At 36.1% G+C, this 492,401-nt stretch overlaps 2 protein-coding genes, 3 long non-coding RNA genes and 2 pseudogenes across 10 annotated transcripts, besides 18 other annotated features; 2 read left to right on the plus strand and 5 right to left on the minus strand.

Moving 5' to 3' along the window:
- Window positions 39,470-39,970: an enhancer, noted in NCBI's record as "H3K4me1 hESC enhancer chr7:124371425-124371925 (GRCh37/hg19 assembly coordinates)". NCBI's record gives its function as "activates a minimal SCP1, AML or CMV promoter by ChIP-STARR-seq in primed H9 embryonic stem cells {active_cell/tissue: H9 hESC(primed)}" and the evidence as "EXISTENCE:reporter gene assay evidence [ECO:0000049][PMID:30033119]".
- Window positions 40,124-40,625: an enhancer, noted in NCBI's record as "NANOG-H3K4me1 hESC enhancer chr7:124372079-124372580 (GRCh37/hg19 assembly coordinates)". NCBI's record gives its function as "activates a minimal SCP1, AML or CMV promoter by ChIP-STARR-seq in primed H9 embryonic stem cells {active_cell/tissue: H9 hESC(primed)}" and the evidence as "EXISTENCE:reporter gene assay evidence [ECO:0000049][PMID:30033119]".
- Window positions 42,268-42,804: an enhancer, noted in NCBI's record as "OCT4-NANOG hESC enhancer chr7:124374223-124374759 (GRCh37/hg19 assembly coordinates)". NCBI's record gives its function as "activates a minimal SCP1, AML or CMV promoter by ChIP-STARR-seq in primed H9 embryonic stem cells {active_cell/tissue: H9 hESC(primed)}" and the evidence as "EXISTENCE:reporter gene assay evidence [ECO:0000049][PMID:30033119]".
- GPR37 (G protein-coupled receptor 37) lies at window positions 51,984-73,891 on the minus strand. The gene is made up of 2 exons (NM_005302.5): window positions 72,053-73,891; window positions 51,984-55,442 (listed from the first exon to the last, which is right to left on the minus strand). Exons 1-2 carry the CDS (start codon window positions 73,073-73,075, stop codon window positions 54,624-54,626), a joined length of 1,842 nt encoding a protein of 613 aa, NP_005293.1. The 5' UTR covers window positions 73,076-73,891; the 3' UTR covers window positions 51,984-54,623.
- Window positions 65,787-65,931: an enhancer, noted in NCBI's record as "145 bp 7:124397814 sequence used in MPRA reporter constructs". NCBI's record gives its function as "activates a minimal TATA-containing promoter with rs2299902 allelic activity by MPRAs in C283T melanocytes {active_cell/tissue: C283T}" and the evidence as "EXISTENCE:reporter gene assay evidence [ECO:0000049][PMID:36423637]".
- Window position 65,859: a transcriptional cis regulatory region, noted in NCBI's record as "rs2299902 or 7:124397814 MPRA-significant variant associated with a GWAS melanoma risk locus at 7q31.33". NCBI's record gives its function as "allelic transcriptional activity by MPRAs in C283T melanocytes {active_cell/tissue: C283T}" and the evidence as "EXISTENCE:reporter gene assay evidence [ECO:0000049][PMID:36423637]".
- Window positions 73,903-74,032: a silencer, noted in NCBI's record as "silent region_18589". NCBI's record gives its function as "represses an Ori minimal core promoter by ATAC-STARR-seq in GM12878 lymphoblastoid cells {active_cell/tissue: GM12878}" and the evidence as "EXISTENCE:reporter gene assay evidence [ECO:0000049][PMID:35858748]".
- LINC03043 (long intergenic non-protein coding RNA 3043) lies at window positions 85,391-98,909 on the minus strand. Its single transcript, NR_167671.1, has 4 exons — window positions 98,643-98,909; window positions 95,915-95,971; window positions 90,102-90,175; window positions 85,391-85,661 (listed from the first exon to the last, which is right to left on the minus strand). It is a non-coding gene; the product is annotated as a long intergenic non-protein coding RNA 3043 (long non-coding RNA).
- Window positions 91,454-91,748: a silencer, noted in NCBI's record as "tiled region #5263; K562 Repressive DNase matched - State 9:DNaseU". NCBI's record gives its function as "represses a minimal TATA promoter and a strong SV40 promoter by Sharpr-MPRA in K562 cells {active_cell/tissue: K562}" and the evidence as "EXISTENCE:reporter gene assay evidence [ECO:0000049][PMID:27701403]".
- Window positions 104,914-105,208: a silencer, noted in NCBI's record as "tiled region #10744; HepG2 Repressive DNase matched - State 7:EnhWF, and K562 Repressive non-DNase unmatched - State 24:Quies". NCBI's record gives its function as "represses a minimal TATA promoter and a strong SV40 promoter by Sharpr-MPRA in HepG2 and K562 cells {active_cell/tissue: HepG2 | K562}" and the evidence as "EXISTENCE:reporter gene assay evidence [ECO:0000049][PMID:27701403]".
- Window positions 117,841-117,985: an enhancer, noted in NCBI's record as "145 bp 7:124449868 sequence used in MPRA reporter constructs". NCBI's record gives its function as "activates a minimal TATA-containing promoter with rs17147496 allelic activity by MPRAs in C283T melanocytes {active_cell/tissue: C283T}" and the evidence as "EXISTENCE:reporter gene assay evidence [ECO:0000049][PMID:36423637]".
- Window position 117,913: a transcriptional cis regulatory region, noted in NCBI's record as "rs17147496 or 7:124449868 MPRA-significant variant associated with a GWAS melanoma risk locus at 7q31.33". NCBI's record gives its function as "allelic transcriptional activity by MPRAs in C283T melanocytes {active_cell/tissue: C283T}" and the evidence as "EXISTENCE:reporter gene assay evidence [ECO:0000049][PMID:36423637]".
- POT1 (protection of telomeres 1) lies at window positions 130,485-237,924 on the minus strand. Of its 5 annotated transcripts, none has more exons than NR_003104.2 (20): window positions 237,893-237,924; window positions 236,914-237,098; window positions 223,673-223,745; window positions 206,360-206,473; window positions 205,264-205,311; window positions 200,365-200,479; window positions 179,010-179,140; window positions 171,449-171,739; window positions 167,056-167,211; window positions 161,071-161,237; window positions 159,971-160,050; window positions 155,041-155,097; window positions 150,906-151,062; window positions 149,072-149,277; window positions 145,219-145,315; window positions 143,378-143,513; window positions 137,353-137,441; window positions 135,313-135,404; window positions 133,351-133,456; window positions 130,485-132,173 (listed from the first exon to the last, which is right to left on the minus strand). NR_003104.2 is itself a non-coding variant. In NM_015450.3 (19 exons), the coding sequence occupies exons 5-19, from the start codon at window positions 205,270-205,272 to the stop codon at window positions 132,061-132,063; spliced, it is 1,905 nt and encodes a 634-aa protein (NP_056265.2). In that variant the 5' UTR covers window positions 205,273-205,311; window positions 206,360-206,473; window positions 223,673-223,745; window positions 236,914-237,098; window positions 237,893-237,924; the 3' UTR covers window positions 130,485-132,060. The 5 variants fall into 5 exon arrangements, 2 of the variants coding, with proteins under 2 accessions (NP_056265.2, NP_001036059.1); NR_003102.2 differs by lacking the exon at window positions 145,219-145,315 and adding an exon at window positions 156,639-156,758; NM_015450.3 differs by lacking the exon at window positions 145,219-145,315.
- Window positions 140,487-141,036: an enhancer, noted in NCBI's record as "OCT4-NANOG hESC enhancer chr7:124472442-124472991 (GRCh37/hg19 assembly coordinates)". NCBI's record gives its function as "activates a minimal SCP1, AML or CMV promoter by ChIP-STARR-seq in primed H9 embryonic stem cells {active_cell/tissue: H9 hESC(primed)}" and the evidence as "EXISTENCE:reporter gene assay evidence [ECO:0000049][PMID:30033119]".
- Window positions 201,236-201,377: a silencer, noted in NCBI's record as "fragment chr7:124533191-124533332 (GRCh37/hg19 assembly coordinates)". NCBI's record gives its function as "represses an EF-1alpha promoter that drives an FKBP-Casp9 reporter gene in an ReSE screen in K562 erythroleukemia cells {active_cell/tissue: K562}" and the evidence as "EXISTENCE:reporter gene assay evidence [ECO:0000049][PMID:32094911]".
- Window positions 210,248-210,392: an enhancer, noted in NCBI's record as "145 bp 7:124542275 sequence used in MPRA reporter constructs". NCBI's record gives its function as "activates a minimal TATA-containing promoter with rs6466962 allelic activity by MPRAs in C283T melanocytes {active_cell/tissue: C283T}" and the evidence as "EXISTENCE:reporter gene assay evidence [ECO:0000049][PMID:36423637]".
- Window position 210,320: a transcriptional cis regulatory region, noted in NCBI's record as "rs6466962 or 7:124542275 MPRA-significant variant associated with a GWAS melanoma risk locus at 7q31.33". NCBI's record gives its function as "allelic transcriptional activity by MPRAs in C283T melanocytes {active_cell/tissue: C283T}" and the evidence as "EXISTENCE:reporter gene assay evidence [ECO:0000049][PMID:36423637]".
- Window positions 237,860-238,159: an enhancer, noted in NCBI's record as "active region_26573". NCBI's record gives its function as "activates an Ori minimal core promoter by ATAC-STARR-seq in GM12878 lymphoblastoid cells {active_cell/tissue: GM12878}" and the evidence as "EXISTENCE:reporter gene assay evidence [ECO:0000049][PMID:35858748]".
- Window positions 237,860-238,208: a biological region, named in NCBI's record as "Sharpr-MPRA regulatory region 5954".
- Window positions 237,914-238,208: an enhancer, noted in NCBI's record as "tiled region #5954; HepG2 Activating DNase unmatched - State 1:Tss, and K562 Activating DNase unmatched - State 1:Tss". NCBI's record gives its function as "activates a minimal TATA promoter and a strong SV40 promoter by Sharpr-MPRA in HepG2 and K562 cells {active_cell/tissue: HepG2 | K562}" and the evidence as "EXISTENCE:reporter gene assay evidence [ECO:0000049][PMID:27701403]".
- On the plus strand, window positions 237,972-453,333 carry POT1-AS1 (POT1 antisense RNA 1). Of its 2 annotated transcripts, NR_125718.1 has the most exons (11): window positions 237,972-238,115; window positions 248,379-248,484; window positions 308,781-309,111; window positions 328,432-328,512; window positions 424,973-425,127; window positions 426,728-426,821; window positions 429,741-429,942; window positions 431,080-431,174; window positions 433,924-434,076; window positions 446,672-446,758; window positions 450,814-453,333. It is a non-coding gene; the product is annotated as a POT1 antisense RNA 1 (long non-coding RNA). The 2 variants fall into 2 exon arrangements; NR_125719.1 differs by lacking the exons at window positions 308,781-309,111; window positions 424,973-425,127; window positions 426,728-426,821; window positions 429,741-429,942; window positions 431,080-431,174 and adding exons at window positions 388,811-388,912; window positions 397,789-397,875.
- Window positions 341,532-343,482, plus strand: EEF1GP1 (eukaryotic translation elongation factor 1 gamma pseudogene 1; annotated as a pseudogene).
- Window positions 443,010-443,509: an enhancer, noted in NCBI's record as "H3K27ac hESC enhancer chr7:124774965-124775464 (GRCh37/hg19 assembly coordinates)". NCBI's record gives its function as "activates a minimal SCP1, AML or CMV promoter by ChIP-STARR-seq in naive H9 embryonic stem cells {active_cell/tissue: H9 hESC(naive)}" and the evidence as "EXISTENCE:reporter gene assay evidence [ECO:0000049][PMID:30033119]".
- Window positions 453,334-458,510: 5,177 nt separating the features above from the next.
- LINC02830 (long intergenic non-protein coding RNA 2830) lies at window positions 458,511-461,713 on the minus strand. The gene is made up of 2 exons (NR_183377.1): window positions 461,562-461,713; window positions 458,511-459,875 (listed from the first exon to the last, which is right to left on the minus strand). It is a non-coding gene; the product is annotated as a long intergenic non-protein coding RNA 2830 (long non-coding RNA).
- On the minus strand, window positions 468,072-468,644 carry LOC100420864 (chromosome 11 open reading frame 58 pseudogene; annotated as a pseudogene).

Here is a 492,401-nt window from a genome sequence, read left to right on the forward strand (position 1 = left end):
GGAGTGTAGAGGTAGATGCCTTAGTAGTTTTGTAATATCTGCAGGTAATTCCAACCAACCATAGTCTCCAATACCTTTCATTTGCAATTTATGACATTTCTTGAAGGTTTACTATGTGTCAAGAACTGTTCTGCTACTGGAGATACGGTAACAAAGGAAAATGACAACATTCCCTGCCTCATTGAGGTTACACTGCAGTGTGAAAAGCAAGTAAAAAATAAAATAAAATATATAACATTCCAGACATTGATAATGCTGAAGAGAAAATTAAGCAGGAGAGGCAAGTAGACAGAATGTGAATGCAAATTTAAAGGCTGGTCAGGGAAGACTTAATGAGATATTTGATCAAAGACCTGAAGAAAGTGAGCTCATAATCCTGGTGAACTCCCTGGAGAAACAGTACTTCAGGCAGGGGAAAGAGAGCAGCAAAGGCAAAAGCCTTGAGGTACAAGTGTCCTGAAATGTTCTGAAATGGTGTGGAGGCTCAGGTGAGAATGGTAAAGTGAGCAAGGGGGAAATTAGATGGAGAAATTGGCTAAAAAGGTAATGAAGAAGAATTAAGGAGGGAGACCCAATTTTATAGGCCTTTCTATGGGCTGACTTTTACTTTGAAGGAGACGGGAAGCACTGGAACATTTTAAACAGTGGGTAGCATGATCTACTTACTTTTTAACAGATCATATTGCTGTGCCAAAAATAATTGGGGTATGAGGCATAATGAGGGTTGAAGTAGGGAGGCATGTTGAAAGGCTATGGCAATGATCCCAGTGGGTTATAATCCTGCTGACTTTGGCTAGGGTGATAGCAATAGGGGTGATATAAAGTAATGAGGTTTTAGATACAATGTGAAGATGGAGCCAACAGATTTTCTAATTGAGTGGATGGGGAAGTCATTGGTGTCCTTACCAAGAGGAATTTGGATGGCATGGAAGTAGCAAACACCTTTTTATAGTGGGGTTAAGACAGATGAGGAAGAAAGGAATTGCACATAGATTATAGACAACATGTCTTAAATGTTTTGCTTTAAAGTGACAGTAGTTAGAGAGGAAGTGGGGTCAACAGACGATTGTTTTTATTTCAACAAGGAGAAACAACAGCAGTTTTATATTGATGTTAATTATAAAGCAGATAGTAGAAATTGATGAGAGAGGAAATGACAGCCAAGCAATACAGTAGGTGAGAGAGAATGGGAGCTAGTGTACAGCAGAAACAGTTGTTCAGTTAGGATCATGGACAATGAATTAATACTAATGAAGGGAAAAGACAGGATTGAGGCTGTGATGTAATAGGTGAGTAGATTGAGTGGTGTAGTTTTGGAAAGTTGTTTTTGGTCCTGTTAACTTATGGAATAGGAAGCAAGATTTTCAGTGGAGAGCAAGGATAACAATGGCACAGGCAGTGTTGGCCATGTGAGGAAGGAGGTGACAGTGAGAAGTAGTTGAAGACAAAGAACAAAAGTGAGAGAGAGAGAAAGAACTCAATGTTTAGGTGAAGGTGTGGGAATAAGTGACTGAGGTTGTGCAAAGAACATTATTGTTGGAGAGAAAGTCAAGGCCAGAATATCATGTATCCATACATTGACTTCAATCAATAAGAATCATAATAGTAAGCATATTGCAGAAAACAAAAGTTAGAAGCTGAAATTCCAAAGTTTTAGTGAACAGTTTGGTTTGAGTTTAAACCTCTGTTTTCATTTTTATTGAATACATGAACACAATTTCAAAAATGTTTATTTTTTCAAATTATTGCCTTATTTTCTTTCCTCTTTCTTTAAGCAATTAAGAATTTATGACTACCCTGTGATGAGTGGGTTATATGAAGTTTTTAAATTATAGGGAATGCCCCATAATGAATCCAAATTTGAAATAGTCACTCGATAATTTACACCTAGAAAGTAACAATTTACACTGGGTAGAAATGAAAAAAAATACCAATTTTGTTTATTTTATCCATACTTTCAGAGAAAATAAAGTTTTGAAAAGATATGGCTAGCAAATATGTGCAAACCTAAAATGTTACATGTATTGAGTTTAATAACTTTGATGAATGTCCAGCTAGCAAAGAAACTTAAGCAAAATACTTAAGAAACAGTCATAAGTGAAATCCATTACAAACCCAGCATTTCACATTGGGCCATCAATCATAAGCAAGATGCCAACTGTGAATTACATGAATATTTGGGTGTGAGAGGGCATCATCAATAATACCTAGTGTTAATAGAGAACCATCAGACCTATGCTCAGTTGCCCACTGGAAATAGTCATTGATCTGCTCTTATGGCATGAAAAAGACTTATGAATTCTGGACACTATTTTGAAGCAGGTCTCTACATGCTGCCTTTTCAAGCACCTACAAGATTAATAAAACTTCACCTACTTTTAGTTTCGTACGGTTTAGACCTTTCCAAATTGGATACTGGGGAAAGGATATATAAGATTAAAGAGGAATCTAAGTTGATACTAAAGTGCTGAGAACTAAACAGTGGAATAGGAATCCAACTAGTGTGAGCCATTATTTTGGTCCATTTTGCATTGGTATAACAAGATACCCGAGGCTGTGTAATTTATAAATGAGAGAGGTTTATTTGGCTTATGATTCTGGAGGCTGGGAAGTCCTATAAGCATGATTCTGGCATCCACTTGACTTCTGGTGAGGGCCTTATGCTGCATCACAACATGACAAGGAAACAAAAGGGAAAGCCAGTGTGTACAGAGTGTCGTGCAAGAGAGGCTAGGTTCATTTATAACAACCTGCTCTGTTGAAAACTAATTCATTCCAGAGAGAGAGAAAAAACTCACTCATTTCCATGAAAGGGCATTAATCAATCTGTTCATGGGGCAGTGCCTCATAATTCAAATACCTGTCACTAGGCCCCACCTCCCAGTACTGCCATATTGAAAATATAATTTCAACATGAGTTTTGTCAGGGGCAAACTAGATCCAAATCATAGCAACCATATCTCAAGTTGTAAGTCTGATCCCTAAAATGAAAAACACAAACTGAATACAGCAATATTTATTAACATTTGAAGACTCCAAGATATTTGAATTCTGACCAATTCAAATTTTAAGGGATCTTAGCTTAAGGCATGGGAAATTCCACATACCATAAAGTGTTTAGATTTAATCTTTAGTTTGTATATAGCAATGACTGTAGTAAGCATTTTCATTTGCTATTTCTTTTTATTTTATTTTATTTTATATTTTTTTGTGATGGAGTCTCGCTGTGACACCCAGGCTAGAGTGCTATTGCACTCACTCCAGTGAGTGCAGTGATTTCAGGTCACTGCAACCTCCACCTCCCAGGTGCAAGCGATTCTCCTACCTCAGCCTCCCGAGCTACTGGGATTACAGGCACCTGCCACCACATCCGGCTAATTTCTGTGTGTGAGTGCATTTTTTTTTTGAGACAGAGTCTCGCTCTGTTGCCCAGGCTGGAGTGCAGTAGTGCGATCTCTGCTCACTGCAAGCTCTGCCTTCCGGGTTCACACCATTCTCCTGCCTCAGCCTCCCAAGTAGCTGGGACTATATAGGTGCCCGCCGATACGCCTGGCTAATTTTTTGTATTTTTAGTAGAGACGGGGTTTCACCATGTTAGCCAGGATGGTCTTGATTTCCTGACTTCATGATCTGCCCGAGTCGGCCTCCCAAAGTGCTGGGATTACAGACGTGAGCCATCGCGCCCGGCCTTGTGTGTGTATTTTTAGTAGAGATGGGGTTTCACCGTATTGGCCAGGCTGGTCCTGAACTGCTGACCTCAAGTGATTTGCCTGCCTTGGCGTTTGCTATGAAAGAAAGAAAAGAAGAGAAGAGGAGAGGAGAGGAGAGGAGAGGAGAGGAGAGGAGAGGAGAAAAGAGAAAGGAAGGAAGGAAGGAAGGAAGGAAGGAAGGAAGGAAGGAAGGAAGGAAGGAAGGAAGGAAAGAGAAAAGAAAGAAAGAAGGAAAGAAAGAAAGGGAAAGAAAAAGAAGGAAGGAAGGAAGGGAAAGAAAGAGAGAAAGAGAGAGGGAGGGAGGAAGGAAGGAGAGAGGAAGGAAGGAATTTAATTTGCAAGGAGTATTTTAGAATGTGTATACACTAAGAGAACAAAAATAAATTCATCAAATTAGCAAAAATCAAGGTGATTTGAGGAAAAGGAGGAAGTTTGATGAACACTATAAATATGTGTGAATGCGTAGGGATAGGCATGGATTGATTCACAAACTTTGGAACACATAACCTATCATCCTTTATTTCTATCTGCATCATAGAGAAAACTTTGAAAGAAAACATCTGTTGGTCTAACAAAATCTCAGTAAGATTCTTGCAGTAAATAAACATGACCATTATGAAGAACACTTTTCCCCAGTTGTACAAGAGGAGACTGACATTATATTATGAATATTATATGATGTTATACATTTCTGATGAGACAGCTATTGACTCATGAAAGAAACAAGGACAAAAATGTATTCAAACCCAGAGAAAATCAGAGTTAAAAATGTGAAGTAGAACAAAGCTACTGGAGCAAGAATTCTGATATTTATGCTTAATATAGAGAATAAGGAAGGACTGAGTCAAGCAAGAAGAAACTGCTAGAGAATGGCTTTAGAAATTTGATGCTGGGCTGATGAAAAAGCTGATTCAGAATGCTCATCATGTATAATCCAGAGTGAGGAGAAACTAGTTCAGGTTTTTTGTTTATGATTTATCTGCTTTTCTTCAAAGCTGTGTTTGTAGATTTAGAGAGAACAGTGTTGTTTTACATTGGTTGTCACACTGGGACCAAGTTAGAAAAGGCCCTAGTTTTCTCCCTAGCAGCTAAGGGAAATATCTTTGTCAGACATATAACAAAATATGCAATGACCAAGAATTCGGAAATCTAGTTGGTCTTTGCAACAAAAGCACCAACCTAAACATTTGCCTGCCTATGCATATTTTGAAATCCAACATTTTTTCTCGTAAGTTTCTCCTTCTACTGAGGCCAACCATATGATCTTCTGAAAGCACTCCAGAAGGGCTGGTGAGAGGAGATTGAGAAAATACAAGGAAAACTGCTATTGCGCCGGCCCATTGTCCAATACTCCTGTGCTACCCCTCAAACTTTCCTGCTGTCTTCATTCCAGATACATGGGGTAATTGCACTTCCTTGCCTCCTTAAGGTAAGGAATGATGACGTGATTTTCTTTAGAAAATAGAATGTTAGTGGAGGTGATATATCACCTCTAGGTAGAAGCATTGAATCGTCATTGTGAGATTTTCAGAACATTCTTTTTTTGCTGCCATAATCATGGAATCAGGTGTTGATGTGGAGAGGTAAAGCTGAGCTATCACAAAGAGGACAGCTGCCTGGAGGGTCACCAGACATACAGTGCACCTTGCATGAACAAAACTTAACCCTTGTTTTTCTGCCACTGGTATTTGGGGGTTGTTTATTACTGTGCCATACCTTGCCTATCCTGACTATTACAAGTTCCAACTTCCCCAGAGACTCAGAAAAAAACAAGTGAAATATTTTAGTTCTTTGATGTCAGAAATGGTGGACAATAATGGATGTTTTACATTAGCCAGCTCAATTGCAACTTTACCATCATAGTTTACAAGACCACCTTTTACTGGTTTTTATTAAAGTATAACACTTAATGAAACTATTTACTTAAAACTACATATCTAATGAAGTTAGTTATGAAAAGCTAGTCTACTGACTCTCATTTCATACTCACTCACCTCTACTTTTCTAGAATTTCTTTGAATTACAAGCCCTTTAAAGGAATGACAATTTAGCCTAAATCTCTTAGAAGATTTCTTCCCCACCTTTTAATTTAGATGTAAAATAGGATTGCATTTTCATCTTCTTCCTGTATTCATTTTATAGGACTTATTTCTAAACACTTATATGCTATATATCTGGGGTCAGGAGATTAAACAGGCCAGACAGTAAATATTTTCAGCTTTGCAGACCAGGCGATCTCTGCTGAAACTTCTCCACTCTGTCATTGTGGCGTGAAAGCTATCATACGCAGTAATCAACAGGTGAGTATGTTAATTTACAGAAACAGGTAGAAGGTTATTTTTGGCCATGGGCCAAATCTAGCTGTAGATATTACTTCCAGTTTAAATCACATCCATATAATTTCATGTTATCAGCTATCATTATAGCATATTTTGAAACTATGTTAATCAAAATCACCATTCCATCTGACAATTTATCTGATGTTCCACAGCCATGAAATAGAACACGTATCTTATTTATGCTGGGAACTCTAGATTTAATATCCTTTAAAAAAATAATTTCTCACAATACAAGCTACATAGGACTAGATATAAAAAAGAAGAAACTAATATAAGTTTTATATCTTTCTAGGATATTCAGAAGTCCATTTTTTCCTGATATTATATTTTAAATGGATTTCTTTATGTAAACATAATTTTTTGTTCCATACTAAAACCAAGAGATAAAAATCTTAGTGGGATAAAGGAAAGAAACAGGTTGTAGCCAAAGCAGAACAGAGATACATCTTTAAAATTGTTTTTAGAAAATGAAATTATGACTGACATGGCCTAACATCTCTCCATCAGGGAAAAGCTAATCCATATCAAATTAGTTCTGTGTTTGTTTGTTCAAAATAAAATGTCCCTGAAATAGTCACATATAAAGGAGACAGTTGAAAAGAAGAGTAAAGGAAGAAAAAGAAAAAAAAAGGTATGCATGCAAATCTGAAACTGCTAGGAGGAAAACAAAACAATTTTACTCTTTTTAATTTTAATCTCAAATTAATTTATTTTAATGCAACATATTTTGAATTACTGGGACAAAGAAGCAAACAAGGAAGCCAGCCATGACAAATGTAGTTATGTGGAGCATGTAGTTATGTGAAGAAATGAATTATAATAAGACACAAGGCTATTTTTGTTTCCTGCTTCAAATAGCATGTATTTGGAGGAAGAAGATATATGTATCATATAACAGTGCAGTGTCTCAGAAGCACATCCAGGACTCTAATTAAAATCAATTTTACTGGCTTAGAAAATACATATATGAACTTTGTCTTTTAAGGTACGTAGTTTTTTCTTGCATAGACTGCTGAATACACTGGTCAGTTTCTAAATGAACTGGGATGAGTTCTCATCTGACTGTTTCCATCCTCACTCAGAATATAAGGACAAGATTTTCAAAGGGAGGAAAGTAAATCGAGGCAGGTTGGAATGGTTCAGGCATGAAGTGATCATAATCTGTTGCTGTGTTCCACCCAAATGAGGAAGTGCTTCTAAGTTCAAGCTGCTTTAACTGCAGCGTAACTGCCACAAAGCTGGAGATGTCACTGAGACAATGAACAGGACTGAACACTGAAAGTGGAGTGGCTGACAGATTTACACATAGACATACTGGATTAAAGCTTGCTCTCCTAAAACCAACTCTGTCGGCTTGTGCAAATTATTTAATCATTCAGAGTTTTGGCTTTCTCAACTGTTAGGTTGAGCTATCTGAAACTGCAAATATTAGACTATGTTTTTGAATTATGTTTTTTTTTAAGTTCTGGGGTACATGTGCAGGATGTGCATATTTGTTACATAGGTAAACGTGTGCCATGGTGGTTTGCTGCACCTAACAACCCGTCACCTAGGTATTAAACCCAGCATGCATTAGCTCTTTTCCCTAATGCTCTCTCCACTCCCCCCCTCCCTTGACAGGCCCCAATAAGTGTTGTTCCCTTTCCTGTGTCCATGTGTTCTCATTGTTCAGCTCTCACTTATAAGTGAGAACATGTGGTGTTTGGTTATCTATTCCTGTGTTAGTTTGCTGAGGATAATAGCTTCCAGCTTCATCCATGTCCCTGCAAAGGACTTGATCTCTTTCCTTTTTATGGCTGCATAGTATTCCATAGTGTATATGTACCAGATTTTCCTTATCCAATCTGCCATTGATGGACATTTGGATTGATTCCATGTCTTTGCTATTGTGAATAGTGCTGCAATGAACATACTTGTGCATGTATCTTTATAATAGAATTCCTTTGGTTATATACCTAGTGATATGGTTTGGCTGTGTCTCCACCCAGATCTCATCTTGAATTGTACCCCCATATTTCCCACATGTTGTGGGAGGGATCTGATGGGAGATAATTGAATCATGAGGGCGGTTTTCCCCATACTTTTCTCATGGTAGTGAATAACTCTCACAAGATCTGATGGTCTTATAAGGGGTTTCTGCTTTGGCTTCTCTCCCATTCTTTCTTGCCACCACCATGTAAGAAGTGCCTTTCACCTTCCACCATGATTGTGAGGCCTTCCCAGCCATGTGGAACTGTGAGTTCAATAAACCTGTTTCTCTTCCCAATTTCGGGTATGTCTTTGTCAGCAGTGTGAAAATAGACTAATACACCCACTAATGGGATTGCTGAGTCAAATGGTATTTCCAGTTCTAGATTTTTGAGGAATTGCTACACTGTCTTCCACAGTGGTCGAACTAATTTGCATTCCCACCAACAGTATAAAATCATTCCTCTTTCTCCACAACCTCAATATTATGTGGTTCAAACTATATAGAACAGAACTAATAGTTTATATATGATTGGTGGCTGCCATTAAATAGAATGTTTCTATAAACTTATGAGTATGCATAAATGTACATATAATTTCTTTGAATTCCTCAAATAAGACTTATTAATTAGAAGGTATTATGTAATAATGGTTGCAGTTTGTCACTTTTAACTAATTTATTTCTATAGACCAATTAATAATTGATCAGTTAATGTTTATTATTAAAGAAATACAAATTGCACACTAGAATCATTTATTCAATCATGAGTATACTCTGCAGTCCTAAAGTTTGCTTTATGACTGGTGGAGCATTTGCCAAGTCATGACATGTTCTGTCCAACAATGTGCTTCCCTGATGTCATATTAATACACATGTTTGAAACCTGTCTTATTCTAAGTTAGCTTAGGTTTGTTAACCTGATACTGACAAGTTCTGCTCAGATGTTCCAATGACGATCTCACTTGTGGCCACTTTCTCCATAAACAAGCCTGTAGGTGTAGATAAGAGATCTATTACTAATTGAAACGGTATCCGTGTCTTACACAGGCATTCAGCTCCAGTGAAGCTCAGTAATACAGAAAAGAAACACTCAGAAGATATTTGCTGAGAAAAAAAATTTTTAAATATACTCATTGAAAGTTATTTATTTACCTCTTTACCTGAGTGCATATTTTTACAATATAAGCTGCTATAATGCTAAAGTAAAACCTGAGGATTTGGGCCAATTATTTATCTGAGATCTTAAAATTGAATAAACCCAGGGTGAGAGGGGGTGTTTATATGATGAGAGAATAAAAGCATTTCAGCAGAAAGTGGTCACTATTTCTAGGTTTATAAAGGAACCTCTAGTGAGTAGTTTGAGAGCTGAAGAAACAGAGTACAAGCCATAACTGATAATGAGATGTGATAGAATGGCTCATAAGATTTATAATTACTATTAAACCATTTAAGATAGTTGGCTTGCATTGGGTTGCAGCAAATGGTAGGTGTTGCAATGTACCTTCTATGTAAATTTCATAGAATCTTTTTTAGATTATTAAAATTTAAAGCACTTTAGGAAAACATTTAAAGTCAGAAGGAATCTTCATTCTTCTTAGTTTTTATATCTGGAGTTTACTGAAGGTGACATCAGTGGGAGACGCTATAAACCTCAACAGTTTCAATCATACACTGCAAACTAGAGGCTACTAAATATTTTATTGCTCTTTCATTCTTATTTATTCCACAGGTTTCAGACTGTTCTCCTAGAAATAACTGGCAATGCAACCTGAACCTTGGTAAATTCTGTAAAGCTTCCTGCTCCCTTAGAAACTCTGTTGAGATCAAATATCTTGACCAAATTTTAAGAGAAAACAAATGGTCCCTTTAGACAGCCACCTCTTGCCTCCTAGTGAGCTTCATCTACTTCCTGGAGAACCAGAGTCCTTCTCATGCTTTCAGGATCCATCATCTAGAAAAAGCTTCTTTGGCATCTATCTTTAATTTTATAGATTATTTTATAATTATTTTATAACTTACAATAATGGTAGTTAATAGAATAATACACAGTTTTCTTGGAGATAATTACTTATCTTCAGCTGACAGCCCATAAAAGTGGCCAGTGATGTAAATTTTAAGCACTTTAATAAGTTTATATAAGGTCACCGGTCATAAATCAATCAAGAAGCATTTACTCTGTACCCAGTAGCACACTAGGTGTTGTGGAGCATTACAACATAAGATGAAAGTTCTGCCACAAAATGACATCTGATTTAGTAATGCACAGCTGCTAGAGGAAAATTGCCCAAAGGCCAAAACTTGCAAAAGCCAACCGAGTACAATGTGAGCCTATGGTGTTTGCCAACAAATAATAATCCAGCAGAGGTCTCATTCAGGAGGCAAAAATACTCCATAATAGCTGTGTATAGAGAAGCAGAGGAAGGGAGGAAGAGAGGAAAGGAAGAAGGGAGGGAGGGAGGGATTTACAACAGAAAAACCTGGACATAACAATGACACTTAGTGATAATTCCACAAGTATTTTGTAGAGTGAACATTTGAAAAGATTTTTGAAGAATAATCTTGTTATTCTCCTTCTGCCAAGAACCACGTGTAGCTAGCCTGTTCAGGCTGCTTTTATGGAGGTTGGTTAGCTTGATAGTCTTGAGCCTGGGAAATAAGTACAGCAGTCTGAGTCATTATCTGGAAAAAAATGCTTCTCAATTCTACTCTTAACTTCTCCCCCACAGCTCTCAAATTAAATTTATGCCAAAATGAACAGCAATGAATGGTAGCATGAATCAGAAAACAATGTCGACAATAGCAGCAACCTCTGGAGTACAGAAGTAGGAATAAAGTGAACTTGCTTACTGACAATGAAGTTGTGGGATGATGGCCTCTTGGAGCTGGGATGGTAATCAGATTGCACATGGGACAGATTTAACTAACAAATGAGTTTTATTTGGTCTGCACAGTGTTAGATCACCAAGTAGTTTTTTAACTTTTTAAATTCACTCCCAACTAACTTCACCTAAAACTATGATGTCTAGTTCTTCTCAACATTAAGTGATCTGACAACACTGGTTCTGTATTTCCTGTCCTTACCACACTGGCTGGAATGGAGTGGCAGGTGCCCTCTTTAGATCAAGCATGCCCTCTTCATTTCCAACTCATTATTTCTGTTGGCTCCATGATCATTTACCCTTTCCTGACACCTGTAGTTGTTTGAAATGGAGCTCTGAATTAGACTATCATGTAACTTTGAGCATCATCCAGTCAACAGGCTACTGTCCTGCTTGGGTGTCTCAAGCTCATCCTAGTCTAGGCATGGGCTTAGGAGGGAATAAGAGAGACAGACAATCGTTGGTGTTTCTGCATTTCCAGTGCTCAGCTGGTTGACTTCCTGCCTGACAACAATGAGTGTGCAAGAATTTAAGCATCAGCCTCTTTTGTGGTAAATCTGTATCTCAAATAATAAAAAAACTGATTAATGATTATCGCTTTTTTTATTTGTGTAAATTTAGGGGGCACATGTGATTTTTTTCTTCTGGAGACATGGTTTTCCTTCATTTCCCAGGCTTGAATGCAGTGGCACAATCATAGCTCACTGCAGCCTCGACCTTCTAGGCTCAAGTGATTCTCTTGCCTCAGCCTCTGGAGTAGCTGGGACTACAGGAACATGCCACTATACTTGGCTAATTTTTATCTTTGAATTTTTTTTTTTGCAGAGATGGGATCCCACTGTGTTGCCCAGGCTAGTCTCAACCTGCTGGGCTCAAGCAATCATCCCACCTCAGCCTCACAAAATGCTGGAATTACAGGTGTGAGCCACCAGGCCCAGCCATGTGAAATTTTGTTATATGTATATAATATGCAGTGATCAAGTCAGGTTATTCAGGTTTTTTTTCTAGAAACATGGTTATTTAGGGTGTCCATCACCTGAGTACAATACATTTTTATTGTATAGTCATTCCACTCTGCTATCAAACATTGAGTTTATTTCTTCTATCATTCTGTGTGTTTGTACCCTTTTACCCACTTCTCTTTATCCTCCCCCATCCTCCCCACTCACTTTTCCAAGTCTCTATCTTTCCACTCTCTACCTCCATGTGATCAAATTCTGTAGCTCCGCATATAAGTGAGAACATGTGATATTTGTCTTTTTGTGTCTGGCTTATTTCACTTAAGATCATGTCCTTTAGTTCCATCCATGTTTCTGCAAATGACATAATTTTATTTTTTGTAGCTGAATAGTATTCCTCTGTGTATATATACCACATTTTCTTTTTCCATTCATCTGTAGATGAACACTTAGGTTGATTCCATGTCTTTGCGATTGTGAATAGTGCCGTGATAAACATGCAAATGCAGGTATCCCTTTGATATATTGATTTCTTTTCCCTTGAGAAGATACCTAGTAGTAGGATTGCTGGATTGAATGGTAATTCTATATTTAGCTTTTTGAGAAATCTCCATACCATTTTTGCATAGTGGCTGTACTAGTTTACATTCTCATCAACGGTATTTAAAATTTCCCTTTTCTCCACATCTTTGTCAGCATCTATTATTTTCTGTCTTTTTAGTAATAGCCATTCTGATTGGGGTAAGATGATATCTCATGGTGGTTTCATATTTCTCTGATGATTAGTGATATAGAGCATTTACAGAAGTTTTTTAGTTTAATTAAGTCCCATCTGTCTATTTTTGTTTTTGCTGCCTATGCTTTCAAAGTCTTAATTATACATTTTTTGCCTAGACCAACATCCAGGAGAGACTTCCCTAGGTTTTCCTTTAGTATTTATGCAGTTTTGGGTCTTATGTTTAAGTCTTTAATCTATTTTGAGTGATTTTTGTCTAGGGTGAGAGGGGTCCAAGATCACTTTTCTGCATATGGTTATCTAATTTTCCTAGCACCATTTACTGAAGAGAGTGTTCTTTGCCCTAAGGAAGTTCTTGTTGGCTTAGTTTAAGATTACTTGGCTGTAATTGTGTGGAGTTATTTCTAGGTTCTCTATTCTATTTCATTGGTCTACATGTCTATTTTTATACCAGAATCATGCTGTTTTGGTTACTATAGCCTTTAATATATTTCGAAGTCATGGAATGTGATGCCTGCAGCTTGGTTCTTTATACTCAGGATTGTTTAGGCTATCCAGGCTCTTTTTTGATACCATATAAATTTTAGGATTGTTGTTTCTAATTTTATGAAGAATTGTAATGGTATTTTGATGAGGATGGCACTGCATCTGTAGATTGCTTTGAGCAACATGGTCATTTTAACAATATTAATTTTTCTAATCCATGAGCATAGGGTGCTTTTCCATTTGTTTCTGTCTCTTCAATTTCTTTCATTATAATTTTGTTGTTTTCCTTATAGAGATCTTTCACCTCCTTGGCTAAAAATTCTCCTTGGTTTATTCCTAGGTTTGTTTGTTTTTGTTTTTTGTAGCAATTGTAAATGTGATTGCCTCTTTGATTTCCTCCTTGACTAGATCATTATTAGTGTACAGAAATATTGCTGATCTTTGCATGTTGCTTTTGTATCCTGCAACTTTACTGAATTCATTTGCCAAATCTAAGAGATTTTTTTGTGGAGTCTTTAACTTCCTCTAAATATAGGATCATGTCATCTGCAAAGAGAGATGATTTGACTTACTCTTTTCTAATTTGGGTGCTTTTTATTTCTTTCTCTTGTCTGATTGCTCTGGTTTCCAGTACTTCCAGTACTGTGCTGAATAGAACTGGTGAAAGTGAGTGTTCTTGTCTTGTTCCACTTTCTTAGAGGAAAGGCTTTCAATTTCTTCCCATTCACCATAATATCGGCTATGAGCCTGTCATATTTGGCCTTTATTATTATGAGTACATTTCCTCTCTATTTTGTTGAGAGTTTTTATCATGAAGGGATTTGAATTTTATCAGATGCTTTTTTCATCTATTGAGGTAATCATATGATTTTTGTTTTTCATTCTGCTGATGTGATGTATTATATTTATTGATTTGGGTACGTTGAACCATCCTTGCATCCGTGGGATAAATCCCACTTAATGGTTTGTATTACATTTTTGATGTTGGATTTGGTTTGCTGATATTTTGTTGAGGATTTTTGTGTCTATTTCAACAGGAATATTGGCCTATTTTTTTTTAATGTGTCCTTGTCTGGTTTTAGTAACAGAGTTATGCTGGCCTCATAAAATGAGCTAGGGAGAATTCTCTCCTCTTTGATTTTTCAGTTTCAGAAGGATTGCTATTAGTTCTTTTTTGTATGTTTGGTTAAATTCAACTGTGAATCCATCAAGTCCTAGGCCTTTCTTTGTTGAGGGCCTTTTTATTGTTGATTTAATCTTGTTACTTGTGATTAGTCTGTTCAGATTTTCTATTCCTTCCTGATTCAGTCTTGCTATGTTGTATGCTTCCAGGCTGTAAACTTTCGTCTTAGAACTGCTTTTGCTATATCCACAGATTTTAGTATGTTATGTTTCCATTTTCATTTGTTTCAAGAATTGTTTTATTTCCATCGTAATTTCCTCATTTACCCAGTGGTCATTCAGGAGCATGTTGTTTAATTTCCATATGTTTGTGTAGTGTCCAGGGTTCCTGTTGGTATCACTTTCTATTTTTATTTCATTGTGATCTTAGAAGATACTTGATACAATTTTGATCTTTAACAAATTTTTGAAATTTGTTTTGTGGCCAAACATATGGTTTATCCTGGAGAATAGTACATGTGCTGATGAAAACAAGGTATATTCTGGAGTTGTCAGATAGAATGTTCAGTAAATGTCTGTTAGGTTCATTTCATCTAAAGCCCAGTTTCAAACCAATCTTTGTTGACTTTCTATCTAGATGATCTGTCTAACGCTGAGAGTGGGGTGCTCATAAGTTCCCATTATTGTACTGAAGGCTATTTCTCTCTTTAGAGCTAGTAATACCTGCTTTAAGAATCTGGGTGCTCCAGTACTGGGTACATATAAATTTTACATTGCTATATTGTCTTGCTGGATTGATCCCTTTATTATTATTATATAATTATGTTTCTTGTCTTTTTTTTTTTTACTGTTTTTGACTCAAAGTCTATTTTATCTTAGATAGGCATAGCTACTTCCACTTACTTTTGGTTTCCATTTGCATGAAATGTCTTTTTCCAATCCTTTAGTATCAGTCTATAAATGTCTTTACTGCTAAGGTAAGTTTCTTGTAACTGGCATATAGTAGGACTATTTTTTAAAAAAAAAAATCCGTCCATCTATTCTATATCTTTTAAGTTGAGAATTTAAGCCATTTATATTCAAGATGATTATTGACATTTGAGGCTTTATTTTTGTCATATTGTTAATTGTTTACTGGTTATTTCATATATTCTTTGTTAATTTCTTTTTCTCTTTTGTTTGACATTGTGGTCTGGTAGATTTCTGCAGTGGCTCCATTTGGGTACTTTCTCTTCCTACTTTGTGTGATTGCTTCACCAATGCATTTTATACTTTCATGTATTTTCATGATAATAAATGTTGTCCTTTTGCTGCCATGTTTAGAACTCCCTTTAGCATTTCTCATAGGAACAGTACAGTGGTGATGAATTCCCTCAACATTTGTTTGTCTGGGAAAGACTTTATTTCTCCTTCATGTATGAAGGATAATTTTGCTGGTTATAGTATTCTTGTCAGGTTTTTTCCTTTTAGTACTTTGAAATTATCCCATTTTCCTCTGGCCTATAACATTTTTATTGAGAAATTCACTGTTAGTCTGATGAGGTTTCTTTTGTTGGTGACTAGAAGCTTTTCACCTGTTTTTAGGATTTGCTCTTTATCTTTTATTTTATACAGTCTGACTGAATATATTTTGCTATTGATAAGACTTTTTTGCATTGTATCTGCCTATGGATTGTTCAGCCTCCTGTATCTGAATGTGCAAATCTCTTGCTACATTTTGGAAGGTCTTATCTATTGATTCATCAAATAGGTTTTCTAATTCTTTCTTCCTCTCTTTGCCCTCAAGGATATCAATAACTCAAATATTTGGTCACTTTATGTTGTTCCAGCAGTCACAAAGGCTTTGCTTTCATTATTTTTTATTGTTTGTTCTTTATTTTTTTTCTGACTAGATTACAAGTTCTGAGATTTTTTTTTATTCTGCTTGATCTACCCTAGTGTTGAAACTTTCAAATGTATTTTGTATTTCCTTTAATGAATTATTCAGTTCCAGAATTTCTATTTGGTTCTTTAAAAAATATCTTTGGTAAACTTCTCATTCATATCCTGAATTGGTTTTTTATTCCTGATTTCTTTGCATTGTTTTTCATAATTCTCTTGCATTTCACTGAGGTTTTTAAAATCAATATTTTGAAGTCTTTATATGGGATTTTGAAAATTTCTTCTTGATTAAGACATATTGCTGGAGAATTATTGTGTTCTTTCGGAAGTGTCATATTTTCTGGATTTTTCATGTTTTCTATGTCCTTATGTTAATATTTGCACATCTGGTGTAACCATCATTTCGTCCTGTTTTTGGATTTACTTTCATAGGGGAGAACTTTTTCCTGAAGATTCATCTGTAGTGTTGGTTGGGTGGGGAACTTTGGCTTTGATTCTGAGTCTTGCCTCTGATTTTTTTTTTTTTTTGGCTATAAATGGTGTTATTGGTTTTTTGTGATTTCATCAGTGGATTAGGGTGTGATTATTAGTGGGGTTTGTGGTCAAGTTGTGCTGATAACCGGGATGCCAGTTGGAACGACCAGTCTGTAGGCTTCAGAGTTGGCAGCAGTGGGCTGAATGTGCCTATTTTTATGCCCCAGGGCAATGTATGCTGGCATTTATTTTGGTGGTTACTGGCAGGCTAATTCTTGGGCCTCCAGGTGTCTTGTTCAGATGCTGGTAGTGGCAGTGATGAACAGGGCAAGTTGATGATTCTTTGGTTCCTGGGCAGCTCACATGACATAGGCATTGGCAGTAGCAGTGGTGAGATGATTCTCTAGGTCCCAAGTGGTGTGTGTTGATGTTGGCAGTGGCTGAAATGAGCTGGGCAGGTCAGTTTCCAGGCCTACAGGTGACACTTGTAGCTGAGGTGGTAGCAGATGGGAGTTTAGTCTCAACCTCATGCCCCTGTGAAGTGTGCCCAGGTGCCCAAATGGTGGATTGGTTTGGGCAATTCCTAGGACCCCAGAGTATGCTCTGTCTTTGGAGAGAGGAAGGAAGCAAGACTGGGTGGGTTTGGACTTAAACCTCCCAATGCTGAGAGCAGTCACAAGCCATGGTGAGAAGGGGTGGGGTGATTCCCAGGTCCCATGTGGTAATAGTCATGTTGAGGCCCCACTACTGGAAAAGATAGGACCACCCTCAGTGGCCACAGCCTGGGCAAGCTAGTAGGAATTGTGCATCCCTCTCATTCCTCAGTCCTGGGGGAGCTTGACCCCAACCCTTGAAAATGGTCACTCAAGCCTAGCTTGTACCCTAGCCCTGACTGCAGCAGCCTCTGCCCAGCTCATGAACCAGTACCAGTAGCAACAGGTATCCTGCTTGCATCCAAGTCTCCATACTGACAGTGCTCACTTCCTGGCACTGGCAGCTGCAGTCCATGCCTCACTTGGTTCTCAGCCCCAGCTGTGGGAATGCTCCAAGCTCACACCACATTTTCTGCAGCAACAGCCCGAGTTCCGAGTTTCCGTAACATTACAGTCCTAACACTGTTGGGCCCCCGTCTGCCAAAATAGCAAGGGCTAGGTTTAAAAATGCACCTTGCTATAACCATTTAGGTCTCACAAAGTGTGTGGGACCAGCAAGAGCTTTCTCTCTGGAGCAGTTCTGCCCCATGGTCTTCCGGAAGCTCCCTATGTTAGTTGCAGGGCTTGGGGGATTGAGGGGCTCTCCCATAGCCAGGTTTGCCTGATCCCACGGTGAAGATGTGGGCTGCTGGAAGTCTCACTCACCCTTTCCCCACGTTGGAAAATCACTCCTGAGTCTCAGCCAATCTCAGCCAAGCTGGCTGCCTCTCTTCCTTTTCCTTCTCCACTTTTGGTGTTTCTTGTCACTTCTCTGTTGAATTCCAGCATTCTCTCTTGGATAATATTTGATAATGTATTTGAAGTATGACTGTCTATATACTATTTTGCTTCTTCTAAGTAGAGGAGGTGAGCATGAATTACTTCTAATAAGCCATCTTGAAGCCCCATCTGTTATTGATTTTTCTCAGGTTTTATGTTTGATATGTCAGGCATTGACTCTTGGGTTTTACGTAAGTGAAGGTGATAATACAAACTACTTCTACTTTTGAGCACAATGTTCAAGCCACACTGGAACATACTTCTTATCACACTTCTTATCTCATTTAGTTTCTCCAACAACCCTAGAAGATGCTATAGTGGAAGTTTGTTGTTTTTAGCTGCCCAGGGTTCTTTCTGCCTCCTACTGGCAATAATATCCTTACTTCCCTTTAGAGAATTATCTACCACCTCCTAAATCTTGGCACCTTTTTCAGGGCTATCAATCACATTATTGCCCCATAAGCCACTAAAGGTGGGTATATGAGCCAAATAAGCCCAAGAAAACCCTACTGAGAATTTGAGTTTCGAGCAGAATGATGCTAGTACAGAAAAAGATTTGGTCAGATTCAGCTCCATGGTGCTGGCCAGAAAGATCTTATATGAGTTTTTAATCCAGATACCAGAGCTACCATGGTTCCTATATTTTCAGATGTAAGCTACCCCCTATCCTTTCAATAAATTTATTTTTTGCTTAAGTTAGCTGGAAAAAGCATTCATTGATATAACCCAATGTGCTATTATGAGATGATTAACTTCTAAAAAATCAGTTGCACCTTTAGAAGGGAATGTTTATGACATAGCACAAAAAACATACAATATGGAATCCTACCTATTAATAGTTGAATCTCAGGTTCAGCTGTTTTGAACCTGAACAAGTTGCTTCATTTTTCTACTGCTCAGTTTTGTTAGTTATGAAATGGGGATAATAATACTGTAATACTAATCTTTCAAAGTTGTAAGAAATTATTTATATAATGCCTGCATAATAGGTATAAAACATCTAAAGTATTAGTTGTAGTTGTTTTAGTTTATGTTATTATTATTACTTTTATTATTCAAAGATTCATTCAAATAGGCTAAGCCCTGGCAAACTTTTCAAAAGGACTTCTACAACCTGAATGTTATTTGCGGCAAGCTATCACAAAATATGTTTGGCTAGCTTTGCCTCATGGTGTATAATGTCTATTGAAAACTAATCCTACAACTCTATTTTTATTGTATATTTTCCTCCTTGAATGAGAGAAAAGTGAGATTTTTTTTTCTTTTCTCATTTCTAATTTTCATGGTCATAGGCAGAGGAACTTTTATATTTGCCATGGATATAGAACTGATTCAGTAAGAATATGACCTGAGAGAATGGTTTATTGAGAGTAGAACAGTAGGTGTTATAATTTCATAAAGAAATCAATATGCTTAATTCACATAAATTCTGTTTTAAATTTGATATGAAGAACATTTAGAGGAGAAAATGATGCTTGTTCACATTCTAAACTCAGGGAAACTTTTTCTTCCAATTCTATATAACAAGGCAGCTATTGTGCATATTATATATATTATAGACAAATATATTTTCACTATAAAACATGACATATGATAATTTCCTTGAAACTAGAATTTATATTTCCTTCACTTTTGTCTCCTCATAGTACAGACCCTTTCAGAGAAGAGATGTATGATGAACATTTATTCCAATTATGAAAAAAGGTTGAATATATGAGTATGGACATTCTTTCTCCAGTTATCTCAGGAAATATATATACTACCAACAGTCTGTGACTAATCATAAAGGTCTGATTTTAAATGGAGTTGGAAAAAGAAATGCAAAGAAATATTTGCTGATTCTAATGATCAACGAATTGATAACAAAGCTATCTCTAAAACTTGTTGCTAGATAATGCAATTCTTAAGTCCTCCATGTTTGAGAAGTTGTTTCATGAGCTGACTGCCAAAATCCAGCTAACTCACAGATCAAAAGAAGTTTAAAAATTAGAACCATGTTATGTAGCCTAATCAGGATTCCAAAACCTCTCCAACAAGCTGGGGAAAAAAATAGGCCATATTTAACAATATACAATTAGATATGGGTAAATATAAAGTTTTTTCACTTAGAACAAGAAAAGAAAAAAGAAAAGAGACAGAAAGATGAAAGAGAAGGAAAGAAAGAGAGAAAAGAAAGGAAAAAAGAAAAAAGGAAGGAGAGAGAAAGAGGCTATAATAGTGAAGTAAAGAAATCACCCAAGCTAGAATTTTCACAACAGGAAATACCAGTTAGCAATGTAGCCAATTTAAATAATAATGTGACATTCCTAAGAAAGCCAGTTACTTTAGGCTACATCATCTAAGATATACTTTCTGAACAAGCAGGCTCACAGCTTATTTTACTCTTTACTAAAGCCTCAACTGAAATGTTGGAATATTGTGTTCACTTTGGGATTATCACATTGTAAAGAAATTGATAAGTGAGAGTATATTCATAGAGTTTTTAAAAGGAAATTGAAATATTTAAATAAAGAAAAGAAGGCTTCAAAGTGACAATACTTGAGTATTTAAAGAACTGTCATGCAATACACTATTTATACTGCTCTTATGTAGCCCCAAAGAGTAGGACTAAACTTAATGGGTACCTGTTATAATACAGATTTAGACTTTCTGTGATAAAGTGAGTTAGTAATTAGAACTGTCTTATAGCAAGATGTGAAGGATTATATTTTCCAAAATGACCACAGTAATATTTCTGGTCTCACATACTCTCCAAACCTTGTCACTCTCCATTAGGAGGTGTCCTCTATTTCCCTAATCCTTGAATTTGGGCAGGCTTGTATCTGCTTCAAGCTAGGGTGAAAGTTATGCTGTGTAATTTTTAAGTCCAGGTTATAAAAAATATATAGCTTCTATGTGGTCTCAGGACACTGGCCCTCAAAACCCAGCCTCCCTGTTGTAAAGAAACTCAGGTAACATGAATGGTGTAGCCCACAGCCTAGCTAACATCTAAGACTGCAATTAGCATAAACCACCAGACATGTGAGTTGTGATCCTTGAAATGATTTCAGCCTTTAAGTCTTCCAACTGAAGTTCTAGACATCCTAGAACAAAGACAAGCAATGCTTAAAGAATACAGAGAAATGAATTTCAACATTAAGCCGAACTCTCATAGTAAGCCTTCAGAAGTATCACATTGCTCAGATTTGTAACTAATTTCTAGCCCTTCTGGTACCCGTTTTATACGAAAATTTATTCTGACTCACTCCATTGCTGCTGCCAGTAGAAATAATAGAAATGCTAAAAAGTCAATAAAGAACTGGAAACCACTCACTAAGGATCATTGCCTCTATGAGCTCAGCATGAGCTTCTCACAGATATGAGCTTTTCTGCCAGTGGCTACTCAAGAGCCAAGCAAAACTTTAGGGTGCCCATTAAAAGAAGTCCCCCTTTGGCTGCCTGACAAGAAGATTTCTAAGGAATTTGGATGAAATGGAATCTTTCACGCATTTTTTTACTTGAGCCTAGACTTTTAAGCTTACCCAAATTTAATAAAATTCTATGTAGAGATTGTGTTGATACATCTCTTTTTTTTTAAGTCAACATGTCGAATTCCTATGAAAAACATATTTTTATTGTGTCTCTTCCAAGTTTTGGTATCAGGGTCATGCTGGCCTCATAGAATGAGTTAGGGAGGAGTCCTTCCTCCTCAATTTTTGGTAATAGTTTCAGTAGGAATGCTACCAGCTTTTCCTTCTACATCGGGTAGAATTTAGCTGTTAATCCATCTAGCCCTGCATTTGTTTTGGTTGGTAGGCTATTTCTTACTGACTCAATTTTGGAGCTCATTACTCTTCAGGGATAATATTCACTTTAAGACCACCACATCTTCCTGGTTCAGTCTTGGGAGGGTGTATGTGTCCAGGAATTTATCCATTTCTTCTAGATTTTCTAGTTTGAATGCATATAGGTGTACACAACATTCTCAGATGTTTATTTGTATTTCTATGGGGTCAGTGGTAATAACCATTTTGTCATTTCTAATTGTATTTGTTTGGATTTTCTCTCTTCTTTATTGTCTAGCTAGTGATCCATCTATTTTATTAATTTAAAAAAAAAAACTCCTGGATTCATTGATCTTTTGAATGATTATTTTGTGTCACAATCTCTTTCAATTCAGCTCTGATTTTGGTTACTTCTTGTCTTCTGCTAGCATTGAGGTTAGTTTGCTCTTGGTTCTCTAGTTCTTTTAGTTATGATGTTAGGTGGCTAAATTGAGATATTTCTCTTTTTGATGTGGGTGTTTAGTGTCAAAAATTTTCCTCTTAACACTGCCTTAGTTGTGTCCCACAGATTCTAGTATGTTGTATCTTTGTACTCATTAGTTACAAAGAACGTCTTGATTTCTACCTTAATTTCATTATTTACCCTAAAGTCATTCAGGAGTAGGTTATTTAATTTCCATATAATTTTATGGTTTTGAGCAATTTTCTTAGTCTAGATTTCTAATTTTATTGCTCTGTAGTCTAAGAGAGTGGTGTTATCAGTTCTTCTGCATTTCCTGAGGATTGTTTTATATCCAATTTTGTGGTCAATTTTAGAATAAGTGCTATGTGGCAATGAGAAGAACGTATATTGAGCTGTTTTGGGATGGAGAGTTCTGAAGATATCTATCAGGTCCATTTGATCCAATTCTGAATTCAGGCCCTGAATCTCCTTGATAATTTTTTGCCTTGATAATCTGTCTAATACTGTCAGTGGAGTGTTGAAATCTCCCACTAGATGCAAAAATCCTCAACAAAATACTGGCAAATAAAATCTAGCAGCACATCAAAAAGCTTATCCACCATGATAAAGTAGGCTTTATTCCTTGGATGCAAGTTTGGTTCAGCATACACAAATCAATAAATGTGATTCATCACATAAACAAAACTAAAGACAAAGAACACATGATTATCTCAATAGATAAAGAAAAGGCTTTTGATAAAGTTGAATAACACTTCATGTTAAAAACTCTCAATAAAGTAGGTATTGAAGGAACATACCTCAAAATAATAAGAGCTATCTATGACAAAGCCACAGCCAGCATCATATTGAATGGGCAAAAGCTAGAAGCATTCCTTTTGAAAACCGGCACAAGACAAGGATGCCCACTCTCACCACTCCTGTTCAACATTGTATTGCAAGTCCTGGCCAAAGCAATCAGGGAAAAGAAAGAAACAAAGGGCACCAAAACAGGAAAAAAAGGAAATCAAACTATACCTGTTTGCAGGCAACATGATTCTATGTTTAGAAAACCTCATAGTTTCAGCCAAAAAGCTCCTTAAGCTGATAAACAACTTCAGTGAAGTCTCAGGATACAAAATCAATGTACAAAAATCACTAGCATTCCTATACACTAACAACAGTCAAGCTGAGCCAATCAGGAACACAATTTCATTCACAATTGTCACAAAAAGAATAAAATACCTAGGGACACAGCTAACCAGGGAGGAGAAAGATCTCTACAATGAGAACTACAAAACACTCTTCAGATAAATCAGAGATGATGCAAACAAATGGAAAAACATTCCATGCTCATGGCTAGGAAGATTAAATATAATTAAAATGGCCATACTGACCAAAGCAATTTATAGATGTAATGTTATTTCTATCAACCAAAATGACATTCTTCACAAAACTAGAAAAAACTATTTTAAAATTCATTTGGAACCACAAAGGGGCCCAAATAGGCAAGGAAATCCTAAACAAAAAGAACAAAGCTAGAGTCATCATGCTATCTGACTTCAATCTATACTACAGGGCTACAGTAGCCAAAACAGCATGGTACTGGAACAAAACAAACACATAGACCAATGGAATAGAATAGAACCCAGAAATAAGGCCACACACCTACAACCATCTGATCTTCAACAAAGCTGACAAAAACAAGCAGTGGGAAAGGACTCCCTATTCAATAAGTGGTGCTGGATAACTGGCTGGCCATATGCAGATTGATACTGGACCCCTTCCTTACACCATATACAGAAGTCAAGTCAAGATGTATTAAAGACTTAAATGTAAAACACAAACTTGAGAAGACAACCTAGGCAATACCGTTCTGGACATAAGAACAAGCAAATATTTCTTGATGAAGATGTGAAAAGCAATTGCAACAAGAGCAAAAATTGACAAATGGGGTCTAATTAAACTAAGGAGCTTCTGCAAAGCAAAATACACTATCAACAGAGTAAACAGAAAGTATCAACAGACAGAATGAGAGAAAATTTTTGCAAACTGTGCATCTGACAAATGTCTAATATTCAGTATCTATAAGAAACATAAATTTACAAGAAAAAAACTCCATTAAAAAGTGGGCAAAGGACATGAATGGATACTTTTACAAAAAAGTCATACATGTAGCCAAGAAGCATATGAAAAAAGAGCTCAACTTCATTGATCATTTAAGAAATGCAAATCAAAACCACAATGAGACACCATCTCACACCAGTCAGAATGACTATTATTAAAAAGTCAAAAACAGGCCTGCCACAGTGGCTCACACCTGTAATCCCAGCACTTTGGGAGGCCAAGGAGAAAGGATCACTCGAGGTCAGGAATTCGAGACCAGCCTGGCCAACATGGTGAAACCCCGTCTCTACAAAAAACAAAAAAAAATTAGCCGAGTGTGGTGGTGGGCCCCTATAATCCCAGCTACTTGGGAGGCTGAGGCAGGAGAATCACTTGAACCTGGGAGGCGGAGGTTGCAGTGAGCCAAGATTGTGCCACTGCACTCCAGCCTGGGGGACAGAGTGAGCCTCCGTCAAAAAAAAAAAAAAAAAAAAAAAAAGTCAAAAAATAACAGACTCTGGCTTGGTTATGAAGAAAAAGGAATGCTTACATACTATTGGTGGGAGTGTAATTAGTTCAACCATTATAGAAAGCAGTGTGGCAATTCCTCAAAGAGCTCAGAACAGAACTACCATGTGACCCAGCAATCCCATTACTGCGTATATACCTAAAGGAATATAAATTCTTCTTCATAAAGACACATGCACATGTATGTTCATTGCACCATTATTCATAATAGCAAAGACATGAAATCAGCCTAAATGCCCATCAACAGTAGACTGGATAAAGAAAATGTGATACCTATGCACTGTGGAATACTATGCAGCCATAAAAAAGAACATGATCATGTCCTTTGCAGGAACATGGATGGAGCTGGAGGCCATCATCCTTAGCAAACTAACACAGGAACAGAAAACCAAATACTACATGTTGTCAGTTATAAGTGAAGGCTAAATGATGAAAACACATGGACACATATAGAGGAACAACAGACACTGGGGCCTACCTGAAGGTGAGGTGTGGGAGGAAGAAGATCAGGAAAAACAATTAATAGGTACTAGGCTTAATATCTTAATGATGAAATCATCTGTATAGCAAACCCCCATAACACAAATTTATCTGTACAATAAACCAGCACATGTACTCCTGGACTTAAAAATAAAAGTTGAAAATAAATAAATAAAAATAAAAATTTATTCCACTTGGGAGGCTTGATATTTATGTTTTCTGTATAATTGATACTGAATTTAGTGGTAAGTTTTACTTTATTGTTGATAAATCAAAATAGTACTGAATTTTTCGCAAACATTTAACTAAAAACAAACATATTCTTCTAAGAGAATATTAAAAATACATCTTCCTGGGCAATAGATTCAAGGCTTAAATGTCTGCCTTTGCAATTCTTTTTTTTTTTTTTTTTTTTTTTTGTCTTGCAGTGGCATGATCGTGGCTCACTGCAAACCTCTGCCTCAAGTGATCCTCCCACCTCAACCTCCCAAGCAGCAGAGACTACAAATACATACCACCATGCCTGGCTAATTTTTTGTTACTATTATTTTCTTAATAGAGACAGAGTTTCGCTATATTGCCCAGGCTGGTCTTGAACTCCTGAGCTCAAGTGATCCAGCTGCCTTGGCCTCCCACAGTGCTGAAATTACAGGCATGAGCCACTGCGCCTGGCCTGCAATTCTTTCGTTGATAATATTCATTTTAAGACCACCACATCTGAATCATGTGACTTACTTTTAAGAGGAAAAAAAGTATGAATTTTCAAACATCGAGGGTAAACACTCAGTTTAACCGTAAGCATTTATTAAAATCATTTATTAGGCTGAGGCTGCTCCAGCACTCCAGGTTTCTACCTAAAGCAAACCAAAACCCATCTCAGTGTAAACACTAAAATGAAAACTAAGCTAAACCAATCAGGAACTGCCAAGTAACCTCTAACTAGAAACTTCCTACTGGAATGATCTAAATAAAACTACTGCCCCACTTTAACCAATCAAATATTTATCTTGCTCCTCTGTTGACCCTATGAAAGCCATCCTCTCATTCCTTCAGCAGAGCCCCCAACTGCTTGCAGTGTGGAGCTGCGTAATTCATGAATCAGTACTCAAATAAACTGTCAAATTGTAATGTGCCTAAGTTTATCTTTTAACATATTATATGACTTAAGGTTTTTGAAGATTTTGTTTGAAACCTCCCAGCAGAACTTCTGATAACTTTTTAAAAATTCTCTTCTGCTAGCTTTGAAAGAAGCAGTATTATAAGTAGTAAAAAATAGTTTTAAGTTTAAACTATGGTCAACAGAAAATGATTGGGAAATATTTGGTGAAGAAACAATTTGCATGAGGAAACAAAAACTACAGAAACTACTGGGATTGTTTTGTGGGGTTTTTTTTGTTTTTTTTTGTTTGGTTGGTTTTTTTTTTTTTTTGGTTTGTTTTTGTTTTTGAGACAGAGTCTTGCTCTGTCGTCCAGGCTGGTGTGCAATGGCACAATCTCGGCTCACTGCAACCTCTGCATCCTGGGTTCAAGCAATTCTCCTGCCTCAGTCTCCAGAGTAGCTGGGATTACAGGCGCCCACCACCAGCCCGGCTAATTTTTGTATTTTTAGTAAAGACAGGGTTTCACCATGTTGTCCAGGCTGTATCTCAAACCCTTGAACTAGGTGGTCTGCCTGCCTCCGCCTCCCAAAGTGCTGGGATTGCAGGCATGAGCCACTGTGCCAGGCCTGGGATTGTTTTTTGCGATATTTTACTAGTGAGCTTTTTGAAATATGTTGGAGATGATTGTACACTTTTACTATTGAAGACTTTAAAAATACTTGCATTTCTACACTTTAAAATATATGATTACAGTTCTATTTTCTAGCTTGATTAAAAATCATTGAAAACCAGTGATCTCCGACGTTAATAATAATCCTTTTTACTCCTAAGTAATGTTTTCCTCTCATTATATCCTTACACTGTCTTGTTAATTATCAGCTTGCTATGGTTTACAAGTTTTTCCCTAGGGAAAATAAAATAATGAGGAGGAGGAATTTAGCTTGAAAATATAGTACTTTGTATTTTTTTCTAAACAATGTTGATCTAATTTTATAATATCCACTTTGCTCATTGTGTCAAAACCTAATTCTCTGGTCACCTGAAATATCAGAAGGAAGTGTACTAATACTGCTCAGTCCATGCCAGTATATTCTTCATAGATCTATATACTCCGTTTATTTGATTGTTTTAATTAAATTAAACTTATTAAGCATGGATGTGTGAGAAGAAACATAATTGTCATTCTTAGAAAACTGTCTGCATCAGTGTATTTCATTTGATGTTAATTTTTTTTCTGTCTTGAATGTAGTGAGGACTTTCCTTGTTTTCTCATTCAATGAGTGAAAAGAATCTCCTCTACATCTGAGGTTATATAGCACAACAGACACCACTGGTACTATTTAATCAACTCCCTCATTCCACCTGAGTTGATCAAGGCAGAATTTTTATTTAAACCATTTGTTTTGCCTGTTGTACCATTTCCCTGCATTTGGAAATAAGTATCTCCTAATACATGTCTAAATCCAGGAATTCAATGTGTTTTTATTCTTTTATTTCTTCTCCTATCCAAATCTGTTTCTTAAAAAATATCTATAACCTTAAGTCCTGTATATTAATCTCTTCTGCAAGTATCTACAATTTAATATTTATAAAGATTTCAAAGTTTTATAAATTTTCAAATTGCAGACAATAAAATGAGAGAAGCTAAAAAGGATGGTAGGTGTGACTAAATATTTTTACTAGAACTCCTTCATCTCATTCAAGAGCCAATTTTAAAATAACAATCATAGTCATTAGCCATGATTCACCATTATGTAAAGTTGATTATGTTACAGGAATAAACTGTGTGTCCCCACTTTAAAAAAAAAAAAAAAAAAGACAGTGACTGTTTGAAATACAGAAGTGTGAACACTGAATGTGGCCCAAGAACAAATTTCAACCAACATGAAAAGCCCTGGTGAGTGTGTTAGTTGGATGTCTTAGACTCGGAGGTAACAAAATGCAGAGACTACCTGCAGGGATAGAATTGCTGATTGCATGCCCTATTCTGCAATAAGATACAGATAGTCTCATTGGCTTGGAATTTTTGTGGGTTCTGATATTTGCAAACCTTTTAAGATTAGGATGAATTGCAGACTTGTGCAATGATCTGAGCTCAAGTTACCCACCTTACATTTGTTTACACAGCAAGTGTATGACCCAAAAGGGAGGGTTTGATTGGGTCCAGGCTGTCCCTATTTAATCTAGGGGTGTTTCTCTTAGGAAAGTTCCTACTAAGCCAGTTCAGTGGTGATGTGCTTCTCTTGCAGCAGTGCCTTATTCTTTGGGTTTGCTTTGTGATGATCCTTAATTTGTTGCTAGATAGTTGAACCAACTTATTCTCTATGTGTTTCAAAATCATTGTATAACATACTAAAATAAAACACTTGGAGTATATATGTGTTACGATTCTTCAGATGCAAATAATTTAAAAATTCAAGTAAGGCTGATCCGGTGGCTCACACCTGTAATCCCAGCACTTTGGGAGGCTGAGGCAGGCAGATCACTTGAGCCCAGGAGTTCAAGACCAGCCTGGCCAACATGGCGAAACCCTGTCTCTACTAAAAATACAAAAATTAGCCAGTCATGGAGGTGTGTGCCTATAACCCCAGCTCCTCGGGAGGCTGAGGTAGGAGAATCGCTTGAACCTGGGAGATGGAGGCTGCAGTGAGCCAAGATCATGCCACTGCACTCCAGCCTGGGTAACACAGCAATACTCCGCCTCAAAAAACAAAACAAAACAAAACAAAAAACTGTCCAGAAAAGTTAGTTTCTCTGCCAGTTGAACAAAAATCTAGGCATAATTGGTAGAATAAAGACCCTCTTTAAATATGCTCTTGTTTGTCTTAATCCCTCAAGCTGATATTACAAAATATCATAGATTGGGTGGCTTATGCACACCAGGAATTTATTTCTTATGGTTCTAGATGCTGAGAAGTCCAAGATCGAAATGCTGTATGCTTTGGTGTCTGGTGAAAGCCTGTTTCCTGGTTAATAGACAGCTCTCTTTTCACGGTGTCCTCATGTGGTGAGACAGACATGGGAAAATTTGGGGGCCACTTTTATAAGGGCAGGCACTAGTCGTATTCATGAGGGTTTCACTCTCATGATCTAATCACCTCTCAAAGGCCCCACATCCTAATACATTGTCTTGAGGATTAGGGTTTCAATGTATGGATTTTGGAGAGGACATAAGCATTCAGAGCCTGTTCTAACCTTTAGAAACTATGAATATATTACCTTACATAGCAAAGAAACTTTGCAGATGTGATTAAGGCTAAGGATGTTGAAATGGAAAAACTATCCTGGATGATTCAAATGGGCCCTACCTAATTGCATGGGTCTTTAAGAGCAGAGAGCCTTTCCCAGCTATAATCAAAGGGAGATGTGGCCAAAGAAAAATGGTCAAAGAGATGCAATATTTATGGCTTTGAAGATGGATGAAAGGACTCACAAGCCAAGGAATGTGATCAGCCTTTAGAAGCTGGAAAAGGCAAGAAAACTGAACCTCCAGATAGAAATGCAGCCCTACAGACATCTTGATCTTGGCCCATTGAGATGGGTGTCAGGCATCTGACCTACAGAACTACTGTAAGATAATAAAATTCATATTTGTAAGACATTAAATTATGGTAATTTGTTACAACAGCCATAGAATACTAATATACTGAGTTTCACATAGCTTGGACAAGCTTAGACACACTGCTGAACAAGTCACATTAGCAAAGGAGATAGCATAAGCTGAATCATTTAGGCATGAATTATGTAACCAAATTATTTTGGATGGTAACATGGGACAAGAATCAATAAGCCTACTTTGGAGCTGAGGGAAGCAACACACATATTCTACGACTACCCCACAATGACTGCCCCACCATCCCCACAATAGAACATGAGTGGGCAGCCTGCAATATGTACCATAGTGCACTTACTTCAGAAGGGATGTGAAACTGGCAGGTACTTTAAGACTCCAGAGTTCGTTCAGTTCAAAGCTTACTCAGAAAAGTAGTTTCTTCTTTCCTTCCTAAGAAGGGTATGGATTAATTTTTCTTCTATGTCTTACAACTTCTCTTGATCAATGTATTTTTAATGTCTGGAGAGGCTGTAATTTGTCACAGGACATGTCTGAAATGAGGCCAATGATGCTTAGTGCTTGGAGACTGCTTGCTCAGTGCCTAACAGAGGAAGGAATGATTCAGCGGAAGAAAAATGAGACTAAGACATAAGTATGACCAAATGTTTATGGGAGTACAATGTTTTTATTACCTAGAAAGGACAATATAGGGTCATAAAGTCGTGAAGAATATTGCAGCAAACTGTTTGAATTTATTTTATAATGCTTGTGTCACTGGGGTCTTTCAAGAGTTCTTTAAATGTTGGTACATAGCAAAGACTTATTTTCCAACTTTTATGTTTATTTTCACTTCTGGCATACAGTAAATGCTCTGTAAATATTTGCTGTGAGTATTGTATTGCTATTTTAACTATCTAATGGGTATCAGCAGTATGTGAGGTGACTGAGTTTCTTCCAGCGATGGAAGGAGGACAATTTTTTTTCTGAAGGTAAAATTCCTATCAATCCCAAATAGAAAGCAACAAATCATTTCTTTGCCATGTAGGAAGTAAACTTGGCTAGAAATAACATTCAATTTAATCAGTGAAGTTAACACAGAAGTATAGAAGAGTAAATTCTTGAAGCTTCTCTACTACTGTTCAAAGTAGAGAGACTTAGAATCTGGGAGACATAAGCATTTCAGTCATGAAAGAAAGATATTTGCCACAGGATCCTCATGGCCTAAATAGCCTAGCCCTCTAGACCTGCAATCTCCCTTGATTCGCCAAGCAACTATGTGATTACTAATGCAACTCCTAAGGCTCTTTGATATTGTGACTCAGCACCGTGGATAGAGGATGTGAGCATGTACTTACCCCAAATATACACATTAATTGACATTCTTATCACATCTCAGTCAGTCAGTTTGTCAATCCCAGTCACAGGCCAAGGCCAAGACACAGATTTTGGACCTTGTCAAGTTCAACTCTGTGGTGAATCTTTCCTTGATGGTACCTCTGTTCAGCATTGGGCCTGTGACCTTTATATTCAAAAAATGTCTACAATTTGTTAAATAAATATTAGTAATATGGACTCACCATTTCTATGGGAAAGTGTGCATAAAGTTACAAATAACTAATTTTTAAAAATTAAAACTCTCTTGGAATAATATTTTAAAACTAAGGAGTTATCTGTAATTATCATGTAATTTTAGGGTTGAATCTTTCTTTTCATATTTTAATCTTTATAAAATATGATAAACTATGGATTGTGGCTATGCTTTCATATTTTTAAAAATATTTTATTCCATAGGACCTTACCATTGTTTTCGATCTGCTTGGGCTGGTACCACTTAATAGCTTGTCGGAATCATTTGGAAATGTGGGAGATTGGGGTGAAAAGGAGGGGCAAATGTTGTCATAACAATGAGATGTTACAGGGGTCAGGTATACTAAACATGGTGCAACATTGAGAAGGTCACATGCAACAGAGAGCAACAAAGAACTTTCTTGTCACAAATGCCAATTATATTTCTAATAAGAAACATTGTTCCTACTTCCTTATAATGTAAGAATTGATTGTGATTTTCTGAGATTATGATTTAAAACAAAAAGACCCTGGAGATAAGTGCATTTCCTGCTGCTATATCAGGAAATAATATTACCTGTTTAACTTTCTACTTTCATATTATTGTTTACAGCAGCACGTATGTGTGTGCATATGTATATGTGTGTAGCTGGCTTTGCATGAGTTTCTTTACTCTTTGAAAGTCTCTAACGATAAAAAATGTTTTCTCCCCTATTTCAGTGGCTGAAGCCTGATGAAATAGTCCTTGGAAATTAAGTAAGGAGCTTGTAAACATTCTAGCTAATTTGATCAATCAAAGCAGTGAAGTAAGATAGCTCACCTTGGTAACAGGGAATTGCAGCACGAGAAACAAAGTCATGTCCCTAACCCCACTTGGTACGAATCAGTCATTCTGTGTTTTTAATTAATTACACAAAACTTCTTTCCACTAGACGTAATCATCCAAAGGTGACAGTATAGGGGGAACCTCTACACATTCATGCATTTTCTCAAACAGATTACAAAACCCAGCATTATATGCCCACTCTACTGATGTAGAAATAGGTTGGGCTACAAATCATGGATGATCAAATATCAGAGCTAGGCTGACCATTTACACAAAGGCATTCATTCCAGGGGCAGATGCAGCTGGGTCTCTCAGGGCTGCCCTAGACAAAGACTCTTCAGCTAAAATCCTTTATGAGTGAGGTTTAAACAATCACACAATCAATTGGCATTACAGCATCCAATCTTTTTGAACTCGGTGACCAAAGATCAGTCCCAACCAGTGAACTTTCTAATTGTTGCAAAATGCCATGTAAATGCCCAGTTTGTCCTGCCCAAAGGTTTTCAGAAGATAAAAGTTAATTCAGAAACAAAGTTTTATGAAAGTCAATGAAGCCTTTTAAGAAACATTATTGAGATTTTTTAATCTCTTGCCAAAACAAAAAGAAGAAAAAGTTAAATTTCTATCCAACAATCTCAAAATCAGCAAGACAAAGAAAAATAATTCAACCCCCAAAGCCAACAAAAGGCCCATTTACGATCTGACACCCTGCGTGGACTTTGAAGCCACACTTTTCTAACAATCGTTGTATTATGGCCACAGAATAATGCCAACCTGTTAATGTGGGGTTTGTTTGGTCAATTTGGAATTCAAATCAGAATAAATCAGGATAGAATGCTGCACCCACAACAACTCACTGAGGCTAAGTCAACTTTAGAGAAACAAAAACAAAAACAGAATACTCTTCTTTCCAGGAGTCGTGAAAACAAGATTAAAACCTAATAGATCTAAACTCTGCCCACATTAGCCTAACTATATGGTACCAGAGCACATTTTCAAAGTGAAGGAAAGCATGGCCCATGTAACATCAGTGACTTCAATGTGATTCATCATATTCATCCTGTCCACATGCTAATAATTCACAAAAGAACACACTTGTCTTCACAAACTGTTCTAAAATCTTTAGACTTAAAATGTAAAATGTCAACATGATCAAAACAAATTGTGGACAGTCTTAAAACAAAAACACGATAAGGTTTTAGAATGACTAAAGCACATAATTATACATTCCAACATAGTTTCTCCATTGCCAAAATCCTTTAGATTCAGATCATTCTCCCATTGCCTTGAAAGCACTGGTAATCAGAGCCCACTCTTCTTGATAAACAGAATTAGGAACAACAAGTTATTCCACAATATAAGAAGAGGGTATAAGAAAAACATGATTATGTCATTATTTTAAAGCTCCTTTGCAAGTTTCCCAAACAACCATCGCCATCTCTTCACCCATTCTGGATACCTCAGATGTTTTCTCCTCTCTCTCTCCCTCTTTCTCTTTGTCTCTTGCATGCACATGTGTGTGTGTGTGTCTGTGTGTGTACGCACAGATATATATGTATGTCTTTTTCCCTGGAGAAACTATTCACTTAAACTTTCAAATTGTGTCTGAGATTTTCAAAATTTATCAAGTTCAGAATACTTTGGTTAGGGAAAAAAAATCCTTTTTGACCTAAATTTCTAGGCACATTATCAGTGCAAATGCAAATAAGAGGAATACAATTCCAAGAGTCCTTTTTCCCTAAAACTCAGAAAAATAAGTTGTGGTTAAATAGGAAATATTTCAATGTCTATGGTTATACTTAAATTTGGCATATATAAAGGAGTAAAATAAACTAATTATACAACTATCTGTACAGGAAACTATTTGACTCCAAAGGTTCTTACAGATTTTACAGACTGTATTATATATGAATTATTTATATCTCTTGAAAATTCAAGGAAACTATCGAATTCAATTTGTAGAATTGACAACAACTGGGCTAATAGGAAAAGAAAATGTCATTGAACAGCCATGTCATTGATTAAAATATTACTAGTCCAAGAGAATGATCACTTTGAGATGGATTAAATTGCACTTTGAAAAAATCAATCAAAATCCTGAGTATTTGAGCCATAAAGACTTCTAATCCTCTAACAATCTATAGAATGCAATAAAAAATTGATTTAGGACCAGAGATATAGGAATCAAAGATCTCATAACTCTGATAGTAAATAAAAATTATCTTCTACTTACAACAATACAATCTCTTCAATTAATGAATCCTTATCATAATTCAGACTTCGATTATTTGAAGTAAAAGTGTGGCAAACACAGTTTAGTGAAATATAGTGAAAAATCAAGGACTGAGTATAGTGAGCCTGTGACATTCAAACATGTAGAAAGTTTGTTTCCTAATAACAATGATGAGTGGTCTCTGATGAACCACAGAAGCTCATTAATACAGTGTTTATTCAATTAGCTGGGGGCGTGGTATGCATGCACCGGTAATCCCAGCTACTGGGGAAGCTGAGGTGGGAGGACCCATTGAACCCGAGAGGTTGAGGCGTCAGAGAGCCATGATTGCAGCACTGTACTCCAGCCTGGGCTACAGAGAGGGACTCTGCCTCAAAAAAAAAAAAAAAAATTTGTTTTAAATTAAAAAAATAGGCCAGTGCAGTGGCTGATGCCTATAATCCCAGCAATTTGGGAGGCTGAGGCAGATGGATTGCTTGAGTGATGGAGTTCAGTACCAGCCTGGGCAACACAGAAAATCCCATATCTACAGAAAATGACCAAAAAAAAAAAAAAAAGAAGCCAGGCATGGTGGCAACTGCCTGTGGTCTCAGCTACTCAGGAGGCTGAGGTGAGAGGATCCTTTGAGGCCAAGAGGTGGAGGTTGCAGTGAGCTGTGATCACCCCACCGCATTCCAGCTTGGGCAACAGAGTGAGACCCAGTCTCAAAAAATTAAAAAATTAAAAATAAAATAAATAAATAAAAAGTGTTTATTCGAATTACACATAACAGAAACCTACTGTAGTTGAGCAGCGGTTTGCTCCATATCAACTCTGGTCTCATGCTACTACTCTATGCAACACTTTGCTTTTTATATGTCAGGATGTCTTGGCCTCTCTTGGTTCCTGAACTTACTTTGTTCCGTCTCCACACAGAGCCTTACTACAAATGCCTCCCTCCACCTGGGCTTCTCCTACTCACCATCTCCAGCCCTTTCCCAGCACTTCCTCAAAGGAACTTTGTATGATACTACCAACATACATACATACCCACTACATTTTCTTGAAGCACTTTTCTTTCTGATCACTAATCACATTTCTGCTAAATATTTCACTGAGTTTTTACTATCTAAGGATGTTGCCATAATGTAAATTCCAAGAGGGACTGATTTGTACCTAATACACACACGGTTTTGACTTGAGGACTTACACTATGTCTAACATATAGCTGTTAAATGCATTCATTCAGTGATTAGGAAAATGAAATAAATGGGCAAAGTCCTGAAGGATACTGAGACTTAATAACTCTGGGATAGAGAAGTTTAAAGATTCAATTGAAGCAGCCGGTTCAACTAGAACATATACCATTTATACGGTCATGGATATGTACATCATTTGGTTAATGCTGAACTGCTAATTTTATGATCTGAAGGCTGTTCACACTGCTAATTTTATAGTCTAAACATACCTACTATGTGTTACCTAAGTCAAGATAGTATTTTACAGATTGCTGTGAATGTACTGGTTACGTAGGAAAGAGTTATTTATAAGCTTCAGAAGGAGATATTCTATTCTCATAATTTTTATGCTAAATCAATATTCAACTAAAATCAAATTTTGTGACGTTGTGTTAACTTCTCAAAGAATCAATTCTATATATATAAAGGAAAAAGCTGGGTAATACTACGAGACCTTAAAATCACTTCGTGCTTTAAAGTAATATAATTCCAGTGTATTATATAGGCCCTAGGTTGAATGATTTTGAATTTCAAAGCTGACAACATAAGTAGCAAAGCAAAACTGGGTTTCAGTAAATACCCTTCAGTTACATCCACAGGACAAAGAAAATATATATTTTTCTACTCCCTAGAGAGAGGGAGGCAGCACTCATAAAACATGACTGTGAAATTGTAGAAACTTTGAATGTGTTTTTCTCTCCTTTTTTCTTATGAGAAAGGTTATCTGTAATTAGATATAATAGAACTTTGCTGTCTAGATGGAGAATATAAAAAGTCAAGCCAACAAAAAATAATTGAAGAGTATACTAAAATGCAAGATGTATGGAAATTATCAAAAAGAGACCATATTCTGTCATCTTAAAGAATCCTTGAAGACTGAAAAAAGTCCATCTATTTCAAAATAATGGAGAAGGGTTAGAGAAAATGCCTTGAATAGAAATGTTTCTTGGAGGAATTCAGCTTCCTGCCAAACATTTTTCAGTTCAAGTCAGTACCAGATATAAATGTAGTGGGGAGGAAGTTGTTGTACCCTCTGCTAATGAACACATAATATGAGAGGGCAGGGAGTGGGAAGGGAAGAAAGGGCCTCTCATGTAAACACAGGACGTTGAGAATGTCAAAGTCATCAGGCTAAATAGCTGTTTATACACTGATGTTAGCCTCAGGAATATGGACTAGTCTGCAAGAGTATCAGATTGTGTGTTGAATATCTGATGGTAAAGGCATTTTCAGTAGGGTCAATTTATCTCCTAATCCAGTGATTCTTTAAAAAGTGGAACATTGTGGTTCACATAAACAGACTTTGTAGTGCTAAGTAACTCTGAAGGTGGGAAGAAATAAGGTGTGTGTGTGTGTGTGTGTGTGTGTGTGTGTGTGTTTTTTTAAGTTCATAGCGCCCTTAGAGATTGTGATACATGTCAGGCCTCTGAGCCCAAGCTAAGTTATCATATCCCTTGTGACCTGCACATACACATCCAGATGGCCGGTTCCTGCCTTAACTGATGACATTCCACCACAAAAGAAGTGAAAATGGCCTGTTCCTGCCTTAACTGATGACATTGTCTTGTGAAATTCCTTCTCCTGGCTCAAAAGCTCCCCTACTGAGCACCTTGTGACCCCCACTCCTGCCTGCCAGAGAACCCCCCTTTGACTGTAATTTTCCTTTACCTACCCAAATCTTATAAAATGGCCCCACCCCTATCTCTCTTCACTGACTCTCTTTTCGGACTCAGCCCACCTGCACCCAGGTGAAATAAACAGCCATGTTGCTCACACAAAGCCTGTTTGGTGGTCTCTTCACACAGACACGCATGAAATTTGGTGCCGTGACTCAGATCGGGGGACCTCCCTTGGGAGATCAACCCCTGTCCTCCTGTTCTTTGCTCCGTGAAAAAGATCCACCTACAACCTCAGGTCCTCAGACCCACCAGCCCAAGGAACATCTCACCAATTTTAAATCCGGTAAGCAGCCTCTTTTTACTCTCTTCTCCAACCTCCCTCACTATCCCTCAACCTCTTTCTCCTTTCAATCTTGGCGCCACACTTCAATCTCTCTCTTCTGTTAATTTCAATTCCTTTCATTTTCTGGTAGAGACAAAGGAGACAAGTTTTATCCGTGGACCCAAAACTCCGGCACCAGTCATGAACTAGGGAAGGCAACCTTCCCTTGGTGTTTAATCATTGCAGGGATGCCTCTCTGATTATTCAGCCAGGTTTCAGAGGCATCAGACCACGCAGAGACGCTTGCCTTAGCGGCAAGTCCCGCTTTTCTAGGGAAGGGGCAAGTACCCCAACCCCTTATATATCTCTCTGCCCCGATCCCTTATTTCCATGCCCCAACCTCTTACATCTCTATGCCCCAATCCCTTATTTCCGTGCCCCAACTTCTTATATCTCTGCACCCCAATCCCTTATTTCCACACCCCAACCTCATATCTCTGTGCCCCGACCCCTTTCCTGCTTTTCTGGAGGGTAAGGACCCCTGAACCCCTTGCCTCCATGTCTCTACTCTCTCTTTTCTCTGGGCTTGCCTCCTTCACTATGGGCAAACTTCCACCCTCCATTCCTCCTTCTTCTCCCTTAGCCTGTGTTCTTAAGAACTTAAAACCTCTTCAACTCTCACCTGACCTAAAATCTAAGCATCTTATTTTCTTCTGAAATGCCGCTTGACCCCAATACAAACTCAACAGTAGTTCCAAATAGCCAGAAAATGGCACTTTCAATTTTCCATCCTACAAGATCTAAATAATTCTTGTCATAAAATGGGCAAATGGTCTGAGTTGCCTGATGTCCAGGCATTCTTTTACACATCAGTCCCTCTCTAGTCTCTGTTTCCAATGTGACTCCTCCCAAATCCTCCTTCTTCCCTCCCGCCTGTCCCCTCAGTCCCAACCCCAAGCATCTCTGAGTCTTTCCAGTCTTACTTTTCTACAGACCCATCTGACCTTTCCCCTCCTCCTCAGGCTGCTCATCACCAGGCCGAGCTAAGTCCCAATTCTTCCTCAGCCTCTGCTCCTCCACCCTATAATCTTTTTATCACATCCCCTCCTCACACCTGGTCCGGTTTACAGTTTCATTCCGTGAGTAGCCCTCCCCCACCTGCCCAGCAATTTCCTCTTAAAAATGTGGCTGAAGCTAAAGGCATAGTCAAGGTTAATGCTCCTTTTTCTTTATCTGACCTCTCCCAAATCAGTTAGCATTTAGACTCTTTTTCATCAAATATAAAAAACCCAGCCCAGTTCATGGCTCCTTCGGCAGCAACTCTGAGACGCTTTACAGCCCTAGACCCTAAAAGGTCAAAAGGCCGTCTTATTCTCAATATACATTTTATTACCCAATCTGCTCCCAACATTAAATAAAACTCCAAAAATTAAATTCCGGCCCTCAAACCCCACAACAGGATTTAATTAACCTCGCCTTCAAGGTGTAAAATAATAGAAAAAAGTTGCAATTCCTTGCCTCCACTGTGAGACAAACCCAGCCACAACTCCAGCACACAAGAACTTCCAAATGCCTGAACCGCAGCGGCCAGGCGTTCCTCCAGAACCTCCTCCCCCAGGAGCTTGCTACAAGTGCCAGAAATCTGGCCACCAGGCCAAGGAATGCCTGCAGCCCAGGATTCCTCCTAAGCCGCGTCCCATCTGTGCGGGACCCCACTGGAAATCGGACTTTTCAACTCACCTGGCAGCCACTCCCAGAGCCCCTGGAATTCTGGCCCAAGGCTCTCTGACTCCTTCCCAGATCTTGGCTTAGCGGCTGAAGACTGACGCTGCCCGATCACCTCGGAAGCCCCCTAGACCATCACAGACGCCGAGCTTCGGGTAACTCTCACAGTGGAGGGTAAGTCTGTCCCCTTCTTAATCAATACCGAGGCTACTCACTCCACATTACCTTCTTTTCAAGGGCCTGTTTCCCTTGCCTCCATAACTGTTGTGGGTATTGACAGCCAGGCTTCTAAACCTCTTAAAACTCCCCAACTCTGGTGCCAATTTAGACAGTACTCTTTTAAGCACTCCTTTTAGTTATCCCCACCTGCCCAGTTCCTTACTAGGACGAGACACTTAAACTAAATTATCTGCTTCCCTGACTGTTCCTGGATTACAGCTACATCTCATTGCTGCCCTTCTTCCCAATCCAAAGCCTCCTTTGTGTCCTCCTCTTGTATTCCCCCACCTTAACCCACAAGTATAAGATACCTCTACTCCCTCCTTGGCGACCAATCATGCACCCCTTACCATCTCATTAAAACCTAATCAGCTTTACCCCGCTCAATGCCAATATTCCATCCCACAGCATGCTTTGAAAGGATTAAAGCCTGTTATCACTCGCCTGCTACAGCATGGCCTTTTAAAGCCTATAAACTCTCCTTACAATTCCCCCATTTTACCTGTCCAAAAACCAGACAAGTCTTACAGATTAGTTCAGGATCTGCGCCCTATCAACCAAATTGTTTTGCCTATCCATCCTGTGGTGCCCAACCCGTACACTCTTTTGTCCTCAATACCTTCCTCCACAACTCACTATTCCGTTCTCCATCTTAAAGATGCTTTTTTCACTATTCCCCTGCACCCCTCGTCCCAGCCTCTCTTTGCTTTCACTTAGACTGACCTGACACCCATTAGGCTCAGCAAATTACCTGGGCTGTACTGCCGCAAGGCTTCACAGACAGCCCCCATTACTTCAGTCAAGCCCAAATTTCATCCTCATCTGTTACCTATCTCGGCATAATTCTCATAAAAACACACGTGCTTTCCCTGCTGATCATGTCCGATTAATCTCCCAAACCTCAATCCCTTACAAAACAACAACTCCTTTCCTTCCTAGGCATGGTTAGTGCGGTCAGAATTCTTACACAAGAGCCAGGACAGCACCCTGTAGCCTTTCTGTGCAAACAACTTGACCTTACTGTTTTAGCCTAGCCCTCATGTCTGCAAGCAGCGGCTGCTGCTGCTTTAATACTTTTAGAGGCCCTAAAAATCACAAACTATGCTCAACTCACTCCCTACATTTCTCATAACTTCCAAAATCTATTCTCTTCCTCTTACCTGACGCATATACTTTCTGATCCCCGGCTCCTTCAGCTGTACTCACTCTTTGTTAAGTCCCACAATTACCATTGTTCCTGGCCCAGACTTCAATCCAGCCTCCCACATTATTCCTGATATCACACCTGACCCCCATGACTGTCTCTCTGATCCACCTGACATTCACCCCATTTCCCCATATTTCCTTCTTTCCTGTTCCTAACCCTGATCATGCTTGATTTATTGATGGCGGTTCCACTAGGCCTAATCGCCACACACCAGCAAAGGCAGGCTATGCTATAGTACAAGCCACTAGCCCGCCTCTTAGAACCTCTCATTTCCTTTCCATCGTGGAAATCTATCCTCAAGGAAATAACTTCTCAGTGTTCCATCTGCTATTCTACTACTCCTCAGGGATTATTCAGGCCCCCTCCCTTCCCTACACATCAAGCTCGAGGATTTGCCCCCACCCAGGACTGGCAAATTAGCTTTACTCAACATGCCCTGAGTCAGATAAGTAAAATACCTCTTAGTCTAGGTAGACACTTTCACTGGATAGGTAGAGTCCTTTCCTACAGGGTCTGAGAAGGCCACCGCAGTCATTTCTTCCCTTCTGTGAGACATAATTCCTCAGTTTAGCCTTCCCACCTCTATACAGTCTGATAACAGACCAGCCTTTATTAGTCAAATCAGCCAAGCAGTGTTTCAGGCTCTTAGTATTCAGTGAAACCCTTATATCCCTTACGGTCCTCCATCTTCAAGAAAAGTAGAATGGACTAAAGGTCTTTTAAAAACACACCTCACCAAGCTCAGCCACCAACTTAAAAAGGACTGGACAATACTTTTACCACTTTCCCTTCTCAGAAGTCAGACCTGTCCTCAGAATGCTACAAGGTACAGCCCATTTAAGCTCCTGTATAGATGCTCCTTTTTATTAGGCCCCAGTCTCATTCCAGACACCAGACCAACTTAGACTGTGCCCCAAAAAAATTGTCATCCCTACTATCTTCTGTCTAGTCATACTCCTATTCACCATTCTCAACTACTCATACATGCCCTGCTCTTATTTACATTGCCAGTTTACACTGTTTCTCCAAGCCATCACAGCTGATATCTCCTGGTGCTATCCCCAAACTGCCACTCTTAACTCTTAAAGTAAATAAATAATCTTTGCTGGCAGGACTATGCTGAATCTCCTTAGGCACTCTCTAATCAGATGTCCTGAGTCGTCCCAATTCTTAGACCTTTTATACCTGTTTTTCTCCTTCTGTTATTCCATTTAGTTTTTCAATTCATACAAAACTGTATCCAGGCCATCACCAATAATTCTACACGACAAATGTTTCTTCTAACAACCCCACAATATCACCCCTTACCACAAAATCTTCCTTCAGCTTAATCTCTCCCACTCTAGGTTCCCACGCTGCCCCTAATCCCGCTCGAAGCAGCCCTGAGAAACATTGCCCATTATCTCTCCATACCACCCCCAAAAATTTTCACAGTCCCAACACTTCACCACTATTTCATTTTATTTTTCTTATTAATATAAGAAGACAGGAAAGTCAGGCCTCTGAGCCAAAGCTAAGCCATCATATCCCCTGTGACCTGCACGTACACATCCAGATGGCCAGTTCCTGCCTTAACTGATGACATTCCACCACAAAAGAAGTGAAAATGGCCTGTTCCTGCCTTAACTGATGACATTGTCTTGTGAAATTCCTTCTCCTGGCTCATCCTGGCTCAAAAGCTCCCCCACTGAGCACCTTGTGACTCCCACTCCTGCCTGCCAGAGAACAACTCCCCTTTGACTGTAATTTTCCTTTACCTACCCAAATCTTATAAAATGGCCCCACCCCATCTCTCTTTGCTGACTCTCTTTTCGGACTCAGCCCGCCTGCACCCAGGTGAAATAAACAGCCATGTTGCTCACACAAACCTGTTTGGTGGTCTCTTCACATGGACGTGCATGAAAATACATAATAATAAAATTATTAATAATAAAATGTAGTAATAATGGCTAATACTCATTAGTGCTTATTCTATGAAGACACAATTTCGTGTATGCATTAATTCACTTAAATTCAATATTAATGGGTCCCCAGTACTATCAAACATGAGAGGATATCCATATAATTATAAAATAGTCACATGGTGTTAGAAGTTCTAAGGAATTATGAAAGGCTAGAATGAATAAAGGATAGACTGGGGTTTTTTGTTGTTTTTTTTTGTTTGTTTTTTTAGAACATATAGGGCAATGTTTCTCTAAGTCAAGTCAAGTCCCTAACAGAACAACCTGGGTGCTTAGTCCACCATAGACTTAATCAAAATTTCATCCAATGGCTCAGATTTAACCTTGAGAAGAGTTAGTCCTTCAAGCAGATAAATCATGGTCCCAGGATTTTTCACAAGAATCAGGGAATTTCTTGAGTGTTAAGCACTCACTAAATGTGAAAGAAATACCACTGTATGGAAAAGGTCTGCAAGATTTAGAGGTAAAAGATTAGAATATGATTACCTCCATATCAGTAACTTAGACACGGAGATTACCATTATCATTAATATGATGCTCAAGACTTTCTAATCCCATTAAAGAAAACTGGACAGAATGCAAAGTGGGCTGGGTGCAGTGGCTCACACCTGTAACCCCAGCACTTTAGGAGGCTGAGGCGGACGGATCACAAGGTCAGGAGATCAAGACCATCCTGGCCAATATGGTGAAACCCTGTCTCTACTAAAAATACAAAAACAAAATTAGCCAGGTGTGGGGGCGGGCGCCTGTAGTCGCAGCTACTTGGAAGGCTGAGGCGGGAGAATGGTGTGAACCTGGGAGGAGGAGATTGCAGTGAGCCGCGATCATGCCACTGCACTCCAGCCTGGAGGACAGAGCGAGATTCCATCTCAAAAAAAAAAAAAAAATACAGCATTTAGCTCTGCGTGGTGGCACGTTCCTGTAGTCCCAGCTACTCGGCAGGCTGAGGCAGGAGAATCACTTGAAGTCGGAGGTTGCGGTGAGCCGAGATCACACCACTGCACTCCAGGCTGGTGACAGAGCAAGACTGTGTCCAAAAAAAAAAGAGCAAAGTGACCATAACACATTAGACAAAATATCTGTTTCATAAAGCTCATCAAGTAATACTATAACCTAATATTCGGAGTTGTAATCAATATATATGTGAAGGAAATGTGAGTGCAAGAAATAGGCCACAAAATAAAATGTTTAATTCAGCATCTGTATTAGAAACTGTTAAATGATACAGTGTGCTAAACTATATAAACATGAGTTTATATTTCCAGATGCTTGTTAGCATCTCTACGTGCAATAGACATCTCAAATCCAAAAAGTGAGTACCTGGTCTTGCCCCCAAAACCTGTTTTCTCTGTTATCTTCCCAATATCTACTGAAAACAACTCCTCTCTTCCAGTCTTTTAAACTAAAAGTTTGGGCTCAGCCTGAACCTCTCTTTTCTCATACCCTCAATACAATCTGATATCATTTGGATATTTGTCCCCTCCAAATCTCAAGTTGAAATGTGATCCCCACTGTTGAAGGTGGGGCTTAGTGGAAGGTGTTTGGATCATGGAAGTGGATCCCTCATGAATATCTTGGTTCCCTCGCTGAGGTAATGAGTGACTTCTTACTCTATTAGTTTACATGACAGCCAGTAGTCTAAAAGAGCCTGGCATCTCTCTCTGCTCTCTTACCATAAGACACACTGGCTCTACTTTCCTTCTGCCATAAGTAAAAGTTTCCTGAGGCCTCACCAAAAGTTGAGCAGATGCTGGTGCTATGTTTCTTCTACAGTCTGCAGAACCTCGAGCCAAATAAACCTCTTTTCTTTATAAATTACCCAGCCTTGTGGATCACCTGAGGTTAGGAGATCGAGACCAGTCTCGCCAATGTGGTGAAACCCCATCTCTACTAAAAATACAAAAAAATGAGCCAGGTGTGGTGGCATGCACCTGTAATCCCAGCTATTCACGAGGCTGAGGCAGGAAAATCACTTGAACCTGGGAGACAGAGGTTGCAGTGAGCTGAGATCGTGCCATTCATTGCACTCTAGACTGGGTGACAAGAGCAAAACTCCGTCTCAAAGAAAAAAAATATATATATATATATTTATACATATATATATATTACCCAGCCTCAGGTGTTCCCTTACAGCAATGCAAAATGAACGAATACACAATCCATCAACAAATCCTGTCTGGGCATCAACAAATATGCCCAGAATCCAGAATCCATGTCTCCTCACCTCTGCTTTGCCATCCTAATTCACCTAATTCATCTCTTCTGGATCACAACAATAACCTCTAGCTGGTCTCTGCATTCATCCATGCCACCTGTAGTCTAAATCTCAACATGGCAGCCAGAATGATTCTGCAATAACTTAGGTTAAGCCAGACCACTTCTCTAACATTTTTTAAAGACTTATTTTTTTTTTTTTAGCAATTTTAAGTTCACAGCAAATTTGGGAGGAAGGTACATAGATTTTTTATATATTTCCAAAACCCCATGATGCACATCTTTTCTTTCTATAAAGGCAAGTTTCTGACTTACATTATTTTTCTTCTCTTTAAATAACTTTTTACATTTCTTGCAAGGCAGGTCTACTGGCAACAGATACCCTCAATTTTTATTTGTTTGAGAAAGTATTTATCCTTCGCTTTTGAAAAAGAATTTCACAGGATACAGAATCCTAGGCTGTTTTTCTTTTCTCTCAATGCTTCAAATATTTCACTTCCCTCTCTTCTCGCTTGCGTGATTTCTGAGATGTCAGATACAAATCTTATCTTTGTTCCTCTATAGGGAAAGATTATTTTCCCCCTTCTGGCTTCTTTTAGGATTTTTTTTCTTTAACTTAGAATTTTTTTTTTTTTTTTTTGTAGTTTGGAAAGGACATGTGTAGGTGCAGTTTTTGTTTGTTTGTTTTTAACATTTATTCTACTTGTTCTCTGAGCTACCTGGATCAGTAGTTTGGTGTCTGACTTTAATTTGAGGAAATTCTCAGTCATTATTGTTTCAAATATTTTTTTCTGTTTTTCTTTTCCTTCTAGTATTCTAGTATTCCCGTTACTTGTATGTTACATTTTTTTGTAATTGTCCCACAGTTCTTGGATATTCTGTTCTGGGTTTTGTTTGTTTTGTTTTGTTTTGTTTGTCTTTGTTCTCTTTACTTTTCTCAATGGAAATTTCCATTGAGATATCCTCAAGCTCAGAGATTATATCTTCAGCTATGCCCAGTATACTAGTAAGCCCATCAAAGTCATTCTTCCTTTCTGTTATACTGTTTTTGATCTCTAGCATTTCTTCTTAGTTCCTAGAATTTCCATCTCTTCATGTAAATTCCCCATCTGTTATTGCATGCTGTCGATTACAGCCCTTAGCATATTAATCATAGTTGTTTTAAATTCCTGGTCTGATAATTCCAAGATCCCTGCCATGTCTAGTTCTGATGCTTGCTCTCTTTTCAAATTGCAACTTTTGCCTTGTAACTTTTTATTGAAAGCTAGACATGATGTATTAGGTGAAAGGAACTACTATAAATAGGCCTTTAGTAATGTTGTGATAAGATGAGGGGAACAGGAAGCATTCTGCAGTTTTTATAATTATGTCTGTCTTTTAGGAAGCGTATGTCTCTGGACTGTGACATTCACAAGTGTTCCTTGTTTGTTTGATTGTTTTTCTCCTCCCTTGACTTGGAGGGGATGGCTAGAGTAGGCTTGAGTTGGGTATTTATCTTGTCTCATGTGGAAGAATAGAGCTGTTGCTTATTGCCTTTTTTCCCAGGTCAGTTACTCTGTGATAACACCCCCCAGGCTAGCCTCTGGTTAACTAACTTCTCCGGAGGGCAGATCTTGTTAAGAAGAATGGAGTGCTCTGGTATATCTCAAATGGTTACTTTTTCCCTCTTCCTGCTGGAAGCATAAAGAGATTTTTCTTCAGTATTTACTGTAAGAATCTGGGTAAGCTCCTGGAGGTAAATCTTACAAAATTGTCAAGTCCGCCTAGTGACTGGATCCCCTTGGACTTTTTAACTCAGAGTTGTCCACACTGAGCCTCCAGCAGTTTGTCAATGACAGCTCAAGATTTCCTACCGGGATACAGGTTCCTGTGGTGGGTTCTGCTCATTTAGTCTCTGCTCTGGTATGTCGACTCCTTGGCTTCATTTGTCTCTCTAGTCTTCAGGGTAGCAGTTTGTCCTGTGTCCTCACTCTCTTCCAAATCCTAGAAGAGTTGTTAACTTTTTTGTCTGTTGGAATTCTTACTTGTTGTTAGGAAGAACTGGCAATATCTAAGCTCTTTACAAGGCTAAGAAAAGAAATAATAAGAATTAGAGTAAGAATCAATGAAATATAAAACAGAAAAACAACAGAAAAAAATTAAATCAATATTCCTTCTTTGGAAAGATTAACAAAATCGACAGATCTTTAACTAAGCTGACCAAAAGAAGGAGAGAGAAGAGACAGATTATTAAAATCAGGAATAAAACAAAGAACATCACTACCAACTTTGCAGAAATAAAAACAGTTGTAAAATCTATTAGTCAGAGTTATCCAGAGAAATAGAACCAATAGGACATATGGAGATATGCATCATAGGATTTATTATGGGAATTAGCCTGCATGATTATGGAGGCTGAGAAGTTCCACAATATGCTGTCTTCAAGCTGTAGAACCAGGAAAGCTGGTGATGTGATTGGTCTGATTCTGAAAGCCTGAAAACCAGGAAAGCCTGTGGTGTAATTTCCAGTTCAAGGAATTCAGTCTTGTATTTAGACTGCCCTTAGAGGGCTGACTTGTGTCACTCAAAAAGGTATGTTGAAGCCCTAACCTTCAGTTCCTCAAAATTTGACCTTATTTGAAATAAGACATTGCAGATATATTAACTGAAATATTAATTAATTATTTAAAATATTAGTTAAGTTAGATGAGGTCATATTGGAAAGAATGGACTATTAAGCTGCCATGACTGGTGTTTTTATGAGAAGAGTCACACAGAGAGAAAATGGCCTTGTGAAGATGAGGGCAGATTTTGGCGTTATGAACGATCTTCTCCTAGAGCAGAGGTATCCAGGCTTTTAGCTTCCCTGGGCCACATTGGATGAAGAATTGTCTTGGGCCACACATAACACACACTAACACTAATGATAGCTGACGAGAAAAAAAGAATGCAAAAAACATCTCATAATGTTTTAAGAAAGTTTACAAATTTGTGTTGGGCCGCATTCAAAGCCGTCCTAGGCCGCATGCAGCCTGTGGGCCGTGGGTTGAACAAGCTGGTTCTAGAGGCTTAAGAGGGAGCACAGCCCTGCCAACACCTTGATTTTGGACTTCCAGTCTTCACAACTGTCAGAGAATAAATTCTTGTTGTTTTAAGCCACTCTGTTTGTGGTATTTTGTAACAATTGCCCTAAGAACGAGTATATCCTCTGTGATGGTTAATTTTATGTGTCAACTTGACTGTGCTAAGGGATGCCCAGATAACTGTAAAACATTACTTCTGATTGTGTCTGTGAGGGTGTTTCCAGAAGAGATTAGCATTTGAATCAGAAGACTGAGTAAAGAACATCTGCCCTCACCAAAGTGGGCTAGCATCATCCAGTCCATGTGGACGATGGGTGATTTTGCTATCTTCCTAAGCTAAGATGCCACCCCTTGGCCTTGGACATCAGCACTCCATATTCTCAGGCCTTTGGATTCTGGACTTACATCAATGGTCCTCTTCCACTCCCCACGCAGGTTCTCAGGCCTTCAGACTTAGACTGAATTACATGACCAACTTCTCTGGTTTTTCAGCCTGCAGACAGCATAATATGGGACTTCTTATCCTCTATAATCATGCAACTTAATTTCCATAATAAATCCCCTACTATATGCTTATATATGTGCTATTGGTTTTGCACTTCTGAAGGACTCTAACATATCTTATAACTTTTCATTTCTGCAGGGTTGGTAGTAACGTTTCCACTTTCATTCCTGATTTTGAAAATTTGTGTCTTCTCTATTTTCCTTGTGAAAGTCTAGTAAAACATTTGCCAATTTTGTTCATCTTTTCAAAGAAGCAAACTAATTTCATTTTTTTTCCTCCTGTCTTATATTTTATTGATGTTTACTCTAATCTTTATTACTTTCTTTCTTGGCTTTGCTTTGGATTTAGCTTCCTCATCATTTTCTAGTTTCTTAAGGTATAATCTTACGTTATTGCTTTGAAGATTTTCTTCTCTTCACAGAGAGGTGCTTAATGTCTAAGTGCTACTTAATTGCTAATTGATTCTGGAAACATCCTCACAGACATACCCAGAAATAATGTTTTTCTTGCTAGATGAATGTCAGGTATTCCTTGACCCAGGCAAGTTGACACTCAAAATTATCTATTACATGAGAGAATGTTATTAATAACTTTCTTCTATTAAATTAGATAACTTAGATGAAATTGGCAAATTCGTATAAAAGCACAAATAACGAAAACCAACTCATGAAAAAATTGAAGATGCAAGTAATACCTACAAGGGGTAATAAAATTGAATTCATAATTTGAAATCTTTCTACAAATAAAATCCCCAACTGAGATGATTTTACTCATAAATTCTACTAAATATTTAAGAAGAAATAATAGCAACCCTTCAAAAATTCTTTCAGAAAATCAAGAAAGGACCATTTCTCAACTCAGTCTATGAGGCCAGTGACACTATGACACCAGAGCCAGAGAAAGACATCACAAGTAAAAAAACAAATAAATAAACTACAGACTAATATCTATCAAAGCAGTCAGGAAAGAAAGAGCAAATAAATCACTGGCACCCAAATCATTTTCTTTCCAACTTTTGCTTTTGAGGGATCCCCAATAAGACGGTTGGTGATAATCCAAATTAATAATTAAAAAAGGCAGGAGGGAAATGGGCAGGGAAAGCCTTTCTATAAGGGAAACTCCATAATGACTATTATTGGGAATAATTTGGGAAATTTGAAAATGAACTATCTATTAGGGAATAATACTGTTTCATGTTTAATTTCTTGGCTCTGATGATGATATTGTGTTAAGTAGGAAAATGTTCTTAAGAGGTAACATGCTGAAATGTTTATGGGGAAAACATCAATAATGCCTGTAATCTATAACTTTTTTCAAATGGTGAGAAAAAATTGGAGAAAAAATAAGCAAGTGTGAAAACATAGTAAACGGTGGGTTACTTTAGGTAAATAGTAAACCTGCATTCATTGTTCTTGTCTTTCAACTTCTGTATTGGTTAACCTTTTTAAAAAAATAAAATTGAGTAGAGAAATGCAAAAACCACAATGAGATACCACTGCATGCATATTACAATGGTTAAAACTTAAAAAAAAAACTGGCAATATCAAGGACTATTGACAAGGACTATTGACAATATACTTTGTGGGTGGGAATGCAAAATGGTACAGCAACTTTAGCAAACAGTTGGCAGTTTCTTATAAAGTTAAAAAATATACTTATGATATCACCCAAAATTCTCACTCTTAGCTGGTTACCAAACAGGCATGAAAACTTATGTTCACATAAAAATCTATATGTGGACATTTATAGTGGCTTTATTAATAATCACCAAGTTTTGAAACAATTCAAATGTCCCTCAACTGAACAAGAAATGCATAAACACACAGTGGTACATTCATACAATGGAATACTCCTCAGCAATAGAGACAAACTACTGATACACACAACATGGATGAACATCCAACGTACTCTGCTAGTGAAAGAAGCCAGATGGAAATGCTACGTACGATACAATTCCATTTATATGACATTCTGCAACAATCAAAAAAGACAGAAGACCGTGGTTGGGCAGAGAATGGAATAAAGTTGGCTACAAATGGGGATGGGAAGATTTTCTGAAATAATGATACTGTTTTATACTTTGTATTGGTGGTTACACAACTGTGCATGCTCAGGACTGTGTGCTAACAGGAGTGAATTTACTGTATATTAACTATATGGTAATATTAAAATTAAATTGTTAGTTTGAAAAAAATCAGATCACTTCATCTAAAACCCTCCAGTGGTGTGTTACTCAGAATAAAAAGCAGTCATTACAATAGTTTACAAGGCCTCCCTTTAGCTCTTTGATCTCAACTGCTACTTCTCTTCCTCTTCCTTCTTTTCTAGCTTCACTAGCTGCTTTACATTCCTGAAACCTATCAGACATATTCCTACCTCAGAACCTTTTCCCCCCAGTTGCTATAAGACTTGATTGCTCTCTTCAAGCCTTAATTTGATGTCATATTAGCAGTAAGATCTTCTTCATAACCCCACCTTACCCTGGTACTCCTTTCCTCCATGGTAATTTTCACTACCAAAAATGCTATGTATTCTAAAAACTATATACTATGTATTCTCCTTATTTATAGTGTCTGTCTGTCTCAACAAGAGAGGGCAAAGCTTCTTGATGTTTTGTTCACAGCTATATCACATGCACCTACAATGGTGTTTAACATATAACAGTACTCATTCAATAGTTGTTGAATAAATTAGCTGAGATATAATGAAAGAGCTGTTACTTAAAATGCCCTGCACTCAGTATCACTTGCTACGTTACATAACATACTAAAATCAATCTCACCATAATTCTTAAAGAAATGGATCTTTTATTCTAATTTTACTTTTATGAGAAATAAGGAACTGATGAGGAAAAAAGATTAGGGATACAGTTTTTAAAATAAGTATCAGCATTTTCTTAGAATTCAGTAACTTACATCTATAATATGGAACAATAAGGATTTGATCCTTTTCCTCTGTGAAGCTCTTCTTCCTACCTCTTCCCTCTCAACCACTGATCCCTCAGAGTACCACTTCACCTTTACCTTCCCACTATCACTCCATCTTTCTTGCTGCTTGAAGTCAAACATTCAAAGGCTTCAAAATTGTGGATCATCAAATAAATGTTAAATTGAGTTAATTATATCCAGTTATAGATATAGACATATATTTTGAAAATATTTTCATTGACTACCCTGAAACCACAAAAGTGTTACTGTTAAGTAACGAAAACGCCATTCCTAGCATTTTCTGATTAATCAAAATTTTACTGAACTTAATCTTAGATGTGAGTTTCTTTTTCTTTTTCTTTTTTTTTTTTTTTTGTTGTTTAACGAGGAGCGTAAGACATTGGATAAGATCCAGACTGAAGAAATGTTGAACAGAAATGATTAACAATTTTTTAAAAGTATATTATAGAAATTGGTTTTTGTGAAAAACACAAGACGACTATGAGAAAACTTTGAAATCACTTTATACTTGGGACAATTTGAGTTATCAAAGTTTCCACTTTGACAGAGGTAGGATTCAATAAGAAAGTACATGTTGCAACTACAAAAAGTTGAAAGGCAAGTATAAATGAAAAAAGAAATTTAAGTTCCTGCTGCCTCCATTGTGGTTCAATCTCTTATAATAGCTTCCTAGTTGCTTTTTCATGATCAGACTGTCCCCTACCAGCCTATTTAAACTGTTTGCAAGTTGATCTTCCTATTGCAGAGCTGGGATACTATTTCTCCATACTCAAAAACCTTAAAAGCAAAGCCCCATTTCCTGAAGCACCACCATGTAAACATCTTTCAAAACATGGTCCTATTATTAGATGGCCTTGGTGCATATTTTCTTTAATATTTCCCACAAGGCTGCTATGCACACGTAGCACAGAAGTCAAACTGGGCTGTTTATTCTTCAATCACACCCACTGATTTCTTCTTCTATTCCTTTATAAATTAGCTCTCTCCTCCTGAAGTGTCCACTCCTCACACCATCTTTCATCAGCTCCTTCTAAAAGCCCACTCATCCAGTTATCTCATAAAGCCTTTCATGCTCTCTTCTAACCCTATAAGCATTCCCTCTATTCCAAAGTATCGCAGAACTTCACATCTTCCTGAGGCACCTAACAAGCCCCAGCTTATATCATAGTTGTCTATGTATTTATTTTATTCCTTCCCATCCATGTCATCCCTGCCTGATTCTGTAAGGTCTGAGGCTGTGACCTATTTACCTTTAGTTACTCAGGTAATAGGATAGAATCTTTTCCACATGACATGCTCAATTGTTCCTTGATTTATAAAGTGACTAAATATCAGGAGAGACACTATGGAATCACAGTTGCTGTTCTGCTCAGCAGCCAAAACCTAGCTCAGGTGTCCTCTTGAGAAATTTTCCAAAGACCTATTACAGGGATCTACAAGAAGACAAGGGCACCTTGTTTGAATTCTCCTGCAGATCCCACAGAATACACACAATGGAGGGAAAAACCCCTTTGAAAAGTATTGGACTGGGAAAAAGGAGATAGCCTGGGCACTGCCATTTAAGTTTCACCTGCACCAATCTCTTTAATGATTTTTAAATAACATCATGTTATAATTTGGAAAAAGGAATACTGACTTACTTATGCCGAGTAGAACAGAAATCAACAAGCAGAAACTACGTTTTCCCAGCAAGAAAACTGGGTTCTCTATAACAAGATTTTTCTGAAGACAAAGACATCCAACTACACATCTTCTTTGGTAGCTTTTAAATATCACTGTGTCACTAGGTCATGGTCTCTGCCACCTGAGTTAGACATGTGTCCCACACAGCAAGCATCCTACACAACTGCTGCATTTTAAACTCCAGAAGAGGCAAAAGAGGGGATTCAAATATTCCCAATGGAGGAGGTTAGGTTTTTTTATTCAGAGTTTATGAAGTATCAAGTTAAAGGTAGAATGTTCTAATAAAAATATATAAATATTTTATTATTCCACTCCTATACTTTCATTGCACTTAAAGAAATTAAGTTGTATAGATTTCATCAAGTTTATTTTTCAAAAGGAGAAAAATTAGAACTCAGAGTGCTTTACGTAGGATTCACAAAGCTTCAAAGGTCAGTGTTCAGAGGAAATCAGATGACAACTGCATTTTAAAATTCTTGATTCTGCCCATAATTCCCCAAGGGAAAATCTGTAGCTCTATGTGCTAGTTCAGAGGTGAATTTTTTAAAAAAGAAACTTTCTTCCTACTCTGCTATTTATTCATATTTTATAAGTATTCAGAAGTAATTTGACATCTATACCTGAATATTAAAAATACAGCTTTGTTTTAACATACAACATAGTTTTATGAATCATGCATATAAAATACTGCTATTAGAAAAACTTCTTTATAACATAATGATTACCTGCCTTAAAAGAAAATACGTTATAAAACAGTAAGGCCGGTTTTAAATTGTGCATAGAACCAGTAATTGTATCTTTAAGGCAATTAGAAGATTTATTGAATATTGGTTAAAAGTAGATTGACAATGACATTAAAGAATAAAGTGTAATTTATTTGGTGCTACTTTGTGAATGCTTCCAAGTACAAATCATCTCACAATACCATATACAACATACTTTCAATCACAACTCAAATATAAAATAACCTACAAAATCACATTGCTATAATCAATATACAATAATTGTATTTTTAAAAGAAGAAAAAACGTTAGCAATTTTAAGTTAAGTTGCAGTAACTTTTTTCAAATAAAATATTAGCACCATACCAGATAAAATAATCTAAAACTATTGGCCTTCTCATTCTTCTTAAATAACTAAATAGAAACTTTTTTTCAAAGCACAAATATTAATTTGTAAAATCAGTTCTACAGTAGTTAATATTTCTTTCTTTATTGTTTCTTTTTTGCATTTTTCCCTATAAGGAAAAATATGAATTAAAAACTTTCACGGGATATGAAAATCAAACAAATAAATCTGACCCAACCAAGTACTGTCCTTCAGCAATGAGTTCCGACAGAAGCAAAAGTGGACATTTCACGGCGTATGGTACTGAAAGGCGAGAGTTCGAGTTCCGTGGTGTACTCGTTGTCATTGTCATCACTGGTCACCGTTGAAGACTTCTGAATGCATTCCTCACAGCAACAGCAGCAGCACTCCATGAAGGCCCGACTGAAGGGTTTGCAGAGACAGAAAAGGAGGACTGGGGTGACACAGGACTTAAAGAACAAAAGGAACTGGCTGATGATATTAAGGAGGTCCATTGTCTGCTGTGAAACCCCTGTAGCCATGTAGGCAGTAACAATGTTGCAGATATTTTCAGGAATAATGCAAAATCCATATAAAATGGTCAGTGCCACTACTGTACAGTTCATCTGACTCTCTAGTTGAATCTGCCGTTTATTCCCTCGGGTACAGGCTTTCTCTGCTTTGCGGATTTTCCTCGCAGTCACTAGAGAGCAGGTGATGGTGAAAAGCGTGGGCAAACAAAAGTAACAGCCAAAATACCACCACAGTCTCGCACTGTCGTAGGTGAGGGCTAGAACATAGATGGTGTCTGGTAAATCAGGAGAGATCTTAATAATGCACCTTTCTGCCGGAGCTCGGCCACTAAACCCCAAATCCTCCTTGCTCAGCTGGCGGAGAACAACTTCTGGAAGTGCTAACAATAGAGCTCCCACCCATATAACAGCAAGTTTGGCAGTTGTTGAGGAACAGTTTTCGATCATTTCGTAGTACATCTGTACGTTGGTGGCAGCACGGAAGCGGTCTATGCACAGAGCACATAAGGTGAAAGTGGTGACTCCCAGAGAAGCGACCTGTGGGGGAACATAGAAGACATTTATTCCCGGTGTCCCCCGAAAGATCAAAGCACTAGGAAATAAATGCAGATTGGCAAAACTGTAAAAAAAAATATGGATAAATAAAAATGAGAGAGAGAGAGAGAACAGTTTTCCAGAATGAGGCATGGGTAACTGGGCTCAGGACGTCAGCTGAATCATTGTAAGCATAAAAAAAGAAAACACACTGTAGTGGTTTGAGGGTCATGGAGTGCAGAACATTTAGGACTGGAAGGATCCATAAAGATCAGCTAGTCCAATCCCTTTTTATTATAGATCAGAACCCAGATACACTAAAAATTTTATTCACCACGAAAATGTCTGCCACTAGGAGATCTAGATAAGGAGTCAGGGTAGTGCAGAAATTCCCATTTTCATTGCTGACCAGGATGCTCATGTTTTCCAGTGTGAGGGTCAGTAGTGTGCCTTACACACAGCAAACACTCAAGAGCTTATTGTCTCCAATGGACTAAATGATTGGAGGGCTCCTCCAATTTTTCCTAAATGCAAAATAAAGTATTACAGTATTATTTTCAAAGGCATACACTTACGGAAAACAAGAAAGGGAAATTCTCCAGAGGCCAAAATCAAAAAGGAAACAAATTTCAAACAGGCCAGAGACCCCTCCCTCTTCATGCTGCGTGTTTGCCCTAGGGGCACCTGCCAATCCTGGTGAGGGTTTCAAGTTAGTTTTAGCTAGAAAAATGGGGCAAGGTGCCCAGGTGCACAGAGACAGGAAACAGAGCTGGGGCCAATGTGGGTGGGGATTGGGTCAAAGACTCCCTGTGAATTTGGAACTCCTCAAATGCTGACATCTTTAGAGGTGTAAAGGGAAAAAAGAGAGAGAGATAATGAAGAAATCTGCCTGGATGACAGGGTTTGGGTCTGGATGAACTGGGGGAAAAGGAGGGAAAAAAATGGCAAATTCTAACTGGGAGCCTGAACTTACATGGTGTTAGGATCAGAATTTCCAGGATCTACGTGGCTCAGAAAACCCAAAATACAATTTAAAATAATCCCAGGCACCTGGTTAAAATCAAACATAAATCCTCTCTGGAAGAATGCACTTTAAAACCAGGCCTCAAAAAATCCTATAGTTAAAATTCAAGGGACATGGGTTCACAAAATCAAAAGTCACAATATGCAAGAGACAATGAGCCACTATGAATTTATATGCCAAAGATACAGAATCAGACATAAGAAGTATATTTATCATAAAATAGGTATGTACATCAAATTTAAAGAAATAGGAGATACTAAAATAGAACATGTAAAAATACAAGAAAATATGCAGAAAATAGCCAAAAAGAATGTCTAGATATCCCAAACACAGGAAAATTTTGGAGCATAAAACTCTTTGACAATAACCACATGAAAAACTGTATTCAAAAAGGCACTGCTCTTATAAGCATATGGTCCAGACATCTAAAAAAATCAACATTTAAAGGTTAAGAACCAAAAATATGTACCTATTTTTTTTTCACATAGAGGCTCTCCAGGAATATAAACACATGTTCCTAATGTAAGCATGCTATCATTTCATTTACTTATAAAATATTTATTAAGCATTGTACATGTACTCAAATGGGGCAAACAGATACATATCCAACACAAGCACACATTTATTTATATCAACTCTATGCCGAGCACTATGCTTGGTATCGAGAAAATAGAAAGTTACAAGAAGCAGTCCCTTCCCTCAAGCATATCATAGTCAACCAAGATGGGGACGATGGTTCTCAAAGTTACAACATAAACACAGCAATCACCTGGCAATATTAAACCTACTTAAATATTCTGGGGAAATTTTAAGTAATTTAATATGTAATAAATGTAGTCATTATTTATATATTTAAACAAGAACAATGAGTAGAAGGTAAAATGTTAATAACGTTTCAGATAAAATATGAGACTAAAAGAAAACTCCCTGGGTGGATGGAATGCTTTGGTCTACATCCCAGACAACTTGAATATAAGCTTTTGCTCTCCCCTGCCTGCTGGTAGGAAGGTTTAAGAAGCATGGTTATAGGCTATTCCCTGGTAAAGGGGCAGGGGAAATGTAAGTATAATGTTAATATCTCATTTTTTAAAAGTCAAAGGGATGATGTTGACAAAAGGGAAACCATTTGTCATACAATTTTAGTACTCAAAACATTAGTTGTTTATCTACTACATTCAAGCTGTCACTCTCCCCAGAGCTACGGCAACTTGCCTTGGGGATTCTGACAGTTCCAATGTCAAATATTTCCTCCTTATACACTACATATCAGACGGCATCTACTAGTTCTAATATGGAAAATAAGGACATTGTATTTATGCCCTGACTACTCTCATAACTAGTAGTGGAGACAGTCTGAAAATGAGGTATAATGAGGTGTTAACTATATTAAAAGCAAAAATGAAAAAAAAAATATGGCTAGCAAAGCTCTAGTCAGTGCAGATAAAGAGGCACAATTGGGCTGATAACCACAATTCTTATTCTCCAAATTTTTCAGAATGTCTCCCATAAACATTGGCATATGAAACATCAACCTAATATGACTGCAAATGACAAAAAATAATCTCCACTTTCATCTTTTAATAATTAACCTTCAAATTAAAAATTGTTCACATTGATGAAAATTTGTTTTGCGTCTATGCTAGAGGCACAAAATAATTCTAAAAATGAGGTCCACATTGTACAACTGTCTTATGATCATGTTTTAAAATGCCAGTAATTGCCACTTAATAAAGACATCTAAGAACGGCTGGCCACTTCCTAAAATTCTATATCAAACAGTATCATGTAGAAATTACAGTACCTTAGTTTATAGATTTTTGAAACTTGACATTTGTATATTAGTTTTTCAAATGTTTTGATTCATTTCTCCTAAGTCTGTCAAAAACAAAACAAAACTTCTTAAACTATCAGAAACCCTCGTCAAGGCTTTCGTGCCATCTTCACTAAGGCAAATCTTTGTGCATGCTTCCCCGTCACTTTATAGCCCGAATGAGTCCACAAATACAAGGCTTCCAAAGTTTATGCTATACATCCTTTTGAAATCACAAATAGGATTTCTATTAAAAGGAAAGCTCAGTAATATAAAAATACTGGAGACTCTGAGGAGAGGCAATCTTTTAGAGGCTCAGAACATCTATTTGCTTGGTGGTTTTCTATCATTACTTGCAAAGAACACACAATGCACAAAAGATAGCATCTTCTCTATTAATCTCCCTAGTTTTAAATCCACAGATTGAAAAAATATGGATCAATTATCACATATGCTAGTAACTGCATACCTAACTCCAGGAGTTACAAAGTCTTTAATGAAAGGTAATGGCAAATGCATGCCGGTGGACATGTATTAAGATGGGTGTGTTAGATTACCAACTCCTTAGATATCAGAAGCTGTGCTGCACATCCGCTCTTAATTAGAAGATGTTAACTGCCTAAGAAAGCAAAACAATGTTTTTCCAGGTTCTTTACCTTCAATCTCATAAGACAACAAAAGCCAGGACAAATGTTAAGCAAGATTTACATGTATTCCAACTTATCATCAGGAATTCTACACTGTGTTTTATCTGAGGATGCTCAGTTCTTCAGTCATATTCCCAAAAGCTTTAGTACCAAGTCAAAAGCTCAAACATACATGATCTGTAGTCTTTTTGATAAATCATGAATTAAGGAATCCTCCCCAGTTTTCATATACAAATTTCAAAAAGCTCCTACATCCAGGCTTCTGTTTTCAAATTGAACTTTTCTCTGATAGTACTCTCTGCAGTTAGGATCCAGCTGCAACAGGGTAAACAGTCCAGAAGGGTCACAAGAGCAACAGAGAAAGTTGCTGAAGGAGCCAAAGAAAGTAGCACTGCTCCAAATGCAGCTAGCGCTTGGGATGCAGTTGCTCTTGGCAACTGCATCCCAAATGCCAGTCCTAGACATCTACTCTCTCCTGCTGCCACTGCCTGCAGTGATATTACTTCAGATCTTTTTTCTGTAAATTCACTTACGCACTACATTTTATGGTGTGAAAGAGCAAGAAATGTACAAAGGCCCTGTCAGTACTTTTCCAAATTATTTATAGGAGGCTTTAAATATGTGTAAAGTAGTAACTGCACACCTCAGAAATTAATTGATAAAAATCATATGAATAATGAGTGGCGTTCTAATTTCTTCTTACCCAAACATGAAATCTATCCATGTAATTAAAATTCCTAGATATTGGAGCAACATGAAAAGATTTCTATCACAATTTTGAAATATACTTGTTTACATGCAGCTTATTAAAAATTCTAAGATGAATAGTGCAATTATGTGCAATTATAAAACTGCATCATGAACGCCAGATCTTCTGCATTTAATGACCATATCTGATTGCTAAAATTCAATATCACCATGAAATATGCTCTCAGGAGTAAAGCTGTTAAGCATTGGCTTAGATGGGTAGTTCTTTGAAGCAACATCCTGAGAGACTGAATGAGTAAGATGCAATCTCTTATTAATTAAACTGCAATGGGAGGAATAATTAACAGCAACAAAAGCAGAACTGTAAACACTTTTCAGAGACAAGACTATTAATTTTGATAATTTCAAGATCAGCGGGAAAATAGAAACAAAATTTTAACTATTGGGGAAAATAAGATATTGAGCATTTTGAGAGGATTGGCATTAGAATACAGAGATGGAAAGGAATCAAAATAAACAACTCTAAGATCTTTCAAACAACAATGTTCTGCTTTTCTTTGTGTCCCAGAGTAACAACAATAAAGCTCCTTCAGCTCCCACCCAGCCCACATGTGGAGCAGTGAGGCTTTGGACACCAAAGTGAGGGGTTTAGGGTCATTCTTCTTGATCACCCCTAAACTGTTCCCATTATTATGCCTTTATTGAACACTGTATTACTAGCAAAGAGACCACTGCATTAGCACAATGCTATATGTGTGTGTGTCTTGTTTTTAAGAGAGAAAGAGAGAGAATCTATAAAATATACTGTAGCTGCTGCTGGGAACAATGATGAATAAAGCAGGAATTTTATCCTCAAGAGGTCTGGAATCTATGACAGAACTTCTCGACTATCTCCCACCTGCTACCATGCAGCCAGCAAGTTGCTTTACATATGGAATCACTCATTACAGTCTACTAGGCAGAGAGGATTGACTAACAGTTTCTGGCATGCTCACTGTGACTCCCCTTGATCTGGGACATATCCATGTTTGCCTGGAGACTGCAGTTGAGAATCACTAGTTTAACAAGATTGGAAGACAAACATAATTTCACAGTATCTCCTAGGGAAATTGCTACAGATGTCTAACTAACTTTACAGGCTGACCAAATTATAAAACCTCTCCTGATGTATAGCTGCATTTCAAGAGATATGATCCAATTCTTTGCAAATATCATCTATGTCCTACTTAGTCTATTAGACTAGGATAACCTTGTGATTGTCAGTTTGACTGTTTATTAACAATGCAGTACAGTCATGATTTGTATTTTAACTGAAGTATCTATTTAAATCCGTGGGATACAAGGATGGTACAAAAAGGAAAGAGAACTTGAAGACCACCCAGAATTCATGTCTAAATGTACTCTTTGTTGCTCTTGACATACATAGTAACCCTTGTAAAGTTGTAAAAGTTTGCTCCTGTGTAGGAAAAAAAAATAGCCCAGGAAGGATTGCCATTAGCTTTATATGTTACTTTAGTCATTTAGAAAATCATTAAATAAATCATTTAAAGTTTGGATGGGTTTCTTAAGTTTTCTCTTAAATGATAATATAGAGATAATAGATAAATTTTCTCTTATAATGATAATTTTAGGGGTAAAATTTATGCTATTACAATATTTGCTCATTTGGAGATTTATAAGATACTGGAGAATGAATACTAAGGGCTTAAAACACTCATAAAATAATTTTATTATATTCTATATTTTGAATGTTTTTCTAACTAACAAAACTCCATTTTGAAGTCATCTAAAAAGGTTTATTCCTAATTACAGTTAAGATGCAATTGGCTCAATTTAATGATCCAGATATTTCAAGTGACATTCCAGATGTTCAATATTCAAGCGACATTCAGTACTCTGACAGATTAGTTCTCATTTTCTCCTTGCCTCAGTTTTCTTAATAAGGAGCAAGGTAATATGTATTTCTCCCCTAATTGTGGATGCTGATATGATACACTATGAAAGTCTACCACAAAGTGGAAAAAAAAAACCTATAAAGTATGGAGGATTTTGAAAATATAATGGAAGTTTTTGTGAGTGGCTTCTTGAGTTACCTTTTAAATTTTGTTACAGAAAGAAACCAACAAAAAACAGGTAGTTTGGTTAGGATAATGAAGGAGTACAAATACAGTCACCTGCATGGAAATGATACGGGTCCTCATCTAGTCCCTTATCACCACTGGCAAGACTGAATTTAGAGAAACCCAACTTGGTAGTTATGAGAACCATAAATATACCTCAGCTTTCAAATATTTTGTCCCTCTGTTAAACATGTATTTATGAGATCGTGAGTCCCAAATTTTGGTTCAGCACCTATGCTGTCCAACTTAAGACAGCTACTTTATACCCCGATGAGAAATTAACCCGGTCAGTAAGTTACATGACAACAATGACTTTGGGGAAAGATTCAGAGTGAAACTATCTCTTGATAAAGTAAGAAAAAAATGTATCGCTCTTTCCAGTAATTTCAAGTCCCATGTTTCCCTAGGTTTCTCTTAAAAAAAATAATACAAACAGAAAGAAACTTATAAGGCAAAATACTTAATAAAAGGTAAAAAGCATGCTTTATAAGTCAAGATATAACTAGATTTCATTTTTCCCACTGCTCAAGTTTCTAATTTAAAGCAACTATCAGGACCTGAGGAACCTGGGCTACCATAGCCACTTTGTGCTACATTAAATCTCTGTTCATTCAAAATGATATGAAGAAAGAGCCCATGGGTGCTTTATGAAAACCAGTAATCTACAGAGATCCTGTCTTAGCTACTGCTGCATTTCTCAGAAGCTAACTGCAGACAAGTTAAAAAAGATTAAAAATGAGAGTAAGACGTGAAGTAGACAACACAGAGCCCATAAAATACAAATCATAAAGTAAATTGTGTCTTTCGCAAAACTTTCCGGTACAAATCAGTGATAACACCGATGGGAAAAGAAAAAACGAAACAGTGTCCTAAGCAAAATTTCCTTCCTATGAAATTGAATCTACATGCTCAAGTACAGTGAAGTGACTAGAATACACTGGTTTTTATAAAATAGGAAAATTTCTAACCAAGTTCTTGTTAACTGCATTCTAGGCTGGCTTATATTTTACATAAAAAATCTTTAAGTACATCTATTTATGTGCTGTCCTTTGTTTACAAGTAACCCTCAAAACAAGGGCATTATTGTTAAGAAAACCCATTCATTTGGGCTGTGAATGATAACCTATTATGTCAGTGGTTACAGGCCTAACAACCAGTCAGGAAAAGAACAGGATGAGCACAGGGTAGAACCTCTAAATGGCTGGAGCTTCTATGCCTTTGGCTTCTTCTTGCATTTTTCCATTATCCTTGTCCTTGCAGCATTTCAGGGCAGCAGTGGGAGATACTTTTTTGAGCACAAGTGGGGGAACAAGTTTATCAGAGCCACTGTTTATCAGACTGCTCTGAATAAGATGACCTTTTGCAAAAGGTCTTAATTTTGGAGTGTATGCAGATCATGATACTATGGCAGTGACACACTTCGATTAGCATTTCTAAACCAAAAGCAGAGAAGGAGAGACTTTCCTCACCCCTTACATTCATGCACACACTGCTTGTGCACTCTCTGGAATGAAACAGAGCTCTGGCAGCCACTGTTCCACAGTCAAAGAGAAGACTTCTTATCCTTATCAACTGATATTTAGTCTGATATGCCCACATATAATAAATAACCATTTATTTCTAATATACTCAGACTATTCCATTTACATGTGATTCCCAATGCCGTGGGGGAAAAATATTTTGAAAGCATCAACTATCAACTGTCCTTACTGCCTCATTCTCCACCTTCTCTTCTTTTGCCTAAGCTTGATACCACGCTTTCCTTATTTTAAAAGCCGTTTAAGACTATTTAAAAATCAACATATTCTCCCAAAACTTGTCTTGATTCCATAAATCCTCTTTTCCTTTATAGTCCTATCTTGAATTAAGGTTTGTTACCAATTATGATGTCTATAGCACAGTACATTCCTTATATGGTTAAAAAAATTCATTTAACTACAACCTAACATGTTATAATTCCTATCAATCTGTCAGGTGTTTATTAAAATAAAAATGTAAATGAAGCAAGATTAGCAACATTTTGTCTTAAGATATAAACCATCTATGTTAGATTCTAAAGATTCCATGTTTATTCTCAGTAATTACAAAATCATTTCAAAATGTAATATTTCCCCCAAGCCCACAGTCCAGTTCTCAATCTTTGGTATTATTATGATGTTCCTAGTCAATCTTAAAGTGACCTGGAATTTCAGTTCCTTACCTTGGGGTTCTGATGAGTTTCCAAAAAGCAGTAACACATTTTTACCTATTTCCCTTTCTGACTAATGATATTGATTTGCATGACTGTGAACTCAAACTAAAAACAAAATTATGTATAGTTAGGTCATCATGATTTTAATAAAATTGAGAAACCATATTTTAGGACAGAATTTATCTGCTTTTAACCAAAATTTCACTATTGGTAGTCTGTTAAGGAAATTTCTTTCTTGATTCAATCTTCTTATAAAAGGCAGTTATTTCTAAATTGCATATCTTGATGCGAATTGGCTTATCAGATGCTTTTCCGATATAAAAAGGATTTGAATTAGGAAGACAATAGTAAAGATAGGCCCTGAAGATGGGAATTGATGAGGAAGGGGCTATTTTGACAGAAAAAAAGAAAAAAGTAACATCCCTGAATAGAGTCACAGACCTAATAAGAATGTCTCATTCTAGGCAGGGATCAAATCAATGACCTTGGCCTCATTAATGAATGCTATGAACTATTCAAGTGTACAGACAGATAACACTGAAAACTATTACAAATTCACAAATGGAAAGTATTCTGTCTCAAGAACAAGACTGACACAGTGATCATATCCTGCGTTTTATGGAAGTTTATGAAAAGTACCTACACTTACTCTGCAAATAAAAAAAGACCCTCCATATTTGACGTTGCAGTAATCCCATTCTCAACTCCACTCTGAAATTTTGGATGAGATCATCTCTTCTGGCACAAAGAGTATTATTCCAATTAGGATATTTAAGAGTTAGTCTTGGCAACAAGGTTGAGTTCATTATTGGACCTTGGCAGGTCAATTCATGGGAAGTGAAATGACAGGCGCATCCCTGGAGGATGGAGCAGAAGTGCAGAGGCAGAGACAAACTGCACTGCATAGCTGCCTTCCCATCCCTCTCCCACAATCTACATCCCAGACACAGGTCCATGTGCTTCCAATGGGATACTGTTAAAAGGTTGCCGCACATAAGACGAATGCCATTAAAGGTGTAAAAATTGTATCAAGGTCCATGCAGCCTAAATATGAAAGCAAAGGTAGACCCTCACCCACTCAGCCTTCGGTAAACTTATAAGCTCATATCTGTTTTACTTCTGCAGACACATTTGCCTCCTTGTCTCTGTGGAAGGATACTTTGCTGACATGGCAGGATACCTTGGGAGCCCTCAGGAGCTCAGAATAAATCTTCACTCTGATTATGTGCTTGAGAGATTAATCCAATTCTTGAGAAAGTCCATTCATCGTGCTCCCCTTTCCTCGACTCCACAATGGAGTCTAAAGTATCGCCCTTGTCCATCTTCTTTCTTAGGTTCTCCAAGGTCAAGTTAAACAATTTGTATATGTTTTGATTTTTTCAGAAGAAAAGGACTCAATTTAATATACTGTTATTACATTGCCAAATAAGCCATTCATTTAAATAAAATGTTTAATTTTGACGTATTTAGTGTCCTTATAGCTAATAAGGACTAATTGTAAAGCAGAGATAGATATCCTAGGCACTGGCACAAATTCCATATTTTAAAAGAAATTTCTAGAACTGAACTATTTGCTGAATTATTTTGCCAATTATTATTATGGACTTTCTATCCTGGGAAAGCTAAAGGAAACAAAAAAGCAAGAATTAAAAGATTTTCACATTTGTAACTTTTCATCATGGATCTAGGCTGTATAGGCATTTATGAAATTTATGAAGATTAATAGTAAGAATGTAACTGAAAAGAATTAGAGGGAGCACAGTTTTCCCTTTAATTTCTCCATCTCTGGTCATAACAAGCACAACTGTGACTTGACCCATTTCAGTGCCATTTCTGAGCTTCCACGATGCTTTGTTCAAACCTCTATTATAATATTCATCATGGTGTAGAACATTACTTTACTTTTCTGTAATTTTAATGGCAGTGGCTCATCTATGATATTCATCTTTGGAAACTTTTCCCCCTCTTCCTGTATTGCCTTCTCCTGCCCACTCCTAATAGTACCTCGCATAGAAGAAAAGCCAGGTAAACATTTGATAAATCAATGAATGGTGAACAAATGAACGAATGATGACACCTATGGAAAAGGATTACAGAAAATAATAAATTATTCAAATTGTTCTTTAATCAGTTATTGGGTGCTGCTGTTTTATATATAATCCTTAAAAGCTGAATGCCAGACAATATCTATAGAAGGGAAGTTAAAAAATCAATTTTCCTATTTATACTTCATTGACAAGCTTTAGAAAAGGACACATTCTCATTATGATCAATGGAAAAGGAAACTATTTGGATTTCTTATTTGAATATTATAAAACTTTTCTTTCTTGTGGAAGATCCAAATTCAGTTAACTTCACCATACACCATTCAGAAATGGAGTTATAAATAAAAGTGCACTCTAAGAAACACTTTTCTTCCTGTTAGAGTCATCAGCTAAATATTTTCATTTGCATGGGAATATATAAAATGATTACTAAAAGATTAATGGGAAGTCATAAAATATTTGTTCAGCACCATTCTCATATATTGAGCACATTTTCCCTAAGAATACTATTAGTAACTTTAAAATTGCTCATAAAACAGTAAGTTTCCACTTAAAAGTCCGGCAGAATACCTAATGACTAATCCACCTCTCAAAGAAAATTTACCATATGCCATGATAAATGTTCTATTACTTGAATACAGGCGTTCTAGGGAAATCTGTGTAGACTCAGATAGTTGTATGGCACTGTCATCTTCAACCTCCAAAAACCCTTTCTTTCTTGTCAGTGCTAGCTACAATCTAAGGCAATGAAAGAGCCATTTGTTCCACTCAACTTAAAACCAGTATTGCTAAAGTCATTGGAGAAGCTGGTTCCTCTCATTAGAAAAGATTCTAGACTTGTCACAAATTATTCCCAGACCAGAGGCCATGGTAAGACATGTTCCCTTTATTCTCTCTCCACCTCTGTGCAGGAGTTTTATCCCAGTAAAATAAAAATACAGTTAGATCTGGGGTTATCTCATTATAATTATTTGAAGCCTTCTGTTCTACAACACTCCATGAAGGTGTGGGTTCTTTAAACTAAAGAGAATCTCGATCATTCAAAACCTCCAATTAATGTCCAAACAGACCTTAATCTGTTATCTGGGATCTCGGTCAGATGATACCTTGATTCTGACTTCCATTAAATAATGAGCAAAGATTCATTCCAGTTGCCATATTTGATGTCTGAATTATTTGAATTTTTTTTTTTTTTTTTTGAGACAGGGTCCCACTCTGTCACCTAGGCTGGAATGCAGTGGCATGATCATGGATCACTGCAGCTTCAACCTCCAAGGCTCCAGAAATCCTCCTACCCCAGCCTCCTGAATGGTTGGGACTACAGGCATGCACCACCACATCCCGTTAATTTTTGTATTTTTTGTAAAGATGGAGTTTCGCCCTGTTGGCCAGGCTGATCTTGAACTCCTGGGCTTAAGCAATCTGCCTGCATAGGCCTCCCAAAGTGCTGAGATTACAGGGGTGTGCCACCACACCTGGCCCAAATTATTTGGTTTTAAACACTTGTTAGATTCCTAAGTGAATGGTAGGTATGGTAGAGAACTCCTCTGCCATTCTCCTATTGCAATCCACACCCACACATATCTCCACCTCCCCTAATACACATAAAAGCACACTACATATACAAGTTTTGTTTTGAGTATAGTTTTTTTCTTGTGGCTAAGTAATAAACCACTTTAAACTGATGTGTCTAGGAGGACGGCCATGATCTATCCAAATTTTCTTCTCTCCTATCTGGCATTTCCTACCATTTCATTTGTCCTTCGACTTTATGAGATTTATTATTAGGCCATAAAGATGTCATAATCCTGGAATAGAAAGGGAAAAGTCATCAACTACAACAGTTCCCAGAACATTCTCACTCACGGCAATATTAAACATCATAAAACTTCCTTTCTCACAATAGACCTTGGAAGCTGGGTGCTATCCTCAAGCTTTAGGCCAACAAATTAAAATAGAAAGAGGAGTTGAATGAAAATTAGAAAAAGTATAGTTTTTACTCAAGAAGTACCTCATATTTTTCTACACAAACCCAAATCTTCCCCAAAATCCCACGATTCCCTTCAGATTATGCTAACGCTCAAGCTGTACAGGAGAAAGAACTGTGGTAGAAAAGAAAAATAAAGCAAAAGAGAAGCTGGGAGAGAAAAATTATAAAATTCAATCATAATCTATTGAGAATAAAATTTAAAATTAACTACGAAAAAATTAAAAATAAAAACACTGAAAAAGGTTAAACATCTTACTGGAAAATGGTGAATGCTACATCATAAATCTATAAGAAGGTATTATACATAGTTAAAGAAAGGAAAAATAGCCAAGAAATAAAATAAGAAAGTAACAAGTGAAGGAATGGCAAAATTTAGAAATATGAAAGTAGACAAGATGTCAAAAAATTTTTAAAAGTCTTGAGGTCAGAGGCAAAATTTTGGAAGGGGATTTGGAGAAAGTTTGAACAAATGTAATGTACTTGTAATGTCCTTCACCAATCTAACATACTTCATGATTTTAAGAACATAAAATTTAACCTATATAACTTTTTGGTCATTAAAGTCATCATGCTAGGCAAATTAAAAAGTATAGTTGTCTCAGATTACTGCAATTTAAAAAATTTTAATTAACTACCAATTGCAGAACTTACTGACAGTTTATGAGAAACAAAAGAAGCTATACATTTCATTATATAACAAATGATGTTTACGGGTTTTTATTTTTTCCTGTCTAGTGGATTAAAAAAAGAAAAAATTTTTCAGATGCCAAGGAGCGGAAAGGAAAAGAAAACACTCACTGGATAAAGCTTGTGCTTCATACAGGTTGGTCTAATCAGCAAATATAAACATGAAGCATTGAGACCAAGGGTCTGGTGGCTACTGACCAGGTATATATGTTTAGGATAGTCTCTGAGCTTCAAATTTCATCTTTAAAATGAGGGAGTTGGATTAGAACATTATCTATGTCTGATTTAACATGATTGTTCAAAAGCTACTGTAAGCTGGGCGTGGTGGCTCACGCCTGTAATCCCAGAACTTTGGGACGCAGAGGTGGGCAGATCACAAGGTCAGGAGATCAAGACCATCCTGGCCAACATGGTGAAAGCCCATCTCTACTAAAAATACAAAAAAAATTAGCCGGGTGTGGTGACACGCACCCGTAGTCCCAGTTACTTGGGAGGCTGAGGCAGAATAGCTTGAACCCCTGAAGCAGAGGTTGCAGTGAGCTGAGATCGTGCCACTGCACTCCAGCCTGGTGACAGAGCAAGACTCCGTCTCAAAAAAAAAAAAAAAAAAAAAGCTACTGTAGTGGATGCTGTGGTTTTCCACCCAGACAGCTCCCTCCAAAGTCCTTCAAGAATGAAGCACTGATTCCTCCAGCTGCTGGGGCTATTGGTTGACAGTGCTTAGCTGCATCCCTCTCTAGGAATTGCCCTTGACCAAAGAGATCCACCCAACTCAAGGTTATACCCCATCCTGGGAGCAGGCTTGCATCCAATGTCTTACATCTAATGACTGGTCCATAAAGAGATGTAAAGGCTGAGCCCTCTTGCCTCAATTTGGGATATGGCTGCATGGCCATCCCAGCCCTAAAGCTCCTAATGGTGTCAGCTGAGGTCTCTGTGGCAATTGCATCACAGTTCAACTTCTCCCTTTGCCCGCCCAATCCTGCTTTCTTCTTTCCTTAATAGGTTGAACCTGAGAGCACAACCCAATAAACTTGATGCCCCAATAAATCTACATCTCAGGGCCTGTTTTTGCAGGAACCCAACGTAGGAGAAACCCTAAATACCTCTTACTTTTGTGAAAACATCAGTGCCTCCTGGAGACACACTTTTATTTTGAGATTTGGACTGTAGTTCTTGTTCTCAGTAATCAGGAATTATGAAGCCAGCAATATTGTCCAATAATTATTTTTATAAACCATTCTAAAATTATTTCAGAGTAATAAGGATTAGGTAGAAATATAGAAATGCTACATATTAAGATGTTCATTCACTATTTTAACAGTAAAAATGTATATTATACTGTAATTTTAAAAAATAAATGAGTGAATTTTTTAAGCCTTTGATTCTCTAAGAAAAATAAATGCTAGCACTAATAACTGAAAAATAGAGAAAGCTACTAGGATGGGGAAAAGTTAAGCAAAAATACAGAAAGTAAAAGATTTTACTAATAATAAGAGGCAAAAAACAAAGCACTCTTAAGGAGGAGCTGATTAAATTAAAAAGTGAAATACAAATGAAAGAAAGTATTACATTTGTACAAACTCAGAATTACGGAAAAAGAAAATTAAAATAAGTACATAATAAATGCCATTGCTCAAAATGCTTATATCTCATTAAATTAACCAAAGTTTTTATAATCTTTCCTGAATTTGATATTCTTTTCTTTTAAGGTGTTCTTTCAAGAACTTTGGTGTTTTTATTTTTCTTTCCCCAATTTCCTTTTTCTGTCCTATTGTTTTTCCCTCTAGTGTATACAGATTTCTACATGTCCAGTACATTTCCAGTGAGATAAGCCAATACACTTCTCTGTCATTGAGGTACCTCTCTTGTCCGCTTTATACTTTTGTCTCTTTCTTGCATAAGTCAATTTCTTCTGATAAAAAAAAAAAAAGAAAAAAAGAAATTTGAAACTGACCTTGAAGAGGCAGTTTGGTAAATAGACACATATTCTCTAACATGAGTTCAACTGGCTCCTTCACAATTCAAAAATGAATTGTCTACCAAACAAAGTAGATGTTTCAGAGATACGCCAAGCTTGGCAACAGGAGAAATCATGGACGCTGCTAAAGCAGCAACAGCTGATTTCATAGTCATGGAATGATCCTGCACCTGATCCCTGTCAAGATAACAGAGGGTCTTATTTACTGTCTCCAGCTTTGGTCCGTCTAAGTAGGTACTGTTTTCTGTTTACTTATCCCCCAGCTTTAGGCCTGGAACAATGTTGAACATAGTGTCACAGGCCCTGGTGCCAGACAGGATCAGGGGCTGCGGAATATTTACAGTTTCCCTTCTTCTGCTTCCATAAATGAAATGGACAGTCTGAATGGAGAAAATCAAGGGCCAGCTGGCTAAAAACACAACTGGCAGCAAAACAGTTGGGCCCCTTCCAAGAGCTGGTGTTTAAAGAGAGGCCATTTAAAGAGCAAAGTCCACCTACCACAATAGTGGGCCAGGACACTAGCTGTAGGATGAAACAATGCAATTTCACTCAAAATGATTTTTGTTTCCAAAGTTTGGAAACTAGATGTGCCCCCTTCTTCCCAAGAAATTTTCTAGTCTTAGGGTCAATCCCTTAAAATAGCCAATCTTTCCACCCATAACAAATAACAAATGTATAACTTTGAGAATGTTAAACAAATTATGTGCCACGCTGGCCAAAGTCTTATTTTTGCTTAAGTTCACGCAAACACACAAAAATAAAATTAAGAAACCGAGATGGGAAAAGACAGGAACAAAAAATGACTTAAGAATTTAGATGGGATAGCATGGAAGACAGTCAGACACTTAAACTAATTTGAGAGGTTATTAATATATCATGAGGCCAACTGACAAACACAATTTTCTTTCTTTCTTTCTTTCAATAAAATGTTACTCCAACTTTGCTGTTTAAGAAAAAATGCAATAATCTTCTTGGGGGAAAACTCACATTGAAGCACTTGGTAACTAGTACACAAATGCTAATGTTTTTTTTTTTTTCCTTGTAGGCTCTGATGATGACAACCTTAGGCTGGCCATTTACTTAACCCTAAAATCTCTGACAAGTGCCAAATCAGAAATACGCATAACACCATATTCAGGGAGATAGATTTATACTCCAAACAATTCTGTATATTGTGAGATCATCCTTTTTTTACAGCCCAGGAGCAGATGAATTTGAAGGTGATTTCGCGAAGCTGCCTCTTTTTGTATATACATACATGCATAAATGATTGGAAAGAGAAATGAAAGAGGGCCCCAGATAAAAAGGAAAGGCGTTCAGCTAGATAGGTGCATCCAGCAGCAGTTCTCTGATGCTATAATCCCGAAAACAGATAAAGCCACTAGCTTGAGAGCCCCTGGAAGGCATTACCTCTATATAGGGCACGATCTTGCAGGAGAAGTCCTCCAGCAGCCACTTCTTGGTCAGCTCGTGGAAGATGACCAGCGGAAGGCAGAAGAAGATGATGAGAAAGTCCCAGAAGGCCAGGTTGGCCAAGAGGGAGTTGGAGATGCTCCGCATGTAGTAGTTGTGGCACACGATGCACATCACCGCCAGGTTGCCAATGATGCCGGTCCCGAAGATCACCACGGACAGACACATGACCGCGTAGGCTCCATAGGACTCCTGGGTCAGCGGGTAGAAGGGGTTCTTCAGTCTCACACGCCGGTTCGTGCTGTTTCCCCGGCGGGGACCCCCAGGCTCATGGATTCCTTCACCCAAGGATCCATTCTGGGCCAGCGCCCGGCCCGGGAGTGCAATTGTCCACCCTTCGTGCCCCGCCAGTCCATTGGCCGTCTTGGACAGGGGCTTGTGGTGGGAACCCTGGAGTTTCCCGGCTCTCCTTGGCCAGTAAAAAAGATCGCTGGCTCCGGGGACTGTCTTCACACTCTGCTCCTGGCTACGCCCGGAAATGCCAGCGCCTCTGGGACCCTTCTCTTCCTCCTCTGAGATCTGAAGGAAGAGCTGGAGGGCCGTGGGGTTCCCTCTCCCCAAAGTTTCAGAAGGCTCCTGACCCCGAGCACCTTTCCACCTCCAGGGGCCAGGTGGCCTGGTTGGAGGTCCCGGGGGTCCGGCTGCCGACGCCTCCGCCCCTCTGCCTGCAGCCGGGTCACGGCCCGGGGCCGCCGGCAGGTCCCAGGAGGGTCCCGCAAGAAACGCTGCCCCCTGCTCCTCCCTGGGTGCTCGGGCTCGCAGAACGTCTCTTGCAGAATTTCCCGGTCCCCAGGCGTCCCTGCCGCGGCGCTGGATCACTGTAGGTGCACAGCTCTCCCCCAGACAAGTTTCGTTTCTGGACGCAGGGGCGACCCCGAGGGCAGAAGAGGCAGACACCTTGAGCAGTAGCAGAAGCAGTAGCCGCGACATGCGGGCGAGAAGCGCGCCCGGGGCTCGCATGGCTTGGTGAGGGCACACCCGGCAGCCGCAGCTCCTGCTTAGTTAGGATCGACACCTGCTGCCGAAGTTGCTGCTGAGAGTTAGGCACATGTCACATACTCACCCCCGCCCGGGTAGCGGGGAACCGGAGATTAGGGTGATAGCGGAAGATCGGTCTTGGGGGTCACACACACGCCCCCTATAATCCTTCCTCCTTTGGCATCTTGTGCATTTCTCAGCCAAGTTGAGTCCCAGCAAGGTATGCCCTCCAAGGTTCCTAGAGGGAATAGGCTACTCCCGGTGGCTGACCTTGAAAAGTTGCAATCAACACCTGACTGTTGATTACTGTTGAGACTCGGGGGAGCCCAGACGAAGCCCCACACTCCTCACTGCCTTTGGGTGGGGGTGGTGGCCTTCTTGGTAACAGTTGCTCTGCCTATTTACATCCTTTCGACAGCGTTTGATCCAGTTGCAAGCCGAGGTCTCTAGAGGAAAAGAAAAACAAGTCCCCCTCCCCCAGACGACTCGCAGTCACAACCCCGCTCCCAGCTCGCTGGAAACACGTTGCAAACAGTCCGAAGCAGCGCTGATGCGCCGGCGAAACTCTTGCCCCACCTAACCCCAGCGACTTGCGAGCCTACTGCTGCCGAGGAGAAGCGGGATTCCAACCCCGCGGCCACTGCCAAAGTTGCTTCTCCTCCAGCTCAAAGTTGACGACGGGGCGAAGCAGGCTGCTGGACGGCGTGCCGCCGCAGAGAAGGAAATCGTGGGGAGAAGGGGGAGAAGAGGGCGCCGCTCGTCGGTGGACAGTGCCGCTAGCCGCGGGAGCTAGTCACTGCCACAGCGGGCTCAGCCCGGACGGGAAGGGTGGTGCCTGGAACCGCCGCGGGCCAGGCAGTGCGCGGCCGGGAAGGGGAGGTGGCCCGGCCTCGCCCCCGCGCTCCAGCCGCTGCGCGCGCCCGCGAAGCTCGACTCTCGGCTCGTTGCCTCCTCCCACTCCTTCGCCTCCTCCTCGGAGAGATACTGGTTTGTGGGGAGACGGGATCCCCTGGTGGTTCACCACTCACTAAACCCACACACGTTTCATTCAAGCCATTTGTAGCGGCTTCCACTCGGAGGAGCTGGGAGGGAACAAGGGCGGAGGCGCGGAGCCTGCGCGGCTCGAGGCTAGGGATGGGCGGGACAGGTTAATTCCCCAGCTGTCGAAACCAGCCTGACAGGTCCCCGAGCCCGGGCTAGGGGCGGGTGCGGGGCGGGAGTGGGGGGTGGGGGTGGGAACGGGAATATGAGAGCGGTCGGGGGAGGGAAGAGAGGAGGGTAGCAGGGGAGTGAGCAGCAGGGTCCCCTCCAATCTGTTGCGGCTGATGCGCATGCCCAGGTCTCAGCTCTGGGGGGCGAGGGGCGGGGCGGGGGAGGGGCGGACGGGGGTTGGGCCGCGGGGAGTAAGAAGGTGAAACCTCACCTCCTCAGGTATTCCCTAGAGATAGGAGAGAATGGGAGCTCAGAGGTGTCAGTCATAGAGAATTACCAGTTCCAGGATTGAGATGCAGAGCGAGAAAGCTCAGGATGCACCATTACCTTTAACACTGAGTTGGGAAGCATCCTACCATGGGTTACTTCGTACCACCCAGAGCATAGTGAGGTAGTTGTATTTGATGAAGTAGTGGGAAATGACTGGAGGCAGAAAATTACTCGAACAGCACTCCCAGCACGGCTGTCCATGCCTTTCCAACCTTTCTACTATATCCCACAACCCTGTCAAAACTGTCAGGGCATAGCTAATAAAATAGACAAATTAATGAAGAGAAAATGATAGAGGAAGAAATAAACACATTCTGAATTTTTTTTTTAAACAGAGTCTTGCTGTGTCGCCCAGGCTGGAGTGCAGTGGTGCGATCTCGACTCACTGCAACCTCCGCCTCCCCGGGTTCAAGCGATTCTCCTGCCTCAGCCTCCCAAGTAGCTGAGACTACAGGCACCCGCCACCATGCCCGGCTAATTTTTTTTGTATTTTTAGCAGAGACGGGGTTTCACTATGTTGGCCAGGCTGGTCTTGAGCTCCTGACCTCGTGATCCGCCCGCCTCGGCCTCCCAAAGCGCTGGCATTACAGGCGTGAGCCATCACACCCGGCCTGAATTTTTTTAAAGCAACACATCTAGAGAGGCAGGAGAAAACACAATGGAACATATGATACCAATTGTGGTAAATAGAATAATGCCCCCCCAAAAAAATGTCCGAATCCTAATTCCTAATACCTGTGAGTATGTTACCTTACAGAGCAAAAGGGATTTTGCCAATGCAATTCAGCTAAGACTCTTGAGATGGGGAGAGTATCGTGATTATCCAGGTGGGTACACTATAATCACAAGAGCCCTTACAAATGAGAGGCAGGAGGGTCAGAGTAAAAACAAACACAAGCCAAGTGATGTGGGCAATCTCTGGAAGCTAGAATGGGCATAAAAAAGGATCTACTAGCCCATTTGAGACTTCTGACCTCCATAACTGTAAGATAATGAATGTGTGTTGTTTTAAGCCACAAAATTTATGGTTATTTGTTGCAGTAGCAATAGTAAACTAATACACCATTAAATCTAAAAATGGAGACAACAGGAATAATTGTATAGAAAAACATAAACTACCAAAAATAGTTCAAGAAGAAAATTTTCAGAAACTGTAATCGAACTATAACATTAAAGAAATCAAATCATTCATCAAGATCTACCCAGAGGAAAGTGCTAGACCTTAGCATATCCTGCGGAATAAATATACATTTATACAAAATGTTTTAAAGCTACTCAGTTCATTTTGTGAAGGCAGAATAACCTTAATGTCAAAATCAGACAAAGCCAGAAATAGGAAAAAATATAAGCTAATAGCACACATTCATTTGTACATTAATTCATTCATTTATATACACTAACTCATTCTCTCAAATTCACTACTTCATTAAAGAAATATTCTGCTCAAGTTACTTAGGTCAGAGCAGTGAATAAAATAAAGTTCTGCTCTCACTGAATTTATATTTTCTTGTATACTCATAAAAAGGACAAACTAGGCTTATGTGTATCACCAAGACTGAATCTCAGAAACATAAATGTAAGGGAAAAACGTAGAACTTGATGTGTTAACTATATAATGCTACCATTTGTGTAGCTCTTAAAATGCACATAAAACAATTTGATAATCATACATGGTGTATCATATAAAATATGTGAATGGAATAAATACAGATCAACTTCAGAATATTAGTCACCTCAGGAAATAGAAGAATGGTCATGGGATGGAAGGAAGCTTCTACTCTAACTGTAGTATCTTGTTTCTTTAAAAAAAATTTAGAAGAGGGAAATCTGGATTAATAATGAAACAGGAAAAATAAGTTGCCAAAATGAAACAGTGATATAGCTTCCCTTCTCATCTCATTAGCTTAGAGTTTAAGTTACACATGTAAGATATGTTTCTATCCTTTTTACTCTAGACCACATAAATGTGTCACTAATCTCTATCACTACACAGAAAGGAATCAAAGCTAAACAGGGAAAAATCCCTTTACCTGCTCCCTTAGAAGCTCCATTGTAATTCACACATGCTTGGCCCAGAGTTGGGCATCATTCTTAAAGTGGTGGGCTATAGAACTCAGGTACCATGCTTGGAGAGTGGCTGGGGAAAGGCCTGAAGGAGGAGCTACCTGTGTTTGTCTGTGGTGGTATCTCATTCATGAGTGGTCCCTTCCTTAACCTGAACAATGATGCCTACCTACTTGGATGGTTGCCAAGTTCTGGTTCTCTAACTTATTCGGACCATGAATAAAACCAAAGAGCTCCAGCTACTCTATTGGAGCCCAGGTCAATATCAATTATTTATAAAATTGTGTTTCCAAAAATATCAATTATTTATATTTTTGGAAACACAATTTTCTCATCTGTATAATAAGGATACTAATACCTACTCTCAGCTCTGCTCACCCAAGTTGTTATGTGGATTAGGTAGATATGAAAAGACTACATAAAGTATAAAATATTTATTACTGTTGCTCTTGGTAGTTCAACTTTGTTTTTAGTGAAATTTAAATGCTGTCAAAAACACATAATCCTTGAAAAAGAATATGCTTGGTAAATAAAAGTGTAAAGTAATAGGTTTATAAGAAAATTTAGAATGCATTCCCTGCAAAAAGAAAAACACACATCTTCAAATATTTTTCCAAAGCTTAGCTCAGCTGTAACTATAAATTTTAAATGGAAATAGTCACATCTCATTCATTTGTGTAGATTCTACTTTAGAAATATAGATCAGAAAAGGAATTAGCTAATCATTGTCTGGTTTACATCTGAGGCCATTTATCTGTACAAAGAAAACTGATTTGAACATGGATTTTTTTTCCTGTGTCAGCATTTCACAAGGTTTATAATACATACTATTGATTTTTTTAATAAAAAAAGAACATGTAAATTATTACCTGCCTTGGCATTTTTATAAAATCTATTACACTTCATTTGGTGTTTGGTGTGCTGAAATAACACACATCACAGAATGAGAGAAATTACTATTTCAAGTTTTAAGATACATCGTTGAACAGAAGCTTTACCCAGCACACAATTCACTTATCAAATAATTTTCTTTCTTTTTTGCCTCAGATAATTCAAAAGGGTCATTTTTTCTGAAAGAAACTGTAACATACCACCAATAGATTATTATTTTCTGAAATTCAAAATTTGTCTGTTTTCCAAATAGTTTGTGGTTGCAGCCTTTCTGTCACTGAATTATTAATTGTTAGTTTGGAAGCCTCCATTGATCACCTTCATTAATCACCTCTCTCTTTTGCCATATATAAGAGCCAAATTATCATTAACGGGTGGGAAATGGCACTGCTTGGAATATAATATCAATATGGTTATGTCTACCTTAAAAATCAAATATCAAAATTAAAGTACTTAAAATTTAAAATAAAACAACAATAATCAAAATAGTCTTTTATTTATTCCAGACAAAAATGTAGACATTGGGCTACATAAAATATGTTTGAACCATACTTGGACCAGCACACTAATTGCATAGCCAAGTCCTTTGGGTTTTGTTGGATTCGGTTTGTTGTTGTTGTTGTTGTTGTTTGTAAAGAAACTTGAATGCAAAAGGGTGAAACTGAAGATGAATTAACACAAGCATAACCAAACATTCTCAACCTTTCATAATTCTTTATAGAAATAAATGCTTGTGAAATGCACCCCTACCTTTTGATCAACATCCTTTTTGAAGCAAAGATAATTTGGATACTTAGTTGGCCCTCAGCCAATAGCAATGTAGCAGGAGATCAGACCATCTCAGGCTTCAGCCTCTCATGACTTCTCAAATTGTGTATTTTCCCTAGCAAGCACATTAATTGTAAATCTTCCAAAAATCATAGTAAGCTGAACTTTTTAACAATTATCCAAAATAAATGTGATATAAAGATACATTTTATTGTATCTTTATAATACCAAAATAAATGTGATATAAAGATATACCAAAATAAATGTGATATAAAGATACATTTTACTTCCTTCTCCCAGAATTTGGGTACAAGCTGTATGCTATATCAATAAGATTCCTTCTGAGACTGTTTAAACCAAATCATCTTATTCTATATTGTTGCTCCATCTCTGACCAAGCATTATTATTTAAATTAGTTTTCTGTGTAATGTTGATACTGGATAATACACTAGAATAAATGCAAGTCAAGCCAAATTGCAGAAGTGTCAGCCTGGTTCAAATAACAAAGGCTAGCAAATTGGAATTTTTAGTATTCTGACCAGAATAATTTTTGTATACAGAGTCAGTAAGGAAGAGCATGGATTTCTATATGAAAAGTGAAAAGTTGAGATAGAAGGGATTTTAAAAGATAATACACCATTGATTTGGCTCTCCTGGCAACCTATTAAATTTTAGCTCTGGCAAAGAAATCAATTCAATGAACACGTACGTCTAAGACCTGAGTCTTGGCACATTTAGCATTATTTTCCTGATTAGTGGTTGAAATATAAATAGTACCAAAACAATATCTGCTTTGTGAGAGTTATAAAACTACCCTAAAGACTGGTCAAAAACAACAACAAATAGCTTTTCTAGTATAATCTTCCTGATTTGCTTGTTCACTTTTTAGAATCTTCTGCAGGTGATATTTTCTTTATTTGGATTGAGGTCCAGAAAGAAAGAAAAAAGTATCTCTGTGTTATATTTAGTTTTTTTAATTCACTCAGGATGTTGAGAGGGTGTGACTCAGTATTATCACAACAAATTGACCTGATAATGTAGACATTTTGAATGATCAACTTAATAGAATTTTAAGATTTGGCCCAAGGTTATGAAATTTGGATTGCCTGACATGACTAGTTTCTAGTGTTTGCATTGTCTTCCAAGGCCCCAGCTGGTCCATGGAATGCTTTTTCAAAGCTAGTTTCCTGCTTATTTCTTCATGAACTCAATATCCTTCCCTGAGCATCCCTGAGCACCAAAACAAAACTTTAGTTTTGAGTTTTAGACAGCAAGGAAACTGATTATCTCCTCTTGTGTTAAAGAGACTACACACATGTGATAACATGACTAAAGATCTTTGTGGTGGTCCAAAAGAAGCACCTCCTAGTGACTGCGAAATGTTCACAAGGGTGGTGTCTTTGGGGCCTTGTAGTATGTGGGCAGCGTCCCTTCTAAGATTTCAAGATGCTTTTCAGCTCACTAAAGAAAAGACACATTTGATCTCTGATAAGATTTTAATCAATGTAAATATTGGACTTCATAAAAGAATTGTACTTATAAGAGAATTTGACTGCTAAAAAACAATTAAAAGTCAATCATACAGTACTCCCCATTCCTTTCAGAAATAAGGAAACTGAGACCAAAGTGGGTGAGATTATTTGCCCTACATCATGTAGTGTAATAGAAATAGAACTTGGACTGAAAACCAAGGTTTTTGAGAGTGAAGGAAAGGGGCAAACCAGTCAGGAATTCTGAGAGGCTTCCTGAAGGAGGTGAATGGAGTAAGATACTGAAGTGAGTGGACAAAGAATCCATGTTGCAACAGAGTGACTGGCATCAGCAGACTGGGAGAAGAGAAAAAGGATGGTGTGTATGGAACTACAAGCAGTTCAGTGCTGCTAGGAACAATGGCTGATACTTTTTGTTCTTAAACAAGCAAACAAACAAACAAACGCTTAGTCATTATATTGTTTTTGAAGAATGTCTAATTAGGATAATACTTATTATTTGGCCACTTATTCCAAGCCTAATGATCTTCAAATATATATTAATCTCTTTATTCAGCAATATTTATTGCCTGCCTCCTATGTGCCACATACTGTGCTAGGTGGACTAGATATACAATGGTGAGAAAAGCAGTTTATGGCCCAAATCCTCAAGAAGCTTACGTGGTAATAGGCAATTTAATCATGTAAGTAGACATTTAATTAGAAGGCACCATGACAAAGTTAGCTCTTAGAATAGGGAAATATAGAGTGCTATGAAGACATAAAGAAGTATCTTATATAGCCTGGGGGAGGGGACAAAGTAGGTATTTTTGAAGAAAAAAAGTTCTAAACTGAGATCTGCAAGTGAATGCAGGGGGACAAGAGGGAAGGGGAGAGTTGGACATCCAAATGAAACCAGGATAAAGCTGAAATTCAATATCATAGACTTACAAAAGTGACAGTAGTACAGTGTGGCTTGTAATAGAATTGAAAGTAGAAATGAGGAGAGACAGGTCAGAGAGGCGATGAAGGGAAACATGGGCCAGTGAATTTCAACCAGAGAGTGCTCCCACTGGCACCACCACCAGGGAAGCCCTACAGAATGCCCTACAGGAGTGCAGTGGGTGAATGGAGGTGCAGGAAATGACTCTGAACCAAATCCATACCTTGTCTTGGCTTCTCTCTACCACTCAGCTTTTTTTTTTTAATTTTTATTTCTTTCTCACCACATTCTTGCTTCCTTTGCATCTCAAATATATGATAAAATATGCCTGCCAACACCCTTTTCATTTATGCATTAACAATCAGTTGTTACAGGGACAAATAGGCTGAGTTCTCTTTTTTTTAGTTTCAGTGTCCTAGGCAGGAACGTGACATAGTCAGATGAGCATACCTGAACTTTTAAATGTGGTTGGAGGGAATGTGCAACCTGCTATAGTAGACAGCTTCCACAGACACTGCACAATTATATTATGAGAGAGGTGAGTTCATAGAAGCAGGAATGGTGAGAAGATTTCCAAGTATGAGAAAGGGTTCTGGACAGAAAAAGTTATGGGTGTTCACTTCATTGACACACAAGATTGTAATGACTGAAAGGTAATGGATGTAAAATCAAAGGGCATAGTGACCTGCAGGTGTTGCTCAGTGAGTTACTGTTGTTGAATTGATTTTAGTCTCTTGAAAAGTGTAAAGTACTCACAAGGACCCCTTGTTTTGTCTTACTACGGCCATGACTACCTCCACTCAGCCCCCAGGCACACTCACTTTTCTGGGAGGTACAACTACTCCAACAGTTTATTGTCCTAATACTGGCTCTGTCAAATTGATCAAAGCTTGAGCAATTAGTCCCATACCTGGAACTCCTCCAATTGGAACAGAAACAGAAAGCGGGTGCACAGAGTAGCTTCAGTTTAAACACGACATGGGAGCTATTGGTAGATAATGTTTCCAGTGAGGATAAAGGCACATAGAAAAGCAACTTGTAACCTGGAAGACAAATGAAGGAGACTCAGAAAAAGAAACCAATGAGCTCCAGAACATAGTTCTGTGCCTGAAATCCAGCTGCCACTCAGTCCTTGGAGTCCATAAGATACTCCAGTGCTTTGTCACTAAGGTTGAGTTGCTGTTCAATTACTTGCAATCAAATCTGTCATTACAAATACTCCCTGCCCAGAAACCTTATGACATTTTGATCTACTCAAATTCCCTAACATTTATGAAAAAGTTGTATACATCATCACTGTGAAGACTTATAATCAACATGCTAAACCTAGTAGAATGACCACAGGTAGAACCCTAAACGATATCAGAGTTTTGCATAAAAATTGTTAACTATTCTAGATCTTGGATTTTTAACTGTATAAGATTATATAGTGTGTCCACCACCCATCGAGGTTTTTATACATTGAAAGATTTCCTCTCTAGCCCTATAAAGCGGAGGAAGTAAGAAGGGGAACCAAGTCATATCGCTTTCACACCTTTACCTAGTAAATTATCAGAGATCAGTTTGAAAGACAGCCCTTCTGTGACACTGTTATGGGAAACTGAATCATTTCTGCCCCTTTTTCCTTGAATGCCCTTGAGGGCCATACACAAAATAAGGGGATCTGTAACTTAGGCTTTCATCTCTGGAGAACAGTTTTACCTGACTCTAGCACAAAACAGAAGGTGGGAGGAGAAGGCATTTCTCCTCTTAAGGCTTCAGATGAAGAGAAATGAAACAAATCCAGTATTTAAGAAAGACTTGGAGATCACATTAAAGAAAGAAAAATAATTGGAGACAGTCAATCAAAAAGCATCTAATATGTGCCATCTTCATGTGGCACTGGGCAGGGTGCCTGACAAAGCAAACTGAGCCAAGGCGGTTCTTAACTTTAAGTTGTATAATCTAAAATTAAGCTTCAACATTATATGCAGGGCTTTGGGGCAACATGACACAAGATATTTTTATTTCTAACAAGTTCTGAAATTCTTTTTACTTCATGTGCCATTTTTCAAAAGCAATCCAGAGTTTTGTTTTTTTTTTTTTTGAGGTCGTTTATTGCTATCCCGTAATTGTTTATACAGAAATTCCTATAATTTTAAATTGTTACTGGGAAATACACTTAAAGAATGTTAGAAACCTGCCATTTTAATCGAAGAAATATATTTGGAAAGAAAACATCTCCTCAGACCATTACAGCATACTGTTCGCTTAGATCATAATGACTATATTTTAATCAGGTACCCATAAATATTACAATATTGAGAAAAGGCCTGGGTTCTAATCCTGACTCCTTCATTAATTATCTGGAAGGGTTAGAGACATCTCTATTATTTTTGTACTCATATATCCTCATTTGAAAATGGCTAAGGCACTGTTAAATAATATTATATTCCAAAACATAATAAATATTTTTCACATTCACATAATTTCCATATTAGTGATTCACATTCTTTACATTGTTTATACAAAAAAATCTCTCTTTTGTATAGAGGGTTTATGCAACTGAAGGAAATCTGGAAACTCTAGCTATAGGTCCAACACTGGTACTAATATTCATGAGTTATAACAAGAATAACTCATTATAAGGGCATATTGTCCTATTTTTATGTGATATATGCAGTATTAGCTAAAACCATGGACTGTGTTTAAAAATTATTGTGTTGTAAGTGGTCCTTGCATAAGAGAGCATTATGGAAATAGAATGATTGAATATTTATAGTGATTTTCCAGGTGGTGCATTGTGTGTGTGTGTGTGTGTGTGTATGTGTGTATGTATGTGTTTTATTTTCAATTTATTGAAACATATTATTTCAAGATATATATAATAAACATATTATTCTTAAAATAAGGGACATGTAAATTTTAAAAGAATACTGTTCAGTTAGAATTAACCAAACTATTGGATTCATTAATGCTCTTCCTTCCACCCATAACACATGGACTGCCCAAGGGCTGCCCAGTCACTGACAGGCTACTCCATAGGAGACTCAGGCACTTCTGCTTCCAACCCTCTCCTTGAGTGGTGTTGCTTACCAGAGTCAAAATCAGTTGTGTCTGCTTCTTTACCTGTGAAAGTCACTTGTACTTGTCATGATAATTATGCAAATTAATTAACATTATATTAAAAAGTGATGAGATGTGATTATGAAAATAGAGTCATTTCTTTAAACGTTTCAGAAAGATTTGATTTTTAAAATGTTAAGTTAGATGTAAGAAAACTATAAAATGTTATGATAAAAAGTTAAAAATGCTTATGTTTTTAGATTGCTTTATTAAGTGTTAAGTTCTTAACTTTAATGAAACTCAAATTGGAAATGTAAATGATATGTTATAGGTGTGTGGTTTATGCAAAAAAGAAGGTAAGGACCTTCATTCAGGAAATAGAACTCATGTTATTGGCCTCATCCCAAAAGCTTGGTGAATAAATGAACATTTATATATTTTAGATTAAAATAAGTATTTAAGGTATATATTAAGTTTTCAATGATTCCTTACTTTCACTGCTTTTTAATTCTGTAACCAAATACAGATTCTAATCGAGTTAGATAAGAGAATTCCAATTATAACTATTTATTTACGAGCCTGGGTGTTAATCATCCTGTGGCCCCTTTCCTACTATCTCTTATACTTGAATTTCAAACCCTTTCCTGCCAAATATTTATTTTACAATCAACTGTACATAGATACCCTTTGAACTTAAAACCTGAAAGAAAACAGTCTGAAAACAATTATCTTAGAAGTTCCCATAACAAATCAGCCTTTAATCCTGACTATTATTCTAGGCACTTTTATTTGTATAGGGAATTCCTTTTTTGGTCAATTCTATACATTCACCCAGGTTTGTGGCCCCATGCAGAGTCTAGGATTATTACTCTGGTTTATAGCTTTAGAAAATTTTATAAAACCACAACAACACAATGTCTTCACCAAATTATGTAAAGTGTTACTATTTCCCATAATGGTTTGTGGGAAAAAAAAAGTATACATACATATAACTATTTAAGCACTTACTAATTTAGCAAATATTTATCTGCTATCTGTTATGCAAAAAACAGTGAGGTATACTTGCATATTTACAAAAATAGAGCTATTCTATAAGGAAGCTTGATATGTCTATTGTCCTAGCTCTAGGAAATATTTATTTTGATGATTTTATTTTTTATTTTTTTTATTTTTGAGACGGAGTCTTGCTCCGTCGCCTAGGCTGGAGTGCAGTGGTGCAATCTTGGCTTACTGCAACCTCTGACTCCCGGGTTCAAGCGATTCTCCTGCCTCAGCCTCCCGAGTAGCTGGGATTACAGGTGCATGCTGCCACGCCCATCTAATTTTTTGTATTTTAGTAGAGACAAGGTTTCACCATGTTGCCCAGGCTGGTCTGGAACTCCTGAGCTCAGGCAATCCACCCGCCTCAGCCTCCCAAAGTGCTGGGATTACAGGCATGAGCCACCACGCCTGGCTCTTTTGATAATTTTAAACCAATAGGTATGAAATAGACTATGTAAAAAGGGAAGTGAAATCTAATGGTACAGCTTAGAAAAATCCTCAGATAAAAGAATTTTTCCCAGAAAAACAAAAAAAAATGATTTAATTTTTAAAAGATGGCTAAGAAAGACAAAAAGAAAATCAAAACGCCAAGGGAAATTCTCAGGATTTAGGTTAAAGGTTGTTTTAATCTACAGTTAATATCTCGAAAATTCTTCAGGATTTTCTACTAACATTGGTACATTGAAACAATACCTGACATATTTTCTCACTATATGTCTTCAACAATGCATGGTTGCTAATGACAGCATTTGCTCATGAGCCTTCCCTGCAGGAGAGATAAAGCCTCTGGGGTGAAGAATTTTCTACAACAGCAGACCTGCCATAGCTGATCTGTCAGGGTGAGTCAGACAGGCATTCTGCTCCCTAAGGATGACAAGAAAACAAATAAAAATAAAAGAAAATGCAAACATTTTCATAAAAGGCATTTGGCAAATTAGTAGCTGCCCTAAGGAATTCAAAGCAAGGGCAGAAACTATTAGCACTTCATTCACAAAAATCTTTTGATTTCAATATTTCAAACAGATAAATTAAACCATGTATTATGTCTTCTGATAGTTCAACTGCACAAATACATATTGTGGAAACTTGGCCAACATTACAATGATTTCATTCACATGCAGCTCATGCTCATTTTTCATTTTTTTGATACAAATATTTGTCAATTTCTACTACTGCAAGGCACAGTGCTAGGCACTGGGGAATGCAATGATGAGCAGAAACCAACAAGGACTGTATCTCCATCCTGCGGAGCCCACGCAGTTTAATGAGGATGGGGAGGCAGGCATAGTAATTAAAAGTTCCTATAAGCACATGAGGAATTGCAGTGGGCACAGATTTGAAGGAGAGATATGTGGTGCCTAGAATCTATGATTGTAGTATTTTAACTAAACCAGAAATTGAAAACAACTTCTATAAAGAAGTTCTGAAGGACCCTTAGATATTAACTAAGCAGGGAGGGAAAAAGTTATTGTGAGCAGAGGAAACACCCATGTCCTAAGGCATGGTGGCTGGAAAGGGTATGATCAGTTGAGGGGGCTGAAAAGAGGCCATTGTGGCTAACACAGAGAGTGCCAAGGCACTGTGGCATGAATGGCACTGAAGACATGGGGGATCCACATCCTAAAGGGCCTCAGAGGCATGATACAGAGTTCTGTCTCTACCCTGAGAGAGAAATAAAGTCAATGAAGCATTTAAAGGGCATGTTTCTGCATGTGGGGGTGTCACGCTGTCTGAGAGACATGACATGATCAGATTTGTTTTTATTCTCTATTTAATCGTCTCTTAATTTTACCAACAGACAGCTATCCTGTTAACAGTTTCTGTACATGGTAAGAGTAACTGGGGTTGAATATAAAGTGGTTTTACATCTAGACTGTGGAAAGTACAAATAAGTCTACATAAAAAAACACAAGTTTTGCATTTTTTTATGTAAGACAATGCAACTGAATGGCTTTTTAAAATGTATAATTTGTATTCAGAGATAGTATAATTTGCTATTCTTAACATGAAGAGAATCAAGGAAAACCGCCTTCCTATTAAAACCAATTAAATATTTGAATCACCTTTAAGCATGTACATTACACTCTTGCTCCTGATCAATATAATGAGTAAAATATTCTGTACCCGCCAGTATTAGTTACATGCAAAGAAGAATAGTGTCCCCCTTTTTTCCCGGGAACTTAGGAATAGTAAATGCACAAGAGGTTAGAAATATAAGAATTCTGAATATATTCTGGGTATAGCAGGCTGAATAATGCACTGAGTAATAACATATAGAATGACAATAACAATAACTTGCTGTTATGAGTGACTTTAGCAATAAAAAGAAATCAACTCATAGAATATTATCATTTCAAGTCAATCTAGTAATATAGTAATATACCTATAGAATTAGGGACAAAATTATACATGTCATAACATTCCAGTTTTTAACTGATTGAGTGCATGTTATGTGCTAGGTGTTTCCAACATTTCATATTATCTTTGTGAGCTAGTTGTTTGCAGGAGGGGAACTCACAGAGCTTGAAGCCCAGACCTGCTGAAGCCTGAGTGTGAGTAATAGAACCTCACTTCATCCCACCTCTATGTAAACACTCGAGAAGGTGCTAATTTTGTTTTGCAGTAGTTATTTGCACCTAGTGAGGAAGCAGGCATGTAGCCAGAATTTCCAGAACAGCCTAGCTGATGCCATGAGGAAAAAAAAAAAAAAAAAAAAAAAACTAGAGAAAGGCAAAGGAAGCTTCTCCTACCTGATGGTGTTCTTGCTCAATTTAGGCAGTATCATCTGAAGCTACGTAATTTCACAGCAATGCTAAGGTCATATGAGAAGTCACAACTGCCTCTGAAACCTCACTGTGCTAACTCCTGTTTTACGTGTCTGTTCTCTGTTTTTTCTGCCTCTCTAAGTTTCCTAACCATTTGCCATTAAAATCTTATATCTTTCTGTTGACTGCATTCCCATCCCATTGTGACAATATAGAAAGTATTACACTCATTTTATAAAGACACTGAAGCCCTAAGCATAACAGTCACTCCTCCAAATTAACCAGCAATAATAATGAGGTTATAATAAACACAACTATGCCCTTTGCATATGAAACTGTTAGGAAAGGGCAAAACACTGAAGACACACTTACAGGGTGAAGAGAAACAAAAACCAATTCTATAAATGTGTAATCTTGACACTGTGTGGAGAAAATTTAGGTTGTTTCTTTTGATGTTACACAAGAAAATCATATGAGATAATATGAACATGTTTATTTTACCATCAAATAAGCTCTATGAATACAGGAAATGTGTCTATTTCATTCACCTATTTAAAGCCAGCGTCCAGCAGACCCTGTGTGTCATAGCCACTTAATCAATACTTAAATTTTTAAATTTTCAAATGCCTATTGATTTAAATTATTTCATTACTTCATTAAGGTGAAAAAAATGTAGTTTGGTTATTTGAGGAACATAAGTGATGTTTCTGTGAGGGTGTTTTGGATGAGACTGAAATTTAAATTGATGGACTTTGATCAAAGCAGATTGCTGTCTGTGGGTGGGCCCCATCCAATCAGTTGAAGGTCTAAATAGAACAAAAGACTGCCCTTCCCAAGCAAGAGAGGATTCTGCCAGCAGACTGCCTTTAGATTTCAACTACAATACCAGCTCTTCTCTAGACCTCCTTCCTGTTGGCCACCTGCTGCAGGTTTTGAACTTGCCAGCCTCTATAATTTATTGAGCCAATTTTTCAAAGTAAATTTCTCTCTCTTTCTACACACACATGCACACACACACACATACACAGCCTATTGGTTCTGTTTCTCTGGAGAACCCTGACATAATACAATTAGTATTAGCATAACTTTTTAAGGATATGGGTATTTCAGTGTAAACAATCTTAAATGATATACAGACTATTAAGATGAGGTGGAAAGAACATGAAGTAGAAAAGTCACAGGGCCAGGTCCAAGATTTCTCTATTTATTTATTCATTCACTTCTTTATTCATTATATACTTTCTGAGCATCTATGATAACCCCAGACACTGTTCCAGGAGCTGAGGGTACAGTGGAGAAGGACATTGACCAGCTCTTTCCTCTTATGCTTATTTAAAACTAGTGGAATAGATGAGCAATATATAAGTCAACAATTGTATTAGTCAGAGTTCTCTAGAGAGACAGAACTAATAGGATATATTTATATATGAAGAGGAGTTTATTAAGGAATATTTACTCACACAATCACAAGGTAAAGTCCCACAATAGGCCCTCTGCAAGCTGAGGAGCAAGGAAGCCAGTCCGAGTCCCAAAACCTCAAAAATAGGGAAGCTAACAGTGGAGCCTTCAGTCTGAGGCCAAAGGCCCAAGAGCCCCTGGCAAACCACTGGTGTAAGTCCAAGAGTCCAAAAGCTAAAGAACTTGAAGTCTGATGTTCAAGGGCAGGAAGCATCCAGCACAGGAGAAAGATGAAAGCTGGAAGACTCAGCAAGTCAAGTCCTTTCAACTTCTGCCTGCTTTATTCTAGCCATGCTGGCAGCTGATTAGCTGGTGCCCTTCCAGTTTGAGGGTGGGTCGGCCTCTCCCAGTCCACGAACTCAAATGTTAATCTCCTTTGGCAACACCCTTACAGACACACCCAGGATCAATACTTTTCATCCTTCAATCCAATCAAGTTGATACTCAATATTAACCATCACAAGTAAACAGACAAGTTACTTTCAGAAAGTAAAGAAAAAATAAAACAGGCAGATACGATACAGAATTATTTAGATTGGGTAATCACGGAAGGCTTCTCCAAAGAGGTGACTTTTGAGTAGAAAGATGACTAGAAATAAGAAGCCAACCATGCCAAGATCTGGAGTCAGAGCATTTCAGGCAGAGGAAACAGCAAGTACTAAGGCCTAGAGGCAGGAGAGTATTTGCCCAGAGTACTTGAGACAAATTCCTTGGCCTCTCTGAGCCATGGTTCCTCATCTGTAAATTAATGGTGATGAGACATACTTTAAGAGTTGTTGTCAGAATGAGATAATGTTTATAAGGTCTGAAGCACAACTATGGCCTATAACAGAAACTTGAGAAATGGTCATTATTAAGGGAGTGTAGCAGAAAGGTATAATTTAAATTGGGAATAGGGGAGCATACAGAAATGACTTTGAAGGAAATTTGAACTAAACTCTGAAGGATGAACCAGAGGAACCAGAGACTGTCAGATGGTGAAGGAGGAGAATATTCTAAGCAACATTAACAACACACATGTACACCGTGCACGCACACACATGCGTGGTCATACACACACACACATCACACATATCCTTACTTCACTGTGGTTTTGTTGCTGGTGAGCAGGTACGGATTCTTGACTTCACCGCACAAAAGAACTTGAGAGCGAGCCTAAAGTAAGAGTAAGCAAAGTTTATTTATTGCAAAGCAAAAGTACACTCTGAGAGGCAGAGCAAGCTACTCAGAGGCAGACAGCAGCTAGTGCCTCAAAGGAATTCCTTTTATGGGAGCTGTACATACATTTTCATAAAATACGACCTGGGAAGGTCAAATATGCAAAGGCAGACCTGCAGCTGGAGCATGCGCTTAGCAGTAACACACACCGCATGTATCATGCCCTAATACAAATCATGTGTATCATTAGCATATAAAATCTCCACCTAGGGGTGCTTTTTTTTATTATTAAAATGAGGAAAAGTTTACTAAAAGCTAAACCTTGATTCTAGCTGCATATGCAGGACACCAGAGAAGCCCCCGGCCACCCACTTTCCTTTCTCCTCCCCCTTCCCTTCCCCCAAGGCAGGAATTTGTACCTAATAGCTTCTTGGGCTTTTGGTGCCGATTGGTTGGAGAATGGGGAAATTCCATCAGGAATAAGAAACTTTTGTTCTCTTTCCCAGGCCACACTGGATGTCAGGAACTTGTAACCATCTGGTTGGTGGTCTGCTGGTATCCTGTAGGACTGCTTACCTTGCCAAAGAAGTGCTGATGCACACAAGGATGCAAGGGATGTAGGGCTGTCTGTGGAGGGGCCCGTGGGGCTTCACACAAGGGGACAAGTCAGTATAACCCCGATATGATTTGGCTGTGTGGCCCCAACCAAATCTCATCTCGAATTATAATCCCCACGTATCAGAGGAGGGGCCTGGTGGGAGGTGATTGAATCATGGGGGCCAATTTCCCCCTTGCTGTTCCCATGATAGTGAGTGAGTTCTCATGAGATCCTTTTGTTTAAAAGTGTGTGGCACTTCCCCCTTCTCTCTCTCCTGCTCCTCCATAAGACCTACTTGCTTCCCCTTCGCCTTCCACCATGATTGTAAGTTTCCTGAGGCCTCCCAGCCAGGCTTCCTGGACAGCCTGCAAAACTATGAGTCAATAAACCTCTTTTCTTCATCAATTACCCAGTCTCAGGTAGTTCTTTATAGCTGTGTGAAAATGAACTAATACAGCTCCCTAACCTTACTTATCCTGCCTCAGTTTGACTGTTGTTTTAAAATTAAAATCACCCTACTTTGAAATTAGAACAAAATCACAAAATTTTATTAATTTACGTACCAAATCTTTTAAAACTCATAGGTCTACTTTATATTGCTCGCAATCCAGGAAGAAAAAAGGAAAAAGGGAAAGTGAGAGAGAAAAATATAGAATATGAATGGCAGAGAGAAAAAGCCAAGACACACATGGAGAACAATGATAGAGGATGTAAGTGATTCAAGAGGCATTGAGGCAGGAAGAAGAGTGTTGACTTAGGGAGAGATGGAGATGACGGTAGAGGGAAGAAGTGGTCAAAAAGGCGGAGGAGGAGGAAGCCGCAAAAGACACATCCCTGGACTCAGGAAATAAATCACCCAGTTGTCTGGAGCTGAGCAGACTAGGCAAAATGGCAGCATGCTAACCTTGAAAACGTTCTGGAAAAAATTGCTTAATAAAATGTATATATTAGGTTCTAAAAAAATTATCTTTGACATTCTGACTGAAGGAATTCATGTTCCTCATTCAATATGGAAATAAAACAAAATGTATTTCCATGTGACAGAAATATTTCTCACATAACAATTTTCTTCCTTTTAATTCAAGAAACCAGGAAGGAACTTTGCCATGAGAAAAATGGAAGAGAATTTTTACTGGCCTATCACTCATAAACTATTTTTCTTCCCCATTTCTTATCCTTTACTTTCTATTTCACCATACTGCCTTATCTGGTCATGTGTGTATGTATCTCTATCTATCTATCTATCTATCTAATATATGCTTTCATTTTTCTTACTTTTCCCTCAAAACATACGTGCCCTCTTCAATTATTTTGTGAATGTTAGAAATCTATTAAAACATACCATCATTGGCTGGGCACGATGGCTCCAGCCTGTAATCCCATCACTTTGGGAGGTCGAGACGGGCAGATCACGAGGTCAAGAGATCGAGACCATCCTGGCTAACACGGTAAAACTCTGTCTCTACTAAACATATAAAAAATTAGCCGGGCATGGTGGCACGCGCCTGTAGCCCCAGTTACTCAGGAGGCTGAGGCACGAGCGTCGTTTGAACCAGGGAGGTGGAGGTTGCAGTGAGCTGAGATCATGCCACTGCACTCCAGCCTAGGTGACAAAGCGAGACTCCATCTCAAAAAAAAATCAAATAACAATAAAAAAAGTTATTATTTCAACATGATAACCTATGTTCACTGATTATGTTTTTATTCATTCCTGAGAAAAATTAATGTGAACTGTTCATTTTATCACAACTCAATATCAACCCTGATTTTATTTTTAGCTCATTGCTGAAACTAAGAAATGTCCATTGACTTTCTGAAAGCAATAGCATAATGCTTCTACTTTTGTCATTAATGACAGTGATTGTGATAGATGAGCACCTCAAAGTTTCTCTGCATAAACATAGAACTAACTCAGAAAATTGTTCTTTAAAAAATATACACACCTGTTATTAATATAGTCACTACGTAAATACTCAGTCTTAAGACGGAGGAGTATGCAACTTCACTAACTATAATTGTTTACTAAAATAAATATTTCCATGCTATCCATAATGCTTTTAGTAAAAAAGGGAGGCTCATAACAATTGTAGTGCAAATTAAATCTGAATTTAAAAAACGCACAATTCTAATTGTTGAATTCCGAAAATAAATAGCCCAAATCATTCTTTTTTTTTTTTTTTTTTTTTTTTTTTTTTTTTTGTATTTTAGAACTCTCGAGAGATATGTGAAGGAAGGGATCCAGAATCCAAAGTAAAAGTCCACCACATATTCACAGCTGTGGCATCTTCCACCGCCTAGAAACTTACCCAGGAGTAAAGGCTTTCCTAACTCAGCAGCCTTAATGACTTGCCCAGAGGAACCTGGTCCAAAAGGCGCTCTCCAGGTTAGTGTAGTTTGTCCCTAAGCAGACTTCAGATAGTAGGCTGAGAGCGCATTTGGATGAGCTTACTAAATGGAAAGCCTTCCTTTTTTTTTGAAGTTCTGAGTGGATGCTGTAACTTTAGTCTTCCTCCAAAACTATTTGGAATCTCTGAAAACCTTCATAAACTCAAGAAAGGACCTATGTTTCTCATGGTCTCCAAACATAGCATTCCCAAGATGCTGCTTGAACTTGTAGGGTGTTTTCTCTGACTGGGCTGCCTTCTGGCACCAGATTTTTTTCTGCAAGATTAGTCCAGAATACTGTGGGAAAGAGCTCCCTCTCCTGCCGCGCAGAAGGTAATGCTACTGGATACGATTGCCTGAGTAGGCTAACTGCTTCCAGAAGCCAAACTTTAATTTGATCACGTGAAGTTTGCACTCTGGTTTGGATAGATCTTTTCTATATTTATAGTCCTTGATTTGTAAGTCCAAGTTTTATATATAAACAAATGCATAATTAAAACATCCATTCTAGATTGCTTGTATAAACAAAATGTATAATTTGCACTACAGATTTTCTTCAGAAAAACAACAATTACTTCGTATGTGCTTTTGGAACTAATAGAAATCTGTTCAGCTGTGATTTATATGCACTTCCAAAGTGAGATTGTTACAGAGGAAATTGTGGTAGTTAATCAACATGCAAATGACTTGTTTATGTATGACTTAAAATGAATTTTGACAGAAGTATGAATGCCAAATTTAAATCTTTAGCCTTGCAATGAAAATTACACAAACCACAGAAAGATCTGACTTACCTATAGAAATATTGAAGTTAAAGAGTTTTAATTAATGCTTGCCAGATTAATACTTTTCACTTGTTGATAACAGGTCAAATAAAAACTCAAAATGCTAGAAGTAAAAAAACACTTTTTTACTCAAAACCTTTCCTGTCACCTTCATCTGCAACATGTTATGTTACTCATTCTAGTAAATAGTTTTTAGGCATGTCTTCAGAATTCAAATTAGTATATCTATGATATGGTTTGGCTTTGTGTCCCCACCGGAATCTCATCTTGAATTGTAATCCCATAATCCCTCGGTGCTGTGGGAGGGACCCATGGGAGGTAATTGAATCGTGGGAGCGGTTTCCCCCATGATGTTCTCGTGATAGTGAGGGAGCTCTCATGAGATCTGATGGTTTTATAAGCGTCTGACATTTCCCCTCCTGGCACTCATTCTCTCTCCTGCCACCCTCTGAAGAGATGCCTTCTGCCATGATTGTAGGTTTCCAGAGGCCTCCCTAGCCATGCAAAACTGTCAGTCAATTTCTTTTCCTAATAAATTACCCAGTCTCAGGTATTTCTTCACAGCAGCGTGAGAACAGACTAATACAATCTAAGTGGCCATACTGACAGAATTATTTTTCTCTGTTTATAAATATTTGAAGTACTACAGTTTCTGAATCTCAAACATGAAAGTTCTTTTCACATTTGTTAGGAACTTTACAAGGTTTTAAATAAAAGAAAGGAGTTGTTATGAAAAAGGAAGATGAAAACAGAAACAAAAAAGTAATTAAAGCAATTCTCAGTAGTTGTCCCTCACCTGTGCTTTAATTCTCACACTGAATTGGAAAATCCCCAAATTAATATGAATTAACATTTATTGAGTGTTCCACAAATGTTAGCTACTATTATCTACTAGGCACTGTGCTGATTGCATTACATTCCTTATCCCCTTTAAACTTCAAGACTTCAAGGAAATTTAAGCAAATTGAGGCCAAAAGAGTTAAATAACGTGACCAAACTCACACTGCCAGGAAGTGGTGGAGCTGTATTTTCAGCCAAGGTCTGGCTCCAGACCCCATGGTATTAACCGCTACCCTGTACATTTCAGACTAAATGATTTATTAACAACTATGATTTCTCTGACAATGCTTTGACATTTCTTTTTCTTTTTCTTTTTTTAGACGGAGTCTCGCTCAGTCGCCCAGGCTGGAGTGCAGTGGCGCGATCTCGGCTCACTGCAAGCTCCGCCTCCCGGGTTCACGCCATTCTCCTGCCTCAGCCTCCCGAGTAGCTGGGACCACAGGCGCCCGCCACTACGCCCGGCTAATTTTTTTTTTTGTATTTTTAGTAGAGTCGGGGTTTCACCGTGTTAGCCAGGATGGTCTCGATCTCATGACCTCGTGATCCGCCCGTCTCAGCCTCCCAAAGTGCTGGGATTACAGGCGTGAGCAACCGCGCCCGGCCGCTTTGCCATTTCTTGAGTACACTACTGGTTAATGAATTTTGTGTGGAACTGAAGTTAGAGTTAACAGAGCCAGGATAGCATATAAAATGCCAACAAGAAAAGAGCCCCAAAAGGAGAAATACTAGCTTTTGATGTGAGAGACAACAGAGAGTCAAAAGAGGATAAGTAGAATAAGACAAGTGAATTTGGTCAGATCTGGGCAGAGATTAACTTAAATGACAAGGCTTCAGTATAGAGAATGGGATGGGTGTAAGAAAATTCTATATATATACATATGTATATATATATGTATATAATGTAGTTATGAGGTGGAAAAGAAGAAAATAGTAATCAAAAAGGTGAAGATGGAAAGGAAAAGAGAAGAAAAAAAGAGAGTAAAATGTATTTAGAATTTTCCACGGGATAAGCATTTTTATGTCACTGCATATAATTTTCATATTAACTGCCAAGCACATAATAACTTAGAATACTTTTTCTCATTTTTAAAGATGAAAGTACTAAACAACATTTTGGAGAAGACTTACCTGATAGAATTTGAAGAGCCAAGACTTGAACTCACATCCTTTGATTCCAATATTGCCCTGTGGGTTTAAGCATAAAGAGGGAGGGAACTATAGAGAGACATCCTAGATGATTTTGAATAGATATCATTTGGTTGCTATATTGAAAATATTTTGGATATTACTTATAGTTATGATACATATTTATTAAACAAAATGGAAAAAACATTTTCTAAAATTTCCTCCTGTTTGTTGCATTCATTTTAAAAGAAAAATATTTATACTTTTCTTGTTGTGAATTGGAATGCATTTTTATAATTCTGAAAATGAACTTTTTCATTTCTGTTTATACCATCGTAGAAAGGGAGAATTATGCTTGAAACAGAGTCTGTCAGGCATTGGTATAGATCCCTTTCTGCATCATTTGGGTCCAAAGGAAGAGGAAAAGGGATAAATCATGACCAGCTAAGAGATCCAATAAATTGGAGGAAATTAGGAGGTGCACACTTTTTGTTTGGAGACGCTATTTTCTTTGTTTTGACTGACAGCCCAAAATTATCTAAGATAGGGGTGCGTGTGTGTGTGTGTGTGTGTGTGTGTGTGTGACCTGAAAACAGTAAGTCAGGAGTATGCACCATGATCATTGTGTCCTGGGCACCAGATAAGGTCCGAGCTCCCCAGATGGTGAGCGCCAAGGGTTACATTGAGATCTCCGCTTATTCCCAGGTACACTTGCTATGAGGTGGCAGGTTAAGTTTGGTCTTCTTTCGCTCCTCTTTTATTTGCTCTACATGGGGTAGAAATCTCCCAACGTTTGTGGAGAGTGACTGTCACTATTTCATATTTAACTGCACTGGTGAAGAGTTTATTTTCCTTTAAAATTGTTTTTATTTTTGTTAAATAACCACTTTGTCATTTTAATGGCAATCTGCATAGAGGGAGTTAGATATGCGCTAATGTTGTCATCTTAAATCTAAGTTAGTTTTGAGGGAACCATTATCACACATTTTGAATGAAGTTAACATCATTCAAAACTAACATGTGGGAAATCCTTTAAGTGATTGTTTTTTGCAAATTTGCAAACCTAGAGTATATCTCAAAATACTCTCAAGTATATAGCCTTGTATTCATGAAAGAATCAGATTTTAAGTGAGGGATTTTATTTTCCTTCAAATAAATGGATTTAATGTTTCTCTTAATTATGTGTCACAAATTGGACTAAAATCTCACAGGGCCTGCCCATACAGGAATCTAAACAATACCAGTTTGTAGAGTCCAGGGGAATGTAAGAAAAATACTTTTTTCTTTTAGGTATTTATTCAAATAACATACCATTCAAGGGATTCATTTGTAAGTCATTTAAATAATTTTAAGGAGGAAGTCAAATCCTATACAAACTAATAAATTATAAGCAAATATTTATGAAAGTTCATTTCACTGCCTATGGGAAGGTTACTCTTCCTCTTTTACTGGATTGTTCTATACTACTAAGAAAGAAACACTGAAGTTCCCTGTGGATGGATAATCAGTATATGCCCACAAAGACTGGAAATCATGTTGTTTGGAGACATACATCTACAGCCTCACAACTAATCCAAAAGTCACAGACACACATTTGTTGATTGCACTTCCTTCCCTTTCACAAGATTTCCATTTCTCATCTCTCCTTTGAACCCATTTTCTTCTTTTCTGTTCCTCATCTCCACATGTTTCTTTGGTCTATTTAGTTTTTTTCTTCAGGTAATCTCTCAGTTTTTCAAGCATCTTTATTGTGTATTTTTCTGTTAGTCTCTCTTCCCTTTTACATAATCTGACATTTACGCTTTCTCTTTTTTGCCCATTATATTATCTGCCATTTCTATCTCTTATTAAACCAAACTAAATATGGCCTGAGAAGGACTCCATACTTCTATATTTGCGTCCTTGTGGATGAACTGCAACCTAACTGAATAGGTAGACAAGATTGAAAACTTAAGAGTATGCCCTGTAATAATCACTGAGTCTTGGCCAATCCCAGCAGCCATATTTCAACCAGTTATACACTGCTGAGCGTTCAAACTGTGTTCAATAAGGCAAACGCCAAGCTGTAACCAATCCAGCTGTTTCTGTACCTCACTTTAGATTTCTGTACCTCACTTTACTTTTTTTGCCTATAAATTTGTTCTGGCCTTGAGGGACCCCTGGAGTCTCTCTGAATCTGCAGTGATTCTGGGGGCTTCTCGATTCACGAATCGTTCATTGCTCAATTAAACTCCTTTACATTGAATGTGGCTGAAGTTTTTCTTTTAATACTCCTATCCTTATTGTCCCCATTCTCTCCTTTATAATTTCAACCACCCACTTTATCCCTCTTCTCTTTCCCACAAGGATAAAGCACTCCTGTAATTCCAATTTACCTCCCATGATAAGTAGATTCCACTGTTGTTTTTTTCTTTGTTTTTGGTTTTGCTTTGGCAATTCTCTTTCTTTCCCAAGGAATAGAAAAGATTCAATTCAGAAACAACATTCAAATTATCATTTGCTCTAGTAAGTATAATTGGCATTTGTTAACTTTTAATAAAAGGATATTTTAACCATAAAATGCATTTTATATATATATATATATTCTAGAGCAGAGCTCTCAGTCTTGTTGCTGATGAGAAGCATTTTGTTCTCCGTTATAAAATGTACTCTTCCTCTGAGACACACATCATGCTTCCTTGACACAAGCCAGCCTTTTCTTTATTTCCATTGTCTTAGTTTCTGATCATACCTCCATGTTTGTCAAAGAGTAGATTTCTGCTTCATCCTGCGTGATTTCAGGAGCCTTGGTACAAACCCTTTCTGCTCCCATTACTTCCAGTAACTTTCACCATCACTCTCAGGAAGCCCTCTCTCAGAAGCGGATTTCTGCCTGCTTCACTTTAACGTCTCTCAAGTTGGATACCCAGCGTGGTCCTCCTACTGAAACAAGAGTGCCAGCTATACCAACAGAAAATCTTTTTACATGCCTATCTGATTTGGCTCAAAATGAAGGAGCAGAGAGCCCAACTCTGAAGTGAAAGCAGAAACACTGAGCAGTAAATGACAAAATTAGCTTTGCTCTCAGTGGTTTCTGACAACCCCGTGGCAGGACTGGGGTGGAAGGAGGAAGGAGATAAAGCCTAAAACCTTAATACAGCTTGGACCCCAGAGTACTAAACGATCGGAGCAAAGGTGAATGAGAAGTAAATCCTCTCCTTTAGAAAAGGATCAAAAAGAAATATGTCTGTCCAGAACTTGGTGCCTCCTTAGAGGATTTATAACCATTAGCAAGCTTTCTCGCGAGTCTTTAGTTCAAATTTTCACCATTTTTCTTGTCTGAAGAAAGTTTGAGGGGAAATTTTAAGTTAAGTTAGTCCTGGCTTTAGTTTTCTAAAAATAGAACTTCAAGATATTGAAAAGATAAACCTTAAAATGAAGAAACCCAGAGAAAGGATTATACAGCAGATTTGTATAGTTGAAAAGAGAATGATTGAATCTGCAGGGAAAAGAAATTATCCAGAATGTGAAAGCACAAGTAGGAAAAGTAAATGACAGAGTAAAAGAAATATGCAGCTATTCAAAGTTCCAGAAAGAATAGCAGAGACATTGGAAGAGATGGTGGCTAAAGCTTTTCCAGAACTGTTAAGGGACATCGGTATTTAAATTCAGGAAGCTCAATGAATCCCAAGCTGAAAACAATTAATTAACACCTAAAACCATTATAATAAAATTGCAGGGGCCCCTAAGGGCAAAGAAATTATAAGCTATAATTTTTTGCTCTCAATGATGTCACTGTCTGCAGTCGGGTAGAAGACCCTGAATTTCCTGTTTTACGGCATTTATTTTTGGAATGAGAGGCCCTCATGACTGTTGGGTCTGTTAATCCTGGTTTCCCTCTCCATCCCACTTTCATTTCCCCATAGCACTCGTTAATAGGAAGACTAACTCCTGCAAACCTATAATTTCATTCTGGCTCCAATGAAGTCCTGAAAATCCAGAATCTCAAATACAGCAGTCTATCTAAAACAGGGTGGAGACTCAACATCTCTCCTTCCCAACGCTGCTCTTTGTGATCCTCTAACTTTACTTTTCAATCGTTGGTGCTTGTCTATGTCCATTGCATATTTAGCTGACTTCTCAGCACATGCCTCATTTTTGTTTCTCTTTTGGACCCAAAGGATCATCATTTCTATGAAGCAAAAATGAGACACAAAACTGTACAGGTAGAATGACCTTTACCTCCACTCAGCACATAAAAACACACACACACACACACACAGGCACACATACTTGCACACATTTCCAAAGGGCTGTTAATGTTAGGATAGGAGAAACCACTGGTAGGACATCAGAAGAACTGGAATTTAAAGGAATAATAAAGTGATGAATCAGCAGAGGTTAACTCAGGTAAAGAGATGTCAAAGATGTAACTTGGATAAGAGCAACTACTCTACTAATGAGCTTCCATCTGGAAGATGTCAGAAGAATGTCACTGAAGGAAATTTTTCTGTTTCTTCTGAGTAACAGAGACAAGTTCTTTTAGTATGATGTCATTTAGTCTATACAACCTTCTATTCCTTCTTAACTCTCTCATGAATTGACCTCCTGGTAATTCTCATTCACTGAAAGCTTGAGGATCTGATTCGCAGTTTTCATCTCTGCCTCAATCTTCATTTTACAATTCAAAAAAAAGTGGAAATCTCATGCAGCACTACATCTACTGTTTCCTTGGCTTTCTGTCTCCAGTGATCTTAATGGTCTTCACCTCCGCTCCACTTTAGTTACAGACACTCAATACCATACCCTAGGCTTTATCATCACCTGCTGTTTCTCCACCTCTGAAATCTTAACCCGAAAGTTCACTATTTGAGTACAGATTCTTACTCTTCCAGCTACTCTTCCAGCTCTTGCATTCTGTTACTTCCATTAAACATTAATTTTTACTTCACAGCGATCTCAGTTCTTTTGAATCCACTTCTACAAAATTATTTTGATATTCACATCCTTTATAACTCAGTTTAGACCTCAATGATTCTTCTCTTGTATTCCAGGTCCTACAATCACACCTCTTAAATATTCCAGGAATCTCTACTCTTCTCTCTATTTCCATTATCACCACCCCAGTTTAGGTCACCATTACCTCTCACATAGATTACTCAGCAATATCCTCTTTGGCCTTCCTGACCCTAGTGCTTCCAAACTCCCTTTCCAACTCATTCTCTGCACTGCAGTGAGAATTATCTTTCTATAATGCAAATGTGGCCATGCCATTCCCGCTTTGAAAGCACTTTAATGACGTCTAGTTGCTTCTGGAATAAACTACATATTCCTAAATATCGCTTACACATTTTTCATGATCTGGGACCTGCTTTCCTCACAAGCCTCTCTCTTAACCTTCTCATTCTATCTCACCCCATATTTCAATAGCCTGAGATATGTTGGGTTTACTGAATTTTCCATGCCCGTTCCCACCTCTAGGCTTTTGCACATGTTTGTTCCTCTTCCTGAAGCAGGAATCTGTACTTCATCCTCTTCCTGTGTTACTCTCCCAATCCTAATCATTCCTTAAGTCTTGCCTTAAGAGAGCACATCTCCCAGGAAGCTTTCCTTCTGCTCTGAGTTACACAGCCTTCCCCATGTACCTGTACTTCCCCATCGCAATACTTAATATAGTATCTGCCAACTGTCTCTTAAATTGTGTGCATCTCTCATTAGATTGAGATATGTGAGGCAGGAGTAGTATCCTCACAGGATATCACAGAGCATAAACCACATTAGTTGCTCAATAAGTATTGAATGAATGAAAAAAAATTTCCAACTCAGAGAGTCAGATGTGGAGAAATTTAGTAGAAATAACCTTCAATCAGGATACTCATTATGAAATTAGAGGATTTTGATCAGGTTATATTCCTGAAGAATATGGAACCTTATCCACCATCCTGGAAGGTTACTGGGAAAAAATTCATGTTTCTAAAATGATTATAAAATTTTCTTAATATTACATTAAATGAGTATTTATAATCTACAAATTATACACTTTTATCTACACTGAGATTTGCACATGTAATCTCCACACTAGGCACTATAAATTATTGTCCTGATTTTAAATCAGCTTTTTTCCTGAAGAGTTTCCTTCTTATTTGCCTCAACACAACACAATGGAAGGTGACTTCCAGAGGAACAAGAAACAGTTTTATATCAAATCTCTCATGACTTGCCTGATGATGTACTACAGATCTCACTGGTCTCTCTACATTTCTGACAGATTCTCCATCCTCCTCAAAGCACTGGATTTATAGAAATACTGTATATACCACAGACTTGTCTCCTTAAAACTTCAGTGCCAAATGTGCTTAGGCCATAAATGTCTGAGTTGACAGAGGACATTGATACTCCCCATGCAAGTCTCTTTTCCTATAAAAATGGAAGTGTCAGATTATGATAATTCTCTCTCCATCAGATGCCTATAAAAAACAAATTGAAGGAAGATAAAAGTTAGCAAGAAGTATGTAAGAATAAAAAAGAAAATAGCAAGCTTTAAACTATCCAAGGCTTTCATAACTGCTGTCATTTTGATGACATAGTTCTTACAGACCATTAGGCCATATCCAGCTTCCCCCAGCTGACAAGTCTGAGGTTCCTGCTGCTCTCACAATTGAGTGATGTGTCTGTATGAAGGAGAGAAGAGCCTTGAAAGTGGCTTTGTGTTTTTCATAACCACAGGAAAGTTGGTAAGATCTATCTACATTAATAGTTTCAAACATGGATGATCATCACAATTGTTGTGGGGGGGATTGTTATAAATTTCTAAATCCCATTCCCAATATTCTGGGATCCACTAGGTCTGTTTTTGTTCATTTGAGTATTTTTTTCCTTGTTTTATTACAGTAAAACTTTACATACATCAAAATGCACAGGTTTCTTTTCTTCACCCCTTTAAATTAGTTAATTATTTATTATTAGCAATCCATTTTAAGTCTTTATTTATTTATTTATTGAGACAGGGTCTCACTCTGTTGCCCAGGCTGGAGTACAGAGGCACAATTATGGTTCACTGCAGCATGGATCTCCTAGGCTCAAGCAATTCTCCCACCTCAACCTCCTGAGTAGCTGAGACTACAGGCATGTGCTACTTTTAAAATCTCTTGTAGAGATGGTGTTTTGCTATATTGCCCAGGCTGGCCTTGAACCCCTAGGCTCAAGTAATCCTCCAGTCTCAGCCTCCCAAGGTACTGGGATTACAGACGTGAGCCACTGAGCCCGACCTATTTATTTATTTATTTTTGGCTTTTAGCTACACCTATGTGGATTGCTTTTAGTAATTTACATATAATTACCATATGCATCTTTAAGTTATCACAGCACTTAGAGCTAATATTTTGTCCAGCTGACTTAAATGCTAGAGCTTAACTCCATGATCCTATCTATTCCCATTTTCTGTGCTATTATTGTTATAGATGTCAAATCCATATACACTATAAAACTCATGATACAACCTTATCTGATTTTTTTATATCAGTTACATAGCATGCTGAATATGCTAATAACTGAGTGCTGTACATTTCAATATTGCTAAGAGAGTAAAGTTCTAATGTTCTCATCACCAAAAATGTAAAATATTTGAGATGATTAATACATTAATTAGCTTAAACATTCCACACTGTATTAAAAAATCATAACATCACTTTGAACCCCATAAATAGATACAACTATAATTTGTCAATACACAATTTAAAACCAAAAAATGCAGTTGTCTTTTAAAGAAATTAAGGGAGAAAAAAAGGATATCATTTTAAATGCATTTACGTATTTATCTTTTCTTCTGCTCTTCAATCTTTCCTGAAGATCTGAGTTGTTTAGTCATTATTTTTCTTCAACCTAAAGAAAATTCTTCAGCATTTCTTACAGTGCAAGTTCTGCTCATGGCAAATTATCAGCTTTTATTTGAAAAGTCTTTGTTTTGTCTTTCTTTTTGAAGTTATTATTTTTGGAGATAAAATTCTGAGTTGAGATAATTTTATTTTCAACACTTTAAAGACTTGTTCCATTGTCTTCTGGCCTTCAGTGTTTTTGGTGAGAAGTCAATCATCTTTGAATCATTGTTTTCCTGTGTCTAATATTCCATCACCCTACCCCTACCTTCTCCCCACACACACCTCTGACTACTTCAGCATTTCTTTTCGTTTTGAGTTATCAGCAGTTTTATTATGTTACTGTTTTATATGCATTACTCCTACTGGAAATTATTGGAGGTTTTAAAGCCTGAAGTTTGTTTTCAGCCTTAAAAATTCCCCACCATATTTAGGGAATTTTGGCTATCATATTTTTATTATATGTTTCTTTTCCTCTTTCTCTCTTCCTGTTAGCTGGAATTACAAGTATATGTACATTAGATGGCTTGATATTATCGCACATATCTCTAAAGGTCTGTTCCTCATCTTCAATGTATTTTTTCCTCTTTGTTCTTCAAATTGGATAATTTATATTAATCCATCTTCAAGTTCAACTGACTATTTCTTCTGCCATCTCTCATCAACTGTTAAGCCTGTCATGTGACATTTTTCTTTCAGATATTTTAATTTCTAGCTTTAGCATTTGCATTATGTTCTTTTTTCTAGTTTGCATTTCTATGTTCACTCATTATGACCATTTTTTTCTTCTTTATAATGGTGGGTTTAAGGGTGTTGTCTGCCGACTCCAGCACCCAATTTTTCTCTGGGTCTGCTGGTCTGTCTCTATTGACTACTTTTCCTCCTGATCCAGTGTCATAGTTTTACTTTGCATATTTTGTGATGTTTATCATAGGTGAGACATTGTGGATGATACTTGGGGGAAATGTTGGATTCTGTTATTGTTCTCTGAGTAGTAGTATTTTTTTTGATAGCAGGCAATTAAATTACAGGCTGCTCACCATAAACTTCTGAAGTTTTGCTTTACATGTCATTAAAGCAGGCCTATTCCCATATCTTAGGTCAGATCTCATAAATTCTGTGTTATAGTCTTTAATCCGAAAGCATGGTGTTTCAATGGAAAACCAAAGGTATTCTTTGTCAAGCCCTTTTAACTTGTCATGACTCACACTCCAAATGTTTGTCTTCCTTGTAGTGGACAGTAGCTAAAATCTCTAGGAAGCCTTTTAAACTTTCAGCTATTGATTTCCACCGAGCTTCTTGGATTCTCACTTACACTTACATAGTCAACAAGGGATTGAGGAAAGTTTATATTTATATTGTGGTGCTCCCTCCTCTGTAACTCTTTCCTTACTGAAGGGAAATTCTTAGCCACTTAGGTTGTCCCTTAGCAACTCAAATAAAAAACACTGTAGCTTTCTGCTTGAGTCCTTGCTGCCCTGTACTACACAAACTAGAATGGAAAAGCAAGATCAATGCTGTTATCTTATGTCAAGGATCAATTTCTGATTTTGGTTATTCTCCAGTCCTTAATTTTTTTTTCTTTCAGATTGTATTATTGTTACCTAGGACACTGGGGGAAGGATATTAATGGAATATAACCTACTCCACCATTATCAGAAACAGAACACCTATTTGTTTGGCTGATTCATTTTCAAATAAAGTTCCTCTTTTTTTGTTCCTTAAACATACATTTATTTTAAGCACCTCCTATGTGCTGGACACTCTTCCAGAGTCTGACAATGCAACAGTGAACAAAACAGATATATTCCCCATTCCTAAGGAGGTGAAATTCTAGTGTAATAGGAAGACAGAAACATACACAAATATAAAAGATAGTATCAGGTTAATAAGTACTATGAAATAAATAAAACAGAAGAAGGGGGTAAAGAGTGACAGGAATAGTTTTTGGACAGGGTCATTGGAGAAAAACCTCATGAAAGAAGTTGCTATGTGACCAGCCTGGGCAACATAGTGAGATCCCATCTTTAAAAAATTATAAAAATTAGCCAGGCATGGTAGCTCGTGTCTGTAGTACCAGCTACTCAGGAAGCTGACGTGGGACGATAGCTTGAGCCCAGAAGTGCGAAGCTGCAGTGAGCTATGATCTTGCCACTGCACTCCAGCCTGGGCAACAGAGCAAGACCTCATCTCTAAACAATGAAATAAAATAAAACACATTTGCTATGTGAGCAGAGACCTCAATGGAGTGAAGAAGCCATTATGCAGATACTTGAGGAAAGTGTTCCAGGCTAAACAATAGCAAATTTAAAAACCTTGACAAAGGTGTTTGGCAGAGGCTGATTCTTGTAATAAGAGGGCCAGTGTATCTGGAGAAGAATAAGATATGCTAGATTAGAGAGGTTGCCCCAACTGGATCATACATAGTTTTGTAAAGAGTTTTGATTGTAATGAGCGTGATGAGAAGGTAGTTTTGAGCAGGTAAATGATAGAATCTGATTTACATTGTGAAAGGTGTGCCCTGGCTTCTGTTTGTAGAATAGATGGGAGGGGAACATAATGATTTTCCACTGGTGATTCTAATGATTAATAGGTTTGGGAATATGTTTCTGCATGATGCAGAAACTGGAAGCTGCTGCCTTGCTAGCCTGATATTTCAAGTGTGGTCCAGACTAGCACCATCGGCATTCTAAAAGCTTGTTAACTGCAGAATCCAAGGCCCACTCATAGAACAACTGAATCAAAATTCACATTATTTCCTCTTGGAATTTCTATTTCTACCTAATAAAATCTTACCTACTCAACAATGACCAAATCCATCAGAAAATATCCCCAGCTACAAGTGAGTTAGCTTTATACATTAATAGAATGTTATCCTTCACTCCTAGTTCCTTGTATCCTAACTTCACCTTTTTTTTTTTTTTTTTTTTTTTTTTGGCTAAGGAGTCAAAAGAGGTGAGGATTTAAGGAAGTCACACTGAACCGTGTCAAATGTTCAGTTTCTCCTTGGATTTGCAATTACCTTTCTGAAAATAGTCACAGAAGTTTTGGATGTATGTGTGAGGAGGAAGACAGATCTGTCTAACTCTTATTTGATATTGCGTGGCTCTTCTCTATCCCTCTCTCAAGCCTCCTTCCCCTACCACCCAAACTACCTCTTTCCGTGTGTCAGTCAATAACAATTGCCCATAGTCTTTACTTTGCAACAAGTTTTTTTGGTATTGATCATTCACAGCCTTTGAGAAAACTCTTACTCCACTGGTATAGTTTTTTATTTAAAACTTTATCATAAAATGAAAACTAACATGAAACTCACAGAAATTATAAATTTAAGGCATTTATTTTCAAGAAAGGCTCTTCTTCCTAGATAGTCACTCTCACCATTAAAATTAGCGATTTTTTTCAGTAAGGATGATTAGACATTACCTTAATTTTCTGGGTTTCTTGCTAAAAATTAATGATTTGTAGTTATCAAATAACTGTAAAATTTGAAGGTAAAAATTAGCAATTTTAGTGGCTAATATTAGTTGAATATAAAAACAATATTTAGATAATATAATTTTCAAAGATTTGTCAGCAATTAACTATGTATTTATAGATATAGTTGTCTCTTCCTCTTCCTTCAAACATGTGTGCATTACTAAAAAAATAAATCAAAATCTTTACAATAAAATGTAAAATACAGATACTTTTTAAAATCACAGGATATTATTTAAATCAAAATAGTTAAAATCTATTCTGCAATCTAGTATTATAATTTACAAATATCTGACTCTCAGAGTACTTAAACTACAAAAAGTATAAACTGTAGCAAGCTGATTACCTGAAATATAGTAAAGCCAAACATAAAATTACCTTGTAACTCTGTAATTGCATTTGTAAAGAGACAATATAAAAATTCTCGGTTGAAATCATCTTCTAATGATTGAAAGTCCTCACTCCCCATGAAGCACCTTGCTTGTTTTTTGGTTTTGGTTTTGGTTTTGGTTTTTTTTGAGATGGAGTTTTGCTTATCAGCCAGGCTGGAGTGCAGTGGCGCGGTCTCGGCTCACTGCAATCTCCACCTCCTGGATTCAAGCAATTCTCTCACCTTAGCCTCCTGAGTAGCTGGGATTACAGGCGCCCATCAGCATGCCCAGATAATTTTTGTATTTTTAGTAGAGACAAGTTTTCGCCATGTTGGCCAGGCTGGTCTCGAACCCCTGACCTCAGGTGATCCACCCGCCTCGGCCTCCCAAAGTGCTGGGATTACTGGCGTGAGCCACTGCGCCCGGCTGCACCTTGCTTATAATTGATGTCTATACCGAATCCTTTCCTGAAGACCAGACTTCAGCAAGGCTATCTTATGCCATTGTTGTTAATATGGTTTTTGTACATGCCTCAAAGGTTTCAATTTCTTTGAGATTTATATAATTATTCTTGTATAGCAGTACAATAATTGCAGTTTACTGACTTTTTACCTTTGATTCGTACCCAGCTTTCAAGTTCCCAACTCTTAGAATCATTTATTCTCTGTATTTTCACTTCAGCTCAACACCTCCATGTGTTACATGTAAGTAAAACTATGAAGAAAAAAAAGAACTTCAAAGCACAGAAATAAATAAATGTCTTAATTAGGGATTTTTTTCTACTACCATATGGTCCAAAAGTATTCCCTGTGGCTGTCACTGAAGAGCATGATAAAGTGGCAATGTATGTTTTTGCCAAAAATGAGCCGCGGAAAATAAAATCATTTTCTATGTGTCTTGGTTTGTTCAACAGGATGCAATATAGGGTCAAGAAGACAATTGTTTTGATTTCAGGCCCATGGGAAGCTCTGCCATAATCGCTGCATGCCTCCCTCTTGCAGTCTTACAGGGCTAGAACAGTGAGAGTAAGGGACTGACATGTGAAACAGAGCAGACAGTTCAGTGCAACACATCCCCACTTCTGTAAACAACTTGAATTGTATGCCTGCGTGCCTATTCTGGTAATGTCTGCCCTTGTCCTTCTCAGTTTTGTTCTGTTTGCAAGGGGCTGTCCTTTTAGTCTACATTTTCCAGGCACCAGTTGCCATCAGCAGATTAGAGGCAGGGGTAAGGGAGAAGTCAAGGTATTCAACTTTCTGCCTTTGGTAGTAGCTAACATCACACTAGGGCCTAGCTCCTGCCATAAAAACCGTGAGCTCCAGCCTTCATGCAGCAGCCCAAGGGCACGGGTTGCCTCCTTTTGTCCTTCTGCCTACATCTGGAGGAAGCTTGGGTGGGCCAATGTTTAGATAGCCTCACTGCCATCTAGTTAGCATCTGAGTTTCTTCCATCACCCATATAACCCATTCCTACATTAAATTCCTTGTTGTAAATGCTGAGAGTGTTTTTTCTTTTTGTTCAGATCCTAAACAATTGCATTCTGTTCATGGAGAGTCAATAACACTTTGATCACACTGAATTCTATAACTAGAATATGTATATATACATATTTGTCTTATATATGTATCATATGTACGATGTATATAAAAAGAAAACTAGAGAATTATAGGCATTGTATATCATAGATGGAATAGACCTAGAGCAAAAACAAGAAGATGATCTATAAGATTCAAGCAGTTCAAACATAAATTTTAGATTTATGTCCAAATGAACTAAACTACTCACCAAAAGAGGTTAAAATGACAACAAAGCAGGACAATTTTCTTAAGATAGTAGCATGATCCTGAAGTTTGAATATAATTCTTGCATGTTAAACAGATGGTTGGTTTATAGGTAATTAAATACAAAGAATCTCTGGAGGCAAAGCACAGCTTTTTCAGTGAGTTAGTGATGGAATAACTGAACCTGAAGTAATTGCACAAATACCAGATTGAAGGAGACTGGAACTGCTATTACGTAATATGGTCATCTCTTCCCTTCCTAAAAGATTATATTTTGTTTACCTAAATGGATTATAAGATTATGTATCATTAACATTGTAGTTTTCTTGTAGAATCAGACAATGTCTTTTACATAGATTATGCTAAAATTTATGTTTATTACTACATGATTCAATAAATGAACTGGCATGGCCTGACAGACATATGTTTTAGAAGGGTTTGCCTAAGGCTGTTAATAGAAGCATTGCAGGCAGTCCAGAAAATTGCAGTAAAAATATGCAAGTGCTTATAATAGCTTCTAAGTTAACCAGTATCTGAAACTTGACATTTATAAATGGGAGAAGAAAAAACTAAGTTTCAAAGGCCCACTCAAGCTTTCTCATAAGAAATAAAGAAGATAAGGAAGCCCCATTCTTTTTTATCTACATTTTTAATGAATATGGGCTCGTAACTGAAATATTAACTATAAGAAGCACAAGTTTGTATTTAAAAATTTCTAAGTATAAAACTGAAGAAAAAATATTGCATTGTAGATTGTTTAGCACATTTAAAAAGTCTATTCCCATTTTCCCTTTCTCTCTCTTTCTTTTTTTGTTATCCTATACGACTTAAATGTTTAAGTAGTTATATTAATAACTGTCTTAAGTAGAGAGTAAAATTCACTACATAGAAAAGAATCACATAAACTTATATTATGGGTTTCTCTTAGGTCTTCGAGAGCAGTTCATGAAAATGTGGCAGAAATGTATCTAAAAGGGGGCAAAGAATTCACATCCCTTCTGGTACACGATAGCCTCAGGGCAGCGTCATAAGCCACTGGCCTGCTCCATTCTTAGGGAGCCGGCGCGACATGGGCATTTTTAAGATCTTCATCCTAAATTCCAATGCAGAACACAAAAAAGGGTTAAGAAGTCCTGGCACGGTGGCTCACGCCTGTAATCCCAGCACTTTGGGAGGCCGAGGCGGGCAGATCACGAGGTCAGGATTTCAAGACCAGCCTGACCAACATGGTGAAATTCCGTCTCTACTAAAAATACAAAAATTAACTGGGCGTGGTGGCACACGCCTGTAATCCTAGCTACTCAGAAGGCTGAGGCAGGAGAATCGCTTGAACCCGGGAGGTGGAGGTTGCAGTGAACCGAGATTGCACCATTGCACTCCAGCCTGGGCGACAAAGCAAGACTCCATCTAAAAAAAAAAAAAAAAAAAAAAAAAGGGCAGACCATAACTTCCTATATGTAAACCTGCATTATCTTAACTATGTACATCTATCTGGACTCTACCACACACCCCTCATATCCCTTTTCCCTTTCCCATAAGCCCTCTCCATTCTCCTCAGTATTATTTAAACATCTGTGGAAAAAAGGAAGCCAGAACATCGTATAGGTCATTTTTGCCTCCTGTTTAGCCAAACCTTTCCTGCGGAAATGAAATGCAGAACTGAGACCTACCTAAATTGTGAGTAGGGGTAGAAGAAAGATAAAGGAACAAAAACATAGAACAAACATAAATTATAATCTCAAAACATTATCTAGGCTCACTGATATTTAAGAAAGCTCATGATTTTGGATTAATTAAATTTCATTCTGCCAATTTACTGAGTTGTTTTGATTAATTCCCATAGCTTCTCAGTTAACACTTGGGTTTTCTAACATCATAGAAATTGCAAATGTTTTAATTTTGTGTTTTCTTTCCCTATATGTATACTAATAGATCTGCTACATAACTAAAGCATTGACTATATCCTCCAGAATTTTAAGTAGCTAAAGAAGAATTATGCATTGTAATATTTTTCTTAAATATCACAGAAATGCTTTCTGCAATTCTCTATTAATTATGGTGCTGACTTTGGTTATGAGAGAGATATTCTTTATCACAAGAGATCAATAGAAAGGAACAGAAAGTTTAGTTATGGACAGACTGTGCAGGGTTTTTTTTGTTTGTTCTTGCACGTGAGAGTGGGGGCGCTCTAATGAGCTGGGAAAGTTATAGTCTTACCTCACGTCTCACACAAAAATAGATTCTATACAGATCAAGTATTATTAAAGGGAGAATTAGGCCAGGTGCGGTGGCTCACACCTGTAATCCTAGTGCTTTGAGAGGTGGAGGTAGAAGCGTCACTAGAGGCCAGGTATTCAAGACCAGCCTGCACAACAGAGGAAAACCCCATCTTATGAAAAATTTTAAAAATTAGCCATCTGTATCCACCTATAATCCTTGTTACTCAGGAGGCTCACGCAGGAGGATTGCCCAAGAGGTAGAGGGCTGCAGTAAGCTATGGTCATACTTTGCACTCCAGCTGGAGCAACAGAACAAGACTCTGTCCCTAAATAAATAAATAAATAAATAAATAAATAAACTGTAAAAGCATTCAAATACAATTATGGGAGAAATATTTTTCTTAGAAGTCTAAGAATGATGTAAGTAGAATATAATCATCAGAAAATATAACATAAATGATAAGTTTAACTTTATAATTATAAAATTATTTTGCACAATAAAATAGACAAAATGAAGCCCCTAACCAAAGTAGAAATGACAAATGACAGAAAGGAAAGAATGGATGAGGTTAAGCCCCATTTTTAATAATAGAAATGTCCTAAAAGTGGGTGAAATAAATAATAACGACAAATGCATTTTAAAGGAAAGCCAGCCTCACAATAAATCAAATACGAGTAAAGATGAACTTTTTGTAAGTCACAAAAATCATAAAGTCATGAAATTTGGCAATATACCTGACATTTGAATCCTAGTACTACCACTTACTAGTTGTACACAGTTGCTTAATATTTCTGAGCTTCAGTTTCTTCATTTGATAAATCCATCTAGTCACACTGGGATCCAGGGTCCATCCACCCTGTATGCCAGCATGTTATCTGTAACAAAATATTACTTTCCTCATGGCTGTCATTTGGATTAAATCAATTATTATATGTAAAATATTTAGCACAGTGCGTGGCACATCGTAAGTCTCAGTTGATGGCAGATAACAGAAGAGTTTAAAATTATAAATTGATTAGGAATGGATTCCATTGCTAATAACAGAAAACAAAAACAAGTTTAAAGCAAGTTTAAGTTTAAGCAAGCAGGATTTCATTTTTCATACAGAACAAAAAGTCCAGAGGTGGGAAGTTAGTTCAGCTTCTCAAAGGCTCTATCACGGATTCAGGCTATTGTTAACCATTATACTTCACTGTCTTCAGGGTGAAGGTTGTGTATGCATCCTTACTGTTTCATGATTGTAAAGTGATGCTGTATCTCTAGTTACCAACTTCTGCATTCCAAGCAGGGAAAAGGAGGAAGGAACAAAAGGCATGAAGGTTAGAGCTGGGTGCCAGCTTAATCTCTTTCATTTTATCAGGGAAGCAAACCTCTCAGATGGTAAACTTCTATCTCTGACCCAGAAATGTATTACATGGTCATCCCTGGCTGAAATGTCACTAGAGAGCAGGGGCTGTGGATGGCTATCAGATCAGCCAACCAACAGTGTTTGCCACAAATAGTAACAACAACAAAAAGAAAGTCAACAGACTTAGCAGTGGCTTTAACCTTTACACTTTTATTGAAACTCTTTATTGCTTTCTTACTGGAAAAGTGTAATCATTAAAAAAATAAAACTCAAATACACTTCCCTCTACAATCCACTACATTTCCCACCACCCCGAACCAGACACCTAACGAAGAGGGAGAATGAGGACATCTTATTACTTGTATGTTGACATTTTAAAATCATTTCAGCCCCTGAAGACTTTCGTAAATATCAATCTCTCTGTTGCCCCAGAGTCTTAGGGATATAATTTGTACTGGTGAAATTAAAAAAAAAAAAAAAAAAGGAGACCACTCCCTTGTACTACATGAATACACCTTTCCCTTCTTTATAATAATTTTGAGAAAAGTTGTACATATTCTCAGTTGATTTCTTTACTAAAGTTTCCATGTTACAAATAACCACTTCAAGGACAAATACCTGAGGAATTTCACACCTAAACAATGAATAAGAATTGGAAAAGATTATTACAGTTTCTCACACTGAGTTTTAATCTGATTCATTTTAATCAAATAGTCTCTCTTGTCTAAGAAAAGGTCATGAAAGAAGACAGTAACTTACAGGAGAGAACGAGAGATTCAAAATAAATACGTTAAGGGGGTAGAGACATGTCTCATTAGTTTTCTTGCGTGGTGAGAAATATGTAAAGAATGATTGAAAAGACAATGAGCAACTATCAAACTAAATTAGAATACTTCTGAATTTGCTTATTTAAAATAAAATCTGTATTAAGCAAGCCAATCCTTTTAACCCAGGTTTTTTTTTCTAATATAATGATACACATCTATAAAATATTTATTTTGCTGCTTTGTGCTACTATTAGGTTGGTGCCATTAAAAACAATGGGAAAAACTGCAATTACTTTTGCACCAACCTAAATATAGGCGAAAAGCAGTCTGCTACTTAAGACAAGATTGCAGATAACCTCTGTTATTTTGATTTAAATTGTGAAGGAAACTTAAAGGCCAAATACATTTGCATTTGAAAGCAGAAAATAAAGATTTCTAAAATCTTGAGGAGAGCTTTCTGCTGTCCTTAATGAAAATGCATTATATTAATTTTATTAAGAACAAATATTATAATCCATAGAAGCATCATCTTTAATTCTTATGAAAGTTCATTACAGAAGAAAGGTGTTTAATTATGCTTTAAAAGAAGGAAAACATCTATATACTTGAGTTTAAAGAAAGGCAGCCCAAGGATGTGAAGTCATTTACAGCAGATCACAGGATAAGTTAATGCCAATTAATGCCAATAAGATATTTGAGTCCATCTGACTTTTCTGTTACAAGAACATCCTGGTCTAATGGATGTTTCCCTTCTTATCCAGACTCTCACACACAGATATGCTCAATACGTTCTGGATAATCATAGTGGATTGTGGATTATTGTTACATAGCATATATTCATGCACATACATTGAATGAATGAACAAAAGACCCTTTTAAATGAATCATGTAATGATTCAGTAAAATTTATTGGCTAAAAAAATTTTCATGGAGACTGAAACTTTGGAATCAAAGGTCCCTAAACTCATCTGAATTCATTTCTGGTTTTTAGATTTTGATAAATACTGGTTTTACAATAAATACTATGTATATATAGTGCAGTATATAGTATATAAATGGCAGTTTTCACAAAAGGCATAAAAATATATGTATATAGATACTATATACATCATATAGATGCTATATACATATACATATGTATATACATGTAAAATTGTTGCTCTTTAAAGATATAAGAATAGCCACTACATTAAAAACTAGTTAGTATTCTGATATTCTCCATCACACTCAAAACTCAAATGTTATGCCTCTGATACAAAGGCAACATTTCAAGCTGTTGAAGCCTAAAGCTATCTTGCAATAAGTTTCTTTAGCATTGCCAGTCTCCAAATTCATCCCTTTTTACTTTTGAAAAACAATTACAAATGAATTTCAGTTGAAGGAATAAACAAATTCAAAGTATACAAATTACATTTGCTAAAAATGAATGAAATAGAAAAACTTGAGTGTTACAAATAAGATCTATTATGTGGATTATTTTCTGCCTATCAAATCCAAAATCACTAAAGTGAAGACAATGGCATACATCAATTACCTTATTTCTATGAGTAAGTCTTAAATGACCTATTGCCAGTAGAAATTTAAATTTCCTTGGCTATTTCAAGTGTGTTATTTTCTTTTCTTTTCTTTTTTTTTTTTTTTTTTTTTGAGATGGAAGCTCACTCTGTCTCCCAGGTGTGATCTTGGCTCACTGCAACCTCCGCCTCCCAGGTTCAAGCGATTCTCCTGTCTCAGCCTCCCGAGTAGCTAGGATTACAGACACGTGCCACCACGCCTTGCTTATTTTTGTATTTTTAGTAGAGATGGGGTTTCACCATATTGGCCGGGCTGGTCTTGAACTCCTGACCTCGTGATCTGCCTGCCTCGGCCTCCCAAAGTGCTGGGATTACAGGCATGAGCCACCGCGCCTGGCCCTTCAAGTGGTTATTTTCTCTGTAGATTAATTTTGATATCTATTTAAGTATGTAGCAAAATTTGATCATTAAAATCATGGCCTAATTCACAACAAAAAAAGCAGCAGGAAGTCCCTGTCAAATGTTTTAATATTAACTTGAACTTCTATTCATCTATAAAGGCCTAACAAAAATTAACCTTCTCATTACCAAGGGCATACTAAATAATAAATTATTCTTAATGTGAAGCTTATAAGAATATAGAAGTCTTATTTTATATGATGTTAACTTAAATTTGACAGTGATTTTCTTGAATTATTCATTACACCTAGAAACCTAATGGAATAAAAAAGACTTTGCAATGATAATTATAAACTGATATTTAAACCATTTAGTGACATCTTTAAATGGAATTTTTAGCATAATTAAAAATGATGGATCTTACACAGTGTTGCACTTTATTGAATAGATGTTGAATTAAGTAATTTTATACAAATTCTCAATAGCTAAGCATTAGTAATACAATAGGTATAGAAGGGTTCTCTTATTTTTGTTATAAATTCTCCCTGCTGATATTCGACTAAGTTTTAAAATAATGCCTCTCTTAATTACAAAATGGAAATACCAGAAAATAGTGTACTCTCCTTCATTACTTTCCCTCCTTGCTCTAGAGACTTAGCAGCATGTTATGAAGACTATCATGAACGCTACGATATAATGAGACTGATTTTCTCGAGCTGCCTAAGGAAACCACATTCATTCTGGTAGGGTCTTGCCTCATCTATGTGTAGAGTAAAATGAGTGACATGTTACAAAACTGTGTTTATGCTTTAGTCTGAATATGAATTGATACATGCTCCCCACAGAATTCTGGAAACTATAGATGAGTCCAAAAAAGGAAATAAAGATGCCAAAATGTCATCAACCAGATAATCACTGTTAGCCGTCTGGCTCTGCCTGTAATTTTTGGCATGCATGTGTCCATGTGATCTTTGAAGGAAGGCATTGTATTGTTTACTGCTGTATTCCCAATTCTCATCATTGAGCCCCGAACAAAGTAAGAGATTAATGAAATTTGCATGTTAAATAAATGCAGACAAACATAGTAAAATGGGGTCATACTGTAATCCAGGTCTCTCTTTTTCATGTACAGTAAATATAAAAATGTCCTTAGATATTCTTGTAAAACATGATCGTCGCAGGCTATATTATGTTCCTTTTTGTGATAATCAGTAATTTCTCAGTCAGTATTTGGGGACAGAATGGTTGTTCCCATTCTTTCTAAATGGTATTTTTTGACATTATGGTCATTCTCAATTTTTCACAGTTCATAAAAGAAGAAAATCCGGCACAAAGAGGAACACTTGAAAAAGAATTTATTTATGCTGCTAAATAACTTACCAAAAAAGCCGAACTCCTAATGATAATATCGAAGGTGCTTTTTAAATCTATTTCCAGAAAAAAAAATTTTTTCAATCTTTCCTTATTTCATATACAAAAATATGTTTCAATCTGCATTTCTTGATGTTTAGTGCAATTAAGCATTTGAATTTATTTTTCAAGATTTATTTATATTATGAAGTCATTTTTGTTGCAACAATTAGTATGTCGTATTTCTCACAAACTTTATCATAGTTTGTTATTTGCATTATATTTTTGGTATATTGATGTATTTGTTCTTTTTATATATATATATGTAGTCTTGTTCTGTCACCCTGGCTGGAGTGCAGTGGCGTGATCACAGCTCACTGCAGCCTCTACCTCCCTGGCAGAAGTGATCTTCCTGCTTAAGCCTTCACAGTAACAGAGACTAGAAGTATGCACCGCCATGCCTGGTTAAACTTTAACATTTTCTCTTTTTTTGGTAGAGACAGGGTCTCACTATATTCCCCAGACTGGTCTCAAACTCCTAGACTCAAGCAATCTATCAGCCTCAGCCTCTCAAATTGCTGGGATTACAGGTGTGATCCACTGTGCCCAGCCCAATTTTTTAATTTAAAGAGCCTGATAAATATAAATGTAAAATAATTTAATGAAAGACTTTTTAAATTATAAATATGACTGTGTTATTGCAGGAAATTTAGTTAGGACAAAAGTATATTTAAAAATTATTCATTATCCCATTTTATAAAGATACTGATGAAATTTCTTTTGGTCATTGTGCTAAGCATTTTTTAAAATATGAGAAGTTGATATATTTTAAATGATGTACATCAATGAGACTGTACTACATTATAATTGGACATAAATGGCATGTGTGTCACCCAAATTATTACAGTTTATATTACTTCTGAGTCAAACCCTACTATGGTTGAACTCATCTAATGAGTTTGAAATGTAGTGTTTTGCAGAACTTCTAAATACAGTGTATACAATTAAAGGATTATTTCCAATAGTTTTTATTTGTAGGTCAAGAGATAGAATCTTCCATATATTTCTTTCAAAAAACACAAAAATTCATATTTGTGGAGAAATACCCTCAAGATTATGATGTCTGGAATATAATTCCTGTGGCACTTTTCCTGCTTAAAATGTTAGTTAAGCTTTCCATTTAATTTAGAATAAAGTTCAAACCACTAAGTGAGGTCTCCCAGGCCCTATTCAACCTGGCCTTGTTTTCTGCTCCAGCCTGATTTAAAAATAAATATAACTGGAAGGAATGCAGCATTCTAATGTTGCAACCTTAGTCTGACAAATGTTGCTGTTGCTTCTCTAAGACATTGAAAATATCCTGCCCGTCCTTCGTATGTTTGCTGTGGTATCCTGAGATACTTCAGCAGTTTGTAAACAATGGCTTTAGGTGCACAACAAGAAAACATATGGTATAGAATGGAAATACTTCAATAGCTTAAGATGACTAAGCAGGGTATATATTAATTTAAGTAGGATTTAAATAAATGCATGAATAATGAGTTGTTTAAAAATACTAGGATGACTTTTGGGGAATTTTGACATCATGAAAAATACCAATGCTCTTTTGTCTTTTAGTATGAATACCAGCGGCAGAAAGCAGAACTTAATAGGATCAATTGTTAGTTTAATACAGCATTAAAGAAAAATCTATTGGAGGTCACCAGTTTAGACTGAGCTCTTGCGCTAGGCCCAATAGACCAAAACAAAATGGAGTTACTCATTGCAAAAATTCCAAGCTACCAGGTGGAAACGACTTTATCTGACCTTCAGAGAAAGCAGGAGATTGAGAGAGAGAGAGAGAAAGAGAAAGAGGGAGAATAGCCAAATTCCCAAATAGGTCAGTTTCAATGGGCATGATAATGAAGTTCCCTCTGCTTTATTCCCTACAAAGGGATTTTTGTTCTTTGTTCCTGCTTTCTTCAGCCCTTCTTTGTGTATAAAACCAACCCCTTCTGCTCTGCTCAGCTCGTCAGCCTGCTCATTCCATTTTATTAAATAAATGTTGCCCAATTCTATAATTGCAGATAAAGCCAATTAAAAATTTTAAACTAAATTTGTTGTAATTTTGTCTTTTGACAACAGTAAATTCAAATAGTTTTATATAGTAGGACACGATTAATTTCATAACATCAAGAGACAAACCTTAAGAATAGTCAAACTAGATCACATGTTAGATGAAAGGCTTTACATCAAAGTGACTGTTTAAAATAGAGAAAAATGAAGTTGACAGGCTACTCTTTGTTCTACCCATATTCCATTCCTAATTTATTTACTGTCACTACCAATTTTTAAAACCAAGTTCATGTATTATTTTTTGTGGCTTCATTTTTCAACTGATAATTTCTTAAGGAAATTCGCAATCCAAATACATTGAACATTCTGTTGTTGCTGCCTTTAGAATAGATTTTAAAGATTGTTTTGTGGACACCAGACCCTTAATCATTTCATGAAAGAAACATTGTTATAACACAGTTTTCCACTTTTAAGACATATAAGCATTGTATTATAAGTAAATTAATATTAATGTATTAATATTATATAGTGAAAAAGTGCAAAACTAAGAGTTGGCAATATAGTTATAGCCCTGGGTCAGTTTCTGGTTAAGCCAGTTTCAGTTTTCAGTTCATTAAAGTGCGGAGGGGATGTGTCAGTTGATCACAGATTTTTTTTGTTAGGGCTTTTGTAATGGACTAAATGTTTAGGTCCCCTGAAAATTTGTATGTTGAAATCCTACCCCACAGATGATGGTATTGGAAGGTGGGATCTTTGGGTGGTGAGTAGGTCATGAGAGCCATGTGAGGTGACAGTGAAAAGATAGTCATCATAAGCCAGGAAGTTGGCCCTCACCAGACACCTAACCTGCTAACATTAGAATTTTAGACTTCCCAGCCTCTAGCACTGTGAGAAATACATTTCTATTGTTTTTAAGCCACCCAGTCTATGGTTTTTGTTATAGCAGCCAAACGGATTCAAACAGCCTCCAACATAGTAAAGATCTTCAAGTGCCAGTGTTCTTGGTTGTAGTAGGAAGAAGATAATGAAATTTCCCTAAGACAGGTTGTTGAGAAGACCAAGATAAAACACAATCAAAAAAGGTATTGTTATACATATCTAAAGGCAGTGACTTTTTAAAATAATTTTTTGGTGTTTATGGTGATTATCTTTATCAATGCATTTTTTTTGTCATTAACAGCCTGCCTTTAGATTAGCCAACAGTATACAACTGAAGTATATCACATGAAAACTAACTTTTCTTCCAACAACTGTTGAATTTTTTCCTTAATGCAACAAGAATAGGAACAAAAGAGTACATTTTTCATCTATTGTCTTTGAAGTGCCTCATTGAAGGTTTTTTTGTGATCCACTAACCTGGAGAAAGGTTACTATAAATAAACATTGTAATATCACATTGATCCTTTTGCCTTTTTAATTTGTACCATATACATGAAATTGTATTTGTGCATTCTGTCTACTCATAGGAAAAAACAAATCAACTATTGCTGAGAAAGGCATAAAATTCTTTCTTATGGATTTTGAAAAATCTATCTAGATATTAGAATAATTACATATGTTTGCTATTATGTCAACATCAGTTAATACCAATGACTTCTAATGTATCAGTTTTTTACTTACACCTGGCTTGTAGCTGAATATTGGTAGAAAGGTTGACAGTGTACTGAACGATGCAGGCTATCTTCACCCAACTTGTTAACTCTCCTGTGTTCATCTGTGCTTTCAGAGTCTGAAGTATGTCTCCTAAATAACTGTTAGGAAAGAAAATGGGTATGTCTGATACTAAAATGGAGGTACAACAATTCTTTCTACATAATGGGGTCCAGTAAAAATCTGTGGAACAAACCCACATGTAAAGCTTTTGTTTCAGGCAGTGATATAATTTTATTAATTGCCATAAAATTTTAGGCTGTATATTTTGGATCAGTGCTCTTGGGGGGAAGTTGGAGGAATGTAAGAAGAATCTGCTGGGAAAACTACAGCCTGCATCCCTCCCCACCCCCCACCCGCTCCAAGGTGGGAGGAAGGACATAAGAGAATTCAGGGCAGGTTAATACTGCTACCAACCTGAAGTCTCTAGAAGAGCATTACGAATTATAAAGAGTAATGTATGTAGTTATTTCTTTAAATTTGTGATTTTTCCATTTAAAAATATCTACTACCTAAATAAACTGCCAGGGATTTAAAGAAAATTAATGATTAGTTTGCAAGAACACTAATGTTTTACTTGCTACACACTGAAATTAATAGAAAAAAAAAACTCCATTGAGATGAAGGAGCTAAGCAATTAATTTTCCTCTTTCTCAAAACACTGACATGAACAGGGGTAATATAAAGTTCTTCTAGGTGAGATTGAAAAGTCTTCTTCCAGATGTCAAAGGGAATTCACACTTCAGAAGAGGAAACTCAACAGGAAGAGAATTATGAATAAAGGTCAATGATGATTTTGGATTTGTGGTAATATTTCTTATTTCTTTTTACTTTTCCCTTAGGCTACTTAGGGGTTTGTTCTTAAATCATGTCCAGAAGGAAGCCTGTAAAGCAGTATTCTGTCATTTCCTTCTTTCCACTGAGAATGCTCACTATATTAAGCCTTTTAGCTAGATAGTTAGTGTAAAACATCTCGTTACTGGATAGGGTGATTTCCTATTTTAGGGCAGTCAACAACAACAGTCAGTGGGATACAACAGAAGTGTCTCTGGGCAAAACTGAACAATCAAAGAAATGTTAGAATTGGAAGGGACCTTAAAGATCTTCCAGTTTACTGGTTTACAAACCATTTCTGAACTATTAGAGGACTTCAAGGGAGCAATGGGCAGAAAGTGGGGTTCCTAAACTATTTTCAACATTTCAAAAAGCTTAAACAGTTGCAATATTAACCATGAGAAATCTGCAACAGTTCCTTGCTTTTGCTTAGGAGTAGATGAATTATGTTAAATTCAGCATTAGTTATATTAATCAGACCAAAAGCTCTTATTTACATTTTCATTTAATAGGTGAAATTTTATAGGCAATACTTTGTAAACTAGTAAGTGCTGAAAATTGGAAAGCAAATGGTCTTTTATAGATAAGAGTCCAGAGAAGTGACTTGCTCAGGATTAAATGAATTAGTGTGAAGCCTGGGACTGGATCTCAAGTTTGCTGACTCTTAGCAGGTGAGGCTTGGGGTAAGCAATCTCATCTGCCAGCTCTGCCTTCACTTCCCAACTTGGGCTGGGCTGGTGCCATTCACCCTGAGTCTGTGTCAGGGGTGATCCCCAGAGTTGTGCAATGGAGCCTTCTGACACTTGTGCTTGGTAATCATTCTATTTTTAATAAAATGTCACTTAATCTCAGATATTGACAACAACATCAAGTTTTTCCAGATTGATTTGCATTTCATGAAGGCTTAAGGCTTTAAGGGAAAAAACTTAAGCTCCACCAAGAGAGATTCAACCTCTCAGCAGGTGTTCTTTTGGCAGAGTGGAATTTCTGGTAAAGAACCAATGACTAAGACAAGTATGAGCTGTTTTTTTTTTTTTTTAAACTTTGGAAAAGTACATTGATCTTTTTGGATTGGAGCTGGAGAAAACATGATATGAATGTTTGCAGAGTTGGCTTCCCTAATAGGGGAAGTTAACTGAATTGTGCCACATGGTTTTACCTCCTCTGCTGTTATCCTGTGGGTGTGGTACTGCTGTCAAAGATTTGCTTTATCACTGTCTTAGAATGACCAAGTGTAGTGTCATAAAGACTGAGGAATACATTGAAGCCCGATTTCAGTAAATTTTAAGTACCTAACGTGTTCTCTCATTATGAACCAAATCTTATTTTCTGAGGTAGATAAATTATGTTCCATGTCTCTTTTGTGATCTTAAGGTAGAAAGTAATCTTGCATATTCAATATTGGAAATTCAATGCTTTCAAATAGATATGTTATGGTCTGTAGAACCATAAAATAAGCATTAAAATGTCTTACCAAATATCCTAGCATAAAAAACGCATTTTGATTTGCATTTAGATTTCACTAAAGCCACAGGGACTCAACACTAGTAGTGTATTATATCATTATTCTTTCTTTAAATCTCTATTATAAGAAGAGACAGGTACATTGAGTTATATAATCACACTCCAAATTAGATCATACCAAATAATAAGACAAATATTTCCTGATGACTCTGAAAAACAACTAATGGTAGTCAATGATTTATTACATATAAACACTTTAGAGTGATAAAGGCATTGGGAAATGTACAGTTTTATTTGCATTTAGTTTTAAGTGACTTGAATGAAGAAACTGCAGACTTTCACAAACTAGCTACATGCAAAAAAATTTCCCATAAAATTTACAAATGACTTCCTTTCTGCCATTGTTTCAGAGTAGAAGAGTGTTTTCCTTCTTCCTCAGTGCTTGTACACTATTATTTTCAGATTCCTCTTCATTAAGTCACTTAGTCAAGCTATTCTCTATTTTAAAAATCAGCCCTACTGGTGTATAATGATTACTGAGTTTCTTTTTTCTCCATATTTTTGCACAACAGGAACAAGATAATGAAAAAAATAGCATTTGCAATCGAAAAACTATCCAGATAACCATCTTAGGAGAGGATTCTTTGGTCAACTGATCCAATGACATTCACTCCATTTCATTCCCATGTTCCTTCCATTTCATACTCATTTTGTAATAGCTTCACTAGTTGGGCCTGAAATAACCTGAAGGGTGTAGTTGCTTCCCCTTGTCAACATTAAAGCAAGGGTGGCTGGGATGTTAAGGAATCAGCAAAATAGAGGAAAGGAATAAATTTTAAGGCTCTTTTTAAGAGGGTAACAATAAAGATGATTGGTTTTTGTCGCCAAAACTTACTGACATCTAATCCTTTATGAGACTTTCTTCTGTGCCGGATTCTAAGCATTTTAATATTTCATTTTTTCCTGCCCCATCACGGCCTTCTAAAGTGGGCACTATTATAATTCCCAGTTTTCAAGAAAAGCTAACCACTGGCTTCAGGTCAAATAGCTAGTGAGCTGTGCATCAGGCAGTTGAATCCATGCAGTCTTGAGCTAGATTCCAGAGTGACACCTTGGAATCCGATACTTTTAAAATTCCCTCCCCAGGTGATAATAACCTGAAGCCAGGGTTAAGAACCACTGACTGGTACAGATTAATAACTTGAAGCCAGGGTTAAGAACCACTGATTGGTACAGATTCTAGATCAAGGCGCTTCAACTCAACTGTTTTCAGGGCCAGGCATTTTAAATAAATTTTTAAAAGCAATCAGATACAGACCCCATACTCTAAAAGAATTTTGAAAAGTGTGTCCACATATTTTTACTAAAGGAGAAATCATCTGGGGACATTGTTAACACAAATGACTGAGCCTCAGCTCATCGAATCCTTATTCAATCTATATCACAATTACCTAGGTTTTACTTTTTTTTTTTTTTTTTTTTTTTTTGAGATGGAGTCTCACTCTGTCACCAGGCTGGAGTGCAGTGGCGTGATCTCGGCTCACTGCAACCTCTGCCTCCTGGGTTCAAGCGGTTTTACTTTTCAATGTAAATTTCTGCATCCCAGGTTACCACTGCTCTAAAATCACTTTAGGTGCTGATAAATTCTAGTATTTTTGCCATTACTTTAAATGGCAAAAACTGCAATTACTTTTGCACTAACCTGATATTTTTGGGAGAGAGTTCTCAAATATGAGATGATCATTTTATTCATTCTAGGAATTTTTACTGAGCATTTATTATGTGCCATGAATTTCTAGATACTTGGTGAATGGCAGTGAACAAATGAAACTCTGTGCCTCTCTAAGGAGCTCATGTTCTACTGAACAAATAAATGTATGTGAGATGCAGAAATAAATCTATGTCAGATGGATAAAAGCAGTGGAGAAAAATAAGGCAGGGGTGGGGGCATGGAGTGGGATGGGTAGGGTTATCCTTTATATAGTCAGGGGTGGCCTTTCTGGTAAGATCATGTTGGAACAGAGGATGTCAGGCAATGAACCATGAAACCTACAACTACTCAACAGTATCCAGACTAAAGTAACAACATCATGTACAAAGGACCTGTAGGTTGGAAAAATAAGACCAGTGTTTGGAAAGCAGTGAAAGGAGAAAAATGAGAATAGAAGTTATCAGAGTGGTAGTGAGGAACTGAATCTATCACATTGGGTGGTGAAGGCCATGGTAATCACATGGAAAATAGTATGTGCCTTATGTGTTAACAGATCAACCTGGGGCTGAGAATGCAATATGTGGGGAAATTGTGGAGGCAGGAAGACCAGTTGCAGGGCACTGGCTCTAGTCCAGGCATAAAAAGATGGTAGCATGACCAACATGATGGTAGAAGTGGTAATAAATAGTCAAATTCTGGATTTATTTTAAAGAGTTAGCTATGATAATTTTTATAATGGATTGGATGTGGAGCGCAAAAGAAAGAGGAATCATGGATGACTAGATGTAATGTTTGGGTATTAGAGCTTAGTAAATTTGATGTAGGTAAAATACTCTCCCAGCAAATTCCCAGTTGGGCACAGGTGTGAAGCTAATTTGACTTATGACTAAAGCAACATCTTCCATGGAGCAGTAAAGGTGAAAAACTGGAATACATGTCTTCCAAATAACTCATTAAAACCTGCATTCTTCCTGACATGAATCATTCTGTTCAAGATTTCTTTTAATTCATCACCTCCAACAAGAAAAGGAAAAGGCAAAGGCAAAAAGCCAATTTTCTCAGTGACATTTGTATCAGAAGAGATTTTTTTTTTTTTTTTTTTGAGACGAAGTCTCGCTCTGTTGCCCAGGCTGGAGTGCAGTGGCGTGATCTCGGCTCACTGCAAGCTCCGCCTCCCAGGTTCACGCCATTCTGCCTCAGCCTCCCAAGTAGCTGGGACTACAGGCGCCCACCACCACGCCCAGCTAATTTTTTTGTATTTTTAGTAGAGACGGGGTTTCACCATGTTAGCCAGGATGGTCTCGATCTCCTGACCTTGTGATCCACCCACCTTGGCCTCCCAAAGTGCTGGGATTACAGGTGTGAGCCACCATGCCCGGCTGAGAATAGATTTTTTAATACCAGAAAAATATTTGACTTTTTCTTGTAATTATTGCTTCTAATAATTTTTAAATATGCAGATATTTCAGACCCTTTACATTAATCATTAAAACAAACACATTCCTCACATAAGAGACAAAAGGTGGACAGTTAGAGGAATATTCCCCTGCTCCATTTCTTCCATCTTCAGAACTTAACTCCTACATTCTGGATCATGTTTTTGCATTTTAAAGCAACTACTATTAACTACGTAAATCATTCTGTTTAGGGTGTGTAATATAAAAACTTACCTGTACTCAATATTGAGATAAAGAAAAACTCTGTATGCCCTAAAAGCATAATTTAATAACTTTTATTTAGTAGGAGCAATGTAACCTGTTGCATTTTCATGTGTAATAATGATACGGACAGAAGACAGGAAAATACGGGGTAGAAGAGGGCAGTTCCCTGGCAAAGGCCCTACTCTCAAGCCTAGAAACCCACGGCCCTAAATGGGAACAGGCATTCCTGTTTTCATACCCAAAAAGTTGCCTTTTGGCCTGCCATGCCCTCTATCCTACACCCATATGAACCTCAGGCCCCAGACTCCAGCAGCAGATGAGGAGACGAACAGAAAAATGGCGGAAAGGCACAGTAGAGAAGGAGAGAAGGAAAGGAGTGTCTGAATGTTGAGTTCGGCTGGAGGTGATGGGAGAGATCAGCTGGTGGATGGCCAAACTCCAGGGGAAGATCATCTTTCCACTCCATCCCCCTTCCAGTTCCCCACCCATCCCATTGAGAGCCACGTCCACCATTCAGTAAAACCCCCACATTCATCATTCAAGTCCATGTGTGACCTGATTCTTCCTGGACTCCAAACAAGAGCCTGTGTGACAAGGGGGGCACTGAGAGGCTAGCACTTAAGCCATCTGCGGATGGCAGAGCTAAAAGAGCACTGTAACACTGGGGCTTCAGGAGTCGCAGGCACCCACCCCTAGATGCTGCCATGGGGCTGGAGCCCAAAAGTTCTCACCCCAGTTCCTGCACCTGCCCGTATGTGTGCTCCCTGTCCAATAAGGGTTTTGAGCTTGCAGCGGCCTGAACACAGAATCACACCCCTGTGGCATGTCCTGCGAGGGGTGTCAGGGAACACTGCTGTTTCAGTAAGTTTTGTTCCAAACCTGTAGCATTCCTTGGATTAGATTTTTTAAATTATCTTAAACTTCTCTCTTTGGCCCTTCTTGCCCTGTTTCTAAAGGTGTGTCCTGTGTCTCATGTTTGTCTTTTATTGTAAATCGCAGCAAATCCTTTTTGGATACAGACACTGTATGAGTAATAAATGAATACAGAGGTATGTAATAACTTTTACATATCATTTTGTACTTTGTATTCTTTGTCTTAATCTCCATTTAACCTTTTATTGTACAAAAATATTTAATGATTCCAAAATTTAAAGGTGTTTATTTTTTTAGAACCTTTTCTAATGAAGATTAAACATATAAGATTTCCTATACAAAACTAAAACCACAGCCATGCCTACCTGCTGCAAGCGATGTTTTCACTTGACTCCACAGGTTAATACTTTTGATTTTAAAATGACTTACCTTCCTTGTAGTGCTATGAGAGACTTGCATTAGCTATTTATGTATGTATTAACTATTATAAAAGCTTGGGACAGAATGTCACTTACGAAGTAGCTAAACTTGGCAAGAGACTTTAAATTCTAGAAAGACTGCCTTCTAATGGAGGACAGAAGTCGGCTAAGGAATAGTGTTTGTGTAACAACAAAAGGGCTTTTATCTGGGAGTTCCAATTTCAAAGAAGGGAAAAACCATTTTGAAGTTATAGGGAAAAAAAGCAAGGTTGTATATAAAAAGGTACATGTTTAGGAACTGCACCATATTTGTTTAATAGATGATAGGAAGCTTAAGGTTTTTAACACACACATGCTCCAAATCTTTAAAATACTATGAACAAACAGATGAAATAAAAGAAAGTTTCACAAAAGTTGAAAATGCTTTCTTTGGTAGTTGTGGACTAGATTTTTAGGTAAATTCCAACATAGTACCCTGCAAAGTGAACACAAAGAAAATAAAAGCACACACACACACACACACACACACTACCAATGTGACTGTGACTTTGTGGCCTAGATCTCAAGGAAAAATACCAGAAATTCATTAAGATGTTGCTAGAGTCGAAAAATAGCCGAGGAATCTCTGCACTATCCATGTTTCACCAATTGGCCATGTGAGGGAGAGCTCCCACATACACTGATACATTATCTTTGTCATTGTAATTGATGCCCAATAATTTTCAACCCATCAAATGCAGTCCTGATGGAAGGGACATTTATTTATCTCCATGTAAGATGATCATCACTTAGAATCCCTAGCTGATCTCAAATTTCCTAACAGCTTAAATCACAATAGTGAAAAAACAAAACAAAAACAAAAACATAGCACTACTAATTTCCCGACTGCCAAAAGAAGATAGGATCTCACATACCTGAGAGCACCTATGAGTGCCTGCTTAGTGAGTTTAGATACCCATTCCAAGTACCAGAGAGAAGACAGGTCATCATGCCCAGATTTTACTAGCTGACTAGGTCCCTTTTTCCTGGAATGGGTAGGGTTGACACTATCCAGAGATTCCGAGGGGCCAAGAAAGGAAGAGATATTTATATTTCCCCTAAAATAATGTTCTAGAACTTTAGTGTGACTTATCATAGCCTTCACAGAGTCTGCATTTCCTAATGAAAAGCATTACAGAAGGTGTTCTTTTTTCTTACATTAACATTCGTTTCACAATAAATTCTTCAAAGCATGAAATAATAATTTAAAGCAACTATGTCATGGCTGAGTCCTAATCCTGTATTGGAAGTCTGTATAGGTCTCCAAAACTCTTATCACCTAAAAACCTCCAGAGGACATAGTGAAACTAGGTTTCTGGGCTTCCAGATGCATTTAAAGGGGAAATAACACCAGACAAAATACAGACTAAAATAATAAGTAAAACACATTATCATGAATAACTATGTGGTAACAAAGCAGATAACAAGAATACATTTTTGTAAACATATAAAATCCCAAACTGGCACAATAAAAAATAGAATACTTACACAAAAAACCACAACAGAAATAGTAAAATTATCAGAGAATTACACATTGAAAGTTACTTATGCTGAGTAATTATAAGCAATGAGTTTCTCCCTGTATGTATCAACATGAAAAAATACAGTTGTCTATATAAAGTGACAAAAGTTGCACAACTATTTAACATGATGCTAAAATATATATGTGTGTGTATATACATACACACATATGCATGCTCACATGTTCTTAGAAAGAACAATCTGAAAAATTATACACTGTATTGTTAAAAGTGGTTTCTTCCTGGGTACTAATTGGAGCAGGAATCAGTTCAAGTTTATAGACCCTATATTTGTTTCAAATTCTTACTTCTATTAAAAAAAGTCTAGATAAAAACAAAACTTGATGAAATATACGGTCAAATTTAAAACAACATTGAAAATAATCAAAAGAGTTTTTAGCCTTTCCAGATCCCAAGAAAAGCTTCTAGAAAGTATAGAAGAAAATTGTCTGGATTCAGAGTCACACGTAGTGACAAATTCATGCTTTGATATCTAAAACAGGACTGCATAGTCAGCTGGGAAGTAGGCAGGAAAAAGATTTTGGTCCTTTTCTGTTACCTCCAAGTAGCTAAGGCACAGGATCTACACCAATTTGAAATCTGGGCAGCCAGTACCCAAATGGGTGAAGAGACTTTTTTAGGTAGACAGAGGTATAGTCAGCTTCTTCTAGACCATCAACATCAGTCTTTCTATAATTATTTAGAAACAATTTCCAACTTAAAGCATGAGCAGGGGTAAAAAGAAATGAGGAATGATACATTGTATCTTGGCATGTATAGTTCCCTCAAATACAGCAGTATAATTGAAGGTGGCCACAGAAAAAGCCTGTAAGTAGTGTGTTTCTCATTGCTACATCCAGATAAAGAATAATGGACTGTCTCAGATTTTTCTAAGACATACATTCTAAGAACAATACAGGGACAGCATGAGTCAATCCAGTAGTGTCTTAAAAAATGGAAGCTGCAGAAAGTGGAAACTGAGGGTGAGTCTGTACACAAACTTCTTTCTTAAATTTGTGTAATTTAAAATCTGACAGGAAGATTCTATCAGTGTTTACAGAAAGGGGCAGGGATCAAATTGGGGCACAATGAACTACCATTTAGTTGTTGCTCCAGAAATAAAATTCTCCTCTCTGGGTTCCTGATTAGCATAAAGTGCATACATCATCTCTAGAGAAACACTAGATGTTGATGGAATAATTCTTGCTAAAAACTGAAAATTTTTTTAAAAAGACAAGGACAAAACCCCACAATAAACCAAAAGAAATCATGATAAGGTGGATGTTTATTTAAAACAAAAATAAGAAGAGACATGGCCTATCATCATGAAGATTCATAGGAAGAGTTTTCCTTTGTTAACGTGGAGATCTTGCAGGCTCACAGTGTGAACATATGGCACCTTTGGACCTCTACTCTTCTAGATTGAGGGCTTCCTGAAGGCAGAAAAAATGTTTATTTCACCTTTGTATCCTGAGCACATCATCAACACGGAAACACACCTGTTCAACTGTAGGGTTTTAAAATATTTTTCCTGAAAATGTTTTGAACCAAGAGTCTATATTCTTGAAAATAAAATCAGTCTTTCTCATTGTCTCAAACAAGCTGATAAGTCGATGATGGGGGACATTGGTAGTTAGGTAAAGAAGATGTGTTAATGTACTCAGGAACTAGAATTTAGAGTTATTATGAGCAAAGAAAGTCAGTTATCCAATCTTTTTGACAATAAGATGTTAAAAGTATTTTGAAACTATAGAAAAACACACTGACTCCTCTTATAATCTATTTCCAATGTTATTTCAGATGTTTAAGTCAAAGACTCGTTGCAGAAAACTGTTAGCTTCTGTTCCAGAATCCTTGAGTGGTTAACAGTACAGGCTCTGAATAGAGATTATGTGAATTAAGGCACAGACTCTAGCTTTTACAAACTGTGTGAACTTAGTCAAGTCAGCTTATCAATCAAGCCTCAGATTTCTTATCGGAAAAATAGGTTGCTGTGAGGATCAAATACATGTTTAGTGCTTAGCACAGTACCTGGGATGTAGACAGCCCTAAACATCTGCTGCATTGCCACACCTATTTCGATTCTTTGCCTCATATCATTTTTCAGCTCAACTTAGGGCAAATAAATGAAACAGTTGAAATGTGTGCACTTATTTATTCTTCACTAATATTAAACCAGGTAATTTATATCTGTCTTTGGCAAATAACATACACAAATCTATATATATATATATAAATGTTTGTATAAAATTGAATATTCATGATTTTAAATTTGACAAACACTGTCAGGTAAAAATCAAACTATTTTACTAAGTTAACATCTCATTCAATTAGTTGTAAGTTGTAATAGCGGCATATTTTACATGAGACTATTAGAAAAGGATAATATTAAGTCATTAACATTATAAATCTGACCACTTTTATTAGGTTGAGGTGAAATAGAGAAATCTCTACTATCCTGGAGAGAAACAAGCAATAAAACCATGTATTACAAGTTTAAAGAAATGAATTTATCCTAAAATCATCAGTATCAGCACCCCAACAAAGCAACTTTGCCATTTCTACTTAAAGTACACTGTAGCTTGATCAGACACTTATCTCAGCAGTACTTGTTTAAGCAGGTCTCTTTGTACAAAAGCAAAACAGAAAGCAAAACAAAATCCATAGCCATTATTTACCTTGCACCCAGTAAAAGCCAAGAGATTTAAGGTAAGGACATTTTCTAATCCCATACCCATGCTAACATCATCAACATTGCTGATACAAAACTCAGGTCAGGAAAAGAAGCTCAAACAGGGAAGGTGAGTGGCAACATTTTATGTATGCTAAATTGGATGGCAATATTAGATTACATCTTCTGCAACTGTGGTGTCAAAAATCTGATAGCAAATTTGATTATCTGTTCCATTTGTGACATTGTATGACTTGATGAAGCATTCCAACCACGGATATGCATCTACAAAAACAAAAACAAAAAAAGCGATTTAACCATTAAAACAAAATAAATAACTCTGAAATAGGTACCTAAGCTTACCACTGAGCTAGAAAAATTAACATTTATTTTGGCTTGAAAAGTAAGTAAACGTCCCTTCCAAATTTAACATTATTCTCTCTTCAAAATACATACTAGATTCATGTTATTGTTTTGGAGCAATTGTGACTAATTTGAATTTTTTGCCACAAGCAGGTAACAGTGAGTACATCTTGGGTTTCAAAATGGTTGGTATATATTTTAAAAATCTAAAATAGTGGTTACAATGGGTCTACCAGGCCCATGCTTTTGGATATAAAGACTTACTTCTAGAAATCTATCCAAAAGAATCCAAACAGTTAACACAAATTAAAACTGACAACAAATAAAGGTATTCAAGTTAAACTTGGTTAGAGATCAACACAAATTCCTATCATTATGTAACTATTATAAGATGCAAAGATTGACCAGGGAGAGTAAAGCCTGATTAAAAATAGTATATAAAAATTAAACCAGCTGCTAAATCTGCAGCTGGTAAAATTTCCTACGATAAAAAATTGTTAGAAAAATCAAAATTGTCTTAATATGACTTAGATCTGCAAGTTTCAACATAAGTACAAATATAGTCACAGAAGGAAAATTCAGTGGCAGCAGGTATAAGCAGTACAATTTGAAATGAGGAAGATCTGGTTTATTAATCAAATGTTTATGCAGAAAACAAAGCTCACAAAAAATTGGTAAAACAAAAGCTTGTAAAATCTGAAACTAGTTAACAATAAATAAAAAAATTAATCCATGAATTAAATTGGATAATTGGAGTTTGTTACAGAAAATGTTTACTGCCAACAATTCATCACTTTTGGTCTAATTTCAACTAAAATGCTTGTAGCATGACAATGTCAAATGTGCTTGTGATCAAAACTATCTCCCTTTCCTATATTTAAAAATATTTTAAAAATCTTTTGACTGCAGGAATTATGATTCATAACTATTTTATCCCTGCCACTCTCTTCATCAAAGGTTGATCATAGAGTAATCACTCACTACTTAGTAAATCATTTGGAAGCAAAGCTTTCAGACTTCTAAAAGTCCACAGAGTACATATATGTTAGTGCTATCTCAAGTAAAAGAAGTGTGGGATTGTTAAAATATTCTTGCCTACCAATTTTTATTCCTGGAGGACAAAACATATCCATGATCATATCCACACTTTTCTGAAGGTCATCATCCATCAGAACTTCTGATGCTGGAATCTGGAAGAATTTGTCCTTAAAAATGTTTCATGAGAGAAAAAAAAAGGAAATAATATTAATCCTTTTTAATGTTATTATTAACACATATTTCAATATTGTCCAATTAAAAGATAATCTAGACAGTTTCCCTCTATCAAGATTGTAGAATTCATAAACTAGAATGCTGGTCTCAACTCCAAAATCTTATTTACTCTTTAATCTTAAAATAGCTTTGAGATACACGTAATCAAGTAAATTGCTCTGATTTAATAATGATGATGGTAATAATGATTTAAAAACAATGAGGCTGACTATTCTCTTTGTGCATAGAAAAAAAAATCTTGTGCTAAGCTTAAATGAATATAACATACAGTATATGTATTATATAGTTATTTAATTTTTCTCTTCCCTACTATGTTATAAGTTTCAAGAAGGAAGGAATTTTGTTTACTTTGTTCACCGCTGTGTCTCCATCACATAGGATAGTACCTAGTACATAGCAGGTGCTCATTAAATATTTAATGAAAGGTTAAATGAATTGTGTAGGTGGGAGAAAAATTCTCCTCTCAACTATAACTCAGATCTTTTCCAATCCATGTAGTAAACATTTTAACTTTACCCTAAGAGAGGTCTGGGCTTTGACCTTAGCTTGTGGAACGTAATCTCTAAGCCCTTTCTATGTCACACTTGATAGAAGTATTTTTGCCTGGAAGCCCTGGGTCACTATGAATAGTTTAACAATATGATGTAGGGTGGAAAGTTTGGAGCATGTGGTATCAGCTTGATCTCAAGAGGGGCTGAAGACTATGATCAGCCATATGGGCAGTCAACCATACCTACGTGATAGAGTCCCACTAAAATCTTTTAGCAGAGCTTCCCTATCTGGCAATATATTATGTATACTGCTACACACTGTTGCAGGGAAAGTAACAGTCCACAACTCTATGGGGAGAGGACAACTATAAGTTCCATGTCTGGAACTTTCCTGGACTCTGTCCTATACATCTCTTTCATTATCTGATTTTAATGTACATCCTTTAGCTGTAATAATCTGTAACTGTCAGTATAACAGTTTTCAGTGAGTTCTAGGAGTCTTGTGAATTATCAAATCTAAGAGTGGCCTTGAGGACTTCCAATTGCAATTAGTGTCAGAAATGAGGAAGGTTTTGTAGACTGCCTCAAAACTTTATACAATAATATCTATCTTCCCTGTTAAAGTAACTTCATTCCTCTAATATGAAATGTGGAGGTTTAAAAAGTATGATCAAGGCTGGGCACGGTGGCTCACGCCTGTAATCTCAGCACTTTGGGAGGCCAAGGGTGGGTGGATCATGAGGTCAGGAGTTCAAGACCAGCCTGGCCAAGATGGTGAAACCCTGTCTCTACAAAAATACAAAAATTAGCTGGGCGTGGTGGTGCATACCTGCAATCCCAGCTACTTGGGAGGCTGAGGCAGAGAACTGCTTGAACCCGGGAGGCGGAGGTTGCAGTGAGCTGAGATCGTGCCACTGCACTCCAGCCTGGGCAACAGAGCAAGACTCCATCTCAAAAAACAAACAAACAAACAAACAAACAAACAAAAGTACGATAAAATGTTGACTACAAATAATGCTTCCATAGTGTGGCCGTATCTCTGCATTTTGGCCATGGTATAGGGAATGACTCTTTAAATCCCTGTTCCTTAATTTTTCACTATTCAAATGTTAAGATTTAGTGTCAAATAAAAAAAGAGATACATACACAGATGATTCAAGATTTATGTGCTCATATTTTACTTATATTTTTAAGGTGCCTTAAGTCCTTTTAGGAACAAAGCAGGTATGAATAAATGTATTCAATTTTTTAAATATTATTTTTTAATTAAAAATATCTTTATTACCTCTGATACTTACAGAATCCATGAGATAGGCTTCTAGTACTCCTGTTCCATCATCAAGTGTAAAGGTCATAACAAACACATATTGGAGGGGTACAATACCCAGTGCTAGTGAAGGAAAAAAAGATCAAACCATATGAGTCTGCTATTCCTTATTATCAAGGTAAAGTTAAAATTGTTTTATGATAGTATAGACCTGTAAATTTTATTTACTAAAATAACTCAAGATACAAAGAAAAACTTGGCATTATCTCCAGGTAGATAGTGTCAGAATTGAACTGGAGGACACCCAGCTGGCGTCTGCTGAGGGATTGCCTGCTTGGTGTGTGGGTGAAAACCCCTATGCATTTGGTCACATAAGTCTTCTGCGCTGATTGCTGTGGTGGCAGAGCAGAGGACAGTTTGTGTTTTTAACTCCACAGATACTCAACCTATAATTAAGCTCATTTAGCAGATTCATTTTGGAATATTTCACTATACCTACATAGGGAGAATATCTTATGATAAGCAATTTAATCTTTTTGATTAAATATTAACGTATTTAAAATAAGTTGACACCCTCACACCTGTATTCTCAGCACTTTGGGAGGCTGAGGTGGGCAGATCACCTGGGCGGATCTTGAGGAGTTCAAGACCAGCCTGGCCAACATGATGAAACCCTGTCTCTACTAAAAATACCAAAAAAAATAGCTAGGCTTGGTAACATACACCTGTAATTCCAGCTCCTCTGGAGGCTGAGGCATGAGAATTGCTTGAACCTGGGAGGCAGAGGTTGCAGTGAGTCGAGATTGCACCACTGCACTCCAGCCTGGGCGACAGAGTAAGGCTCTGTCTCAAAATAAATAAAAATAAATAAATAAAAAAAACAGTTGATAGCCTCCATAGAAACCACAAAAAGTGATTCATGAAATGTAACTCATTGCATGTTAGTTTTATGAAAGATAAAATTAAAATACAGAATATTCTAAAAAATAGCATGCAGTTAAATACCGTTTTAGCATGCCTCTCTCCTTTCTATTATAAGCTAGGGGAATAATTTATAACTTTAAAAAAGAAAAAAGGGATATCATCTGGTTGAATGGACAAGAATGTCAGAATCTGAGATTTAATAATTTGGTAAGATAAGGAAGAAATAAGAAATTAGACATACTGGGTAAAATGAAAATTCACAGGTTAAGATAAATATCTTCTTGTTTGGAAATGGAAGATACTCAATTTATAGAATGTTTTATTAGCTTTTATCTGTGGAACCCATATTTAAACAGTATAACTAATTAACAGGGAAAGTAAGAATAAATTAGGACATACAGACATGAACTAGGGCATACAACAGACATTAATACAGGGGAACTGAATTTTAGGCTTCAAAAGGTCTCAATAGGTTAAAACTGTGAACTAAAACTAAGAAAGATGAACTTAGCACCTACTCCCAGGAACCATAAAAACAAAGATATTACATTAAGAATAGAACGAAGAGACCAAGTTCAAGAAGTTCATGTGACAGAAAAAAAAATTACATTAAGAATAGAATGAGAAGACCAAGTTCAAGAAGTTCATGTGACAGGACCCTAGGATTTCACTGGACCACAAATAAAACATGAGATGGCTGTATCAAAAAGGAAAGAAAACAAAACCAAGTGTACAAATAAATAGCTATACAATGACATTTCAGGCTAGTAGAAGCTGAGTGTCCAGTTTCAGGTAAATAATAATTTCACTCTATTCTGAATTGGCCAAACAACATCTGCAGCACAATGTCCAGCTCTGAATGCCAAATTCTGAGAAAAGCACTGGTAAAGTGGAATGCTTACTGAGGAGGAAAAACAAAATAGTAAGGCATAGGGGAAAGTATGTGACGGTGCCTGCTTGAAGAAATACAGACTAAAGGAAGGCTTGGCAGATATCTTTAAATTTACAAAGTCTGTTTATCTTACAGAGGAAGGAATAAGTATACAAAGAAGGAACAGGTATACTTTCAGGTATACTGAAATATAAGTAGGTGAAATAACCTTGTAAACAAACAGTTAAAATTGCAGGGCATGGAAATTTAGCTAACCTTCTGCCACAGAAGAAGGAATCCACGATGTTTTATCAACCAGGGAATTTAGATTTTGTATGGATCTCAAACTAGAACACTGTTTACATCTGAAATTTATAAAAGAAAGAACCATAAATATTTAAAAATAATTTAGCTTGTTTGTTATAACTTTTTACTGCTCAAACATGTGTAGTTTTAAAATATAAATTATTAAACAGAAGAATACTGCATCCCCTATATTGTAATGTGCTTGTTTGTTTCACAAGAGAATTATGAAAGAGTAAGCTTATTACATAAGGGCAATAAAAAAGACAGTATAAGATTCAGAATAAACAACTCTAAATTGAGAACAGGGTGCTCGGTTCCAGGTCCAAATCATTAATTAATTTTGCTCTCAATTTCCTTATTTGTTAAAATGAAAAGTTGAAGAAAATGATCATCTCTAAGAATTCTCTGATTCTATGATCTATATCTATATCTATATCTATATCTATATATATATATTTTTTAAGACAAGGTCTCACTCTGTCACCCAGGCACTGTCACCTCTGCCTCCTGGGCTCAAGTGAGCCTCCCACCTCAGCCTTCCAAGTAGCTAGAACCACAGTTGCACACCACCATGCCTGGGTGATTTTTGTAATTTTATAGAGACAGGGTCTTGCCACAATGCCCAGGCTGGTCTCAACTCCTGAGCTCAAGCCATCTGCCTGCCTTGGCCTCCCAAAGTACTGGGATTACAGGTGTGAGCCACCATACCTGGCCTCTGTAAGTAATATCTTAATAAATTCAAAGTGTTAATAAATATGGCCAATAGAGAAAAATTACTAAACAGTCACAACATGCAAGATTCTAGATAATTAATATTTTTAGTAAGCACATATCCAGAGGTTTGTAGTTTATGATGCCTAATTCCATAGTTAACTTTTGAAATGTATATAAATCTAAGACTACACAATACACTAAAGTTGTGCATTGTGTAGTACAGTTATTTTGCTTTACTTGAATACCAACATATTTTAACTATGAGTAATTTATTTTTTATTATGCATCATCATAATGTTTATGAGATGTTGATAAGAAAATATACTTGAAAAGATATACTTGAATAAAAATAAAAGTTCGAAAGGTCCATGCAATTTGTTTTCATTTGCACTTTGAGGAAAACAAGAGGGTAACCACATTACATCTTATACCCTTCTATTTATTAAATATATAGGTGTTTCTTTTCTAATAAAAGATGTCAATTTAACAAAAGAATATTATTGCCTAAGAAAAAGACTACGATATTGATTAGCATTAGACATTATTAAAGTTAGTATAAAAATTAAAAATTAAGGATATTAAGTCAAAATTAAATACAGAACTACTTACTTCCAAAGCAGTGAAAGGGGAAACAGAAAAAATTAGAAACATAAACTAAATATATCAATAACTTAAGAACATATTTAAACTCCACTATTAAAACTAAAATTTAGCCATAAGCTTTTATTTATGAGTGACATACAAATTAGAATGCCAGAAACTTGAAAGCAAAGGGATGAGAGTAACCTATAAAGCAATTACCAAACAAAAATTTTAAAAAAACCTATAAAACACAAGAAACCATAAAGTTAAAAAGGCATGGAATACACTAGAAGTATGGATGAAACTGACAAAGATTAGTATCTCTAACACGGAAAGAAACCTTACAATCAATTACATGTATGTGCGCTCACACATGAACCAACAAAGAAATCAGTAACCACATAGAAAAACAGGCAAAAGATGTGAACATGGAATTCATAGAGTAGGAAACCTATGTAGCTGATAAACACGGGGGCTGCTTAAACACACTAGACATCTAGGAAATACAAATAAAAACATTATGGATACCATCTGATGCTCGCTGGCCTGACAAAATTACAAAATTAATGCCAAGTATCAGACAGAAATAGACTAATACCAAGTGTTGGAGTGAACTTGGTAGAAACTAAAATTTTATACATTACTGATGGGACCATATATTGTTAAAACCATGGGAAGAACAATTTGGTATTTCTTCCCATAAAGCAAAACTTATATACACCTTATAATCCAGTAATTCTAATTTCAGGTAAACACCTTAGGAGTAACTTTCAAACATTTTTGTTAAGGACTCACAGTAAGAAATTCATTTAATATCATATCTTAGTAATACATACATACACATACAATTGAAATGAAAGTTTAGGAAACAACACTGACCCTTACTGTGTAAAATGTTCTCTATTATCCATTCCCTCTCATTCCATTTTTTACTACAACCACATCATATAATTTAAAAAAAAACTGTTTATGACCCACTGAACTCATTTTATGACAAGGGAAATAGACAAGAAAACATATAACGTGACTTCATTATGGTCTGTAAATGAAACAAAAAATAACACATATCCATTAATAGGAAAATAGGCTAATAAATTCTGATATTTCATAACATACTCCAAAGATGTTAAATAATCTAAATCTACATGCGTCAATAGTGGTAAATCTTGAAAATTTTAATGAATCAAAAAAAGCAAGCTGCAAAAGGCTTGGCATAGTACGAAACAGTTTATATAAATTTAAAAAATGAAAAATATGCCATACTGCTTAAGAGTTCACACATATAATGAAGGCATAAAAACATTGATGAGAAGGATTTAATCCAAGTTTGGAAAAGTAGCTACCTCTGAGAAAAAAGAGTTAGAGAAGGGATTGATATGGCATTATACTACTTCTCTGTAACATTTAATTTCTTAAAAATAAAAAAAAAAAAAAAAAAAAAAAGTTTGGAGGCCAAGGTAGGCAGATTGCTTGAACTCCAGAGTTCAAGAACAGCCTGGGCAACATGGCAAAACCCCATCCCTACAAAAATTAGCCAGGTGTGGTGGTGTGCACCTGTAGTCCCAGCTAGTTGGGAGGCTGAGATAGTAGGATTGCTTGAGCCCAGGATGTCAAGGCTACAATGAGCTGAAATCATGCCACTTCAGCCTGGGTATCAGAATGACACTGTCTCCAAAAAAAAAAAAAAAAAAAAAAGTCTGAAATAATGTCAAAACGTTACGATTTGTTAAATCTAAATGGTGGATACGTAATTGTTGTGATGTTACTTTTTTAATTTTTCTATAAGTTAAAATTATTTCATAACCCAAAAATAAAAAGAAGAATCAATTAAAAGATATACTGGCTTTTGATGATGAAACTCAAGTAATAAAAAATGTAAAAATGTCTTAAAATCTGGAGTGTGAACAGCATTTGCCTTAGTTTTGAAGCAACCAGTAAAAAGTCAACAGCCTTGGTTGGGCACAGTGGCTCACACCTGTAATCCCAGCACTTTGGGAGGCCGAGGTGGGCAGATCACCTAAGGTCAGGAGGTCAAAACCAGCCTGGCCAACATGGTGAAACCTCGTTTCTAATAACAATACGAAACAATCAGCCGGGTGTTAGTGGTGCATGCCTGTAGTCCCAGCTACTCGGCGGGGGGGTTGAGACAGGAGAATCGCTTGAACCGGGGAGGCAGAGGTTGCAGTGAGCTGAGATCATGCCACTGCACTCCTATCTGGGCAATAGAGCAAGACTTCATCTCAAAAAAAAAAAAAAAAATGGGGTCCTTAAGGTAATTTTTTTGAGACTTCTAGTAAAAGAAGTAGTAGTATTTCAGAGTTTAAAATGAATATGAATATTTCCTTTCCTGGTTTAGACGCGTCACGGTGCCCAGTACTGGCAAGGCAAAATAGAGAGAAAGGGGAAAGAACAAAAGCAAGTGAGCGAGGATGAGCATGCAAAAAGAGAAAGCTCAGTGACTTATTATACAAGAAAAACTGAATTTTATGAGTTTTAATTTTTTAATTAATTGGCTTAATTAAAAATCATTTTATTTTCAAAAAAGATGGACTCTCAGATCATGAGTCTAATGAGAGGGAGAATTAGACACTGAGTATATCAGTAAAAACAGCTATAACACAGAGATTTAAGTCAGTGGCATACACTTTCGCTTTATGGCTAAAATTTTATGATATGTTGGAAGGACAGAGGGCAATGCCTAACAGTGACTTTACCACACAATTAGGGAGGTATCATGCTTACCGTATAATATTTTTCAACCAGTATATAATTTTTCAATCAGGATTTACACATTATGACAATGACTACTAATTGCTACAAATGTAGAAGTCGGAAAGAAAGAGGAATAGGATGATAAAACATATGTTATAATCCAAGGTTTCTCAAATCAGAATGTGTCCAGGGTGATTGTTTCATCAAGCAGTAGAGGAGATTTTATCCCTACCCCCTCCTTCTAAATGTAGAAATCTGTTTATAGCTCCTAATGAATTCTTTTATATTCCAATTTTCAGTGGCAGCAAATTTGTAATTTAGTGGCTCAGAAATTCTGAAATTGAATCACTTAATTTTTACTAGGTTTGCAGCTCTGAATTTTTCTCTGTAACTGGAATCTAAATCCTCACTGTTAAAGAAAACAAGTGAGTACCAGCCTCTGGCTGAGGAATCAAAAGACAGCAGCCTTATGCCTCACACATTGCGTGTACTCTCACTATATATGCTTATCAAAAGAACAGATATATGCCAGAAAAACCTAGTACATATAAGTTGATACACTGTAAGTTCATGCTGAACATATAGTAACCAATGAAATAAACTAATAAAAATTACTCTTCAACAGTTTTTAATTCCAAAAGTTTTCTCAGTTGAAAACACCACCACACATCTGCAACCATCTGATCTTTGACAAACCTGACAAAAACAAGCAATGGGGAAAGGATTCCCTATTTAATAAATGTTGGGAAAACTGGCTAGCCATATGCAGAAAACTGAAACTGGATCCCCTTACACCTTATACAAAAATCAACTCAAGATGGATTAAAGACTTAAATGTAAGACCTAAAACCATAAAAATCCTAGAAGGAAACCTGGGCAATACCATTCAGGACATAGGCATGGGCAAAGACTTCATGTCTAAAACACCAAAAGCAAAGGCAATAAAAGCCAAAATTGACAAATGGGACCTAATTAAACTAAAGAGCTTCTGCACGGCAAAAGAAACTATCATCAGAGTAAACAGGCAACCTACAGAATGGGAGGAAATTTTTGCAATCCATCTGACAAAGGGCTAATATCTAGACTCTACAAAGAACTTAAATTTAAAAGAAAAAAACAACCCCATCAAAAAGTGGGTGAAGGATATGAACAGACAGTTCTTAAAAGGAGACATTTACACAGCCAACAAACATATGAAAGAAAGCTCAATGTCACTGATCATTAGAGAAATGCAAATCAAAACCACAATGAGATACCATCTCACGCCACTTAGAATGGCGATCATTAAAAAGTCAGGAAACAACAGATGCTTGAGACAATGTGGAGAAACAGGAATGCTTTTACACTGTTGGTGGGAGTGTAAATTAGTTCAATCTTTGTGGAACACGGTATGGCAACTCCTCAAGGATCTAGAACTAGAAATACCATTTGATCCAGCAATCCCATTACTGGGTATATACCCAAAGGATTATAAATCATTCTGCTATAAAGACACATGCACATGTACGTTTATTGCAGCACTATTCACAATAGCAAAGACCTGGAACTATACCAAATGTCCATCAGTGATAGACTGGATTAAGAAAATGTGGCACATACGCACCATGGAATACTATGCAGCCAAAAAAAGGATGAGTTCATGTCCTTGCCAGGCATATGGATAAAGCCGGAAACCATCATTCTCAGCAAACTAACACCAGAACAGAAAACCAAACACTGCATGTTCTCACTCATAAGTGGGAGTTGAACAATGAGAACACATGGAGACAGGGAGGGGAACATCACACACCAGGGCCTGTCAGGGGGTGGGAGGCTAGGGGAAGGACAGCATTAGGAGAAATGCCTAATGCAGGTGACGGGTTGATGGGTGCAGCAAACCACAATAGCACGTGTATACCTACGTAACAAACCTCCATGTTCAGCACATGACCCCAGAACTTAAAAGTATAATAAACAAAACAAAACAAAACAAAACAAAACAAAATACCCATAGTGATGTATTGTTCCTTGTATAAGAAATGGTGCTGAAAGGTCCAAAAGTTCCAGGTCTTCGTGGCCAGATCTCACAGGAATTACACTATTAAACTTGTTCGAGAGTTTGCAAATTTCACTGAGTGTACCTCCTGTTAAGAGAATAAATAAATCCTTCAAGTAGTGCAAATAAAATGTAGACAAGTACAGTCCTATTAAATAACGTGTGAGGTATAATAAAAGACTAAAGGAATTGACAGAAAAAGACAATGAATGTATGTAAAAAATATTAATTTGTAAATGTACAATCCTATACATTGATTAAAAAAATCAATGCACAAAAATGCTGAGACTTTGGTAAAATATAAAGCTTGTGAAATTTTAACCAACTTCTTAAATTTAAACAAATTGCTCTTTATTTCAGGAACACTTTGGTTCAAATAACCAAAAGAGGGAATATAAATTAAAAGCTAAGTTATGATCAGATTCTCACTAATTTGCTATATACTAATTAATATCTGGGCAAATTTAGAGTTTAAATCTCAATTTTCAGGTCAATATTTCATTTAAATATAGATATGAGTAGTTCATGTAATATGAATTCACATATAAAATTTGTTCATTTTTCCTGGGAAAATTATCACAGTTAATTCTATGACAGAGTAAGCATTCAAATGACCAGGCTGGCTGAGAAGTATTGTCCAATGGCATCCATTATTAGAAGGCAGTGTCCTTTTTACTTAGCTAATAATGCTTCCTCTCTCCAGGCAAAATGAAAAGGATTTAAAAAATACCTCTGTGTATTTCCTAAAATTTGGGTAGAATTTGTAATGTCAACATTCAATTATAAAGGAGAAGCACTTCTGGTATAGCAGAGTGAGGACATCCAAAGACACACTTGACTATAACAGCAGTAAGAATATTGGCAAAAACTGTAAAACCTTTTTTAGAATTCTGGAAATTACCAGAGGCCTTCAACAATCCAAGGAGTGTTTGCTCCAGAAAAAGGGCTGAATTTTGGCAAGAACGGTGAGCTCTGTGGCATTTTAACTTGCCCTGTTCCCATCCTCCTTCCCCCAAGCTCTTTGTTACTGGAAGCCAGAGTTCTGCTATATCATATTGCAGCTAGATAGAAACTCTCATTATGCATGCTTAAAAACTCAAAACAATATTCCCTAAGCATGCTACTTAAAAGTTTCACAGCCCAAAAGTTAGTCTATCTTTTGGAGACTGATACCTAGCCCTGCTGAAGAGACTCCTGCCTACTGTTCAAAACTGCAATAGGTGACCATTCACTAACTCTTTTCTCTATGAGTTCCTCCCCAAAAACACTATTTCAAAGAATCTGGTGAGAGCTCATCTAGTCATTCACACTGGCCAGTCACACGAGTTTGGCTCTGGCACATAAGCTGGACAACCTTGGTCAAGTTACTTAAACTCTGGTATAACAGTTTCCCCATTTGCAAAACTGAGAATAATGTTACTCTGTAAGATCATTATAAAGATTAAATGAGTTAATATTTGTAAAGCACTTAGAGCCATGAGTGACTATTACTATCAATATTTTAGTGATTTCCTCTTAATGTAAAGTCCATGAAAGGAAGAACTTTGTTGTGTTTGCTACATTGCCACTAATGCCTAAATCAGTGTCTGGCACATAGTAGGCATTCAATAAACATGTGCTAAACAAATGAATAAGAACAAAGAAAGACATTTACATGTATATATGTGCATACTACATTTCTCAAGGTTTGTATCTGGAGACATCCTAACTGAGAGCAATTTATTTGCAATCAGTAGAAATATTTAACATGGACTATGGAGACAGAAAGGCCTAAGTTTGAATTTTTTTCTGACATTTATTAAGTCTTTAACCTTGAGTACTTCACCATTTTCTCTTGGTCTCAGTTTCCTCTTCTGTTTACAAAGGGGATATATCCAGCTTACAGAAGAACTGTTATGAGAGTTAAAGATAAAATACTAAACTAGTACAGTGCCTGACACATAGTCTATTCAGTAAATTATAGGTATTAATAATAAATATTATGATAAAATGATTCAGTGACATTAGAGTTCCATACAAATTGGATTCAATTCAATTGGAAACAATACAAAATGTTTCAGAGGAAGTTAAATGTTATGCAGTTTAAAATATAGTGTTAATAATAAATAAATATTATAAACAATTCGAACCCACAAGTTTGACACCTTAGATAAAATGGTTCCATTTCTTGAAAGGCATAATCTATCAAAACTCACACAAGGAGAAACAGATAATCTGAATAGGTCTATGTCTATAGAGAAATTAAATCAATAATAATAATCTTGAAAAAAGTCACCAGGCTCAGATTGTTTCAATAGCTAAGTCTACCCAAACACTGAAATGACACTAATTCTCTACTATGTATTCCAGAAAATGGAAGTAGAGGGAATGTTTCCTAACTCTTATGAGGCCAGCAATATTCTAATACATAACCAAATACATTACAAGAATGAAGACCTATTGATCAACTTCTCTTAAGAAAACACATAAAAAAATACTCAGAAAGTATTTAAAAATTGAATCAAAAAAGAAAATAATTATTCACCATGACCAAATGAGATTTATTTTAGGTAGGCAAGGCTGGTTAAACACCTCAAAATCAATTAATGTAATTTATCACATTAATAGGCTAAAGAAGAAAAATTGTATGATCATATTAATAGATGCAATAGAAAAAGCATTTGATAAAATCCAACATCATTAATAATAAAAATTCTCAGCAAACTAGGAATATTGGGGAACTTCTTCAACTTGATAAAGAACATCGATAAAATAGCCACAGCTAAAATTACATTTAATGGTGACACTTTCCACCTAAGACTGGGATAAAAGCAAGAACATTCCCTCTCATTGCTCCTATTCAATATTGTACTGGAAGCCCTATCTAATGCAGTAAGAAAAGGAAACAAAAGGTATACATATTAGGAAGGAAGAAATAAGCTGTCTTTGTTTACAGGAAATCACAACAAAAAAATTCCTGAAATAACAAGCAATTATAGCAACGGTAGAGGATACAAGGTTAATTAAAAAAAAAATCAATTGCTTCCCTATACATAAGCAATAAATAATCAAAGTTTGAATTTAACATTAAATAATTAGCACCAAAAAAGAAAATACTTAGATATAAAGCTAACAAAATGTGATCTATATTTTGTTGGATTTATAAGGTTTATCTGAGTAAAACTATAAAACCCTAGTTAAAGGGATCTAAGAAGATCTACATAGAAAGATAGTCCATGTTCATCGTCAATAACATCAAGTTGTTAGTTCTCTGTCTCCACCGTGACTTATAGATTATGGCAATCTTTTTTTTTTTTGAGATGAAGTTTCGCTCTTGTTACCCAGGCTGGAGTGCAATGGCGCGATCTCGGCTCACCGCAACCTCCGCCTCCCGGGTTCAAGCCATTCTACTGCCTCAGCCTCCCGAGTAGTTGGGATTACAGGTATGCACCATGATGCCTGGCTAATTTTGTATTTTTAGTAGAGACAGGGTTTCTTCATGTTGGTCAGGCTGGTCTCGAACTCCCGACCTCAGGTGATCTGCCTGCCTCGGCCTCCCAAAGTGCTAAGATTACCAGAGTGAGCCACTGCGCCCAGCTGGCAATCTTAATAAAAATCCCAGCAAGTTATTTTTGGATATTGACAAACTGATTATAAAGTTTACATGGAAATGCAAAAGATTTACAATAGCCAACACAATACTCAAGAAAAAGAAGAAAGTTGCAGGACAAACACTACACAATTTCAAGAATTACTATATAGCTTTAGAAATAAGGATGGTGTGATATTAGGAAAATAACAGACAGATTAAAACAGAATAGAGAACACAGAAGCAAATTCACACAAACTGGTTTGACAAAGAAGCAAAGGCAATTCAATGGAGAAGGAACAGTCTTTTTAAGAAATGGTACTGGAAAACTGGACATCTGCATGCAAAAAAAAATCTGGACACAGATCTTAGAGCTTTTACAGAAATTAAGTGATACTGTTTTATATGAGACTCTAATGGTGGGTACATGGTATTCTGCATTTGTCAAAACATAAAGAACTGTAAAGCAGAATGAGTGAACCCTAATGTAAACTATGGTCACAATAAAATAGTGTCAACTGCATTAACTTGGCATGAATATCAGTGAATACTGCTGCAGGTCCTTAAAGTCTAAGAATGACTTTGTATTTATATCGTTTTCTTTGGTTCATCTCTAAGTCCAGGTCAGTTTTTGATTTTGTTACTTCCTAACCAGAGCAGTGCCATACTGCAGTAAGATCCTAGCCCTTGGTCCAGGTTATAATACTTAGAAACATAAAATAAAAATAGCTCACATTTCTTATATTCCTTTTACATTTCAAAGTGCTTTTACATACATTCTCATTATTTTTTTAAATAAGCCTTTTTTAAAAAGCAGTTTTAGGTTCACTGCAAAATTAAGCAAAAGGTACAAAGTTTCCCTATGTCCCCTAGCCTCTTCCCCATTATCAACATCTTGCACCAGAGTGGTAAATTTAGTCAATCAAGAAACCTATTTTAAAAAACCATTATCACTCAAAGTCCACAGTTTACATTAGTAACAAACCATTATCACTCAAAGTCCACACTTTACATTACTAACAAACCATTATCACTCAAAGTCCAGTCTATATTAGGGTTTACTCTCAGTGTTGTACATTCTATGTTTTCTTTTTAAGACTTCATTTTTTTTTTTTTTAAGGAGCAGTTTTAGGTTCACAGCAAAATTAAGAGGAAGGTACAGAGATTTTCCGTATCCCCTTCTACCATACATGCTAGCCTCCTCCAGTATCAACATCCTCTACCAGCGTGGTACATTTGTTAAAAATGAACCTATACTGACACATAATCACCCAAAGTCTATAATTTACATAGAATTCCCTCATTTATTAAAAATAAAGTTAAATATTACTCTAAGGCAAATTAAAGAAGGTATTTTTCTTCTATTACAAAAGGTTTCAAGGGAAGAAAAGCCTTCAGAAAAACAATGAAAAGGTTTCAAGGGAAGGAAAGCCTTAAGAAAAACAATGAAAAGGTTTCAAGGGAAGGAAAGCCTTAAGAAAAACAATGAAAAGGTTACAAGGGAAGAGAAGCCTTAAGAAAAACTCTAAATTTGCCATGAAAAAAAATTCACAGTACATATTTTAGATAAATGAGATAAAAATTAGATGAAAATGAAAAGAAAATGAAAAACCAAACATGATAAATTTCATTTAAAACTTGTCAAGTTATCTTTACTTGTTTCAATGGTCTCTTCTTTGATTTTGATACAATAGATGACTTTCACCCTATTTCTATGAAACAACAGTGACATCCAGAGGCCAAGAAAACAGCAATGGTACATAAGCAATCAGCCTCTTTTATTATTACTTAACTAGACAATCAGCTTAGCATTGACAAAATAAAATGCAATCCAACAATATAGTTAAATGTTAACACTTGAGTCTGAAGTACAATTTCAAATGTAATTAAGATAAATTTATGAACGTGTGCTTATATATATTTGAACCTAGTTAACATATATATTCAATTTTGTTAAATTTAAATACTATTTTTACTTTATATGTACTAGGTTGTCTGTAAAATGTATTAAACAATAATTAATTAGGAAAAATATGCAAAAGGAGTATTCTAACAAAACAGTGACTTAAATATCTTACCTTCTATCAAAAGTAGACATTCATTTGAAAGCGGGAGAATACCATTATTTTTCACAAAATGAACTGCTACTTTTCGTCCTTTTTGATTTTTAGTGGTCCAGATTTTTGAATCATATAATGATGTATTTTGTAGCTTGACATCTGGGGTTTTAGTTGCACCATCCTGAAAAATTATATCCAAATCGCCCTCATGTGGAACTTCTTGCCTAAAATTATTGGCAATGAAATGATAGAAATCGATTTTGGTGTAAGCGTGAAGATTTCCATTTAACAAGTTATCAAATTAAAAAGTATCATTCTTACATGTAGATGAGTCAGTTACTTTTTCTTAAATTATGTAAATTATGGAGATAATTCACTTTGCAGAACAAATAACTTTTTTTCAATAGATAATTATTTGATATTTTGTGGGTAAGTATATCCAAATCATATTTACATTAACTACCAGTGATTTCTATGCCTGGTTTTGTGATACAAAGTTACTCATAATTATTTCTAGCATCAATTTTTTTCTCCTCTGTAAAGAATGCTAAATTTCCCAGTAGGAGAAAAAAATGCAGTGGCCCCGTCTTCACTCCAGTTAAATATCCACTTACCACACTTAGGGAGAAGGGCACTTCTAAACTAATAATATTTCCAATTCTGTTTAATAATTAATAATTTTAAGAAGTCATATGGTTAGGTACCATGTAGCAGAAATGGCATCATTTGGAATCAAAAGGTGTATGGCTTTCTTCTGGTTCTGTTGCCAGTTAACTGTGTAACTTTAGACAGTTTCCGTTAATTTCTGAGATAATATCCTTATTTGTTTAAAAAATGATCGCGGAGAGTGGTTTTATTTTACAAAGCTGTATGATTTTACAAAATTCAATAAACCAAAGTTTGATAATATTTGAAGAATTATCTAAAATCCTTATATATACATTTTAATCCCAACCACCATTTCAAGCTCAAATGGGTAAAAACAGTTCCCTCACATTTTATTTAAAGAGATTTTAAAATAAAAAATTTCTTCAAACAAACCCAAATTTTGGATTGGAAAATATATGTATATTAATGAACACAGATACTCACAATTTATAAGCACACAAATACATGGCGATGTACATAGATATTTACACATTGTAGCACATTTTAGTGAAGACTCAATTTAGGGCATCCAAATGCATATAACCATCAATTATCTACATTTTCCAAAACATCATTTTAGATATTCAGAGGAAAAGTAGGCAAATTGCAAAAAGATGAGGAGCTTTTAAAAATGATTTTCAGAATATGTCTTGAGCCGATTATGTAGTAAAAGGATTACAAAACAGTTATATACATTTATTACATATTTATATAATCACTGATGTTCAGAGTAAAGGCACTGAGAAATTCTCAATTACTAAAGAAAATTTAAATTATATTTATTATATTCTAGTTATTAAGCAGGACAGAAGTTTACCAACAAGGCTCTCTTTATCACTTAATTAGATATTTCAAGTAATTACAACTCCTTTCAAAAATTTCAGTTAATAAAGGTTTATATTTCAGAAGATACTTCTGTGACAAATGAGTCTGCCCAAATATATTCATCATTTATTATTTCTCATTTGCCTTTATCAGAGTGACTAAGCTGAATTTTAGATCTGAAAATAGCACCCACTTTTATTACTATCAGAATAATTTATTCTCTAAGAATTTAGCACTTTACCTAAAAAATTTACCATTCTTGCAAAATATAATATATATATTAACAATTTACTTATTCCTAAGACACAAAATTATACATATGTGTACATATACACACAAATAATATGAAAACGTTTGTTTTATTATGGAAAATACTCACAGCAAATGACATTTAGGGCAATGAAGTTTAACAGACTGAAATAGTCTTCTGGGCTTATATGACCTCAATTTTGCTCGGATGCGGTATTGTTGAGGAGCTTTTTGTTTCAAAATGGCACATAGTGGTGTCCTCTCCAAATACTGATGATCTGTAAGTACTGTAAAGAATTTTTATATTCAATCAGAATAACAAGAATCATATTTATGACATGCATCCTCCTGAACCAAATATATACTATAAAATCTAATTAATTTAAGCTCTATTAAGTGTCACTCCATGAAAGGAAGGGTTATGTCTTTATTCCCTGATGTATACCCAAGGCCCACTAGCATAGTGCCAGGCACAGTAGGTACTCAACAAATGTGTACTAAATAAACGCTGGATAATTTGGGGGAAGAAATAAGTAACTTAACTGCCTAGTAAGCATTCAAAAAAGCAAGGTTTATTTAGCTAAGAAAATATTACGCTAGGCAACCGTTTAAGTTCTAACTGGTGTCTGCCACAAAAGAATGTAACAAAACACACTTGTAAAATATTATTTGCAAATATTATTTGCAGGCTCTTGGATGTTTCAAATCAGTTACTTTTTACAGAACCATCATTATAAAATCAGATTAAGAATAGGAAGGGACATTAAGGGTGATCTAACTGTCACAGGAGTGGTGTAGTAGTGGAGAAGAGGAAGTTTGGGGAGTTGGAAGGAGGGAGTGGAGGAGGAGGGAGAGGAAAAATAAGAGGAAGTTGAGTCAAACTGGAAAAAAAACTCAGACAAAAGCATTAGGAGCAATTGCCTGGGAAATAGGTACAATAGGTCTCCTCAGCTACTTGTGGAAAGATGGCCTGGGATTGTAGTGATCAGTTTTTACTGGGAAAAAGTATAAAATTGCTGGTGACCCTTAGCTTAAGGCAACAGCTTGCTATACATTCTAGCTTAACACTTTCATGTGTTTTAGAAAAGGGAAATGATGTACAAATCTTATTAACCTCAATGGCGAAGACAATTCCTTTCAGTACTGAGCTTTAATCCAATGAAATTCTTGTTGAATTAGTTTTCCTTCAAGGAGCAAATGGCCAAGAAGGACAGAAGTTTACCAACAAGGCTCTCTGTATCACTTAATTAGATATTTCAAGTAATTACACCTCTTTTCAAATATTTCAGTTAATAAAGTTTATATTTAAGATACTTCTGTGACAAATGAGTCTGCCCAAATATATTCATCATTTATTATTTCTCACTTGCCTTTATCAGAGTGGAACATTTATTACATCAGAGTGGAACATTTATTACAGTGGAACATTTTGTTGTGGTGGCGATTGTGGTTTTTTTTTTTTTTTTTCGGAGACGGAGTTTCCCTCTTGTTGCCCAGGCTGGAGTGCAATGGTGCGATCTCTGCTCACCACAACCTCTACCTCCCAGGTTCAAGCGATTCTCCTGCCTCAGCCTCCTAAGTAGCTGGGATTACAGGCATGCACCACCACGCCCAGCTAATTTTTGTACTTCTAGTAGAAACGGGGTTTCTCCATGTTGGTCAGGCTGGCTTCGAACTCCCGTCCTCAGGTGATCTGCCCGCCTCGGCCTCCCAAAGTGCTGGGATTACGGGCGTGAGCCACTGCACCCAGCTGGTGATGCTTTTAAAAAGGCCATTGGCACCGGGCGCGGTGGCTCACGCCTGTAATCCCAGCACTTTGGGAGGCCGAGGCGGGTAGATCACGAGGTCAAGAGAGCGAGACCATCCTGGCTAACACGGTGAAACCCCGTCTCTACTAAAAATACAAAAAATTAGCCGGTGTGGTGGCGGGCACCTGTAGTCCCAGCTACTCGGGAGGCTGAGGCAGGAGAATGGCGTGAACCCGGAAGGCAGAGCTTGCAGTGAGCCAAGATAGTGCCACTGCACTCCAGCCTGGGCGACAGCGAGACTCCGCCTCAAAAAAAAAAAAAAAAAAAAAAAGGCCATTGGCAGACCTGATCAATTTAGTGTACATTGCTACACAGTGATAAGAGCAATTGCTTCAAACTCATATTTTAACCTAAAGTTTTTAACTTTTCATTTTAAAATGCTTTCAAACTTAAGGAAAATTGCAAAAACAATACAAAGACCTTCTGTATAATATTCACCAAGATTCACCAATTGTTAACATTTTTGCACATTTATCATTGTCACTGTGCCTGTCTTTATCTGTCTCTCACCACATAAATATTATTGAATCATTTGAGAATAACTACCAGACATTATGCCTCCTTTCCTCTAAATCCTCCAGTATGTATTTCAAAAGAAGACATTTTATTGACATAATTACAGGCAATTTTCAACATTAGAACATTTAACTGATTTATTACTATAATCGAATTAATTAACAAACATTACTCAAATTTCTACAATTGTCCTCAAAATGTTCTTCTTAGCATTCATTTTATTTTCAAGTCTAAGATCCAATTCTGGACCATGTATCACATTTAATTCTCATGTCTCTTTAGACTTCTTTAATGTAAAATAAGTCCTCGGCTTTTCTTTATCTTTCACAACACTGATATATTTGAAGAGTACAGCCATTTATTCTGTAGAATAAACACCAATTTGGGTGTTGTCTGGTTATTCCTCAGGCTCAGATTTAGCTTATGCATTTTTGGCAGGAATAATGCGTAAGTGATACTGTATGCTTCTCAGTGCATCACATCAAGGGGCATACAAAGTGAGTGTTTCTATTACTGTAGACCTAAACTTTATTCAGCTGGTAAAGGTAGTGTCCAATCACTTCTCTACTAAAAACTTACTGTTTCCCCCTTGTATTTAACAAGAATATACTAGAGAAAATGTAAATATCTTATTTTTCATCAAATATCCTGATAGTTTAGAATCCACAGATTCACAACTAACTCAACAATGACTATCATGGTTACAAAATGGTAGCTTTTTTTTTTCTAATTTCATTATCCCTTTTATATTTGTTATTTTACTTTAAGAAAGATATTTCCACTTAACCCCATATATTTTATTTTTCCTTTATCATCATCAACATGGGCTCATGCATTCCTGCTTTACTCAATTAGTATTATTTGTTTTGATGCTCAAATGTTCCTAGACATGTTCTATCCTAAGCCATTTGACGAGTTTCATCATTAACTGAGAACCCCCTTACTTTCTAGTACAAGGTTACTCCATACTAATCTTGTAATTCCCTTGTTCTAGTTCAGAAATCTGCTGTTTCACCAAGGAGCTCTGATTCCTTTAGAGAGAAATATTATTTATAAACCAAGATCTGAGCACCAGGTGTGCTTATGGCAACTGGAGTGCTGCTGCCTCTATGCTTTTTCATGGAGAGAGAGATAGGGTACATATGAACACACATTCATACTGACACACACACACACACACACACCCCTATAATATAAACAAATGTGTACACGTGTGAATATATGCGTATCATACATACACACAGCTACATCGACTTCTGTATTTACCTAGAAAACATGAGTACATAATGGTACCTCCAATTACAACACAACATTAAAAGATTTCATCAATCCTTCTTCCATTCACATTTGTTATCTTCCTTCTCCAATTTGAGAAATTAAAATTTTTACAATAGCACATTTAATAAATTTGTGGTTAAAAATATTTTTCTGAAAATTTTTTTTTAATCTTAGCTGATGTAGCAGAAGGAGGGTACTTGATAGACACACTATCATTACTAACATTAAATTAAAATTTTGAGGCATATTGCAAGGAGCTCCTTTATGGTACACTGTTAAATGCATCATGTGACAGGATAACTCTTCATGTAATAGTTTAAAGATATGTGTCTTTACATTGCACATTTTAAGTCATGTAACTCTAACAGAGATACATGACTTCAAATACATCATGTATTTAATGTTTAAAACATATCTGTTTTAAACATTAAGTCTGTTAGAGATAGATGACTTAAAATATGCAATGTAAAGACACGTTATCTTTATGGGTTCCATTTTATGCCAACAAGACACGGTAGAAGAAGAAAGTTAAATATGGACATATTTTAGCTTTAAAGGATATGTGTTCTACTATTAGAAAGAAATGGATTAGCTGGTAAGTGTAGAGGCAGACTTTATTATGCTCATTACTGTGCCCATCTCAAAAATGATACATAGTCTTACTTGTAGCAGATAGCTGTTGACATCTTTCTACCTCGTATAATGATACTGATCCAGAGCCTATAAAAAGGAAAAGGCAAAAAAATTAAGTCCATTACAACTTCATTGTAGAACTGAAAACAATGGAGCGTTGCTGAGAGAAACTGAAGAAAATATAAATAAATGGTGAGATATGCCACATTCATGATTTAGAAGGCTCAATATTGTTAAGATATCAATTCTCTCCAAATTAATCTGTAAATTCAGCATAATCCTTCGAAAATAGCAGAGGCTGGGGTGGGCACAGTGGCTCACGCCTATAATCCCAACACTTCGGAGGACTGAGGTGGGCAGATCACTTGAGATCAGGAGTTAGAGACCAGCCTGGCCAAAATGGTGAAACCCCATCTCTACTACAAATACAAAAATTAGCCAAGTGTGGTGCAGATGCCTGTAATCCCAGCTACTCAGCAGGCTGAGGCATGAGAATCACTTGAACCCAGGAGGTGGAGGCTGCAGTGAGCTGAGATTGTGCCATTGCACTCCAGCCTGGGCAACAGAATGAGACTCTGCCTCAAAACAACAACAAACAAACAAATAGCAGAGGCTTTATTGTAGAGATTGCAAAGCAGATGCTATCACTTATGTGGAAGTGCAGAAAATCTAGAATATTAAATAACATTTTAAAAAATAACAAAGTTGGAGAACCATGTACATGACTTCAAGACTTACTATAAACTTACAGTAATTTAAGACAACACGGTACTGGCATCAGGATTGAAAAATAGATCAACTGAATTAAATTAAATAGAGAGCCTGGAAATAAACCCACATTTACATTGTATTTTGATTTTTTACTAAAGCAGCAAAGCAATGCAAGGAGAATGCAAATGGTGCTGCAATAACTGAAAATTTAGTGTGAGGAAAATGCATACTTCACACTATACTAGTAAGCATTGAATGGGAAGCCTAGACATAAGCCCACATTTATACTCGCTTGATTTTTGACAAAGACATTGAAGCCATCTAATAGGAAAAAGGAAACAAATGATGTCATAACAACTAGAAATTCCTATCTAAAGAAAAAATGTCTACCGCATATCATGTGACTAGGCATTAAAAAGGAAACAAACTAATGATATATGCAACAATGTGATTAACTCTCAAAAACATATAGTATATACAAAAAGAGTACATATGATTCAATTTTTTCAAAGTTCTAGAACAGCAAATCTAGAGGGATTTGGGTTACACGTTTATGTATTAGTCAAAACTCATGGAGTGGTTCATAAAATGGAAAGTTGTCCATTTCACTGCTAATTTTACCTCAAAAATAAAAAACTCTAAATAACTACTAAACTCTAGCTAATTATGTTCATACCACAGTGTTTAGAAAATGTACTTATGTCTGCAACTTACTTTGAAATGTATAAAAAATATAAATTAATGAATGAAGAGGCACATAGGCCAGGCACGGTGGCTTGCACCTGTAATCCCAGCACTTTAGGAGGCCGAGGCGGGCAGATTATCTAAGGTCAGGAGTTCGAGACCAGCCTGGCCAACATGGTGAAACTGTGTCTCTACTAAAAATACAAAAATTAGCTGGGCGTGGTGGTGGGCACCTGTAATCCCAGCTACTTGGGAGGCTGAGGCAGGAGAAGCTTGAACTCAGGAGGTGGAGGCTGCAATGAGCCGAGACCGTGCCACTGAACTCCAGCCTGGAGGACGAAGCGAGACTCCATCTCAAAAGAAAAAAAAAAAAAAAAAAGAGATATGTAGAAATAAATACACGTGACAGAGCACACAAAGTAAAATAGTTATTGGAGAGTCTAGCTGGTAGTTATTTGAGTATTCATTGTACAACTGTTTTAATTCTACCATGTATGAAAGTTTTTATCATGTTGAAAAAATACAGTGTAGAGGAAATAAAAGCGGAGATGGATAAAATAGTAAACTTATGAAATTTAATAGAATGACCAAATGAACATCAAAAATAGGATTTTACTCTAACAAGAAAGCAAAAGTAGTAGTCATAGCATTAAGGTTACAAAATGCTTTCTAAAAAGAAGAACTTAAGACTTTAAAAATGTGTATTTTGTAATCACTTTAGCTTACATTCTATTATACATAACAGTACATTATGTTTTTATAATTTATTTTATAAAGCATCATACACAAACATATCCTCAATATTGCTAATAAGTGGTATAAAAATCCAAGTCAAGAGGACTTGAATGGACATCTCAAGCTGGCATGGTATAATTTCAATAAATCTAATTTAGTAATTAATATTGGCCATTACAACATGAGATGGAAATAATGGCAGAAACCATAAAAGTAGTCAAATAAGAAAATGTGTAAAACATACATGGTTGCCCACAAACTGACAAAAATATAATTCAACAGAAAATCAGATAAAGAGTAAGAGCAGAAAATCTGAGGAAGAGGGAATTAAAAACGTTTGTAAATATATAGTAAGATTTTCAAGTTTCCAAGTAGCCAGGAAAATTAAGTAAGAAAACACCTTTCACCTGCTTAACTGTCAAAAATTACATATAGTGTTAACTTCCAATACTGTGAAGGTGTGAGTAAAGTATATTCTCCTACACTGCTATTTGGATATAAATTTCTATGACCTTTGGTAAATAATCTGGCAGCATCTATTAAAAAATGTGCATAACCTTAGATACATCGACCTCACTTTTAGTTTATTGTGGAGAAGTAAAAACATGGAAGTACATATATTCAAGGATGTTTATTAAAGTATTATTTGTAAGAGCAAAAAACTGGTAACGATCTCAACATCTATTAAATGAAAAATGAAAAAAGCATAACATTATTATTATGCAACTATAATGAATTTGAGTCATATGAATTAGCCCAGAAAAAAAGATCTATAATATATTGTTGAAGAAAGCAACTATTTATTATAGTGTGATTTCATTTTGGTAAAAATTTAAGAGAAAGAGAAGAGTCATATTGTTTATATATAGGTATATATGTTTGTATAAAGATGAAGTGATTGAAGGAATCACACTAAACTGTTAAATCTTACCTCAGGGAGTAGGGAATAAAGGTATAGTGAAAGCTATTCAACTGGATATTATGACACATATTACAGTGTACTTTAAAAATAATGAATCATTTTAAAAGGAAAAAGAGATTTAAAAAGTATAAAGTATAATTACAAATTATACTGTCTCCAAGTGATTTGTCATCTGAACTAAATTGGTTTCCTAATAGTAGTTCAAGTAATCATACACCAGGCCAAAACGTTATCACGAAGTTGTTAGCATTTTAAAATAAGGAGAGTTTTAAAACAGAGAGAATGAAGAAAATAAATGTAAAGTATGTACAAAAACTCAAAAAGCCTGCACTTGAATCTGTCTTGCTTTGTCATCAGTTAACAGCTAAGTAACTATGGACAAATTATATGATATCCATCCATCAAAGCCTCAGTTTCCCATTGTTTAAAGGAGACAGAATAATTCATCTCACAGGAGTGTTGTTAGAATTAAATAATAATGCGGACGGGCGCAATGGCCTGTGCCTGTAATCCCAGCACTTTGGGAGCCCGAGGCGGGCGGATCATGAGGTCAGGAGATCGAGACCATACTGGCTAACACAGTGAAACCCCGTCTCTACTAAAAATATATATAAAAAAATTAGCCGGGTGTGGTGGCGGGTGCCTGTAGTCCCAGCTATTGGGAGGCTGAGGCAGGAGAATGCCCTGAACCCGGGAGGCGGAGCTTGCAGTGAGCAGAGATCGCGCTAGCCACACTCCAGCCTGGGAGACAGAGCAAGACTCTGTCTCAAAAAAAAACAAAACAAACAAACAAACAAACAAAAGAATTAAATAATAATGCCTGCAGGCACTTACATGCCTACCAAGAAATGTGTGTTAATTTTCATGCTTATTATTGAGATGGAAAGAGAATACATCTCATAAAATGATTCTTTGGATCATAGCAGGGTAGGAGTTAGGTAGAAAAAAAAAAAAACAACAACAACAGAGAAACATGACCTAGATTCTAGGTCCCAAAATGCAGAAGTAGAAATTAAGACAGGCCAGGTGTGGTGGCTCAAGCCTGTAATCCCAGAATTTTGGGAGGCTAAGGCAGGAGGATTGCTTGAGACCGGGAGACCAGGAGGTCGAGACCAGTCTGGGCAACATATAGTGAGATCCTGTTTCTACCAAAAAATAAAAAATTAAAAAATTAAGAGTAAAAAAAGCCAGGCATGTTGGCATGTGCAGGACTACAAGTCCTTGCTACTCAGGAGGCTGAGGAGGGAGGATATCACTTGAGCCCAGGAGTTTGAAGCCGCAGTGAGCTATGGTCCTATCACTGCATTCCAGCCTGGTCGCCAGAGCAAGACACTGTCTCTTAAACAAACAAAAACCCAGAAATTAAGACAAAGTGGTAAAGGAAAAAACAATGCACACTGAAAGCTTTCAAGTTCAGATTTGACTAGTCACTTATTCAAGCAGACAATATTAGAAGGACATATCCCTCTGTTTGTTAATATTTTGTATTTAGATACCTGATTAATTCAATAAAGACTAGTAACTATGTATACATCTAACATAACTATGAGCAAAAAGTATTTGGGTTATGCGAAATAAGTGGCAAAAACAATCTTTGTTCCCTTTAAAAACTGACAAGCAAAATAGTCTATGAAATCAATACAGATTTTCTTGTGAATACACACATATGATATGTATATATCATAATCAAGTAATCACTACCACCCAATTTGAAAACGTAATTATATAATTTAGGAAGAAACCATGTTTACTTTTTGGCATAGGCCACAGATAAAGATTTTAGTATGTTCCTCTACTACATGAAATTATTAATAAGAGAGACAAAGAGAAGACATTACAAAGAATTATGTTGATAAAACTATTTTATTTAGCAAGAACTAAACTGTCAATGTTAAAGATTATCCTTACTTGGAAAGCTGTCGTCAGGTTCTGATTGACAGATAACATCTGAATGCTGATTGGCTGTCAAATTTGCAGATTCTAAATCCCTATAATTGAAAGAATACAATTTCAAATTGCATAAAACAAAGTCAATATAGTAAATTTAGCTCTACCCACAAAATCCAGAAATTCATTGAAATTGTATATAAAATTTTGTATGTATATGCATTCTTCAGTAAAGGATCTATTGCTTTCATCAGATTTTCCGGGGGTTCAAATTAAAAATCTGAGTTTAGAAAGATACAAGTGAAACAGCAGAATGATGAAATAATACAAACAAAAATAAACTGGGAATTTAATGGATAGCATTCTGAGTCAGAACAATCTAACTCTAGATTCAAGAAGCTAAATATGATATTAAAAATCAGTGAAATTGATATAAAAGTAATAAAACAGAAGCTAATTTAATGTCACACTAATTCCAATGAATTAAAATGTAGACAAAAGTTATTTAAATTTAATGAACAGTATGTTTTCTCTTTGAAGATATGAAGATTTTTTAAATTTCTAGAATATTGACCAAAATGCTTCTGCACACAATACTCACTAGGAATACCTTGGGAAAAGCAGATCTAAATATATAGCAGGTCTAAGATACTATTTACTTTCTGGCACATGTAAAAATTTTAAAAAGTTTAAAAGAGAGTGATACACCAAAACATGTGTTATCTATTTAATCAGTGGCACTTCAGAAATACATTTTTTTCATGAGAGAATTAAATATTTTTGGAATCTTAGATATGTATCAAATTTTCCAAACTTTAGCTAAGGTCTAGTTTCCCCTGTTTGTTGCTGTACTTGGAGAGTGTGGTAAATGATAGAAGAGAAGCATGAGTGTAAAAGCCAGATTCAAACTGTTGGAAAACTTCAACTATAACCCTGGCTCTGCTACTACTTAGCTCTATGAGCCTATAATCATTTGATTTGTTTCATTTGGCTCATCTATTTAAAAACATGGCAAATGGCACAAAAGGCTAGGGAACTATCAGAAGCCCCAGGAACAATATTATCTTAGAAATCGGCTTAATCGATACCTTATTTACATTTTCTAAATACTAAAAGCTTACTTTTTCAGTTGATCCACATCAGAGTTACTTTCTGGCAAGACCCTGATTCCCCGACCGTAACTGGTACCTCCATGAAGATGAAACTCTAAACTTAACATTGTCTGATTCTCTGAATTCATTGATTGAAGTTTGGTATGAAGGCTATAGATTCTAAGAAAGCTTCCAACCTAAAAAATAGATCATTTGTTATTTAGAAAGTGGGGAAAAATTAAAATACTTCTGATATTTAAAACTTTAATAACCAATATGGGGCCAATGAGGGCACTGACCAGTCAGGAAATATACTAAAGTATCTGCAAAGTATGCTATACGAGTGTGGTTGAATATCAGCTGCATGGACACTACATCAAAACTAAATATATGGACATGTGCATGCATATGCGTGTGTGCACACACATACATATACACACACATTCAACTGTAAGAGATATTTCCATTTCAGATCTATTAAAATGTGAAAAAATATTGTGTCTTAGCATCAATAAAATATAATGGTTAAGAAACCCATTACCTAAACGGAATTCAAGCCCTCTATTTGACTAAGGTTTCTGAAAATGCCTTGCTTTAACTAGTTTAAGGATTAATTAAATATGATCCTGAAGATACTGTCATTACAAGAATGCTAAGAAGAAATTTTAAATATGGTACTACCGAAAAATAATAAACATCTTCCATCTTACAAGTTCTATGGAAAGAAAACTTCTGCATTTGTGCCTGTACCACCACAGTGTGAAACACTCCTTGAGTTCAAACGTAAGAGTTAACTAATTAGAGTTTTGAATTAAATGTTCTATAGTTAATCTCAGATGTTTTGCTAAACTTAGTCTACAAATGTCTTTAATTATAGACCACTGAGATTTTTCTTTTAATGGAGATTTCAAATGAGAGAGATGCAGAATGCTATTCAAAGATATTGACACCTACCTAAAAGAAGCTATATAACCTAAATCACATTTATATTTATGAAGAAAGATTTAGAAGCAAAAGGAGTTACAAACAAGGAAATTTAATTCATTTGTATAAATATAGCACTCCTGACTACTGGATGACTATAGGGATACCACTTTTTTTCCCCTACAAGTTCAGGATTGAATAACAGACATCTTACATAACAAAAAAACTATATAGGTTAAATATTCTTTATCTGAAATACTTGAAAACAGAAGTGTTTCAGATTTCAGATATTTACAGATTTTGGAATATCTGCATATATATAATGAGCTATCTTAGAGATGAGACCCAAGTCTAAAAACGAAATTCATTTATGTTTCACATATATGTTATACACATCACCTGAAAGTAATTTTCTATAATATTTTCAATAATTTTGTGCATGACACAAAATTTTTGTACACTGAATAATTGGAAAGCAAAGGGTTCACTCGCATACTGGCACTCAAAAAGATCTGCATTTAGGAGAATTCTGGACTTTTAGATTATGGAGGCTCAATCCTATAAAAGGAAACGTTTAAAAAAAAAAGATGAGTAGCAAATCAACTTTCCAATTCTGCTTATTGTAGCTTCTCTTAATTATATTTCCCCTCATTACTCTTTATTTCTGATGGAGGATATAAGCAAAGGAGGTAAGGAGAAAACCCACACTCCCAGGTGCTACTCCTTCATTCCCAAGGATCTTTTTTCCCAACCAATCAAGGGTTTTATAAGGAGCAGACAAAATACAAGCCTTTCCTTTGACCTCTTTCACTTACATCTATATCATAACCAGGGAGTAGTATAAAGAAAGTTAAAGAAGAAAAGAACAAAAAGAAAAAAGAAAAAAATAATTTTCCTCATAGTCTTCAAAGTGAGACATTGGAAAAAACATAAAATTTTCTAGTTTTATCTCATTCTTTTTGACTGGATTATTTTGTGATTCTTTTAAAATATGTGTGTGTATATGTATATATAAATATATTAGTATAGCACATGTATGTATGATCTACAAAAGATTTGAAAGAAGGCCTAAACACATGGAGAAAGATATTCACATACAAAAGGCTTTGATATTACAAAAATGATAATTTCCTCCAAATTAAACTTTAAATTTTATGCAATTCAATCAAAATTCCCAGAAGCTTTCATGGAATCTGAAAAGCTAATCCAAAAACTTATACGAAAGAGAACAGTCAAATCAATTTTAAAGAATATGAGAGGGGGGCTTTACCCTATCAAAAAATACATAAAGAAAAAGGATAATAAACATAGGTATACGTACAAACCTACATATGGAGACACAGAGAGGAGAGCAAAAAAAAAAAAAAAAAAAAAAAAACCAGAGCAGGCAGGAGCTCAAAGAAGGTTCGATGTGTAGAGTTTTATTTCCTAAAATTTAAAAGTGTCTGAAATAAATGTGGCAAAACATTTAAAAAATAAGGTGAACACACGGGTGTTTATTATACTATCTTGTCTACTACAGTATTTTTTAACATAACAAAATTTCGAGGCCAAGATATAAGTTATTCACATAAAGATAAGTTGTTATTATCAAAAATTCCTTATGGAGGCAGCATTGTATTTTTTCAAAAGCTTGACTAAAAATACTATGAAATGTGCCAGATGCTCTATTATAAAAAAACAAGTATTGGTTAATCTTGTCAGTATTAAGATTCCAAAAATACAAATGAAACATCAACCAAAAAATTATAAAAATACAGTTTAAAAAACAACTATAGAAGTCTATTTAAATACTAAAAAAAAACTAGAAACACTAAAAAAAAAAGCAAAGTAAATATGGCTAGTAAGAAATGACTATCCCTTTAGAAATAATCAAACGATTTGTCATAAACGGTCAAGAATTTCCCTTTAGGTTTATTATTTTTAATTCCCTGAATATGTCTCAAAATAGCCAACCAAATCACAGCTGTTGAACTATTGAAGGCCAAAACATAATTATGACCACGTATATTTTATAATTAACAATTGTGTCTGGATAAGAGTAGGGATTTAGAAAGTAAAGCTTTAGTTTCCAGACAAAAGATTTGAAATCTCAGTTTATGTGACTGGGTCTGTGTAAAATGTTTAAGGGAATGATATAACAAAAAGTGAGATTCAGAAAATAGTTAAGGGCAATTCGGGCTCTAAAATACATTGCTTGTAGATGTTGATTATATTATATTCTATAATTGCATTATACTGTCCTCTTTACTAAAATAAAAACACATTTTTTCCTGTTTCTATACAACAAAAGTCTTTCGTACTGGTTCCAGGTATTTTGACACAAAAACGTAATTTTAAACAGTTGTCTTGAAAGTACCAAGAAGAATTCATTTATATCAATGTCACGTGAGTGAAGAGTTCCTAAATTAAGAAGAAATGTTACAGAGGTTGTCAGAAAACAAATAAATGTGATGTCAATGTGTATTAAATAAAAATCTAAAGTTATATTACTTACACAGAGAAAAATCATTTTCATATTGCATTGCAGACAAATAATATAATGCTATTGATATCTTCACAGAAAACACAGTGCCATACATTTTCTTAATTATGTGTGCTCATATCACCCTCTAGTGGGCAAAATAAAGCAGAACATAAAAAAGGAGAAAAGAATCTGGAAAAAAAATCCACAGCATTCACTGATTCATTCATTCAGCAGCAGCTATTACTTACTTCATCCTCACTACAGGGAAAGCACTGCGATAGGTGCTGTTCAGGACTAAGACAAGAAAAGCAGGAAAAGCGGAAACAGAAAGACCTACATTGGAAGACCTGTTTGGAAGCAGTATAGGGAAAGAGAAGGGAATAAAATGGCGAAGGAAGGTATGCAGAGTGTGGAACTGAGGTGAATCTAAAATGTAAATTCATTTTATTTATGAAAGAACTCTATGAAAAAACCTCCAGAACTGAACTTATCATATATTTAATTTTGAAATAAACTAATCAATGTAGATAATATCTTTCAGGGAAATAATGTCAAAAATATATCTTCAACAGTCAGTGTTTTCTGATATGTCACAGATGTATGTGCATACATATATACACACAGAGGACAAAAAAGTACAGTCACTATCTTCCTGGACCCTGGATTTAATCTAATTTATTGATTTGAGTTGAGTAAACTTACTTGGTTTGTTGTTGTTTTGTTTTCTAATTACTATTTTTTCTGTAACCCAGAACAGTATTGATGGTGAACTTATTTGTGATACAATGTAGAATGGATATATTTGCTACTCCATGGCCACTGATTTATAAAGGGAAATTGGGCATTGAAATTCAGATCTTCACTCTTACTGTTTTCTTTTAATTTCCTATAAGTAGGCTAGAAGATATTTGTGATGGAGATCACTTCCATTTAATGCTTTAAAAGATTAGCTCTGCAAAGAGACATTGTGGATTCAAACACTGGCTTCATCCAGATAGGGACAGGAGGCAGGGAAATTCTACGCAGAAGAGGGCAGGTCCCCAGCAAGGACCCTGCTCTCAAGCTGAAAAGCCTGATACCACGGCCCAAAGTGAGAACTTACATCCCTGTTTTCCTGCTCAAATGTTGCCTTTTCTAAAACCATCCATGGCCCACCCCACCTGACATCCTGTGCCCATAAAAACCCCAGGCTCAGCCGGCAGAGGGAAGAGAGGCAGCTGGCCATCAGACACTATGGCTGGATGTCAGAGAGAAGCAGCTTGACTTCAGAGGGACAGCTTGATGGTGTAACCTGGGAGAAGAATCTGGCCAGAGAGGGCCAGACTTCAAGGTAAGACTACCTTCCTGCTCCATCCTCTTTTCACTTCCCCTTCCCACTGAGCCACTTTCATCAGTAATGAAATCCCCTGAATTTACCATCTTCATTTTATTCTTGAGACCTCATTCCTCCTGGATGCTACACAAGAGCTCGGGTGCCACAAGTGTGGTGTGAGTCAGTCACAGCTACCCTGCACTAAGCTGTTAACACTTAAGCTGTCCATGGATGACAGAGCTAAAACAGTACTGTAACACTTCCTCTGGGGCTTCAGGGGTCACCAGCACCCTCTCAGATGCTGCTGTGGGGCCAGTACAGAGTTTGCTTCTGCCCGTGCCCAAAAGCCTTTGCCCTGGCTCCTGCACCTGCTCACCTGCATGCTCCCACTCCTGTGGTCTGAGTGAGTGGAGCTCTCCCCTGCCAGCACTGAAGCGGCTGCCTAGTTCCAGCACCTGTGCACTCCAGTTCCTGCCCGTGAAGGGGTCAGGGAAATACCCTGCTTCAATCCAACTAGCTGTGGAATCTTGAACCACTGATTTAACCTGAGTGCCTCATTTCACATTTGTAGAACGAGATGACTACCATCACCTGTCTTATAGGAGAGTACCAAATGCATATAAAGTGCCTAGCAAAAGTTACTCTTATTATTTACTGCATTATTATTTATCATACCATTCTTTACTACAAAAAGTACTTTCAAATAAAAGATATAATAGAGAAAAGAAATTCCCTACAATTTTTGTTAATAGTTAAGTACTGCCATATCTAAACTGTGCACCTTAATGTATTTCAGAAGACAGTATGCAAATTCTATAAATTACACAGTATACACACACCCAATTTATAATATTATAAACTTATAATATAAACTTGTAATATAAATATTACAATTATAACAAATTGTAATTTAACAATTTGTTAAACTAATGAACAAAAAGTTATCAGCTACATTCTATCAAACCAGTTTACCAAGCTTAGCATTTAAGTTAGCAATATTTTATATAGCCTTTTTCATTCTAAAGCAGTATTATCTCACACAACAAAATTTTTCTATACTATTTTCACAGTAAAATTATGTATACCTTTAAGACATTTAAGAAAGATTATTTTAAAAATTGCTCTAACCCATTAAGTTTATCTTTTAATAATTTATTGTAACATACATTTTACAACTTAAAAATCAAAGAAATAAATATAATTTCTAGACTGTATCACCTATACATGTAACCATATATAAAAAATTTACATGAGCAAAAATCACTATAATTTATAAAAACATAAAATAACATTTTTTCCTACTATACATCACCTTCAGAGATCTTGCCACATGAACATGGTTATCGTAGACTAAAATGTCTATTGTCAGATTTTGTAGCCGATGGATGTGACTTAAATCACCTTCAAGAACAAGGTCTTGTATTAAGACTCTCCAAGATGGAAATGGTGTCCTGGTGCCATCCCATACCTGCCATAAGAGAGTAGAGTAGTTTTATGATCCTTTTGAAAAAATGCTTGTGCTAAAAAGTTTTTTCCTGGAAACAGTATTTAAAAGTAATTAAACTTATGCCTCTGAATATTGGCACTATTTTAAATATGACATTATTTTCTGATTGTTAAAGAACTACATATGAAATATGGGTAATGTGGAAAATGTAGAAGAATGTAAAGGAGAAAAAGAGTCACACTGCCATAAGCTCAGACTAAATATTCCTGAGTCAAGTGCTTTATACAATAAAAACAAACCAAAATGATCTTGAAAAACACTCATATGTATTAAAATATTTTTGCACATAAATACAACTAGTAAAATTATGAATGCTCTAAAAATTATAATAGTAATACATTTGACATTAATCAAATTATTTTTATGAGATTCAGTCTCATTCTTAAATTAGTTGTAAAGCATTATTCTGATGTTTCCATACAAAGAAGTAAATGTTGTAAATTTGAATAATTTCCTTTATATGATGATTTTCTGGTTCACATTATGCTTTTTCTTCTCCAAACCGTATTACAGGTGAGACATACAAATTACCCACCAGCTCTGGCTATAAATGACGCCTGGTTATTTATATAAAAAAAAAAAACCATAAAACAAAACACACAAAAGATAAGGCCGCACCAATACTGTAGATATTAAAACAAATAGAATATATACATTTAGAGAAAACTCAATTTGAGAGTATTGCTCAGAAAAAAAAAACATATAATATTAACAGAATAGAGAAAAATATGGAATGATGTCAGATCAACAAATTTATTAAATTATATTTAATGCAAACGATTGGTATACCACGGCTACTGAAAAATTAAAATAAATGCACTGTGGTTAGTAAAAAAGGTACCAATATTAATATTGTGCCCAGGTTGAGATGGAAAATGATTATACTATTTTGTATGTAACCAGACATTATATCGAGTAATGTCTAGCTCCTCTGTTATTAAAAAATATAATTTAAAAATTATTTCTGATACATAAGAAAATCACTGTCCGGAAAAAAAAAATCACTCATATTTCCCAGAGTTGAAAACAGTAAAATGTTGCTTTATAGGCCTCCCAATATATTTTTGCTATGTACATATACATTTTTAGTGTGTAAATGAAACTACAGTAATCACTAAATAGACCATCATGAAATTCTATCTCAACAAGTGTATGTCTATAATGTCATTTTATGGTTACAAAGTATTTTATGGTGACATTTACAATGTTATTTTATGGTCATCCTACATAAATAGTGTACACAATTCTCTATTGTTAGTATTTGTTTTTTTCTAATTTTTCTACTGTATTCTCATTTTTTATACTGTAAGAAAGATAAATATATTCTTTTAAATGCACCTTTGTAAATATTTTAAATTATTTCCTTAAGATAATGAAAATAAAATTGCTGAGTTGAAGGGTACAAAAAGACTTTTGAGGCTTATTCTTAAATTGTTGTAAGAAAGGCTTTTACTAATTCTTTTCTTTAAATTTTGCTTGAAGTTTTGGGATACATGTGCAGAATGTGCAGGTTTGTTACATAGGTATACACGTGCCATAGTGGTTTGCTGTACCCATCAACCCGTCATCTACGTTAGGTATTTCTCCTAACGCTATCTCTCCCCCAGCCCCCTACCCCACAACAGGCCCCATTGTGTGATGTTCCCCTCCCTGTCTCCATGTGTTCTCATTGTTCAACTCCCACTTATGAGTGAGAACATGCGGTGTTTGGTTTTCCGTTCTTGTGTTAGTTGGCTGAGAATGATGGTTTCTAGCTTCGTCCATGTCCTTGCAAAGGATATGAACTTATCCTTTCTTTGGCTGCATAGTATTCCAGGGTGTATATGTGCCACATTTTCTTAATCCAGTCTACCATTCGTGGGCATTTGGGTTGGTTCCCAGTCTTTGCTAATGTGAATAGTGCCACAATAAACATACGTGTGCATGTGTCTTTATAGGAGAATGATTTATAATCCTTTGGGTATATACCCAGTAATGGGATTGCAGTGTTAAACAGTATTTCTGGTTTTAGATCCTTCAGGAATCGCCACACTGTCTTCCACAATGGCTGAACTAATTTACACTCCCACCAACAGTGTAAAAGCGCTCCTTTTTCTCCACATCCTCTCCAGCATGTTGTTTCCTGACTTTTTAACGATTGCCATTCTAACTGGCGTGAGATGGTATCTCATTGTGGTTTTGATTTACATTTCTGTAATGACCAGTGATTATGAACTTCTTTTCATATGTCTGTTAGCCACATAAATGTCTTCTTTTGAGAAGTGTCTGTTCATATCCTTTGCCCACATTTTAATGGGGTTGTTTTTTCTTGTAAATTAGTTTAAGTTTCTTGTAGATTCTGGATATTAGCCCTTTGTCAGATGGACAGATTGCAAAAATTTTCTCCCATTCTGTAGGTTGGCCTGTTCACTCTGATGATAGTTTCTCTTGCTGTGCAGAAGCTCTTTAACTTTGTCAATTTTGGCTTTTGTCAATTTTGGCTTTTGTTGCCATTGCTTTTATTGTTTTAGTCATAAAGTCTTTGCCCATGCCTATGTCCTGAATGGTATTGCCTAGGTTTTCTTCTAGGGTTTTTATGGTTTTAGGGCTTATGTTTAAGTCTTTAATCTATCTTGAATTAATTTTTGTATAAGGTGTAAGGAAGGGGTCTACTTTCAGTTTACTGCATATGGCTAGCCAGTCTTCCCAACACCACTTATTAAATAGGGAATCCTTTCCCCATTGCTTGTTTTTGTCAGGTTTGTCAAAGATCAGATGATTGTAGATGTGTGGCGTTATTTCTGAGGCCTCTGTTCCGTTCCACTGGTCCATATATCTGCTTTGGTAGCAGTACAATGCTTTTTTGGTTACTGTAGCCTTGTAGTACAGGTTGAAGTCAGGTAGCATGATGCCTCTAGCTTTGTTCTTTTTGCTTAGGATTGTCTTGGCTATATGGGCTCTTTTTTGACTTTTCAATATTGTATTTTAAACTAACAGTTACGTGACAGTGGTTTTCACTTGTCCAAAAAAGTTATCTGTTACAATGGGATGCAGGTATGTGCTGTGTTTCTGCAGAGAGAAAATGTAGACTCAACTATTTCAGCTAAAAGTTGGCACATTTTATCTTAGAATTTAAGAATTTTCTAAAAACACAGTCAAAAGATAGAATATGCCTCAGTGCATAGTAGTAGAGTCCTTGTCATAGGAAGTGTTCAGTTGTTAGCAAATGCTCATTTGTTAAGAATGTCACTTTTGCCAGAGTATGACTGGTTGACCTAGATTCGCTCTAAGTTTGTTTGATTTTATATTGCTTTAGCTTCAGCTTTATCATATTTGACTTATTTAACTTTCTGCAGGGCATGTATTTACGACTTTCTCATAATATTCCATGTGTATATGAGTGTGCTATTTTCAACTGCTAGAACTTTGTATTTTATTCAATGATTTCTAACTTCTCTGTTTTTTAATATGGGCAAGGTGTAAATCATAATAATGCTAAACTCCATGACTTGTCCAAGTGCCACTGCATTCCATTTCTTGCCCTATTATTCCAAAGATAGTATAGAGAGAAATAACCATAGGAGCAGGCCTGAAGAGGCATTTGTTCAAATGTATCCTCCATAGGATGTCCAGGCAAGAAAAACATCAAACATCCAGCTTCTCCAGAAGTTACTCTCTAAACTGGGATAGGTATATACAGAGATTTGATGGGTCTTAAGTTATTTTTTTATCTTGCTGATTTAAAAGCAAAACACAGTAATGCAAAATGCTTCAAAACTGTCCATGGTATGACTATGAAGTAGGCAGTGAAAGACATAAGAAGAGAACCCAACATCAACGGGACAAAAAAGTAAATAAATGAGAGGGAAGGTGACCTTGACAGGGAAACAGAAATATTCATGTATAGGACTACAAACTATGAAATAATAGAAAACAAGTCTACATCTTATTACTACTAAAATTTTAAAAATGCATCAGTCATACTATATTTAACATGTAGATCTAATAACACTATATTTCTCTGGAAGGAAAGTGTAAAATTTTAGAGAGGTACAAGAGTAGAGCTGCATGAATATTGAGGCTCGTCAAAAATAGTTAAAATTTAAGTTCCTAGTATAATACACAGCATGCTTTATCTCATCAGAATGCTGAAACATAAGCTCTTTACAGACATGTAAGTGGTGCTAACTTATAATTCCCAGTATTAAAAAATATGTACCTTTAGAAGAAATGATGCTCCGTCCACTTCTGCTTTGCCCAAGAGCTGACAAGTCAGGTCAAAATACTGCATTGGCTGAACATCACACAATTTTAGTAATGTCCAAGACGGTGACATATGAGTAGATGCCCAAACACGTAAGGCTTCTACCATTTTGTGGTCCTCAGTAGTGAAGTTAAAATACTTGCTTGAAGTGCGAGGTATGATAGGGGCTCCCAAAGTTCCCTCAAACGTCAAAGATGCAAAGCCAGAGCTGGTGATACCCTGAGTCTCCTTTTTATATACTTGAATCTAAGAAAGTAGGGCAAAGTAGAAAACAGATACAAATAAAATAGCTTACTGATGCACAACCTACGAACCAAAGAAACTGGAAAGATTATCAATTTTGCCAGCATAATTAAGAGAGGGCATTTTTTAAAAACTATTTTTCATTTAATTAGCATGTAAATTCTACACTCAAGTGCTGGTGCTACACCAAGATACAGAAGTATCATGGAAACTGTGAACCTCCATGCAAAATTCACTTACATTTTTTAAAGAGCTAGGTGGTAGTCTCCCTAATCCTATCAAGCTTGCAGTTTTACATTTATTAGTTTTTTTATTAAGGTGTAATTTATACAAGGAAAAAGGACCATAAATGACAGTGACTTATGAATATTATAGAAAAGACCAGAACACTTGAAATATGAGAATATAAAGTGAACAAAATGAAGCTCAGGCTAGAGTTTAATCAGAGTGACTGAGAGCACTGAGATATGCCATAAGCTCTTTTGCTTTCTGAATTTGGGGGCTGTTATCAGAGGCACATACATTTATATTGTTACATCTTCATGAAGTGACCCCTTTGTCCTTATGAAATGCTCCTTCCAAAACTCTCTCGTAGTAATATCGTTACTTCATTTCCCTTATGTTTACTTTGCACATTTTTTTTCCTACAGTTTTAGTTCTAACTTGTTTAGGTCTTCATATTTAAAGTGCATTTCTCATAGGTAGCATATATTTGGTTCCTGATTATTTTTGTTCAGTCAATCTTTTCCTTGCAATTGGAAATTAGTCCATTCACAGAAATGCAGTTATTAACATGGCCATATTTGAGTCTACTATCTTATTTGTTTTCCTTTTTTTCATACTTCTTGCTTTTTTGCTTCTTTGCTTTTTTAAAACCATTTTTTTTCCTATTGTTCCTTTCTTGTTTTCTTTTTGGAATTCTTACTAGTGCTCCATTTCGTTCTTCTTAGCTATGAATAAATCTTTAACTTCTTAATGTCCACTTGGAATCAATATTGTTCCACTATGTACTTTCTACTTTCCATTTCATACTTGCCACTTCCTATTTTACGCGTTCTACTTCACAAATATCTTTTCAATGGTAGAATTCCATTTACTTATCCCATCCATCCTTTGTGTTACTGTTGTAGTATTTTTTCTACATATTTTATAATCTCCACCATGTAATATTATTGGTTTTGCTTTAAATAGACATTTCTCTTTTAATTAAATTACGGAAAGAAAAACATTGTGTTTACGTATTTGCTATTTTTTTCCATCATTTCTTGTATTTTTGTCACTTCTTAACTATCCAGCTTCTAGTTGCTAGCATTCCTCTTTGGCCTGAATATCATTCTTTAGCATTAATGCTATGCAGATATGCTGCCATGGACTATCTCATTTTTCCTTTATATAAAATGTTTTTATTTTACTCTCATTCCTGAAGAATGTATTTGCTGGATATAAAATTCTGTGTGAATAAATTTTTTTCTATCACCATATAAAACTTACTTCTTTGTTCTCTGGGTGTCACTGTCTCTGGTAAGAAGTGAAAGATGACTGGTATCATTGTTCTCCAACAATGCATCATTTTTTTCTCCAGTTGATTTCAAGATTTTTCTCTTTCTCAATGGTTTCACATTGAGAAAGTTTTGTCTGGATGTGCGTTTCTTTGCACATACCCTGCATAAAGTACATTTAAGTCTTTGTTTTTCATCAAATTTGGGGAAATTCTGGTCCTTATTTCTATAAATATTTTATTTCCCTTCACCCTCTCTCCTCTTGCATCCTAAATTACATGTAACCCTTGATATTGTTCCATAGGTCCTTAGGGTCTATTAATTTGTATTTAATCCTTGTTCTTCAGATTAGGTAGCTTCTAATGATTTGTCATCAATTTAACTTATATCTGATCTATTTAGCCCATCCATTAGATTTTTCATTTGTTCTTTTCAGTTCCTGAATTTCTATTTTTTTAATAGTTTCCACTTCTCTGATGAAATTTCTTTTCATTCATTTAACATCTTCCTCTAATTCACTGAATCTATTTTCACTTAATTCCTTTTTTAAGTTATTTTATTTATTAATTATTATTATTATTATTATTTTGAGACGGATCTCGTTCTGTCACTCAGGCTGGAATGCAGTGGTGTAATAATATTTCACTGCAGCCTTGACCTCCCGGGCTCAAGGGATCTTCTCACCTCCACTTAATTCTTTGAAAGTCTATATAATCTGTGCTTTAAAGTTTTTGTTTAATAAAGACAACATTTGGGCTACCATGGAGTTGGTTTGGAATGTGTATGATTTTTTCTTTTTTCTTGACTAAGGGTAACACTTTGTTGTTTTCATGTAGAATATATCTTTTTTTCTTTACTAGACATCATAGATGCTATACTGTAAAGACTCTGAATTATGTTGGCTTCTTCTGACAAACACTGATTTTTGTTCTTGTTGGCCACTGAGTTGTTGTCTGGTCATCTTAAACTCATGAATGCTTGTTTTTATGCTTTGTTAGGGTGATACGTGGAAAGCCCATGATGTTTCCCAAAGTCTTCTACCTTGATGGGACTCACCCTGCAAACTCTCTGCGAAGTCTTCTCCGTAGAACTTGTTTCAGGCTTTGATAAAACATGTGTAGAATAGGCCTTACTATAAGATGTGGTCCTTCGTGAGGTGAGCTACTTTTGGGGGGTGAAACCTTTGTGCTGCCTCAGCTGAATGTCCAAGCTGTTAAGGAGGTATTAATAAGGTTATTTGTCCCTGACTATCTTGGACTTCCAGCACCCCATTACTAGACCTCCAGTATCCATTTCATGTTCAACCACAGTTCAACCACACAGCAGCTTTTGTAATCCTTAAGTAGTTCTACCCTGCTCTGTGCAGCCTGGCTTTCAACCAAGTATTCGAGCCCACCCCAACCCTGGTGGACTTTTAGACATCCCCTTCTGTATAACTCCTTCCTCTCTGGTTTCTTGTTGTGAAAATTCCAGCTTTCAGCTGCCTTGAACTTTGACTTTAGCTATAGCAGGACCACAGCTTGAACTTCAGCTTACTGTGCAGTGGTTGAGAAAATGTCTATAGGCAGGGATGTGGTCATCATGGGGCTCACTTTATAAGTTTCTCTTCACTCTCTGATCATAGCTACCCATTGTCCGATGCCTAAAAAACAGTTGCCTCATAACGTTTTATGGGTCTTCGTGGTAGTAGGGCTAGTCTAGTACCAGTTAATTTTTCGTAACACAGAAGTTCGCTCTGCAGATTCTAACTATACTTGCCTACAACTGATCGATTACCTAACTTTTAAATGGGTTCTACTTGATGTATATGCTGCTTCTCTTTTATACTCCAATGTCTGATTGATTCTTGGTTCTGTGGTCATCATTTTTATCACCAATTCCATGCTCACTAGTGTATACTGTTGACTAAAGCTTGCCTCTGCTGATTAACATAGTAAACCAGAACAATCTTCCAGCTTAGGTGTGTTGGTAGCTTTCACATATCATTTATGAGCAGGTCCTCTTTGCTTGAGATTCAAAATATACCTTAATTAGTCTACTTCTATTTCCACCACCACTGTAGTCTAACGCATCCTCATTTCATGTCTGTAAAACTGAAATAGCCTTCTAAAGAATATCTTTGCCTTCATGCTTGTTCTTCAACAACCCATCTGTTATCCACGTTAGTAAGAGAGATTTTTTTCAAAATTTGAACCAATAATTTCATGTTCACATTTAAAACCCTCTAATGACTTCTCATTATACCTAGAGTAAAATCTAAATAACTTACCTACCACAATTTCATCTTGCAACACCTCCCCCATGGCTGCCCATGCTGGTCTTATTTCTGTTTCTCCAATACCATGCTCATTCCTATCACAGGGCCTTGGCACCTATAGTGTCATCTGGTGGAAAACATTTTCCCTCAAATCTCAGCAGGACTTCTCATTATCATCATTTGGGTCTCAATTCTTATGTCTCCTCATTAGAAAGGCCTTTCCTGATTTTGCTTTATTATTTTTATTTATTTATTTATTTATTATTTTTTTTGGATGGAGTCGTGCTCTGTCACCCAGGCTGGAGTGCAGTGGTGCGATCTCGGCTCACTGCAACCTCTGCCTCCCGGGTTCAAGCAATTCTCCTGCTTCAGCCTCTTGAGTAAGCTGTGACTACAAGCACCCACCACCACACCTAGCTAATATTTGTATTTTTAGTAGAGACGGGGTTTCACCATACTGGCCAGGCTGGTCTTGAACTCCTGACCTTGCAATCTTCCCACCTAGCCCTCCCAAAGTGCTGGGATTATAGGCGTGAGCCACCACTTTATTTTCTTTATAGTAGCTATCACTACTTGAAATTACTTTGATTTATATGCTTACTTTCATACTGTCTGCTTCTTTGCATTAAAACAGATGCCTATACAATAAATAAATAAATAAATATTTGCTGGAAAAAGAAGAGTAGATCTTGACTCTTGTTTTAATGTATATTTTTGCTATGAACTATGATCTTCAAATTGCAATAAGAAAAACAAGAAAAAATAAATTCTGATATCTAAAACAAATGTCTGTACTTAGAATGACCTTGCTCAACCAAAGACAACAGGGCGATTCAAAGCTAGTGGAACTGTCAACATAAAGAGTGTAAGGAAGCACTACTAGCCGTAAATATGAACATTTCATGAAAATAGAGAAACAACTTTATAGAAAAATATAGTAATGCTAAATCTATACAGGAGCCTCACAATATATAAAACATAAAATTAAATAAGAAGGCTTAAACCCCATTAACATTGCCTTAAATTATTAAGCAAAATCGATAGAGCTAAAGGAAACAGGCAAATCCTCTATCATAGTAGCCTTTAAAACAGTTTTCAATAGCTGATAAAATAGATAAGAAATAAAAAATTATATTGACCATATGTTAGAATATAAAGTAAGCATCCACAGATTTCAAAATACTAAACATTTCAGAGTATGTTTTCTGACCACCACAATAAACAATAGTAAAAAAAGGTAACTATTAAATGATTTAAATAAATATAAAAAAGTAATAATCCTAAGGAATTGGATTGAATATAATTCAATATATATATTATTTGGATTATTTGAATATAATTCAAATATAATTCAATATATAAATATATGTTCAATATAATTCAATATATTATATTCAATAATAATTCAATATATATTCAATGATAATTCAATTTTTTTGAATTTTCATATTGATTTCCTCTCTGACTTATGGATTATTTAAGAATTATTTATAAACTTACAGATCAGAGATGAAATCTATGATCAATGTAAAAATTCAATTATATATTGAACTGAATGGTAATGAAGTTATGACAAATTAAAAACTGCTGGATACAACTAGGGCAGTACTTAAAAAATTTATAGTCATAAATGAATATATTACAAAAGAAGTGGCTGAATTATTATAGTAGTACAGTTAATTTTATACAGTGATAATACCGCATCTTTACATTCATTCACATTTCTCTAGACTGTGAATGGAGCCATGCATGGTCTGTTAGTGTTTGTGTATACAAATTGTTGAAAATCTCCAAAAAATTTTCCAAAATACTTATTGAAAAAAGTCTGCATATAAGTGTACCCATGTAGTTCAAACCTGTGTTGTTGAAGGGGTAACTATATGCTGTTAGAGGTCATGAGACTCTTTACTCCTGTAGCAGGAGACACAATAATGACCTTACTGGAGGGGGTTATGAAGGAAGTTTCCAGAGTGTTAGCTATGTGAGTATGGTTATATTGTGAATGATGAGATGTTTATCTATTTGCTATTAAATAGTAACTTCCATAAACAATAACAACAACTAAATATGTTTATGAAGAGTGTATTGTTTGAATACAGTATACAGGAAACAATACTGTGAAAAGTAAGCAATTTTTTGACGTTTAAATAAGTATGTATTACATTTCTATGATGATAATATTTCTTTTTATTTATTTATTTATTTTTGAGTCAGAGTTTTCTCTTGTTGCCCAGACTGGAGTGCAGTAGCACAATCTTGGCTCACCACAACCTCCGCCCTCCGGGTTCAAGCGATTCTCCTGCCTCAGCCTCCTGAATAGCTGGGATTACAAGCATTACCACCACGCCCGGCTGATTTTGTATTTTTAGTAGAGACAGGGTTTCTCCATGTTGGTCAGGCTGGTCTTGAACTCCTGACCTCAGGTGATCCGCCAGCATCAACCTCCCAAAGTGCTGGGATTACAGGTGTGAGCTACCATGCCTGGCTATGATAATATTTCTATTTCTTTTTATCTTTACACAAACATTCTCTATTATCCTCTTATTCTCAAGGAAACAGCATTAATAGGTCATAAAAAGTGCCTAAGAGTAGAACACAGCTGAACACTGTCCTCGTTTATGAGCAGCAGACTGACCATGAAGGACAGAATTAAACTCAAGCATTAGAAGAAAAAGACAACCAAGATGATGAAGAGGTTACATGGAAACCCATGTAACAGAGGAAAAGATGAAGAAACAGAAATATTTAAAATCTAAGGGACTGAATATATACAAAATATTTAAAAGCTGTCCAAAGCATCATGTAGTAATTTCCAAAGAAAAATTCCAGAAGTGCATTGAACAAAAAAGCTCAATTAAATAAATATTATAGCAATAAAGATAATAATTTTGAGAAAATAATAATCCTTTGTATTTGTAAGTTCTAAAATTTTTTTAATTGTGCTATTTAATAACTCTACCCTATATTAAAGGCTTTCTTACATTTAGTTATTTAACTACAGGCATAATTTTTAAAGTTCCTGTTCATATCTTATTTCTTATAAATGAAAACCAACTTAATTTGATTTTATACTTAGTATCTCAATGTTTTCATTGAACTTGAATTAACACAAGAAATGGGAAAGAATAATATAATCTCCTAATCTTTGTATACATTTTTTCTTGTTGACCTAAAGCTCTTTTTTAAAACATTAAAAAATAAATGTTCTTTATCAAAATCTACAGATAAAACTTCTATAGCATTAGTCTGTATTTAGAAACAGAAGACAGAATGGAACCAGTTTTAATCATGGCATGTAATACATTTCTGGGGAATGAAAGCAGTGGTTTGTTCAAATGAAGATGTTTCTTACTGTAAATTATTTGAAGTCTGATAATATTTACATTACTTCTTATCTCCTGAAAAGCTTGCTGTCATGTTCTAACAAAGCAACTATATAATTAGTGCTAACTAGTTTCAGTGAACAATACAGAGTTCTCTTCAAATAAATATAAGTTCTAGACAATATGAATTATACCTTCAGCCTGTGAAAGCGAACAATATCTCCATTTTTATAAATTATTGGAAGGGCTTCATAGTTTCCACTAAAGAGCAGGCAAGTTAGTTTTACATTTGTCTGGTCCACAATAGTTACAACTGAGCAATAATCTGGAAAACACAAAAATATTTTACCTGACTTTCAATATTTTAAAGCATTTGATAAAATAAGAATATGCTTACTTCAAAACACCAAACCTTATTCTTCCTTTTAATTAAGTCTTCTAAGAGGATTAAAACAGAGACATTTTCTTGGCTTTCAATACACACTGCAAAATTATTTTGCAGAAGTGTTCTATAAATACTAATTTTAGAAAGTTTAGTAAAACAAAAATAAAAATCTCATTCAGTGTAAATTGTCTGGAGAGAAAATAACCTTTTCTATTGCTTCAAGGTTTACAAATCATGAAACATAAATGTAGTCAAATAAGAAAAATGCAATTTATAAAATAAACATAACTAAATTTAGAATGAAAACAAAGGCTAAGATATTTACAGCAGATATGAAGAGTTGCATCCATACTGCATAAAGAATTTATGAAAACTGTCATAAAAATCAGGATGATACAGTAAATATGTCGTACAAATGAATAAACAATACATAGAAAACTATGTCATAACAAAAACTCAAAAGAGAAAATGGTAATTCTTGCTAGTCACCTATAAAAAATTATACATTATAACAAAAGAGAGGTATTTTTAAAATTTAAACTGGTAGAAAAATTTAATATTTGGGTTGCTATAAAACGATAACTTCAAACACTGGTGGTAGTAAAAACTGTAATAGATCCTGCCTTAAAATTTTTTTTTTTTTTTTGTAATTAACATATAAAAGATTGTATGTATTTATGGTGTGCTATACATGGTTCTGAAGTACACATACATTGTGAAATCATCAAATCTAGCTAATGAAAATACACACATTACCTCACAGTTATTTTTGCAGCGAGAACACTTAACATCCATTTTCTTAGCATTTTTCAAGAATGCAACATATTTTTCACTATAGTCACTATGTTATACAATAGAACCCCTGAACTTATTCTTCCTAACTGAAATATTGTATCAGTTGACCAACATCTCCCCAAAACCTTCCCATAACCACACAGACCCCTGGCAACAACCATTCTACTCTCTACTTCTATAAGATCAATTTTTTAAGATTCTGTGCCTGGCTTATTTTACTTAAGAATGTCCTCCAGGTTCATCCATGTTGTTGTAAATGACAGAATTTCCTTTGTATGTCTAAATAGTATTCCACTGTGTATACAGACCACATTTTCTTTATTCATCCATTAATGGATGCTTAGGTTTATTCTATGCCTATTGTGAATAAGCCTGCAATGAACATGGGAGTGCAGATATCTCTTCAACATACTGATTATTTACTTTTGATATACATAGTAGTACTCCCTATCTGAAGTGTCACTTTCCACAGTTTCAGTTTCCTGCAGTCAACTGTGATCTATAAATATTTAATGGAAAATTACAGAAATAAACAATGTGAATCATCTCTTCATGCAGGGTATCCACACTGTCCACGCTCCCTGCCTGTTTGTCACTTAGTAGCTGTTTCAGCTATCATATCAACTGTCGAGGTATCGCAGTGCTTGTGATCATGTGACCCTTATTTTACTTAATAATTGCCCCAAAGTGCTAAGGCAAAGTGATAAGTGCTTAAACTTTATCACAGATACGTATATTTAGGAGAAAACAGTATATACAGGGTTCAGTACCATCCACGGTTTTGGGCAGCTGCTGGGGGTCTTGGAGCATATCCCCTTTGGACAAAGGAAAAGTACTGTACCCAGTAGTGAGATTATGGGATCATATGGTAGTTCTAATTTTTGGAAGAACATTTATATGTTTTCCACAATACCTGTGCCACGTACAACGTGCAAATGTTATCTTTTCTTCACACCCTCTCGATACTAGTCTTCTTTTTGATAACAGCTATCCTAATAGGTGTGAAGTGATATCTTGTTGTGGTTTTAATGATTAGTGATGTTGAACATCTTTTCGCATACCTGTCTGCCATTTGTATGTCATTTTTAAAGAAATGTCTATTCAGGTCCTTTGCCCATGTTTAAATTGGGTTGTTTTCTAACCATCTAGTTGAGTTCCTCATATACTTTAGATATTAACCCATTATCAGATACAGTTTGCAAATATTTTCTCTCATTCTTTACTCTGTTAATGTTGGCTGTGCAGAAGGTTTTTAAGTTTGATACAATCCCATTTGTCTATTCTTGCTTTCACTGCCTGAGCTTTTGAGGTCCTTTCCAAAGAATCTTTGGTGAGATCAATGTCATGGAGCTCTTCCCCTATGTTTTCTTCTAGTAGGTTCATAGTACTACATTGAATAGAGTGGGCATCTGTCTTGATACAGATCTTAGAGAAAAAGCTTTCAACTTTTTCTGCATTTATTAAAATGATCATATAATTTTTGTGCTCCATTCTGCTAACAAACATTTTGATTTGCATATGTGGAACCACCCTTGAATACCTGGAATAAATCCTACTTGATCATGGTGAATAGTCTCTTTAATGTGCTGTTGAATTTGGTTTGCTAGTATTCTGTTGAGGATTTTTGCATCTGTATTGGCCTGTAGTTTTTTTGCTTGTTCAGTTTTTATTGTGTCTTTGTCTGTCTTCAGTATCAGAGTGATGCTGGCCTCGTGAAATGAGTTTGGAAACATTCCCTTCTCTTCCATTTTTGGAAGAGGCTGAGAAGAATTGGTGTTAGTTCTCCATTGAATGTTTGATACAATTTGATGCTGCCTATATACATGATTCAGAAAATGCATTGACTTTCTGTCCTTCCTAGTCCCCTAGTAATGAAGGTATAGAGATTGAAAGGAACAAACCCCAAAACAGTGAAGGAAAGGAGAGTGGAAGAAAATATCAACATATTTCAGGAAAATGGAAGGTAAGTGGTTAAGGGATAAAATAAACAGAGGAGGCCAAAATCCAGAAGATACTACAAGGTGGCTACAGTGAAGATGGGAGCCACTGGGATTAAGGGTGAGAGTAAAAAGTAGGGCTGAAATCAGGGGATCAATTAGAAGTTTACACACAGAACAAGTGTTTCAATGACTACCCATCCTTATTCTCCGCTTCCCTGAAAATGACTTCAGGCAGCATCTTTGTATTTAACAACCTTTCCATTTTGCAAAATTCTAGGAACAAAGGCTCTTTTCCAAGGGGGCTGCACTCATTAACTGGGAAGTGGTAAGACTTCTCATGTTGGTGTTAACAACTAGAATAATTTCCTCCTCACCATCACATTAGGGAACCTACAGCCTAGTTGGAAGTTCTCATCCCACCCACCCTAGGCTGAAAATTTCAATCAATATGCCCTAACAAGTACTATTAGTCACTATCAAGTTTCCCACTCAAGGGGAGGGCGTATTAGAGAAACAAACTACTTACATACAAAGCAAAGGAGAAAGGTATATAAAACCTAAAATAAACTATACCTACATTTTTAAATATAAAAAGACAGCAGAAAATTACCAGACATTAGAATAAAAATGGAAGACACTGTAATCCTAGCACTTTGGGAGGCCGAGTGGGTGGATCATTTGAGGTCCGCAGTTAAAGACCAGCCTGGCCAACGTGGTGAAACCCCACCTCTACTAAAAATGACAAAAATTAGCTGGGTGGTAGTGGTGCTCTCCTGTAATCCCAGCTACTTGGGAGGCTGAGGCAGGAGAATCGCTTGAGCCTGGGAAGTGGAGGTTGCAGTGAGCCGAGATCATGCCACTGCACTCCAGTCTGGATGATAGCGTGAGATCTGCCTCAAAAAAAAAAAAAGGAAGACAGAAAGAAAATGAGGTTAGGAAGACAAAGGAGAGAAGGGAATGAGGGGGAGGAAAAAAGGAGAGAGAGAGTAAAGGGGAGAAAGAAGGGAGGAAAGGGAGAGAGGAATGGGAAGGGAAAGGGAGACAAGAAAGAAAGGAGGGTAGAAAAAGAGAAATCTGAATTTGTGAGAAGGGTGAAATAACTTGGAACCAAAAAAAAACCCTAAAAATGAAAAACCTTTAATAAGCACTTTCAGAAAGAGTAAAAATATATTATATTCTCATCCCTTGAGGACCCATTGGCTCCAGTTTTAGGTTTTAAGTTTCCTTTGTCAATATTTCTTACTATTAGTAAGGACTGATACTTCATGACATTTTTTCTTTGCTAGTGGTCTTCCAAAGACCAAAGATAAATTTTATTTATTTTCCAAAATAGAGAACACATTCTTACTTGCAATTACCATATGGCTCTATTGTACCCTTTTATATATCTGACATACATTATGGGATCTTTTTTCCTATATCTTGAAATATAGATATTCATTATCTGAGTAATTATTTCATCACTATGCATTAATTATTTCTGTGTACACTTAAAAAGACTAATTTTTAAAATGTGAAATGAGGCAATTGTCTAAAGGATGATACAAGAATGAAATAAATAATCACTATTATATCATTCTTCAGTTTTTGTACTGCAAGACATAAAAGAAGTCTGGAGACACCATCTTTTGAGTTTCTTCTTTAGCTTTATTTAAACATGGTTAAAAATTCAGAATTTTAAAATTTGTGCCCATGGTCAGTGAGAACACTGATGGAGGAAGTCATTTAACCATTATTAGATGAATCAGAAGCTAAATGCAAAACAGCAGCACTTTAGCTAATGATGATAAAATTGATCACATAAGTGAAATCTCAGGCTATTTATCTCCAGATGATATCCTATATAAAGTTTCTCAAGCTCAAAAATTGATGCATGAAAATATGTTTCTAAAAATAGGGAGAAAATACAAAATATTTCTGAAAACAGAGAGGAAATATGGTATTCTTATCCAGTAAGTCATTCAACAAAAATGATTTCACCATACGTTATTCTGGGACATGACTGAGGACCATTCCATTTTGCTAAAATGACTTGTGATGGCATTCTTTCATCTTACATGATATTTACATACCAAAATTTACATAAAATGGCATGGAAGTGGATATGCAGTAGGCAAATGTATAAATAAAGGTAGTGGAAAGAATAGGTGATATCAAAATGAAAGATCAATCTTTAATCATTTGAATTGATGTTCAGAAATCTAAAATAGAAACTGCTTTGTAATTATGGAGCAAAAACAGCTGCTCTCTCCAAAAAAATTTTTGAGTCGACAAAGTTTTCAAAAGTATTTTGATGATGCAAGTGCAAGAAGAAAAACCAAAAGCAGTAATAAGCTAGAACCATTTGTTTGTATATCTTTAAAACTAGGAAAATATGGGATTATGAAATAAAAATGACTTTGCTATGTTTATATCCTTTTTATAATCTTTAATGACTTTATTACCTCTTTATTCGCACTGCTGTATAATATTTGAAAAATGACTTAAACATTCAAAAACTTTAAAAGGTCTGGACTCATATAGTAAAAGATAATGATTGTTTTTCCTATTATGCTTAGGTGTCAAAAAACTGATATCTCCTAGAACTTAAAGCAAAAGGAAAAAGAATGACAAAAGGACAGAAAATAGAAGGAAAAAAATGAATGAGACAGCAAACTCAAAGAATTGGGCCTTCTGAACTCTGCCTTCTGAGAAAGAGATCCTCTTTATGGATATCTGGATATGGTGCACCTGCTTCCCCACAATGAGGTTATATCCTCACTTACGCAATTTGGTTCAAAACTCAGGGGCACTGAACATATGTACCATTACTGAAGTATACAGACTGTTTCTGTAAATTTTTCTGGAACATACATATTAAAGGAAATTCATGTGGCAAGAATGGGCCCTTGTTCTCAACTGCAGCACTTGTGCACTTTTGTGGACATTCCACAGCAAATACATACTCTGTAAAAAATACAGGAGCAAAAGAAAAGCCATACAAAAATATTCTACTGACTGTTCTACTCTACATAGACTTTGTTTCTGTTAAATTCTGTACCCCAGGCAAAAAAGTCAGAACCAAAGAACAGCTAACAATCTTATTCCATAAAATCAACCTTAGTACAATATCTGACCAAGAGAAGCCCCAAAAGTAAATTGTTCAAGAATAGAGGAAGAACATTTACTAGAAATGAAGATGCAGTCTTCCAATTAAAAGGGCCCATTGAAGGCAAACAGGATAAATGATCACACCAAGTCACATAATTGTGAAATTAGGGAACACCAAATATTTTTTAAAATTCTGAAAACTTCTGTAGAGAATAAAACAAGTTACCAATGCAAGACTGTGAAGCAGATTAACATCAGACTTTTCTATCAACATGACTGGGGTTACTAAAAAGACAACAAATCAATGGCTTCAAAAGTCTAAGGAATAATTTCGATACTTCAACTTTATAAAACCTGACAAAACTATCAATCAAGCATAAAGACAGATGAAGAACATTTCCAGATTTTGGCCAATCAGATATTTTACCTCCACAGTATCTTTCTTAGGTAATTCTCCAGCAATACAATGGGAAAAACCATAAAACAGAAAAAAGCAGAGTACGGACAATAGTAATGGATCTCCCAGATAGATAGATAGAGAGCAGGCCTAGCAAACAACTACTCTAGATTGGAGCAGAAGAAAGGGAGCTGATAAGAAAGGAGAGGTCCATTAAAAAAAAGAGTAATCAACCGGTCGTGGGGGCTCACACCTGTAATCCCACCGCTTAGGTCGAGGTGGGCAGATCATGAGGTCAGGAGATCGAGACCATCCTGGCTAACACAGTGAAACCCCATCTCTACTAAAAAATACAAAAATTTAGCCAGGCATGGTGGCGGGCGCCTGTAGTCCCAACTACTCGTGAGGCTGAGGCAGGAGAGTGGCGTGAACCCGGGAGGCAGAGCTTGCAGTGAGCTGAGATGGTGCCACTGTATTCCAGCACTCCAGCCTGGGCGACAGAGAGAGATTCTGTCTCAAAAAAAAAAAAAAAAAAAAAAAAAAAAAGAGTGATCACTTAGCATAATGTTCTCCAGATTCCTTCATGTTGTTTCAAGTGACGGAGCTTCCTTCTTTTTTCCACATAATTTCATTTATACATGGAATCTAAAAAAGTCAAACTTACAGAAGTAGAAAGTGATTATCAATGCCTAGCGGGTGGCAGTGGTGAGAAATGGGGAGATGCTGGCCAGGCACAGTGGCTCATGCCTGTAATCCCAGCATTTTAGGAGGCCAAGGTGGGTGGATCACTAGTGGCCAGGAGTTTGAGACTAGCCTGGCCAACATGGCGAAATCTCATCTCTACTAAAAATATAAAAAATTAACCAGGTGTGGTGGTGCGTGCCTGTAATCCCAGCTATTCAGGAGGCTGAGGCACAAGAATCACTTGAACCCAGGAGGCAGAGGTTGTAGTAAGCTGAGATCATGCCACTGCACTCTAGCCTGGGTGACAGAGCAACTCTGTCTCAAAAAAAGCAGGGGGTGGGGGGAAGAAGCTCACCAAAGGATATACAAACTTTCAGTTCAACAGGAGGAATAAATTTTCAAGATTTGCACAGTGTGGTGACCATACTTAATAATGATGTATTGCATATTTCAAAATTGCAAATAGATTTTAAATGTTCTCACTATAAAAAATAAGTATGTGATGTAATGGATATGTTAATTAGCTTTATATAATCATTCCACAATGTATACACGTATCTAAACATCACATTGTCCCCCACAATATGTATTTGTTTGCCAATTTAAAATAAAAATTTAAATTAAAACAATAAATAATCCCATACACAACTACATATTTATATAAACTTAAGGGCATAGTGAAGGCGCAGTTTTATTATTAATAATGATAGCAACAAAAAAGAAAAGGCATTAAAAATCCCACAAAATATAAAAGGCTATACAGGAATATCTGATCCAAATATGAAGAAAACTAAAATGTAGCATAGAGATAGCCAAAGAATGGAAGAAATATGTATGGTTACAGAAGAGAATATAAATGCTCATAATTATGACAAAAGATAAGTAAAGGTATACCTGACAGAAGACTAGAGAAGAAAGTAAACAACAACACTGAATAAAGTTGACGAATAAGAAATGAAAGACAAATATATTATTTAAAGTTAAAGAGAATCAATAAGAAAAAAAGATTAAAAATTTAAAAGGAATTATATTTTCCATAGTATAAAACATTTATATAATCTAAACTCTTCCTCTGAAAATACTAATTGTTTGATAAATTACAACCACATGGTAACACTTCTAAAAAATCATTTCTCCAATCATAAGTTAATCCCAGGATAAAAACAAATAATCCAGGAGGTGAACAAAGATGGGAGGCAAATTCAAAAGCTAAAACACATCTGAAAGGGCTCTCACTAGAAATCTAGAGTTTTGGAAATTATATACCAAGTCTGAGAAAAGAAACTACATCTTGGTCTATTGCAAGGTAGAAGCTGAAAGTGAGCTATCAGCAGAAATCAGTGACCTTAAAAAACGGTAGCTAGGGAAAAAAATCCACCTGCTAGCATAGGGAATCATGAAGAAAATCTGCCTGTCTGTGCCACGGTTTGGAAATGAGGGAAAAATAATAATAGGCCAGTTTGTGGAGTAACTGGCATTAATACATTCAATGAAATTTCTGTAGATATCCTCTTAGTTTGGTTTTCTTTAGTTTTTGTTTTGTTTTGGTTTTCGTTAATGGCAAACGACATGCTGACTCTAAAGTTAAAATGGAAGAGCAGGGGGCTACCGTTATTTAAGACATACTTGGAAAAGAAGAATGCAATAGGATATTTTTCTGTTGAATAGCAAGATTAAAAAGTAAAGAAATTAGGATAATGTAGTGTTTTCTGAGAGGGAAAATTCATTCTTTAGCAATATAAGATTTTGGTGATAAAGAGAAAAAAATCACTATCACTTCTCTATTTGTACTTCACCTATGTAAAAGTTAATTCCTACTACATACATTAACGGTTTCATCTAAAAACAAATCCCACAATACACAATACAACAACTGTTCTTCCACACAGTACATCATTTATGTTATGTGACATCCAACTAACACCCTCTCACAGAGGATTTTTTGGTAATAGCTTATAGTGTTTCCCCAAACACTATACTGGCTATTAACTTTGCAGCTGGATTCATAAGCATATTCCCAATAGTGTCACTTGAACCTGTTTATGCTGTAAGTAGAACTGTGAATAATGCCTGTATAGTTTTGATGCCCCTTTTCCCCACAAATGTGACATAATTAAGCAATTTCACAGTGAAACAAATGATTGGTTTGCCAATAAAAAAAAACACACAATGTACTTTGCATAAAACACAACTATTTTGAAGGTTTGAAGTTTCTTAAAATTTCGTGATAAACACAAGGGCAAAGAGTTCACTAGTCTGACAAAATCCAATTCAGATTTTAAGCTGCAGTAATTCTGTATTACGTCTCTCACTTTAAATGCTCCAAATTGATCTACTTTCGTAAACTGTGAATATAAGACCAATACAGGAAAAAAACTGTGAATTTAACTAGGCATAAATAATACTAAATAGTTTAATTTAATGTTAATGTTAGTTTAACTTAATGTTTAAATAGTTTAATGTTAGCCAAGATGAACTGACAAAGCTCAGTCCCTGTAGCACTTACATAATATTGAAGAATGTAATGACTACAGAAAACTATTGAGATTTTTGTAAAAATTTAGATTTAATCTAAATTTTAAAATACTGAAAATTGTTTCACATTTTGATTTTTCTATGAAGATGTCAACTTTCCAAAAGATGACCTAACAGACTGCAAAAGACTCTAGGTAACACTTTGAGAAACATTATTGTAGACCCACTATCGAGATCTTTACAAGGCCACCTCTTGCTTTTGCAGAATCTTTGTGCAAGTTAGAAAAAGACTCTCCTTTCTCAAATAAAAGTACTGCAAAAACCTAAACAATTTTACAGAGGAACGTGACTGAGTCCAAGAGAGCAGCAGCCTTGGCTACATACACACACACAATTCTATTAAATCACTGAATTGTAGGCTCAGATATACTTACAGTAGCAATACTTCCAAAATATCATCTACTTGCTACAATGCAAGCTCTCTAAAATGACGTAACTACACGTTAGCATGTTCTTAGAATCTCCTAAGGTTATCTATAAAATAATGAGCAGTTTCAAAATAAAATACTCTTTCAATATACAGTCATGTACTGCTTAATGATGGGGATACGTTCTAAGAGATGTGTAGTTAGGCGATTTCATTGTTCTGCGATCACCGAGTGTACTTACACAAGCCCAGACGATGTTTATTTTTAAAGTTATATATATATTTTCATATGAAAAAACACAATGTCCCAGCATCATTACTACACATCAGTCATTTCCCCTAACTGATCTGTTATGCCAATATTAAGTGCCACGTATCAGGTTTCTACACATGCTCCATTATAATCTTACGAGACCACTGTCATACACGCAGTCCACTGTTGATCAAAATGTTATGTGGCACATGACTGTACTTTATTTTTAATTTAAATAAGTACATATTTATTAAAAGAAACAAAATTCAGGTTAAGAGAACAAGTGGCATTTAAAAAATCTATTCAATAATCTATCAAGAACAATAAGAAAAAAATAGCAAGCTAAAAGAAATGTTAAACACCTTTCAGGTTCCCTCAATTAGCATTAGATTCATGGCATGAAGGGAACCACACTACTTGTTTTAACAAATAGTAACAATGCAAACTGCTAAAATATGTCTTATTTAACTGCTCCAAGGAAGTGAAGTGTTTTACCAAATACACACGCAAAAATATCCTTCAGTAATGACTTCACAAATAAAAATATTTTCCCCATGCCTTATTTTTTGCTCTTTCCCAAACGAAGGTACAAAGCTAAAGGTAATTTAGAAGTCTATCTTCTTGTTAGCTAACATTAACAGGGAAAGTGGAAAGAGTAGAAAATCCTTTAATAAATCAGCATTCGTACTTTAAATAAATAGTACACAGTACTTATAATGTATATCTTTAAACCATTGATAAAGTGTTGTCTTTAATGCTTTAGTAATACTTCATATTTAAACTGCTGACAAAGTACTTAACTAGTTTAACACTTTGGTAATAATTCACATAGCTTGATATAAATCTGGAAAAGATAACAAATGATAAATTAAGTTTTCTATTTTGCAATCTTGAGCAATTCAACGAATTGACTCAGTATGATTAAGTGTAAATTGCCTTGGAGTTTTATTATAAGGGAGAGCTGGTAGTTCATCTTAGCAAGGTTTTTAATCAAAGAAGCATGCATGCATAAATTACACAATCCAGAAAAAGTTCTTCCATGAAAGTTGCTTCATCTCCTTTTTATCTACTAAAACACTGCTGTTTTTAAACCAATCAGTATTTGAGCAACACTATTCCATTGGTAGAAAAGTATATCATTAAAACATTCAAGTAATACCTATGAAGGCAAATCACTGAATCAAGCTACATTATGTGCTGTCATCTTACTTCTTTTACAAGGAAACTTACTGTACAATACAAAAATAAGAGCACTCTTTATTTTTCTGGTGTGAGCTTACATAATTTCCACTTGTGCTTTCATTCTATTGCAAGAGCATGACAGCATGGAAGATGAAAGAAGAAAGAATATATGTTATGATATAATAAATATTATGATATATACAGTGACACAGATTAGATAGATGTTAGACATTGCATGAGTTCATAAACGTTATTCTGGTGGAGTTTTACTTCCATGTTTTACACTATACATAAGACTAGAGAAAAAGTCTTTTAACTGAATGAGTAAAAGACTGTACCACAAGTTTTAAGAATTAAAAAAACAGTACTAAATTTTATGATTCATTAAAACAATTCAAACTCTAAACTAATGAAGACAGGGATAATTCTCTAAATTAGTATGCTAATAATTTGGGAAAAAGTCATGAAAGACAAGCTAGTGCTCGTCTCATAGAAGTCAGATGGAAGCCTGAAGTCTCATCAAAAAAGTCATTCCTGAAAATGAGAAATAGCAAAAAATAAATACAAAGTGAAGTGATAGGGAGAGGAAAGTGTCTTTTCTCCATCTCCATTCTTTAGATGAAAATTGATAGAATAGCTGGAAAACAGTATAAGTAAGCTGAAGAGGGGAGGCTTGTCTCAACTACCCAAATCTTTAAAGAGGTAAGTGATAACCTGCCATGACCTGAATGAGTCCATTTCTGAAAGGCAGTTAAGCATCTGGGAAGAGTCTCCCCTCACTCACCTAGACATATTTATTTTTTGACTCCTGAGAAATGGAAAACTCAGTGTCTGTCTGATCCACCAACTCCATTCATTGTAACAGGTAACTCATCATTCAATTTGAAAATATATATTCAAAAAGCATGGTATCTTTCACAAATGAAGGTTCTATCTTACATAGCCAAAAAACAGAAAAGTAGAGTTTTACCAATTGGGGAAAGACTAAAAAAAAGTTTATGTAACTAATAGTTATAGTAATTGTATTGTAATTATTCATTAATTTATCTGTCTTCACAAAATTTAATCCCTTGTCAGAAACAATGACATATATAACTTTGAATTTCCCATGTCATATTATCTGGCATATAGAAAATAAATAAGCAGTTTGCTGAACAAACAAATGAGTGAACCGAAATACAAAACTATATATTTATTTATTTTATGCGCCATACATTAAACAAAGAGGACAACCTTACGGTTCTAATATTATCTAAATATTCAGGTAAGTGAATATGAACATATCACAGGTCATGAGTTAACAACATGGAGTTCAAAGTGGGAGAAGCATGAACCATAGATATATGCATAAGTCTGTATACGTGTATGTGTTGTATATTTTTCTAGGATAGGTTCTATAACTTGTCATCACATGTGTATGACTGCAAAAGGCTTTTTTGTTTTAAAATGCCAAAGGTGCATTTTCAATTAAAAAAAATTGAAAAATAGATTAAATAATTATTACATATAATTTTACATCATACTAGATTCTTTCATCTCTCTGATAAATCAGAAGGCTCCTAGGTCTTATGAAGTAACAATGAGTGATTAATTACTCAGTAATTAATACATTAATATCAATATGTGTATCAATAATACATAGTTGACATTTTCAACTATGTCAATTCCGGATATGTGGAAGTACATTGTTATACTTTTAAAAATTAAAACGCAAAATATATATTCATTTAATGTGCAACCAGTATTGCTAACACAAAACCAAAATATTAAAACAATTATGCTACATGACACTACATGTACATGACATGTCCTTCTCAGATGTGAAAATAATCAATATTACATAACAAAAAACAGCATTCTAGAGTTAGCTGGGATGTTTTTATAGAACAGGAAAAGAAAAAAATGTTAGGGCCCCATATCCTAGCATCCTATCCCAAAATCTAAAAGCAAACAAAACTGACAGAGGCTCTCAGAATCCAGTGTTTTGGATGCTACTCTGAGAAATTTGATTATACTGCTCAGTAAGTAGCTAAAACAGAAGGTGTCCTTGTAAGACAGTGAACAGGAAGAGAGAAAGATCTGCTTCTAGAAACACTGTAACATCCAAGACTGCTAAACAAACTACTTTTCTAAAATGAGTTTTAATGGGAGGTAGGGTAAGAGAAACAAGTAATTTTGGAACAGACCATACCTGAGGTAAGGTAGTGAGCCCACAGGTGATGTACCACATTATGTGGCACAAAAAGGATGAGAGATCTCTAGCAAATAAAAGAAAGAAGGACTCAAAATTTGAGGAAAGAACAAAAAGAAGGAGAGGCAAACAATGAATATTTTGCCTCTCCCTTCCTCTAAATTCAAATATTAGGAGATTAAGCACAAACAAGGTTCCCTCTATTTTTCCTATTTGCTCACGTTGTGAGTAGGAATTATGATATTGATCAAGCAAGGATGAGCCATACACTATTAACAAGTCTGGAAATGTTTTATGGTCTGAATACATTTGTTTTATTTTGTAAGAGCAGATAATAAAAACAGAGTAAATGTGTCTCAAGTTTAAAAAATAGCTATTTCTAAAAAACTGAAACACAGCTAAAATTAAATTCCCTTATATGTGTTATCTAGGAAAATATGATGAATGGTATGTGTCCACGGCAAAAACTGCATACCTAATACTATCTAGCCAGCTCCCAAAGCAAAAGTATAGGTAAGGTTTTCAGAGAAAATTATTGCTATAAAATCTCTAGTCTTAAAGAAGGCAATGACTTTGTTTTCCTATATGAAAGAAGCACAGTACGTATCATTGATGAGTCATTATCAAAACCAATTTTGGGCTTGGTATGGTGGTTCACACCGGTAATCCCAGCACTTTGGGAGGCTGAGGCAGAAGGACTGCTTGAGACCAGGAGTTTTAGGCCAGCCTGGGCAACAATGCAAGACCTCCATCTCTCCAAAAAAAAAAAAAAAAAAAAAGTTTTTTGATTAGTTGGACATGGTGGCACATGCTGCTAGTTCCAGCTACTAGGGAGGCTGAGGTGGGAGGATTGCTTGAGCCCAGCAGTCGAGGCTGAGGTGAGCTATGATCTCGGCAGTGCACTGCAGCCTAGTCAACAGAGCAAGACCCTGTCTCTCTTAAAAAAATAGGCCGGGTGTGGTGGCTCAAGCCTGTAATCCCAGCACTTTGGGAGGCCAAGGCAGGTGGATCATGAGGTCAGGAGATCGAGACCATCCTGGCTAACACAGTGAAACCCTGTCTCTACTGAAAATACAAAAAATTAGCCAGGCGTGGTGGCTGGTGCCTGTAGTCCCAGCTACTCAGGAGGCTGAGGCAGGAGAATGGCGTGAACCCAGGAGGCGGAGCTTGCAGTGAGCTAAGATCATGCCACTGCACTCCAGCCTGGGTGACAGAGCAAGACTCCGTCTCAAAAATAAATAAATAAATAAAAATAAAAATAAAATCATATAAAATAAATTTTGATGATAAAAGGACATTTCAATATATGTTGCTTCTAAAATATGTGAGGAATTCTTTCTCAGTTTTCATCATTAATCTTATCAAAACTGAATAGGAATGTTAGTATCTATAGCATTATATGTTCTTTTAACTCTGATAGTTCTGATAGACTCTATGTAAAAATTAAAACTTTACTCCAAAGGTGAATATGAACTTAGGAATAGAAGCATTTCTACCAGAATAGGATTTCTACCAGAAATAAGATAGCATGCTACAGGTCATATGTAATCTTTATTCAGGATAAGAGCAAAGAAAAATTTCTGTCAAGGAGTAAAGATGCCAAATTGCTAATTGCTTCTATCACACTGAATTGAACATTTATAAGATGAATTTTCACGAAAAATTCTAGCTAATGATATGTAACAGAATACACTTTTTCCATCTACCTAAATGTGAACTGCATAAAGGTAATTTTCCACCACATAACTAGCTATATACATCTGGATGTTATTTAGATTGTAGCCCTGTATTTGTGAAAAAGTACTGCTTTAGGTAATATTTTAAAAGGCACAGCTGTGGACTGTTCCTGTACATCTATTCTTGTACTTCTCTGTGGTAATACTAATGAAGGTTATCTTTTCCTGAACACAAATATCAGTGCTATTTCTCTAATATAACTGTAACTGAAGTTACTAGAGAGAGTTTTAAAACTTTATTGTCTGGCTAGTAGTCAAGACATCTTGCTATGTCTTAAGATTTATTTAAAAGCTTCAACGACCAGGTTCAGATAAAATTGATGACATTCATTTTAATTTAGTATCTTAGAAGAAACAAACATATTATCTTGGTAATAAAAGATGGCTCATTACTAGCCATGAATTTTTTACTACGGGACTGCAGTGATTGAAGTAAACATATCTGATAGAGATATAAGACACATATGAAAATATAATACATATTCTTGTTCCCCATGGCTTTCATTTTATATGCAAGATTTAATAACATTATCATGAGAAAACATGATTTTTCTAATAACAACTGAAAATTAATGTTGTCATCAATGTTTTAACAGAGCTATCATTTTAGTCTATATTATCATATTTTAAGTTTTTTTTAAAATGATGTATTTGCAGATCAACTTGTTAAAAAAACTTTTTAAATTATATCTTCTATAGATACATTATTAGCAACAATGTAGCTTATTCCTAAGTTTGGTGGGCCAATTAAATTCAACCAGGTAAAACTTCAAATTCGAAGAGGATCATAGTGATTACATCTTTATGGCTAACTCCCAGAAGGGGCAGCACACGTAACATTTGAAGAAAATTGATGGGGAGAGGAAACTACTAAGGGAAAAGTATGTGAGTTTATGTTGAACAGTATGATGGGGTGGGGAAATGAAGACTCTGGGAATAAGCTGAAATGAGAATATTTGAAAAATAGGTCTTCAAGCACAAATTTCTCTACTTCAACTTTAATGTTCCCCTTTCCTCTACAACAACAGATATTAAAAGGATTTTCCACAAAACATTCTTTGCAGTCTTCAGGCTTAGTATGAGGTTTATTTAAAACTTATCTCCGTATTTAATAGTCTTCGCAATGTTCATTTACACACAGACTAGTTTTTTTTACATTATACGTTAATAAAATATGCTGACCACAAGAAAAAGATTTTCCCACATCCACCTGACCAAAGAGTAGATTCCTAGTTCATTCCTCAACAATAAAATTTGTATATCTTTATTTTAAAAATGGTTTTGTAATATGAAGTCAATGAGAACATCTTTGTGTTTGCAACATGATCACAACTCCTGGCATGCAGGAGATAAAGTCTACATTTCATCAACAACATCCATGTTTCACTATTTAACATCTCTGAAATACGGCTCTATCTTAAAATTGACAGTTAAGCATAGTTTAATTAGCATTTTTCCCTTCTGAATGATACATAAAATGATAAAGCCTTTTACAGATAATGGTGTTTTAGAATAGATGAAATACAATAAACAATGTTAAATTTAGTAAAATTAAATTAAACACAGGTGAAGTGTGTGTTTCTGTTCACTTTATTACCTCACAATAAACTGAAATTCATGGCTTTTGATGTTTTCGTTTACATGTTTGTTAAAACCTTACATTATCATATAGCAATTAATAGGTTATACATTTTTACTTTACTTTTAAAACTATCCAAATATATATACACCTCTGTATCAGTTCATATATATGTATATATGTATATAAAATCATGGCCAGGGCCAGTGCCAGGAAACCTTTCCCCTGTTTTATTCCAGAACATTCAGTTTCAGGTCATACTCTTAAGTCTTTAATCCACATTGAATTGATTTTTTTGTGTAGGATCTAAGGATCCAATTTCTTTGCATGTGGATATACAGTTTTCCCAGCCCCATTTGGTGAAGAGACTATACTTTCCCCATTATATATTCTTGCACCCTTGTCGAAAATCAGTTGACCATAATAAACGTGTGGGCTTATTTCTAGGCGCTCTATTCAATTCCATTAATCAGTATGTCTGGCTTCATGGCAGTACCATACTGTCGCAATACTGTTACTTTTTAACGTATTTTGAAATTAGAAAGAGAGAAGCCTCCAGGTTTGATCTTTCTCAGGATTCTTTTGGCTATTCAGGGTCCTTTGTGTTTCCATATGAATTTGAAGATTGATTTTTATTTTTCTATAGAAAATGCTACTTGGATTTTGATAGGGAATACATTGAATCTGAGATGACTGAGTAGTATGACCATGTTAATAAAGGCATAACTCATGTAATTGTACTTTACTTTGTTGTACTTTGTAATACTGCAATTTTATAAATTAAAGGTTGTGGCAACTCTGCATTGAGCAAGTCTACTGTCACCATTTTTGCAACAGTATGTGCGTCTATGTTACATTTTGGTAATCCTCACAATACTTCAGACTTTCCCATTTTCACTGTATCTGTTATGGTGATCTGTGATCAGTGATCTTTGGCATTACTATTATAATTGTTTTGGGGTAGCACAAATCACACCCATATAAGACAGTGTACTTAACCAATAAATATGTGTATTCTAACTCCCCCATCAACCTGTCATTCCCCTCTCCCTCTCCTGAGGCTCCTTATTCTCTGAAACACAACAATATTGAAATTAGATGACTTGATAACCCTATAATGGCCTATAAGTGTTCAAGTGAGAGAGTCACATGTCTCTCACTTTAAATCAAAAGTTACAAATGATGAAGCTTAGGAAGGCATATATCCAAAGCTGAGATACACTGAAAACTAGGACTCTTGTGCCCAGTTAGCCAAGTTGTGAATACAAAGAAAAAGCTCCTGAAGGAAATTAAAGGTGCTACTTTAGTGAACACATGAATGAGAAGAAAGTCAAAGAGCCTTATGGCTGATACACAGAAAATTTTAGTCGTCTGCATAGATGATCAAACCAGTACAACATTCCCTTAAGCCAAAGCCTAAAGTAGAATGAGGCACTAACTCTCTTCAATTCTTTAAAGGCCAAGAGAGGTGGGAAGGCTAGAGAAGACAAATCTGAAGCTATCACATTGGTTCATGGCATTTCAGAAAAGAAGCCATCTTCATAAGATAAAGTACAAGGTGAAACAGCAAGTAGCAAGTGCTGATGAAGAAGATGGAGCAAGTTATCCAGAAGACCTAAGATCATCAACGAAGGTGGCTACACAAACCAACACATTTTCAATGTAAACCAAACAGTCTTCTCTTGGAACAAGGTGCCATCTAGGACCTTCACAACTATGGAGAAGTCAATGCCTGCCTTCAAAGCTTCAAAAAACAGGTTCACTCTCTTGTGAGAGTCTAATGCAGTTGATGACTTTCAGTTGAAGCCAATACTCACTTAGTCTCAAAATCCTAGGGCCTTTCAAAATTAGCAAAACCAACTCTGCCTGTGCTCTTTAATGAAACAACAAAGCCTGGATGACATTGCTCACAGCATGGCTTTCTGAATACTTTAAGCCCAACGTTGAGACGTACTGCTCAGCAAAAAAGATTCTTTTCAAAATATTACTGCTCATTGACAGTGCACCTAGTCACACAAGAGCTCTGATGGAGATGTTCAAGATCAATGTTATTTTCATGCCTGCTAATACAATATCCATTCTGCAGCCCACAAATCAAGTAATAATTTTTACTTTTAAGTGTCATTATTTAAAAAAAATACCTTTTATAAGGCTATACCCACCATAGATAGCAATCCTTCTGATGGACTGCGGCAAAGTAAATTAAAAACCTAGAAAGTATTTATTCTAGATGACATCAAGAACATGCATGATTCATGTGAGGTCAAAATCCAACATCAACAGGGGTTTGGAAAAAGTTAATTCCAACCCTCACAGATGACTTTGAGGGGTTCAAGACTTTGGTGGAATTAAGTCACTGCAGATGTGGTGGAAACAGTAAGAAAACTAGAATTATAAATGGAGCCTGAAATTGTGACTGAATTGGTGCAATCTCATAATAAAACTTCAACAGATGAAGAGTTGCTTCTTATGGATGAGGAAAGATAGTTTCTTAAGAAGTAATCTACTCCTGGTAAAGGTGTTATGAATATTTTTGATATGACAACAAAAGACTTAGAATATTCCATAAACTTAGTTGATAATGCAGCAGCAGGGTTGACAAGGACTAAAATTTTGAAATAAGTTCTACTGTGAATAAAATACTATCAAACAGCATCTCATGTTACAAAGAAATCTTTTGTAAAAGGAAGAGTCAATTGATATGAGAAACTTCAGTATTGTCTTATTTTAATAAACTGTCACAGCTACACCAGTCTTCAGAAAACTCCATCCTGACCAATCAACCTATCATCTCCACCAGCAAAACGATGATAACTCGCTGAAGGCTCAACTTATCCTTAGCATTTTTTAGCAATACTGTATTTATCATCAAGGTGCATACATTTTTTAATGTAAACTAGTACAAACACTATAAAAAACAGCATGGAGTTTCCTTAATTGCTCAAGAGTGTATTGTTTAATATCCACACATCTAAATTTTATAATTTTCCTCCTGCTATTGATTTCTAGTTTGATTTTATTGAAGTCAGAAAAGATCTTGCTATTTTAAATTTATTCACTTGTTTTGTGACCTAACGAGTTATGTATACTGGAGAATGTTCCATGTGCACTTAAGAAAAATGTATACTCTGTTGTAGCTGGGTAGAATATTCTGCATATGTCTGATACGTCTGTTAGGTCCATTTGGTCTACAGTGTTGTTCAAGTTTTCTGTTTCCTTATTGATCTCTGTCTGGATGGTCTCCCCCATTATTGGAAGTGGTGAAATGAAACCTCCTACTATAATTGTGTTGCTGTCTATTTCTCCCTTCACTTCTGAAATGTCTGCTTCATGGATTAAGCGCTCTGATGTTAGCAGCATACATAATTGTTATATTTTCTTGGTGAATTAACCCTTTTATCATTATGTGATATCCAAAAACTGCCTGTTGTGACAGTTTTTGACTTAAAGTCTCTTTTGTCTGATGTAAGTATGGCCACTTCTCCTCTTTTGGTTACCATTGGCAAGAAGTATCTTTCTCCATTCCTTCACTTTCATTTAGCCTATGTGTGTCCTTAAATCTAAGGTGAGTTTTTGTAGACAGCATATAGTTGTATCTCGTTTTTTTTAATGCACTCAGCTACTCTATGATTTTTTATTAGGTAATTTAATTCATTTATAATAATAGTAGTTATTCATTAGGAAGGTCTTACGATTGCCATTTAATTCACTGTTTTCTATCTGTCTTGTGACACTCAATTCCCTATTTTCTTCTCTTGCTATCTTCCTTTGTGTTTCATTATTTTGTAATGACATGCTTTGATTCCCTTCTCATTTTCTTTTGTGTATCTTTTATAGGTATTTTCTTTGTGGTTACCATGGGGTTTACATAAAGTACCTTATATTTATAGCAATCTACTTTAACCTGACAATTTAACTTTAATTGCATACAAAAACTCTACACTTTTACTTCTACCCCCCACCACACTTCATGTTACTGACGTCATAATTTGCATCTTTTTATACTATGTATCCATTAACATATTTCTATAGTTATAGCTTTTATATATTTGCCTTTCAACTTCTATAACAGAATTAAACGTGATTTATGCATCAATGTTACAGAATTGCAGTATTCTGCATTTGTTTATATATTTACCTTTTCCAGTGAATTTTATATTTTCATATGGTTTCACGTTGCTGTTTGGCATCCTTTGCTTCATTCTTTGTCCTTACTGTCTTTAACTAGACTCTAGAATCTAAAGATCACGTTTATTTTACAAATTAAACTAGCCAAAGAATATGCATCAGTGTTGTTTGGCAATTATAGGTCAGAACTGAGCTTCTATTCTAGGACTTAGGGTACAGATGGAACCGTGTTCCTAAATCAATAATGCATTTCCACTCCAAAAAACTCCACCAGTTTTAATACCTACCAGTTCCTTTGCTTAGATATGGGGGCTTAAAGAACTTCACAACACCATAGACATTGACAATTGTACCACCCTTAAGTTGATTCAGGGGTGTATATATATAATTTGTTGCTGGAACCTAAAGAAAGAGAAGACAGTGAATACATTTATACAAAGTATTTACATTGTAGAATCATGTTATAATCATATTAGCAGCAAATCCATGTAACTATTTTATCCTTTTAAGTGTCTAAAAGAAGTTATAACCTGAAATAAGGCAATGCACACAGCTTAGCTTATCCAACTAGTTTTCCTTAGAACTTTGTTTATAAATGGTACAATTTGCACACTAGCTCATAAAGGCATAACCTATAATCTAATTAAAACATTATACTTCTTCAATAAAAACATAGCAAACAGCATATACATATAGTCCCTGACTTATGATGGTTCAACTTACAATCTTCTGACTTTAGAATGGGTCTATTAGGCAATTTAATGCATTTTGTATTTATAAAATTTTTGACTTATGATGGGTACACTGGATGTAACTTCATTGTAAATCAAGGAGCATCTGTAGTGAAAAACAGCAATACATGTCAAAACTGAAGCAATAACACAAAACAAGAAAATACTTTTTTTTAAATATGTACATCTTCAATGTAAAAGGTCTAAGAAAAGAGAGTTTTATTAAAGGTAAATGACTAGGCATAAAGAGATATTTTTAGAAGCCCTGAAAATGCAACTAGAACACTAGTCTTAACAATACAAGTTACATCTCTTGTAAGTTTAGAAAACTTTTTTTTTAAGGACACTCTCAAGGAATCTTTTAGTAATTAAATCATCCTAGCTATCTTTAAGTTAGTATATCCCTAGCTTATTTGGTCAAGAAACTGTAGCTGGGGGACAATAAATCAAACTGTTAACAGAGAGCAAATTCTAAAAAATGCAATTTAAGAGATTTTGGTTCTATTTTTTAACTAATATCTCTTTGAAACTTGTGGTACAATTTCTCTCTTCCCCTTACCCCCATGCTATTATAGAGATTTTCCATAGGCCTAAATTTTGACTCATAACTCAAGCCAGGTTTTGAGTCATAAATGGTATAAAAAGATTTAAAATGCTAATAATGAAACCCTACCCCAAAGAATTAAAACTAACAATTCCTAAATTCTTGGGCTTACAGTATAGTAGATAAGAAATGAAAACTTATTGAGAAGTTGAAATCAGCAACTAACACAAATTCTTGAGCTTGCAGAATATCAGATAAGAAAAGAAACAACTTGCTGAGATACTACTGAAACTCCTACTGATTTTGAGAGCAGGAAAAAACTATCTGAAATCAGTTGAAACCAAGATGGCTGACTGGAATTTGAGAACGAGTCTGCTGATATCACAGTATGAATTTCCATCACATTCATCATACTAACTCCACCTGAATTTGCACATGCAACCCATGCATTAATGTGAAGAAATAACTATGCTTGCCCAAGGACTTTCCAAACTTCCCCTTTCATCCAACTAATGACTTACTAATCCCAGTATCTACTCTTTAAAACTTTTCTAATAAAATTACTGCCTTAAAGACAGCGCAGGGAGACATATTTGAGCTCAGCTCGTGTCTCCTTAGGTGTTGACTTTCAGCTTTTCTTTTCTCAAAAATTTGATTTCACAGTATTGGCTTATAACACATCAGGTAGCGAGCTCCTTTTGTTCTATAATAATAAGAGAACCAAAAGATAATTTTTTGAAATAACTGTGAATAAGTTGGGAAAGAAAAGGGAAAGTGGTTTACAAGGACATGTTTGCATATTAACAGTGATACTAAATAAAGCCTTAAAGGGCTTTGTATAAGTGATCCCAACATCAAATGGAAATAAGGATACCTATCACTCTGAGAGTTAAAATTTTAAAACTCAAATTAAAAAATTAGTTTTTCCAAGGAGGCTTCTCAGTTTAAACAAGAGTAGAATTTGCTAATCTAATCAAACTTCAATATAAAGAAAGCTAGCTCATCAATGATTAAAAAAAGAATGATGGAATAATGGAATGGAAAGAGAAATAATGGAAGAGAAGCATACTGAACAGTAGGGAGAAAACATGTGCTTAGCTTACACTCAATATTCTATCTTAACATCTCATGGAGAGATGAATGGGAAAGGCCAGCAAAACTCAATGACACTAACCATTATAATCAACCAAGTAACCGCCATTTGTTAATTCATTACCAATAAACAACTTCTTGTTTGGCTTTCCATGCAAATCAGCAAGTATTTATGTGTACAACAGCTAAGATATAAACCTCATTATAAATTCATAAATTGATATTTTTTGCTTCTTAATCATTCTCTAATGAGTTGGGTTAATATTCTTACAAGTTTGGTTAATGTACCATTGAGTAAGCTCACACTTCAACAAGGTAATTAAATTTACATGATTCCCAATAAGCCCTATCTTAGTAGCCAATTTGCCTCCCTTGCTGACACAATAAAGTATTGTATTCCATAAAAAAGGACTGTAGAGGGACATCCAAATCAGTGTGAACAAATGTGTTAGCGGGAGAAATAGTGTAGTTAGTAGGAGAATGGTAAGCAAAGGCTTTCTGAAGGTGGCAACAAAATCTAAATTTTGAAGGACAAGTAACAAGGAGAAATGATAGCATATACTAGCATTATGTAATCAGGGATCTGAAAATAGTTTCACACTGCTGGTGCAAAAGGCACATGGCTAATATCTAAAGCAACAGGCATATAATATTTATGACATCCTAACAACTCCTAGGTTAATAAAACTAGCACTTACAAAAATACTTGTTGAGGGTTTTTATTGCTCACTAAATAATCTAGAACAGTACTATCCAAGATAATCTTCTATGATAATGAAAATATTCTATATCAATATTGTGGCTACTCAGGAATTTAAATATGACTAGTGCAAATCATGAACTGAATTTTTAAAAGCCACACACAGCTAGTTGCTCATTATCGCACAGCACAGGCATATGTCCATGAGAAAACCATCGGCTCATGATATACTAAAGATAACTTGATAGCATTATCATTAAGTACATCACTTGATCCACATTTCACACAGACATGAACAATTTTTTTTTTTGACTGCTTAAGGGGCAGCCCATTATGGAATCAATCAGTCAGGAAAATGTGAGCCCTGGTTAAATGAGATGCAATTTACAGCATATGCAGAAAGTTAACTAGCGGACAAAAATCAAGCACAGCAGACAATAAAAGCCTGAAGAGAGAAAGACACCTAGCAGCATAATTCGATTCATTCATTCCTTTATTTATTTCTGTCCTTCCTTCATTCATTCATTGATGGGCTATGTACTATACGGGGCACTAAAAATAAGTGTGAACAAAACACAAATAGACCCTGCACCAATGGAAGAACAAACCATAAAAGCGGAGAGATGTCTTAGAATTGTCTTAGAAGGTCTATTTGAAAAGATATTTAAAGAAAGAACTAATTAAATGAAGTACAGAAGTTGGGAATGAGATAAGCAACAGTGTTCCAAGCAGAGAAAACACATTCAGTATATTTGAAAATCCAGGAGGTTTGGATGGCTGGAGTGTACTGGTCAAAGGTAATGACAAGATTAGGTTGAATAAAAATATAGGGGATAGTTTATATTGGGCCTTCAGATCACATAAGTGGGCTAGTAAAGCTTTTAAATCCTGAAGACAATACAAGATCAAATGATTACCCTGAGTCACTTGAAAAGCAAACTTTCTACCACTGAAAAACAAATACTCTATTTTCTAAATTCTAAAAACACCCTGGTCCTCATAGACTACACTTTTAATACTATATTCTCAAAAAAATACACTTTTTCAGGAAAACAAGAAACTCAAAAACAGTAACTCCGTTTTCTTGATATCAACTGCAAGATCCATGCTCAGTTTAAAAATGTAGAAATGTAAAAACAAGCATCTTTTGATGAGTCAGGAAAATAAAGTCAAATAGATCTATGCTTGATTTAACTTACAATACCTAGGCTTTGTGAAAAAATATTTTTGCAAAGTTCAGAGGCTTTTTCATTTATTCCCGCCTTATTTACAGGTTCGCAGATATATCAAATATTTTAAATTAAACAATTTATAACAATTTTGGGAAATACTAATACCAGAGCTAACTCACATTTTTCAAAAAGTACATCAGTTCTTTTATTGGTAACAGTTCCCCCAAAAATATTAATTATACTAATACTCAGAATTTAGTAACTGTGTCCTACAGTCATTGTCAACCAGAAACAGTTCCTGAATTCTGTCCATTTGAAACTAAAGGTTCAAAAACATAAGTAGAACATAAACATCATATTAAACTATACCAATAAATTATTAACACCTTCTTTCCAGTTTCACTCGGCTACAAGTAGACTATCTGTAAAAATGGGAATGGGCATCTTCCTATTGCTATAAGGAAGCTATAGCTATATCTATGCTATAAAATAGTGGGGAAAATGGTTAAAAAGAAATGTATCATAAGTATAAGAAAACTACTTAAAATTATATAATTTGTTCAATTATATAATTCAGCACATAATTGTCTGGTTAAATACAAGCTAATGTAAAAAGAAATGAATTTGCCTATGGTTTATAACAAAAATTTAAGGATCTTCATACAGTAAAAACTTATTTTATTTTTCTTGTGTATGTATAGCTTACACAAAATATCAGCAGATATTCCAGACAACAGAATATTCAGATATTGATTACTAGGTAAAATATATAACTCTAATATAACATTATCAGCTATAAAAAAGTAAAGATTATGTTTTTCCAGTGTATTGATAATATATCAATATCAGACTACAAAGTGGACTGAATATACATACACATGTATCTATGTGTGTGGCATATACAGGTATAGGTGTAATACTCTAAATTAAACTGAATATCATCTTACCAAAGACATTGATTCTGTAGAAAAATCTCTTAAAGATTTGACATAAACCTGAAGGAAAAAAAGAAAGAACTTATTTGTATACAGATAACCTCCAATGTGATTACATGCTTTTAGTTGTAGTAAAAGTACACACTTACTTGTAAAATATTCAAATTCACTAGGATGACATAAAGTTATGGCTTACAAATTAAAAGTGAAATGTGCAAAGTTGTCTAAGCTACAGAAACTTAAAAAAAAAAGGCAAAGATATAAGGTCAAATGAAAATGTACTTTATTAAAATATTAGTGTTCTTACAGATTAAATCTGAAGCACAGCAATATTCAGTTCTCAGGACAGTTCTCAGGATAGAATGTAAAAGAATGCCAACTCCTATCAGTCCAATAGAAGTGGAAAATCAGAGCTGATATTCAAAATTTTTCCTGCATAGAACCTTAGATGTTTTCAGAAAGAAAAAAATCAATAAGGAAGTGCTTCAGTGATCACTCTAACTGCAAATTTTACCCATCTCCAGCCTAATTCATTAATTTTAATATCAAGCAGAGCCACCACCAGTGCTTATAGTACCTTTGTGCATACTAGAAAAAAAAAGGCAGATGTTGGCCTGCAGGCTTTTGGCTTAGCCCAATTCTACCTAATAGCCTTGACTAAAAAGGCAGTTTTCAAGTGTGTGTGTGGAAGGTAGGGTGTTAAAAGAGGAAAGGAGAGGAAGGCCATCTTCACAACGAATAAAGTAGGAGAAGGAAAAAATCCGTTTTACCTAAAGAGGGGTAGTTGATTAATTTAAAGTGAAATCAAGTAGAACAAAGTGCCTGATGGCATAATCACAAAGAATATCCAGTCTAGAATGTCTGTGCGGTTTTGTAAGTTTCATTAATAAGTATTTATTAAATATAAAGGAATTCCCTATTCTATCTTGTCATTCGAAAAATAAAACCAAGAAAAAAAAACTTCTATTTTTTAAACTTAAAATATTCAATTAAAATAATTTAGTCAGACCAAGTAGTTTATCTGCAGATTTACAGAAATACTTTCAATCCCATCACTTTAGCTCATTAAATCTGCAATGTAATTAGAGAATAAAAGCTGCATACTTACATAAACAGTTGATTTGAGGTCTTCAAATGCTTTCAAAAATATGCAAGGTTTACCATCTCTGCTTGTAGATGAAGAAGCTAAAAAAACAATAAATCTAGCCACTGCAATGGTGTCCTACATAGAAAAAAAAAAGTTTTTGAATCAATCACCAAAATACGTATAATTTGGAATGTCATATAAATCCTTATTTATATTATTATGTTTAGAATAAAAATTACCTCTATAAAGTAGAAAACTGGTTAACCTAAACTTGTTTAACACTTGCTGAATACATTATTTAGACTACCACTTCCTCTAAAACATCTTCAACATCTACAGCTACAATATAGCCACAGATGACAATAACGTCCCACTTCATGGACCAGGAAAATGCTAAATCACTAAGAAAGTTTTATGTAGTGAAACTCAGATGTTCCAATAGTAATAAGGATGGAATTTAAATGAAACTAAATCTCAAAGTTGAGAAACTACATTGAGAAAGGCATGACAGTGCAAAAACTCCACATATTACAAAACTAATATATGTGCATACAAATACAGGGCATGGACATAATAAGAAATTTCCATTTATATACTAATAAGAACAAAGATATTTTCTTTCTACTTAGGTTTGTAACAGTAGTAAGAAGCCATTCTCCATTTATCCCTTCCTCTCTCATTCTTTAAATTTCCTTTTCTTATTTTCCAAATACTAAAACAGAAATACTAAAAGAGTTTTGCATTGCTGCATATATATTTTTCATTGTCTTACTCCCTTAATTTTAACAACGAAACCTTAAGATACACCAAAATGTCTGGGCTTTTGGTCATCTTCCTTCAATAATTTAAAACTCTATCAAGTGGAAGTCTTCTGCATTACCACAGTGTGCTCTGCACATACAAGGGCCTGGTGTCAATTCTCACAATCCTCTATTCAGATTTAATAATTGGACTGAGAGCATACTGAAGATAGTGGTCATTTCTAATTCTGCTCTGTATTTACAGGACTTGGCACAAAGCAGGCCCTCCCAAAACAAACTGTCTATGAATCAAACGAAAGACCTTATTTTGCCTTTTCTAAAAATCTCTTGCCCTAACCAGGTATTGTAGCTCTGCAATTCCTGCGTTTTTTTCTTCACATGAGATTGCAAACATAACTGAGTGTATGCTGATAATGCCAAATTACCACAACTCTTCATAGTTCAATGGGAGAAAATTTTTCTTCTTACTGAAGATTTTATATTTCTCCGAAACCTTTTATGCAGTTTAAAAAAATAAAATGAACATGTTTCTGGAATAAAAATAACAACTGAGTTACCTTTTTTCAGTTTTACAAACTGAAGTATACACTCTGTTTTCAAGTGACCTCAAACCAATACATTCTGATTAAATGAAAACTTGAGATTTTAGTCAAAGATTTAAAGTTGTTTATCAAACTAACACCGGAAGATAAACAGAAGTAGGGAAGCCAACAGTTTATCAGTTCTAAATTATCCAAGTAGAAAAAAAAACCTACCTCTTGTTATCCTCTGTTCCACTTAAAAATGTTTTCAAAAGTAAATATTATACACCAAATGCAAATGTTAGAGTACAGATGACCATTTTTTTTCTATTTTCCTGTAGATTCTAAACTTTTTTAAAAGACTGAGTATGTATGCATTTCTTTTATCATGAAGAAAAATTTTGAAAAGAATAAATGACTAAAAGCTGGACATCAGCATTCATAAGAAAAATTTTTCTGAATTTAACAGTAGCTACACACAATTCAGTAAAAAGTTACAACCCTTCCTCTGGCATATATTCAACAGCATGGAAATAACAATCACAGTTTTTTTTAATTGAAATGCATTTATTATATTCATAAACATGGATTTATATTTGAATATACATATAAAAACTGCATTGAAGGCCCTTCAGTGATCTCATCCCAAGCAACTCTGCCTGTTTTATTTCCACATACTTCCCATTCAATATTAGACAAATTGGATCCTCTCATAAGTATAGTGCTTTTCCACATATATTCTTTATTTATTTTGAGCCACTGCTACAAATAAATAACATGTTTCCCATCTGTACATATCTGACCTAATCTATATTTCAAAGTCTAGCCTTCTTCTTCCTGGTAGAATCTATCACAGATTCTCTCTCAGAAACAAGTAATTCTACCTTCCTCTAAACTCTCCTATACAGCGTTTTAGCATTTTTCACTTTGTATGTTATTTACAAACTTTTCTTAATGCCTTTAAAGCCCTTAAAGTCCTGTAAGTTCCTTGGACTGAAAGTAATGGAGATCATTCCAAGATGGCCGAATAGGAACAGCTCCACTCTACAGCTCCCAGTGTGAGCCACGCAGAAGACGGGTGATTTCTGCATTTCCAACTGAGGTACTGGGGTCATCTCATTAGGACTTGTTGGACAGTGGGTGCAGCCCATGGAGTGTGAGCTGAAGCAGGGCAGGGCATCGCCTCACTGGGGAAGTGCAAGGGGTCGGGGAATTCCCTTTCCTAGCCAAGGGAAGCCATGACGGTCAGTACCTGGAACATCGGGACACTCCTGCCATAATACTGTGCTTTTCCAACGGTCTTAGCAAACTGCACACCAGGAGATTATATCCCATGCCTGGCTCATCAGGTCCCATGCCCACAGAGTTTTGCTCATTGCTGGCACAGCAGTCCCAGATTGAACTGTGAGGCTGCAGCGAGTCTGGGGGAGGGGCTTCCACCATTGCTGAGGCTTGACTAGGTAAACAAAGCGGCTGGGAAGCTTGAACTGGGTGGAGCCCACTGCAGCTCAAGGAGGCCTGCCTGCCTCTGTAGATTCCACCTCTGGGGGCAGGGCATAGCTGAAGAAGAGGCAGCAGAAACTTCTGCAGACTTAAACGTCCCCATCTGACAGCTTTGAAGAGAGCAGTGGTTCTCCCAGCATGGAGTATGAGATCTGAAAATGGACAGATTGCCTCCTCAAGTGGGTCCCTGACCCCTGAGTAGACTAACTGGGAGACACCTTCCAGTAGGGGCCAACTGACACCTCACACAGCTGGGTGCCCCTCTGAGACGAAGGTTCCAGAGGAAGGATCAGGCAGCAACATTTGCTGTTCTGCAATATTTGCTGTTCTGCAGCCTCTGCTGGTGATACCCAGGCAAACAGGGTCTGGAGTTGACCTGCAGCAAATTCCAACAGACCTGCAGCCGAGGGTCCTGACTGTAAGAAGGAAAACTAACAAACAGAAAGGAATAGCATCAACATCAACAAAAAGGACATCCACACCAAAAACCCATCTGTAGGTCACCATCATCAAAGACCAAAGGTAGATAAAACCACAAAGGTCAGGAGAAACCAGAGCAGAAAAGCTGAAAATTCTAAAAATCAGAGCACCTCTTCTCCTCCAAAGGATCACAGCTCCTCGCCAGCAATGGAACAAAGCTGGACAGAGAATAACTTTGATGAGTTGGCAGAAGTAGGCTTCAGAAGATCAGTAATAATAAACTTTTCCAAGTTAAAGGAGGATGTTTGAACCCATCGCACATAAGCTAAAAACCTTGAAAACAGATTAGACGAATGGCTAACTAGAATAAATAGAGAAGACCTTAAATGACCTGATGAAGTGGAAAACCATGGCACAAGAACTACATGATGCATGCACAAGCTTCAGTAGTTGATTGGATCAAGTGGAAGAAAGGGTATCAGTGACTGAAGATCAAATGAATGAAATAAACTGAGAAGAGAAGTTTACAGAAAAAAGAGTAAAAAGAAATGAACAAAGCCTCCAAGAAATATGGGACTATAAGAAAAGACCAAATCTACATTTGATTGGTGTACCTAAAAGTGATGGGGAGAATAGATCCAAATTGGAAAACACTCTCCAGGATATTATCCAGGAGAACTTCTCCAATCCAGCAAGGCAGGCCAACATTCAAATTCAGGAAATACAGAGAACGCCACAAAGATGCTCCTCGAGAAGAGCAACCTCAAGACACATAACTGTCAGATTCACCAAGGCTGAAATGAAGGAAAAAATGTTAAGAGCAGCCAGAGAAAAAGGTCAGGTTACCCACAAAGGGAAGCCCATCAGACTAATAGTGGATCTCTCAGGAGAAACTCTACAAGCCAGAAGAGAGTTGGGGCCAATATTCAACATTCTTAAAAAAAGAATTTTCAACCCAGAATTTCATATCCAGCCAAACTAAGCTTCTTAAGTGAAGGAGAAATAAAATCCTTTACAGACAAGCAAATGCTGAAAGATTTTGTCACCACCAGACCTGCCTTACAAGAGCTCCCGAAGGAAGCACTAAACATGGAAAGGAACAATTGGTACCAGCCAATGCAAAAACATGCCAAATTGTAAAGACCATTGAGGCTAGGAAGAAACTGCATCAACTAATGAGCAAAATAACCAGCTAACATCATAATGGCAGGATCAAATTCACATATAACAATATTAACCTTAAATGTAAATGGGCTAAATGCTCCAATTAAAAGACACAGAATGGCAAATTGGATAAATCGTCAAGACCCCTCAGTGTGTTGTGTTCAGGAGACCCATCTCACATGCAGAGACAAACATAGGCTCAAATTAAAGGGATGGAGGAAGATCTACCAAGCAAATGGAAACAAAAAAAAGCAGGAGTTGCAATCCTAGTCTCTGATAAAACAGACTTTAAACCAACAAAGATCAGAAGAGACACAGAAGGCCATTAAGTAATGGTAAAGGGATCAAGTCCACAAGAAAAGCTAACTATCCTAAATATATATGCACCCAATACAGGAACGCCGAGATTCATAAAGCAAGTCCTTAGAGACCTACAAAGAGACTTAGACTCCCACACAATAATAATGGGAGACTTTAACACCCCACTGTCAACATTAGACAGATCAAAGAGATAGAAAGTTAACAAGGATATCCAGGACTTGAACTCGGCTCTGCACCAAGCGGACCTAATAGACATCTACAGAACTCTCCACTCCAAATCAACAGAATATACATTCTTCTCAGCACCACATCGCACTTACTCCAAAACTGACCATAGTTGGAAGTAAAGCACTCCTCAGCAAATATAAAAGAACAGAAATTATAACAAACTGTCTTTCAGACCACAGTGTAATCAAATTAGAACTCAGGATTAAGAAACTTGCTCAAAACTGCACAACTACATGGAAACTGAACAACCTGCTCCTGAATGGACTACTGGGTACATAACAAAATGAAGGCAGAAATAAAGATGTTCTTTGAAACCAATGAGAACAAAGACACAACATACCAGCATCTCTGGGACACATTTAAAGCAGTGTGTAGAGGGAAATTTATAGCACTAAATACCCACAAGAGAAAGCAAGAAAGATCTAAAATGGACACCCTAACATCACAATTAAAAGAACTGGAGAAGCAAGAGCAAACAAATTCAAAAGCTAGCAGAAGGCAAGAAAAAACTAAGATCAGAGCAGAACTGAAGGAGATAGAGACACAAAAAACCCTTCAAAAAATCAATGAATCCAGGAGCTAGTTTTTTGAAAAGATCAACAAAATTGATAGACTGCTAGCAAGACTAATAAAGAAGAAAAGAATCAAACAAATGCAATAAAAAATGATAAAGGGGATATCACCACTGATTCCACAGAAATACAAACTGCCATCAGAGAATACTATGAACACTTCTACGCAAATAAACTAGAAACTCTAGAAGAAATGGATAAATTACTAGACACACACCCTCCCAAGACTAAACCAGGAAGAAGTTGAATCCCTGAATAGACCAATAACAGGTACTGAAATTAAGGCAATAATTAATAGCCTAACAACCAAAAAAAGTCCAGGACCAGACAGATCCACAGCTGAATTCTACCAGAGGTACAAAGAGGAGCTGGTACCATTCCTTCTGAAACTATTCCAATCAACAGAAACAGAGGGAATCCTCCCTAACTTATTTTATGAGGTCAGCATTATCCTTGTAACAAAGCCTGGCAGAGACATAACAAAAAAAGAGAATTTTAGACCAATATCCCTGATGAACATCAGTGTGAAAATCCTCAATAAAATACTGGCAAACCAAATCCAGCAGCAGAATCAAGTTGGCTTCATCCCTGGGATCCAAGGCTGGTTCAACATACACAAATCAATAAACGTAATCCATCATATAAACAGAAACAAAGACAAAAACCACATGATTATCTCAATAGACGCAGAAAAGGCCTTCAACAAAATTCGACAGCCCTTCATGCTAAAAACTCTCAATAAACTAGGTATTGATGGGATGTATCTCAAAATAATAAGAGCTATTTATGACAAACCCACAGCCAATATCATACTGAATGGGCAAAAACTGGAAGCATTCCCTTTGAAAACTGGCACAAGACAGGGATGCCCTCTCTCACCACTCCCAGTCAACATAGTGTTGGAAGTTCTGGCCAGGGCAATCAGGCAGGAGAAAGAAATAAAGGGTATTCAAGTAGAAAAACAGGAAGTCAAATTGTCCCTGTTTGCAGATGACATGATTATATGTTTAGAAAACCCCATCGGTCTCAGCTCAAAATCTCCTTAAGCTAATAAGCAACTTCAGCAAAGTCTCCGGATACAAAATCAATGTGCAAAAATCACAAGCATTCCTATATACCAATAACAGACAAACAGCCAAATCATGAGTGAACTCCCATTCACAATTGCTTCAAAGAGAATAAAATACTTAGGAATCCAACTTACAAGGGATGTGAAGGACCTCTTCAAGGAGAACTACAAATCACTGCTCAATGAAATAAAAGAGGACACAAACAAATAGAAGAACATTCCACGCTCATGGATAGAAAAGAATCAGTATCATGAAAATGGCCATACTGCCCAAGGTAATTTATAGATTCAATGCCATCCCCATCAAGCTACCAATGACTTTCTTCACAGAATTGGAAGTTCATATGGAACCAAAAAAGAGCCCTCATTCCCAAGACAATCTTAAGCAAAAAGAACAAAGCTGGACGCATCACACTACCTGACTCCAAACTATACTACAGGGCTACAGTAACCAAAACAGCATGGTACTGGTACCAAAACAGAGATATAGACCAATGGAACAGAACAGAGCCCTCAGAAATAATACCACACATCTACAACCATCTGATCTTTGACAAACCTGACAATAACAAGAAATGGAGAAAGGATTCCCTATTCAATAAATGGTGCTGGGAAAACTGGCTAGCCATGTGTAGAAAGCAGAAACTGGATCCCTTCCTTACACCTTATACAAAAATTAATTAAAGATGGATTAAAGACTTAAACGTTAGACCTAAAACCATAAAAAAAAAACCCTAGAAGAAAACCTAGGCAATATGATTCAGAACACAGGCATGGGCAAGAACTTCATGACTAAAACACCAAAAGCAATGGCAACAAAAGCCAAAATTGACAAACGGGATCTAATTAAACTAAAGAGCTTCTGCACAGCAAAAGAAACTACCATCAGAGTCAACAGGCCACCTACAGAATGGGAGAATATTTTTGCAATCTACTCATCTGACAAAGGGCTAATATCCAGAATCTACACGGAACTTAAACAAATTTACAAGAAAAAAATCAAACAACCCCATCAAAAAGTGGGCGAAGGATATGAACTGACATTTGTCAAAAGAAGACATTTATGCAGCCAACAGACACATGAAGAAATGCTCATTATCACTGGCCATCAGAGAAATGCAAATCAAAACCACAATGAGATACCATCTCACACCAGTTAGAATGGCAATCATTAAAAAGCCAGGAAACAACAGGTGCTGGAGAGGATGTGGAGAAATAGGAACACTTTTACACTGTTGGTGGGACTGTAAACTAGTTCAACCATTGGGGAAGACACTGTCGCGATTCCTCAAAGATCTAGAACTAGAAAACACCATTTGACCCAGCCATCCCATTACTGGGTATATAGCCAAAGGATTATAAATCATGCTACTATAAAGACACATGCACACATATGTTTAGTGCGCCACTATTCACCATAGCAAAGACTTGGAAGTAACCCAAATGTCCAACAATGATAGACTGGATTAAGAAAATGTGGCACATATACACCATGGAATACTATGCAACCGTAAAAAATGATAAGTTCATGTCCTTTCTAAGGACATGGATGAAGCTGGAAACCATCATTCTGAGGAAACTATTGCAAGGACAGAAAACCAATCACCACATGTTCTCACCCATAGGTGGGAACTGAACAATGAGAACACTTGGACACAGGGTGGGGAACATCACACACCGGGGCTTGTCGTAGGGTGGGGGGAGGGGAGAGGGATAGCATTAGGAGAAATACCTAATGTAAATGACAAGTTAATGGGTGCAGCACACCAACGTGGCACATGTATACATATGTAACAAAACTGCACGGTGTGCACATGTACCCTAGAACTTAAAAGTATAATAAAAAATAAAAAATAAAATAAAATAATGTCTTATTCATGTGTATATTTCATATAAATGGCTGCCAGAGGCTTCTGTTCATAGTGTTCAACAAATATCTGGTAAATTAATGAATTAACACTGGCAAAAACTGAAGTACAGAACTAAACAAAGAGAAAAAATAAATGGCTCTTAGGATCCAGTTTCCATGAATTTATGAATCATAATGGCTTTTAAAACATTCAAGTACACAGAGGATAAGAAAAATATATAACAGATAATAGTAGTTTGTATAAACACTCATTAGATCGAATTGAAAATGAGATTTTATATGGGGTGTTCTAAGCTTCTGAGAAGAGCATACTGAAGCCATTCAAACAAGAATTGGAATTACCTAGATCTGTGCCAAGAGTATATTCTGACATACCACAGATGTTTAACTCAATTGGGTGAAAAAAGTTAGGAGACCAGCCTGGAGAAAAAAATACTATGCTACAAAAAGTGAGAAGGCTTTATCAATGCATATACGAGTTATAAAACTAAAAACACATTTGGAATCACTGAAATCTTTAAACTAATTTAAGATACTTCAATATTAGCAAATGGGTCATTTCCCTTTTGTGTCTGTACTACCTGTCATCCCTGTCACATTGCCTTACAAAGAGTGAGCTCCCTTGTCATTAAACAATTCCCTGTTTAGTATAGCCAAATAGAATATTTACTGCAAACCAGTCTCAGAGAAGAAAAATGAAGTCAGTAAAGGTCTTCTTAACAACAAGAAGTGTTCTTCAAAAAATCAACAATTAACTTAACTGCTTCACCCCCCACAAAATTAAGGCCACATACTGTATGATTCTACCTAAAAGACTGGAGGTTGCCAGAAGTTAGGGAAAGGGAAGGATGAATAGGCAGAGCACAGACGATTTTTAGGGCAGTGGAAAATACTCTATAAGGTACTATAATGATAGATATATGTCAAAATACATTTTTCAAAACTCATAGAATGTACAACACTGAGAGTAAACCCTAATGTAAACCATGGACTCTGAGTGATAATGATGTCATTGCAGGTTCACCAACTGTAATACCACTCTGGTGAGGGAACACTGATAGCAGAAGAGGCTATGCATAACTGCAGGTAGAGAATGTGAGGGAAATCTCTCTAACTTTCTCTCAATTTTGCTGTGAACCTAAAACTTCTTTTAAAAAGTATTTTTTAAAAAACCAAAGCTTTAAACATGTATTTTAAAAAGTATATCAGATTATTTATTTGCATATTAACAAATATGGTTTTTATATGTTAGTACCTCCTAATAAAGGAAACAGTCAGTGGTGAAATAAGCAAATCAACAGGCAAATAATAGCATAAACTACAAGACTCATGTATTAGTTTGCTAATTTTTAACAAATAATACCTCAGAAATTCTCAAGTCATTACACTTAGTGGGCAAGAAAAGGGCATTGAAAATATAAAATAACTGATAATCCAAAATGAAAAACACTTATTTGACTTTAACAAGCATTAAATAATTTTCCTATATTGACCTTACAAATCTTGTTAGGTTACCATATTTTAAAACATTTTTCAAGAGTAAGGGTACAGGCAGAAACCAAGGACCTGACGGCGTTGATAGTGCAGTGATTGACAGAAAATGTTTCTCTATAAAAATGTATTTCATGAGCATTTGCATGTACTGGGTTGAGTAATACCAAGGTCATAATTGGAAGTAATGTATGTGAATAATATTAGCATTAAAAACCAAAATTCTTAAATTGCCTACAAATCACTGTATGATTTGACCCCTACCCACCTCATCAGCCACATCAGCCACATATTGTGTGACTCACTCTGGTATTCTGTCTTCTCAAAATTCATTAAATATTCCAAGATGCTTGCTCAAGGCCTCTGTATATGCTATTCTCTCTTTGCAATCTATAACCCAAGTATCCCTGTGATCATTTTTCCATTACTCTTCTCATTCTACTATTCAATATTCATAGTTACATATCATATCTGGATAAAATAATTATGTAATAATTGTTTAATTCTTCTCCAGGGGACACTATGCTCTATGAGGGCAAGGTCCATGACTGTCTTATTCACTGCTATATCTCCAACATCTATCATAGAATACAAAAACATTTAACAAATGTTTGGACAACTAAATAAATAATCAAAGATATTAACATTCATACATATATAGATAGTATACCTTCACGAATCTTAAAATAAAATAAACTGTACAACTGCTACAAAACTTACTTCATAGACTGTTAGCATTTTAGAACTTAAAAGGACCTTAGAGACCATGTAATCAAACATCTTCATTTTTCAGATAAGGGAGAATAAATAAATGATCTAAGGTCACATACAGTTAATTAGCTATGAACCAAGACAAGAAGCCAAATCTCCTGACTTTCAAGACAGGCACCACTCTAATTCCTCTTTCAGAACTAACTCTAACAGGGATACAGGGAGAAAAAAGGTATTAATAAGTGTCTTTATTTTTGACAGTTTTGGGGTAATTTTTTTTAACTTTCAGAATACTTTGGAAAAGTCTTTCCTCATATTTTATGTCCACATATTAAATGTTAAAACTGACTTTAAAATATGAAAACTAAAACAAAAAATGTCTCATACAGAGGAAGGCTTAATTACAGCTTGTGTATTTCTGCAAAATATATCACATTAGTCTACCAAAGCAAGGATTAAAATCTTGTTAAAATTCATTTTAGTGTTTTAGGATTATTGTATTCAAATACAACGCTACCCTTAAGCAAACAAGCAAATGGCAAAGAAGGGTTTAAGAATCAAATTGGAGAAAACTCATTCCTTTAAGCAAAAAGTTTTACCTTTGGGTTGGAACAATCTTCAACCTTGATACTTTAATAAATTGGTATATTAGACCCTCAAATAATCAGCATTTCTGGGTTTTAAATCCAGAAATAATTTAAAGTAAATGTGACCTCAGTCTTCACATCATTATATTTTAAAAGCAAGAAACCTTGACTTACCATTATTAACAACCTCTGTTATCTGACAGGTACTAATTAACTAGTGTAGTTCTATTCTATTTTAATGAATACCTATTTAAAATGTATTTCAATAGCAGAAAACACTTCACATGTCAGGTAAAACACTAATACCTAATGTAATGTACATGTTTTGTAGATGTACTATACATGTTTTGTTAATTCATAGCATAACCCTTTTATACTGTTTCTCAAATAAACATTTAATATAAAAATCTTAAAGGATAAAGGTGAAATATATTTAAAATATAAACAAATTGATCTCTGATATTCGATAGCATGTATTTATTTTTAAAACACATCTCTAAAATATCCAAGATATATTAGGTAAAAATAAAGCAACCTTGCAAAAAACAGATAGTTACTTGGTGAAAAATATGCACATACAGGCTTATCCATGCCCACAGACACACACAAAAGCATGTGCACATATATAGACACACATATAAAAAACCTGGAAGGGTACTAAAAAAAGCATAGCAGTGTTTTTTACCTGAAGAATGGGACTAGGAAATGGCAAGGGATTCAGTGGGAATGAGGGAACTTTTGCTTTTCAGTTTATAGCCTGCCATACTGTCTGAATGTTTTTAAATCATGACTACACAAAAACAACAAAATCTTCTCAGACAAATATTTGCAAGATTGTCAAGTCCATAATACTACCATGAGGTAAGAAAAAAAAGGTGTGGAGATAGAGCGGTTTCTCTACTTATTCTAAGTCCTTTAACAAATGTTAGCCTTAGAGGGTTATCTTCATAATAAAAGTGCTTATCACCATCATCACAGAGGGCTAACAGTTAATACTTAAATGAAAAACATATACGAAGACACTTTGCAATCTGTAAGATTTCATACAAATATAATATTATTAGTTAAATTTTAATTCTGAAAAAAACTGGTTAAATGTTAAAAATTGGCTATAATAAACGTTTGAAAAAGAAACAGTGGTTTTTACTATCTAATGGCTCTTTAAATATAGACCTTATTTGCTATTGAACTATGTAAAATAAACAAAGGATAGGAAAAGAAACAGAAAAATAAGTTATTTAATCTCCTTACCTCACAAGAAATTAGAATTTGCATCTCTTTACATCATACCTCAAAACATCTAAAATGTTAACTAGAAAAACCCTTTAAGTTATGAATTCCCAACAAACATAAACACACATAGGTGTGTAATACAGACAGGTATACAATCAGACACACCCTAAGAGTCATGAGAAAAAGCATAACACATTGATACACTCAAATACATTTTTAAATGTATTCATACAAATATAATGTACACACACCTCTCTCAGAGCAACTCTACCTACATTTACCCCAACACTATTTTCTGTATTATGTTAAAACAAATGTTTCAAAAATTCTTTAGTGAATGAGATTTTGTATTCATATTTGCACCTGACATTTATTTAACATTCATAAATGCAAAATTTTTATAAGCTACCAACACTGAATTCTTAATAATTTAGAAATGTCATCTCAAATATTAATAATTTTAACTAAGCTGAAATAAAGTCTTGCCTTCAAGAGGAAGAATAATACAAATAACAGTAATGACAGCAGACCTTTACTGGGGCCACCAACTAACAAAAGCACCTTATCAAAATAGATATTTACAAAGGGATTCATTTGGAGCAATTAATTCCTATCTGACATCGCCTCAAGCAGGCATGATTGTGTGTATGTGCACTCACGCTTTTTTCTGTTTTATTTCCTAGTGTCCTTCCCTGATGACTGTCAAGAGACTTCTTTGTAGTATATTTGTCTCTAGAATTTTTGTGCCACATCGACTAGATTAGAACTATATTTCAATCAATATTTTAAAAATTTTATCAGCAATCAATCTCAGAGAAATGGTCCGATGATTTGTTCTATGAGCTTTAGGACATGAACTGTATGGCAAATGCATTACTTCCCTAAATTCTAAAGCAAGGTTTTAAGATATACCGCTGATTAGTAACAGCATTGCAGATGGAAAACTAACACGACACTGATTTTCCTTTTCTTTGTTCAAAGTAGAAGTGAGAAAAAAATTAACTGATTTAACAGTTCTTCACAGCAACTTGAGCAAAAAAGATAAAATCTGAGTTTGACAATGTATCACAAAATTCTTGTAACAAGGAAATAAAAGCAGATGTTCTAACAGCTTGCTTGAAATGGATCTTTATTCCAGACCCCACAGGTTTTACAAAAATGGTACCATTTCTCAAGGGCATTGAATTATTTAAACCACCACAATTTCTGCAACTACTGTATGTCATAGCTATTCAGAATTCTCAGCTAATCCAAAACCCTTATTTTATATTTGATTAAATTTGAATCTGGCAACATTCAATGTTACTCAAGGGCCAATAATTAACTGAAGAAAAGCAGAGATTAGAAGCTAAACTACTGGGCTCAGGGTTCAGATGTCTTCCCTCTACTCTCTTCTTCCTCACTGAGGCTGTATCTAATTACAATAATAGTAATGACAATAATAATAGTTGCTATGTACTGAGTTCCCACTATGTGCTAGTAGTGGCTATATTCTGTCTTGAGTTCTTTCAACAATCCAGAAAAGCAGATATCATTACCTCCATCTTTAAAATTGGGGGAAAAAAAAAAAACTCAGTGGAATTAAGGGTTTTAACTCCAAGTCACACCTGCTGGGTTTTAGATACCCTGAGCCTCTCCTTGACATAAATGAAACATACACTCACACTGCAGAACCTTTGTACTTGCTAAGACTGTTCTAGAATACTCTTACTTTAAATATCTGAAGGATCACTTCACATCACTTCTTTGAAGTCTCTTATCAAATGTTACTTGTCAGTCTTTTCTTCACCACCAGATAAATATATACCTTCCCTCCCCTTCTCATGTTTACAGTTCTGCCTTACATTCTCCATAGCACTGTTTCCAACTAGAAAAGGTATATATTTACTTTTTTTGGTTTATTGTCTTTCTTCCCTAGAACGTATGCTGCATAAGGACAACTTTGTTTGGCTCATCGGTGTCTAGGAATAGGGCCTGACTCCTCATAGGTATTCAATATATTGTTTAATAAATGTGTGAATGGCTTAATGAATACATGCAAATTCTCCTATTTCCTTCAGGAAGCACAGATGTATTCAGAGTAATATTTCAAATACAAAAGACTAGCAAGGTATACTGCAGAGGCTCCAGTTCCAGAAAGCCAACAGAGGGCCACAGCCTCAAAAGATAAGATACTCCCCAGAATGCCAGGACCACTGTATTAGTCCATTTTCAAGCTGCTAAGACATACCCGACACTGGGCAATTTACGAAAGAAAGAGGTATATTGGCCTTACAGTTCCACATAGCTGGGGAGGCCTCATAATCAAGGCGGAAGGCAAGGAAGAGCAAGTCACATCTCATGTGGATGGCAGTAGGCAAAGAGAGAGCTTGTGCAGAAAAACTCTCGTTTTTAAAATCATCTGATCCCGTGAAACTCCTTCACTATCATGAGAACAGCCAAGGAAAGACCCGCCTCCATAATTCAATCACCTCCCACCAGGTTCCTCCCATGACACATGGGAATTGTGGGAGTTACAATTCAAGATGAGATGTGGGTGGGGACACAGCCAAACCATATCAACAACCATCAGTATTGTATTTCTTCTTTGAGGATACACTAAATCAAATCACCTATTTTTTTAATTGAATTGCTTATCTTTTTGTTGTTGAATTTAAGAAGTCCTTTATATAATCCTGGATAGCAAATCCTCATTAGATATATGATTTGCAAATATTTTCTCCCACTCTATACACTGTCTTTTCATGTTCATGATAATGTCCTTTGATGCATAAAATTTTTACATTTTTATGAAGCTTAATTTATCAATTTTTCCTTCATTGCTCATCCCTTTTGTAACATATCTAACAATCCATTGCCAAATCCAAGCTCATGAAGATTTGCCTCTGTATCTCTGAAGGATTTTATGGATTTAGCTCTTATATATAGATGCTTAATCCATTTTAGTTAAATTTTGTATATAATGTAAGGTAAGAATCTAATTTCATTCTTTTGTATGTGGAAATCCAGTTGTCTCATTATTATTTGTTGAAAAGACAAATGGTCATTCTTAAATGGAGATAGTTTTATTCCTTCCCTTCTAATTGGAACGTCTTTTATTTCTTCTTCTTATTTAACTGTTTTTGCAATTGACTGAACATGTGATCCTTGTCAAAAAATTACTTAGCCATAGAAGTATGGGTTTTCTGTAATCCCAGCACTTTGGGAGGCCGAGGTGGGTGGATCACGAGGTCAGGAGATCAAGACCATCCTGGCTAACATGGTGAAACCCCGTCTCTACTAAAAATACAAAAAATTAGCAAGACATGGTGGTACGCGTCTGTAGTCCCAGCTACTCGGGAGGCTGAGGCAGGAGAACTGCTTGAACCCAGGAGGCAGAGGTTGCAGTGAGCCAAGATCCTGCCACTGCACTCCAGCCTGGGTGACAGAACGAGACTCTGTCTCAGAAAAAAAAAAAAAAAAAAGAGTATGGGTTTATTTCTGGACTCAATTGTACTCCATTGATCTCTGTCTATCCTTATGCCAGTACCACTGTTTTGATTACTGTAGCTCTGTGATAAGTTTTGAAACTGGGAAGCCTGAGTACTCAGACTTTGTTGTTCTTTTTTAAGGTTGTTTTCGCAATTTGAAGCCCCTTGAAATTCCATACAAATTTGGGGATTGGTCTTTACATTTCTGCAGCAAAGTTTTATAATTCTGATGGGGACTGTCTTGAATCTGCAGCTCATTTTAGGTAGTATTGACAGCTTAACATATCAAGTCTTTCTACACAAGTTTCTGCTATGTACAAGGCACTAACCACAGAAAGTACCAAAAAAAGAAAAAAGAATAAAAGCCCTTCTTCTGACATATAGTTAGCCCTGTATCTGCAAGTTTTGCATCTGCAAATTCAACCAATTCAGACTGAAAAATATTCAGAAAAAATGTTTTTTAAAAAATTATACTACAACAATAAATAATAATACAAATTTAAAAATACATAGTCTAGCTATTTAGATAGCATGGACATTGCATTAGGCATTATAAATAATCTAGAGATGACTTAATGTCAATGGTAGGGAGAATACACATGGGTTATATGCAAATATTTTGCCATTTTATATAAGACTTGAGCATCCACAGATTTTTATATCCATAGGGGGCTCCTGGAACTAATCTCATGCATATACAGAGAAACAATTGCAACTCAATTTTCTACAAGTATCTGTTACTTAATAAATGTATTTATATTTAATTTATTCAGAAAATTAATTTATTTCTCATAACTCCCCTATGCTCTACCACCTTAACTTGCTTTTTCTTCAGACCACATTTCTACCTCATATTACTTTATGTAATTATTCACTGCATTTCCTCATTCCCCTAAAATGTAAATTCAATAAGACAAGAACTAAGTTTTGTTCACAGCTTATAACCCCAGTACCTAGAACAGTGTCTGATATATACTTAGTAGTCAGTAGTTGTAGAATTTTGTAGTTTGTTTCCCATTTGCTGCTCCAGACTGTTCTAACCAACCACAGGCTTCAGATGAGATCTACTTTTGTCCCTAAGTGTTACAAAGTAGCCCTTCCTAGCTTACCATGATTACTTGAGGGCTATATGGAGAAAGAATTCTCCCTGTGTAAGAACAACACCTAGGTAACAAATACAGCTATGTAACAAGTACATCTATGTAACATGTTAAAAGCCAAGTTTTAAGACAGTTAAGCTGCTAAGATGTTTAAGTCACATAAGTGAAACTAGAAGCAGTTAGCTACTGCAATGGTCTAGATATGAGAGTAAAGGGCTATGAAGTAGAATACACACACATATATATATGAAGTCACATATTTATATATTACAGGGAAAAAGATAAGTAGAAATAGTTTGCTTATACTATATACCTTGTAGTCCAATCTGCAAAACAGCTGTTTTATTTCCACGATAAGTTAAAGAAGAGATAAGTGAAAGTTTTCCCTGAAATGAGAAAAAAAAATAGTTACAAAGAGGAGTCAAAGGAGTTTATAATAAAACCAAGATAGAAATAAAAATTAGAATTTTCTATAGCAACAGTTTTCTTTCAAGAAGTCAGAGTACTGTGTTCAAGTAACTATTTTAAGACAAGAAACTGTTGAATTTGTTTTTCTAGAGAAAAATCAGATCTACAAATACTTCAAGGTTTATAATATAATTTCCTAAGTAATCCTATTAGTTAAGTACTATCAGTTCCTTATTTTGCAGATAACTAGATCAACTTTCCCTAGCTTTGTTTTAATCTGTAATATTGTTCTCTACAAAACAATAAAATGATGTTTGCTCCTAGAAAGAAATGAAAACTTAATAAAGATTTAGAAATGCAAAATGGAAATCTCATATAGTGTGGACAAATCAACAGATTAAGACACAAGTACAGTTTAGTCTTTGTTCAGTTTCTGTAACTAACCAGCTCTGTCAGTTTAAAAAAAGTTACTTAGATTATCAGATAAAATAAAGTTTTTAATCTGGATGGTTTTTGTAAATAAAATTTAAAAATAGATCCTATTAGCCTCCCAGGCTAATATTCCAGACTTTGATATAGCTAATAAAAAATAGATCAATTTTACTTATAAAATAGGACTCAATTTTACTTATACATCAATTTTACTTATAGGAACATAAATAAAAATATGGTTATCAACAAAGCATGATTCATAGTCAAAAGTAAAAGTAGTTACACTTAAAAGATAGAAAGCTGAAAAAAGTGTCAACAATAAAAAGTTAATCTGTAAATCTCAGAACCTTTCTTGACCCATCAGAGAGTTGAGGTCACAGGGCAACCAACTAAGCAGAAATCTGAGGAAAGCAAGTAATTCTCATTACTTCTAATGAGAATAAAACAATTGTTTTATTTCTATGATAAGTTAAAGAAAAGTGAAAGATTTCCCTGAAATGAGAAAAAAATAGTTACAAAGAAGAGCCAAAGTTTATAATCACACCAAGATACAAATAAAATTTTTATAGCAACTTGCTTACCTAAGGTAAATGACAAATGTTCCCAGACATCTGTAAGAAAAATTCATCTAACACTTTAATGAATTGCTAGAGGCCAAGTATGGTGCAATGAAAACACATGGAGCCCCCAAGCTGCAAACACAGGGGAATTCATTCATTTACATGCGCTTCTCTACAGACCTGACAAGGTTCAGGACAGAAGTAGGGCAATGGCAGCAGCAGTTACTGCACGAAAGGCTGGAAACTCTGCTTGGCTCTTTCTCCTCTATCTTTCTTTCAGAACAAAGGACTTAAAATGCTGGGAGAAGGGCAAAAAAAAACATGTCAATCCAAGACCATTGGTGAAAACCCACTGCAGCTGGAAGGCAAGAACAGAAAAAAACACCTTCTATCCCTGTTAGGGATGGGCAGGAACGGGTACATAGGTGTAAGGCCCAGACCTATACAGCTAGAGGCAAAGCAGGATCATTGAGAAGGCCCCACTCACAAGACCCAGGACCTACTGCTACCAAGACAGGCTTCATCAGAACAGAGAACATCTACCTATTAAAGGCTAACCAGTACCTAGTAAAAAGTAACATGGTCTACTACTGGAAGAGAAGCTCTTGAGCAGGGAGGAGATCTTATTTGAGGCAAAGCACAAAGGAAAGACCTAAAACTAAGGATGGGGAAGACAAGAGAAAAATCCTCTCGTCAACCATCTCCGATCCTACATACAAAGTAACTCTGAGGAATATGAAGCCTCTAGTGCATTGAAGCACCAAAAACAACAACAAATCCCAAACCTAACTCTAAACCCGACTAGATTAATTCAATGCACCAAACTAAAGGCCTAGCACAAAGAAAGACCTACACATGCCCAGAAATAAAAACTACCCCAGTCTCCACTGTCCTCCACAAGACGTACAGCTTTGAACAATAACAACATATGAGGCATACAAAAGAGGCAAGAAAAAACGCAAAGCAATCAAGAGAACCACAATCAATTAGATTAAAAGACATTAATCAAATTAAACTCAAAGCAGGTGCTTTTGCTTCACTTGTATGTGATCCAACTAGAAGAAAAGTCTCAGAGTAGAGGGGATAATCAGAAAAAATATAAAGTTATAGTTATTGGAATGGGCCACACTGGTTTTAGAACAATGAAAAGAGAGCAAAAAGCACCTAAGCATGTAGGAAGACACTCCTAGCACCTGCGAAAGGGCCCTAGCACCTGGAGAAGAAAACTCTAGAACTTGGAAAGGGAATCCCTTAGGTCCCAGGAGGTGTAGGGGAGGGGAGGCATTAATCATCTTTGTCTTTCAGAACTCCAGGAACCTCCTTTCCCAAGGAAAAATATTCTGGTGCTACTCTCAGAAACTACTGGGAAATTTGAAAGTAAATCAACTGCTAAGCCTGCCTACCATGTCTCACCCAACTGCTCTAACCATGAGCCAGCAGGGCATGGCCCAGCTCCTGCAGCTTGGATGCTGATTACTTCCAAATGCCATCCATAACTAGGACAAATGGATTAGTAAATTAAGACAAATTTAACAAACTGCCCTGAGGCAGTCTCTCTGAAAACCAGACCAAACTAAATTACCGGGACTAAACTAGGGGCCTTAGGAGACTACTAGCTAACTAATAACACAAGAGGCACTGTCAACCCATGCTGCCTGCCTATCTATTAATACACACTTCCTAGAGGGGGGACCAACAATTATAAACTGTTTGTTTTCAGGGGTAGCATGTGTGCCACTGGGACTGCGTTTCTTGTGTGAAAGGCAGAAACTAACCAAATAAACAGTGTGACTTGCACCTAGGAGTAGTAATAAGAAACATAAGAAACATTCAAGTCTTCAGTAAACGACCTTTTTGGGTGATCATGCTATACATTATGTCAACAGTTTTACCTACAATGGAAGTTATTCCATTAGAAAGGTGGTAGGAAATTTGTCCCTGCCCTTGTTGAAGTGAGCAAAGAAAACTGGAACCTGAGTTAAAAGACAAGCTTTGAAAATTAAAGGACACTGAGAGACTTCCAGAGAGACTGATGTCCCAGAATTACATGTTTACAATTCAACAGATGAAATCTATAGCTATTCCCTTAAATTCCAAATGACGTATTTACATTAAGGAAATGAGGTTTCTCTCCCTCTCTCGGGAGGGGTAAAGCTGAATAGCTGCCCTATATAAACTCCTAGATGCATCATTTCAGCCTTCCTCTCTGAGAGTACAAGAAATCCCCTTCACACAGCAGGAAGACATCTGGCCCTCACTGCATCACTCTGAATGGGGAGGATGGGCAGGGAGTTATTGCTGAGAATAATATAATTATGTGGTGCTTAACAACAGGGATACATTCTGAAAAATGTGTTGTCAGGCAATTTCGTCTTTGTGTGAACATCAGAGTATGCCTAAACCAACTTAGATTGTACAGCCTACTATACACCGAGGCTATACAATATAGCTTATTGCTTTTAAGCTATAAACCTGTACAACATATACGGTATTGAATACTGTAGGCAATTATAAGACAATGGTAAGTATGTATGTATCTAAACATATAAAAACCTAGAAAAGGTAGAGTAAAAACACAATACTATGATGTTATGGGATGGACCACCATCATATATATGCAGTGCAGTGTTGACTGAGATGTTGTATATGGTGCATAACTGTAATAAGAGTCTGCCTGTATTCTAGAAATCCTGTTTGCTTTTAGGACAAAAATGAATTAGTATAGATATAAAAAATGTAACACATCCTGTTATGGACTTAATTGTGTTCTCCCAAATTACAGGTTGAAGCTCTAACCCTCAACAACTCTGAATTTGACTGTATTTGGAGACAGGGCCATTAAATAGGTAGTTTGGTTAAAAAGAGGCCATTAGAATGTGCCTCTTTTGTGCCACCAGTCTGACTGGTATCCCCAAAAGAAAATGGGACACACAGAAACACAACAGAGTCTCAGGCACGTACAGAGAAAATGCCAGGTGAAGACACAGCGAGAAGGTGAGCATCTGCAAGCCAAGGAGAGAGACCTCAGAAGAAACCAACCCTGCAGCCACTTTGATACTGATCTTCTAGCCTTCAGAACTATGAGAAAATAAATGTTTAAGCCACCCAATCTGTGGTACTTTGTTATGGCTGACCTGACAAACTAATATACCCTCTTTAAAAACTGGGGATTTTCTAAGCTCAGTGCCCCTCAGATGTGCTACAAACTCCGTGTGCACGTTATGTACCTGTCCCTGCCCCCATGGGACTTGGGGAGGAAAGAAGAACCAGTGCAAACATAAAGTTCATGTTCCCTGCTGTGCCAATAAGTAATATACTACCTAAATCTATTTGGGTGCCTTGCCTCCTTAACAGCTGAATCTAGAGAAGTGTAGCATGCCAACCTATGAGCTATATCACATACTGTTGCTTAGGAACTATTTGAACATTTGACCTTTACTCAAATGAAATAAAAACCTATGTTCAGATAAAAATCTGTACATATATATTTACAGTTGCATTATTCACCATCACAAAAACTGGAAAGAATCCAAATATTCCTACACTGGGCAATGGATAAATAGGCTGCAACAAAATTCTAATCACCAAAAGAAAGAAATACTAATGAAAAAAACAACCTGAAAGAATGTTATACGTATCATAGTAAGTGAAAGAAGCCAGATGCAAAAGGCTACATGCTGTATAATGCCATTTATATGACATTCTTGAAAAACAAAAAAACAGTGTCAGGAAATTGGTAAGCAGTCATGAGTGGTTAGAGTTGGCAAAACAGCTAACTATAAAATTTTGGAAGGTGATGAACGAATTGATTGTGATTGTGGTTACATACACATTTGCACGTATTCGTCAAAACTCACAGAAGTGTATGCAAAAAACAGAATGTAGCACTAAAATCCATTTAATAAAATTCAAAAAACATAGATATCTGCAGGTTAGAAAAGGGTAAGTACACAATAGAGAGCTGAAAAATTATTCAGATATGTAAAAGAACACAAATACTTCAATCTTTTTTTTTAAAAAAGTGAGCATTCTACATAACAATCTGTTAACCATGAAAAATACATAAAAGCTATTTCCTAGTTTTAACCCTAGTAGATACTAATGTGTTCACTTATAGCTAAAAGAATTCATTAATAAAAATGTTAAAATTGGACAGGGGCAATGCTCATGCCTGTAATCCCAGCACTTTGAGAGGTCAAGGTGGGAGGATTGCTTGAGGCTGGGAGTTTGAGACCAGCCTGGGCAACACAGAAAGATCCTGCCACTATAAAAAAAAAATTTTTTTAATTAGCTGGGCGTGGTGGCATGTGCCTATAATCCCAGCTACTTGGGAGGCTGAGGCAGAAGGATTCCTTGAGCCCAGGAGTTTGAGGTTACAATGAGCTACAATCATACCCCAGCACTCTAGCCTGGGTGACAGAGCAAGATCCATCTCTTAAGCAAACAAATAAGAAAATGTTGAAACTTAAAAAAATATTTCACTAATATAAGTAAGAACAAAAATAAAATAAGAACTTAGCAAACTGTCATAGTATTTAACATTTCTATATCAAGCACACAAAACAATAAAAGTATGTCAAAACTAGATGCAGCTTGGAAATAATCAGTATTAATGATATGTCAAAAAGAAATCAAATCATAGCACTTTATTAATAAATACAAGTATACAAGAAATATCACACTAACTGACCAAATGTAAAATAAGTTGAGAATGCTAACAAGCATCTGATAATCATTTAAATGCAATTAAGTAGAAAAGACCAGCTGTAATTCATAAAACCTTATTTAATAAGAAAGAAAATTCCAGGAAAATAAATAGAAATAAAACTTAAAAAGAAATAAATAGGTGAGTAAAATGTGTAACAAACGTCTATACGAAGAATATAGACAAGCAAAACTGAAATGTAGATTTCTCTCTATTATCAGATGCATTTTGTCCCTCACCCCCTCAACTAAAATTTAAAAACTCACTAAAAATGCATCCAGAATATTGGATATGGCAGACAAAAGGTTCAGTGAACTCAAAGAGAGAGCAACAGAAATTACTCAACTGAAAATCCTCTCTGCCACACAAATAAAACACAATAAAATAAAGGAGAAAGGAACAGAATCTCAGAGATCCGTGTTACAGTATCAAATAGCCTAATACATGAACATACACACGTAATTGGCATCCCAAAAAAGAGAAAAGGGTAATAATGTGGCAGGAAAAAAAAATATTTCAAGAAATATTATACAATAATTTCCCAAATTTGATGAAAAATACTGAATGAATCCAAGAAGCTCAGTTACCCACAGAGGAGAAATTCAAAGAAAAAGCTTACTTAAGCACATGCCAGTCCAACTGCTGAAACTAAAAGATAAAACAGAAAGGTGGCAGGAAAAAAAATGCAAATCACATACGAAACAACAGAATCCAGAAAGCAGTGGACCGGCATCTCTATAGTCCTAAAAGAAAAAAAAAGTCAACACAGAATTCTATATCCAATAAATATATCCTTGAAAACAAACATGAAATAAAGGCATTTTCAAATGAATGAAAGCTAAGAGAAGTTATCCCCAGCTGAAATATATGAAATGGTAGATATTTTTCACAATGAAGGGAAATAATGCCCAGATAAAAATGGATCTACAGGTAAAAATGAAGAACACCAGAAATGGTAAATATGTCAGTAAATATAAAGACTATACTTTTTCCTTCTTTTAATTTCCTTAAAAGATGACTCATTGTTTAAACAAAAGCAGTAATATAACATAGAGTTTATAATACATGTACATGTAAAAGATCATAACAGTTCAATGAACAGGGGAGTGAGTAAATGGAATTTCACTATTATAAGATTCTTATATTTGTCAAGGGGGAAGAAAAAGCAGGACATGAGAAATAACAACTGTAACATGGGGAGTGGTACAATAGTAGCTGTAAGTATACCTTAGTAAGGATGTATATTGTTAGTACTAGCATAACCACTAAAGGAACAAAACGGGTGTTGCTCAAAGCCAATGGTGAAAATAAAATAGAATAAAAAATATTTAACCCAAAAGAACTCAGGAAGGAGAACAAAAAACAGGCAAAACAAAGGGAACTCAAATTGTTTGACAGACAAACAAAACCATATCAATAATTATTTTACATAAATTGACTATGCTGATTAAATAGTGAGACTGTCAGACTGGATCAAAAAAGCATGATCCCGTTATATGCTAACAGATACTTAAAATACCAAACCATAAGTAAGTTGAAAAAGAAAGGAAATGTTCATACACTCAATATAAGGGCCACACTACCACAGGCACCCAAAATCAAAGCCAAAGTATCTTAACCAACAACATACATACATCTTCAGAAAACATTTCTTTGCTACAAATGCAATTTCAAAAAAAATAGAACAAGCAATTGCTACACTAGATGCACAGATATCAAAGGAAGGGCACAGGAAACATGAAAAAGCAGGGAAATATGATATCACCAAAAGACCACAACAATTATCTAGCAATATATATCAATTAAAAAAAATTCCTCGAAATGCCAGATAAAGAATTCAAAATAGTGATTTTAAAGAAGTTTAATGAGATTCAAGAGAAATCTGAAAACCAATACAAAGAAATCAGAAAATGAATTCTGTTTATGAATGAGAGATTTACCAATGAGACAGACATCTTTAAAAAAAGAAAAGAAAACGGAAACCATGAATTAAAAAATTGAAGAAAATACAAAATATATTCAAAAGATTCAATAACAGATTAGATCAAGCAAAAGAAAGAATCTCAGAACCTGAAGACAGAACGAAATTTTGAAATAATGCGGTCAGGCAAAAATAGGAAAAAGCATAAAAAGGAATGAGCAAAGCCATTTGAGATGTCCAGGACTACATAAAGCAAACAAACATATGAATTATCAGTATTCCTAAGGGGGAAGAGAGATTAGAAAGTTAAAAAAACCTATTTAAGGAAATAATCAATGAAAACTTCCTAAGTCTAGCAAGAGCATCAGACATCCAGATACAGGAGGCCCAGCTATCCCCAGGAAAATACACTGCAAAAAGGACTTCATCATACACATTATATTCAGAATGTGTAAAGTCAAAGTTAAAAAAAAAAAAATCTTAAAATTACCAAGAGAAAAGCATCTATCTAGTCACCTATAAAGAAAACATTATAAAACTAACTGGACTTTTCAGCAGAAATCTTACAGGCCAGAAGAGAAAGAATAACATTTTCCAAGTGCTCAAACAAACAAACAAACAAACAAAAAAACTGTAAGCCAAAATTTTATATCCTGCCAGAATAAGCTTAATAAATAAAAGAGATATAAAAAATTTCCCAGATAAGCAAACAACGCGGGACTCAGTAGTGAAAAAAAGTAGAAAGATCACAAATTAACACACTAGCATCACACCTCAATGAAACCAGAAAAACAAGAACAAACGAAAGTCAGAGTTAGCAGAAGCAAAGAAATAACAAAGATCAGAGCAGAACTAAATGAACAAAAATCCAAAAAAAAAAAAACCCAAAGGATCAATGAAAAAAAAGTTGGTTATTTAAAGAGAGAAACAAAATTGATGAACTACCAGCTAGACTAACCAAGAAAAGGAGAGAAAAGATCCAAATAAAATCAGAGAGGAAAAAAGAGACATTACAACTGATACCACAGAAATTCTAAAGGTAATTAGAGACTACTATGTATAACTATATGCCCATAAACTAGAAAACCAAGAGAAAATGGATAAATTGCTGGAAACATACAGCCTCCCAAGACTGACCCAGGAAGAAAGAGAATTCCTGAACAGATCAATGATGACAGCAAGACTGTATCAGTAATAAAAAAATCCCAATAAAAGAAAGTCCAGGACCAGATGGATTCACAGCCTAGATGTACAAAACACAAAAAGAACTAACACCAATCCACCTGAAACTATTCCAAAACTACTGAGGAGGGAATTCTCCCTAACTCATTCTACAAGGTATCACCCTGATATCAAAACCAGACAAAGAACACAAAAACAAAAACTACAGACTAGTATCTCTGATGACATCGATGCAAAATTATTAACAAAATACTAGCAAATTGAATCCAACAGCATGTCAAAAAGATCATACACCATGATCAAGTGAGATTTATCTCAGGGACGCAAGAATAGTTCAACATACGCAAATCAGTAAGTGTTATACATCACATAAACAGAATTAAGGACAAAAACCAGATGATCATCCCAACAGATGAAGAAAAAGCATTTGATAAAATTCATCTTCCATTCATGACAAAAATCCTCAACAAACTAGATAGAGAAGGAACATCCCTCAACATAATAAAGGTCATGTATGACAAATCCACAGCCAACATAATACTGAATTGGGGAAAAGTTGAAAAGATTCCCTCTAAGAATTGGAACAAGATAAGGATACCCACTTTCACCACTCTTACTCAATATAGTACTGCAAGTCCTAGCCAGAACAATGAGGCAAGGGAAAAAAACAAAAGGCATCCAAATTGGGAAAGAAGTAGCAAATTATCATAGTTGGCTAATGATATGATCTTGTATACAGAAAGCCCTCAAGACTCCACCAAAAATCTCTTAGGTTGGTAAATTAAGTAAAGCTTCAGGATACAAAATCAATGTACAAAAATCAGTAATGTTTCTATACATCAATAAAAATCTAGCTGAGTACCAAATCAAGAATGCAATCCCATTTACAACAGCTACAAAAATAAAATAAAATGCCTAGGAATATATTTAACTAACAAGGTGAAAGATCTCTGCAAGGAAAACTACAAAGGACGGATGAAATAAATTGTAAACAACATAAAAAAATGGAAAAACATCCCATGCTCGTGGATCAGAAGAATTAATATTATTAAAATGAACATACTTCCCAAAGCTACAGATTCAATGCAATCCTTATCAAATTACTGATGTCATTCTTCACAGAATTAGAAAAAAACAATTCTAAAGTTCATATGGAACCAAAAAAGAACCCAAATTGCCAAAGCAATCCTAATCAAAAAGAACAATGCTGGAGGTACACGTTGCCTCACTTCAAAATGTATTACAAGGCTACAGCAACCAAAATAGCATGGTACTAGTATAAAAATAGACACACAGATAAATGGAACAAAATAGAGAAACCAGAAATAAAGTCAAATACTTACAGCCAACTGATCTATGACAAAGATGGCAAGAACACTACACTGGGGAGAAGACACACTTTTCAATTAATGGTGCTGGGAAAACGGGATTGCCACATGCAGAAGAGTGAAACTGGAACGTATATGTCACCATACACGAAAATAAACTTAAGACGGATTAAAGATTTGAATGTAAGACCCAAAACTATAAAAATATAGAAGAAAACCTAGGAAAAACTCTTCTAGATATTGGTTTAGGCAAACAATTCATGACTAAGACCTCAAAAGCACAGGCAATAAAAACACAAATAGACAAATGAAACTTAATTAAGCTAAAAAGCTTCTGTGCTACAAAAGAAATAACAGAATGAACAATCTCAGGAATGAGAGAAAATATTTGCAAACTATACATTCAACAGAGGACTAATATCCAGAATTTACAAGGGACTCAACCAAAAAACCCCCAAATAAGCCCATTAAAAAGTGGGCTAAGGACATGAACATTTTTCAGAAGAAGATAAACAAATAGCCAACAAGCACATGATAAAATGTTCAATATAACTAATCATCAGTAAAATGCAGATTAAAACCACAATGAAATATCACCTTACACCAATCAGAATGGGTATTAAAAAGACAAAGAAAAAACAGACATTGGGGTGCAAAGAAAAAGGAATTGTTATACACTGTCGGTGAGAATGTACATTAGTACAACCTCTATGGAAAACAGTATAATGAGTTTTCGAATAACTAAAAATAGAACTACCATTTGACCCAGCAATCCCACTACTGGGTATGTACCCAAAGGAAAAGAAATCATTAAATAAAAAAGAGACCTGCACTCATATGTATACCACAGCAGTATTCAAAATCACAAAGATATGCAATCAACCAAAGTGTACATCGATGGAGGACTGGATTTAAAAAGTCACATATGTACACAATACTATTTAGACATTAAAAAGAATGAAATTATGTCTTTTGCAGCAACATGGATAGAAATGGAGACCATTATCTTAAATGAAACAACTGAGACACAGAAAGAGAAATACTGCATGTTCTCACTCAAAAATGTGAACTAAATAATGTGTACACACAGAAGCAGAGTGTACAGAGATGGACAATGGAAACTTGGAGGGGTAGGGGATTAGGAGTGGAGTGGATGATGGGAGGTTGCTTGGTGGGTACAAGCTGCATTGCTCCAGTGACAGATGCACTGAAGGCCCTTACTTTACCACAGTGCTATATATCAACATAGCAAAACTGCACTTGTTTCCCACACCTATTTACAAAATAAATTTTAAAAATTTTGTTTAAATTATCAAAAGTATCACAACTCATTTCTTGAAAGACATTTTCTGCTTTCATTTTTTCACCTGACATTCAATCCTCAAACTACTGAAAAATGAATTTGCTCTTAGTGTTTAAGCAAAACTAATCTTTCCAAGTGATCAATAATTTCTTGGTTATTAGAATGAACAGATACTTTTCAGACCTTTGAGCATCTAATAGCAACATAATGCTCTGTTTAGTAGCAAAGACAATGGGAATGCAAATCACTGCTCAGCCACTTACTGGCTATTAGACCTTGAATAAATCACTTAACCTGTGTTTGTTTTCCAGCTATAAAATGAGAATAATACTTAGAGTTCTTAGGAGAGAACATATACAAAGAGATTACATATACAAAGCATTTAGGAGAGTGCCTACTAGACAACAATCTATACAAGTGTTATTGAAACTTGCATTCTTACGTATCAAAGACTCCTGAGTTTCTTCCTCCTTCTCTAGACCATCTCTGCTACTTATTCATACTACTTTCTTTCACTGACTCCTTCAACATGGTTCTCTTCTCTTCTATGCTTTGGCTCAAACCCATCTAAATGAGAGTCCCTTTGGGCTTCAAACTCCCCAATCCACTTGCCTACTGCACACTACTATTTATATACCTCTAAAGACCTTTCAAATATGACCAAAATTGAACTTATCATGTTTCTCCCTAAGTATGTACCCCCTATTTTCTTCTCCTTGTTGGCTAGGAATTAGAAACAGAAGTTTCCTGAATTTCTCTTTGCCACTCTAGTCTAATTGTTCTCTAAGACCTACTGATTCTGCTTCTTTATCCTGTCAGGTCTAAAGGAAATCATCTATATTCAAATTCCTGCTCTACTTCATATCATCAATATGATCTCAGGCAAATTGCTTAACCTTTCTGAAACACAGTGTCTTTAATAACAGTACCTATGTCATAGGTCTTTGTGATGATTAAATAATATACGTAAAAACTACCTAACGCATGGAAAAAAATGCAATGAATGTTAACTTTAGTTATTATTATTACTATCTTTTTTCAATATCCTTCCCATCATCCCCTCTGCCACTGGCCCAGATCATCATCAACTCTCACCTAAATTACTGTAATTGCCTCTTAACTAAACATCTTTCCTCTAATCTTGCATTCGCCAATATATTCTCTACCTAGGAGCAAAGTTTTTTGAACTCAAAGTAAATCATGTCTTTCTCCTGCTAAAACCTACTAAAGACTTCCCATAGCTTTTAGAGTAATATCCAAATTCCTCAACATGCACATAAGGACTGCTTTTTACCTCAAAGGAAGGTACAGCACAGTCTGTTATCCCGTAAGTTCCAGCTCAACTTTCGTGATCTGTCAGAACCAAAAGCTCTCTCATGTTCACACATCACAATGCTAATATCACACCTATTAATTTTAATTGGAGATCAGGTGATTGATCTGTCAGACCCCACAGAAATGTGATTATCTTTAGTTCCGGGACTATATTTATTCATCTTTGTACCTCAGAAACTTACTCCAATGTTTCACACACGAATTTGATAATTGTTCGCTAAATAAGTACTGAATAAGAATAACTTATTGAAATATTCAATCTCAAATGTTATGACAAAGATAAAAACCATACCTAAACCAGTTCTCATAAATAAACTCAACACTTAAAAACTGCATTCCTTTTAGTAGGAAAAAGCATTCTGAGTTATAGAAATTCTTACCTGAATATATTTCTTGCTATAATTGTAACCTGGCTGTAGGGATCCGAAATCTACTTTATGTAATTTACTCAGCGGCTGAACTTCAGGCACCCCATTGACTTCCTTTATTAATTCAAGTGGCATATCAGTTCTGCTTCACACTGATGTCCAAAGCAAATTCAACTAGGGAATCTGACAACTTGCTGCTGAAAATACAAAACCAGTGTTTTACCCAAAATGAAGTCAATAATTTGCTTTAAGTCTCTTTGACTTAGTTATGCTTTTCCTTATTATAGTTAACACGGTTCGGGGTTGGGGGGTGACAGGAGGATGGATTATTTTACAATTTTATTGCAAAGATCAATACAAAACATTCTTCCAAGGAACTGAAACTTAACCATTTTCTACTTAGCTGCGTAAAGTACCTCCAAAAAGCCAGTTTTAAGATCTGTAACGTCACTAACAAACGCTTTTAACATTGTGCTTTAAAATGTAAAATTTATTGGGGAAGAGGGAGGCTGAAAAATCGTGTTTTTTTTTAACCCCCACGGGAGCTGTAATATTGTATAGACAAACTGTGCACCAAAAGCATCGTACTCCAACATGTTTCTGTGGCCCCCTCCCTTCACCCGCTAAATAAATGAAGAAACAAAAATTACTGAACTGAGATTAACTTCTGCATCGTAGGCTCAACCTTATTTCACAGACCTCTTGACGGGGACACTCACTAGTGTCGATATCTAATTTTAATGTTTGCGCACCAACCTTCCCCCAAGCCACCTGAGCTCTGTGAGGGCGGGGACTTGGACTTAACTCCTGTCTGCTTCTCCCAAAACACCAAGAAAGATGCTGAACACAGCAGGCTCGAGATAAACACTCGTAAGAAAGCGTTTCTCTGCGATAATTACATCAAATTTTGATCTAAACTAATTCAATCCCGGGCCCGTTACGTCTGGCACCCACTCAAATGAACACACCAAACCTTACAAATTTCACTCACCCGTACTCTAGAAAGAACCCTAGGAAGAGTTTAGGCGGGCGCGCAGGTGACGTCACACGCACGCTGACGGTTCAGCTCCACGCATGCGTGCAGGATCCCTGGGCATAGTCGCTTGTTCTCCGCCCGCGGTGGACCAGCTGCGTAACGGTTCACACACTGATGGCGCCTGGAGGTTTGGCGAAATACTGACAGGATGCGACGTCAACGGGAGCGCAGGGCCAAGGTACAGGCCCCGCCCAGTCCGGTCACATCCCCCGGAATTCTCGCAGCTCCCCTTAGCTCCGCCCCCAGTGACTTTCCAGCTTTCGTGGCGGGAGGCAAGCTTAGGGGAAGCGGGCGGGTCCGCTGGGCGGGATTTGAGCTTCCCTTTGGTAGATTCGAAGCTCCTGTAGGCAGAGCCTTTCTTTTAATGTCCAGTTCTCTTCCTCCAAGAAATAGGCACCTACTGCAGTCTTTACAAGGAAGCATTTACAAGGATAACAATGTTATTTGGGAGTTTTTATAGTAATTTCGGGCATTGGCATAATGCCACCATTGAGTCTTGCTATTTACAGACAGATTTGATTAACCTTGTCATTGTTTTATAGGGCCATGATTTTGTGGTATAATTAATATTTATTATAATTTATTTTATAGGTTTATTATAGTTTATTTAATATTTATTATAACTTATAATTGATAAATATTATAATTTATCATTTATAATGATAAATTGTTAAACATGAATTCTCTGCTAATTCCAGATATATGCCTTCAATCATTTAAGTGAAATCATCCTAGTGTGAAACTAAATGTAATAAAGAATTACATGAATATTTCCAAGGCTAATTTGAACTAAAATATCTTCTTTATATACATATTTGCAGGAGGATATAGCTAACTTTTTTTTTTTTTTTGAGACGGAATCTCGCTCTGTCACCAGGCTGGAGTGCAATGGCGCAATCTCGGCTAACTGCAACCCCCACCTCCCGGGTTCAAGCAATTCTTCTGCCTCAGCCTCCCTAGTAGCTGGGATTACAGGCGCAGGCCACCATGCCTGGCTAATTTTTGTATTTGTTTAGTAGAGACGGGGTTTCCCATTTTGGCCAGGCTGGTCTCGAACTCCTGACCTTGTGATCCGCCCACCTTGGCCTCCCAAAGTGCTGGGATTACAGACATGAGCCACTGTGCCCAGCCAGCTATGTTTGAAGTGCCTTTTTAATCAACAGGAAGCATTCAGTATTAGCCCATCTCCTGTTTCCCCTCCCCATCCCTGTAGTTATATCCCACGCAGAAGCCGGGGTGACAAGTGCATGAACTCAGGAGCTGTCCATTTGAGGAAAACTATAGGGAAGGTTTAGATGCTATCCTCCTTCCATCTCTGGCTGCATCCGGCTGAGAAATACTATTCCTCCTTTTTATGTGAAGCCCTCCACATGGGCTTTGGACCCTGACCAATTTCATCTCCCTTCCATCATCATCAATATATTTTCTCTTAATGTATTTTAAGCTTTCCTTCTTTTATTCATTCTTTCCCGTCACCATTTAAACACATTCTCCCAGGCTCTTGCTCTGTCGCCCAGGCTGAAGTGCAGTGGCGAGATCATAGCTCGCTGCAGCCTGGAACTCCTGGGCTCAAGCTATCCTCTGGCCTCAGCCTTCTAAGTAGCTGGGACTACAGGCACAGGCCACCACACCCGGCTAATTTTTTAAAAAAATTTTGTGGAGACGAGTTCTCACTATGTTGCCCAGTCAGTCTCACACTCCTCTGTGGGTACTAAATATTTGTTGAATGAACAAATGCTGAGGAAAACTGTTTATCTTACTTCTGACTTCCACCCCTCCATCCCACCCCTGCCCCCCACCACCCCATTACACTTAAACTGCCCTTAGAAAAACCACTGAAGAACTCTTTATTGCTAACCCAAAAGGACATTTTTAGTCTCATATTTTTGAAAACATTCTTTGTGCTACAACATGGTCCTAGTTTTCCTCTTACCTTCTACCAACTGAATCTTTTAAAATTTCTCATAATCTGTTTAGCCTGTAAGTATCCATGTTCTGTAGAATGTGATGAAGATGTCTAATAGAGGTATACGTAAGTCCTTTTATTTTGTTAAAGTGGTTGTTCTCAGTTCCTGTGGGACACAACACTTCCTACACGTTCAAGTAACTTCCAATCTTATTTCTTCTGCATAATCTCCCAATTAGTGGCAGAGGCTCCAGAGCCTGTAATGCTTTCCCTCACATTAGCAATTAATTTCCACAAATGAAGAAAATTGCTCATGAATATACAGTACAATTTAAGATAATAAGAGAGGAAAAAAAGAGATTGAATCAACTGAATAAGGCAATGAAGACATATTAATGCCAAAACAATCCATTACTATTGTTCTATGCCTGTTGAAGCAGCATAAAAAAGCTACTCTAAGGCTAACAATTAATGTAATTGTTATTAGAAGTTATGACTTTTAAAGGTTCAATGAAAAAAGTTTTTATATAAAATCTGCAATGTAAAAATGTTCATTTTAAGAAAAGTTAAAATTAAATTTTCATTAATAAATAATGAAGACTAAAAGCAAAATGGGTAATTTTTAAGTGATGTATAAATATAAGGATTCAGTATAGTTATCATAAATAAATCAAACGTGAAAGAAATTAGTCTGCAAATTTCTGACACATCTTCCCTCTCATAGCATTTTCATATTATCCTTTACTATTTACTTGTTAATGTCTACATGTAAAATTGAATTGCCTAACATGTCCAGCACTTCAAATTCATTTCCTTTGCATTAATTGTGGGGTGATTAACCCATTCCTGTTTGCAGTCCATCTGTCCTGCAAGCTGTTATCATCAGGTTGCATCTCTAGAGCCTGACAATATCATCTTCTTACTCCTGAGATTTTCTAGGAATAATAGCTAGGCTACATTAGTTGGAGTTCATTTCCTTGTGTCTAATATTCTTTCTGCCCAATCCTAATGAACATCTAAATGGATTTGTAAAATCCTATTTCAATAAAGCATCAAATTTTTATATTGTTATGTAGCTGAGCCAGGAGATAAATCAAACATAATTTTTTCTCAAATGTATGTTTAAGTTACAAATTTAAATGGTAAAGCATGTAATCACTCAGTGCATACTAGGAAGCAAAATAAAGATATTTTTAAAACATAATATTAGGTACCACAAATTGAGAAAACATTATTATCCATTGAAGAGGTCTCTCAAAAGCTTTTGTACTTTAATAATAAATCTTTTTAATTTATTATTTAAAATATCCTAGGCCAGGCACAGTGGCTCACACCTGTAATCCCAGCACTTTGGGACGCCGAACCAGGCAGATCACAAGATCAGGAGTTCGAGACCAACCTGGCCAACATAGTGAAAACCTGTCTCTACAGAAAATACAAAAAATTAGCCAGGTGTGGTGGCGGGCACCTGTAATCCCAGCTACTCGGGAGGCTGAGACAGGACAATCACTTGAACCCAGGAGGTGGAGGTTGCAGTGAGCTGAGATCACACCATTGCACTCCAGCCCGGGAAACAGTGCGAGACTCCGTCTCAAAAAAAAAAAAAAAAAATCCTCATCAGTTAAAAAATTGTCTTTCCTTCAGTTGCTACTCATTTTAAGAATTGTTGGGCCAGGTATGGTGGCTCTCGCCTATAATCCCAGCACTTTGGGAGACCGAGGCGGGTGGATTACCTGAGGTCAGGAGTTCAAGACCAGCCTGGCCAACATGGTGAATCCCCATCTCTACTAAAAATACGAAAAAAATTAGCTGGGCCTGGTGGCACACCCCTGTAATCCCAGCTACTCTGGAGGCTGAGGCAGGAAAATTGGTTGAGCCCAGGAGGCAGAGGTTACTGTGAGTCGAGATCGTGCCACTGCACTCCAGCCTGGCCGACAGAGCAAGATTCTGTCTCAAAAAAAAAAAAAAAAAGAATTGTCCAAGGAAAAAAATAACCTATATTCAAATTTTAATTATAAACTATAAGTAGGTCAATATATTATACTGTATTGATCCATATGAATGAATTACAAATACGAACTTTCTCTTGTTGAAAGACTATAAGAAATGTATGACTTCCCAAAAAATATAAATAAATGTTTCCTCATATAACTCATGTATAACATTTTCTCTTTCTTTCTTTCTTTCTTTCTTTTTTTTTTTTTTTGAGACAGGGTCTTACTCTGTTGCCCTGGCTGGCATACAGTAGGAAGATCCTAGCTCTCACTGTATCCTCGGTCTCCCAGACTCAAGCGATCCTCCCACTTCAGCCTCTTGAGTAGCTGGGACTATAGGCAGGCAACACTGTGCTCCGCTAATTATTTTTAGCAGACGTGAAGTCTCACTGTGCTTCCCAGGCTGGTCACAAACTTCGGGTTCAAGTGACCCTCCCACCTTGGCCTCCCAAAATGCTGGGATTACAGACGTGAGCCACCATTTCTGATAACATGTTTTTAATATGTTTAAAAAAAGGCAATATGTAAACTTAATGAATATTCAGGGAACATTTACCAAGTATCTGAAATTGAGCAGGGCCATCTAACAATAAGTTAAACACAACCAGGCATGGCCCTGGCTGATTTGGATCTTGCAGTGGAGACAGAATATCTTTTTAAAATTCAGATAAACCAATGCAAAATTTCGATTATGATGTGAGATACAGAGAATAGTCATGGTGCTAGGAAAGTATATAATGGAAGAAGCTGACCTAGATAGAAAGGTCACATTAGGTCTTCCTGAGAAGTAAGAATTAAGCAGAGATGAAAATACAGCAATATAATCAAGGCAAATTTTAGTTACCTGTAGTACATTTCAGTCCTATAAAAATATATGGCTTCAAGCTTAAAAAACTATGGGCTAATCAAAACATATATTTTTTTCTTAAATACTCTCTAAACCCTGTATTCAGCCTTAATTTTGCTCTTCAGGTGAAACTCATCACTTCTTTTGCTATCCCTAGACTGCCACAGATATAACCCTCATACAGGCAATGATTTTATGTGATCATGCTCAGATATTAGACACAAAAAAATAGAGTGTGACTGGTGAAACTGGCTCACATTAAACAAACTCACATTGATATTTTTAAAAAAACCTGGTAATACAAATGTATTAAATTCCAACCAAATGTTTTAAATTATTAGCTATATATCTGGAATATGGCATTATGTTAATATCAGTACTTATGAGGAACCAAATTATAAACACTTGGTTGTTGGGAAAGCATGGAATTTCAACATAGAAAATTTTTTGGATGATCCTACAACCTAACATAATCAAGTCATGTGAGTTTCATGTCAAGTCTACTGGAGAAATATATGTGGATGTTCACATTTGTGGTCAGGGCACCATCTCCCCTGAATGTTTGCCTCTCAGATGATCTCTTTTCTAGGCATGTAATTAACCTTCTTCAGATGTGTCCTGTTTTCTTTTTTATTTTCTTTCTGTGCCTTGATTTGGATTAGAAATAAATTACAGCTATGGCTCCGGTAATATTTACAAGTGTTTGGCTATGCCATGTTCTTTCCCTTAGTTGTCTAACAATTTGTAAAATTCAAGACTCTGTATAATCACTGTAATCTCTCTAGTGATTCTGAAAAGACAGGGATCTTTTTCTTTAAATTTTCTAATCTATGGCATATAATTTTATTTTTATAGATATATATTCACCTCTTTCTAAGCACAGAGTAAGCCTTCAAGGCTTGTCAGTGAATTAGATGTTCTGCTGCTAAAAGTCAGCCTGAGCACCCTCAAGACTCAGAGTTGGCTGTTTCCTGAGAATAAATAAAAGGCCATGGCTCATCTCAGTGCCATAACACGAATGGGCACTTTCTTCTTCCAGCTCGCTTTCTTCCAGATCAGAGGATTCTTATAAGAATTTATGTGTTTTGTTGGGGAAAAAAATCATTTATCTAAAGTTTAATCATCCCTTCAGTTTTACTTAAACTGTTTTCTCTTTTGATTAATTCAAATAAAATTTAAATTAATACTTTTAATTTAAAATATCATCTATGATTCTTTTATTTTAAATTAATTCTGTCTTTCTGGCCAGTAGCTTAATTCTGATTCTATGTATTATACAGAGATATCTGAAATGATATTCATAAAATGTTCACACTGGTTATTGTTGAATGAATAATTTAAATGACTAGCTGCTTTTTTTTTAATTAAAGGTTTTTTTCACTACTTTTATCACTTAGCCACATGACTAAAAATAACTAAACCAAAAGTTTTTTGAAAGACTCGTATTTAAGCATCCTCTAGTGGTAAAATTATCTGATAACCATATATACAACATTTTGCATGTTTATGCAGTTCACGCTCCACTAACAGCTGCCTTCCAAACACAGAAGTCTGTATATGTAGCCATGTTGATATTATGCACTTGATCCTGTTCCATCCTGACTATAGGCTGCACTGAGATAATCACCTGATCACTTGACTCCTGAGGCAGCCAATCTATTACCTGGATGGAGCCAGTTAGAATCTGTCTCTTAAGAACCCAGTAAATTGGGCCAGGCACAATGGCTCACACCTGTAATGCCAGAACTTTGGGAGGCCGAGGTGGGTGGATCACGAGGTCAAGAGATCAAGACCATCCTGGCCAACACGGTGAAACCCCTGTCTCTACTAAAAATACAAAAATTAGCTGGGCGTGGTGGTGCATGCCTGTAGTCCCAGTTACTCAAGAGGCTGAGGCAGAAGAATCGCTTGAAGCTGGGAGGCGGAGGTTGCAGTGAGCCGAGATGGCACCACTGCAATCCAGCCTGGCGGCAGAGTGAGACTCCATCTCAAAAAAATAAAATAAAAAAGAATCCAGTAAATGACTTTGGTCATTTGTGTACAAGTGAGTTGGCCTTGACACTTGATTTGCGAGGGCAAATAGGAGTTTAGGGTGACCATTGTCCATAACAGCATGAAGAGGCAGAAAAAAACAAACTGCAAAGAAGGATGAATCAGATATATACAGAGAAGCAAAACCAGACACCATGCAACCCCAGAGAAAAAGACGGAGTAGTTTGCTGGGTTCTTAGTATCTTTAGTATATTTGACATAGTTCTTCAAAAGGAGTTCAGTGTTCCTCAAAAGGAGTTAAAACTCTAGCTGCCATGTGATACTTACGAATTCCACCAGTATTTATTGGTTTTTGTTAAATTTCTGTTACTTGCAACCAATAGCATTTTAACAGATAACACTCAGGAATTTCTATTGGCTTTCTTCTTAAAATGTGTACAGAATCAGACCGATGCATATCACCTCCACCACTACCACTGTGATCCAAGTCACCATACCCTCTGGACTGGATTTCTGCAATAGCATCCTAGAGGGTCCCCCTGATTCCTTACTCTTCACTTCCTGCCCACACACAATTATTGCTCCATTCTCATCAAGAACAGCAGGTCAGATCATTTGCTCCTCTGCTCAGAACACTACAAGGGTTCTGCAGGACTGTCAGGGTCAAAGTCAAAGTCCTTTAAGTGATCTAATCCCTCTGCTATCCTTCTGAATTTACCCCTTATGTTCACTCACTTGAGACAGACTGGCTTCCTTGCTCTTTTTCTGGAGTCTTAGAGTGGAATGCTAGAATACTCTTCCCTTACTAATTCCCCCAGTTACGTCAGGAATTTTCCTCAAATATAACCTTGTCAAAGCAGCCAAACTGACCACTGTATTTAAATTTGCACACACATCCCTCCAGAGTTTTGCTACCCTTTTCTTTTTCCCTAGAGCACTAGTCATCTTCTAACATACTGTAAAACTGACCCTTTTAATTGTGTTCCACACTAAAAGGTAAGCTCCACAGTAGTAGGGATTTCAGCCTGTTTTGTTCGTTTTGCAGGCAGTAAATACTTGAGTAATGAATGGTTAAGACACCATGCCTAATGATTCACTAACCAGTTCTCTCTCCAGTGGTCCACAGGCCAATGGAGAACACATTTCATTAACTTCAATATAGCAACGCTTGGAAATCATCGGTAGGATTGCTATGAAGAAAGACTGATTTTGGATCGACACCAGTGAGGTTGTCTATGATGATGAAAAGCAGGCAAATTTCTTATTTATGCCAGAAAAGTAGAGAAGCTACATTATAAACATGAGCATTATAAATCTTTATTCCATGAATAACACGGAGAGTCTGTATGGCCTACCAGTGGTTCAAAGACCATATTTCGTAAATTACAAGTAAAATGAAAAAACTTTGAGTGTAATGTAATGTCATACATTAGTCAAGATTCAAATTTTGTAAGTTTACATAGGCTAATAAAGGCAAGTGATTTTTAAATTAGATAGTTTCTAATTAGAATGTTTAAGCAAGAGGTCTATCTCCAGCACTCTTTGGAGATTAAGATCCCTCATGCCATCTTTTCTCTCAGCAACAGAGGATATTTTTTAATCAGGTTGGGTTACTTTTAAGCTCCCTTCTCACTACATCTGATAGGGTAATGACTTAGAGTGAATGAAAACAAATACGATGAAAAGTACTGTCTGAGAAATGCTGAGACAAGCCATGCACTAAGGGAAAAATGAATGACTGGAAAGAACATAAAAGCCTCAAAGTCAAATTAGCATAACAGAGGATCGAAGTATATGCAGCAAGGCACAGACTAAGCAAGGAGAGGCAAAATTTTCATAGGGGAGAGAAATGGGTCATTTTCTAATTTTGAGCCATGCCATGTGGCACCTAGGTGACTCAGTGTGTAAAAGGCACAAGGTTAAAATAGACTATCTCAACAGAGATAAGTTTTGGTTAAATTACACGAAAGATATTTATTGAATTTTTTTTAAAAAACTGCATTTGGGAAAATTATTTTGAGTGATAATTCTGAGTGTTTATTCAGAAACATATTCTTTGACAAATCTGCTTATAGTAACAGCCAAGACCCTCCAGGTTCCTATGTGTGAGAAGAACTATGTTGCCTAACAAATGATTGGTTCTTCAGGTTTCTCTGTAAAGATGGGGAAGCAAGAGAAAAAGAAAATAAACTGAACCAGAAAAACCAAGAGAGTATGTATGTTTCCCAGAAGAGATGCCACTCTTTGATGCCTATGCTGTATGCACATTCAATCCAAAGAAAAAATCTTTAGAAAAGTTGTCGAGCTCACAGAATGCTTAAGAATGAGTGAAATTTTTGAGAAAACCAGTGAGGAGCTTGGTTTATGTCAGATTGCTGCGTTTCTAATTGAGGCAGCACACACAAAAGGCACATGAAGGAAAAGAAAAAGAAAAAAATTGCTGGAAATTAATAGACAGAAAGTAGACTAGTCAAAGAGGATCTTTCAACTCCTTTACACTGTGGAAGTAGGGGTTTATGTCTTGAATTTAATGTCCCCTTCATTTACATATCTTACATTTTATATCACGAAGATATGTCCTGGGAAAATCTGTAATAATGCCCATGTCTACAGCCTCTTTTCTATGTAATCTTAGATTTTTAAAAAAGCATTGATAGTTAATTTGTTTTGAAAATAATGGACCAGCTCTAAGCTGGAGAGCACAGAAGCAGACAGCAATTTGTTAGCCTGATATTTTTCTTTGTCTTCCTCTTGTTTTTTGAATGATCAAAAATTGGCACAATTTTAGAAACTTTATAATGAATAGTTTTAAATAATAGTAAGCTAATTAAGAGTTTGCATGTTTTTTAGATTCATTATGCTTATTTGAAGTAATTGAGAACCATTTGTTTTAGGGTGAAAATGCACTTTTAACACAGAAAGACATTTTGTAACTTTGTCCGAACCTTCTTATTAATTTAAATTAAATTTGCCTCTATTCATTACATTCATACACTTCTATGGGAAATGGGAAAGTCAATATGTAGTCTCCTTGATGAAAATTGTGGATAGCTTATTTATTTTTCACTTATGTGCAATAATATTGAGACATTCTATAGCTAAATGTGAGTTTACCTTTCCTCCCCACAATTTGCCCATCAAAGACTATGTATTGTTAGAAGGATAAGTTTACAGCTACTGTATTAATAAGATAATAAAATCTCATTTGTGTTGTCCCTCTTACCTAATTCTCAATAGTAAAAAATTACTCCAAGATATCTTTTCTATGATTAGAGCAGAATAGAAGTGATTACTATACAATCACATTTGAAAAACTTCAGTTTAATTAGGATATATTCAACCCAGAACTTGGCGTCAGAGTCTGGCACAGCCAAAGGAACAGAACAGATGGAGAAAAAGAAATACTTTGGTACTCTTACTTATTTTCACATGAGGATGGTGTAAACCAGTCCTAAGTATAGAGGTATGTTTGCTTAATAGACTCTTGTAAGTCTATTAGACTGAAAGGAAATATTAAAAAAGAAATGTATTCCTTTTTTCTTGTTATTTATATCTGACCATCAATAATTTTCTGCCACTTCTAGATAATCTGCTAATTCTATCCATATTATACATCCAAATACTAATGATATTAATCTTGATCAGTCTCCTCCTTAATTTCCCTCATAGTAAAAATGCTTCTTTTCTTTCCATTTCGGCCAGATACCCTTTATATCAAACCGTCTATCCTGGAGCAGAAAAATCCTGTCTTCATTGCTATAGCTACAGATTCAGAAATGAGCATGTAACAAATTCAGGCCAAAGAGAGGTAAGGAAATACTTTTTCTGGAATTTCTAAGACTTTTTTTTTTCTTTCTCTCTGGAGAAATATGGGAAATCAGCCTCTCCTCTTCCTGATGCTGTGTGAGGAAATGTGTAATCCGATTATTACTGGCAGCCATTCCACAACCAAAAGGGAGCCCAACTTAAAATGAAACCAATCCTGTGGTTGACTGAACAGAATGTCACGTAAATTAAAAAAATAAAATAAAATAAAATATGCAACTTTCATGGTAGTGTTAAGCCCTTATATGAACTAACCCTGAAATCTCATGTGTCTCTTAATTTCTACTTACAGGAACTAGAAAATTTCCTTATTATTTTAAGTCAGTTTGAGTTTTTGGTTTTCTGTTACTGGCAGTAAAATAACAGTCTCCTTTCAGTCAAACATCAGGAAATTCACAGGCATATGACATCTAAAATCACCAATAATCTTTGCATTTAGTAAAAACTGGTACCAGGTGGAAGAATACAGTAAATAAATGTATAGCACCTAAGTGTTCTGTACTTAACTTCTCATCCTTCCACTATCCAACAACAGCTTGACATTCCTTTGGTAAATCACTCCCTTTCCACTCTTAGTGCAGTTTATATGCTTATGACTTCCCAATTTTATATCTTCAGTTCTAGATGTATACACCCCAAATTTGTATTTTTCATAAATTCCAGACTTGTGTTTTCAACTGTGTATTAACTATTTCCACTTGATGTCTAGAAGATATGTCCAACTCTCAATCTTCCTACAGACTTGTTGAGTTGCTTTGACCAAAATGCTGATAGTGGTATGGACAATAAAGTCCAGGCTGAGGTGGTCACAGATGGAGATGATGAACTGGAGTAAAGGTCACTCGCTATGCAAAGAGACTGGTAGCATTTTGTCCCTGCCCTAGAGATCTGTGGAACTTTGAACTTGAGAGAGATGATTTAGGGTATCTGGCAAAAGAAATTGTAACCGCCCAAGGAGTTCACCTTGCCCACGGCCTAGACAGAGCTGATTCATCAAGACAGGAATCGCAATAGAGAAAGAGTAATTCACGCAGAGCCGGCTGTGTGGGAGACTGGAGTTTTACTATTACTCAAATCAGTCTCCCTGAGCATTCAGGGGGCACAGTTTTTAAGGATAACTTGGTGGGTGGCGGGGAAGCCAGTGAGCCAGGAGTGCTCATTGGTCAGAGATGAAATCATAGGGAGTAGAAGCTGTCTTCTTGCACTGAGTCAGTTCCTGAGTGGGGGCCACAAGATCAAAGGAGCCAGTTTATCTATCTGGGTGGTGCCAGCAGATCCATCAAGTGCAGGGTCTGCAAAATATCTCAAGCACTGATCTTAGGAGCAGTTTAGGGAGGGTCAGAATGTTATAACCTCCAGTTGCATGACTCCTTTTTTTTTTTTTTTTTGAGATGGAGTCTCGCTCTGTCACCCAGGCTGGAGTGCAGTGGTGCGATCTCAGCTCACTGCAACCTCCACCTCCTGGGTTCAAACGATTATCCTGCCTTAGCCTCCCACACAGCTGGGACTACAGGCGTGTACCATCATGCCCAGCTAATAATTTGTTTGTATTTTTAGTAGAGATGGGGTTTCATAATATTGGCCAAGTTGGTCTCGAATTCCTGACCTTGTGATCCACCCACCTCAGCCTCCCGAAGTGCTGGGATTACAGGCGTGAGCGACTTCGCTTGTTCAACTCCTAAACCATAATTTCTAATCCTGTGGCTAAAGTTAGTGTAGTCACCAGGCAAGAAGGAGGTCTGCTTTGGGAAAGGGCTATTACCATCTTTGTTTAAACTAAAAACAACAAACTAAGTTTCTCCCAAAGTTAGTTCAGCCTATGCCCAGGAATAAACAAAGACAGCTTGGAGGTTAGAACAAGATGGAATCGGTTAAGTTAGATCTCTTTCACTGTTTCAGTCATAATTTTACAAAGGCGGTGTAAAAATTCCTAAGCATCAAACACTCAAGAGGTGACAGAGCATAAAAGTTTGGAAAATTTGCAGCCTGACTATGCAGTAGAAAAGAAAATCCTATTTTTTGGGAAGAAATTCAAGTGGGCTGCGGAAATTTTCATAAGTAATAAGGAGCCAAATGCTAATCACCAAGACAATAGGGAAAATGTCTCCAAGGCATGTCAGAGACTTTCCTGGCAGCCCCTCCCATCACAGACCCAGAGGCCTAGTAGGAAAAAATAGTTTCCTGGGCTGTGCGCAGGGCCCCCCTGCTGTATGCAGCCTGGGGACTTGGCATCCTGCTTCCCATCCACTCCAGTCATGGCTAAAAGGAGCCAACGTACAGCTCAGGCCATTGCTTCAGAGGGTGCAAGCCCCAAACCTTGGTAGCTCCAACGTGGTTTTGAACCTACAGGTTCACAGAAGTCAAGAATTGAGGTTTGGGAACCTCTACCTAGATTTCAGAGGATGTATGGAAATACCTAGAGGTCCAGGAAGAAGTTTGCTACAGGGGCAGAATCCTCATGGATAACCTCCACCAGGGCAGTATGGAAGGGAAATGTGGGGTCAGAGCCCCCACACAGAGTCTCCACCGGGGTACTGCCTAGTAGAGGTGTGAAAAGGGCCACCATCCTCCAGACCCCAGAATGGTAGATCCACCAACAGCTTGCACTGTGCTATAGGCACTCAATGCCATAGGTACTTGCACAGCCATGTGCACTAAATGCCAGCCTGTGAAAGCAGCCTGCAGGGGGGCTGTACTCTGCAAAGCCACAGGGACAGAGCTGCCCAAGGGCATAGGAGCCCACCTCTTGGATCAGCGTGACCTGGATGTGAGACATGGAGTCAAAGGAGATAATTTTAGAACTTTAAGATTTGACTGCCCCACTGGATTTTGCACTTGCATGGGGCCTGTATCCCCTTTGCTTTGGCCAATTTTTCCCATTTGGAATGGGTGTATTTACCTGATGTCTATACCACCATTATATTTAAGAAGTAACTAATTCACTTTTGATTTTACAAGCTTATAGGTGGAAGGGACTTGCCTTGTCTCAGATGAGACTTTGGAATGTGGCTTTTGAGTTAATGCTGGAATAAGTTAAGACTTTGGGGGATGGTTGGGAAGGCATGATTGGTTTTGAAAACTTGTCTTATCTCAGATGAGACTTTAAACTGTTGACTTTTGGGTTAATGCTGGAATGAATTAAGACTTTGGGGGACTGTTGGGAAGGCATGATTATGTTTCGAAGTGTGAGGACATGAGATTTGGGAGGGGCCAGAGTGGAATGTTATGGTTTGGCTGTGTTCCCACCCAAATCTCATCTGGAATTGTAATGGGAGGAACCCAGTGGGAGGTTACTGAATCAGGAGGGCAGTTCCCCCATGGTGTTCTCATGATAGTCATTTCTCACAAGAGCTGATGGTTTTATAAGCATCTGACATTTTCCCCACTGGCATTCATTCTCTCTTCTGCTGCCCCGTGAAGAGGTGTCTTCCACCATGATTGTAAGTTTCCTGAGGCCTCCTTAGCCATGCAGAACTCAATCAATAAAACCTCTTTTCCTTATAATTTACTCAGTCTCAGGTATTTCTTCATTGCACCATGAGAACAGACTAATACACTGTATATTTCCAGTTTATTTATTTTTACCATTTATAATTGTGACTAGAAGGTAAGTTTCATTTTGACAGAGATTTTATTACAGACTATATCCCTATCACTTAGGAAAGTGTCACAGGGTATAGACACTCTCCTAAGTGATAGGGATATAGTCTGTAATATTAATTGATTGAGTGAATAAATATTTTGATGGGTAACCCCACTCCCCATCCTCATGATCATAGGCATTCATTTGCTGCAAGCCTGGTCAGTTAACAAATTCCATTACCCCAGCCACACTAATTAATGTTTAGAAACAATCACATAGCCAATTACTTTGGTAACTATAGGGAATTTTGCTGTAATAACTGGAAAAACAGAAGCTCTCCTTACATTGGGCTTTCCAAACACTAAGATATTGTAAGATCGTAAGTAAGTTCAACTTTGATAAACATAGAGCTTGCTGAGAATAAAATCCCTTAAAACAAAAGTAGAGCTAAGAAGTAGTAAAGGGAAAAGTTGGAGAAAAGAGGCTGAGGAATATAAGAATGAAGGGATATGCACAAGTGTCCAAAGGCAGTGTTACAACCGCACCCCCCACCAATCTGTTGGAATCCGGTTATCTACTTTTAGACTTTCCAGTTATAAGAGTCAATCCATTTTTACTTATGAAAATTTGATGAGTTTCTTTCACTTGAAATAATTAATGCAAGTTCTTATTGTCCATGAGCCAAAAATAGATCTTATCTACATTATGTGAACCCTGCTATTGAAACTATTGCCATCTCTTTTTCTTTACTAGTGAAATTAATCTTTCCATTTTGAGACTTGATGCCGTCTATGCCAACATCTATGTCAATATGTCAGCTGTAGGACCACTTATATCAATAGCAAGGAGAGCTAGCAGATTATAGATCTCAGAAGGAGAAAGTCATATAGAGAGCACGGCTTTGAGCAGGTGTGTGGCCTTCAATATACTGATATAGCCAGCCTCAGGAAACCCTACACATCTATACTCCCTCAGTAACACTGTCAACGTTCCTCACTGGCCAAGGCCAATCAAAAGCCAGAGGGCATCTTTCCTTTCCTGCCCCACCAGCGCATTTGTGCATGAAAGCTGGCCTCCCACTGCTGCCAGCAAAGTGTACTCTACCAGCCCCAACATCTTACTGTCATTGTAGTTGGAGCCTTGGTGGGCCGTATGCCCACCAGCTCTGCTGCCACCAGTGCCCTGCCACTGTGCCAACACTGCCACTGCAGTGAAATTACGCATGGAGGACAGCAAACCCTCCCTACCTTCAGTGGCCACCTCCACCTGTGTGAATGCACAGAGGGTGCACACAGTCCTCTGCCCACCAACACCCCACCCCACATGCTAAAACTATCACCAGTGTGACTGCTCACAGTCACCAGCAGGGCACCCACTTTCCTCAAGCTGTGCTGCCTCCGCTGCTGCTGCAAACACCTGCAGGAGGGCTGGCACCCTGGCACTTGCTGGCACTCTACTGCAGTGGATGATTGTGCATCCTGCCACACTGCCACTGTTGCTGCTGTGGGCACATGTGAATGAGGATGGATCCTGCTGCCATCACCCTGTGAAACACTTTGGCTGGCACCACCTATTGGAGTGCTATGAACAGTGGTTTCAGAGCAACTCAACCTCCATAGTGCAGTGGGTTCCTAACCTCAAGGAGCCAGAGAACAAAGTCAGGGCCCGATACCAGTCCCCCAGAGTTAGGGCACACAATCTAGGAATTGTGAGTTGAGCATTGGCCCCATAAAATCTTCCAGAAATAAAGCCAGTTGACTGAACCTACCTTATACCACAATCAAACCCTCAAGGTCATCAAATAGGATAAAAGAAAAAAAAATCCAAACGACAGCAACTTTAAAGACTGAAGGAACATCAGCGCACACAGATGAGAATCAACCAGTGCAAAAATGCTGACAATTTAAAAACCTAGAGTGCTTTCTTTCCTTCAAACAATGGCACTAGCTCTCTAGCAAGGGTTTTGAATTGGGCTGAAATGGCTAAAATGACAGAAATAGAATTCAGAAAATGGATAGGAACATGGATCATGGCAATGCAGGAGTATATTGAAACCCAATCCAAAGAAGCTAAGAATCACAATAAAATGATACGGAAACTGACGGACAAAATTGCCAGTATAAAAAAGGAATGTAACTAATCAGAGCTGAAAAACATACTACAAGAATTTCATAATGCAATCACAGTAATAATGGCAGAATAGACCAAGTGGAGGAAAGACTCTCAGAGCTTTAGGACTGGTTTTCTAAAATAAGACAGTCATACGAGAATGGACAAACAAAATGAAAAGGAATGAATAAAACCTCTGAAAAATATGGGATTATGCAAACAGACCAAATCTATGACTCATTGGTGTCCTTGAAAGAGATGGGGAGAATGGAAGCAACATGGAAAACACATTTCAGGAAATTATCCCTGAGACCTTTCCCAACCTAGCTAGAGACCAGCATGCAAATTCAGGATATGCAGAGAACATCAGTAAAATACTTCACAAGAAAATCATCTCTCAGCCACATGGCCATCAGATTCTCCAAGGCTGAGATGAAAGAAAAAATGTTACAGGTAGCTAGAGAGAAAGGTCAAGCCACCTACAACGGGAAGCCCATCAGACTAGCAGTAGACTTCTCAGCAGAAATCCTACAAGCCAGAAGAGATTGAGGGCCAATATTCAGCATTCTTAAAGGAAAGGAAATTTCAACAAAGAATTTCATATCCAGCCAAAATAAGCTTCTTAGGCAAATGAGAAATAAGATTTTTTCCAGACAAGCAAACGCCAAGGGAATTTGTTACCACTAGATTGGCCTTACAAGAGTTCCTGAATAAACCACTAAATATGGAAAGAAAAGACCATTACCAGCCACTACAAAAACACACTTAAGTACGCAGACCAGTGACACTATAAAGCAACCACACAAACAAGTCTGCACAACAGTAAGCTAACATCATGATGACAGGATCAAATTCACACATATCAATACTAACCTTGAATGTACATGGGCTAAATGCCCCCAGTTAAAAAGCAGAGTAGCAAACCAGACAGAGAACCAAGAACCAATGGTTTTCTGTCTTCAAGAGACCCATCTCACATGCAGTGAAACCCATAGACTCATAAGGAATGCAGAAGAATCTACCAAGCAAATGGAAAACAGAAAAAAGCAGGAGGTGCAATCCTAATTTCCAAAACAAAGCAAAGCAAACAAACAAAAAAACCTTAAATCATCAAAGACCAAAAGAGACATAGAAGGAGATTACACAATGGTAAAACATTCAATTCAACAAGAAGACCAAACTATCTCTAATATATATGCACCCAACACAGGAGCATCTAGATTTATAGATCAAGTTCTTGGAAACCTACAAAGAGACTTAGACTCCCACACAATAATAGTGGGAGACTTCAACACCCCACTGACAGTATTAGACAGATCATTGAGGCAGAAAATTAACAAAGAAAGTCAAGACATGAACTCAACACTGGATCAAATGGATCTGATAGACATCTACAGAACTCTTCATCCAAACACAACAGGATATACATTCTTCTCATTGCCACATGGCACATACTCTAACATCAACCACAGTTAAGACATGAAACAATGCTTACCAAATGCAAAAGGATTGAAATCATGACAACCACTCTCTCAGACCATGGCACAATAAAATTAGAAATCTAGACTAAGAAAATCATTCAAAACCACAAAATTACATGGAAATTAAATAATCTGCTCCTGAATGACTTTTGTGTAAATAATGAAATAAAGGCAGAAATCAAGAAGTTATTTAAAACTAATGAGAACAAGGATATGACATACCAGAATCTCTGGGACACAGCTAAGGCAATATTAAGAGGAAAATTTATAGCACTAAACACCCACATCAACAAGTTAGAAAGATTTTAATTTAGCAACCTAACAAAACAACTAAGAAAACTAGAGAACAAGAGCAAACCAACCACAAAACTAGCAGAAGACAAGAAATAACCAAAATCAGAGCTGAACTGAAGGAGATTGAAACATGAAAAACCATTCAAAAGATCAATGAATTCAGGAGTTGGTTATTTGAAATAGTTAATAAGATAGATAGACTGCTAGCTAGAATAATAAAGAGAAAAAGAGAAAATCCAAATAAACACAATTAGAAATGACAAAGGGTATATTACAACTGATGCCACACAAGTACAAATACCTATCAGAAAATATTATGAGGAGCTTTATGCACACAAACTAGAAAATCTAGAAGAAAGGAGTAAATTCCTGGAGACACACACTCTTCCAAGACTGAACAAGGAAGAAATCGAATCTTTGTATAGACCAATAACAAGTTCTGAAATTGAATCAGTAATAAATAGCCTACAAACCAAAAAGAGCCCAGGACCAGGCAGATTCACAGCTGAATTCTATCAGATGTATGAGGGAGAGCTGGTACCATTCCTACAGAAACTATTCCAAAACATTGCGGAGGAGGAACTCCTCCCTAACTCATTATCTGAGGCCAGCATCATCCTGATACCGAAACCTGGCAGAGATACAAGAAAAAAAGAAAACTTCAGGCCAATATCCTGGATGAATATCAATGCAAAAATCTTCACAAAAATACTGGCAAACTGTATCCAGCAGTGCATCAAAAAGCTTATTCACCATGGTCAAGTAAGCTTTACCCCTGGGATATAAGGTTGGTTTGACATATGCACATCAATAAATGTGATTCATCACATAAACAGAACTAGAGACAAAAATCACATAATTATCTTAAGAGATGCAAAAAAACTGCTTTTGACAAATTTTAACACCCTTTATGTTAAAAACTCTCAATAAACTAGATATTGAAGGAGCAAACCTCAAAATAAGAATAATCATCTATTCTATACAAACCCACAGATAACATCATACTGAATGGCAAAAGCTGGAAGCATTCCCCGTGAAAACTGGCACAAGACAAGGATTCCCTCTCTCACCACTCCTGTTCACCATGGTAATGGAAGTCCTGGCCAGAGCAATCAGGCAAGAGAAAGAAATAAAAGGCATTGAAATAGAAAGAGAGGAAATCAAACTATCTTTGTTTGCAGACAACGTGATTCTATATGTAGAAAACCTAAGAGTCTTGGCCCAAAACCTCCTTAAACTGATTAATAACTTCAGCAACATCTCAGGATACAAAACCAACGTACAAAAATCACTAGAATTCCTGTACACCAACAACAGCCAAGCTAAGAGCCAAATCAGGAATGCAATCCCATTCACAATGGCCACAAAAACAATAAAACACCTAGGAATACAGCTAACCAGGGAGGTGAAAGATCTTTACAACGAGAACTAGAAAACACTGTTCAAAGAAATCAGAGATGCCACAAATTAATGGAAAAATATTCCATGCTTATACATAAGAAGAATCAATACCGTTAAAATGGCCATACTGCCCAAAACAATTTACAGATTCAATGCTATGCCTATCAAACTACCAATGACATTCTTTACAGAACTAGAAAAAACTATTTTAAAATTCTTATGGAACCAAAAAGCGCCTGAATATCTAAGGCAATCCTAAGCAAAAAGAATAAAGCTGGAGGCATCAAACTACCAGACTTCAAATTATACTATGGGACTACAATATCCAAATCAGCATAGTACGGGTACAAAAACAGACAGATAAAACAAAGGAACAGAATAGAAAGCCCAGAAATAAAACTGCACACCTACAACTGTCTGATCTTTGACAAGGCTGACAAAAACAAGTAATGAAGAAAGGACTCTCTATTCGATAAATGGTGCTGGGATAACTGGCTGGCCATATGCAGAAGATTGGAACCGGACACCTTGCTTACACCATATACAAAAATCAACTGAAGATGAATCAAAGACTTAAATGTAAAACTCAAAACTATAAAAATCCTGGGAGACAACCTAGGCAATACCATTCTGGACATAGGAACAGGCAAAGAATTCATGATGAAGACACCAAAAGCAATTGCAACAAAAGCAAAAATTGACAAATGGAATCTAAACTAAAGAGGTTCTGCACAGCAAAAGAAACTATCAACAGAGTAAACACACAACCTACAGAATGGGAGATTTTTGCTAACTGTGCATCTGATAAAGGTCTAATATCCAGCATCTATAAGGAACTTAAACAGATTTACAAGAATAAAACAAACAACCCAATTAAAATGTGGGTGAAGAACATAAACAGATACTTTTCAAAAGAAGATATATATGCAGCCAATAAGCATATGAAAGAAAGCTCAATGTCACTGATCATTAGAGAAATGCAAATCAAAACCACAATGAGATACCATCTCACACTAGTCAGAATGGCTATTATTAAAAAGTCAAAAAATAATGGATGCTGGCTACGTTGTGGAGAAAAAGGGATGCTTATACACTGTTGGTGGGAGTGTAAAGTAGTTCAATCATTGTGTAAAGTACTGTGGCTATTTCTCAAAGACCTAAAAGCAGAACTACCATTTGACCCAGCAATCCCATTACTGGGTGTATACCCAAAGGAATATAAATCATTCTATCATAAAGACACATGCAGGTGTATGTTCATTGCTGCACTATTTGCAATAGCAAAGTCATGGAATCAGCCTAAATGCCCATCAGTGGTAGACTGGATAAAGAAAACATGATACATATACACAGCGGAATACTATGCAGCCATAAAAATTGTGATCATGTCCTTTGCAGCAATATGGATGGAGCTGGCGGCCACTATCCTTAGCAATTTAACACAGGAACAGAAAATCAAATACTGCATGTTCCCACTCATAAATGGAAGCTAAATGATCAGAATACATGGACACATAGAAGGAAATAGACACTGAGGCCTACCTGCGGATGGAGGGTGGGAGGAGAAAGAGGATCAGAAAAAAACAACTAATGGATTATAGGCTTAGTACTTGTGTAACAAAATAATCTGTACAACAAACTCCTGTGACATGAGTTTACCTACATAACAAATCTGCACATGTACCCCGGAACTTAAAATAAAAAAAAAAAAAAGCCAAAGGGTATGGGGTAGCAGTGAGGAGATCTATACATATCAGCCTCTTCTGGTAGAAAGTAGGTCAAAGGAGACTGTTGAGAAGGCACAGAGGGCCAAGGAAAGGATATATGGCATAACCTTACAGGAATTTTATTTCACTTTTTGAAGACTAGTTTATAACTATTTTTCAGGACACTGAATTAGGAGGTAAAGCACTTATCTCTTAGAAATTACTGAATTAAAAGGAAAGTACACACAGTGAGTGCCTCAAGGCCATGCTAATCTCGTTCAAAATGTTTATTTTTGAAGATAAAAAGAAATCGTGGAGAAAACAGTGACAAAGACACTTTTCAGGACAAACAATCTGTGATAAATTGTTAATCTAAATCCTGTTTCTCAGAGGCCCTTTGGTAAATACAGCTATCCATTATCCTAGTTTAACACTTTTGTAAATCCCAGAAAGCCTGAGAAAAGTCATAAAAAATTAATATGAAGATGAAATATTAAAATCATAAGACTCTTCCCAGAAATTTTATATGTGGCAATTTCTATATGCCTATATAAAATTTACAATTTTCTAGCTTTCTCCAGACTCAAATAACAAAATACATACTCGAGCTAGAGTCATTTTTGTAAAATGATGGTTTTGGCATTTTTTGATTATAATTGCATGTTTACTTACATTCATATAGCTCCAAGTTTTAATATGAGTTTTCATGTTGTCGACAGATCCCCCTAATATTTCAAGAAAAACAGACATAAAACACAGAATGTTAGAGTCATTTAGCTGAGTGCAAATACTTACATTTTTGCATAGATTAATTTGTGCTCTGTCTGCACCCCATTATTTCCATTTTATGATGATGACTGCCACAAAGATGAAAAACACAGGTTTTAAAAATATAAGCATTTAACCTCCACATAAACTAATCCACAAGTATTTTTTAACTAATTTCAATTAGTATCATTAGATAACAAAATATGTAATGATATTATTCTGATCTTTGTACCACGGATTATTGTATTTTAATGTGTCAGCCATAACTAAACCATTTTTTTTCTACTATTACAACTTTTAGAATCTGTTTCCTTCCTTAAGCACATATGGAGAAAACATTCTGCAAGGGAAAGTGTCCCTTGCAAAAAATGCCTCTTAAACAAATAAATGCTCAAATTTCTAGAAAAGAGAAATCTACTCAGATAATACAGGTCAGAGTAAAATACAGGCTACAAATCAAATTATCATAGAATGTGCCAAACGTGGATACTGGATAAAGTTGTCTGACTGAAAACATTGTCATCCTCTCCAGTGCAAATTCTCTTTGAAATGGCCATATATATTTTACAAAATAATAAATCTCAAGTGGTACTGAAAACCTAGAATATCTATTTTATCTATTAACCATGTAATTTGAGAAATTCACTAAATACAGAAAACAGAGAAAAAAGTTTCATCTAAACCACAGCCAAAAAGATATACTGAAGAGGATTCTGAGACAGATGTGGAATGGTACCAAAGGATGCTTCAAGCCCAGAGTCAACACAGACAAACAGTTGGGGAGAGCCCCAGAGAAAGGATTTTTTGGGTGAGTGCCTGTGGAATAGGTGGACAGAGTTCTTTCCTTCCCTGTGCATCCGCTTCATTTGCGCTCAGAGTAACATTGCGAGGGAGAGTTCCTAGATCACTGAAGCCAGACATAATCAGACAGAAATTTCTGGCACAATCTACCAGCAATTTTTTTTCCCCACTATCTCCTGAGGCCAGCTCTGATGTCAGAACATACATCCGCATCCAGGCAAGCAGAAATAATAAAAAATATGAGAAGCTAGCAAAATAAAATCACCAAAATGTGAGGAAAATATGGTTTATTAACAGAAGTCATCAATTTGACAAGAAGTTAATCCCAGTATTTTAGAAAATAAACAGAAGACTCTTAGATGAATATAATTAGTATCTTCAGAGTGAGCCAAAATATTACAAAAATATTAGAAATAAAGGGACTTATTACAAATATAGAATGTTAAACAAGTATAAACTAATGCTGTGTAAAAATTTATGTCAATAAAATTAAAGGCTAAATGAAATAGATAATTTTCTAGGAAAATATAAATTACCTGTATTGGCTCTAGAGTAATAGAAAATAGGAATTAATGAGAATAGACACAGTGGAAAAGACAGTAAAAGACCTACTCTTTAAAAAATGGAACCATGCAGACATGCAGTTTTAAGCTGGAGGAAGAACAAAATCTGCCTACTCCTAACAAAGAAAATGAGAAATAGAAATGGGAATTTTATCTTAGATGATATTAGCAGCAATAATTTCAGACTTTATAAAGGATACCAAGTCCATTAAATATTGGACCAATTTGATAGAGAAGACAGAAAGAGATCATCACCCACTACAGATAATGAGCAGATCTGTCATTGTGGTAGATGTCCAAAGTGATTAGTACCATCCAGTGGAAATTTAACTAATCTTGTGTTAGACATTCAAGGTCTAGTGTGTAGCATGACTGAAGAAGCCCTCTTTTTCCTCTTGTAGTGGCAAGGGAGTTGGGATTGAAGAAAATAAAACTATATGTATTCAATTTTTGTAACAAGGCAGCTTACCACCCTCTTCTTTATGTTAGCCTAAAGTATTCACCTGGTCTCTTTCCACATTAAATTCTGTAAATAACTGGGGCCAGAAAGAACTTCTCATATTCAAGGGTGTGCAACAAAGTTAAAGAACATAGTGCAATTAAAAAAAAAAAAACAATTGAAGCATTTATACAACTGAAAACAAATCTATTTAAATGCAGAGGAGTTTTCAGAATATTGAATTAAATGTAATAGAAAATAATAAAAGCATTTAAGTAATTGGAGAGAAAGAGGTAGATGTGGAAGTTTGCCAGAATAGATCCACTACATTCTTTCTTGGGGTTCATGTAGAGGAGAATAGAACAAATAGAACAGAAATTATATTTAAAGACATAGCCATGAAAAAGATTCTTGAAATAAAAGAATACTTGGTTCAATTCAATGGATATTGTATTCCATTTAAAATTGCCTCCAATTCATTAATACTAAGACCTTTTCACATAAATTTCCTATGATTAAAAGTAAAGCAAGATTTTTATGGCATAGAAACTACCAAAACGATATAAAATAAAATATTATCTCACCTTAAGAGTTACTTGTTAGGTCTATTTTAACTTTCTCTACAGCGTTTGTCAATGTAATAAGGAAGTAAAGCAATTCTCGGAAGACCAAGTAGAGAAAGTGTGACTCAAACTTTTTGTACCATTCTACATTTTTTAGTATCTCTAAAGGTAGCAGATATTTTCAGCCAGGTAAGAATTCGGGCAAGATAATTTCTAAAAACTCTTCTTTAAGAAATTACTAGAGGATGCATTTCAACCAACCTAGAAATAAACACGAAGACTGTGGTTAAGCCTAATGTCATTTAAATGTTGAAGTAAGACTTTCATATCTAGGAAAACTGTGGTTACAGAACAAGTTCTGTGACAAGGCAGAAATAACACTATTAATATCAAATGTTAAATGATAGAGGGAAAAAGAAGGGAGGTGTATAAAAATCCTGATTTCATAGTTTTAAAATGTAGTGGTAAAGTTTGCAGACACCAAAATGCTGATTAAACCAGGTAGTAGTGGCATAAGAATATATGAGGTAAAAATAATTACTAGAAAAACAATAAAATAACTCATGTAAATTAGGTGGTAAATGGAAGGAACTAGAGTCAGAGGGAGTGAAGTAAGCTGATATTCTAATTGCTTATAGTGGTAAGTCAATAAATATTGTATAATAAAAGGAAATTAAGATTGTTATAAAAAGTTGTGACCATAAAAACTCACTCTTCTCAGAAGTAAACCACATAAGCACTTACAGAAAGAGCATCAGAAAACACATATTTCATACTAAAGAATAAAAACATTTGAAGCATCTCACAACTGTTAGGATGGCTATTATCAAAATGACTAAGGGATAGGAAGTGTGGGAGAAAAAGAATTCTTGCATACTATTAGTGGGAATGCAAATTGGCAGAGCTATTATGGAAAAGCTATTATGGATGTTCCTCAGAAAATTAAAAATAGAACTATCATATGACCTAGAAATTTCACTACTGTGTATGTCTCCAAAGGAAATTAAATCAGTATTTCAAAGAGATATATGCACAAACACACACAAAGAAATTTTAGCCTTAAAAGAGAATAAAATTCTGTCATTTGCTACGTCATAGATAAATCCGGAGTACATTATGCTTAATGAAATAAGCCAGACAGAGAGAATTACTGTATGATCTCACTGATATGTAGAATTTAAAGTCAAACTTACAGAATCAAAGAGAATGTGAGGGGCTCAAGTGGAGTCAGGATTAAGAGATGTTGATTACAGGGTAAAAAGTTTTAGTTAGACTGGGCGCGGTGGCTCATGCCTGTAATCCCAGCACTCTGGGAGGCCAAGGCAGGCAGATCATCTGAAGTCAGGAGTTCAAGACCAGCCTTGTCAACATGGCAAAACCCCGTCTCTACTAAAAATACAAAAATTACTCGGGTGTGGTGGTGGGAGCCTGTAATCCCAGCTACTCAGGAGGCTGAGGCAGGAGAATCGCTTGAACCTAGGAGGCGGAGGTTGCAGTGAGCCGAGATCATGCCACTCCACTCCAGTCTGGGAGATAGAGGGAGACTCTGTCTCAAAAAAAAAAAAAAAAAAAAAAAAAAGTTTTAGTTAGGCAGGATAAGTTCTGGGAGTCTAATGTACAAGGATGGTGATTATAGTTGATAATACTGTATTATATATCTTAAATTTGCTAGAGAGTAGATTGTAAATATTCTCACCCTCCCCCCACACACAAGATCACTATGTGAGGTTATAGGTGTGTCAATTAACTTAATTACTGTAATAATTTCACAATGTATACATATATCAAATAATCACTGTATACCTTAAATAAATGTAATTTTTATTTATTGATTATACATCAGTAAAGCTGGGAAGAAACTCATAAAAACATTTCAAATAAGAAGCCAAACATAAAATAGAAATTAGAAGACACAGGAAGAACTATCACAGGGCAAATCACAAAACTGGGGTTCAGCCCTGGAGGCCATGTGGCTTCTTGATTTCTTGCAGAAAGGAATTGAAGAGCTAGCTGACAGGATAAAGTGAAAGCAAGTTTATTAAGAAAGTAAAGGAATAAAAGGGTGGCTATTCCATAGTCAGAACTGCCCTGAGGGGTGCTGATTGGTTACTTTTATGGTTATTTCTTGATCATACTCTAAATATGGGGTAGATTATTCATAAGTTTTCCAGAAAAGGGTGGGGAATTCCTGGAACTGAGGGTTCCTCCCCCTTTCAGACTACATTAGGTAGTTTCTGGATGTTGCCATGGCATTTGTAAACTGTCATGGCACTAGTGAGTGTCTTTTAACATGCTAATGCATGATAATTAGCGTATAATGAGCAGTGAGGACCACAGGAGGTTGTTTTTATTGCAATCTTGGTTTTGATGGGTTTTGGCTGGCTTCTTTACCACATCTTATTTTATCAGTGGAATCTTTGTTACCTGTGTCTTGTGAAACCAGTCCTGCAGAACTTCTATCTCAGAACATTTTGCCATGAGAAACTGTACTACTAAGAATTCATTCACTCATTTTTTATTTCCTGGGGACAGTGTAGATAAAGTACTGAAAAACCCATACATATGATCCATCTCTGATCTCATAGATCTCATATCTTGTGAGCCATAGATAAATAATAAGTAACCAAATACATTATGTATTTTGTGAAAATATTAAATAGCATAAAGAAAAATAAATAACAATAAGAGACAAGAAAGTGATTGAGATAGAGGATGGGGGAGAATTTTTAGATAAAGTACTCAAATAAGAAAGTGTAAACCAAAAAGTATCCGAGACAGATCTCAATCTATTCAGAGATTTATTTTGCTAAGGTTAAAGACATGGCTGGAAAAAAGGAACACAAAGTCATAGAAACAGACTGTGGTCTCTGCGTTTTTTCCAAAGCTGATTTTGAGGGCTTCAGTATTTAAAGGGCAAAAGATGGCTGGAGGGGAAGGAGGGAGCTGTGGTCACATTACTGAGTCCACATGTTGTGATATAGTTTGGCTGTGTCCCCACCCAAATATGATATGGAATTGTAGATCCCATAATCTCCTGGTGTCATGGGTGGGACCCAATGGGAGAGATAATTGAATTGTTTGGGTGGGTTTTCCCATGCTATTCTCATGATAGTGAATAAGTCTCACAAGATCTTATGGTTTTATAAAGGGCAGTTCCCATGCACACACTGTCTTGCTGCCACTATGTAAGATGTGCCTTTGCTCTTCCTTCACCTTTCACCATGATTGTGAAGCCTCCCCAGCCATGTGGAACTGTGAGTCCATTAAACCTCTTTTTCTTTATAAATTAACCAGTTTCGAGTATTTCTTCATAGCAGTATGAAAATGGACTAATACAGTAAATTGGTACCAGTAGACTAGGGTACTCTATTAAGATACCTGAAAATGTGGAAGCAACTTTGGAACTGGGTAACAGGCAGAGATGGGAACAGTTTGGAGGCCTCAGAAGAAGACAGGAAGATGTGGGAAAGTTTGAAGCTTCCTAGAGACTTGTTGAATGGTTTTGACCAAAATGCTGATAGTGATATGGACAATGAAGTCCAGCTTGAGGTGGTCTCAGATGGAGATGAGGAACTTACTGAGTACTGGAGCAAAGGTGATTCTTGCTATGCTTTAGCAAAGAGACTGGTAGCATTTTGCCCTGCTCTAGAGATCTGTGGAACTTTGAACTTGAGAGAGATGATTTAGGGTATCTGGCAGAAGAAATTTCTAAGCAGCAAAGTGTTCAATATGTGACTTGGATGCTCTTAAATGCATTCAGTTTTATTCATTCACAAATATATTGTTTGGAATTGGAACTTATGTTTAAAAGGGAAGCAAAGCATAAAAGTTTGGAAAATTTGCAGCCTGATGCTGTGATAGAAAAGAAAAACCCATTTTCTGAGGAGAAATTCAAGCTTGCTGCAGAAATCTGCATAAGTAATGGGGAACCAAATGTTAATTGCCAAGACAATGGGGAAAATGTCTCCAGGGCATGTCAGAGGTCTTCATGGCAGCCCCTCCCATCACAAGCCCAGAGGCCTAGGAGGAAAAAATGGTTTTGTGGGCCAGGCCCAGGGCCTTGCTGCTTTATGCAGTCTTGGGATATGTATCTCAGCCATGGCTAAAAGGGCTCAATGTACAGTTCAGGCTGTTGCTTCAGAGGGTGCAAGCCCCAAGCCTTGGTGACTTACATGCGGTGTTGGGCCTGAGGGTGGACAGAGGAACTGAGGTGTGGTAACCTCTGCCTAGATTTCAGAGCATGTATGGAAAAGCCTGTATGTCCAGGCAGAGGTGTGCTTCAGAGGTTGAGCCCTTGTGAAGAACCTCTGCTAGGGCAGTGTGAAAGGGAAATGTGGGGTCAGAGCCCCCACACAGAGTCCCCACTGGGGCAGTACTGCCTATTAGAGGTGTGAGAAGAGGGCCACCATCCTCCAGACCCCAGAATGGTAGATCCACTGACAGCTTGTACCATGCACCTGGAAAAGCCAGAGATACTCAATGCCAACTCATGAAAACAGCCATGAGGGTGGCTGTACCCTGCAAAGCCACAGGGGCAGAGCTGCCCAAGATCATGGGAACCCTTTTCTTGCATCAGCATGACCTGAATGTGAGACATGGAGTCAAAGGAGATCATTTCAGAACATTTCTCTCCTGCTGGATTCTGGAATTTCATGGGGCCTATGGTCCCTTTGTTTTGGCCAATTTCTCCCATTTGGAATGGGTGTATTCACCCAATACCTATATCCCCATTGCAGGAAGTAGCTAACTTGCTTTTGATTTTACAGGCTCATAGGCAGAAGGGACTTGCATTATCTCAGATGAGACTTTGGACTGTGGACTTTTCAGTTAATGATGAAATGAGTTGAGATTTTGGGGGGATTGTTGGGAAGGCGTAATTGGTTTTGAAATATGAGGCCATGAGATTTGGGAAGGGGCGGGCCAGAATGATACTGTTTGTTTGTGTCTCTACCCAAATCTCATTTTGAATTGCAGCTCCTATAATCCCCATGTGCCACGGGTGGAACCCAGTGAGAGGAAATCATATCATGGGGAGAGGGGGAGGCTTCCTTTGTTGTTCTCATGATAGTAGGACCTTATGGTTTTATAAAGGGCAGTTCCCCAGCACATACTCTCTTGCCTCCCACCATGCAAAATGTGTCTTTGTTCCTCCTTTGCCTTCCACCATGATTGTGAGGCCTCCCCAGCCATGTGGAACTGTGAGTCCATTAAACCTCGTTTTCTTTATAAATTATCCAGTCTTGGATATTCCTTCATAGCAGTATGAAAATGGACTAATACATGCTGCAAGAGAAGCAGGTAGAGGAATAGTCAATTATGTATTTTTCTCCCACTCAGTAAATCAACATTTCACATAAGATAAGGTGAGCACTGAATAGCTACCTGTGGAGATATTTGGCATTCCTCCCCCTTTCAGACCATATTGGGTAAATTCTATTGTTTAGGAACAAAAGGAAAGGCAGTTTCTTGCAAGCCTCAGCTTTTAGCTTATTTTTTTTTTCCTACTGGCATAGTGAGGTGTGGTCCCAAGATTTTATTTTATTTTTTTTCACAAAAGTGATACCACAGTATAGAGCCGAATGCAATGAGAAAGCAAGGCACCCAAAGCTTCCCTGGAAGACATTTCCAGATGAAAGGTACAGCTAATGCCAAGGCATTGAGGGGAAACTACTAGGCTACTGTGGTTAGAGTGTGGTAAGAGCATCAGGGTGGATAGGAACAGAAAGGAAATTGCAGTCTCCAGTCTAAATAAGGGCCAATAATAAGTCTCTTTATGTGGTATTTGCTCCAGGGAATGCTGTGACCAAAGTATTCATTTATTACTGTAGCTGCCAGGAGTATTGGCTGCTGATGGCTTATGAATGACCCTTAGAAGAATGGATATGGCTCACCCAAAGTGCTACCCATTTCTGAGGGCCACAGCATCAAATTAATGGTTGATGTAGTTGTACAAAGGCCCTTGAAAAACCATGGGATGACTTCGAAGGGCTAGTCTAGCTTCAATGCTCCCCATGGAATGAATACAGACCTTCTTTGCAATTGTGTCACAGTACAATTTCTCTGCTTAATCTTGCTTTCCACACTTCTTTATAGATGTTTTCCCCAGTGCATTCTCCAATAAGCCATTAGCAAATAAAGCTTTGTCACTGAGTTTGCTTCTAGGAAACCTAATCTAACCTATATGCTATGGTATGAAGAAATTATTTCTTGATAGTAAAACCCATTGAACACTTTTGACAAGGGGGATAACATGATCTGCTACATATATTAAAATTTCACATGTGATGTCGTGTGGAGAAAAGACCAAAGGGAGGCAAGCATGAAAACAGAGAGGCAAATTAGGGAGTCTGCAATGAAGTGGCTGTGACTACCTGAGGAGTTCTTCCTGCCTGCTGGAAAATGAAAGACCACAGCATTATAGTAGAGAAAGAGTTTAACAGATATGAGAGCGGCCATGCCACGTGGGTGATGGAGTTCATTCTCAAATTATCTCCTCCAAAGCTCCTATGTTAGGTATTTTTCTTTCTTTCTTTCTTTTTCTTTTTCTTTTTTTTTTTTTTTTTGTGAGCAGCAAGGCTGTTTATTTCACCTGGGTGCAGGTGGGCTGAGTTCAAAAAGAGAGTCAGCAAAGGGTGGTGGATTATCATTAGTTCTTACGGGTTTTGGGATAGGCAGAGGAGTTAGAAGCAATGTTTTGCCAGCAGGGGGTGGATCTCACAAAGTACATTCTCAAGGGTGGGGAGAATTACAAAGAACCTTCTTAAGGGTGGGGGAGATTACAAAGTACATTGATCACTTAGGTTGGGGCAGAAACAAATTACAATGGTAGAATGACATCAGTTAAGGCTGTTTTCACTTCTTTTGTGGATCTTCAGTTGCTTCAGGCCATCCAGATGTATACGTGTAGGTCACAGGGGATATGATGGCTTAGCTTGGGCTCAGAGGCCTGACATTCCTGTCTTCTTATATTAATAGGAAAAGCAAAAAAAAAAAAAAATAGTGGTGAAGTGTTGGAGCAGCAAAATTTTTGGGGGTGGTATGGAGAGATAATGGGCGATGTTTCTCAGGGCTGCTTTGAGCGGGATTAGGGGCAGCGTGGGAACCTACAGTGGGAGAGATTCAACTGAAGAAAGATTTTGGGGTAAGGGGTGATATTGTGGGGTTGTTAGAAGGAGCATTTGTCGTATAGAATTATTGGTGATGGCCTGGATGCGGTTTTTATGAATTGAGAAACTAAACGAAAGACACAAGGTCCGAATAAGAGAAGGAGAAAAACAGGTATTAAATGACTAATAATTGGGAGGACCCAGGACATCCAATTAGAGAGTGCCCAAGGGAGTTCAGCATAATTACTTGCTTGGTTGGTGAGTTTTGGGGCTCTATCCTTGACAGAGTCCTCCTTTTTAAGTTGGAGGCTGAGCTTGTTGAGGTGGGTTTTTAAAAGACCATTAGTCTGTTCTACCTTTCCTGAAGATTGAGGACGGTAAGGGGCATGAAGGTTTCACTGAATACCAAGAGCCTGAGAAACTGCTTGGGGGATTTGACTAGTAAAGGACTGTCAGTTATCAGACTGTATAGAGGTGGGAAGGATACCAAGAGCCTGAGAAACTGCTTGGGGGATTTGACTAGTAAAGGACTGTCAGTTATCAGACTGTATAGAGGTGGGAAGGCCAAACCGAGGAATTATGTGTGACAGAAGAGAAATGACTGTGGTGGCCTTCTCAGACCCTGTGGGAAAGGCATCTACCCATCCAGTGAAATTGTCTACCCAGACCAAGAGGTTTTTTAGTTTCCTGACTCGGGGCATGTGAGTAAAGTCAATTTGCCAGTCCTGGGCAGGGGCAAATCCCTGAGCTTGGTGTGTAGGGAAGGGAGGGGGCCTGAACACTCCCTGAGGAGTAGTAGAATAGCGGATGGAACACTGAGAAGTGATTTCCTTGAGGATAGATTTCCACGATGGAAAGGAAATGAGACGTTCTAAGAGGCAGGCTAGTGGCTTGTACTATAGCATAGCCTGCCTTTTCTGGTGTGTGGCGATTAGGCCTGGTGGCACTGCCATCAATAAACCAAGTGTGATCAGGGTGAGGAACAAGAATGAAGGAAATATAGGGAAATGGAGTGAATGTCAGGTGGATCAGAGAGATACAGTCATGGGGGTCAGGTGTGGTATCAGGAATAATGTGGGAAGCCGGATTAAAGTCCGGGTCAGGAACAATGGTAACAGTGGGAGACTCAACAAAGAGTGAGTACAGCTGAAGGAGCCGTGGAGCAGAAAGTATATGTGTCAGGTGTGTGAGGAAGAAAATATATTTTGGAAGTTATGAGAACTGTAGGGAGTGATTTGAGCATAGTTTGTGATTTTGAGAGCCTCTAAAAGTATTAGGGTGGTGGCAGCCGCCGGACAGAGACATCATGGCCAGCCTAAAACAGTAAGGTCAAGTTGTTTGGACAAAAAGGCTACACGGTGCGGTCCCGGTCCTTGTGTAAGAATTCCGACTGCACAGCCCTGCACTTCAGCTGTGTGTAATGAAAAGGGTTGGGATGAGTTAGGGAGAGCTAGTGTGGGACAGCTTCTAGGGCTGTTTTTAAGGAACAGAAAGAGGAGTGGCGAGAGGATTTAGGATCTATGGGGTAAGCTAGGTTTACTTTTGTGAGTTTCTATAATGGTTTGGTCAGGATGATAAAACTAGGCATCCAAAGGTGGAAGTACCTAACCATGCCTAGGAAGGAAAGGAGTTGTTGTTTTGTAGAAGGAGTTGGGGTTTGGGAGATTAGCCGGACACGATCAGCAGGGAGAGCACGTGTGTTTTCACGAAGAATTATGCCGAGATAGGTAACAGATGAGGAAGAAATTTGGGCTTGACTGAAGTAATGGGGGCTGTCTGCAAAGCCTTGCGGCAGTACAGCCCAGGTAATTTGCTGAGCCTGATGGGTGTCAGGGTCAGTCCAAGTGAAAGCGGAGAGGCTGGGATGAAGGGTGCAAAGGAATAGTAAAGAAAGCATGTTTGAAATCCAGAACAGAATAATGGGTTACAGAGGGGTTGTGGAAGGAGGTATTGAGGATAGGAGAGTATGTGGCTTTGGCACCACGGGGTGGATAGGCAAGACAATTTGGTTGATAAAGCGCAGATCCTGAACTAACCTGTAAGACTTGTCCGGTTTTTGGACAGGTAAAATGGGGGAATTGTAAGAGTTTATAGGCTTTAAAAGGCCATGCTGTAACAGGCAAGTGATAACAGGCTTTAATCCTTTTAAAGCGTGCTGCGGGATGGGATATTGGCATTGAGCAGGGTAAGGGTGATTAGGTTTCTATGGGATGGTAAGGGCTGCATGATTGGTCACTAAGGAGGGAGTAGAAGTGTCCTATACTTGTGAATTAAGATGGGGAGATCCAAGGGGAGGATGTGAAGGGGCTTTGAACTGGGGAAAAGGGCAGCAATGAGGTGTGGCTGTAGCCTAGGAATAGTCAGGGAAGCATATAATTTAGTTAAAATGTCTCGGCTTAATAAGGGAGCTGGGCAGGTGGGGATAACTAAAAAGGAGTGCTTAAAAGCACATTGTCTAAGTTGGCACCAGAGTTGGGAAGTTTTAAGGGGTCTAAAAGCCTGGCCATCAATACCCACAACAGTTATGGAGGCAAAGGAAATAGGCCCTTGAAAAAAAGGTAACGTGGAGTGGGTAGTCTCCGTATTGATTAAGAAGGGGATGGACTTACCCTCCACTGTAAGAGTTACCCGAAGCTCGGCATCCTTGATGGTCCAGGGGGCTTCCAAGGTGATCGGGAAGCATCAGTCTTCAGCTGCTAATCCGAGAAGATCTGGAAAGGAGTCAGTCAGAGAGCCTTGGACCAGAGTGGTCAGGACTTGTTCAGCTCAAGTCAATGACTGCCAGCTTCTCCATTTTTCCCCTGTTACCAACTCAGGACAAACCAAAAAAGCCAAATACATTCTGGGATCCAATCACATGAGATTCTCCACTTCTAGTTGTCACACCTTCATCTTTTCCATGCCAACATCTTCCAATTAGAGCCTACCTGAAAGCCTTCCTCTTTTTCACTATGATTCAGCTTTCAAATTCCCCTGCCTGCCTTTAAATCTCTGCTAAATACAAGTGATGATGGCTGACTCTCTTGCTATACCAAGATCCAAATAGTCTCTGTTTCTTCTCATTTAGATGGTCTTTGTTATTTTCACAGCAGTTAAACAGGTCTCTTAAATGCTGGACTTCACAGAGGCTTTAACATGGGAATGTGTCCCATAAACCTCTAATCCTGGGAGGCAAATGTAATTTTTCTTATATTCTACCATGCATTCTTCTTTTTCTTGGAGCACATTCCGGAAAATGTGTTCATGCAAATTGTTCCCAGTGCAATTCTTTTTAGTTTCTTAATTACCCTTCTGGAGCAATAAATAATGGATCCTGGGCAAATATCAAGATATTTGTGGTTTTTTCCCCACATTCATTTGTAAGTCTAATTGTATTGGGCTGAACTTACATTAGATATAAGTGATATTATAATTTTAAATTAAATCATGACATATACTCTATTTCCTTTTTTAATAAAAGGAGAGATGATTGCCTTGCCATCATCACTCATTTATAAGCAGTTATAAAACAAATATCCTTGATTTCTCTCTTTAGCCACTTGTATTTTCTGCATTTGAATGCTGATGCATGGCAAAGACTCTTTGCCTTTTCCTTTGTCATTTTCAATTCCTCCCTTCTCCTGAAGGGGAAATACAGATAAATAAGAGGCTTAATTCTCCGCGTTGAAAATAGGGAAGAAACTCCCTCTATCCCTTTTTTTTAAAGAAAATTCACTTTAGAAACTTGTAAACTCTCTGTGACTTTGAAATGTACAAAAATACTTTTAAAAGCTAAATAAGTCTCTTGCTACCTTCATGACCCAGGAAGATCTCTTTCAAAAACCTGAGAGCCATATCTTGGAAATGTAACCATCAAGGAAGATAGCATCCCTATGTCTCAATTTCTGTGGGAGAGCTAGAGCCTAACTTGAATGGGTGTTTGTACCTTATGACTATATTCTGTCATAATGATATGGGAAGTTTGTTATTCCTTTGGATAAAGCCAATTAAGTAACACAAATGGTCACCCCAATTACTACGTAAATTTAGAATAAACTGTGACAGAAAGGGGTCCGGAGCCAGACCCCAAGAGAGGTGGATCTTGTGCAAGAAAGAATTCAGGCTGAGGCCATAGAGTAAAGCAAGAGCAAGTTTATTAGGAAAGTGAAGGAATAAGAGAATGGCTACTCCAAAGAGCAACCGCGAGGGCTGCTGCTTGCCCATTTTTATGGTTATTTCTTGATTACATGCTAAACAAGGGATTGATGATTTATGCCTCCCCCTTTTAGACCATATAGAGTAAATTTTTGATGTTACCATGGCATTTGTAAACTGTCATGTTGCGGAGTGTAACAGTGAGAACAACAAGAGGTCACTCTTGTCGGCATCTTGGTTTTGGTTGGTTTTAGCCTGCTTCTTTACAGCCAACTGTTTTATCAGCAAGGTCTTTATGACCTGTAGCTTGTGCTGACCTCCTATCTCATCGGTGACTTCAGAATGCCTTAACTGTCTGGGAATGCAGCCCAACAGGCCTTATTTTACCTAGCCCCTATTCAAGATGGAGTTGCTGTGGTTCAAATGCCTCTGACAAAACTATGTGCGACAAACGGTGCTGTCAAGTTCTCTTACCTGAGAACTAATTGTTTATCTTAGGACCACATATATAATGGGTTGAAACTGCATGGCTCTATAAATGTTGGTGAGACTCCTTTCTGTCTGCAATCTCTTAGCAGATTGCCTGGGATGCATACCACTTTCTGGTTTAATGCTTATTCAATAATAAATAAAACTGTTTTTTGGTTTTTTTTTTTCTCCTCTTTGTGGAGTGGTTTTCTGGGTTGGGAGAGGATTTTGTTTTTAATTATTCTTCCCCAACACTACCTTTCCCTGAAAGTAGTATTTCTAGATGGCTTGGACGGTAACAGAAACTCTGGGTTACCAGGCTGTAGATGGGTATGCCAAGACAGAGCTGAGGAAGTTAATAAGGTAGTCCTTTGGAAATAATCAATAGATATTGCCTAAGAGAGCTTAAGTGCAGTTCCAGTTGTATTATTTGCAGGTATATAGAGAAGGTTGTTATGATTGAGAGAGTAATATAGAGAAAAAAAATCTCGCTGAACTCCTAGTTAAGGAAATGGAAGAAGGAAGGAGAGCCTGACAAAGAGGAAACAAAGGAAGAAAAAAACCTTGAAGGTGCAGGTTAGTGGAGAAAGGTCTTCAAGACACAACAGTTTCAGATAGTTGTTAGTTTTAGTTACTTCTGTAAAGAGGATGAGAATGAGGAGAACAGAGAAATCTGTCACTTGTATGTCAAGTAGAAAGTTTTTGTAGACGAAAATTTTGTTAAAGTAGTGGGTATTTAAGCATTTTGAAAGTACTTCTGTTTTCAAGCTTAACAGGAATGAGGTAGAATTCCTTTCAAGAATTTTATAGAGCTTATTGAAGACAGTTATCCTGTACCTTTGTGTTCTCTTGTTTAGACTAAACCATATAATTCACTTCAGTTCTGCTTTTGCTGAGGTTTCTATTCTTCAGTTTTCCTGACACCTTCCACACATACTTCAGCTAGTCAATACCCATATTAAAAATGCTCTCTGGTCTTTTCTAATATTCTAGTAATATTAAGACCTGTCCAGATTACATTCTAACTCTTTAGAAAAAAATAACTGACATTAAATATTTATTGATTCAGGCAAAGTTAATAGTTACTTGGGGCAACTGTAATATGGTTGGTTAATTTTGAACTTGCCATTTCATAGAACATGGAACCTTTGTTAAACTAAATTCTTCCATTCTAGACCTGGCAATTAAAAAAATCTAAACATTAGAATTTTATTTTTTCATATTCACTTTTATTTGGCTAGAATCAGCTTATTATTTCTAGCAGAACTTTTTGAATATCAATGTTATTGAAACTATCAGCTGTGCTCTCAATTCTGTATTATTAACAAATTTAATAAGTATGTCTTTTATCTTTCCTCGGGATGAGACATTGACTTTCATTCGCTATTCTCCAGAACAATCCACTATTCAGAAAGAAAGCAGGCATTACAAAATTCAAAATGTTATTCAATACATGATATTATTATAGTATATTATTAGGTAAATTATTTTTTAAATTAATATGTATATTATTTATATTAAAGTATTTTTTCAACTCATATGTATATTATTTACATATGCCAGGCACTGCTCTAAATAGAAATACTAGCCCAGTTAACTTTTATCATAGCCCTATGAGGTAACGCCATTATTATTCCCATTTACAGATGACTAAACTGAGGCAGAAAGTGGTTACAAAATTTGTCCAAAATTTGTCTTAGATAATAAATAGCAGAGCCAGGATCGGAACCTAGAAATTCTCACTCCAGACAAGTGCTATGTAACCAAGCTCGATCTCCATTCCATGTCAATGTATAACTCTGCAGCAACACCACACTTTTATTACAAATTCAATATTACTGTTAGTAATGATAGACAAGTCAATGTTATTGTTAGTATTGATAAAACCTTTGGAAGTATGATTAAATGCTTTTTATGTTCATGTTCAAAAATTTAGTTTGTCAAATATTGTCATTAGTCCTAGAAAACCCATTTTTAAAATAGTAGTAGTTAAATAGCAGAGCATAAGCAAGACATTGTGAAATGAAAAATGATTTAATTTCCATAACTGGATTTGAGCCTTTTTATTTTGGAATAAAACTGTAAGCACTTAAATATTTTGAGCTTAATCATTTATTAAGATAGAGGGAATTCACACCTCTCTTGGTATTAAATTGTTCAGGCTGTCTGGCTTCACAGCAGTTTACAAGAAGCTAGTGAATTGATTTATAGCGTGAAGGCTATCTTTGCAACCACAGAAGCTAGCTGTTCTATTATTTGGTAACTGGAATCTTAGATTGTAAAAACACAGTAAAATCTTTAGTGAGAAGAACATGCCCTCACAATCTGTTGTTCACATACAGAGCTCATGTAAAATTTAAAGTAAATCATCTGAAAAATAAAGATATTTTAAGATGAAAATGGAGTCACATTTACTCTCATTTTCTGTGTTCAGCCATTATCTCAGACTGATTTTCAAAGTGTTTTTGTTAACACACATATATTAGAAAAACTGCTAGGTAAACTAACACAAATGAGGATGTCTGTAGAAACGGACATAAAAATGGGAACAACAGACACTGTGGAGGCAGGGAAAAAAGGGAGGTGTGGGTTGAAAAACTACCTACTAGGTACCGTGCTTAGTGAGTTGGGCACTTAGTGAGATAGTGATCTGGGCAATGGGATCTGTACCCCAAACCTCAACATCACACAGCATATCCATGTGTACCCCGAGTCTAAAATAAAAGTTGAGCCTGTAATCCCAGGACTTTGGGAGGCCAAGGCAGGTGGATCACGAGGTCAGGAGATCGAGACCATCCTGGCCAACACTGTGAAACCCCGTCTCTACTAAAAAAAATACAAAAAATTAGCCAGGCATGGTGGCGGGCACCTGTAGTCCCAGCTACTCGGGAGGCTGAGGCTGGAGAATTGCGTGAACCCGGGAGATGGAGCTTGCAGTGAGCTGAGATTGCACCACTGCACTCCAGCCTGGGCAACAGAGCAAGACTCCGTCTCAAAAAAAAAAAAAAAAAAAGAAAAAAAGAAAGAAAAATAAAAGTTGAAATGATAAAAAAAAGAGATGGTTTTATTCCTCTTAAAAAAGCAAATTTAAATATAATAAGTGACAAAACTTATATCTTGCATTTGTACTTGACATTGTTCTTGCAGTCCTGATAATTTATTTTTAAATATTTAAGTATTATTTTAGGACTAATTTCTAATTCTTGATGCCCAGAAATGAAGTCATCATTTTCAAAATCTCTACTGGACTGGGCTAGAAATTTGACTTTTCACTGTGACTTTTCATCTCTTGAATATAAAAAAACAGAGACATTCATATCTTTCCCCTTTATCTTACAGAAAAGGTTTGATATAAATACACGAGATTTGGGTTTTACCTGTCATTTTGGGGAGAATGCCATTTTTTATTTATCAGTGACTAATTGAGAAATGATTGGATCTTATATATCTTTAGTAAGAAGCCCTTACATTTATTTTCGGGCGCCATCGTTATTTGACATCAAACAATTGAAAGGCAATTCTTAAATAATCGATGATACAAAAGTGAATGGCTACTGAAACAGATATGCTAAAAATAAAAATCTCATACTTTCACCTAGATATAAAATTGAATGGAAGGCCGAGGCAGACAGATCACAAGGTTAGGAGAGGGAGACCATCCTGGCTAACGCGGTGAAACCCAGTCTCTACTAAAAATACAAAAAATTAGCCGGGCGTGGTGGCGGGCACCTGTAGTCCCAGCTACTCAGGAGGCTGAGGCGGGAGAATGGTGCGAACCCAGGAGGCAGAGCTTGCAGTGAGCCAAGATTGCGCCACTGCACTCCAGCCTGGGCAACAGAGTGAGATTCCGTCTCAAAAAAAAAAGAAGGCTGAATAGATTATTTCTACAGAAAAAAGTTCTTTGAAAGTTAATCAACATAATAATTTTAACATCACATATAAAAATGTTAAAATATTAAATTATGAAAAATGAGATTCGTATCAACTGGGAAATGAAACTGGATAAATAATTCTTTATGAAACAAACTCACACATCTGAGGGAGGCCATATTAGCTGTTAATCTTGTTGAGAAGGTACCTGTTTAAAGCTTCAATCTACAACATCAAACCTATTGAATTGTTCAAAACCAAATATATGTTTTAATAAGTTAGAAGTATGTTAAAATTAAATCAATTTTCACCCAAAATACAAGTTCAAAAATGTGTAGAATAATTTCAACATGTTGTATAAAATTTCTAAAAGTTTTATATTCCTGTAGTGATAGCTGTCCACTCTTGGGAAACTTTCCTGTCAAAACTAAGAAAAATAGGGTTATATACAACATGGTACCTACAATTATGAGGTGTATGGCTTACCAATTGTTTTAATTGATAGAGTAAATCATATTTACAAAATTCATACATGCTAAGCACATTGTGTATCTTTATTTTTGCCTGTCTTCTTCCCTGAACAAACACCATAGACATTCATTATGGATACTCAACTTGCTAGCTCTAGAAACAGATAAAGTGAAGATAATCAAAGCTATATGGCTGGAAGATAGTTTTGGGCAATGTGAAATCATTAACATATTGTAAGAAAGCCCCTAATTCATAGTAAATGTTATGTTGAAGTATTTCTTTGAAAAGATTTGTTGTTAAAATACTAATTTATTGCTTCTCAAAATGTATTGAACAGCATACAACATAGGAAAAGCTTGCCAAAAGCAAAATGACATTTTGACAAGAACACTAAATTTAGTTTTCTTAATTAGTATTTTAACAACAAATATTTTCAAAGAAATATTTCAAAAAAACCATTTACTTTTAAAGTGGAAGTATGGGAAATAAATGTTTATTTTACTGCCATTTCATTAGGAAATGGGGAGTGGATGGTCCACCTCAAGAATTAAAGTTTCTTAAGATTACTGTGGTTTGTTGTGTCATTTCTATGCATTAATAACTGAAGTTGAGGAGTTTATAGCTGATTATTTTGGAAATAAACTTGTTAATACTTTCTCTGGAACTTTTGTTTTGAGACTTGAAAAATGTCTATGAATTTTTTGTTGCAGTAAGGAAGATAAAAAGTTTAGAAATTGCATGCTTCCCTTATTACAATATAACCTGCCTTTATGTTTGTCTAAATGGCTTTGTCTTCAAGTAGGTAGAGCCCTAAATATAATATAGAATAACAGACATGAGTTTTTTAAAAATTTCAAAATACTGTTGGCAATAGTTATTTAGAATTCAGAATATATTTTCTTTTATGGAAAAAGAAATAGTAAGTTTTAAGTAACTCCTAAGGTTAACAATACATATATATAATCCAATGTGTAGCTGAACAATAAAATTAAATACAATAGTTTAATTTATTAAGTGGTCAGTGACTTATTTTAATCACTAAAATCCGTGTTAAGACTACGTCATTTAGGCCTCGTGCGGTTGCTCGTGCCTGTAATCCCAGCACTTTGGGAGGCAGAGGCGGGTGGATCTCTTGAGCTCAGTAGTTCGAGACCAGCCTGGGTAAAATAGCAAAACCCTATCTCTACAAAAAATACGAAAATTAGCTGGGAGTGGTCGCACACGCTTGTAGTTCCAGCTACTTGGAGGATCGCTTGGGCCCGGGGAGGCAGAGGTGGCAGTGAGTCGAGATCACTCCACTGCACTCCAGCCCAGACAACAGAGTGAGACCCTTCCCTCTCCCCCGCCAAAAAAAGACTACGTCATTTAATCGTGGAATAGGTTTATACATTCAATATATAAGAAATTTAGAGTATTCATATCAATAAAATTTGAGTACTCATATCCTATTTTCTTGACTATATATATTTAATATTGAACTTTTAAAATTGAATTTTAATACAGACTTTTGAAATTGTCAAACAAAAACAAACAAATGTATTTAAATTCTGTTTCTAACGAAGATTATGGCCAAAATCTTTACTCTCATACTTAGAAATGATGAATAAATTGTAACTAAAAGTGAGGTGTGTGTGTGTGTGTGTGTGTGTGTGTAGTGTCAAAAATGAAGAAGGAGCATTTAAGAGCACAAGTTGATATTGCTTATCTAGGAGGTGATTATCAAATTCAGAAACAAACTATAATGCCCAAGAATTTGAGCCATAATGTCCATGCAGAGACAAAAGATGAGACTTCAGGAGAAATTAAACACAAAGTTGGAACTAAGGCAGCTACACAAAGTTAGCATCTTCTGACTTTCCACCTTTGGTGATGATAAAAAAAAAAATTACAATGACCTAATATGAGTCGAGTTGTCATATCTCTGCTCAGTTCTTGGTAGAAATAGAAATATCGCATGAGAGTTCAAAATGAAGAGTGTGCCATACATAGGTTTGAAGTCTGATCCAAACTTGTTTATATATGTGAATCTTGTATATATGTGAATCTTGTATAAGATAAGTGAATCATGAAATGGAAGCATTAAAATTGGTACTGGAGTCATAAAGATAGACATATAGGTAAGTGGAATGGAATTGAAAGTCCAGAATTAAACCCTTATAACTAAAGTCAAATTATTTTGGACAATGGTACTGTATTAGTCAGAGTTCTCCAGAGAAACAGACCAAACAAGATGCGTGTATGTATGTGTATATGTGGAATGACGGATACCAGTCTGCCTCTCTCTGTCTCTCTCTCTCTCTCTCTCTCACACACACACACACACACAGTGAGAGAGAAAGAGGGAGAGATTTATTTTAAGGAATTGGCTCATGTAATTGTGGAGACTTGGCAAGCCCGAAATATGTAGAGTAGGCTGGCAGACTATTGACCCAAGGAAGAGTAAAAGTTCAAGCCAAAGGCAGTCTGCTGCCAGGATTCCTTCTTGCTCAGAGGTCAGTCTTTGTTCTACTAAGGCCTGCAATTGCTTGCATGAGGCCCACCCACATTATGGAACCCATCCACATTATAGGGGGTAATCTCCTTTACTCAAAGTCTGCCAGTTTAAATGTTAATCTCATCCAAAAAAAAAAAAGCCTTCACAAAGCACATACAGAATAATATTTCACCAAATATCTGGGCACTGTGGCCCAGCCAAGTTGACACAAAAAAATTAACCAACACAGGTATCAAGACAAGAAGCAAAGGTTGTTTTTACACCAAATATTGCTGTAAAAGCTGAATACCCACAGGCAAAAAAAATGAGGTCGGACTCCTTCCTTAAACCATACACAAAAAGTGAACACAAAGTGGATCCTAGAGCTAATTTAAGAGCTGAAAATGTAAAAATCCTAGAAAAAAATAGGAATAAATCTTCATGAACTTGGTCTAGGTAATGGTTTATTAGATCTGATACCAAAAGCACAGTGACAAAAGAAATTTATAGGTAAATTGGACATCAAAACTTTTTAAAAAGTTGCTACAAATGATACCATGAAGAAAGTGAAAGGCAGCCCATTGGCTGGGAGAAAATCTTTGCAAATCAATAATTTATCTGATGAAGGACTGGTAGCCAGAATATAAATTCCTACAATTCAATAATTAAAAGAGAAATCACATGTTTTAAAAATGGGTAAAGGACCTGAATAGACATGTCTCCAGAAAAGATATAAAGAAGACCAATAAGCACATAAAAAATGTTCAACATCATTATCCATTAGGGAAATACAAATCAAAATCATAATGAAATACCACTTCACACACACTAGAACTGCTAAAATAAAAAATATAGACCATAACAAGTGTTTATGAGGAAGCGGAGAAACTGGAACTCTCAGACACAGCTGGTGAGAATGTAAAATGCTACAAACTGAAAAACAGTCAGTTCCTCAAAATGCTATGCTGCTAAGCACAGAGTTACCAAATGGTGTGGTAGTTCCACCCCTGGGTGTATGCTAAAATATATATGAAAATGTACATCCACATAAAAACCTGTACATGAACGTCCATATCAGCATTATTCATAACAGTCAAAAATTAGAAAAAACCCAGATGTTCGTCAACTGATGAAGGAATAAACAAAATGTGGTACATTTATACAATGAAATATTATTTGATAATAAAAAGAAATAAAGTAATGATGCATGCTCCAACACAGATAAGCCTTAAAATATTATGCTAAGTGAAATAAGTCAGTCACAAAAAACCACATATTTCATGATGTTGTTTATATAAAATGTTCAGATAAAGCAAATCCACAGCGACAGAAAGTAGATTATTGGTTGTTTGGAGGAAGGGATGGAGTGAAGAGTAACTTCACGACACAGGTTTCCTTTTTGGAGTGATAAACTGTTCTAAACTTAGATTGTAGTGATGGTTACAGAATTCTATGAATATACTAAAGCCATAGAATTGCACAACTTAAATCAGAAAATTGTACAGTACCTAATCTAAATCTCAATAAAGATGTTAAAAAAATTGTTCCTGGGACAGTGGTACTCCTGAGAAACTTTGAAAAATAAATGTAAAACTACTAGAGACATGTTTCCATTATCTGTGCTGCACAAAATGCATATGGAGTAAATAATTGCTTTGGAAGGTAAGATTATTATGAAATATAAAAACAACTATAAGGAAATGATTTAACAAAAGTGCAATGAGCAAATATGAAAAAGATAATAGAAAAATCTGAGACAGAAAACAAAATAGGTATACTTAATATAGTTAGAGCCACATATGAGCAGAATCCATAAGGAAATAATTAGACATTATAAAAAGAAACCAAGCTGATTTGAAAAATCATCCTGTATAAATTTCAGACATTAAATTATGATTCTTTATTATTATTATTATTTCCTTTTTCTTTTTTTATTATTATACTTTAAGTTCTAAGGTACACATGCCCAACATGCAGGTTTGTTACATAGGTATACATGTGCCATGTTGGTTTGCTGAACCCATCAACTTGTCATTTATATTAGGTATTTCTCCTAATGCTATCCCTCCCCCAGCCCCCCACACCCTAACAGGCCCCAGTGTGTGATGTTCCCCTCCCTGTGTCCAAGTGTTCTCATTGTTCAATTCCCACCTATGAGTGAGAACATGTGGTGTTTGGTTTTCTGTCCTTATAGTTTGCTGAGAATGATGGTTTCCAGCTTCATCCATGTCCCTGCAAAGGACATGAACTCATCCTTTTTTATGGCTGCATAGAATTCCATGGTGTATATGTGCCACATTTTCTTAATTCAGTCTATGATTGACGGACATTTGAGTTGGTTCCAAGTCTTGGCTATTGTGAATAGTGCTGCAGTAAACCTACATACATACATGTGCATGTATCTTTATAGTAGCATAATTTATAATCCTTTGGGTATATACCCAGTAATGGGATTGCTGTGTCAAATGGTATTTCTAGTTCTAGATCCTTGAGGAATAGCCACACTGTCTTCCACAATGTTTGAACTAATTTACATTCCCACCAACAGTGTAAAAGCGTTCCTATTTCTCCACATCCTCTCCAGCATCTGTTATTTTCTGACTTTTTAATGATCACCATTCTAACTGGCATGATATGGTATCTCATTGTGGTTTTGATTTGCATTTCTCTGGTGACCAGTGATGACGAGTATTTTTTCATGTGTCTGTTGGTTGCATAAATGTCTTCTTTTGAGAAATGTCTGTTCGTATCCTTTGCCAACTTTTTGATGGGGTTGTTTTTTTTTTCTTGTAAATTTGTTTGAGTTCATTGTAGATTCTGGATATTAGCCCTTTGTCAGATGGATAGATTGCAAAAATTTTCTCCCATTCTGTAGGTTGCCTCTTCACTCTGATGGTATTTACTTTTGCTGTGCAGAAGCTTTTTAGTTTAATTAGATCCCATTTATCTCTTTTGGCTTTTGTTGTCATTGCTTTTGGTGTTTTAGACATGAAGTATTTGCCCATGTCTATGTGCTGAACATAGGTATTGCCTAGGTTTTCTTCTAGGGTTTTTATGGTTTTAGGTCTAACATGTAAGTCTTTAATTCATCTTGAATTACTTTTTATATAGGGTGTAAGGAAGGGATCCAGTTTCAGCTTTTTACATATGGCTAGCCAGTTTTCCCAGCACCATTTATTAAATAGGGAATCCTTTCCCCGTTTCTTATTTTTGTCAGGTTTGTCAAAGATCAGATAGTTTGAAGTCAGGTAGTGTGATGCCTCCAGCTTTGTTCTTTTTGCTTAGGATTGTCTTGGCTATGCGGGCTCTTTTTTGGTTCCATATGAAATTTAAAGTAGTTTTTTCCAATTCTGTGAAGAAAGTCATTGGTAGCTTGATGGGAATGGCATTGAATCTATAAATTACTTTGGGCAGTATGGCCAATTTCATGAGATTGATTCTTCCTATCCATGAGCATGGAATGTTGTTCCATTTGTCTGTGTCCTCTTTTATTTCGTTGAGCAGTGGTTTGTAGTTCTTCTTGAAGGGGTCCTTCACATCCTTTGTAAGTTGGATTCCTAGATATTTTATTCTCTTTGTAGCAATTATGAATGGGAGTTCACTCATGATTTGGCTCTCTGTTTGTCTGTTACTGGTGTATAGGAATGCTTGCGATTTTTACCCATTGATTTTGTATCCTGAGACTTTGCTGAAGTTTCTTATCAGCTTAAGGAGATTTTGGGCTAAGACGATGGGGTTTTCTAAGTATACAATCATGTCATCTGCAAACAGGGACAATTTGCCTTCCTCTTTTCCTACTTGAATACCCTTTATTTCTTTCTCTTGCCTGAGTGCCCTGGCCAGAACTTCCAGCATTATGTTGAATAGGAGTGGTGACAGAAGGCATCCTTGTCTTGTGCTGGTTTTCAAAGGGAATGCTTCCAGTTTTTGCCCATTCAGTATGATACTGGCTGTGGGTTTGTCATAAATAGCTCTTATTATTTTGAGATACATTCCATCAATACCTAGTTTATTGAGAGTTTTTAGCATGAAGGGCTACTGAATTTTGTTGAAGGTCTTTTCTCTATCTATTGAGATAATCATGTGATTTTTGTCATTGTTTCTGTTTATGTGATGGATTACATTTATTGATTTGCATATGTTGAACCAGGCTTGCATCCCAGGGATGAAGCTGACTTGATTGTGGTAGATAAGGTTTTTGATGTGCTGCTGGATTCGGTTTGCCAGTATTTTATTGACGATTTTCGCATTGATATTCATCAGGGATATTGGTCTAAAATTCTCTTTTTTTATTGTATATCTGATACTGGCCTCATAAAATGAGTTAAGGAAAATTCCCTCTTTTTCTATTGATTGGAATAGTTTCAGAAGGAATGGTACCAGCTCCTCTTTGTACCTCTGGTAGAATTTGGTTGTGAATCTATCTGGTCCTGGACTTTTTTGGTTGACAGGCTATAAATTATTGCCTCAATATCAGAGCTTGTTATTGGTCTATTCAGAGATTCAACTTCTTCCTGGTTTAGTCTTTGGAGGGTATGTGTCCAGGAATTTATCCATTTCTTCTAGATTTTCTAGTTTATTTGTGTAGAGATGTTTATAGTATTCTCTAATGGTAGTTTGTATTTCTGTGGGATCGGTGATGATATCCCCTTTACCATTTTTTATTGAATCTCTTTGATTCTTCTCTCTTTTCTTCTTTATTAGTCTTGCTAGCAGTACATCAATTTTGTTCATCTTTTCAAACAACCATCTCCTGGATTCATTGATTTTTTGAAGGGATTTTTGTATCTCTATCTCCTTCAGTTCTGCTCTGATCCTATTTATTTCTTGCCTTCTGCTAGCTTTTGAATTTGTTTGCTCTTGCTTCTCCAGTTCTTTTAATTGTGATGTTAGGATGTTGACTTTAGATCTTTCCTAATTTCTCTTGTGGGCAGTTAGTGCTATAAATTTCCCTCTACACACTGCTTTAAATGTGTCCCAGAGATTCTGGTATGTTGTATGTTTGTTCTCATTGGTTTCAAAGAACATCTTTATTTCTGCCTTCATTTCGTTATGTACCCAGTAGTCATTCAGGAGCAGGTTGTTCAGTTTCCATGTAGCTGAGTGGTTTTGAGTGTGTTTCTTAACCCTGAATTCGAATTTGATTGTACTGTGGTCTGAGAGACAGTTTGTTGTGATTTCTGTTCTTTTACATTTGCTGAGGAGTGCTTTACTTCCAATTATGTGGTCAATTTTAGAACTCTCGGCAGAAACTCTACAAGCCAGAGGAGAGAGGGAGCCAATATTCATTATTCTTAAAGAAAAGAATTTTCAACCCAGAGTTTCATATCCAGCCAAGCTAAGTTGCATAAGTGAAGGGGAAATAAAATCCTTTACAGACAAGCAAATGCTGAGAGATTTTGTCACCACCAGGCCTGCCTTACAAGAGCTCCTGAAGGAAGCACTAAACATGGGAAAGAGCAACCAGTACCAACCACTGCAAAACCATGCCGAATTGTAAAGACCATCGATGCTGTGAAGAAACTGCATCAAGTAACGGGCAAAATAACCAGCTAACATCATAATGACAGGATCGAATTCACACATAACAATATTAACCTTAAATGTAAATGGGAAAAATGCCTCAATTAAGACACAGACTGGCAAATTGGAAAAAGAATCAAGACCCATCAGTGTGCTGTATTCAGGAGACCCATCTCACGTGCAAAAACACACATAGGCTCAAAATAAAGGAATGGAGGAACATCTACCAAGCAAATAGAACGCAAAAAAAAAAAAAAAAAAAAAAAAAGCAGGGGTTGCAATCCTAGTCTCTGATAAAACAGACTTTAAACCAACAAAGATCAAAAGAGACAAAGAAGGCCATTACATAATGGTAAAGGGATCAATTCAACATGAAGAGCTAACTATCCTAAATATGTGTGCACCCAATACAAGAGCACCCAGATTCATAAAGCAAGTCCTTAGAGACCTACAAAGAGACTTAGACTCCCACACAATAACAACGGGAGACTTTAACACCCCACTGTCAATATTAGACAGATCAATGAGACAGAATGTTAACAATGATATCCAGGCCTTAAACTCAGCTCTGCACCAAGTGGACCTAATAGACATCTACAGAACCCTCCACCCCATATCAACAGAATATACATTCTTCTCAGCACCACATCACACTTACTGTATGATTCTTAAGATAAAAGTAAAGCTGGGCCAGGCACGGTGGCTCACGCCTGTAATCCCAGCACTTTGGAAGGCCGAGGTGGGCGGATCATGAAGTCAGGAGATCGAGACCATCTTGGCTAATGCAGTGAAACCCCATCTCTACCAAAAATACAAAAAATTAGCTGGGCGTGGTGGCAGGTGCCTGTGGTCCCAGCTACTCGGGAGGGTATGACTACTGGGTACATAACAAAATGAAAGCAGAAATAAAGATGTTCTTTGAAACCAATGAGAACAAACATACAACATACCAGAATCTCTGGGACACATTTAAAGCAGTGTGTAGAGGGAAATTTATAGCACTAACTGCCCACAGAGAAATCATTCTCTGAGGAGAATGGCATGAACCCGGGAGGCGGAGCTTGCAGTGAGCTGGGATCATGCCACTGCACTCAGCCTGGGCAACAGAGTGAGACTCTCTCTCAAAAAAAAAAAAGAGAAAAAAAAAGTAAAGCTGAAGAGAGAATGTTGAATTGGTTGGCTGGTGAAATTTCCCGGAATGTAGTCCTGAGAGATATGAAGATTAAATATATGAAAGAGACACTAAGGCATATGGAAGATAGAAGAGAAAATCCAATATACATATTTTTATTTATTTATTTATTTATTTATTTATTTATTTATTTATTATACTTTAAGTTTTAGGGTACATGTGCACAATGTGCAGGTTAGTTACATATGTATACATGTGCCATGCTGGTGCGCTGCACCCACTAACTCGTCATCTAGCATTAGGTATATCTCCCAATGCTATCCCTCCCTCCTCCTCCCACCCCACAACAGTCCCCAGAGTGTGATGTTCCCCTTCCTGTGTCCATGTGTTCTCATTGTTCAATTCCCACCTATGAGTGAGAATATGCAGTGTTTGGTTTTTTGTTCTTGTGATAGTTTACTGAGAATGATGATTTCCAATTTTATCCATGTCCCTACAAAGGACATGAACTCATCATTTTTTATGGCTGCATAGTATTCCATGGTGTATATGTGCCACATTTTCTTAATCCAATCTATCATTGTTGGACATTTGGGTTGGTTCCAAGTCTTTGCTATTGTGAATAATGCCGCAATAAACATACGTGTGCATGTGTCTTTATAGCACCATGATTTATAGTCCTTTGGGTATATATACAGTAATGGGATGGCTGGGTCAAGTGGTATTTCTAGTTCTAGATCCCTGAGGAATCACCACACTGACTTCCACAATGGTTGAACTAGTTCACAGTCCCACCAACAGTGTAAAAGTGTTCCTATTTCTCCACATCCTCTCCAGCACCTGTTGTTTCCTGACTTTTTAGTGGTTGCCATTCTAACTGGTGTGAAATGGTATCTCATTGTGGTTTTGATTTGCATTTCTCTGATGGCCAGTGATGGTGAGCATTTTTTCATGTGTTTTTTGGCTGCATAAATGTCTTCTTTTGAGAAGTGTCTGTTCATGTCCTTTGCCCACTTTTTGATGGAGTTGTTTGTTTTTTTCTTGTAAATTTGTTTGAGTTCGTTGTAGATTCTGGAAATTAGCCCTTTGTCAGATGAGTAGGTTGCGAACATTTTCTCCCATTTTGTAGGCTGCCTGTTCACTCTGATGGTAGTTTCTTTTCCTGTGCAGAAGCTCTTTAGTTTAATTAGATCCCATTTGTCAATTTTGTCTTTTGTTGCCATTGCTTTGGTGTTTTAGACATGAAGTCCTTGCCCGTGCCTATGTCCTGAATGGTAATGCCTAGGTTTTCTTCTAGGGTTTTTATGGTTTTAGGTCTAACGTTTAAGTCTTTAATCCATCTTGAATTGATTTTTGTATAAGGTGTAAGGAAGGGATCCAGTTTCAGCTTTTTACATATGGCTAGCCAGTTTTCCCAGCACCATTTATTAAATAGGGAATCCTTTCCCCATTGCTTGTTTTTCTCAGGTTTGTCAAAGATCAGATAGTTGTAGATAGGCGGCGTTATTTCTGAGGGCTCTGTTCTGTTCCATTGATCTATATCTCTGTTTTGGTACCAGTACCATGCTGTTTTGGTTACTGTAGCCTTGTAGTATAGTTTGAAGTCAGGTAGTGTGATGCCTCCAGCTTTGTTCTTTTGGCTCAGGATTGACTTGGCGATGTGGGCTCTTTTTTCGTTCCATATGAACTTTAAAGTAGTTCTTTCCAATTCTGTGAAGAAAGTCATTGGTAGCTTGATGGGGATGGTATTGAATCTGTAAATTACCTTGGGCAGTATGGCCATTTTCACGATACTGATTCTTCCTACCCATGAGCATGGAATGTTCTTCCATTTGTTTGTATCCTCTTTTATTTCCTTGAGCAGCGGTTTGTAGTTCTCCATGAAGAAGTCCTTCGCATCCCTTGTAAGTTGGATTCCTAGGTATTTTATTCTCTTTGAAGCAATTGTGAATGGGAGTTCATTCATGATTTGGCTCTCTGTTTGTCTGTTGTTGGTGTATAAGAATGCTTGTGATTTTTGTACATTGATTTTGTATCCTGAGAGTTTGCTGAAGTTGCTTATCAGCTTAAAGAGATTTTGGGCTGAGACAATGGGGTTTTCTAGATATACAATCATGTCGTCTGCAAACAGGGACAATTTGACTTCCTCTTTTCCTAATTGAATACCCTTTATTTCCTTCTCCTGCCTGATTGCCCTGGCCAGAACTTCCAACACTATGTTGAATAGGAGTGGTGAGAGAGGGCATCCCTGTCTTGTGCCAGTTTTCAAAGGGAATGCTTCCAGTTTTTGCCCATTCAGTATAATATCGGCTGTGGGTTTGTCATAAATAGCTCTTATTGTTTTGAGATATGTCCCATCAATACCTAATTTATTGAGAGTTTTTAGCATGAAGGGTTGTTGAATTTTGTCAAAGGCCTTTTCTGCATCTATTGAGATAATCATGTGGTTTTTGTCTTTGGTTCTGTTTATATGCTGGATTACATTTATTGATTTGCGTATATTGAACCATGCCTCCCAGGGATGAAGCCCACTTGATCATGGTGGATAAGCTTTTTGATGTGCTGCTGGATTCGGTTTGCCAGCATTTTATTGAGGATTTTTGCATCAATGTTCATCAAGGATATTGGTCTAAAATTCTCTTTTTTGGTTGTGTCTCTGCCCGGCTTTGGTATCAGGATGATGCTGGCCTCATAAAATGAGTTAGGGAGGATTCCCTCTTTCTCTATTGATTGGAATAGTTTCAGAAGGAATGGCACCAGTTCCTCCTTGGACCTCTGGTAGAATTCGGCTGTGAATCCATCTGGTCCTGGACTCTTTTTGGTTGGTAAGCTATTGATTATTGCCACAATTTCAGCTCCTGTTATTGGTCTATTCAGAGATTCAAATTCTTCCTGGTTTAGTCTTGGGAGAGTGTATGTGTCGAGGAATTTATCCATTTCTTCTAGATTTTCTAGTTTATTTGTGTAGAGGTGTTTGTAGTATTCTCTGATGGTAGTTTGTATTTCTGTGGGATCGGTGTTGATATCCCCTTTATCATTTTTTATTGTGTCTATTTGATTCTTCTTTTTCTCTTTATTAGTCTTGCTAGCGGTCTGTCAATTTTGTTGATCCTTTCAAAAAACCAGCTCCTGGATTCATTAATTTTTTGAAGGGTTTTTTGTGTCTCTATTTCCTTCAGTTCTGCTCTGATTTTAGTTATTTCTTGCCTCCTGCTAGCTTTTGAATGTGTTTGCTCTTGCTTTTCTAGTTCTTTTAATTGTGATGTTAGGGTGTCAATTTTGGATCTTTCCTGCTTTCTCTTGTGGGCATTTAGTGCTATAAATTGCCCTCTACACACTGCTTTGAATGTGTCCCAGAGATTCTGGTATGTTGTGTGTTTGTTCTCATTGGTTTCAAAGAACATCTTTATTTCTGCCTTCATTTTGTTATGTACCCAGTAGTCATTCAGGAGCAGGTTGTTCAGTTTCCATGTAGTTGAGCGGTTTTGAGTGAGATTCTTAATCCTGAGTTCTAGTTTGATTGCAATGTGGTCTGAGAGATAGTTTGTTATAATTTCTTGTCTTTTACATTTGCTGAGGAGAGCTTTACTTCCAACTTTGTGGTCAATTTTGGAATAGGTGTGGTGTGGTGCTGAAAAAAATGTATATTCTGTTGATTTGGGGTGCAGAGTTCTGTAGATGTCTATTAGGTCTGCTTGGTGCAGAGCTGAGTTCAATTCCTGGGTATCCTTGTTGACTTTCTGTCTCGTTGATCTGTCTAATGTTGACAGTGGGGTGTTAAAGTCTCCCATTATTAATGTGTGGGAGTCTAAGTCTCTTTGTAGGTCACTCAGGACTTGCTTTATGAATCTGGGTGCTCCTGTATTGGGTGCATATATATTTAGGATAGTTAGCTCTTCTTGTTGAATTGATCCCTTTACCAGTAAGTAATGGCCTTCTTTGTCTCTTTTGATCTTTGTTGGTTTAAAGTCTGTTTTATCAGAGACTAGGATTGCAACCCCTGCCTTTTTTTGTTTTCCATTTGCTTGATAGATCTTCCTCCATCCTTTTATTTTGAGCCTATGTGTGTCTCTGCCCATGAGATGGGTTTCCTGAAGACAGCACACTGATGGGTCTTGACTCTTTATCCAATTTGCCAGTCTATGTCTTTTAATTGGAGCATTTAGTCCATTTACATTTAAAGTTAATATTATTATGTGTGAATTTGATCCTGTCATTATGATGTTAGCTGGTTATTTTGCTTGTTAGTTGATGCAGTTTCTTCCTAGTCTCGATGGTCTTTACATTTTGGCATGATTTTGCAGCGGCTGGTACCAGTTGTTCCTTTCCATGTTTAGCGCTTCCTTCAGGAGCTCTTGTAGGGCAGGCCTGGTGGTGACAAAATCTCTCAGCATTTGCTTGTCTGTAAAGTATTTTATTTCTCCTTCACTTATGAAGCTTAGTTTGGCTGGATATGAAATTCTGGGTTGCAAATTCTTTTCTTTAAGAATGTTGAATATTGGCCCCCACTCTCTTCTGGCTTGTAGGGTTTCTGCCGAGAGATCCACTGTTAGTCTGATGGGCTTCCCTTTGAGGGTAACCCGACCTTTCTCTCTGGCTGCCCTTAACATTTTTTCCTTCATTTCAACTTTGGTGAATCTGACAATTGTGTCTTGGAGTTGCTGTTCTCGAGGAGTATCTTTGTGGCGTTCTCTGTACTTCCTGAATCTGAATGTTGGCCTGCCTTGCTAGATTGGGGAAGTTCTCCTGGATAATATCCTGCAGAGTGTTTTCCAACTTGGTTCCATTCTCCCCGTCACTTTCAGGTACACCAGTCAGACATAGATTTGGTCTTTTCACATAGTCCCATATTTCTTGGAGGCTTTGCTCGTTTCTTTTTATTCTTTTTTCTCTAAACTTCCCTTCTCACTTCATTTCATTCATTTCATCTTCCATCGCTGATACCCTTTCTTCCAGTTGATCACATTGGCTCCTGAGGCCTCTGCATTCTTCACGTAGTTCTCGAGCCTTGATTTTCAGCTCCATCAGCTCCTTTAAGCACTTCTCTGTATTGGTTACTCTAGTTATACATTCTTCTAATTTTTTTTCAAAGTTTTCAACTGCTTTGCCTTTGGTTTGAATGTCCTCCCATAGCTCGGAGTAATTTGATCGTCTGAAGCCTTCTTCTCTCAGCTCGTCAAAATCATTCTCCATCCAGCTTTGTTCCGTTGCTGGTGAGGAACCGCATTCCTTTGGAGGAGGAGAGGCGCTCTGCTTTTTAGAGTTTCCAGTTTTTCTACTCTGTTTTTTCCCCATCTTTGTGGTTTTATCTACTTTTGGTCTTTGATGATGGTGATGTACAGATGGGTTTTCGGTGTGGATGTCCTTTCTGTTTGTTAGTTTTCCTTCTAACAGACAGGACCCTCAGCTGCAGGTCTGTTGGGAGTACCCGGCCGTGTGAGGTGTCAGTGTGCCCCTGCTGGGGGCTGCCTCCCAGTTAGGCTGCTCGGGGGTCAGGGGTCAGGGACCCACTTGAAGAGGCAGTCTGCCCATTCTCAGATCTCCAGCTGCATGCTGGGAGAACCACTGCTCTCTTGAAAGCTGTCAGACAGGGATATTTAAGTCTGCAGAGGTTACTGCTGTCTTTTTGTTTGTCTGTGCCCTGCCCCCAGAGGTGGAGCCCACAGAGGCAGGCAGGCCTCCTTGAGCTGTGGTGGGCTCCACCCAGTTGGAGCTTCCCAGCTGCTTTGTTTACCTAAGCAAGCCTGAGCAATGGCGGGCGCCCCTCCCCCAGCCTCGCTGCCGCCTTGCAGTTTGATCTCAGACTGCTGTGCCAGCAATCAGCGAGACTCCATGGGCGTAGGACCCTCTGAGCCAGGTGCGGGATATAATCTCCTGGTGCGCCGTTTTTTAAGCCCATCGGAAAAGCGCAGTATTCAGGTGGGAGTGACCTGATTTTCCAGGTGCCGTCTGTCACCCCTTTCTTTGACTAGGAAAGGGAACTCCCTGACTCCTTGCGCTTCCCGAGTGAGGCAATGCCTCGCCCTGCTTCGGCTCGCACACAGTGCGTGCACCCACTGGCCTGCGCCCACTGTCTGGCACTCCCTAGTGAGATGAACTCGGTTCCTCAGATGGAAATGCAGAAATCAGCCATCTTCTGCGTCACTCACGCTGGGAGCTGTAGACCGGAGCTGTTCCTATTCGGCCATCTTGGCTCTTCCCCCCACTCCAATATACATATTAATAGAAGTTACCAATGTAGCATAGGAAAGGGACAATATTTGAAATTATAATAATTGAAAGCTTTTCCAGATTGATGAAAAATAACAATTCTTATAGCCTATAAGCAAAATAATTTCCAATCAAGATAATTAAAAATAAATTTATACCAATCATATTTAATTAAAACTGACAACAGGTTTTTTTGTTTATCTTAAAGACAAATAAGAGGGAGAATTTAGCCAGGAGAAAGGGAAAAAGGAGGAGAGAGAAAGGGAGTGAGAAAGGGATAGAAGGAGGAAAAGGCAGAGAGAGAAGGAGAAGTGGAGAGAGAGAGAGATTAACTACAGAGAAATAATATTTGGACTGCAGCAGATATCTCAAAATCAACAAGAAAAGTCAGAAAATAAAGAATAAATTATACACTCAAAATGCTTAGAGAAAGTAGGAGATCAAGAGTTCTATACACTGTTAAATAATTCTTCAAGAGTGAGGGGGAAGAGAAGATATATTCAAATAGGGCTTTTTGTTTCTCGGATTTTAAAAAGTCACTTAAATTACAATCAAGGATTTAATGTAGGAAGAAGAAAACTGTACTCAGAAGGTAGGATCAGGATCCATAAATGGGTGGTAAGAATGAGTATTGGTAAATATGTGGTAAACATGAAGTGAAATTACAAATAATGACCGTGCATGGTTTGAAAACAAAACAATTTTAGTATTAGAAATGAATTACATTGAAGAGGTTTCTAAGTTACTTTCCTTCTATGGAGTAGGGGTATAAAGATATTGATGAATATTAGACATTGTCAGGTTTGATTATACATATTAGAAATTTCAGGAAACCACTAAAAAAAGCTAGAAATATAATGTGAAACTTCCAATAATTTAGAGGGGAAAAAATAGAATAAAGACATTTGAGTTCAATAGACGGTAGCAAAAACAAAAGAATGTAAAACCTAAAAGTAAGGTGGCAGAAATAAAATACTAAGAATCATAGTAAGAGAAAATAGAATCAACTTAACAATTAAAACATGGAAATTCTATCATTGGATTACAAATTTTCAGCTATATGCAGTTTTAAAAGGCACATCTAAAACACAGTGACATGTTCGATTTGAAAGTAACAGAAGAAAAATGATGTACCTGACAAATATTAACAACAAGAAGCTCGAGTAAGTATATAACTCTCAGTGAGAACTGTTTAAGCAGAAAACATTACAGTATTAAGGATAAAGAGGGTCATTGCTTAATGGCAAATATGAAAAAAACTCAAGGGAGATACAATATAACAAGAGAACAGATAAGAAATTCATTTTCCTATTACTTATGCATGTTTAATTCTTAAAACGTTTAAAACCAAATTAGTCTTACTGAAACACACTTCCTTTTATTCTTTGACATCTCTCCTTGGAAGTTTAGAACACATTTCTCTCACTAAGCCTTCCAGTATCGATTTTTTTCCACCCCTTTTATAACCTCCTCTTTTGCTATTATGTGTTGTATTGCATATTGGGTTAAATGGGAACCCCCACAGGAGCTTTGTCTTTTATGTGTTTTAAAGTGCCATGTACCCTTACAACTATTATAAATAAATCATCATCATCATCTTGGGATGAAAGTAAAACATAAAAATGTCAACCGTTCAAACGAAAATGAGTTATCTTCCTCTCTTTAACTTTACCTTAGAGATGCATCTTATAAAATTCTAGAAACTTTTCTAACAAGTATACAGTTTAAGTTTAAAAAGAAAAAAAATGATGTTGTATCGGCTTAGGGTAAACAACCATTCTGGTTTGCCTGGTTTTAGCAGTGAATGCCCTATATCCCAGGAAAACCCTCAGTCCTAGGCAAGCTGGTTTGTTGGTTGCCCAATAATATCACTCTTCTTTTAAGACATCTAAAGCATATATATTTTATATCTTTTATAGCAAATTACATCTAAGAAAATGTTCAACCAAAAGGCAAAAAGTAGCCACAATGAAGAAAAATATTAACTTTTCTTAGTCAGAATCCTGTATTTCTATTAGAAAAGAAAATGTCTACTTTTATGTAGCCTAAGTATCTCTTTCAACTTCAATTGAATATAGGACATCTCATCAAGTTAAAAATTTGCAAAAAGGTAGAAAATGACTTTTTCTTCAAATTCATATTTGTCATTGAGCAGTCTCTGATCTTTCTGAAATTTTAAGTATCATAGAGAAAGTCACAATTCTTAATAGGTACTGAATTATCGGATGAGTTGAAGGAAATGAAGGAGTGGTGAAGCCAATCAGCAATTCCTAAAGCGATACTCCAAAAAGGTATCATAGCTTTGCATTTTCTATATTTAACGGCTAATTTTTAGCCAATGAAGTGGTTAAAATAGACTATGGAATGTACAGGTGAAGAGAACATGCATATTTAAATTATAATCTATTTCCATAAGCAAATTATAAAAACCTTTCTGCTCTCTGAATTATAAAGAAGTGTATTTTTCATATTTAATAACTTGTGAAATATAAATTTTCTCATTTGCTCAAGATGATTTTGGGAGGCTAATCATGCTTTCTCAAAATGTTCATCCATTCACAGAACTGTATACTAAGTGGTCTGCATTTCCAAAGAGGAATAAGACATGACCCAACCTTCAAGGGGCTCATGTTCTGTTAGACGTGAAAAGAAAACAAATGAGTTTATTAATGTAGAATAAAATACAATTGTATATAGAAGGTGCCATTATTATAATGAGAAAGAAATTAAGGTATAAAACAAACACTTGACAAAAGATATGGTGCTTGAATTATATATTGAATTCATTCAGTTTTTTGCTATGTACCATGCTCAGTACTAGCCATAAGTTGTAAAAATCAGAGGCTCCTAGCATCATGTAGAATACATTCTATTAAGAAAAAAAGACAATAAACATGTCACAAATAAATAAAATACAGTAATTACAGATGGTGGCAACTGTTATCAAAGAGATAAGTAGGTGATATGAGAGAGGCAACTGGAAGGAGTTGAGGGCTGTATAGGAGTTGTTCAGGCAAATGGGGTTACACTGGACAAGGGCATTCCAAGGGAAAGGATCCTTTTAAGCTGCCTGGTTCCCTTCTAAAGCACAGTTGGCACTTGACATAAATGGTCATGAACATCCTTGCACTGTTCTTGGGAACTGTCTTTGAGAGCAAATATTAACCATTACATCCACTACATTCTAATTTGTCCCTAATCTTTCATTTTTCACCCTTTTGACTTTACATCCTTTATTTCCCTGTGAGTCTTATTTGTTTAAAAGCATTTTTCTGCCTGCAACTTCTTTGGTTTTTTTTACTCTGACTCTTATTATTTTCCTATTATGGCCAGAGGTAAAGGGAGTCAGAGGGTAAGAGGTAAGTATCACAGAAGGCCAAGTCTTCTACAACTTCAGAAGTAACACCATGTAGAACAGGAAGAGCTAAAAAAAAAAATTAAAAATATATTTGGAGGGACCATGACATGATGGAAAGGGAAGGAAAGGAGAGGGTAGGGGAGGGGACACACCCAGGAACAATATTTTGCATCCTTCAATCTAATCAAGTCAACACTCAATATTAACCATCACATCTGAATAGCAGTGCTAAGAGATCCACAGTCTCACTGCTGTTTGTGGTTCTTTTAACTCTCTTCACTGCTAGTGTCTCAATTTATGGGGTAGGTGAGAAATCATATGGAGCTTGTTATTTTCTTTACATACTTTAAAAACCAGGTACATAATCTATTTAACATGAGATATCTTGGTTTGGTGCCCAATTATCCTTTCCTCTCATTTAGTGTTACACTAATTAGCTCAGCGCTATCATCCAACTGTCAGATCAGACTTAATTCAATTAATTTAATCTCCACCCAACACCCTTATATAAAAGTGAACAATAGCTTACTGACATTTTTTTCATCAATAATTTATCATAGTGATTGCTCTATATTCAGGTGTAATACTCCTTATCTTGGAAGCGAAAAAAGAAGTACATGCTCAGATATGCAAATACCAATTTTCTGATAAATTCTGGCAAAAAGTGAACTCACATTAGTAATAAACTATTTCTATAAATAATCATTTATAGATTCTATAAAAATCATTTTTATCATATAACTTTTGTGTGTCCGCAGGAATATTTCATTTTGACTTTCTGAATGAAGTAGGATACTTTAGGTATATAAGATTTTTTTCCATCAAACTCAAAATTATTTTTAATGCATTTTCACTGGGCATTTAATACTATAACTATTTGCCCCGAATATTTCTTTATATGATATTTTAAATTTACATGTGACTAATCTGTGACATGATAGTTTAGTAGCCAATTAAATTTTGAAAGTTGCTGTTCTTTTAACAGTGGAAGGAACAGGCATAAGAGAAACATTCTGTACTAAGCAATTATGTGTGGGATGTATTTAAGAATATATAAAGTTATTGCTCTCAATGCAATTTTACTTCCATGTTCTGGAAAATTATTAATGTATCTGTGGAAAAAGAGATTCATATTTTAAAATACTATCAAAGTTTTCCACTATTTGGTATGAATTTGTTCCCAAACATGCCCCAGTTCTCTTAGTGTATGTGGACATTTGCCAGGAAAATAGGTAAGAATGACTACTAAGATGACTACTATTTTGGTCCAGAGAGGAATGGGATTTGTTTATCTCTCAATGTTCTTTCTCTGTGTTTGGACAATTCTTGGCTTTTCTTGATTTACATAAATGTGCACCCAGGATTGGCTTCATGTAAAGAGAATGTAGAAGTCTCGCTAGTAGTTATTGTTTAAAGGTATTACCTCTGGTCCTGGCTTAAAGCTCTATAACTGGGAGAGCAGACCTTTGTATCTCAATGGGAATAAAGTGAAAGCATGTGACAATGGGATAGACAGAGGAAGAGGACCAGTGTACCTGAGATGAGGAGGCTGGTTGTTCATGAATGAAGAACTTCATATCTACTCTAGATTTTTACTTTTAAAATTGATGTGTAGCTTTTACAAACTTTGACAAGATTTCTTACTATTGATATTAAAAAGGATAAAATATACTAATAAAGAAAACTTTAGATCTTCATGCCAGAAAACAATATCCTGTCCTAAAGTACAACTTCTGGAAGATAAATTATAGAAGTTTAGATTTAAAAGATTTACCATTTCTTATTCCAATATGATCTGATTGTTATGGGGGAATGGAAAAAAGGTGATTATCACTCTGGATAGATAAGAAAGTGCAAATCTAAGACGAATATTAGGTGAATATAGTTTAGTGATATAACTTATAGTTCCTGGCTACATTGTTTATAATAGAGTAAAAAAATGGCAATGCCCCAAATGTTCAATTGCAAGGTATCTGTTACAGGTACCTTGGTATTAGTTAGACATTAAGAAATACACAATTATTTAGAAAATGTTTAAAGTATATTTAATGAAGGAATCAAGTTATAAAAGAGTAATCTATAGATACATTATAAATATATTATGTAGGTGACCTGATGATGTGCCACACACATTCCCTCTTCAAGGATTAGACTTGCTGCCCAGCTATAGCAAGTATGGTGAGCAGACAGCTTCCAGCTGTCATTTTCTTCATGGTCTGCCTCGGCTGCAGAGAGAGCTGCTTTGCCTGACTTTACTCCCTGGATCACTCAATGATTGACACAGGTCAGGGTATAAATGTTTAGCTATTTGGGACTGACCTAGGATACTCTGAAGGGTAGCAATCACTGTAGAGCTCCTTGTTGGGCTGGCTGAGACTTTGTTAGGCCTGACAAAGTTTGACTTCTTTCTCTACCCAAACGTGTATTTTCTTTCCCTTCCACAGATTAAGCCCCGAAAAACATCTTGTATCCCAAACTCCATCTGAGCATCTACTTCTAGAGAACCTATTTGTGGTACACAGAATAATGGCCCCTCAAAGTTGTCCACATCTGAATTTCAGAAACCTGTAAATATGTTACCTGACATGGCAAAAAGGATTTTTCAGATGTGACTAAATTAAGAATCTTGATATGTGAATATTATCATGAATTATCTGGTGGCCCCAATGTAGTTATAAGGGTTCTTCTTAGAGGGAGAGAGAAGTTTCAGAGTCAGAAAAGTAGATATAGCAAAAGAAGAAGGGGTCAGAGTCAGAGAGAGATTTAAAGATGTTAATCTACCAGGTTCTTGTTTTGGTTTTTAAAATAAATTTTATTGTGTGTATTTATTTGTTATACAACAAATACAACAACATGTATACAACATGATGTTATGGGATACATATAGGTAGTAAAATCATTACTATAGTGAGGCAAGTTAACATATACATCATCTCACATAGTTATCCTTCAATTAATTAATTAATTTTTTTGTGGCAAGAGCAGGTTAAATCTACTTATTTTGCAGATGGAGGAAGAGGCCAGGAGCTAAGGAATCCAGGCCATCTCTAGAAGATGGAAAAGACAAGGAAGCAGAGTCATCCCTAGAGGGATCCAGAGGGAACATGGCCCTGCTGACAACTTAATTTCAGTCGAGTGAAACTTATTTGGGACTTCTGACTTCAGAACTGTAAAATTATAAATTTGTCTTGTCTTAAACCACTAAATAGATTTGTTACAGAGAAAATAGGAAACTAATTCACCGTCCAACAGCACATTTTGTTCAATCTGATATCATTTTGGTTAAAAATGTTTTTCACAGGAAAAAATACTGGGAGAATATACATTGAAGGATGTATAATATTTATTACTGGGTAAGATTTTGCTCATGTCGTTTTCTAGATTATCTATAATAAATGTATTTTTCTACAACAAATAAATTTGTAAAGAAGGAAGTGAATGGTTTCCATGAACTTTGGTCAAAATACTCAAAAGTAATGATGGAATATATGTACTCTATATCTTTTCTAAAGGAAAACTGAGAGAACACTATTAATTATCATGATAGAATAATCCTTTAGAGAGAGAACATGAGATCAGATTAGCTCAAATGGATGAAATAGCAACACGGTACATGCTGAATTAAGTTATTTATAAACATTGTTTATTTAGATTGTTCCTGTATTGATGGTGGTATTCACTTTGTTGTCATTCTCTCTTTTCTTTTTTCACTGTTAACAATGCTACGATAAATATCCTTGCACTGAGATCTTTATCTACTCTCTCCTTAACACTTTTAGGATAGATTCTTAAGAGATTAATTCTGCCTAAATAATTTATATGTTTTAATTTCTAATAAGCGTCATCAGATTGCTCTTCAAAGGTGCCATTACTATTCAAATTTCCAGTAGTAATGCATAGGAATACCCAGTCCCCACAGTGCCCTTTTAGATTTTTATAGATTGACACAAATGACATGACTAGGGCTTAGGGACCAGCCAGAAACTTGCTGCAAAGGTGACTTGAAACTTAACCCAAGATTGTTGGCTAAGAAGGTTTATATGTTCTCTGTTTCTGATCAAGGTTGATCCTGAGATCAGGAGTTTGGGCTGCGACTGCTGGGAACTAGCCTGAGTCATACACTGGGCCAACATTCCAGTGTTATCTTCAGTTAGTTTCCTTAGTCATACTCCAACCACATTGAGACATACTCTCCTTGTCCTTTAATTGTTTATAATTTAATTTTCTTCTGCTTGAAATTTTGTCCATTATAAGCTATTTTCATATTTGTGAGAAAATGAAATCACAGAATTTCAAAATTTTGGGGACGAAGATATACAACCTTCCACCAAATCCAGTTTTCTGGTAAGCATTTACTGCTCTTATCCTTTAAGATCTAAACTTAAAACTGTATTTTCTCGGAAGCCTTTCCTCATTCTTTCAGCTGCTGTCATTCTTGCCTCTATTCAAATCTATGATGCTTCATTTGCACTTTTTGTTTTTTTGGCAATTTATTACAGTAAGTACTTTGAAATTTAGTGGTCTAGCCTGTTTGTGTAGCTAGAAAGGAATACTTGAGGCTGGGTAATTTATGAAGAAAAAAGGTTTATTTGGCTTACAGTTCTGCAGGCTGTACAGGAAGGATGGCATCAGCATCTGCTTCTAGTGAGGGCTTCTGGAAGCTTCGACTCAGGATAGAAGTTGAAGGGGAGCTGGCATGTAGAGATCACATGGTGGAAAGTAAGAGAGAAGGAAAAAGAATAGGGAGGGAGGTGGCAGACTTTTAAACAATTAGATCTCTGGGAACTATTAGAACTGAGGAGAACTCACTCATTACCACTGAGATGGGACTAAACCATTCATGAGGGATTTGCCCCATGACCCAAACACCTTACACTAGGTCCCACCTTCAACATCGGGGATCAATTTAGATGTGAGATGGAGGGGACAATTGTCCAAACTATGTAAGTTTGTTATTTTTCCTAAAACAGTATCTTATAATAAATAGGAATATAAGTGTGTGTTAAAATATAAGCCTGTTAATTTTACAAATGTGAAACGATTTGCAGTTATGGCAAACAAACAAAACAACTGAATCTCATTAGTATGCATGAGATTCAGGCTTTGAGAAGTTTTCTTTGATGAAAAACAAAGGCAGAGAAAGCCATCATAACTATATCCTGCAGAAGCAGGGGTACATTTATCTGGTCAGAAATTGCAATAATTTTTAATTGTTGTAAATTTTTGCTAGCAAATTAGATTTGCCAGCATAGGCTATAACAATTTGTTATAGGTTGAATTGTGTCCCTCAAAAAGATATGTCAAATCTTAATTTTCAGTACCATAATGTTACATTTTTGTAAATAGGGTTATTGCAGATGTAATTAAGTTGAGCTTGGGTTCCACTAGAGTAAGGCAGGCTCTTAATTTAATATAATTGGTGTTCTTATAAGAAAGAATAGACATAGAGACAGAGATGCACAGGGATAACACCATGTAATGACAGAGGGAGAGACTGCAGTGACACACCTACAGGCAAAGGAACATCAAGGGCTGCCAATATCTTAGTCCATTTTCTGTTGCTTATAAAAATATCAGAAACTAGATAATTTATTTTAAAAAAGGATTCAATTTCTTAAAAATAGGGAGGCTATTTTCACAGTATTGATTCTTCCTATCCATGAGCACAGAATGTTTTTCCATTTGTTTGTGTCTTCTCTTATTTCCTTGAGCAGTGATTTGTAGTTCTCCTTGAAGAGGCCCTTTACATTGCTTGTAAGTTGTATTCCTAGGTATTTTATTCTCTTAGTAGCAATTGTGAATGGGAGCTCATTCATGATTTGGCTCTTTGTTTGTCTGTTATTGGTGTATAGGAATGCTTGTTATTTTTGCACTTTGATTTTGTATCCTGAGACTTTGCTGAGGGTGCTTATCAGCTTAAGGAGATTTTGGGCTGAGACAATAGGGTTTTCTAAATATACAATCATGTCATCTGCAAACAGAGACAATTTGACTTCCTCTCTTCCTATTTGAATACCGTTTATACTGCCCAAAGTAATTTATAGATTCAATGCTATCCCCATCAAGCTACCACTGACTTTCTTCACAGACTTGGAAAAAACTACTTTAAACTTCATATGGAACCAAAAAAGAGCCTGCATAGCCAAGACAGTCCTAAGCAAAAAGAAGAAAGCTGCAGGCATCACACTACCTGACATCAAACTATACTACAAGGCGACAGTAACCAAAGCAGCATAGTTCTGGTACGAAAACAGATATATAGACCAATGGAACAGAACAGAGCCCTCAGAAATAACACCACACATCTACAACCATCTGATCTTTGACAAACCTGACACAAACAAGCAATGGGGAAAAGATTCCCTATTTAATAAATGGTGTTGGAAAAACTGGCTAGCCCTATGCAGAAAACTGAAACTGGACCCCTTCCTTACACCTTACACAAAAATCAACTCAAGATGGATTAAAGACTTAAATGTAAGACCTAAAACCATAAAAATCCTAGAAGAAAACTTGGGCAATACCATTCAAGACATAGGCATGGGCAAAGACTTCATGTCTAAAACACCAAAAGCAATGGCAACAAAAGCCAAAAATTGACAAATGGGACCTCATTAAACTAAAGAGCTTCTGCACAGCAAAAGAAACTATCATCAGAATGAACAGGCAACCTACAGAATGGGGGAAAATGTTTGCAATCTATTCATCTGACAAAGGGCTAATATCAGAGTCTACAAAGAACTTAAACACATTTACAAGAAAAAAAAACCATCAAAAAGTGGGTGAAGGATATGAACAGACACTTCTCAAAAGAAGACATTTATGCAGCCAACAAACATATGAATAAAAGCTCATTATCACTGGTCATTAGAGGAATGCAGATCAAAAGCTCAATGAGATACCATCTCTCACCAGTTAGATGGCTATTATTAATAAGTCAGGAAACAACAGTTGCTGGAGAGGATGCAGAGAAAAAGAACACTTTTACACTCTTGATGGGAGTGTAAATCAGTTCAACCATTGTGGAAGACAGTGTGGCAATTCCTCAAGGATCTAGAACTAGAAATACCATTTGACCCAGCAATTCCATTACTAGGTATATACCCAAAGGGTTATAAATCATTCTACTATAAAGACACATGCACACATATGTTTATTGTTGCACTATTCACAATAGCAAAGACTTGGAACCAACCGAAATGTCCATCAGTGATAGACTGGATAAAGAAAATGTGGCACATATACACCATGGAATACTATGCAGCCATAAAAAGGGATGAGTTCATGTCTTGCAGGGACATGGATGAAGCTGGAAACCATCATTCTTGGTAAACTATCACAAGAACAGAAAACCAAATACCACGTGTTCTCACTCATAAGTGGGAGTTGAACAATGAGAACGCATGGACACAGGCAGGGGAACGTCACACACTGGGGCCTGTCAGCGGGTGGGGGGTGTTAGGAGAGGGTTAGCATTAGGAGAAATATCTAATACAGGTGATGGGTTGATGGGTGCAGCAAACCACCATGGCATATGTATACCTATGTAATGAAACTGCACATTCTGCATGTGTACCCCAGAATTTAAAGCAAAAAAAAAAAAAAAAAGGCTAAAAAGTCCGGGCTGGGTGCTGTGGCTTACGCCTGTTATCCCAGCACTTTGGGAGGCTGAGGCAAGCAGATCACCTGAGGTTGGGAGCTCAAGATCAGCCTGGCCAATGTGGTGAAACCTTGTCTCTACTAAAACTACAAAAATTAGCCAGGCGTGATAGCGCGCACCTGTAATCCCAGATACTCAAGAGGCTGAGGCAGCGGAATCGCTTGAACCCAGGAGGTGGAGGTTGCAGTGAGCCGACATTAGGCCACTGCACTGCAGTCTGGGTGATAGAGGGGGACTCTGTCTCAAAAAAAAAAAAAAAAAAAACCCAGCATTGGGGGACTGCATCTTGTGAGAGTCTTCTTGCTAGTGGGGATTCTTTGTAGATTCCTAAGACAGCTCAGGGCATCATACGGTGAGGGGGCCGAACATGCTAATGTGTTTGCTCAGGTCTCTATTCCTCTTTTTATAATGCCACCAGTTTCACTTCCTTGAAAATCCATTAATACATTAACCCATTAATACATTAATCCTTGAACAGATTAATTCATTCATGAGGGCAGAGCCCTTATGACCAATTACCTCCTCAAGGCTCCACAACTCTATACTGCCACCTTGGGGATTAAGTTTTGACGTGAGCTTTGGAGGGAACAAACATTCAAACCATAGCAGCCAGCAACCACCAGAAGCTAGGAGAAAAGCGCAGAATCAGTTCTCTCCCTCCAGGGGAAACCAACCCTGTCAACACCTTAATTTTGGACTTACAGGATTCAGAACTGTGAGAGATTAAATTTGGCTTTTGAGGTCCTCCAGTTTCTAGTAATTTGTTACACAGCCTGGAATTCTGATACACCATTGTTCTCCATTATCCATTTATCTCAGTAAAAGTTTTAAATTCAACGCCTTTAAAAAGCTGGGTTGCAACTGGTATTTGAGAAAAGTTGAGAAGGTGAAACTATTATTTATGACTGCCTCTTCCAGCAGTGAGGAGAGAAGCCCCCTGAAGAGCCATGAGGAAAGTAGAACACAGACAAGTGTAGTATGTCCAGGCAAGAGGTGTATACAATGCCAGGTAGGAAAATAAGAGAGATAAAGCAGGGCATGAAGTCTAAGGTTCATGTAAATAATCAGCAACCAGGTGAACTAAAAAAATTGAAGCAGAAGTAAGATGTGGGTTGGTTAAAAGTATGGGTGAATCAGAGCTCTTCATCATTTAAGGAGCAAGTCAAAGTAACATGAGAATAGAAACTCAGAGTCAGAGTAATGAAGAAAGGAAAGGAATAACCCTGAAGCTGATGCTGTTTGCTCCCCTATACCCTCCCTTCCTTTATTCCTGTCTCAGATATTTCAGTTGTGAATAACTTTTGCCTAGAGGCCTATATGTTCTAGAGTCTAAAAACAAATAGCTGACTACTGTGGAGTCAACAGAATAGGGTGCACACACAATTTTCTGGCAGAGGTATTTCTTATATTGATCACTTAAACCAGTCTCTTCATAAAATATTAACATTACAAGCCTTGGTTAGAGTATGTTAACTGCTAAGAGCCTGTGGTGAGACCTGAGTTCGTGTTGGACTATAACTTCAACATAATGCATTTTTTAAAAAATCAGTAAACACAAAGATACTTTTCCTTTTAACTACATAGGAAAATTCAGAATATCATTGTAGAACACCCTACAGTTATTGTACAGTAAATAAGTACTTCTCATTTTATTCTGGCATCTGAAACTATACCTACATGTACATATATATATACACACACATAAATACATATATATAAACATGTAACAATTTCTCATGTCTCTAACTTTAGTTTTCAGCATTGAGAGTATAGTCAGTGTGATGTTTTTACCAGAGACTGTTGTAATCCCAAATGAAAAGGAAATATGTGGTGCTATTGTGGATGAATACAGGCTGCTATAGTTGAGCATCAGAAAATAAATATACAGGGTGAGTTTAAGAAGAATTTTTAAGAGATATATTACTGCCCTAGAATAATGCTTGAGTGCTCATTTTCCAGTGTCAAAGTAGACATATGGCAGAAGATTCCAGAGAACATTTTTCCTATTTATATAAAATGGGATAAAGGATATTTAAATATAGCATTATCTAAGATTTCCTAATCTATTTATTCATTTAGTTACATTCTACAAATCTTCCAGATATAAATGTGATACAAAGAGACTCATATATTGTCTATACTCTAGGGCTATATATAGGGAAAAGACAGATATATGCATTCAACTGTAATTTATGGCAGAATGTGATGAGTCAATTATAGATTCAAAGCAAGATATGTATGTACAGATAAGAGCATAATTCTCTGTAAGTAATCAGAGGAATTTTCTTGGAAGAGAAGGGATTTGAATAATTGAACTGAGCCTTACAATTTAGGTAAGGTTTTGCTCCTCAAAGCTACAGAGAGAGTTTCATCAATGCCCCCTAGTCAATAAATCTATTGATCAGGTGAGTAGTCAGTCTAGTGTGGCTAGAGTATAGGGAACAGAGAGATAAGAGAGGAGAGGCACATGAGGTCAAGATCAAGGTCATAAAGGACCCTGGAATGCCAAAGCTAAAGTTTAGGTTTTTTTTTTTTTTTGAGACATGGTCTTGCTCTGTTGCCCAGGCTGGAGTGCAGTAGGGCAATCATGGCACACTGCAGCCTCAACCTCCTGGGTTCAGAAGATCCTCCCACCCAAGCCTCCTGAGTAGGTAGGTGTGGGAGTTCAATCAGGGTTGTGGGAAAAATTGTAGAAAGATGCAAACCTTCTTGGGAGGCTGGAAGGTTTTATAATAGTTTCAGTAAAAGATTTGGCTGAAGGCAGCTGAATTCTCTTAAAAGCTTAGGGTGTAGATATAAGGAATGTAGGGGAGTATATCTAAATAGCATGTTTACTCATGTGGTCCTAAGACTGACCTTTGATCATTTGAGGGTGACACTGCTCTCTCCAGGGGAGGGTGACCAGATTAATTACCCACAGGTGTATTGACCCAAAGCCTTTGTCATTTAATCTATACTAAATAAATGCAAACTTCACCGGCTTATCAGCACACACTGTGGACTCAGGCAGCAGAGACCCTTAGCTGTGCTGACAGGCGAAATATCTGTGTCAGTGTAAGTCTTTCATTCATCTCTGGGTCAGGGTCTGCAGGTCGGACCTGGCAGCTGGGACTATAGGCATGCATCAACATGCCCAGCTAATTCTTAAATATTCTGTAAAGATGAGGTCTCACTATGTTGCCTAGACTGGTCTCAAACTACTGACTTAAAGTGATTCTATCTCCTTGACCTTCCAAAGTGCTGGGATTACATGCATGAACCACCACACCTGTCTCAAAGCTAAAGTAGCTGGATGACATTCCTTAGGAAACATCAAGTCAATAAAAAATTTTCATGGGTGATACAGTTATTTTTTTTTAAATCATGTTCTCCTCAATATGTCTACAATACAACTGTTTCTTTGTCTCATTACCCAGATGACTGATTATGAGTTTTGGTCTGCTTTCAGAGAGTTATCCTTCTTTCCCTATTTCTTGATAGCTTTTCTTTTCAGATTCTAACTTTTGACATTTGAAATATGAGCCTCTGAACTACAGTGTCTGTATTGAATTATTTGGTAAAGTCATAAATGTATTATTTAGTCAAGTCATAAACTTGAATTTGTATACGTCAGGAATTTGTTTTAAATCTTAGTTTTTTAAAAAGCTTACCATATATAAAAATTTTGGCACTAGTGTCACCACTGTTCTTATAACATTAACTAAATTCTTCAAAATCAATCTGACTCATTTTTTACTTTAACCTAATTTCTAGTATGAGATCCACAGAGATCACTCAGCTGCCATCAAAATGTGATATAGGAATAAGATAACTGAATTGACATGTATTCCTTAGAGTAACTCTATCCACCATTTCTTTCTCCAAAAGAGTTTTGATAGCTTGTCAAACATTTTATTATGAAGAGTCATTATGTGACTGACTTCACCAAACTCCCTATCAGTACACATCCAATCAGGCTTAAAATAGAATTAGTGTTTTCCCAATTGTTTCTAGTGTTGTGAATAAGAATTGTTCACCTCAAGATATTCTGAGAGGTAACATGGTACAGTGGATTGAGGAACAAAGAGAAAGTTTTGAATCTAGACATCTATTTTTCATCATAGAATTTTCAGATAAATTTAGAGGATTTGACTTCACTTCTTTCTATAATATATTCTCTTGTCTAGGTCCTAAGCTTCCCTGATGGTATTTGGCATCTGTTTTTAAGAAAAGGATGAAGGCCGGTCACATTGGCTCACGACTGTAATCCCAGCACTTTGGGAGGCCCAGGCGGGCAGAGGACTTGAGGGCCTAAACCCGGCCAACATGACGAAACCCCATCTCTACTAAAAATACAAAACTTAGCCAGGCGTGGCAGTGCTCACCAGCTACTTGGGAGGTTGAGGCACAAGAATTGCTTGAACCCAGGAGGCAGAGGTTGCAGTGAGCTGAGATTGTGCCACTGCACTGTACTCCAGCCTGAGCAACAGAGCATCCAAGAGGATGCTGATGCTCTTGGTAAGATATTTATTGGACAAATACCTTATTTGTTCTCTCCTGCAGTTTTAAGTTCTTGCATCATGATTCCTATTACAGCTCCAAATTAAACAGAATTCCTCTTCACTTTTGTTAAACTGCTTGTCACACTTTGTCTTTGTTTTTAAGATGATAGATCTGTCAATGTGAAATGTTCCATATTACAGTTCTGTTTCTTTAGGACAAAAATGAAATCCAAGCTATTTCTAAAGGAAGAAAATTGCTTCACTGCACTCTTTCTCTGTCTCTTTTATTCCTGACAATGAATACACAAATGTATGATTTCATAAAATACCCTTACCCAATTTTGAGGCTTATATATGTGTTTATTGATTTAATCTTAATTTTTTATTGGTAAACTTATTTAGCAGTTCAATTCCACTTTTTGAATATGCATAAAAAGAGGTAGATTCACCAACACAATTGAACACTACTCAATCCTTATTATCATAGGATAATTTCACTTAATTTCAACATACATCTCTATCTTTTAGAAACAAAATAATTTAAGATATATCTTAAATTATTGATTTATAATCATATCAATGAGGACTTTAAAATTATATATGAATATAAAATGTTCAATATGAATTTGTTTTTCAGTTGCATGATTTTTATTAACTATTACAGTCAACTATCTATATCTGTTGGTTCTGCATTTATGAATTCAACCGAAGATAAAAAATATTTAAAAATATATAAAAAATACAGCAATAAAATAATACAAATTTAAAAGAATGCAGCATAAAACTGTTTACATAGCATTTACATTGCATTAGATATTATAAGTAATCTAGAGATGATTTAAAGTATGTGGGAGGATGTAGATAGGTTATACGCAAATACTACACCATTTTATATAAGGGACTTCAGCATTGGCAGATTTTGGTATTCAAGGGGGAGTGCTGGAACAAATTTTCTGTGGATATGGAGGGATGACTTTACTTTTAAAGAGGTGAAACTTGGCCACTTTGCCTAGAACTTAGTGAGGGAAGTGAGGAGAGACAGAAGCTAGATGTGGGTAGGGGCAATGGTGTGCTCTTCATGCTTGATTTCTTATGCCTCAGAAGGAAGAACGTTTTAAAAGCTGGCTACCTGTAAGAATGAATTGGAAAACCAAAGAGACAAAAATACACAAGAAAACATGAAATGTCAACAAGAGTAAGAGGTGGTCAAATGTGGACATTTGTTCCACTTAACTGAATTGTGGGTGAACACTGGAAACTAATTTGCAACCTTTGATGTAATTATCTATGCATTAATGTTACCCTAGACTTTTAAAAGAGCTAATTACAAACATTTTACATTTATGTAATAATTAAATTATTTATCTTTCCTTGCAGTTATGCATAAGCCAATTAAGTCATTTACTGAAGAGGTTAGATTGACTTTTATATCATCATTGAAATTGCTATGACTTATGACAGATTTGTCCTCTCCTTCTCAATGTCAATTTTAGAAACTTAAAATCCAATTAAATTGCTGACTTGAGAGTGGATTTTTGAAAAGTTTAGACACTCAGTTATTCAAAATATATTTAAGGCTCAGTAATAGAGAAGCACTTGATTTTCTTTGGATTTGAAGCAACTATTGTAAGAAAAATAGATTGTTCACAAGAGTTTGAACATTTCTTTTCCTGTAAGTATTTGTATTGTGTTTTATTATACTTGCTTGAAAACTTGATAACTTGTTCAGATTTCAGAATCTCATCACTATTTTCTTTCAGGGATGGAAATGCATTTCTATCAGGACATAAAAAAGTCTATGGGTTTGTCACCTTTGAGTAGGATTCATTGTCATCTCTCAAAAATCTATGAAAATTCAAAACAAAAGATATCATCCTTTTAGGAGATGTTGTAATTCACTCTCTAAATGATTTACCTGTATTATATTTGAATCTGCCAATTTTTCTGCCTTCTAGAATAAAAATAATTAGACTGGTGGGATACTCTGTGATCTCTAATAATATTTGTTGAAGCTGGCTCTTGGATATAAAATGTCTATACATTTATATTTTTCAAAAGTTCTAAATAACTGAAAATTATCAGGGATAAGAGGATGCTATTACAAGTTGAAAGATTAGCATATCATATGGATTAAAAAACAGTGTGATGAAACTGGTATTACAGTGATTTGCCTCTCAAATATTCACCTGATGTTATTTAAAGACTTTGATGCTTACTGCAATGCTGCAACACATCGGACACTCAATTAAATCTTGTTCAAGAAATGAATGAACTTTGAGTAAAATCTTGTTCTTAATTTTTAAAGTTTTATTTATGTAGTATAATATTAAAATATTTTACTACATCATTAAAAACCCAGATGATTCTATTAGTTTGTGGACAGGATTTTTTCCATAATTAATTTCATTTTATGACACACACTGCAAAGTGATCATACCTGGAAGGTATAAAATAAATCCCAAATACTTAAAAAACTAGTTATGTTCCACAAAACATGTTTTGAACTAGTCTCAATAGTTTCTTTGAAATGTAAAATTTATTTACTCTACTATTTCAAAAGTTCCGTTAGTATTCTAAAGACTAAATTAGACAATATTTCTACTGTCTGAAAGGATCATAATGACAAAAATTTATGCTACCAATAATATGGGAAAATATTATTTGTTAGAAAGAACCCTTATATTTAACTAGTATGGAAAGGGATATATCAATTATTTTCTGATCATAGATAAAGTGTAATGGTGAAGTGTTTGTTCAGTAATATGTCCCATTACATATTATTTTGTTTCTGTGAGGTTCTATTATATATTCTCTTTAGCACATGAAATCAGTTAAAATTTTAGAATAAATTTACTTTTCTCAAAAAAACCCCCACCAGATTACTCACACCATAGGACAAATTTAAAGCATTTTGTAGTTGAATAAGGCCTTAAAGATAATATAGCTTAACTTCTACCTTCTCTTCCCCTTTTCCTCTACCCACATTTTGCACGTAGGTAAATTGAGAATGAATGAAATTCCATGTTTTGAAGGTCCTACTACGTATAACTAGTGACCAGGAGAGGACGAGAGTCTTCTGACCTCCAATTTTTGTGGCTTTACCCACTGCGCATTTCTGCTTCTTTCCAAAATTTGGGCCCTTAAATTATCAGTGTCTTAGGGTGAAATTCAAGCCCTCCCAAGCACAATTTTCCATTTAGTTTCCTTTTATCTTTGTATGAATAGTATGACAGGGAAGCCTGGTTGAGGATAAGGGACATTCACGAGGTTTAAGGGACGTGTTTAAGACTACATGTACTTAGCCTAAGGGACAGGACAATAAACAAAACCTAAGACCCTATAGTCAGTACATTTTTCACTAAATCAAAAAGCTTCTGGTATAAATGTGCATTCAAGCCAGAGCATATTGCCATGCTGGGGGAAGGAAGAGCATGATTATGGCAAAAATATGTAAATGAGCACCTGCTGAAGACCACCAGAGCCATCTGCTCCTTGGAATCACGTACCCATTTACCAACCTCTTTTTGTTAGCTTTTCCCCTCAGTTGTTCAGGACATGAAGGGAGGACCACATTCTCTAATTATGAATTTTAAAGCATTAGCAATAATTGAGATCATCTCATAAAATGAACTTGCCAAAGAAGTGCCTGCTTGATTTAGTGGACTAGTATCTTAAACTGCTTGGAGACCTATGTGCGAATCTTAAAGAAATTGTGGCCAAAAAAATTCTTAAAGTTGACCCTATAGATTATCAGAATCAGAATGAGGTATTCATTCTAGCATTGGCTATATCTCTGATTTATGATTCTAGCATCCTTTAGAACCTCAACCAAATCCCATCAATGTACTCCACTAAATACCTTTCCTAGTTCTATTAGTGTCTATTAAAAAGTCCATTAGTAGACTAGTCATTGATATTGACATTATAAAAATTGTGCATAGCTGCATAGACAATTTGAAATATGCAGAAAACAAGAAAATGGAAATGAAAGAATAAAAGACACAAGTAATTACCACCTAGATAGAGTTGCTCATTTTAGGTATATATTTTTTCACTATGTGTGAATATATATGTAAAATTTGTGAATAAATGAAAAATACAAATAACATCAGGTACGGTTTATTTACATATATTCAAAACGTAACATTCTAGACATACAAAATTTTATCATTTAACAATGTATTGTGAAAATGTACTGTGTCATATAATATTTTATAACATCATTTATCATTTTTGCATGGTGTAGATGAATTCTGGTTGATTTAATTATTCCCTTTTGTTTTATACTTAGGTTGCTAGCAGTATCTTTATTCTAATTAACTTTTATAAAAATCATTACACATATATCTTGGCACACATATCTAATTATTTCCTTAGAAAAATATTCTCAAAGTGGGAATTGTTGGGTCAAAGAGTATAAACCTTACTCCTAAAAGATATTTTTGAAGACTTATGTATATATGGTAAGACGTTTTAACCTAATTATTCTCATCATCATAGTCACCATTCCTGGACATTTATTATCTGCTGAATGCAGCTCACATTACATGGGTTTTCTTATTTATTTGGCACAACAAAATCCTTTGTGTTTACTATTATTATGCTCGATACTGAGATTTGGTGGAAGATAAATTTTAATAATTTTGTATATTTTTAAAGTGTATTTGACCTTGCCAGCACTCTATATCCTTATCTTTTATGCAAGCTGGTTTTGTAAGCCTTAACTTATTACTGTTAATAGTCCCCTGTACCTCCATAAATTTTTTTTTGAGACAGAGTCTCGCTCTGTCGCCCAGGCTGGAGTGCAGTAGCATGATCTTGGCTCACTGCAACCTCTGCCTCCCGGGTTCAAGTGATTCTTGTGCCTCAGCCTCCCAAGTGATTCTTGTGCCTCAGCCTCCCAAGTACAGGCATGTACCACTATGCCCGGCTAATTTTTGTATTATTATTATTATTTTATTTTTTAGTAGAGACAGGGTTTTACCATGTTGGCCAGGCTGGTCTCAAACTCCTGACCTCAGGTGGTCCACCTGCCTAGGCCTCCCAAAGTGCTGGAATTACAGGCATGAGCCACCGCGCCTGGCTACCTCGATAGATTTTTATGTCCTAACATAGAAGGGCATGAACTACAAAACTACTCTGCCAATTCACTCACTTACTTATAACAAGGACCTTTTTTTCCCACATAAAATTGTGAATACTACTTGCTACTATTCTTCCATAATTATCCTTTTGTTCTGGCTACTATCTCAAAGATAGGTAGATAATTTATAGCTGCACACATTACAAACCTGTACTTGCCATCATTCTCTCTTTGAATCTGACTCTGAAAAACAGGACTGGCTTCTAGAGGAAGTGGATGGGATTGATTATACTACCAAATAAGGAAGTACTATGGAGTAGAATTTGGGTGATGGTTAAGAACTGCCTATAGTGTGTATGACAATTTGTCATACTACATATACATATTACATGTGTACATTACATGTGGGGGCCTAATTTGATGTAGCACATATTAAAGACTATGCAACAGCACTTTTTGTAGCAAATTACATCATATTAGCTGCTAATTCTTTCTTAACGAATGGTAAAAAATTGGGCAAAAAATGAGTTCTGGAATATGGTATTTCAGTATAAAATCATGTATGCAAATTAATTCATTCTATTTTTAGTTTTTATGCTTCTCATTAGGTCTTCTTTTCCTCTCTGTTAATGTTAGGTATCTATACTTGTCAATGGACAAAAATGAATTTTTATCAGTGACTTTTTTAGCAATAATAATGTTTTAATAATAACTTCATTATGCTGCCTTTTCTTTATGTAGCTAAATAATGTGAAAATGGGTGTAATAAATAACATTCTTAAATACATGGGTAAGTTATAAAAAATATGTAGGTTAATTTAACTCTCTGTTCTCAATAATATTACTCATAACTGCAAGAAATATCACATTTTAAACACAATCTAAAAGAGAACTAAATAAATTTTCAATTAATTCTCTTAAGACTTGCCCTTTGATCAGCAAGCTTCCCCAATTAAAAATAAAAAAAATCCATAGCTGTTAAATCCACAATTATATTTTGTGACTAACCATTTACAATATAATTTCACTACAAAGAACACTTTTCAAGTTATTTTCAACACTTTTAATAGAGCTCTAAACTTTTAATACGAGTAGTTTTTATCCAGACTATCCAGACTTGTTAACCAACCGTCACTGTGAGTGTAATGAAGGCTTCTACGGGTTTGGAGAGGGAGAATGTGCTGGACGAGCAATTTATCACTTAGCCTCACCAGCCAAAAGACACTTTGGCTCCCATCAAACCACTTTCAAGAGCCACATTGAAAACAACCAATTTGATAGTGCCACAGGTGTAGTAATTACATCTTTTAATTCTGCATTTTAACTTTTTTTTCAGCATTTTAGGTTTGATCAGGCTGCCTTCTCATTGGGGAGTGATTTCATTTCTCCCTCTCTTTTTAAAGTTTTCCTTCTAGGAATTGCATGTACCAGTAAATATTATGATGACCTCATTTCTTTTCTGAAATGAGGTTTTAATTAGCTTTATAGCAATAAAGGAAAATTTATTTTCACCACTTTTTATACACACCATTCACATATTTTTGATTTAGTACTGGGAACCCAGGGATATCATCTTATTTTCCCGAATTACTGATTGTTTAATTGTACTCAGTTTTTTAAAGGTAATATTTCCTATTTTATTAATTATTCAGGTACCAAAACCAGATACAACAGTTACAAATAAAGATGACTGTGGACCAATATTCCATATGAATATAGACATATAAATTTTCAGAAATACTAGCAGACTGAATGTAGCAACATATACAAATAATTATACCTCATGACCAAGTAAGATTTTTTCACAAATGCTATGATGGCTTAATATCCAAAAATCTACCAATATGTTACATCATATTATTTATCGGAAAATTTTAGACCTTGAAAAGCTCTTATCAGAGTTCAGTTTAACATGCTTTCTGCTGAAACCTACTGGGCTTGAATCATCAGTTAACCTAATAATCTCTATGGTGGATCATCAGCTGTGTGGGACTTATATTTTCATATTTTCAGTAGTTGGTATAGTCATTGGAGAACTGCAGAAAAATCAAAGTGGAATGGATTTTAGGAAATAATTTGGTTCTAACAATTTGTGGCCTGTTCCAAAGTAAGTTTTCCCCACTGTTCTCCAACCATATTTCTAAACTCTCCTGTTTTGTTGAAGTATTAAGAGACCAACATTAATATATTTTTGTGGTCTTAATTCTTCCTATTACTCTCCGTTTAAATGTTTTAAACACAAAATTTGCACATAGTTTGATACCAAACATTTTTAATATGACCTGTGAGGCATTGTGTCTTACAGCCCCTACATGATAATGTGAAGGAGCTGGCTTGTACCAACTTGCAAGAGCTAAACTTTCAGAAATTTTGTGAGCCGGTTGTTAAACCCAGATATTATTTTAAGATAATTATATAAACTTAACATTAAATAGATTATATAACAAACATAGGTAATAAATATTTGAAACTCATCACTTCATAATTATTTGGCTATATTTTATTATTATCTTGAGGTTACTTATTGTGTCTGTGTCATGGAAATACCATTTAATGGAGTGTTACTGGCAGCTCTTTCCAATTCAGCATTTTATGATGATATGTTGATCTCTTAAAATTGGCCATGATGGGAATATTTACACCACAGGAGTTGGCAAATGCTAAAAATCAGAACTTGATTTACTGTTTTGTTGACCGTATAGACGTAAGAAAGTGACAAAAGAAAATATATCATATGGCGCCTACACAATAGTGTGAAGGAGATGCTTTCTTAATAATACAGAGTAAACTTTTAAGTGTCATGTCTATTCCTGTCACATTGTGAATATCACAAAAAATAAAAAATATGTTTCCAGTTTGGGAAAACTATTCTATAATTCAACAAGGAAGGCCTTTATGTCATTGACCAACAAATAAGGTTCAGACGTATATCTTCATTTCACTTTTGGCTTATTAATGGAAATGAAAATATCAACCAACATTAATGTTAAAGCTACACTTGTTAACTGCAGTCATAGAACATAAGAGTTCAGCAAAAATCAATAAAATCACTCTGTGAGAACTAATTTGCTATATAGAATTTATAGCAGAGTATTATGCATTTCATTATTCTCTGTAAATTATTTGCAAATTTGTGCTTTTTTTCCTCAGAGCCAATTCAAAAATCAGGCATAAGAAACTGGGCATAAGAGCACACCACTATCCCTCCCTACATCTAATTCTTGTCTCACACTTCTCTCTGAGCTCTAGGCAAATTCGCTAGTTTTTACTTCTTTATTTTATAAATTATTTGATTGACACAATATTTGTACATATTTATGGGTACATGTGATATTTTGTTACATGCATAGAATATGTAATGATCAAGTCAGGGTATTTAGGATATTCATCACTTTGAGTATTTATCATTTCTATGTGTTGGGAGCATTTTAAGTCTACTCTTCGAACCATTTTGAAATATATAATACCTTGTTGTTAACTATAGTTGGTTACTATAGACACCCTACTCTTCTATCAAATGGTGGAACTTATTCCTTCTATCTTTCTGTATGTTTGTACCCTTTAACCAACCACTCTTCACTCCGCTATCCACACACTCTTTCAAACCTTTGTTAACTATTTTTCTATTCTTTACGTTCATGAGACTCATTTTTTTAACTCCCGCATATGAGTGAGAACGTGCCATGTTTGTCTTTCTGTGCCTGGCTTATTTCACTTAACATAATGACCTCCAGGTCCATCCACGTTGCTGCAAATGACATGATTTCATTAATTTTTTTTTAGGGCTGAATAGTTTTCCATTACGTATATATACCATATTTTCTTTCTTTTTTTTTATGAGACAGAGTCTTGCTCTGTTGCCCAGGCTGGAGTGCAGTGGTGCGATCTCGGCTCACTGCAGGCTCCACCTCCCGGGTTCACGCCAGTCTCCTGCCTAAGTCTCTGGAGTAGCTGGGACTACAGGCGCCGGCCACCATGCCCAACTAATTTTTTTTTTTTTTTTTTTTTTTTTTTTTTTTTTTTTTTTTTTACCGTGTTAACCAGGATGGTCTTGATCTCCTGACCTCATGATCTGCCCGCCCCAAAGTGCTGGGATTACAGGCATGAGCCACTGCTTCTGGCCGTGTTTTCTTTATCTATTTGTCTGTTGATGGACACTTAGGCTGATTCTGTCTTTGGTATTGTGAATAGTATTGCAATAACAGGGGGTGAAGGTATTTTTTATATTCTGATTTTCCTTCCTTTGGGTAAATAACCAGTAATGGGTTAGTTCCAGGACCCTCAGCGATACCAAAATTCATGGTTGCTCAAGTCCGTTATGTAAAATGGTAAGTATTTGCATATAACCTACATACGTTGTCTCATATAATTTAAATCATCTCTACATTATCTATAATACCTAATACAATGTAAATTGTATGTAAACACTGTTGTATTATTTAGGGAATAAGAAAAAAGTCTGTACATATTCAGTACAGATGCAACCATTTATTTTTTTCTGAATGTGTTCAATCAATCCAAATTCATGAATACTTATGGATATGGAGGACTGACTGTATTAAGCTTCTTTTCACTTTCTTACACATTACTCTCTCAGAAGAGATTCTCTTCTCTCCTTATCTGGCCAACATCTGCTCAGCCTTAACAACTTAAAATTTCAGCTTACGTCAGCATAAATACATCTTTATCATTGCAAACAAGAAAAAAAAGCTATCCTTTTTTTTGACTTTACACACTACTCAATTTCCACCATAATTTTTTGCAACTTTTCACAGCATCTTATTTTAAAAGCTATTTTTACTGTCTCCCTATTCTCCCTTTTCATTTTTACTTTAATAAACTCCAAATGAACTGTTTTTTCCAACTTTGCAGCGAAATAGCTCTTGCATGTTACCAATCTCTTGATAACTCCTTTGTCTTCATCTTCATCTTTCAGCAGCAGTAGATGGTTAACCATTATTGATTTCTTGGGTCACCTTATTGTCTTAACTTCTCTACTACTACACTTCAGTGGCTTCTACTTCTCATCCTACTTTTCTGGTTTCTTTTGTGACTGATTTCTGAACAATAGATGTCCCAGGGATTGAACTTTGGCTCTTTTTTCTTTCTCCATAGATAATTTTTTTTTCAATCCTGTGGCTCTGAATACCTGAATACCATCTACTTTTGACTGACTGTCAAATTTGTATCTTTAGCTCCAAACATCCCAGAACTCTAGGTTATATAATGTGCCACTTGTATCTATAAATTTAAACATCTAATAGGCATCCAAAATTTTACATGTACAAAACAAAGGAATTGGTTTCCACTACCCTCTCTCCTGAACTGCAAACTTTCTCAAGCCAAAGACACAATATTTATCTACTAGGTATGTCCCTTAAATCCCATATGAAAGTCCACCCGTAAAACTTGTTAACATTACTAGCAAAACTAATCTAAAATTTTTAGCAGATTGTGTGAATTAGCCTCTAAGTATATCTCCAAAGAAGAACAATACCACACTCTCTTCCTGTAAGCCATGAGAAATAAATGGTGAGTGACAACATCTTTCAAAAATCATTTATTAACTGTTTTCTCTAAGACAGGGCTGCTCATAATCTTACTCACTGACAGAAATAAAATTATCAACCAACAAAATGTTAAAGTAAACGACAAACTCCTCCCTCACTTGGTTTCCTGACTTAAGGAGAAAGGGATAGTGTGGAGCAAGGGAAGATCCTAGAGTTTTTCTTCTTTGCAAAAGCAATATGATATCAAAAGTAATATCAAAACTTAAAAGTTGCAGTTTTAGTGATTCTTATTATGTCCCTGTTTAACCACCTGATTTGGCAGGTGCAGAAGATGAATGCATTTTGGATAATGTTAGTGGATTATTATAAATGTTGTCAAGCTGGTGGATTTCCTTGCTGAGGAAATTTTTACCAACTGTGGTAAATAGTGGGTAAACACATTTGTAACCTTGGAAATAATGTTTAATCTTGCCCAATGGCTAAAAAAAAAAAAAACCCTCCAGAATGAGTTTTATTACATTGAGCAAGGAGAATAATACAAATTCATAGTCTTGTCTCAAGGATTCATGAAAGGTATAGTCTGTGGGAACTAATTATCTCATCATCCTATAGGTTGTCACTTTGGTCTACTGATGACATTAGGCTGACAATACCTGGAGAATGAGAAGTTGTTTATGCCGAGATGCCTAGGTAGGACAAGTATGTATCAAAGGATAGGGAATAATAACCATGAAAATTAAGTTCCTGCAGCCTCAGTGGAGCTTCTGGAAGACTAGTGAGTAAGAGTATACATTGAGATATGTTTTCCCAAGTGCAAGTGGTTCCACCTTATATCACCTACTTTAAGAAAGAGGCACAATGCTTGTAGGACCACTTCTTATTTTGATGACAACATATAGACTTGTATAATTCAATGAGGCAAAAATTCAGTAAGTTACAGTAAAAATGTATATTCATCAAATTTTGAGATAGAATAAAGGCTTTCTTTGTGCCTTTGATTTGCTTAGATTACTATTTGGTTAGCTTATTATTGTATTTTTTCATAACCACATCCAGCTTTTATAAACTGGGTGAGTACTAGAAGTACTTTCAAAGAAATTTAAGTGTGGAGGTCTTTACAGAAATCCAGATTTTCTCCACTTTTATTATTGTCTTATATGTAAATGATTATAAAGTTATTTAAGTTACTTGGACCTTTCCACATATTCAACTTAGTTTTTATAGAGTCAAATTCCTTTTTTACATACATATTTCACTAGCTTACATGATAGTTAACTAACTTATGTGTTATAGATGAAAGCACAAACAGGTTTCAGAATAAATATAATGGAACTTTGGGAAGCATATAATAATTCAATAATACCATTGGGAGCAATGGTATATGGGTGTATGACAGCATTTGTTAATTCTGCAAGAAGGTGAAAGTTACATGGAGATGGCTAAGAGGGTTGCTAGTTTATTACATTTATGTATACACTTATCAAACCTATCTGACTGATGATTTGAAGGACCACTCACCTTTAGAGGCACCAAGACCAATAAAAGGGTGATGTGCAAGCACTGTGCTTCTTAGCCCTTAAGACTCAGTAGATCCAATGGTGATCAGTTTGTTTATGAACGATCAGGATACTATATGGGCTCTTACTTGATGAGCCCTATATTTTAGTGGTCCAATAAGCTACCTACTAGCAGGTTAATTAGTTGGACAGATTCTGTCATTCCTCAAAAGATGTTTGTGTTGAATTGTAGATAGAGGGTAGAATGCTGGTTACCAGAGGCTGGGAAGGGTAGTGAGTGTGGGGGAAAGTGAGGATGGCTACTGGGTCCAAAAATATAATTAGAATGAATAAAATCTGGTATTTGATATCACAACATAGTGATTACAGTCTACAAAAATACATTTAAAATAACTAAAAGAGTATAATTGGAATGCTTGTAACACAAAGAAATGATAAATGCTTGAGGTAATGAACACCCCATTTACTCTGATGTTATTATGTATTGTATGTCTGCAACTAAATATATCTCATATATTCCATATATATATATATATATATACACACCTGGTATGTACTTATAAAACTAAAAACTAGGTTGGGTGCAGTGGCTCACACCTGTAATCCCAGCACTTTGGGAGGCCGAGGTGGGTGGATTACCTGAGGTCAGGAGTTTGAGACCAGCCTGGCCAACATGGTGAAACCCATCTCTACTAAAAATACAAAAAATTAGCCAGGCATGGTGGTGGGCTCCTGTAATCCCAGCTACTTGGGAGGCTGAGGCAGGAGAATTGCTTGAACCCGGGAGGTGAAGGTTGCAATGAGCCGAGTTCGCACGTCATTGCACTACAGCCTGGGCAACAAGAGCGAAACTCTGTCTCAAAAACAGAACAGAACAAAACAAAACAAAACCACAACAATAAAAAACACTAAAAGCTAAGAAAGATATTTATTTTGGATTAAATGGGCTTAAATAGAATTACTGTAGTACATATCAACAAAAGGATAGTGTTACCATGAGTGCTGAAGTGTTAACCTAGAGTATTAATTAAAAATAGGATATTGATACACAATACGGGCAGGAAGAAGTATGGATGAAACTCAACTGATTCTTTGGAAACTCTCATGGTACTTGCAACAACCAGTGCTAGGGATTAAGGAAAGACTACTGCAACCCTCAGATCTTGGGAATGAAGCTATGATCACCATCTTGGAATCACCGTGATCATCATCCTGAAAGTACTAAAGAAGGTTTAAGCATCAATCAGAAAAACTGAATTTACAACTAGATGTAGGAACTGCAGAGACCCTGGCTAGAAGATCAGAAGATCAGCTCTATATACTGTCTATACTGGGAAGCCAAAGGTGTGAACTTTATTTCTAAATTTAAATTTAAAAAAATTTTTTTGAGACAGAGTCTCCAGCTTCAGTCTCCAGGCTTAAGATCATTATTTACAAAGTGAACTTGGAGTTTTTCCCTTTCAATATCCTGTTAGGATTAAATATCTTTATACCCTAAAAAATAAAAGTACATCTACTATGAAAAAAATCCCATGTCTACATTTTGTTGTGCTTATTGATTTTAAATCAGCATAATATTCATTCAGTTAATACAATCTTCTCTGATTTAATTTGCATGATTTTATTTCTAGTGCATAAGATTGAACATGGAAAAGTAATTTTTTACATTTCTTCTTTTGCAAATTTTCTTTACAATTCTTAACATATTAAAGATATTACATATATTACAAATATTTTTATCCATTTTATTAGCCTCATTTTGATTGTTGACATTTTTTGCCATATAGAAAATTAATTTTTTAAAGTTAACACAACAATCTCTTCTTGGTACTCTTTCCTTTATCTTGGATCTTAGGCCTTGGTAAGACTGCCACCCCTCTTTATCCACTAATCACAAGTGAGTAATAACAGCTTTATTTTGTTGCTACATTTTGTATCACGCTTTTGGCTTTTAGCTGTTTCATGACTGGAAAAACCAATTCCCTATATTAAATTCCCCCTGCTTGAAATGCCTAGAATTTTTTTGGTACTTTTAGTTCATTGGAAAATCTCTGGAATTTGTTTCTCTAAATAATATAAGAAAGTTAATCATTTTTCTAATGATTTGACCAGCTGTTACAAAAAGAGTTGTTTAATCATCCAATCTTATACTGAGATTTAGAAATGCCTCTTTTAGCAAACACTAAATAAATCTGCTTCTGGAATTTCCATTCGTTCCATTAATATTTCCCCATATGTGTGTTCTACACAGTTTGTTAAGATCTTACAATACCTGGTAACTTAAGATTGTAATCATTTGATGTAGTTTTCAAAATTGTCTATTGTTTTGTTCCATTCATATTATGTTATTATGTTGTTCTGTTATATTATTCTTTCAAAAATTGCTACCATTTTACCAAGTTTGACAGAGTCCTGAGGGTTATTTACAAAAATGACATTATTGTGAAAAGAACTTTCTAATATCCTTTTTTTGCAGCTCTGAACATGAAATGCTTTCCATTTGTTTAAGTTCTGTTTTAGACATTTGGTATAATTTTGTGATGTTTATTCTGTAGGTTTTTCACTTATTCTTAGATACTACATTTTTGCTAAAAAGCATAAAATATTTTATATTTTCTCCATCTTATTGGTATTTTAAGAAACTGTTATTTTAAAATGTACTTTATTTAAAAATCAAAGTACAAAAGTGTACTGAAAATAACATGAGGATGTATCACTTTCCTTTTCTGTTGCTTTATTTTCAAGATTCCTGTCATGTAAAATATTAAATCTCTCCCATATCTTTGGTCTTATTTTGTATTTTCTATTTGTCATATTTTCTCCTCCTTTATTGTTTGCTGCATTTTATATACCTCATTTTTCTTAAACATTAAAAAAGTGTTTAACTTTATACAATTTTACAATTACCCCTCCATTTTCTAGCACTGTCTTAAATTTCTTAGAAGATTAGTTTTTAATCTAATTCTTTAACATACCATCTCTTTATTCACTCTATTCCTTTCTTTTTTTGTGTTGTTTGTCATTTCCATATCTGTTTTTCTTGTTTCTCAATATTTATTTCATACATGTTATCTCCTTATATTTTATGCTAAATTGAAGTATAATTTGTTGGCTAAATGTTATATCTCACCATTTCGCTTTTCAGTTAATTAGTAAATCAGTTGCTTCTGCCGTAATGGCTCAGGTACCCCAGCCATCTGAGCCAATCATTCAGCATGTGGCATTTTTCCGTCTGCAGGAACTGTTTCAAGAGAAGTTCAGGGAATATAGGCTCAAGCCTCTGATTCACTGAGGGTGAGAAGAGTTCTTTCCTGCTGGACATGAATATTTCTTGCAGATGTCTTATGATTAAAGATGATATCAGCCTTAGAACAAAAGTGACACTGTGAATGGCAGCGAGAAGAAAGACAGAGAGAGACAGAGAGAGAAGAGAGAAAACAATCCCAGAGTAAACCCATCATGAATTATTCTCTGCCTCTGGAGTTTCATTTATGTGAGTCGATTGTGTCCTCATTGTTTAAGTTTTGCCACTCAAAGAGTCGTCCATGAACTAGCAGCATTGATATTGCCTGGGAACTTCCTAGAAATGAAGAGTCTTAGGTCCCATCTCTGACCAACTAAATTACAGTCTACATTTTATCAGAATCCCAAGGTGATTTATATAGACATTAAAATTTGAGAAGCATTATCTAAAACTGTGGCTCTCAAAAAATAGTTTATGTATTCCTGAAGCTTTTTAATGTAATTCCATGGAGTCTATGAGGTCAAACCTGTATTCATAATTATAATAAGATATTATTTGCCATATCTAGAACACCTGATAGCACAATAATCAACATATTCTTAGTAAAGAATAATGTTGAAGGGAGATCATAGACTAATACTGATTTTGAGGTTTTCTCCATCCTTATTCTATAGTGAACCTGCATTTTAATTTTTTTTTCAGCATCTCTTTTATTTTCTTCATATACCAGTAACCTGATTATACTTGGAAGGGCCCACTGTTAGTCCATGGGGTTTAGGTATGTGTGACCTCTTGACCTTACTGCTGTCTCTTCATGGATGGAGATGTAACCTGTCTGACTAACTAACTCATTTAATTTTCTTGGCCACAGTGATTGATTCAGAAATATGAATCATGTTGGTGCCTTCAGAAGAGGTATTGATGCTTGTTTTTCCTGGAAATATTGGGAAGTGAAAGTTCTCTTTGCACAAAGTTTACTTTTAATAAAGATGATTTTAGCTAGTTTGCCAGGAGCTTCCTTTAGAGATGGCTTTCCTGTTATTGATAGGTATAGAATTTAAATTTAAAATAATTTTTCTCAGAAACTTAAAGCATATTCCATGTTATTGCAGACTGAATTTATTTTGTGAAACAACGGCAAGATATGACATTAACTGACAGTGAAAATTTATCAGTTCATATTCATTTCATTCTAGATACTGATATTGATTTTTATTAGTCCTAATAATTGGTAATCGTGAAACTATCATTTTTTCATAAGTATTTTCATAAGTATTTGAGTAAAGTTTGAGTAGACATCATAAATATAGATGACCACATACATTTTTGAATTGAAGATTCTAGTGATCCTTTCTTATTTATTTTTCAATTCTCACTACTTAGCACACTGACTGTTTCACTGTCATTGCTGAAAATGATAAGGTAATTTTGAATATAGGCTTTGTAACTGCAAATTCTTCTTTTATTACACTGAGCTAATATGTTATTAATCTTGTAATATTTTTTCAAGTTGACATATAGTGTTATAAGAATCCTTAACTATAATTTGATTTCCAAGGCTGCAAAGAATATTATGAATACCTTTATAGGAAAGAGTTTTCTCTAATTTAATAAATATTTATTGTCTACCTAATATATGCTGGTGAGTAACATGCAATACACAATCTATATACTCAAAGAGAGCCTAGTTTGGTAGATAAGATGGACATACACATACTTTTAACTCTGTTATAAGAGCAGCAGATGTAAAACATGGGAGAAATGATTAACTTTATCTGTGATTATGTGAGAAATACAATTGAAGAATATCACAAATGGAGATAGGTGATTATAGGCAAAAGAAAGGCATGTTCAAATGCACCCAGTATTTGATGCACCAATGCTTGGAAGAACTATGGACAGTTTAGAATTGTTTGAAATAGGGATGGGAGAAGATGAGACTAAAGAGATTTGCTGAGTCCAGATCAGGATGGATCTTGCATGCCATACAAAGAAATTTAGACTTTATTTGGCTGACCAGTGTTACATACTTTTAAAGAAAATCCATTTGAAATATGTAACAAATCTCTCCTAAAACAATTTGAGATTATTGTAGTTTTTACATTCCTTCAGTGCAAATCATTATGTAGGCAAAGAGGTTCCTTTAAAATGTCTTGCAGAGGATAGAGATGCATTTTTGAAACAATGAGGAGGTACATTAGATGACAGATATGAAAGCTTGACTTACAGCAATGGCTGCAAATGGGGAGGTCAACAGATCTGAGCAACTGGAGGGGTTGTTGGATCAACAGGACTTGGATAAATCAGGACTTTGATCTAACTTATTTATTTATATTTAAGTGAGAAGAAGAAAGCTTTAAAATATTGTTCCCTTAGGGCTCCATATACAATCAGTGGGATTTAGTTTTGCAATATGTATTAATTGAATTTACAAATATAGCATCTATAGGCACTTTAGATCATTATATTTATAAACATATTAAATAAATGGGTAGGTGATACTGCCTGATAAAGTGAAATGATGAATTTATAGCTTTCCATTAGATTTTTCAAAAGGTTCCCACTTCACTTTAAATTAAATGTCATATTTATGTGTAATTTTATACTCCTTGAAGTCTAAGATCTATTGGTTTCAATATTATTCATATAACAATAAGTTTGTTTTGGTGATACAAAAGACTTTTTAGAACTTGACCATACCCTTTTTCCTGTTTTTCTTCTGTTCTTTAATTTACTTATATCTTTATCTAAATTGTAATATTAGCATTTTAAATTTTATAACTTGATTGGATAGATCAATACTTACCAATTTCTTTTACGTCATGGCACACCTAGAAAATGATATATACATGCAGTACTTGAAGGGCAGTAGATAAAGATGCTTACTTTTGGAGAGAACAAGCCACATGCTCCAGCCTCCCATACTTTTATCAGAACACCCTGAAGCTAGAGGAAAACGCTGTCTCCTCACACTCACAGATGTAACTTATCCACATTGGTTGGAATGCTTTGAATTTTGAAATGAAACTTCAAGAGGTTGTGCTTATGGAATGGACACCCGTGTTGTTCAGCAAGAATTGTGATGGTGTATTGATAGACCACATAACAAAAATGTCAATTTGCTGAAGAAATAGTTGCTAGTGATCATGTGGAGATCTTGAAACCTGGTATACAGACAACTCAGGACAACCTACAGTCATTACTGAGGACATGAGTGAAACACATGTTTTATTGATGAAGACTCAGGAGTCTTTGATAGGATATTATAAATACTGCAATCCAATTTTTTCATTTTATAAATGAGAACACTTGAGACAAAGAAATTGTGTGTCTTGACTAGAAAGTAAAAGTCTTGAATAGAGGGTAAATGACTGGACTTAAGCTTTTTGAAATCAGGGACATTTTTCTCTTTTGTTAATTACTATATTCTATTGCCTGGTAGAGTACATAGCACATGGCAGAAGTTTCAAAAATTTTACTGAGTGGATGAATGAATGAATGTATTGTCCAGGGACACATGGTTAGTTGGAGAGCCAAAATGAGACTTAAAATCTTCCATCTTCCAGCTCAATGCTTCAATCCACTGTGTATAACATAGTTATCAATATTCTATGAATAATTCATTTTGTGGCATAAGGCACAAAATGTCATGGACACATTCTAGAATTGAATATTTTAAGAATTTACCTTTCTTCTGTTTTGTAGCAGTTCCTGTCCATCATATTCATAAATAGAAAATAAAACATTTAGTTCACCATCAGGCTTATATTTATCTTAACAGATTTCTGTAAATACAGATAATTTAATAAACAACAAAGTTGGTCTTATATAAGCTATTACAAATTTTTTTCTCTTTAGTAGTTAGTATCTTTTTAATTTTCTTCAGTGGTTGAATATACTCAGGTTTACATTCATTTCTCATTAATTAGATGGTGAGAGACAAAACTTGCAATAAATTTTTACCAGTGTATCCTGTTTGCAGGCAATGGAAATCAGAGAAACACTGTTCCTGAAAGCTTCTGTCACTCAAGAATCCATGAAACATTCATGAACTTCACATCAGGTAAAGGTGTCCTTGTTTACATATTTGCAGATTTGCTTATGCATGCCCTCAACAAGATTTCACAAATGTTTATGATCCTATGACCATATTAATTATAAATCTGCATGTAGATACTAATGAAAATTTTACCTAACATGTTATTAGTCCATGACTCTTTTTCATGATAATTTATAGCAACCAAATTGGGAGAAGAAAGCTAAATTGAATTATTAATTATAATAAAATTCAATATGAAAGTTTCCATAAACTATGTCTTGAGAACCACCAGCAACTTGATAGATGAATGTGAATTATACTGTTCTCCCTTTCATTGCTTCTTCAGCTAGGCTGTAGTGTTTACAAAGCAGACACTAAAGTTGAGATTTAGCAATTGCCACATTGTCTGTGACTTTTTTAGATACTGTGAAAAAAGGAAAGATTACAGAGTTTAGAGGAAGGGAAAAACTTGAATGATTTGTTTTAAAAACGCTTTGTTCTGAAAACCATGAGTTAGTAGGCTTGCGGTTAATACTAGTGAAAGAGTCTGGATTGCGTTATGAAAGGGGTGATTTATTCCCATACAGAGAAGGGTACATTGATTAATATGAGTTCCTATGTAATTACTTAGAATAAACTTTGCCAAAACCCCCTAGTTTTGTCATTTGGCAAGGTTTTGGTTGGCATAGCAGAAACAGCGTATCATGTGTTTAGCTAATCACTTAGTCTTTCACTACATATTTAAAGGCAAAATAGAGATATGCAGGCAACATAGTTCTAGAAATGAGCAAATTGTGAGCTTGTTATGCAAATGTAACAAATGGTTCCTACATAGAAGTTGAGCAAATAATTGGGACTTTTGTGTTTAAAATATATTAGTAACTTAAGACATAGAGGCATACTTATAAAGCTATCAACATTCATCTAGTCATATAATTTGAATAGAATTAGAATTCAGAAAAGTCTCTGATATGGTTTGATTATGTCTCTACCCAAATCTCATCTTGAATCATAGCTCCCATAATTCCTACTTGTTGTGGGAGGGACCCAGTTGGAGATCATTGAATCACTCGGGCAGTTTCTTCCATACTGTTTTCATGGTAGTGAATAAATCTCACGAAATCTGATGGTTTTATAAGGGGTTTCCCCTTTTGCTTGGCTCTATTGTCTCTTGCCTGCCACCATGTAAGACGTGCCTTTCACCTTCTGCCATGATTGTGAGGCCTCCCCAGCCACGTGGAACTGTGCGTCTTTAAATCGTTTTTTTCTTTATAAATTACCCAGTCTTGGTTATGTCTTAATCAGCAATGTGAAAATGTACTAATATAGTAAATTGGTACCAGGTAGTGGGGCACTGCTGTAAAGATACCCAAAAATATGGAAGTGACTTTGTAACTGGGTAACAGGCAGAAGTTGAAAGAGTTTGGAGGGCTCATAGGAAGACAGGAAAATGTAGGAAACTTTGGAAATTCCTAGAGACTTGTTGAATGGCTTGAACAAAATGCTGATAATAATATAGACAATGAAATGCAGGCTGAGGTGGTCTCAGATGGAAATGAGGAACTTGTTGGGAATTGGAGTAAAGGTGACTCTTGCTATGCTTTAGCAAAGAGATTGGTGGCATTTTGCCCCTACCCTAGAGATTTGTAGAACTTTGAACTTGAGAGAGATGATTTAGGGTATCTGGCAGAAGAAATTTCTAAGCAGCCAAGCATTCAAAAGGTAACAGAAGCATTCAATTTTAAAAGGGAAACAGAGCATAAAAGTTTGGGAAATTTGCAGCCTGATGATATGATAGAAGATAAAAACCCATTTTCTGAGGAGAAATCCAAGCCTGCTGCAGAAATTTGCATAACTAATGAGAAGTCGCATTTTGTTTGTTTGTTTGCGATGGAGTCTTGCTCTGTCACCCAGGCTGGAGTGCAGTGGTGCAATCTTGGCTCACTGCAAACTCTGCCTCCTGGGTTTGTGCTAGTCTCCTGCCTTAGCCTCCTGAGTAGCTGGGACTACAGGTGCCTGCCACCACGCCCGGCTAATTTTTTGTATTTTTAGTAGAGACAGGGTTTCACCGTGTTAGTCAGGATGGTCTCGATCTCCTGACCTCATGATCCGCCTGCCTCAGCCTCCCAAAGTGCTGGGATTACAGGCGTGAGCCACCGTGCCTGACCAGCTGTGTCCCAGCCATTCTAACCATGGCTAGAAGGAGTAAAGATACAGTTCGGACTGTGGCTTCATAGGGTGCAAGCCCTAAGCCTTGACAGCTTCCATGTGGTGTTGAGCCTGCAGGTGCACAGAAGTCAAGAATTGAGGTTTGGGAACCTTCGCCTAGATTTCAGAGGCTGTATGGGAACACCTGGATATCTAGGAAGAAGTTTGCTGTAGGGGCAGGGCCCTCATGGAGAACATCTGCTAGAGCAATGCGGAAGGGAAATGTGGGGTTGATGCCCTCACAAAGTCCCAACTGGGGCACTGCCTAGTGGAGCTATGAGAAGAGAGCCATGGTCCTCCAGACCCCAGAATGGTAGATCCACTGACAGCTTGTACTGTGCACCTGGAAAAGGTGCAGACACTCAAAGCAGCTGGAAGGGAGACTGTAAAGCCCCAGGGGCAGAGATGCCCAAGACCATGGGAACCTACGTCGTGTATCAGCATGACCTGGATGTGAAACATGAAGTCAAAGGAGATCATTTTGAAGCTTTAAGATTTGACTGCCCCACTAGATTTCAGACTTGCATGGGGCCTTTAGCCCCTTCATTTTAGCCAGTTTCTCCCATTTGGAATGGCTATATTTATCCAATGTGTGCACCCCCATTGTATCTAGGAAGTAACTAACATGCTTTTGATTTTACAGGCTTATAGGCAGAAGGGACTTGCCTTGTCACAGATGAGACTTTAGACTGTGGACTTTTGAGTTAATGCTGAAATGAGTTAAGACTTTGGGGGACTGTTGGCAAGGCATGATTTGTTTTGAAATGTGAGGACATGAAATTTGGTAGGAACCAGGGTGGAATGATATGGTTTGGTTGTGTCCCCACTCAAATGTCATCTTGAATTTTAGCTCCCATGATCTCCATATGTTGTGGGAGGGACCCAGTGTGAGATAATTTAATCATGGGGGCAGTTTTCTCCATACTGTTCTCGTGGTAGTGAATAAGTCTCATGAGATCTGATGATTTTATAAGGGGTTTCCCCCTTTGCTTGGCTGTCATTCTGTCTTGCCTGCTACCATGTAAGACATGCCTTTCACCTTCTGCCATGATTGTGAGGCCTCTCCAGCCACGTGAAACTGTGAGTCAAACAAGACTCTTTTTCTTTATAAATTATCCAGTCTCAGATATATCTTAACCAGCAGTATGAAAATGGACTAATACAGCCTATAAAGTGGGAAATACTGGACTGAATTAAGTGAGAAAGTATTTATATGAAACGTCCAGAATAGACAAATCCATACAGATAGAAAGTAGATTACAGATTGCTAAGGGGTGAGGGATGTGGGGAATGGGAAGTGACTACCAATTAATGGTTTATTTTTGTAGTGACAAAAATGTCTTGGAAGTAGATAATGGTGATGGTTGCACAACTTTGTCAATATATTAGGTTGGTGCAAGAGTAATTATGGTTTTTGCCATTAAAAGTAATTTGTCTACTCTGAACATTTCACATAAATACTTTATCATTTAATTCAGTCCAGTATTTCCAACTTTAGAGACTGTATTAGTCTGTTTTCACACTGCTGATTAAGATATACCTGAGACTGGGTAATTTATAAAGAAAAGGAGTCTTAATGGAATCAGTTTCACAGTTTCACTCTAAATGGCAAAAACTGTAATTACTTTTGTACCAAACTATACTAAAACCATTTAATTGTATACTACAAAAGAGAATGATATGGTTTGTGAATCATATGTCAAAGAAATTAAAATGGCATTTATGGTTAATAATCTGGGAATAGAAGAAAAACTTATGAAGAACAGAAGGAAATGAGCACAGTAAGAATTTTTATTTTGCACGGGTGAAATTCTAGCTGCATTCTCATTAACTCATGCATTAAAAAATAAAAGTAGAAGTGTATTATCTTCATTATTATTTAGCATTGCTTTAGATATTCAGACTAAAATATATATTGTAAACATTCTAACATAACGTATAAATTATCTGAATACTGGGAAAGTGAAGACAATGCTATTAATATATTTGGTGTAGATAATTTGATTGCATATATAGGACGCAGAGGATTCAAAATGAAAACAATTAGATTTGAAATCATTCAGTGAGGGGCTGGATAAGAAAGAATTGTTAAAAATAATAGTTTTCCTATGTACTATCAAGAAACAAATATAACCTACTATGAAAAATGTAGCTCATTAACAATAATAATCTAAATTATAAAATACTTAGGAGTTATATCCATGAGATATGTTCAAAGATAAAGATATAAGTCTCAGAGAGTACATACTGTAGGAAATTGAATGAAAACAACTTCTAAAGAAATACAAATTACTAATAGACATATAAAAATATTCAAATATACTAGTACTAAAAGAAATTAAAAAGTAAATAACAATAAGATAGGACTGGCTAATATTAACAAGTCTAATAATAGCTAGTGTTTAAATGGTAGCTGGGAAATGGGACTTTTTGTTCATAGGCTCATGACTGGGATAGAAATTTCCGTTGTTTCTGAATGACAAGTTGCCGGTATCTGTCAAAAGCCTTAAAAATGTGTGTAAATTTTGACCCTGTAATCACTGTTTTCAGAATGTATCCCAAGGAAATAATTGCACAAATACTCAGACATGTAGAGACTGCTTTGCAGTATTTTTTCTAAAGGTAAAAATTTTAAACAATATTAAGTAGCATAAATGAGTTACAGCTGCAGCGACAATATTTTCCAAAACTAGCCATCACAGTATTTTCAGTCTCATATGCGCAACCTCAACCTTACCACACTCCCATTTAGAGTTTGAGTCTATTTTTCTTCCCCTTGAACCCAGGCAAGACTTTGTGACTCCCTCAATGAATAGACTATAATGAAAGTGACGTAGGGTGATTTTAAAGTTCATCAAAAAAGGCAACATGACTTCCACTTGGCTCTCTCTTTATTGGGGTATTTCTCCTTTGAAACCCAGCTACCATGTTTAAGAAGGCCCAGGTGATGTGGCAAGGTCACAAGGAAGTGTTGTAACAGACATCCCTAGCTTAGGTTCCTGCTAATAGCTAGCATCTGCTAGTAATACGAGAGATTTCAGATGATTTCAGCCTCCATTCTATTTTTTTTTAAAAGTTTTTAAGGCTACAAGAGAAGCACTAGGGTTCCACTAGAGAAAAGGGAAGATGGGGAGTATGTTGCCACTGTAGATTTCACAACTGATTCAAGCCTCCACTCTTTAAGCCACTACAGCTAGTTTAATAGAACAGAGACAAGTTGCTGAGTCTGCAAAATTGCAGAATTATGAGCAAAATAAATGTTGTTAAGTCACTATATTTTGTAGTGGTTTATTACACAGCCATAGTAAATGAAATAATAACACATGTAAAAATGAAATTCTTGAGGCAATTTTAAATGAAAATATATACTAATATTTTTATAGCATTTACAGAAAATGACAAGTACATAAGAGTATAAATAATTACATTCCATGTATGTGTGCACAAAAATACACATAAATACCCAACAGCCATTGTGTGTATGCACAGAAAAACATACTGATAAGTATATATCAAAATGTTAAGAGTGGTTATCTTCAAATGTTGGGAATATAACGACGATTTATACTTAATTTTTATGCTTGCTCATCTTGCTTATCTTGCCATATTTTCTAACTTTTCTGCAAGTGGACATTGGTCATTTGTTTAATAGAGACTAAATAAATTTGGACTTAAATTAAAAATCAACTGCTGAAGCACAAAATATAGAGGAACCTAGCTCAACAGTTGTTCATAAAAAAAGACAGGTGTTTTTTGATTGCAAGTTCAAAACCAGCCAATAGCATGCTGTAACTGCCAAAATGTTAATGCAAACTTAGGTAGCAGTTAAAGAATTTAATTGTCCAGAGGACCAGAGGCAAAGTTCTCCTGTATGACACATTGAGTAGATCACACTTTGAGGCACCAACTTTTAAGAAGGACAGCAACTGGCTTTCTTCCAGGAGGCTGCCCAGGATAGTGGTAAGGTCTGTAATGGAGTTATCAAAAAACAATGGAAAAAACAGAGAATTCTGTTGGAAAAGAAAAAATCTAACAGAGAGAGACATGGAAACGTGGGTTAGTTTTCATCTGCATAATTTCAGAGAGTAAGAGTTAAACGGTAAATGAAAACTTCAAAGAGACAGATTTGGCTTAGCCTAAGACTATACTTTCAATTAAATTGAGCTATTCAACAATTGGTAGAACAGCCACAGGGCATAATGAGTCCTTGTCTCTGGTGTTCTTGAGATTCCCAAGTGTCAGGATGTTTAGGGAACAATGTGCTTCATGGGCAATTTAGCCAGGTATATTTAAAATCCTGTTCCTGCCAAAATCTACAAAAGTCTCTATGATAGGATCAGAGTTACAACAGTATACTATCTGGGTAGTGCTCTGTAAAGTCTCTCTTTAGCACACCTTTCCCTAAGAGCCTGATTTTCTGAATTCCCAGTCTTTGCTAATTAGCACAGATGAGCTAAGGTTGGCGGTGATTTTCTGAAAATTAAAGACTCATATTTCTGAAGATGATGTGTATCTTAATTAAGTCTCCTCATTAAAACTCCCTAGCTTTAGTTGTCAGTGTCTGTCTTTACACAGCACATAGTAGACTCTTGCCCATTTCTTATGTAGTTTGATTAATGTAGACAGCTCGTCTTAGTTATTTTAGCCCCACAAAGGGAATTCTTAGGCCTTGTGGTCCAAATGGACTGAATGAAGATCTGCTTCTTAAGTATTTCTTTAAAGTGGGCTTCCTGACATACCTGAAACTCTGTTTGGATGTTAATATGGGGTTTTATCAAGTTGTTTGAAGGAAAAAGATACACTTTTATCTTTTTCTACTAACAGTTATTAGGAACTGATTTAAACATAGCATTTGGATGAAAAATGACATCCTCTGTGAGTTTTGTTGGGACCCATCTAATCTTCCTACCATGCAAATCCTCACCTCTGGTTTTGCCCTCTCTTCAGATATAGCTAGCATGTATGGATTTCAGGTAGGGCTCGCATTCACTATGAAACTTACCACTTTACTAAGACATAGGCACAGATCTCTAAACCAATGATAGCTGAGCCAATTGGTCCTGTACCTCTCTTTCCACTTCCTTTTGGTCTTATAAACAAATAGAATGACTCTAGAGGTGTTATGGAATTAACAGCACACTCCCGTAAAATATATAGTCCTATTACTTTGACTTTTATCTAGATACCTTCAAATATCTGGACCAGAAGACAATCTTATGGTATCTAGAAAATGATTAAATTTGATTTTTAAACTGTACCTAAAATAAATTTAGATAATTCTTAACACTATAATTGAATATAAATCTTATCTAATAGTGGGAGAGAAACTCTGTGTCTAATACTCAGGAGAAAATAAAGATAATAGATATTTAAATGTTTTATTTCTTGGAAACAATGTATATCTAACAAAACAAAGCATTTGCTGTTGAAATTTAAAACGAAAAATTCTCATTTAAAATATATAAGATCAGAAGCAAAGAAAAATAAGAGGTGTATTATATATATATATATTACATCTGCCATTTACTGCCAATTGAGGCATAAATCACATTTATATAAAATTATTTTAAATTAAGGATAATGCATACAGCTAACTTTTGCTACACTGGTTGTGAAAAAACTCAAATACTTGGCAAATTGGTGAAATGTTCTTTTTCTTGCAGGAAGATTCATATAATGTTATGTGGGAGAGGAAGAGTTGCATTGTTTCCTCTTTGCCCCCTTGAATGAGATCCAGTCAATTGAATTTATCAGTTAATTCCTGCTAGAGATTTTTGTTCACATGGTTGGCAGCCCCTGAGTGCTATTACTTTTTATTGATTTAGCAGCAAATATATGTTCATCTTATTGACAAATCTGAATAAGATATGGAAACAAAAATGAACAACTAAAATCTCCCTAAAAATATAATGAAAATTCACACTTTAGCTTAATAATGTTAAGTATAAAGGATTAGAAAATGAATGTATTATGGAACATGATGTTTCTTTCACTTTCAAGTGGAAGCATATATTTAAACATGTAGGTATTTGAATATTATATACTCACCTGCATTGTGGATTGATGATTGGTTTTGGGAGAATCCAAAAGTTAGAGGTCAAATTTGTAGTTATTACTAAGCATAGGTTGAGAAACCATGAGCATGTTTTCAGATCCTGTCACCTTTTCCTCCTTTGCTCTACCTCTAGTCATCATATTCCATGGTACGTTGTAGCAATGGTTGACCTTTATGGGCTTTGGAGGATGACAACCTGGTTCCAATCTCAGTTCTGTCTCTTATCTGCTGTGTGACTTTGGACAAGTTACTTAACATTCCAGATTCTTTATCTTTAAAGTGGGGCTAACATTGCTACCTCATAGTTTTCTGAGGATTTAATAGATGAATGCAACTAAAGTGCTTAGTGAAAGGCCTGGCACCTAGTGGAGGATTTGATAATCATAGTTGTTGCCACCATTACTACTTTAATAGTGTTTGGTGCACACAAAGGAAAGAAGAAGCAAGAGCAAATCTTGCTCTTTGCACAGATTTTGCTCTCCATTAGTTTATGTCTGATTGAGCAGGAATTTTCTTTTCCATGTATTCTGTAGTTGCTATTGTTCATTTTTATACATTTCAGCCTTCTTTTCAAGAGAATAATGTACCAGTTTTGAAGATTCACTACATAAAAGTGGCATCTGTCAGCTATATCCCTAAGAAACTGTTCTAATTTACAGGAAGCAGGTGTTTGACTACAAGAATGTCTTTAGTCAGTGATGCGAATTTTTTTTTCTAGTAAAAGTGTTTCAGAGAAACCAAAATAATAATTTCTTTCTTCTTAGAAAATAATCTATACATTATAGTTTCTTTCTTTTACAAAGTTTTTTATCTTTATTTTATTTCAATAGCTTTTGGGGTGCAGGTGGTTTTTGGTTACATGGATAAGTTCTGTAGTAGTGATTTCTGAGTTTTTGGTGCACCCGTCACCCAAGCAATGTACACCGTATCCAATGCGTAGTCTTATCCCTGACCCCTTTCCCACTCTTCCCCACAAGTACTGAAAGCCTGTACATCCTCATGGCTTAGCTCCCACTTATAAGTGAGAACACACAATGTTTGGTTTTCCATTCCTGAGTTACTTCACTTAGAATAATGTCCTCCAGCTCCAAGTTGCTGCAAAGGCCATTATTACATTCTGTTTTATGGCTCTGTAGTATTCTATGGTGTATACATACCACATTTTTTAATCCACTTGTTGGTTGATGAGCATTTAGGTTGGTTTCATATGTTTGTAATCACAAATTCTGCTGCTATGAACATGCTTGTGCATGTGGCTTTTTCATGTAATGACTTCTTTTTCTTTGGGTAGATACCCAGTAGTGGCATTGCTGGATCGAATGGTAGTTCTACATTTAGTTCTTTAAGGAATTTCCATACTGTTTTCAATCGTGATTGTACTAATTTACAATCCCACCAGCAGTGTAAAAGTGTTCCTTTTTCAGCACATCTGCACCAACATCTATTATCTTTTGATTTTTTAATTATGGCCATTCTTGCAGGAGTAAGGTGGTATCTCATTTTGGTTTTAATTTGCATTTCCTTGATAATTAGTGATGCTGAGCAGTTTTTCATATGTTTGTTGGCTGTTTGTATATCTTTGCTTGAGAATTGGCTATTCATGTCCTTTGCCCACTTTTTGATGGGGTTCTTTGGTTTTTTCTTGCTTCTTTGTTTAGGTTCCTTAATGTCATTTGGAGAAAGATTAAATAAAAGATTTAGGTTCAAATATAAACTTGTTGATAATATCTGTGTGTCCCCAACTTAATAACTCAGCAAGATACTTTCAAGAGCTTTTAAAAATAAAGATTCCAGCCAGGCGCGGTGGCTCACACCTGTAATCCCAGCACTTTGGGAGGCCGAGGTGGATGGATCACCTGAGGTTAGGAGTTTGAGATCAGCCTGGCCAACTTGGTGAAACCCTGTCTCTACTAAAAATACAAAAATTAGCTGGGTGTGGTTGCTGCCGCCTGTAATCCCAGCTACTCAGGAGGCTGAGGCAGGAGAATCGCTTGAACCTGGGAGGCGGAGGTTGCAGTGAGCTGAGAATGCACCATTGCACTCCAGCCTGGGAGACAAGAGTGAAACTCCATCTCAAAACAAACAAACAACCAAACAAACAAAACACAAAATGAATAATAATAATAAATAAATAAAATAACACATAAAGATTCCCCTTACAACTTGGTCCATTGAGATTTGACTGGGTGCAGGGAGAGGTGAAGACCTGGTTACCATGTGGACTAGTGGACAGCTTATATTTTGAGCCAAAGGAGGCAGGTGAAAATGCCAGAAGAGCACTGAAGTTAAGAACTTGTGACGTCATAAGATCCCTGGACTTGGCACATCCTTCCCATTTAAGTGATGCTCCGAGTTCCATCTGAACTGCTTTTAATTTCCTTAGGAAAAAATGGGCAAAGCTACACAGAACTAATTAATGGTCCATTTGTGATGAAAAATTTTGCAACTGTGATCAACATGTCCCTTCCAAAGATAAGAATCCATGAGCTATGAGAGTATCTGCCTGCAGAGGCAGCGTGAGAGACTGGGGCAAAAGATCAAGAACAGGCAAATACCTTCTGTTTGACCAGTATTGTGAGTAAATAGGCCTGATTGAAATATCTGGCTTTAAAGGTACCTACTGCATTTTGAGAATGTGGATGACTTAGGGAGGGTTTACAGGATTATTTTATTAACAACGCAGAGGGTTCATTTTATATAACCTTTTTAGCATTTTGAGGTCCTGTTCTGGCTTTCAAAGATGTTTTCATAATTCTAAGACCTGTATTTGAAGTCACAGGGCAGTAGCATAGCCTTTGTTTTGTGGTATTTGGAAAGAAACTGTACTTCTTTTAGATTTCCAAGTTTCAGAAAATGAAGGCTGATTATATATTCTAGTGTGCCTAGAGTTTTGGATTGCAAAAATAGTTACAATACTTTTCAGTAACTCTCATCAAATGGTGGAGTCTAGTTCTCCACTCTTTAAATCTGGGACTGACCTTATAACTTTCCTTAATACATCAAATATAGTAAAAATGATGAGGTACAAGATGTACGAGTTATGAGCCCAGGCTTCAAGAGGTCTTAGGTTCAACTTTTGTTGCCTGTAGAATGCTATGGCTATCATGTGGAAGAGACAGCCCAGTGGATAATAAGACAAGCTGCACATTAGCTGACAACTGCCAGAGCTGCGAGCCTAGAATGATTCAGGAGCTATCTTAGATCATTCAGCCACCAACTGGCCTACATTCTGTCTATGAGCCCACAGAAAATCAGCCAAGCAGGCCCAAGCCGCAAAATCCTCCTAAGCGACCCATAGAATCATGAAAATAAAAAAAAATTATTGTTGTTTAAATCCAATGGCTAGTATGCTATGTAGCAAAAGCCATCTGATATGCCTGGGACAGTCTTAGCTCACACCTGTTGTCATAGAGTAATTATTGGCATTGCATCTTTTTAACAATTTTTCATTTTTTTTTAAGTTCTGGGGTACATGTGCAGGTTGTGCAGGTTTGTTACATAGGTAAATGTGTGCCATGGTGGTTTGCGCACATATCAACCCATCACCTAGGTATTAAGCCCAGCATGCATTAGCTACTTTTTCTAATGCTCTCCTTCCCCCTGCCCACCTCCCACAAGCCCCAGTGTGTGATGTTCCCCTCCCTGTGTCCATGTGTTCTCATTGTTCAGCTCCCACGTACAAGTGAGAACATGCGGTGTTTGGTTTTCTGCTTCTGTGTTAGATTGCTGAGGATAGTGGATAATACATCCTTTTATTCTCAAACTATCTTTGTTTGAGTACGTTGTATAGTCAACTTCAGTAAGTAATACCACCATTTACTCATTTGCCAAACAAGTATTTCTTTTGTGAGTTGGATTGAGCAGAAGGCAAAATAACAGTGGCTCATCCTACTACAAGTCTTGTCTTACGTCGTTTTTTATTTTGTTTTTCAGATTTCACCTTTTTAAAAAAACTCCTTTTGAAATAGACAAATAGACTAATTCTTTCTTACAGGAGTTTTTCTGACAAGTGAAACAGTATCTTAGAATGATATCTCATAATACCACCTCAGAGTAGCTTTGAAAATGATGAGATTTGCTCCCTATTTGATGTTGAATGATTACAAGACTTGAATTATGGGGATCAAAAAGTCAGTGCTGTTTTCAAAGAAATACTTTTGAGTAGCAGTACCTGTGGAAAAAAAAAGCACAATGCAATTATTCTATTAATAAAGTGACCAGCACACAGTCGTATATTACAGTAGAAGCACATTTCACAATTGCTTTCTAAAGTAAATCAATATGTAAAATAATTCAAATAAAATGATACAAGCTACACTTTGTTTTGTAATATATTTTTCTCCAAAGGCATAGATATAAAATTTATAAAATACGTATTTTGATGTTTATAAATTATCCGAAATACTTTCTTTGCTAAGCAGGGCTAGCCATGTGCAACACTGTGATATTGACAATTTAGGCCTTGGCTTTCTTCCCTTTATTTGGCATTCCTTGCCAAGTGGAACAAAACACACATTTCAGGGTAGGTAGGATTTGCTCTGTCTCTTCTTTCAACTGACAATATGACATACGCACATAGTAAACCTTTCAAACAGTACAAAGATAAACATTTATAGTAAAATATTAATTCTCCTCTCACTGTAAATTCTAAGTCCTGCAGTCCTCTCGGGAAGTAGCCTCTGCTGAGCTTCTTTTACATGCCTTTTCTATGCATATGAATATATATTTTAAATACATATAGATGGTATGTATCTTAAACATCAAAAAGAATCTCTTCTCACCCCTTTCTTTGCGGAAGCACCATGGCGACTGGGACCCTGTACACATATCCTGAAAACTGGAGGGCTTTCAAGGCCCTCATTGCTGCTCAGTACAGCGGGGCTCAGGTTCATGTGCTGTCCGCACCACCCCACTTGCACTTTGGCTAAATCAACTGCACGCCTGAATTTCTCCGCAAATTTCCTGCTGGCAAGTTTCCAGCATTTGAGGGTGACAGTGGGTTCTGTGTGTTTGACAGCAATGCCATATGTGAGCAATGAGGAGCTGTGGGGAAGTACACCCGAAGCAGCAGCCTAGGTGGCGCAGTGGGTGAGCTTTGCTGATAGTGGTAGAGTGCCCCCAGCCAGTGCCTGGGTGTTCCGCATCATGGGCATCATGCACCACAACAAGCAGGCCATTCAGAATGCAAAGGAGGAAATGAGGCGAATTCTGGGGCTGCTGGACGCTTACTTGAAGATGAGGACTTTTCTGGTGGGCGAATGAGTGACTGGCTGTTATCAGAGTCGTCTGCACCCTGTTGTGGCTCTATAAGCAGGTCATAGAACCTTCTTTCCACCAAGCCTTTCCCAATTTTGTAATATATTTTATTGTATTTATAATATATATCATTATTATAATATATAATTTATATATAAAATATATGTTATTATATATCTATATATAATTTATATATAAAATATACGTTATATCTATATATAATGTATATATTATATATAGTATGTAAACTATTTTGTAATATATTGTAAAATATTAAAGTAATATAATATATAATATATTTATTATATATATTATAACCTCTGGTTCCTCACCTGCATTAACCAGTCTCAGTTCTGGGCTGTCTTGGGGGAAGTGAAACTGTGTGAGAAGATGGCCCAGTTTGATGCTAAAAAGTTTGCCGAGTGCCAACCTAAAAAGGACACCCTGTGGAAAACGCAGGGTTCACAGGAAGAGCAGCAGAGCCCCAGGCTGAGTGGAAGGAGGAGAAAAAGGCAGCTGCCCCTGCTCCAGAGGAGGAGATGGATGAATGTAAGCAGGCGCTGGCCGCTGAGCCTAAGGCCAAGGATCCCTCCGATCACCTGCCCAAGAGTACCTTTGTGTTGGGTGAATTTTTATTTTATATTGATTGATTGATTGATTGAGGCGGAGTCTCACTCTGTCGCCCAGGCGGGAGTACAGTGAGTGGTGTGATCTCGGCTCAAGGCAACCTCCACCTCCCCGGTTCAAGCGATTCTCCTGCCTCAGCCTCCTGAGTAGCTGGGATTACAGTTGCCCACCACTACGCCCAGCGAATGTTTTGTATTTTTAGTAGAGATGGGGTTTCACCATATTGGTCAGGCTGGTCTCGAACTCCTGACCTTGTGATTCACCAGCCTTGGCCTCCCAAAGTGCTGGGATTACAGGTGTGAGCCGCCACACCCGGCTGTGTTGGATGAATTTAAGCGGCAAGGACTCCAACAAGGACACACTCCTTGTGGCACTGCCATATTTCTGGGGGCACTTTGATGAGGATGGCTGGTCCCTGTGATACTCAGAGTATCGCATCCCTGAAGAACTCACTCAGATCTCCATGAGCTGCAATCTCATCACTGGAATGTTCCAGCGACTGGACAAGTTGAGGAAGAATGCCTTCACCAGTGTCATCCTCTTTGGAACCAACAGTAGCAGCTCCATTTCTAGAGCCTGGGTCTTCTGAGGCCAGGAGCTTGCCTTTCTGCTGAGTCCAAATTGGCAGGTGGACTATGAATCATACACATGGCGGAAACTGGATACTGGCAGTGAGGAGACGTAGATGCTGGTTCGAGAGTACTTTTCCTGGGAGGGGGCCTTCCAGCATGTTGGCCAAACCTCCAATCGGGGCAAGATCTTCAAGTGAACGTCTCTTGCCAACGCCTACCTGCTTGCACCTGCCCCTTCAGGGAGACGGGGGTCATTAAAGGATACTGAACATTGAAAAAAAACGAGTCTCTTCTCTCCCACATGGCTTCCTTCCTTTGGACAACTTTCTTAATCTCTGCTTGTTTCAGGTGCCTCATCGATATAAAATTAACATCACAATTAATTTGGAATTAATTTGTATTTTTAATAAAGCTCCTGGAAAGGTATCTGACACAAAACGGAGCACTTTGTGTTAGCTATTATTGTTATTTACACTTTTGCCCAAGATCTTGCATTGATAATGGACATAATTACACTTGGAATCCAAATTATTCCAAATTTTTAAAAAAGTTCTATAATACAGACTGTAGAGACAGGGTAATTAGCTGGGCATAGTGATGTCCGCCTGTGGTCCCAGCTACTTGGGAGGCTAAGGGAGGAGGATCTCCTGAGTCCAGGGGGTCGAGGCTGCAGTGAGCTGTGATTGTGTCACTGCACTCCAGCTTGGGTGACATGGCAAGACCTTGTCTCAAAAACAGCAACAACAACAACAACAACAAAACACCAAAATCAAACAAAAAACAGACTGTAAAACACTTCATGAATACCCAGATTTGTGCTAAATTCAAAATAGGATTAAAAAATCCTTTAAGCATATGCTTAGACTATATAGCGTATTCACTACAGAGCAAAATGTACCTTTCCTTAGATACTTTTGCTTTAATTATAAATAGCAGAAGAAAATAAAGAAAAACACATAGGCTTTTTGTGGATTTCTTTGAATTTGTCCATTTGCTAATTTATTCATTCACTGTTCACTTCATCTGTATCTGACACAGACCTACATGAAAAAGAGGCAAATAAAATAGGCACAGTCTTTATTATCATGGAATTTGCAGGATGGCGGAGAAGACACTCCATAGTGAAATAATTATATATATGATATTGAAACAAAAGGTGAAATGCAAGGGGCGTATGAGAAACGTCTGTTCATGTCCTTTGCTCACTTTTTAATGGGGTTACTTGCTTATTGTTCATTGATTTGTTGAGTAAAATTTTCCATTTTCTTATCTATTTCTTTAACATGATCAGTTATTTTAAAGCTCCTATCTGGTGAAAAGTTATAGAGACTAGAGATGATGTTTTCTTCCTCCAGAGATAATCTAATTTTCTAGTAGGCAAGATCACCTTTATCCATATATGAATTGAAATAATTTCAGAATTTTTAAGAACTATTTTAATTCCAGTTTGCCCCTACACTAGAGAACAGCCCTCTCAAGATCTTAACTGAAGGCATTAAGTGTTTCCCATAGACCTCTTCCTACTTGGAGAATCCCAAATTCCAATTTTTATAACCCCAGAATTAAAAGAGTGTCAAAATCTCTGCATAGTTTTTGAGTTTTTTTTTTTTTAAGGCATTGTTTTTTCTTATTTTCTTGACTTTCCCTCTTATGCCTGTTCAGATCAGTTGTCTGAAAATACCTCCAGAGGAAATTGTATTAGTATGTTACACTCACTTCTTTGTGGTTCCCATTACTTCAGATCTTGGTCTCTCAGATAATGACTGCCTTGGCAGCCTTGTTAACAAATAGCTTTCCAATTGACTATAAAGTTGAAAATACTCATGTAAAATTTTAATTTCTGTAACCTCACAGAATAGTCTCCAACTAAGCTCTCTTTAAACATTTATTATTCAAAGGGAAAATACTTTGTTAAATTAAGTAGCTATTTTATATTTACGGGCAGAACAAATGCATAATGTCTTAAAACTGAACTTTGGGATTGTCTTATCAAAAATAGTGTTAACAACTTTAAAAATAATATCAAGTCCTACCATAGTTTTTCTTATAGCAAATTTAATATTAGCTAATAATTATTAGATGCCTGCTATATGCCAGGTATCATCCTGTATATTTCCCCTAGAATTCATCTTCCACTGAAGTACTATGTGCGATGTACTATTATTATTTTACAGAGAAGGAACAGAAGCGCAGATAACTTAAGACATTTGTCCAAGGTCACACAGTAAGTGACAGAACTAAGTTTTGGTTCTAATCCCAAGCTAGTTTACCACTTATCTGTAGGCATGTGAAATCATTAGTAGTAAACTCACAGCCACTAATATTCAGTCCATATAACATACTTTCTCTTCTTTCTAAGTCTTTGTTGTAAAGATTTTATTGTAAGTTGTATGAATGTTTGGTGTGTTTGTGACTAAGTATAAAAATCTTACCATTTTAAATTGATTTTATATATGTTACAATATAGTGAAACTTAGAATCATAATTGTCTGTTACATTTAAGTATAAATGGAAATGTTTAGAAGTGAAACTTATATTTTAGATTAGAAAATATACTACTATGAAATTTCAAAATCGAAAACTTGAAGTTCTGCTTAGGCTGTATATTGTATGTTCTCGTGCAAATCTCTTAAATTTTCAGAATACCTTTCTGCATATGTATTTAATATTGGGATAATAACTAGTGCTTCACAGAATTTTTCTGAGGACTAAATGATTCACATGCATACAAATTTTATGGAAAACAATGTATTTATTAGTTTCTCAGTAGCTTTTATTTTTTATCATAATGATTTTTATTATTATATATTAAAAAAGGGCATGTGTCTACTAAGGTAAGAGCTTAGGTAAAATAAAAGCTTAACTAAGAGTTACTCTATCATACATTCGTTATTTTTAATAGAAACACCATTATAAAAGCCTGTTCAGCTTCCACTTTAGGTTTGATGCACTGAGAAGTTTGGACTGAAAGTTTTTCACTCTGGGATGGATATAGTTCAAAAGTATAGAAAGTTTTCATAAGTTTGAGCCATAGTATTTACAGACCGACTTAAATTTGTGACTCAAGAAATACTAGTGAAATGTGAACAGTTGGAAATAAAATGTCTAAAAAATGGTCAATAGCAAAAATATATTTTAAACAAGTATAACAATCACTCTTTAATGTAATGATGGATTTACTAGATAAGGGAATGCTAGAATCAATGTACCTTCTATTATAAATTCAATAAATTGTTTCATGAAATGCCGTATAGCACAGCACAAAAAAAATCAATTTCAAAATATCACTATTTAAATGGTATTTATTTAAAAGTCAAAAAAGGTCAGAGGAAAAAGAGATCAGATATAAAAGCTACTCTAAGTTTGGTTGGTAAGTAGTCTTTCCACCTTCTGTGCTTTCTGGCACTTTACATAAACTTTTATTATAGCATCAGTATAGTGAAGGATTGTTATTTGTCGTTTTTCTCTCCAACTAGACTACAGATCTTTCGAATCAGAGAACCATACTTATTCATCTCTGGATTCTCAATGCTTAATAAATGCCTCTGAGAAAAAGAATATTGTACATGAAGATTTGGTTTTGATTAATGTTTTTTTTTCTTAGATGAGGAGGAGCTAACAATATAGAAGTCATTATAGGTAAGAGGGAGAGGCCTGCCGTTACTTCATTTGCAAAACAGATGATTGAACTATAGTCAATGTTTCCAAAGGTTTTGTTTTATTTTGAAAATAATTCTATAAGATTATCTTTCTTCATTGTAATATCTTGGGTACAGTGTTAAGGAACAAGGTTATAGAGGTGGAGTTCTCCCCAAAAGTCTACTCTGCCAGTAAAGCGCAGGGGATCTGCTAAGTCAAGAGCTTAGGTTAGATAAGAGCTCGCCTATGAGTTGTGCAGTTGTAAATCTGACCACATGAAATATTCTATTACTTGTTTAAAAGAAAAAAAATGCATTTGAAACAAATTGTTTTTGACTTTTCAGTATGCACCTATATTTAAAATAAAAATGCCATAGTAAAACAATTAATTGGTTCAGTAGGATTTATGTTGAATAAATATTTCATAAAATCTGTCAGTGCATGTTAGTATTAATGCAAAGTTGCCTCACATATGATAACTTCAGGTATATAACTACTTTGACTGCCAGCTGACCATAGTTTATTATATATTTTGAGGAACATTAGCAGCTCCCTGCTAACAGTATAAACATGGAGAAAGTAGGGCAGAAACCACGGGGCTAAATGAATCTGCAATCGAACTTTATTATGAGAGAATTTTTGAGAATCCTAAAAAGAAATAATGTAAAGAATACATTCACTATTATGTCTAAAAGTAGATGTTGTATGCTGAGAAAATTACTTACTCAAAAAATTGTAGAAGCTCTAGTAATTATCCCACACCAGAAAAATGTATTTCAGATGTTTTGATTTATTTGTCTGTTTATTAAAACATTTTTCTAAAAGGAATTATTAGACAAAAACTTGCTTGTTTCGAAATACCAAAACTAAGACAAAGAATTCAGGTGTTGGACCTTTATTTCTTAATTTTTTTTAAGAGACAGGGTCTCACTGTGTTGCCCAGGCTGGCCTTGAACTCCTGTGCTCAAGTGATCCTCCTGCCTCGCCCTCCAGAGTTGCTGGGATTGCAGTTACACACCACCATGCCCAGCCAGGTGTTGCTTTTAAAAACTTTTCCATAACTATAAATTTTCATGAATTAAGACTAACGTCTTCTACATTCTTAATATAAAGTTGTAAGATGCATAGAATAGCAGTTAAGGAATGGTAAAAGAAAATGAGGATAGTACTTACCAATGTACAAGAAGTCATCTAAAACCAAAATAAGCCATAAGAAATATTGAAATTTTAATTTTAAGATGAAATATTTATAGGTACATTTCCAATATGCCATAGGTGGGGGGAAAGGATCCTTAATTAACTACTTGAAGATTGTCACCTGACAGTGACAAACTCCTACCAAAGATCCTAATTACTGTAAAAAGACTTGAAGTGGTAGCTTTTCAAAAATGTTAATTCAGGAACCAGTAAATAACAAAGAAGAATTATTGCTTATCAAAACTAGCTTTGAACAGTTGATAAAACTTGTCTAGAGTTTTACAAATCATTGAATCAATGGGCTGAGTAGGAAGAGAAAAACATGTCATTGACGATTTAAGAGAAACATATTCTAGTATTTCCTTATACGGGAAGAACTAAAAAGTCATTGGGATTTATTTTCTGTATATTTGATGTTCATGTAAAACTTCTAGGCATTAACCAACCAAGTCCCAGATGTTCAGTAGTATGGACTTTGCAGCAGAGTACAGACAGAAAATGTAAAGTTAAAAGAAGTGGCAGGGGAAGAAAAATAAAAAGGAAAGATGAATAAATTTTAAAAAGTAAGTGGCACATATACACCATGGAATACTATGCAGTCATAAAAAAGGATGGGTTCATGTCCTTTGCAGGGATGTGGATGAAGCTGGAAACCATCATTCTCAAAAAACTAACACAGGAACAGAAAACCAAACACCGCATGTTCTCACTCATAAGTGGGAGTCGAATAATGAGAACACATGGACACAGGGAGGGGAATATCACACACCAGGGCCTATCGGGGGTTGGGGGTTAGGGGAGAGATAGCATTAGAAGAAATACTTAATGTAGATGACGGGTTGATGGGTGCAGCAAACCACCATGGCACATGTATACCTATCTAACAAACCTGCACATTCTGCACATGTATCCCAGAACTTAAAGTATAATAAAAGAGGTGAGCATTAAAAAGGAACTCTTTGAAGTACATTTTGTACATTAACAAGTGGCTTTTACACCATGAAATACTAACATTTATATTACCTCATTTAATTCTTATATTTTAAATCTAATAAATCAAGTCTTAGAGGTGCTCAAAATTCAATAACTGAAAAGCTTAAGCTATTTTGAAAATTATCTGCTCAGATGTTTTCTTAGTTGTTAAAAATAATGGGAACCATTTTCCACTAAGCAAGTACTGTTGAACTCTTAGATAGTTAATAAAATAAGGCTACAATGATAAGAGAGGGCACACAGAGACTGTTGCAAGTTACATAAGTAGTGATGCGTATATGGTATTCTTGGAACAACACTGTTAATGATGGTTGTGCCTGAACTGAATACAAAATATTCTCAGAAGTACTTTATAAGTGAGATTAGAATACAGATAGGTTTATCTATTTACTTAAACTCAAACATGATTTGCCATCTTGGCTTTAGAGTTAAAATTTTGAGAAACAGAATATTGTCTCTCTACTTTGCCTTTACATTGTGGAGAACAAAGTGATATTAAATAATATATATATAATAAATTAGTATTTTCTTAATTATGCTCATAACTATAGCAACTACAGTCCCCTGAATATAATGATGGTGCATAGCCAAAATCTGCAATAACAAAGCTATTTAATTTGTAGTCTCCCAAACCAATGTAAATAAAAGTATCTAGCAATTTCAGTAATCTTCATTTAAATGGTAAAGTAGGTAAAATTAGTCTTTAATGATACTCTAAATTCCATCTTATTTACTTTATTCCGGTTCAAAAGAATAGTATGCTATTTTGTCAATAAGAAGCACATTTTTCATATTTTAACGTCTCTGAAATTGAGATACCACTTTAAGTCAATATGATAAAAAATTATCATTGTCATGGTTAACTGGCATTTTTTTTCTTGGTGGTATGCAAATGACTGGTATGTTTTATAATAAATGGTATCCTGGATTTAGTGAAATTAGGCAAATTAGTTATAAGGCATAGAATTCACAAAAAAATGTCTCCCTAGAGATATGTCTGAATATCCAATAATATTTAGATTGAAAACTGCAGGCATTACTCCTCTTAGGGATGTACATATATAAAGTTTCAAAATTAAAAATGTCAAATAAACTAATGTTAGAATCACAAAGAATTATTTACTAAGGTAGACTTTCAGTCACTGTGATAAGTGGTGTTAAATATATTTTTTGTCATGACCTATTTCTGGCACCATTGAAATCTGTTACAGTTGCTTCAATCTTAACTTTTAGACTCTTTGGCTACATGACTATGGCCAAAGATTTAGCCTCTTTTAATCACAATTTCTTTATCTAAAAAATGGACATATTCAATCTAACTCATAGGACCATGAAGAGAATTACATGAGATGGCAGATATAAAGAAGTAGCACATATACACCATGGAATACTATGCAGCCATAAAAAAGAATGAGTTCATGTCCTTTGCAGGGACATGGATGAAGCTGGAAACCATCATCCTCAGCAAACTAACACAGGAACAGAAAACCAAACACTGCATGTTCTCACTCATAAGTGGGAGTTGAACAATGAGAACACATGGACACAGGCAGAGGAACATCACACACTGGGGACTGTTGGGGGGTGGGGGGAAAGGGGAGGGAGAGTATTACGACAAATACCTAATGCATGCGGGGCTTAAAACCTAGATGACGGGTTGGTAGGTGCAGCAAACCACCATGGTACATGTATACCTATGTAACAAACCTGCACATTCTGCACATGTATCCCAGAACTTAAAGTAAAATAATTTTTTAAAAGAAGCAGCACAGTTCCTATCACATAAATGATATAAGCTTTTCTTAAAATGTATCCTTGAAATAAATGATTCTGAAAACTGAAATTTGTCAGAGGTAGTAGGAAGTATTCCTGATGACTGGCTTAGCTTGACAGCAGATCAGGTTGATAAAGTATGTTTGAACTAAACACTGTTAAAGTAGTCTAGAGGATGAATGTCCTCTGCTCATTTTAGTACATGATTAGCAGGACACAACAGGATGAAGGATGAAAAACAAAACTCCTGTTATGAAGTGACTGCATTCATCAATCAAAGGTCTATGCCAGAGTCTCTCAAACAGAAGGGGAGAGCATCATGTTGGGGGCACCACTCTGTGAGATGGGCAATGCAGTTAAATACCAAAATACTTTTCACATCATTTAACACCAGGTGGCTCTAAGCATAATCCTGCATAGGTAGGTAGGTATGTAGATAACTACCTCAGACATTTCCTAAGACTTTCTTAGAGTTTGAAATCTTTAGCACTAGACTCACTTTGGCTTAAATACATGATTTCTAAAAGGCCACTGCACAAATGTACAATGATCACACAGAAGAGATATTTTCTTGACAGTTTAGTATAAATTAGCATGTCAGATTGTATAGAGAAGGAAACAGAAACTGCACCAAATAAGGTTGATGGAGATGAGAAAAATTTAGAGTCTCAGGACAAGGAGGGCAAAAACTCTAGCAGCAGGAAAACAAAGTGAATGATCTGGACAGATGGAAGCATCTAACTGCTTTGTTATTGGGAAAAGAATAAATATAAAGTTGACGTTCTAAACAACAAGAACTAGACTGGTATTTCATTGCTCTGTCTCCAGTTCCTGGCAGGGAACATGGCACAAAATAGGCTTTCAATAAATATTTGTTAAATAAAAAAAGGGATGAATGAGACATTTAAAAAATATATTTTAACTGTCTCTATAATTGCTAAAATTTCAAAGAGTAAAGTAAGTTTCATTTTTGCATACTTATGTAAAACAAGAGCATCACAAAACATAGGTGAATCATGTTGTATCAGGCATATGCTGATGTTCAAAAACCGTAAGGTGACCTGTAAGACATTTAAACCTATGTAGTAAACAAATGACTTAAGATGTCAGGTTCTTTTTTTATTTTTTATTTTTTTACTGATACAAAAAGAGCATTTATTTGGTTTTGAAATGCATTTGTGTGAATTGATGTTGGGGATGGGGGCAGAGCAAAAACAAGATACAGCCTCCTATTTTTTCTTAATAATTGCAATTTTTATTTTAGATATGGGGTACATGTGCTGGTTTGTTATATGGGTATATTGCATGATTTTGAGGTTTAGATGGCAGGTTCTTGAATGCATGGACCATGCTGTTTTTAATCTTTGTAAACCCAGTGTTCATCACAGTGCATGACATATGATAGGTATTCAATAAATGATGGTTAAATTAATGGGATTTTAATATACACAGTTAATCATCCAAAAGCTTTGTGCATATTTTGTCTAATAATCCAGAAAATTGACAGTATAGTTACTGTGCAGACATAGTCAATGGCATGCCTCTCATCTATTGATGTGTTATAATTCGGTTCATTTAATTGTGCTTATGTTTTTACTGTGTTGTATTTTCTGAATGAGAATATGTTTGCTCTTTTGCCAAATTTTTTCTCATCCATATTTACATGTATACTGACAAATTAATGTATTTCAGTGGCCTTATGTTTCTGTTGAACAGCCATGAGATGTTTTATTTGCAGCATCTGTGTATTTTAAGATATCATTCTGTCTCAGAGATGCCAATTTTTTGTGTAAACGAAAATGAGAAAATGAGATTAAACATGGGTAAAATAAAAGAGAGTCTGTAGAGTTTTCTCAGAATATATATTTTAGTCTCTTCCTGGAGATTCTGATTTAGTTTTGCAGGGGAGTGAGGGTTGAGGAAATTAGAATATACTGTGTGGTTTCAGTCTGAATGTACACACACACACACACCTTATAACCACCTCAGTTTTAACACTATGAATCTTATCAGGGTGGGGCTAATTGCAATCTGGGAAAGGTGCCCATGCTTCAGAAACCTTCCCACCACCACAGTTTGATTTAATCCATGTGCTTCCATTCTCAAACCACCAGTGAATTCACAATCTATTAATATTTACAAATATTTATTTGTGATTTAAAAATCTTAAAAAATGGTAATTAACCCCATAGTAATTGTTATTGAATCTTCTCAAGGAGATTACTTCTACTCTCATTATCTTGTTTTCAAGTTCATCTGAGAAAATACAATGAATTTAAAGGAAGAAATAGCGAGAATTGCATCAAAATGTGGAAGCCAATGTCAACTGGTGAAGATCTAACTGGTACATTTTCGTTAACAGACTTCCTTTTAATCTAATTATGCCTTTCAGGTTAAAAAAATCTCACAGAAGTTTTAGTTCCATTTTTTTTTTTTTTTTGCAAAAGAAAAAGCATTTTATTGTGTGGCTGAGAGATAGTGTTTTTCAAATTATAGGAGAACAAAGATCCTTTTGGTAAACTACATAAAATGTATTCCTTTACAATACTGGCTACAACCCATACTTCCCCTCTTTTATTTTTTATTCTATAAAAGCCAGGATAAATTAAGTGGCAAGAGCAAAATTGCAATAATATGAGTTTTTAAAGTAGAAAATGACTCAATTATTAATTGCCTCAAGGAACTAAGATGGTCATTGTAACAAAGATGTTAACAGCATTGTAAAAGATAACAAATTTAGACAACAAGAGGATTAGATATTAACTTCTTATAGAATATTTGGAATATAGCATTGCAAAATATTTTATAGAAAAATGTGGTGTTATTACATTTACTGAGAACACAGAATTATCAACAGTTCTGGATTTTAATTAATTTTGATTGTTTTAGAGATAGGAATAAATGGAAGGAATAACTCCAGTGCCTAGCGTGGTACCAGGTACAAAGTTAGTGAAAAATATACATTTGTTGAATAAATTTGCAATGGAATATTTTTTTTGCAGGTTATAAATGTTACAGACAGATATGGATATTAAAAATCCCACATCTTTATCTCCCATTTATTGTAATCTGCACCAGTCTTTTCTTTAATTCTTTACTCTTTATTCATGAATTAGAAATGAAGCAGAGACATTGGAAGTTTGATATTTTCACAGTGATTTAATGCTAATATTTTGATATTGGCCAACTTGGGGGCCAATATTCTAATCCTTATAGAGAAGTTGTATTAGTTCTAATGATGATTAGTTTAAAAGTTTTCTTCAATGATGAAACAGTGTCTTCAATATAAAAGACACATAAGTGTGGCTGGCAAGATGGCCGAATAAAAACAGCTCCGGTCTGCAGCTCCCAGCCAGGTCAGCACAGAAGGTGGGTGATTTCTGCATTTCCAGCTGAGGTACCTGGCTCATCTCACTGGGACTGGCTAGACAGTGGGTACAGTGAACCGAAGCAGGGTGGGGCATCACCTCACCCAGGAAGTGCAAGGGGTCAGGGAACTCCCTCCCCTAGCCAAGGGAAGCTATGAGGGACTGTGCCTTGAGTAATGGTGCACTCCTGCCCAGATACTATGCTTTTCCCACAGTCTTCACAACCCGCAGACCAGGAGATTCCCTCAGGTGCCTACGCTACCAGGGCCCTGGGTTTCAAGCACAAAACTGGGAGGCCATTTGCGCAGACACCAAACTAGCTGCGGGAGGTTTTTTTCATACCCCCGTGGTGTCTGGAATGCCAGTGAGAGAGAACAGTTCACTCCCCTGGAAAAGGGGCTGAAGCCAGGGAGCCAAATGGTCTAGCTCAGTGGATCTCACCCCCACAGATCCCAACAAGCTAAGATCCACTGGCTTGAAATTCTTGCTGCCAGCACAGCAGTCTGAAGTCAACCTGGGATGCTCAAGCTTGGTGGGGGGAGGCGTGTCCACCATTACTGAGGCTTGAGTAGGCAGTTTTCCCCTCACAGTGTAAACAAAGCTGCCAGGAAGTTTGGACTGGGCAGAGCCCATCCCAGACCAGCAAAGCTGCTGTAGCAAAACTGCCTCTCTAGATTCCTTCTCTCTGGGCAGGACATCTCGGAAGGAAAGGCAGCAGCCCCAGTTAGGGGCTTATAGATAAAACTCTCATCTCCCTGGGACAGAGCGCCTGAGGGGAAGGGTCAGCTGTGGGTGCAGCTTCAGCAGACTTAAGCATTCCTGCCTGCCGGCTCTGAAGAGTGAGCGGATCTCCCAGCACAGTGCTCCAGCTCTGCAGAAGGACAGACTGCCTCCTCAAGTGGGTCCCTGACCCCGATGCCTCCTGACTGGGAGACACCTCCCAGCAGGGGTTGACAGACACCCCATACAGGAGAGCTCCAGCTGACATCTTGTGGGTGCCCCTCTGGGACGAAGCTTCCAGAGGAAGGAACAGGCAGCAGTCTTGCTGTTCTGAAGCCTCCAATGATGATACCCAGACAAACAGGAGTGGACCTCCAGCAAACTCCAGCAGACCTGCAGAAGAGGGGGCCTGACTGTTAGAAGGAAAACTAACAAACAGAAAGAAATAGCATCAACAACATCAAAAAGGATGTTCACATAGAAACCCAATCCAAAGGTCACCAACATCAAAGACCAAAGGTCGATAAATCCATGAAGATGAGGAAAAGCCAGCACAAAAAGGCTGAAAATTGCAAAAACCAGAATGCCTCTTCTCCTCCAAAGGATCACAACTCCTTGCCAGCAAGGGAGCAAAACTGGATGGAGAATGAGTTTGATGAATTGACAGAAGTAGGCTTCAGAAGGTGGGTAATAACAAACTCCTCCGAGCTAAAGGAGCATGTTCTAACCCAATGCAAGGAAGCTAATAACCTTGATACAAGGTTAGAGGAATTGCTAACTACAATAACCAGTTTAGAGAAGAACATAAATGACCTGATGGAGCTGAAAAACACAGCAGGAGAACTTCATGAAGCATACACAAGTATCAATAGTCGAATCAATTAAGTGGAAGAAAGGATATCAGAGATTGAATATCAACTTAATGAAATAAAACGTGAAGACAAGATTGGAGAAAAAAGAACGAAAAGGAAGGAGCAAAGCCTCCAAGAAACATGGGACTATGTGAAAAGACCAAATCTAAGTTTGATTGGTGTACCTGAAAGTGACAGGGAGAATGGAAACAAGGTGGAAAACACTCTTCAGGATATTATCCAGGAGGAATTCCCCAACCTAGCGAGATAGGCCAACATTCAAATTCAGGAAATACAGAGAACACCACAAAGATACTCCTTAAGAAGAGCAACCCCAAGACACATAATCATCAGATTCAGTAAGGTTGAAATGAAGGAAAAAATGTTAAGGGCAGCCAGAGAGAAAGGTTGGGTTACCCACAAAGGGAAACCCATCAGACTAACAGTGGATCTTTCTGCAGAAACCCTACAAGCCAGAAGAGAGTGGGGGCCAATATTCAACATTCTTAAAGAAAATAATTTTCAACCCAGAATTTAATATCCAGCGAAACTAAGCTTCATAAGCGAAGGAGAAATAAAATCCTTTACAGGCAAGCAAATGCTGAGAGATTTTTTCACCACCAGGCCTGCCTTACCAGAGTTCATGAAAGAAGCACTAAATATGGAAAGGAAAAACTGGTGCCAGCCACTGCAAAAGCATACCAAATTGTAAAGACCATCGACACTATGAAGAAACTACATCAGCTAACAGGCAAAATAACCAGCTAGCATCATAATGACAGGGTCAAATTCACACATAACAGTATTAGCCTTAAACGTAAATGGGCTAAATGCCCCAATTAAAAGACACAGACTGCCAAATTGAATAAAGAGACAAGACCTATTGGTGTGCTGTATTTGGGAGACCCATCTCATGTGCAAAGACACTCATGGGCTCAAAATAAAAAGAAAAGTGGAGGAAGATTTACCAAGCAAATGGAAAGCAAAAAAAATCAGGGGTTGCAATACTAGTCTCTGATAAAACAGAATTTAAACCAACAAAGATAAAAAAAAGACAAAGAAGGGCATTACATAATGGTAAAGGGATCAATGCAACAAGAAGAGCTAACTATCCTAAATATATACGCACCCAATACAGGAACACTCAGAATCATTAAGCAAGTTCTTAGAGACCTACAAAGAGAATTAGACTCCCAAACAATAATAATGGGAGACTTTAACCCCCCACTGTCAATATTAGACAGATCAACACAACAGAAAATTAACAAGGATATTCAGGAATTGAACTCAGCTCTGGACCAAGTGGACCTAATAGACATCTACAGAACTCTCAACCCCAAGTCAACAGAATATACATCCTTCTCAGCACCACATCACACTTATTCTAAAATCAACCACATAATTGGAAGTAAAACACTCCTCAGCAAATGCAAAAGAATGGAAATCATAGCAAACAGTCTCTCAGACCACAGTATAATCAAATTAGAACTCAGGATTAAGAAACTCACTCAAAACCACACAACTACATAAAAACTGAACAACCTGCTTCTGTATGATTACTGGGTAAGTAGCAAAATTAAGGCAGAAATAAATAAGTTCTTTGAAACCAATGACAGCAAAGACACAATGTATCAGAATCTTTGGGTCACAGCTACAGCAGTGTTTAGAGGGAAATTTATGGCACTGAATGCCCACAGGAGAAAGTGGGAAAGATCTAAAATCGACACCCTAACATCACAATTAAAAGAACTAGAGAAGCAAGAGCAAACAAATTCAAAAGCTAGCAGAAGACAAGCAATAACTAATATCAGAGCAGAACTGAAGGAGATAGAGACACGGAAAACCCTTCAAAAAATCAATGAATCCAGGAGCTGGTTTTTGAAAAGATTAACAGACAGACCGCTAGCTACACTAATAAAGAAGAAAAGAGAGAAGAGTCAAATAGACACAATAAAAATGATAAAGGGGATATCACCACTGATCCCACAGAAATACAAACTACTATCAGAGAATAGTGTAAACACTTCTATGCAAATAAACTAGAAAATCTAGAAGAAATGGATAAATTCCTGGACACATTCATCCCCCCAAGATTAAACCAGGAATTAGTCGAATTCCTGAGTAGACCAATAACAAGTTTTGAAATTGAGGCAGTAATTAATAGCCTACCAACCCAAAAAAGTCAAGGACCAGATGGATTCACAGCTGAATTCTACCAGAGGTACAAAGAGGAGCTGGTACATTCCTTTTGAAACTATTCCAAACAATATAAAAAGAGGGACTCCTCCCTAAATCAATTTATGAAGCCAGTATCATCCTGATACCAAAACCTGGCAGAGACACAACCATAAAAGTAAATTTCAGGCCAATATCCCTGATGAACATTGATGTGAAAATCCTCAATAAAATACTGGCAAACCGAATCCAGCAGCACATCAAAAAGCTTATCCACTGTGATCAAGTCAAGGCAATGGCAACAAAAGCTAAAATTGACAAGTGGGATCTAATTAAACAAAAGAGCTTCCACACAGCAAAAGAGACTATCAACAGAGTGAACAGGCAACCTACAAAATAGGAGAAAATTTTTGCAATCTATCCATCTGACAAAGGGCTAATATCCAGAATCTACAAGGAAGAGAGAGAAAGAGAGAGGATGTCAAGGTCATTGAGAGCATGCATTTACCAAACCAGTGATTAGCAAGATCATTTTGTATGCTCTAACTTGCTAAGAGAGTTTTACCTCATTATTCCAAATGCATTATTTCCAAAGTCTACAAACATCCAAGCTATATATGTAAACATATTTGTCCAGTGAGTTCTTTGAAATTGAAGGTGTTTGTGGAAACTGAGGTCATTAATGATTTATAAGTGATTTTGTTATTGATTTTATTTGGAAGCCCTTAAATGAATAATTTATCAATGAATATAGAGTGAGTAGGAGGTAGGGTGTGGCTTGGGTGTGCATCAGAATTATTATGCAATTTGAGAGTTTCTGCAAAATTCCTTAATGGTTCTGATTAATTCTTCCTTTGGTGAGCAGAAGAGGAAGGATTTGAAAATGATGTTTTTCAAATTACAACTCCCTTACCCACAGCAATATTCTAATTATAAAGACAACAGTCTGAAGTGAGAAGATGCTTTACGAAATACGATTGGTTCAGAAATAACACTGCTTATTTCTGCTTCCAGCTGGGAACTACTACTCTAAATGATTCTTCCACATTGACAAGGCTTCAGAAAGGTTCTTCATAGCTGGTTCCATGGGCAGTATGTGCTAAGGCAGTTATAGTTTTCCATTATCTAAATGTTAAGAAAGACTCATGGCTCATGATTAGTATAATAAATTTCTATCTCATATTCAGATAAGCAGAACAATATTCTTGGAAGGCATATGATGTCATGATTTCATCTTAAAAAATCTAAAAGTATTTCATATAGCTTGCAGAAATAATGTTGTCTTACCTATGATGGGATATGACAATAAATCAATAAAATTTTATTGTCTGATTTTTAGAGATTTTTTTTCTCTTGTGATTGTATCTCTATAGCTCTGGATATTCAGGGATGTGAAAAGTGTTAAGGATAATTTACCCTGTCCTTAACAGTTTTCAATACACACACATCAGAGAAATCATACGGAAACATCGCTTTTACTTTATAATGAGGAAACTGAGGCTCAGAGATCTTTCATGCCCTAATTCCTATTTCGTTGTTATTTATGCTAAAGTATGACACTATCATTTTTATTTGACATCCTGTACAAATGTACAGTTACACTTAGCTTAATGATGAGGAGACATTCTGGGAAACGCATTGTTAGGCAATTTTGCCACTTTGCAAACATCATAGCATGTACTTACACAAACCCAGATCATATAGCCTAAGTGTGTAGTAACACACTTAGATTATATGGTATAGCCTATTGCTCCTAGACTACACAGCTGCACAGTATTTTAGTGTATTGAATACTGTAGGCAATTGTAACACAGTAAGTATCTAAACATATCTAAATATAGAAAAATTATAGTAAAATATGGTATAAAAGATAAGAAATGTTACCCTTATATAGGGCACTTACCATGAATAGAGCTTGAAGGCCTGGAATTTGCTCTGGGTGAGTTGTGAATGAGTGGTGAGTGAATGTGAAGGCCTAAGACATTGCTTTGCAGGTCTGTAGACTTTATAAACACACTAAATTTATTTAAATTTTTTTCTTTCTTCAACAACAAATTAACCTTAGCTTACTGTAACTTTTTTGCTTTATAAAATTTTTTAAGTTTTCAAAACTTTGTGACTCTTTTGTAATAACACTTAGCTTAAAACACAAGCCATTGTGTAGATATACAAAAATATTTCCTTTCTTTATATCTGTATTCTATAATCTTTTTACTATTTAACTTTTTAAAAAACTTTTTAAAGTTTGTGTTAAAAACTAAGGCGTGTGTGCACACCCGCTCACCTGCGTGCGCATAACACACACACACACACACACACACACACACACACACACACTAGCCTAGGCCTATCCATGGGTCGAGATCATCAATGTCACTCACTTCAACCACTTGTCACACTAGAAGGCCTTCAGGACCAATAAAACACATAGAACTGTAATCTTCTATGATAACAACAGCTTCTTCTGACATGCCTTCTGAAAGACCTACCTGAGGTTATTTTATCATTAACATTTTTTAATAAATAGGAGTATAGTAAATACAAAATCAATAACAGTGGTTTATTATTATAAAATATGTGTTGTATATAATTATGTGTGCTAGACTTTTATACAACTGGCAGTGCAGTGGGTTTTTTCACACCAGCATCACCATAAACCTGTGAGTCATGCATTGTGCTGTGACATTACGATGGCTATGATGTCACTACACAACAGGAATTTTTGAGCGCCATTAAAATCTTATGGGAACACTGTCTTATATGTAGTCCATCATTGACCAAAACATCATTATGTGACTCATGACTGTACCTGGGCATGAATAGCTGTATCTGTGAGAAAATAGAGAGTATTTTAGTTACATTTATCTCTTCTTACCTGATTTAAATTTTATTTTTGTAATTATGTCTTCCTGGTGCACTAAGAGTTGTATAGTCAACCCTCTAGATTCATATGCTCCACATATATGTAGAGAGAGAGAGAGAGAGAGAGAAAGTGAGAGAGAGAGAGAGAGAGTGAGAGAGAGAGAGAGAGAGTGAGAGAGAGAGAGATGGAGTCTCGCTCTGTTGCCCAGACTGGAATGCAGTCACGTGATCTTGGCTCACTGCAACCTCTGCCTCCCGGGTTCAAGCGATTCTCCTGCCTCTGCCTCCCCAGCAGCTGGGACTACAGGTGCGCACCATCATGCCCAGCTAAGTTTTGTATTTTTAGTAGAGATGGGGTTTCACCATATTGGCCAGGCTGGTCTCGAATTCCTGACCTCGTGATCCACCAGCCTCTGCCTCCCAAAGTGCTGGAATTGCAGGCGTGAGCCACCAGGCCCAGCAAACTTTCTTTTTTGTTTATTACATAGATTAGAGGTTTCTATGTTGCCCAGGCTGGCCTCGAATGCCTAGCCTCGCCTCCTTATGCATCAGGACAACAGTCCTGAGCCATCGCGGCTCCCATGAAATATTTAAATATTATTATTTCTCTTGCAAACTTGGATGACCATTGATATTAGGGGCTAGTTTTATTTTTTTATCTCTAATACCTAACATCACAGATTCTCGTTCAATTTACCCAATAAATTAGCTGATTATATGCAAACTGATTATTGCCATCCTGTTAAATTTTGTGATGATGTAAGGAAAAAATAAATATATACTTTATATGAATATGGAATTGTGCAGGCATAGGGATACTTCTCTATCACTGAAACTATTTTACTATGCAAAACATAGTTTCGTTTAATAAGTATTTACTATGTGTCCCCTATATTCTTAGCCCCAAACTAGGTGTTGCTGTATTAGTAAGGACAGCATGTGAAGCATGTTATTTTTTTTCATTGCCTCCAAGTGGAATCTATAATAAAACCAAAGCCATACTTGAGTTATTTCAGAGAAATACTATTTAGAAAGACAGTTCCATATTTTCAGGCAACTTAGCAGGTCAGATTTCTTCGGGTTCTTTGCATGGCTGAGTTAAAGAGCTAGAACGTATATAAAAGCTTAGTGAACTGTGTTTGCAATTTCACTGAACAGCCATTAGTAATACCTCACTTTGTTGGGTTTCAAGCGTAACCACTGTAGTGATCTCTTATGATTAAATTGCAATTCTGCTGAACTGCATGAGTAAAGATGGACATGAAGTTGATATGGCATCTATGGGTTACAGCTTGGCTATAATGTTTGTCCACATGAAGTCTCTCCCTTTATATGTATCACACCCAAATGTACAATTAAACTAGAACGTAAGATTGAATTATTTTGAGGAAGGAAACTAACTGCTAATAAAACAGAACTTCTACCTATGATTAAACCATTCCCAAGCCACTCTTTACTGGTACAAAATTTCCCTTAAAAAAGCCAAAGCTTTTAAATGTATTATATTGATAAGCTAACCCTATTAATCAATAAGAAACTTTTTTTTTATAAAGTCAATGAACCACTAAAAGCATTTGAAAATGTCAATGAAAGTGAAAAGTTTTAAGGCACAAATTCTCTAATTACTACTGAAACCCTAATTAACAGGAAATTATGGAAGTCTAAATAGCACTTGCCGATTCATCATCTGGGACATATTTTCCCCTGGCTACATTTGCTGCCACTGCTGGATGAATAGTCAATAATTATTATTTGGTATCACACATTTCATAGAAACTGTCAGAACATTCAATTAGTCAGGAATGATAAAATGGCAACAAAAGTGTTAGGAATAATGAATTGGTGATATAAGTCATCAATGTGTGATACATGTATTTTTTAAAATTTTCATAGTCTACTGGTTATTAAATGTAATCATGACTGGTAAAAGCAGATGAACTGTGATTTAGGGACTCAAAAATGTTTAACTCTCACTTGAAAGTGAACTCACATTCGTTTGATTATCTTGGTCCTCGCTACACAATAAATCATTACAGAACAGAACCCTCTGCATGAAAATCTCTAGATCTGGGGCCATTGTCTGAAGGCATTTATTACAGAAAGTTGTACAAATGCCTCAGCTATAATATGATTTCACAGCATGAATGCCATGAACAGCAAGTCTCCAGAGATGCTGTAAAATATTTGTGGCAGCTGAGTTCTAAGGTTAGAGAACTCTAAGTTTAGACACAATTGATTGGAAAACGTCAGCTTTTCATAGAACGTTTAGACTTTGGCACACAACTTAAGTAGTTAAAGAATGTTAAAAATAATTTTAGTTAAAAATCATTTTTTCAGTTCCTGCAAATAAATATATAAGTGACAACCAAAAAGTGACTCCAAACATCTCTATTATTATCAGCACACCCTTTTGTATTTTTCTGTTTAGTAAAGTCACACATATACAGCTGTATAGCTGTAATTTAGACTGTGCTGCTCCTAAAAATAGGACACTGCAATTCTCATTTTGAAAAACTCTCAAGCTTACCAGCCATACCTATTGAAATCATTAATTAGTAAGAAGTGATGATCCGTTATGCTCCATTTCACCTTTGACTGTTGAAATCACCCCCTAGAGGTAATCACATTATAGTGATAGATGAAGTATTTGGGAAATTTCTGTGATCCAGAGCTACTGGGAAGCAAAAGAATATTTTACAAGTGTGTAACCAAAGAAGAGTGGTTTAACATAGTATTTCTAATCTTCTAATTCATATTACATTGACTAGAGGAAGATAACTGCTCATTTATGAATTCTTGAAGGTGGTGACATCTGACATATATCTGAAATGGGAGACTGAATTTAATATCCATAATTAAGTGTCAACATTCATACTTCACTCTCATGCTTGGCAACATTACACTGACAATACAGAAGAGTGGTACAGAACTTGCTGTTATGTAGCAGATTTTTAAATGAGCATATTTCAAAGCTCCCCATGAAGTAATGAATTAGAAATTGGCTTTGAATTCAACTTGATTGGCAGCTATTATTTGGTACATAGATCTCATGAGACAGTAGTATGTAGTTATACAATAGCTACCAGGAACTCTGCATGACATTACGTGGTGGTGATATTAAAAATAATTCTTAGGTTTTCTATTTAAATCAAAATTTTTTGAGGGTTTACTTCATGTTTGTGATGTAAAGTTGGAGTCTTCCAACACTGCTGTAGAGAATGCAGAATTCAGGATAGAGCGGATGTGTTTTTGACCCTATCCAAGGGGATTTATTACTGGCAATACTAGGAGGATCTCATTGTACCAAGGCTTCATTTATAATAAAGTCCCACGGCATGGATCCTGTGGATAACATTACAGTATAGTTTCAGGTTTCTGGGAAAGAGCAGAGCAATTAGATATAGAAGAAAGAGTCACTTTTAACATGGTGTTTGGTTATGCACAGTAATTTCTTGTTAGAAAAGTCAATTGAGCTCAGCTATTTTGAGTATATTACAGGTACTTGATAAATAATGGTTCCACATTAACAACTATGAGGTGTATCAGGCTGTAGCATATTTAGAATTCTGCTTCTGAGAGAGGCAAGAAGGTAGTGTTATAAGATTTTTCAATTATTTTCCTTGCTGCAATCTCAGAAGATTAGCCTTCTACTCTAAAAATATTCACTTACTTTCATTATGCAGGTATCATTCATAAATCTGAGTTGTCCTTGTGTTTTTATTAACTTACATTTTAATTTTACTTTGGCCTCCAATACCTCTTGTCTCCATCCACTGAAGTGCAAAGTGCTACTTTTTTTTTTATATTATGGGACATTACTTCATTTAATCGTTATTAGATAGTCCTGAAATTCTTTGAGCCTGAGTTTCTTCATTTGAAATGTCATAATAATGACTAGCTATATTTTCAAAATAGAATAGATTACAGCACATACAATTTTCTAGCACAGAAGAGGTGCTATTCTCTTTCAGCATCTATTTCCTCTGTGTCACTTTCACTGTTTTATACAATTTAATTATATTCCCCTTCAAACTTATTTTTTAGAGATTAATGAAGCTCATGTCCTCATATGAAAATTTCTGCAAATTCTTGATTTTAGCTACTTCTTGTCCTTTCTTCAAACTTTATGTTGTCTTTCTTCAGGCATGCCATCAGAATTGCACTCAAGTCTGGCTTTTTAATCAACTCCTCTGATGTTTTCTATCTCAAAGGGAAAGCAAAATCATATTAAAACTGGAGCAAATAATGACTTGCTCACTATTACTGTGTCTCTTACCATGCAAGAATTGAGGTTTGATGGGAACAGTATCTGTGATGTTCATGGCTATATCTTCTTAGTCATCAGTATTATTCTCACCTGTACTGTGGCAGATAGGTACAAAGGGGTGACACAAAGATGCATTGGGCCAAATGTCCCAGTGGTCTTAAGCAGTCATTGTTGGTGAAGGCTTGACATTAGTGTTAAGTTTGATTGAACAACATATTAAAATTACTTACTTCCACTAAGATAATAAGAAAGCCTGTTCAAATATATGGTGCATATATTTATTCCTTTATAACGTATCTTAAATCCTTCCTTTTGCTTTCCATCCCTAGTGACAACAGTCTTGGGTATACATGTTTTTTTTTTTTTATTTGATGCATGAATTACAAAATTTGTTTTCTAACTAGCTTTCATTTCTCTAGTCCTACTCCCTTTTACTAATTGTATATACATCACTGTATTAATTTTCATAAAATACAATTGTTCCCTTATGCTGCTTCCATGCTCATACATCCTTGTCAGTTTCTTCCGGATTTCAGCACAGTTTTCAAGAATTTTTACTCAGTGGCAGATGGAAAGGAACTGGAAGATCCTGAGAGCAAAGAATTAAACAGCTCTCCTCAAATCCCATCCTGTATCTTTAAAATTCAAATTAATTTTTTATACCTTTCCCTTTTTTCCAAAAATTTGATTTTAGTCTGACAAAGACTCTATCCTAGAACAAAGTTTATTCAGGCTTTTCTGAGCCTGCTTTTGAACTGGGTACTGTCTTTGGCTTGCTTAGCCCAATTTTGGCAGTAATCCTTTTCATGTCTCCTTTCAGTAATTTTCCACCCACTGACGACCTCCCTCTTCTTATTGGTTTTAAGTCCCCAGCTGTCTTTGCTGTATTTGCAATTGAGCCCTATCTCTCCCTTATTGTGATAGTCATGACACTTATCAGTCATATTGCATAAAATCTCCCTTACCATTTTAGCAAGCGTCAGAATAATTTTTATTTAACAGCGGGGAGTGCCAATCATGTTAACCCACACCCTGGGAGAGAGGAGTTGAATATAACACGGGTTTGACCAGTCACAGTGTTTTTCTCAACTGCAGTTCTCTTAGTGAAGTAATATGGGTGTGAGCCCTAAGCCACTCAGTACCATGTCCTGCTACCACAATATAGAGAAGGTGATATTAGATAATGAAGATGTCACGTGGACAGAAACAGGGTCGAAGACCAGCTGCTCTCAAGTCCTTGTTTACAGTTCTCCTTAAGGTCAGCTCTACTTGTGCCCTACCTGGTTGTGTAAGCCAATAATTTGCCTTTTCTTTTTCTTAAATACACTCAACAAGGTTTCAGTTTCTTAAAGCTAAAATATTTTGACAGACATATTCACTCAAATGATACTTTTCATCTACCCTCTTTTATTATTTATCTATAATCTTAATTCCTTGATTACATTATGTATAGTTATGCCTTGTGTAAACCCACAGAACTTAGGCTTTTAATAAATATTTACTAATTTCTCTAATTTTTCCATATGCTTTGAAATTAAGAAATTACACAATTTGTAACTTTTGGAAATTTAATGTTCTAATCCATCCATCCATTCATTTTCCATGAGATCATAATGTGTGTATTACTCTGTTCATTTTCTTTAATTCTTTATTTTACTGAACAATATCTTGTGAGCATCGTGTCAACTAATAACAACATTTTATCACATAAATACTGCAACTTATATAATCCTCTATTTTAAATTATCTAGATTGTTTCCAAAGATTCCCTATGCAAAACACAACCAAATAAAACAAACTCAAATTTTTAGGTTTTCTTATTAGCACATTTCTTATATGCTTTGTTATTTTCTGAGGATATATACATTTTGGATATATACATTTTTTAAAAAGTCTTTTTCTGAGGGGATATTTTGCTAAGTAACTCTTCAGAAATATTGTTCAAATTTATACTTCTAAAAGGATTAATTAACCAATCTTTAATTTTTTCTGAAAAACCGAAACTGTTGTTTTTGTTGTTTATAGTTAATTGCATAAGTGTTTTTTGGATTTTTAAATTAAACTTGTTCTTTGTTTAATTTTTATTCCTTCACGTATAAAATTGTGTTTATCTCATTTATGTGTCATTCTATTGTAGCTATCTTTTTCATTTATTTAATTTTTTTTTTTTTTTGAGACGGAGTCTCTGTCGCCCAGGCTGGAGTTCAGTGGCGCGATCTTGGCTCACTGCAAGCTCCGCCTCCCGGGTTCACGCCATTCTCCTGCCTCAGCCTCCCAAGTAGCTGGGACTACAGACGCCCGCTGCCACGCCCGGCTAATTTTTGTATTATTTAGTACAGACGGGGTTTCACCATGTTGTCCAGGCTGGTCTCAAACTCCTGACTTCGTGATCCGCCCGCCTTGGCCTCCCAAAGTGCTAGGATTACAGGCGTGAGCCGCTGCGCCCGGCGCTATCTTTTTCTAATTGATTTATTAGAACTACTGACATTAAGGAGGTTAGCATTTGTCATTGACGATGATTATAATGATATTTTGGAGTTATTAGCCCTTTTACTTTTTCTTTCATATATACTGAAAACTTTTGTTAAATTTTGTTTGCATTTAACTTTTAATGAGATGTATTTAGAAAATTCATCCATTTTGATCATCATTTTTCTATTACTGTTAATGTTGGCCAGTTCCTATATTTTGGGTCTTATTCATAGAATTTCTACTTGAAATACAGTGGAAGAAATAGTTCTACTTTTTAAAATGATTAACCAAATATATTTTGTTTTTTATAAATGCATGTAATATATATATTTACATTTAAAGTTCTAGATTATCTATAAAGACATATATTATACAAAGCTTTGTCTTACAATTTTGTTTAATTGAATATATGCCATGCGGTAGCAATTTGACAGTGTTTAAACTTCCCGGAAAAGGTTAGAAGTCAAGGTTAATGAGTAGCAAATTAATGTAATATTAAAATGTTAAGAAAGCCCTGTAGAAAGCCATTCTATACATTTGTTATGAACGATCAATTTTTCATTAAATTCTTTAAGTGATTTCAATACGTTTTTGGTACAAAACCAACTGCTTTTCTTAATATTTGCCAGAAGATGGTGCTATATTAATAAAGTATAATCTTTTCAGTGTTCTAGGAAATACAGATAAATATTGTTGAAGTATTAAAATAAAAGCAGCTCCTAAGGCTTGACAAATAACTGTCTAATGATATGCTCATTTTATATGCCTATATCTTAAAAAGAAAAGTTTGTTATGCATTTGGAGGTGAAAGGAATAAAAAGTATCATTTTTTGCTCATATTTTTATTGTTTTTTTCTTTTCAAGTCATAAGACAATTTGGGTATAAAAAAAGCTGCTCATTAGTGGTTTTTAAAACTAGAGCTACCTAACAAATTTGAAATAATTTTAAAGTCATATGCTCACACAAAACATACACATACACACCAATAACTTCTGTGCTGGGTCTGAAAAAAATGGAACAAAAGAAAACAAAACCAAAACTTAAAATTGTGATGATTCCATGTAACTAGCCACAAAATAGCTTGTATATTTATTTTTTTTAATATTTAAAAATAGTCAGTTAACATTCATCCCAGAGGCATGTTTACATTGCATTTTATTTACAGCAAGACACAGTCTTTCATCAGAAGTCCTGCAAGCATCCCTTCAACCACTGATTTAATGTCATTAAATATAGATGTCTTTTAAAAGGCAGTTAATTTAGTATAAGGGGAAATGCCTCAATGCATGCTAATAATGGGACTTTGTTCAGCATAAAAAATGAAACTTAATAAACACCTTTCCTTCTACATTGCCCTGGCTCCAGAATTTTCTAATGAGTAGCAACAGGAGCTCAGCAACCACTAAGGCCTGTTAACCTGACTGTAATTGTGTCTAATAAGTAGACAGACCAGAATATTCATCAAAAGTTCAATTGAGGTATTCAGTATTACCTTACCAATTCTTACTAATGACTGGGAAACAAATTATGTGTTTTGAACTTGTTCATGAAGCAATGGTTTAGATTCTGTGGGGAAGAAAGAACCATGGACATAGTATAAAACTTTACTAATGAGCAGAAATAGCATTGGTACATATGTTACTTTGTTTTATTTTTGATGTGATCCTTTCAGTGCCTTCCAAATCTATACAAATACATAGTTGAGCAACAGTTCACTCTTTTTTTTTCTTTTACTTTAAGTTCTGAGATACATGTGCAGAATGTGCAGGTTTGTTACATAGGTATACATGTGCCACAGTGGTTTGCTGCACCCGTCAACCCGTCATCTAGGTTTTAAGCCCCGCATACATTAGGTATTTGTCCTAATGCTCTCCCTCCCCTTGCCCTCCACCTCCCTGGCAGGCCCTGGTGTGTGATGTTCCCCTCCTTTTGTCCATATGTTCTCATTGTGCAGCTCCCACTTATGAGTGAGAACATGTGGTGTTTGGTTTTCTGTTCCTGTGTTAGTTTGCTGATAACGATGGTTTCCAGCTTCATCCATGTCCCTGCAAAGGACACGAACTCATACTTTTTTATGGCTGCACAGTCTTTTCTTTATAGTACATAGCTGGATCGTTACTCATTATGTTTATTGAGTTCCTTCTATGGGCAGAATATCTGTAAAGTATTCAGAACTAAAGGAGGCTTTTAAAAGTAAATAGAAAGCAATGCTTTTGAGAAATAGCCACTTAATTAGTGAGATTGAATCAACATATTCAGGCAAGCAGTAGCAAAAAAAAAAAAACCCCACATTTTATAGAACTAAGTAATATAATGTAAAATAATTGTGGGATGGATTAGTGCCTGTTTGATTTCTGATCAATGCTTTTGTTAGAATGTTTTTTTAAGAAAAGCCTAAATATGCTGTTTAAGACTGATAAAAATCTTACCATGTAGATACTATTATCCTTACTTTTTGATAAATGAAGAAACTAAATCCTGCAGAGGTTGACTAATCTACCCACTCACACAGCTAATAGGCCATGGGACAGGATTTGGATTTAGATCCATTCTGTCTCCAGAGCCTGAGCACTCTCCACTATGCCAAACAGAACTCCAAAACCCTTTCAAGACACACCTGGCTCCAAGCTTGAGCTCACACTCATTTTGTTTGTCTCCTAAAGTGAAATTTTAGGTTGCCTGTCTTGACTCTCTTCAGATAAAAATCCCTCAGAAAATTTTTTAGAGTCAGAGTTGAGATTGATTTCTGTGATTCATTTGTCACTGTGAAAAGAGATTAGGGCTGAAAGAAAGTGACTCATATGATGGCTCATGTTCACTGCAGCATGACTGGCAGCTTCTAGAACAGAAAAACAGACTTCTCCTTTTCTTTGGGGAGTAAGCAGCACGGGGAAATTTTATTCAGTAAAGCTGATGACAATTTTCCTTTAAATTGGACACGAATTCTCCTAGGAACACTGCATAGTAATATTCCTATGCCCATAAAATTTCAAGATAATCTTTTCGAAAAAGAAGTACATTCGTTTTTTTGACAACTGTTTACATTATTTTTTATCTCATCGAATAATTTCTACAAAATTATATTACACTAGGCTTTTAGAAAAGAGAATTTGCTCTCTAAAGACTCTGAAAACAGAACAATGAAATATCCCTTCCCTTAATTCGACCCATTCCTTCTAGTATTACTAATTAAATAAGTTAGTTCTCAATTGTCCTCAGATTGTATATGTGATTTGAAATTTCTTTAGAATTTACTAGTTTGTTAATTATTTCTAAATGGATATATTATTATTAGAAAGTGTCTTATTTATTTTATCTAGACTAGTTTTGATTCCTAGTTTCTAACAGATGAAGCCAAAACCAGTTTGGGGTAATAATTCATGATTACTCTAGAAACTATATCTAAGTCATTGACCAAACTATCTGTTAATCAAGTTATAGTTAAGAAATGCAGAGGCTTTTCAAGTTATGAATAAATCTGTATTGAAAGACAGTAACTCTGAGGAGTTGAAACAAAACTTTGGAGTCAGATAAAACTGAGCACAAATCACAGTGATAAGTTAGATGTTACTTAAATTCCCTCAGCTTTGTTTTCTTCTGATCAGTTTCTCTAAAGATTTTTTTAAAAAATTAAATGGGATTACATATGTGTGTGGGGGGGTATTGTATCTACATTATTTAGCTTACTATTTGGTACTTAGTAAGTGCTCAAATGGTAACTTGTTGTTTTATTTTTTTTTCTTTTGATGTTTTTCAAGTCTTCATCCTCAGTCCTTTCATTAAAGATGTGCTCAGTTTCTTATATTACGTAGAGAATGGCCAATTATCTATTGTCAGGATAATGCTGTCTAACAAACAACTAAAACATTCAGTGACATACAGCAATAGATGTTTTTGCTTACCAGTCCTTGATTTGGTGACCTAGTCTTGGCAGAACGCATTTCTATTGCTGGGAACAGGATTCTTTAGGACTATTTCATTTGGGTCATCTTGTCTCTGATTCGCATGTTCTCTCAACCTTCAGCTAATCCATCCTGGACTGGTTCTCTTCCAAGAAAGAGTATGAGGAAGTGGGCAAGGTTATTGAGGCTGAGGTTTGGATGGCCAAATTCTCTACCTCATGAAGGAAGAAGCTGAAAAGTCACAGGACGAAAGATGTGGACAGAGAAAAAGGTAGAGAATTGGGGCTATTTTTACAATTAAACTTCCATAAATATAAGAAGATGAGGTGGGACTTCTTGAAGAAGATGTTTTATTAGGGTTCTTCAGAGAGACAGAACTAATAATATATATTGTGACCTTATATATTGTTTATATCTTATATATTATTGGTTCTGTCTCTCTGGAGAACCCTGTTTAATAGAACATTTCTTTGAAGAAGTCCCTTTTTCTTAGCCACCTCATTTTACAGATAGACAGGTAGAGATAGAGATGTAGGAGAGGGGATTTATTAGGGGAATTTACTTAGGTGATTATGGAGGCTGAGAAGTCCCATAATAAATAAACTGGAGATCTAGGGAAGATGGTGGCTTGGGCAAGTCCAAGTTCAGAAGCCTCAAAATCAGGAAAGCAAAAGGTGTAGCTCTCAGGCTGAAGCTGAAGGCCTGAGAACCTGGGAGACCATTGGTGCCAGTTCCAGAGTTCAACGGATGGAGAACCTGGAGTTCTGAGGTCCAAAGGCAGGAAAAAAAGAGTGTCCCAGCTCCAGGAGAGAGAACGAGAGAGAGAGAGAGAGAGAGAGAGAGAGAGAGAGAGGAGAGAGAGAGAGAGAGAGAGGAGAGAGAGAGAGAGAGAAGAGAGAGAGAGAAGAGACAGAGAGAGAGGAGACAGAGAGAAGAGAGAGAATTTGCTTTTTCTTTGCCCTTTTTGTTCTATTCCAGCCCTCAGCCAAGTGGAATGGATGGTGCTTGCTCATGTTGGGTGAGGGTGGATCTTCCTTACTCAGTCCACTGATTTAAAAATGAATCTCTTCCGGAAACATCTTCAGAGACATTCCGAGAAATAATGATTTTACAGCTATCTCAGTATGTCTTTATCTAGTCAATCTGACACCTGAAATTAACCATTAAAGATGCAAATCAGTTTTTTGAAATTTTTTACATCTGTTACTTTAGAGTTCTCAAGACTTTTAGCTCCAGAATTATTAGAGGGAATTGCTTTTTATATAAATAATAATAATAATGGCTAATCATTATTGACTATATAATGTGTGTTAGATATGTTGGTGTTTCACATGCCTTTTCTTATTTAAATTTCACAGTGGCTTTTCAGAGTAGATATTGTTATTGCCTCTATTTTAGAGGATAGTGAGTCTTAGAGAAATAAATTGTGTATTCATGGTCAGATGGCTAATAAGCAGCAGAATCAAGATTTGAAGCCACGATAGTTAGACTATAGAAATCGCTCTGCAAAGGAGCTTGCGGTGAGCCGAGATCGCCCCACTGCCCTCCAGCCTGGGCAACAGAGCGAGACTCCATCTCAAAAAAAAAAAGAAAGAAAAAAAAAAGAAAAGAAAAAGAAATTGCTCTGCAAATACCCTTCTTTATTAATTTTATTTATTGGCTCTTGCATCTGTCAGCCGAAAGAAAGAAAGAAGCAAACACTGCCTAGTTAGGTAATTTTTACTTTGTATTAAATACAAATAAATTAGTTCATGTCAGAAGCAATAATTTTGAGACATAATTATTTTATGTCTAATTACCACACAAGGTAAGCTGGAAAATACCTTGGAGGGCTCTTTCCTACCTTCTGCCTTCAGTGCCTGTATTCTAATTGGTAGCCCTGCTCCCATGACAGAATGAACCAATTAGCTAAATTTCCATCCAGCTTCTTGCTAAAATGTCAGAAGTAAAACAGGATTCATTTAAAGGCACACAATAATAAATGTTGTCTATTTAAAATAAGGCACCATAGCCTATATTTTAATTTAGAAGACTGAAATGATTATTATCCTTGAAATTTTAACAGGTTCTCAGTATTTTCCTCATTTTATTTAATGTTGTGATGTGTAATATCACCTGAGTCATGGAGGCATTTTTGGAGAGTTTCTGAGCACATGAAATCACCTTCACACAGAATAAATATAATTGGCTTGGATGCGTATGCACAATATATAAATGGACAGGGTAACTGTTAATCTAAATACCCTTCAAATCATCCTTGGTTTCTCTTTTTGTTTGATTTCCATTGCCTCTCCCCCTCCTGGTGCCATTTTCTTAGTATTTGGTTGTAAATGTATACATACATTCTCTTTAATTTTTCCTCTTTTTTTTTTTCCCATTGTCCCTGCCCCTGTCTTGGTTCTGATTTTCATGATCTTTCCTTTATGGTGATGCAATAATGTTCTATAAGATTTTCTTGTCTTTAGTGGCTCTTGTCTTTTCTTGTCTTTACTGCCTCACCAACGGTGACACTAATTAAAATGTCAAGAAAAATATCCCCAATTTTCCTATTTTAACATGGCTTTAAGTACTCTTATTACTGGTTACCCTCATTTTTCTAGAATTGTCCCTCAGATTATTAGGTATCTTGTAGAGGTATGTCTGATGGAAAAATCCCTTTTCCAGTACAATCAACTTTCGGTGACAATAGGACAGGACGAGGGAAGTAGAGCTAGGAAAGGAAAGAATGACTTGACATATAATTCTAATTAGGTATACAAGGTAATGATTGTCACTTGCCATACCATAATGGAGGGAACAGGCAAATATAAGTAGTCAATGTTAAGAACAGATGGATGTGTGTATTATCTGTAATTTTCAAAGAGAATTCTTGATTATCCATTTGAGGTTTTGTGAAGCTCAACTTTAGTACTGTCTTTTATACTGTTGGTGATTTTAGTACAAAATGTCAAAATTTGGTTTGGTGATATTTATTTATTTATTTACTTATTCATTCATTTATTTATTTATTTTTATTTTTTTGAGACAGAGTCTTGCTCTGTCACCCAGACTGGAGTGCAGTGGCGTGATCTTGGCTCACTGCAACCTCCGCCTCCCGGGTTCAAGCAATTCTCCTGCCTCAGCATCCTGAGTTGCTGGGACTACAGGTGCCCACCACCATGCCCGGCTAATTTTTATATTTTTAGTGGAGACAGGGTTTCACCATGCTGGCCAGACTGGTCTCGAACTCCTGACCTCATGATCTGCCTGCCTCGGCCTCCCAAAATGCTGGGATTACAGGAGTCAGCCACCGTGCCTGGCAAGGTGGTATATATTTAAAGCTTAAAAATATCCATGAACTTTGACCCCAAACTCTACTTCTAATGATTTATCCTATGAAAATAATTGAAGATGTTTACAAATATGTACAAATAAGACATTTATCACAGAATTATGAACTAAATAAATTTTTGAGAAATTTAATTTAATTAAGATTTTGGGAAATAGCTTAAATATACAACAGTATGGAATTGGTTAAGTGAATGTTGGTACACCTAATGCAGTGGACAAGCATTAAAATTTATATTATAGGATATTTAACTTTAGAGGGGGAAATAATCATAAAGCTTTGTTATGAACATAAAAGAGCAGATTAAACAACTGTATTTTTGTGAGAATTTAAATATATATGTATATACATGAAGAATCCTGAAAGTCTATATACAAAAATGTTCTTAGTGATTATCATTGTGAGCGAGATTATCCAAAATATTAATTTTCTTCTTGGTGTTTTTCTATATTTGAAAATATTCTTCAAGGTTTACATTTGCAACCAAAAGAAAACCTATATGTTTTGTGTTTTAAATTATTGATTGTTTTATGTTGTCTTCCTAATGAATACCATTTTTTTCTTTGCTTGTGCTTATCTATTGATTTTGATGAAGAATTGTTTTCTTTTAAAACGTACCTATGTGTTGCTACTAATTATTTGAATGACAGTACTACCATTTAATTATTAACACAATACATTTAAGTAGTAATATTAGCATATGGCATTTAAGTAATATCATTAAGATGGAAATTATTCCCAGAAAACACAAAGATGTCAGGGATAGAGAATAGCTGCAGAAGTCATAATAATGCTGCAGAGGGCTTCTTAGCTAGCCTCCCAAGTCTCCCATCAATATCTGAAAAATCAATTTTCTTACTCTCAGATTTCTTCTCAGTCTTAACACTAAGACTGGCTTGAAACTGGATGAGTTCAGAGGTTTTGGAGGATTACCTTATCAGAGTAAGTTTATCCAGTTGGTAATATGTGAATGTTTACAAAAGTGTATTCATAAACTTAAAATCATAAAACTGAACAGAAAAGTTTGATATTTATGAATTTATAGACAAGTTATTAATTAACTCTGTTTATTCAGTTAGAATATTCACATGGGGAAAGTTTCCAGGATAATTCTAGTCGTTCTCAGTGCCACTCCAAACAAAGGAACAACAGCAAGGTAATTTTATCAGGTTATGATTGTGAGACAGGAAAATTCCCTTGACCCCCTCACGGGACTTGTGACTGGGGTGGCTTGCTTACTTGGCAGCCTCACTCAAACCCCTTGCAGGAGGGGGAGCACACAAGTGAGTGGGTGCAGGAGCTGGGACAAGTGCCTTTGGGTGCTGGCAGGAAAAAACCCTGTAGCAACCCGTGGCAGTGTATTGGGGTAGTCCATGACCTCTGGAGTCCCAGAGGGTGTGTGTTACAAACAATGCTGTTTTAGCTTTGCTGTCTGCTGATTGCTTAAGTTTAAACTGCTCAGTGACTAGTCAATGTGATAGCCTTTTTGGGTTCTTGCACCCAGTGCATCCCAAATTCTTGTCCAGCATCTAGGAAGAATCAGGTCACACGAATGCATTGAAGGGTGGCATAAGTGTAGGATTGTATTGAGTGATGGAAATGGTTCTTAGTGGGGTGGGGAGCTGGAAAGGGGATGGAGAGGGAAGATAACCTGCCCCTGGAGTTTGGCCATCCCTAGTCTCCAATGTCCAGCTGTCTCTTCTCCTCTTGCCATTCAGACACTTCCCTTCTCTTCTCTTCTTCTCTGCTGTGCTGCTCTGTTCCTCTGCCAGTGGAGTTTGGGGTGTTTATGAGTACACGTTGAGGGGTGTTGTGAACCAGGATGGTTTTGGAAAAGGCAACATTTAGGCAGGAAAACAGGAGTGCATGTTCTCATTTATGGCCACGGGTCCAGGCTTGACAGTGGAGCCCTTGCCAGGGACCCCACCCTGTTCAGCCTAGTATTTCCCTGCCTCCTTTCTGTATCAATTGTAGTTACATCTAAAGATGTATTAAGCTTGAAACAAGGTTAGTGGCTTATAAGAGGAATCTGGAACTAAGATTGTGAGAATTGCAGGCAGCAAGAAAAAGCATGGCTGCCAAGGATGCTGTTCAGCTTTACTAACTTTTCAGGAGACAGTTAAGAAAATAGCAAGATAACTATTAGATATGCAAAGCCACTGAAGCCACAACTTCTGATAAATCCTTGATATTAAAGTATTTTTGAATAGATTTGAGAGGCAAGTCTATATTTCTTTAGAAATTTGGTTTAAATTACTCATTCGAACAATTATTTTTTAGAAATAGGAGAGTCAAATTAACATAACTGAATTCTTAACTAGGTTAAACCAAGGTGTAATTGTACATTACTATCAACACGTAAGTAAAAATCCTAATTTGTTACATAAGGAAGCTTTATTAATTCTGGTAACATCTCACCATCCATGATTAACTTACCATATTAAAGTGATCAGACATACAATTATGCTAAACACATAAAATTCTGGGTAAGTTTTCTTGTTTTTATTATTCTCAGCTATTAAAATGCAAAAGAAAATAAAATATTTTAAATTTTATTATCTCAAAGCATATAGTCTAATGTTTTTGTAACATTTTTGAACACTTATAATTGAAACTCATATTAAATAGGGAAATAACCACGGGCATTTAAATAAATTTTCACAGTAAAAAGTTTAAAATACAAATGTCTTTATACTGTACTATAAATGACCGTAGTTCTCTAGATATATGACCCATTAATGGTATTGTACCATGATATTCAAGTATTCAAGTAAGTGTTTATGTGTACAGTATTAGAAAACTAATCAAAATAATACAATGTTTATTCTTACGCAGGCACAAGGTAAGATCCAGCAACCCTTCCAAAACTTCTTAAGACCAAACTATTCCATTATTCATTGAAGAGGAAAATTGTGAACTTCCAGTTTGGACTCCATATGGGTGAATAGAGGCTATTAAATGGAATTAAAACTTTCATCAAACTGTAATCAAATGATATAAATTGCTAAAAATTATATAATGAAGGTCAGAAGTCCCATTACACTCATTTTCCTTTTAAAGCTATAATATTAGTCTTTCATATTCAATATCCTGCTAACAAGAAGAAAAAATTCATGAGACTAGTATGCATCTAGTATACTTGGGCTTAAACAAGTTTCTATGGCAAGCAACACTCTCCGTTATTTCAGCATTTTCTCTACCACAACCAGATGGGCAGCTTTGCCCTCCACTGTCCCTGCTGCCCTCCTTGAGCTCTCAGCTAGCTCATGCCACTTTTTAATATCCTCCCATGGGCACCGACACATTCTATCACCCATCGTTCAATTAAAATGTAATCTAATGAGCTACCTTTATCTATAAGACTCTTTATCTATAAGACTCAGTTGCCTATTGTAGATTATATTTCACATTTTTACAGGGAATAAATGGACAATTATTATACCATTTATATAATCATTAATGATTCTATTTTTCAAAGTCCAAATAGTGTCAGACCAAGAGGAAAGATCTTTTCATATATTCATTCATTTAATAGATACACACACACACATGAATTTAGGAATTAAGCACCTCTTGTATATCGGGCCTAGTGCTACTATTGAGAATGCATCGAGGAACAAAGCCACACTATTCCTGCCCTTTGGTAGCTCACTTTCTGGAGTGATGGAGGCATTAATCAAATAATATAAGAATAAACATGTAATTTATAACTGGGTTAAGTGCAATAACAAAGAACTTAGTTGTGCTATGACAGGATATAATTGGAAATTTGACCTAATTAGGGGCATGATGACTGAACTAAGAGAAGAATATGTAGATGTTCACTAGGCAAAGGAGGGGGATGGGGGAATGAAAATACTCTAGGTAGAGGCATCAGAAAGGGCAAAATCCCTTTGAGGAGTGCATGTGTACAAATCACTTCTGCTTCAAGCTCTCTGAGAGCTGGAGCCAGAGGTTATGGTGGCATTCTTTCCCTTTACATCCCACCATTTTCCCACACATGGCACCAACTCACCAGCTTGGTCAATGAATCTATGCCATAAGACTGAGGGGCAAGATGAAAAAAGCAATGCAAAACAAAACAAACAACAAACAGAATAAGCCAAGTTATTCGAGAAGTAACTATGATAAATAAAATGTGCAATTTCGTCGCTTCTTTAGGTAAAGATCTTTAACAATTTAAGCACTTATAATGTGATGCTGATTATTTCTAATGATTTGGCAATAAATCAATTAGATGGTGTACTCTAAAAGATTTTTAAATTTCTGAAGCAAAGATCTATTTAACCTATATGGAATTTAGATATTATTGATAATATGATGATTAGCATAAATATTTTTGGATACTTAATATTGCTTTGACATTTTCACACATCAATTTCTCTGCATAAACAAGTTTTTATATAGATAACATAAAAAATAAAGAAAAAAGGCTAGAAAAGTCTTATGGCCACAGTAGTTAATTTTCTGACAAACTAGTTTTCTTTATCTGTCAAATGCTTTTTTTCTTTTTTGGAGTATTATGCTCCAAATAAATGGTAGAACTTGATAGTGATTATTTCCTCATGCCAGACCTGGAATGCTCTCTATCACAGTTACAGGTGAGACAGTCCAGAGTCCAAGTCAGAAAGCAATGCATTTTAATCTTGAAAAGCAGGTAGTTTCTGGAAAAAGATAATCAGTAGTAATTCTTTAGGCAAGATAAGAAAGATAAGGAAAAGAAAGAAAAAAAAAACGCAAATGCTTTTCCACTGTGGAAATACTCTAGTGGACAGGCAGATGTTTCCATCTGGGATGTGTGTGTGTGTGTGTGTGTGTGTGTGTGTGTGTGTGTGTATCTATCTATCTATCTATCACTATATTTTCTGGTAGTGATACTATATGTAGTATCAATAACCTGCCATGTTATTTCTCACTATAATTATATATATTCCTTCTCCCCAGGAAATAACATGGCAGGTTATTGATACTACATACAACATCACTACCAGATACTATATACTACATACAACATAACTTTTATCTTCTGGGTCTGAAGATAAAAGTGATAACCATAATTATTTTTACCCTAATTAATGTTTTATGTCTTACCAAAAGGTAAAATCACTTTATAGATAATAGCATGAAGTTCAAGGCTGCCTCAGTTCTAATCCTAGGACATTGATAAAATTATGTAATTATTTTAAATATTTTAAATCTTTATCTATAAAATGGAGGTATTACCTCTTAGGGGAGTTGAAAGAATAAAATGATATAGGCTACATATACATACATATACATAAATATATTTTTACATATATGAAGTATTATATTATCATATATAGTATAAATACTTTATAAAATATATACAGGTATGTATACACAAATTTATGTTTCTGTACTTATCAAGTGCAATATAATGATGCATAGAAAAAAGACAAAATCTGACATCATAATCAGATTAATGATAAGAATATTTTTGATTTCCCATAACATAAGCCTTACGTAACCTAAAACATGGTGACACAAATTATCATCTACTACACCAAAAAGATTCCTCACTATTTCTTGTACCATTACTGTTTTTGGCTTGGAAACAGGTCCCTCATAGCCTTCCTCTCTGGGCTGCTCATGTGTTCATGCTTTCTTGGCCCTGCTATTTATTTCCTAATAGATGGCTGTCTCCCTGAACCTAGCAGTCTTTCACAGGGACTCCCACAAGCTTGTATCCCAATATTGGATCCAAACTCTACCATTCTTCCCTGGATTTTAACTGAAACCAGGCAGTCATTCCTAAGGAATCAGTGATAAAGGTTGGGATGTAATTGAAAGGAAGAACAATGTATAGAATGTTTTCCTCAGATTCCCTTGTAAGTTCTGCTCCCTCTTCTAGCTAGGGTTAGGAGGTTTTCTCTTTATCACATAGAAAATGTTGGTTACCTCCTTGCCCAAGAATCCTGGCCAAATCAAACTCCTGCTCCTGAATAGAAAAAGACTTTCTACTTAGTCCTGCCTAAAGCATGCTTCTCGAGTACATCAATCTGATTTTTTCCAAGGTATTTGACTCTGGGAATATCTATTCCCTTCAGGGGAAACCTCATACTGGACTCTGGGTATATGGTCTGGTCATGTGGTTCTAACATGACAGTCACATAAAATCTGGTCAGCCAGTCTTAAAAACACCATGTGTATTAATCATAACCAGGCCAGGTATGGATTGCCAAGCTCAGTTCAGTTCATTTTCATTGTCTTCTCATTAAAGGTTAACCATGTTTTAGGATTATAGCAAATTATTTTGGCATACACCCCACAATGGGTCATAAATTTAGATATGTTTAGGGGTTTGACAAATAATGTAAATGCAGAAGTTGTGTAGGACAATGGTTCTCAAAATGTAGTCCTGGGACCAGCAGCATCAACATCAATCACCTGGGAACTTATAAAAATGCACATTCTCAGGCCCCACTGAATACCCAGCAGATCAAACACTTGGGGAGGGGCCCAGTAATATGTTTTAACAATCCCCACTGGTGATTCTGACTCATGCTTAAGTTTGAGAACCCCTGGTATCAAATAATGGGGAGTAGTGGGTGACAGTAAACTAGAAAGTGCTAATGCATTAGAATCTAAGGTCAACAAACTGAGTTGCCCCAAACAAAATAAAAACACCACATCTGAGAGGAGAATTTATCCCATGGAACATGAGTTTATGCATGCAGATTAACAGGATTTGATACCTTTAATTTCTAGAATGCCTCAGATTTTAGTTGGTTAAGTTTGAACTGTCTAGAAAACACCTTCCCTGTGGTTATCCATCTTGCTGTGTTCAATTATTGCTCTCTAAATAGCACAGTCTTAACCATTCAGATCATTTGGAGTCAATGGGACATTCTCATAAAATAAGAATAGTAGACCATATTTGCACATTCCATGGAATAGAATGACCTGTCTCAATCAATTTTCTTATTGAATTGAAAATCTATAAAACTCATAAAAAGTCTTGCTGAACATGTAGTCCAACATGTTTGCTTTATAGATAAAGAAAATGAGGTTGGGAGAGGCTGGGCAACATGCTGAAGATCAAACGGTGAATTGATATAAAGGAGTTAATGTAGTGGTTATCAGAAGAAATCAAATGCATATATACTACACATTGGAAGAGCTGTATTCTCTTTGAAATTAATATTCAAATTTATAAATTATGAGTATATAGCATATATGAAACAAAAATTCTCAATATAAATGCATATGTGAAATTATAATCAAGGCCAGGGTGAAAATTATTCAATCTTTACCTTATGAAAAAGTGGTATGTATGAGGAATTCTTTAAGTATTCCTATTATAATTAATACATTTGAATATGTGCAGCATACAGCATGACAAAATAACTCAGTTTTATTTTCTCTGCCTTGATTCTTTTATCCATGGATCATAGGTTAGAATGCCATATATATTTGAAGCTCCTTTCACTAAATGACAGATTTATAAGAGAAGGGTTCTTGTTTGCCAGGTTCCTGTAGTATCCCACTTTTCAGAGTTCTTGGCACACTGTCAGTTTTCAATAAACAGTTGTTGAACAAATGAAAGCAAAGACAAGCTATTTATTTTTCTTGCCTACTCACATCCCTTTTTCTGAAATTATGCTCGTTTAGCCTTAGCTGAGTGAGTATATGGCAGAACCTGTATTTCAACCCTTTCCACGATGACTGATGGAATGCATACCTGAGAGAGCCAGGGATAAATATGGCCAATTACTTCCCTGTCTGGAAAATATGCAATTGGGACATGGAGGCTTCATGAGGCTGTGTTCAGCACTTGAACTGGGTGACTATTAGACTGGCTGTTTTCTGTGAATTTTTTATGGTCAAGTGACGATTAATCACTTATAATCTCTCAGGTGATAAGAATACTGCAGTCAATAAAACGTGCCTTTATGCTTGTATTTATAAGAATGTATAGATTATAAAAAATAATTTCATAAATCATGTTAAGAAGAAATTAGTGTTATGAAGAAAAATAAAGCAGGGTAAAATGATAGATATTTCAGTAGGGCAGTTGGGGACTGACTCTTGAGCTGGTAACATTTGATCAGAGACTTGAATGAAATGAGGAGCAAATCATATGGAGAGTTGGAAGGATAATGATCTAGGCAGAAAAACATCAAGCACAAACACTTGAAAGCACAAAGACTTGGTGGAGTGAAGTGAGTGAGACAGACTATAATAGGAGATGAGACTAGAGGCATATTTAGGAGTGGGATTGGAGTACCAAAATAAGGACTTCAGAAATTATTCTAAGAGCATGATTAAATATTTGAAGGTTTTAAAAAGAGGTGTGACTTATGTTGTGAAAAGGTGGTTCTGGTTGTTAAATAAATGGAAACAGAAACAAATTAAGGTGCTAATGCTGGTGAAGAATAAGATAATCGCTTAGATTTAGATGGTAGTGGTTGATATGGTTTGGCTCTGTGTCCCCACCCAAATCTCATGTCAAATTATAATCTCCAGTGTTGAAAAGGGGGCCTGGTGGGAGGAAATTGGATCATGGGGCAGACGTCCCCCTTGCTGTTTCATGATAGTGAGTGAGTTCTCGTGAGATCAAGTTGTTTAAAAGTGTGTGGCACCTCCCCCTTTGCTCTCTCTCTCTTGTGTTCTACCATATGAAGATGGTGCCTGCTTCAGCTTCTCCTTCTGCCAAGAGTTTAAGTTTCCTGGGGCCTTCCCAGAAGCAGAAGCCTGTACAGCTTGTAGAACATGGGGGAAGTCTGCCCCATGATCCAATTTCCTCCCACCAGGCCCTTTTTTCAACACTGGAGATTATAATTTGACAAGAGATTTGGGTGGGGACACAGAGCCAAACCATATCAACCACTATCGTCTAAATCTAAGCCATTATCTTATTCTTCACCATCGTTAGCACCTTAATTTGTTTCTGTTTCCATTTATAAGCCACAGGGGTGGAGTTGCCCAAGTCCTTTGGAGCCCACCCCTTTGCATCAGTGTGGCCTGGATGTGAGGCATGGAGTCAAAGGAGATTATTTCAGAGCCTTAAGACTTAATGACTGCCCTGCTGGGTTTCAGTCTTGCATGGAGTCTGTGGCCCCTTGGTTTTGGCCAATTTTTCTTTTTTGTAATGGGGGCATTTACTCAGTGACTGTACCCTTAATTGTATCTTAGAATTAATTAACTTTTTTTTAATTTTACAGATTCATAGGCAGAAGGGACTTGCCTTGTCTTAGATGAGACTTTGGACTTGGACTGTTGAGTTAATATTGGAATAAGTAAAGACTTTGGGGGATTGTTGGGAAGCCGTGATTGTGTTTTGAAGCGTGAAAAGGACATGAGATCTGAGAAGGGCCAGGCACAGATTAATATGGTTTTGGCTCTGTGCCCCCACACAAATCTCATGTCAAATTGTAATCCTCATTGTTGAAGGGGGGCCTGGTGGTAGGAGATTAGATCATGGGGTGGACCTCCCTTTTGCTTTCATTGTTATATTGAGTGAATTATCACTAGATCTGGTTGTTTAAAACTGTGTAGCACCTCCCTCTTTGCTCTCACTCTCTCTGTCCTTTTCTGACATGTGAAGACGGTCCCTGCTTTTCTTTTGCCTTCTGCCATGATTGTAAGTTTCCTGAGGCTGCCTAGATGCAGAAGTCTGTACAGTCCACAGAATTGTGAGACAATTAAACCTCTTTACTTCATAAATTACCCAGTTCCAGGTATGTCTTTATAGCAGTATGAGTATGGAATAATACAGTGGTGGATGTGCTAATGCCTAGATTCGAGATATATGTGAAAGTAGAGCTGAGAGGATTTACTGATAGTTTAGATGTGAAGTGTTAGCTAAAGAGATTTACTGGGTGAATCTGCTAAGTGAATATGATGTCATTTATGGTAATGAGAACACTTGGGGTAAAACAAGTTAGTAGGAGGTTGAAGTGGGCAACAGAATCAAGAGTTTGGTTTTGGGCGTGCTAAATTTAGGATGCCTATTAGACATGGAAATGAATATATTAAGTAGATACCAGGATATGTGTCTAGAGTTCAGCAGAGTGATTTATCAAGGCAGTTTTACTGGATTAGCAGAGACAAAAGGATGTTTGAGGTGAGTTCAAGAGTGAAGAAGAAGAAAGGAAGTAAAGACAATGGGTATATAGACAACTGGTACAAAGAGTTTTTTTGAAAGGAGATGGAGAGAGGTTACAAGCCATAAGGGGATTGTGGGTCTAAAGAATTTTTAAGATGGAATATTTTAAAACATTATAACTTGAATATATGTACAACTATGGGAATAATTTTGAAGAGTATAGGAAAATGATGACACGAGAGAGGGGATAATTGTTAGACTGATATCCTTGAGAGGATATCCTTGAGATGAAGGGGTTGACTATAGACAGGGAACAATTTATCCACACTAACAAGAATGGAGTCAGTATATATGCGGACAGACACAGGACAGTTGGAGGACAGTTGGTCAGTATGATGGTAGAGGAACATATGCTTTTCTAATTGCTTTTATTTTTTAGTGAAAGATGAGGTAAGTTTATCAGTTGACAGTAAGGTATGAGAAGGTGTTGGAGGTTTCTAGATAGATGAGGTATAACATTGTCTCCTCCAAGTATGTAAGAGCAAATTAACTAGGAAAATATCTTGTGCACAAGAGAAGACTGAAGGAAGAAGAAACCTAAAATCTAGAAAGAAGATCAAGTGTTACAAGAGAGACAGAGAGGGTAACCTTGGTTCTAGCCCCACAAAAGGCTCATTATACCATTTGCCATTGGCAATGTCTCTGTTGCATAAATCCATTTCCCCTCCCTGCATTTTTTTTCTGAAGCTGGTTTGAAAATCGCTTGCAATCATTATTGATTCTTGATGAAGACACTGCATAAAGATAGAAGATATTATCATCATGTACTAATCAAATTGTATTTGGTTCCTGGCAGTTCCTTTGAAGTCTTCAAAGCCTTTCCCTCTCAGTCAGTGAAAATCATCACCTCATAAAGGCAGGAAAAAAAAGTTATTTCCATCTTTAGAATTAAGTCCTGGAAGACACAGACTGAAGTTTATGTCATTAAAAGGTGATTTTGAAGAACATGAGATCAGTCAGTGTCAGTTTGTTTCTTAATCCCCTTTCCTCTCTATACTAGATAAAGATTCTACTGGCCCAGAAAGATGGAGAAAATTGGGTATGTGTAGTTCCAAACTTTTTATAAGCCATGGCATTCCTAAAAATTTAAAATATTTGCAAAGGCAGCAGGCGAAGAGCATTCAACAACAGGCCATAGCCAGCCACTCCAAAGAATGAGAGGATCAAAACCTTATTACACTTGCACATTGTATGCTTATATCAAAATATTATGTGTACCCCATAAATACATACAACTATTATGTATCTATAATAATTTAAAATTTTAAAAATTAAAAAATCTAATTACACCTGTAAGCCATTTCCAGCACAGGTGCACTGTGGTACAACTGTAGGGAAGTTCTGGTAGAAGAAAGGGGAGGGCACAGATACTGGTACCAGTCCACTGGGGAGTTCTGAAAAGACTGAGTTCTAATTCTTACATATAAACTTCTGGCCTGAAGATTGTGATTCTTTAAAAACAAAAAAGAGGGGGAGGTCAGGAAGGGGGAAGAGAGAAAAAGAGAGAAAGAAAAAACACTTTATGAACTTATGAAGAGATAAGAGAGTATGGTTTCTTGTTCTTACTTCCTCCTCTCCAGCTGCCTCTATTTCAGGATTAGACAAAAGAGGCTTTCCTTCCTTTCAGGAAGAACATCGATATGTACTATACGTTGCCAGTGAAAGGAGAGAAATGAGAGCTGTAGATAATGTGTGAAATCAACTAGCCCTCAGGTGTGGCATAATATCAGCTTTAGAAATTTGCTGAATAAGTTGAATGGCTGAAACTTTAATGACTAGTGTAACTTAAAAAGTCCTGATTGGGAATGTCCTGTATCTTTGATTTGCTTCTGTTGACATGGATTTGAGCCTCTTCTTGTTGAGTATGACTTTTTATTTTGGGGTGATTTAAATGAATTCATACAGCATTTGAAACCTCCCCAATTTATTAATTATCTTTACAATGGAAATTTTAGTTTCTTTCCTGAGATGGTTTCTCTGGGCTATGAAGTAATTCAGGTAAAAATTGTGAGTATTAAGAGAGATAAGTGCACATGCTGCTGCCAGTGCTGGAAATAAACGTCTTTCAAGGTCCATGATCAGTAAGAGAGAGAAGGGGGCTTTGGGGGAATGAGACTTCCCTAAATAACTTGCACTGGGTGGCCCAAAATAAATCACATCACATGACCGTGTGAAAGTCAAGTAAGAAAGAAAAATAATTGAGTCATTACAATATTGGTCCCAATTTGGAGATGATAACTGTCCTAAGAATTAAATCTACTTAGTACATAGATTCATCAGAGAAAAATCTTGATTGTAGATAAAAGACAACAAATTCAACAAGTAAATAGGAAGAAAAATTTATATGCCTATTAATTTGTATTGATTTCTTATAGTATGTGAATTAGAAACTTGACTAATTTTATATGTAGCAATTTTTTTTTTTTGAGATGGAGTCTTGCTCTGTCGCCCAGGCTAGAGTGCAGTGGCGCGATCTCGGCTCACTGCCAGCTCTGCCTCCCAGGTTCACGCCATTCTCCTGCCTCAGCCTCCCAAGTAGCTGGGACTACAGGCGCCCACCACCACGCCAGGCTAATGTTTTGTATTTTTTTTTTTTAGTAGAGACAGGGTTTCACCGTGTTAGCCAGGATGGTCTCGATCTCCTGACCTCATGATCTGCCTACCTCAGCCTCCCAAAGTGCTGGGATTACAGGCATGAGCCACCACACCCAGCCAAAATTTTTTTAAAAGTGATGGACCTTGGGAGGAATGTAATTGTGATTTCCAGGAGTGTGGGATACAAGACTGAGGTTCAGACATACATGCTGGTGTATAGTGAGGTGATACAGGAAGAAGAAACATGTGTATTTGGATCTTTATCATAAGCAGAAGCTGAAATACGTTTAGAGAAGAATATTCAAGATTCTTTAATCTTGCTGTTCAAAATGTATTCAATTTTTTTGAGAAACTTGAAGTTTTTGTCATATTTTCCCATTACCCATTAATGATTAAAATAAGAAATGAAATTTAGAAATGTTTTTATATGCAGTCTATCTAGATAAACTGCAGTAATTTAACTGTCTATTTTTCTAACCTGTCAATAATCTGTAATAGCATGTCTAGTGTTCTGTTAATTTGGTGTGAGGATGTAGACAGCCTTCTGTTCTTTTGTTTACAGAGTCTCTTAACTTTGTGGCTCCCCTGGCACTAATTTATTTTTTTGCTAAAAGGTAACAGAGTTACAAGTGCAAACATTTATTTAATTTGTTTAGATTTATAAAAACCATGCCCATGCTCTAGGCCTTTGGGGGCATGAACCAGATAAGAACATATGGTGTAATCTATTATTTTCTCAACTCTAGTTATGTGGAAAGGCATTGTTTAAATGTCAATGAGGAAATTTCAGATTGCCCGTCTTAGAACAGTGATTTCTTGGATAATGCTTAGGTAAATTTAATGAAGGTACATTTTATTGTCTTTAAATAATTCACCAAGACCACAATATTCAATCTTTTTAGAGTAGGAGGATTTGTTCAGAATTCCCTTCTACTCCAGGAAATTCAACTAACCTTTTAGTTATTGCTGTTGGGCACATCATTTTAAAAAAATCTTTGCAGTATACTCTGAGTAAATTTACAATATATTCAGATTGCTACCAGTCATGATTTTTTTCCAGCACCAATAGTCTTAATTCCTAAATGAAAAGTAATTTTTTAAAATGTGACAAGTCAGAGAATATATTTTTAAAGAGTACAGTTTTATCTACATTAAGTTTATATTTCCATGATTACTGTTGGCAGAATGGTTATAATTATTTTAGATAGTATAAAAGTGACTTCTGAACAGGGAAAGAAGGGATGAGTCATGACAAGCCAAAGTTTCAGAAAACAAAAAATTATTTATTTATTTACGTATTTATGTATTTATTTATTTATTTATTTTTACCAGAAGCCAAGCCCAGAAAATATGGGTTTAAGGTTTGCCTATATGTCCAATACAAGAGAAAAAAGAACATTCCACTTCTTTAGAAGGTTCTACTTTGATCTCCTGGTAAGTGGTTGAGAACAATTCTGAAATGTTGGTTGATTTTTTTTCAAGTCTTCCAAGTTGCTAATGTTGTTCATGTGTGTGAACACACACACATACACAGAGACAAACACACACACACTCTTCCAGGGTATTCTTCAGTGGCTGGGTGAGTGAATTGTTTTTTTCTCTCAATTTATATCTTAACTTTTTTTTTTTTTTTTTTTGAGACAGAGTTTTGCTCTTGTTGCCCAGGCTGGAGTGCAATGGTGCAATCTCCACTCACTGCAACCTCTCCGCCTCCCAAGTTCAAGCAATTCTCCTGCATCAGCCTCCCAGGTAGCTGGGATTACAAGCATGTGCCACCATGCCTGGCTAATTTTGTTGTATTTGGTAGAGACGGGGTTTCACCATGCTGGTCAGGCTGGTCTCAAACTCCTGACCTCAGGTAATCCACCTGTCTTGGCCTCCCAAAGTGCTGAGATTATGGGCGTGCACCACCACCCCTGGCCTATATCTGAACTTTTATTGCTGTTTTTGTCAGAAAGTCTTTGCTGAACTTTTGGGGTACTCATATTTTAGGGATCTGTACTATTTTAACTAGTAAACACCACCAAGAATCTCATGTGTCAGGATTACATTATCCTTCCTCTGCGTTCTTAGACAGGTCGACATGGCCTACTGGTGATTTTTGAAGAGATCTTCTATTTGGCAAAAAACTACATATGTCCAATACTGTTAAAACAGAGTGTAAAAAAATGTAATCCCTGCACTTTGGGAGGCTGAGGAGGGTGGATCACTAGGTCAGCAGCTCGAGACCAGCCAGACCAACATGGTGAAACCCCGTCTCTACTAAAAATACAAAAAAAAATTAGCTAGGCGTGGTAGCGGGCACCTGTAATCTCAGTAACTTGGGAGGCTGAGGCAGGAAAATAGCTTGAAACCGGAAGGCAGAGATTGCAGTGAGCCGAGATTGTGCCACTGTACTCTAGCCTGGGCAATAAGAGCAAAACTCCATCTCAAAAAAAAAAAAAAGTGATACAGCTTGGAGAACTGGAGGATCAACTCTTTGAAAATTGGCCTACAGACATTTTTCTCATGCAAAAACCAAAACTATTAACATTTAGAAAACAGCATTTAGTTGAATTAAGAAAAGAAAATTATGAAAGAATATGTAGAGATATTTATTTTAAAGAAACTAGAATGGATGTTTACTGTTTCTAGTGGTTCATATGTTTTATATCATTTACTACTAATGCTTTTTTTAGTCTATTAATTTGGATAACAGACTTAAATACCTGAGGTTTAATAATGAATTTCCTATGGGTTCAAAATATTTCATTCTAGGCAGTTACTTGCTCAGTATTTCACAGCGAAAGAAAGACAGCTTTAAGTGCTCATGCGTCCTAAGCAATGTCTCCAGCTTCTATCTCCTCCTGAGGCCCCAGATTTTCAGTGATCACTTCCACTTGGCCATTAGGTGGAGAACAAAAACTCAGTAAATTAATAATGGAGCTAATCATTTTGAATCTACTCTTACAGTTTTGTGTATTTCCCATCTCACAAAATATATACTTTGTTTTTTCCTCCTTCTCACCACCATATTAAACAATAACCTTTTTGATTCTGCCTCCTCATTATCTCTCAGATACAGTCAGTAGCCATACTGCCTCTATTTTTTTTCTTACTCCAAGATTGTAGCAACATATCCCTACTTTCTTTTCCTGCCATTAATTTGCAATCTTCCAGTTTGTCAAAGTAATTTTGTGAAACGTCAATCTGAACCCGATATGATGTGCTTACAACGCTTCAATGGCTCTCTGTTGCCCCCGTTATGACAACAAAACACCTTAGCACAGGACACAAAGCCATTGGTGATCTAGCCTTTGCTTACTCTCTACTCTCACTAATTTCATACATAGCTCAGCAGAAGTCATTAGGAGGATGGTTTATGTTACTGTGATGCTGTCTCCTCGACCTTATATGGAAGATAGCTTTACACTGAGTGTCTAAGGTAGCCAGTGTTCCAGTTATTAAGAAAAAATAGGAGGTACCTAAACATCTCAGTCAAAATTTGAGGGTGAGATACCTTTGCCTAGTGGTATTCCATTGTGTAATAAAGAATTCTTTAGCATTAAAGGACATTTGCAGGCACTCATGGTAGTGAATATTTGAGTTGCTTCATTTAGCAATTATGAAAAAGCTGTTATGAACATTCTGTTGATTTTCAGTAGGTTGAAGTTTTTATTTTTCTCAGGAAATACCTAGGACTGGGAGTGCTGGGTAATAGTATAAACCTAACGTTTAACTTTGTAAGAAATTGACAGTCCTTTCCCAAGGTAGTTTACACCCCTTCCAGGAATTTATGAGTTCTAATGACTGTATCTTTTCCAATTTTTGTTGTTATGTTATTTTAATTTTAGGGCTGTTGGACATTATTTATTAATATCTTATTGTAGTTTTAATTTGTATTTCTCTAAAGACTGATTGAGCACCTTTTCATGGCTTTTTGGCAATCATATTTCCTCTTTAAGTGTCTGTTCCAGCCTTTTTCCTATTTTTTATGGAGTAGATTGCTTTTATATTGCCAAGTGGTAGGATCTATCTATCTATCATCTATCTAAAGTGAATGTGTTTGTCAGTTAGATGTTTTGCACATATTTCTCCCAGTCTGTGGTTTGCCTATCTATTGTCTTCATTGTGTCTTTTTCGATGAACATACATTTTTAATTTTAATGAAGTACAATTTAGCATTTTAAAAAATTTATGCCTTTGCTTTCTGTGTCCAGTCTAAGAAATCAAGATTTAATGGTAAGCCATAAATGTATTCTGTGTTTTCCTCAAGAAGCTTTAGGGCTTTAGCTTTAAAATTTAGGTTTATGATCCATCTCAAGATAATTTTTATATGTGATATAAAATAGTGGTTGAGTCTCACCTTTTTTCCACATGAATATTCAATTATCTCAGAACCGTTTGCTGAAAAGACTTTCCCAATTCAATTACTTTGGGACCTCTATTGAAAATCAATTGAATGAGATTTCTGCTTCTGCCTGGCACGTAGAAAAATGGAAAGAGTGCCCTGTCCATTCTAACAACTATAAGTAGCTAAATAAACCAAAAAATCTTAACTTTTTGAGCCTATCAAAGAGCTGAAGTAGCAGGACAATCAAGTAACATGAAATAAAGGTGGAAATGACCCCTCCAGGGATAATGGCATATACAGAGTGGCTTATGTGTGGCTGAGTGTGGGAGAAAGAATGGCTACCAGGTAAGTGGTAAGAATCAGTTAAAAATTTAACATATTATTTGAGGCCAAGTGTGGGCTGGAATGTCAGATCATAATTTGTCACAGATATCTGTTGCTAGGTCTCATGAAATTTCACCCAGAGCATACACAACTTAGTATATAGTTAAATAGTGAGAGAACCCTATGCAAAATTTCTGCACCTCCTTTTTTCTATTCTGCAGACTCTAGCCAACTTAGTGGCTCAGAACTGTAGTCCTTGTTTCCCCAGCTAAGCAGAATCCTTGTGCTCTGTTTGGGTTTCACCTCTCTGCACTGCAGTCTAGAAAGTGTTTCCAGGAAGAGTGATTGTTAGGCTTACTTACGTATTTTCCTATCTGTACTCCTGTTCCCTGTATGCTGTCCTCTGAAAAGAATTGCCTTATATATTTCATAGTTTTACAGTTGTTTTTGGCCAGAGGACTAGTCTGGCACCAGTTACACTTTCATGGCCAGAGAATGTTCTTTTCAAGATCTTCTGCTTGTTAGTAAAAAAAGAACACAGATGCACAAACATTCAAACACACAATACAAACACAGAGAAAAAGTTTTTTAAAAGTGAGTTGATTAAGTAAATTTCAATATTTTCTTAATAAACCACATCAAAGATGGATTCTGAATTTGAGAACTTTCTCTTTAACAATGGTTTCATTTTTATATATTTAACTTCGCTTTATCTCTTTATACTACATATTCTCTGCCTTATGGCCTTACTTTTCCTTTTCTCTTGATAAAGTATTTTAAAATGCATAGCAATAGCCAATGAGAGAGACGACTAGTCCAGGGTCCATCTCCCAGAGTGTAATGGACCCCAGTTTATATAAGCAATTTGAGTAAAAATCTGTTGCATAATTCACAGGCTTTTTGCGAGGTATAGTGATTTTCTGATGATAATTTATAATTATGGGTGGAGAAATATTTAGATATTTCTTTATTGTTCAATCAGTGAACAAGAAATTTTTTTGAAGTGTCCAGGCACCATCTCTTCCTGTTCAGGTCCAGAAATAATCCTTTTTGGTTTTTATTTTCAAAAGTACTATTCATGCCCAATTTAATTTCTGTTACTATCCCATGATAAGATAGTTAACAATGCTTTTCTATCTCACAATGCTATGGCTCTTTGAAATGTACTTGTATTGAAATAATATAGGCCTTTTTTGCTTCTGTAGTTAGTTTGTTATTTCTATTCATGTAAGGCTGATTACTCAGTAATAATGATGCTCTATTATGTATTGTGCTGCCCATAGACACTGGCTTCCAATGATTCCCTCAAAGACTGTTGCTGTGTTCAATTCATAATGACCACAATTGCCAGTCTTACCCAGAGTATGCAGGGAAATCTGAATAATAATTGATTTTCACATTAAATTATTATTGAAAATTTTCTAGTATAATTGTAGAGCAATGCAACCTTCAAACATGTATTCTTTTGGCTGTAATCATTATGTTCACTACATTTCTAGAAGGTGATCTTTCAATGTGGACTGGACCTCCGCCTTCCACATATGGCATCCAGTGGGTTAGGTAGGCAAGAGGGAGGGAGAAAGAGTAGTACCATTAGTTCAAGGAATATCCATGTGTGTCTGGCATAGTCTAAGACTGACCCAGGAGCTTATAAGCTATGACATTTATCAGGAAAAGAAAGAACCAAAGAAAGATTGATGTTATGTGCATGAGTCTCTAAAGCTTTTGCAGAAGGCAGTGCTTGAAATGTGGCACAAAGCCTGCTACTAAAGGGCTAGCGTGATCTCCTTGAGTGTTAGCAGAAAGCGGATGTATGGTAAAAGTCATCTGCTACCCTCCAGGCACCACTGGACTAGAGGTGACACTATGGTTGGAACAAGGGCGAGAGCTAATGAATGAGTCCACATATGTCACATGCGTGACTTGAGCCCAAGGCTCAATGATGGTCCATCAGCAGCCCAGAGCCTTTAACTCATCTTATCTCCAATGTGAGTGAGAATCACCCAAATTAATGTGCCCACACCATTATGGTAGATCAATTCTATGAGATCCCATGGAATAAATACCTTACCAAACAGCTGGAACAATTTTTTTGCTAGGCTGTCTTTACAGGTCTGAGGCTCAACCATGATATCCAGAAAGACCACATAGGTTGAGTGAGTCCTAGAGCTTCTCGGGGCATCCAGTTGAGTCTATGTACTGAATAGAGGGTCGCAAAATGTCCCAAGTAAAAAATCAGGGGCTAGGATTTATGTCTATGCTCAGTCTGGACTACACTTAGATGGCACTGGTGGCCCCAAACCATGCCAGGCATAGGAGAGGGACTTAGAAAATTTTGAGGAAGGTACTTGGAAGCATGCATTTCTTGAGGTGTGGGGCCTAAGGCAGAGATCTAATGTTCAGATATAAAGGCAGTACTGAGGCAGACCTGAGTTAAAATGCCTAGAACATCCAAACTTTCAAAGTGGTTTAATGAAATAATTTTTTAAGTGGAGATAATCCAAGTTGATCTAATTAAGAATGAATTGTATTCTTTTTAGTTTCAGTGTGACTGTATTTTAAGTACTCATAATAATTTAAGAATTAATAAAGCTCTATATATGCACATATGAACTGATCCTTTTACTTGAAACTTCATAAATTAGTGATGTCTCCTGAATAAACAAAAGAAAGAACACTAAGGAATATTATATGTGAGAAAATGGTTTTCTTCCATGATATTATCCACAAAAGTTGTATAGCATAAAGCAGTGCATTAATTTATTTGTCCTAAATTAATTCTCTTGAGTTTGAAGAAATAGGAAAGAAGGGCTAGTATTCCTGAATTTGTGCAACAGATATGGGATTACACTATCCCTGCGCTCTATATGTTCAGAAGTTTCAAGGAGCCGCAGTTTTCTGGAACTATTCACAACTCTGTACAGCATGTCTGTATATTTCTATATTCTGGCAAAATTGTTTTTTAAAGTTAATAAGATAATTTTACAAAACCCTTGATTTCTAACCTTTCTGAATGTTAGAGATTGCATATTGCTAAGAATAAAAAAATTATCATAATTTTTATCCTTGGCTAGAATATAAAATTTTTCTCTTTCAAGGTCTTTTAATTTTAGAAAGATGGAAAAGCCTGAAATCTTTAGTTAGCTTTGAACTACAAGGATTCTTGGGTTTGTAGCTACCATTTAAATAACGTGAAATCACATAAATCCTGCATCTATGTGGAGGATAAATAAATAAACTGGCAAAGGTAAAAAAAAAATCAGCGAATCTAATTAAATACTATTCACAGAAACCAAACCAAACTAGCAAAAAAACCTACAAGAATATATATAGACACCAGTAGATATTTGAAATAAATTAAACTTCTCCAACCCTGCACGTAAGGAATAAATTGAGTGAAATTGATGGTGTATTTGGCCATAGATTAAGATGAACTGAAATTTTTAAAGTTCAAAATTCCTCAGTCTAAATGAGTTTGATGCTTGTCAGAAGTCATTAAGAAAATCCAACTAATTCTAGTGATCTCTTAAACCTTAAAAACATTACAGCTGTACCCACTGTCCCTGAAATATGAAATATACATTTCTATATAAAGTACAAGCAAATAATTTACAATGATTATGAATTAGAAAATGCAAGAAACTTTTCAAGTAAGAGATCTGACTCATTAAATTATTCCTGAGCTCAAGTGGAGCAAGACTCCTGGATCTATACATATTGGTTATGTACCCCAGAAACCTGAAATGTTTTTTAAAGTTACCTCACACCTTTTAATCTAATTATCTCAATTCCATTTCTCATACATACATTTCTTATGCTTCCATAGGAATTTTAGGAAATATTGAGGATCCGGGAGTCTTATAAACCATGATTTCTCAACCTTAGTGCTACTGATATTCAGTGCTGGATAAGTCTTTGTTGGGGGGCTGTCCTGTGCATTGTAGAATGATTAACAGTGTTCCTAGTTTCTACTCACTAGATGGTAATAGTGCCCTGACCTTCTTCCCCTCATTATGACAACCAAAAATGTCAGGAAACATTGCCAAATATCCCCTAGGAGGCAAAATTCCTCCTGGTTGCGAATAAATGCTATGCATTACAATTATACAGGATTTAGCTTCATTGTTGACAAGGAGCAACTGCAGAATTTTTCTGCTTCCCCAGAAAGTCAAATACTTTAATATATGGGAAGAACAAAGAAAGATATAATTGTACACATTCCACTGATTATATCCATAATGCATAGAAGTAAAAAGCTTAAGACTGACTGCAGCACACAAATATGTATCATTTAATCCAAGTATCATCCTGCACACTGCAGTTGTTTGTTTCTTACTAAGTTTGAATTAGTTGCCAGCATTTACAATTAGACTATTTCACTGAAAAACCAACCAATTACTGAAATAATTATGACTTCTCTTGAAAATTAAGTTCTAGCAAAATTGTGCCCCAATTCTCAAAAGAATAACTCACTAGATGTTGCCTTCTTTAGACAGGACATGTGTTCTCTGTTTTATCACACCTGACCTATTTTTAAAATTTGCATTACATTACCTACATAGTCTTATGATGACTTGAATTTAAAACTTCAATAAGTCAGAAAATTTAATGTTGAATCAAAAGCTCAATTAACTTTAAGGAATACAGTCTAAGCTCTAAAAATAAAGAAGAAAAAGAAGAGTATTAGTGGAGAGGAGCAATTGGTATGAGGAAGAGAAAGAATGATTCATTATTTTCTGCAATCCAGTGGAACTGGGTGTTACATGTTGCTATAGATTTTAGCAATTAATTCACTTGTGATAAAATTCTTCGAACTTTTCAAAAAGAGTTTTGAATTTGAATGAGTACAATAACAGACAATATAAAAATAGTATTATCTGTCTTTCTTCTATCTTGAGTTAATTTTTGTATAAAGAAGGGGTCCAGTTTTAATTTTTGGCATATGGCTAGCCAGTTATCCCAGCACCATTTATTGAATAGGGAATCGTTTCCCCATTGTTTTTGTCAGGTTTGTGGAAGATCAGATAGTTGTAGGTGTGCGGTCCTATTTTGGGGTTCTCTATTCTGTTCCAATGGTTTATGTGTCTGTTCTTATATCAGTACCATGCTATTTTGGTTACTGTAGTGCTTAACAAACTAATGCAAGAACAGAAAACCAAATACCACATGTTCTCACTTATAAGTGGTAGCTAAATGATGAGAACACACACACACAGAGGGAAACAACACACATTAGGGCCTTTCCGAAGGTGGAGGGTGGGAGGAGGGAAAGGATCAGAAAAAAAAATAATGGGTACTAGGCTTAATACCTGAATGATTAAATAATCTGTGCAACAAACCCCCATGACACACGTTTACTCATGTAACAAGCCTGCACATGTACCCCTGAACTTAAAAATTAACAAAAATAAAAATAGCATTATCTGGATTCATTCATAGTATTGAAAAGATCAGATGAATCAAGTTGTGGCCCAGAGACACATTCAAGTAAGTAGAACGATGGGTCAATCTTCATGGCACCTTAGGAATATGCATTATTCTCTGAAAATGTATAGGGATGCTTATATTAGGAATGTATATTCTCTAGCTAGTAATAAATACAGTACAAATTACCATGAACAATAAGTCATCTCCTTTTGTTATTTTATTTTAGATTCCAGTTGTGAAAAAAAATTGTGCCTAAAGAATATAGTCCCTTTATAGAATTGTTTTGAAACCTACCACAGGTATTTCTACACAGGTAGGTATAAAGTTGTACCTTGGGGGCTATGGAGTATAGTTTGGTTTCATTAGTTCCATTTTTTATTAGTACTACCCTGGAAAAATGCCTTCCAAATTACCATAAGCAGAGATCTTTTAGAGACTCAAATTGACACAGGGTGATTGTTCCAAATAAGCATAAATGTAGTATTTAGAGAAAAATTTTAAATATAATTCTTTATGGATACAAGAATTCTGGGAAAATGATTCCATGTCTTTGAGAGGCGATTCTGTTGCAACTTTTCAAATAAATATAAATTCTTATCTATAAAATACATATTAGTCGCTGGATGCGTTTTACTTTTACTTAGCACACGCTGTTTGGAATAATTTTTAAAATACTTTATTTGCATGTAGTTATAAAATGTAAGCAAATAAAATATATATTAAAATATTTCAAAATATTAATATTTAAAAATAATTGAAAGCAGAAGTAGTCCAGTAATAGTTGGTAAATCACCAGTTCATTGTAAGTGAAAAAATATTTAAAGTAAGAACACTGTTTACCATCCATAAGAGTTTTTGCTTTATTTGTCTTAAAAATCAGAGATATTGGGAGTAACCCATAAAACTTTTAGTCAGAAGAAAGAAATATTACAGTTCCTTTTTGGAGTCAAATAAGACACTGCAGTAAGAATCAATGTTTCAATAATTTTTAATGTATGCAGATTTTATAGATAACCCAGAAAAATAATATTATCATTTAGAGTAGTTCTATAATACTTATAATTTATAGTAGAATGAAGGCTCTGTATTTTTTTTATTAGAAGTTTTAGTTATGAGAGACCTCATACATAGAAAAAAGGCATAGTATTCTAATCTGGTACTTTCGTTTTTCCCCTCCAATATGTTAGTATTAGTTGACAGTAGATTCTCCCTAGCTAATGTTAACTTAAATATAAATAAATAAGGGGTTTTTTTTTAATTTAGCAATAACTTGAAGGTAGTCCGCAGGTGGCCTTAGCTTGGTTCATTGGTGTCTGGGCTGTTAATTTCTTTGGATGGTGATTAATCACTCAGGCATTTAAGGCGTAACAAAAAGGAAAATACAGTGCTAGTCACATTTCTTCCTTTTTATTAAGAATGTAAAAGGCTTTTTAGTTTTCCTCTTGTGTCCCATAAGCACCATGTCACATGATGTTCCTGGCCACAAAGGACATTAGAAAGTTGAATATTTGTATTTATCAACTTTTACAGTAATAGGCAAACAGGGAGTTTGGGAAGAAGTATTGACCACAATCTATGCCTAAATAATAATTTAGTTTAATTTGATTATGAAATGATATATCATATAAATGGAATTGAAGATTAAATGTTTTTAAGAACTTAGTTTTCTCTAGTTTACTACAATCACAATTCTAGCAGGGTTTGTCTGGGGGAAATTGACAAGTTATTTCTAATGTTTTCACGGAAAATCAAAGGCCATGAATAACCAAGGCACCCTTGAGCAAGAACAAAGCTGGAAGATTTATATACCAGATATAAGATTTATTATTTGATAATAGTAGTTAAGACTAAAGTATTAACAGAAGGATAGACAAATTGAGCAATGGAGTAGAATAACTGTTTCAGAAATCACATGTATAAGATCGTTCGATTTATAACAAAGTTGACATGGCAGTGCAGAGGGAAAAGAGTGGTCATTTTCATACATGGTGCTGGGTTAGTTAAAGGTCTAGGTAGAAATAAAAATAAGTGGCAATTCCCTACCTATACCATACAAAGCAAATCATTTCAGGGTGGACTGTAGGTTTAACAGGAAATAGAAAACAATAAAGCTTTCAGAAACTATTAGAATCTCTCTCTCTTTCTTGATTTCTCTTCAAATTTCTTTCTATCTCTCTGCCTCTCGTCTTTATGGAGTACCTGAAAATTGTCCCTAACCATTTTGTTAGGAGAAACTAGATTTAGATCCTTGGAAGTTGTATAATTAATTGCTTGTGTTATGAGAGTTGGGTAGGTCTGAGAGGAATGAGAGTATGAAGTGAGTCTCTAAAATCAGCCTATTGATTGCATGTAGGGAAGTTGCCATCCACCTCCCTGCTTTTACTCCCATTCCATGGTTAAGGAATTATACAGAAGGAGATTTTGTAGTACTTGTGCAGCATCAGTTGGTAACAGATGTCTGAAGCAGTCATTTGTTTAAATAATCCAAGCTTTTATGACCGACAGCTTAATTTAAGCAATGTGTTGAAAATAACGTTTATTTCTGGCCACTGCTTTTCGTGGTCAGGATACAAATGTATGGATTTTTCAAGTGCCTGTTTTTCCAGAGATTTTCTTAAGCAAATACCATGAATTTTCCCATAGAATAAATACTTGAAGTTTAAACGGGTAAATAATGAAATCTTCGTCCCTCAAAGAGGGATTCTAGGAAAAAGTGCAAGATGGAAAATGTTGGGTGTTGTTTCAGGTGACAAGGCTAAACTGCTATGATTTTAGGGACAGGGAGAAATTCCTTCTGGGCTGAGGGATCAGAAGTGATTTTGTGGAGAACTGACATTTTAATAGGAATAGGTAGTCAGAATTTAGAACTACAGAGATGTAGTTTGAGGCATTCCTGGGCAGTGAAAAGACCATGAGCCGAGTGATACAGGTATGAAATCAATATATTCCAGTCATCAAATATAATGTAAATAATCAGTAAGCTGATTAAAATGATTATAGGGAAAACCCATAGCTTACAGTAACAAAATTACACAAATAAATGGGAATGAATTTAATAAAGAGGAAGGGTTTAAACTATCTACAACCAAATGCCAACCTGGAATTTCTGTGATTAAACTGCTGAAAAAAAGTACAGGTTTGCACCATTCACGATTGTTAAAACATGATAAACTATTTATAAATCATTCTCTCAACACCATGCCTGTTAAATAGAATCCTCAATACAAAAATTCCATACCTAAAATAAATATCACAATGAAAATTACACATAATCTTGTATAGTACATGTGTTTAAATTAGTGTGACTATGAACTGTAGTTTCTCTGATAAGAAATCATCCAGAAATGCTCAAAGTTAAAGTAGGTTGCTTGGGACAAATAGGCATTTTATATTGTCTGACACTCATCCCTGCAGTAATTTAATTTTATCTTATATGAAGTAGGTCATTTTGTACAGATATAAACTTTCTGTTGTGTACTGTTCTCCCTTGACACCCATGTTATATTGACATTGTAATTTTTTCTGTAGTTCTTAGCAGTTTTTATGCCACCTCAACTTGTAAAATCACGAGGTTTTACCCATATTACAAATAAGTAATAGCAATGATTACCTAGTTACCTAAACTTGTCTATTTTTAATACCCACAGGTATAAAAAGAAATTTTTCTTTCTGTATTTCATTCAGAAGCATGTTATATGGACACATTTATTTATACCTAGCATTATATGAATCTTGTTTTCTGTAAAGCTTTATGAAGTAGGTCAAACAGGAAAGTAAACTTGCTAAGTATGAAGATAATATATATTGGTTTAGCAAAGACTGAATAATATGGAACCTCATCTATCTCATTGCTAACTTATTTTTTTTTACTTTTAGCTTTTCCCATCATTGTTAGATAAACACAACTAGGATAGAAAAATTCTGATGTTGACATCTTATAACCAGGCCAGATAGATGCAGTTTATTAGAACTATGTGGAAAAATAGAATAGGTTGGTCAGAACTTATCTTGGAGGCAGAGTCTGGCATAGACGAAGATGTCATTTGGAGTTTAGGATTTCGCACACTGTCCTCTTGGTCCTTCTATTCTTTTTGAGAAGCCATTAATAGGCCAGAAGATAGATATAATTAGAAAATTAGAATTGGATGAGCACAGCATGTAAAAAGAATTTTGTGTATATAGGAGTAAGACACATCCAAATTCCTGAAACTGTTGTATTCTTGAGTAGCTTTTTGTTTTGCTTTGGTTCAATAATTTTCTTTTTTCTTTGCATATTTTTAGTGTACATTTCACTTACTCATCTTTAAACTCTTTCTGAGAACAATAAATTTATTTCAAATATATTTTAACTTTGAGAATATATCTTTGGAACCCCTCTTTCTCATCATTCTGGGATTTCGTTTGTCTCTCCATGAGGCATCCTTGGTGTTCTGGATCTTTTCTTGATTTACTTCTTTATTTTATTAAAATATATCCTTTAGAAGCTTCCTGTTAAATGATACAAGGGAGATTAATCTTTTGAGAACTTGAGAATTGCATATTTAAAAATGTACATATTCTACCTTCATGTGAGATTGAGAGTACAGTTCAGTATGGAATTCCAAGTTGAAAATTGAGAATATGGTGACTGAAAGCATGCTACGTTGGCTCCATTGTCTTTTTTCTAGTGTGACTGTGGAGGAATCCAATGACATTTCTTCCCTAAACTTTTGTAACAGCATTCCTTGTCATGAATCTTTTCTCATCTCTCTTACTGAACACTTGGTGAGTATTCTAAGGAGAAATCTCATATCCTTCAGATATCCCTCTAGAATGTTTTGAAATTATTTTCTTTATAATATACTCTTCTTATTTTTTTCTGAAACTGTACTTATTCAGCTATGGCACATGCTGAATTGGATCCAATTGCCATTCTACTTGCATTTTTCTTTTTCTCTCATTTATCAAAGATTTTCCTCAACCGTATCTCAGCTGCAACTCTTGAATATTATTTTTCTCCAATCATTATTTTCTCCAATCATTATAAGAAAAGTCAGGAATACTGTACTTTTCTTACCAAACTAAGTAGACAGTGACTTCGAAAATATTTAACAATTTATTAGTTAGAATAGTTTGTCTTAGGTGAGTTTCCCTACAAGCAGAGTTTGAGGAGGGATTTTCATTCAAGGTGCTTATGGAGGGTGCACTCTCTGGAGAAAGAGAATGAAGGAAGTATCCTAGGTCAGGAGGAGCTAAGCAAGGTTGCCCTTTGTTGAAGTCCAGCTTCAGTCTGATCCCCTGAGAAGCTTTCGATAGGAATTATGCATGAACATGGTTTCCATCTTGAGGCAAGTGGGCCTATCAATTAGTCAATAGTTAATGTGGAAGAAGGTCAGAGGGAATGTACAACTAAGGCCATTTCCTGAATAAAGAAAATCTGTAGTTAGCAGCCAACATTCACAGTGGCAGTGGTATGCATAGGCCTGCCTGATCAAGGAGATCTGCATGGGGCAACAACAACATCTATTACATGTCTTTACCATTTGAAAGCATTGAATATATTCATCAGGCACACCTAACAGCAAACTGTTTTATATGGCTTATCAGATAGCTTGATACAAATGAAGGTGTTACATTTCATCTCGAGTTTGATTTTGCAAAAACTTTAGTAAGGAAGATGGTCTTCAGTCTTAATAAAAGCAAAATTAAAATATTTAGTATACTATATGCAGTGTATCTACATAATTCGGCAAACTGTAACTTATACTCTTTTAGATCTTGCTAAGGAGTCTGGATATAGGGAAAATGGCTGAGTCTTCAAAAACTTTTTTTTAAACAAAATTCAATTTATTTGTTGGTTTGCTCAAAAGTGATTTTTTGGTTTGATCATTTTGCTTTGAACTTACTAGTTGTTTATGCTTGACTACCAGGCATATTGCAACTCAGAAGTGGATAATAATCCAAGATCAGAATAAGTGACTCAAACACAGCAGCCAAGATGCTACCCAAAGGGAGTAGCCATTAAGCCTTTCATTTACCCTCAGATATTTATAAAGCATTATGACTGTCCTAAGTACTGGAGATTCAGATGTAAAATACATAGTCCTGATTTCAAGAAGTTTATTAGAGTATATGTGTGTGGAGGGGTGAGGAGATGCCAGTTAACAAGCATAATTGAATAGTGTAAGTGCTGTCATGTGTGCTATAGACCTACAGAGTGTCAGCAGCTCACCCAAAATGTGAGTAGGAAGTTAGAAAACACAGCAATAAAAAATTAACCTCGATTTTGAGTTTTAAAGCATGTGTATAATTTTATCAAGTGAAATTGTAGTCTTGGGCAATGGGTGTTATACTGGACCAACAGGAATCACTAAAGAATTTTGAGCAGGAGAATGTCATGGTAATATTTCTACTTTAGAAATAAAAGGTATTTTCTTAATTTAATCTATGTACATTAAAAGGAAATTCTAGGAACATGGTGTCTGAACTCAGATCTGTGAAGTCCTCTCTTTTAAACCCTTCTTGGAGAAAGACCATAGCCATGATGGAGCGGGAAAATTGATGTTAACTGGTATTAAGTAACTTTACTAGGTACCCTTAGTTGTGGTTTTCTTTATTACTAGCCTGTTTGGGTTCCTAGGGCTTCTCTAATTGGTGTCTTAGTCAGTTTGCACTGGTATAACAGAATACCATAAACTGGGTAGCTTAAACAACAAACACTTATTTCTCACAGTTCTGGAGCTGCAAGTCCAAGATCAGGGTGACAGTATAATTAGGTTCTTGGTGAGGGCCCTCTTCCTGTTTTACAGACAACTCCTTTTTTGCTGTATTCTCAAACTGCAGAGAGAGAGAGAGAGAGAGAGCTCTGGTCTCTTTTCCTCTTCTTATGAGGATGCTAATCCATCATGAGGGCACCATCCTCATGATTTTGTTGAAGTTGATTACCTTCAAAGGCCCCTTCTCCAAATACCAATACATTGGGGGTTAGGGCTTCAACATATGAATTTGTTGGGGGACATAAGTATTCAGTCCAAAATAACTAGTTTTGAAAAGTTCTGTCATCATCTCTTCAAATATTTCTTCTACTCTTTTATATCTCCCTCCTCCTTCTGAATCTCCAGTTATATATATATTAGAACCTCTACCAATTTTCATGCTAATTTCTGTAATGCATTTCAAAAAATTACTTTAGATATTTTCCTTTGACCATTTTTACAACTAATATACTGCAGATTACTAAATTGTGGTGTAGTCACACAATTTAGTACTATCCAAAAATGAAATGAGTAAACAATAGCCATCACAGCCCTTATGTCAAGATTTTGAGATTTAACCCGAACTTACCCCATACAGTTGTTGTATGCACACAAAAATACATATAGTATAATTTCATGTGTATAAAGCTCAAGAATGAACAAAGTTAAAAACAGTAAATTTGTTTGATTATTCATAGGTGGTACAATGAAGAGAAATGAATAGAAATAATATGCATGGGGTGATGGGGGGTGCTGCTAAAGGGATATGATGGAGATGGGCACACAACTGGCTTGAAAGAAAGATCCATTCCTTAACCAGAGGAATATCGGTGTTGCTATGTAGGTGTTCATTATATTATTCTTATTGAAATGAACAGAAATAGTTTAAACATTATTTTGTCTATATGACATATTTTCTCCACACAATTAAAGAAAACAAAGAAACTGCGGGGCCAGTATGTTGGGTTTCTTGTGTGAAAGGTAGATAGAAATGAGTGAGCCCAGCTGTGCTAGAGGACTGTGAAGAGGAGGAAGAGAAGGAAACTTTCAGAAGGAATGAGTTACAAAGTACAGAGGCCTCATGTACAATGGTTTGCACAATGAAATAGAAAGTGAGAACACTGACTCCATCACTTGAGATGGGTAAAGAGGGAATAAATATCCTTTGAAAATGCTATGGAAACAGCCATGTCACTGGGGGTATGTTTTGAAAGCTTAAGTCAGTGGTATGAGCAGGCACAACATAGGAGGGTAATATTTTGGAAAACCATAGATGGGAGGTACAAACTAGTTGTGAAATGAGATAAACACGTTCAGTCCTGAAATCTTTGGCAGGAAAGTGTGCAATTGCCCTGTGTTTAGATTGAGGAAAGGCGTCTATTTCTGCCTATTATAGTCAGATCAAATAATAGAAAAAATGACCACAAAATGAGTGGTTCTGTCTGTGGGGAAGGATGAGTTTCGGGCCAGTTTCTAAACTGATGAGTTTAGCCCTTTGACTTGGGTATTTATTCCTCATGGTCCTAATGGCCTCATGGTGCTAGTGAGGACCTATTTCTGATAGTGGTGTTTTTCTTTGAATTTGTAATCAATGCACATACAATGACCTTAAATAATTTATGTTGGGAAGTTGGGGGCAAAGGGAGAGAGAGCATTAGGACAAATATCTCGGCATGTGGGGCTTAAAACCTAGATGATGGGTTGATAGGTGCAGCAAACAACCATGGCACATGTATACCTGTGTAACAAACCTGCACATTCAGCACATGTATCCCGGAACTTAAAGTAAAATAAAAATAAAAATAAAAAATTAATAATTTATGTTATCTCAGTTCTGATCTAAGCTATGTGGTCCTCTCTAAGCACATAGATGATTTGCATACTCTTTTGCCCTTTCATAGCTCTTTGTTTGAAAAAGGAGGTTGGGGGAGGTAGACCATTGATAAAAGTCTCTCCTACCTCTTTGCTTGGCTAAATCTTGCCCACCCTTCATTCGGGTTCTAGTTTATATGTGACTTCATGAGGGAAGTCAACCTTCATCTCTCATGTCTGATTTAGACACTCCTCTTGTGTCCTCTAGTATTCCGTCCTCTGTCAGAACACTAATCAAACTCAACTGTCATTGCTGGCTTAATGATATTTCAATGTTTAGTGAAAATCCTTTAGATAACTTAAAATATCCTTTTCCAGTAGCCATGAACTTTAGCAGCTCCAGGAAACATTGTTGTCAAATATTTTATTAATGCCCATCTTTGAACAATGCTGTATTAGGACAACTTTCTCATATACCACTTGAGAAGTTTTTCTTTTATGATTGACAGCTGAAGCCTGACAAGGGCCAGCCAACCAGTCAACACTGACTCATTTAGAGAACAACTTCATCTTAAACTGTTGAGAAGCAGAGGTGACAGCAATGTGTTTCCACACTATTAATATGTTAAGAGAAAGCGAGTAGGATTTTTACCCCAGCTAAGACAATAACACTAAAATACTGAAACTGTCAGGCTAAGCTAAGCAGGAATAGCCTGGGTCAGTATTTGGTGATGTCTCTGAGGAATACCTTCTGTAGAATAGCTATTTTAAGAAATAAATCAGTAACATGAGTATCTATGAGTCAGTTCTGCACTAGCTTTCTGGTTCAGAAAATGCCATACCAATGGAAATGGTGCCTTAACAATGATTCTTACTTTTGGTCTGTTATACTTGTGATTATTATTCCTCACAGGAGACTTGCCCATGCAGGGTAAATCATTTTCTGCAGTCCTAGAAGCTGGTGGATTCAAACTGAAACCTTTTAGGAGCAAGTGGTTTACAATTCAGTGAATAAGAGCAAAATTTATAATTCATCCTCTTCCTCCACTCTCCCAACACCTTATCAAGGTGTTCTAAAGTAGGAAGGCTGGGCAGGAAAGGCCACTGTCTCATGCCAGAAAGGTAGGGGTATCATATACAAATTATAAATGCCTAACAAATGCTGAGAAGGAACAAACTTCACTAAGCTGCATTTTTGATATCTTGGGGGAAAATAAAGTGGAAGTGAGCTTTCCTCCAAAAAGAGTGAACAGAGCAGTTTTAAAATAACCAAATACTTATTAAGACATCAAAAATGGTGGTATATGAACAAATGTGTCAAGTAGCAATTATTTTGTGTGAAGGGGGCAAAATATTATATGTAAGTGTTTAAAATTGTCATTCTCCTCATTCAGGAAGATTTCTGTATTTGTCTTCTTAACTCTTGAGTTTTGTTGTTGCTAATATTGGATGAAGAGGAGACAAAATGATTGGATCTAGAGGAGCACCGACAAGCAAATGGCAGGTAATGAAAGAGTCCTTTCAAGGAGGATGGAGAAATGTTGGCACATATTCTAAGCTGAAAAAGACTCCTCTGATGGATGTCAAGCAGAGAAGAGATTCTCTGCATGTTTGGAGCAGTGGGCAGGAGTGGAGGAGGAATACCTGCATAGACAGGGAAGTGTGAGAAAATATGCATGCCAGAAAGTAAGGGATGTAGCAATAGAGAGATTTGACAGCAGCTGCTCGAATGCATAGATAGTTTGAAAGACACACCATTAATAGCGTCACTGTAGACTGCAGTTAAGATGTCTTTTTAATGCATTTTGAATGTCAGATTGATGAGTTTCAGTTTGTGTGCTTGTTCATAAATCAACACTTTGCTGAGACTGGCTTAGAGGAAGTACACTTATATTCAGGGATGATATTCAAAACAACATATATGAACACAGACCAATAAGACAGTTGCCTGACCAATTAGGATGGAGGCCAGCCTTCATGCAAAATGGTGTGTAGCCACTCACAATGAGTCTTAAATTTCAGGTTACCATTGTGAGCTCTTAAAGAACAGTATTGTTCTTAGTTACTTTAAACAGAGTCAAACAAAATAATGAATGTTTTTATTATATATATCACATGATCCATATTATCATTTTTCACAATCATTAAAAATTTGAGGCCACAGAATTAAATGAAACTCCATTAAACCTTAGGGCTATAAAGCTATAGTAGGGTACTTCATATAATTGAGAAAAAAAATTAAAGAAGCTAGAGACACAGAAAGTAAGGCTTAAATATTTTAACCTTGATCTTGATTATTTTTCCAATATTAAAAAAAGCAAAAAAAATTTTAAAGTTATTAGAAATATAATCATTAGGCTAGTTCAATAGCAAATGAAGATTTACCAACTTTTGTTATTTTATATAAGTTCTATAGCCTTTAAATAAGGAGAAATTGCTTTAGATTTTGCTTAATATAAAGATTTAGAAGAAAATAATTTTCTCATTATTAGCCAATAACAAATCTGATAACTCTTAAAAGCTAAATCATTTGGAATAGAAACTTCTCATATGGTATTGCAATGGGTTTTCTAACACCGTAAAATGTAATATTAGTAAAATAAATTTTGAGATATAGTGATGGCCATCATGTTTTTCTGGAACAAATTTGCAAATTAATTTTATGGTAGAATAGGAGTAACTAATAAAGTAGTAAGAATCACTAAGAAATTTATGGTTATTTATAACACAATTTTGTACTATTTTCTTTCTTTCTTTTTTTTTTTTTTTTTTTTTTTTTGAGACATAGTTTTGCTCTGTTGCCCAGGCTGGAGTGCAATGGCACAATGTCGGCTCACTGTAACCTCCGCCTCCCAGGTTCAAACGATTCTCCTGCCTCAGCCTCCTGAATAGCTGGGACTACAGGCATGTGCCACCATGCCCTGTTAATTTTGTATTTTTAGTAGAGACGAGGTTTCCTCATGTTGGTCAGGCTGGTCTCAAACTCCTGACCTCAGATGATCTGCCTGCCTCGGCCTCCCAAAGTGTTGGGATTACAGGCATGAGCCACCATGCCCGGCCTGTACTATTTTCTTCAGAGACACTAGGTTCAGTGGATTGACATAGATGTTTTGGGCTTGTACTGTTTGCCGTGAATCTTACTAAAATTTAATTTATTTTAATAAGGAAATAGTGGTATTACAATTTACAACTTTTTTTGTAGAATGGTAGAAAAATATTTCTAAAAAATACTTTATGGCAAATTACAAATAAGGATGGGCTGTTTTAAAGGTAAAATATAATTGGAGGAAACCAATTTAATATTTTTTTCTAAAAAAAATTTTTTGTTTCTCTGTATTCATGTCTGAGCTCTAAAATTCTGTGGATATATAATTTGGCCCTAAGTTGTAACTAATTGATCATTGTAAAAGAGCGGAAAACAATGACAGGGAAATAACTTTAGACGCTTGCTAACATTTATATAGATTTGGTTATTTTGCCAAATTTCACAATTTGTTGTAATCTCAAGGAACACGTAACTGAAATTTGCACAAGCCACCACTGTATGATGTGTAGGTAAAGTGAACTGTTAGGTGTGGCAGAGAGAGCAATTCTCCACAATGCTGTCTTCAATAGGTTAAGGTAAACAACTCTGAAATCCACAAACACTGTAGCTATAAAAAGAAATTTCCTTATATAGCAAGAATATAAGACAACATTCAGTTCATTTTATGTTTCTACTTACCTTCTCTCATGTATATTTATATAATACTGTTTGGATGTTGTCCCCTCCAAATATGATGAAATGTGATCCCCAAAGTTAGAGGTGGGGCCTGGAGGAACATGTTGGGTCATGGGGGCGGATCCCTCCTGAATGGCTTGCTGCCCTTTTCATACCCACCTCTTGTTTGTTCCCTCTCTCTCCATGTGATGCACCTGCTTCCCCCTTCACCTTCTGTGGTGACTGGAAGATTCCTAGGCCCTCACCAGAGGCTGAGCAGATGTTGGTGCCATGCTTGTACAAGTCTACGGAACCATGAGCTAAAATAAACCTTTTTTCTTTAGAAATTACTCAGTCTCAGGTATTCCTTTACAGTAATGCATATGAACTAACACAATATATAAACAGCAATGAAAGACATTTTTGATTACATTACATTTTGATATTACATTATTGATTCTCTTCTAAGCCACAGTAAAGCTCTCACCCTATTAAATACTGTTAGTTACTTGCTGGCTCCAGACCTCAAGCGATATGTTGAAGTCCGGTCATACTTTTATTCTTATATTTAATTACTAATTTTTTTTTGATCAAGTCCAGGCATTAGGGGTAGCATAATGAAAATAATAGATCATTAACTTTCATTTCCATTGAAGACAGGTAATTTCTAAGAACAACATTGACCTTGACTAAAATTAATGCAGAATACAAGTCTGATGAGTATTACTTGCTCCATAAAGTAAGATTTTCAAGAGTCTTAACATTTCTAAATTCAATTCCCAGATTCTCTTCAATCTCAATATTAAATCAAATTCTAACTATAGACTAGGCATACTGGCTCACATCTGTGATCCTAGCACTTTAGGAGGCTGAGGTGGGAGGATTGTTTGAGTCCAGGAGTTTGAGACCAGCTTGGGAAACAAAGTCAGACCCCATCTCTATAAAACATTTTTTAAAATAAAAATAAATAAAAATAATTCTAATTTTAAACCAAACTCTAATAATTTTATGGTTTTATGAAATTAACAAAGTGGCAAGTCAACTCCTTGATCATCAATTCAAACTGAGATCTCTTGCCAAATTTATTTTATGGCTTGAAAATTTGGACCATTACTTGGATAGTTTTGGTGAGATGGGAACTCCTAGGATAGAGTCTGAACCCCCTAGATGGGTCATATGGAAAACTCAGTCTTCCCTTTCCCTCCTAGAATATTCTTCCTCCCTGTTAAAATTCGGCCTCATTTTCCTACTCAGTAACTTTCAAGGAGATGATTGAGTCCCATATATCTTTGGTTATAGACTTTGGTTATAGCTTTTGGTCCCAAATGAGGGGAAATGGCTCTAGTGCCTATGACTGTTTCCTGCCCCTATAAATAGGAAACAGCTATTAAAGAGAAGAAGACTTTGTTCTTCCTCTATCTTTTACATCTTTTTCTTTTTTATAAATACATTCTATAACTAAGAAATTCATTCTCCCCTTAATGCTTATATGCTGCCACAGGGAAGAGAAGATCATTGCAGGTAGTTAATCACTGGCATTTCTTTTATAATATAGCTCTCAGATAGAGTTTTCTGACTGGAAAATGAAATAAATTTATTTCTTATTGATAAAAGGATTTTCACTTATTTCATATAACTGACACAAATATGAACAATCTCTATTTTACAATAAGTTGTAATCTTGCTATGCATAGTTAGCAATTTTGCCAGCATGCATAAAAACAATATAGGAGGCATATGTATACATTCAATGTACTCTAAAAATGTGAAGGAATAGATATCACTAAAAGTGAAAATTATATGCTAGCATAATGCCAGCAATATCCTAAGTCCTACACTATGCTTCTGGAAAGCTTGGTCTGGAAATACCACAGTTCAGTATGGTCGTAGGAGGCAGGGGTAGTTAGAAGAGTCAGAGTCAAAAGCAAAAAGACAAACACAAAACCACAATGAGATACCATCTCATGCCGGTTAGAATGGCAATCATTAAAAAGTCAGGAAACAACAGATTCTGGCAAGGATGTGGAGAAATAAGAACGCTTTTACACTGTTGATGAGAGTGCAAATTAGTTCAACCATGTGGAAGACAGTGTGGTGATTCCTCAAGGATCTGGAACCAGAAATACCATTTGACCCAGCAATCCCAGTACTGGGTATATACCCAAAGGATTATAAATCATTCTACTATAAAGACACATGCACACATATGTTTATTGCAGCACTATTTACAATAGCAAAGGCTTGGAACCAACCCAAATGCCCATCAATGATAGACTGGATAAAGAAAATGTGGCCCATATACACCATGGAATACTATGCAGCCATAAAAAAGAATGAGTTCATGTCCTTTGCAGGGACATGGATGAAGCTGGAAACCATCATTCTCAGCAAACTAACATAGGAACAGAAAACCAAACACCACATGTTCTCACTCATAAGTGGGAGTTGAGGAATGAGAACACATGGACTCAGGGAGGGGAACCTCACAGACTGGGGCCTGTCATGGGGTGGGGATCAAGATGAGGAAGAGCATTAGGACAAACACCTAATGCATGCGGGGCTTAAAACCTAGATGATGGGTTGATGGGTGCAGCAAACCACCAGGGCACGTGTATACATATGTAACAAACCAGCACATTCTACATATGTATCCCAGAACTTAGAGTAAAAAAAAAAAAAAGCGAAAAAGCAGAAAGCAGTGGGTTGTTGAAAAAGTTTGGAAAGAGAATCTGCTGAGACTACTTGGGTTTGGGCAAGGCAGACTGTAGGCCTTCAAATACTTAAAGATGCTCTATTTCTAGATATCCTTGGAGCAGTCTTCAAGTAGTTGCCACTGTTGAGATACTTTACATATAAACTTTTTGCTAGGTCAGCTCTCTTTAGTAATGTTTTCATTTAGATACACTCATTCAATACATTTATTTAAATACATTTGAAGATGATAATTCCACCTTGACCAAGTATGTGTGCAGCCACCAAAAACAGTGTCATTGAAATATCACTCACACCTAAGTTTTGCTTGATTTACATAGAATTCACCTGTAAGCATGGTTGAATTAATCTGAGAGGTTACTATCTCAACAATTTGTTAGGTAGATTGTTACTAACTAAAATGAACAATATATTTTGAAGAGCTTAATATTTAAACCATTTTAGACATGAACAAAAGTGGCTTTTTTTTCTGAAGTACTTAAGGCAATGCTAGGAGTGAAGAGTTAGAATAGCAATACATATATCCAGGTGTATGGAGAACCTGGAAGCCAGAGTTTGCATTAAATAACTCTCTTTGAAGCAAGGAAGCTTGTGAAACTGGATGTATTGTTTAAATAAATGGGTTTTAAAAATCTTATGCAAACAGGCACCTAGCAAATGGAAGGTCTTGCCATGGAGGGGGCTTTCTGGGTCCAACAGGATCCAAACCCATAGTGTTGCCTATGAGATGCCACAGCTGTGAACAGGTGAGCAAGAAAAAGTTAACCTGGGGTGAAAGAATTAGAAATAGGAGGTAACTGAAAAAACTTAGAAAGGACTAAGGAAACATGAATGCTAAAAGCAGGTAAAATGACAAGGCCAGGGGATGAGTGTAAGTGGCCACAATCAGTATCTATACTGTGCAAACAGAATTCTGCATGAGTACCGGTCACTGAAGCCCTTTCCTCTTTCTCCTCATTCATGAGCATCACTAACTCTGTACCTACAGCCATAGTATCCTGTCTTGGCGATGAATAACAGTTGTATTGATTCTCACAGCCTCGTTTTTTGCATAGCAACATATTTGGCCACATCTAGATCTAATATAATGCAAAGTCAACCAATTAAATATTTTAGTCAAATCAACCTTTTAACATTGGATAAATCAGGGATTTTGAAGCTCTTCAGGTCTATAACACATGTAGCTATTTCTTGGGATTTTTTTCTGCTAATTCTAGAATAGGCAAAGGACATGCAATTACAAAAAGGTCTTTTAAGGATACACAGACATTCTGCAGAAATATTGTAGGTTTGGTTCCAGACCACTGCATTAAGGAAATATCTCCATCAGATGAGACATGACATTTTTTAGTTTCCTTGACATATAAAAGTTATGTTTACATAATACTGCAGTCTGTTAAGTGTGTAATAGCATTATGTCTAAAGACAAAATGTACATACTTTAATTTAAAAATGCTCCATTGCCAAAAATGCTAACAAGCATCTGAGCCTTTAGTGAGTCCTAATGTTTTTGCTGGTGGAAGGTCTTGCCTGAATGCTGATGGCTGCTGACTGATCAGGTGATGGTTACTGAAGGTTTGGGTGGCTGTGGCAATTTCTTAAAATAAGACAACAGTGAAGTTTGCTGCATCAATTAACTGTTATTTTAATGAATGGTTTCTCTGCAATGCGTGATATTGTTTGTTAACATTTTACCCCCACAGTAGAAGTTTCAAAATAGGAGTCAAACCTTTCAACCCTGTCTGTATTTAGTAACTAAGTTTATGTAATATTCTAAAACTTTAATTGAAATTTCAACAATGTTCATAGCGTCTTCACCAGGAGTAGTTTCCATCTTAATAAACCACTTTCGTATGTTTATTGCGGCACTATTCACTATAGCAAAGACTTGGAACCAACCCAAATGTCCAACAATGATAGACTGGATTAAGAAAATGTGGCACATATACACCATGGAATACTATGCAGCCATAAAAAAGGATAAGTCCATGTCCTTTGTAGGGACATGGATGAAGCTGGAAACCATCATTCTCAGCAAACTATTGCAAAGACAAAAAACCAAACACCGCATATTCTCACTCATAGGTGGGAATTGAACAATGAGAACACTTGGACACAGGAAGGGGAACATGACACACCGGGGCCTGTTGTGGGGTGGGGCGAGGGGGGAGGGATAGCATTAGGAGATATACCTAATGTAAATGACGAGTTAATGGGTGCAGCACACCAACATGGCACATGTATACATATGCTACAAACCTGCACATTGTGCACATATAAAATTAAAAAAAAAAACTCTTTGCCCATCTATAAGAAGCAACTCCTAATTTGTTAAAGTTTTATCCTGAGATTACAGCAATTAAGTCACATCTTCAGGCTCTGCTTTTAACTTCAGTTTTCTTGCCATTTCTACAACATCTGTAGTTACTTCTTCCACCAAAATCTTAAACTCCTCAAAATCTTTTATAGGATTTGGGACCAACTTTTTCCAGATGCCTGTTAATGTTAATATTTTGACCTTCTCCAATGAATCACAAATGTTCTTAATGGCAGCTAGAATGGTGGATACTTTCTAGAAGATTTTAAATTTACTTTGCTCAGACCCATCATAGGAAGCACTGTTTATGGTAGCTATAGCCTTACAAAATGTATTTGTTAAATAAGACTTGAAAGTTGAAAATATCCTTTGATCCATGGGCTGCAGAATGGATGTCAAATTAGCAGGCATGAAAACAACATTAACTTCCTTGTACATCTCCATCAGAGCTCTTGTTTGACTAGACACATTGTCAATGAGCAGTAGTATCTTGAAATAAATTTTTCTTTCTGAGCAGTAGGTCTCAACAGGGCTTAAAAAATTCAGTAAGCCATGGCTTTGTTGTTCCATTTACAGAGCACAGGCAGAGTTGATTTAGTATAATTCTGAAGGACCCTAGGATTTTCAGAATGATAAATTAGCATTGGCTTCAACTTAAAGTCACCATTTGCATTGGTCCCTAACAAGAGGGGCATCATGTCCTTTGAAGCTTTGAAGCCAGGCATTGAGTTCTCTTCTCTAGCTATCAAAGTCCTAGATGGCATCTTATTTTAAGAGAAGATTGTTTTGTCTGTATTGAAAAATCTGCTGTTATGTGTAGCCACCTTCATCAATTGTCTTAGCTACATCTTGTGGATAAGTTGTGATTTATATTCTACATTAGCACTTACTGCTTCACTTTGCACTTCTATGTTATAGAGACAGCTTCTTTTTCTAAACTTCACAAATCAAGGTATGGTAGTTTCAGACATTTCTTTTGCAGCTTCCTCATCTCTGTTAGACATCATAGAATTGATGAAAGTTAGGGTCTGGGTCTGGATTAGGCTTTGGCTTAACAAAATGTTGTGGCTAATTTTATTTTCTATCCAGACCACTAAAACTGTCCCCATACCAGCAGTAATACTGTATTACTTTTGTGTTAGTCCATTGTCATACTACTATGAAGAAATACCCAAGACAGGTAATTTATAAAGAAAAAGTGGTGTAATGGACTCACAGTTCCACATGGCTAGGGAGGCCTCACAATCATGGCAGAAGACAAAGGAGGAGCAAAGGCACATCTTAAATGGCAGCAGGAAATAAAACATATGCAGGGGAACTGCCCTTTATAAAACCATCAGATCTTGTGAGACTTATTCACTATCATGAGAACAGCATGGGAAAATCAATCCCCATCATTCAATTACCTTCCACTGGGTCTCTCCTATGACATGTGATGATTATGGGAGCTACAGTTCAAGATGAGATTTGGGTAGGGACACAGCCAAACCATATCATTCCACCTCTGCCTCTCCCAAATCTCATGTCCTCACATTTCAAACAAATCATGCCTTCCCAACAGTCCACCAAAGTCTTAACTCATTTTAGCAGTAACTCAAAAGTCCACAATCCAAAGTCTCATCTGAGACAAGGCAAGTCCCTTCTGCCTACGAGCCTGCAAAATCAAAAGCAATTTAGTTACTTCCCAGATACAATGGAGGTATAGGCATTGGGTAAATATGCTTATTCCAGATGGGAGAAATTGGCCAAAGCAAAGGGGCTACAAGTCCCATGCAAGTCTAAAAGCCAGCAGGGCAGTCAAACTTAAAGCTCCAAAATTATCTCTTTGACTCCATGTCTCACATACATGTCACACTTATGCAAGAGGTAAGTTCCCATGCCCACAGTGGTGGGCAGCTCCAACCCTGTGGCTTTGCAGCATATAGCCCCCCTCCTCGTTGCTTTCATGGGCTGGCATTGAGTGCCTCTGGCTTTTCTATGTGCATGGTGCAAGCTGTTGTTTGATCTACCATTCTGGGGTCTGGAGGATGGTGGCCCTCTTCTCACAGCTCTACTAGGCAGTGCCCTAGTGAGGACTCTGTGTGAGGGCCCGTACCCTACATTTCCTTTCCACACTGTCCTAACAGAGGTTCTCTATGAGGGCTCCACCCCTGCAGCACATCTCTGTCTGGACATCCAGGTGTTTCCATACATTCTCTGAAATCTAGGCAGAGGTTCCCAAACCTCAATTCTTGACTTCTGCATACCTGCAGGCTCAACACCATGTGGAAGTTGCCAAGTCTTGGGTCTTGCACCCTCTAAAGCTATGGCTTGAGTTGTATCTTGGTCCCTTTTAACCACCGGCTGGAGCAGCGGTACACAGGGCCACAAGTCCCTGGGCTGCACAGAGCAGTGGGACCCTGGGATGGGCCCACAAAACCATTTTTCTCTCCAAGGCCTCTGGTTCCATGATAGTAGGGGCTTCCAGGAAGGTCTCTAATATGCCCTGGAGACATTTTCCCCATTGTTTTGGTGATTAACATTTGACTCTTTCTTACTTATGCAGATTTCTGCAGCAGGCTTCAATTTCTTCTCAGAAAATGTTTTTTTTCTATCTCATCATCAAGCTGTAAATTTTCCAAACTCTTATGCTCTGCTTCCCTTTAAATGTAAGTTCCATTTCAAACCATGTCTTTGTAAATGAGTAAAACTGAATGCTTTTAAGAGCACCCAAGTCACATCTTGAATGCTTTGCTGCTTACAAATTTCTTCTGCGTCATACCCTAAATCATCTCTCTCAAGTTCAAAGTTCCACAGATCTCTAGGGCAGTGGCAAAATGCCAGTCTCTTTGCTAAAGCATAAGAAGAGTCACCTTTGCTCTAGTTCCCAACAAGTTCCTCATCTCCATCTCAGGCCACCTCGGCCTGTACTTTATTGTCCATATCACTATTAACATATTGGTCAAAGCCATTCAGAACTCTAGGAAGTTCCAAACTTTCCCATGTCTTCCTGTCTTCTGAGCCCTCCAAGTCTCTAGGAAGTTCCAAATTTCCCCACATTTTCTTGTTTTCTTCTGAGTCCTTCAAACTGTTTCAACCTCTGCCTGTTACCCAGTTCTAAGGATGCTTCCATATTTTCCGGTATCCTTATAGCAGCACCCCACTCTACCAGTACCAATTTACTGTATTAGTCAATTTTCATACTATTATGAAGAAATACCTGAAACTGGGTAATTTATAAAGAAAAAAAAGGTTTAATGGACTCACAGCTGCACACGGCTGGGGAGGCCTCACAATCATGGTGGAAGGCGATGGAGGAGCAAAGGCACGTCTTACATGGTGGCAGGCAAGAGAGCATGTACAGGGGAACTGCCCTTAATAAAACCATCAGATCTCATGAGACTTATTCATTATCATAAGAATAGCATGGGAAAACCTGATCCCATGATTCAATTACCTCCCACTAGGTCCCTCCCATGACATGCGGGGATTATGGAAGCTACAATTTAAGATGAGATTTGCATGGGGACACAGTCAAACTATATCAAATTTCTTATCATTCATGCATTCAGTGGAGTAGCACTTTCAATTTCCTTCAAAAACTTTTCCTTTGCATTCATAACTTGGCTAAATGTTCGGCACAACAGGCTTATCTTTTAGCCTGTCTCAGCTTTCAACAAGCATTAATCACTTAGTTTGATTATTTATCACTAAGCTTTTGATATAAAAATGAGAGACATGCCACTCTTTTTTTCACTTGAACACTTGGAGGCCATTGTATGATTATTAATTTTCCTTATTTCAATATTGTTGTGTCTCAGGGAATAGGGAGGCCCATGGATACGGATCTACATGGGGTAATAGCCAGTAGGTGAAGCAGTCATAACACACACAACATTTATCAATTAAATTTGCCACTGTATATGGGTATGGTTCCTGGTACCCTAAAACAATTATAATAGTAACCTAAAAGATCACTGATCACAGATCACCATGACAGATATAATAACAATAAAAAAAATTGAAATAATTTGAGATTTACCAAAATGTGACACAGAGACATGAAGTGAGTACGTGCTGCTGGAAAAGTGGAGCTGATAGACTTGCTTGATGCAGGGTAGCCACAAACCTTCAACGTTTAAAAAGTGCAATATCTGCCAAGTGTAATAAAGTGAAGTGCAATAAAATGAGGTATGCCTGTACATGAAATATACTCCAGCCATTATCCCTTTTTTTGCACACTAGGTGATGGTATTATTATTTTATTTCCAGCCTTTTCTCTATTTTCCCAGCAAAACTGACAAATAGTGGTGTAAAATTTCAGGGGCATGGTGACTGTGTTTTGTTAAGAACATCTTTGTAGGAAACCAGCCTTCTGTTCTCGGGAAATATTGAACATAGAATTGCTAGAGCTCAGAGCTAGAGTGATTCAAAGATTACCTAGCCTAGTTCTTATATTACTGGTGCTCATTCTTCTCCCTGGCACTTTTTATCAATTTTGTATTTATTTGATTCCACCAGCAGACACTTACAGCACTATAAAGAGTACAATCATAGGTTGCCTAACAAAGGAGCTAGTTTCTGAGAAATGTGTTATCAGGTGATTTTGTCATTGTTTGGAAACCATTGACTGTACTTGCACAAATCTAAATGGTATAGCCTACTACCTACATAGGCTATATGGCATAGCCTACTGCTCCTGGATACAAACCTGTACAGCATGTTACTGTACTGAATACTGTAGGCAATTATAATACAGTGATGAGTATTTGCATATCTAAACATATCTAAGCATAAAAAAGGTACAGTAAAAATATAGTGTAAAAGATTAAAAAAAAGTAGACTTGTGTAGGGGACTTACCAGGACTGGAAGTTGTTCTGGGTGTGTCAGTGAGTGGATGGTAAGTGAATGTGAAGGCATAGAACATGACTGTTTACTACTATAGACATTTTAAATAATGTACACCTAGGCTATGCTAAATTCATAATTTTTTCCCTTCCTCAATAATAAATTAACTTTAGCCTACTGTAACTTTTTACTTTATAAACTTTTAACTTTTTCAACGTTTTTACTCTGTGGTTATAACACAGCTTAAAACACAAAACATATTGTACAGTTGTACAAAATTTTTTTTATAATCTTACTCTATAAGCATTTTTATTTTTTAAATTTATTTTTTTTTTTACTTTTTAAACTGTTTAAAAAAACCAAGACACAATAGCTGGCACAGTGGCATGTGCCTGTAGTCCCAGCTACTCCAAAGGCTGAGGCGGGAGGATTGCTTGAGGTCAGGAGTTCAGTCTGGACAACATAGCAAGACTCCATCTTTATTATAATAAGAAACCTCACCCAGCTACTTGAAAGGCTGAGGCAGTGGGAGTATCACTTGAGCTCAAGAATTTGAGCCTGTAATGAGCTATGATTATGACAGACTGCATTCTATCCTAGGCAACAGAGGGAGACTCTGTCTGTGAAACAAACACAGTAGCCTAGGCCTACACCGGGTCAGAATCATCAGTATCACTGTCTTTCACCTCCTTATCTTGTCTCACTGGAAGGTCTTCAGGGGCAATAACATGCATGGAGCTGTCATCTCCTATGCTAACAATGCCTTCTTCTGGAATATCCCTGAATGACCTGCCTGAGACTGTTTTAAGATTAACTTAAAAAAATAAGTAGAAGGTGTCTACTCTAAAATAATGATGAGATGTGTAGTATAGTAAATACATAAACCAGTAACATAGTCATTTAGTATCATCAAATGATATGGCTTGGCTGTGACCCACCCAAAATCTCATCTTGAATTGTAATAATCACCACATGTCAAGGGTGGGACCAGGTGGAGATAATTGAATCATGGGTCAGTTTCCCCCATTCTGTTCTCGTGATAGTGAGTGAGTTCTTAGAAGATCTGATGGTTTTATAAGGGGCTTCCCCCTTGGCTTGGCTGTTATTCTCTGATTCTTTCTCCTGCCACCCTGTGAAGAGGCGCCTTCTGCCATGATTGTAAGTTTCCTGAGGCCTCCCCCAGCCATGAGGAACTGTGAGTCAATTAAATCTCTTTTCTTTATAAATTATCCAGTTTTGGATATGTTTTTATTAGAAGCATTAGAACAGACTAATACACCTAGTATTATGTACTGTACATAATTATATGTGCTATGCTTTTATACAACTAGTAGTGCAGTAGGTTTGTTTACACAAGCATCCCCACAAACATGTGAGTAATGTGTTGTGCTATGACATTGCGACAGCTACTGCATCACTAGGAGATAGGAACTTTTCAGCTCCATTTTAATCTTATAGGACCACAGTTGTATATATGGTCTGTCATTGATTGAAACATTGCTATGTGGTACATAACTGTACGTTTATTGCCCAAAAAGTAATGTCCCTTCAAACCACTCCCAAATTAGTTTCATTAAGCTTATGTAAGTCTGAGTCATAATACCTCCAAAGATCACAAGTGAATATGATATACTCTGTGTGGTTGTATCCTTTTCTTCCTTTCCTTATATTTATACCCACAATTTACTTATTCCAATATTTAAATGTATGTCATGAAACCATCAATATAGGGTTGTGGAATGGGGAATGGCTACATTCTTTAAGTGGCACCCAGTTCACTGTAATTTTAAATGATTAAATGATCATAATAACAAGTTAAGTGTATGTGTTTAAGAGTATAAAAAAGTTAAGTTGTGGATAATCTGCATTCAGTGTTATTAAAGGTAGAAGACAGGGTTGTGAAATTTTAAAAAGCAGGATAAAAGTATTCAAGAGAAATGAAGTGTAATAAGGAGTAATCTAAAATGATTACAGATAAATCAGTGCTTAAAGATTGAAAATCATCTCAATGAGATGACTCAAGAATCAGAAAATTACTTTGGATGTTGGTAGAGTTGGCAAAATGACATATCTATATCTGCTTGGTCAGGTTTCACTATCTAATGTCTATTAGTAAATTAATTATTTTTACAACTAGAAATTCAACTAAGTATTTAAAAGCTAAGGATATAGGAAGAATTACAGACTGATAGAGAAGATGGGAGAAAAGAAAGAACAGAATAAAGAGGGGAAAAGAGAGAAAAGAGAGGGAAGAGGTAGGGCTGGGGGCAGTGGCTCACGCCTGTAATCCCAGCACTTTGGGAAGCTGAGGTGGGCGGATCACCTGAGGTCAGGAGTTCGAGACCAGCCTGACCAACATGGAGAAACCCTTTCTCTATTAAAAACACAAAATCAGTCAGGCGTGGTGGCACATGCCTGTAATCCCAGCTACTCGGGAGGCTGAGGCAGGAGAATTGCTTGAACCCAGGAGGCGGAGGTTGCGGTGAGCCAAGATAGTGCCATTGCACTCCAGCCTGGGCAACAAGAGCGAAGCTCCATCTCAAAAAAAAAAAAAAAAAAAAAAAATGAGAGGGAAGAGGCAGAAAAGAAGAGAGGAGGGAGAGAGAGAAAGAAAGAAAGATTGTGGGTACAGGATGCCGAATAACTTGATTTATAGTCACTCAAATCTTTTTGAAGATCAAATGGACCAAACAAAATAAATACAACAACAAAAGTCTGATGAGTGTTTAAGGTTTGTACTTTTAAAATGTTTATTCTTGAGTTTTGCATTCACATCTAGAGGAAAAGTCACAAGGCCCAGAACTAGCTATCAATTCCTAAAATAATTAAAAAGCCTGTAAGTATACATCACCCGGTAAACTCTCAGGGAATTGATCTCTCTAATTTTTCTCAGCTAATTTTGGTGCTGAATTAACATTTTCCTGAGCTTCTATGTGGAAATGCCATCACTATATAAATGTAAAGCATGTAGAAATGCTCTTCAGTCATTCCCAATGAGCCCCTACCTCATTATATATATTTATTATATATACACATATATATTTATTATACATATACACATTATATTTATTATATATACACATATATGTGTGTATATATATTTATATACACATATATGTGTGTATATATATTTATATACACATATGTGTGTGTATATATATTTATATACACATGTGTGTGTGTGTGTATATATATATATTTATTTATTTATTTATTTTTGAGACGGGATCTCAATCTGTCACACAGGCTGGAGTGCAGTGTTGCTACCTCAGCTCACTGCAACCTCTGCCTCCTGGGCTTAAGCCATCCTCTGAAGTCAGCCTCCTGAATAGCTGGGACTTCAGGCATGCACCACCACACCCAGCTAATTTTTTTAATTTTTGTAGAGTCAGGGTCTCACTTTGTTTCCTGGGCTGGTCTCTTGGGCTCAAGTGATCCTCCTGCCTCCACCTCCCACCTCCACCTCCCAAAGTGCTGGGATTACAGGCATGAGCCACTGTGCTCGGCCCCTACCTCATTAATGAATCATTAAAGAAAATTATTTATTTTTTCTCTATTAGGAAAGGGGCATTATAAAGAGGGAAAAAATAATAAAAATAACATTTCAGAAATGCAGCTATTGATTTACTTACTATACTATGATAACCTTTGAGTTAAAGATAAACAAATAATGTAACTAACTGGGGAGCATTTTCTTTGGGTTAAGACTTTTACTATCATTTAGAAATCAAAGTTTGTTGGACCGTGGACAAAAATTAGTGGACTGAGGCTGTCCTTCATAACTTCTTAGTTTCTGCTGTCTCTTCTTCATTAAATGAGGTCTCCTTTCCCTCCTGCCAGACACTGGCTACTCTAATGCTTCCAAGGCAATTCTACACCACTTTTGTAGGACTTATGTGACTGTAGTATATTATCTGCCTTTGTGTCCAGTTGCACTAGGCTGACAGCTCCTTGAGGACAGTACCTGCTTGTTTACGATTATATATTTAATAACTTTAACCACTGTCCAGTGAAGGCAAAGTCCCCACTTCTGGGATGCAGGTTACACCACATAATAGCAGAGTGTCAGTGAATTTTTCATAGAATAACTTGCCCCAACCCAACTTACACCAATCATGCCATAATTTATTAACTATTTATTGGGCACCTGCTTGAGTCAAGCACTCTTCCTGGGACTGAGGACAGATTTGTGAATGAAACTGACCATGTCCCTGACCTCATGCAACGTGAATTCTGGTAGGAAGACATATGAATAAATAAAGATACAGTTATACCAGTATAAGAATAAATAGAAGGCAGAATAAAAATGTAAATTGTAATGAGGGTAATATTTCAGTTAGATGGTCAGTTTAAATTGAATGATCATATTTTTCTGGATTTCTGAATTTACCTTCTCACTTAAGCCTTTGGCTTGCCTGTCTTATTAGGTGCCAAGTTCCACATATTTGGTCTAGAATTTTCTATTGTTTCCTTTTGACTCTCCTTTGGCTAGGGCCACCTTTAGCTATAAGACAAACCCCCATCACATCTATTTTGAGCTGTCTTCAGAACACCATATATCTAAATGGAAGGGGAAGGGGCTCCAATGATGAAGTATATAGTGGCAACCCGTTTGTGGATTTACCCAGTACCTCTTCTCTTTTTCTGAGACCTCCACTTCTCTTGTAGGGACAATCTTTACATTGCATTTAAGTATGGCTTCTCTTAAGAATTGACACCATTCTATCTAATCCCTGTGCCAGTCACAGAGTGGGGCAATTATACAAGCTAAGATAATCACAGTAATCTATCTTTCTGATTACAGTGATTATATGAAGATGGGCATTTAGCTCAAACTAGGCCAGAATTCTTGTTCAGGATTTTAAAAGTAGAACAAGTAGATAAGAATGTCTTTTTTCTCTGATCACAGAGTCCTAGGGTGTTATGTTATTAAAGTTATTCAGAAAACAGAATCCATTCTAGGTATTCCTGTTGTTATGGGGTTTTAATATGGAGAGCTAGGAGTTTACACTTATTGGAAGAGCTGAGGAGTTAAGGTTGGAGAAACCAGCACTGTCTTTTTCCACTGTGGAACTGCAGCTCTTCCAGAATTAGGGATAGTCTCTAGGAATTTCCCACCAATTGCTGCAGTCTGCTGCAGTTAAGTGGCAAATCAGGGTGCTGATGTGAGTCTTACTATGTTCATCTGTGCTCTTTCTCTCCCACCTTCCAAATTTTGAGTGCTTCTCATTCCAAAGTTAACGCCCATACTATACAACAAAGGAGATTCTTGGAAATGTATTTCCTAGTTTTTCTTCTGTGTTACAGAGTCCTCAGAAGGGAAGATAGTGTTAATGTAGAATTGATAACACAGAATGCACCACTGCTGTGATCCTTATATCTTGGCTGGCCATTACCCCTCCACTTGGAAATGAAAAAGATAAACTAATTGAAGCAGTGAGAAGAGAAAAAGGGAGAGGAAGGTAAGACAGAGACGGGGAGGGAGAAACCCAAGTGTATATATTTAATCAGGAAATAGTTTCTATTATTTTAGGAGGGATGGCTAAGTCTTTAGAGTTTATTTTAATGTATAGATTACCCCCACTTTTAATTTTTTATTATACTTTATTTATTGAATAAATCCAGTTGATTTTGACCTTTGGGCTTTCCCAGATTCTTGGGTCTATTGCATTCCCATGAGATAGTTTAACATGCTTCCCTGTCCTTTGTGTTAGAAATTGGATCTAGAGGTTGGATTCCAGTTATGTTGAATTTGTTTGGCAAAACTACTTCATAGCTTTTAATTGTGTTCTTTCAGGAGACAAAATCTTTGTTTGTCTTTTTGTTATGGTAGTATAGATGTTCAATGTCTATCACATTGACTCCTTTAAGAATATGTATGACTGGGCATGGTGGCTCTTGCCTGTTATCCCAGCACTTTGGGAGGCTGAGGCAGGTGGATTACCTGAGGTCAGGAGTTTGAGACCAGCCTGACCAGCATGGCAAAGCCCTATTTCTACTAAAAAAAAAATAAAAATACAAAAATTAGCCCAGCATGGTGGCTCATGCCTGTAATCCCAGCTACTCGGGAGGCTGAGGCAGGACACTTGCCTGAACCCAGGGGGCAGAGGTTGCCGTGAGCTAAGATTGCACCATTGCACTCCAGCCTGGGCAACAGAGCAAGACTCAATCTCAAAAAGAAAAAAAAAGAATATTTATTTGTTCATATGGTAATTTCTTAAAGGAAAACTTCTCATATGGGAAAGGAAAATATGTAATAACAAAAATTAATTTCCTGCAATCTTCCAAAGGAGAATAATATATTTTAAAAGTTTAAATTTTAAAGTTCTATTTTTAAAACACCTCAGCAAGAGAAATATTGTATATAGTCATACACACATGTATAATTAAGACCATATCAGAAAACCTATACATAAGATGCTCTCATTAATCCTTCATTATTATTTATTTGACCTTAATTTTCACATTCTAAATTTTAGTTCCTTAATAACTAGTAGCGAATCTATGATAGAAAATTGTCTGGAAGATCTAATGACCTAATGGCAATGATAGCCTAGAGAGAGAAATTTTTTCTTTCACTATAAGTATTTATTGCATTCAATACACCCAAAGGTGAATATGTTTGAACACACAGAACATTTTTGTATTCAATAAATATGTATTTCAACAAACAGCCCAATAAAACAGTTTTCCAAAAGCTTTCTACACAAAGTCTTAATTTCATTAAAGGAACATCTTTGTGTTTAAACCACTCAAGGCAATGTTACCAATATAGAGGATTTTGACTTTTTAAGTTGATATAAAACTTAATTTGGCGGCAAGTTTTTTTAATATAATTTGGATATTCGTCCCTGCCCAAATCTCATGTTGAAATGTAATCCCTAGCCAGTGTTGGAGGTGAGGCTTGGTGGGAGGTGTTTGAATTATGGGGGTGGATCCCTCATGCATGGCTTGGGCCTTCCCCTTGGTGCTAAGTGAAATCTAGCTCATTTAAAAGTGTGTGGCACCTCCCCCACCACTCTCTCTCTCTCTTGCTCCTGCTTTTGCTATGTGATGTGCCAGGTTCCTCTTTGCCTTCAACCATGAGTAACAGCTCCCTGAGGCCTCCCCAGAAGCTGAGTAATGCTGGTGCCATTCTTACACAGCCTGCAGAACCGTGAGCCAATTAAACCTCTTTTCTTTATAAATTGCCCAGTATCAAGTATTTCTTTACAACAATGCAAGAACAGCCTAACTACAGTGCACATGGAGAATTTATTGCAAACTATGTGGTATACAGACTATTTTTGTTTTTGTCACTCAGTGACATTCAATCATCTCTTAAATCATCCACAGACAAGAAATTGTGGCGGTAGTCAATGATCGTAATTAAAAGCAAGGATCCTACTTTCAGGACAGTGGCATCAAGTATACCACTTTGAAAGTGATTTTTTTTGGTTTGAGATTTTTGTAATGATTGCATGTTTACATCCTAAAATTATTCCATATGGCTTGTAGGAAACAAACATGCCATTTAGGTCTGCTGTAGCCTTATTTAAAGGTTTCCCTCTCAACACTACAGTATATAGCAAAGAAAAAAACCAGACCACTAACAGAACATCTCACTATCTGTTGATATTCAGAGGAGCAAAGCTTGAAAAGGGTTTTGAAAAGGATGTTAGAAAGCAAGAATTTCTAGAACATATGATGACTAACCTATATAGTTGAGTGCTTATAAATCACCTAAATGTATACTGAAGTGTTTAGAGAGATTGACTTCTATTTAACTTCTTGTTAAGAATTATCTAAATCAAAGATCAAGCTGTAAGATGATGACAAATTTATCTACTAGTGAATCTTATTTATATAGCAGAGCAATAGCACATTTAAGAACTTGTAAATTTAGATTCTCCTCAGATGTGAAGACGTTAACACTACGCTATGATTCAACAATTAGCACATTACAAATATGTTACTTTTCAGATATTTGGATGCAATAATATTTTTGACATTTGAACACTAGTAAATTTTTGTCATAAAGTACTTATTTCAGAATAATTTAAATTTTAAAAATGTGGTACTCTCACTTCTGCTTTTTTTTTCTCCTTTTGTGGACAAAAACACAAAATATGAATTGATTTATGTTTAAAAGTTGAAAATAAATAACACCTACGTAGGTGCTAATCAGCAGGTTTTGCTTTCTACTTCTTGTGAATAAGAAAAGAGAGCTTTAACTCAGTACTCGCACGTCTTCAGGTTTTTGAATTATTCACTGGGCTAGAGCTTCATGCTCTGGCTGAGCTGACATTTCAGGTAAGCTTCTCAAGGGAAGTGTGCTTCCTAGAGACAAGGAGATTTATATAAGCACACGACAATAAAGCATGAGTAAGTACAACCTAGGCAACTCATGTGTGGGTGCCATTCATTTGAGTTAAACAGTTACTAAAAGTATTTACTGCCTTGTGAATAGAAAACAAGACACTTGAGTTGGATGAAAATATCATCTGTCTGAATATCATAAACAGAATTTGAAGCTACATGGGCTAACAAGTCTGTCCTGAACTGAGTTTCTGGGTGGAAGAGTCTAATTGAAACAATTGTTGACTTTTTATTAGGTAATGAATATATTTGTTTTTAAGCTTAGATTTCAATTTGTTATATGGTTTGCTTAATAAAGTCCCAAATATTTTTATAATATAAACTACCTCTTTCAAAAAAGAAATAGATTTAAAAAATTAAAAAACCAAAGGGATTTAACTTGTAGTGCTAAGCTGAGAAATTATTTTTCTATTATGTTTAAGATAATATAATTTATTAAAATTTGATTTGGATATATTTTTTCAGGAATAAAACTCATATATGAAGCAAGATACTGAAAGAATATAATGTAGACATCAATCTAAATAAATGGAAAAAGTTTAAAAATTATTTCTTTGTATTAACATATGATCAAAATTGACAGTTTGACATAGCCAAAGAATTAACCAACTCAATTACTAATCAGTGAAATAGACAAATTGTTCTCAGATACAGTCTGAAATCTATTAATAAATTCTGTGGTCATAAGTTATCACATACTTTCCATATGAATTTTCAAGCTCCAAATCAATGAGTAAGATTATCACACCATGTTTGTGACAATTAACAATTTAAAATGGAGAATAAGATAACAATATAGGCTTGATTAAAAGGGCTTAGCCATAGATATTATGAAAACAGGCAATGTGTGACTGCTTTAAAGCAACATACATATGTCTGAGGATTCTCAGCAGGGATTACGCCTGGGTTTAGCACCATTTTCAAGTATTTCAGCAAAATAACATTGGAGTGAATGGAATAATAACTTGTGTTTTAGGAATAAAATAGTTACCTTATTGCATAATATTGCTTCCCTTCAGTGCTTGTTATCATAGGGGAAAAAAACAAAAACAAAAACAAAATTTGGGCTTTGGCCCAATTCCAAATCCATTTTTTGCTGAAACAAAGATACTTTGTTATGGAATGGATTTTAGTATGTTGACAAAACAAGCAAACAAAAATCTAGAACAGTATCATCTCTGGTCACATAGCAAGTCTCAACAAATCACAGACATGAGCAATATCACTAAATAATGCAAATTTTCTTTAACACAAGTTATCATGGAAAGGGGCAGCTCAGGAACAGAGTGAAAAGATAAAAATTAAATCCTAGAAAAATGTACATGTGCTGCTCTGAGATGCAGAGTAAAGAGCTGAAATTATTTCCCAATATTTTGACTTCACCTGACAAAACCATCTAGCCAAAAAAAGAGAATTAGAGGGTGAAAGAGAGAGACAATTCATTGTAATATTCTGTTCACTACTAAGAGTCAAAAGTGAAAACAGCAATTTTAGTCTCCTGTAACTTTGAGGAGTAGTATACTAGTATACTTTATTTTTCTCTATATAATAGATTCTCTGCATGCACTGAACAATTCCATTAGAAAAATGTTAAAAATAAATGGTATAAATTGCATATTATTATTATTCCTGTATTTATGCTAACAGAGTTGTTATTGAGTATGGATTTTTTTGGTCTGTGACTGTAATCCTCTATGATTTCTTTCTTTTTGACAAGAGGCCAAGGACAATTTGATGCCACCATTTCTTCTGGATCAGTTACCATTAGTGACCTATAAATATGGTGAAATAAGTTACTATTACCCTGAGGCAGCAAGGATTTTAGGACTCAGACTCCGTCTTTCTGCCCTTCGTCCTATCTCACCTTAATGGAACGGAATGCCTCAGTACATTTTGTGACAACCTATATAGCTTGATGGGTTAGTTTGCTCACTGGGTAATACAGTTACAATAATTTATACCTCATATTGTCCTACAAATGCCCTGGCTCTGGGCTCCACTCTACTTAATACTTCTTCACAGAAACTTTCAAGGCCAAAATGTATCTTAAGATATTCATAAGCAACCCTTACCAAAAATGATTGTACAAATATTCATTTGGGGTGAGGGATTATCTAGGTTTCTTTTTTTTTTTTTTTACCTTTTCAAAAAAAATTGTCTCATTGTGATTGCAGTGAAGTTAAAAGTTGTTATCCAGTTGGTGCTAGCTATCACAATGAAAAGATTTTATTTTGGATCTGGATCATTTCCATTCCAATAAATAAATCAACAAGCACATTTTCGTGTCTCTGTCTTTTTAAGTGTGCAAGCCACAATTTTGCTAGGGTTGCTTAGCAACCACAAAGTAGTGAGCTAGCAGGATTGAAGAGTGCAATAAAATAAGCAGTTATATTTATGTACTTACATTGAGAGGGATCATGTTGGTATGGTCAGCCTACAGGCCTATGAAATTTACAGCATTCATTGTTAAAATTGTGGGCCAGTTTTACAATAGTTATCTTTAGTCATCAAGTCCAATTGCATTACAGTGCTGAGGAATACCATCTGCTGGTTTCTTACGTAGTTATTCACTATATTACCACTCAGGCTTTGTAAAGATTTCAATGAGCAGTTTACTCTTAAAATAGATGGTATATAAGAAAGATTTAAGTAGAGTTCCCAAGCATCCTTTTTCAACATTTTAAAACTTACGGCAGGATTTGGTTTGTTTTTCTTCCTTCTGTTTGTTTCATGAATTCTATCTTAATGGTTTAAGTGGAAAACACTTAGTGAATGTAATATGTTTTAAGAGACACAACTGAAATTTTTGTCTATATAAAGTCAAAGGAATAAAATATCCAGCTCACTTACAGTAGCAAGTATGCTACAAATATATGCTAATTGAATAGCTATAAGTTTAATTACTTTTGATCAGAAAATTCTCCCTTATTTACATTAAGGAATACACATTGAAAGCTTTAGAAGAACATGGTCTAAATGCTATAAATGGGTCTGCTTTCTGGGCCACTAAGAAAGCCATTTATTCAATCATCTTTCTTTTTAAATTATACTTTAAGGTCTGGGATACACGTGCAGGACATGCAGGTTTTATTACATAGGTATACATGTGCCATGGTGGTTGCTGAACCTATCAACCCATCATCTACATTAGGTATTTCTCCTAATGCTATTCCTCCCCTTCCCCCTAACCCCCGACAGGCCCCAGTGGGTGATGTTCCCCTCCCTGTGCCCATATGTTCTCATTGTTCAACTCCCACTTATGAGTGATAACATACGGTGTTTGGTTCTCTGTTCCTGTGTTAGTTTGGTGAGAATGATGGTTTCCAGCTCCATCCGTGTCCCTACAAAGGACATGAACTCATTCTTTTTTATGGCTGCATAGTATTCCATGGTGTATATGTGCCACATTTTCTTTATCCAGTCTATGATTGCTGGGCATCTGGGTTGGTTCCAAGTCTTTGCCATTGTGAATAGTGCTGCAATAGACATATCTGTGCATGTGTCTTTATAGTAGAATGATTTATAATCCTTTGGGTATATACCCAATAATGGGATTGCTGGGGCAAATGATATTTCTGGTTCTAGATCCTTGAGGAATCACCACACTGTCTTCCACCATGGTTGAACTAATTTACACTCCCACCAAGAGTATAAAAGCGTTCTTATTTCTCCACATCCTCTCCAGCATCTGTTGTTTCCTGACTTTTTAATGATTACCATTCTAACTGGCGTAAGATGGTATCTCATTGTGGTTTTGATTTACATTTCTCTAATGACCAGTAATGATGAGCTTTTTTTCATATGTTTGTTGGCCACAGAAATGTCTTCTTTGAGAAGTGTCTGTTCATATCCTTCACCCACTTTCTGATGGGGTTGTTTTTTTACTTGTAAATTTGTTTAAGTTCCTTGTAGATTCTGGATATTAGCCCTTTGTCAGATGTAGATAGATTGTAAAAATTTTCTCCCATTCTATAGGTTGCCTGTTCACTCTGAGGATAGTTTCTTTTACTGTGCAGAAGCTTTTTAGTTTAATTAGATCCCAGTTGTTAATTTTGACTTTTGTTGCCATTGCTTTTGTTGTTTTAGTCATGAAGTCTTTGCCCATGCCTATGTCCTGAATGGTATTGCCTAGGTTTTCTTCTAGGGTTTTTATGGCTTTAGGTCTTACGTTTAAGTCTTTAATCCATCTTGACTTAATTTTTGTATAAGGTGTAAGGAAGGGTCCAGTTTCAGTTTTATGCATTTGACTAACCAGTTTTCCAAACATCATTTATTAAATAGGGAATCCTTTCCCCATTGCTTGTCTTTGTCAGGTTTGTCAAAGATCAGATGGTTGTAGATGTGTGGTGTTATTTCTGAGGCCTCTGTTCTGTTCCATTGGTCTATATATCTGTTTTGGTACCAGTACTATGCTGTTTTGGTTACTATAGCCTTGTAGTATAGTTTGAAGTTAGGTAGTGTGATGCCTCCAGCTTTGTTCTTTTTGCTTAGGATGGTCTTGGCTATACGGGCTCTTTTTTGGTTCCATATGAAATTTAAAGTAGTTTTTTCTAATTCTTTGAAGAACGTCAGTGGTAGCTTGGGGAATAGCACTGAATCTATAAATTACTTTAGGCAGTATGGGCCTTTCACGATATTGATTTTTCCCATCCATGAGCATGGAATGTTTTTCCATTTGTTTGTGTCCTCTCTTATTTCCTTGAGCAGTAGGTTTGTAGTTCTCCTTGAAGAGGTCCTTCACATCCCTTGTAAGGTGTATTCCAAGGTATTTTACTCACTTTGTAGCAATTGTGAATGGGCGTTCATGCATGATTTAGCTCTCTGTTTGTCTATTATTGGTGTATAGGAATGCTTGTGATTTTTGCACATTGATTTTGTATCCTGAGATTTTGCTGAAGTTGCTTCTCAGCTTAAGGAGTTTTTGGGCTGAGACGATCGGGTTTTCTAAATATACAATCATGTCATCTGCAAACCGAGATAATTTGACTTCCTTGTTTCCTATTTGAATACCCTTTATATCTTTTTCTTGCCTGATTGCCCTGGGCAGAACTTCCAATACTATGTTGAATAGTCGTGGTGACAGAAGGCATCCTTGTCTTATATTGATTTTCAAAGGGAATGCTTCCAGCATTTCGCCCCTCCCCCCACAAAGCTTTTGCGTCCCAGGTCAATTTCAGACTGCTGTGCTGGCAGCAAGAATTTCAAGCCAGTGGATCTTAGCTTGCTGGGCTCCGTGAGAGTGGGATCCGCTGAGCTAGACACTTGGCTCCCTGGCTTCAGCCCTTTTTCCAGGGGAGTGAACGGTTCTGTCTCGCTGCCGTTCCAGGTGTCACTGGGGTATGAAAAAAAAAACTCCTGCATCCAGTTTGGTGTCTACCCAAACGGCCACCCAGTTTTGTGCTTGAAATCAAGGGCCCTTGTGGTATAGGCACCCGAGGGAATCTCCCGGTCTGTGGGTGGTGAAGACCATGCGAAAAGTGTAGTATCCGGGCCGGAATGCTCCGTTCCTCATGGCACAGTCCCTCATGGCTTCCCTTGGCTAGGGGAGGTAGTTCCCCGACCGCTTTCGCTTCCCAGGTGAGGTGACACCCCAGCCTGCTTCTGCTCGCCCTCCATGGGATGCACCCACTGTATAACCAGTCCCAGTGAGATGAACCGGTACCTCAGTTGGAGATGCAGAAATCACCGGCCTTCTGCGTTGGTCTCGCTGGGTGCTGTACACTGGAGCTGTTCCTATTTGGCCATCTTGCCCAGGAGCCTCTCAATCATCGTTTAGAAGCTTATTATTTGTTATTATACACTGACCTGATCATTAAGGGAAGAAAAAAAGTGTTTTTTTTTTTTGCCATCCGGAAAGTCACAATATAGTGAAAGTGCTAATATTGATACATTTTAAACAGGTGCTATTGTGGAGGTGCATACCCAACAGTTTGATAATGTAGAGGAAGTGATAGCTTTGTCTCGTGGAATCTGGGTCGACCTCACAGAGGAGCTGTTATTTGTTCTGGATATTGAACAGTGACAAGGATTCAGTGGGAGAGAAAGAGGCGAGGGTAAGTAACTCAATGACACTGAGTGCATTTTCCTGTGGATGGGTAATGGGGAGCTGGGCTCAGAAGCAGGCACATTCAGGGGACAACCACTCTGCCCCAGCTGTCTGGAAGTGATACTGGGTCATGTGGAATTGGAAGACATACCACCATAGAGGTAAATTTAGTCCAGCTGGTTTTGCAAAGAAATTTATTCTGGAAAATTTAGAGTGTTTTAGGCCATTTATGCATTTCTATTAAAAAAAACCTGAGATTGGGTAACTTATAAAGAAAAGAGGTTTAATTGGCTCATGGTTCTGCAGGCTGTATAAGCATGTCACTGACATCTTTCAGCTTCTGGGGAGGCCTCAGGGATCTTTTGACTTATGGCGGAAGATGAAGCAGGAACAGGCACATCACATGGCAAAAGCAGGAGCAAGAGACAGAGAGTGGTGGGAGGGAAGTGCCATTTACCTTTAAATGACCAGATCTCAGGAGAACTCACTCACCATCTGGAGGACAGCACCAAACCATGAAGGATCCACCCCCATGATCTAATTGCCTCCCACCAGGCCCCACAGGGCATTACATTTCAACATAAGATTTAAGTGGGAACAAATATCCCAGCTATTTCACAGAAACAGTCAACATAAATAATAGGTCTAAAGGGCCTAAGTTTTCTCTAGGCTTCTATCCAACTTGTGGGCTTTCCTGCAAGCCTTATTTGTGTATCACCAACTACACAAATAGGCTGAATACTTACACAAAAGGATTTGTACTTCATACAATTTCTGAAATTCGATTTGCAAAGAATTTCCCATATTGGGTGCCAGACTTATTATTGCCACAGCTGTCATCAACTCCAGCAAGGAATCTTTCTAAAATCTATCAACTTCCACATCTCACATTTCCCCCTCCACAAGCTCCCCATGGCGTCTAGTTAAAAAAATATGTAGCTAATAGCATATTAGAAACTTAGTAAGATGTGAAAATCTTTTTTTTTCTTATTACAAATTTCTTGAACTGTTGTCAGAAAACAACATATTTGGGTTTTCTGGGGGGTGTCAGTCATCTGATATCCCCCAAACAACGTGTTGTTTGGATATGTGTGTGTGTGTGTGTGTGTGTGTGTGTGTGTGTACACATATATATACACACACATACATACATATATACACACACACACACACATATATATATATGTATCAGCCAACTTGGAAAGTCAGATTTAATTCTTCTGTGGTTATTTGACTTTCCAGGTTTACTATTTCTCATGTCCCAGTAAAGCTTGGAAACAACATCACTATCACTGGGCACTGAGGATATATTCAGAGTAACATAGCTCTACCAAACTGGATATGTGAACAATCAAATAGAAAAGATCCATGTAAGACAGAGAGTCATCTGAAAGCTATTGATATGGCAAAATGAAGCCAGGCAACTGCAAGCAATTGAGCAGAATAAAATCCATGACAAGAATACCGTGAAATATTTCACTACTTGACTCTGAGTGACACTACCATTTATTCCTGGGAAGTGACAGAAACAGGTGAATCACCAAAAGATTCCTTTAAACAAATGTAACATGAAGCCGGAGTCAAGAAACAGAGCCATTAGCAGTACGACTGCAGCCACATGTGTTATTTTAGCCTCACTCCTGTACCACGGAAGCCCTTTTACCATCAATGGTAATTTTGTCAATTTGCTAGCAAAGGTCAAAAATAGAATATTGGCATAGCCTCATGAGTTCTAAAAGAGGAGCTTTAGGAAGAAAGCAGGTGGCTTTATACACTACTCTGAGTAATTCATGTTTCCCAGTTTGAATCCTACATCTGAGAAGGAAATGGATATGGCATCTGTTCTCTCACGTGTTTAATTTTTTATTAAACTTTTTTGGTTTGAGATAATTGTAGACTTACACTAATAAGAAATAATACAGAAATCTTACCTATTTTTTACCCAGTTTCCCCCAAAGGTAACATCAAGCAATTCTGTAGTACAATATAACACTCAGGACACTGACATGGACACTATCAACAAAGAGCATTTCTATCACCATAGGAGTCCTCCTGTTAACTTTTGATAGCCAAACCACCTTTCCCTCTGCCCCAGCCCCATTTTAACCCTTGACAATCACTAATATGTTTTCTAGTTTTATATTTTTGTCACTTCATGAATATTACATAAATGGAATCATACAGCATGTGTGGTTTTTCACTGATCATAATTATCTGAAGATTCATCCAGGTTGTTGAATGTATCAATAGTTCTATTCCATAGTATGAATGTACCATTGTTTGTGTAAGCATTGAAAGACATCTTAGTTTCTTCCAAGTTTTAGTAATTATAAGTAAATCTGCTATAAACACTTGTGTACAGGGTATTGTGTGGACATACGTTTTCAACTCATTAGGGTAAGTGCCAAGGAGTGTGAATGTTAGATTGTATGGTGTGAGTATGCTTGTTTTGTAAACTGTTTTTCAAATTGGCTGTGCCATTTTGCATTCCGACCAATGATGAACAGGAGCTCCTGTTGTTCTACATCCTTACCAGCATTTGATGTTGCCGGTGTTTTATCTTAGCCATTCTAATAGATGTGTAGTGGTATCTCATTGTTTTAATTTGCAATTCTCTAATTACATATAATGTTGTGTGTCTTTTCATATGCTTATTTTCTATCTATATGCCTTCTTTGGTGAGATGTCTGTCCGGATGTTTTACTAATTTTTAACTGCGTTGTTTGTTTTCTTATAGCTGAGTTTTAAGAGTTCTTTGTATATTTTGGTTATCAGTCCTTTATCAGATATGGGTTTTGCCAAGATTTTCTCACAATTTGTCATTTGACTTTTCATTCTAATACTGTCTTTCACAGAGCCATTTTTAATTTTAATGAAGTCCAACTTGAGAGTTTTATCTTTCATGATTATGCTTTCAGTGTTTTATCTAAAAAATCATCGCCAAACCCAAGGTCACCTACTGTTTTTCCTACGTTATTTTCTAGGAGTTTTATACTTTTCTGTCTTGCATGTAAGTCTCTGACCCATTTTGACCTAATTTTTTGAAAGGTGTAAGGCTGTGTCTCGATTCAGTTTTTTTGCATGTGAATATACAGTTTTTCCAGCACTATTTGTTAAAATGACTATCCTTTATCCACTGAATTTCATTTGCTCCTTTGTCAATAATCAGTTGTCTCATTAATCATGGAATAGATATCTCTATTCTTTCATGAACACCTCACTTACTTGAACTGTAGCTTTATAGTAAGTCTTAGAGTCGTGTAGTGTCAGTACTATGATTTTGTTCATCTCCTTCAATATTGCATTGGCTATTCTTGCTTTTCCATATAAACTTCTGCTTTTCTCTATAAACTTTTGAATCAATTTATCAGTCTCTACAAACTCTCTTTTTAAACTGATTTCTTGGATACCTTTCTGCCACCCCATTACTGGCTGGTGAATGTAGAAGTCCAGTATCACCACTAGGCCTTTGTTAACATCTGAGTTATACTTGGACTCCTCATTATTGTTATGTAAAGGTGAAAGTTTTGTTCCCCATTCGGTCTTTACTGGCATCATTATGGTGTGTTATTGTTAATGCTGGGTGTTGGTGAAGGTCCTGGTTTTTTTGTTTTTGTTTTTGTTTTTTGATGGAGTCTTGCCTTGTTGCCCAGGCTGGAGTGCAATGGCGCAATCTTGGCCCACTGCAAGCTCCATCTCTCAGGTTCATGCCATTCTCCTCCCTCAGCCTCCTGAGTAGCTGGGACTACAGGCACCCACCACCACGCCTGGCTAATTTTTTGTATTTTTAGTAGAGACAGGGTTTCACCTTGTTAGCCAGGATGGTCTCGATCTCCTGACCTCATGATCTGCCCGTCTCGGCCTCCCAAAGTGCTGGGATTACAGGTGTGAGCCACCATGCCCGGTCCCAAGGTCCTGGCTTTTAACTGAGTCTTCTCTGATACCATTCTGGGATATGTGTTGAGGTGCTCATTACAGTCTCATGAATGTGGATGTTTAAAATCTGTACTCAGTCTTTCACGTGGAAAAAGGGGACACAGTTTTGTTCTGTGGTATTTGGCTGGAATTGAGTGACTGTTGTCTGCATGCTTTCTGCCTTTGCTAGGTTGACCCTTTCAGTCATACTTTTTGGGGGCTTTTCTTTCTGTGGCTGTAGGTATTTCTGAATTTCTTGTTTCTCCATTCTAACTCTAGGCTACATGAGGTTAAAAGAAAACACAGGGATCTTTCCACCATGTTGTTCCTCGGGTTTTGAGGTCCCTAGGCATTCTTCTTTCTTCTTTTTACCTTTCAGAATCTTCTTATGTTGTTTTATATGTATGTTTTTATGTCCAGAGTTTAAGATGTACTTATCAGGAGGAATAGGGAAATGAATGTCCACTCTATCATATCCTGGAAGAGGAAGTCTCTCTCTATCTCTGTGTGTGTTGAAAATGCTACATATTTATCAGTTGAGAGACAAAGAAGGACTAGATTAGGGAGGGCATTGTGTGCCAGGGAATTCCAACTAAATAATCAAAAGAAACCATTGGAGAATTTTGGAAAAGATAACTGATGTGACCAAGTAGTATTTTATTAATTTTTTTTTGGATACAGTTTTAGTCTGTAGGAGCAATTAGAAGGAGAAGTAACAGGAGGCCAATTAGAAAACTGTTACAGTAACTACATTAGAGTATTTGGGATGGTGAAAAAAGAAAAGAAAGATTGAGTTCACATTATATTTTATTATTAACAGCAACAACAAACATGTGCTGTGGAGATGCTATGAGCAAGGTGATGGCAGAGATAATGGACATAAAAGATGAAGAAGACGTGGGGTCCTTTTTCAATGAGTTGAAGTCTAGCAGAGAAGAGATGCATATAAGAATAATGGAAAACTTGTAACAGGTCAAGAGATTGAATTGTGAGCTGACAGAGAAAGTGATGACATAGTCCAAAAATGAAAAAGTGTGGGAAAAGAGTAGTTTTTAAGAGGAAGATCAAGTTTTAGATGTGTTGATTTTAATGTGAAGTGAAATATCCTAATGCAGATTCTCTGAAAGCAGTTGATTGATGAAAGACTGGAATTTAAGTAGAAGTAATGATCAGAATTAATGTACAGCTTTAATAGAAAATTTTTCCTCAAAGGCAATTTTGTAGAAGCTCTTGATATGATAATTTTAAAACAGAATAGCCCTACACCACGATTTATTGGAACTTTGAATAGAACCCATCATAGGGTGGAAAGAGCATGGATTTTGGAATCAGGATTAGCTAAGTTTAAACTCCAAACATTGCTTACTAGTATTTGATCTTAGAGCTTCAATTTCATCTGTCAGATGGGATTCTATTACTAAGTAATTAATGTTATTCTGTGGTTTATATAACATGTGAGTTAAAATGCCTGACACATAGAAAGAACTTACAGGTATTAATCCTCTTCCTTTTTATTGACCTTAGGTTTGTTTTGGAAGCAAATACCACATTGAAAATTCATTTTAAGTTCTTTGAGAAATCTCCAAACTTCTTTCCACAGTGTCTGAACTAATTTACAATCCCCCAATAGTGTATAACCCATGTAACAAACCTGCACATGTACCCCCTACATCTAAAATAAAAGTTGAAGAAAAAACCCAAAAAACAAAACACTCCACAAAATTTGTACTATGTGTTTTATACTGTCTTTGATGCAGTTCCTGTTTTTTTTTTTTTTTCACCATTGATTATAGTTTCAAACCTAAACATAAGAGTGAAAATTTTATTCACTGTTTTTGGCCATTAATTGCTCATTATATGACAATGTCAAGCTACACAATTTAGCAATACCAATGTCAAATACATTACTTACAATTATTTGAAAGTAATCTGCATATAACACAGCAAAATTTTTGTCAAGGCTGAGAGTTGATAACTCAAAGAACTTTGCGCCAAGGAGATGTCAGATGAGCTAATAGCTTGAGCAGGAGGTACTCAAGGAAGGCTTTTATGAGATGGAGGATATTTATATTGTCTTTATTTTCTCTGTCTCGTCACCTCTCACCCTCCCTTCAATCCAGTAAATCAGGCTTTTATCCTGTTACTGATTGACACTGTTTGAGATCATCAAACACTCACATTCTCTTCTACATTTCCCAACTTCCAATACCATGTCATTGGATTTTGGTCAATGGGCACGGAAATGATGTAAACAATTTTCAGACAAGGTCTTTAACAATATGCCATTCTCTCTCTCACTCTCTTCCTTTACAGTAACAAACTTGGAGGCCATTTGTTTAAAATGGCATTATACAAGATGAGTGAGGGCTGCCAAACCGGATAAGAGTTCAATGATTGACCCCTGGACATGGCATGTTTAACAAATAAACCTTTATTGGGTTAAGCCACTGATATTTGGGGGTGTATTTGTTACAACACCGTATCTTGACCACCATTCCCTAATACATGTTCTCACAATCCCACCAATTCAGCTCTTATTAAAATCATCAGTGCCTTCCATCTTCTGTCCTCATCTTATTGACTTCTTGGTGTTCAGCAGTTACTCGCTGTCTCCTTTAACCACCTTTCTTTTGACCTTCACAACAGCACTCCTTCTCAGCTTCCTTTGCTCTGCTCCTTTTATGGTCACCCTGTAAGTGCTAGAGTATCCCTAGTCTTGGTCCTTTATTACCTCTTCTTACATTAATATCCAGTCCCATAGCTTTAAATAACAGCTCTATGTCTATGACTTTCACATTTGTTTCTCTAAGTAATACCTTCATATCAGTTCTAAACCGGTAAAACCAACTTCTTACTTGAAATCTCTGCTTGCATGTCAAATATGCAAGTCAAAGTTAATATTGACATAGGAAGTCTTTAGTTTTGTCCAACAAAATCTTTTTCTTCCTAGTTCTTCCTGTCTCATACAATGGCTCCACCACCCACTCATTTACACAAACCAAAAACCTAGAGGTCATTCATTGATTGAGCTCTTCGTCCACATCACCACTCAGTCTATGTCCCATCCTTTATGAATGGCCATGCTCATGACCATATTCACTGCTGTCACCCCATTAGAGACTACTGTCTTTCTTACCTATCTTGCCATGGTTTCTCTCAACTGTTCTCATTGCTTCTCTTAGTTGGCTATAGTCCATTTTTCATTCTCTAGCCAGGCTACTCTTTTTAATGTATAAGTAAATTCATGCCATTCTCTTTATTAAGATTCTACAGTTATAAACTACCAGACTTAAAACTGCATTTCCTTATGATCTTCAGGTATCTGACCATTTTAATTCTATCTACCTCTCCAACTTCACCTCCCCCTTAATCCTGTTTACCCCCATACTCCAGCCATACTACATCTTTCTTTTTCCCAAACACACTTAGCTCCTTTTTTTTCTTCCTAGATTTTTCCCAATCACCTTCTTTCTGTGTCAGGCTCCTTGAGGTTATTCACATTTCAGACACCAGTTTCACTTGCTCAGAAAGTGCCCCAGATGCTTTTATGTTTACTTTCTTTTCCTAATGTTTTCATAGTCTGCACAACACTAATAATTATGTAAATTTATCTTGTTCATTTAGATATTAATATATCTATATTACTTCTTTCTTGTTTCCCTCCACTATGGTCTGAATGTGTCCCACTCCCTCCCGAAATTTATTTTTGAGACTTAGTCCTCAATATGGTATTAAGAGGTGGCCTTTGAGAAATGATTAGGTCATGAGGGGATTAATGGGATTAATGTCCTCACAAATGGGATTAATGTCCTTATAAAAGAGGTCTGAAAGAGCTTGTTTATTGCTTCCCCTTTGACCATGTGAGGATGAAGCAAGAAAGCAAGATCTATAAAGCAGCCCTCACCAGACACCAAATCTGCTGGCACCATGATCTTGGACTTTCAAGCCTCCAGAACTGAGAGAACTACATATCTCTTGTTTGTAAATTACCCAGTCTAAAGTATTTTGTTATAGCAGCCCAAATGGACTAAGAAACTGGTACTGAGAAGTGAGGGTGTTGATAAATATATGCATATATATACCTAAAAATGTGGAGGTGGCTTTGGAACTGGGTAATTGATAAAGGTTGGAAGAGTTTTGGAGTGCATGCTAGAGAAAGCCTATATTGATGTGAACAGGCTGTAAAGGGCAAATCTGGTGGGGGCTCAGAACCAAAAGAAAGTTGTAGAGAAACCCTCAGTATTCTAGACATTACCTAAGAGGTAGTGAACAGAATACTGGTAAAAATATGAACAGTAAAGGCTATTCTGATAAGGTTTCAGATGGAAATGTGGAACAAATTATTGGAAACTGAAGGAAAGGCAATTATTGTTTTAAAGTTGCAAATAATTTGGCTGATTGTGTTTGTGTCCTGGTGTTTTGTGGAAGGAGAAACTTGAGTGATGAAATAGGATATTTGGCAGAAGAAAGATCTAAGCAAAATGTTGAGGGAGCAGCTTGGCTTCTCTTAACTGCTTATAGTAAAATGCTAGAAGAGAGAGGTAATTTAAGGACATAACTTATAAGCGAAAGGAAAGCAGAACTTAAAGATTTGGAAAATTCTCAGCCTTCTCAGACTGTCTTGTAAGAAATGAGAAAGAATGTTTGGAAGAGTACACCAACGGTGTGGATAAAGAAATCAGTATTGATCATCCCGGTGCTATTCATTAAGACAATTGAAAAGTTATCCTGAAGGCATTTTGGAGATCTTTAGGGCTGCCATTCTCATCACAGAGTCAAAGTTCCAAAACGTTGAGAACAGAATGGTTTCAAAGGAGGGACACAGAGTGCCTGTGGGACCTCAGGGCTCACTGCCAAGCATTGACTAAAGTCTCTGCTCCCTGAATTCAGGTGCAGTGCTCCCTGCCCAACCACCCCAGGTGTGGCTCCAGTGGGCCCAAGGTGTGGCATGAGCCAGAGTAGCTGTCCCTTTGGAGGAAGAGGTGATAAAACTTGGCCACATCCACATGGTGCCAACTCTTCCAGTGTACATAGTGCAAGAGCTGTGGGGGTATATTTGCCTCCACCTAGATTTCAAAGAATGCCCTAGAGAGCCTCAGGACCCAGACAGAGACTATCTACAGGGGTAGACTTACTGCAGAGCTCCCCTACTAGGACAGTGTCTAATGGTGCTGTAGGAGCAAGGTCACCACAGAGAACCCCTACTTTGACAATATCTAGTGGAGCAGTGGGAAGTGGAGCTGCCTCCAAAACTCCAAAATAGTAGTGCATGCAACTTAGCCTGGAAGAGCCACATGCACCTGACAGCAACCTGGCAAACCAAGGAATGGGACTGCCTGGAGTCTTAGGGACCAAACCCTGCTCCAATTTATCTGGAAAGCAAGACATAAAGAGAAGATATATTCTCAAGTTTTAAGATTTAATGTTATTTGCTTTGCTGGATTTTGGACCTACTTGAGATCTATTACTCTTTTCTTCTCTTCTATTTCTCCCTTTTGGGAGTATCTATCCTACTCCTATGTATTCCATGTATCTAATCTCATGTATTCCATACATGGGAATGTCTATCCTAGGCCTGTCCATTGTCTCACAATTATATTTTGGAAGCACATAACTTATTTGATTTCATGGGTTCCCGCTGGAGAACAAATTGTGTCAGGATGGATCATACCTTAAGTCCCACACAAATCTGATTTAGATGATATTTAGATAAAACTCTGGACTTTAGACTTTGGATTTAATGTTGAAATGAGTTAAGATGTTGGGGTGATGGGATGGAATAAATGTATTTTGCATGTGAGAAGGACATGAACTTGGGATGTTCAATTATGGAATTGCTGTAGTCTGAATGTGTCCTCTCAAATTCATATGTTAAAACCTAATCCCCAATGTGGTAGTAAGAGATAAGGCCTTTGGGAGATGATTAGGTCATGAGGACTCTGCCATCATTAATAGGATTAGTGCCCTTATAAAAGATGCCTGACAGAGTTTGTTCAACCTTTCTTCTTCTACCACGTGAGGATGCAGCAAGAAGGCACTATCTCTGAAACAGTGTTTACCAGATACTGAATCTGCTGGTGCTTTGATCTTGGACTTCCCAGCCTCCAGACCTGGGAGCAATCAATTTCTATCATTGATAAATTACCTAGTCTAAGGTACTTTATGTTAGCAGCATGAATGAACCAAGACACCGCTTGCCTGCCTTTTCCACTGATGTATCCCAGTTCCTGAAACAGTGCTTAACACATAAGTAGTACTCAATAAATTGATATGTAAATTAATGAAAGATTGAATGAATGAGTAAATGTCATTATCTTTGGCAGAAGGGGTTTAGCATATTAACCTATCCATGGCCTATATTTTGAGGCTTCAGTTTTCTCTTTAAGATAATTGTTTCTTATTCATGTCAAGTAATATTAATTGTTGTGGTGGGAACACTTAATCACATTATCAGTAGCCTTCTCTCCTATGGGCAAAAATAAGTACTTTCCTTCTTTGTGTCTTCTCATGTTTTCAGGCTGTACTATCATGGGTTTTCTGACATTAGAAATCTCAGGGAATCTTACCACATAGCTGCTTACTGGCAGGGAAAATTTGTCAATACACCCCAACAGGGGATACTCTGTAAGAACCATAAGCACCTAGCATTCTTGTCCTCAGGTGACTAATTCCTGAATTGTGCATGAAAGAGTGTTAAATCACTCCAAACAAAGGAACTCTGTTTAGCTAGGAATCTTGTGTGTTCCATAATTAAAGCTTCTTTCGTAAGTCTTTTTTTCTATGTGATTTCTATCCAATATTTACTACAAAAGAAAAAATGCTTAGAAAATGAATACAACAAATCTGAATGGTCTTCCCCTTGTTGTAAAAATAGATCTTTATTATTTTGCCATTTCCTTTCAGGAATTTTTTTTTTACACTGAAAATGAAATAGTAAGAGATGAATAAGCCTAATAGATATTGGGAAAAGGAGGTAAAACATTTTCTGGGATGAGTGACTTTATTGCTTTACTATATATTGTTTAGAAGAATGTATACATTCTACTCCTCTGGACAGGGAGAGAACAATGCTGTGACTCATGCATATTTTTCCTAATATCTCTCTCTAACAAATGCTTGTTTGTTTGTTTGATGAACTTTGCGGAGAGCTTTTGATAATAAGGTTAAGAATTAAGACATCATCATACAGTGGTGCACAGATGGGCTTCAGCTGATACTTCAGAAAAATAATATCTTCATCCTCCAGCTATTTTTCCATAAATCCAGGCCACCTTTCTGTTTTACAAATAACTTACTTTTAATGCTACTGCTACTTTTTGCCATGATTACAAATTGTCCTACTATTCCTGTCCTCTGAGTAATTGTATAAATAAAAAGTACAAGGTGAAGCAACTGAAATCTCATAAGGGCAATAGTTTTCCCAGATCAAACATGCTGAGTTTTTTAAGGGTCACTTTAAGTTTCTGGCAAGCTTCTTTACATTGCACCATCACGAGTCTGAAAATGAATTAGCTGCTGCATTGAGTCACCTCAGGAAATTAAGTTTCTGTGTTTGTGCTATCTCTGGGACTTGAGCAGTAGGTTTCATTTTAGTTAGAAGGAAACTATACTACCAGAAATAAGGTTCTCCCTACCATTTTTTTACCCCAGAGCTATTTCAGGTGAACAAAAATAATAAACCAGGAAAGAAAATAAAACTACCAATATCAACCAAGGCTATAAAGAAATTAGAGGAAATTATCAAATTGGTCAGCAAGACTGAAAACAAAATGTTTGAACGTTGTCCAGTCTCAATTTTGTGTATGTATGAATGTGTGTGTGTATGTGTATGTGTGTGTACTGAATATCTCTATCATACATGCAAATTTGATTTTTGAAAGTGGCAGAATCACCAAAAATCTTTATAATTTGTGTTTAGAAATTCCACTTTAGACTGTCCTACTCTTTTCCAAATCTCTATCAACCCACACCCTTAGCTGTGTGGCATCTTTTTAACATGTGGAAAAACTTTTAATTCTGCTCTTGTACTTCAGGATTAAAATGCAAAAACATATTGATTTAGGCCAAAATAATAATATAAAGTAGTGTATATTAACATTAAAAACACATAAGGATAAAGGATTTCACATGTGTTTGATGGCAATTATATGATGAATATATTAACAGTAGTGTTTTCTTATTTTGTCCTGATGATATTAAGATGAGAGGTTAAGTAACTTTTCTAAGATTGCGGAGTCAGAATTGTTGGAATAGGAAATCAAAGCTAGATCTATTGCACTACAATGGCCCTGGGCCTTATATTATTACTTTGTTTCGCATGGATAGAAAATATGGATTAGCTGTTGGAGGAAGAAGAGAGAAGATTACTGAACTAAAGTTAAGCTTTTGATGCTTTACAATTTTAAATAAATGTTGTTATTCACTGAAGCTATAATTACATATTGTAGGCAAATTTTGGATATTTTAAGAAGTCTTAGGAACTCTTTAAAATATTGTATATATATAATTGATTATGGATATGTTGATATATATGATATATATCAACATATAAAATATGATATATATCATCACATAAAATCTGATATATATCATATATCATCAATGATATAGATATCATTTATTTAAAATAACTGTGGGTATGTGATCCATTGAGAGATAAAGTTTTTAAACTGTAATTTGTCTTTCAGATTTTAATGCAACTTGTTACACAAGATGAACCCAAACATATTTGACTTTTTATTTTCAGAAAAGCTTAATACATAGTTTTGAATATGGTAAGTGCTCAATAGTTCGCTCTTTTTTTCACCAACTATTGCCCTTGCACACACATACATTTTCATATATTATTTTAATAATTTATTTAGTAGGGTGTTTATATACATATATGCATTTTTCTACCCTGTTGTAATATTTTTCTCCACTAGTGTGTCTATACCTGATCTCAGAGATCAGGTTGTATCCTTTTCATTGATGCTTCCTTACTCATTTTATTTTCCTTTTGAATCCTCATCATACTTGTCATTACTGGTTTAACATCCATCTTTTTTGCAAAAAGTCATTTCCTTGAAAGCAAGGCCATGACTATCTTGTTCACTGATATATCATCAGCCTCTAACAAAATGAGGATAGATAGTAGGAATTTAAGAAGTATTTAATGAATTGAATTTGTATTGAAATTCAGTATTTCCCTTGTAGAATGTAACTGTCCCTGGGATGAGTGACATTAAGTTATGTTCAATTAAAACTATACATTTTCTCTCTCTTTTTTTTTTTTTTTTTTTTTTGAGACGGAGTCTCGCTCTGTCGCCCAGGTCGGACTGCGGACTGCAGTGGCGCAATCTCGGCTCACTGCAAGCTCCGCTTCCCGGGTTCACGCCATTCTCCTGCCTCAGCCTCCCGAGTAGCTGGGACTACAGGCGCCCGCCACCGCGCCCGGCTAATTTTTTGTATTTTTAGTAGAGACGGGGTTTCACCATGTTGGCCAGTCTGGTTTCAAACTCTTGACCTCAGGTGATCCGCCCACCTCGGCCTCCCAAAGTGCTGGGATTACAGGTGTGAGCCACCGCACCCGGCCCATATTTTCAAACAATATCCTAGAAGCCAGTGGTGAACGAGTAAGTGATCTATAAATGATATAAAGATGTTTCAGAAAGTAAGTTGCTGAAATTTCAGTTGTGCTTAGGACTAACTTGTGCTTATAATGCTATTTATTATCTTGGAAAATATTTTTGAGCACCACATATCTTCCAAGCATTCTGTTAATGGTAAGGATTGAGAGAAAAATAAGATAGACTAATTAATGGATTGAACTCTTCAGGAAGATTGGAAAACCTCTGTGAAGATGCATATTACTTAGACCAGAGGTTTCCACATTTTGGATTATGTATATTCACGGAATATTTAGAAAAAGTCTGGGTCTCTTTACGTATTTAAAAATTGCCATTAAGATTTTGTCATATGTTTTAAAAAATAAATAATGTGATTTAAGGCATATTTTAAATGTTATCTCTTAAAAAAATTACCTAGAACCTTTACCTTTTAAATTTCAGTAGAATCGAAATACCACAGCACTTAAATTTTTTTATTTTATTTTATTTTATTTTATTTTATTTTATTTTAAGTTCCGGGATACATGTGCAGGACATGTACCATGGTGGTTTGCTGCACCTATCAACTTATCCCCTAAGTATTAAGCCCCGCATGTGTTAGCTATTTATCCTGATGCTCTTCCTCCACCTCCCCGCTATGACAGGCCCCAGTGTGTGTTATTTCCCTCCTTGTGTTCATGTGTTCTCATTGTTCAGCTCCCACTTATAAGAGAGGACAGGCAGTGTTTGGTTTTCTGTTCCTGCATTCATTTGCTGAGGGTAATGGCTTCCAGCTCCATCCATGTCCCTGCAAAGGACATGATCTGATTTATTCTTATGGCTGCATAATATTCCATGGTGTATATGTATCACATTTTCTTTATCCAGTCTGTCATTGATGGGCATTTGGGTTGATTCCATGTCTTTGCTATTGTGAATAATGCTGCAATAAAAATATGCATGCATGTATCTTTGTAATAGAATGATTTATATTCCTTTGGGTATATACCCAGTAATGGGATTACCACAGCACTTTTATATGCACAACTAGCCATTTAAAAATTCTTTAGCAAACTCTTCTTTCAATACAAATGTTAAATAATGTCTTTCATTTCTTAAATTTTATTGACATTTCATTTGCCTTAGATAATTTTATAAGAAAGTAATATACATTTATATATTTTTTGAGTTAAGATCTCACTATGTTGCACAGGCTAGAGTGCGGTGGCATGATCATGGCTCACTGCAGCCTCAACCTCCCAGGCTCAAGCAGTCCTCCCATCTCAGCCTCCCAAGTAGCTGAGACCACAGGCACACACCACCACAACCAGCTAATTTTTAAATTTTTTATAGAGATGGGTTCTTACTGTATTTCCAGGATGGTCTAGAACTCCTGGGATAAAGCAATGCTTTCATCTCAGCCTCATTAAGTGCTAGGATTACATTATGTTCTATGAACCCAAGATTCTGAGTGCTAAAATGTTTCTCCTAGACTGAGTTATATTTGTAATTATAATTAATACACAATTGATCAAAGTAACATATATAAAACATGATAAGTATAAATGTATAAAATAAAAATTTTTAAATTTATGTGTATAATATAAAGTACAATTTTTGTTATAAATGCAACTATTAATTTTTAAAAGGGACTATATTTTTCACGTAGTTCATTCATATGCTCAAAAATAATTTTTTCTTGGCCATAATTAAAAAATAAAAAACATAATAAATGTTAGCATGAATGTGATAAAAAAGGAACACTTTTACACTGCTGGTGGAAATGTAAATTAGTACATCCACTGTGCAAAACAGTAGGGAGATCCCTCAAAGAACTAAAAGTAGAGCTACCATTCCCCAAAGTAGAACTACTGGCAATCCCATTACTGGGTATCTACCCAAAGGAAAAGAAGTCATTATATGAAGAAGACAAATGTACATGCATGTTTATGGCAGCACAATTTACAATAGCAAAAATATGGACCCAGTCTGAATGCCCATCAATCAAAGAGTGGATAAAGAAAATGGGGTATATATACACCATAGAATACTACTCAGCCGTAAAACAGAATGGTAATAGTGGCTTTTGCAGTAACTTGGATGGAGTTGGGGGTCATTATTTTAAGTGAAGTAACTCAGGAATTGAAAACCAAATATTGTATGTTTTCACTTATAAGTGGGAACTAAGCTATGAGGATGCAAAAGCATAAAAATAATATAATGGACTTTGGGGATTTGTGGGGAAGGGAAGGAGGGGAATGAGAGATAAAAGACTATATATGGGGTCTGTATATTGGGTACAGTGTATACTGCTTGTGTGATGGGTGCACCAAAATCTCAGAAATCACCACTAAAGAACTTATCCATGTAACCTAAAACCACCTGTTCCCCAAAAGCTATTGAAATAAAAAAATTTTTAAAAGATTATTTTTTAATGTTATAATAAGACAGGATTGAAAATCAAATCTATTCCTATTTTTCATCTTTTAAAATAGATGAATACATTGAGAAATGTTTTCTACATAAATTAGGAAATTTATTATACATACATCACACATTTTTCTGAATTACTTTTAAGTTGTTATTATTTTTGATGCTGTATTAGCTGATGATTCAATTATGTCTTGCATATTCGATGTAAGCAAAGAGTAGAATACAATATGACTTATAAATGACACCCTGAAAGTAGACTCAACCTCTTCCTTAATTTCTGGAAAGAATATAAAAATAATTCACCAAAAATTATTCACCATTAATTGTCATTTTACTTTTACTTTGTCATTTACAATTGTACCTTGTTTAACCTGATTTTCTCAGGAAAGGTTAGAAAAATCCAAGTATTGTTAATTTCAACATAACTTTCCTAATAAAATAGCTTTGGTAAGACTCTTTTATTTTAATGTTTTGAATGAATTATTATCAAACCTTTGGAGTTGCTGATTTTGTTTATTTAATTTATGGGAAATATTCGCCATAAATCCTCATTGGAAAAGCCACTTATCTTTGTCAAACTCATCAATCAAATCAAAATTACTTCTTCTTATAAAAATTCCAACTTCATTTCTCATTTTAAATAAACATGTTAATATATTTCCTTGTGACAATCATCTTGAGTCTGAATTCTAAGATGAATAGATGGATAAGGTCTAAACTTTGTCTTGAGTAGGTCGTACCCTAGATGAAATAAGGTTCCATTGCTTTTAACATGTCTTACCAATGTTCCTTCTGTTTTTTATTCACAGGATTGTCCCACAGGATAAATGCATGAAAAAAGTTGGAAAAGAGAAATTGAATTACATCCTAATTGTAGTGTTTTCTCAGGCAGATCAATTTTAGAAAGAGAACATTGACTTGGAAAACTGAAGAGTAATTATTCTAAAACGGTTGTAACAGTTTACTCCTTTTATGTTTGCAAACTTCCAGGATTAGTGAGTTGCATAAAGTCACATAATTTATTGCGTTGGTGCAAAAGTAATTGTGGTTTTTGCCATTAACAAAACCGCAATTACTTTTGCATCAGCCTAATATAAGTGAATAAATTAATATTAGAACACAGGTCTAATTAAAAGGTTCTGCTGTGTTGTGTCCTGTGATAACACAGAAAACAAACAAATGGATAATTACAGAAAAATTTTGGATATAAAATTAGCAGGTAATTTTCTCCCTCCTTTCCTTCCATCTTTCCATCCTTCTTTGCTTCCTTTGCTTTCTTCTTTTCCTTTGTTTTTTGTTTCTCTCTCTCTCTTTTTTTTTTTTTTTTTTTTTTTTTGCAATTTGGAGAAGGAAGTACTTTAAAAGAAAAGTTAAAAGGCAGACATAGATAGCATGAAGCCTAATTGCAAGATCTTTTTCAAACATATTAGTTTTAGGAAATAGCACCTGAATTTAAGTCCCTTAAAATTGTCTATGTCTTCACGTCCAAGTCTCTATATTTGCAGGGCTGTGTACAATCTAGACTGAACATGCTTGACCTAAAAACAGAAGTAATACCTGGGGCAAAGCACGATGTGCACCACAGTCTTCTCTCTTTAGTGTGTTAAGATAAAGTTGATTCCCAGAGTAGCCTGCCATCACTAACTCTGAGGGATGGTGGGCTAATTTTGATAGAAGGAGCAGAGGTGGTAGTTAGGAGGAAGGTGACTCATCATCATTGTATCAGCAGGCATTGATGACTGGAAATATCAGGGGGCACAGCCTGAAAGAGAATGGCTTAATTGGAATTGATAGTGGGAACTTGGAAATCAATACATATGCACTGAACAGAAAATGGTATGCTATAATCTACTATACACTGTATGTGAAACCCAAGCTCCAAATTTTTCGGCCCATGCAATGTCCAGTAAAATTTCTCTTAGTTACATTATAATTGCAATGTACATGTATTTGAGGAAAAAAAAAGTGAAAGAAAAAGTAACTAAAGAAAAGTGGAAATGCAAAACTTTGTTTTTATTAATGTTAAAATTTATTTTGATCAACTTGCTATTCTTAAAATTGACCAATCTTCTTCCCTTCCTTGCCTCTTCCATGGTTTATAGGATTATTTTTCAGGGCTGATCAGTTGGTGTTACATGTGACTACTATGCTTAATGCTATCTGGCTTCTAACTTTAAGCACTGAAAAAAAGTCCTTCGTATTTCTCAGTGTGTGATTGAACTGAGATGACCATCCTAAGCCTCCTCATTACATAAATCCTTACCTTCTCCAGAAGCAACGAATGGTGTTGAGAATAGCATATGTTACTACTCAGCCATATTCCATAGCCTTTTCTCCAAGATATTTTTCCAAAGTTGCCCCTTTTCTGAATCCCTTGCAAGCAAACAAACAACAAAACAATGGGTAATAAAATAATTGTTTAACTTTCATTTATATGCTCTGAGATTGATGTGATTTTGATAAATAACTATATTAAAAGACAAATGGGAGTGGTGATTTTGTGAAAAGCCCATGCCTCTGCCCATGGAATATGTGGCTTGGCCTGGAGCTCTTATTTTACTTATATATTTCTAAGCAGAATTATTCAAGAATGTCTCTTATTACAGGTCTTGAAACTTGGACAGCCAACAGAAAGGAAGCTAATAAATAAATTTGTCAGAACACGATTCTCAGTTTCACTTATTTTGAATTAAAGGTAACCTGGAAAATGGATTAGGAAAACAGCCTATAATCAGAGGAGTGACCCCAGTGAGACCCTGTCATTAAAACTTTAGTGTTGAGCCTGCAAACCTCTGTTCCTCTGATTAGGCAATTTACTCCATTTCCACCTTTCTGTCTGCCAAAACATTTAGTGGCAAAACATTTTCTAATTCTCTAGACTCATAAAATGTTGTTTTGAAAAAAAGTAAAACAGAATGGATTACCTTTTTAAGCTGTCTATCATAATGTAATCAGAAAACATGAGGGATTAATAGATAATATTGTAAAGAGGCAAAGGCAGCAGATGTTATTTAGATGAGCAGAAGGTCACAGACCTCTGTTGAGGATTGAAAGCTTGAGGTACGTGCCTTTGTTCCTCAGTGTGTGTGGATCAGAGTGATTACTGATATCAGTTAGCAACATGGTGGAGGGGACAAACTGGGGCTGCATTTTCACTATGTTTATTATTGCTCAAGGTCAAAAAGTGACTGTGTAGTGCCTCAGTTTTTACATCTTTGTGTTATCAATATTTTTTTCTATTACCTTACAAGTTTATTTTGATGCTGTAATGATGAGACAGTGTTTTGAAAAGTTCTAAATAAATAAAAGGGTATTCTCTAACTTTTAAATTCTGACTTTGATATTTTAAAACTATAACAGAGTTTCAAAACATATGGAGAAAAAACCCAAATAGAACTCAAAAGAGAAATGGACAAATCCGTAATTTCCATCATTATTAGGGATTTCAACATTCCTCTTCCAGTAATTAATAAAACAAGCAGACAGAAGTTTAGAAAAACTATGCAAGACTTGAACATACTGTTAACCAAATTGGCCCAGTCCTCCAATAGTGGAAATAAAATGAAATACTAAAATAGTCAAACAAAAGGAAGACAGGACAAGAGTTGAACAAGGATAAAGAATAGGTGTGACAAATGATACAAATAACAATCTGGTAAAGTGAAAACCAGCCATATCAATAATATAGTAAAGGAAAATAGTCTAAATAGAACGGAAATGTTTAAGATTTGAAGACTGGATATAAACCAAGCTTCAATGTGATGATATATACAAGACAGATATTATAAACATAAAGATATAAAAAATTAAAAATAAAAGTGTGAAAATCTATATGATACAAACACTAACCATAAGAATGCTGGAGTGGCATATTATATCAGACAAAGAGAGTATTAAAGTAGATATAGAAGAACATTACATATTGATAAAAGAAAATGCCAGTTAGGTCAAGTTATTGATGGTATTTATCAGACTTTCAATATTCTTCCAAATATATGTGTGCATATATATATATATATGCACACATATATATATACATACACATATATATATTATATATACACACACACACACACGTATTCATTTGTATCGGGTACATATACTCCTTGACTTATGATGGGATTACATCCTGACAAACCAGTAAGTCAAAAATATCATAATTTAAAATGTATTTGATATTCTGATAAATAAATTAAGTGAAAAAATCTAAGTCAAATCATCATAAGTAGGAGACCACCTATATAAATAATTTGCAATTCAATAAAGAGATAAACACCCAAATAAAATGGTGCAAGATTAGAATATGCATTTTACAAAAAAGTTACAGGAATGTCTAAAAATTACATTAAATAATGCTCAATATCATTAGTTATCAAAGAAATGTAAATTAAAATCACAACGAGTTAACGTTTCATATTCTCTGGAATAGATATAACTAAAAAAATTGACAGTGCATGTGCAGGTGAGGAGCCAGAGGAACTGAAATACCTTATATATTGCTGTTGGTGGTATAAAAACACTTTAGAAAAAAGTTTAGTAACACTTGTCAAGTTAAAAATACTGTTATCATGTGACCTAGCAATTCCTAGTTATTTGCTCAAGAGAAATGAACATATATGTTCCTAGAAGCAGGATTATTTATAACACAGTGTAGTCTCAAACTGGAACCATCAAAGTGACCATTAACAAGTGATTGAATGTATTAATTGCTTTACATTCATACAGTAGGGTACATCTCTACAATAATAACTACTGATATACTCAACAAATAGGAGGGATTTCACAGACATTGTGGTGAGTGGAAACATTCAGACACAAAAGATTGCATACTTTGTGATTTCATTTAAATGAAGTCCTTAAACTGCTGAAACTAAACTGCAGCATGTCATGTTACAAGAACTTTAGTGCCAACATGTAGAGGCTTTCCATTAGCTAAAAATGGGCATCTATCTGGGATAATATCTGCAATAGATTGCAAACATATCAAATATGTTTACATATAAGACTTTAAAATGGCAACAAAAATAATTTGTTCATAATTTGGAGAAGGCTAAGGAGCAAACTTGTGAATGCTTGTAAACAAATGAGAAAGTATCAAGCACTTATTCTGCCTTTCCTATATCATCTGTACTATATAATTACTAAGAGGCAGTTCCTTTTCACAGAAGTATTATAGCTAATACATAAAGAAAACGTGATGGAATTTGACAGTGACCACTTTGAAACCAGTACAGAAATAATACATCTTGACACTGAGCATCGGTGAGTGGTAATATCAAACACAGGCAAACAGAAGACAGCCAGATGTTATATTACTCATGGTAGATCTGTGCCCTGACATGTATGAAGTATCCTTGACACAAAAAATAATAAATCTGAATCAGTGCCACCTCTCTATCTATCAATTTACAGAAAAGATAGGTAACAGAGGACATGTTAGATGACACCAGAGGAGTGCTGTCAGAAAAATTTAAACTGTGGGAAACTACAAGAAAAATACTGTTTCTTCCATTTGTAGATTGCAAGAATAAAAGAATGGTAGAGAAAATTTATAGATTAATAGAGACTTAAGAGATATTTCTGTTATTTGCCATGTATGGCATTTAGTTGGATTATGATTTGAACAAATGCTATGTTAAAATTCTATGAGGCAATCAGAACAATCAGGAAATACGAATGCTGGGTGAATTAAAAAATGTTTGTGAATTTTTAAATTTTTCCAAGTATATTATGGTTATATTTTTAAAATGTTCTTAGTTTCTAGAAAAAATACTAAAATACTTATAGATATTATGTTATTTTATATTATGTTAGGGATTTGCTTCAGAATAATTTGGTAAGTGGTGTTCTTGTGGTGCTGGTTATAGATGAAACAAGATTGTCTATCAGCTGCCAATTATTAAATCTTGGTTAATAGGTACTTTGGGGCCTTTTATACAATTTTCTTTACTATTGTATATAATTGAAATTTTTCACAGTAAAGGGATTTAAAAAAAAGAAGTGTCACTCTATTCCTCAAGTTAGGCATGGATTTTGGTTGGCGGATCACTGAGCACCATCAAACCAAAGTGGTAGCTGGTAATAGCTTATACAACGATCTAATGCTAAGGGAATGTCCAACAGATACTTGCAGGTTTTATTCACTGCTTTCCCTTGACTTTTAAGCAACAACACATTTTGCATTACATAGTTCTTATATCCAGTTTATCATTCATAGAGATCGATCTTAATTTTTTAAAATGTGTTTTGCAGTTGTTGCTATTTCAAAGATCGCAGATGACATAAATGCCCAACTTACTTCTTCTTAGTAATCAGTCTAGTCATGAACATGGTTTCTTGAAATAAAATTTTACCCATTTTAGTAAGACATTGTGTTCATTCTGACTTAATAGCATTTTTGTCTTTATATGATCTTGAAATGTAAATGTCATCTAAGAGTTTACCCAGGCAATCTCGTTGACTACACCCTGTAAGACAACATAAGCCAAGTGAAGAAATCATTTCAGGAACATTCAAAAAGGTTAACTGTAAAGATTCAAGATGACTGAAATGCTGTATTTGGTTATTTACTTTTGGGCAGGGAGGAGGATGATGGTAGTCATGCAGGAGGTTTCAAAACTGAGACCCAGCAATGATCAGATATTTGATAAATAATTGTAGAGTGGAGGAGTTAAAATACAGGATATCTAACAGTGCAATATATTAAGGAGACAGTGAATATAAACATAAATATCTGTTGGGGTTTTATTTAGATGCTCCTCAATTGTTTCAATAAATATATTGAAATGAATGAAATTAGCATGATCATTGTGAATACTATGGTGGAGTGAAAAGTTGATTACATTTGCTTGAGGAATGGTCAGGAGTTAAGAAGGTATATTCTGAATAGACTAAAATAACCTAATGGGTCAATTTCTCAACCAAGAATATATATTTTCTATAGATATTTATTAAGTTTATTTATAAATACCTACTCCTAAATCTATTATCATTGTGAAACTTTTAAAAATTACCTCAGGCAGAACGAGTGTTTTTCCTTTGATCGCTCAAACATAATTGCTAATTGCTATTTAGCCTTATTCTATTTTGTCTTACATGCTATTTACTATCTTACCAAGCAAAGATGAATTCCTTGTATGTGTAATAGATTTCTTCAATACTGTACTAAGTGTCTGAGGAAATAAATTTAATCAAAGAAATTTCATACATGTGAAAATAACTTAAAATTTTAAGGTCTCCAGAAAGGAGATTCTACAGATTCTCTTAAAGTAAATGAAATAGCTAATGTCTGTTTATCTAGCTATCTTGTTTACACTGATGATCAATAACAGTTGGCAACTATTTAGTTTAAGAGCCTGTGAGGGAGGCTGCTAGTTGCCTACAGCCATCTATCTCTTCTTTTTCAGTAACTGAACTCCTGTGTTATTTTGGATGGCAATGTGCCCAGTAGTTAACAAGTACAGCTATAGTTTTCTCTTGCATAAATAGGGTTTGCATGGAATTTAAGTAAAATTCTGATACAGCATCTGAGAAAACTCACTTCATTCTTCCTCCTTCGTGGACTGTAGATGTGATGGTTGGAGCTCCAAATATACCTGTAAGGTAAACTTGAGGACAGAAGCCAGATGCTAAGGATGGAGGAGCAAAAAGATAGGAGACTGGATTGCAGCTTATATTGCAGAGTTACCATACCTGATCTTGACCACCTACTGCTAAATTTTGTGTATATGAGAGAAAAATGGACAGTAAGTTTAAGGCATTGTGTTGGCAGGGAGGAAGGGTTTGACTACCAGCTGAATGCAATTCCTGTATAATACTCCTCACATGTATTTTAAGATATAGTAAATCAATTATATTTTTCTTATAATGATTACTTCCAGCTCTTTAAACCTTAACTTGATGATTAATTCACTGGCGATTAGCATTTCTAGGACTATTGCAGAATCTATCCAAATTTTCCATTTTGAAGATGGCTCTATAAAAGACATAAAAATACCACGAGGCCTTCATGTAGAGGGAAGAAATGTGTAAAATTATATGATGAGAATTTCTTTCATTATTATAATATGGATATATAGTTATGTTATTTGCCATTCAGGAATACAAGAAACATTGTGTAACTCTTAAAGACTGAAAGAAAAACTAATGCAACAGTTTTGAAGATAATAACATCAAAAGTAACTATGCAATTTCTCTAAATATGCATTAAGCTTTAAAGACTGAAAATGAACGAAATGAATTTGGCTCCTGGTTGCAAATCTCATATATATATATATATATATATATATATATATATATTTTTTTTTTTTTTTTTTTTTTTTTTTTTTCCAAATTGGAGTCAGATGTTTCTAAATATCTCATGGAATATTCCCAAAGATTTTACATGTGTAGTTTTTTGTTGTAATTTGAAGTTAGTTAGATTTTTTTCTAATATTGGATGCAATTAAACTACATTCTGGGCATACATAATTCAGATTTTAAGAAAATTAATTCTGTTTAGCCAGTCTATAGATTAGTTGGCATTTAATACATTTTATAAAATAATCTGTTACAGTTTATGCAAAGCATAAAAGAGTAAATACAATGCAGATAAGGGAGTTAGGGAAAGAAACATTTCTATGCACTTGAGATGATAAAAAATAAATTTAGAAAAGAATCAGCTTCATCAGTAATGCCTGTTTAAAATGATTTGCTTTTTAAGGTCCGAAGTTCACTATAAAGGGTCTTTGAAGAGGCAATAAAATCTGTTATTGATTTTCATATTTTTAACAAAGATGACATGGTTCTATTAGTGGTCATGCTTTTCGATTTGTGTGTTTAAACATACTTTAACCCCCTATTTAATGTAAGTCTCTTAGGCTTCATTTTTTCCACTTGCAAAGTAGTTCTCAGAACAATCCTTCTGAACCTGCCTCAGCAACGATTCTGAGAGTATTTGGTTTTTCTCTGGTAGGTAGTTTTGGTGATTTTGCTACTTAAATGAAAATATCTTTTATTTTCCTAAAAATATTGGTCTAAAGTCTTTGGACTGGAAGGAGTGGATAAAATGAGAATTGAAGTTGACAGCTGTTGACCTAAGGGGATTCATGACTGTCTGCAAACTACAGGAAGGAGTCCTCCTACAGAACAAATATAGATGAACTTAATGTTTTCTTGCAGTTTGTGTTTTGTTTCCAGTCTTCAAAGTTGGAAAAGTTTTGTGTTTTCCAATAGCAAAGAATTGGCCTACAAAATCTATGAATCATAAGTTAAAGTACATAGTTGTAGTGTTTCATTTTATTTTGAGTGTTGTGCATTTTATAACACAGGTTATTTACTCCAAACTTATCTGCTCAAGTTCCTCAAGTATTGTGCCATGACTTACACATTTACCAGGGTAAAATAGGACAAATTTGAATATCAACATTTATTTTAAGGCACCAACATTTATTTCCTCAATTATTGTGCCGTGACTTGCACATTTACCACAAGGAAGGGCATGTAGTAGCTGAAGCAAACTTCCTCAGCTTTCAGGTAGTAATCTTCCAACTACTGTTGGCAGCAATGCAGATTGTCAAATGCACACCTAAACTTAAAATTTGGGGATAATTCAGAAAGAATTCCGAGATGTTTATCCTAAAGATTATGTGTTAGTTACACTTAAATAGAGGCAAATTAAGCTTGAAAGTAATCATTAAACATAAAATAGTTCCTGGGATCTGCTACACTTAATTAAATCAAATTTATTTTTCTCCAGTTCTGTATCAGGTAGCGGGGGGAAAGTGAGGAATTCTGGATTTGGAGCTTGAGGTCCGGGATTCAAGTTCCAACTTTGCAGCTTATTACCTCCACCACTTTTTGAGGTACTGCTATGTCTCAGCATAATTCTTATCTGAAAGAGAACAATTGAGTAATTGTATAAATGGCACACTTTCTATGTTCTCATTGTTCAAAAGACCACAGTATTTTGCTTGTATATTGCTATGGACATTACTATGGATCAATATTAAGTTTGATGTAACATTAACCTTAACATTTCAAATCGCTTTCTGAGTTACACTTTAAGCCTTGGCTCTAGATGCATTATTGTGAAGTAATATCTATGTGCTAATTTTCTCATTAATTAGTATGCCCTTGGCATATGGCACCGTATGCTGCAAACTTCCAAAAAAATTACCATAGCATAACTTTATTACTGCAAATCATAACATTGGCAATAAATGATTTAGTAAGCATAGTGATATTTAACAGAACCTTCAAACAATTATTATAGCATATTTAGTATGCACTTCATCAAAGCCTTGTGTGTAGTCTCAACGACAGTAACCAATATAGTTATATAAAAAAAATACTAACGCCATGACAAATATGGTCAATAATTGCTGTACATATGTACTCTCCATGTGGTATTTAAGAACTGTTTGTATTACTGTTTTTATGTAGTCTGGTTAAAATGATGCCCTCTAAAATATAATATCACCCTCAATCATAGAAAGAAATAAAATACACATTTCTGAAAAGGTTTAATTACAATTTTATGCATATCCTAGAATTAATATCTATGTAAACATATTTTATTAAAAACACATTTGGATATTAATTTCTTTCTTGAAATACTCATTAGACTTTTTCTACAAATATATGCTTCCATACTCCTGTAGGGGACTGCCACTTTTTATTGTTGTTTTTTAGACATAGGTGTATTCTGTTAAAATTAATTGGATATGGTTTCTAATTAGCAAATTGAAAAGTGTGAAGAGAGAAGAGTAAATGATGGCATTATATCACTAACCACCTGATATGGTTGGGATGTTTGTCTTCTCCAAATCTCATGTTTAAATGTGATTCCTAATGTTGGAGGTGGGGCCTGGTGGGAGGTGATTGGATTAAAGGAGCAGATCTCTCATGAATGAAAGCAGATCTCTCATGAATGAAAGCAGATCTCTCATGAATAAGAACAGATTTCTCATGAATGCACCATCTCTTTGGTGATAAGTGAATTCTTGCACACTTAGTTGATATGAGATCTGTTTAAAAGAGTCTGGGACCTCCCCTGTGTTTCTTGTCCTCTCTTTGGTCATGTGATGGCACCTACTTTCTTTCACCTTCCACCAAGAGTAAAAGTTCCCCAAGGGCTCACCAGAAGCCAAGCAGAAGCTGGTGCCATGCTTCCTGTATAGCCTGCAGAATGTGAGCCAGTTAAACCTCTTTTATTTATAAATTATCCAGTCTCAGATATTTATAGCAACTCTAAAAATGACCTAATACTCTACCATCCACCATCTTTTCAACTGGTAAGTTCTTTCAGTTTATCGCTTCAGCGACATGAGCCTGTTCCCCAGGTGTAGTCACTTACATGCCTCCTGTGTGTCTATATATTATAATTTATCCATCTTTTAATATTTTGTTAGGGTAAACCATTCTTCCCTTGTGTGTTTCTATATCCTGGGGGGAGGGGAACTCTCTGTCCATCAACTTTTAAATGAAAAAATTTTAAAATAAAGCCAAGGATGCTTTTAAAAGAATATAACTTTTTTAAAAAACAGAAGGAAACGATCTTAGGAATAATAAAATGTACCTGGTTAATTTTACTCTTGACAGAAATAAAATCCAGTGAGATTCAACAAATTGTCAAGTTACACACTTCTGAATGACAGATTTGGGACCAGAAGCTAGACCTCAGGTATCTGATGGTGTTCTTTGAATTGTGTCCAAGTATTCTTGTTCCCTAAGGAGAGGTATGGAACAAATCAAGGTGATAGGCATGAATATTTATTATTACCAGAGAGTAAGGGATCCAAAGGTTCTGAGGTGTTATCTCTTTTTGAAACTTACTGCCTATTATTGAAACTCATCTTTTGAATAAGGTATGAGAATGACAATATATTCTCCCTTAATTTTGGGCCCCTTTTCAATAAATTAAGTGTTTAGTGTTCTCTGCTACAGACTGATTTGGTAGAAAACATAAAGGTTGTGTGTAATATCAACCAACATCCTATCAGTTATGTTTATGTAAATTTATATGACTAAATTTATATTAAAAATTTAAAAGCTAAAAATAGGATCACCTTAAAATAGGACAAATTTGAATACCAACATTTATTTTTACTAAATGATAATTGGCACAATGACAGACAAATAATCTAATGACAGACAAATAGTCTAATAGACTACAGGAATAGGTGTACACATGTACAATGACTGTTAATTTATAATAAAGATGTAGCTGCAAATAGTAAGACAAGAGTGGTTTTTCTCAGTGAATAATGCTGGGTCTAATGTACATACAAAAACAGAGGAAAATCATCAATCAGTACTTGACACCCTAGATAAATTTCAATTCCAGGTTAATTCTGTGTCTAAATATAAATGATAAATAATAAGGCTTCTTAAAGGTAATAACATAATTTTTAATGAAAGATTATAATATAGGACATAAACAGTACTAACAAAAATATTAGTAATGCTTTCATTAAAATTAAGAATTCTAATTTATCAAAAGACACTATTATTAAGAGAGGGAAAAGTCAAATCTTTGAGTAGGTGAATATATTTGTAATATATATAATGTTTAAAAGTTTCATGTTCAATATACATAAAGATCTCCTCCAAACGAATAAAAATGAGACAGATGGTCCAATAGAAAAATATATGAGAGAACTGAGCAAGCTCTTCACACAAGAGGATCTCCAAATGGCCAATAAATATATTAGAAGGTGCTCAGCCTCATTCCACAACAAATAAATGAAATCTTATTACAACAGCCTGCAATCAACCATAATGACTGAAATTAAAAATACGAATAATACCAAGTGCTCGCAGTGATGTAGAACAATCCTATTTCTGATGAGACAATAAATTGTTAACTCTTTTTTGAAAACTACTACACAGTGTCTTCTAAAGCTTAACACACATACACTCTATAACCTAAGGATTCCATTCCAAAGTATATTCCCAACAAACGTGTACATATGTGCACCAAAGGACATGCACAAAAATGTCAGAGAAGCATTATTTTTTCTACATTTTTATTGTGGTGAAATAACATAGCATTAAATTTACCATGATAACCATTTTTAAATGTATAATTAAAAGTAGGAGCTATATTTACATTGTTGAACAACTGATCTCTAGAAATTTTTCATCTGAAACTCTATACGTAACACTAACTTCCTCTCTTCCATATGTCCCTCCCCCAGCCTTGGCAACTACCTTTCTGCTTTCTATTTCTATGCTTTTGACTAATTCAAATACTTTGTAGGAGTAGAACCATATAGTATTTGTCATTTTGTGACTAGCTTAATTTGCTTAGCATAATGTGCTTAAGTTTGGTCCTGTTGTGGCATGTGATAGGATTTCTTTTCTTTAGAAGGCCAAATAATCTATTGTGTGAATATATCACATTTTCTTTGTCTATTCATCTGTTGATGGACATTTGATTTCCTTCCACCTCTTGCCCATTGTAAATAATGACTCTATGAATATGGGTGTGCAATTATATCTTGGAGATCCTGCTTTGAATTCTTTTGGTAAATACCCAGAAGTGGTATTGCCAGATCGCATGGAATTTCTATACTATTTTTTATAGTGACAAAACCATTTTCCATTCCCACCAATAGTGCACAAGGGTTTCAACTTCTCCACATGCTTGCCAACACTTATTTTCTTTTTTGTTGTTGTTGATAGCGGCCATCCTGATAGATGTGACATTATAATCTCATTGTTGTTTTGATTTGTGTTTCTCCCACCATTAGTAATGTTAAACATCTTTATGTTTATTAACTATTTGTATATCTTTTGGATATTGCCTATTCACATTCTTTGCTCATTTTTAATCAACTTTACTTCTGTTGTTCCTGAGTTGCAGAAGTTCCTTATAAATTCTGGATACTAATCTGTTATCAGATATGATTAGCAAATATTTTTTCTTTGCAGGTTGCCTTTTTACTCTGTTGACTGTTTATTTTGATGTACAGAAGTTTTTGAGTTTGATATGTTCTTGTTTGTCTATGTTTGCTAAGAGCAGCATTATTTTCACTAGCCCCAAAGTGAAAACCTCCAAAATAACAAGAAATATGAAATAACTGCTGGTAAATCAGTAGCATAAATCAATTCTGCAAACATATATTGAGTGAAAGAAACCAGACAAAAATGTATATTTATGCTTCATTGATTTAAAGTTCCAAAGTAGGAAAAATTAATCATGGCTATTATAATTCACAGAGAAAATACCTTTGGTGATAAAGGAAGGGTCGCTATTATAAAAGAGCATGAGAGAGGCTTCTGGTGTGGTTGCAATACTAGCTATTTTTCTTGAATTTGGTGCTAATCATCTTTGTATACTTATTTTGTGATAACTATTTGAACTCTGCACATATGAATTGAACATATTCTGTGTATATGATACTGTTCACTGAAAAATATGAAAAATAAAGCTTATCAAGGAATGAAAAGTTGAGTAATATAGCCCATAGCCTGCTCATAAACTCTGAAGCTCTAGTCCTTTCCTTGTTTTATACAATTTTCAATTCAGACAAACTTTGATTTCTCTGTATCTATTTTTACAACCACACCTTAAAAAAATTAATCCTATTGCTGATATCTACTACCATCAGCCAAGTCATGGTATCACAGATATTTGTAGCACATTGAAGAAAGAAAAATTTTAAGCATTCCTGGAAAACGTTTTGTTTAGCTGCATTTACGTCACTTGGAGAATATAATAATTTCTTTACTCAATTACCTACACAGATAATTTAAGGCTTAGAATGCAATTAAATCAGCTTGCTAGACATTTAACCACAGGAATACAATATACCTGGAGATTTAAAAGTGAGTTGAGAGCCTTCTTTGCAGCCTTATTTCTAAAAGCTTCATTAATTTTAAGCCTCATTCTGGTGAGTTTGGCTATCTAGTTTATATTGGGAAAGTAGATGAAGGAAATAACTTTTATTTACTCTGATCCATCTATATCTGAAATGGAATTATGATAATATTATTTAGTATTTTTTATATTAAGCACCTGGAAATGATTTCTCTGAAGCAGTACCCAGGCAAAAATCAAGCAGATGATATTTTTTAGAAATGTTCTATCTCAAATAACCCAAATGAACATAAGTTTATTTAAGGAGCCTAAAGACAACATTTAGGTCATCACAAATATATGAATAAACTATGAACACCTAAAGCAACTATTTCTAAGTAAAATAAGTTATATATGGGTATAAATACTAATGATATGAATGGAGATTTTAAATTTTACTTTGATGAGTTCAAAGTAAATGGTACTATTCAACTTCTTTCAATTGTTCATGTTTGCTTCTATAGGTGATATTTATATTTGCTATTTTTGTGGCAAGTATTAGAAATAATTATGAACTTAATATAGTTTGTACAGTCCCATATTGTGTTGCCTCATATTTCACTCGAGCTCATTTCACCTGCTAATACATGCTTTATATTTTTCTACATTTCTATGTTTTTTACTGCAAAAATAACATTTTTGAACAGATAAATATAATGACATACAATCAAGGTAGTGTTTAACAACCCATATGTTGATGCTGTATTAGAAACATCTTTTTTTAGAAGTGAGAAGCAATATAATTTTCTTAATAAAAAGTTACAACTGGCTGGATAGGTATCATTGTAAATGTCTGAGGATATGGTATTTAACAAATTCTTGAATATAGCATTTAAGAATTTTATTAAATAACATGTATGTTGGTATTGGTATGTGATACACTTTTAAATAAAATATACCTAGATTATTGTGTAAAATCATTTTTTATGAGGTCTTAGGACTGTAAATGCATTTAATGATGCTACACTCTATTATTTTACTGAAATAACAGATTTTTAAAACTCATTCATCTATCATATTGCCAACTGTAAAGTACTTGAAAGACAATGACTAAGACAAAGTAAGATATATATCAAAGGCAAATTCAATCAGTCTCCTCCGACTGCAATGCTAATAATATAGCTTTAGATCAGTGTTTGATTATCTTAGTAAGATTATGGATAGGCTCTGTGACTTTAACGTACTCCTCATATTACCTGGAGGGATTTTAATTATTGCATAGGTTAAAATATAATTTTCAAAAGCAGCAAAATCAAGTCCTTCAGGCAAATATAAAATAAACGTGTCAAATATTTTATTTAACTCATTTATTAGTAAAGAAACCTGTAAGATGTTACGACTGGTTCAAAGAACACTTAAGAAGTTAGGTTATTTGTAGTCAATTTATCAAAGAAAATTTAGTATAAGATTGCTGAGTTGGATATAAAACTCTTTAATTTTCAGTAGTTTATGAATTTTGGGGGTTATCTGTCCTAGCAGACAAATTGTTTCCACGTTTATTGGACAAATTCTGCAAATTAACAAGTAAATAAATCTGTGACCTTTAACAGTAAAATGAACCAGGTACATTCTCCTGGACAATCCTTGTGTAGCTTTTACCTCTATATAAAACTGAAAGGATGCGTGATCCATATTATTTTCCTTATTATTAAGTTTTGGACGTTTTTTTCTTTTATAAAATAGATATGCAACTTATCTTCATACAATATAGAATTTAAAATTGACAAATAGAGTTTTCCTCACTTAAGACTATTTGGGCAGAAGGGGTAAAATTATTCCCTAATTCAAGGGCCAGGCTACCGGTTATTAAATACCAAGAAGGAAGAGATGTAGTTTTAAGAGGTGCAGAGAACTGTGGGCATTTATACTTCAAGTGATGCGATGAAATTGACTGTAACTAATAGAGTGTGAAATAGTCTCCCAAAGAACATAATGAAGTCCTAAAGAAAACAGTTGAAAGCAGGAGTGGATGGAGGCCTTGAAAATACAAGCAAAGAAAATCGCTGCATTCGAAGTTGATTTTTAAGTTGTTAGAAAGTGTTGCTGCATCTAATTTTGTTATTTTTATTCATGACTGGCCATGTGTCATCTTAGTGCTGATTTTCCTAATTTATATGTACTCCAGAAAACAAAATGGAATCAAAGAATCCATTGCTTATTGGATTCTGTAAATACCAAAAAATTACAGCAAATATTTGCTACTTAGATAGAGTGTTGTCTGGAGACATGCATTATGGGGAAAGTTGCTAAGCTGATTTCTTTAACTGATCTCAGCACTGATTTGGGGCATAATTGATATTTTAGTCATGTGTCTTGTTAAACATGCTAGATGGCATAATAGTCTTGTGCTGCAGACAATTACTCCTGAGGGTCTTTACTAAGAACCTAAACTACTTCAGAAACCAACAGAATTAGATATAAATGAGTTTCTGTTATAAACAATATATCTTATGTTAATGGAAATAAACTCAGCACATTTTAATAAATATAGTGATAATAAATAGCAAGACATTCCTAGGAGCTTAAATAAAAAACAGTAAATTTTATATTAGAGGTAGACTTATTTATATTTATGATTAGCATTTCAGCAATATTTCCCTAAAAATGATTTCTGTCATACATCAGTGTTTTTTAAAAAATAAATTTCATCATCAAGCTATTTTTTCATCTTAAAATCTATTTTTTTGTATTATACTTGTTTATCTCCCAAGCATGCATTTAATGTATATTAGCTACAATTTTTTAGAACTATTTAAAACATGAATAGTTGAAGGTGAATAAATCATTAATTGTATTAATGTTTCTGTGGTCAGTAAATTTCCCCAGTTTATATTTAATTCTATTGGACCAGTGATGTTGCAATTCTGTAGTAACTTCAAGAACGTTGGTCTTGTTTCCATGTTTGATTTAGCAATTAAGCTTAACTTGATTAATATGACTATATATGTGTAGTCTTTTAAATTTATGTGGGATTGAAGTGCATTTTTTGGAAGTTGAGTTTTGTATTTACTTCTTATTTTATATAACTATTACTCTTTATAATAATGGTGATAGTCTTGCTCATAAAATTTTAATCCTTGGCATCTGAAAGCAAACATACTTTGTAATTATTTTAAAAGGCCCTTCTAACATTATAACACAAAGGCCTGTGCCTATAAGCAGTGCTCCACTGTGCAGTATAACATTAAGGCTAATTTTGAATACAAAGCGTTATGAGTGGAGTCATGAACCACTGGATTTAATACACATCATTTTATAATTTTTTTGGCAACTTTTTTGTTTTGAGAATCCTCTGTTTCCTCGGGGTGCTCAGCAGCTTGGAGTCCTGCAACAGATTCTTCTTTTCCTGAATAAGTCATTTTCAGAGTCATCTGGATTTTTAGAATCAGATGAATCCTCACATTATCATAATCATCATCTTCATCATCATCATCATCTTCATCATGGTCAGCAGCAGCAGCCTCTCCAGCTACATCACCTTCTTCATCATGATGTACTTCACTAAAGCCAAGTTCACAGTGTCATCTGTCCCTTCCTGAAAATTGACTATTGACACCTGGCTGATATTGAAACTCCAGTTCCTCATCAATTTTCTTGTCTTCTTCCCCTTTTCAGAAGTAAGATATTGATTTTTGATCTCCTGTAACAAGACGGCCAGTTTGTTCTTTCTTTTCTACACCCATGTCTAAAGAATGTTTACTTTCTTTCTTCATTACCTAAGTTTGCTAATTACAAATTGCTAGGTCCAAGATTGTTGTCTGTGAAGACTGAACACTTCACCCTGTGAGGATAGGACTCCCATGGTGGTGCTCATCATTTTGGGATCTGGAAGGAAAACGCTAAACCTACTTGTGGTTCTTAGCAGTGTTGCCAGCAGCCTGCCATCTGCCAGGGCTGAAGTAGCCCACTCGAGAATGCTCTTCACAATTCATTCATTTTTAAGGGGTTATAAAAAAAAATCATGTAAAGGAAAAGGAAACACTTCTGTTAGGGGCAAACTCTCTAATTTAATAATAATATTAATTAGTCAAGGCATATGAAAGCATTGTTTAGAAATATTTTACCATATAAGAAGGATCAACCATAAAAAATATTTCTTCTCTTATAAAAAGGATGTTATTTAAATATATAGCTATAATTTCATAATTTTGCATTCAATTGTGATGCAGATATTTATATTTCATTAGTCTACACTAACAGACATTTTATACATGTTCATTTTTTATTAAAGTATGAAATACAATGTTAAACGTATGAAACACATAGGTGTTTTATTCACATTTAAATGTTTTTCTATTTTAGCATACTTTTAACTTACTACAGGTAATTAATCATAAAATATAGCTAAGCAGTTTCCAAAATTTGTAATTATCACTAGAGGACATATGACTAATTTGAGATGACTCACCAGAGAGATGAATAAATTAAGTCTGTCATAATGTTATATATCTATTAAAATGTTTTTAAAAATTCACTGCATACACATTTTAACTAATTTTCAATTATTAATAATAGCCATTAAAATGTTAAAAAGTTTATAAATATCTAAGGGACCTCATTTAAGTTATAAATTAATTGTGAAAGATTGTCTTAAAAAAATGAATGTAATGAAAGTAGCCTCTGAATTGTAATACTTAAAATAAGACATTGGAATAGCCAATTATTTTTATATCTATTTGCAAATTAAAAGTTATAATGCAAAAACAAATCTGGGTTGGGTACAGTGGCTCACGCCTGTAATTCTAGCACTTTGGGAGGCTGAGGTGGGCAGATCACGAGGTCAGGAATTTGAGACCAGCCTGGCCAATATGGTGAAACTCCATCTCTACTAAAAATATAAAAAATCAGCCAGGTGTGGTGGTGCACATCTGTAGTCCCAGCTACTCGGGAGGCTGAAGCAGGAGAATTGCTTGAACCCAGGAGGCAAATGTTGCAGGAGTTGAGATCATGCCACTGCACTCCAGCCTGGGCGACAGAGCAAGACTCTGTTTCAAAAATAATAATAATAATAATAATAATAATAATAATAATCTGTCAAATAATTATCAAGCAGATTCTAATGGTTGGGGATGATGTTAAAATCAGAGCTTCACTAGAAAATTATATAAAGCAGACACTCCTTTCTAGGAACAATTGTATTAGTTATAGGTCTGTACTTCATGGGTGGCCATCATTAATTAATAACTGAAGACATGCTATTTGAAAATTGATTTTACTATAACAGAGAATGAGAATGGTTTTTTTTAATTAATATTTTTTCTGTAATGAGAACATTCTATGTGTTTCAACATTGGTGAAATAGTCCAGTGTGATTAAGGATACAACTATTGTCTATGATTGATTTTGTATGTAGGGTTTCAAAATGGAATTCAGAAAACACAGTCATTTTATAAACATTTACCTAGCATCTAACATGTGCACTGTATAGCGCTCTGTACCACAAGAACTAAAAATAAATACAAGGTTTTATCTTTATATAAAATGTATTCAGCACATGTATAAATGAAACAGCTAGAAGTTCTATACAAACGATAAAATAAGTAGATTCATAATGTATTATTAGAATAAAATTGTGAATGTGTAGTTTGAGAATAAAGTTATATTTAATCATATTCTCTGATTATCCATGTTTTTAAAAGATTTAACAATCTTCTGAATATCTTGGTATTATAGGATGTATCAATCTACGGCACACAGATATTTACATTTAAAAGGGTGAAGCTGTTATAATTTTTATCGGCCTAGATGTCATCTTGGTGCATTAAGCCTCAGCATGCTAAAGTTTTAATTCTGAGGATTAGTACCACCAATGAATGTGCCTGAAAGCATTTGTATTTCCTTAACCTGAAGAAAATAAAGTTTCTTTTAACTTCCAAGAAATTTCAGACTCTTCAAAGAAGCAGGATTCACGATTAAAAAAAGGAGGGGAGGGGGGAATTATTTTAAAAAGGGGGGAGGGGGAGGGGGGAAGTTCTGTAATGAAAGGAGATCAACTTAAAATTGCACAAGACCTTTTTAATTAATTAATTTATTTATTTATTCATGATGAAGTCTCACTCTGTCTCCCAGGCTGGAGTGCAGTGGCGCGATCTCGGCTCACTGCAACATCCATCTCCCAGGTTCAAGTGATTCTCCTGCCTCAGCCTCCCTAGTAGCTGGGACTACCGGCGCACGCCACCACACCTGGTTAATTTTTGTATTTTTAGTAGAGACGCTGTTTCACCATGTTGTCCAGGCTGGTCTCAAACTCCTGACCTCAAGTGATCTGCCTGCCTCGTCCTCCCAAAGTGCTGGGATAACAGGCATGAACATATTATGTAACTGCATGTTCTGTATTCACTGGTATAATATTGAGGTGCTCTCACTTTTTTTAAAGACCACCATTGTTCTCTGATCACTTTAATAACTTTCTTACTCATTTTCCTTCTTCTTAAGTTCAGCTTCTATTGTCCATACAGCAGCCAGAATGATCTTTCTGAAACAATGCATGCCATGTAGACTTCTCTCATTAGAGTCTTTTAATAGCTTCACATTGCACCAAGAATAAAACCAGAAATAGTTGTCCTGGCCTCCCAAACTCTGCATAATCTCTTCACATTCAGCTTTCCATAGCAGTCTCCCTCATGCTCACTGTGCTCCAGACACAATGGCCATCTACTGTCTGTGAGATGCATAAGCCCTTTCCCATCTCAGCGTCTTGTTTCCACCTCCAGTTCTGTTTCCCTTTCAGAGTGGCTTCTCCTTATCATTCGGACTCCTTGCAAATATCATCTATTCAAAGAGATCTTCTCTGATCCTCTAGCCAAAATTGAGTTCTATCAGTTACTCTCTGTCATCTCACTTCGCCTTATTTCTTTATTACAACTTTTTACAACCTATAGTTATATTGTTGATATCTACCGTCTATTTTCTTGCTTATTGTCCATATCCCACAGCAGGATGTAAGTTTCATGAGTTCAGACATGCTCTCTCTCTTTTGCTATAATCCCATTCCACTAACTGTGGAAGGGAAGGTGCAAAATGTTTGTCCTTAGAGATAAAGAAAAGAAAGGAAGGGAAGAAGGAAAGAAATACTCGGCAGGAGAAAAAATAGCTCTTACTTCTGTTAGCTTTACTACTTTTCTTACAGATCAAGTTCAATAAATCAGATCTTTTGTTGAGTCAGGCTGAGCACTGTAAAATATTTTTTATTTAGTGGTACTTTTGGAGCCAAATTATTTCTTCATTCTGAATTTTTAATATTAATATTCTGAACATTAATAAATAATTTGCCTTTAGCAGCAACAAGTTAGCTCTAGAGGAAAAAAATCAGAACAGTGGCTGAATCTGCTTCATTTTTAAATGTGAATCAACAAATTTAAATATTCACAAATAAAGCTTTTAGAAATAACTTTTACAGACAAACACAGTGTGTGACTATTAAAGTAAATGCTATAGGACTGACAGAAGTGGAGGTCAACAGACTCAGAAAGAGTTAGGGTATGCCTTCAGAATGAGGTGGGACCAGGAATCTTTGGTTATGTTAACTAGTAATGAATCTCAGAAATTTTGTGACCCTCATTCTCCATAAAACAGATCAAACCAGCTAAATTATTTTTTTCATTCTCTAATCTGCTAATATAGCGTACTTATTTTTAAAATAGATAATATTAGCAGCACATCCCGATAAAGAGAAATATATGTTAGTTTTTTTTCCCTACTTGTGCTTCTCCTACCAGGACCTTTTTCTCTACATATGGATTTATGCCCTGAGATGAATGCAGATGTATGCAACATTGGGCACTTGTTTTTATCCTGGGTTCCTACGCACAGGCAACAAAGTTCCTTCAATTTCATTGTGAATATTAATTTAAAGATGGAGGATCTAGTGTCCTGGATCACCTCTTCTTTCCATACCAAATAACTTGCACATGCGAGGGAGATCATGGCAGGCATCACCTTTCCTAAGACATTTAAGGTTTACTTCAGACTCGTACATAGAAAATCACACACGTCTATTACATGGTTGATAATTCACTTTTGAAAAAAATTTCATTTAAAAATCATTTGAACACTGGATTTGTGTAGTCTAGTTTTGAAACAATACATAAATTTGCCATCTCTTCTTGTGCCCCTATCTAGGTCTTTATGCTACTCTGTTTAAAAAGTGACTCAGTTGAAATCAAACATAATTTTCATCTTTAGTATATTAAGTATTAAAACGCTCAATACATCTCCTCCAAAAACAGCAAACTTCTTAGAAAAGCATTAAACATGTTTGGAACTGATAGAAAATACAGAAGAACAGTAGTTCTCTGCTGTTTTTGAACTTTTCTGCTCTTTAAGAACTTTTGCCTGGGGTGAAGCTATTTGGTGGTATTTGAAGAAATTTACCAGTAATACATAACTTCTAAACTTCTAAAGCAAAGACATCAGTGGGAAGAATAGTAGAAGCAATGCAATTTTATAATTGGAGGATTTTAAAAAATATATCTGAGTTCTAGAGTTAAGTTCTAATTGTAAGAAACAGTGAATTATTTGGAAAAACTTGGCTAGCAGGTTGCCTATGAATTTATCATTAAGAGGACAGCATCATGGCACCATATTTTAAGCACAGTAGCAAGTGTCAGCTTGTTGATATCCAAAAGTGTAGTTGATATTTTTTTCAATCAGTTATGCCATCATAACTAGGTGAAATTATCAGAGCACTGGCTCAGGAATAAAAATATTTAACTCTGGCACAAACTGGCTGTGCATCTTTAGTCTAACCAAATCAACTTTCTGTGCCTCAGTTTTTAATCTGCAAAATAAAAGGGTTGGAGTTTATGACCTCTGAAGAATTCTCTTTCAGCTTTAAAAATGGGATATTTCATTAATCTATTGCTACTCTTATGGAATAGCCTTTAACTCAAGAGATAAATATTGATGCATTTAGGATGATTCAGGCAAATTATGTCTATATCTGTTTATCTGTCTATCTATCTATCTATCTATCTATCTATCATCTATCTATCTGTCTATTTAAAGCAGAGACTACCTCCTTACTGTATAGAGTCAGGATGAGTAAATTATCTATATGTTATATTAGTGCCATAGCAAGTACAGCAGTCTGATGAATATGCAGTGTATGTGAATATTACTAGAACAGTTGCTTAACTTAAAAACTTCCGTAACACTCTGCTTTCTACTCCGCCAGTGTATTAGTTTATTCTTTTAGTACAAAGTCAACTTTTTGTTTATATTTTCAACTCAAGCTACTCTGGCAAGTTCAATTCCCATATTAGGTGCCCCTTTGTCTTTTATACTCACCTCTAGCTTCTTAATATTTCCAATTATAATTTATTTCTAAAATATATCTCTCAGAAGTTCTAAAGATTTCTGGTTTTTGCCTTTGTGAGGTTTTAGGAAAAGACTGTTTTTCCCTCTGGCTTAATTCTACTTGGAAAAAACATCCTTAGAGACACTTTTAACTGCATATTTTTATGAAGTCTCTTTGAAAGTTTGTTGTTGGTGAGATTGATAGTTATAGATTATAAATGTTTGATTGCAAAAGTTCTGTATTTTTAAAATGGAACAATTCACAATTATCAAGTATGCAATTATAACTACCTAAAACAAACTTTCAGAGGCAGTTTCTGGTATCTTATTATAATAAAATTATTAGCATTTTGACTTCTTGAAGGAATTTTATATACTCAAGAAGAACCTGGGTTGGTTCTAGAGACAGAGAGCTATCTTACAACACAGGAAAACATAACATGCTCTGAGTATGGCTAGCTAAGGAGTACTACTTAACATGTCGACTTTTCTGCAGTGAGGTTTTGTATTTAAGTAGAAACTGGTAAGTCAAGAATATTTCAAAAACTGAAGGAGATTAAATAAATTATAACCAATACCAGGTTACATATTGGCTCAAAAATCCTAATTTTCTGTATTTAGCATTTTGAGAGGATTATTGTCAGCCAAGGTCTAAACAGATCATTGGAGTAAAGATGATGATATAGATGATGATTCTTTTAAAGAACTGGAGCAAAATTTCAACACTGGAGTATTCCACATTGGAGAAAGAAGAATAATAAAATATATACCATCTAAAAGTATATGTTAAAAATAATCTATGTTGGAGGTACAATTGCAGAATCAGAGGACTAAGTTGTTATGAGCATAGGTTGGTAATGTTGGGAATGACCTACATAGGTGCAAAATTTTATGAGCATAAGGAGATTTCTGAAGTTGCCTAAAGCCTCCTCGGAGGTAATAGAGATAAAGAGGCACTGGAGCTGGTGCCCTCCCTTAGTCATAGACTAAGGACCAATCTGGCATGGTTTCTGAAATCTCTGAATTGTGTGAGGTCATAAAGACCAAGGTAGGTGGTCCAGGGGACAATATCTTCTAACACATTATCTTGTTTGACTTTATATTCAACAGTGACATTTGCAGGCAAGTTTTATTAGTTGAGTTTTACCTATAAAGCTATCCAGACCCAAGAGAGTCTCAATATTTTTATATACTATTGTCCAAGGTTGTACAATAACAAGGGGACAGGATTAACATTCAGACCTACAGATTCTAAATCCAAGTTCAATGCTCTTTCTATTACATCAGGAGAAAAAATTACCACCCCCCAGGTATTTCACATCATTTATGTTTCAGCTTTCAATTAGCCTGAAAACTAAATTATTCAGAAGGCTTCTTTCCTTAATAATGCTCTTTAATAATTACATATTTTTATAATGATTTAACTCCTTTTTGGAGAAAATTTTAGTAAGATATAAACTTTGCCTACACTGAATGTTTACGAGTGATATATAAATGTTCTTCAAGGCCACATGGGACACGTCTACTCTGTGTGAAAGAAAAAACTGAATATTTGGTGGCAAAATAATTAAGTTGTATTTAGAAAGTAGTCCAGTAACTTCTCCTTCTCCCTTTTCTTTCCATTTCTATTCCTAGTATTTTAATTCTGGTTTAGTTTAAAATTTAAACCAATCTATGAGGAGCTCTTGTGTACCACTCCAAATTATCTTGACTGAACCTCATACTACAACCATTGATGTGGTTCCCTGTTTCTTTAAGATGTCCCTCAACCTCACAGGTGCAATCTGACAGTGTCTCATCTTGTGCAAGGGCTTTTTCTTGCTTTCGGCCCTTTTTTTTTGTCATTTTTGAAGACACAGCTTAGTATTCCTAGAGGGGTCTGATGGACACTCACGGATAGACAGCTAGGAGTGGGGCTTCAATGCCGATGGTGCTATCTTTGATGAGTAGGGGACAGAAGTTACAGGAAAAAATTTCTTCCCTGTTGTCCTCTGGGTTGCAAGTTCTGACATGCATTTCATAAACTTCACAATATCTGGCAAGATCAAATACCACGTCTCAGCCTAATGGGTAATGAAACAAGGCAACTTTTCATTTGCTTTTTCTATTTTCCTGCTAACCTCTTCTCACCCTCAACCTCTTGGGATTACATTTCTTGCCTTGCAAGCCTTTGTCTATGGCTCTGCCTTTGAGGAAACTCAAGTTAGAAGCAAAAATATAGAGAAGAAGTTCAATTTTCTCCAAATTTAGTGTACTATTTCAATGGTACTGAATAGAGACCCAAGAAACCAAGAGAGAGTGCTTAGTAGGGAACCTTTAATGAGCACTGGCATTCATCAGACAAGGGGCCTTAAGGAGAACTGGCTACTAAAGTTTCTGCCCATCAGGATCACAAGTTGGCAGGTTTCCTAGTCCAGCATTAAGAATCTAGAGAGGAGCAGATTGTGGATGAGAATTCTGTATTCTCTCCTGCCCCACAGGCACCTGCTGGCTGTCTTGTCCCAAGCCTACTAAGGTTGAATTGTCCGACTGAATTTAATGGGAAGCCCTGACCTTGAAACTGTAAATCTCAGAGCCAAAAGCAAAGCTAGTAATGAGCCCCAAGTGGTACGCCCATTTGCTTCTTTGCTTCATAAGTTAACCGTGGCCGAAGAATTTTATCTTGGGCTCTCATGATGCATTTTTCAAACCTGAATTTGCAACTAAATTCTAAATGTATTTTTCTTCTGTATATTTTTTCCTATGATGTACTTACTTGGGTGTGACATTACTTATTTTTCCTATAAGGAATCCAAATGCAGCTCCAAACTTCCACTCTAATGACCAAAATAATGTCCAATTTCATTATGAGCAGCAATTATAGTATGTGCAGCAAGGGATTATGTTCAATTTATTTTGCAGATTCACTTCAATTTTTGCCTTAAAAAGTATAGTTCTCTTTATCAGAGACAATGATTGTTATCAGTGTTAAGATTGCTAGTAAAATGCTAAATAGCACATGGTTAAAACTACTTTTTAAAAGTCTCATTTGATTTTTTATAAGATCTGTACTGGTAATGAGAATGAAGTTTGGCTCATTAAGGAAAAAATATTTTATACAATTAGCAGCAAAATAGGGAAGTACATTATTAAACTAGTGTTATTTTAAAATGGACAAGATGACATGGCCTAAACAACTTTTAGTATTATTTTCCTTCCGGTAGGTGGACCTATGTTGTGTTGGTAAGGCTTATTGCAAGGTAAAATTGCTGATTAGTCTATTTTTCTTTTCTTTTTATTTTTTGAACACTAAAGCACCCTGAAGGTAGACTCTTTAATGTATAAGCCATGTCAAGTTGAGAACTATATTTTACACACTGGACTCCACAGCAGAGACAAGAAATTTGCTAATTAATTTATTGGTAGCTTAGTTGCATTTTCAATGTCATAAGCCTTAAAAATTTAAGTATTTCTCTGAAGATATACCCAAATTTAAATTACATATAGATTTATTGATTTTCAGTAAGAAAATACAGTAAATTGAAATATATTAATATCAAAGGTTATATTGAATTTTTTTTCTGCACACTGTATTTTTGCATTGTCCTTAGGCTAAGTCAACACATTATTATCCTGTCACTTGTTGATTCACAGAGTCTTACTAAACCTAAATATTTTTTACTTTCAAAACAGAGATTGTCTTCGAATTTTATTCATGGATTTTTTATAGTGCTTCTTCAGTGTGCATGTTAGCTATCCTTTGATCATTTTCTCTTAAGATTCATACACATAAAATAGATTTTAAGCTTGAGGGTTGCTTAATATTAGATTATACAATATTTAAATTCTTATGGAAATTCTTCTCAAGTTCTTTATCTCAGTTGTACTGAACATAACACCACTAGCCTTAGATTCCATACTCATTTCCCTAATGTGATTTCAATGGCAGTAAAGCATGGTGCTTATGAAAGTAAAGTCACACATTCAGTTCTGGAGAGGTCTCTTAACTTTGCACAGAAAAAAGATCTAATTGGCAACTACCAACTTCGTCATCAGCTCTGAAGGTACAAAAATGTACCATAGTTTTTATAGAATAATGCTAAGAGGACAAACATGGCATTATGTAATCTATTTAATTTATTGAGAAATTGAGAATGTAATACTGTCAGAAGCAGTCTGTTCACCATCTGTTTCATTTGTTTGGTTACATTTTCGAGCCCCTGGAATTAGTCAGGATACTGTTACTAGTAATGACCAAGGGGTTATGAACATAAGTGAACAGAGTAATACATAATTTCAGATAGTGCAACTCACATGGTGGAACTTCTGCTAGCCTGAGTGGACTTCTGGAGGACAATTTTGCTGTAGAGTTTTCTGCAGACACACCAAATTTTGTGTGATAGGGAAATAAACTTTTGTTACAAGCCACTGAAATTGAAGGTTGTTAGTGCAGAATAATCACGCCTGCTCTGACAAATACTGACAGTGAAACCAGAACTAGAAAGCTTTCCTAACAAAAACCTAAAATACGAGCAGAAGGAAACTGATATCAAAGCCTTAAAAAGATGGTAATCTGTATTATACAGTAGTAAAATGTTCGGCAAAATGCATAAACCCTTGCATTTTGCAAACCCCTGCAGGGTTTGGGGAGACAGATTGTACACCTAAAACAAAACGAAACAAAATTTAAAAGTAAAAACACCACTAATAACAACAAAAATGTGTGGCTTTAGGAAAAGAGAGTTTGAAAATTTTATAATTTTGTGTAATTGTAAATGAGTGTGTTTGGCAAGATATTATAAGGCAATGGGTTCAGGTGGTAGTTTGCTGGTTGGAAAGCAAATAGATATAGTCCACAAAATCTAGGTTGTTCAGTATTGAGAAAGTCATTGTTTCCTGATCGCCAGCAATAAAAGATAAGATTGAGAAAACTTTGAAAGATCCAGTAAGATCTTTAAACTGACTCAGGAGAAAAAATCAGATGAAAAGTATAGAGCCAGTAAATACTTTCGACTGAATAAAATGACTTAGGGTAAAAATCTGATTGGAACGCAGAAAAGCCCACAGCCTCAAAATATCCTCATTTAGATTAAAGAAGATGACGGGAGCGAGAAAGCAAACAGAGTAAATCTGAAATTTACCTTGGAAAGGCTGTTGTGCATATGAACTGATTGGAATCAAGTATAATAAGAAGACTAGTTTTTGAGAGTATTATATCATAAGGCAAACATCTTAAGACTAAGATTCAAATCATTCTCAGGCCCAGAATACTTTAGATTAAGGAAATTAGCTGAGATACCTCCTCCACCACCAAAGGCCCACTTCAGACATGGGCAAGGAGGATAAACACAGGCTCAAGGTCCAAAGAGAACATTGGATAGTTGCTCCTCCCATAGAACATGGTTGGGGATACATTCTGGTAATTTTTCACTCTCATGGCATGAGGACCTTTATAATGCCTGTCCAGTGGGTGCGCAGCATGGATATAGGGCTGACATCACAGTATATACGGAGATGTAAAGGAACAAATAAAATAGTTACTGAGCACTCCCACCTCTTACAGTATCATGTTTTCAGTTTCTCATTAAATTAAATAGACTGCATCACTTTCTGTCTCCCATTCTTTTTTTTTTGAGACAGCATCTCACTCCGTTGCCCCAGCTAGAGTACAGTGGCGTGATCTTGGCTCACTGCAATCTCCGCCTCCCGGGTTCAAGTAATTCTCCTGCTTCAGCCTCCTGAGTAGCTGGGACTACAGGCACGTGCCACCACACCTGGCTAATTTTTGTATTTATAGTAGAGATGGGGTTTCACCATATTGGCCAGGCTGGTCTCGAACTCCTGACCTCGTGATCCACCCACCTCAGCCTCCCAAAGTGCTGGGATTACAGGCATGAGCCACCATGCCCAGCTGTCTCCCATTCTTTCTTCTTCCAAATGGTAGTGATTTAGTAGAAGCTTTATTATTACACTTGATTGTGAACTTGCATTTTTAGTTCATAAGTCTACACATCCAGCACAGTCATGCCTTGAGTTTATGTAGACACCCCTGAACGTCATGCAGCGATAAGTCTTTGAACTGGATGTATTGATAGGAATCTCAATCTTATCTCTAAGAATTTCATATCTTATATCTTTCTTAGAATGCTTCCTCAAGTTACATTTCTCTAATTTTTCTTAGGTACATGTGCAAGGAATATATGAAAAAGAAGTAAGTGCAACCTATAAATATAAATAAGTATATGATTAATATGATGAATTAAATCATGTCTTCAACTGGCAATTTTTTTTTTTTTTTGAGATGGAGTTTCACCCTTGTTGCCCAGGCTGGAGTGCAATGGCACGATCTTGGTTCACTGCAACCTCCGCCTCTCGGGTTCAAGTGATTCTCCTGCCTCAGCCTCCCGAGTAGCTGGGATTACAGGCATGCACCACAATGCCTGGCTAATTTTGTATTTTTAGTAGAGACAGGATTTTTTCATGTTGGTCAGGGTGGTCTCGAACTCCCGACCTCAGGTGATCTGCCGGCCTCAGCCTCCCAAAGTGGTGGGATTACAGGTGTGAGCCGTCACACCCGGCCTCAACATGCAATTTTTAAATGCAAGTGTTGATCACAAAAAGCAGTTGAATAATCTACGTATTAAAATGAAAAGCAATTCAGTCGTTACAAATAAATTATTCTTGCACCAAGTTGCATTTCTATTCTTGGCATAATAAAAAGAGAGATAAGAAGATATCCAATGATATTACTTTCCATCCTTGCCCCTATTGATCATAGTTCATTGATTCCCAATGCAAATGGTACCTCTATGTTCCCCCACAGGTGTGTAGGAGGACCTGGCTTTCCAAACTTAGGAATGGATTGTCTGTCATTTAAATCACATTTGAAATGGTGCAGGAGAGTCTTTCTCTTTAAAAATTTTCTTTGTGATGTTACAAATCCCCACTTAGTTTGTTGGTTAAATTACATTTCTAATAATTGATTTTTAAAGTGGCACTAACCTGTATATAAATAATTTAAGGGCTTTATCAACCTACTTTGATTGGCTGAGCCTCAATGTTGATTTCAAGCAATAATAGTACATAGTGGTCAAAATAGGGATATGGACTATGACTGGCAGAGTTAATGTCCCAATTCCATCATTCACTACCTGGATGAGCTTGAACTAGTTACTGAAATAGTCTGCATATTAGATTTTTCACCTACAAAATGTGCAGACTCTTATTAACTACTTATATGGTTTTGAAGATTAAATAAGTTATTGTATATAAAATTGCTTAGAAAATGTCTGTGATGCACTAAATGCTACACAAGTGTTTGCAGTTTTTATTACTTAGGAACATTTTTGTTCAATGTAAAAGAATTCTTTTCCACACAATAATCTTAGTTTGCATGTGGACAATTAAAATGCTTACATGAATTAGATTATCTAGAACACATTAAATGTAGTAATGAATGTCTCTACAAAAGGCATTCTAAAATGTACTTTCAAAAATCTTGTATTTGTTTAAAAATTCTTGTAAAGAAGCTTAAACTAAAATGTAATAAATGCATTTCTTACTGCCATTCTTATATTGGTTAGGGGTGACTAACCAATTGTTCATGTTTCAGTCAGGAAAGGCCTTGTAATGCTGCAATAAGAAAGAGCCTTCTTTTATTTCTTGTTTCCAGTGTTCTCTGTGGATCTGGGCAATCACCTTCTATATGGCTACTCAGTAATGCTGACTCACGGAGAAACTGAATGTTCAGCCTCTTTGGTCAGTGGAAGAGAAAATAGAGTATCACACTTGCGTCAGCTTTTCAGTGACACAAATCACTTGTGCTCTCACCTCATTATTGAAACATGATTCATATGGACCTGCCTAATGAATTAACATTTTTCATATGGCTCTTCCTGTGCATTACTTGCAAGGAAGATGGGTAATGAGAGAAGGACAGGGTTTATTTGCTGACCATTGTATCTCTGACTTAGTCTGACTTTCCATCTTCCAAATATATCTTTGCTCCCTTCTTTCACAACATGGGATCTTTCCTCAAGGGAGACAACCAACAAAGTTAAATAGGAAAAAAGGACTTTATTTGAAGCTATAGAAGAAGGAATATATGGACACTGGCTTGATGATTGTATTTTTTAAACAGATTTTTGTGGGGGAAAAGAACAGTGATAATGAAAAACATCACAGAGAAGGTGTGAATGGGGAGAAAGAAAAGTAAGAATATTTATAGCAGATTCAGATATATATTCCCGTGGAAAATGAGAATAATGCAAAGTCTAAACCAGCATATCTTTTTTGATACTCCTATTGTGCACCCTCTTTAAAAGAATATTTGCATTACACTCAAGCAAACTCTTCTATAAGAGATTTTCATTAGGGAAGACAGAGAATGATGAAGTTGAATATAGCTTGGTGGCTCTTGTGTGATAGAACTTTTGAGAAATGGATATTCAAACACTTCTTTCTACTCACTGAATAGTAATGGCAAACATGACTAAAACCTTAAAATTTTTAGACTGTTAAATGCCTTACAATGAAAAATGCATGTAAAAATCCTACCTTCTCCCTTGGAAGGCATTTTATTTGGTTAAAAAAAATCCCAACTGATTATGTGCCTGGGCAATGATTTTTATAGATTAGCTTTAACAGAGTATCTGCAATATTAGATGTTATTACCACCATGCCAAAGTATTTAATAGCTTCTTTGCCTAGCTATGGAATCTGTCCTATAATGTGGGGAGATAGAGTGGGTGCTTTCCTCCTAAGATCCTCCTAAGATCTTAGGAGGTGCTTTCCTCCTAAGATCAGAGTGGGTGCTTTCCTCCTTTAGATCCCTAAAGACAGGAATATCCACTTTGGCCGCTTCTAATCAACACTGTAATAAAAATTCTATCCAGAGCAATTAGAAAAAAAAGAAAACAGAAAAAGAACTTAAAAGTATCCATAATGGAAAGGAAAAAGTAAAACTACCTCTATTGACAGATAACATGACTTTGTGTATAGACCTTGTGTATTGATGGGTAACATGACTTTGTGTATTGAACTGGTGTATTGACAGATAAAATGACTTTGTGTATAGACCTTGTGTATTGACGGATAACATGACCTTGGAACCCACATCCCCCAAAATACTATTAAAATAGTAAGTGAGTTAAGCAACTTTGCAAGATACAAGATCAATATAAAGTCCATTTTATTTCTATATACTAGCAATTAACAATCAGAAAATAAAATTAAGAAAACGATTCTGTTTACAAAAACATAAAAATACTTAGGAATAAATTTAACAAAGTCATGAAAATTTTTACACTGAAAACTAGAAAACTGAAAAATTTAAGAAGTTCTAAGGAAATGGAATGGCATAGATCCTTGATACCATAGATCCTCAGTATTATTAAGATGGGTATTTTCTCTAAATCAATCTGCTAATTGAATATGATCACTAACAGCATTCTGGCTGGCTCCATGCAGAAACTGCTGATCTAATAATCACATATGTATGAAAATGCAAGTAATACAGAATCAGCCATATTTCAGCTCAATATCATTTGTCATTAGGAAACTGCAAATCAAAACTACAATAAAATGCCACTTTATACCTATAAAGATCATCATCATAATAATAAAATAGACAACATGTGTTAGCAAGGATGTGGAGTCAAGGGAATCCTTATACATTGATGGTGGGAATGCAAAATGATTCAACTGCTTTGGAATAGAGTTTGGTAGTTTCTCAAAATATTAAATATAGAGGTATTATATGCTCCAGCAATTCTATTTCTAGGTATATAGCCATGAAAAGTGAAAACATGTTCATACAATAACTTACATGCAACTGTTCAGAGCAGCACTATTCATAATAGCCTAAAGTTAAAAACAATACTAAATGTCCATCGAATGGTGAATGGATAAACAAAAGATAGCATATCCAAACATTGCTGTACTTACTATTCAGCCATGCAAAGGAATAGAGTGCTGAAACATGCTACAGTGTGGATGAACCTTGAAAACATTATGCTAACATGCTAAGTGAAATAATCCATCTATAAAAGATCACATATTTTGTGGTTTTATTTATATAAAAGGCTATATCAGGCAGGACAGGGAGTGGCCGCTGATTGATACACAATTTTCATTTTTGGAGTGATGAAAATGTTCTAAAATTAGTTTGTTGTAATGGTTGCAAAACTGTGAATATACTGAAACCACTTAAGTACATATTTTAATGGGTAAACCATATAGTATGTTAAGTATGTCTCAATAAGGCTATTAAAGAAAGAAAAGTAGCTAGTTTTTGTTACCCATTCATTAGGCATTTTGATGCTTAGTACTTTTTTATTCTATGTTAATTAATTTTAAGTTCCAGGGTACATGTGCAGGATGTGCAGGTTTGTTACATAGGTAAACGTGCTACCGTGATTTGTGACACCTATCAATCCATCACCTTGGTATTAAGCCCAGCATGCATTAGGTGTTTTTCCTGATGTTCTTCCTCCCAGAGCCCTGACAGGCCCAAGTGTGTGTTGCTCCCCACGGTGTCTCCATGTGTTCTCATTGTCCAGCTCCCACTTATAAGTGAGAACATGTGGTGTTTGGTTTTCTGTTCCTGTATTAGTTTGCTGAGGATAATGGCTTTCAGCTCCACCTGTGTCCCAGCAAAGAATAAAATCTTATTCTTTATTATGGCTGCATAGTATTCCATGTATATATGTACTATATTTTCTTTATCCAGTCTATCATTGATGGGCATTTGGGTTGATTCCATGTCTTTGCTATTGTGAATAGTGCTGCAGTGAACATACATGTGCATGTAACTTTGTAATAGAATGATTTTTATTTCTTTGGGTATATAACCAGTAATGGAATTGCTAGGTCAAATAGTATTTCTCTCTTTAGGTCTCTGAGGAATTTCCATGCTGTCTTCCACAATGGTTAAACTAATTTGCATTCCCTGTAACAGTGTAAAAGCGTTCCTGTTTCTCTGAAGCCTTGCCAGCATCTGTCGTTTCTTGACTTTTTAATAATCACCCTTCTGACTGGCGTGAGATGATATCACATTGTGATTTTGATTTGCATTTCTCTACTGATCGGTGATGTTGAGCTTTCTTCCATATGTTTGTTGGCTGAAGGTATGTCTTCTTTTTAAAAGTGTCTGTTCATGTGCTTTGCCCACGTTTTAATGGGGTTGTTTTTTTCTTGTAGATTTGTTTAAGTTCCTGGTAGATTCTGAATATTAGACCTTTGTCAGATGGATAGACTGAAAAAATTTTCTCCCATTCTGTAGGCTGTGTCTTCATTCTGATGATAGTTTCTTTCACTGTGCAGAAGCTCTTTAGTTTAATTAGATCCCATTTGTCAGTTTTTGCTTTTGTTGCAACGGCTTTTGATGTTTTCACTATGAAATCGTTGCCCATGCCTATGTCCTGAATGGTATTGCCTAGATTTTCTTCTAGGGTTTTTATGGTTTGGGGTTTTACATTTCAGTCTTTAATTCATCTTGAGTTAATTTTTATATAAGTTGTAAGGAAGGAGTCCAGTTTCAATTTTTCACAAATGCTTAGTCAGTTCTCCAAGCACCATTTATTAAATACGGAATCCTTTCCCCATTGCTTGTTTTTTTCAGGTTGTCTTTGCAAATGACACAATCCTGTATCTAGAAAACTCCATTGTATCAGCCCAAAAGCTTCTTAAGCAACTTCAGCAAAGTCTCAGGATACAAAATCAATGTGGAAAATCGCAGGCATTGCTGTACACCAACAACAGACAAGCAGAGAGCCAAATCATGAATGAACTCCCATTCACAATTACTGCAAAGAGAGTAAGATACCTAGGAATACAGCTAGCAAGGGAAGTGAAGGACCTCTTCAAGGAGAACTACAAACTACTGCTTAGGAAAATCAGAGAGGACACAAACAAATGGAAAAAAATTCCATGCTCATGGATAGGAAGAATCAATATCATAAAAATGGCCATACTGACCAAAGTAATTTATAGATTCAATGCTATTCCCATAAAATTACTGATGCTTAGCACTTTTGAGTGACTAGACCAACTAGCTTCATTAAACATGATGTTTTTTGAAAACATATTAAGTGTGAGCATTACTAGCAACATAGTGGTAGAAAAGAAAATTGAACCAATGAATGGCTAATACTGACATATTCAGTAGTAACAATAAAACAATAAAAGTGACTCTATTTTAGCCCTTTGTTTTGCAGTGGAAAACACTGAAGTTGTGGCATATGAAAAAGGTGCTTTTCAATTGCGACAAAAGCAAAAATTGACAAATGGGATCTAATTAAACTAAATAGCTTCTGCACAGCAAAAGAAACTATCAACTGAGTAAACAGACAACTTACAGAATGGGAGATAATTTTTGCAAACTATATGTGTGACAAAGGTCTAATATCCAGCAGCTATAAGGAACTTAAACAAATTTACAAGAAAAAAGCAACCCCTAAAAATGTGGGCAAAGGACATGAACAGATACTTTTCAAAATAGACATACATGTGGCCAAAAATCATATGAAAAAGAGCTCAATATCACTGATCATTAGAGAAATGTAAATTAAAACTGCAATGAGACATCATCTCACACCAGTCAGAATGGCTATTATTAAAAAGTTAAAAAATAATAGGTGCTGGCAAGTTGTTGAGAAAGAGGAATGCTTATTCATCATTGGTGGGAGTGTAAATTAGTTTAGTCATTGTGGAAGACAGTGTGGCAATTCCTCAAAGACCTAAAGACAGAAATACCATTTGACCCAGCAGTCTTATTACTGGGTATATACCTAAAGGAATACAATCATTCTATTATAAAGACACATGCCACATATATGTTCCTTGCAGCACTATACACAATAGCAAAGTTATGGAATCAACCTAAATGTCCATCAATGACAGACTAGATAAAGAAAATGTGGTACATATACACCATGGAATACTATGCAGCCATTAAGAACAAGATTATGTCCTGTGCCAAGATATGGATGGAACTGGGGGACATTAATCTTAGAAAACTAACACAGAAAAAGAAAACCAAATACTGCATGTTCTCATAAGTGGGAGCTAAATCATGAGAACACATGGACACATAGAGGGGAGTAACACACATTAGGTCCTTTTGGAGGGTGGAAGTTAGGAGCAGGGAGAGGGTCAGGAAAAATAACTAATGGGTACTAGCTTAATACCTCAGTGATTAAATAATCTGTACAACAAAACCCCGTGACACGAGTTAACCTATGTAACAAACCTGCATTTGTACCCCTAAACTTAAAATAAAAGTTAAAAAAGGTGCTTTCTTTATTAAATATTTTTCTTCTTGCAAGTAAATTATGTCTTTTACAGTGACAATGTTTGTAAGCTAGCATCGTTAAATATATTCTTCCAATTTTTAATTGTTCATTTTGTTCCTTATGCCCAGAGATGCACAAAGCCAGAAAATTTTGTAGAAATTAGTTGAAAATGTAAAGTTATCTGAAAATTATAGCCTATTTTAGTAGTTGAAAGTAAAACAAAAATATGTTTTTTTCCCATTAATATGGAATCAGTTAATGTGTGGGAGTCTAAGTCTCTTTGTAGGTCACTCAGGACTTGCTTTATGAATCTGGGTGCTCCTGTATTGGGTGCATATATATTTAGGATAGTTCGCTCTTCTTGTTGAATTGATCCCTTTACCATTATGTAATGGCCTTCTTTGTCTCTTTTGATCTTTGTTGGTTTAAAGTCTGTTTTATCAGAGACTAGGATTGCAACCCCTGCCTTTTTTTGTTTTCCATTTGCTTGGTAGATCTTCCTCCATCCTTTTATTTTGAGCCTATGTGTGTCTCTGCACATGAGATGGGTTTCCTGAATACAGCACACTGATGGGTCTTGACTCTTTATCCAATTTGCCAGTCTGTGTCTTTTAATTGGAGCATTTAGTCCATTTACATTTAAAGTTAATATTGTTATGTGTGAATTTGATCCTGTCATTATGATGTTAGCTGGTGATTTTGCTCGTTAGTTGATGCCGTTTCTTCCTAGTCTCGATGGTCTTTACATTTTGGCATGATTTTGCAGCGGCTGGTACCGGTTGTTCCTTTCCATGTTTAGTGCTTCCTTCAGGAGCTCTTTTAGGGCAGGCCTGGTGGTGACAAAATCTCTCAGCATTTGCTTGTCTGTGAAGTATTTTATTTCTCCTTCACTTATGAAGCTTAGTTTGGCTGGATATGAAATTCTGGGTTGCAAATTCTTTTCTTTAAGAATGTTGAATATTGGCCCCCACTCTCTTCTGGCTTGTAGGGTTTCTGCCGAGAGATCCGCTGTTAGTCTGATGGGCTTCCCTTTGAGGGTAACCCGACCTTTCTCTCTGGCTGCCCTTAACATTTTTTCCTTCATTTCAACTTTGGTGAATCTGATAATTATGTGTCTTGGAGTTGCTCTTCTCGAGGAGTATCTTTGTGGCGTTCTCTGTATTTCCTGAATCTGAACATTGGCCTGCCTTGCTAGACTGGGGAAGTTCTCCTGGATAATATCCTGCAGAGTGTTTTCCAACTTGGTTCCATTCTCCCCGTCACTTTCAGGTACACCAATCAGACGTAGATTTGATCTTTTCACATAGTCCCATATTTCTTGGAGGCTTTGCTCATTTCTTTTTTTCTTTTTTCTCTAAACTTCCCTTCTCGCTTCATTTCATTCATTTCATCTTCCATTGCTGACACCCTTTCTTCCAGTTGATCGCATCGGCTCCTGAGGCTTCTGCATTCTTCACGTAGCTCTCGAGCCTTGGTTTTCAGCTCCATCAGCTCCTTTAAGCACTTCTCTGTATCGGTTATTCTAGTTATACATTATTCTAAATTTTTTTCAAAGTTTTCAACTTCTTTGCCTTTGGTTTGAATGTCCTCCTGTAGCTCAGAGTAATTTGATCGTCTGAAGCCTTCTTCTCTCAGCTCGTCAAAGTCATTCTCCATCCAGCTTTGTTCCGTTGCTGGTGAGGAACTGTGTTCCTTTGGAGGAGGAGAGGCGCTCTGCGTTTTAGAGTTTCCAGTTTTTCTGTTCTGTTTTTCCCCCATCTTTGTGATTTTATCTACTTTTGGTCTTTGATGATGGTGATGTACAGATGGGTTTTCGGTGTGGATGTCCTTTCTGTTTGTTAGTTTTCCTTCTAACAGACAGGACCCTCAGCTGCAGGTCTGTTGGAATACCCTGCCGTGTGAGGTGTCAGTGTGCCCCTGCTGGGGGGTGCCTCCCAGTTAGGCTGCTCGGGGGTCAGGGGTCAGGGACTCACTTGAGGAGGCAGTCTGCCCGTTCTCAGATCTCCAGCTGCGTGCTGGGAGAACTACTGCTCTCTTCAAAGCTGTCAGACAGGGACACTTAAGTCTGCAGAGGTTACTGCTGTCTTTTTGTTTGTCTGTGCCCTGCCCCCAGAGGTGGAGCCCACAGAGGCAGGCAGGCCTCCTTGAGCTGTGGTGGGCTCCACCCAGTTCGAGCTTCCCGGCTGCTTTGTTTACCTAAGCAAGCCTGAGCAATGGCGGGCGCCCCTCCCCCAGCCTCGCTGCCGCCTTGCAGTTTGATCTCAGACTGCTGTGCTAGCAATCAGCAAGACTCCGTGGGCGTAGGACCCTCCAAGCCAGGTGTGGGACATAACCTTGTGGTGCGCCGTTTTTTAAGCCGGTCTGAAACGTGCAATATTCGGGTGGGAGTGACCCGATTTTCCAGGTGCGTCCATCACCCCTTTCTTTGACTCGGAAAGGGAACTCCCTGACCCCTTGCGCTTCCCAGGTGAGGCAATGCCTCGCCCTGCTTCGGCTCGCGCACGGTGCTTGCACCCACTGGCCTGCGCCCACTGTCTGGCACTCCCTAGTGAGATGAACCCGGTACCTCAGATGGAAATGCAGAAATCACCCGTCTTCTGTGTCGCTCACGCTGGGAGCTGTAGACCGGAGCTGTTCCTATTCGGCCATCTTGGCTCCTCCCCGGCATAGTCTTGAAGCTCCCTGCCTAGAGGCTGTCTTTTCCAGGAGCTATACCTCTGCTTCACACAGGTAACTGAAATTCTGAAGTGACATAAGCACACCAGGGCAGGAAATGAAGGGGAGGGCTGTGTATCAGACTATGGGTGGGGCAAATCTCAGCCTTCTGGATCATCTGGAGGTACTCATTGGGAGACAACTACAGCAGGTGGCAGAGGATGCGCTAAGTAAGTATACAATTTTACTGCACGTCATAAAAAAAGACTGAACTAAAGAGACAGATATTACATGTCTCTTGATGAGAATAAGACATTGTAAAAGTATAAATTAATTGCCCCACAAATATATGTGTGTAAGTCAATTGCAAATAAAATCTTTATTTTTTTCAATTAAAATTTAAAATTTCTATGGAAAAAAATGAGTGAAAGTAACCAGAAACATTTTTAAAAAAGAAAAAAAAGAGGTTCTTGCCTATCAGACATTAAAATGTACATTAAAATTATAACAGTCAAATTAATGTAATGCTGATCCCAACATAAGAATATCCCACAGCATAGTGTTTGAATAAAATAATAATTAAAAATTTATCTTTGTTAATTTCTGGGTAGTGAAGCTGCAGGTTGTTTTTTTCCCTTGCTTCTTTATACTTTTCTGTAATCTAAGAAGTTTTACAATAAACAAGCATTATCTTTACAATAAAACATGAATATATTTTTATTCAATTGATAAAGAATTAATAGAGAATTAAAGATATTAAGTGTATATAAGTTTACATAAAGAAAATTATAGATATATTCAAATAAGTAAAAATATAATAGATATGACTATAGTATTTAAAAATTTTATCAGAAAACAAAAGGTAAATCACAAGTTGGAAAACAGTGTTAATATTAACTCCCAGAGAGTACTAACACATAATTTAAAATCAGCAATACCAATGAAAACAGGTAGATAATATGTACAGGAATTTCAAAGAAAGAAGAAATAGAAATGGGCAATAAAGATATAAAAGATGTACTTAGTTTACTGAATTAAAAAAATTGCAAAGTAGAGCAACACTGAAGCACTATATTTTTGTTTATCATACCCATTAGATTAAAAGAAATAGTGATATCTAATAAAAAAGGAAATGGATACTCTACTTCATGGCCTGTGTGAGTTTAATTAATGTAAACTCTGGGTTAGCATTTAAAAATGAATCTCAAAACCTAAAAATGTGCTTATCCTTTGATCAAGTAAATTCACTTTTAATATTATATTTAAAAAATTGGATCAGTAAGCAAAAATATATGTACAAACATGTATATGACAGTTATATTTAACACTCTTGGAATTTAGTATCAACCTAATGTATAACTATACAGGATTATCTCATAATGTTATACTTCATTCAAAGAATATTATGCAGCAAGTTAAAATGATGCTATAAACAGAGAGGTTCATTCTAGTTTCCCTACAAGTCAATCCCATTCATGCCAGGCACATTAATTGTCTCTGGCTGAGGAGAAAAGCACTGAACTAGGTTTAATGTAAAAATGAGGTAAATGATGAATTGAGGACTAGTGAAAGCCAAATGGTATCACACTGACCTATCAGTGAAAGTTTAGTAATAGTTCAAGTAAAGAAAAATTCTCAGGGCATGGTGGAGGGTAGTTGATCACAACAACGTAAGCAAAAGAAACTCAAGAGAACATGAGATGAATAGTTAGCTGTGACCAGCCATCACATGTATGTTCATTTTGATGGTATTACACTATTTTTTGTGCTTAATTTATAAGCCAGTTTAAATTCATTTTTGTTTGAGTGCTGTAAGCAATTTTATATTGGACTTATATGCATTCATATATTTAAAATACAATAATAAAATAATTTTCTTCAACTATTGGTGAATCCTTTATATTTTATTTTATCTTACTGGGGCCGGTATATTACTAAAGTTTGAAAGGCATTAAATTCTCTTATAAATAGCACTATTTTATCCTAATTTTGGAACTGGATGTCTCATCTTCCCACAGTCTGAAGCATGAATTCCAAGTTCTCTGTAAATTCCAAAACTAAAATGAAGAGCTTGAGTAGGGCCCAAAACAAAGGTGGTGAAAAGATTGCATTTAGGCTAATCTGAGGGGGTTATGTCTGTGCTTGAGAAACATTTTGACAATCACTGTATTTTACAAGAATGGCTTTCTAAATATTTTGAGTAGATTTTCCATTAATTTACAAATATGTATGTGTGTATGTATATAATTATATAACCTGGGAAAATTACTAGGATAAATCCATACATCTATACTACTTTAAAGTTGGAAGTTGGAAATACCACTGAATTATT

This window comes from Homo sapiens, chromosome 7, assembly GCF_000001405.40.
Source record: "Homo sapiens chromosome 7, GRCh38.p14 Primary Assembly".
Taxonomy (NCBI): domain Eukaryota; kingdom Metazoa; phylum Chordata; class Mammalia; order Primates; family Hominidae; genus Homo; species Homo sapiens.

Coding starts and splice junctions, on each gene's coding strand:
- POT1 (NM_015450.3), bottom strand. Junction 171,740..179,009: donor TTCGCTTTCACAGGCTGAAG/GTATAATTCATA, acceptor CTACTTTCTTAG/ATTCAAGTATATAAAAAGGA. Junction 151,063..155,040: donor TCAACAGCTATCTGCTACAA/GTAAGACTATGT, acceptor AATTCTTTACAG/TACTTACAGATCATCAGTAT.
- GPR37 (NM_005302.5), bottom strand. CDS start 73,075: ATGCGAGCCCCGGGCGCGCTTCTCGCCCGCATGTCGCGGCTACTGCTT. Junction 55,443..72,052: donor AGATCGTGCCCTATATAGAG/GTAATGCCTTCC, acceptor GTTCCCCCACAG/GTCGCTTCTCTGGGAGTCAC.